The 546,444-nt window shown below is 38.3% G+C and overlaps 1 protein-coding gene and 1 pseudogene across 7 annotated transcripts; one reads left to right on the top strand and one right to left on the bottom strand.

The window, feature by feature from the left end:
- Window positions 1–183,090: 183,090 nt before the first annotated feature.
- Window positions 183,091–183,669, bottom strand: LOC308653420 (RNA polymerase II subunit A C-terminal domain phosphatase SSU72-like; annotated as a pseudogene). The gene has a single exon. The product of its transcript is annotated as an RNA polymerase II subunit A C-terminal domain phosphatase SSU72-like (transcript).
- An 88,155-nt stretch (window positions 183,670–271,824) lies between these two features.
- Window positions 271,825–520,653, top strand: APP (amyloid beta precursor protein). 6 transcript variants are annotated; one of them, XM_081302869.1, is made up of 18 exons: window positions 271,832–272,047; window positions 328,418–328,585; window positions 345,861–345,990; window positions 371,692–371,804; window positions 373,876–374,069; window positions 413,792–413,994; window positions 426,107–426,274; window positions 428,432–428,488; window positions 442,103–442,236; window positions 446,867–446,941; window positions 447,685–447,843; window positions 463,492–463,620; window positions 464,498–464,597; window positions 495,562–495,783; window positions 501,879–501,932; window positions 508,241–508,341; window positions 511,249–511,395; window positions 519,417–520,653. In XM_081302869.1, the coding sequence occupies exons 1-18, from the start codon at window positions 271,991–271,993 to the stop codon at window positions 519,516–519,518; spliced, it is 2,313 nt and encodes a 770-aa protein (XP_081158995.1). In that variant the 5' UTR covers window positions 271,832–271,990; the 3' UTR covers window positions 519,519–520,653. The 6 variants fall into 6 exon arrangements, with proteins under 6 accessions (XP_081158999.1, XP_081159000.1, XP_081158995.1 ...); XM_081302871.1 differs by lacking the exon at window positions 428,432–428,488; XM_081302870.1 differs by lacking the exon at window positions 501,879–501,932.
- Window positions 520,654–546,444: the final 25,791 nt, after the last annotated feature.

The raw sequence follows: 546,444 nt of genomic DNA, 5'->3' as shown, positions 1-546,444 counted from the left end.
AAGTGGTGTGCCTCAGTTTTATACCCCAAGGTTATATACTGCACTAAAGCCTCCTGTTTGAGGCAGGGTCTAGAGCAAGGCCTGGGCTATTCCTACCATCCCTCTCTATCTCAGGAGGCTGCATTCCTAGCGCATTCTACAAGTTATTGTTAAGAACTATAAAATCAGAAAAGGGGGAAACTGGCTTGGTCTGAGACCACTCAATTGTCCCTCCTACTATCCTCTCCCCTTAAAATGAATTTGAGAAGTGTCTACATCTCTTTTTTTTTTAAAGAGAGAGTGAGAGAGGAGAGAGAGAAAGAGGAGAGAGAGAATTTTTTATTTTTTAATATTTATTTATTTTTAGTTCTCGGCGGACACAACATCTTTGTTGGTATGTGGTGCTGAGGATCGAACCCGGGCCGCACGCACACCAGGCGAGCGCACTACCGCTTGAGCCACATCCCCAGCCCCTACATCTCTTTTTTTTTTTTTTTTTTTTTTTTTTTTTTTTTAAAGAGAGAGTGAGAGAGGAGAGAGAGAGAGAGAGAGAGAATTTTTAATATTTATTTTTTAGATCTCGGTGGACACAACATCTTTGTTGCTATGTGGTACTGAGGATCGAACCCGGGCCGCACGCATGCCAGGCGAGCGCGCTACCGCTTGAGCCACATCCCCAGCCCCGCCCCTACATCTCTTAAAGTAGGAATTTTTAATATACGTTATGATTTGAATATGAGATGTTCCACCAAAATCTGCTATATTGCTACATGCATATTCAAAGGTGAAATAATTGGATTATGAGAGCTATAACCTAAATAGTGGATTGATCCATTTGATGAATTAATAATTTGAAAGGACTGTTGTCCTTGGTGGTAACTGTAAGCAAGTGGGTGTGGTTAGAAGGTGGGTTTCTGGAGGTTTGCCCTCGGGAATTATAACCTGTCCCCAGGCTCCTCTTTGTTCTCTCTCTGCTTGGTGGCTACCATAAGGTGACCACCTTTCCTCTGCATGTCCTTCTGTCATGGTGCTCTGTCTCACATGGGGCCCAGAGTGATAGAGTGGGCGGACCATGAACCAAACCTCTGAAACTGTGAGAAAAGAAAAAAAAATAATTTTCCTTTCCTAAGTTGTTCTGGTCACTTTGGTCACAGCAGCAAAATGCTTAGTAACATAGCATACCATGAATTTTTAAGTCTCTGTCTTATCAATAATGAGTAAATTGCTATAGAGGTCAACGATTATTTAAGAATCTGTAATAGATCGATGTGATACCAAATCTAGAGAATACATCATATGTTTATGAATATAAATAATTGCTCACCCTACAATTAGTCAATGACAAAATAAAACTTGCAAAACAATCAAATGTGTTCTATAACAGTTATCAGATTTTAAGCCTTTAATCCCATAAAATAGGTAAAGGAGAACCATGAATCTGAAAATAGCTAGTGTTTTTCATTATAAGATTTACCTTTGCCTTGAGTCAGTAATTGTGGTATTTTCCAGCTGTCTCTAAAATTTAGCCCTATAAAATAAGTCAAAGAAATGGGGACATTTTAAATGAAATATAAAGACAATTTAAGGAATACCATTTTGTCTCCGGAATAATAAGTTTGCCTTCTAATACTAAGCCACAGCAAGGAAAGTTATGGGTTGAATATTTATATTTTAATGAAGCAGTGCCATTTCATCACTTCTGACCTTTTAAATTTCCCATTTTATATTTCTGAGTGGCATGAATCTTTTCAAAACATACACAATGAAAACTAATTGAGCCCAATATTGAAATTACCGAACCACCCAATTTCTTAACAAGGATCCAGTGAAAAACAGAAACTTCTAACTTTCCTGAAAGGAAGGAAAGGGGAGAGGAAGGAGGCTCTTTATAAAATGCTGAAGTGCTTGAGAAGGAAGCTGATCCCTGCTCCCAAATAATTTGAAATATCATGACAAATTGACATGGTTAATAAGTTTTCCCTTATGCTCTGCACATGTTAGACTCAGCCGTAAATGCAAATCCCTGAAAATTTTTATTTTTCCAAAATCAGTGGAATTCTTTTTTAAAAATTGGGCCCCAACAAAATTGGAAGGTTTTGATTTATTCCCCATGACAACTGCTTTCCTTTCCTTTCTGACTCAATTTGCCCACACACTATGGCACAGCCTCCCCTGGCAAATGCCAATGATAACCAAAGATGGTCTGGGACATTTTTCCTCTAGTGTGACATGAATTTTCCAGGAATTTGTCTAAAAAAGGCAAGAGGAGAGTGAGGGGGAGAACTTGCATAGCATGTGCGTGTGAGAGTGTGTCTGTTTGTGCAGTGAGCTCATTGTGGACTTTGGCATCAGTCAGAGATGGATTTGAATCTTGATTCCACTCCTGACAAGATGCAGGATCTTGCTTAAAGTTAAATAATTTCTCTGGGACTCTGTTTCCTCATCTGTAAGTCATAAGCCACTTAGAGTAGATTAATAATTTTTCTGCACTTCTTAGATTTCTCCATGATGTTTAATATTTTGTGTCATTTGGGCTAAATTATGGTGTCCAGGTGTTTGGTCAAACACTCATGCATGTGCTGATGTGAAGGTATTTGTAGATATGATTGACATTTACAACCAGTTCACTGTAAGTGAAACAAATTACCTTCCATAATACAAGTGGGCCTCTTCTAATCAGTTGAAGATATTAAAAAGCAATGACTGAGGATTCCTAAGGAAGGGAGCAATTTCACCTCAAGACTGAAATATAGAAACCCTGCCCAAGTTTTTAGCCTCCTGGACCACATTACAGATTTTGGACTTGCCAGTCCCCACAATCACATAAGCCAATTCCTTAAACTATACACTCATTAACACACACACACATACACACACAAGCGCCCACCCTATTGGTTCTTTGCTGGAGAAATCTAATATACTATCTCATGTAGTTATATGAATAAAAGGAAAGATTTCATACAAGGCCAGAATATCCTAAGTGTTCAATCTTACTCCATTACCCACTCCCTTAAAGAAAAATGTCAGAGCATGCCCAAAAGGCTAGCAATAAAAGCAAATCATCTCTGTCTTTTGGGCTTTGCAGGAAAGCAAAGAAAGAGTGTAGAAAGAGACAAAGTCACAAGGGGTAGACTCTCCCATGGGGGAAATAGCTGTGTGTGTTGATCCGTCTTTTGCTGCAATTTATTCACAGCAGCTGCCCACAACAGAAAAAAATTAAAGTCCGGTGTGTCATTAGCTGTCATTTGGCTCAGATCCAGTCCTAGGCAGGGTCTCACTCCACCAGAGAAGAGGGCCATATGTCTGGCTGCAGTCATTATATTTTAAATGAGAGCTGTTGGCCCAGTTTCTGGAAACCATCTAACATCAAAATCAGAACCAAACTGTGCTTCTCTTGGGCTCTGGCATCGAAAAAGAAAGTGGAGAAAAAGGATTCAAAAATAACTCCATCAGAAGAAATCTGAAAAAGCAAGGCTCAGGCTTTCCTTTATCACCTAAGCTGATAAAAAATAATGCAATGCCTTCAATACTCTTTATCAGAATTTCTAAACCAAAGTTAGTTCAGCTACAGAGTTGGCACTATTCTCACAAGACAAGTGAATACAGTATTATGTTTCAGTGAACAGAATTTAATGCACTGTTATCTCTTCCCCTTTCTCTAACAACCTTATATTACGGGTTAAACTGGAAAATTTTCATCTGGGAAAACACTGAATTATAGAATCATTGCTTATGAAAACATAATCACACTTCACAGTCAAATTAATCCCATTCAAGACTTCAGAATTTTGGCAGCCTTCTTAATCTATTGGAAACTATTCTAAAAAGTACGTTTCTGGTGAAGAAGTGGGAGATGGGTGCACGGGGAACCTATTAGAGTGGCAATGGGCAGCTCTTCCTGGAGAGCAGCCTGGCACCAGGCATCCAAATGCAAACTGGGCATCATCCTTTAACTCCAAGTTTCCACATTGAGGAAATTATCTGCAAGAAATAATAGGACAAATAAGCAGAGATGTATGCCTGCTAATCATAATTGCAATGTTGAATATAACATAAAATAAAATCAACATAATTACACATAATGATCATCCACCTGATGAAACTCTCTTCAGCTACCACAACTGAGAGATGAAAAACAATTTTATGTCCACATTATATAAAGCAGAAAAAAAGAGGAATTGTGATATGTGTTTAACAAAAATTCTGTCTGGGAATTTTGTTATCCAGGAAAATAGATTTAAGGGTTTTTAAAATATTTTTATCTTTAGGTTGTTGTACAAAAGGGCTCATTATTTCTTTTTTAAAAATTGTTGGGCTGGAGTTGCAGCTTAGTGGTAGAGTGCTTCCCTAGCATGTGTGATGCACTGGGTTCGATCCTTAGGACCACATAAAAATAAATTTAGAAAAATAAAGGTATTGTGGCCATCTACAACTAATATATATATGGCATTATGTTTTGGATAAATAGTACTTTGATTTTTTAAATCATGAACAGAAGTTAACTTAAAATTCTAAAGCTAGATAAATTCAAATAAAATATTAATTTTCATGTATTTTAAGGGGAAATTTAAATTTTTGAAGTTTTAGAAAATTGTTAAAAATTCTTTTTTTTTTTTTGTATGAGGGATTGAACACAGTGAGCCACATCCTCAACCCTTTTTAAAATATTTTATTTAGATATAAGATCTCACTGAGTTGCTTAAGCCCTTACTAAATTGCTGAGGCTGGCTTTGAACTCTCAATCCTCCTGCCTCAGCCTCCTTAACCACTGGGATTACAGGTGTGCATCACCATGCCTGGCTGGTAAATAATTCTTAATAAAAGTCTTTTAAAAAGTCATAAACAGGGGTGCACTTTTTCAAATTCAAACAAAACAAGAGACTTCTTTGAAATCCAGGGAACCTGCAAAAAAAAAAAAAAAATTCAAATGCTCAAGAATCCTGCAAATAAGATTGTAAACTTAGATATATGGTACTACAGGGTAGTGCTACCAGTATCTCTAAGTCTTTGGTAGAGCATGAGCAGTTTGTCAATGAATCAATTAAGTATCATGAGAACTGATTCCAAGCACTGTCTATCATTGACTTCATTATGTGCAATTTGACAAAGCTTTTGTTATCATCTCAGCTGGCGCTATTTTTATATTGTACGTTTGCATTGCAATTCCTCTCTGGATAGTTTTCCATTGATTTTTCAAAAGAAGCCCTTCTAAAAACTAAACTCAAGTCAGATATGCTTTATCGTGTGTTCAGTGGTGAAGAGAGCTATTGTTTTAGAAGATGGATTATGTACTGGGCAAGAAAACACCGGTATTTGTCCATCAGGACAACAAACTAGACAGAATAATATGACTTCTGCTTAGGGCTCAACTGTGAATACAGGTGCAATGGTCTAGTTTCTTCCAAATTGTTTAAAGGAGGGATAATAAAATAGAAGAAATACAAGTAATTAAATTAATAAATAAAAGATTAAATTTAACAGATAAGGCAATCCTGTAGGCACTTGGCTTAATCCAAACCTGGTCCTTGAGTCTCCGCATACGTTGGAGGTAGAAATGGGTGCAACTGAAGATAACCCAGGGCAGAGTGAAAGAAGAATTTGGAGGACTCAGAATAGCATATATCTAGAAAACAGTATAAAATTATTTCTATATTATAACAATGATAGGGCCCTCATTCCCATCATATAGTTTGGATGTTTTTGTAAATTGTATTGAGACTGGATCCATAAACATGCCCCAAATCAATGTTTCCTAATGTATTTTCCCATAGGCAGCGGTTCAAACATTGTGTGTTTGTCTCTCCCAGGACATAATGTTAAGGGAAATAAGTCAGACACAGGAAGACAAATAAGGCATATTCTTTCTCATATGTAGAAATTTAAAGAAAATATGGCTTGAAAGTAGGAAAGGTAGGAAAATGGAAGGGGGATATGATCAAAGCCCAATACATGCATGTATGGAAATGTCACAGAAAAACCCATTAATTTGAACAATTAATTTGTTGATAATTATAATATTAAAAAATGGGGCTTTTCAAAACAAAGAATAAACCACAAGTGATCTTCAACTTACTTACAATGGGGTTATGCATTTTGAGTTGAAATCACTGTATATTAAAAATGTCTTATACCTAACCTGCCAAACATCAGAACTTAGCAAGGCAGTCCCCGGAGGAGTACCACGTGTTCACACTGGTGATGGCATGGCTGACTAGGAGCCATGACTCACTGCCACTGTCATTACAAAGCATCCCACTGCCCATCATTAGCTTGAAAGACCCCCCAAATTCAAAATTCTAAGTATCATTCATTTCTAATGGATGTGTGTCATTTTCACACCACTGCAAAGTCAACAATTGTTAAGGAAAAACATAGCAATTTGAGAACCGTTTGTAATGGCCATTTTGAGTTGGTTTCGCTTCTGGAATTTTTCAGCCATTTATGCAGCTCTAGAATTCAAACATAATACCATCTTTCGGTGATTTTTCCATGGCATAGAATCCACAGAAGGCAAATTCACAAAATTCTTCAGTCTAAGTGAAAAAAGCTTAAAATAACAAATTTTAACCTTGGCAAAACTGTAAACATTTCAGTCTTTCTTTTCTTCTACTAAAGTCTACTGAATTGCACAAAAATGTGAATGTGTTTAATGCCATCAGAATGAACATTTAAAATTATTAAAATGGTCAGTTTTTACCCAAAAGCAAATGCAGTCCAAGAAGTAAAAATTTCCAGAGGAGTTTACTTCTAGAATTTAAAAAATGCATTAAAATTTGGATCTGTGCTATGCTAGGATTTCAGTAACAACTGTTACCTTCCCCAATTCAACCTTGATGAGCTGTGCATACTCATACCAACATGGTCGCCGTGATGGATGTTGTTTGTTTTATGTTCTCTTGGCTCAACCTTGTTACTGCAGCCATTGTTCCACCACCACCTCTTAGCAGGTGTAGCCCCACAGCACCTTTCCTTTAATGTACCCCCCACCTGCCATTTCATGTTCTCAGACTTCCCTGTTCCTGCTACTGCTGCTGCTACCTGGTGCACCTGTAGAAACCTTTCAGTCATTCAATAGGTGTTACCCCTGGAAGCACAGGGCAGTTAATACCATATGGGAAACCAGACATTCTGAGACTTTTTACTTCATGTCTTCCCAGATATTCCTACAGAGTCATTCCTCAGTAGCCTCAGGGGATTGGTTCTAGAATCCCCTAAGAGATCCCAAGATCTGAAGATCCCCTTATGTAAATTGGCACAGCATTTTCATATAACCTATGCATTTCTTCCTGTGTACTTCAATCTCTAGATTATTTATAATACACAATACAGTGTACCTATTAAATAGTTATTTTTAAATATGTTTTAGTTGTCCATGGACCTTTATTTTATTGATTTATATGCAGTGCTAAGAATCCAAACCAGTGCCTCTCACATGCTAGGCAAGCACTCTACCACTGAGCTACAACTCCAGCCCCATCAATAGCTACTATACTGTACTATGTAGGGAATCGCAATAAGAAAAAAAGTCTGTACGTGTTTAGTAAAGAAACAAATATTTTTCTCAAATATTTTTGATCTGTGGTTGCTTGAATCCATGAATGCAGAACTCACAGATTTGGCAGGCTGGCTTTGTGTGTGTGTGTGTGTGTGTGTGTGTGTGTGTGTGTACATGTATGTATGTCTATTTTTGTATATGGAGCATATAACATCCCTGGAAGGATAACCAAGCAACAAGTGGCACTGTCATGTCCGGGAAATAAAACTGGGTGATGAAAGGCCATGGAGGAAAGATAATTTTCAATGAATATTCTTTTATGACTTTTGAATTTTGAACTTTGTGAATGTATGCCTATTAAAAGATAAATAAAATTTAATTTAAAATAGTACTCTGTATTAATGTTAGAACACCTTATACAATATGAGGAAGACCTTAGTATTCAGGATGATTCCAGTCATAGATTGGGGAGAGAAAGGAAACTTACATTACATATGGCACAGTTGTCACTTTGAGAAATTACCTAAGAAAATCAAGTTTGTCAGCAATTATCTACCATAAGGCATGCTATTTATAAAGGATTTAACATTAGTATTTTCGAAAGCAATTATTATATTATTTTGGCTACACTTAAAACATCCCATGTTGGAAATGTTGGAATAGGAAACTGTTGGTTGAAACCTATTTCTGATACCCTCAAATCCTTTCTACATCAAAAGTGGAGGGAAAGTATATATCATACATCAAACTACTAAACTAACTGACAGCACCACTTCAGTTTTCTGTGCTATTTTATTCAAAAGTCTTGTTCCAGAAGAACAGTCAAGTGAATCCAGATGGAGTTGTGTGATCATTTCAGAGGAAAAATTCTTTGATTTGGATAGACTTCTTTTCAAAATGGCCCCATTGGCTTCTAGTGCCACATCAGACTTTGACTACAAAACACTATTAGTCAGCTACTGAGAATATTTGTATTGCCTGGAATTTTTTTTTTTTTTTGGAGTTTGCCTTTTTCTTCCTTTTTTGAATGTCAGTAATTTGCAGATGGGAAATTTAACAGAGCCATTGCTATTATTTCCTACAAGTGAAGAGAGAGGCTAGATCATATGCTAGTTATGACAGATGACCTAATAGGAAAATTTGAAGACCTGTACCAACAGGACTAGTCAGATTATTCAGTCTTCCCCAAGAACATTCCATATTCAAGTATGAAAGGCAGTTCTGCTGAGCTGTTACTGAAAAGATGACACAAAAGTTTCTGTAGTCTCTATTCAGGAAGGAAATACCAAAAGATGATTTCTACAAGGAGACACAAACCTGAAACAAGGTGGCTTTCCAATATTTTCTTAAAGGCCTAATTTTCCCTTGGATGTTTTGTTCAACATAATTGCTTTAGTCAGCTTTTTTGCAGCTCTGACCAAAAGACCTGACCAGAACAATTTTAGAGGAGGTTTATTTGGCTCATGGTTGTAGAGGTTTTGGTCTGTACACAGCTGACTCTGTTGCTCTTAGCCTGAGGTGTGGTAGGATATCATGGCCAAAGGGCATAGAGGAGGAAAGCTGCTCAGGACATGGCATCAGGAAACACAGGGACAGCTCCACTCACCAGTGACAAAACATAAACCCCAAAGGCACTTACCTAATGACCCACTTCCCCCAGTCACACCCTACCTGTCTACAGTTACCACCCAGTTAATTCAATCAAATGTACTTATTAGGTTAAGGCTCTCATAATCCAATCATTTCACCTCTAAACTTTCTTGCAGGGATTGTCCCACACATAAGCTTTTGGGAGGCACCTCAAATTTACACCATAAAAATAGTGTTGCCCCAAATGAGAGCTAGATCTATTCCCCATTGTTTCAGTTTTTTATGCTGTGTAAATAATTATCACAAGCTCAGCAGCTTAGCACATCCCCACGTATTAGCTCACAGGTGGGCTCAACTGGGTCCTACACTTAATATCATATAAGGCTCAAACCAAGATGTTGACTTGGCTTGGCCTTTATCTGAAGGCTTTGGGAAATAATTCATTTATCCATGTGGTTTAAAGAACACAGTTCCATGACAACCAGAGGCTGAATCCCCCTTTACCTTCTGGCTGTCAGCTGATGATCACGCTTGGCTGCTAAGGGTTGATACCTGGTCTTTCCATGTGGCCTTCTCTGTCCTCAGAGATGCCAATGGCATAATGAAACCTTATGCTTCACATCCTGCTGACATCCCCTTCTGCTCCGGTCAGAGAAAACTCTGCTTTTGAAGACCTTGCAAGGGATTAGGTTTGCCCTGGTCATTTCCATTTTTTCCATATAAGGTATCACAATGATGGCGGTGACACTAACCATGGGGATGCTTTTAACCTTTTTTCTAACACAATTATTAATGTCCTGTGGTATAATTGCCACATGGGTGAGAATAGAATGTTTCTTCTTTGGAGTAAGGTTGTCAGATTAATGGATATAGCTCAAAACTGCAATTTCAGTAAACATGGTCTTTAAGCCTTCACATTTATGTCTATTACCATATTCACTATAATAATTCTGCTTGTCATTAGGTTTGAATCAAATCAACTCTTTGTAAATTCTATAAGATCCCCAGACCATATTCTTTTCACACATGAATTACTGTATGTAAGAAATCCAGTATAGTTTTAGGCCCAATAGTCAGTACTAAACAAAGTTGATTCACTCCCCATCCCCACAGTGTGCACATCCATGAGCCTTGTTGATTTTTGTTTGTTTTGCCTTGTTTGGTTTGGAGAGAGCATGTTCATTTAGTCACAATCCCAATTTTTTCCTGAGATCCTACTGAGTAAAACGCACCAGGACTATAGATGCAGCAGTGTCCTGGAATTCCACAGAACATAACAGAAACACACACATTCCAGTAAGTTCTCTGTAGTCAGAGTGGTTGAGCCATCCTGCAGTGAATGACAGGATACACCTCTGCCACGGCTAGATCACCAGTCAGGAGGATCAACTAGGACTGCAGATCTGGCAACTTCCTGGCCAAAGGAGCTAGTGTTCCCCAAATCTCCAGCTTCATGTTTTACTGGAGAACTATGTTCATCTAAGATGCAGAATGGCTCCCGTGGCAAAACATGGAAATGATAGACCCTCATAAAGTCAGTTATAAACACAGAAGTTTCCTTGATTGATAGTCTCTGCTGTGCTTTAAGCGAGCATGAGATATGCAAATCTGTTTTTATAAGAAGAACAATCAGTGAAATTTCAAATAACCAGTTCACTTAGTGAATTTAGCTTTCTATTCACATAATCTAGATTTACAATAAAAACTTCTGGGAACCATTTTGGGTATAAAATGTAGTTACAATGTTTTATATTATGTTAAGCAATTTTTTCGCTTTTTTTTTCAATATCCTTCTAAAAAGTAGTATTGGCTACAATTTTTCCACTTTTACACAGAGAAAAAACTGAAACTAGAGGGTGGTTTCACTTGCCTCTCATGCAGTGGGGTAGCATAGAAAAATATATGAAGATTTCATCCTTATTTTGCCCACAGAAAACAGATACTGCTCATTTGCACCAAATCATGGAATATGTTTTTCTTACTTCCTTTCATGTTTTATTGATTAGATAAGATTAAGTCTTGATAAAATTACAAAATTGACTTGAATCACATTAAAGAAAATTATAAAACCAGGCAATTTTATACATAGCAGAGAAGAGCCTCAATACAACATACCTATCTGAAAAGCACACTATTGGTTACTGTCCTGAACTTCTGCCCACAATATTTCAGGGGAAGTATTGTCACATGCCAGAGGAAGGCATAATTAGGATTGCCTGCTGGCAGTGCCCCACGCAGTGCCATCTGTGCACTCAGAAGCTCCACTTATCTTCTGAAGGTTGATTCAGGAGCTCCTTAATCTGACAAGATGTGCTGTATTGGGTTTTCCTTTGTAATAAATCTTGGTGTTGTTAATGTAAGGAATGAACCTTTATTGAAAACGATATATTATAGAGATAAACTTTCACTCTGTCTGAGAAAGCAATCTCTAAGTTCCCAGTATATTAACTATCTAAATTTGATCATCTTATGAAGCTAATTTTTAATTGTCTTCAACAAGTATGTGCAAGGTCTTTTATACCAGGGGTGGAGAAAAACCAGCATGACCATTTAAAGTGAAACAGTAAATAGCCAAAACAATGAATTTCACTTAGTTTGTATTTAATAAGCCTTATATCTATTGAAGCTTGAACCTCTTAGTTATTACCACGTATATAACACTGAGCTAGGCATTTATGTAAGACCATGATAGAGGTGACATTATCCAAATTAAAAAAAAAAGAAAGAAAACTTCAAATGACAGATTATCTATTGACCACCAAAGGACCTTTAGAACTATCTAGAAATTTGCTATACTAAATAAGGTAAACTTTGGGGTGATAGACATATTACTTGGAATTCTGGAGACAGACCATTTAACTTTTTGAAAACAATTTCTCTTCCCATAATTTGATTCTAGTATGTGAGAACATATTTTTAATCCCAGATATGTAGTCTTTGGCCCCTGGTAACAACTATTTTAATTTCCCTGCCATTCAAAATACTTTATACACCCTTGGGAACAGATGGAAGAATTTTCATTAAAAAAAAAAAAAACTTCTCAGTTTCAAAATAGCCAGGGAATTGTGTTGGACAAAGAAATCAATCAATTCAACCAAATTAAATCTGTGATGTCATGTAAACAACAACAACAACAAAAACAAAAAGTCATTTGTGTTAATATATATTTATTTAATCTGTCATTTGGTAATTTTTTAATGTTCAAGTACCAAAAGATGAATATGTATTTTCAATTTTTAATCCAGAACAAATTTATTCTTGATCTAATCTCAAAGGGTTCCAAGGAAAATAACAAGGAACTCTTTCAAGGATAGTCTTCTAGCATAAATTTTAAGGAGTGTAAAATCTGAAATGTTTTTTCTCTATTACTCAACTGAAGCGCCTTTAAATTATGAGCACATTTCACCTATGGACTTGTTCAAAACATCCTTCTATTTGTGACTCTCAGTGGCAGATGATCCCCCAGGAGCTACTCTGGGCATGTTAGACATCATGGACCTGACAATATATGGAATGAAAAATGACAAGCTGACCCTCCAGTTGAAATCGATCTGCTCCCCTAAACTTTGAAGTTTAAAGAGTTATTTGTCATTTTCACTGACTCTGCAGGTGTGGAATTCTCTTGTTACAGTTTTCAGGGTCAGAAGCTTTGGTCACTGTGCAGTGCCTTGTTTCCTTTCCTCCTGAGCATGACTTACAGTCCAGTCAGTAACCAAAATGACAATAGGGAGCAAAGAGTAGATTGATTCCAGAGCCAAGTTTCCATTCCAAAGATTTACAGCAAGGACCACAAAGAGATATCGAGCAGTCAAGAAGAGCTGCTAGACTCCTTGAATTCATGATGTTCTTCATTTCAACTTACCTAAGAAATGGGGTGACAACAAACACTATCTGATACTCTTTTCCTGCTGTTTAACTGTGTTAATGCCATAATGCATTAGTAGTAGAACTGTAAGGATATTATACCTTGACATCCTTACAGTTCGATAGTAGATTTTACTATAACCTTATGAAAAAAGGCCAATTTAATCCAAATGAAAAAAGAACCAACCCATGTTTGGTAAATCTCTTTTCAGAAGAACAAGGAAAACAATATTTGGAGATAACAAGAATATCATTAAATGCACGAGAAGAATCTGAATTCAGAAAATCCATGCTCTTAGTTAGCTACTCAAATTTCAGTTATTTATCAAACTTTCCTGACTCTCAATTTTATCATTTACATAAATGAGAGATTAAATGACATCTAACTTCCTTCTCAATTCAAAACCTTGAAAATCTGTGATTGTGTATGTATCAATAAGAAATAATTGAATATTTACTTCTCATCCAGATTACTATCAATTCTACATTTCATGTTTTGTATAAACACAGAGCTATTTTTGTTTAGTTGGTTTTTCTATTTTACGTTGAATAAAATGGAAAGAGACATTTGACCAAGACCATCAAATATATTTCCTTAGAGTATGACCAGTGCATCCTGATTTGCACAGAACTGTTCCAGTTTTAAAACTCTAAGTCCTATGTCCCAGGAAGCCCTTTAGTCCAGGCAAACCGGGACAGTTTATCACTCTGTCTCATTACAATATTACCCCAGTTACTCCCTGAGGCATCTCTCTTCTCCTGCAGTGATTAGCTCCTTTCATGAAGAAATTCAGTTCCATCAAGTTACTGATTTCATCTCAACCAAGAGAGGTCTCAGAGAAGGAACTAAAACAGCTGCTATCTAATGGACCTGGAGACCCCTGGCCAGCTGCATGTCCACAGAGAATTTATTCCTATACTAGGTCTGGAATCCTCCTATGACTCCCTACAGCCTTGACAGCTTCCCCCATTCTCACTATGGGGGATGTACCTGTCCTTTGCATATCTTGATAAAGGCCAGAATCCTTTTCAATTAGTTGAACTTCCCACCTGGGAATGAGTTGTCCTATTCCCTTAATTTCCATAAAACATCTCCCAGACTGGGCTCCCCACTCACTGTACCAATTCTCTACCTAATTCTAAAAGGGGCTCCAGGGGAGCTCATATGTAGTGAGATGGGCATATCCCTTTGAATATTATAACTTTCCTGACAGCCACCTTTACGACCATCACTGGTTCCTTTTGTTCCTGAATTTCCCCACCAGCTGGCATTGTTGGAGGCATCAGACATGAGGCACCCACCCAAATAATGCCAAGTTCCCACTCTTTGGAATATGAACCTCTCATTCTGAACATAGCATTTCTCATTTTCAACTCTCTAGGCTTCATTTTTTTATGGAAACCTGTTATGGTGGAAATGGTGCTGAGGTGGTGGCTTGGCACCCCACCCACACTGGTATCAGCTGTGTTCAGTGTCACTAGAGCAGTCACAGAAATGATGAAGTCAGCGCGAGAATGAGATCACTAAATCTCCTGAGCCTCTTAAAATGTTTTATGGCCAACTCAATTTTATGCAATTTTTAATGTACATGGATTATATTATTTTTAATGTACTAAGGAGAAACCAGGAGCTTCAGCCTCAAATGATATCTTTAGAGGATTTGGGGTAGGTCTCAGAGCTGCTGTCACTTGTCACTGAGTATAGAATCCAAGATTATTGTTTGACTCTAATTCACACTTCCTATTGGAGCTTGTCCATTCTTAGTGCCCTCTTTCACCACTTCTATTTAACGTAGTGGTTGAAACTCTACCCAAGCAATTAACCGAAAGAAATTAAAGGAATATGAATAGGAAAAGAAAAAATCAAACTATCACTATTTGCTGATGAAATGATTCTATATTTAGGAGATCCAAAAATTTCCACTAGAAAACTTCTAGATCTAATAAATGAATTCAGCAAAGTAGCAGGATATAAAATCAACACCCATAAATAAAATGCATTCCTATACATCAGTGATGAATCTACTGAAAGAAAAATTAGAAAAAACACACCATTCACAATAGCCTCAAAAAATAAAATACTTGGGAATCAACCTAACAAAAGAGATTGAAGACCTCTATGATGAAAACTACAGAACCCTAAAGAAAGAAATTAAAGAAGATCTTATAAGACAGAAAGATCTCCCATGCTCCTAGATAGATAATCAATATTGTCAAAATGGCCATACTACCAAAAGTGTGATACAGATTTAATGCAATTCCTCTTATGAAATTCTTCATAGAACTAGAAAAAACAATCATGAAATCTATTTGGAAAAATAAGAGACCCAGAATAGCCAAAGCAATCCTTCACAAGAGTGAAGCAGCAGATATCATAATACAAGAACTTACTCTATCCTACAGAGCCATAGTAACAAAAAAGGCATGGTATTGGCATCAAAACAGACATGTAGACCAATTTTACTGAATAGAAAACACAAAGACAAACCCACGTAAATACAGTTATCTCATACTAAAAAAAAGGCACCAAAAGCATTTTGCCTATTCAACAAATGGAGCTGGAAAACTAAAAATCCATATGTAGTAGAGTGAAATTAAACCCCTATCTCTCACCCTACAGGAAATTCAGCTCAAAGCAGATCAAAGACTAAGGCACTAGAACAGAGATCCTGTGCTTAATAGAAGAAAAAGTAGGCCCAAATCTTCACCATATCAGCTTAGGATCTGACTCCCTTAACAAGACTCCTAAAGCACAAGAAGTAAAATCAGGAATCAATAAATAGGATGGATTCAAACTAAAAAGCCTCTTCTCAGCAAAGGAAACAATCAATAACATGAAGAGAGAGCCTACAGAATGGGAGAAAATCTTTGCCACACTCATCTCAGATAGAGAATTAATCTCCCAGATATACAAAGAACTCAAAAACTTAACACACACAAAAAAGCAAATAACCCAATCAATAAATGGGTTAAAGAACTGAACAGATACTTCAGAAAAGAAGAAATACAATTGATCAACAAATATAAAAAAATTTGTTCAACATCTCTAGCAATTAAAGAAATGTAAAGCAAAACTACTCTAAGATGTGATCTCACTCAAGTCAGAATGGCAATTACTAAGAATACAAACAACAATAAATATTGGTGAGAATTCTGGGGAAAAGGTACACTCATACATTGCTGATGAGACTGCAAATTTGTGCAACCACTATGGAAAGCGATATGAAGATTCCTCAGAATACCTGTAATGGAACCACCGTTTGATCCTGTTATCCCACTTCTTGATACATACCCAAAGGACTTAAAAACATCATACTACAGTGACTCAGACACTTCAATGTTTATAGCAGCTCAATTAACAATAGCTAAGCTATGGAACCAACCTAGGTGCCCTTCAATAGAAGTGGATAAAGAAAATGTGGTGTATATATACAACGGAATATCACTCAGCTTTAAATAAGAATGAATTATGGTATTTGCCAGTAAATGGATGGAGTTGGAGAACATCATGCTAACCAAAATAAGCCAACCCCAGAAATCCAAAGACTGAATGTTTTCTCTGATATTAATTTAAAATAAGGGGGATGCTAGGGCAAAATAGAGATACTTTGAATTAGAGGGCAGTCAAGGGAGGGGAGGGGTTTGGGGGTAGGAAGAACTGTAAATGAATCTGACATTATTACCCTGTGTGCATATATGATTACACAAGCAGTGTGATTCTACATCACATACAACTGGAAGAATGAGAAGTTATACACCATTTATGTGTGATGTGTCAAAATGCATTCTACTGTCATGTGCAACTAATTAGAACAATTTTAAAAAAAAAGCAGTCATGGTCTGGGGTTGTGGCTCAGTGGTGTAGGGCTTATCTCACACATGTGAGGCACTGGGTTCTATACTGAGCACCACATAAAAATAAATAAAATAAAGGTATTGTGTCTACAACTAAAAAAATATTTTTTTAAAAAATTGCCATCAGATGTGGAGACAGGAGGAAAAGCATGATATCCAGTGTAATTCACTAGCTCTTTCCCCAAGAACAGCTTCAGAGGATGGAATCCAATTGCCCCCAAACAGGAGGAAATCTTGCATTGAAAAGAGAAAAATACCCTGTACTTGATACCTGTTGGATTAAAAAATGTCACATAGATTGGGAAATCTGGGCTAGAACAGAAATAGAGGGACAGAGGTGAGTAGTCATGGGGCAGGAGGCCAACATCTGTTGGAGTCAGAACTTCTGAAGAGACATGGTTGGTGGGAACTCTGGAAGAGAGGGGAGAGACAGAGAACAGTCCATGACAGAGCAGCATCCAGCTGAGTCAGGGCAAAACTTAGGTCTGTCCACACAAGTCAAGATCAGACTGGGACCCAAAGATGTGGCATGGAGGTGACACAGTAATGTTATAGGCAGAACCTGAAGACATGAGGGAATGAGTTGTTCTTCTTTTCCACTAAAACCTCCCGTTCCTGGGACTTCTAACCAAGGTCACATGCTGCCTACTTCTTATCCTAGTGTGGCTTTCACTGCCACCATCACCTTCCAAATGCCAGAGGGATCAGGTGTGGGAAACCACCTCAGAGACAAAACCGCCATTCATATAGCAAACTCAGATACCTCCACAGCTAGCCTAATCAGGAACAGTAAAGAAAAGAGATGGTCACAGCAGCCTGCAGAGTGTGAGGGAGGAGAAATGGGTCAGAACATACTTGGCTCAGTAGCTCTCACCACTACCAGGGAATTCACAGTGTGTGAGTTGGAGCACGGGAGGGACAACTGGTGTGGCAAAGAGTAAGTGTCTTCCTATTAACACTTAAATGATTCCCACTATCAACCGCCAAACACACACACACACACACACACACACACACGGAATAAGGAACTCTAAACAAAGAATTAAGATGAAAAAGTGCTGTTCGTAAATTATAAAAATCTTTGACATTGCCTAAATGTCGAAAGCTCAATTTTTATCTATAAAATTAATGTAATAATGTTGCCTTTTTATTATAAGCATCAAATAAAAAAGTGAAATGTGAAGATGATACAGTGCTACAAGATAAATTATAATTATGATTATATAAAGATAGTATGAGTAATATTTTGCTGTCTATCGTATTTCTATTTTATTTTATTTCTTCCCTATTTATTTTGGGTTTTGTTAACATATATTAATTTTACATGTTAGTAGGGTTCTGAGTGATATTTCAGCATATGCATACAGTGAGCACTAGAAAATGTGGTGTACATAATGAAATATTATTTAGTTGTCAATAAAAATTAAATCCTGTTATTTGCATCAAAATGGATGAAACTGGAGGATATTACATTGTGTGAAATAAGCCAGGTACAGAAAGACAAATACTGTGTATTCTCTCTTCTTTGTGAACATTTTAAAAAATTCCAAATCTCTTTATTTTTTATGTAAACAAACAGGAAATGTGTTTCTTCAAAACTAAACATCTTTGCAATCCTACCAAAATGCAATGAAGTATAGAGAAACCAATAGGGATTTTGGAACATCAGACTCATCATAAATGCTACTTATTAAGAGCAATGGTTAGATAATGTCTGCACAGCACTTGTTAACAGAATATGAGTATGTTCAGCTTGATTGGACAAAAACATTCCCAGTGGCCCTCCCCCTTGTCACATCCCCCTTCCACATGGTACATTTTACTTTGTCCTCCTCCATAATAGTCTCAGAGACCTGGTTTTTCACCAAGTAAATCTTCTTGTGCTTATGTATAGGAATTAAAATCACCTGCTTAAACATTGAAACATTATTAAAATATACCTTAATTTTAAATGTCTACCCCATGCAGTGACAGTGTGTATCATTTTTTTAAGTTTCCACAAATTAAGATAAACCATGAAGCCACTGTTCTGGTTCTATGACCTTCTTTACACTTACAGAAAGGAAAGGAGAGAGGGGAAAGTGAGGTGGAGAACTGGCGAGTTGGAAATATTAATATTCTAATTTTAAACCCTAAGTTGTCTTGGAGCTCTTTCTTCCCAAACCCCTTTATCTAACTGGTCACCAAACCTCTCTCTTGAATGTCTCCATTCTGGCCTTCCTCTTTTTTATTGTTTTTTTTTTTTTTTTTCTTTTCCAATCTAAATCCTCATACTCAAAACTTTTACAATATTTTTACAACTTCTTCCTTCTTTTAGGTTTTCATTCACCCTGTCCTGCCTTCCACTGCCATCAGGCTTCTCCATTTGAAGACCTCCCTCTAATGGCTCCCTGTTTTATAGACATAAACTCTGCAGAGCCTTACCTCCAATCCCAAGAAAATCACATCCACACTTATACATACTAAGCATTCTTCCCTCTAATCAGGATAGACCTTTGGAAATTTTATCAGTGCATGATTTTTCTCAAATGAAAGCTCATTAGAAAATCATTTTAAAATGATCATGTAGCTGGAACTCTGAAGTTCATCTATTCACATAAAAAATTCTTCTACTATATATGAAATTAGCATTGTCCTTGTGGAACTTAAAGTTCAGAAGAAAAATATCAAATCTAAATTACAATATACTAATATGATGCTCTCTCAACAGATATTTAGAGTGCTCATTATGCTTATAGTGGTTAGTACAGTGGACCATGTGAATAGTCACTATCAGAGGGGACTACTAAGGAGTGCTTTATAGAAGAAATGGAAATCCACGCACAGACCTATAGGTAGCAGAGGAAAAAATATTCCAAATGAATTAAAATAGCACAGGAAAAAATCACTAGCGTATGTATGTTTAAGGGACAGGTTGAAGAATTTCATAATTGTAATGGGCACAATGTGTTCTCAAACACAAAAATTAGCACATAGTATATCTAAGGTCTGGTGCCACCTATTAAAGAATTTGTATAGCAATTTTTGAATATAAGAGTCATTATTTGTCTTCATAACAGCTGCCATTCTGACTGGAGTGAGATGATATCTTAGAGTAGTTTTGATTTGCATTTCTCTAATTGCTAGAGATTATGAACATTTTTTCATATATTTGTTGATTGATTGTATATCCTCTTCTGAGAAGTGTCTGTTCAGGTCCCTGGCCCATTTATTGATTGGGTTATTTTTTTTTTTTTGGTGCTTAGCTTTTTGAGTTCTTTATATACCCTAGAGATTAGTGCTCTATCTGATGTGTGAGGGGTAGACAAACAACAATAAGTGTTGGGGAGGATGTGGGGAAAAGGTACACTCACACACTGCTGGTAGGACTGCAAATTCGCGCAGCCAATATGGAAATCAGTATGGAGATTCCTTGGAAATCTGGGAATGGAACGACCATTTGATCCAGCTATCCCTCTCCTCTGTCTATACCCAAAGGACTTAAAAACAGCATACTACAGGAACATAGCCACATCAGTGGTTATAGCAGCACAATTCACAATAGCTAAACTGTGGAACCAACATAGATACCCTTCAGAAGATGAATGGATTTTAAAAATGTGGTTTTTATACATAATGGAATATTACTCAGCAATAAAAGAGAATAAAATCATGGCATTTGTAGGTAAATGGATGGAGTTGGAGAAGATAATGCTAAGTGAAGTTAGCCAATCCCAAAAAATCAAATGCCAAATGTTTTCTCTGATATAAGGTGACTGACTCATAGTGGGGTAGGGAGGGGGAGCATGGGAGGAATAGACAAATTCTAGATAGGGCAGAGGGGTGGGAGGGGAAGAGAGTAGGCAGGAGGTTAGCAATGATGGTGGAATGTGATGGGCATCTTTATTCAAAGTACATGTATGAAGACATGAATTGGTGTGAGCATACTTTATATAAAAACAGAGATATGAAAATTCTGCTCTAAATGTGTAATAAGAATTGTAATGCATTCCATTATCATTTATTTTTTAAAAATCAATTAATTTTTTTTAAAAAAGATCCATTATTATCTTCATGGAAGGAGGATGAGAGCTAAAGATAAATCCTGTGAGCATACATTGTGTGTGTGTGTGTGTGTGTTTGTGTGTGTGTATATCAAACCTGGGGCCTTATGCATGCCAGACAAGTGCTCTCCCACTGGGCTACATGCTTAACCTGTCATAAATATTTGATGCCTCACTTTCAGCCTGGAGGGATTACAGAACTCATTGTGTAGAGTGATTTGGGAAAAATAACAGGAATAGGGAAATATGAAGCAAAATAAGGCATTATTCCAGAATTGGAGCACATGTCAATTTTTTCAAGTATTTCAATTCGAACAATAGGCAAAATGGCACTATTGAATGACCCCTTGGAAGACATCATTTGCCTTCTCTGCATTGAGATATATCAAATTTGTTACGGCTTACTGGCTTACTGGATAAATTTTCTTTCTTTTAAGTCTGAAGTTGATTTTCAGTAATAATGTATTTTGAATATCATACTAATTATTTATTCTCAAGTTATATTTGGACTACCAGAATATATAAAATAGTGTTTCAAAATAATCAGAAAATGGAATAGAGAATGCGCAAGTTGACAAACATATGTACAATCAATCACTGCAACAACTTGGGGAAAGGAAAGCCAAAAACACTATCTGACCTACTCGAGAATAAGGAAGAATCTCAAAATTAGTATATTGAGTGAAAGAAACCAGGGGCTGGGGATGTGGCTCAAGCGGTAGCGCACTCGCCTGGCATGCGTGCGGCCCGGGTTCGATCCTCAGCACCACATACAAACAAAGATGTTGTGTCTGCCAAATACTAAAAAATAAATATTAAAAAAAATTCTCTCTCTCTCTCCCCCTCTCTCTCACTCTCTCTTTAAAAAAAAAGAAAAAAAAAGAAAGAAACCAGACAAAAAAAGAGAACATGCTATGGGTTCCTATTTATGCAAAGTTTGAGAATAGTCAAAACTAATCTGTAGATATAGAAATCAGATTGTATTTGCTTGGAATAAGGAGTGAAGGTTGACTTCAGGGAGATAAAAGGGAATTTTCCAGGTGATGGAAATAGTCTATATCTTATTTAGAGAGTAGAGTTACACAGATACCAGTTTCCTAAGGCTGCTATCACAAAGTGCCACAAATGGAGGGGCCTAAACAACAGCAATTTACTGTGTCATGGCTCTGGAGGATGGAAGTCCAAGACCAATGCGTTGGCATTGCCCATTCTTCCTCCGAAGGCCTCAGAGAAAGATCTGATGCCCCGCCCTCCCAGCTGCTGGTAGCTGTTCAGCTCGTGGAAGCAAATAAATCTAGTTTTCCATGGCATCTGTCCATGTCTGTCTCTAGGCCCAAACTTCCCCTTTTTACAAGGTTACCAGTTGTATTGGGTCAGGGAGTACCCTAATGAACTCATTTTAACTTGATTACCTCTAGAAAGGCCTTTTCTCCAAATGAGGTCACATTCTGAGATATTGGAAGTTAGAATTCCAATCTCTCTTTTTGAGGGGCATGTAATTCAACCCACAGTATACGATTATACACTTGTCAGAACCCATATAACATCTATTTAAAATGTGTGCATTATATTACATATAAACCATGCTTTAATAAAGTAAATTTTAGAAAAGTTGGATATCTATAAAATGAATATTAGTGTAAGATAAAACTTAATATGTTTCTCTATGAGCATATTAAAACTCTATTTTGTACTGAATTCTTTCTAACTATATTAAACTTATTTCAAACTCAACAATAACAAAAAATATTGTCCCACACACACAGTCTTATACTTGAAAGTAATCAACTCTTTTTGAGTGTTGCTTATATCTTACCTAATCCAGGTGATTTCCTGTTAAAAATAGACATTATTTTTTCTTTTGGTAACATAAGAAAATAGGGCTGGGAATGTGACTCACTGGTAGAGGGCTTGCCTAGCACACACATCACTGACTTCCACTCCCAGCACCACAAAAAGCAACTACAATAACAACAACAACAACAAAAATCACAAAAAATAGTAATACAGTTATGGTAATGTCATGCAAAAAGGTAATGAAAATACCAGTTGAAATCTAGAATTCCACATCATTTTAAGCCACGTTAACCTTATCAGTCAAGTGCAATATTGGAGAGGAAATCTCTCTGGAATGAATGGCTTGGGACCTCAGGAATCCAACAAGTTACAGAGCAAAAGGCCATTTTAAAGGTCAAATGATATCCTCTTTTTGAACACTTAGAGATTGGGTGCTTTGCTGAAGAACAAATGTTTAGGGATTAAAATGTGAACTAGATGTGACAATTCCCAACAACTTTGAACCAAGCCCTTCCAAGCCCCTCTTCTGTCCATTCTCAATTCCTGGTGTTAGGTTGTGTATTAAATGCAGAGGAAAAAAGGGGAGTTGAACCCTGTCACGACAGAAAGGGAGAACAGAATTTTATGTTCCGGAATGCCTCCCCTAATTTCTTTATAGAATGAAAATGCAAACGTGGAAGAATACAGTACTTCACAATTGAATTAAGCATACCACTTATGTTTAGAAATCATTTGCATATGTAACTTTTCAAGAAATTTCTGTTATGTGCTGTTGATATGTGAAAATTTGAAATACAGATAATTTTTGTCTTAAACACTTCTTAAAGTACACGTTATATATATTTATAAGAGGTCATATCTTTGGTTAATTAAAATACACTTGAGTTTTGTTTTCAATTACAAAAAGTTCCTTGCCTTTAAAGACTTCAGAAGTCCTAGTAAATGAATGTCACATCTTTCTAGTAGTCAAAGTGCAATGTATTTTATTTTTCCCATTTAATTGTACACCACATTAGAGGCATCATCCTTGCAAGAAAGATATTGTTTGAAGTGTCTTTTCTTTGTGTGTGTGTGCTGAGAGTCATAGCCAAGTAGGAATGACGCATGGCAATTTCCTTGTCAGCCTACCCCATGTTGCTTAGAGGGAGGACTCTCCATTGTGGAAATGGGCTTGCCTTGGACCCAGGTCATTTGCAGTGACATTGCATGAATGTTTGAGAAAGGTGACCCTGCTCAAGGACCAGGGCGGATCCGGGTTTAGGGGTGGTTCCAGGTTTAAGGTGGATCCTGCTGGGAATAGGGCATATCCTGCTGCCTCAGGCGCCTGCTCCTTGAGTTCCCATTGAGTTCTGGTGGGATTCAGAGAGTATTTGGGATGCAGAGCCCGGTAGAGGTGTGGATTTTCCCCAGAGCATGCGTGTAGAGTGCCGGTGAGAGTTCAGGAATAAAGAGTTGCTGTTTGAATCTACAAGGCTGTGAGTGGCTCGTGATTTTGTGCCCAGCCAGACTGCGGCATGTGGGCATGTGTGTGTGTGTGTGTGTGTGTGTGTGTGTATACACATGCGCGTGCACACACACACATACTTGTACTCATTTCTTTATTTAACTCATTTATTAAATAAAATTTTCTTAAGTATTTATTCTAGGCCCGGCTCACCACCATAAGATTTAAAATATAAAAGTGCTTTAATTTTTCTTTCTGTTTCCTTATCAGAAACATTCATTTAGATCGTAATAATTCTTCAAACAAAATAAAAACTCGAAGCCAACTATCAAACATTTACCATTGTAAAAACTCTCCTTGGTGATTCAATTCTGACTCACCTCCCTGGAAATAATTTCATGTGATGTTCTTGAGTTCCAGGTTTTGTAGATGCCCCAGATACAACAGAGAAACAAAATAAAATCATTGACCCCCCAGAAGCTTGCATTGTATTGGAAGAAACAAAAATAAATAAATAGGTAATATAATGTCAGTCAATAAAGAAGAGTGAAGTGTGATAGAAAGAGAATAAATAATGAGGAATGGAGAATTTCTACTTAAATTAGATAATTTAGTAAGTCTTCTTCAAGTAGAAAACATTTGCACAAAGACCTGGTTAAAATTTAAAAATGAGCCTGTGTACATGTTGAGGGAAAGCATTGCAACCGCAGGGTACAATGAGGGCAAAGATCCAGGTAGGAACATAACACTTGGTAAGCTTGATGAGCAGGAAGGAGAATAGTGTGATGGGGTGCCTAAGACAGGGAGTGCATGACAGAAAATGAATTAGAAATAAAGGGCTTTCTCTAATATTTTAGAGCAAATGGGACAGAAAGTCTTTTGGAAGTTTCTGAGATAAGAAGGGACATAATCTGATTGGCATTTCTAAAAGGTCACTTTGTTTTCTGTATGTAAATTAGACTCCAGGAGAACAAGAGTGGAAGACAGTTATAAGGTTCTTGGTGGTAGTCCAGGGTGATGGCTTTGACAAGGGTGGTGATGACGAGGTGCTCAGAAGTGCCTGGACTTTGGACATATTTCAGAAGTACAGTCAAAAGATTTATTCGTGAATCCTGAGGATAAGGAAAAGAACCAGAGCTCTCAAGGTTGGAGCTGAGCAACCTGGTACTAAAATGGGAAGAATGAGAGGAAGAAACCAGTGTCTAGTGAACGGGCCTGCTAAGTCTGTGAATGGGAGATGCCCAAGAGCACTTGAGTCTAGAGTTCAAGGAGAGGTTGAGATAGAAATAGATTCTGAAAACATCACGTATTCTCCACTTTGTATTTCCACAATGAAATGCATGAGGCAGCTGATGTGTAATGGGTTTACTTAACTCACAGTTTTGAAGGTTCTATAACATGGTGCCTCATCCACTCAGCTCTGGTGAAGGCCCCCTCTCTTTTCTACATCCCATGACAAAGGAGGCGTCTGTGTGTAGAATAGATTGCACCACCGTAACTCAGAGAGAGAGACAGGGCTCCCACAATCCGTTCTGAGAATATGTCCCCAGTAACCTAAAAACCTCCCACAAGTCCCCACCTCTTAAAGCACTTCCCAATGTCACCTCCCTGTAGACCAAGCCTTCAATCACAGTAGGCCCTGGGGAGACAAAAACCATAGCACACACCGTATGGATAATTTCAACATCACAGGACTAGATGAGAGCACCTAACAGATGAATGTGGGTTAGAAGAGAAGAAGACCAGAAAATAAGGCCTGGCCTTTTAAATTTCTCTTTTTATTGTCTCTTTTTCATTAAATATTTTTTAAACTGACAACATTTAATGTTTTTTAATCATGTACAGCATGATGCCTTGAACTGCCATGATTCGGTGGTTTTGTGCAATAGTTAACTCAAGCGAATTAACAAATGCATTACCTCATAGAGTTATCATTTTTGTGGTGAGAGTACTCAACATTCACTTTCATTACACTTTTCAAGAACACAATACATCATTGTTAACTACAGATACCTTGTTGTACAAGAGAGCTCCTGAAATTTATTCCTCCTATCAAATTTTAATTAGGTATTCTTTGACCAATATCTTCCCATCTCCCTTTCCCGAGTAACCACCATGCTATTTTCTACTGTGTAATTAACTACTGGGCAGAAGATCTGAATTGACATTTCTCCAAAAACATACAAATGACCGACAGGTATATGAAAAGGTGCTCAGCATCACTAGTCATCAGGGAAATGCAAATCAAAACCATAGTGAGGTATATCACCTTGTCCCAGTTATAATGACCACCATCAAAAAGATAGAATATAACAAGAGCTGGCGAGGATGTGGACAGCACAGAACACTGGTGCACTCTGGTGGGACTGTGAATTAGTATGGCCATTATGCAAAACAGCATGGCCCTTCCCTTAAAAATTAAGATAGAAGCCTGGTCTTTTAACAATATTTTACAGATCTAAAAAAGGAGGAGGGGCAGCAAAGGAGTGTTATTAAAAAAAAAATGGCCAGTGGAGAAATAGGAAAACCTGAAGGATGTGGGATCCCAGAGGACAAAAGAAGGAATAGTTCAAGACGGAAAAATTTAGCAACTGTGTCTAGCATGTTGAGAGAAAAAGAGAATGGCTAAATATTAATTATATGAACATGAAGATGGAAGCTAAAAATGGACAACCAGAGAGCATTACGAGGTTCATATTCCACGTAGGGAAACACACAGCTGAGCAAGTGCAGAGAGAGCAAATGAATGGTAATGCAGATATCAACTATAAAATCATTTTCCAGGAGTTTTGCTGTAAAGAACAAAGATATACAGCAGTAGCTGGAAATGCTGCTTGTTTATATATTCTCGATTTTCTAGGTCACAACTATAAAATTAGTTCTGCCCTATAATCAATGCAATGTTCATAGGTGGAAATTTCTAAATGAACAGGCCTTTTCTTAAACTATAAATTTTAATAATGGCCATGATAAAATAAATTTAAGCTCTTTTGATACTATCTGGAAATGTTCAGCAAGAAAAAATATATGCTGAGAAATGCAAAGCAACATTTCATTTTGCTTAAGCTACCAAGCATCCTAAGAGTTTTCCTGTATCTCCCAGAGAGCTTAACCAATTACTATGCCCACCAGAAACAGGCAACAGACACCAGACACTGTTGGATTCCATTGTGTGCCAGAGAAGTTAAGGTTTAAAGGAATATATCTGAGGTTACCTATAGATCGAGGGTCTGAAAGAAATTTTGATGGCCCTGTTCACAGTTTAGTGCAAAGCCACAGCAACTATATGGGCAGTTGGATAATAAGCAACTTCAAAAATAGAATACATAAATAAATTAATTAATTAAATAATAAATAAATAAAATAATAAAATAAATAAATAAAATAAATTAGCCAATCATGAGCTAGGTAGATCAACAGGAATGTCCCACCATTGACTCTCATTGTGCTTCATACAGCAGAAATAATGAGTCCTTTCTAAAATGCTGCATCATTCCCTCTGTGATTGAGTCTTTTCACAGTCTGTCTCCGTTTCCAAAATCATTTCCTAGAATTAAAATAATTTTGTTGGTGCACTCTGGGTCAGAAATTCTTTCTCTGTACATTTAAGATCATATTTATAGGAGAACAGAGAGAGCCTCAAGCTCTCAGAAGAAGACTACCTCACCTTAGCCTTTATGCCCTATCCAGAAGGTAGACAGTGGTCCCAAGCCCCCTACTCCTCCTCAGTTCTCAACATGCACAGGCTCAACATCACTTGCTGTCTTTAGGCCAGCAGGAGTCACTGAATGATGGCCACTGCCACTACTGAAATCAGTTTCCCCAAGAAATTCAGATTCCCAGCTGAACGGTCTCTTATTCCAATCCTCATAACATTCTGTATCCCTGGTTGGCCTCCATTCCAATCCCTCCCCAACTGGAAGCTCTTCCATGGTACCCTCTCACATGTTAGTAACATTCAAGCACATCAGCCTCTGCTCTGGACTGTATTGGCTCTCTGTCTAACTCAAGCCTGGGTATCCCCCCACCCCACCCCCACCAAGGGCATGCTGCTCCTACTCCTCTGTTGTTCTTTTAAAGGGATGTTGGAAAGTTCACTCATTGCCATTCTAGCCCATTCTCCCTAGATCCTGCCTAAAAACCCAGGTTTTTAATGTCTCAATTTTCAAAAACCTCAACCCTCAACTTATTGTCACTCTCTTTCCAAAAACAACTTTTAACTTCAATTTTAGTAATGTCACTACTCATATAAATGATGATTTCGACATCCTGGACTCTGGGATCATTAACTCCTCTTACCTGTAGTCTTGATCTCAACATCTCCATCAACCACAAGCTCTCATGGTCATAAACCATACCTTGTTATATTAATTAAATGCAAGCCCTTCTTCATTTTAATTTTAGGATTTCTGTTCTCTAACATTCAACAATGCTGCTGCCATAATAAAACCTTCCCTCAAACCTTTCCCCTTTCCACTGCCCCTCAGTCTTCTAGCCTCTTGCTTTTCCTCCTTATCAAATTTAAATTCCATTTCCATCTTAAATCCTTCCCTCATTCTGAACTCATTTCATACCATTCTTAGCAAAACTTGAACCTGGACAAATTCATCTCTCCACCTGTCTAAACTTTCATCTATGCAACGAAATGTTGCTATAATAAAATGCACAGACATGCTGGTTGCATTCATTTTAAATTCATGACTTTTAACCTCTAGTGGGTCCTTATTGCTATCCAAAATGTACGTTATATTTTTTAGTCTCAACACATACTTTCATTTATTAAATGATTATAAGGCACTTTCTCTTTTCTCCTCAAATCTTCAACAGCTTCCCACCCTTAATTCCCAAATTATGGTCTTTCTTTTGCCTTCACTGAAAATATTTAAACAATTAGATCAGGAGGCAACTTCCTTGAGTTCCCACCACCACTACATTAACTCCTCTACCACCATGGATCCCATATACAACAACTTTCCTCCTATTACTAAACATCCATGATACTTAAAAGTGCAGTCCCAAGACCATCCGCATCAGCATCATCTAGGATGTTAATAATGCAAATTCTCTTTCTCCTTGCATCCCACCAACATTTATTATTTGTTCCTGATGATTGCACTCTAACCTGAGTGAGATAAAGTCTTATTGTCATTTTGATTTGCATTTCCCTGATTGCTAAAGATGTTGAACATTTTTTTCATAGAGTTTTGATCCTTTGTATTCCTTCTTTTAAGAAATATCTGTCTAGTTCATTTGCCCTTTTGTTGATTAGGATTTTTGGTTCTTTGGTACAAAGTTTCTTGAGTTCTTTGTATATGCAGTCAGAAGAGTAGATGGCAGGATTTCCTCTGATTCTGTAAGCTCTCTCTTCATGATCTGAATCATTGGCTCTGCAGAAGCGTTTTAATCTGATGCTACCTCATTTCTTGAGCCTTAACTCAAACTTGCCCCTTTTTCACTGTCCCTCAGTTTTCTAGCCTCCTGCTTTCCTCTTTATCAAATTTAAATTCCATTTCAGGCTTAAATCTTCCCTTGAAAGCATTCCCAATCCCTTGTTCTATACTCACTTCATTCCACTCTTTTAGCAAAACTTGAACCCTGGACAAAGTCATCTCTCTTCCTGTCTGAATTTTTATCTGTGCAACTAAATGTTTCTATAATAAAATGCACATTATATTATCATTTTATTTCCTGAAATTTAAAAGACTTCCTAAGGAAGCCAACCCCTGTACTTTTATGTTGGAGTATTGACTGTTTTCTTCTAGTAATTGCAAGGTTTTAAGTCTACTTCCTAGGTGTTTAATTCACTTTAAGTTGTCACACATTGTTGGTAGAGCTGCAAATTAGTACAACCACTTGAAAATCAGTATAAAACTTCCTTGAAAGACTAAGAATGAAATCACCTATGGCCCAGCTGTAACAGTCTGTAATCCAAAAGAAGTAATGTCAGCACACTATAGTGATTCATACATACCAATATTTATAGCAGCATAAATGACAAATAGCTAAGTAATATAACCAACCTAGGTGTCTATCTACAGATGAATGGGTGAAAAAATATGGTACATAAACACAATAGAGTTTTATTCAACCATAAAGAAGAACAAAATTGTGTCATTTGTGGGTTAATGAATGGAAATGGAGAACATCATGCTAACTGAAATCAGCCCGACTCAGACAGTCAAGGGTCATATGTTTTCTCTCTTATGTGCAAGCTGGAAAAAGTAATAAAAATGAAATCTCATGAAAATGCAAGGGAGACCAGTAGAGTAGCAAGTAGGAGGGAAAGATGGGAGAGAAAGAAGAGGTACTATGGAATGAAATCAAACAAATTATGTTATGTGCATTTATGAGCATTTTTCAATGATCCAACTTGTACGTTTAATTATAATGCACCAATAAAAACTAAATGTATATTATCAGATCCTCCCCAGACTCTAGAATAAAACACTCTGGGGCATCTCTGTATGGGACATTTAGATACAATAAAGGCTTTGGTCCAAAGGCCCTTCTGTCTCTCTTGCTCCCTACCTATTGATTGAGTGTTCCTGTCCTAGATGGCAGGGCCAGTGGGAAGTGGTGAGCCATCTAGAACAGGCAAATTCAATCAATGGGTAGGGAACAAGAGAGACAGAAGGGCCTTTGGACCAAAGCCATTATTGTGGCCCAAGGAATTACCCAACTAGGCTTCCCACGGGGAGTTCCAGTGTGGGGCTTTATAGCAAACAGAATGAGTTGCATGGCACCAAGCTGTCACTGAGAGGTGGTCACTTATTTCTGCAGCCAGTAGATAGGTGTGGAGTAGGTGGAATAAGTCAAAAAGGTTGTATCTAGATGTCCCATAGAGAGATGGTCATCAGGAGGTAGTTGTATAAGAGCGATATCTGCATGTTGAGGAATGAAGAGGAAGTGGAGAATGGAATATTTGTGAAGGGTGGCTAGGCCCTGCTTCTGGCATAAGAAAGTCCAGCTCACATTCAAAATGGATGCTGAGGCAACAAATAATTATAATAATTTACTATTATCTTCCTCCTAAAGTCAAGACTCATAAAGCCAGCTGCCAGGTCCTAAGATAGGCTTCAAACTCAATAAATCCAAAACTGATTGCTACGCATTTCTCAAAACTTATGCTCCTGGGTTGGGCATATAGCTCAGTTGGTAGATTGCTTGCCTTGCATGCACATGTCCCTGGGTTCTATCCCCGGCACCAAAAAAAAAAAAAAAAAGTGCTCCTTCTCCAGTCTTCCTAATTCAGTCAATGGCACTCCTGATACTCTACTCAATGACTCCTCCATAATCACAGTGAGATCTTTGATGCTGCTCTTCACACCAAAGTTTGTGTCAGACATCTTCTGATCATCACTCCTAATCAGCTCTGTCCTTCCCACATGGGGTCATCTTTGGTTCTCTGATTCCTCTCTTTCCCTTGTACCTCATTCCAGTCAAGGGAATCAAGACCACTCTCACTGGCCTCACAATCCCATGCTTGCCCCATTTCAGTCTATTCTTACTTGACAGCCAGGGAGATACTGGTAAGGTCATCAGCTCATATCCCCTTCTCACACACAACTATCCAATAGATTCATGTTACTCGGGGTAAGAGCCAAGGACTTGATAGAGCTTGTAGTCTGCTTTTTAGCTGACCTCATCTCCTGGTACTCTACTCAATGACTCCTCCATAATCACAGTGAGATCCTTGATGCTGCTCTTCACATCAAAGCTTATGCCAGACATCTTCTGATCGTCACTCCAGGTAAACTCTCCACCCTTCTCAGCAATGCTGTGTCCTGTAAAGTTTAACTCCAAGATGCACTGCAATGGTCTCCATGGCCTTCTCCTTCAAGGTGGTTTCAGACAGTGGGGAGCCCGGCAGGACTGAGGAGGGATCGGAGGGAGGTTGAGGTCTTTACTCCAGTGCTTGTTTCCTGAAGTGTCTGTGCAGGTGCTGCACCCCTCCACCCAAGGACATGGCTCCTCTCAACACACCTGTCTATTACTCCAAGTCCCCGTAACCATCCACCTGTCACTCACTCAGACTTTGTGATGACATAGTGCTTCATAGACCCAGTCTCCTGAATATCACAAAGCCCCGGTCTTTCCCTACAACCTACCCACAACTTCATAAATAATCATTTTTTTCAACTTTTCAAAAGATTTAACTTGAAAATGTCACTCTTGGTGATGCTGGGTCTTCACATCGGCTGTTTCCTCTGCCAATGTAATGTACTCCTTTTCTAGTACATCCCATACTCTCTGCCTCTTACAAGTTTTTGTTTCAATGTCATCTTCTCATTGAGACCCTTCCTTTTCACCAACTAGAAATTTCACTTCTCCTCTCTCCCTTTTCCCCATATATCTTTCCTACTCTATTCTAGTTCATGGTACTCACTATGCTTCAAATAAACCATACAAATTAATGAGTAAGTACTCACCCACTTACTCATTAATTTGTATGGTTTATTGGCTATCTATCCTATTGGAAAAAAGAATCCCAGGGACAGGAATTTTTGCTTGCTTTTATTCTCAGCTACACCACAAATACTTAAAGTAGTACCTAGTTGCAAGTAGTCAGCATGCAATAAACATTTTTTGAATTCGTAAAAAACAAAAAACCAGACACACCAATAACCTCTCTCAAGCCCCTACAAGATTAAGAAAGCTTGAGGATTTTGCAAGCTCTAGTAAATGAGTCTGATCAATTTACTCTTGTCCAAACTCTGGTAAGTCTTTAACTAGATATTTTATTGACTCTCACCATTGGAGACTCAAGATTTCTACTTGAACAGGCAAAGTCTCAAAAAGACAGACATGCCCTTCAAACTCTACTTTTAAAGTACATGTTATAGTCCATAAATCATTTCAGTTGTTTAATTAGACATAAAGCCAAGTCTGAGAAGTGTTCAGTAGTATCAGCTTCAGTTTGATACATGTGATTACTCAGTGTTTTCTATCTCTTGGCAGTTTATTGATCCTCTATTTTGTGAATTTGTAGGAGAAAGTAATTTTTTACTCAAGCAATTTTGCATGGATGATTTCCCAATATCTCAGTGCAGTTATTCCTGAGTGCTATAGAAAAGCCAATAGCCCTGCATCTCATTCAGACTTTGGGTCTGTAATTCACTCTATAATTTTCTTGTTCCTTTAGTTCATCTTTCCCTCATTGAAACTGGGAAACTTTTTATTCTTTTGTGAATGGAGCCCTCTTGACATGAACCTACCCAGGATCCAGGTACATAACCCATAAATAATTTAAAGTTAAAAACCCATCACTCTGATGATTTCACTTGTATCTGGTCCTGAGATGGTCTTTTTCATGTGAGGATCTGACAATTTTTATCATCATTGTTGGAAAATGATACCTAACTTTCTGCTTTCATTCTGGCCTGATTTGAAAATATTCACCACTGTCTTAAACAGTGAAAATTAAATTGTTTCAACAGATGATCAAATGATTCCAAGGTTGGTGTTTTGTGTTTAATATCTTTGCAATGATTCATGTCTTTTATACCCTGGCAGAGATAAAGAATAATGAGAAGGCAATATCTAAATTTGAAATCCAATTCATATGCCAGCCTTGCATCCCTGGTATGAACCCCACTTGATCTTGGTGACTTTTTTTAATATGTTTTTGTATGTGATTTGACAGAATTTTATTGAGAATTTTTGCATCAATGTTCATCAGGGATATTAGTCTGAAATTTTCTTCCCTTGATGTGTCTCTGCCTGGTTTTGGTATCAGGATGATACTAGCTTCATAGAATAAATTTGGAAGGGTTCCTTCCTTTTCTATTTTATGGAATAATTTGAGGAGTATTGGTATCAATTATTTTTTGTAGGTCTTGTAGAACTTTGTTGTGAATCCGTCTGGTCCCGGGCTTTTCTGGGTATCAAACACAATATCAGCAGAGACTGCAGTTGATATCTTTTGTTATTTTCAGTTTCACAGAAGGATTAATAAGTCCTTGGTTTATTTTAATGTCAGGTGTTTCCTTGGCAGAAATCTGCAATCTTTTTAAAAATCTGAAATAGGTATTTAATAAGTGACCAATTGCTCAACAATTAAGATTACTGGTTGCCATGTATAATAACAACTTCTTTTCTGATTCATTCCTGAAAATGTGAAATACACACAAATGTAAACTAAAAGAAAGGAAGACTCGCCCTTATTCTCATATAACAGATAGGAAGATTTATCACAGATTCGCTGTGAAAGAAGCAGCACTTGCTGCCCAGCTGCAAGAACTGTGCCTGACTGACAGGCTCCAGCTGTTAACTCCTTTGGCATCTGTCTCAGCTTTCAAGGTACTGCTCATACAGAACGGATCCCAGCTGATGACTGAACAAGGCCATGGTAGCAAAGTCAAGAAGGTGATGAGAAGCTGAAGTACACAGAGGTCCAGCCATTTCTGCCCCATGTAGCTGCCTCTAATGGGCAATCTGCCCCCGAAGCTCCATTGCTTAGTTGAGATAGTCCATTCCGCATCAGGTAGTTCCCCTGCCTAATCCACTTTCTTCTTCCCTCCAATTCTTTCAGATTTTTATTGGGATGAGGTACATAACATAAAAGTTAACATCTTAGCCATGTTTAAGTATATAGGACATTAGTTTTAAGTATTTTTACATTGTACAACCAATTTCCAGAACCTTTTCATCCTGAAAAACAGAAACTCCATACCCACTAACCAACTCCCATTTTATTCCCCTCCAACTCCCAGAAGCCACCATTCAACTTTCTGTCTTTATGAATTTTATTACCTCATGTAAGTGGATCATGCGTATTTTGTCTTTCTTCACTGGCATGTTTCACATAGCCTAATGTTCTTGTGGTTTATGTATGTCATAGCATGTGCAATAATTCCCTTCCTTTTCAAGGCTAAATAACATTTTCTTGTATGTATATACTACATTTTTGTCCATTTGTCTGTCAATGGACACTTGGGTTGCTTCCATTTGAGGACTATTGTACATGATGAAGCTATGAAGATGGGTGAAAAATCTTCTTAAGACTCTGCTTTCAATTATTTTGATATATGCCTAGCAGTAAAATCATTGGATCATATGGCATCTCTACTTTTAATATTTTGAGGAACTGACATACTGATTTCCATAGTGACTGTAACATTTTACAGTCCCACTGATGGTGCATAACATTATTAACATATTATTTCCCGTTTGGGTTTTTTGTTTTTGTTTTTGTTTGATAGTAGCCATTCTAATAGGTGTGAGATGATACCTCCTTTGATTTTCCCTTCCCTAAATATCGGTAATGTTAAATATATCTCCATATAATGGGTGGTCATTTGTATATCTTTTCTTTCAATTGGGCTATTTGGAATGTTGTTGCTGAGTTGTAGTTCTTCTAGGTTCTGAACATTAACCACTTATTAGATACATTTGCAAATATTTTCCCATAGGGTGCCTTTTCAGTATGTTGACTGTATTTTTTGAAACACGATTTTTTAAACATTTTTGCTGCAGTCCAATTTTTCTATCTATATTTTTGTTGCCTGTGCTTTGTGATCATAGCCAAAATACAATGCCATCAAGCTTCTTCTCTTGGTTTTATTTTCTTTCTCTTTGTCCTTTGGTTTGTTTATTGCAGTACTGGAGATCATGCCTCCAGGGCCTCAAGCATACTAGGTCAGTTTTGTACCACGGAGCTACACCCCCAGTCTCCTCTGTGTTTTATTTTAAGAGTTTTATACTCCTTGGACTTTTTTGTAGGTTTTTTGACCTATTTGGGGTTAATTTCTGTGTATGATGTAAGATAAGGGTACAACTTCATTTCTTTGTATGTGGATATTGTTTCACCAAAACTACTTGTTGAGGTCCCAATATTTTTTTCATATTCTTAAAACCACCAAATAACCCAACCAGCACACCCCACATCTGATATGAAAATTTTGCATCTATCCACCCAGTCCTGTTCCTGTCTTCCCTTTTCTCTCTTCTTCTCTCCCTACACATGTATATACACACATATATTCCCATACGTGCTTAATAGGATACTTTTTTAACCTAATATATTGTATATGTTTCTTTTTCATTAGATAGTTTCAGTACCATCAAATTTAAAAGTTCTATAGTGACTTATCATGTGGAAGTACCATCATTGACTCAACCAACATGTTGCTTTTAATAACCATCTGTTAAAAGATTAGTTCATTCTAAAAATCCCTTACCCCTGAGATGACTGGCCTACGAAAATGTTAAGTTTGAATCAGAAGAAAAAAATTATTGGGATTGATTATTGTTCCAGTTATTTTTATTTTCATTCTTCCTTTACATGCTTTTGTGTGATACATGCAAAAAATAATAATTTTCTATGTCTTACATTACAATAGAATTTTCTAGACTCTTCACAAGATGCTCCATGAAAACTAAGAATACATTTCATACAAGCCCAGTTGGGGGTAAAGAAGTTTTGATTCCTTGAGGCCCAAGATACCCTGAATGGCAAAGCTATTTATTGCTTCAGTTATTACATTTGGCCTCGAGGCTGACCAATGTAAAGAAGCCCATTTTCCACCCACCTCCATGTTCTCTCTGCCCTGGAACTCCAAACTGCAGGACTACTAATATCACTGGCTGCTAAAACTCTGAAAGATTCCTGATCCCAGGACAGGAGCAACTGCAGTCAGAGAAAAGCCATGGGGGACCAAAAATCAAATTCCCTTGTGGCCTCTTATTTATTGGTTTTATAATTTTAGTTATAGCACTAGAGCATTCGGAGCATTGTTTGCTCCCATCTCTAAATTAGCAGTAATAATCACTTTCTGTTTAACCTCATTGTGAGTTCAAATAAGATAAAATGTGGAGGGAAAATTATAAACAGAAGGCATCACACAAATTTCAGTTGTCATTTTTAATAATTAGCAAGGGTGGTACAAGTATGTATGCAAATGACCAATGACGTTGGTGCCATTGGCTCCTTGGGAAAATAGGAGCCAATGGCACCAATTCTAACGTAGAATAAACAATTCACCTCAGCCACTCACACATGTCTCAAAGTGGGCTAAGGCTCCAAAACACTATTATTGATTGACTGGCTACAAGTTTCAGTCCAATATTTGGCAAATTCGAACTATTATGGAGTCTCCACCATCAGGTATCAGAGAATTGTTGAAACTTTACACAGCCAGGGGTGACCAGCTGGTCTAAGTATTGCTTACCCAATAAATTCCAAGAAGGCTTGGCATAATCCGCCAGAGAACAAGCAAATGTTGTCAGCCATTTTTTAACTGCCTGCAAAGTGAAGTCTCTGGCACTGTGATGTGCCTCACATACCCTCAGGAGATGTTAGAGCCTACCTGCAGTCACCCAAGGACAGATTCAATGTGGGACTGGACATCCATCAGCATCCTTATTCCCTGAGATAAAAACAACTATCTGAGGAAGCTTCTCAGCCATCTCCTCCAATGTGAGCACTTCTTTCCCTACCCGCACCCACTGGAATCAAATGCTTCTGAAACCAAGGACCTCCAACTTAAAGTTTCCACTTTTGAATACAAGATAAAGAGAGTGTTCACCATGGTCCCTCTCCATGATTATAAATACCTATGCCCTTACTTAGTCTAGGTAAGAATGGAGTAAGCTGTTTTCTGGCTCTTATATTGTAATACTCAAAATACCACATTGTTTAGTTTTTAATCATAAAGAACTAAAGTCAGAATAAAAGACCCAGCCTGCTTCTGAGGGAAGGATCAAGGATTATGGAAATAGAAAGTCAGTTGACATCATTGATAACTCCACAGCAGTACATCAAACAGGCCCCAACCCAGCTCGAAATCTTCTGGCAGCTTTGTGGCGAGGGGAGTTAATACTCACTTACTGAAAAAAAGAAATATACTTCAGTGGAGAAAAAAAAAAATAGTTCATTGGCGGAGAATTCAGATCAGAACCTCTACTTTCCAAGTTCCTGTGATTTAGTTGGTAGAAAGAAAAGAAGGTAATCAGAAAAGGAGGGAGGAAAAATAACTAAAATCCTATTTTATGTTTACAGAGATAACAGTTAGTCCAGGCTGCAAGCCTGAATAAGGCTGAAAGCAAGAAGTCGATAATCTGTCTCTGAGGTTTGTCAACTTCATTGTTATATAAGCATAATCCTTCCACTGTTTCTGTGGAAAAGTACCCTGTAGAAAGTCACTTTCACAGTTCCACCCTAAATTTTTTCCCATGGCCCCATCCTGCCACCCTCCGTCACCTCAGTTAGCGTACACCTTGTGTCCTCCGGTCCCTCATTTTCCATCCACTTCTCCCTCTCCCAGGCCCAGACTCCTTCACGCTGAGCAGAATTCTTTTGATAATTTGAACAGTGGCCCTGATATTCTCAAACAGAAAGAACATATTTCTGTTTGTACTTCTCTGGTTCTTGCTGTGAGACTTTCCACCTCCGATCACCTCCTTGAAGTGGACTCCCTTCTCCTCAGCTTCTGCAAGCACACTCTCTCCTCGCTTTACTCCTCCTTCTCCACTGTTCCCTTTCAGACTCCATCTTCAGTTTTCGATTCCCTCATCGTCTAGTAACTGTGGAGGTGATCAGGTTCTGTCCTGAGCCATCAGCTCTAATCCACCTACCAACCCTCCCTGGGCCACGCGATGGTGGTCATCCTCAAGCTCAGCACCCTCTATTGGGTTCCAGACCTCTGCATCTGACTTCTCATGTCCTTCAGGCTCCTAAACAGAGCACACTTGGACCCTCCCACGACTGATCCTCCTCTGTCTCCTCCTAGCTCCAGCCCAGTCACCATGACCATGCACCTCTCAGCCATGCTAGGCACACTCCTTCACCTTCTTTTTTGTATCTAGTTAGCTGCCACCTTATAAATTGCCCCCTTCATTTGTCTGGAAATCCTCTTTGCTGTCATTTATTTCAGTTCACGTTCTTATCACTCCACTCCAGTTTTAGTGAAACACCATGTTAACTTATCTCCCTACATCCACTGTGCCTCTCTCCCTCTTCAAGCTCTATTCTAGTCTTAACTTTGACAATGGTAATGAAGAGTTTGGGGATTTTCAGTTAGAGGTCTGTGGACTCTGACCATATGCTCATAGGAAAATTTATGAAGTTTCAGTTTCCTTAACTCTGGGATGAACATCATGGTACATTTTTTCAGAGGCTTTTTAGAAGAATTAAATGAAATACTATATCAGAAGTTCTTGAAACACTGCCTAGCACAAAATAAATCTTCAATAAATAGAGCAGCCCTTCCTTTATGAATGTTATTTTACTACAGCATTAATCAGATTAGCTATTTTACTTTTATGATTAAAATCTTAACGTTTCTTTCCCGGACATCCAGAATAAGTTCAGACTTCTCATTTTAGCTTCCATGAACATTATAACTTGTGTATCTAGGTTTACCTCTATCCCTTCATCACGCTTGCAAGCCATCTCTTCCCCAGACACATGGGACAGTTGTGACTCCCCAAACACACCCTGGTGCACCCTCAGCCTAGCCCACATTGCTATCACCTTTATGTAAAATCTCTCTCTCTCTCTCTCTCTCTCTCTCTCTCTCTCTCTTTCTCTCTCTTTCAGTTAGGAGCTAACTATTCATTTTGTAAAACTGAAATCAAACCTTGTAATCTTCTGGAAACTGTCCTCTTTCCCCTGAGTCTTATTTAGAGGTTCCCCCATGTATGAAAACAATACCTTGGGGCTACCTACCTCTGTGTGTCACTACATCAAAGTTTTTACTACTCTGTTCTATTAGTGCTTCTTAGTTGGCTGCATTCCCTTCTCCCCAAATCTAGTACCATAAACTCCACAGGAGCAAGGATTTTTCTGCCTTCACTTCCCGCCATGCCTGGCACACACTGAGTGTTTAGTACTCAGTGTGAGTAGGAGGAAGGAAAGGAAGAAAAAAAGAGTGGAGTGAGCAGGAAGGTAAGATCAGATCGACAAAGCAAGGGAAAACAAGCTGCTCATCCACGAAGGTCCCCAGGTATTTCTCCCTCTCCTCTGAAAGCTTCTAGACCCGTTCTCCTGTCTCAGGAGACATTGTTATATCCTCCCAGGTAGAGTTCATGCCTCCATTTCCCTGCACACATTCTCCCGGGCAGCTCTGCTTCTGCACAACATACCCCCAGTTGAATCCCTGCTTCCTGCTCCTTTATTATCCACTGTGATCTACAGATCTTCACAAGTGGTCATTTATGAATTCTAGAGAGATTTGTGCCCTTTGACTTTTTGTGGTGCTTCTACCATGAGGGGAACAGAATGACTACAGTGAAATGAGTTAGAAGAGGAATTTACGCTTTTATTTATACTGTTCCCTTATAACTCCAAGATTCACCAAATAAACATATTTTGAGTACCTGCTCTTTTCCTGACAGTGCATTATTCACAAGAAGTACTAAAGTTGATAAGCCATGAGCCTGACTTGGAAGTAAACTCACAGATCAGGGGAGTCTTTCAACTGACTTTTTTTTTAACCTACTTGAGACCAGGCAGTGTCCCTGATCTCATGGAGGTGACACTTTATTAAGGAAAACAGACAATAATGGGCCACAATGGGTCAAAGAATGGAGAAAAGCAAGGGAAATCAGCTACTCACTGATGTCCAAGTCAGAGGTGACTGCACACATCTTGGAGAAGGATGTTGAAGGTGGTGAAAAGTACTGATTTCAGTGGAGCCAACTGGATCCATCCTTTAAAGAGAAAAATGGACCAGATTAAAGGGCAAGATTATGACACCACTAATTTTTTATCTGAGAAAAAAAAAGTTGACCTTGATTCAGTTGAAAAAGTCTTGCAGGAGGAGGAGTTTTATTCAGTGAAATAAGAAACAGGAAATCCAAGACAAATAATGGAGAGATTTGAAGGTTAAGAAGAGAGGAGAACTAATTGTCTTAGAAAGTATTTAATAATCTATCACCCTGTAGATTGAAGGCATAAAGAAGATGAGAGATATATGTTTAGTTCAAGGTTTGGTACCTTTGAGATGCCTAGAGATAATAACAGTACACATTTATATAGTAATGCCTATCTGCAAGGCACTAGGCTAAGTATTCTGAATACATTCATTTATTCAATTCATACAATAACCTTTTGGAGTAGGTTCTATTATCTCCATTGTACCGATGAGGATAAAGAAGCACAGAGAAGGTATGGAATTTGTACCAATCATTCAAGTTGGCTGGTCAAGTTGACATGCAAGATTCCAGAGTCTATGCTCTTCTTCCCTGCCTCCCGTCATACACCTGGGTGTGCAGCTGAATATACGAGTATGTCATTCAAGAAAAGACCTAAGGCATCAAGGTGACACACATCAGCATTTCAGTGATACTTGAAGCCATAGGACTGGTGACGTTATGTGGCAAGGGAGTATAGACAGAAAAGAGATCCAGATGCAAAACCCTCCAGTGTGGAGAGCCAGGAAAATGAGGAGGCTTTGGCAGATGAGAACAGGGACTAAAAAGGATGTGCAGATAGGGGAGGAAGAAAACCTAAAGAGTAAAGGTCTTTTGGTGGTTCGTACGCGGAACGTCTGAAACTTGGAGGTAAGTGAAATTCCTCGCCCCTGAGGGAAGGCGAGAGAATGGGTGACCATTTCAAAAAACAATGTGTTCTTGTTTTGATTTATTTCGTTTTTGTTTCAAGCTGCCTGTCCCTAGAAATTTCTCAGGCAAACTGGGAAAAATGGTTAGCTCAAGGTTTGAAGTTTGTCAGCCCAGAGAAAGAGAAAATTGATACAGCGAATTTTTATTCAGTTTTTGTTTCATTCAGTTGCGGTTTTGTTTTGTGTTATCTTATTGGGTTGTATTATCTTTATAGAAGATTAGAAATTAGTAAAAAAGAAACCGAAAAGGTGTTAAGTAAATTGTTAGAGATTCAGACCATGGAGAAAGACATTTTAGATCAAGCAAAAGAGAAGGTCTCTCGAGCTAGTCAGACAGAGGAAGAAAATTTAAAGGAAAAGGGGTTATTAGGGAAAAGGCCACAACAAGAGGCTGTTACTAACTCCGTTTTATTACCAGAGGGCGTAATTCAACCAACAGCCCCACCAATGAGTGGCCCTCAAACCCCGTAGTTGATAAGTGGGATCCTGAGACAGGACCTCAAAGATTAGCATGCCCTGTACTTGAACAGGTAGGAGGGCAGCGAATTCACCATGCTTTAGATTTTAAAACAGTGAAGCAGTTAAAGGAGGCTGTAACAACCTACGGTCCCCAAGCTCCCTTCATGGTAAGCATGGTCGAGTCCATTACTAACTTGGACATGATGCCAGCAGATTGGGCTAGCATGTGTAAATCTGTGCTAAATGGAGGACAATATTTGTTATGGAAGGTTGCCAATGAGGAATTTTGCACGGAGACAGCTAGGCGAAATGCAGCAGCTGGTTACCCTCAAAGAAATCTAGATATGCTGTTAGGAAAAGGACCTTATGAGGGTCAACGGCAACAAATTGAATATGATCCTGCTATATATGCACAAATTGCTGCAGATGCAGTTAGGGCATGGAAGACTTTACAAGGACATGGAGATTTACAAGGTCAGCTATCTAAGGTAATACGGAGACCTAATGAACCTTACACTGACTTTGTAGATAGGATTATTCAAACAGCCGCCAAAATTTTTGGGGATACAGATCAAGCAATGCCATTAATAAAACAACTGGCTTATGACCAAGCAAATTGTTGCTGCAGAGAGGTTATTAGACCATGGAGACATGAAGACTTAAATACATATATTAAATTATGTAGAGATATTAATGAACAAGGGCAAATCTTGGCAGCTGCAGTACAACAGGCTTTAGATGCCAGGCCAGAAACATGCTATAATTGTGAACAAACAGGACATTTTAAAAGGAGTTGCCCCATAAGGGGAGGTTTTAACAAAACTAGAAATCAAAGGAATAGAATACCGGGTATTTGCCCACGATGCCATAGAGGGAGACATTGGGCTAATGAATGCCGTTCTCAAACCACCATAGAAGGTACTCCCTTATCAAAAAACGGACAAGGATCAGGTATTTACCCATGATATCGTGGAGAAAGGCATCAGGCTTCATTGCCAAAAAACGGACTGGGGGGCCCAATGCTCCGGGGCCCACAACCACAAATATATGGGGCAGTGGAGGAACCCAGCAACACCATCAGGGTGGTGCCCAGGACATATTGTCCATTAAATCCCTCATCAGACAAACCCGAGGGAGCGCAGGGTTGGACATCTGCGCCTCTGCCAGAGCAGTACTAACTCCAGAGATGGAAGTTCAAATCATTCCTACAGGAGTAAAAGGACCTCTTCCCCAAGGAACAGTAGGCTTATTATTGGGACGTAGTTCATCTACATTAAAAGGACTTATGATAAGTCCTGGGGTAATTGATCCCGATTATGTAGGTGAAATAAAAATTATAGCTAGTTCTCCAGGAGGTATATCAGTAATTTCACCTGGAGATAGAATAGCACAGTTGTTAATAATACCCAGCCTACATAATAAGTTCTCTAGTCGTAATGTAGAAAGAGGTTCTAAGGGATTAGGCTCCACAGGTGTAGATTGGGCTATGTTGTCTTTAAATTTAGATTCTCACCCGATGCTAAAACTAAATATTCAGGGTCATGAGTTTAATGGGCTGCTGGACACAGGTGCTGACCTTAGCATCATATCTCTTCAAGAATGGCCAAAACATTGGCCATTACAACAAGCCACTCAAACGCTTCGAGGCCTAGGAGTGGCAACAAATCCCCATAGAAGTGCTATGGTATTAGATTGGAAGGATCCTGAAGGATATGAAGGAACTATACAACCATATGTATTAGATCATCTTCCCATAAATTTATGGGGACGAGATGTCCTAGATCAACTAGGTTTGATGTTAACAAATAACATCAATCCTAATGCGCCCACTACTAGGGCTAGACAAGGTGTTAGGAAAGAAAAAAGATTAGGAAAACAAGAACAAGGTATAGCAGCACCAATTCAATTAGATCAAGGAACAGACAGACATGGGTCGGATTTTCAGAAAGGGCCACTGAGACAATCAAAATTACTTGGAAATCAGAAAGACTAATGTGGGTTCCTCAGTGGCCCCTGACTAAAGAAAAGATACAAGTAGCCCTTGATCTGGTCAAACAACAATTAGCGGAAGGACATTTACAACCTTCCGTATCTCCCCATAATACTCCCATTTTTGTCATCAAAAAGAAATTGGGTAAATCGAGATTATTGCAAGATTTAAGAGCCATTAATAATGAGATGTTTATTATGGGACCTGCTCAATCAGGGATTCCTCAATTGTCTGCTTTACCAAAAACGTGGCATGTTTTAGCTATAGATATTAAAGATTGTTTTTTTTTTTCGATCCCAATTCATCCCGAGGATAGTCCACGTTTTGCATTTACTATCCCTGCATTAAATCATGAAGGTCCTAATGAGAGATATGAATGGAAAGTACTCCCTCAAGGGATGGCTAACAGTCCAACTATGTGTTGAATCTATGTTAATAAAGCAATCCAGCCACTTAGAAATCAAAATCCTGAACTAAAAATATTTCACTATAAGGATGATGTATTATTAGCACATAAAGATAAAAACATATTGCTGGAATGTTATGCCACACTTACGAACTTGTTAAAAAATTCTAATCTAGAGATAGGAATAGATAAAGTACAATTAAATTTTCCAATTAATTATTTAGGAGTTCTATTATCCTCAACCATGGTCTGTCCACCAAAAATTCAAATACGAGTAGATCAACTCAAATCACTTAACGATTTTCAAAAGTTATTGGGAGACATAAATTGGATAAGGCCTTATCTAGGCATACCAACAGGAGAGTTGGGACCTTTATTTGATATTCTAAAAGGTCCATCAGATCCAAATTCACCCCGAATGTTAACTCCTAAAGCTAGAAAGGCATTAAAAATTATTGAAACATATATGGAAAATATGCATCTAGATAGAATTGATATAAGTTTGCCTTTATTATTTATTGTACTACCAACAAAAAATATTCCTACAGGAGTATTTTGGCAAGAATGTCCATTATTATGGATACATTTATCTTATTCTCCCAACACTATTCTTATTAGGTATCCTGAGGCTGTAGGACAATTAATACTCAAAGGAATAAGAGCAGCAAAGGGAGTGTTTGGAATTTCTCCCAATAAAATTATTACTCCATATACTATGGATCAAATTGATGAGTTAGCTAATGAGTTAAATACTTGGGCAATAATCATGTGTAAATCTAATGTTTCATTTGATAATTATTTACCATCAAATCCTTTGTTGTCTTTTTGGTCTAAGCATCCTGTAGTTTTTCCTAAAATGACAAGGAAAACACCTATCATGAATGCTCCAAATATATTCACTGATGGGTCTAATAATGGTACAGCAGCAGTAGTTACCCCTGATCAAACTTTTACATTTTTAGTACCCAAACAATCAGCTCAAAAGGTAGAGCTTAATGCAGTTTTACAAGCTTTTGTGATGTTCAAAGATTCTGTATTTAATTTATTTTCTGATAGTCAATATATAGTTAATGCTATTATATCCCTTGAAGATGCTGGTAGGATTTCCCCTTCCTCTACTGTTTTCTCTTTGTTTTCCACTATACAAAGTCTAATCTGGGACAGAAAAGATCCATTCTTTATAGGACATATCAGGGCACATACAGGATAGCCTAGAGCCCTCAGTTTGGGCAATGATTTAGCAGATAAAACTACACATGACATACATATTTTCTCTACACTAGAAGAAGCTACAAATTTTCATAAAAGATTTCATGTTTATGCTAATACTTTACAAAAGCGTTTTAAAATAACTAAGGAACAAGCCAGACATATAATAAAACAATGTCAAAATTGTGTGACCTTTTTACCACAAGTTAATCTTGGAGTCAATCCTAGAGGACTGATACCTAACCATATTTGGCAGATGGACATCACACACTTGCCAGAATTTGGAAAATTAAAATATTTACATGTTACAGTTGATACTTCTTCCAGATTTTTGATGGGCTCCCTTCATGCCGGAGAAAAAACTAAAGATGTTATAGCTCATTGCTTACAAAATTTTGCCACTGTGGGTGTTCCTAAACAGTTAAAAACTGATAACAGTCCTGGTTATACTTCTGCCTCTTTTAAACAATTTTGCTCATCATTTGGTATTACTCATATAACAGGAATCCCATACAATCCACAGGGACAAGGCATAGTTGAAAGAGCTCATCAAACTATTAAAACGTACCTATTAAAGCAAAAAGAGGGAATTGGAAAGGGGTATATATCCCCCAAAGATAAACTTAAAATAACCCTTTTTACTCTAAACTTTCTAAATTTGGATTCATCAGGACTTAGTGCTGCGGAAAGACATATGTATCCGAAAAATGTACATAAGCCTAAGGTACTTTGGAAAGATATTCTAACAGGACAATGGAAAGGTCCTGATCCAGTTATTGTCTGGAGTCGGGGCTCTGTCTGTGTTTTTCCACAGGGAGAACAGCAGCCGATTTGGATTCCAGAGAGGTTAACCAAAACAATTTCTACAGAAAAAGAAGATGATTTGACTCAAATCCATAACAGCTGATATCCAGAGCTCCAGCTTGGCTATTCTTACATCTGCGACAGTGATTAACCAAGGTGTTTTTTTTTTTTCAATATCTATTTTATTATTGTATTTTTCCCACATCATAAAGTTCTATTTTATTTTTGAACTCATACAAACCTAGGTTAATGTTTTTCTGATCAGTTTTATTTTTTGACTGTGTTTTATTTTTTGACTGTGGAGTTTTAAACATTGCAATGGAGATTTCACCTAGGTAAAGCTACAAGGCCTTTATTGTCTTATGTGTTGTATGTTATGTGTGCACTGTTTTGTGTTGTATGTCTGTATGTGTGTATGTCCATATTTCATATATGAGGAGCGCTCGTGAAAAAATGGATCCGAATTTTTTTTTTATTCACGTGATTTAAATGGTTTAATTTTAATTAGGTAAACAGCTGTTAAGGATTGTTTTAAAAGGAGGTTAACAGATTGGTTTGTTTACTTTCACCTTTCCTTTTCATTATATTTAATAATTCTTTTCAGGATAATGTCTCTTTAGCATCATTGCCAGAATTCCCATCTCCATCCCAGTGCTGGTGAAGACTAAGATAAAACCAAACTACAGCTTCTATGATAGCCATCACAGTAAACTGTATAAACTGATGCATCAATGAATATAACTCAACAAGTAATGCTCAATCAAGGACTTGATTTACTTTGGGAGGAAATGGACATATTGATAGACTCCTCCAATTTGAACTGCCTGCAGAACTTGCCTGGAATATATATCAGTTGCATGCATTGTGAACTATCGTCTGGTGCAGCGAATTGTGGTACTGCTGGCATATCTTTGCTGATGGTGTCACCAGTGATGCAATTTTTCCAAAGGAGCCGTCAATTGGCTTGGTGTCGTGGCATTTCTGTATCCTCCTCCCTTCTACTAGTGATGGTCTGAAATTTGGGGGCCAACAGAGGTGAGGCAAAGAACCTCACCCCCCCACTGGCACCAAGGCTAAATTTGGGGGCCAACAGAGGTGAGGCAAGAACCTCACCCCCCCACACTGGTGCATAGGCCTATCCACAAGCATGGCCGAATGCTGGACTGGTAGTCAGTGACGGGTTGATCTGATTGCAGTGGTATCAACCTAATACAGGAAGCTGACGCCTAAAGGTCAGTTTTCCCATGACGGGTAAGAACCATATGTTGAATTGGACAACCTACCAGGCACAGTCCTTAAGCCACATTGCTTGTTGTTTAATTAATCAGAAGGGGGGAGATGCTGAGGGCCATTGCCAAGTAGGAATGATGCATCGAAATTTCCTTGCCAGCGTACCCCATGTTAAATGGACTTGCCTTGGAATTTTGCTGTTGACATTGCATGTAAGGTGGCCCTGCTCAAGGACGAGGGTGGATCCAGATTTAGGGTGTATCCTGCAGGTTTGAGGAAGTATCCCGCTCCTTGGGTTTAGGGCGTTCCCGGTTTAAGACAAGTTTAAGGCGTTCCCAGTTTAAGACAATATGGGTTTTAGGGAAGTTGGATGTTGAAGATTATTGCTGCTGGGAATAGGGCACTCCTACTGCTTGAGTTCCTGTTGAGTTCTCGTGAGATTCAGAAAGTATTGGAAAAAAAGCCTCGTGGAGTAGGTGAATTGGGCGGCAGCAGAACTGGGATTTCCCCAGAACGTGTGTGTAGAGGCTGGTGTGAGTTCGGGAATAAAGAATTGCTGTTTGAATCGACAAAGCTGTGTGGTGGCTCGTGATCTTGGGCCCAGCCAAGACATTGGCAAAGGTCCCAGGGTTCAAGTGCAAATGTGCCTTTCCCATGACCTCTACCTCAGAGATAAGTCTACAGGTGATGACCTCACACAAGAGGAGGAAAAAACATTCTGTATGTGGGACTTTGGGATCTGGAAATGAGTCTCAGCCTCTCTTGGAAGGCCTGATTTGTGGAAACACCTATCCTTGTTTATTAATTTTTCGTTTCTGAGGAAATGAGAAGCAAGTCTTTAGGGAAAGAGGAATAAAATAGATGTACATAATTAACAAAATGAGAAGGTCCTGAGAGTATGCTGACCCTAACTTCAGGTGTCCCTGAATCCTAGGCTTTTAATAGCAAGAGATTCCTTTTTAACCTCTCCTGCCCACCTCTTCTTAACATAGCTCAGATTTGGTTTCCATCACATGCAGGTGCAAGATTCCTTGTCATACTCTACCATGACAAGGACCTTGCAAACAGACACCAACGATACCATGTAAGGGATTCAGGAAAAAGTACCTTCCTGTGCAAAATCTAGCCTCACACACTAGCTGTGGCTTATGAAACTCCCAGTGAATATGAAAGGGATCACCATTTATACCTTCTCTAGCCCTAAACTATGTGTCTTTAAAATGTTTTCTCTTTTAGTTCTTGGGCACTGGCAAAAAGCCAATTTTTTCCTTACAGTGAGAATAGGAAGAAATATCTCTTCCCAGAATATACACATTTGTGTCCAAAATATTACTGTATATGTCTTTTCTCCAGTGTTAGGTGGAGATAATGTTACTATAAATAAAATATTTAGAAATATTAAAATTATGATTAAAATAAACCTGTGGGGTTTGGAGTGAGGCTTAATGGTAGAGCACTTGCCTGGCATGGGTGAGGCCTGGGTTTGATCCTCAGCACCACATAAATAAATAAATAAATGAAAAGATCCATTAACAACTTTAAAAAATTAAATAAATAAATCTGTAAGGCATAGGAATATGGACAGTTGAACTAGAGACAGGCATTGGATTGGGAATAGGGGACTAAAGGCTAGGAGTGAGGTAGAAATCACAGAGTGCTACAGCAAACAGAAGTAAATCAGGTACAAAGAGCAACACCTGAAAGCGGCAGGCAGCTGCTGAAAGAATCATGTCCAGACTGATAGAGAACGTCTGGGAAAGAGAAAGACTTGCTCACGGAAATAGCTATTAAGGGAATTAATTATTGCTCAATATGTCAGACAGGCATTCTCAACTGGATTATGAGGTTCAAAGAGATTACACAGAGAGGAACAAATGCCGTTAGTTATCAGAGGTTCAACAAAAGAAGGATTGCCAAGATTCAGATTAGAAGCAAGAGTGGAAGAAAAATGTGATATGAAAAATTAATGTCTTTAAGACCTAACTGTCTATTCCATACACACAAACCTTTTATTTCCAACTAAAAAAATAGCAGGATGTTGTTCTTAAATTTTAGCAGCCCAAACAGAGATATTTAACACAAATAATAGAATGTGTGTGTATAATATCTCTCATGTTGTAACTAAATTATATATACAGTGTGTGTATATACATATGTATGTATTCTTGTGTGTGTACATGTATGTGTGTATAACATATGTTCTAGAAACATATTACTAAGAAAGGAACATGAGGAGGACTCAGGGTGCAGATGACAAGGTTGTCACTTGCAGTGAAGGGATACTTACAGTGAGAACATCACAGGGATAGAACCAATAGTAAATTCTTATTCTCATTCCACTGTTGGAACCTATCAAATACTTAGTTTTAATCTTTGTTTTTCAATTTTTCCTTTCCAAGCGTGCATAGCAGACTCACAGTCTATGAAAGGCTCATTCCTTTAATTATCTGATGGCTCCCAAGGTCCTTCCCATTTCTCTTTTATTACTCGTTGAGAGATCTTGCCTCAAGCAATTCTCCAATCAGAGTGTAGAAAAACTGTTCTAAAAAAAAGAATCATCATGATTTTCAAAATATCAGGTTCAATGTGATTTGAGAACTTTAAAGTGTTGACCAGAGAATGAGAGAGCTAGAAAGGAATCTAAGGGTCATTAGGTATAAAATCCTCCTTTGTTCATAAATAAACTAAGGCCCAGATAAGGCAGAGACTAGACTAGGGCCACGTTGCTGCAATTGTAAACCTGGAAAGAGATCAGGGGTATTCCACTCCCAGCCCCATCTTCTTGTGAAAACTTGCTGAGGGCCATTGCCAAGTAGGAATGACGCATCGAAATTTCCTTGCCAGCGTACCCCATGTTAAATGGACTTGCCTTGGAAATTCGCTGTGACATTGCATGTGTGTTTGAGAAAGGTGACCCTGCTCAAGGACAAGGGTGGATCCAGGTTTAGGGTGTATCCTGCAGGTTTTAGGAAGTATCCCGGTTTAGGATGATTTGGGTTTAAGGCATTCCTGGTTTAAGACAATCTGGGTTTAGGGAAGTTCCAGGTTTAAGGTTATTGCTGCTGGAAATAGGGTGTATCCTGTTGCCTGAGTTCCCATTGAGTTCTCGTGGAATTGAAAAGTATTTGGGATGTGAATTGGGCGGGCAGAACTGGGATTTCCCCAGAACGTGTGTGTAGAGGCGGGTGTGAGTTCGGGAATAAAGAATTGCTGTTTGAATCTACAAAGCTGTGAGTGGCTCGTGATCTTGTGCCCAGCCAGACTGTGGCAAAAACTCCTTCTGGGATTTGAGGGCATTGGAATTAAAACAGAGGATCATTAAAAAGGTGATTAATTCAAGAATCTCAACAGTACATACCCTATTTGTGAATGAAACCAAACAGCTTGATGAAAGCTAAAAGAGCAGGGAAAATTGTAAATAGTAATAGTGTTCTATAGCTAAACTTTTATGTTCTAATGTTATATGTACCACATGGATGATTACCAAGAAGTTACCAAAAATTCCCATTCATTAAAAATTCAACCAAAATGGGGCTGGGGATGTGGCTCAAGCGGTAGCGCGCTCGCCTGGCATGCGTGCGGCCCGGGTTCGATCCTCAGCACCACATACCAACAAAGATGTTGTGTCCGCCGAGAACTAAAAAATAAATATTAAAAATTCTCTCTCTCTCTCTCTCTCTCTCCTCTCTCCTCTCTCACTCTCTCTTAAAAAAAAAAAAATTCAACCAAAATGACCAGAAAAAAAAAGAGTTGTGGAATTTGGGAGCAATTGGTTGCAGGCAAAGGGTATCCAATCTAAGGGTGCCCTGGACCTTTTCCACTGCACAACTCATCTTCTTCCAAGAAGACAGCTGAGAAAATGTAAGGCAAGCTTAACAAGCATGGCACATTTTCTGTATTAAACCCAGGAATTGTTTTAAAAAGAAAAAGAAGTTTCTTAAATTAGGTAAACAGAGGAACTATATAAATAGATTTCCCTGAAGATCCAGGGAAGTGCTCACCCCCTTGAGCTCCAGTACCTCCTTCCTTCACATGGGGTTCTTATGAGAGAGGAAGATGTCAGCTGACTACGATGAGGTCTAGAATCCCAGGTGAGGTCTCCTTCATGGAAGTCCAAGGAAAGATGGAAAGATAGGAAAGTCCCTGTAGGAAGATAAGAGAAAAAGACTGCAGGAATGTTGGGAAAATGGAAGGGAAGGTGGAGGACTGAGAGCATCCAGGGATGAATCAGGTAAGGAGGCTCATGGGTCGTCAGCAGCCCTGCCCTGGTGGAAGGAGAGAGCAAGGAAGCCACCTAGGTCTGTCTCAAAGGACCATTGCATGAGGAAACCCGGGGCTTTAGCTTAACCTGGACCACCAGTGAATGTGAATCCTGAGTGCCAACACTAAGCCATTTGAATATAAGACAAATGAAACTAAAAGATACAGGGTGTCTGCCCTGAGGAGCAGAAACAATGGATCTGCTTTCTTTTCAATACATTAACCTTCAAGGAAGAAAACTGGCTTTAAGGACAGCGAAAGCAGCAGCTTCCCGAAGCATTAAAAAGATTAAGGGAAAGAGTATTGGACTGGAGCAGAGAGGAAATTATTTGCCTGTCGCAGAGAAGACATTTCTGTTGTTATTGCCCCTATAAACCATTTTCACCCTTAGCTCCACATCGGGCTAGGCTGATGGGATTTGTTGAAGCAATATATCAAATTAGTCCTGTTGAGGAAACTCCGGAGAAAACCCTGGAGCCAAGGAGTGCCCTGAAATTTATCTAAGTGACAGGACACTTAGAGCAGCAAATAGAACCCTTTCTTTGCCATTGTGCACATCCTAGACAAAACAGTGCTAATTAGAAGAAAACCTGTGTTGTTAACTCCAGAGAAAAAGGGGAAGATTCCCAGTGTTAACTAACGGACGCTTAAAATTCTTATAACCAGACTAGAGCTTGGATGAAAACTTCTTGCCATGAACACCAACCAGAAGTAATATTAGGAAAAAATATGAAGGCTGTCATGATGGACATGTCCCCATTGAGTAGAGCAAGAACCAGCAAGATTTCAAAAACATTACACGACCATGTGAACCATCTCCTGAGCTTGGAGGGGAAGACGCAGATATGAGTGAACTCTGAGGAAGGCAGGAATGAGGTCGAGGAAAGCCAGCCATGAGACACATCCAAACATTCTCCATGTAACGCAGTCAGCTTTAACAGGCTCCAGCGAAAAATCTTGTACTTGCTCATACAGCCGCTCTGGATGGTTCACAGAGCACATCTTTTTCACGGGGACCGACATAGCACTTCTTCCACCTCACTGTTCATGGATCATGTCTGTTGGGCTGGGTTCCCAGGAATCAGACTCTAAGACAGAGTTCCACATGAAGAATGTTGACTAGGACAGCCCATGGGTTCAACAGCTGAGAAAAGAAGGATAAGGAAGCTTGAAATGGCAGAAGACACTGAGTCATAACAGTGACAAAATGGAAGCCTTGATGGTTCCTTGGGCAGCTCTGAGTTAAGGCTGCCCTGTCAGAGATGACCTCAGTTGGGCCAAGATATCCGGGATTTTGTACCTTCATTGCTGAGTGGGCCAATCCAGGAGTGGGTACAACCCCAGGCAGAGCAGCCCACTGTTGCTCTGGAAGTCCCTGAAGGGACTGGCAGGTGGAGGCTGGTGCTGACCACCTTCCCCATGATCTGGACAGTCATCACAAGGACTACTACATGCCCAACTTACATTTTCAAAAGATGCGGGAAACTTCAGAAAACTAGTATGGAATTGAAGTTTGAACTTTTCATTCTTTTTAAAAACCAAAGCAAGAAAAGAAAAAAAAAATGGCTAAGCCTGAAAAATGCTTTGATGCCAAGAACCCTGAAGAACGAAAGTAACAATAGCCTCTGGCATTGCAATTGTGAGACAAAGAAAAGTTCCTCTGTTTTAAAACAATGTCTTCCCTTTGCCATCTTCTGGGAAATGTTTATCGTTTCAGCCAATCAGCAACTCCTTATTCAGGGTCTGCTTTGTGTCAGTATTACACTAGATATAGTTATAGGAGAAGCCAAAGAAATATATACCATGGTGTCTAACTACAAGGACATTGTGGGCTAGATAGAAAGGAGCATAAAACCTTCAACAACATAGGAGAACATCTTTTGCTCCACTGCATGCTCCTGGGTGGTTGAGATAGCAAGGCATAACAAGAAAGCACCAAAAACTAAGTTCGGAGCCAGAATTTATATTTTTACTAAATTTCTGTATGAGGTTGGTCACACTTTTGATGTGTGGTTAGTCAACCTGGCTACATCTCTGAGCATCAGTTTCTTCATATTTCAAATGAATCTTCTATACCTATCTTCCAGATGGGTTATGTAAATTAAATATGTTTTGCAAATCATAAGGAACAATGCAAACATTTGATGCCTATTAATGTACTTCACTACTTATATACCTAACTATTAATGTGTAAATATTATGATTTGGATAAGTGGTCCTCAAAAGCCCATGTCTAAAAAGACTGTCTTTCCCAAGCCCATGTGCTCTTGGTAAGAGAGAACTTTTAAGAGGCAAGGCCTATAGGGAGGAAGTTATGTCATTGGAGGTGTGCCACAGAAGGGAACATTGGGGCCCTGACCCCTTACTTGCCCTTCTTTTTGCTTCCCACCTATGATGAAGTGAGCAGTTGGTTCCACCACACATTCCCTGCCATGATGTGCTGTCTCTCCACAGGCCCCAAAGCAATGGGAATTACTGACCATCCACTGAAACCTCTGAGACCATGAGTCAAAATAAACCTTTCCTTTCTATAAATTGATTGTCTCAGGTATTTTGTTATGATAACAGAAAGCTGACTAACACAGTCAAGAGAAGAGAGAAAAAATATGATAAGAATTAGAGAACTCAAAACCAGAAAGTTGGTATTAAACTTTGAGCAACACCACAACCTGGTGATGTGCTGCTGGCTCCACGTGCCCACAGCCTCTGGGATTTGTCCTCTGCAACGATAAATTTTATGGTTATTTTGAATGCCATTAAAGGGCATGCCCTCCCCTGTTAGAGCCAGGCACCTCATTCTACTGTCTCTTTGAAAAGCCCACTCACCAAAGAGCACCAGGAACAGAGCTGGAGTCAAACAGCTCATATTACTGAACTTGCTGTGGCACAGAAGAAACACAGCTAGGAACAAAGGCCCTCTTAGGGTGTCAGGAGGAATTGGGCAGAGCTTCTTACAGGATGTGGACCTGGCTGGAGGAGTGCAAGGAGGGTGGAGGGAACCTGAGCCATGTCTGGAATAGAGGCTGTCAAGGACTTTTTGTGACTGCCAAGCATATTAACTTTTATCTGTGAGGCAGGCAGGAAGGTTCAATTGAGGTTTCAGTTGTCACAGGGAAAGTAGAAGGCAAAAGGGAGGATCTTCAGCCATTTTGTTTGCATGTGGCCTTGTCCTGTCTTTGCCAAACCTGTTCACAGTGTAGAACTTTCTGAACCATTAATATATTCTGTGAATAGGTTTGCGATCCATTGAGTAGGTCATGGCCTGACCCAGTAGACATACTTATAATTTCATATGTCTTTCATCTCACCAAACACATCTGTGTTTGTTGTCTGGCCTTATTAGGTGTCTGAGTTTGTTACCTTGCATTAATTTGTAAGTGATAATATAGACTGAAGGAATCCTAACTTTGAGTGGGGTAACCTTCATGGAGGGTAGCTTTCATAGAGGGGAATCAATTAATCTAATTCATTCATTCAATCCTTCCTTCCTTCCTTCCTCCCTCCCTTCCTTCCTTTCATTTTCTCTTCTTCTGGGTCTTACTATATTTCCCAGGCTCAAGTTGCTCCAACTCCTGGGCTCAAGTGATTCCCGTCCTACCTGAGCATCCCTTGCAGCTGGGATGACAATCACACCAGTGCACCTGGCTGTAAAGGGGAATCTTGATGGATGAAAGGGAATGTGGAAAGCAGGAAATGAGGAAATGGTATTCTCTACAGCAGGGATGCTCGACGTGTGGTCCCAGGTGGGCAATATGTTAAAAAGGCATATTCTTGGTCTCCAACCCACACCTACTGAATCAGACAGTCATCTGCCTTAGGGCTCCAGGTTATGCTGATGCAGGCCGGAATTTGAATCCCCCCATCAGTCCTGCTGTAGGTAAGAAGTTTCAAAAATGTACCTTTCAATTGTTCAGTACAGTTAAGGAATAATGATCAGAGATTGTTAAAAGGGAGAAATGAGAGTTGAGCCCTGAAAGAGGGATAGGATATGAGGAAGAGGAGGGATAGTCAGAAATACAGAATAGCATGAGAGGACACTCCTGTCCTGGTTGTCCTTAACTTGGTATTTGAGGTCCAAACATTGTCCTGCACTGAGGTTGGAATAACCCTGAAAATAAGATGCTTAAGACTAATGGCATAGCAGAGAACCGTGACACACAGTTGTAATACCAATGACTCTGGAGGCTGAGGCAGGAGGGTTCCAAGTTCCAGACTGTCTCAAAATTAAAAGTAAGAAAGGCTGAGGATGTAGCTCAGTGAGTCCTTGCTCTGGGTTCAATCCCCAGTACCACAAAGAAAAAGAGAAGAAAAAAAAAAAGACCACACTAGATTTTCTACCAAGGCAAAAACCTAATGAAGAACTTTCTTAACATTAGTCTGATGTGTGAATAAAAGCTTCAAAGAGTCCATCCAGAAATGTTAAAAGTTATCAGTCAGAGAATTATTGTAATTGAAAGAGACATTTTAGAGCCAAATTGAAGAGGATGTAAAAGTTACATTAATCGTCTAAAAGGCAGCCTTTGTGTTGAATATGAGAATGAAACCTCAACTATAAGCTTTTAGTGAAATTAAATCTCTTCACACTCAGCCAAACTTGTGACTTTCCGGGTATGAAGGACGGTAGCCCACCTCCAGGAAATGAGCAGCAGCACACACTGCCAACAACTTGTTCCTCCATGGCACTTGGGACTTAATGAGATTGCATGTTAAAAACTGAGTCATTTCAAATCTCCATCAGAATATGTTAACTAGTCTTTTCATACATCCTGGGTTGGTTTTGATTTTTGATTGCGAGGGGGGAGAGTTATTTTTCTGTTGTTTTGTGTTTGGGGTGTTTTTCAGAATTGAGTGAGTTGCTTTAGCCTATTCATGCCACATGAATGCACCTGACCAATTATGCATCCTTTGACAGAGACAGTGTGTTTTTTTAAAATATCTTCCCATTCAGCTTGCTTTCTGGAACTTGTACTTCTGTGTTGACAGTGTGTGACTAATTTTCATGCTTCCACCCTCCTCCCTTGCTCCATACCTTGCACAGATGTTATCATTTACGGTTTAGCTTTCTCAGATCCCTTTATAGCATGAACTAGTTTCTTCATATTCCTTTAACTGCACCCTGAGAAATTATCTATCCACATCCTCCGTGGCAAAAGGCAACAGCAGATGGCTGTACAGCTGAAATAAGAGTTCTTCTGGAAAATTAAAAAGAAAGATGATGTGCAGCGACTGGATTAATGTTCCTTTCACAATTTTAGTTCCTATTTAAAAAAAAAAAGTTGACTTCATCAAATCAGATATAGACTTAACAAAACCATTCATTCAGAAATGGTTGACTTGCCCTTCCTCAACAGTGACACAAACGTGTGGCTTCAAGGAAAGAGAGCATTTTCTTTTCTCACTGATAAGAAAACTATTCAAATGCACTGCCACAATATTTATTTAATTAGATTGCTGAAGTATATCTTTGAAGAAATAAATGCAACTTTTTCTTCTTTGTAAACCCATAAAATAAGGCCAACCTGCAGGACAAAAAGATTTTAGTGCGATTTGTGTCTTCCAAAAAAAAAAAAAATGAAATTTGGAAAATGCCAAATTAAAAGAGCCTTCATATAAACTGTGCTGTTATTTTAATCAGCACTTCTATTCACTCTCCTTCCATTTATTTATTTATTTATTTTTTGCCAGCATCCTTTTTGATTGTATCATAATAACTGTCTAGACTCTGTTCTCAACTATAACGGATTTTAGGAGACCTTGTACAAATGATACCAAAAAATAAATTAGCTGTACTGTGCAGTAAGGTGCCACAGTACAAAATGTTTTGAATAGAAAAGGCATAGACCACTAACAGGCCAGCTAAGATGGCTTCCTATCGCTTCCTTTGCTTCAAGGTTATATCTTGTTAGAGAGTCCTTATCAACCTTGCTGTCAAGATGCATTAAAAACAAATGACTTGTAATGATAAGCATGTCTCCATGTTCCTATTTAACTTCTACTTTTTTTTTTTTTGTTTTGTACCAGCATAGTTTCAAGGGAATCTTGATTTGGTAATCAACTGCAGCTTTGATTATCATTGTATCTGAGACTAGTTTTATGAGTTTCTGACTTTTTTTGTGAGTTGAGTAACTGCCACAGTTTATTAGAGTTTTACTTAAAGCCATAACAACAACAAAAAATGTATTAAAAGAAACATTCTCAGGCTAATATTTTGTCAATAGGAACTGGTAGGGCCATAATGAAATATTTTCTACAGGTTGAAAATCAGCTATACCCTGAGCATCCTCCAACACAGTGCCCAACTATTCCACCTGGGCTGACTCAGTTCCTCCTGCAATACCCCCATCCCTAAATGACTGCAATTTAAAGGTCCTCTCCAGTTGGGGAGCTCCAACCATGGTATATTCTGATTGTTACTACTGGTTGGTAAGTATGCATGTCATAAGTATTTTTGTGTTATTCCTTATTAAATCTTACCTGTTTCCATTTCAGGTAATATCTTACTATCTTTGTGAGAGTAAAGCCAAGTAAGAATGCAAATTAGCTTCATGGTACTACAATGAAAAGCTTCAAGCAGCTAACTTTATAAAGAAAAAAGTTTCATTTAGCTCAGTTTTGGAGGTACAAATTCCAAAACTGGACGGTCCTTTTGGTTTGGTCTCCTGTGAGACCAGCATCTTATGGCAGAGCTATGTCTATGAACAACCATCACATCTCTACCTGAAGCAGGCTGGGGAGGAGAGATGGGGGTCACACCACCATCTTAGAAGAGGTGCCCCCAATTATCTAATGACCCCTCATCAGGCCCCACCTTTTAAAGGTTACAGCACCTCCCAACTCCACCACCCTGGAGAATAAGCCTTTATATATGACCTTTAGGGGACACTCAAATTACATTTAAACCATAGCAGAATGGGGCTTGGAAGAATCCCTGGATATATAAGAAGGAAGAGCTACAAGGGAGAAAAAGAGGGGAAGGATAGGAAGAGGGCTTCTGATGGGAGGCTGGAAAAGGCTGTCGTACTCACAAGCAAACTTCTACTTCACATTTTTCTTTCAGATCAACCTTATCTCTGCCAATTCCCTAATTGCTTTATAGGATTTTCTCAATGACAAGATGATTTACTGTGTTCTCTAAAGTGATCAAAGACATCAGCGTCTGCAGTTAGAACTTGAGCCTATTTGTGGGTCACAAGGATTCTGCCTACCTGCCTGTAGGTATCTGGTAGACGTTATGCCTGACCCCTGCCCCCTCTACTTGACTGGTGTCCTGATCTCCCAGTTGTTTAAAGTGTTGGTTTTGAGTGGTTTTCAGATGCACCCTCTTCTGAATAATGGACCTCAGTTCCAGAAAGCTCCTTTGCTGGACTTATCTGGGAGGCAAGCCTCTACCACCACTGGGGAAGCAGCAGCCGAGTGCCAGTCGTGGGCCTGGCCTCTTGCAGGACAATGTTGTGCATCCTTCTGAACTGCCCCAGGAGTCAGCTGAGGATCCCCATCAGCTGTAACAACATCTTGTTCAGTTTCCTCCCCTGTACTCTCCTACCTTCCTCATGTTCTTACAGATTTCTCCTGAAAGTACTAACTTACAGAATCTCTAACCAGACTCCACTTTTAAAGAGCCCAATATGTTTTGCAAAAGACAGAAGCTGAAAATATTTTTTTTTCTAAATATACATGACAAAATATCATATGGACAATTTTTAGATCTTTAATCAAACAAATTTGAGAAAGATCAATACTGTTTAGTTTGGATTATCTTCCTGTATACCATTAGGAATCTAAAACGCTGAAGTTCTATCTTTTGTTTCTATCACAGTGCCTTATTTTTCTTTCTCTTGGATTTCGATGGTTGAAATTTATGTTTTCCATTATGTTTTCATTCCCTCTGATCATTCTGCTGATACAAAGATCAGAAGAAAAGTTTCAATACTGTGGAGACCACCAATTAGCCACCTCACCTTAGAGAAAATGTATCTGGATATTTTTGGTTGGCCCCTCTATACCCACTCTCCACCTTTCTCTTTCTCTGAACTCAAGAATTTAACCTCTAGGGATTGTACCAGGGGCCTTGCCCTCTAGTCTCAAGTTCAGCCAATGAAAGACAATTGCCAGGAAATTGAGAGATTAGTGGAGAATGAGCTAAGTCTTTTATCCAATAGCAACCCTCATGCCAGGTCATTGCAAATTGGCTCTGGTCCTGATCCACGGCTACTGCATTTCCTGTTGGGAAGCCTTTCCATCCAGCTCCTGTAGGTTCCAGTAAGTGCGACCAAGTGCCTCCTACCCCCGCCCACTCAGCATTGCTGCTTTTGATGGGTACCGCACTTTTCTTTGATGTAATCCTGCATTGAACCCTATCTACTTTGTAAACACTTCCTTCTTAAACTCTCTTCTACAGTCCTTCTGAGTATGTTACTTCCTGTCTGGACTCTGGGTGAAACAATAGGGTATCCTGAGTGACCTGACATTGGAATTGAAACTCTTTCTTAATTGAAATCTGGTGAAAATAATTTAAGTTGATTCCTCGGGTGTCTGATTACTTAGGAACGCCTAGCCTCATTATTGTAGATTGGGTCTTGGGTCACAGTCATTGAATCATTTCTTCATTCACTTATTCCACAAATACTTGTTGATCAACAACCAGATGAATGCTGTGTGAGCATCCATCACGTGTGGCACAGGGATACAATGCCTGTAGAAGTTTTTATCCTACTGTGGACAGTTTCTAGGGTTCTTTTGAATGGTGACCATAGGTGAATGAAAATGCCAAAGAATGGAAGGAAAATATTCTGACCTCTGATTGGGACAGAAGTGAGAAACCCATGGATTATAAAGAAATGGAAATGGACTTTTAAGACAAGTTGTCTTCAATAAGCAATTGAAATACCACTCTGGAGAGGGCAGAGCAAAGAACATCATCAACCTTTTCTATAGAACTATCTATACTGGAAAATATTTGGTAGCTCCCTAGATGGTCATAAAACTGTGATGAAAATTGGGGTGAAAGAGTCCTAAAATGCTTTAGAAGCAATTTACCAAGCTGTCCTACCTAAGGGGCACGTCATTCACCAGTGACTAAATAGTCAATTTTGTGAAAGTCAGTCAAATACGCTCTTTGATATTCTTAATACTCAAAAACCAATTGTGTGACTGAATTTTTCATTTTTCAAGGCAGTCATTGTACAGAGAATCTAAATTTTGCAGATGATTGCTTTTAGAATAATACTGATGTTTAATCTCTGAGTCATTTTTTCTGCTATAAACATCTAGAAACAGAAGATAAATGCGACACAGTAAACAAGTCTTCAGGACAAAAGCTTGGCTTAAGGTACTACTTATAAGATCTCTATGAACTTTACCTCACTTAATGCTATATTGCTGAATCACTACTAAATATTTTTTCAAGAAATCTCTAGGGATTGTACCAGGGAACATTCTACTTCTGATTACAATTATTATGTCTCTTTGTGTCTAGTGACCTAACCCCTGGTGGTTGGGATGTATCTGGAAACCACAGAGCCATTATTTCTGAGAATTTCTCACTCACCCAGACTGTACGGCTTTAGGTCCTTTCTCTCCTTCTTTAACTCTTGAATGAAAGAAGTTGAAAAAAGTGTTGATATAATCAAGAGAATGTACCGGGCTTACCAAAAGTAGGAAGGGTAACATTCATCCTCAATTCCCCAACCTGGCCCAGGTCCTGACATTTCTGATTGTGTAATAAAGACTGTTGAATGACTAAAAAAGAGTAGAAGGCCCTTGTAAATGGAAATAACCATGTAGGTGTAAGAGGACAGAGACGTTTGACAAGGATGTAGACCAGCCTAACATATTTAGAAGATGGCAAGCCAAGTTGATGTAAATTTACTTGAAGTCATAATATGCAGAGATCTGCAGGCCCCTTTTGAAATATGAAGACTGTCATGATTTGGATGTGAGGTGTCTCCCAAAAGCTCATGGGTGAGACAATGCAAAAGGGTTTAGAGGAGAAATGATTGGGTTGTGAGAGCCTTAACCCAACCAGTGAATTAATCCCCTGATAAGGATTAACTGAGTGGTAGCTGAAGGAGAGTCGGGTGTGACTGGAGGAGGTGGGTCATTGGGGGCTTGGCTTTGGGGTATATATTTGGTATGTGGTGAGTGGAGTCTCTCTCTGCTTCCTGGTCATCACCAGCCACCACCATCTTCTGCCATAATGTTCAGCTTCAGCTCAAGCCCTGAGGAATGAAGCTGGCTGTCTATGGACCTCTGAAATTGTGAGCCCCTAAATAAACTTTTCCTCCTCTAAAATTGTTCTTGTCGGGTCTTTGGTCACAGCAGGAAAAACTGACTGAAACAAAGACTTCTTTTGTGAAATGTAGTCATTTTTATCATGTGCTCATACTCACTATATGCATTATGTGCATCTGAAGATATGATATGGGAAGGGAAACATTATCTGCTCCAGGTTGAAATGCATTTTCAGGAGTGACAGGAGGGACACCATTCCTGCGCTCACTTGTTCACATGTAGGGCACAGAACCTGGGAACCACAGGGCAACTTCTTTCTGCAGACTCTTCCCTGGGGCAGGGTTTGAGGTCCACAAGAAACCTGTCATCTTTTCTCCCCATCCCACTCTGACATTCCAATATGAGACAGTGCTGGTTATCTGGTCTCTGTTAGGCACAGGTATGGTTCCACAGAGTGAAAAATTGGAGAGTGAAGCGGGTCCCTTGTAACAGGCCTCTAACTGCATTGGTAGTTAGGTGTGCCATTCATCATCATATTGCAACCCCTGAGTCAGTGCTTGGTGTCCACTGGACATGTAATCACTTGCTGTACATATTGGTGAAGTGAATCAGTGCATTTGAGATTTAGTAAAAAGTAACATTTCACTTCATCTTTGTCGAGGTGAAGGTGTTGAACAATAAATGGCTTCATTTGGCAAGGTAAGTCACAAGATATTTTATGTGCACAATTTGACATGAGGTAACGTTTTAGATGGTAAACATGATAAGCCTAATGTCTTTATCTTCCTGGAAAATCAAGGATTTCCCATTTATATTCAAGTTTGGAAGTTTAAGTCTTCATATATCATCTTTAATGATCAACTGTGGCTGAGATGAATTTAGATCATTCATTTTGGGATGGAGGAGTATCACCTCTTTATTGCTTTAAGACTGCTCAGTTCAACTCTGTGGCCCCTCTCATTGGAATTCTTCCCCATGCCTGGCCTGGCCCTCCAGCTTCTACCACCAGGCACATGCACATATGTAATCTGTGCAGACCCAGGTATGGATAAGGCACAGTAAGGAGAAGAGACGGCTAAAACAAAGATACTGTCTTCAGAAGATGTTTCTAAGGTCTTTGATCTTTCACTCTACTTCTGAGTACAATTATTATGTCTCTTTGTGTCTACTGACCTAACCCCTGGTGATTGGGATGTATCTGGAAACCACAGAGCCATTATTTCTAAGAATTTCTCACTCTCCCAGACTGTAAGACATTAGGTTCTTTCTCCCCCTTCCCCTTCTTTTTCTGCTTTTAGACACCACCCGCCACACTCTCTACTCTTCACTAACACTGGAACTCCATGTCTTCTAGAGGGCTGATATTTTTTTATATAAAACCTAAAAAAAAAAAAAAATCTTTGAATTTAAAATTGCTCATGCTTTCTGCTTTCTTCCAGGCTAACATCCATGCAGCAGAAATTTCCAAGCCTGGATTCCACCTAAAGCTAGGGAAAAAAGCAGTGGTAGAAAAGACACAATGTATCTCCTTAGATCTTCTGCAGCAATATGCAATGTAAATATTCTGGGTGGAGTCCAAGGAGGGTTGTAAGTGGATATCTAATGTCAAAGTCCACGAAAAATATAGGTCCACGAAAGATGAATTTTAAAAACACATTCTAGGAATTATTTCCTAATTAATCAATGTTTTTTAAAGACTGGCTGAAATTCTACATTTACACTCATTCCATCTGAAATGGCAGTGGACTCAGGTTGTGGAAGGGCATTCACTGTGATCCATGAAGGAAGCACCCGTGTATGTTTCCTTGCAAATGCTCACCTTGTACTCTCGTTTCTCTTCCAGGAAGTTAACTGCTTTCAGAAATAAATTTAGAACTCAGGTGGGCTTTCTATTATTAAATAAAAGCTCAGAAAGCCTGGAAAACACTATTTTTCTAATTTTGGAATCTACCTCTACCTAACAGGTGTCATTTACCACAAGGTTATTTTGAGATTGATCTAACCTGTCCATATATAGTTTTTTATAGGAGGCATATTGTGTCATTTTATTCTAATTCCATTGGTGTTCAGAAAATGACATCTCCAAGAGTGGGTCTTTGACATGTTGAGCTAAAGAAATAATATCAAAGTCAAGGTCTCACTACCTTCCTGTATTTCTACTCCCAGGGTGGAAAGGGGCTGTTTCCAAAAAGAAATGAAATGGTCTTACACTCTATTCCTAGAAATGTCATCTAATAACCAGGAAAAACATCATTACTACCAGGTTTTTCTCTCTTCTTCAGAACAGTTCAGATATTCCCTGTACTGTAAGACACCCTTCATTTGTAGTCAAGCTCCTCCCCGCTCCTTCCCCTGTGAATACCTCACCAATTCTTTCTCCTTTAACAAAAAGGAGAATTGAACAACAGCAGAGGAGGTAGAGGGGGAAGATGGGAGGGGAGGAGAGGGGAGGGGGGATAGTAGGGGATAGGAAAGGTAGCAGAATACAACAGTCACTAATATGCCATTATGTAATAATGTGAGTATGTAACAGTTGTGATTCTGCAATCTGTATTTGGGGTAAAAATGGGAGTTCAAAACCCAATTGAGTCTAATGTATGAAAGATGATATATCATGAGCTCTGTAATGTTTTGAACAATCAATAAAAAAAAAAACGGTATTTAAAACTTCAACCATTTGGCCCCTTCTTTACTTTTTATACTTTGTTTTTTTTTTTTTAAGAGAGAGTGAAAGAGGGGAGAGAGAGAGAGAGAGAGAGAGAGAGAGAGAGAGAGAGAGAGAGAGAGAACCTCCAACATTTATTTTCTAGTTCTCGGCGGACACAACATCTTTGTTGGTATGTGGTGCTGAGGATCGAACCCGGGCCACACACACGCCAGGCGAGCGCGCTACCGCTTGAGCCACATCCCCAGCCCACTTTTTATACTTTGTATGACTCCTTTTTATGCATGGTATGGTAAAGGGTGTCAGCCATGATTCTTTAGGATAGGCAGGAAAGGGACCACCCACAATACAAAGAGAATTTCTTTGTGAAAATACATAAACTAACTTTCTTTCTTTCTTTCTTTCTTTCTTTCTTTCTTTCTTTCTTTCTTCTTTCTTTCTTTCTTTCTTTTTCTTTGTAGCTGACATACTGGTCTAAAGCAAGTTTTAAAACTTTCATATGGAATTCTTTATTCTTTTACAAGGTCACTAAAGTTTGTCCCTAAAACTTTTTTTAAAAAGATTATCTGTGATAAGTGAATGAATAGACACATTTTACACTAGGAAAGAAAAGTAGGTTTTTTTGAGATCCATAGGCATATCACAGAGCTATGCTACATGAGCCTGTGTGGGGTATGTTTTCATAAAATTGTGACCACCTTCTGTTTTTTCAGAAATGGGGGCCAGTTTATGTTGTCACTAGATAACCAATCAGCTGTTTTCAAGGACAGTCATACATGTAATCTGTGCCTGTTTACCAAATGCTTCCATAGTTCTTTGAAACCCGAAGAACTCTAGAAGAATTAACACTGCTCTCAAACACATCAAGGACTGAAAGTTCCCTGCAACAATCTGGATCACAAATCACTACAGCATCCCCAGCTGGGTTCAACATCTGTTCTGAATGTGTATTTATGGTAAGCATTCAGAGGCTAATTTGGAAGGGCCAAGTCAACTGGACCCATGCTTTCACATTCCTGCATATAATGTGACCTGCATTCAAACTCAGCCGAATCTTTGTGATTTTTTTCCTTGAAGTTACTGTCTTCTATGGAAGAGAAGACATGTGAGAGGATCCTTTTTTATTATTAATTTTATTTGGATAAGAGATGTAGTTTGATAGAAGTGAGGGAGCTTCATAGACGAGAAGGAGTAAGATGTTGAGTCTTTCCTTGTCTCTATAAACTTCATTAGCTGCATCTGAAATAGTCTCAATCTCTTACACACAAAATCTATTTCCGTACGTAACTTAGGAATGCTGGATGTCTTCAGGGGTTGTATTTGGTTGGAATGACTGATTATGAAAATTCTGAAATCCTTTAATCCCCTGGGAATTATCCCCAACCCGTTCCTCTACCATCCCTGTTCTGTGTCCTTCTGACCTCTAGATGATCCAGCAAATAATCCAGTTCTATTACTGTGCCTGTTCTGATGGACATGGTAGCAATTCCACTGTGTTGTTAGATATTTTTCACATTATCTCAGTTCTCTTAATTATACTTGCACTTCTGTGCTTGGAGATAATAAGCCAGACTGATGGTAGGGTTGGAAGAATATTCTTTGTGAGTAAGCTGTTTTCCATCATGAAATGAACCCTTTAATTCAAGCACTGTGTTACTTCAGAGTGCCCACTAACATTATCAACAGAGCAGGCAGGAATTGGAACTAGCCTGGGTTCCCAGTGCCCCTCCACTGTTTGGTTTCATGATGACCCATAGAGTTAGCTCTCTCTGCTCTCAAGTGCCATGTGGGTCTTCTTCTCTTTCCACTTCACCATGAGCCCAACACCTGAACTGGTGGTGTTCCTCATTCAGCTGTCCTACCTGGCACATCTCATGCTTCTACCTCCAGTTTCCTCCTCTCCTTTTCTCATAGCCCCTCTATCCAGGCTCCACTGGGTTCTCATCCTCAGGACCTTGTATCTGGCATTTAAAGGATTCAGTTGGCTAAACAGTTAGCTGTTATTGTGATCGTCACTACTACCGAGGGAAGGAAGGACGTGTATCTCGTCAACTGTTTTAACTGTGACATTCTGAGCCAGCGTCCTCGTCTGTCCTTCATTAGCCAACTCACAGGACACTGTCTGCTGGGAGCACTGGAGGCCTGAGGAAGGTGCTGACTCAAGAGGCTGGCTGGACCTTGTGGGCCATCTCTTACTCATGGCTCCTTCCCCTCTCGGTAGTCCTTTCCGGAAGAATGAGCATTTCCCAATATTGTACTCACAGAGCCCAAGTGAAGCAGAGGTTTTTGGATAGTTGTTCATGAGTTTTAAGAGACTGTTCATATTGCTGCCTTTATGGGGTAAGCAAGAAAAGAAATAAATCAGTCTGCTTTAATTTTTCAGAATGGCTGGATTGGGTCCCAGATCATCAAGGAGTGACTGCAGACTGGTTTTGCTTTGGAGTCACGGCTAAGGAACATTCTCTAACCCAGTTCTATCCACCCTTCCCTGGAGTCATCATGTATTAAATAAGGGTAAACATTACTCCATGGAATACTGTTTTTTTAAAAGGTATTCAAGCACCATGAGTATAAGACTTTTTCTTCCAGCCCAATACAGAAGCCGCACTTTACTGCCTAGAACTTCATACCTCAAATACCCTAAATCTGCTCAAATCTTGCTCATTCTAATTCATCAAGGAATCCATCATGCCAAGTGAACTTGATTTCCGCCTTTGAATTTTCTGTGCAAGAGCCCTAATATCCCATCTTTGTATATATCCTAGAAGGGCATCTGTGTATAATACTGTTCCTGTTCTGATATGTAAGAAAAATGATCAGAATATAAAATTTTGCTAAAAATGACCCAAAGCACTTGAAGGAGAAACAGTAGCCAAGAGCGTGGGGGTGGACATGGCAAAGATGTTGCTGGTTTTCAGAAATATCAAGACCATCTGCTATGTCAACAACATTTCTGCTATAGTCAAAACCAGCTGGTGAGAGGAAAGACTCGGCAGGGTGGCAGGCACCAGGGTGAGAGAAGATGGCTCTCCTGACAGGCAGGGGAAGCTTGGTTTAGAAGGGGTTTGACAGCTGGGGAAGAGCCAGTGGGGTACTGCAGGCCACAACAAGGTATGTGTTTGCAAACAAAGAGAAGATCTTACCACTGTTGAAGGCTGGTTTGTCCTGGGCATGTCTCAGAAATGCATTCATCACGCATATGGAATGCACAGAAGTGAAATGCCAAATGACTCATGTGGAGCTCCGTGTCCACACCTGGACTGGAGATATTATAGAGCATCCGTAAATCTGACTCTTTTCACTTCTTTCTGTAGCTCTCCTAGAAAAGAATGAGAAAACAAGAAAAGGGGACTGGGTGTGATGGGGCTAAGAGACTGTATTAAAACTACCCAGAGCATCCAGCCATGGTGAGAGCATATCTATAATCCCAGCCACTCAGGAGGCTGATGCAGGAGGATTACTAGTTCAAGAATAGCCTGGGTAACATAGCAAGACCCCATCTCAAAATAAACAGATTCTGGTCAGCAGTGTAATGGCCTACCTGAAGAAGCACTCAAAGGACGTACCAGGAGGAAAATACCCACCTAAGCCATGTTTTCTTAAAGAACAAGTCATTCTTGCCACTATTCATTTCCTCCTAGCCCAGATATCCAACTGTTACCAAAAACTCATGATTCCCATTAATCTAATGGCCTCATAGAGAATGTCGTTATCATTTCAAGGCAGACAGAATGTAATTTGCTCGAAAGTATAACAAGGCCTGTATTGGATCAGGTGTATCATTAAGCTCTGATAAAGCAAAAAAGATGTGCTTGAAATATACTTTGCTTCAACCCTGTAGAATGCTAGAGTTAGCATGACCTTGGCATTTATAGATCTAATCTTTTATATTATAATAGAAGTTAGCTTTGACCTTTCTTAAACCTCTATAAAATAATAATTAAGGATATTATTATCAAAATGATATTGTAAGTAAGAAAATATATGTTGTGGAGTCTGTGTGTGTGTTCTAAATGTTTCTTCTCACTTTGAATCCCCAACTCTTAATTGGACTGTTCTGTTGTATTGTATTATGGCCTTTAGAAAATAAGCAAGTGATAATCTCCATTTTAGTACATCTTGGATAGCCTCCTAAAAACTAAAATGACTCTTTCTATGCAAAGACAGAATGGCCTTTGCTTGACTTTATTTATATAGGTAATTCTCAGAATCACCACAGTCACCAGTTCTCAAGACCATTCCCTTAAATAATCCATAAGATCACCTTTATTGCACTGTAGTCCAAATGTGAATCTCGACCTTGCAGATTTTTTTTCCATGACAAGTTCATAAATATTCCATTTCCTTTTGAGCTAGACTTGTCTTGTTGCTAACCAAACATTTATAGTGAACAATAGTGAGGTGGCTTTCAAGATTTAATTCTGCTTCTCTATACTAAAGATATTGATGTACTTACAAAAACAAGTACTCAGATTCATTAAGCAGGGCCATAAATCTCTCTTTTGAACTGGTGATTTTGCTTTCTTCAAGTCTCTGCAGTAAGCACAGTGCTAACTGTGCTATGTGGTGACTATAGCCTGCAGGTGGACTGCTACTGAGACATCATGGTCTGGTAGACAGAGCATGAAAGTAATCTACTCTCTCATCCTGCCCTGAGGTCCCGGGCAACCTTGAGCAAGTCATTTGTCCTTCATTTGGTGTTATTTATTTATTTATTTATTTTTAGTTTTCATTCTTTTTGCATATCAGGGTTCCTGTTTACAATGATGGAAATATTTTTCCCTTTGCAAAGGATCATTCTAATGCCACAATTTCTTCCTATTTCATGCATCCTTTTTATTATTTAACTGTTTATTAGGCTTTATAACATGTCCTGGTAACTATGTAATTATGTCAGAGTGACAGAGGAAATTTTTGCCTTGGGTTGGAAATTAGGTTAGAATAATTAGGCAACTATAAAGGCCTTGATTCTCCTTCATGTTTCATTCTCCAGTGAAAGATTATCTACCATGAACTGTATTTTCTTAATTTATTTCTATCATATCTGCTGCATAGCCCTCCTCAATCTTTTTTTTAAATATGTGTGTGTGTGTGTGTGTGTGTGTGTGTGTGTGTGTGTGTGTGTATAAACACCACACTTGTTTTAATATTCTAAAGTTTCTAAAAAAAGGAAAAGGCTACATGTTACTGAGTTCTGGTATATCTGAGATGATTTATTCATTCAGTAAGCATGTAATTAATAACAAAGTTTAAGGTCTGTCATGCAGAAACAGAACAAAGTTAGGAAGAGGCTCAAAGAGAGAAATTTTGACTCAACCTCGGCATTTTTCCTCCCACTTAGACTCGCTAGGATGCAGAACTGAGAGAATGGCATAGCAGAAGGTCACATGCTGAAAAGAGGGGGTTCAGCGAGCTACAGACAACTTACCCCAGCTGCACAGGCAGGGTAGCAGAAGCACAGGCTTGTTCCGTGGTGGTCAGAACAGGCCCAAGGGGAAGCAAGAGGTGATTCCAGGGCTCCTGTGCTGTTATTTCAAGGAAGCTTGGTGAGATGGAATAGAGGTGGCAGCTGTGCTGTGAGGCCAGCACCCAGGGTTACAGGGCACCATCCCTTCCCAGCAGCATGCTGGCCTGTAGCAAACAGGCCACCACCACCTACTCTCAGTAAAAGAGACTGCCTAGGAGTGGGCACAAGTTTCAGCCCAACACATCAGGGTCCCAGCAGTGTCCTCTTATTAGCAACTGGGATTGTGGACAGAATAATTATGCAGACTACAGAAAAGCAGGGCATACCCTTGACATCCAGAAGCTAGCCTAGCACACACAGCTGGTTCATGCTATCCCCTGTTGGACATTAACAATCTCACAGTATATATCAGCATCAGACAGATTATTCTGAGACCATAATGAAGTGAAACGAAACAAGTCTGCATCATAATTTTGTCTAAGAACAGATAAAAATCAGGTTTGTCTTTATCCACAAAACATCAAATATCCTCTCTCTTGGGCAAAATTAGTGGATGCTACTTCATTAATCCCCCTCTTTTGTAAATAAGATACATTGAGATGTCTACCTCCATTTTCTGATGGCATCCAGTCTAGATGGAACACTTGCCTCTCTAGACCTCCCCACCCCATATTACTCAAGCAAAACCCAAATCCTATAGAAGTATCTTTCTAACACCCTTTAAATAAGATATCCCATGGTTTCCTATGGTGTGTATTCTTCCTCGCTGATACAAAGTGTAAACCCATCTTGTCCAATGACAGGAATATTCCTGGTGGCCTTTAACTGGAGGGCATTGATATGACAAAGCTGGATTCAAAAATAAAGTCCAGTTCTAAGGAACGGGCAAATACTTAAGGGGTGAGCATTATCAAGGCTGCACCAAGTCAGCAGCCTCACAAGCAGCCAAGGTTAGCTCCAGGGTCCTGGCTTCTGGAGCTGGTTCTCACCAACATGCAATTTCAAACCACAGCAGAAAGTCAAGCTGATGCCATGGCTGCAGGTAAGATTGTGGGAGTGCAGGATATGCTCAGGCCTGCACTAGGGCATTAAGGAAAGAAGCCTCAGAGATGGAAGGAAGCAACAGTCTGTGAGCAGAACTGATTCTGCAAAACTCTAAAAGCTCTGGAATGTTATAGACCAGGATCTTTACAGTCAGAATTGTCAAACCCATCAATCATCCAGACTCATTAAAGGAACCTAATAATAATGCAATTATTAGGATCTAGGAACACCTTTAGAATATCTAGATGAGATCATTTGTATTATAACCCTTTTATTTTATTACCTAGTGTTCTCTCTCTCTCTCTCTCTCTCTCTCTCTCTCTCTCTCTCTAACATTCATGAGCACATGTGCATACAGATGTTATCAATACATCTTGATTTTTTTTAATTTTCAAGACATTTATACTTATTCCTTATCCTAGACATTCTAACTTGCTTTTTTTCTATGCTTACAGCAGTGGTTCTCAACTTTGGCCGCACAATAAAATCTCCTGGGGGAATATTTTTACAAAGCTCAGTGTCCAGGCCACACCCCAGACCTCAGGGCTTCTTTGTCTTTATGTGCAGGTGACTCCAATATGCAAGCACGATTAAAACCCACTGGCCTTGAGTTTCTTCTCCTTGACAAGGGCCTCATTTTAAAACTGTTGAATCCTTTCTGGAATAAAAGGCCATATCCCTCAGCATAGTCCCTCTAGTATAATTGTTCTTGGCCAGTTTGCAATCCCACCTGGAGTTGGGTGACAAATGGAGAGTTCTGATGTGTTTTGATCCTACAGAGTAATGGAAGTTTGAGACTCACCACTCCTCTACTAGGTACACAGAAGTAATAGTTAAAATATTTAAGAATAGACTGGCACCAAACTATCAGAATGGGTGATGGGAACTGTGCTGGAAGGGATGGGAGTCAGAGAGACCTCAAAGTCTCAATATCAAATTTAATTTCTGAACCAAAGTGAAACCAGGGCAATAAAAGGCTATTTGGGGAAAAGGACAGTAAGTGTCAATCAATAAAGAGGTATTTGAACTTTTTGATTTCCAGTACAGGTTTTCCTATGTACTAGCTTCATCGGTACCTACTGTAGTGCTCAGATAGCATCGATTACACTTGTTTCAACTGTATATTCACATATTTGCTACTTGCAACACATATTTTGTGTTCAACAATGTCCAATAAGCAAATGAGTGAGTGAACCCTGCTAATGCAGGCAGCCCCTTTATTCAAAGACAGTAAGAGTTCTATTACTTGCATTTTTCAATATTGAGCATAGTGTGCACCTACAATGATGTTAGGTATTATAAGGGACAACAGAAAGTAGGAGACTTCTTAGTTCCAGTGTTACCTGTGTCTCCCGGTGAGACCTTGGTGTTGCCATCTCATGATGCTACCAAGCACTGTGGAATCAGTCCCCAGAGGGAGCATCTACAATGGTGGCATCTTAGGACTGGTGGCTAAGTACTAGGGAAGAACATTTGAGGGAATGTAGCTTTGCTTTAAAAAACCCTATTCTTGATAAATGACTTCCTGCTCATAGGATAAAAATGAAATTTCCTGATCTACATCAAGCTATATGTCGCATGTTCTATATTGTTGTAAGAGATTTCTCTTGGTTCGATTACTCAAAATTATAGTAGATGTCAAGGTTAAAACATTCAACTGTTCTAACTCCAGCATGTCACTGGTTCACATTATTTTAATATCTCCCTCTTAAAGAAAGTCAAACATATCAATGATGGTTTAAAAAGTAGAAAGGAGACCTGAATTTGATCATATGAAAGACACCCATAGTGGGCAATGAGCATACACCACAGCATTTTAGGATTTTTAAAGTGCCTTATTGATTCCCAAAAGGTCCTAATTTAAAAGAATCTAAGAATATATATTTTCTTTCCATTTTTAAAATAGATAGCTATTTCATTTAATTTGTTTTAGATATTCTACATCCTAACAATGACTCAACATCATATGTGCATTTTAATCACTCTTGAGAATTAATAATGATTTCCTTTGCAGTGAAATATCTACCCAGTGGGTTCTCATGGGCATATGGTGTTGGAGACAAGGGCGTCTTTGGCTAGGAACCCATCTTGGAGGACAACCTTCCTAGACTTTCTACATGCGGCACTTATACAACCATTATAACTAGTACATGACACCATCTGTATCATGCTACTTTAACCCTAATCTGTCTATGGATTTTCCCATTTATTGATCTTAGATTGGGTTTTTTTTTTCTTTTTTTCCCATAGTGGCATTAATAATTTTCACAATTAGTTAATTTTTAATACCATACCATTCAGTTCTCCACTATACAGAAAAAAGCCCATTTTCATGTTGGTGTCAGGAAACAGATTGAATGACCATAATTTAATCATGTCACTACAGGGTATTATAGTATGCAGCTATTATCATTCAGGGACTTAATTTGATGGTTGGTATTCTTTATGATAAATGTCTGCTTAATATTGGATTTTACTCCAGTTGTTTGAATACCCAAAGGAAACTTAACATTCTATTAAGGTCAATCTTCTGAAAATAAGCTGTGAGTTTAAATTCTTTTAATGTATTCTATCTTTGGCATCTCTCTGCATTTGATTTTTATGAACACCTGTTTCTATAGGAAATGGCCAGATGAATTTGCAACTAGAATAACTCATAAGCAGGAAAATATGTAAGGGACCTCATATAAAGGTACCAAAATGAGTGAGGTTGAAAAATACCAACTCATAGAAGGAGAACTGGCTCCACGCAGAAAGAAAAATTCATTTAAGTTCAAAGATTGGAGAGAATACTCAAGCCCTGTCCTGGCCAGCCCCATTGTTGATGGTGTCTGAATTGAGAAATCAAAATGGAACTAGGCATGAGGAGTTGTTTGCAATGCTAGCTGTCGGTCATGCAAGACAACTCCTGGCTGCAACATTTAGGCTTTACATGAGATAGAGAAAAGTCAGTCAACCATAAGGTGTGTTACCATATCCCAGGCTGTAAAATTCCCTAAACCTCACCCTCTTCTCTGAATCTTTCCTTCATTTATTTTGTACCCCTAGGATGTAATATTCCCTCCTTTCCTCTCTAGAGATGGATATTCTCTCTCTGAGGCTAGAGGTAGAGTTGATGATCTCATCGTTCTTCTGTCGTGTCTTTCAATTTTACTTCCCTTTTCCCCAAATCCTCTCTCCAACTTGAAAGTTCACATCATTTGTGGCATAAACTAAATTGTGTCCCTTCTCAAAAATTCATATGTGGAAGTTCTAACTCTCAGAACCACAGGAAGTGACCTTATTTGGAGATAGTGTCTTTCAGGGGATAATTAATGTTAATTGAGGTCACTAGGGTGGACCTTAATCCACTGATGTTCCTACAAGAAGAGGGGAGTAGTACACTGATACTTGGATTAGAAAGATCACATGAAGACAAAAAGAGAAGACAGCCACCTACCTACAAATCAAGGATAGGGGTCTCAGTAGAAACCAATGCTGCCAACACCTGATCTCAGATTTCTAGCTTCTAGAACTGGGAGAAAATAAATGTCTATTGTGGAAGTTGCCCAGTCTGTGATGTTGATTATGGAAACCTCAGAAAACTAATGCAATGAGATAGTCACCTTTTCCTGCTGCTATTATCTGCATCCCTCATTGAAGGTTTTCATTCTTGGTTATTATTTTGTTGTCTCCAATACAACCTCTGTCATCATTCTTGATATTTTCTATGAATATATATACAGTCTTTCCAAAACCTTGACCTCTCAGAATTCCTTGCCTCATCCCAGTCCAGTCATCTATTCTCATGATCATAGCATAGTTCAAACTCCCCAATTCATGTCCATGAAGAGTTGAGTTCCTCAAATAGTAGGGTAGGATTGTTGAAGCCCCCAGTCAATCATGCTTGTCCTCATGTTGTTATCTGGATGATAAACATGTATGCATAAACTATTATCATTTTCTATAGTACCAAAGCAGAAAAAAATGTTTGAAGTCACTTCCCTAGATCTTATTACCAATAACAGCATCCTATTCACAATTTAACTTCAACAGTGACTTTTTTCCCCATATCCCACTGTTTCAACATCCTTTTCCTGGTTATTTGAATCCAGAAATTTTTGATCCCATTAGAAGGACAACCTGCCTTAGAACCTCCCAAAGTGAGAATCCATGGAATAAATGAATGAATGAATTTATTTTCTATCACCTTCCCACCTCTTCCCTTAACCTTTCTTTTTCCCAAATTTGTAAGATTAGGATGAGGCTATTTCTTCATATGAGGAAAATATGACTTTCCTGATACATAGAAATCAAAGAAATTAATTTCTAAATCATAGTCTATAAGACATTGCCCAAGAAATAGAAGCCCTGTAGCAACCAATCCCTCATGGGTAATTTGTTTTGAGGGGTATGTATTATTTTCAGATAGTGTTCATCACAGCTATCTACAAAAGCAAGTATTTATGCAAGAGTCTTCAAGGATAAGGAGAAGCAACTGCTGCAAAGGGTTGTCCATATTTTAAGAATTAAATGTGACAGTATACCAAAAAAAATCTACTAAATGTGGGTAGGAAAAAATTTAATAGCCTACAAAAATGTTACAATCTGCTCAGATGTCCTAATGTTACTTATCTATACTCTCTTCAAAGCCATATAATTTCACCAGGCACGTGGCCCAGATCTGTAATTCCAGCAACTCGGGAGGCTGAGGCAGGAGGATTGCAAGTTCAAGGCAAGTCTCGGCAACTTAGTGAGAATGAGATTCTAAGCAATTTAGCAAGATCTTTTCTTAAAAAAAAAAACTCTATATCTTCTCTACTAAAGATTTATGAAAGGTTTATATGTTTTCAAAATCTCCTGCTCAACTAATCCTACTGAGCCATGAAATCATAACTCTCTGCAAAATTCACAATGACTGGAATTTCCCTGCCAGGATCAGTAGTCTCTACCTTTCACTCATGGCTGAATTGAAGGTTGTCACCCATCTGGTCAACTAAAATCCTGTGTCTTTAGTTACTCTCGACTTAACCCCACCTATTCAAAAATTACAGAGACATCGCTATTCTTTTTCTCATTGCTTCATTCTCACAACTATGTTACTTTTAGTTCTCTAGAGTCTAGACAATTAATCTATGCCTTATAGATGGCATATGTTCCAAAAACTTTTGACAGCATTAGTGTATATCATTGTTTAGTCTACTGGGATTTTTTTAAAAAGAATTTAATGTGAACTCACATCTCAGAGTTATATCTATATATAGCTAAAACTGCATATGGTTTTATGGCTGTTACTCTTAATAACTAGCACTTTGTTCATACTTTACAACACGTGCTGTTGTATATTATGGTCAATCATTTAGATATCTGTTCCTCCAACTAAGCAATGAATTCTTGAAGGACAGTGGCAATTCTTATTTATATTTATATTACCAGAATCTGGACTAGGGGCAATATCTACATTGAGTTTAAAAACTATTTGTGGAGTTAAAATAAGATGTCATGAAGTGATTTAACTTTGTGTGCATGTTTGTGGGGGGAAATGGCTATTAAGTTTACCTTCAAAAAAGTAACTAGGTCAGAATTATGTTTTAGACATTTTTAAAATTATGTTTAAGGAGTTTTTTAATCAACAACCAAAAATGTTAGTTCATCTGGGAAAATCTTATCCAAATACCCCCAAATTCATAATAAGCTCATTATGATGAGTTGTTGATTATTTATAGTCTCTATCTAAGAGAATTGAGAACTGAAAAAAAATACTCCATATATTGACTTACAAAAAAGAGATTTATTAAAGACACAATCTTTACCTGTGAAATAATAATAATTATTATTATTATTATTATTATTATTATTATTATTATTGAAGTAAGATCAATTCTTTCCAGCTTTGCTGGTCCAGGCATGTAAACTCAAGTAGAGTATTTATTAGTTATTACCAAATACTCAGACAGCCAGACACTGAAGTGCAAAAATTTATTATGAAGATGCCCCAAATTCATATTATGGTTAAAGAACTTTTAACATTCCTTATTTGGGGCAGGAATGTGCATATTCTGACATTGAAGTCTACATGGAAAAGCCAATTTTTAAAGTATTTAAAACCAATGAAGAGGTTAGTTGTATGAAATGCGGGAGAAGAATTCAGTAAAATATTTTGATATTTTAAACTATCTCCTCTCAAAACATGTTCTTCATACAGTCAGTCCTTATTATTTCTAAAATGCAATTTAAATTTGTTTCAAAGCATAAAATGGATGGAGCTTAATTTCATTAAAATGACTTATTCAATTAACATACACTAAAGTAAAGAAATCCTTATGAATATTATTGCTTTAAGAGACCAGATATATTTTATAAATGTAATCTATGATTTAACATTTTATTATTAAATAGGATAGACTGTTTGTGGAAAATATCTATGGAGATGGCCCAGATTGTAAGGTATTCTCTGATAAAACCCAGCTAGATATCCTAGTGTACTGTATTCTAAGTACAAATACAAAAATAGAAATGACCAATAACAATATATATAACAATGTATGCACCCTGTATGAAACTGTTCATATCTTAGGAACAGGTCAATTTGGGCGAGGCAGACCTTATCATATCAAAGCAGACTTTTTAGGCAGAGGTCATAAAGATTTGCAATGCACATTCCAAAGGGAAAATTCCATCCTTCTCCAGACTAAAGAGGACTTCGAGTAGGTCACATGCTGACTTTCCCTATTGCTAAAGAAGCATTTGTATCAATGTGGTTTTGGGGCCAACATGTAAGACTTTCATCTTGAATATTCTTTTTATAGTCTGCATTAGTCAGAGTTCTCCAGAAAAACAGAACTAATAGAATATATAGAGAAACTAAGGAGAGAAGATTTATTATGGAAACGTGCTCGCCCAATTAAGGAGGCTGAGAGGTCCCACAGTCTACCATTCACAAGTTCAAGAACCAAGAGAACTGGTGGTGTAATTCAGTACTAGTCTGAAGTCTTGAAAATGAGGGGAGCTGCCTCTATCTGACTGGGTCTTCAATGGATTGGATGATGTCCATCCACAGTGGTGAACATAAGTTTCTCTACACAGTCAAATGCTACATTTTTCTGTGAACACCCTCATGGACACACCTGAAAATAGTGTTTTGCTGTCTCTTTTGGTATCTCTCAAGCTAGGGGAGCTGGCACCTAAAATTAACAATCACCATCTACTGAGCCAGACTTCAGCTAGGATGATGCCACTTCCAGACCTGGTTTTTCTCCCCCATATATCGTGCTAGAATGAATCACTGAAGCAGTGGAAATTCAACAACAAAGTTTTCTTCTGGCATTTCAGCTATTCATGATTATAGCTGGTTCCATGGCATTAGAACAGGTATTCTTGCTTCTCTATTTCATGAAAGGCAAATAAGTTCAATACATTCATTTTGTTAGAGACTTTCTCTCTCCCAGAACATTTTTTCTCTCCTTGTAACTTCCTTGGAAATTAGAAAATTCAGAAAAAAAGTAGCATTTATGAGTAGACTAATGTTTTTATCATGCTTCATCTGCCAGCCTTACACAGATTAATTTCTATGGGAAATTCACATTAGAAATACAACTGGAAATGGAGTTAGGAAAACAAGTGCTTTTTCCCCCTTCTCTTTCAGTTTTTAAAGTTGCCATTTATATACTTTCACAATGGAAAATACAGGAGAGCACTAAATTCTATACTTAATGAATAAATGACCCTGATTTAGAACAATGATGGCTTTCATATTCATATTTTTAGTGCCAATTAATGGTATTATATTTTGCACTTATGTAGTACATTGTATTATTCCAACATATTATCATCTTATTTGATACTCTTAATAACATACTGGAGAGACTAAGTCAAATATTTTTATTTTGATTTAGAAGTCAGAAATTTAAACAAATTTTCAGGTGATTTTTGTTTACTTGTTTATTTTGTTCTGACCTTCCAATATGTTACTAAATATCTTCATCAGGTAAAGAAGACACGGTTCAAAGGAGGAAGAAATGAGGTAAGAATTGGAATTCTAGGAATGGAAGTACAATTGGTTGGAAAGTGAAATGGAATGAGGTGCTGGTGAGAGGGTTAGAGATAAAATAAGAATGGAAAGGTGGAATGGAAATGGGAATGGGGTTTGGGATTGGTCTGAACACTGAGATAAGGAATGAGATGAGAAACTGGTTTTAATGAACTTACATTGAAGATCCAACATACACATACTCTATCACCACCTTCTCCACTTAACATTTCCACCAAACTGGATGGAAATTTTGCGGTTTAACTCAGTTCAGCAGCAGATATGAGTGCCTCCTCTGTGTGCTCAGTGTTGGGGATGCAGAGACAAAGTATCCCTAGCAGTACCTCAATCCAAAAATGAGTTGACAAGTATTTTAAGGTAAACTGTGATGTGAGAAAGCACTGGTTCTTGGGAAGCTCAGAAGAGTGATAGAATTTGCCTGTAAAGAGACCAGAGAACCAGCCAAATCAAGGGTCTTCAGGGGCTGCAGTCTACCTGTTCCTAAGCAAGCATCAGGCTCAGGGGGCCAAGGATCAGACTCTTTGAGCAAGTCTTAGAAGGAAGAATGATGAAGAGAAATGGATAAAGGAACCTCAGAATCCAGTTATGCCCCAGGCTGGCCAGATATCTAGTGAGTAGGAAGAGACTCTTCCGATCCTTTGCATCAATTCCCCATCGTGAAGCTGTTCTCCATCCCGAGACCTCCCCTTCACAGGGCCAAGTGGGGTTCCTGGAGCTCTCTGGTAATTGTGTACATTTGAAGCGGAAGGCCTGGAAGGATAATGGTGGAGAACCTGTGACACAGTTCATGCTGGAACAGAGGGCAGTTGGCCAGAAGTACTGGATCAAGATGAAGTGGATGGCGAAGTCACCAGCTTCTTCAACAAGAAAGTAGAAGAGGGAAAACCCAACCAGTTCCGTATCCTTTTTGCCAGAGCCATGATCTACATCGTTTGAAATGCTTATTTTTCTCCATTGCCAGGATTCATTGTTACTTGTAAAATAGTCAACAAATATTAATTTATCATCTCCAAAGAAAATAATAGATAGTTCAATAGCTATGGACACACAGTATTTTTAAAAAAGAATTTCTTTCTTATTTGCAGTTGAAAACAATACCCTTATTTTGTTTGTTTGTTTTTTAATGTGGTGCTGAGATCGAAGCCAGTGTCTTTTTTTTAAAAGAGAGAGAGAATTTTTAATATTTATTTTTTAGTTTTCGGCGGACACAAACATCTTTATTTGTATGTGGTGCTGAGGATCGAAGCCCAGGCTGCAAGCATGCCAGGCGACTGCACTACCGCTTGAGCCACATCCCTAGCCCTGAAGCCAGTGTCTTACACATGCTAAGTGAGCACTCTAAAACTGAGCCACAAACCTAGCCCTGACACATAGTATATTGAAAATATAATGTCTGTGTCTTTATTTCTACTTATTCTATGAGACTCTTAACTAAAGTATTGAAATGTATCTTTCCAACGTGACATACAATCAATGATCAATCCATATAGATGGCAAGCATATATTTTTAATATTACAGAATATTGTATATTGCTTTATGAAAAGATCATTATACATAATTATAGGCATATTTTAAAATATATAACACAGTTGAAGGAATAAATTTAGAGAAATTTATCATGTTAAGTTCTGATAGTAGTACTAAATAGTAAAATTAAAATGAAAGCAAGGAAGGAAGTCTAGGGGAAGCGATGGGCAATAGTCTTGAGGGATATTCACCTTTGGGGTTTTTGCCAACATCCTAAACTCAGAGAGAGTTCCACAAAGTCTGGAAAGTGTGTAACTAAAGAGTATATCGGTTAAATGTATTCAGCAGTTAGTAATAGAAAACCCAGCTGTTTAAAGAATCCATTTTTATCACATAGAAAAATCAGAAGACGATCCAGGTCTGGTGTAGTTGTGAAATAACATTGGTAAGAATTGGGCTCCTTCTGTTTGCCAGCTCTGCCTTCTTCAGTATGTGACTATTGTTCTGAGGGCCGAGAGTGGCTGTGTGTGTGTGTGTGTGTGTGTGTGTGTGTGTGTGTGTTGCTGGAAACTGAACCCAAGGCCTCACACATGATAGGCAGGTGCTGCACCACTGAGCTACATCCCCAGATTCCAGATTCCAAGTGGCCTTTTGATCTATTAGGGATTATTTACATGTTTCAGGCAGGAAGAAGAAGAAAAGGCAAAAGGCCTCTCCTCTTGGAACATTTCCACATAGCTTTTTAGTTCACATTTTTGTCATGTGGTCATTTCTAGCCACAAGGGAAATTGGTAATGAGTATCATTCTTTGAGGCCTTTGTAGTACAAAAAGTCACGGTGGAGGATGCTGTTGAATGAATCAATCCATCATATCTGTCCTATAATGTCAGACTTCAAGGTCTTTCTAGAAGAGAAGAGCTTTGAAACAAATCCTGAGAAGTAAGTCTAGAATATAGTGAAGGGAAGGTAGATCAAGACAGAGAAAGCACACAATGAAAAATTTTCAGGGTGAATATTACATTTCTCTTTGACAATGTTAAATGCTATAAATTAAAATAGATCCAGATTACTCGGGACTAGGAAAGATGCTAGGGGAGTGCGAGAGGAGGGTGTTTTAGTCAGCCTTTTTTTTTTTTTTTTTTTGGCTGCTGTGACTAAAAAGATCTGAACAGAAAAATTATAAAGGAGGAAATGGTTATCTGGGGGCTCACAATTTCAGAGGTCTCAGTCCATAAAAAATTGTCTCTCATCCTTGGGGGCTCAAGGTGAGGCAGGATCATGATGAAAGACTCTGGCAGAAGGAAGCAGCTCACATGATGATCAGAAACAGAAAAAGAGACTCCACTCTCCAGATACAAAATACACACCCCCAAAGACACATCCCCAACTTCTACCTTCTCCAGCCATACCCTACCTGCCTTCAGTTACCACTCATTTAATCCCATCATCGGGGGAAAAAACCATTCACTGATTGGATTAAGGCTCTCACAACCCAATTATTTCTCCTCTAAATCTTCTTATATTGTCTCACACATGAGCTTTGGGGGGACTTATAATATCTGAACCATAACAGAGGAGCAAAGGTAGAAGGGTAGATGGACATGATCGATGTACGATGTATGTGTGTAGGGAAATATCACAATGAATCCCACTGATTTGTACAATTAATATGTATTAATAATTATAATTATTAAAATGGACCCACATAATATCCAAAGTTAGGAAAGCTAACAAGCTCATCTATCTGCACATTAGATGCTTGATAAATATTTATTGAGTAACTGAAAGGGTGAATTTCTGTTGCTTCTGCAAAAATGAATGGCGTGTTTAAGTTAAGGCTTTCATTATGGAAATAATTGTTCATGTTTGAGAGTGAATTTCTTGAGATCACTTCACTTAGAGTGAAAGGTAAAAGCTTACTAGTAAGCTCTCAATACTCATGATTAGAATTAAATCTGAAACCTATTCTTACCCAAGCCATTAGTTTCAGCATTTGCAGGCTAAAGAGAAATCACATTATTCATCTGTTTTACTTCTTGATGAAACATTTCTAGAAAATACCTGACTACAAAACCTTTATTACTAGCATCACTGTCAACTTTACTTTTAATCTCTAAAATAAATGAAACTATAACTTCATAATGCATCAAGTTAAAAAAAGTAGAATTGAACTTTCACAAAAATGTTGGACAAAATAGTTGTTTTTGTAGGGCAGACCTCACCAACAGATCTCACCTGAGCTGTGGAAAATGAAGGTAGACAACATAATATACAAGAAAGAAATGAACTCTTTTTCATGGAAAAAAGAAAATTATAGGTTCTGGCTCTAGTAATAATCTGAACCAGATGGAAGGTTTTTTACAAAAAAAAATAAGAAATTGTAAGTATATGATATGATTTAGTTCTCAAAATCAAAAGGACAACAGTGACCATATAATGTTTTTCATTTCAGGAAACTATTATCCTAGAAGATAGATTTTGAATACTGCAGAGGAATATATAATGATTCGATCCAATGAAATAATCTGTTGGGTTGTGGCTACAAATTTTCATTGGCACATAGGAATCAGACATGAAACTGCATGGCCTCTGCCTTCACATGATTGAGTCTTGTGAGGAAGGCCAACATGAAGAAGAAGCACACAATAAAATTCAGGATGCTACAAGTGCTTTCATGAAGCAACCAAAAAGATTATCAGTGGAAACAACTCTGTTAGGGGAGCTGAGAGAACATCATAGAAAAGTTGAGGCCCCGCCCATCTGAATCTCTGATGTCCACACCATGTTCATCCCCTTCCATACCGATTTGGGCTTTGTCTGGATCACCAAGAGAACATTGAGGAAATGACATGGGGTGGGGTCCAAGTGTGACACTAATATCACACAAGACATTTGCACTTCTGCTTTGCTCTCTCTTGAATTGCTTGCTCTAGGAAACCCAGCCTCTGGGAGTAGTCTACAAGCTCAGAAAATGAGGCCTCCTGCTGAGCGCCAAAGCCAACTTGCCAGCCGTGCCAGTGAGCAATTCTCAAAGCAGAGCTGGAGAGCTCCTGGATCCTAAAGCAACTTCATCTGAACTGTAATTTCATGAGAGATGCTGAGTCAGAACCCTCAGCTAGGCCAACCCTGAGTACACAAACCATTTCATGAGATAAATGGTCACTGTTGTTTTATGTCACTAATTTGGGGGTTAATTTGTTATGCAGCAATAGACAACTCATATAGGCCTCAATTGGTCAACTAAAATGAGTTAGAGAAACTGTAGAATTCATTCTAAGAGAATAAATAGAGTACGCAGAGGCACAGAGATGTGACACAGCATAATATATTTAGGAGATGATAAGAGACTCAAAATGCAGTACTATGGAGTACATGGAAAGAGGTATTGTTGAGGATTATGAATACCAAGGTGAGGGTTTAGAATTTCATCATTGTAGGCAACTTGGAGGTAACTGAGCCTTCTAAGTAATAGCACTAATAACCATCATCACTATTGTGATGACGAATTGTCACCTATGCAAGACTTACTATGTGCCATGTAATATTTAGTCCTCACTATCACTCCATAAAATAGGTGCTTCCATTATCCCCATAATGCAGAATAGGAAACAAATGTTAGGAAAAGAGGTGTGGAAGTTCAGGATTGTTTGCAAGGAAGTTAAAAAAATTGATCCAGAGAAGAATGGAATTGGAAACAGACCAGAGATCTAATGAGTAATAAGGTCCGTGGCACCAGCCCATTGGCGGGCATGGTGAGATTGAGGTAGAAGCTTAAAGGTAGAAGACAGTGATTTCAGAAAAGCCAGAGGTAAGAGGGATGTTATTATTGCTAAAAAGAAAATAAATTATTGTGTAGGTTCAGGGAGAGGTAATTAAGTCCAAGATTGATCCAAGGCACCATAAAAACAAAAAGAAAAAAAAAAACAACTTACAAGTAGCAAGAAGAAAAGAAAGTCATTAAAGGGAGAGACGAGTGAAAGTAGAAAGAGTACAAGGTCCATGCTTTGGTATTCTTCATGAAGAAAGATTGAAGACCCCCACACACACCCCATCCAGAGAGTGAAGGGATTCAGTATGAGACAGAATATTAAGAAGCATAGAAAATGTTTGTGTTCTCTGTCATGAGAAGTGAGAAAAGAGCTGGCAAGTACCATAAACCAGTCAATGCCAAGATTTTAGATGTCAAAGAAATCCTTTTTAGAGAATGACTTACTGGTAAGATGATAAATGTACACAAAACACCAAAAGGTGAACTCAAAATGGACATTGAGCTGAGTCATTGGCTTGATAACTCAGTGTTCATGGAGACTGGTTCCGGACCCCACCCCCACCTCATACACCTACCAATATCTACCAGGGCTCATGTCCGATAGGTAAAATTGTGTCATTTTTGCATATAACCAACAAATATCATCCCATATGCTTTAGCTCATCTCTATATTACTTATAATATGTGATACAAGCAAATGCTATGTAAATATTTGTTATACTACATTGTTTGTGGAATGATGACAAGAAAAGAATTCTGTATATGTTCCATATATACACGATATTCATGTTTGCTTGAATTCTCAGATACACAAACCACAGATTCAAAGGGCCAACTATAATTGATAGAGGTCTTCTAAGAGGAAAGAGAACTTGGATTTTTTTTTTTTTGGGGGGGGGGGTTCAGCATTTGTTCCAAATGATTCACTTTATTCAAAAAGTGTTATGTGCTTAAGACTGTGCATTAGGGTAGATCTCACACATATACATCAGTCATGCATTCAGTTTGGTAATTGGTAAACTCAATTGATTGAAAATTAAAATCAAATATTAAATATAGTACACCTTCAAATAATAACGTAAAACCTTTAGGTATGTACAGTTAAGATCCAATCTGGAGGTTTATCACTTAACCAAGTGCTGAATCCTACTGGTAATATTTTTGAAGCTTTGCTATTGTTATAGTCAGTAATGAATATATCTACAAGCAACAGTTAGTGTGTCGAAAATTTGGTTTATCACACAAACACACACAAAAGGAAACTCTTCCCTCAAGGATATTTTTAGGTTAACTATAAAATCTTCACCTCACCTTGCCTTTCTCTTCTGCAGAAATTCTCAGGGAAAGCTCTATCTCTAAATAGAGGCTGTGATTGTTACCACCTTTCTGCTAAGAATTTTCAGTATTCTTGTTTGTATTTTGCAAGATGTCTTAAACTTCCAGAGGGAACAAGTGCTGTGAAATTACTATTATTATCCAACTCCTGTTTTCCTCTGTACTAATTTCCCTGTAGATCCTATTCATAGTTTCTGTAAAAGCCAAACACAGAATGTTACCTTGGAGCGTTAATGAGCCATTAAAAATCACCCAGATTGCTTCCGAAATAAAAATAAAGTACCGCAAAAATAAAAGGCTATCTAGAAAGAAAATCAGAATGGATACTCTTATTAATTATTCAAAAAAATTCTTCAACTATCTCCCAAGGTGCTCTTAAAAATCAACTAATGCCCTAATTTATCTCCTCAAGAGAAAGGATTCACAAAAATACACTTCATCTTAGTGGTACCATCTTGTAAATATGGAAAAGCCAGCACTGGCCCCACAGGTAGCCCAGATGTCAACACCAAAGTTTACTCTCAGTTGAAATTCACTTCCTTAACTACCCAACACACAGTTGGCAAACCTTGTTATAGTGCTCCTAATTTTGCATTGTGATTGTGTTCTCTGTCTTACCTTTCCTACTAACAATATCTAATGCATTCTGAATCACAGTACCTAGCAGAGCTCATAGGGAAAAAAAGAGAAATAAATGCTTTTACAAGATTATTCATTTGATCAACTCTACCCCAAGATCAGTACAGTTACATAATATTTATTAGATCAGGTCTAAAATCCACTTAAAGCCAATTTCTAAAATATGAAAGTACAGCAAAGTCAGAATTAAAGTGAAAAGTGGTGTCACATAGAAAACAGGCCGAAAGCACAGCCTCTTGAATGTTCTAAAGGAAGCCTTGAGCCTACTGTTGGGTCGAAATCTTCCTCTTGCCATCAACTCTGTTAGCATGTCCCATATATATCAAGTATGTTAACTTGGTGATGTTCCTTGTGCCTTATTTATCTTTGTACTCCTCCCACCCTGTGCCCAGCATAGTACTTGACAAAAGGTAAGTATCCAAGATATATTGAACTGTGGTGATCTCAATAAATGGTGAGTCCTGAGACATAACATTCTAAAGCTTTTATCACTAAAATAATTGGGATTTCTATGTTTTGATTTATCTTGAAAAAAATAACTTTCCTTCCCTGCTTGTCCTCTATGAAGCATAACAAACTCATTCAAGTTTTTTGTTCAATTTTCACCTCCCCCAAGAGGTCTTCCCTGAACATTCTTTTTAAAGTAGCTCCCCTTTGATACCTCTCCAGCTCTACCATCTCCATTGAACTTACCATTTTATGATTTACTCATTTCCTTATGGTCCTTCTTTTTATACAAGAATGCAAGTTTCCAGTGAATAAGACCATCATATACCTGCTTTGCCAATTTATCTAGCACCTCCACCAATGATGCCCAAACCAGAGTGTGTATCAGCAACTCTGAGGAACTTTTAGACAGACCAATCAATACCAGACCTAAACCAGAACAATCAAATCAGAATCTCTAGAAAACAAAATCCAAGCATCACTGGTCCATCTTGTTTAAGATTAACATATAATTGCAATTTGCAACCAAATTTGAAAATCACTGACCTACAACCTACTCGTGTAAATGAATAACTGAATAAATGAAAGAACAATTAATTAAAACCCACCACTCACTGCGCAATATCTGATTACTACATGGGAAATGTCCCTTGGCTTAGTTTGAAGCCACAGTTTTAACCCCAAATATAGCTATCTTGGAAATGATGAATTTTAATTTAATCATCATCCCTCCACCGACATTGGCAAAGCTATGCTTGGCGAGTCAGTAGCAGACTCCTTATTAAGGACAATGCATTATGGAACTGGAGCTTGCAAAGAGAATCCCTTTGGAAAATCCAAAGATAATCAAACCTGTACATGACAAATGGACGGATGTGATAAGAGAGCTGGTTAGCACAAACCAAACCATGTGCTGCTTTTTGAAAAATGGGAAATGTCAGTTATCAAGACAAAGCAGATACACAATATCCAAAATCATCATAATAGGAAGTATTTTTAAAATAGTTTTGAAAACATTTATTTTACTCTGGCTTCTCTCAATCAATAAGCTCCACATTGCTGTTCTCACAGGAAGAAATATTCACAATGATTTCATCTTGCCCTTCAGGGAGCATCTTGAACTAGATGGTTTTACTCTCCTGTGTTTCATAAGTTATTCCATCACTCACTCACATTCTCCTTCACCCAGCACTGGAGGAAACATTAAAAATTCTATCAACTCTGACACTCTAAAAGACAACTATGATTTTTCCCTTTGGGTTTTATCCGTATTTTTCTTTAGTATGTCCCATCAGCAATAGGATAGTGAAAACAATAAGTTGGCTGAAAAAAATCTTAACTTTTTCTTTTTTTACAAACTATATCTCCTCCCTCTTAGCTATGGGTGCCTAGTGCCAGGTAATGTGGATTTGACAAGGATCAGTTCATCCCATTTCCAAGGTGCTTCCAGTAATGACTAAGCTCAGTAGTCAGTTAGTAGAATCAACAATGCTTCAGAGTGGAATTTACTTTGGGCTAAATAGTATTGGCTAAACTCTTTCTTTGTGAAGTGAGTGAGATTTATTTGACTGTAGATAATATTCATGTGCCTTTGCAGGTTGTTTTGTTTTGTTTTTTTGTAGGCCAAAACTGTAAACCATGTAGTAAAGCACTTTTTTTTTCTCCCTCAGAGCATCTCCAGAAATACACATGGTGGAGGGGAAATTTTGTACTCTTTTTTTAAAAATATTTTTTAGTTGTAAAGGGATCAATTATTTTATTAATTTATCTATATGCAGTTCTGAAGAGTGAACCCAGGGTCTTATGTATGGGAGGCAAGCACTCCACCACTGAGCCACAACTCTAGCCCAAATTTTGTACTCTTAACCACACTTTCTCCATTTGGATTACTACCTACTATAGTTGTTTTAGTCAGCTCTTTTGCTACTGTGACCAAAAGACCTGACACAGACAACTTTAGAGGAGGAAAAGTTTATCTGGAGCTCACGGTTGCAGAGGTCTCAGTCTATAAACAGCTAGCTCCATTGGTCTAGGCTCAGGTGAGGCAGGACATCATGGTGGAAGAGTGTGGTGGAGGGATATTAGCTCGTGACATGACTACCAGGAAGTATAGAGTGCCCTGGAAACAAAATATAAACCCCAAAGGCACGCCCCCACCCAAAGATCCACTCCATCTAGCCACACCCTACTGTTATCACCCAGTTTAATTTTTATCTGTGGATTAATACACTGATTAGGTTCAGGCTCTCATAACCCAACCATTTCACCTCTAAACCTTCTTGTATTGTCTCACACATGAGCTTAAGAAGGACATCTAATACCTAAGCCCTAAAACCAGAAACACACACTGTGGAGGGGAAATTCTATACTCCTAACTGCACTTTTTCTCCATTTGGATTATTATCCACCATAGCAGATCCACTTTCTACCATCAAATAGACCTAGAGCGCTACTTTTTGCCCCTAGGTAACTAACCAGGAGTGAGAAGATGGTGATAGCCTTCTACCTCTATGGAATACCCTTCATTTGCCTGTCTCAATACCTGCATCAATTGTGTAGTCACTCTTAATTTTGAGAAATGGTTCAAAGCTGTAAGAATAGAGGGAATTTGATACCATCCATTTTCTTAGTCCATTTCATGTTTCAATGACAAAATGCCTGACACTCAGTTATATATAAAGGAAAGAGGTTTATTTGTCTCACAGTTCTGCTGGTTGCAAAGTATAAACAGCTTGATGCCAGCAATTGACAAGGCCCCCCAGTGGCATCACAACATGACAGGAGCTCATGTATACACGAGGAATGGGGGAGTCACATGGCAAGAGAGGAAGCTGGTTCCTTTATAACAATCTGCTCTCATAGTAATTAATCCAGTCTCAAGAGAATTAGCCTATCCTATAGAGAAAAGCATCATGAATTCATTCATGAGCATGGATCCCCAGATACCACACTCCTCCTAAGGGTCCAACTGTTTCTATATGGATACATTGAGGAATTAAGTGGCAGCCTAAGCTTTGGGAGTGACAAACTACATTCAAACCATAGCACACATGTACAATAAAGTGAGTAAATCTTTAAGCATAGACCCTAGCAGGATGTCCTTGAAGGACCTCCATTCCTCCTACTCACTTCCTGCAGTCCTTTCTCTTAAATCTCTTTATAACCCTCACCTTCCCTGAGAAACTTCACTGTATCTTGAGAAATAGTGAAGTGCAGTCTTCTGAGGCCCTTTTCATGTCTTGAAAATCCTACACCCTTGGGCATCTGATCAAAGTCCACAGCTGTCCCTTCCTGGTGTCAGCTGGTTCTGAAGATGGGAAAGGAGAACTCTAATTTCAGGGTGGTGAATCAAGAGATGAAGTGAACTCCAGGAACTGTGTTGAGATGTGGGAACATTTTATCCAGGCCACGGAGAAGGGTTTTCTAAATCCTATGAGAGCAACCCTACTGTGTTAGTTTCTTTGGCTGGCAATACAAATGACCTTAAACTGGATGGCTCAGAAGCGCAGAAACTCATTGTCTCACAGTGTTAGAGGTTAAAGTTCAAAATGAAAGTGTCTTCAGGACTGGTTCCCTCTGGAGACTCTTTAGAGGATTTGTTCTGTGCCTCTTTTCCTGACTTCCTGTGGCTGCTGGCAATCCTCACTTCCCGGCTCATCCTCATATCCCCCCAATCTCTGCCTCCATCATCACATAGCTATCTGTGGGCGTCTCTGATTTCTGATTTCTGTCCTTCTCTTAAGGGCCACTTGTCTGCTGTGTCACCTTAAAGGTCCATATCTTTAAGGCTAAGACAATGAATCCCTCTCTGAGGATTATTAAGGATTAAATGAGATGGTCCATCACGAGTTCTTTGAGAAATATCACCCATTTGGAACACAAGAGAAAGATGACAACTTGTGCCAATAGGGGAAATTTCAAAGGTTTGATTAATGATGAAAGAAAAACTACATTTTCCTTTCCATTAACTATACCTTTTTTAAAATAAGTACTTGACTTTTGAAAGTTTACAAAACTATCACCAATTTTTCAAAATAAAAATAATTAATTTTCAAACTGATGATTAATGTGGAATATTCCCAGGTTAAAAGACTAGTAACACTTCTAAATAAATCTACTTCGCATGTTCGTCTCAGCTTATTTATAAGAACATCAATACATCTAAAATGCTTAATAACATCAGGGTATTCAGGCACAGCACCCTCTCCTAACTTCACAGTCAGGTTCTGCCCTGTCAATAGCCATGAAAATTACACTTTGGCTATATTAGGGATTGACCTCCACAGTGTGAATCCTACTTAAATACATCATCTTGTAGCCTTTAAATACAGATTTTTATAAATCCCCAGGTTTTTCATCTACTCTACACTTATTGCCACTGTAAAAAAAAAAAAAAAGTAGAAGAAGAAGAAAAAACAAAAATCCAAGCTACTGGTTTTTGTCCACCAGTTTTAGCTGCTGTGGACTTCCTGACAAGCTCATGTTATTCCTTTGTGTCTAAAAATATCTGATAGCCGCTAGAGATACGGCTTAGCGGCAGAGCACTTGCACAGCATGCAGGAAGCCCTGGGTTCCATCCCCAGCGTCACAAGGAAAACAATTTTCAAATGCTAAATCTTTCTTCTAAGAACTTAGCTATGTTTACAATTGTTTTCTTTCTCTTGTTTGTTTAAAATAACAGGTTTTACTGATATACTCTACTCATGTACACTATATCTGAGAATTCAGAACAGGGCTGGGGATGTAGCTCAGTGGTAGAGTGCTCACTTTGCATGCACAAGACCCTTGCATAAATCCCAAGTACTGCCTAAATCAACCAATTTATAGGAGAGAAATGAGTGAACTATCCCAACCACTACCCTCTATGCCCTTCCACTACTAGGCCACCACACTCAGCATAGGCTCTTTAGAGAGAGAGCTCTGTCCAGAAGTGAAGGCAATTGGTGTGCAGACTCTGGTATTGCAATTGATAGCTGTGCTGCTTTTGTAAACCCTTCCCCAATGATGAGGCTCTTGTCCCATCATCCATGAAATAAAGGACATTTGACTAGATGAGAGGTCACAGATCTCACATCTATGGACAGTGGTTTATTGCAAGCCAAATCTACTATTTTTTCAGCCTACAAGAATGCTAAACAGAAATGTCATTCTCTTTCTAGTGCACTTTAGGCCATAACCCCACCTTTTAATATATTTTTTTAATTATTAGACTTCATTTTTTAACAGATTGCCGCAGTCTTGGCTGGGCACAGAATCACGAGCCACCACACAGCTTTGTAGATTCAAACAGCAATTCTTTATTCCCGAACTCACACCAGCCTCCACACACGTTCTGGGGCAATCCCAGTTCTGCTGCCCCCCAATTCACCTACTACACGAGGCTTTTTCCCAAAATGCTCTCTGAATCTCACGAGAGCTCAACAGGAGCTCAGGTAGCAGGAACGCCCTATTTCCAGCAGCAATAATCCTCAACATCGAACTTCCCTAAAACCCAAGGTCTTAAACTGGGAACGCCCTAAACCCAAGGACCGGGATACTATACTTCCTCAAACTGCAGGATACACCCTAATCCTGGATCCACCCTCGTCCTTGAGTAGGGTCATCTTTCTCAAACACACATGCAAGGTCACAGCAAATTTAACATGGGGTACGCTGGCAAGGAAATCGATGTGTCATTCCTACTTGGTAATGGCCCTCAGCAACAGATTTAAATTTTTGAACAGAAAAAATATTGATCACATAGCAGGGATCACATATATGCCCTGATTACCATCTTGCCTTGGCACATACATTCTCTAACATGTAATGGCCTAATGTTGCCATGTTATTATTAAGTAAAATGCATAGTTTATTTGGATTCCCCTAATTATACCTACTTTTTTCCTGTTCCAGAACCCTGTCCATGTCACTGCCTTAAATTTAGTCATCAGGTCTCCAGAGGCTTCTCTGAGATGCAACCACTTCTCAACTTTTCTTATTTTTGATGATCTTTACAACTTTGAGGAGTGCTGATCATGTATTTTGTAGGATATTCTTCTATCAGTATTGGCCTGATATTTTTTCTATAAATAGACTGGAGTTAGGAGGCGTGGGGAGGCAGATCACCTCCATTCTCATCTCATTGTACCAAGGGTACCAAGGGTACATACTATCACTGACAACTGATGTTGACTCCATCACCCAGCTCAAGTGATTTGTCAGAATTTTCCACTGTTAACTTGCTGTTTTGTTTTTCCACAGCATATGCATTAGAAAAAAGTCACTGTGGTTAGCCTACCCTCGAGGACTGGGGATTAGGCTCCCACACCTCAAGGATATAGTTTCTACATAAACTGTCTGCAATTTTTCAGTATGAATTATTGTTTCCTATCACTTATTAATTTATTCAGTGATATATCAGCATGAAGCAATGGGTATTTATTTTATACTTTGGATTATATTCCAACACTACTTTATTGCTCAAATTGTCCTAGCTTTTACTTTTTAAAACTCTTTGAGATAGCTCCTGTTATCCTTTGATGTACTCCACCAATGTGGGCTTTGTTGTTGTTTTGGACCTTTTTGTTGTTGTTGTTGTTGTTATTTTAGCATTTATTTTTTACTTTGTGGTACAATAAGGTGCGTATTTTGTATTTCTTTCCCCAGGGCTAGAATAAGTCACTTTTCCAAGCGACCTTGCTCCTTTCATTGAAGAGTGATTTTAGAAACTAAGATAAGTATAGTACTGTGCTTATTGCAACTAAATTGTGTAGGGTGTGTTGTGTTTTTACAGGGGGTTTTGTTTGTTTTTGTTTGGTTTGGGATTTGAGGTTTTTGTCTTTCTTTTTTTTTTCTCTCTCTCTCTCTCTTAGCCAAGAGATCCTCCTTTTAATCTTACACCTGCCCCAAGTCACACAATCTACACAGTCTGCCATTAACAATCTTGAGTTCTCTTGGCTCAAGAGCTAGATTATGTCTAAGATTACTTCCCACTCTGATAGCCTTATTGAGATTCCATCAGTCAATCAAAATATGCCTAATTATGGACTCAAATTGAAATGTAAGAAATTATGAAGGATAAAATTTCAAGCCAAACTTTTTAGGGGCTACATCCATTCAGGCACACACCCCTATGGATTCATATTCTTTCAATAGCTCTAATACATACATATCTAACATATATACATATGATATATTATATATAATATATTTATTTTATCTACGTATCATCCTAGTCCAGATCTGCCTCACAGCAACAGAATCCCCTAATGCAAAATTTACCATTCTTTATCCTATTAACCTTTTGGGTAATATCATATTTTTACAATGAGGGATTTGTGCATCATAGGACCTTTGTTCTTCCTGGGGCCACATCACCAAGTATGTTCTATGGGAAAAGATTCTTATTTCACCCATTGAACATGAGGCTTGGTTATTTGGTTTGCCCTAATTGTATCTTTACCATCTACCCACTAGATACCACCAGCACCTTTCCCCCTGGTTCTAATAACCAGAAATGTCTCCAGACATTGCCAAATGTCTTCTAAGTACCAAAATCGCCCTGGATTGAGAATCACCGTCCCAATGTGTGGAGTTAAATTTTCAGAACCTGTTGCCAAATCCTTCTAACACTGCATTCCACTTGCTTGTCTAGATGCATGTATTCCAAGAATGAAGACTGTACCACAATCAGTATTATACCTCCTGCTCATCTCTAACCTTAGGGTTCCACTTTTCCTCCACTATCTTGTCCAATGCCTGAAATGGTCCCGGCTATGAGCAGTCCACTGCCTCTATCCTTCTGGTATTTTTAAAATAGAGCCTGTGCTATAATCTCTTCATGTGGATATATCTGCACCACCAACTGCAAACTTTTCAAAGTTTCAATGACTACCCTTGTGAGCTCCTCTTTGTCTTGACATGCCTGGAAATGGCTACACTATGTAATTGTTGGTTCATGATTCTTTTTCAATTCTCTACATTAAGGAATCTTACTCAGTACATCAAAAGAGTTTTTGAAAAAAAAAATCAATAGTAATTGAGAACAAGAGTAAAGCAAGTTTAAGTTCTCTTTTTCTGTCAAGTTAACAATATTACTTTAATGGAGTAATAAGCTTTTACTGTTCTGTGTCCTTATTCAAAAGTTTTTAAGGGACATTTGGGGAATAATTTCACCAAAAATTGATTTCTGAGCTTTTCTGCAACCTTTTACCCTTTGATTATGGTTAAAAATTGTATGTAACTATGGGACTTGGGGAGTAAAAACTTAAAGATGGAAAAACTCACTGTTTTATATCACCTCTTTGTACTCTGGCTACTGCATTTCATAGTGATACCGTCTGTATACATAGTAGGCATCTCTTTAGGACTTCCTTGCACCTGTACCCACTTCTGTGAGTATCATCTCCTGCCCTACTTAAGGAAAATACTCTCCAACTCAAGATATGACTGCAGACCAGCTGGAACCCCATTGCTGTGCTTTAAGCCACATGACTTGAGGTCACATGGCAAGGTCCACCAGTCATGTCACTGTAAAGCCAAAGTTCCTTCAGTCCATCAAAGATGCTCAAAACCAATCTGGAGAGAAGGCCTTTTCCTTTTTGTTGCCAACTGAGGACGTATTAACCCAGAATGTTTCTGACATTCTTATGGTTGGGAAGAACACAGCCAAAACAGAGAAGCAGATAATTTTATAATTGTGCACAAGTCTAGTCCTGTCCCCCATCTTCGCATCTGTGATGGATCATATTATTGTTCACAATTATCTGTTATCCCTGTTGTAAAAGGACCTTTGTCCTTCCTGGGGCTGCATCACTGGGTACGTTCCTATGGGAGGAGATTCTTACTTTACCCATTGACATCAGGCTTGTTTATGTGGTTTGCCTTAACTGACAGAATATGGGAAGAAGAAATTAATAAATCCACAGAAAATGTAAGAGCCACCTCTTGATTCTGATTATATTTTTTCCACTTCCACAAGACTGAGATGGGGGCTGCTCATTCTAGAAAGAGAAGCTATGAAGAGGAGAGAAAATCAATCCCTTACTCTCTTTGCCCCCCCATCACTCTCTCCACTTGCCACTCTCTCTCTCCTCCCCCAACCCATCTATCTCCCTCACTTCCTCTCAGTTTCTATCCCCATACCTGGAAGCATCCTAATTATCCTGTGACTAGTATATGTTCTTTATTCCATGGCTAATACTTAAAATTTAGCAAAACATTTACAAAGTAAATTACTCAAAGTGAACACATGTGAACAAGTATACACTGAGCTCGTCTATTCCAGAAATAGTTTTTTCAACATCTAATAAGAATTATATTTAGCATTAAACATATGTTCAGAAGTGCTAAACAACTTTTTAGTTAATGCAAATTTGCTCTCTCAACACTCATACTTACATTTATAGGTAAGGTTTTGTTTTAAACCTCTTATCAAATACAGTAGTTATAATTTCAATTTCCTTTAATAAAAGTTCTAATTTTTTAATGCAATGTAACATTTTACAGCTTAATAAAATTTAATTGATTCTTAAGAGTTGTTAAATTTACTTTGAACATACAATATTATTTTTTTCATTTTATGTGCAAATTGAAATATGTTAACCTGCTTCATATATGTTCAGGTATATAGTGAGACAATGGAAAGTCTCTATTTCCATGAGCTAATGTGTCACAGATTACAAGCACATGGCCAAAGCTAACTCTCCTGTCCTTCCAATAAACACAAGACCATTGTTCCCAACAGCTTTGCAGTTAGTCTCAGCTAAGTGTCTAGTTCTAGTTCAGTGGTTTTTCAAACCAGAGCAGCATTAAACACGTGTGTGCGTTTGCATGCATGCACACACACACAATGCACAGAGACATCTTGGTTACCATAGCTGGAAGAGATGCCACTAACATCTAGTGCACAGAAGCCAAGGATATTGTCATGCATCCTATGAGGCACAGGAAAGCCCTCCAACCCCAAGGGATTGGTCAGCCCTCAAAGTCAACAGTGCTAACACTGAGAGACCCTGTTCTATGTAATTAAATGTAAGTGAAGTAATATAGATCATTTCCTTGTTGAAGTTTTCTGAAAACAGTCTTCTCTAATGGAGGCAATTGTGCAAACCTTATGTGTTACAACATGAAGCAAGTGGCCTGGGTTTCTGATTCATCACAGAGAGAGGGGTTATCCTGGAGAATTCCCAGAGCCTCTGCAGATTGTATAATCATGACATAAATCTATTTTCATCTTTAAATTTTGGTTATGTTTTAAATAGGATTTCAGGGCTAATTTGTCACTGCAGCATAATATATCCTTGCCAATACACAGTTAGTTTTATAAATTTTCACTTATGCACATATAAATTAGTACATTTTTTAAAATATCAACTCATATCATATGCACAGCACCAAGTAGCTTTCAAACATAACTTATTTTTCAGGCAAATACCTCTTAATATTCCAGTCATTAATATATGCTGAATTTAGAGATGATATTATTCAAACAAAAACAGGATTTGAAGAATGTATTTTTAAAACCAGTTGGCAATACACTCAATAATCTTCAGAATGTAGAACATAATTTTATGTGTGCGGGAATAGGCGATCACCCAGGTCTGAAAATGAAACTAAGAAGCTATAACTTCCAGGGGGTGTAGAATGCTTTTGTCCAAAAGTCATAAGAATGTGAAATAAAAGGTTTAAAAACGATGTTTTCCTCAGCAGAGCAGATACAGTGCTGCGTTTTGCAGCATGTGATGTATGTTCATAACACAATGGATGCTGGCTTGGGAAAGGAATCCAATAAAATCCATGTTGGAACCAAGAATAAAATCTGAAGAAAATTTCTTTACTTAATCACCCTAATCCCTCCCCTGCACACCACAATAGGGCTCACATTCAAACCCAGTCTCACTCTAGGCATTAAAATTAGCCATGAGCAGTGAAGTCACTCTAAGGCCCCAAAACTTTGATTTAAAGGCAAGAGTTTGTTATTTCCACTTTTTTTTCCTTCTCAATTAAAGTCAGAATAATAATTATAAGAGCCTTCAAAACATGCTTCAAAGTCTTAAATAGTCATCTTTTTTATAAGACATAAAGTCATTTGAAAAGAAACCAAGAACAAATAACAAACTGGGATGACCAATGCATAAGATTGACAAGATCCAAAACAGTGATACCTTCAGGGACTGTGGACTTAACTCAGATATCCCCATTGGAGATATTTAATTGCCAAGGAAGCAATTAAAACCAGAACTCAGATATATTGCTTTTAAAAATCTGAAGTTACTGCTATCTGAACATACTTCACATCTAGAGACTATGTACATGTGAGCAAGGGAAAAAATTCCTTGCCAAATAATTTTGACCTTGTGATGCTGCTCATTTCCCTTACAAGGATCCTGCAGAAGTGAGACCACATGACCTCCTGGAGGTGATCTCCTCTTGTACTTCTGGGTTTCTGATTCTTAAGACTAGCAACCTCTAAAAACTACAGACTATGATGCAAATATTGGTGAGTCTTAGGCTACCTCACAGAACACTAGGACCCCATAATCTCCTGGAGAGGGGAAAAAGAAAAATCTGGGTTCGAAATTCTTTTTTTTTTTTTTATTGGATGTTCACAACATTACAAAGCTTTTGACAAATCATATTTCATACATTAGAATCAAGTGGGTTATGAACTCCCATTTTTACCCCAAATACAGATTGCAGAATCACATCGGTTACACATCACATTTTTACATACTGCCATATTAGTGACTGTTGTATTCTGCTACCTTTCCTATCCTCTACTATCCCCCCTCCCCTCCCCTCCCATCTTCTCTCTCGAAATTCTTTAAGAACAATAAATGCTATATAATTCATGTTTCTACATCAAATCATGATGAGCTATGAGCCTGTGTTTCCAAGATTATAGAAAGTATAATATCAGTTATATATTTGTGGCTCCCTTTCAAATCCTATAGTGCTGAGACAGAGAACTCAAATGGTTCAGAAAAATGGCAGTTAGTCATCAATCCTGGTCAGAAATAAAGAGCTTCTATCTTCTGGCCCAAAGTAAGGACAGCCAGTCATTACACACACACCCCAACCTTTATCATTTCCAGGAAGAAGTATATTGGAAACTAATTATTTTTATTTATACCTTCAAAAATATTATAACTAATTAAACTTTCTTTTTTTAAATAAAAAAAAAGAAAAATCCATGTTCGAGAGCACCAGATAATCAACGCTATGGCAGAAGTTACCAACAAGTTCATATATCTTGATCGAGATCACATAGAAAAGTCGGCCTGGTTCACACAGGTCTAACTACTTAAAAAGATTCAGTTTAGATGATAGGATAAGTCACCAGGAAGAGACATAATGGGACTAGTTCCTGATGATGCTCAGAGACATTGACCATTGGGTACCCAGTTTTGCAGGAAGGATGATCTGCACCATGAGGAAAGCATCAGGGCCTTGGATGCACAGATTGGAATTCAGTATTGAGTTCCAGGCACTACAGGAACCAGAGTGCTGAACACACAGTGGCACAAGCCAACCCCGACCTAGATTACCTGAACAGAAGGATGCACCAGTTTACCAAGTGCAAAGATTACAGGACAGTATCTTATAATTCTATCACATTCTACCGCCTTGTGAAACAAAAACTCCCAATTCCTTCTCTACTCTGGTGTTAAAACCAGTAATAAGGGAACAAGAGGAATGACTAAATTTAGCTCCTGAAAAAAAATTTTATTTTACATTTCAAAAATGCTCTGCACTTTCCTTGAAAACACTAAGGTACCCCCTTTAAATCCATATACTATTCAGCATGAACACACTTTAAGACGGGGGATAATGGAGGTGGTATTATAATTTAGCATTGCCAGTAAATAAGAACTTAGAAATTCAGGAACTAAAATTAAAAGAAAATATTCAGTTGTTTAGAATTGCTACATAGTTACTAAATACTGAAATCAGTTTGAAGATAATTTATTATTCTATGAAACATGTTATATTACATGACCTTTATTTTTTTTACTGTTTTTAAATCGTATCCACTACTTTCTCCTTGAGACTGTGAAAGTGGAAAGTGCATGTTATTCATCTTTATAACTCTTCCAGGTACCTGATTCACAGTAGGTATTCTTTTGATTAATGTTCTCAAAGGGATCCTGGAAAACCAAGGTTATGATATTGCTGGAAGACATTAACTTTATGATCTCAACTTTGACATTATGTTAAGTATAATGAAAATTATGGGTATTCTACCCCCACAGTTGATCAATAAAGCAATACCATTATTAACAACAAGTAGAAATCCCCTTGGGTATCATGAATTCAGTTTTAATTTTGCCTACAGGGAAAAAGTTCAAAGGAAGTATAATTCTAAAGTTCAATTATTGAACTGCAACAATGGGTCTCTCATGCTTACTTGGCAAAAACCTTACTGGAGTTAAGTAAATAGTTGCCCTTTAACCAAGCACCAGGCCCCCGACCACAATTTCTCAGTTACAACCACTTCTTGAAACTAGTGTTACTAGCTGTTGATCACTGAATTTGAGTAGTTAAATTCAGACTGTCCCATCCCCATCAGTACCTTAGTTTGCTCCTGAAGTTTAGCTTTATCAAAGAAAGATTCTGTCTTATCTTTGAAGTATCCTCTAATACCTCAATATCTCATGTGTCTCTTGCAAACCTTTGGGAAAAACATGTGGAGCTGTGGTGAAGGCAGGGGACACTCACACAGATGGACAGACCCCCTGTCCCAACCCATTCTATTAATGGGACCACATTATACTTAAGTTCATCTTTCTCTTTCTATGATTCATGTTTCATATCACCTTGTGGGTATCATGAGATCAATACCTTAGTTTAATATGTCACAGTGATTTCTACTAAGTATATCTACTTAAAAGCCAAATATATCAAAACCAGTTAGTCTATTGTCTTCCAACACTTTTTAAAGCCTAAGCTAAAGGAGTTCTCTTGGTATCAGGACATTATCATTGTTCATAGTCTAGGTGTCTAGTTGCCAAACAAAACTTGAAGGTTAGGTTCTGGCAAAATAAAGGGAGATATCAGGCCATTGAGAATATATTACTTTGCTGAAAGTCTTTAGACACTCACTAGATTCATTTTTCTGAATGCCCACTTTTCCCCTTCAGTGGCTTTGATTAAAATTCTGAAAACAGATGCAACTCTCTTGTAATATAGCAGGTGAAATGTAAAGCAGATCGTATTAATCTGTCTCCAAGCTTTAAATATTCCTTCTCTTGTCTCAACCAAAAAAAGCCTCATCTACTATGTATTTTCATTCCTCTGGCTCCTTTCACGTTATTGATCTTTGTGTTATTTCTGCAAGCACGTGGAAAGGTTTTATTATGTGTCTGAATTAAATCTATGGTGCATAGAGGCTGCTTTACTCAGCTGAATATGTTTTAATACACTTCAAAGTGAATCTTTGGAAAAAAAAGACTTCATTAAGAGCTGCTCCCATTATGACTTCTAAAGTTACTTGATAGCCTTATGCAGTTTTACAACATGCAATAAATATAAATGAAGATCAAATAAAAATAAATATTACACATCAGGAGTGCTCATAAAACCACCAAGTAATTGTTCTGTCCTCTAACCAAGCCCAAGAAAGTAGCACCTAAAATTCTATATTTAATGTTCTCCACTTTTCTGTAAAATCTTATGACTTCTCCCAAGATAAGGCCATATGCTTAAACCAGCACTAGGCAATAAATTCTTTTCTCTGCATTAAAACAACAAAGCAAACTCTCTCTCTCTCTCTCTCTCTCTCTCTCTCTCTCTCTCTCTCTCTCTCACACACACACACACACACACACACACACACACACACACACACAATCCAGAAGGCAAATCTTAGCTTTAGTTTTTTAGAATCAAACTTTTTAATTAGGAAGATGAAGCTTTTTAATATTAAAACTAATTATTTCTCAGAGATTTACTTTTCCAAAATACTAAATACTTAATGTTTTTTTTCAATAGTGGATGGTTCTCTTGGTCCCAGGACAAAAATACAAACCATGCTATTCTAACAACTATGAAAAAGTTTATTTCTTAATTACTTACAATTGTTTTATTTTCTAATAATATTTATATTGGGTTAAGAAAATATATCCAGAATAATTTGAAAGTAGAAAAATATTGAACTATCTCTATGTAGATCACAAAATCCAACTAAACAAAGAATGAAAATCCTAAGTAGCCGGAGGTATTCTAACACTAATCTTGGATATCTAAGTGTGTATAAATGCTTTGATTTCTCATACATTATTATCATTAATATTTGTTAAGGTCTGTAAACAAGTCTGGATGGCACCTGGAATTTTGCCAAAGGGAGTGGTTAATGTTAAGGTCTGTAAACAAGTCTGGTTATGGCCTGGCATTTTGCCAGAGGGAGTGGTTTGTGAAGTAACGCCAGGGAGCCATTAAGTGTGGAGATTCCTTATTGGTTGACTGCTGTATCTAGTTTATGTTAATTAAGATAAGCTGTGTGGAATGTATATATACCCCTCCTGTCCTACAATAAACGGCTCCCTCTCCTACTGTATCAATGTACACAAGTTGCTCGTCACCGCCCCCCCCCCCCCCCGTTATTTTGCCCAGCCAACCGGGCTGCAGCAAATATTATTGTACTAATGCTATAATACTTATACTAATACAAATTACTTCTTCATTAACAATCAATCTATAAGGCTATATAATTTATATCTGAAGGATTATGTACTTGATAGCAGACAACTTACCATAGCTTTATATTCAAAGGCATTTTCGTAACTAAAATTGAAATGGAAAAAACTAAAGAACTAGAGTTAAAATTCATGACCTATATAAAGGTGAACAAAGTAAGATTTAAAGTTCTCTGGGAATAAGTCAATGCAAAGAAAAAATAAATTTCACCCATGAAGGAGTGAGTCTTTCTGCCCTGATTGGCTCAAGTAAAGATAAAAAGAAATGTTCAGTAGAAAGGAAAAAATAATAATAGGCAAAAGAGCTGAATAGGCATTTTATAAAAGAGGCTATCAAAGTGATCACTAAGCATATGAAAAGATGATCAATTTGTATTAAATAAGGAAATAAAAATTAAATTCTGAAACAATGCCACTGAACACTCACCAAAATGACTAAATTTTTTTTTCATTTTATTTATTTATTTATTTGTATATACCACAGCAGAATGCATTACGATTCTATTATACATATAGAGCACAATTTTTTATATCTCTGGTTGTATACACAGTATATTCACACCAATTTATGTCTTCATACCTGTACTTTGAATAATAATGATCATCACATTCCACCATCCAACCCCTCTGCCCTATCTAGAGTTCATCTATTCCTCCCATGCTCCCGCTCCCTATCCCACTATGAATCAGCCTCCTTATATCAAAGAAAACATTTGACATTTGTTTTTTTGGGGATGCTTAACTTCACTTAGCATTATCTTCTCTAACTCTATCCATTTACCTGCAAATGCCATGATTTTATTCTATTCTATTGCTGAGTATATTCCATTGTGTATAGGTGCCACATTGTTTTTATCCATTCATCTATTGAAGGGCATCTAGTTTGGTTCCACAGTTTAGCTATTGTGAATTGTGCTGCATTGATGTGGCTAATTCAAAGTTTTGGCAAGGACATGGAATGATTGGAACTCTCATAAATTGTTGGAAAGAGTATGAATGGATGCCATATTTTGGAATATTTAGATTACTTATTAAAACTAATTATATGTCTATCCTATGATCAAATACTCCCACCCTTACTTATATACCCAAGAAAAGCAAATGTGTAAGCCTATAAAAAAAAGAATAGAATATTCTTAGCAACTTTTGTCATAGTTGCAGAAAACTGGAAACAACTCAGTATCCATTAATAGTAGAATAAATAAATGCTTTGTAGACTACCCACCTACCAAGAAGTTTTTTAAAAAGGCCTAATGCTTAATATAATTAACACAAATGAGTTTTATAGACATAATAATTAGCACAATGACACCAATAATTGCAAACCATGTGGCCCCTTTTTATAAAGACTCTCAATTAGTAAAACTAATCTGTCTTGACAGATGTCAGAATATTTGTTTTGGGAAGAGATTGCGGGTAGGTGAATTTTGACATGACAGGGGCACAAGGGAACTTTCTGGTATGCTGGAAATGTTCTATATCTTCGTTTGGGAGTGGTCATATGTCGCAGTCCGGCTGCAGCAAAATAACGGGGGTGGGGGGGTGTGAGGAGCAACTTGTGTACATTGATACAGCAGGAGTGGGAGCCCTTTATTGTAGGACAGGAGGGGTATATATACATTCCACACAGCTTATCTTAATTAACATAAACTAGATACAGCAGTCAACCAATAAGGAATCTCCACACTTAATGGCTCCCTGGCGCCACCTCACAAACCACTCCCTCTGCAAAATGCCAGGCGCCATCTTGACTTGTTTACAGACTCTAACAGTCATAGTTGCGTATTTGTGTGTGTGAGTGTGCGCACGTGTGTGTGTGTGTGTGTGTGTAAATTAAATCACATTAATACATAAATATATGTGGAACAGTTAAACTTGTACACCTGTGGGGTATGTGTTATACATCAATAAAAAATGAACAATGCAAGAGTTTACGTCTCAGTAAAGAGGCAAGTGTAGACTTTTTGGAGTGCTCCTTTCAAGAGAGAACACAAGACGTGAGCACCCCTCACTGTTCTTCCTCGTTGCCCAGCAGGAAAATCCAGCAAAATGTCATTTGTTTTCCTTGGCCTACTGTTCTCTGCCTATATGTGTATTAGTTTCCTAGAGCTGCTGTAACAAATTGCCATAAATTTGGTGTCTTAAAGCAAAATAAGTTTATTCTTTCACCATTCTGGAGATTAGAAGTCCCAAATCAAGGTGTCTGCAGAACAGTACCCCCAGAACTGCACGCCACCCAGAGGGGTCTAGAGGGGAGTCCTTCCAAGCCTCTTCCTGTTTCTAGTAGCTCCAGATGGTCCTCGGCTTACAGCTTTATGAACTCTGCCTTTGTCTGTCTTCACATAGCCTTCTCCTCCGTGTCTTTGTGTCTTTTCTGTAGTAAGGACACTTGTTACTGGATTTAGGACCCACCAGATAATCCAAAATTATCTACTTATCCATAAAGACCCTTTTTCCAAATAAGATCATCTTCGTAGGTAAGCATGCAATGGCATAGACACATCTTTTGGAAAAATCACCCTTTAACCCACTACAATATGTGCAGATTAAAACTAAGGCAGCTCCACATTATAATAAATTTAAGACAATATCACATATAGCCAGTTAAGGCAAATAAAAATTTACATGTGATTTGTGTTTTCCAGATGTAAAAGAGATTATTTTAATCTGATTTGACCTTGAAAATCAAATAATAAAAATAAACATTTGCTGTGGTAACCAGGCTATATTTATTTATCACCCATTCATATACTTAACCAAAGGAAAACCTACTACTCGTGTTGAAAGTTTCAATTTTAGTTCATGAGAGAGGATTGGTTTGGGTTAATTTAAAAGAAGGGGAATGTGATATTTAACTTCTTGACTCACAGACGATAGAGTTCATTATTACTTTCACAATAACACTTTATGGAATATGAGGACACATTATAGAGGGCAAAATTTTTCAAGTATGCTTTCTAAGAAACAAGTTGAACACTACATGGAAATGCTTATCTAAAAATATAAAACTGGTCCTTATTCTGAAGTAAATAATTTCTGTTCTTTCTTTTATAATTGCTAGCTTTTGATTACCTTAAACTGTAATAATGTATTGCTATGTCCTATAATTTAATACGTTTATTTTTCACATACTAAATTATTAACCATGTAATTTTATAATTAAAAATTTTATAATGCTAATACTTACATGTAATTATTAACAATTTCAGAAATTAATAATTTTTAGAAACATTATACTCTAATCTCTTTATGTTTGGGGGAATTGGTGCCAGGACCCTCCACGTAAATCCAAATCCATGGCTGCTAAAGTCTGTTACTTGAGCAATAATGTAATATTTGCATATAACCCTATATCCATGTTTCTGTATATTTGAACTGATCTCTAGATTATTCATGACACCTAATGCAAGGTACATGTTGTAAAAAGAGTTGTCATATTGAATTATATTATAATGTTTGTTGTATTGTTTAGGGAATGATGCCAAAAATTCTGCATACCTGTTCAGTACAGACGTGAACATTGTAGATCTAACTACATTTTGATTCATTGTTAGTTGAATCCATGGATGCAGAACCCAAAAGGAAAGGAGCCCAACTGCTTTTGCAATATTTGAAAAAATGCATTGTTTTTCTCCAAAATTATGTAAGATGTGTGTGTGTGTGTGTGTGTGTGTGTGTGTGTGTGTGTGTGTATATATATATATATATGCATGTGTGTATCTTACACATAACTTTGTGTGTACTATATGTGTTCCTTTTTTAAAAAAATTCACTACTGTAATTGAATAGCTATTGAGTAATTATTTATATAAAACAAACACTTTTCTAACAAAAAAAATATCTTATAAGTAATTTATGGATGTTGTGTGTTTAAAATGTAATTTCCTTCAGAAAAATCTGATTTTCATACAGCTATTTATGTATGCACAGAGTGAAACCCATCTGTGTTACTTATTTAAAATGCAGTGGTTATTGCATTATAAGAAACTACTTTGGCTTTCACCAACAGTGTAAGCAATTATCTCAAGCCAAATATCCTTAACTACTCCTTTGTCCTCTCAAACTTAAAAAGGCAACTTCTGTTCGCTCGATAGCTGTACTGAAATGGAGGATTGCCTTTCATTGTACAAAAGACGAGATTCTATGGAAACTGCTAGGAAGCATTTCCCTGCAATCACATATGAGGAGATGTGGATTTAGAAAGAGCTTTTCTATTACCAATACTGTAATTGGGCAGATGTCTGCTGCCTACAACATGTCTGCATTAAGACCCAGAATTTTGTAAGAGTTGACTACTGGAAGCATTTTTGCATTATAGTACAAAATACTCTCTTTTACAAATGAAAATTGTAGTCTCTCTGAAGATTTTGTAGGCATTTAGAAGATGGTCTTGGTCTTTAAAAAGCAAAGCATAGGCAGTAGAACAAGCTGCAACAAGCTGGATCCATGCTCATGAAGAATGGCAGAAGCTGTGTCCCATGATGGAGACATTTCCCTCGAGATGGATTGATGGCAAGTGGGTCTGGCAAGGCCATGTCAGATGCCAGAAACTAACCCACCTGGATTAGGAGGGACCACTGGGCTATGGATATGAGATAGAAGAAAACCTAGCTCATAGGATTATGGATGTGTTTAAGTTTCAGACATAACCCAAACTCAAATGCCATGTGAACAATTTACTAGTTGTTTCACTTAAATTATGTATATATATACTTGAACATTGCTATGGTCTAGAATGTTTGTGTCCCCTGCAGATTCATATGTTGAAATCTTATCCCCCTGATAATAGTGTTAAGAGATGGGATGTTTAAGAGGTGACCAGGTCATGAGAAAAGAGCCCCAAGAATGAAATTAGGGCCTTTAGGAGCCAAAGGGAGATTGTTTATCCCTTTTGCCAGAGGAAGACACAGCAAAAAAAAAAAAAAAAAAAAAAGGTGCCACCTGCAAAGCAGAGTGAGTGAGCCCTCACCAAGCACAGAACCTGCCAGTGCCTTGACCTTGAACTTCCCAGCCAACAGAACTATGAGGAATGACTTTCTGTTGATGATAAATTATTCAATCTGCTTTGTTATGGCAGCCCAAACATAGTAGAGCAGATGTCTTAAGATCAACATTTTATCTGAAAAATAGAGACAAAACCTTATAGAGTTATTATTGGTACTTGGTGAATAATCAATACATGACATTGTTGCACAGAGAGGCGATGAAGCAAGACCTAACAGTTTTTAATATTTAAGTGGCATCCGAGGGGTGATTCCATGTGCCAGCAGCAGTTCTGGAGGGTGGTTAACACATTAGTGGCATGTTGGTTACTTCTTGGGGAGGGGGTGCAAGACCCCTTAGGCAACACAGAGTAGTAGGGAAGACATTGATTTTTAATTATTGATTTGTATTAATTCATCCTAGTCAGTGTTGTTTTGTTTGGCTAAATATCTATCTTTTCTTTTTCTTCTTTTCTGAAGCTGCTTTATAGTGATTTTAAGGCTCAGTCCAGGCAAGAGCCTCCCCCCAAGAGAGAGAGGTTGCTCAAGTGCTCAGGAGACTATTTAGTCCTACCCATGAAGACAGATATAAGCCAGGTAGAGAACACATTCAGCAACCAACCAGATATGCAGATTTGGAAAACTCACAAGGTTTTGAGAGGATACCATCTCTGGTCATGTGGGTCTTCAAGTTTCAACCGAGAGCTCTTGGGGACATGACCCTTATCACCAAGCTCACTTGGAATAGGCTCCACCACATCACGCAGGACCGTCTCTGCTGGTGAAAGGATATTCTGAGAAATGAGGGTCAAGGTGATGTTTTTCAATGAACACAGTGAATTTTATTCATGATGTCCTATTTAGAAATAAAATTAAGGACCAAAAAGGGACATAAGGGGTCAGATGGGTGGAGGTTTAAGAAGGAAATGTGGAGGAGGACAGTCTGGGGCTGCCCAAGGCTGCTGGCTTCCCAGCGTTCCTGTGAGGAGCCTTCAGGCCACCAACCAGCATTAATTATTATTTGGACAACATAGATGAGAACATTTCAGCCATCCCAGATCCAAATTGACACAAAAACGCTATGGTCTAAATTGCCTCAACACTTAGTCTCACACTTGAATAGAAGGTTCTGTGGCCTAAAATGCTGTAACTGTAAACAGCAAGATGTTTTTGACTATTTTCTTGAGAAAAAGAGGGCTGATTGTTTTTGTTACGGTGACCTTTTCATCTGTGTTCACATCATCTTAACTGTGCCAACACGCCTGCACAGGCACGTGGCAACAACACTCACACACGCACATCCTCCAAGTCAGCCCAGAAAGCACTGAGTAGATTCCAAGTACGGGTTTTCCTCCGAATCAGAAAAGTTGACTGTGCCTGTAATCCAAGACCATGAATCCCAGACATTGCTTTAGCATAGGCACTTTGGAGTCGTCTGCATGTCTGATTCTGACCTTGTAACCATTACTAAAAAGTTAATGTCACTTATCATTAAACCAGGTATATATCGAAGGTACTTTCGGATGGGGTCATTTTCACTGTCTGTTGTTAGCAGGAAAGAAAAAACTATGTTGTTTCTTTTAGTTCTCTAATAACCATCAAGTCTAAAAAAAAAAAAAAAAAAAAAAAAAAAAAAAAAAAAGATGAGTTGAGAACCACCCAATAAGGATCTTAAATGTAAATATTTAAATCACAGTGTCTCTTCATTCCTGTGACAAGCAGGCACTGTGCAGGGCCTTAGCAGGACCATTACCATCATGTCACCCGTGTCCCTGCTGTCAAGGAGCCTGCCTACTGGTAGGGAAAAAGGAAAATTAAGGAATGAAGAAACAAAAAGACTGATAACTATGGAACTATGAATGATGGTAACAGTGTGAAAGAAACTAACTAGAGACTGAGGTTGATAATGATCTAAGGATATCTATTCTAGAAAGGTAGTCTGGAGAGACCCTCTGATGGAGAGGCATTTTTTTTGTTGTTGTTGTTTCTTTTTTTTAATTTGTTCTTTTTAGATATGCTTAGAAGTAGAATGTATTTTGACATATAATGCACACAGGAAGTATAACTTATTCTAATTAGGATCCCATTCTTGTGATTGCACAAGATGTGGAGTCTCACTGGTCATGTATTAATATTTGAATACAGGAAAGTTATGAACAATTCATTCGATTGTTTTTCCTATTCCTATCTCCTTCAATTCCCTTCATTCTCCTTTGTCTAATCCAATAAACTTCTATTCTCCCCTCCCACCTTGTTGTATGTTAACATCGGCATATTTGAGAAAACATTTGGCCTTTTGTTTGGGGATTGGCTTATTTCACTTAGCATTTTAGTCTCCAGATCCAATCATTTACCAGCAAATGCCATAATTTCATTTGTCTTTATGGCTGAGTAATATTCCATTGTGTATATGTACCACATTTTCTTTATCCATTCATCTGTTTAAGGGCACCTAGGTTGCTTCTGTAGCTTAGCTATTGTGAATTTGAGCTGTTTTAAACACTGATGTGGCTGCTTGACTATAGTATGCTGATTTTAAATCCTTTGCATATATATTGAAGAGTGGGATACCTGGATTAAATGGTGATTACATTCCAAGTTTTCTGAGGACTCTCCATCACTGCTTTCCAGAGTGGTTGCACCAATTTGTAGTCCCACCAGGAATGTAAGAGTGTGCCTTTTCCCCCACATCCTCACCAACACTTACTGTTGATTGTATTGTTGATAATTTGTCATTCTGACTAATGTGAGATGGAATCTCAGTGTAATTCTAATTTGCATTTCTCTAATTGCTAGAGATTTTGAACATTTTTCATATATTTGTTGGCCACTTATATTTCTTCTTCTGTGAAGTGTCTGTTCAGTTCCTTAGCTCATCTATTTATTGGATTATTTGTTTTTTTGCTGTTAAGGTTCAAATTATTTATATGTCTGAAAGATTAATGCTCTGAGGGTAAATGGCAAAGAATTTTCTCCTATTCTATAGGCTCTCTCTTTATGTTCCTGATTGTTTTCTTTGCTGTGAAGAGGTTTTTTAGTTTGATACCATCACATTTATTGATTCTTGATTTTACTTCTTGCACCTAGGAGTCTTATTGGAGAATTCAGTCCCTAGGCCTACATGATTGAGAGTTTGGCCTACTTTTTCTTCTAGTAGGCACAGAGTATCAGGTCTAATGTGTAGGTCCTTGATCTAAAATGAGTTGAGTTTTGTGCAGGGTGAGAAAGGATAAATTTCATTCTGTTGACATATGGATTTCCAGTTTTCCCAACATCATTTGTTGAAAAAGCTATATTTTCTCCAATGTATGCTTTTTGCACCTTTATCTATATGTAATTGTATTTATGTGGGTTTGTCTCTGTGTCTTCTATTCTGTTCCATTGGTCTTCATGTCTGTTTTGGTGCCAATACCATGCTGTTTTTGTTACTATAGCTCTGTAGTATAATTGAACATCTGATATTGTGATGCCTCTTGCTTCACTTTTCTCAAGAATTGCTTTGGCTATTCTGGAAAGAGGAGGAATTCTTTTAACCTAAACAATTGAACTATAACAAAGGTTGATTCTGTTCCATGATCAGGATCTGAACATTTTAGTCATGAGGTACAGTGTGTAAATGACAAATATCTTCAACCAAATAGAGTCCTGTGTTGGCCCAACATTACTTACCCCTCTGAAAGCACCCCCAGACACTGACAATTTCACATTAAAACAAAGAGTAAACTTGTATATATGGTTACCAGGGACTGGAAACAGGGATGTCCAACAAAGGGTAAATGATTTAATAAGACAGGAGGAATAAGTTCTGGAGATTTTTTTTTTTACAATATGAAGATGCTAGTTAACAATAATGTATAATTCAAAATTACCAAGACAGTAAATCTTAAATGTTCTCTCCATTAATATAAAAATGATAAATATGTACAATAATGGATATATAAATTAACTTGATTGGAACACTTCACAATGTGTGTACGTATATGAATGTATGTGTGTGTCTGTGTGTGTGTGTGTGTGTGTGTGTGTGTGTATATATATATTAAAATATGAAAACATCACATATATAGAAAATATAACATTATATACCATAAATATACATAATGCTTATCAATTAAATCTTAATAAAGCTAAAGAAATAGAGATATGAGGCAGGTAACAAAAACATCTAAGCTCCTTGAACAGATGCATCGGATCTTGCTGTCCCTGTTATTGATCCCCTGTTTTATAGAAATCAATGACCAAATAAACTTCAGACTTGGTTAAGGTGCCCTAGTTAACTTCTGTTATGTAATTACTGAATATTATCACAGAATAAGATCTTTGCAAAACTGACTCTAGATGCCTTTGCTTTTCTCCCCAGAGTTAATTTTAACTATCTGTTATTGTACTTGTGCAGGGAAATATTTTGCATTTGATTTTGTTTTAAAGAGATGATTCCCAGATAAGAATTTCATTGATTTCTTCAAAGTCATGATGCCTTTTAAAGACACTGGAATACCTCATAGAAATGTTTAAGAAAACTTGAGTCCTATTTACTTTATGTATAATTCATTTTCCACAGTTTTTTCATGCACTATTTTATGTATTTATTTTTGTTGGTACATTATAATTATATGTTATATTGAGATTCCTTGTTGCATATTCATACATGCACATAATTTGGTCAGTTTCATTCTTCATTTCCTCCCTGTTATGGTTTAGATATGAGGAATCCTGCAAAAGCTCATGTGTGGGACAATACTAGAATATTCAGAGGTGAAATGGCTGGATTATAAGAGCCGTAACCTAATCAGGATTATCTGGGTGGTAACTATAGGCAGGTAGGGTATGGCTGGAGGAGAGGGATTACTGGGGTCATTCCTTTGGGGTGGGGTATATTTCGTCCCTGGTGAGGAACACTCTCTGTTTCCTGGTGCCATGTTCTAAGCTGCTTTCCTCCACCACACCCTTCTGCCTTGATGTTCTGCCTTATCTCTGGCACATTGCTTTGTGCCAAAGATAAGGCAGAAGGAGTTGGCCATCTGTGGACTGAGACACTATAGGTATTTATTGTAGATCATAAAATGAAGGTAATATTGATCCCAATTTGCCATTCCTCCCTGTATCCATGCCTTCTGTGACTCTAGAGTTCTCTTCCACCCTGTGCTCATCCACTTGGCTTGTTTTATGCCAAACAAGCATGTTACAAGCAGAGGCACTTCAGGATTGAGCTTACTTGACCCTCTGCTACTGCCACAAGGAAATTCCCAAGCTCTTCCTCTTATTCCAGGAGAAAGATAAGAGACACAAGGGCCAGAGCTGAGTTGCCCCAGTCATCTCAGCTAAAGCCATACAAGATGTCACCCAGACTTGTGAGAGAGTGTGGTCAAGATCACAGAGTCACCTATTGAACTTACAACCAGCAGTCAACACAGAAGAAGAGCCAAACCCAGGCCAAGACTGCTGAATTATGCAGGCACGTAAGCTAAATAAACTCTTACTGTTGTCAGTTGCTGGAGTTTTGTGGTTGTTCATCAGGGAGAGATATTCTGACAGTTGATTTCCAATACATACACTATCCTGAAACAGAACAATTTAACATTCCTCTTATTCTATTTTAGCATTTTCTCCAATGCATGGCTTTTGGGAAGGTTAAAGATTGCTATCTGCACCAGCATACAGCAGGATATATGGGTCTGGTTTTCCAATCTTAATCTGCTACATGGGGTTAGAAAAAGTACTAGGAGAGAAAAATTCAATGGTAATTCTGACAGTGAAAGTTCACTGTGGTCAACAGATATTTCTGACTTGCCAGACAATCAATCAGCAAGGAAATGACTCGAGAAAAAAAGAAAAAGTAGAATACCCCAACAAGATAGTAAAATAAAATGCCAGGCATAGAACATAAAGCTAGAAGTAGGGATAGATTGAAGAGAAGCAATTCAAATGCAAGGAACAAAATGTCACCTAGGTTTCTTTGCTTACAAGCAATACTGAGGTAAACAAAAGAATTTATAGAAACATATGGTCAACACAGAAACAAAAAGAAAATGAACCCAGAGGGCTTAAGCAAGTGTAAGAAAAAGGGTTCCTTTAGAGAGCTCAATAGCAGTAACATGTCTCTGTTGGATACTTCCTCTAACCACCATTAGCCCAAGTGCTTCTCTGCTCAGAGTCTGGGGGCTAGTGAAGACTTTTTCAATGAGCTGAGGTCACATGTCCCACCCACCCATACACACCCACTTAGTGAATAGGGAAGGGAGGGCTGGATGCTCTCATTGGCAGCTGCCCCTAGATCCATGGAATGGATAGGAGAAATATTTATTAGATAAGGAAGAGTGTTTCAGGTCAGGCTAAAACAATAAATGTTCCAGTTTTAATGAGATGCAATACAAGGGACTAACCCATCTACTTTAGATGGACCTCCTCTGAGAGAAGGCAAATGGCCAATTTTCGTCAGAAGCAGATGTCTCCAGGAAGGTCCACTAAACAAGAGCTGCTTTCCTATTTCACCGAAGGACTATAGGTGTTAGAAGGTGTGTGCTAAGTATGTAAGTAGTATGGCTTCCCAGCACATCTCCTAGTACTACAGGGTACTGGATAGCAACCCCTTACATGTAGCTATTCCTGTGGATCTACAAAGGCAATAGAGTGCACAGGACTAACTCAAATGGGAGGGAATGAATATAGCCATCACTCCTAGGTAGAAATTCTGTATACCTTACCATCTTTTACTAAGCCAAGTGGACTTCAGTGTAGTATAAGAAAATTAAATCCAGGACTTTGGGACAAATTTTACTTCACGCAGTATGCCAAAGTGACCCTTACGCTATGCCAGATTCTGCTGCTGAATTTAACTAGAAAATATCTAACAGGGTTCATCAACTGGCTAAAGCTTCCTACCACATGGCAGAGGGTATCACATGGCAGGAAAGAGCAAGAAACCAGAGAGAACTCACTTTTATAACAAATCCACTTCCACAATGACTAAAGCAGTCAATCCATTTATCCATGAATCTGTGAATGGATTAATTCATTCACGATGGCAGAGCACTCCTGACCTGAGCTCCTCCCATAGGTCCCACCTCTCAGCACTGCTGCACTGGGGAGGCAGTTCCCTATACATAAATTCTGGAAGATCAAAAACACACCAAAACATAGCAGCAATCAGTGCACAACAGCAGAGTTAGTTAATGGAATGTTCTACAGTGGAAGGGGAAGAACTTGTCATTGTAGGGGAAGAAGGGAAAATGGTAATATTCCCCCAAAAGGAGAGGCTACAATAAAAACGTGGTTACAGTTAGTTTATTGGAAGCTACAGGTTGAGGAAACAGGAATGGGGGAGGAAAGAGATAAGAAAGACAGAAAAAGCCATTAGATGATGTTTTGCTGATTTTTTCTGCTATAAGTAAAAGGATAGATATTCTGCCAGAACCTCTGAGAAGCATGAAAATACTTTCCAGAAATGTCTACCAGAAAGATGGGATACCACACATTTTCCCTCTTGCTTTCATCTCCTATTGATTGAGGGGTGTCCTCTAAGCATTAATCCCCTCTGCCATCTCTGCACCTTTGGGCAGCTCAACATGAGCCAGCAGAAAGATCTGGGGATTGGAGAAGGTAGCCCTGAGGAAGAATGCAGATATGAGCAGAAGAGCTTTCACCGAGATCCTGGCAGGGAGCAAAGAGTCTGAGCTTTCACAAACTCTCCAGAATAGCTAAAGTTGAAATCAGAAGGGAGCTGAATAAATGCCTTGTGGGAACAAGAGGATCAGTCTAAGATGAGAACAGCAAAAGCATCTGGCATGCTATTTGCAATTGACTATAACTTGGGAAAGTTTCTCATTGTCTCCATATTTAATGTGGCACTATCTTACACATCTGTGTTTCCCAGTTATGATTATTTTGCAAAGCTAAAAAAAAATGAGAAAAAAAGAAACAATGTTTCTTGTGGAGCTATCAAGGTGAAAACCACACATAAAAAGGTAAAAATAATTAATACGACAGAGGCAGCTTTGCCCAGCAAACTAGAAAATTGTTCTTAGCATTTTATTACCCAGTGTCCATGAGAATACACTGAAATGACTCTCACATGCACTATCTGAAGGGAGAAACTGGTATACTACATCCAGAGGTAAGTTTTAAAATATTCATCAATTATCTTCTTAAAAATTATAATTTTATTTTCAATAACAAATATCAGAAATTGTTTAAATGTCCAATGGCATGGATGATAAAATAAAATATGGTGCACCCATATGTTTTAATCCTCTGGATGCTTTAAAATTCATGTTCTAGAGGAAAACTCAATGACAATTGTTAGATGACAAGCTGCCATCTAAAATTACTCAAAATATTTCAAATTTGATTTAGTTATAAACATATACACATTTTAAGTATATGTGTATGAATACATGTTTGCAGTAAAGTATCTGAGCAGAGAAAAAAAAACACTAGGAGGAAGTAGACCAACACATTAATAGTTGATAATTCTTAGTAGGGGTAGAAGGATTCAGAGTACTTTTTATATTGGAATTATACTATTGAAAGTATATTAAATTTTTAGACAAATTCAAAAGTGATTGTTTTTCTCTAAATATATAAGAGAATCAGCACCAGTTTTTTTTCAAAATTTGTAACCTAAAGGGAAAATCAATATAGAATAATCACAACTTAAAAAATCTTCAAAGCAGCACTAGAAATTTACACATAAATTATTATTTGCTAATTTCAATAATTCACAGGTCCTTTGTTTAAAGAAAGAGGATTGCTAAATGTCATGAAGATAAATAAGATACCGAATAATTTGCATTCCTTTAGTTTATATCCCTTCACTTTTAAATTAGTTTTTTTGCTGTATTTAAAAATACTAAGGATAAACTAGTCTCCTCTAGAAGTAGAATTTTAAATAAGTCAATACTAGAGAGGTGAAGTGATCAACCGAGTTCTTTGGGGGAAAAACTATAGATTATATTGATTATGAACATTCTTCAGGGCAAATGAAAAGCAAGGCAGCAAACCTTTTCCATTTAGTACAGATTCTTGCCTCTAGCTATAATACACAATTATCCAGGCTACTTCCTTCTGCAAGATCACAGGGGGAAGGCATGGGAGGGAAAGGAAGTCAGGGCTCAGTCTACAAAATTTCTTGTAAGTCAGGTAAGGGTCACTGAATTACTCTGGGTTTGCCATTTGTAAGCAAACCTGGAGAAAAAACAACTTTTGTCCTCTGCCCTTCCCGCTTTCCTTGGGGTTCCTGCTTCCAGCCAATGTGTGCAGAGCTGCCCTGCAGTATCTGAACTCACACCCGCTCACCTCTACTATCAGGGTGGGCCCATCCAGGATCATGCTGCTTTCCTGGCAGGAGCTCTGGCTGTTTTCCAAGTCCTTACTTCTTGTGTCATCAATTTTCAACCAATCTGAAGAACTACTTTGCCCTTAAAAAAATAAAATAAAATGGTAATGGCTGATGGGGCATGAAAATTCATTATAGTGTTTCCTCCTTTCAGGTAGTAGGCCAGGGCTCTTCTGGAGGTCCTAGGTAAGACACAAGAATGGCTGACATGGTGAGGATTGCAGATACTGTTGACCAACCCTTGGTAGAAATACTCTGAAGCAGGCAAGTCCTCTGTGTCACACCATGCCACAGGCACCCCCGACACACTGGTAGTTCCCAGCCATGATCAACAGAGAAAATGTTGGCAACTTCGAAAACAGGTTGGTGGTATTTTGTTGGCAGTGTTAGGTAAAATAAAAAGGGAAGGGATCACTAATACTTACTCTTCCACCTTGTGTGCATTTATCAAAACTTCACATTGCACCACATAAGTTAAACTTACTGTCAATGAAAACTTTTAAAAATCTTTTAAATGGGGAAGGGAAAAGAAGAAAACAAGAAACGGGAAGAATCTTTGACTCGGAATGGATGGAAATGCCCAAGGGACTTCACAGAAATATAAAGTTGAGTGGTCAACTTAGCAGGTAATCTGCCACGATGCTGACTCTACAAAAGCATGCCTTTGTCCCTGATAATCCTCCCTGGGAGAAACAAGGGGAGGAAAGGGTCAGAATTCTCAAAACAGCTAAATGAGACATTTCCTGCATTTCGTTAGCAAAAGTAGACTCTGACTTCAAGCCAGAAAGGATCGAGAAAAATATGAGTCTACATCTACCTGGCAGAACTGCAAGCTGCTTTGCCTCCATATTTTCTACCTCCATGAGTGTTAGGTGGATAGTCAGGAGCAGGTGGGTAGGGGAGGACCATGCACGGAGGACATCGGACATGTACATCAAAGAGAGTCCATACCTCACAGGACTGGGGATAACAAAAACTTTATCAAAGCAGAGAAGCCTTGGGAAATGCTTATGTCAAAGATCCCCAGCCATAGTTAATTATAATTGTTGTTTCAAGACCATGTCACAATGATCCCTTGTGACCATGTCATCATAACCCTCTGCTTAGGACCAGTTTACCACCAAAAACATGTCACAGCCACCCCTTGTGATCAGGTCAGCACAACCCTCACAAAGAAAATTTGCTGAGGGCTATACAAAGGGTAATAAATCATTTGGGAGGCTTATGAGAAACTAAGGCAAGAGCAGAGAGACCAAATCCCTTTTAAAAAAAAAAAAAAAAAAGGAGTCTATTTTCTCTCCAGAATGGTCCACTCCGTGCCCATACTGTGTATCTTTATCTTGTCACTAATAAACTCCTGCCTGTTCCTCTGTGAAACTCGTTTGAAATCCTTCTTGCAGGATTTCAAGAACCAATCTGCAGACATCCCCACACTCTCTAGAGACCCCCACAATCTCTGTGGACCCCCACAGTCTCTGCAGATCCCCAAAGTCTCTGTAGCTCTTCTGGTCTCCTCCACAGGGGAAAACGGATTCTAGCCAATTCCCTCACATTCCCAAAGACCAAGCTGTCTCAAGTAGCATATGAACTACAGACACCATTGTTGCCAACCCACAATCCCAAAATGTGGCCAAAATAACAAGTTCCTACTGTGCCAGAATTTTTCGAGATAAGTTAGTAAATAAAAGATATCAGGTCTTGAATCTCTTTGTTCCCTGGTGTGAAAGATGTCAGAATCAACATGTTGTCTTTTGCATCAACCTTGACAAAAAATAAATAAATGAAGCCACGAGGTTATGAAGGAAGGGTTGTCATGCACAATTGCTCATAGTAGCTATTGCAACAGACTCTACCAGGACCATAAACTTGAACAAAGTCCACCACAATCTAACACACATACAAAAACAAACAAACAAACAAAAAAGTGACTTCTGCAAGGACATCTACCCAGAAACTATCTGTTAAATCTCAGACAACCACCACATTGTCACTAATCGTGAGGTCAAGGATTATTTTTTGAAGTATTTTATGTTATCCTCTTCATTTCACCTTGAAATACTTCTGCTTGTCTCCATTTCTTTGATTACCGCTCTTAGTTTACCATGACCCACATATTCCTATTCCTACTGTTCTACTACTCCCAAATAAGTACCTTTATTCTTTGGAAAATCTCTCTCCCATCACTATTGGGGTCGATATTGTCATTTCACTTAGGTTTTGTACAACAATATCTGTCGATCAAAGAAAAGTCCTTTCCCCCTCAGAAGCTTTGCTCTTCCACGGGAATTCTTTTCCCATGGGTTTTTTGTGTCTAGCGGTCTCATCCTGAAGTCTTAACTCAATATCTCAACAAGGATATTTTATTTACTCATTACTTTCTCTAAAGTCACTCTTTCAGGGCATGGACTTGCTAATTTCTTCATTGCAGTGATCAAATCTGTGATTATTTATTTTCTTACTCTTTCATTAATATCTGTGCCATAAATTGCCTGAGGATAGGGGCCTTGCCATACTTGTCTACAAGTTTCTCCTCACCAGAATGCAAGATGGCCCTCAAATTTCTGTTGAAAGGATGTTGACCAGATGGAGGCTTCCAGCAGAGTTCTGTGTTAGCCAGATAATCAGGCAATCTTTTGTGAGTATGAATGTCTTTGCTTGCTTTCTAGGTCTGTTTGACCTGTGAGGTATGATACTGGATACATGAATCTTAACACCTCTCAGTGCAAATGTCTATATATCATATGACTTACTGAGCCACTGGCCAAGGACCAAGTCTGTATCAGAGCTCTCTAGTAGTCAAGTGGTACCCAGCTTCAAGAGAATGCTGAAGGGATTCCTTTTAGTTATATTTAGAATTCTTTGTACTCTTTGGCTTTATTTCGTTCTGGTATATCCAACTTTTTTCTTCTTTCACTTACTTATTTTATTTTTAGGGAAAGAGAATTTGGTTGTGCAGTCAAAAATGTTTATGAGTCTTATATTAAAATTGATTGAATTTTCTCCACACACAACTATGATGTCTTCAGGAACAAAACTGATGTTCACATGTTAGATTACTTACCACTGTAAGTGCTTGAATAAATTTGCCTCTAAACCTCTGCATGTGAACACAAGACTACTATAGGGGAGTGTGTGATTTTTATTTAACTTTTTGGCAACTTGAATTAATCTTGCTCTAAAGGCTTTGATATTTTCTAATCACTGAAAAAATTGTTTTAAGGATGTAATTAAAATTTTAGATAATGTCAACATGGAAAAATCGACTTTCTTCTCATTCTTTTTAGGGCAAAGTTGTGGCTTTGGAACATATGTTCATTTCCCTTAACAGTATAACATTTCTTGATAAAAAGAAAAACAATTGCATAACAAAATCTTGATGCTTTGGTTTTGTATATAATTATTGAATAATCTGTTTCAATTTTTCACCAGAAGTTAATGTGAAAGAAAAAAAAAACTTGTTGTGTCTCACAATATTCTATTTAATTTTATTCCATTCTATTCTATGCAAGTGTATGCAGATATCACTGAATCAGTTAGTTAAGAGAAGCAAATTTGGGGATATTTTTAAAAATAAATCACTCTCCAGAAGTAAAAAATTTAATATTGGGGGAAAGAGGAGATGAGAAGCCATGTAGTTAAGATTTGCTGTAAACCATAATCCACATCAATTAGATATTTTGACCAATATATTTTTGTCTATCAAATTCAGTATCTTAATCAAAACCAAGAAGCATATGCGGGCTGGGGATGTGGCTCAAGCGGTAGCGTGCTCGCCTGGCATGCGTGCGGCCGGGGTTCGATCCTCAGCACCACATACCAACAAACATGTTGTGTCCGCCGAGAACTAAAAAATAAATATTAAAAAAAAATTCTCTCTCTCTCTCTCTTTCTCTCTCTCTCTCTCTCTCCCCTCTCTCACTCTCTCTTTAAAAAAAAGAAGCATATGCATCAATAAGAGAGATATTATCAGTGACAAATTCTCTCAACCCTCTTTCTATACTTCTTTATTTCCAAAAAAGCAAAGCCCCTCAGCCTGGCATCCAAGGTCTTTGTGGGACAGGGCCTATGACCCCTCCCATTGTTCTTTCCCATGCTCTGAATGCTAAGCACAATGAATTATTCCCTACCTCCATGCTATTGGCACAATGTGCTTTTCAGCCAGCTGTACCAAAAAGGAATCAAAGTCAGCATACAATAGAGATATCTGGGCTTGGGAGGTAGCTCAATGGAAGAGCAGTTGCCTAGCATGCTAAAGGCCCTGGGTTCTCAAAAAAGAAAAAAGAAAGAGAGAGGTAGACAGACTGACAGACAGAGATAGTGCATCCTCATGATTATCTCAGCACTGTTCACAATAGCTAAATTATGGGATTGTCTAAATGTCCATCAACAGACAAATGGATAAAAAAGTGGGGTGTGTCTATATAAGAATATTATTTAGGCATAAATAGAAGAATGAAATCACATCATTTACAGGAAAATGGATGGAACTGGAGATCATCATGTTGAGCAACATAAGCTAGATTCAAGAAGACAAGTGGTATGCTTTCTCTCTTACATAGAACTCAAAGGGGGGAAAAAAACTACACTGTGTTTTTCAGACTGTGTTTTTCTGCATCATGTTTCTTCTTTTTTCTTCCTGCTGTGGTTTAGGTGCATTCCCATAATTCCTGTGTTGGAAACATCATCCCCAAAACAACACATTGGTGTTATTTGGAGGCCTTTGGGAGGTGATGTAGTCATGAGAGTGCTGCTTGCATGAACAGACTCACCAATTCCTGAATTAATGGATTCATGAGTAATTGAAGGAGTGGCTTTATTTAAAGGTGAATTTTCTCCAGCACTGCTTGCTCTGTCTCACCATGAAAAGCAACAAGAAAGCCATCACCAGATCCTAAGCAGATACCAGAACAATGATCTTGGTTTTCCCAGCTTCTATAATATAAGGCAAATAAATTACTATTTTTTTTTAAAGAGAGAGTAAGAGAGGAGAGAGAGAGAGAGAGAGAGAGAATTTTTAATATTTATTTTTTAGTTCTCGGCGGACACAACATCTTTGTTGGTATGTGGTGCTGAGGATCGAACCCGGGCCGCACGCATGCCAGGCGAGCGCACTACCGATTGAGCCACATCCCCAGCCCAAATTACTATTTTTTTTATAAATTACCTAGTCTCAGTCATTTTGTGAGAGCAAAAGAAAACAGACTAAGGCACTTCCAAAATATAAAGCCTGGATTAGCAATTAATTATTCTGTCTTACTCTACAACTTGATATATCTATAGATATCCAATTAATTGCTTACACATCAGTTTCTCCATCTGATCACTTGCCCAGCTCCTCAAGGACTGTAACCATTTTGTATTCATTTTTGTATTTCTAGTATAGAACATCATTCTAGCAGGTTCTGCCCTGTGTAAGCCTCAAAAGTTGTATGAACCATTTGTTAATTCTTTAAACCTGCCTACATGTTTGTCTGCTTTGGTCTGGTTTGTTCTATTACCAACAAAAGAAAAAAAGCTATATCTTATAAAAATGCTATTCAGTAATTTTTAAATAATTTAAATTAGGATCAATGAAAATGGCAGATTTTGAACTCCTATGTATTTTTAAATCCTCGTTGACTGCTGCTTTGTCATGTTGAATCTCCACATCATCTATCTTCCTTTAAAGTAAAGGGGAAATTATGTGAATTATTCTTGAAAACAAGGAGAAATACTAAGATTGCTTATTCCTTAACAATGCTTACTAACTTAAATAAAGCATACCATGTGATTAACTCTGAAACAAGATCATACTGGGAAATGATATGAAGAACGTATTTGCTGAGATCCCCTTATGAAGACATTGGAAAGAAGATACACCTACACCAACAAATGACGTGTACTTTAGTAACGATCACGGTTCATATCAAAACAAAATCATATATCAAGTGAGCTGTCCCTATAATAATTTACCTCTCCACTTCGGTTCAAAATAAAACTCTTTTTCAATTACCTCATGAAAAAGGGAAACTGCGACCTCTGCCAACCTGCAGAGCCCCTCAGAGCTTAGGACCCAGACCAAGACCATCTCCGCCTATTTATGGGGGAGCCTAGGCCCGGATCTGCCACCACATCCCTCACTCCTCCACAGCCCACCACCTGGGAGCCCAGACCTAACCCACTTCCATTTTAGGACACTGCAGCCACCGTCATAGCCTTCCCCACACAGTAGTTTCTACCTTGTGACAACTGATAAGGCCTAGAAGCAGCTGCATCTTGGAGCAGGCATCCAAAAACCAGTGTAAGTTTCAACCTTTCACCTCCATATGTGAAAGACATTGCATCCAACTTGGGACACCTCCACTGCTATCTCATATTACCTCCTGCTATTGCTACAACCACCTTTAGTTGCAGTAGCATCCATAATGGGACATCAGTAGGGTCCGGAAGCCCAGCATCAACGTGAAGTACAGATAATCTGCACAGATACTATAAGATTATAGGGTTAGGGTTAGGGGTTAGGGGTTAGGGTTAGGGTTAGGGTTAGGGTTAGGGTTAGGGTAGAAACTGTAATATCTCAGACCCACACTGCAAGAAAGAAAGACATATAGACAACATGAGAAAACAAGGGATGAAAGTGCCCCAAACAAACCAGGATACTAAAATAACAGAACCCATGGACAGCGAAGTTGATGAAATGTCACAGAAGGAGTTCAGAATGTTCATATTAAAATGGTCTGTGAATTGAAGAATGACCTTGAGCAAATACAGGCAAAATTGATCACTCCAACAAAGCGATAAGAGAACAAACAAAGGGAACCATTGATCACACCAACAAAAAGATAAGGGAGCAAAGACAGGTAGCTAAAGATTACTTCAAGAAAGACATAGAGACTCTGAAAAAACCCAAACAGAAATCCTTGAAATGGAGGAAACAATAAATGAAATAAAAAACTCAATAGAAGCATCACTAATAGACTAGATCACTTGGAAGACAGAACATCAGATAATGAAGACAAAGTATACGATCTGGAAAATAAAGTTGACGACTTAGTGAAGATAGTAAAAAACCATGAACAGAACATCCAATAATTATGGGAAAGTATCAAAGGACCAAATCTAAGAGTTATTGGGATAGAGGAAGGCACAGAGTTTCAAACCAAAGGAATGCACACTGTCTTCAATGAGATAATATAAAAAAAATTCCCAAACATGAAGAATGAATTGGAAAATCACATACAGGAGGCTTACAGAACACCAAAAGTACAAAATTACAACAGACATATACCAAGGCACACTACAATGAAAATGCCTAGTAAACAGAGAATAAGGATAGAATCTTAAAGGCTGCAAGAGAGAGGAATCAGATCATATATAAGGGTAAGATGAATTCATATCTCAGCAGATTTTTCAACCAGACGCTCAAAGTCAGAAGATCCTGGAACAACACAAACTCTGAAAGAAAATGGATGCCAACCAAGAAACTTACCACCACCAAAATAAGCTTTAGATTTGATGATGAAATAAAAACCTTCCATGATAAACAAAAGTTAAAAGAATTTACAACTAGAAAGCCTGCACTACAAAACACCCTCTGTAAAATATTCCATGAAGAGGAAAAGAAAAACAATGATGAAAATCAGAAGAGGGAGGTATTACACTAAAGGAAAAACTAATCAAAGAAGAAACCCAGTCAAGTTAAATATCAAAAATAAACAAAAATGGCTGGGAATACAAACCATGTCTCAATAATAACCCTGAGTATTAATGGTATAAACTCACCTATCAAAACACATAGACTGGAAGAATGGATCAAAAAAAGAGACCCAACAATATGCTGCCTCTAAGAGACTCATATCATAGGAAAAGACATCCACTGACTGAAGGTGAAAGGTTGGAAAAATCATACCATTCACATGGACTGTGGAAGTAAGCAGGGGATTCCATCCCCATATCAAATAAAGTAGACTTCAAGCTAAAGTTAATCAAAAGGGATAAAGAAGAATACTTCTTACTGCTCAAGGGAACCATACACCAATAAGACATAACAATTATAAATATATATGTCCCAAACAATGGAGCATCTACATTCACCAAACAAACTCTTCTCAAATTGAAGAGTCAAATAGACCACAACACAATAATTCTAGGTAACTTTAACACACCTCTTTCACCAGTGGATAGATCTTCCAAACAAAAGGCGAAAAAGCAAATTATAGAACTCAATAATACAATCAATAATTTTGACTTAACTGACACATATAGAATATTTCATCCTTCAACGAGCGAACACACTTTCTGCTTAGCAACATATGGATCCTTCTCTAAAACAGACCATATAGTATGCCACAGAGCAGAAAATTTTAAAAAAAATTAGAGATTCTACCCTGCATTATATCAGATAATAAAGGAATGAAATTAGAAATCAATGATAAGAAAAAGAGAAATAAAAGCTACTTCCAAATCTGAAGACTAAATAATATGCTACTGAAGGAACAATGGTTGCAAAAGACATCAAGGAGGATATTAAAAAATTTTTATATCTGGGGGATTTAGCTCAGTTGGTAGAGTGCTTGCCTTGCATCACAAGGCCCTGGGTTCAATCCCCAGCACCACAAAAAAAAATCTTAAAGGTAAGTAAGAACACTGATACAACATATTGAAATCTCCGGGACATGATAAAGGCAATACTTAGAGAAAAATTCATGGAATGGAGTTCATTCCTTAAAAGAAGAAAAAGTCAACAAATAAATAACCTAATGTTACATCTCAAAGCCTTAGAAAAAGAAGACAAACCAACACCAAGATTAACAGAAGACAGGAAATAATTAAAATCAGAGCTGAAATCAATGAAACTGAAACAAAAGAAAAAATTGAAAAAATTGACAAAACAAAAAGTTGGTTCTTTGAAAAAATAAATAAAATTGATGGAGCCTTAGCCATGCTAATGAAGAGAAGGAGAGAGAAAACTCAAATAACTAACATATATGATGAAAAAGGAAATATCACAATAGACACTATAGAAGTACAGAATGTAATTTAAAATTATTTTGAAAACTTGTATTCCAATAAAATAGAAAATATCAAATGCATTGACAAATTTCTAGAGTCATATAATTTGCCCAAATTGAATCAGGATGATATACATAATGTAAACAGAACATTTTCAAGAAATGAAATAGAAGATGCCATCAGAAGCCTAACAAACAAGAAAAGCCTAGGACTGGATGGATACACAGCTGAGTTTTACAAGACCTTTAAAAAATAACTAATTTCAGTACTCTTCAAATTATTTCATGAAATAGAAAAAGAGGGAGCACTTCCAAACTTACTCTATGTGGCCAGTATCACCCTTATTTCAAAACCAGGCAAAGACACATCAAAGAAAGAAAACTTCAGACCAATACCTCTAATGAACATAGATGCAAAAATTCTCAATAAAATTCTGGCAAATTGAATACAAAAACATGTCAAAAAGATAGTGCACCACAATCAAGTGGGGTTCATCCCAGGGATGCAAGGTTGGTTCAACATACAAAAATCAATCAATGTAATTCATCACAACAATAGACTTAAAGATAAGAATATGATCATCTCAGGATGCAGAAAAAGAATTTGACAAAATACAACACCACTTTATATTCAAAATACTAGTATTATCTCTAAAAACTGGAACAAGACAGAGATTCTTTCTTTTACCACTTCTATTTAACATAGCCCTTGAAACACTAGCCAGAGTAATTAGACAGATGAAAGAAATTAAAGGGATATGGATAGGAAAAGAAGAACTCAAATTAGCATTATTTGTCAATGAAATGATTTTATACCTAGAAGACCCAAAAAATTCCACCAGAAAACTTCTAGAACTAATAAAATGATTCAGCAAAGTAGCAGGATATAAAAACAACACCCCTATATCAAAGGCATTTCTGTATATCAGTGACAAATCCTCTGAAAGGAAACTACCCCATTTACAATAGCTTCAAAACAATAAAACACTTGGGACTCAACAAAAGAGGTGAAAGATCAATACAATGAAAACTACAGAACCCTAAAGAAAGAAATCAAAGACCTTAGAAGATGGAAAGAACTATCTTGCTCTTGGATAGGCAGAATTAACATTATCAAAATGACCGTACTACCGAAAACACTATACAGATTTAATGCAATTCCAAACAAAATCCCAAGGACATTCCTCATAGAAATAGAAAAAGCAGTCATGAAATTCATCTGGAAAAAATAAAAGACTCAGAATAGCTAAAGCCTTAGAAAGAAGAATGAAGTAGGTGGCATCATTATACCAGACTTTACAGTACAGAGCAATAGTAACAAAAACCACATAGCTACAGTTATATTAGACAAAGGTGCCAAAAATATACATTGGATAAAAGATAGCCTCTTCAATAAAAGGTGCTAGGAAAACTGGAAATCCATATTAAACCAAATGAGATTAAACCCCCTATCTCTCACCATGCACAAAATTCAACTCAAAGTAGATTAAGAACCTACGAATTAAATCAGAGACACTGTGCTTTTTAGGAGAAAAAGTAGGTCCAAATCTCCATCATGTCAGATTAGGCTCCGACTTCCTTAATAAGACTCCTATAGCACATGAAATAAAATCAAGAATCAATAAATGGGATGGATTCAAACTAAAAAGTTGCTTCTCAGCAAAAGAAACAATCTGTGAGGTGAAGAGAGAGCCTATATCTTGGGAGCAAATTTTTACCACATGCATGTCAGATAGAGCACTGATCTCAAGGATATATAAAGAACTCAAAAAACTTTTCACCAAAAAATATAAAAAACCCAATCAATAAATGGGCTAAGGAACTCAACAAACACTTCTCAAAAGAAGATATGCAGTCAATCAATAAATATATGAAAAAATGTTCAACTTCTCTAGCAACTAGAGAAATGCAAATCAAAACTACTCTAAGATATCATCTCCCTCAAGTCAAATGGCAGCTATTAAGAATACAAACAACAATAAATGTTGGCAAGGATGTGGGGGGAAAGGCACACTCTTACATTGCTGGTGGGACTGCAAATTGGTGCAACCACTCTGGAAAGCAGTATGGAGAGACCTTAGAAAACATGGAATGGAACCAACATTCGACCCAGTTATCTCACTCCTTGGTCTATACCCAAAAGATTTAAAAACAGCATTCTGCAGTAATGCAGCCACATTAATGTTTATAGCAGCACAATTCACAATAGCTAAATTGTGGAACCAACCTAGATGCCTTCAATTGATGAATGGATAAAGAAAATTTGGTATATATACACAATGAAATATTACTCAGCATTAAAAGAGAATAAAATCATGGCATTTGCAGGTAAATGGAAGGAGTTGGAGAAATAATGCTAAGTGAAGTTATCCAATCCCAAAAACCAAATGCTGAATGTTTTCTCTGATATAAGGAGGTTGATTCATAGTGGGGTAAGGAGGGGGAGCATGGGAGAATCATAATAACTCTAGAGAGAGCAAAGGGGAGGGAAGGGAAGAGAGGAGCCAGGGGGGTAGGAAAAACTATGAAATGAGATAAACATCATTACCCTAACTAAGTACATGTATGAAGACACCAATGGTGTGACTATACTTAGTGTATAATCAGAGATATTAAAAATTGTGCTCTATATGCATAATATGAATTATAATGCATTCTGCTGTCATATATAGAAAATTAGAATTAAAAAATGAAAAAAAAGGAAACTGCATAAAACCAGTTCTTTTGCTAAAGCCAGAAGTATATAAAGATTTTTTAAATTAGCATACCTTTATTTTTATTTTATTGGATTATAAATGGCACTGATGAAAACTCTAGGACTGAAGGTTTCATAATGATGTTGTAAGTAATGTCTTTAGAGACCATGCAAACAGACTATATTTGCAGCCAATGCAGTTGAGAGGTCCTCCTGAGACTTCCATTTCTAAGTCCTTTCCAGCATGTTCATATTTACCAAACACATAAAAAATTAGTATTTTTATTTTGTGTACATATTAATATGTATCAACCTTTATTTTTCTAAATACATTCTAAGAGAATAAATTGCATTATTTCAGCAATATCTGAAAATGTCTATCATGAAGTTATACACATCCTGAAATTAAAGCCAATCTTAAAAATTATTACATACACAAGAATGATGTAACTTAAGATACAGCTCAAGTATAGGCAGAAAACAAAAACTAGAGTTTGAATACTGGAACAATTTTGCTCAGAAATATTATTAAATCAATATTATTATTTAAGAATAAACAAGCTTCAAAGTATTGTGAATGCAGTAAAAGGAATGAGCATTTTTGTTATATTTAGCTGATATTTGGGGGAAAAGAACAGGGATTACGTAAGGGATGAATGAAGGAATTTTTATGTCTATGGATGTATTTTCCCCCAAAAGAAGTTTAAATTCCCAATTAAGACACTCCATGACGTGTATTCAAACAGCATATTTTTTTCAGATTATTTGAAGAACATAGTTCCTGATATATTTCAATTTTCCACTGTAGGATAAGAAAATGTATTTCTATAATGGGAAACATTTTGCATATGCTATAATAGCAAAGCTGATTATGATTCTAAAAACATTGCAACATTCAATAATTTGCCTAACCTTCTTTTTTGTACCAATTTTTTAGAGAAAACAGCATTTGAAGAAGAGTGGGAAAGAAATAAGACAGAAAGGAATGAAGTAAAAAATTTAGCAACTGGTGAACAGTTAACTTAGGCTCTCCAAAAAATGGAAAATGCCATAGGAAAAGATGTACTTTAGAGAGAGATCCTCATCATATGCATAATATTGCCAACTTGTGTTCTGCTCATTAAAGTTTTAAGACTATAATCTTGTGACCCTATTCAGAAATAGCCTTCAAGACTTAATGGTTGTCTCATTGTATTTGTACACACAAGTGAAGCCCAAAACTAAACAGGAAAGCATTAGAATGCACTAATGCCTGGCAGGATGTTTTCCCATTATGGAGCCGACACAAAATCCCTAACCAAATCTGGAGTCACTGTGAGCAAAATTTATGCAAACACACACATACACTAACACAGAGACACAGGCAACCTGCCATCCTTCTGTTTTAGAGCAGCTTTATATTCTAAACATTCTTGAGATGAGAATACTCCTGCTTTCTTGTCTAGAGACAGGTTAGTTCAGAATGTTGATACCAAATCATTCAGCTTTAAACCTGATTCTACATTTAAGGTGTATAAACACTAGAAACTTATTCAATTTCTCCACTCAGTTCCTTCAAATGAAAAATTAGAAAACTTTATGTAGTTATTGAGAAGTAGCACTTAGAATATGAAAATAAGCAGCACATAAATGTTAACTACTGTTGTTATAACAGCAACCTTTTTATTCTTTTTATTCCTGCTCTAAGTAGTGTTACAAATTAAAAGGTAGGCAAATATTTTATTGATTATATAAAAAGCTCAAAATTTAATTATGTTTTTCTAGAAACTGGTTATAAATGGTGTCACAAGTAATAGTTTTCAGTAAACAAGTTTGATTTATCACTTATTTTCCATGTTTAGTGCTGTTTTCAAAGATTTCCCTCTGGAGTGAGGGAAATCTTTGAAAAAAATTAATTTTATTTTTATATTCATAAATATCTGTTAAATATTAATAAATCTCTACTATTCATACATAAAATTATTTTTTAACTTACAACTTATTTCTAACATACTGATATTATAATTGATTAAACTTTAATATAAAATATTATTTTCTTTCCTAACTTAGCTGTCAGTTGAGTGATATCTTTCTATGACATAAGTTATAAGGATATATCTGCATTACATGGTTGATCAATGATCTAGTTTGTTCATATAGTATAAATAGTAGAAATTCAGCAAGAATATTTTTTTAAAAAACTTAATACACCAACAACCAACTATAACTGACAGTTGTAAAACATTCCACCAAACAATAGGAGAATAGATTTTCTTTCAAACATGGAAAAAAAATTTTAAATGGTCCATTTTCCTGGATTATTTTTTTAAAATAACAAATTTGAAGAATTTAAGTGATATGAAGTATATTAACTGATATAATAATATTAAACTAGAAATAAATTGCAAAAATATAACTGGAAAAATATAGACCACTAGAAATTAAACAATGAACTTCTAAATAACCATGGATCAAAGAAATCTTATAAAGAAAATTATATAGTAAGTTGAAGTGAACAATATACCGATGAAAATACAATATATACCAACATTTGTGGAATGCAGTTAATGCAGTGTCCAGAGTGAAATTTATAGCAATAAATGTTCATGCAGGCAGCCCTAGGTTTGAACACATCTAATGTACATGAATTTCAGTTACCACAGCTTTAATTAAACACATCAGTCCAGTGACACTTCAAATTGTAGCTGTTGCTATATATTTGCATGATTAAATGAATTACTTAGTCTTGCTTCCAGCTTTTAATCACACAAATCACTAAATAATAACAAATGTGCATCATGATCAGTCATCCATCAGTAACTTCTTTCAAAATCTCTCAATGATTGGTCACCATTCATCTGTTATTCAGGCCAGGCACATAAAGCAAAGCATGTAGTCATGTCTCCTTGTTTACCAGTGGTGAACCCATGTGACATTTTAAAAAATAAATCGTGAAAGAGGAAATTAATCAACAAAGATATATGTGCAGCAAAGAAGCAAACTGAAATTTAACTCCAATAAAAATTAAGTTATGGAAGGAATAGGTGACCACTGCCAGGTTGATACTGTGCTGATCTGGAGGCTCCAGACGCAAGGCCAGAAGAATTCAGTGAAGCCGAACTTGTTGATGTAAGTGAGGGAAATGGGAGAGATGAAAAGGACAAAGATATCTCAGAGAGAGAGTGAGAATGACAAATTTCAATTTAAGGAGCAACTGGAAATACTCCACAATGCTTGGGAGCACAGACGATAAACTGTCAGAAACTAATATAAACTTAGAAAGCAATCAGACAAGTACTGAGGACACAGACAAAATGTTTGCTCCATATTGTTAGGTATGCAAGAAGTTCAAAGTACTTTTATTAAATTTATAAACAAAGAAAGAACTCTGATTTTCAATATTTATAATGTGTTAGTTTAAAATCTATCAGTAAATCTTGGATTCACTATTTTTTAACTGTGCCAAATATTTATTATCAACAGCAAGGGAGTTTTTAGTTTTCACAAAGATATTAATAGTCACAGGAAAAAACCACAATTTTTCTATTGATTATTAAAATTTTTTGTATAGTTCAGCTTACATGTTAATTTTTACAACACAACATTACCAAGCAAATCTTCATTAGAAAAAATAAAGGTTGCAACACAACAATAGAAGCTTCCACCTTAAGAAACCAGGAAAACAAAAGCAAATAAATTCAAAGCATGCAAAGAAAGGAAATAAGAAAGAGGACAGAAGAAATTGATGAAACAAAACAAAATGAAGAAATCAATAAAAGTAGAAACTGGTCCTTTTGAATAAATGAATAAAATTGATAAATCTCTAGCAAGATCAAAAAAAGAGAGAGAGAGAGCAAAAGTAGCAATATAAGAAATGGAAGCAAACATATCACTACACTACCCACAGACATTAAAATGCACAAATCTATAACACAAACAACTCTTCACATAAATGCAACTTAGATGAAATAAGCCAATTCTTCAAAAACTCACCCAGTGTGAAATGAGAAGCCTGAATAGTCTCTCTCTCTCTCTCTCTCTCTCTCTCTCTCTCTCTCTCTCTATATATATATATATATATATATATATATATGACTTCCCTAATGAATTCTATTATTTTGTTTATTTATTTATTTTTATAATTTGTTATACATGACAGCAGAATGCATTTCAATTCATAATACACAAATGGAGTACAATTTTCATTTTTCTGGTAATACACTAAGTAGAGTCACAGCATTCATGTCTTCATACATGCACCTAGGGTAATGATGTCCATTTTATCTAACCATCTTTCCTACCTCCAAGCCCCCTCCCTCCCCTTCCTCCCCTTTGACCTATCCAAAGTTCCTCCATTCCTCCTATGCTCCTCCCCACCATTATGGATCAGCATCCACTTAGCAGAGTTTAGTTGGTTTTGAGGGATTGGCTTACTTCACTGAGAAATATATTCTCCAACTCCATTTATTTACCTGCAAATGCCATTTTATTCTCTTCTCATGCTGAGTATATTCAATTGTGTATATATACCACATTTTCTTTATTCATTCATCAACTGAAGGGCATCTAATTTGGTTCCACAATTTAGCTATTGTGAATTGTGCCACTATAAACATTGATGTGGCTGTGTCACTGCAGTATGCTGTTTTTAAATCCTTTGGGTATAGACTAAGGAGTGGGATAGCTGGATCAAATGGTGGTTCCATTCCCAGTTTTCCAAGGACTCTCCATACTGCTTCCCAGAGTGGTTGCACCAATTTGCAGACCCACCAGCAATGTAAGAGTGTGCCTTTTCCCCCACATCTTCGCCAACACTTATTGTTGTTTGTACTCTTAATAGCTGCCATTCTGACTGGAGGGAGATGAAATCAAAGTTTTGATTTGCATTTCTCTAATTGCTACTGATGTTGAACGTTTTTTCATGTTTGTTGATTGATTGTATATCATCTTCTGAGAAGTGACTATTCAATTCCTTGGCCAATTTACTGATTGGGTTATTTGTTATTTTTGCTTTTGTTGTTGTTTGTTGTTTGTTTGTTTTTTGATATTAAGATTTTTGAGTTCTTTATATATACTGGAAATTAGTGCTCTATCTGATGTGCATGAGGCAAAAATTTGTTCCTAAAATGTAGGCTCTCTCTTCACCTCACTGATTGTTTCTTTTGCTGAGAAGCTTTTTAGTTTGAATCCATCCCATTTATTGATTCTTGATTTTATTTCTTGCACATTAGGAGTCTTGTTAAAGAAGTCGGGACTTAATCTGACATGATGAAGGGTCTGACTTTCTTAACGAGACTCCTAAAGTGCAAGAAACAAAATCAAGTGAATTCTATTATTTAACAAATAAATGACACCAATTTAACAAACTCTTTCAGAAAAATAAGAAGGGAAGTGATGATTCCTAATTTAATGTACCAAATCAAGCCAAGTAAAACTATAGACCAATATATACAGTAGAAATATATGAAAAATGACCTTCAATAAAGTGGGAACTCTAATCTAGTAATACATTTAAAAAAAACAACAACAACTCTGACCTAAGGGAGCTTATCAGAAGAAGACAAGGCAGGTTCAACATTCCAAAATCAATCTCTACAATTTATCATATTAATAGTCTAAAAAAGTAAAACATTGTGATTGTATTAATTGATGCAAAAAAGACAATTGATATAATACAACATTCATTTATGATTAAAAAGTTCGGCCAACTAGAAATAAAATTAAACTGCCTTGGGGGGCAGCAAGGTGGCTAAATGGAGACACACAATTCTCATCTGCTACTCCACAAAGAAGAACCAAAGCAACAGGCATGTAGCTGCATTTTGAGGTGAGTACTCATGGGAGAATGCTGGAAATCAGTAGGAGAAAAATAGAAACCTTGAATATTTAGAGACCTGGGACAACAATATAGTAAAAGAAATAAAATATCCTCTCACCTGCCACAGCCAGGGGAATGGAAGTCTTCCATGTGTAGGAGTGAGGGGGAAACAGAGAGTCCAAGAAACTATATGTGCAGATACCCATGGTCCATACTAGCTACTGGAAAGTCACAACACTTCTAGGCTAGTAGGTGACCCAGATAAGCAGCCTGAAATCTGCACAGTAGCTTTGCTTTGGGAAAGGAATCATATAATTTCCCAGTGAACAAACACCAAGGGGGCTAAAGTCAAGAGCCACCTTGAGTAGATACCCATTGTCTGAAATTGAACTGCTCTAAGTATTAGAAACATATCCCCTTCTCTGGAACCTCAGAGACATTCCAATGTATTGGCTCAGTGGACATCTGCCTGGCAAACCAAACTTGTTTCAGTAAAGTGATTCTGACTCAAACCTGCTGAGTATACTATGCTGTACAGAACAGGTATTGTGCCATAAAATAAAATGGAAGGCACCACACTTAAGAATTGGGGAATTAGGGAGCCTGCCCTCTGAGGCCAGGGGTATGGCCAGTTTCACATTGGTGGCAGGAGTGACGGAGTTACCCATGAAGTTCCTGCCACCCCTTATCTGCAGCATGATATACAGCAGCTCTAGCCATTGTCCCACCTCCAGAGAACATAGCCTAAGGAGTTCTGAATAGAAACTTTGCCCATCACAGGCCTGTTTTGCTGTCATTCGATTCCATGGGCACTGCATCTGGGAGGAATTTTGCCTGGCTCATGACATACTCCCACTCAACCAATGGCAGATACTATAACCAAAATAACTGAGGGGAGAAAATTCCCAGCCATTGCCCCATCCCCAAGTAAATATGGCCAGGGAGGTCTGAGGTCCTGCTCCTAGGTAGGCACACTCACATTAGCAGCAAAGAGGAATTGGGGAACCTTCATGGTTTCCATTAAGTTCCCCTGCACCGTTTCTGATCCAGCACAGCTGACAGCACTGGGCATCAATGCCGAAGAGCAAGTAATAATTCCTGACCCACCACTTTCTGTGAAGCATCTCGTCCCCACACTACTCTCTGATTGGATAACAAGTGCTTCAGCCATTGCCAGATATCCTTATGAGTAATAGAGCCCATATCTGAAGAAATCCCCACCATCAGAAAGGACTCACTACTCTTATTGTAAGAATAGCCACTTAGTGTGCACCCCTTACACTTGTTGTCTACACTACTCCTGCTTGAACTTTCAGAGAATCCCTACTCTAGCACTACTGAAGAACAGTGGGTCTCTTCAACTTTGATACATTATCTGCTGTGCCCTAACTCACTAATCAAAGCCAAAGAACCTACCAGAAATTTAGACTATGATGTCCAGCTAGAAATAACCTCAACATGACATAACAAACTATAACCCCAAGACAGGAGAAAGTTGCTTACTAAGAAAGTTATCCCATAAAAGTGGTGGAGATACTGATCCACCACATGCACAAATCTCAGGGTAGGAACACAAGAAATACAGAGAAAGAGCTAATATGACACCTCCAAAAGATAACTCCATAGTAACAGATTCTTAAAAAATGAAATGGAAGAAGTGCCTAATAAATAATTCAAAAGAAAGATTAAAAAACTCAATGAAGCCTAAGAGAATACAGAATAAATAACTAGAAGAAATTAGAAGGGCAATCTAGTATATGAGTGGAAATTCATAAAAGACAGATTTTAGAAAAGAATGTCATAGAAATCTTGGAAAGGTAAAATTCAATAAATAAAATAAAAAACTTGTTTGACAGCCACACAACAACTAGATCAAATAAAAGAAAATGTTGAGCTTAAAGATACACCTTTCAAAATATTGCATTCAGAGAGGAAAAAAAGGGAAAATACAAGAAAGAAAGGAGAGAATATTCTAGATCTTTGAGATGCCATTAAATGGTTAAATGTCTGAATCATTCACATCTCCAAAGGGGGTAAATAAAGGTTAAAAGCATTAGAAAATATATTTAATGAAAAAATAACAGAAAACATTGCTAATCTTGATAAAAGCATAGACATCTATGAAGACTTACTAATAAAGTTCCAAACAGACATAAACAGAAGAGATCTTCACCACAACATATTATAGTCAAACTAGCAAAAATGCAGGAAAAACAAAGAATTTAAAATATGCAAGAGAAAAACACCAAGTTGTTACATTTAAGGACAACCTCGTTATATTAACAGGACATTTATTGGATGAACCTTACAGGACAGAAGAGAATTGGATGACATATTTCAATTCCTGAAAAAATAAATAAATAACTGCCAACCAAGACTACTATATCTAGCAACACTACCCTTCAAAAATGAATGAGAAATAAAGACCTTCTAGGAAAAGCAAAAGCTAAGGGAATTCATAACCACCAGATAATATTTGCAAAAAAAAAAAATGCTTTAGGGAGTTCCATACTTGAAAGTGGAAGAAAAATAACTACCATTTTGAGGGGATGTGAAAGTATAAATCCCACTAAAAGAGTAAATATATAAATTAGAAAACAAATTAAACATTATCAATACAATAACCATCAAACCACAAAGATGAATATGAGAGGAAGAAATGAACAAAAAATACTCAAAAATAACTAGAAGAAAATCAACAAAATTGCAAGCATAAATCCATATCTTTTATTACTAACTAGAGTGTAAATGGTCTCAATTCTCCAGTTAAAAGATATCACTTGGATGAATGGATTAAAAAACAGTATCAACAATATGCTGCCTACAAGAGACTCGCTCACCAGACGCTGTGGCGCACGCCTGCAATCCCAGTGGCTGAGGAGGCTGAGGCAGAATCGTTAGTTCAAAGCCAGTCTCAGCATCTTAGTAAGATCCTGTCTCAGAATAAAAATAAAAAGGGCTGGAGATGTGGCTCAGTGGTTGAGAACCCCGGAGTTCAATCCCTGGATAATAAAAGGGGGGAGGAGACTCACTTCACCAATAAGGACACATACAAACTAATCAAAAGAAAAAGAAAAATGATATTTTAAGCCAATGGAATCTGAATATAAGCAGGATCATATCTGAAAAAATCTGAATAAAAAATAGTAAAATAGAAAAATAAGGTCACTACACCGTGGCCAAGGAAACAATTCATCCAGAATATATAACTGCAATAAAATTATATGAACATAATAATGGAGCACTCAATTTTGTGACGTAAACACTAATAAACTTAAAGGGAGAAATAGGCTCCAATACACTAAAAGTGAGGTGCTTCAATACCCTACTCTGATCAATGTATAGATGATCCAGACAAAAATATCAACAAAGAAACATCAAAGTTAAACTATGCCAAGATTTAACACACTTAACAGAATGGCCTTTTACTGAATATTCCATCCCATAGCTACAGAACACATATTATCTCCATCAGTACATAGAAATTTTACTAGACTAGACCAAAATCAAAATGGTTTAAATGCATTACTGTAAAACTCAAAATTCTAAAACTATCTGAGGAAAACATAGGGGAATCACTTCAAGATATTGGCACAGGCAATGATTTTACAGATAGGACCCCAAAAGCACAGGAAATAAATGCAAGAATTAACAAATGGGATCACATCCATTTTAAAAAGCTTCTGAATAGCAAAGGAAACAGAGTGAAGAGACAACCTATACAGTGAGAGGTAATATTTGCCACCTATTCATCTGACAGAAAGTTAATATCCCGAGTATATGAAAATCAGTAAACAATTTAAAAATCAAGTAATTCCATTTTTAAAAGGACAAATGATTTGAATAGACACTTCCCAAAAGAAGAAATACAAATTGCCAATAAATGTATTTTAAAATCATTAGCCATCAAGGAAACACAAATTGAAACTACAGAGATACCTTCTTACTCCAGCTGAAATGGCTATTATTAAAAAGATATATAACAAATGCTGATGAGTATGTGGAGAAAATGAAACACTTACACACTCTTGGTGAGAATGTAAATTATAGACGCTATGGAAAACAGTATGGCAGTTCCTCAGAAAACTAAAAATAGAACTAACATATGATTCAACTATTTCACTCCTGGGAATACAGCTAAAGGAGAATAAGTCAGCATACAAAAGAAACATCTGCATGCCTATGTTTATTGCAGCACTATTTATAATCCTAATAGCTGAGGTATGGAATCAGCTTAGGTGCCCATCAACAAATGAGTGGATACAGAAAATAGTATATATTAATAAAATGTACAATATACATTAATAAAATATCATATATTATTTTCTGTATACACACACAATGGAATATCAGACATCCACTAAAAAAAAATGAAATCCTATAATTTGCAGCAAAATAGTTGTAATTACAGGATAATGTGTTAAGCAAAATAAGCCAGACACAGAAAGACAAGTATCCCAGGTTCTCTCTCATATATGCAAATTAAAAAAACAAAAGTTGACCTTTTTTTTGAATAGTGATTACTAGAGACTGAGAAGGATGCCAGAATGGGACAGGGGGAGAAGAATAGAAGAAAGGTAAGTGGATATAATCAGTGCATATTGTATGAATATATGAAATATCACAGTGAACTCCATTAATATGCATAATAAATACATGTTAATAAAAATTAAATGGTCTCGTTCTGAAAAAGGGTGTCTATGGAAAGTTTACACACACTTTATACAATACTCTTATCCTAAGAACAGGAAGAGTACAAGTCACTACTTCTAGTCAGCAGTATAAGGAAGTCCTAACCAGAACAATTATTGCCGGGGGGGGGATATAGATTATTAGGAAAATTATGATACTATCTCTACTTGCAGAAAGTATAATTTTCTACATAGAAAATCTAAAAGAATCCACACAAAAAAATTAAAAAATGCAAGACATAAGAAGTGAGTATAGCAAAAGGTCATGGGATACAACATATAAACCCCAATCATATTCTCATATAATACCAATGAAAACAAGCAACCCCAAAACAATTTTCAAACATACATATTTACAATACCTGCAATAAAAATTAAATCTGTACTTATGGATTTTAAGGTCCAACCTAGTAAAAACGCTCATTCCCCCCAAGTGAATCTACAAATAAAACATTTCCATACTTATGTGTATCTCCATACTTTGGCCTTTTCTACAAAGTCCTGTCTAGACTCATACAGGTAACCTTTCAAGATTGACTTCTTTCACTTAGTATTATGCATTTAAGTTTCCTCCACATCTTTCAATGGTTTCATTTCTTTTTAGTACTGAATAATATTCCATTGTCTGGGTATCCCACACTTCATTTATTCATTCATCTATTGAAGGACACCTTGATAGTTACCAAATTCAAAATTATGAACATGTACACAGATATTTATAATAGGTCATATATGATTTTGTGTTGACATAACTTTTCAATTTATTTGGGTAAATACCAAAGAGCTATATGATAGTATAGTAAAAATGTTTATTTTGTAATAAACTATTGAAATGTCTTTCAAAGTAACTATACCATTTTGTATTTTGATTAGAAATGAATGAGCATTCTTTCTTCTCTACATGCTTACCAGTATTTTGTGTTACTGTATTGCATTTGACCATTCTAACAGCTGTGCAGCAGTATATCATTGTGGCTTTATTTTTTCAGTTCCCTAATGATGTGGAGCATCTTTTCATGTACTTATTTCTCATCTGCATATTTTCTTAAATAATGTGTGTGTTCAGGTCTTCTGTCCACATTTTAATCAAAATGCTCATTTTCTTGTCATTGAAGTCTAAAAGTTATTTATATATTATGTATAATAGTCCCTTATCAGATTATTTCTTACAAATATTTTCTCCTGATTTGTAACTTGTCTTTCAAATTATTTTGATCCAATTGATTTTTTTATTCTTTTTAGTTATACCTGACAGTAAAATGTATTTTGACACATCATACATACATGAAATATAACTTCCCATTCTTGTGGTTATACATGATGTGGAGTTACACTGGTTGTGTATTCATATATGAACAAAAGAAAGTTATTTCCAATTCATTTTACTGTCTTTCTCATTCTCATCTCCCCTCCCACCCACCCCCCATTCCCCTCTGTCCAGTTCAGCGAACCTTCACTCCTCCCTCTCCACCTCCCATTGTGAGTCAGCATCCACATATCAGAGAGAACACTTGGCCTTTGGTCTTTTGGGATTGGCTTATTTCACTTAGCATGATAGTCTCCAATTCCATCCATTTATCAACAAATGCCATAATTTCATTCATCTTTATAGCTGAGTAATATTCCATTATGCACATGTACCACATTTTCTTTATCCACTCATCTGTTGAAGGGCACCTAGGTTGCTTCCATAGCTTAGCTATTGTGAATTGTGCTGCTGTGAACACTGATGTGGCTATATCACTATAGTATGCTGATTTTAAGTCCTTTTGGTATATGATGAGGAGTGATATAGCTGGGTTAAATGGTGGTTCCATTCCAAGTTTTCTGAGGAATCTCCATACTGCTTTCCATAGTGGTTGCTCCAATTTGCACTCCCACCAACAATGTAAGAATGTTCCTTTCCCCCCACATCCTTGACACCATTTGTTATTAGTTGTATTCTTGATAATTGTCATTCTGACTATCTTGTACCAGACAAAGGGGCCATAAACATGTATTAGAGAAAAGATAGACTCTTCAACAAATGGTGCTGGGAAAACTGGAAATCCATATGTCAGCAGAACAAAATTTAACCTCTCTCATCCTGCACAAAACTCAATCCAAAGTGGACAAAGAACCTTCACATTAGACCAGAGACCCTGCACCTACTAGAAGAAAAAGTAGGCCCAACTCTCCATAATGTAGGCTTAGGAATTGAATTCTTCAGCAAGATTCCTAAAGTGCAAGAAGTAAAATCAAGAATCAATAAATGGGATAGTATCAAACTAAAAAACTTCTTCACTGCAAAGAACACAATCATAACATGAAGAGAGAGCCTACAGAATAGAAGAAAATCTTTGCCACCTGAGCAATCATCTCCAGGATATATAAAGAACTCAAAAACTCAATTAATAAAAGTGCAAAGGAACAAACAACCCAATTAATAAAAGTGCAAAGGAACTGAACAGACACTTCACAGAAGAAGAAATACAAATGGTCAACAAATATGAAAGAAAATATTCAACCTCACTAGTAATTAGAGAAATGTAAATTAAAACAATGGTGCAAAAGCAATTAAATGAGCAAAAAAATACACTTTTTGACAAATTATTAGGACAATTATACATACATTAAATTTTTTAAATCCTCGATGTTATACAAAAGCTAACTTAAAATGAGGCACAGAACTCAATACATGTAAAATATAAAGTATTTTTTAAATGTAAGAGAAAACCTTCAGTATCTCAAGGAATTCTTAGATGTTATACAAAAAGAATTTATAAACAAGACTTTATCAAATTAAAAATTTCTGTTCTGTGAAAGATACTATTAAGAGGATGAAAAGAAAAAGTACACATTGGGAGGAAAAGTTTGCAATTCACATTATGTATCAGGATTTATGTCCAGAAGATATAAAGAACTAAACTCCACAATAAGAAAACAAACAATCCAAGTTTAAAAAAAAAGTCAAGACTTAAATAGACACCTCACCAAAGAATGTATCCAGATGGACAGATGGCTAATAAAGAGCAGGAGAACATATTCACAACGATCATGAGTCACTAGTGAAATGCAAGGTAAAACCACTAGAAGATAAGACCCCCACACAGTTACCAGAATGGCTAAAAAGGGCAAAAACAAAAGAAAACAATATTAACTAATGTCAGCCATTTTCTGGAATTTTGATTTTTAAGGCAACATTATTATGATGCTATTATAAACTTCTCCCACAACTGTCACAAAAAAGATCAAGTTTTTTCACAAGAAAAATAAAATCACAAATTTTATTTCCTCCAAGAATAAAACCTCAAATAAATTGTAGATATGCTTAGTAATACATCAAAAAAGCTACAACTACTTATTATGTGTTTTCTTGAATATTTAAAAATTACTCCAAGTCTCTTAAAGTGGACGTGTGTACATGTATACAAACATATATGGCATACATATATACATACATCCATGTATGGCATATATACATACACATATGTGAATATCACTTAGGTGAAACATTGAGACCATTAGTGTTTCAGATTTTAGATTTGTTTGGATTTTGGAATGTTTGCTCTCAGGAAGCTTTAGAATATTTCAGATTTCATATTTTTGAATTAGAGTTGTTCACCCTGAATGTGCTAATACATATGCACACACCCACATGTGCCATATATACATACATTCATACACATCTATATTACATATATTTCTATGAAATAAAGGGTATGTGCTAGGAAAACCATTTTTGTTTCATTTTGAAAGGTACACATTATTATATTTCCCCTTTACATTTTATACAATCCAATAACCTATAGAATCTTATTGTCTTGCCTGAGTCCACACAGCTAGAAAGTTCTATGTAGAACCCAAATAAAATCACTATAAAAAACATTGTATTGCATCGTGCATTTAACCTGCTAAAATGAATATGCCAGCTATAATAACAATTAATGAACCATTAGTGCTTATTTCAAAGCTTCTCTCAAGATGAATAGCATCCTTCTCAAAAATAAACTTTGTTCAGCATACGTAAATGTTAATTTTCTAATTTAATATCAAGTTGCTGTTACCTAAGGTATAACTTGCCATTTGGGGAAATGGAGAGAAGCATTCAATAGACTCCATATGCTATCTTTGCAGTTTCTCATAAATCTATGATAATTTCAAAATCAAGAGTTTAAATAAACACTATTGCATCAAAACATTTGAGGGTTTTTCCAAAACTAAGGTATGGAGGTATGAACAGTCCCCTTCACCTTTAATTCTCTTTCTCTTCAAAAATATAACTTGGGAAAAGCTTTGGAAAACAAAAGAACTCTCATATTGGTGTTTTCATGCAGGGAAGAATTGGCACAAGACCACTAATAGCTTTTGACCTTGGTGCTGTTGAATTGTTAGAACTCTGAGGCTGATTCCTTTGCAAGTAATAGAAGATTCAACACAACTGGTTAACATAGTAATTGGAATGCTTTGGCTCATGAAGACCAAAAGTCATTCAGCCTCCTATTATTGTACAGCCAGGATTCCAACCCATTTCTCTGACTTTCTGAGCTATCCCCACCCTGGTGTATCAGGTTTTTTCTGTGACTGGCATTCTCATGGTAGCAAAATGTCTCTAGCAGTTCCTGGCCTCACTACCACACCTCTCAGAAGGAGAAATAACATCTGTGTCCATCCCTGAGAAAATGTCACAGGCTTCACTCTGATCAGAACAGCTCGTATCATGCAACACTCCTGATCCAGTTAGTGTGCTCTGTGGGCTAAGCCAATTAGAGCCCACTTTTAAAGCTAGAGGTCATGTCAGGTACCCAGATTGGCGGCTGCTGGAATACTGGAGAAGCAACACTAATATTAACCATAACAAACTAACATTTAAATAACAGAAGTGTGTCTGCCTGACAATCATTGAATAGTACTAACCAGAAAAATTTGTTCTTCATATAACAGATGTATTTAACCAAATATAGAGGATAAAACATAGTTTTTACTTCATTGGTCCTTCAGTCATTTTTTTAAGGGTTGTAGAATCGAGATATTCTTTCAATATTTTGACAAGGTCCCTCGGTAAATTTGGGTGTCTAAATATTGGTTAAGCTTTATATCGACATGTATTCAGACTGTATCTACACAGGGCTAGTGCTTTTTTAAGGATTTTACTGCCAATTTTTAAAAACCAATCAATTAAAGCAATCAAATGATTTAATCTTTTCAAGATTAGTCACTAATCAGTTCTTAAATACAACCACAGTTTGTCTAGGCAACACTAACTAAACCAATTGAAAAGTTTGGGTGGAGATGAAGTTAGGGGAAAAATAGGCAAGTATTTTCTTTCCTTGACTGATAACTGATTTAGTAGTGTCTTCTCTTCCACCCTCAAATACTCTTGTAGTTTTATCAGTTGGTTGTTTGGCACTATAAACCCATAATATATGCTTGAGCTGTTTCTCAGTAAATTAACTACAATATTATGGAAACATTCTTCATATGCAAATGTGCACTATGAAGCTCATTGAACCAAACAGAAAACCAATAGCAGTTTCCTCTAAAATCTGAAAATCAACTTTTAAAATTTATATTCTTTAACCATCTGGTCACAGTGCTAAATGACATCATGGAAACTTTGTCTCATATTTAATTGGCTTTAGAGTAAATTTTTGTTTTTAGAATCTTGTATTAATCTTTTTTTCAAAGAAACCAGTAGAGGGATACTGATATTAGTCTATCTCCTATCTAAAAATGTGATACCTACAATACTACATACTATTTTCAATCTTTTAAAGTGCTTAATCTATTTCATTATTGCCATTCTCTAGCCAGATAATTATTTTGGAAAAGTTGTTTCCTAATACACAGAAGAGTTTCTATTCCTATATCCTTTTGATTCATCTTTTACCCCTGATTGGTTCACATCATCTTCTGTTGTCTTAATGATGCTGTGTCTGCCTCTACGTGAATCTCCTTCTAGCCAATCAGTGCAAAGTACTATTCACACCCACTGGTTCTTTTTTACTTTTAAAATACAGGACAAACATCATTTTGTCCATGAACTCAACGTTTTTCAATAATTGAATACCTCTCTTTTCACAAGTTTTCAAAACAAAATTTTGTTCTTTTGTTTCTCTCATTATACACTTCTCAGAGATATCTCTGAAACTTTCTGGAATTGAAAAAGGTCACAAGTCATTTTGTTTACAGAAAAAGAAAGAATAACTGTAGAGGAACTGTCCAAATCTAAGGTTTTAGAAATTCCCAAACCAAGTATGTATCTTTTTCCTTTTGATTTTTACACATAGTCCTATTCCATATGATAGTTTGTAAAAACACAAAGTTTTGGCACTAAATTAACATAAACTTCTGCAGCAGAAAACAGTAGGAGCAGAGAACAAATTTCACTTCCAAAATGTTTCCTCTAGCTATTTCCCGGTTTTCCAAATATCCAGAGAGAACTACAACACAAGATGCCTTGGAACAAAACAGTATTGATTCCCAGGAGTCTCTGGCAAATGTTCATAATACCTTTTCTTCCTCATATAATTCAGTCTTCAGTTAGCAATAAAACACAATGAAACATTGTTTTGGAAAGGACGACTTTGTCTCACATTCATGACAAGACAAATGCCAAGTAATTCAGTTCTTATGTTGACCTGAAGAGTTTGCATGGTTTTTATTCTTCTGAAATAAATAATTAACCCCAAAACAGCTGCTCCCCGAGAGCAAAGCTAATGGTCCTGCTATTTGCAGTCACCCAGGAGAAGCACCTTCACAGTCAGTCAGTGAGGAAAGGGATCCCTCCTCTGCATTCTGCACACACGTTGACACACTGTGATTCATGGCCAGGTGACCTCCGCAGCACTGCAATGACACTGCACTTCCTTGCTTCAAATCCCAAACTTGCAAACCCCTTGCGTTTTATGCATAATCTCGTGTCATTATGTACCACCACCACTCCCTCCCCCGCAAAAGGAGAAAATTGCAGTGCCAACCTCAGAGGGTTGTTCTAAAGATAAAGTGAGATAATGCATCAGAGATGTGAAACACACAGGTTTTTCTCAAAAGGAAACTCCCAGTCTCATTCTCTTTCAGCAAAGATCTAGAATAAGATTGGTTTTTTTTTTTTTCCTTTCAAGTGTTATCCATATGGAGAGGGTTGAGGAAAATCAATTATCAACTCCCAAGGTTATCCAAAGATACTGGCTCTTGTTACCATTGACATTATTTTTTTTTCCTTTCCTTACTGCAAAAGTTACACATTCAACACTGAAAAATGACACAATTTTAATACAATGAAAAACTGACTCCTTATGTTTTTCCTCTACCTTACTGAATATTACAATAGAAAGCACATAAAAAGTACATATGCTGTATCAAGCACATGTATGTTCAAAACTCAGTGAGGGAGGTATTGCTGCTGCTATTATTATTATTATTATTATTATTATTATTATTCCCATTTTAGCAATAAAGCTAAAAAACATCTTAATTTTCCCAAGAATGCCATATTAAAGAATGAAATAACTAAGCTCTGATTCCAGGTAGTCAATGCTTTTAACAACTACTTACTGGCTCCTCATGGATGAGATTCTATAACTGGCCATTCTGATGGCATTAAAGCTAGCATTTGACCCCTCCACGGTGTGAACAACCTCCTTCCCAGCAGATGCCCTGTGATGCCCAGAGGTGAGGTGGCAGGTTGAAATTCTCCACTAGAGGCAAAACAGAGCATTTACAACACAGCTTTTAGCTCTAGCCCTAGATACCAACTTGGCCTTGAGCAGCAGAACAAAGGGCCTTCAAAAGAAAAAAAAATCTAATTTAAACTCCCTTTAGGATTGTTAAAAGAAATCACCCAGAATGCATTTGTCTCTAGTGTCCACTCACAAGGAAGCATGAGATCTGCTATGAATCTGAAGAAGTTTAAAGCTTCTTACATAAACACTCCTGGAAATGGCACAAATCTAAATTTCACTGCCAAGGCTTAATCAATATCACCTGCTAATATTAATTAGTGTGATGGATCTTGGGCTTGGTTCTTATGGATTTTGAACTGTAATTTATTCCCTTAAAATAAGGCCTACTTCATCATCTACCCTTGAAAAGCTAGATTCTATGGTGACCGTGGTGTGTCCCTCAGAAGTGCAAATAAACTTTCATGGTAGATACTGTAATGGGCCCCTTTAAAACAGAGACTTGTTTTCCCACCTACTGCAAGTTGTGATTACAGAGAATTTTCAACTAAGCCTTGGTCCAGGAATTGCCTATGTCTAAAGGCAATTCACCCAAAGTTCTGTCCTTTCCTCTGAGTCCATGACCAATGACTTTATACGCTAAGGAGTAGAAAGTCCTACCCCTTTGTTTCTCTTTGGTTCGCTCTAGGCCATTCTAGGTCCATCACAACCCATGGAATCAGCTGAGATCTCTGACCCAACAGCCTCAAAGTTCAACTCTCCCTCTGCCGAGTCCTGTTTTATTCTTCCAGAGGTATTGATCCCAAGGCACTGTTCCCATAAAACAGAAAGCTCTATTTAAAGTCAGTTCTGGAGAACCTAACTGCAGCAACTGCTTAGCCACAGGCAGGTCTTCTTACCTTCTGCAGACTGACACTGGCACAATCCTCTGCTTGCACATGATGATTACTGTATATATTTCTGTAATATTCAGGCAGTGCCTCTGGCAAGGACATTTTCTCAGGTCAATATGATTATAAAAATTATTTCAATCAAAATCTGCCATTGAAGGACTTTGTTGTAATTTAGAACCATTGAAGATAATCCCATACAACATCTAAAAGAAGTCCTAAGATTTAAATGCTAGGACAGATAGCAGATTATGCAAAAAAGGCATCAATGACTTCATAGAACCATTGACTCAATCTTTGAAATTCAAAGCTCTGAATGATGGCCAACTGTTTTATTGGAAAAAAAATATATGTTTTCAATGATCAAAAAATTTTGCAAAGCACTCATCTCAGGTGAAACAGGGAAAACATTCTTCTGGCAAATATTGCTTTCCCATCCCTCAAGTTTTTCCAAGAGTATGTATGTGTCTCCAGAGTTCTCCATTGTTTGCTCAAGATCTGTATGTCGAAAAGTTCCCATTCCAAAAAATGGAGACAGTTGACCTCAGAGCAAGGAACCGCAAACAACCTGAGCAAACGTAGCCTTTCATCAGATGAAACTCTCCCCTGCCCACCCACTCCCAACTGTAATAACTAAAATGTCTCTGGACAGTGCCAGATGTCCCCTGGAGACAAAACTACCACGAGTTGAAACTCACTAGTCATAGAGAAAATACAGAAAGCTGCCACGCAGCCATCAAGCCTTCAACTAGGTGGCACAACACTATTCAGGCTGACTCCAAGGTGTCAGGCTCACGCGGTGCATAGGGGCCCTTTCCTGCTTTTCTCATAGCTAGACCTCAGAGGGTGTGCTCCGCATAAAGGCTTGGGAGCAGAGCCCTCATGCCTTAAATGACTTACAAAGTTTTCAAAACAAAACTCTTTAATCGAAATCTTTCTTCATAGGACCCAGGGTAAGGCCAAATGGCTCACCCAGAGCAAAAGTGATAGACACGTGCCATCCTGAGAACCCCCACTACTCTACAAGGGCTTCTTGGAGGCTCAAGACACACTCAACCGCATAGGAACACAAGGATGAACGTAGCTTAGGCTCAGCCTGGAGCCTTCACCAAAATCATGTATGAAGTCAGTGATGCTCATCGCAGAACACAGAAATAAATAACTTAGATTGAGCTTCTGTTCACATTTCTACTCTCAAATGATGCTGGAAAACATCAGCTAAAAAAACCATTAGCCAACAAGTGCTTTGTAAGCATAGTGTTCATTTAGGAGGATCCGGGCAAACAAAGTGCCATGGAATGAATATCTCTCCGCATTCTTTAAAGTAACTCAGGCCTTTCCAAAGGTCATATTCCAAATGATATTCCCTCAAAGACACTTCTGCATTTTAGTGCATTAAAATTAATGCTGTCGCTCCAGTCTCAGGCAGTGGAGACGCAATAGCTCACGTGGCTTTCTGCCGTCCTGCTGGTCTGTTTACAGAGGAGGCAGCCTACTTAGGAGTTATTGAAATAGAAAGCCACATAATGATGTTTGTGCTCAATCTCTCTTGTGTTTCAAGGCTGTCTATATTCTCCGGCTTGAGTGTCTTAATTTAATCAGAGGGCAGCTGTGGTCCAGCCATGCTCCCATAAAGCTCTGTTTAAAATTTAGGCCCCTCTGTGCAGAAAGAACCTGGACATTTCCAAGAAACAGGTGGTGGACACTGTCAGTGATTTTAAAGCTTATGATCATGAATATTCTCATGTAGAATTGAAAAATTAGAATTTCTCCTGATCTTGTCTAATGCTCTGGCAATAAACTTAAGGGTGTCTTTTTAAAAGACTGAATAACCAGCTTCTCATGCTTCAATGTCTATGTAAAATGTTTGAGAATTCTTTTATGTAGTTAGAGAATTCTTTATCTACTATAACGTAATCCAACATTAGAGTGTTGCGTGTGTGTGTGTGTGTGTGTGTGTATGTGTGTGTGTGTGTTTTAAAACTCTAATACTGAGAGTGAGATTTGAGGGCTTTTTCCCTGCTACAGCAAAATAGGTTCATATGATGGTCTTCCTGTCTTCGTGAACAAGAAAGCGCCAGAATTCTAGATAGTCTAGGACATGAATATTAAGTTATTTATGATGAAACAGAACTCATGACTCACACAGATGCCGATGACTGTGACCTGCCTGACCTGTATAACAGGGAACCAGTCCGTGAAGCATTTGGGATGCAGAGCATGTGTTTCAGAGGATGGTGTGACTGAGCAGAGCAAAGCCCCAGGCAAGAAAAGCATCCTGTTCTTTCTAAGAAGGGATAGGTGATGCAGAGTGGTAAATCACAGGCTGCTGTGGTTTGGACATGGTTTGAAAATGTCCCCCAAGGGTTCATGTGTTAGAAGTTTGGTCCCCAGTGTAGAGGCACTGTAGAACAGTAGGACCTTTCAAAGGTGAGATCTAGCAGGAGTTTCTCAGGTCATATGGGCCCTTGGACAGGACTGTGGGACCTAGGAAAGGACTGGGAGACCCTATCCTTTCTGGCTTCTTCTTTGGCCACATGATCTCTCCCTCTCAAATGTAATCCTACCAACAACCATGAAGCATTCAACAGAGCCAAACTGACTCCAGAACCATGACCTTGAATCTCCAAAACTGTGAACCAAGTAACCTCTTTTCTTTAAAAAGTTAGCCTGCCTCAGGTATTTTGTTACAGTAATGAAAAAAGGACTAATATACAGGTTAATGGTGTTTAACAATTGCCTGCAACATAAACAGCATCAGGCTCAGGAGCTTTGAGTGGGAAAATAATGTTCTTTCATTTTTTTTTTGTTTTGTTTTTTTGTTTTTTTTTTAGAGAGAGAGAATTTTAATATTTATTTTTTAGTTTTCGGCAGACACAACATCTTTGTTTATATGTGGTGCTGAGGATCGAACCCGGGCTGCACGCATGCCAGGCGAGCGCACTACCGCTTGAGCCACATCCCCAACCCTTGTTTTGTTTTTTTAATGACAAAATTTCCCTTGCATTTCATTTATTTTTTTAGTCATTAATCTATTTTTTAATTGACACATAAAAATTGTACACACCTATGGTTGTTTCCTGCATTTCAGTACATGCTGTGGCATTTGTTTGAATTCATGTATACACAACATTATTGATTTACAGTCCAGGATAGTTTTGCATTGTTATTTATAAAAATAAAAACTGGAAAAAATTTAGATATACCCAATAGCAACATGATTACAGAAATTATTCTACATTTATATTACAGGATATTATGCAGGCATTTAGAAAAGAGGTTTTAGTGGCAAATAAAGACAGAACCACAATTATATCTACAGCATCACTGTCACTTTATCAAGAATGTAACTGACCTCCAGGTTGCTAAATCTAGCTATGAATCCTAATCCTTCATTGTATTGGGGTTCTTTTTAAAATTTTTTTATTTTAATTAGATACATATTACAGAAGAATGCATTTTGACTCATTGTGCACAACTGCAGCACAACTTTTCACTTTTCTGTTTGTTCACGTTGCAGCATCACACCATATGTGCACTCATACTTGAGTCTAGGGTAATAATGTCCACCTCATTCCACCATCTTTCCTGCCCCCATGCCCACTCTCTTTCCCTCCCTCCCATTTTCCCAATCAAAGTTCCTCCATTTTCCCCATGCTCCCCCCTATTATGGATCAGCATACACTTATCAGAGAGAACATTCAGCCCTTGTTTTGGGGGGATTGGTTTACTTCACTCAGCATGACATTCTCCAACTCCATCCATTTACCTGCAAATGCCATATTTTCATTCTCCTTTTCAATATATATTTTTATATATTGAATATATATTTAATATATATTTACAAATATATATATTGAATATATATACCTCATTTTCTTTATCCATTTGTCAACTAATGGGCATCTAAGTTTGTTCCACAGTTTAGCTATTGTGAATTGTGCTATTGTGAACTTTGATGTGGCTGTGTCCCTATATATGCTGTTTTTAAGTCCTTTGGGTATAGACTGAGGAGTGGGATATCTGGGTCAAATGGTGGTACCATTCCAAGTTTTCTAAGAAATCTCCATGTTTCTTTCCAGAGTGGTTGCACCAATTTGCAGTCCCACCAGAAATATAAGACTGTGCCCTTTCCCCCACATCCTCATCAACACTTATTGTTTGTATTCTTGATAACAGCCATTCTGACTGGCTGTTATCTAATTATTAGACATGTCGAACATTTTTTCATATATTTGTTGATTGACTAAATATCTTCTGAGAAGTGTCTGTTCAGCTCCTTAGCTCATTTATTGATTGGGTTGCTTATTTTTATGATGTTACGTTTTTTGAGTTCTTTATATATCCTAGAGATTAATGCTCTATCTGACATTCATGTGGCAAAAATTTGCTCCCAAAATGTAAGATCTCTCTTTGCCTCATATTGTTTATTTTGCTGAAAAGAAGGTTTTTAATTTGAATCCATCCCATTTATTGATTCTTAATTTTATTCTTGTGTTTTAGGAGTCTTGTTAAGGAAGTTGGTGTCTAATCCAACGTCATGAAGATGTGGGCCTACTTTTTCCTCTATTAGGCACAGAGTCTCTGGACTAATTCTTAGGTCCTTGATCCACTTTGAGTTAAGTTTTGTGCATGGTGAGAGATAGAGATTTAGTTCCATTTTGCTGCATATGCATTTCCAGTTCTCCCAGCACCATTTGTTGAAAAGGCTCTTTCCTCCAATGCCCGCTTTTGGCATCTTTGTCTAGTGTGAGATAACTATATTTATGTGGGTTTGCCTGTTTCTTCTATTCTGTACCACTGGTCTACATGTCTATTTTTGTGCCAATACCATGCCATTTTTTGTTACTATAGCTTTGTAGTATAATTTAAGGTCTGGTATTGTGATGCCTCCTGCTTCACTTTTCTTGCTAAGGATTGTTTTAGCTATTTTGGGTCTCTTATTATTCCAAATGAATTTCATGATTGCTTTTTCTATTTCTATAAGGAATAACATTGGGATTTCAATTGGAATTGCATTGAATCTGTTTAGCACTTTGGGGAGTATAGCCATTTTGACAATATTAATTTTGCATATCCAAGAGCATGGTAGATCTTTCCATCTGCTAAGGTGTTCTTCATTTTTTTCTTTAGTGTTATGAAGTTTTCATTGTAGAGAGTTTGTTTTTACCTTTGTTGTTAAATTGATTCCCAAGTATTGTTGAGTTTTTTTTTTTTTTGTTGTTGTTGTTGTTTTGTTTTGGTTTGGTTTTGAGGCTATTGTGAATGTGGTTATTTTCCTAATTTCTCTTTCAGAGGTCCCTTCACTGATGTATAGAAAGGCACTTGATTTATGAGTATTGATTATATATCCTGCTATTTTGCCAAATTCATTAATTAAGTCTAGAAGTCTTCTGGTGCAGTTGTTTGATCCTCTTAGTATAGAATTATATCATCAGCAAATAATGATAGTTTAAGTTCTTCTTTTCCTATCCATATTCCTTTAATTTCTTTCATCTGTCTAATTGTTCTGGCTAGAGTTTCAAGGACTATATTGAATAGAAGTGGTGAAAGAGGGCATCCCTGTCTTGTTTCAATTTTTAGAGGCAATACTTCCAATTTCTTTCCATTTAGAATGATGTTGGCCTTGGGTTTAGCATAGATAGTTTTTACAATGTTGAGGTATGTTCCTACAATCCCTAGTTTTTCTAGTGTTTTGAACATGAAAGGGTGTTATGTTTGACAAATGCTTTCTCTGAATCAATAATAGAATAATATGAATATATCAATCCTACTATTATATGATAAAATCACATAATTCATCTTTAAGTCTATTGATGTGACGAATTATATTTATTGATTTCTGTATGTTGAACCAACCAACCATCCCTGGAATGAACCCCACTTGATCATGATGCACTATTTTTTAACATGTTTTTGTAGCAATTTATCAGAATTTTATTGAAAATTTTTGCACCAATGTTCATCGGGGATATTGGTCTAAAATTTTCTTTCCTTAATGTAGTTCTGTCTGGTTTTGATATCAGGATGATACTAGCTTTGCAGAATGAGTTTGGAAAGGTTCCCTCCTTTTCTATTTCATGAGATAATTTGAAGAGTATTGGTATTAATTCTTCTTTGTAGGTCTTATAGTAACTCCTCAGCTGTGAGTGTGTCTGGTCCCAGGCTTTTCTTGGTTGGTAAGCTTTTGATGGTGTGTTCTATTTCCTTGCTTGAAATTTATCTGTTTAAATTATGTTTGTCCACTTGATTCAGTTTGGGTTGATCATATTTCTGTAGAAATTTGTTGGTGTCTTCAAGGTTTTCTATTTTACGGGAGTATAAATTTTCAAAACAATTTCTAATTGTCTTCTGTATTTCAATAGTGTCTTTCATAATATTTGTTTTGTCATCATGAATTTTAGTAATTTGAGTTTTCTCTCTCTTTCTTCGCATTAGGGTGGCTAAGGGTTAATCAATTTTATTTATTTTTTTCAACGAATTAGCTTTTTATTTTGTCAATTTTTTGAATTGTTTCTTTTGCTTCAATTTCATTGATTTCTGCCCTGATTATAATTACTCCTTGTCTTCTACTACATTTGGTATTGGTTTTTCTAGGGCTTTGAGATGTAATGTCCTATCGTTTATTTTTTGACTTTTTCTTCTTTTAATGAATGAACTCCATGCAATGAATCTTGCCTCCATAGTGTCCCATTAATTTTGGTAAGTTGTACCAGAGTTCTCATTTACCTCTAAGAATTTTTTTTTGTCTCCACCCTTATGTTGTCCACGTGTCATTCAATCATGTATTGTTTAGTTTTCAGATATTGGAGTAGCTTCTATTTTCTATTTTATCATTGATTTCTAATTTCATTCCATTACGGTCAAATAGAATGAAGGGTAGTATCTCTATTTTTTGTATTTGCTAAGACTTTCTTTGTGGCATAACATATTTTGGAGAAGGATCCATGTGCTGCTGGGAAGAAAGTGTATTCATTTGTTAATGAGTGGAATATTCTATATATGTCTTTTTAAGTCCAAATTATTGATTGTATTATTGAGTTCTATAGTTTCTTTGTTTAGTTTTTGTTTGGAAGATCTAAGAGTGTTAAGAGTGTTAAGAGAGGTGTATTAAAGTCACCCAGTATTATTGTGCTGTGGTCTATTTGGTTCTTGTAGTTGAGAAGGGTTTGTTTGATATATATAGATGCCTCATTTGGGGGGGCATAGATATTTATGATTGTTATTCCTGTTGATGTACAAATCCCTTAAGTAGTATGAAATGACCTGCTTTATCCCTTTTCACTAGCTTTGGTTTGAAGTCCACTTTATCCTATATGAGGATGGAAACCCTTGCTTGTCTATGTGGTCCATGTGAGGAGTACGTTTTTTTCCCACCCTTTCACCTTCAGTCTGTGGATGTCTTTTCCTGTCAGATGAATCTCTTGAAGGCAACCTATAGTTGGGTCTTTTTTTTTTAAATTCAATCTGTCAATCTGTGTCTTTTAATTGATGAGTTTAGGCCATTAACATTCAGGGTTGTTATTGAAATAGGATTTGTGTTCCTGGTTATTTTGGTTTATTTTTGGTTTTTAACATGACTTGATTTCTCCTTTGACTAGCCTTTCCTTTAGTGTAGTTCCTTCCTTTGCTGATTTTCATTATTGTTTTTCATTTCTTCCTCCTGGAATATTTTGCTGAGAATGTTCTGTAGTGCAGCTTTATTTCTGTGAATTCTTTTCATTTTTGTTTATCATGAAAAGTATTTATTTTTCATCAAATCTGAAGCTTAATTTTGCTGGATATAAGATTCTTGGTTGGCATCCATTTTCTTTCAGAGCTTGGTATATATTGTTCCAGGATCTCCTGGATTTGAAGGTCTGGGTTGAAAAATCTGCTGAGATTTGAATTCATCTCCCCTTATTTGTGATCTGATTCCTCTCTCTCTTGCAGCCTTTAAGATTCTATCCTTATTCTGTATGCTAGGCATTTTCATTATAATGTGCCTTGGTATAGATCTGTTGCAATTTTATACATTTATTTAGTCTTCTCTAAGCCTCTTGTACTTGATTATCTAATTCATTCTTCATGTTTGGAAAATTTTTTGATATTATTTTATTGAAGAGACTGTGCATTCCTTCAGTTTGAATCTCTGTGCGTACCTCGTTCCCAATGAATCTTAGATTTGGTCTTTTGATGCTATCCCATACATAATTCTTGGATGTTCTGTTCATGTTTTCTCACCATCTTCAATGTGTGGTCACCTTATTTTCAAGATTGTATATTTTGTCTTCATTATCTGACATTCTGTCTTCCAAGTGATCTAGTCTGTTGGTAATACTTTCTGTTGAGTTTTGTGTGTATTGTTTCCTTCATTTCAAGGATTTCTGATTGGTTTTTTTTTCAGAATCTCCCTTTCTTGAAGTAATATTTTGCTGCCTATCTTTGCTCCCTTATCCCTTTGTTGGTGTGACCAATGGTCGCCTGTATTTTTCTCTTATCTCTTTGTTGAAGTGATCAATTTTTGCTTGCATTTGCTCACTTAGGTCATTCTTTAATTCACTAATCATTTTAAATATGTTCATTCCGAACTCCTCCTCTGACTTTTCATCAACTGCGCTGTCCGTGGATTCTATTATTGTAGTATCTTGGTTTCTTTGGGGCATTTTCTTCCCTTGTTTTTTTTTTTTTTTTTTTCATTTTGTCTGTGTGTCTTCATTTCTTGCAGTGCGGATCTAAGGTATTACAGTTTCTACCCTATAATCTTGTAGTGTCCCTGCAGATTACTTGTACCTTACCTTGATGTTGGGCTTCTAGTCCCTGGCTGGTGTCACATGATAAATGCTACTGCAACTAAAGGTAGTGGTGGCAATAGCAGAGTTAACTCAAGGCAGCAGTAGGGGTGTCCCAAGTTGACTGCAACCACTTTCAGAGATGGGGCTGAAAGGGTGGGCTGCCAGATCAGACATGCATCTGCCTCCAGGCCCTATCTGTTGTCCCCAGGTGGAGGCTACTGCATGGGGAGGGCTATAGCAATGGTTACAGTGTCCCAAAATGGAGGTGGACTAGGCCTGGGATCTGGCTTAGTTTGGTGAGGGCAGTCCCAAGCCTGAGCCTGGTCTCTGGTGTGAGTTTGCTGGTCTGTCCTGAGCCTAATCTTGGCCTAGACTCCCACATGGGTTAAGGGGGGTAGTCCTCTGTTCTTTCATTTTAAGCAATAATTTTTCAGTCAACTAAAATCCCAATCCAATGAGAAAATTGTGTCCAACAATACTGTATTTTTATTTTTAAAAATAGAAAATTAAAAAGAAAAATGCATGAAAGAGTGACCTTTACTTCATTTTAAAGGGAAAAAAATAATAAAAAGAAATCAACTGAACCCTGTCTTGTGTTGCCACATTGTATTCTGTGCTCTGCCCTCTGTTATGTTGGCTCTGGCATTTCTACTTCACTTCTGAGGGCTATTGCTCTGTCTAAGCTTGCAGGAGCAACCCCAGCAGCGGACAGCATTGCTTTCCAGGGTCTTTGCCAGAGTGGTAAGTCTGTGTTCTGAGGGAGTGTTCCCATTTTAATAAACTCCCCCTAGTCCAACTGCACATTCCCCTTGGTCTGGCATGCTGAGGATCTGCATTTGTGGGCACATTCCTGCTATGACACATGAGCCAGATCCTGTCACACCATAGGTGCTTTCACTATTGCTTTGCATTGTTCCTTCATCACCCTTAATCAGCCATTATGCCTTTTCAGGACTCACTGCCACTCAGCTACCCAATTCCATCCTTACACTTGTCTCTTCTTATCTCCCCAAAGCCAGGCATAGTGCTTCCCCTCCATCTTACACCATCCCTGTGAACCCCCAGTGAAAGTCTTAATGGGTGCCCCACAGAGCACCCCAGGTACTGTTATACTCCATTTGCCACTATTGGTGGGACCTCACTGCCAGCCAGGTGGCAGGTGATCCAGTGTCACAATCCCAATTTAGGGTTTTCTTCTTGGATCTGCTCCTGGCATCAGCTCAATTAGATTGGGTTCCTAGGAAAGAGATTTTGAGATAAGGTATCTGCTTCAGGCAGAAGTCGAAATTTTATTGGGGAGTGTTCTGAGAAAACACACTGGAATGAAGGTTAAGAAGATCTGGCCAGGTGCAGGCACACCTGTAATCCCAGTAGTTTGGAGAGCTGAGGCCAGAGGAGTGCACGTTTAAAGCTAGTGAGGCCCTAAGCAACTTAGTGGATGTAGGTCAGTTGTGAAGCACCCCTATGTTAAATATCTAGTATAAAAAAAAAAAAAGCTGCCCTTCAAAAGATTCTAGAGATGGAATAGTTCTTCAATTTCTCCCAAGTGAAAGCAAGTGCCATAGTATCTCATTATTGGCTATGAAATTATCCTCCCCAGTAGTGTAACCTTGGGCAACACAGTTCTGTGGTAGAGCCAGTTCCCAATGTGGATACAGCTGTGCGCCCTCAGCAACTGGAAGCTGGATGCATCTGCAGCCATATACAACCTGGACAGAGGACAATAGCACTATAGCCCTATTGCAGCCTAACTCCCAGTTTGACAGTACATAAGATAAACTAAAATCTTCTTTGAACACATTTTCTTCTTCTGCATGTCAATTTTCAATGCATAGACTTGAAATTCCCTTTGTAGAACAAAGACATGCCAGCAGTGGTCATGACAATGGTAAAATTGGATATTTAAATCAATATTAAAAATTTTGACAGCTTTAGCTGTATTTAGCTTAATGTTTTGTTTATGCTCATTATTTGGCACGGCTCCCGTTGTTCATGAGAGTAAGTCAGAATATTCTTATTTAATTTTCTTTCTCAGCCATTTTTTACTTCATCTGTTCCACCACGTTTATTTTTCTACAGTCAGCTGATACTATAAATAGAAATGGAAGAGCTCAGAAATGTGCCCCAAATGCTACCTGAAGCATGGGTTACTGATTTCAAATACCATGACTTCTCTATTACATTTTCTCTCCCTTATATTCCTAATGAGAATATATATCTGCTTTGGTTTTAAGGAAAGAATCTTGGTGGAAATTTGCAGCCATTCTTGCTCTAGGGAATCTTGAAGCAAAGCCCAATATCCACTATCAAGCAAAAATAAAGTCTAAAAGATAGGACAGAGAAGCTGTTAAACTTTGCCCCAAATGAAAGCACTAGTTGAACTGCCTTGAAGTTGTTCTGCTGATTAACTTGGCTCCTGCAAGCTTAGACAGAGCAATAGCCCTCAGAAGTAAAGTAGAAATGCCAGAGCCAACATAACAGAGGGCAGAGGACAGAACAGGATGTGGCCAACACAAGACCGAGTCCCTAGAGGCAAAACAGATGGGCCCCCATCTCATAACCAGTCTTTCCCACTTTACACAAGAAGGCATCCCTCTCACTCATCCTGAGACTAGCAGGGTGCCTTGTCCCCTAGTTCAAAAACCTTGGAGTCATTAAACTAGGGAACAATTGGAGACTACATTGCTCTTGAGGACCAGCTCTCTAAGTACAAATTAAGAGATTCTGATGGCAAGGCTCCCTGCTTCAGTCAGGTAGCTAACTAGATTTCAAGGTGCCTCATCTTGAGTTAGGTGGTTGTTGGCAGTTTGAATGTTAATGTATTTATTTAAATTACAAAATAAAATCAGATTCTTTTCCTGACAAAAAAATAAGAAGTCTAATTTGGCTGAATGACTTGACAATAACTGGTTTTGTTATTCAGGTGATGTGGTAACATATACCATAAGTTATACCAGCTAAATATATTTACTGTAGTGAATGAGCAAATCAAGAGGTTTGGATAAACATGTCTTTAAACCCTTATGCAGTGTATAATGTGCATCCTGTGTATTTACGTCCTTTTTAACTAATTAAATTTATGAAGTGTCAACTTAAAAGTGTGGGGGTGCACACCTTTTTACAATCCTTTAAGCAAATTTTAATAAACGAGAAAAAACAGTCAGATGATACTACTCAAGAGTCTATAGTAGAATAAATTTTAGACCTAAAAGATATGTGATATTTTTTTTGGGGGGGACACAATTCTCTTTATAGAGAAGCAGAGAAATTAAATGACTTGCCTCCAATTTGAGACAGAACTGGGATTAGAACCCTAGTGTCCTGGTCCCTAAGGCATGTTTCCATTTCATCAACTTATTTTCTGCCACTCCCTCCTGGTCATCAGGGAGCCCCTCATGCCGCAAGCAGGCACTAGTTAAAAGAAGGGACAATTCTGTAGAGAATAGAAGGGTCAAAGTAGGCAAAAGCTGCTCCAATCTTAGTGGACTCTAGCTATGATGCCACTAGAAAAAAAGAGAGAGAAAATCCCAGGAGTTTGAGGGATTAAGATCTGTCACAAAGATACCCTGATTGGCCACAGGTTACCTCAAGAGTCCCAGGCCAGCCATTGAACTAGAAGAGGAATTTCACCCCTGACTCACACAGTGATCACGTCCGTCCGTCTTGTGAACTGTGCTCTCTGAGCTCACTCACATCCCCATACTACACTGTCAGACGTTTTTCTGACACCTGGCAGCACCCCAATATGTCTCCCTTTCAGACTTAATTAGCACAATGTTCTGGAGAATTCCACAGATCCTCGCAAAGGCACAGTAGCCTGCGTTCCAGAGCACATTAAATCATGACTTTGCCTCAAAGACGATGAAATTATATACCCTTTGGATCCAGGAATAACTTCCCTATGACATTTCTATCCTTTAATTTTCTGGGCTTTTGTTTGGGTTTGATTTGGTGGTAATGTTGTTTGGGTTTCTTTACTCTTTGATGAGGAGGATTGAACCTGGGGCCTTGGGTGCTAAGTATGTGCTCTACCACTGAACTACATCCCTAGGTTCCTTTCTTGTTTGTTTGTTTGTCTGGCTGGTTGATTGGTTGGAAGTTTTCTCCCATTCTAAAGAATGCCTATTTTTCTTTATTCAGCTTAACTGAAGATGTTTACCTGCTTTAGGTGCAGAAGAATGAGGGATACATAAATTATCTCTGGGAGTCAGTAAGGGGAGGCATTTGAATTTGTTAGGTTCCACTGACTTTCATTTGCAATGACTTATAGTGTTAACTAGATCAAAATCAAAAACTATATGTGGACACCCAATTCATACTTTATATACAAACAGAGATATGAAAAATTGTGGTATATATATATATGTATTAAGAATTATAATGTAAAAAAAAGTTCATGTATAAAGGCAAAAAGAAAAAAAACTATATGTGAATAGAAAAAGAATCGCCCATCTTAAATGGGCATACAATTATAGCGGGACATGTCATAAGCAAAGCACAAGTCTGAGCGCACTTGGAATAAAAATCATTGAAAGAAGTTCAGTGACCATTGATTTTGAATGGATGACATTAATTAATGAGCAATCAATATTTTTTTAATTGGAATTTTGCTGTCTCTGCTTACCATCATAGCACAGTCTATTAAGGCAAAGGATAAGCCCCCTTTGTTTCATAGATTATGTTGTGAAACTGGAGAGCAGGCCCTGGATTAGACACTTTATTCTACTCACTACTATCATTTAGATATGAAGTAAAACTAAATAAGCAGCTCCACTCATATCAGAGATGTCAAGTCTAAAGAGGCATTCTCTCCCTCTGTATGGACTGTTCCTGTGCAAAAGTCTGCCCCTGGCCTCTTTATTACCCATCCTTTCATAGAAAGCCAGGCAGATACTTTAAAGATGGAATTCCCCCCCCCACACTTGGGAGATTAGATATTAAAAAGTGTATGGACCAGAGGGAGCAATCCAGATTTTATTCTGAAGCTATCTCCTACTACCTGTTGATTTCACTACATTTCAGGGGCATCATCTAGAAAATGGGAGTAATGATATTTACTGCCTCAAGATTGCAGTAAGAATCAAAGAGCAGAAGCCCATATGACAGTCAGTCAGTATGATGACATCTGCCAATCAACACTTCTGAATGAACATTGAATGTTCCAGCATCAACGCTCACCCCTCAGGCAAAACAGAAAAGTCCTCCAAGATTTAGGAGACCAGATAATTCCTAAGGACAGTACTCTATCATCACTTCTGTGTCATATTTCATTACCTTCCTGCACCTCAAAAATTCACATTCTTCTCCAAGCCATTTCCAGAAAATGCCCCTGCCCTATGAGATAGTCTCACCAGTGCTTGTTGAACGATGTCAAACCTCCTTCCAATTCCAGACAAAGCAAGGGATGGGATGTTACCCCGAAACCCAGGGAGGGGAGGGAGGGGGCAGATGCTGGCCTGATTCTGCCTGACCTGATTCTAGACCAAATTAGTCCTGAGAAGACATTTTCAAAATAATTTCTCACCTCTCTGGACTAATGTTCAGAAGAGAAATGTGGAGAGGAAAAGCCCTTTGAAAGGATAAGTTTCAGCAAAAATTGTGAAGGCCTTGAAAATGAGGGCAAATCTGCCAGAAGCAGCAGCTGGGGGCACGTTATACCCCAACACATCATCTCACCTGACAGGCAAATTTTACAAGAAGCCAAACCCTGACGATTCTCCTACCCTGGTTTTTTTAAAACCTCTTCCCTGGCAACCCCTTACTAAGCTGCAGTCACACTACATTACCAGCTTAGTCTTTGCCATCACGTCCCTCTCCATGAGGCTGCTTGATTCAGATGAATGGTGCAGGTGGAGAGCAAGGGTTTGCACCTGAGATGGGGACTGCTGAAGAGCTCAGATCCCCCAGGACAAGCCCCCAGACTTGGGGTAAGACACATCTTCCTCTTGGGTCAGCTCCTTTAGCTAATAAATGTTGCATCTTGAAAGTGCTATTGAGGAATAATGAGTTAGATTATTTGCTTGGAGCATGTGCTTTATTTCTTTGATAGTAAGTAGAATAGCAAAACAGAGCCAATTCACTGCAGGGTGGTGACATATTTTATAAACATTTTAGAAGAGCCAGCAACATAATGACCATATCTCCCATAGTGAGAGGTTTATATTTTGTATATCTGTATATTCATATGGTGATCACTAAGCAGTGTGGAGGAAGGTTCAAAATTAAAAAAAAATGTATTACAATGTTTCCAATATGATTGTATAATATGTGAAGTGTGTAAACACACACATTTGCAAATATAAGACCACCATAGAGAAAAGACTGTATTCATAAAATCTGGTTTTAGCACAGGAATAGATAGAAATCTGTGATTTTTTAATTACAATTTACATAATATGGTCACTCAAGGTCAAAGCAACAGAAAATTTGAGCATGACTGAAATACTACAGGTATGTGCTAATTCCATTTTTTATACATTTGCAGCAAAAATGGGGATATATTATCCAATTGACCTTTTGTGTTTCTATTTTAAGCTCTAAAACATCTCCATTGTCTTGACCTGGGGGTAATTTGGAAACTAAATCAGAATATTCCACAGAATTTCATCAGTCCTTGAATTTTTAAAGCAAGTTTGCTATTCATTTCAATAGGTAAAACTTTTTACAAGAGCACAATTACTACATTGGTATGTTTTCCCAGTAAATTCAAATAAGTTATATACTTTTCCCCAAATCACAAGTTCTCTTCCCAGTATGGCTCACCCGCTCGTGAACATTTGCTTACTGCACTGCAGCTATGTACAAGGCACTGAAAAAGCAAATGAAAATTTTAAAACTGGGAATTTTCCTTCAAGGAAACTCCCATTCAACAAGGAAGTTCAAGACATAATTGTTATAATTCAAGATAGAAAATAATCAAGATAGTAAACAATATTCAAAACAAAAATACCATGAAGTATGCAACTGGTGCAGAGGGGAGAGAGATTGTTTTGCTGGGAGCAACAAGAAATTTTTTTGTGAAAGAAATAACATTTAAACTGGATTTTCAAGGTAAGGTAAAAGTTGAAAACTAAATTGTGCAGAAGCAGAAAGCACTCCAGATAAGGCAAGAGCTTGAATAAAGCAGCCAACAATAGAGAATTGTGTTCAATATGAGGATAATACATCTTGTCTGGCTGGATTTGATGAGAGAGAGAAAGAAAAATAAAGCTGAATGACGAATGGGAGCCCCTAAATGCCAGGAAAAGGATTTTCAGTGGAGACTCTAAAATATTCCCAATAGCAATAACTATGCCTCCATGCTCTGGGTTGAGTGATCCGGCAACCGAGGATCAGACAAATTTGTATAGGGAGGGCATGAAGGGATGAACTCCCCAAAAGTTTTTAAGTGAGGTGAAAATGGCTGAGAATAAGGTGATGGAATGGAAATGAAAACAGGAAGAGAAGTAAGAGCCAAGTGAGCCAGGAAAACAGAATAAACAAGAGCACTACTGGAAGCAACACCATGTCCTTGAAAAAGACAGAGAAGAGCAACGGAGACATGATGGTCTCAGATGGGCCTCATCAAGAGCTAACCACTGGCTTTACCTAACACAGCACAGGCATTACTACTTGAATGTAAACTTTTACCCAAACTCATCAGACTAGTCACTTAGGATCTGCACACTTCACTGTAGATTTTATCTCAAAATATTAAATACATATAAATAAAATTTCTTTTCTTAAAAGTAAAACAGCCAGATACCACATTAACCCAATAGGCCAAACACAAATAAAATGTTATCCTTGGAGGATATCCTTGGAGGTTTGTTGTTGTTGTTATTGTTTTCCCTAAGACAAAGTCTTGCTCTGTTGCCTAAGCCAGCCTTAAGTTCCTGGGCTCAAGAGATCCTCCTGCCTCAGTCTCCCAAATAGCTATGACTTACAGGCACATGCTACTGTGCCTGGCTCTAAAGTAAAGTTTTAATCATGAATGCTTTTAATGATGTAGGGAACATGTAAAAATGTAATTAGAAAGATACCAACTGTTATACAGAACATTATCCTAAGAATGTTAAAGTATGTATTAAGAAAAGACTAAATCCATTTTGAGTTAACTTTTGTGCATGGCGAGAGAAAGGGATTCAGTTTCATTTTGTTGCATATGGATTTCCAGTTTTCCCAACACCATTTGTTGAAGATGCTATCCTTCCTCCATTGCATGCTTTTAGCTCCTTTATCAAATATAAGATAGTTGTAGCTTTGTGGATTAGTCTCTGTGTCCTCTATTCTGTACCAATGGTCCACCCGCCTGTTTTGGTACCAGTACCATGCTGTTTTTGTCACTATTGCTCTGTAATATAGTTTGAAATCTGGTATCGCTATACTGCCTGATTCACACTTCCTGCTTAGAATTGCTTTTGCTATTCTGGGTCTTTTATTTTTCCATATGAATTTCATGATTGCTTTATCTATTTCTACAAGGAATGCCATTGGGATTTTGATTGGTATTGCATTAAACCTATAGAGAACTTTTGGTAATATCGCCATTTTGATAATGTTAGTTCTGCCTATCCATGAACAGGGTATATTTTTCCATCTTCTAAGATCTTCTTCTACTTCTCTCTTTAGGGTTCTGTAGTTTTCATTGTATAAATCTTTCACCTCTTTTGTTAGGTTGATTCCCAAGTATTTTATTTTTTTTTTGAGGATATTGTGAATGGAGTGTTTTTCCTCATTTCCGTTTCAGGAGTTTTGTCGCTGATATACAGAAATGCCTTTGATTTATGCGTGTTGATTTTATATCCTGCCACTTTGCTGAATTCATTTATTAGTTCTAGTAGTTTCTTTGTAGACCCGTTTGGGTCTTCTAGGTATAGAATCATGTCGTCCGCAAATAGTGATAATTTAAGTTCTTCTTTTCCTATTTTTATGCCTTTAATTTCTTTTGTCTGTCTAATTGCTCTGGCTAGTATTTCAAGGACTAAATTAAATAGAAGTGGTGAGAGAGGGCATCCCTGTCTTGTTCCAGATTTTAGAGGGAATGCCTTCAACTTTTCTCCATTCAGAATGATGCTAGCCTGAGGCTTAGCATAGATAGCTTTTACAATGTCGAGGTAAGTTCCTGTTATCCCTAGTTTTTCTAATATTTTGAACATAAAGGGATGCTGTACTTTGTCAAATGCTTTTTCTGCGTCTATTGAGATGATCATATGGTTCTTATCTTTAAGTCTATTGATGTGGTGATATCAAATCAGAGACTCTGCGTCTGATAGAAGAAAAAGTTGGCTCCGATCTACAGATTGTGGGGTCGGGCTCCAAATTCCTTAATAGGACACCCATAGCACAAGAGTTAATAACAAGAATCAACAAATAGGACTTACTTAAACTAAAAAGTTTTTTTCTCAGCAAGAGAAACAATAAGAGAGGTAAATAGGGAGCCTACATCCTGGGAACAAATTTTTTCTCCTCACACTTCAGATAGAGCCCTAATATCCAGAGTATACAAAGAACTCAAAAAATTAGACAATAAGATAACAAATAACCCAATCAACAAATGGGCCAAGGACTTGAACAGACACTTCTCAGAGGAGGATATACAATCAATCAACAAGTACATGAAAAAATGCTCTCCATCTCTAGCAGTCAGAGAAATGCAAATCAAAACCACCCTAAGATACCATCTCACTCCAGTAAGATTGGCAGCCAATATGAAGTCAAACAACAACAAGTGCTGGCGAGGATGTGGAGAAAAGGGTACACTTGTACATTGTTGGTGGGACTGCAAATTGGTGCGGCCAATTTGGAAAGCAGTATGGAGATTCCTGGGAAAGCTAGGAATGGAACCACCATTTGACCCTGCTATTGCTCTTCTTGGACTATTCCCTGAAGACCTTAAAAGAGCATGCTATAGGGATACTGCCACATCGATGTTCATAGCAGCACAATTCACAATAGCTACACTGTGGAACCAACCCAGATGCCCTTCAATAGATGAATGGATAAAAAAAAATGTGGCATTTATACAGCATGGAATATTACGCAGCACTAAAAAATGACAAAATCATGGAATTTGCAGGGAAATGGATGGCACTAGAGCAGATTATGCTTAGTGAAGCTAGCCAATCCCTAAAAAACAAATACCAAATGTCTTCTTTGATATAATGAGAGCAACTGTGAACAGAGCAGGGAGGAAGAGCAGGAAGAAAAGATTAACATTAAACAGAGACATGAGATGGGAGGGAAAGGGAGAGAAAAGGGAAATTGCATGGAAATGAAGGGAGACCCTCATTGCTATACAAAATTACATATAAGAGGTTGTGAGGTGTACCCTTTTCCCCACATCCTCGCCAGCACTTGTTGTTGTTTGACTTCATAATGGCTGCCAATCTTACTGGAGTGAGATGATATCTTAGGGTGGTTTTGATTTGCATTTCTCTGACTGCTAGAGACGGTGAGCATTTTTTCATGTACTTGTTGATTGATTGTATGTCCTCCTCTGAGAAGTGTCTGTTTAGGTCCTTGGCCCATTTGTTGATTGGGTTATTTGTTATCTTATTGTCTAATTTTTTGAGTTCTTTATATACTCTGGATATTAGGGCTCTATATGAAGTGTGAGGAGAAAAAATTTGTTCCCATGATGTAGGCTCCCTATTTACCTCTCTTATTGTTTCTTTTGCTGAGAAAAAACTTTTTAGTTTGAGCAAGTCCCATTTGTTGATTCTAGATATTAATTCTTGTGCTATGGGTGTCCTATTGAGGAATTTGGAGCCCGACCCCACAGTATGTAGGTCGTAGCCAACTTTTTCTTCTATCAGATGCCTTATCTCTGGTTTGATATCAAGCTCCTTGATCCATTTTGAGTTAACTTTTGTGCATGGCGAGAGAAAGGGATTCAGTTTCATTTTGTTGCATATGGATTTCCAGTTTTCCCAGTACCATTTGTTGAAGATGCTAGGATGTGGGGAAAAGGGTACACTTGTACATTGTTGGTGGGACTGCAAATGGGTGCAACCAATTTGGAAAGCAGTATGGAGATTTCTTGGAAAGCTGGGAATGGAACCACCATTTGATCCAGCTATTCCCCTTCTGGGTCTATTCCCTAAAGACCTAAAAACAGCATGCTACAGGGACACTGCTACATCGATGTTCATAGCAGTACAATTCACAATAGCAAGACTGTGGAAGCAACCTAGATGCCCTTCAATAGACGAATGGATAAAAAAAATGTCGCGTTTATACACAATGGAGTATTACTCTGCATTAAAAATGACAAAATTATAGAATTTGGAGGGAAATGGATGGCATTAGAGCAGATTATGCTAAGTGAAGCTAGCCAATCCCTAAAAAACAAATGCCAAATGTCTTCTTTGATATAAGGAGAGTAACTAAGAACAGAGTATGGAAGAAGAGCATGAGAAGATGACTAACATTAAACAGGGATGAGAGGTGGGAGGGACAGGGAGAGAGAAGGGAAATTGCTTGGAAATGGAAGGAGACCCTTAGGGTTATACAAAATTACATACAAGAGGAAGTGAGGGGAAAGGGAAAAATAATACAAGGGTGAGAAATGAATTACAGTAGAGGGGGTAGAGAGAGAAGAGGGGAGGGAAGGGGAGGGGGGATAGTAGGGGATAGGAAAGGTAGCAGAATACAACAATTACTAATAGGGCATTATGTAAAATTGTGGATGTGTAACCGACATGATTCTGCCATCTGCATTTGGGGTAAAAATGGGAGTTCATAACCCACTTCAATCTAATGTATGAAATATGATATGTCAAGAGATTTGTAATGTTGTGAACAACCAATAAAAAAAGAAAAAAAAAGAAAAGACTAAAAATTAATATATCTAAATATTAGCAGAAATTGCCATGATGGGAGTAGAAATGATGTTTTTTCCTATTTTTCTGTACTTTCTGCACATTCAATGAACCTTATTATAGTAAGAAAAAAAACTTTTCATTTTTAATAATGAATAAGGTACTCCTCTTGATCACCCCCCATCCTCTCATACTCAGTTCTTAAGCAAATTAATAGGATTGAACTACATCCTCCCCAGTCAAAAACAAGAACTGATCAATGAAATATGTGCATAAATAAAACAGATACAGAGTAAGTAAATTAGCAAATTCATAATAGCATTGGAAACAAGGTACACCAGCAGGCCAAAACAATGAAGAGTTTTTAGAAGTAATGGATTGGCAACACAACCCTAAATTGCTGAGGAATTCCTCTCAGTAGGCAAATAAAACATACCAGAATAGTGTAGACTAATAAAATCTATAGACCACAACGAGAGCCCTAGATTTCATTCAGATGCTTCTCAGTAGACAAATAAAAATAGTGTGTGCTTTCCCAGTAAAACTCCAGGATAAATCCATGGTCAAAGTCAGTGGAGACAGAAAAGAGACTGAGACAATGTCTTGGGTAATTATCTAAAGAGTGGCCCCAATTAGACAGCCACCCCAGTTAAAGGATCTATTTGTTCCCATATCAGGGTTATAAGCATCCCCGGCTAAGAACTCTGATATAGAGACCACGAGGGTGGCTGATGAAGACAAGACAGCATGAGATGGGGGTACCAGCGCCCCATTTCTAGGATCACAGAAGGGCTTAGAGTTCACATCACCTGCCAGATAGATGGGTCTCATTCGGGCCGGAATATATTCTAAGAGAAATAAAAAACTGTTCAACCTAGATATTCAACCACAAATGAAAGCAAACACAAAGCATTAAGTATTAAAAAAAAAATTCCAAAAGGACAAGAGACCCCCCGCCGAACTAAAAAAAAAAAAAAAAAAAAAAAAAGCTATCACAGAAAACTGAAAAATACTTTAAAACATTAGGAGAAAAATAATGGGGTGAATATTGGAAAGAAAACAACAAAACTATTATTGTTACCAATATTAGTATCTGTCTAGGGGCTGGGGTAGTAGCTCAGTGGGACAGCACATGTGCTTGGCCCTGGGTTCAGTTGCCAGCACCAAAAAGGGGGCGGGGGGGTGAGGGAGGGAAGAAAGAAAGGAAGGAAGGAAGGAGACTTTCCATCTAGAATCCCCAAGAGACTCTACTAATAAGCATTAAGAAGAAGCAAAAGGTGGAGTTAAGCAAATTCAAGATCAACAAAGATGAATAATGGTAATAACCAATTAGAATGTATTTAAAGATCCCACAATGATAACAAGGAAAATTATAATATATTTATAATTAAATCCAACAAGAGATGTGTAATTCATTTATAAGAGTTGTACAATAAAAAGATGTTGTACAATTTTACAAAAGAAAATTAAAATGCTCTAAGTTAATAGAAGGGCAAACTATGTTTCTAGATGGGAAGATTTAATACTAAAAGATATCATTTCTCCCAAAATTCATATATAAATGTGATACAATTCCCAAATAAAATCCTTGAAACAAGTAAAATGAAATTAAATAGCCAGTATGATTTTTGAAGCGAGAAACAATAAGGAAGAATTTGCCTGATCATTCTAAGTATCAGGAACAGTGTGGCACTGGTCCAAAAGTAAAGAAATAGATCAATATGAAAAGATAAAGCCGGTAATACATCACATCTGAGGGAAAGGACCAGCAGCAGTTCAATAAGCAATGTTGGAATAACAGGATAGCTATCCACAAACAGATTCAAAACCAAGCTCAAGAAAAAATATTAAAAACTATGTAAGGGAAATGTTAATGACCCTGATTTGATCATTATACTTTATGTACATGTACTGAATTATCACATGTACATGTATTTGTACTATATATACTACATGTCCACTTTGACTATGTTTTTTATTGTTTAATTTTTTTAAAAAATGCATAAATAAAATTAAATAATAATAATTAAAATTAAATAATAATAACTCTAGGTAAGTATTCAGAAAAACAGAACACAATAGAGAACTTTATTCTTTAATCTTGAGGAGGGGAGCACTCCTTTAGGCAAAGATATAAAAGTTATGAATTTAAAAGATTTAGCTATGTAAAAATTCAAATATTTTTCAAATAATGGGAAGATTATAGATAAAATTCAGAAATTAGAGACTTGAAGAAAATTATTACCAGCATCTTTAGTAGACAACTAATTAATAACCAATGGACCCTGGAAATGAAAAAAGAACTAAAAATTATGTGTACTAAAGATAGATACAGGAATTCACAGAAGAATATGTGTCAATGAATATTTTTAAATATTTGAAAATTCCATTGTATTTTGGAATATGCAAATTTTCAAAATAATGAGTTACAATTCTTATCTAATAAGCATAAATAAAAAGTCAGGATAATACTTTATTTTGATGAGGGTGTAGGGAAATAGACTTTAATGAAACAGTAAATTGCTACAGACTTCTTGAAGTGTAATTTTTCAGTACTTATCAAAATTTTACTGTGCATATTCTTACTCCTAAAAAATCAACTTCTAGGATTATATTTTATAGAAATACAAAGACTTATTGTTGCCACATTTTAGGGCCAATATAAGACCAAGTAGTGGATAGTTTAAAAAAAAAATAGAACAGCCTTAGCATATAATACTATGAATGTGGTTTTTGTAGTAGAAAAATATGTAACAACATAAAATATGATTAGTAAAAACAGGAACATATTAGTAAAATATTTGTGAAAACAGAAATTTCTTATCAATAAGCATACTCAGGAAAATGTCAAGAAATAGCCATGTCAAGGTGCTGTACAGTAATTGCTTCTTAAGAGGTGAGGGATTGAAAGCCTGGTTTCCACTTTAACTATGTTTTTTATTGTTTAACTTTTAAAAAAAATACATATAGAGAGATCTAGAAGAAATGACACACTCAGAAGTTTTCACACTAGTAACAAGAGCTAATTGTTTAGCCAAGTTTTAGTGATCCTTGAAGGTGTGTGCACAGGGTTCCCATGTCAGTCCACTTTCTTGGCTGTGACAATAACAACTTCAAGTTGAAAAGGTTTATTTTGGCTCATAGCTACAGAGGTTTCAGTCCAGGGTGGGCTGCCTCCCTTGCTTTAAGCCTGAAGTGAGGAGAACTTTCTGGTGGCAGAAGCATGGTGGAGGAGGCTGCTCAGCTCACTTGTAGCTGGGAAGCAGAGAGAAGACAGAGCCTGCACGTGCAGAAGGGGCCACAGGACAAGGTGTGCCTTCCAGGACAGCCTCCACTAACCTGCTTTCTCCGCATAGGCCCAACTTCCCAATAATACATTTGAATCATTAATCCACCAAATAGAATAGCCCAATGATGAGGTGAGAACCCTCATGAACAGTCATTTTCTAAAAGCTTCACCTTTACACATTGCTGCACTGAAGACCAAACCCATAACAAGCTCTTGTATAAAGAAAAAGGGATAAGAAAGGTGTGTGTGGTTGGGGAGGGATTGCATGAAAATTGAGGGAAGATCAATAGAGGAAAGGCAGGGGGAAACTGTTGACCAAATTAAAGTATTATATAGTGTGCACATATGAACACATAAAAATCCTCCCATTATGTATAATTATAAAGCAACAGTAACAAAATCATGACAAAGAAACATATATGAGCCTTTGGGGGAACATTCTGGACTCAAACCATAACAGTTCCCTGCCATTTTTCTTGTACAGACAAGCTTGTTCAGGCAAGGTGGTCTAGTGACTCATTGCACCTAGACCAGCACCATTCCTTTCCTCACACTCAGACTCTTCTTGTTACTAACACAGGATGTCACGTGCCAGCACACCCCCACCTTGCACAAGGAAGTGACTACCCTGTGTCTCTCCCAACATCTCAATCAAGTCTCCCTATCACGAAGGTCAGATTTTTAGTTTTCCCATCTATGCATTTGCTCTTAATGTTGCATAAAGACTTTCCAAGTAGCAGGCGTTGCCATGGTGTTATAGAATATATGATTTATCACATGTACAACGGTTTTAAACAAAGGGAACAACTTTAAAAGAATACGCGTAACAATTATGACAGGAAGCAGAGGGAAAACTTAATGCACTACACACTCAAGAAATGAACGAGGGAAAAGAAATATCTGGGATGGAGCATTTTTTGAGAAGAGATATAAAATTAAAGAGGAGACAAAGAGAGTGAAAGTGAGCCAGTAGAATTTACAAAAGAAACCAAACTTATCACCATAGACATAAATGTAATACAGAAACATAAAAATGATACAATACTATTTCCTAAAAGTGAATTTGGGGGGCTTGGATTGTGGCTCGGTGGTAGAGCACTTGTCTAGCACATGCGAGGCCCTGGCTTCGATCCTCAGCACCGAATAAAAATAAATAAATAAAGGTATTGTGTCCAACTACTTCTAAAAAATAAATATTAAAAAGAATTTTTAAAAAGTGAATTAGAAACAGGGAAGATAAGCTTATTAATATCTGAAAATTGGGCAGGGAGAGTATCTCAGTGGTAGAGCACTTGCTTAACATGCACAAGGCCCTAGTTTCCATCCCTAGGACAGAAAAGAAAAAAAAAACTAAAAATTTAAATGGTAAAAAACAACAACAAAAAGGTAATAAGAAAGAGAATAGAGACCAAGGTGACCTACACTTGATTAAACAAGGGAGTCAAACAAATCAATCAAAAAATAGTATTTGAAAATTAAATAAAAAATAATTTTGAAATGAAGAGAGATCTGAATTTGATGAGCAAAAGGGCACACAGTGTTCTGGGAGAAAGCAATTTGTTCCAGTAATCAACATGATGTATTCGGGTGAGGCTGCTTACTTTTAAGAATAAAAGTGAAATTATATGAGCATTCAGTCACAGAAAGCAATTCACTTATGCAAGAAGAAAATCAGAGTAGCCTCCTACTTCTTCAGAGCAACATTTAGACCCCAAAACTTGTGAGCCAAAAAAGAATAAAAAGCTACTTGTGTGTGCATTCTCATAAAGTGCTACAATCAAAGAGCTTAAGAAAGAAGGAATCCATGGCACAAAAGCCTTGCTGGTTTGCATTGAAATGATTAAAATATAGAAGTAAAACAGAACAATTTGCAAACTTTTAAACATTGAAATTGTAAATAAGAGTATAACTGGGGGCTGGACGTGTAACTCAGTGGCAGAGCTCCTGCCCGGAGTGCTTGAAGCTCTGCACTCAATTCCAAACATCCTCCCAACCCACTCACCACCCCCAAAAAAAAAGAGTATAGCTAAGAAAAAACAGGCACTAGCAGAATAAGAGGATCAGAGAAAAAAGGGGCCAAGTGCACCAATTTTCTAACCCTTTATATCAGGAAGTGAAAAGATATTATTTAGGCCTGATGTTCCAAGTTTCCTTCTGATATTATTTCCCTCTGTCTAAAAAGGTTCCTTTAGCCATTCTTTTTGAGCAGTTCTATTGGCAATGAGTCATTTTAGTTTTGCTTCAGATGAGGTCTTCATTTTACCTTCACTTTTTGAAGGATGTTTTCACTGGAAATAGAATTATAGGTTAACATTTCTTTGCTTTCTGTGCTTTAAAAATATTGTGCCACTTTCTTCTGACCTCCATGGTTTCTATGAGGAATGTGCAGTCATTAGAGTCATAGTTCCTTTATGAATAATGAGTTGTGTTTCTTTAGTTGCTTGCCAGACTTTTTTCTTTGTCTGTAGTTTTCAACAGTTTGTTTGTGAAGTATCTAGGTGTTTTAGTCTGTTTGTGTTGCTGTAACAGAATATCGCTGTATTAGTCCACCTTTCCTTACTATATTGAAACACCTGAAGCTGGATAAACCTGAAGAAAAAGAGGTTTATTTAGCTTAGCTTTGTAGGTTAAAAGTCCAAGTACCATAATGCTGGTTCTGGCAAGGGCCACATGGCAAATGGCAGATGGGGTCACAATGGCCGGAGCACATGTGAGAGGAAGAAATCACATTGCTAAATAAGAAAGCAGAGAGAAATTGGATGGGACCAGACTTAGACATTTTTGTTTGTTTGTTTTTTCCTCTGTTTTATTTTTTCAAGAACTAACAAGAGTCCAATGAGAAATACCTTAATCCCTGTCAAAGGTATGCCCTCAGTAACCCTAAAGACCTCTCACTAAGCTCCAAGTTTCAAAGGTCCACCTTCTCCTACCACCACACAGAGAACTAAACCTCCAACACATGAGCCTTTGGGGGGACAAGCAACATCCAGACCATAGCAACCAGAGCTGTACAATTTATGCATACAATAGAAGTTCATTTGGCTCCTAGTTCTGGAAGATAGAAGACCTATGATCAAGATATCAGCATCAAATCAAAACTACACTGAGATTTCATCACACTCCAGTTAGAGTAGCATTCATCAAGAATACAAGTAATAATGATAGTTTGTGAGGAGGCGGGGGGAAGAACACCTACACACTCTAGGTACAATTGTAAATTACAACAGCTACTATGGAGATCAGTATGGAGGTTCCTCAAAACACTAGGAATGGAACCACCATATGTCCTAGCCACACCACTCCAAAGTATCTATCTGAAAGAATCAAGAGATTAGAATGATACATGCAAGAGGGGCATGGGGGAAGGAAAGACAGTGGAATGAGCTGGACATCATTACCCTAAGTACATGTTTGAAGAAACAAATGATGTGACTCTACTTTGTGTACAACCAGAGACATGAAAAATTGTATTCTATTTGTGTAATATGAATTGAAATGCAGTCTGCTGTCATATATAACAAATTTAATAAATTAGAAAAAAGAATAATACATGCAAACCAGTGTTTATAGCAGCACAATTCACAATCAACAAGTTATGGAATCAATCTATATGTCCACCAACTGATGACTGAATTAAGAAAAGGTGTGTGTGTGTGTATATATATATATATATATATATACACACACACACACACACACACACACACACACACATACACATAGTGGAGTTTTATTCAGCCATAGAACAAAATTATGTCATTTTCAAGAAAATTGATGGAAATGGAGAACATTATGCTAAGTGAAATTATCCAGCCATGGTACTGTTTTCTCTCATATGTGGAAGCTAGAGAGAAAAAAAGGAAAGAAAACAAAACTCCTAAAAATAGAAGAGAGATCCCTAGACCAAGAGGAAGGGAATCAGGGGAGAAGAGGAAGGAAAGAGGAACAGGTTAGAAGGGAATGAAACAGACAAAATTGTAAGATGTGCAGGTATGAACATGCTACAATGAACCCCACTATTATGTAAAACTATAATGTACCAATAAAACACAATAAAGATGTCAGCATCGAGTGAGGGCCTTCATGCTGTGTCATCTCGTGATGAAGGCAGAGGAGCAGCAGAGTGTAAGAAAGCAAGCAAGGGCTGACCTTGCTATTATAACAAAGGCACTGTCACATGGCTAGCCCACTCTCAAGGTAATGACATAATCCATTCATGAGGCAGAGCCCTCACACCCAATCACCTCTCATTAGGCCTTATCCCCCAGCAACCAAACTTTCAACATCTAGGATTTAAGGCACCCATTCAAACCCATTCATAGCTCTGGGCATATGTTTCTTTGAGTTTATCCTGTGTAGGTTTCCCTGACTTGCATGAATTTGTAGGATCTATATAAATATTTTGCCAAATTTGCAGACTTAAAAAATATTTTTTATCCAGCATTTTTGCACCTCAATATTTCTTCTCCTTCTGGGACTCTCATGATATAAAATTAGATGATTGAGGATTAATCCACAGATTCCCAAGGCTCTGTTCACTTTCTTTTTAACCTTTTTTTCTCATTGTTTTTTAATTCCTATTCTTAGAATTCACTGACTCTCCCTTCTCCAATTTTTACTCTACTGTTGGAACCAACTGATGGGGTATCTATTTTGATTACTGTATTTTATAGCATGAAATTTTCTTCTTGGATCTTTTTTATATCTTCTGAATTTGCTGAAATTTCCTACCATTAAAATCACTTCAAGAGTATTCACCTTTACTGCCTTTGAAGACTTTATCACATAATTTTAACAATTTCATCTCAGCATTGGATTTTATTGATTATCTATTCCTGTGTGAGCTGAAATTCTCCTGATTCTTGGATTGTCAAGTAATTACACATTGTATCCCAGACATTCAATAATGTTTTATGAGACTCTGGTCTCATTTGAATCTATAGAGAATGTTAACTTTATGTCTCATTGTAGCAACTAACCCACAGATTTGTGTTCAGTTCACAAATTCCAACTTGACTTTCCTGGGTTGTGGTTTAAATATCAGTTTTTTGAAGCATTTGTAGTGCCCTTCAGATGTGTCTCAAGTGTATCCAGTATCAAACTCAGGTGATGACCTATCTGTTCCTTAGTTCCGGTCTCAAAGTGTTTGCTGTACTGTTCAGGATCAGATTCATGCATGGGTGGCTGAGAAGTGAACCTGAGAACTTTCAGAGGTTACTTCCCTAAGTTCTTCCCTTTTTGGTACCCATAGGTCCCCTTTGAGTCTTCTGGACAGAGCTGGGACTTGGTTTACCCTGCCCTGGCATACCCTTCTAGTCACTGCACCATACCTGGGGCCAACTGGTGGGAGGACAGAGAGAAACAGCAACAAGCATTCACATTGAATCACATCAAATTCCTCTAAATGAAGAGGAAGGCTCTCCTGCCTCAGTGACCTGCACTTTGATTCCTACCCATACCGATGTCCATGTCCAGGATTTGAGTATCATGCAACCTTAAATCCAGATCAAGGGTAGCTACACTAAAAGAAAGAAAAGAAAAAAAATGTCAAACTGACTTGTCATTTCAGAGAAGTTTTGAATACTGGTCTTATTCCCAATCTTCCTGGTACTGTGGACTTTCCGGTGTCCTCAGATGGCTGCTCTATGCATTCTGTTTAGGTTTTGCAGATATATTCAATGTACATGCAGAGATGGTGTGCTTGTTTGATTCTACCCAAAACCAGAACCCCATAAGATAGTTTTATGGTTGATATATGTAGAAAGAGACCTTTTATGGAAAAAAAATAATATTTTATTGGTCTTTTTAGTTACACATGACAAAAGGATTCATTTTGACATAATTATAAACGCATGGAATATAATTTGTTCTAATATATATGTGTGTGTGTGTGTCCTCAGAATTTTCTTCCTTTCCCTCCATTCCTCTACCCCCTGTTCCCTTTTCTCTGTTCTATAGATCTTTCTGCTATTTACTTATATATAATTTTAATTAGTGTCTTATGGATGTTTGTGATGGTGAGATTCACTGTGGTATATTCATTTATATACATAAGAAAGTTAGGTCAGATCATTCCATCAATTTTCCCTATCCCATCTCTCCTCCCTTCCCTTTTTTCCCCTTCCTCTATTCTATAATCTGTCTTCTATTTTTTTATCCCTCCTCCTTATCGTGTTTATTTTTTCCTTTTTTATTTGTTATTTTTAGATACACATAACAATAGAGTGCACTTTGACATATTATACATACTTGGAGCATAACTTACTCTAATTAGGATCCCATTCTTGTGGTTATACATGATGTGGAGTTACACTGGTCATGTATTCATATATAAGCATAGGAAAGTAGTGTCCAATTCATTCTACTGTCTTTCTCATTCCCGTTCCTCCTCCCTTCCCTTCATTCCTCTTCATCTAATCCAATGAACTTCTAGTCTTTCCCTTTCTCCCCTCCCTTTTTGTGGGTTAGCATCCACATATAAGAGAGAATATTTGGCCTTTGTTTTTTGGGGGGACTGGCTTATTTCACTTAGCATTATATTCCTCAGTTCCATCCATTTCCTGGAAAATGACATAATTTCATTCTTCTTTTATGGCTGAGTAATATTGCATTGTACATATGTCTCACATTTTCTTTATTCAGTCATCTGTTGTAGGGCATCTAGGTTTGTTCCATAGCTTGGCTATGGTGAACTGAGCTGCTATAAACATTGATGTGACTGCATCACTGTAGTTTGCTGAATTGAAGTCCTTTGGGTATAAACTGAGGATTGGGATAATTGGGTCAATTGGTGGTTTCAATCCAAATTTTCTAAGGAATCTACATTCTGCTTTCCAGAGGGGTTGCGCTGATTTGCAGTCCCACCAGCAATGTATGAGTGAATCTTGTTCCCCTCATCCTTGCCCACATTTATTGTTACTTGTATTATTGATAATTGCCATTCTGTCTGGAGTGAAATGGAATCTTAGTGTACTTTTAATTTTCATTTCTCTAATTGCTAGAGATGTTGAACATATATATATATATATTTCTCAACCATTCATATTTCTTCTTTTGAGAAGTATCTGTTTAGTTCCTTTGCCCATGTATTCATTAGGATATTTGTTGTTGTTGTTGTTGTTGTTGTTGTTGTTGTTGTTTGGTGTTAATTATTTTTGAGTTCTTTGTGTATCCTGATCATTAATGCCCTATCTGGGGAACAGGTGGCAAAGACTTTTTTCCCATTCTGTTGGTTCTCTCTTAATGCTCTTAATTGTTTTCTTTGCTATGAAGAAGCTTTTTAATTTGATGTCATCCTACTTATTGATTTTTTATTATTATTTTACTTCTTACACTTTTGGAGTCTTGTTGAGGAAGTCAGTTCCTAAGCTGACATGTTGGAGTGTTGGCCTACATTTTCTTGTAACAGGTACAAGGTTTCTGGTCTAATACCTAGGTCCTCGATCCACTTTGAGTTTTGTGTGGGGTGAGAGACAGTGGTTAAATTTCATTCTACCACACAGGGATTTCCAGTTTTTCCAGCATCATTTTTTTATAAGGCCATATTTTCCCCAATGTATGTTTTTGCAACTTTTTCCAGTAGCAGATAGCTGTATTTAAGTTAGTCATGTCTCTGCTTCTTCTACTCTATTCCATTGATCTTCATGCTGTTTGGCGCCAATACCATTCCTCTTTTTTTTTTTTTTTTTACTATGGCTCTGTAGGATAGTTTAAGGTCTGGTATTGTGATGCCTAATGCTTCATTCTTCTTGCTACCGATTGCTTTGGCTATTCTGGGTCTCTTGTTTTTCCAAATGAATTCCATGATTGTTTTTTCTAGTTCTAAAAGAACTTCACTGGAATTTTATTAATAATTATATTAAATCCTTATAACACTTTTGGTAGTATGGCCATTTTGACAATATTAATTCTGCCTATCCAAGAGCATGAGACTCTTTCTGTCTTCTATGGTCTTCTTCAATTTCTTTCTTTAGTTTTTTATAGTTTTAATTGTGGGGATCCTTTACCTCTTTTGTTAGATTGATTCTTGAGTATTTTTATTTTTTGAGGCTATTGTGAATGCAATAGTTTTCCTAATTTCTTTTTCAGCAGATTCATCATTGGAATATAGAAATGTGATTGATTTATGGGTGTTGATTTGTATTGTGCTACTTTGCTTAATTTGCTTATCAGTTCTAGAAGTCTTCTGGTGGAGTTTTTTGGGGGGAGGGTGTCTTCTAAATTCAAGACTATGTCGTTGACAAATAGAGATAATTTGTGCTCTTCTTTTCCTATTTATATCCCTTTGATTTCCTTCTCTAGCCTATTTGCTCTGGCTAGAGTTTTGAGGACCATGTTGAATAAGAGTGGTAAAGTGGGCATCCTTGTCTTGTTCCTACTTTTAGAGGACATACTTTCAGTTTTTATCCATTCAGAACAATGTTGGACTTCCATTTGTCATGTATAGGCTTTATAATGTTGAGTTAAATTCTTTCTATCCCTAGTTTTTCTAATGTTTTAAACATGAATAGGTGCTGTACTTTGTCAAATACCTTTTCTGCATCTATTGAGATAATCAGGTGATTCTTGTCTTTAAGTCTATTTATGTGGTGAATAACATTTATTGACTTCCGTATGTTAAACCAACCTTGCATCCCTGAGATGAAACCCACTTGATAGTGCTACACTATCTTTCTAACGCGTTTTTGTATACAGTTTGAAAATATATTATTAAGAATTTTTGCGTCTGTATTTATCAAGGATATTGGTCTGTATTTTCTTCCTCGATGTGTCTTTGTCTGGTTTTGGTAGCAAGATAATATTGGCTTTCTAGAATGAGTTTGAGAATTCCTTCCTGTTGTATTTTATGGAATAATTTGAAAAGAATTGGTGTTAGTTCTTCTTTAAAGGTTTGGTAGAATCCATTTGGGCCAGGACTTTTTTTGTTGGAAGGCTTTCAATAGCTGATTCAGTTTTATTACTTAAAATTGATCTGGTTTGGTTTTCCATATCCTCCTGGTTCCATTTTTGTAGATATATGTATTTAGGAATTTCTCCATATCTTCTAATTTTTCTAGCTTATTGGATTATAAATTTTCAAAATAATTTTTGATGATCCTCCAGATTTCAGTTGTATCTCTGGTGTCATTTCCTTTTTCATCTCAGATTTTGAAAATTTGAGGCCTTGTTCTTTTGGTTAGTTTGGCTAAGAGTCTATCAATTTGGTTTAACCTTTCAAAACCTGACTCTTAGTTTTGTTGATATTTTATATTTTTTAAATCTCAAGTTTATTGATTTTTGGCTCTGATCTTAATTATTTCCTCTCTTCCACTTATTTTGGTGTTGGTTTGTTCTTCTTCTGAGGCCTTGAAATGTAATGTTAGATTATTTACTTGGTATCTTTCTATTCTTTTAATGTACAAGCTCTGTGCTATGAATTTTCTCTTACAACTGTCTTCATACTGTCCCAGAGATTTTGATATGTTGTATGACTATTATCATTTACTTTTAAGTATTTATTTTATTTCTCTCCTGTTTTCTTCTGCTATCCATTTATCATCCAAAAGTGTGTTATTTAATATCTAGGTATTAGAGTGGTTTCTATTTTTTATCTTATTGTTGATTTCTAATTTCATTCTTTTATGGTCTTATAGAATGCAAGATTTACCTCTATTTTTTGTATTTGATAAGATTTGCTTTTTGACCTAAAATATGGTCTATTTTATAAAATGTTCCATGTGCTGCTAAGAAGAAAGTGTATTCAGTCTCCGATGGATGAAATATTCTATAGATGTCTGTTAGGTCCAAATTATTAATTGTATTTTTTAGTTCTGTGGAATCTTTACTTAATTTTTGTTTGGATGATCTATCCAGTGATGAGAGAGGTGTGATAAAGTCACCTACTCAGTATTATTATAATGTAGACTATTTGATTCTTAATAATGAGAAGGGTTTGTTTAATGTACATAGATGCTCCATTGTTTGGGACATAACAATTTGTGATCATTATATCTTGTTGATGTATGATTCCCTTAAGCAATATTACCTTCTTTGTCTCTTCTGATTAATTTTAACTTGACCTCCACATTATCTGATATAAGAATAGTAACCCCCGCTTGTTTACAAGATCCATGTGAATGGTCTATTTTTTCGCATTCACCCTGTGAAGTGAGTCTTTTGCAGACAACATATTGTTGGGTCTTGTTTTTAATCCAATCTACCAACCTGTGTCTTTTGATTGAAGAGTTCAGACCATTTATATTCAATGTTATTATTGAGAGATAATTTTTATTTCATGCCATTTTTAATAGTGTTTAAATTGGATTTGATTCTCCTTTGATTGACCATTCTTCCAGTATAATTCTTCTCTGTGCTGTTTTTAATTTTTTTACTTTTCATTTCTACTTCATGAAATATTTTTCAAGTATGTTTTATAGTGCAGGCTTTCTAGTGATGAATTCTTTTAGCTTTTGTTTATTATGAAATGTTTGCATTTCATCTTTAATTTTGAAGCTTATTTTTAGTGGCTATAGTATTTTTGGTTGGCATTCATTTTCTTTCTGAGCTTGCTATATATTATTGCAAGTCCTCTTAAATTTAAGCATCTGGTTTGAGAAATCAGCTGAAATCTGAATTGGTTTAACTCTAAATGTGATCAGTTGTTTTTCTCCTGCAGTTTTTAAAATTCTATCCTTATTCTGTGTTAGGAATTTTCATAATAATGTATCTTGGAGTGGATCTGTTGTGATGTTATATATTTGGAGTCCTGTATGCTTTCTGTATTTGAATTTCCATTTCATTCTTAAGGCTTGGAAAATTTTCTGATATTATTTCATTGAAAAGATTGTGCATTCCTTTAGTTTGCATTTCAGATTCTTCATCTAACCTGTTATCTCAGATTTCTTGAATATTTTGTTCATGGTCTCTTAACATCAGTTCTCTATGGTCAACTTTATTTTCAATATTATGTACTTTATCTTGAGGCCTGAAAATCTGTCTTTAAAGTGGTCTCATCTATTTGTGGTGCTTTTTATTGAATTTTTAATTTGGTTTTTGATTCCTTTATTTCAAGAATTTCTTCTTGGTTCTTTTTCAGAACCTCTTTCTCTTTATTGAAGTGATCTTTTTCTTTTCTTTTCTTTTCTTTTTTTTTTTTTTTGGACAACTAGCAGAACCTATTTATTGGGTAATTCCAGGTTCTTTTCTTTAAGATACAGCTCGTTGCTTTATTCAGATATTTGTACAACTCCAGCAATTGGGGGGAGAAGACGGCAAGGCAGAGCATCAGGCACACCCTAGGGCAGTGGACGGTAACTGACATTTTCTTTTGGTAATGATCTTTAATCTGGCCGTTCTGTGTACCTTTTCATCCTATATGTACAGTCCATACACTGTCCACCAAGAATGCTTCAGAGTAAAGACATTTTGGGAGGTGGAGCATGAAGGAGGTGGAGCTCAGTGGAAGCAGACTGTGCAGGAAGGCCCTGCTGTTCCTCTCCTGGAACTCCTGCAGCAGCTCACCAATCTCATTCTCCATGTCCTCCATGTGCTGGATACACTGGCAGAGCTCACAGATGAAGAAGGCTCCCAGGGTGGCCTCCTCATGGTTGTCGTGGATGTCCACATGGACCACGTGCACTGGGTGGCAGGTCTCCTGCTCTCTGGAGTTCAGATCTTCCACCACCTGGTCTAGACTCTCTTCACAGGTGAGGATCAGGTCAAACAGGTCCTTGCAGTTCTGGAACCTTTCTGACAAGGCTCAATTCTCTTATTTCTGTCCAACATGTGCAAAATGCCATTCTGCGTATAGAGTTCTTTGTCTTTCCTGAGAAGATCATTGTACATCCGGTCATATGTAGTTTTGCAATCATAGACATTGGGCTCGTCAGGTGCTGGTCCTAGGAGCTTCACATGAGTTCCTGATCTGAAGGACCTGATGCTGAATCCCTGCTTGCTGAGGATGTTGTGCACCTCCATGCTCAGATTCTGGTTACTGCAGCATACCACTGCCACCCGCAGTGAAGATGACAGCATGGTGAAGGCCACACAGTCTGCCAAACCGCTCAGGGGCTCCCACGGAGCCACGGGCTTCCACACAAGCAAGATGGTAGCCGCAAGAAGTCCTGATGGTTCACTTTCTGTATTTTCTTTCTGATTTCACACCTCACATTATCTTTTAGCTCATGTAATAGTTTAACTATAAACTTTCTGAATTTCTTCTCTGACATTTCCTCCACTATGGCGTCAATGAAGTTAGTTGTTGAAGCATTTGGGTTGTTTAGGATGGTTTGCTCCCTTGCTTTTTCATATTGTTTGTATCTCTACCCATCTATTAGTATAGTTCTGACTTCTTCTTTTCAGTGAAGGACTACTTTGTGAGCTTCTTTTTCTCAAGAGCCCTGGGGTTGGGTGAATATCCAGTTAATGATATTTTAATTCAGTATTTGACCTCTGTTGATCCCAACATCATTACTACTTTAAGAGATGCCACTGAACCCTATTTACTATAATCACTGCTGAGCTACCCCTTATTCTATTCAACCTTATAAAAACAAAATTTTGGTGCAATTTTTCTCTTCAGTTTCTCAAATTCAGGTATAAACCTTTAGTAAAGTTCTGGAATAGGTCCAAAAATTATTTGTTTAGTTTCATAAACTTACTATTACCTTTAAGTGAGAAAAAAGAAAAAAGGAAGAAAGATTAGGCAAACGAGGGGGTGGGAGAGAATCTGTCAATGGTAATTTACACCAAGGTAGAAAGGAGAAATAGAGGAATGGGTATTATTTGAGGTAGTAGCAGATAGTGAAAGAGGAGGCATAGGCAGTAGAATCAGGCATAAACTAGACCTAGGAAAACAAAGATAGGAAGATTGATTCCTATTAATGCTTTAAATCATTAGATGAAATACATTCAAATGGGTTGAAGGTACAATGTTTGCTATTGGGTTAACAATTATCAAATTAAGGAGTTATTTACATGATCAAAGTTAACATTAGATTGTTTATTCTATAACATGTCAAGGTGAAGAAAATTCTTGTTGAATCTTGGTTTGGATTTCATTGGGGCTTGGACATTTAGCAGATGATCATACATCTTTGGCTGTGGATCTCTCCCAATTTTCAGGGGCACAGAAGCCAATTCCCTAGTTGCTATGAACCTCCTACCAACAGCTTCTAGTTTTTCAACTCAGGGTCCTGCAGCTGATTGCTTGGAGGGTGCAGTTTGTGAGTTGGCTGATTCTTTTGTGTGCAGTACTTTAGGATGCAGGCTCTGAAGTGCCCCTGAGTTTGCCATGGGTCACTGTGTACCTGTTCCCCTCTACTAGATTCTTTTCATGGTAGTGAAGATCCTGGTGACTGTCTGTGAGTGCAGAAACTCTAGCTGTGGATTTTCCATGGGTGGAAAATCTGTAGTACAGAAGTATTCTCCAGGTTGACACCACTCTCTGAGGTACTGTAGTAAAAGGTGTCTAATGGTTCACCTGAACTCTAGTTTCCACTGCTTCAGGTTGTGAATGGCATATGTTGATTCCCTCTACTTACTAGGTCTGATGCAAGGTCCTGCAAGTATCCAAACAATGCCCTGTCACTCGACAGCTGCAATCAGGGTTCAGGTTGTGCATGTTAATTTTGTTATCATCCCATTTCTGCTGTGTAGCCTCTGGCAATTTCCTGCTGGGCCTGTATGTCACTGGATTTTCTGGCAGCTTCCCTCTGGTATGGCACTCTGATCCCAGGGACCGTCCCTAGGCTTCCCTTGATGCCTCCCCCACAGTGTCAGTGGTTGAGTCTGGTCAATCTGCTTTCCTTGGTTCAGGGCCAAAGTTGCTTGAGATGAGTGAGCAAGCAGACAGTGCACAGGGTTTTTCACCCATGCCTGGGTCCTAGAGGCTGAGCAAGGTTATATGCACTTGCTCCACACAGCTCCCCACCAGCCTGTTAGTTCCCCGTGTTCATGGGGGGATGAGGATTTCAGCAATTTACAATTAGTCATGGTTCTTCTAGAAGTTCTTTCTGGCTGAATTAAGTGGTCCCACTGAAGTCGACATCCCCTTGGTTTAATTTGCATCTGTCTGGACGTGGGATGACACTGTGCTGATTTAAGGGGGTGACTGGTCAGCTGAGGGCTCCACAAGATGGCTGCAGACCCCTGGCTCAGCTTTCTTTTCACCATTTGGTTTTAAGCTGTTTGTGCTGTTTTGAGGAGCCTTCTGTTAAGGTAACATTTTAAATCACATATGTCTTTCCAACCTTTTTAAGTAAGTAAGCTTAAGGGAATATCTGCTCCCCCTTTTCCACTCCCCCTTCTCATCCACAGGTCCAGGTTCCCAGTTGTTTGCTACTCTGACCTACCTTCCAGTCTCTCCAGGTCTCAGAGTATGTAATATCAAGTCTTAGAGCTATTTATTTTGTCACTCACCTCCCAATGCTGCTTTTCCTTCACTACTTCCTTTCTGTGTTGTGAGGAGATCAAGACTCACTGTGTAGCTCGCTTCCACCATTTTCCTTCTCAAATAAAGCTTAAAGTATATATTTATTAAAAGTTTTTAAATGTAACCAGTCGGCCGGGCATGGTGACATATGCCTGTAATCCTAGCAATCTGAGGGGCTAAATGAAACAAGAGGATCAATCACAAGTTAAAGCCAGCCTCAGCAACTTAGCAAGGCCCTAAGCAACTTAGGGAGACAATGTCTCAAAATAAAATATTAAAAGAGCTGGGAATGTGGCTCAATACCAAAAAAAATGCAAACAGTAGAAAAAAGCACACTCAGAATGAAAGACTTTAAAGTTATCATAATTATCACAAGGTAAAGACATTATATGATATTATATGAAAATAAAATTACAGATAAATATCCCTTGTGAACATAGATATAAAAATCCATAGTCAATTAAAATACATGAAAGGAAAAAACACACAATAATTATTGGGGTTCATCCCAGTAATGTAAGGTTGGTTTAACATTAGAAAAATGATGTCATCATATTAATAGACTAAAAGTGAACAATCACGTGATTGTCTCTATAAATGCAGAAAAAATATCTTTGATGAACTTCAATGCTTATTTGTGATTTAGGAAAAAAAATCCCACTTTCAGCAAACTAGGCATAAAATAGAACCTTCTCAATCTAATAAAAGACATCTATGAAAAATCTAAAAACAATAACATACTTACTAGCAAAAGACTGAAAGCTTTTACTCCAAACAAATAAACAAATAAAAAGGTATTTAGGTTGTGCCGCAGTCTGGCTGGGCACAGAATCACGAGCCACTCAAGCAGGAACAAAACTTTATTTTTGAAAATGCCGCCAATACCCCGGACACGTCCGGGAAGAAACCGGTCCACCAACGCAGTTGCGTTCTCCCGAAACGGGAACACAAGTTCCTCCCCTGGAATTCCCTCCTACTGCACTTCCCCAACCAATAGCAGGCCGAGGTGAACAGCAGGAGTCCAATGTCCATATGAATGCAAATCTTAACGTAATCATATCATCTCAATGGCTAGCTGGTGTCACCTTACAACCAAAAGTGCCATGCATCATATTACTTGGCTGTGGCTCTTAGTAAGGTTGCAAAGGAAAGAAATACAAGTGTTCTTATTTGCAAACAACATTATTGTCTACATAGCAAATTCTAGAGTCTACAAAACATCTCCTCAAAATAATGACAAAGTCACAAAATTCAAGGTCAACATACCAAAATCAGTAGTATTCTTATGTACAACTAGTAAATGATTAGAAATTAAAGGCAAACATCATTGGAATATAATAAAATATGAAAACAAAGTGACAAATTTTTTAAATGTGTAAAACATGCAAATAAAAACTGCTAAGCATTACTTAGAAAAATAATTAAAGATAAATAGACAAATGGGAATATATGTTCATGAATCAAAAGAACCAAAATTCTTAAGCTAATAGTTCTCCATAAATTGATCAACATAATCCAAAATATCAGCAGTATTTCTCATAGAAATTACAAGAAGATCAAAGATGTAGACAGAAATATAAAACACCTAGAATACAGTAAAAAAAAAAAAGAGGGAGGATAATTGAAAGTCTTTTGAAACAGAAAAAGAAAGTTGAAAGTCTTATTCTCAAATAATACAAAACTAACAGACAATATAAAGCTAAAGTAATTAGGAGCCTTCTATTACAGTACCATTTTAAATCACGTTTGTCTTTCCGACCGTTTTTAAGTAAGTGAGCTCCCCCACATTGCCCCTCTCCCCTTCTCATCCACAGGTCCAAGTTCCCAGTTGGAGGACTCACAGTTGGAGGACTGACTATATTGATATGTAAACTAAAGGAACAGAAGAGTGAGTTCAGAAATAGATCTACACATACACAGCTCATTGATCCCAACAAAGATCTCAATGGTATTTCAATGTGAAAAAGTTACTATTTTCAACATGTACTAATGGAAAATTAGATATTAAGATAGCAAATAAATAAATAAATAAATAAAACTGAGAGAGAACCTTAACTTTCGTCTTTAGACCTTATCCAAAATTTAATTCAGAAAGAATTACAAACCTAAGTGTAAGCATTGAAACTTTAAGACTTCTAGAAGAAAAAATGAAAAATATTTGCTACCTTGGGTTACACTAGATTTCTTTTTTTAAAAGGTATAAACTATAAAATAAAAATACTAATGAATTAGACTTCAAGAAGTTTGATCTTCAAAAGTTAATGTTGAGGGGCTAGGGTTGTAGCTCAGTGGTAGAGAGCTTGCCTAGCAAATATGAGGTACTAGGTTCGATCCTCAGCGCCACATAAAAATAAATAAATAAAATAAAGGTATTGTGTCTGTTTACAACTAAAAAAAATATTTTTTAAAAACGTTAATGTTAAGAAAATAAAAAGGCAAGTTATTGACTGGAAGATAATGTACAAAAATATAGCTGGTAAAAGATCTGCTTCAAGAATAGATACGGAACTTTTACAATTCAGTAAGGCAAACACTCGAATAAAGATGTGGGAGGAAGGAATTCAAACAAATGCTTCATCAGACAATATATTGAAATAGTAAGAACATGAAAATATGATCAGCATTACTGTTCTTTTCAGAAATACAAATTAAAACTCCATGGAGAAACCCCAGAACACTCACTGGAATTAAAAAAAAAGAAAAAGAAAAATAAAAAAAAAGGCAATACCATCTTTGTCTGTTTTCTATTACTATAACAAAATTGCCTGAGACTGGGTGATTTATACAAAAAAGAAATTTGTTTTCTCTCAGTTCTGAAGGATTGGGTGTTGTGTCTTCATTTGGTAGAAGAGTGAAAGAGAGCAAATCTACTACCAACCCTTTTGTAAGGGTCAGAACCCGTTGATGAAGGGAAAACCCTCATAACTCAATCACCTTCCCAGTGTTAGTGCATTAGGGTTTAAATTTCCAACATATGAACTTTGGGGAACACATTTAGACCATAGGAAAAAATTAAATGCTTGTTATGTTACTGTTGGAAATGCAAAATGATACACTCGTACAAACAGGTTTGTCAGGTTTTTTTTTTTTAATGTAAATATACTCTTCTCATATAACTCAGCTGGCTCATTCCTAAGTATTAATTCAAGAGAAATGACAACATATGTCTGATGCCATGTGCTTGAATGTGAATAGCCTCTTATTAATGAATAGCTCCAAATTAGTAAACAACCCAAATGCTGATCAGCTAATTAATACAAGCAAATTACTCCTATCTATATAATAGAATAAGTGAAAATAGACACAATGACTTCATGCTATAGTATTCCATTTGTATAAAAGTCTAAAAAGAGGAAATTATAATGATAATAAATCATTTAGTTTTGCCAGGGATAGGAATAGGGAGAGAGAATTGACTAGAAAAAGCAAGAAGGAACTTTCAGGAGTAATTGATATGTTCTATGCTAGGACTGTGGTGGTAATTACACAATTGTGTATGCTTAGCAAAAATTAAAATTATAAACTTAAAGTGATAATTTTGCCTCATTAAAGGGTGATTTTTATAAAAGCAGGAAATCAGAAAAAAAAGTCATATTCCACAATAGAGTACATTCCATAATAGAGTCTAACTTCATAGATAGGATGCTTAATATTATTAGTATAGAATTATTATAACTTTGAAAAACTCATAAAATCTACCCAAAACTAAGAGAGATAATATGATAATTCATATGAAATCAATACAAAAAGAATATTGAGCCTTCTTATATGCACATAACTAGCAATGAGAAACTAACTTATAATAGGGGGAAATGTCATGTTACAATTCCTTTTAGTGTCCACCAGGAGTTCCTGTGTCGGAAACTTCATTAAACAACTCCCAGGGTTGAGGGTATAACTCAGTTGGTAGAGTGCATGCCTCACATGCACAAGGCCTGTGATCAATCCCAAGAACCACAAAAAACCACTCCTATGCTAATTATTTGGAGGTAAGACCTTTGAGAGCTAATTAGCACTAGATGAAGAGTTAGGGTGGGGTCCCCAGAATGGCATTGGTGGCTTTATTATAAGAGGAAGAGAGGCTCCGGCTAGCACGTTTGCTGTGTCTCGCCATAAGATGACCTGCACCATGTTGTGATGAAGCACAAGGCCCCTACCAGATACTGGTGACATGTTCTTGGACTTCCCAGAATCCAGAACCATGAGCTAAATAAACCTCTATTCTTTATAAACTACTCAGTCCTTGGTTTTTAGTTATAGCAAGAGAAAACAGACTGACACATTACATTCCAAAAACTTATAAAATACAAAACACATATATAATATCTATATGAAAAAAGCTTTAAGTCACTCCTACAGGAAAATTTGAATAACTGGAAAGGTGAACTCTGTTCTTGGTTAGAAACACCTTGTGTTAAAAACTTGTTTTTTTCCTAAATTGAATTAAAATTAAATTCAATCTTAATCAGTGGGATAAATTCTAGAAATAATCCCAAATACATATTCTAGTTTTTAATATAATTTAACTGGTAGCTCATATCATTGGAGAAGATACAGATTATTTAATATATGATACTGGGGTAACTTTTAAGCTTTTGGAAAATATAAGTTTAAGTGCACACTTTGTTCCTTAAGTCACAATAAATTCCATTTATATCAAAGATTTATATGCTAAAAATAAAATCATAAAGTCAGAAGAAAATATGGGTTTTTTATTATCTGAGTTGGTAAGATCTATCTAAGCATACATAAAATTCAAAATTCAGAAGATAAAAACATAAATTTGACTACATAAAAATTTTAACTACCTTTGATGCAAAAATGTACTGTAACTAAATTCAAATGATAAATACAAATGAGGGGAAAACAAATTTGCAACACAAATGACAAAGGGCTAATAATATTCTTAAAATTAAAATTAGCTTTTATAATGTTAATAAAGGTAACTAATTTGTAAAAAAAAAAAAATGTAGCAAACAAGAAGAGGTAATAAGAGAAAAAAGTACAAGGTAGCCCATAAAATAAAAAGGTGTTCAACCTCACTTATAATGTAAGAAATTAATGTTAAATTGGAATGTAGTGCCATTTCTCAGAGATACAAGAAGCCAAAATTTGCTAATATTTGGTATGTCCACTGTACAACATCTGATACAATAAGCAATAGAACAGAGATTTATAATCATGAGGGAGCCAGAGTTGCCTTACATGGAATTAAGTGTTCCACAAAATGACAGTGTGGCCCCTGCCCCCAATTTAATGACATAAATTGCAGAGTCTGCACTTCTGGGTACCTTCAACCAAAACCAGAGAATTCCAGGTTCGCTTCCAAGAAGCTTAAAGGAAGTACTGGAAAACTGCACCCTCACTTTTATCAAGCTCTTCTGAAGCAGTTCTCAAATTTTAGCAAGCATCAAAGTTATCGGCAGAACTTACCAAACCCTGATTGACAGGCTCTGCCTGCAAAATTTCTGATTCTGGGAAGTCTAGGATGGGACCTGAGAACCTGTGATTCTAACAAATTTCTTAGGTGGTGCTGATGCTTCTGGTCCCAGGACCTCATTTTGAGCGGTGAATGCCCTTTGCCCGACGTTCTTGCTATTTCAGTGGTAAACTAAAGTGAACGCAGCACTGATAAACCAGACCACCCCTGGATTATCTGGTCAAGCTCGCAGCTCTGGTTTGAATGTATCCCCCAAAATTCATGTGTTAGAAACTTAATCCTCAATACAATAGTGTTGAAAGGTAAAACCTTGGGAGGGGATTAGGCCATAAGGGCTCTACCTTCACAAATGGTTCAGTGCTATTCTCAGGGAAGTAGTTTTATTATCTCAGAGTGGGTTTGTTATAAAAGTGAGTTTGGCCCCTTCTGTCTCTCTCTCCCATGCTTTGTTCTGCCATGCAATGCCTTTTACTATGTTATGATGCAGCAAGAAGTCCCTCATCAGACACAACTCCCTGATCTTAAACTCCCCAGTCTCTAGACCCATGAATCAATAAATCTCTGTCCTTTATTTATTTTGTTATGTGTTCGTTACGGCATTCTTATGTATTTTGTTACAGCAACACATAATGAACTAAGACTTACCAATGCTGGTAAAGACATCCATAATAAAATATTTTCCCTCCATCCTAATGGGAAGTTCGGTCCTTTGCAATTTGGCAATATTTCTCAAAATTCATGTTTATATTCTTGGCCCAGAAATTTCATTCCTAGATATTTATCCTGTAATATTTAATCCCCCAAATACATAAAGACCCGATGCACAAAGAACCTTACTGCAGCATTATGAAAATAACTGAAATCTGGAAACGAGTGTCAACCAATTGGGAATTGTTTAATTAGGCTGTACCTTAGGGTAACACTTTATAACCATTAGGATGAATGAAATAGAATAATCACAATGAAATGGAAATATGTCCATAATGTTTAAAGTGTAAAAAAAAAAACAAATTTCAGAATAGGGCATAGACAGCAATTTACTTTTTGTCAAAATTAAAAAGATATATCATATGTATACTAGATATGATATATAATATGTATAATGTGATTGCTATGGTCTGAATGTTTATATAATCCCAAATTCATATCTTGAAATCTAATCCCCACGGTGGTCATATTAGGAAGTATGGCTTTTAGGGCCCTAGCAGAGACCCTACTGTCTGTGAGAAGACATTCATCTATAAACTAGAAACTGGTCCATCACCAGACACTGAATCTACAAGTGCCTTGATCTTAAAGTTCCCAGCCCCCAAAACTACAAGAAAATTATTTCTATAATTTGTAATCTACTCTGTCTATGGTGTTTCGTTATAGCAACCAAAGCAAACTAAGACAGTGATACATATATAAAGATATGATTCACATATGCATATTACATGCACATACATGTATACACAGAGAGGTTTCTGAAAATGTCCTAACAGAGTTAGTCAAGGGAAAGAGGACGGGGGTCTCAAAGGTGGTGAAACTGCATGAGTTGGGGAAGAGATGGTATGGCACTGTATGACATCTGCTTCACAGTTTTCCTGTTTGAATTATGTTATGACAGGTACATAGGCCCTGTTTATTTTAAAAATTACTTTTTATAAAGTAAAGCAACCACCTGAATTCCACCAATACCTCAACATTAAGCTTTTGGGGGACCTTGGAGGTGTCTAGGAATTGAATGCAGAGTTTTGCACATGTTAAACATCCACTCTAATACTGGGTTTCACTCCTAGCCCCAACATAAAGCAATTTTTATCTACTGATAATAGTTTGCCAAAGCTCATAATTGGGAATATCTTTTTTTATTTTTTGACCTAGTTTTTAATCATTGTATATAAATGAAATGAATAAAATTATGCCTCATGTAAAAAATAAAATAGAAAGTATATAAGGTACCCACTACAAACAAAAGGGATCCAATAAATCCTTGCTCCTGCCATGCCCTGTCTCTTTTCCCCATTTGAATTATATTTCTGGTATCCTGAAGGAAATATAGTTAGCATCATTATATAATATAATATATAATCTGAAATGTAAATGTTTATCGTGTGAATCTGTAATTTCTCTGTTGACTCAAATCCTTCAATCATCACGAACTAAGTTGCTATGACTCGCATCTACTCCGTGTTCCTGCCATTTCTATGAATTCCAGGAAAAGGACACACCATCCTCAACAGTTATGCCAATAAGTGATGACAGGGCATATGCCACGAGCTGGTAATATTACTGGGGACCTAGAATCCCCCTCATGGCAAAGATGTACTTGGGGGGAAATAAAAGATCACCCACTTGTAAAAGGAAAATTAATAGATTCTGGTGTGGACTTGACATTCAGGACTTTCAGGCAGCTAGGTCAAGCTGGCATTTCGATATGCAAACGTACTGCTATAAAGTATAAGGCCAGGTCTCAGGGGAGAGAGAGAGGACTAGACATACAATCCAATCTTAAATTTCTCTTTAGAGTCATAAAGCTCAAGCTATGAGATAAATATTTATATGCTCTGATTTTTTAACAGAAAAGAAATCCAAAAAGCCATAATGGAGCAATATCCCACATTATTCCTCAACCTGAAACAGCAAAATAAGACTTAAAATTCCAAATAATGACCACATTTTCTGATTCTTGCAAAGCCATATGAAGAGGCCCTACTGCAATCTCTCAGTATCTCCATAAAGAGTCACTGTTATTCTCCTCTGTAAAGGTTCTATCACTGAAAGAAAACTATAAAAATAAATCATTGACAGAAAAAATATACCTAAATTTTACATATCAAACTATGTGAACTAAGTTTCTTTACATTTGGGAACCAGTTGTACTTTTCCTTAATAAAGCCAGAAAGTCATGTGTTAGAGGTCAAGTGCCAAAGGTCATGACAGTGTTTTTTTATGTACCCAACTTGTTTCACTCACTGATAATCTTTCTCCACTGAAATCATTCTGTGTTATCTTTAATTAACTTACGACAGGCTCAAAATCCTTTTTTTTTAAATATTTATTTTTTAGTTATAGTTGGACACAGTACCTTTATTTTATTTATTTATTTGTTTACTTATTTATTTATATGTGGTGTTGAGGATCGAGCCCAGGGCTTCGCACATGGTAGGCGAACACTCTACCACTGAGCCACAACCCCAGCTCCACATGCTTGATTTTTTTTAAGAATTGAAATACAGTTTATACAATGTATGCAGTTTCGTACTGTGGCTCCATTTTAGACTGTAGAATGTGGTGCGTGCATTCACAAAGTGGTACAACCACCACCTTCCAACACTTTCTCATCACCCCCGAAGAACATCTGAGGCCCTCCACATAATCCATCCCCATCCAGTCCTCCCTGAATCCCCTGGCAACTACTGATCTGTTTGCTCTCTCCATTGTTCTACCTATTCTGTAAATTTCACATAAAGGGGCCACACAATATCTGTCCTTTTGTGTCTGGCTTCTCTCACCCAGTAAAACATTTCTGAGGCTCCTCCAAGTTCTAGCTTGTATCCATCCTTCCTTCCTTTTTATGGCTAAATAATATTCCATTCCATGAATTTGCCACGATCTGTTTATCCATTCATATGCTGATGGACATTTGTGTTGTTTCCACCTTTTGGGCTATTAAGGATAATGCTGCTATAAACATTTGTATATAAGAATCTATGTGGAGAGCTGTTTTCATTTCTCTTGAGGAATAAGGAGTGGAATTGCTGGGCCATATAGCAATTCTATGTTTAACTTTTTAAGGAGCTGCCAGCCGTTTGTCACTGCGGCTGCACCATTTTAACTCCCCCCTAGCAATGCAGGAAAATTCCCGTTTCTCTACATGCTTGCTAACACCTGTTATTTTCTGGGTGTTTTTAATTTTAGTTTTTAGTCTTTACATACAGTGTTCCTAGTGATGTAAAGTGGTATTTCATTATGGTTTTGATTTGCATTTCCTTAAGGATCCGTGGAATTGGACATTTTTCAGGTGCTTGACGGTCATTTGTAGATCTTTCTTGGAAAAACATGTCCATTCAAATCTCCTGCCCATGTTATAAGTGGGAGTAGATTTCCGTAGTGGTTTTCTAAGAGTTCTTTACGTGGTCTGAATATTAAACTCTTATCAAATACACAGTTGCCAAATATTTTCTCCTGTTCTGTAGGTTTTCTTTTCACTTTCTTGATAATGTCCCTTGACACACAAAAGTTTTTCATTTGATGAAGGCCAATTTGTCTACTTTGGGTTTCGTTGCCTATGCTCTAAGCATCAGATTTAAGAACCCATTACAACACCTCCTATGGTGTGTCCTCCAGTGGCTTGTGTGTTAAAGGCACAGTACAAGATTGGTACTAATGGGGTTGGTGGGACGTCTTTTGGTCCCTGGGGACATGCTCTCAAAGGCGACAATGGGAGCCTAGGTCCTCCTCTTCCCCTCTTTTTTGCATCCTGGCCATGAGGTGAATGGGTCTGCTTGGCTACATGCTCCCCACCGTGACATGGTGCTTTGCCACAGGCCCCAAAGCAAAAGATCTATCTGATCATTGACTGAATCCTCTAAAACGTATGAGGGTCAAAATAAACCTTTTTTTCTTTTTTTTTAATTGGTTGTTCACAACATTACAAAGCTCTTGACATATCATATTTCATACATTAGATTGAACTGGGTTATGAACTCCCAATTTTACCCCAAATGCAGATTGCAGAATCACATCGGTTACACATCACATTTTTACATACTGCCATATTAGTGACTCTTGTATTCTGCTACCTTTCCTGTCCTCTACTATCCCCCCTCCCCTCCCCTCCCATCTTCTCTCTCTACCCCATCTACTGTAATTCATTTCCCTCCATGTTTGTTATCCCATTCCCCTCATAACCTCTTATATGTAATTTTGTATAACAATGAGGGTCTCCCTCCATTTCCATGTGATTTCCCTTTTTTTCTCCCTTTCCCTCCCACCTCATGTCTCTGTTTAATGTTAATCTTTTCTTCCTGCTCTTCCTCCCTGTTCTGTTCTTAGTTGCTCTCATTATATCAAAGAAGACATTTGGTATTTGTTTTTTAGGGATTGGCAAGCTTCACTAAGCATAGTCTGCTCTAGTGCCATCCATTTCCCTGCAAATTCCATGATTTTGTCATTTTTTAGTGCTGCATAATACTCCATGGTGTATAAACGCCACATTTTTTTATCCATTCATCTGTTGAAGGGCATCTGGGTTGATTCCACAGTCTAGCAATTGTGAATTCTGCTGCTATGAACATCGATGTGGCAGTATCCCTGTAGTGTGCTCTTTTAAGGTCTTCAGGAAATAGTCCGAGAAGGGCAATAGCTGGGTCAAATGGTGGTTCCATTCCCAGCTTTCCCAGGAATCTCCATACTGCTTTCCAAATTGGCCGCATCTGTTTGCAGTCCCACCAGCAGTGTACAAGAGTACCCTTTTCCCCACATCCTCGCCAGCACTCATTGTTGTTTGACTTCATCATGGCTGCCAATCTTACTGGGGTGAGGTGGTATCTTAGGGTGGTTTTGATTTGCATTTCCTTGACTGCTAGAGATGGTGAGCATTTTTTCATGTACTTGTTGATTGATTGTATGTCCTCCTCTGTGAAGTGTTTGTTCATGTCCTTGGCCCATTTGTTGATTGGGTTATTTGTTTTCTTATTGTCTAATTTTTTGAGTTCTTTGTATACTCTGGATATTAGGGCTCTATCTGAAGTGTGAGGAGTAAAAATTTGTTCCCAGGATGTAGGCTCCCTATTTATCTCTCTTATTGTTTCTCTTGCTGAGAAAAAACTTTTCAGTTTAAGAAAGTCCCATTTGTTGATTCTTGCTATTAACTCTTGTGCTATGGGTGTCCTATTAAGGAATTTTGAGCCCGTCCCCACAATCTGTAGATCGGAGCCAACTTTTTCTTCTATCAGACGGAGAGTCTCTGATTTGATATCTAGCTCCTTGATCCACTTTGAGTTGACTTTTGTGCATGGCGAGAGGAGGGGATTCAGTTTCATTTTATTGCATATGGATTTCCAGTTTTCCCAACACCATTTGTTGAAGATGCTATCCTTTCTCCATTGCATGTTTTTAGCTCCTTTATCAAATATAAGATAGTTGTAGCTTTGTGGATTAGTCTCTGTGTCCTCTATTCTGTACCATTGGTCCACCCGCCTGTTCTGGTACCAGTACCATGCTGTTTTTATTACTATTGCTCTGTAATATAGTTTGAAATCTGGTATCGCTATACCACCTGATTCACACTTCCTGCTTAGAATTGTTTTTGATATTCTGGGTCTTTTATTTTTCCATATGAATTTCACGATTGCTTTATCTATTTCTACACGAAATGCCATTGGGATTTTGACTGGCATTGCATTAAACCTATAGAGAACTTTTGGTAATATCGCCATTTTGATGATGTTAGTTCTGCCTATCCATGAACAAGGTATATTTTTCCGTCTTCTATTTCTCTCTTTAGGGTTCTGTAGTTTTCATTGTATGGGTCTTTCACCTCTTTTGTTAGGTTGATTCCCAAGTATTTTATTTTTTTTGAGGATATTGTGAATGGACTGTTTTTCCTCATTTCCGTTTCAGAAGTTTTGTCGCTGATATACAGAAATGCCTTTGATTTATATGTGTTGATTTTATATCCTGCCACTTTGCTGAATTCATTTATTAGTTCTAGTAGTTTCTTTGTAGATCCTTTTGGGTCTTCTAGGTATAGAATCATGTCATCCGCAAACAGTGATAATTTAAGTTCTTCTTTTCCTATTTCTATGCCTTTAATTTCTTTCGTCTGTCTAATTGCTCTGGCCAGTGTTTCGAGAACTATATTGAATAGAAGTGGTGATAGGGGGCATCCCTGTCTTGTTCCAGATTTTAGAGGGAATGCCTTCAATTTTTCTCCATTCAGAATGATGGTAGCCTGAGGCTTAGCATAGATAGCTTTTACAATGTCGAGGTAAGTTCCTGTTATCCCTAGTTTTTCTAATGTTTTGAACATAAAGGGATGCTGTACTTTGTCAAATGCTTTTTCTGCGTCTATCGAGATGATCTTATCTTTAAGTCTATTGATGTGGTGAATAACATTCATTGATTTCCATATATTGAACCATCCTTGCATCCCAGGGATGAATCCTACTTGATCATGGTGCACAATTTTTTTGATGTGCCTTTGATTCCGATTCGCCAGAATTTTATTGAGGATTTTTGCATCTAGGTTCATCAGAGATATTGGTCTGTAGTTTTCTTTCTTTGAGGTGTCTTTGTCTGGTTTCGGAATCAGGGTGATGTTGGCCTCATAGAATGAATTTGGCAGAGCTCCCTCTTTTTCTATTTCCTGAAATAACTTGAAAAGTATTGGTATTAATTCTTCTTTAAAGGTTTTGTAAAACTCCGCTGTACACCCATCCGGTCCTGGGCTTTTCTTGGTTGGAAGTCTTTTGATTGCTTCTTCTATTTCATCTATTGATATTGGTCTGTTTAAGTTGTGAGTATCCTCCTGACTCAGTCTGGGCAAATCATATGACTTAAGGAATTTATTGATGTCTTCACTATCTTCTATTTTATTGGAATATAGGTTTTCAAAATAATTTCTAATTGTCTTCTGTATTTCTGAAGCGTCTGTTGTAATATTGCCTTTTTCATCCCGTATGTTAGTAATTTGAGTTCTCTCTCTTCTTCTCTCCGTTAGTATGGCTAGGGGTCTGTCGATCTTATTTATTTTTTCAAAGAACCAACTTTTAGTTTTGTTAATTTTTTCAATAGTTTCTTTTGTTTCAATTTCATTGATTTCTGATCTGATTTTAATTAATTCTTGCCTTCTGCTACTTTTGCTCTTGTTTTGCTCTTCCTTTTCTAGGGCTTTGAGATGAAGTGTGAGCTCATTTATTTGTTGGTTTTTCCTTTTTTTGAGGAATGACCTCCAGGCGATGAATTTCCCTCTTAAAACTGCTTTCATTGTGTCCCATAGATTCCGATATGTTGTGTCTGTATTTTCATTTATCTCTAAGAATTTTTTGATTTCCTCCTTTATGTCTTCTGTAACCCATTGATCATTCAGTAACGTATTGTTCATTGTCCATGTGATGTAGGATTTTTCCTTCCTTCTTTTATCATTGATTTCCAGTTTCATTCCATTATGATCAGAAAAAAATGGATGGTATTATCTCTACCCATTTATATTTCCTGAGGGTTGCCCTATGGCATAATATATGATCTATTTTTGAGAAGGATCCATGTGCTGCTGAGAAAAAAGTATATCCACTTGATGATGGTTGATATATTCTATATATGTCAGTTAAGTCTAGGTTATTGATTGTGATATTGAGGTCAATAGTTTCTTTATTCAACTTTTGTTTGGAGGATCTGTCCAATGGTGAGAGAGGTGTGTTGAAGTCACCCATGATTATTGTGTTGTGGTCTATTCGATTCTTGAACTTGAGGAGAGTTTGTTTTATGAACGTCGCAGCGCCATTATTTGGTGCATAAATATTGATAATTGTTACGTCTTGTTGGTGAATGGTTCCTTTTACCAGTATATAATGTCCTTCCTTATCCCTTTTGATTAACTTAGTATTGAAGTCGATTTTATTCGATATGAGAATGGCCACCCCTGCTTGCTTACGAGGACCGTGTGTGTGGTATATATTTTCCCAACCTTTTACCTTGAGCCTGTGTATGTCTTTTCCAATCAGATGTGTCTCCTGGAGGCAGCATATTGTTGGATTTGTTTTTTTAATCCATGTTACCAGCCTATGTCACTTTATTGGAGAGTTTAAGCCATTAACGTTTAGAGTTACTATTGATATATGGTTTGTACTTCCTGCCATGTTTGATTATTTATCTCTTTTTTTTCTAATTTAGTTTGTTTCTCCATGATTAGCTTCCCCCCATCCTCTGTCTTTACTGAGGCACTTCCCTCTGATGGTTTTGGTTATTGTTTTTCATTTCTTCCTCATGTAGAGTTTTGCTCAAGACGCTTTGCAATGCTGGTTTTCTGGCTACAAATTCTTTTAGCTTTTGTTTATCATGAAAGATTTTTCTTTCATTGTCATACCTGAAGCTTAATTTTGCTGGATACAGAATTCTTGGTTGGCATCCATTGTCTTTCAGTGTTTGAAATACATTGTTCCAGGATCTTCTCGCTTTCAGCGTCTGTGATAAAAAATCCGTTGTTAACCTTATTGGTTTACCCCTAAATGTAATCTGCCTCTTTTCTCTTGTAGCTTTTAATATTTTCTCTTTGTTCTGTATACTGGATATCTTCATAACAATGTGTCTTGGCATTGGTCTACTGTGATTTTGTGTGCTCAGTGTCCTGTATGCAACTACAATTTGTATATCTGTTTCCTTTTTATTTCTGGAAAGTTTTCTGTAATTATTTCATTCAGCAAGTTACTCATTCCCTTGGCATGAATCTCTGTGCCTTCCTCTATCCCGATGACTCGTAAGTTTGGTTTTTTTAAGTTATCCCAAATCTCTTGGATGTTTTTCTCGTGATTTTTTACCAGCCTATCTGAGTTGGCTAGACTCTCTTCAAGATGATATATTTTTTCTTCGTTATCTGACGTTCTGGCTTCTACTTGCTCCACTCTGTTAGTGATACTCTCGATTGAGCTTTTAATTTGGTTTATCGTTTCCTTCATTTCTAGAATTATTGTTTGATTTTTTTTTATAATCTCTATCTCCTGATAAAGATGCTTAACTTCTTCTTTTATCTGTTTCTGTAATTCATTTTCAATGTGATCTTTAAGGTTCCTTTCCATCTGTCTAAGGTGTTCCTTGAGTTCTTTATATGGCCATTTTTCTGATGAATCCAGGTCCTCCTGAATATTTAGGCTGTCCTTCATTGTTTGTACTCCTTTTCTTCCTTGCTTTTTTATGCTTATGATACTTCTTGTTTTGTTAGACTGCTGAGTTACTGTTTACTCTTATAAATTTATTTGATGCTTGGGAGGAGAGGTATTAGAAGGGAAGGGAAGAAGTCACTAAAGAGAGTGAGTGTAGGCAGGTAGAATTCAAGAAAGGGGGAATAATAAAATTGAACAGAAATGAAAAGACAAAAGAAAAAAGTGAAAAGAAAGAAAGAAAAAATGAAAAAATAAAAATTTAAAACCAAAAAAAAATTATAATGATAATAAACAAATGGAAATTAAAGTTTAAAAAATAATAGTAATAATAATAGAATAAAAATAATTTAAAAAAATTGAAACCATTAATAAGAAAGTTGAAGAGCAACAACAACATCAACAACAAAAAGTGAAAATAAAATTTAAAAAAATACCAATAATAATAATTAAAAAAAAAATAATAATAAATGCAGTCATAGAGTTCAATTAACTTCTCTTCCAGTAGGTGGGAACTGGGCAAGGATTCTCTTCTTGATGGGTGGGAACCAATCACTGTTCCTCAGCTCTTCTTCCCAGACTGTGCGGGTCTCCAATCCTGAGTGCCTAGGGCCTTCTCTTGTGGTTCCTCAAGCCAGGCCCCGCTCATCTGTGAAGCTCGCCACAATACTGGCTACACGCCGGGTCTGCTGCTCCTGGGAGCCCTGTTTCCATGGATGCCTGGGCACACCCTTTCTTTTTGCCTCCCTCAGACCCTAAGTTTGTAGGGCTTGGGGCTGAGGACCCCCAGCGAATTTGTTTGCCCTCAGGTAGCAACTCCCCTGGTAGCTGGTGCAAGGGACCTCTGTTGTCAGCAGAGGGATACCCTGGGTCTGACTATCGTGCTCAGTTGGCTTTTACCTCTGTGAGTTCAGGTGGGCCGACTAGTTATTTCAGCGGGATCATTAGTGGTGAGTCACGAGAAGCAGGCAAACCAGAACTAGAATGCAGCCCAATCCGGGCTCAGTGTGTTCTGAGAGGGGCAGACTGTTCGCCCGGGATCCCCTTCAGCTCAACAGTGCCTAGTGGTCCTGAGCGAACAGTATTTTGACAGTTTACTTCTCCCTATGCTCGCGCAGCTGAAGGGGTTAGAGACTTGATCTCTCCGCGTCCGCCGCCATGTTGGGTCACTTAGATTTTAAATTGTCACTCATCAGCTGTTCCATTTAACTTGGCAGCTCACTCGCGTGGTGAAGAGTCTGCTCTATGGTGCTCTGCGGGAAGCGGCGGCGGCGCGGTGGCGGCCCGGCTGTGGCCTTCGGGACCCCCGGGGAGGGGGTGCGGGCTGGGTGAGGGGAGGCAGCGCCTCGGGGCCCGTGCGGGCCGGGTACTGGACACGCGGGAGAGAGGGCGGGGTGGGGGAAAGAAATTGAGATCTAGATTTAGGGAGTGAGCGTGGGAGGAGAGACGGCGGGGGAGAAGCAAAGCGGAAAGGCAGAGAGGAGAAGGAGAAGGGGCCGAGGGAGCCGGGCAGCTCGGGGGCTGCAGCCTTACTGCTCGTGCTGAAGTCGTGATGGACTCACTCCACCTTGGCTGGAGTCGTGACGGATTCACTCCACCTAGGCCCCTTTCTTGACACGGTGCTGAGTCTTTGTCGACAGATCTCCTTTAATGATCTTTACTTCATCTTTTAAGATGCGGCAACATATGCTGCGGGCGCGGCGGCGCGGAGCACGGAGCGGCTTACTCACTTCCCGCCGCCATCTTCTCCGGCAATCCCCATCCAACCTTTTTTCTTTATAAATTGATTGTCTCCTCAGGGAGTGCGGGCTACAGGCCACCATCACGAGCCACACTGGAAGCAGCACCAAAGGCGCCGAGAGGCGAGGCATCTTCTATAAATCCCCATGGAGCCCTCTGCTGGTCTGGGCATGACATAACTCTGGGCGGCTCCGCACTCCGGGGGCTGAGCCAGGGGCCGGGTGCTGCTCTGCCGGCCGCTGGGCTGTTGTTTTCCTTTTTTTTTTTTTTTCTTCCGCAGCAACCGCGGCAGCTCCAGCCCGATCCGCCGGCAGCCGAAGGCAGAGTCTCTCAAAATCCTTTAAACTTTTGAGTTTTCTACATTTATCTAACAAGTTAACTATGATGAACACATATGATGACATCATTTAGGATATCAAGATATCATTGCACCCTTGTAATTATACTTGGAAGTGGAATTGGAAAGGACCCAGAAACGTAGTTTAAACTACCAATGGGAATCATAGACTCAGCCAATACAGAAAAACTTTCTAATTAACAATCCCAGTTAAACCTTGTATCCCTTGGCTTTCTCTGTGGATCTAGAAGTGCTTTAAACAGTGACCAAATGAATCACCCAAACATCCTTGCACATCAGCAGGGAGAATGTACTAAAATAGACACTTAATGGTTTGGAAAAACTGCACTGCAGAAAGGTTAAGTGATTTACCAAATATCACAAAATGAGCCAGGATTAGAACAGAAAATAGTCCTCAGTGACTTTGATCTCGTCATTGGTCCTAGCTGAGTAAGCACCTTTGTTTGTTTGTCAGTTTCAACTTTCTCCTTGTAATAGGGATTAGCAAAGGATTTAATCTTTTCCCTATTGACCACTGTTTGTTTGTTTTCTTTTATTCCTCCATATTTTCACTCCAGAAAAAAAATGGAAATTATGCTAGTCATATTTGAACAGCATTATATCTCACAAAGTGCTTTTACATTCATGATCTCATCTAAGTGAGCAAACACCATCTCTGCCTTCTGCATTTCTTCAATCCTTGATTCCATTGACCTGAAACTGTCCAAAGACACCATATATGCAGTAGGAAAGATTTTCACTATGGAATCCCAAGATAAGCATGTCATCATCTTTTATTCAGAAACATATATTAAGACCTTGGTATGCAATATAATGCTAAGTATTTAGAATATGGAGATAATTAAGATAGAGTCCTTAAATGAAGGAGATAGTCCAAACATGGAAGTACTTTACAAACATAATATCACAGGTGCCTCTGTTGAAATATGAATAGAATGTTTTTAGAATATCAGTGAGGGAGAAATGTGTTCTGCTTGGGAGAGTCAGAAAAGCAACTGTGCTAAATTGTCCCCACATGTCCCTTTCCATCACATAGCCACTCTCCACCTGCTCTATATCCCAAGAAGCTAACTTTTGTGGACAGCATGACCCAGGCTTGTCTTGTTTGCCTTTTAGGTTTTAGAGGGATTTAACAGTGGGACACCCCTGCAGGAAATCAGAGGGAATGCAAAAGTGAGTTACATATTTATTTCTCCAGTTTCCTCCATGTCCTGTTACAGTATGGTAGTGGTTACATTTCTCTATGAAAAGTCAGCATGCCTGTTCTAAACTCTCTAGTTACTATGGGTCACTGGTCTCTTCCTTGCTCCTCAGACTCAGGAATGGTAGGCTTCCATGTATGTTAGCCCCAGAGAGCTCCATGGTCTCTTGTGCTTCCTTAACTATTTATAAATAATATCTCCATTAAATTTTAAGCATAGAAATTAAATTTCTAGCTTAGGGTGGGCAGTTATTAAGGAAAGAAGACCCAGTTTCAGGGAACCTGCTTGGGTATTGTTGGGAACATCTAATTGAGTAAGAACATGAATTAAAACAGTGGTAGCTCAGATGGAAAGGAGATACGTGACTTGCAAGATATTTTTGTAAGTTGCATTGCCAAACTAGGTAACCCACCAGACATTGAGGAGGGTAAGAGAATGAGTGAAGATGAAGTTTACTGCCACATTATTAGGAAAAGAGATATTTTTAATTTAAATAAAACACTCTATAGTGCTATGTGTGCTATATATGTTAATTAAAGATAATCTGGCATAACAGCTGCCATCTGTTTATGAAGTCTCCTGCCCTTGAATTTGGAAGAAAATCAATAGTCACCTTCAAGGGAGCTTGCACAGCAAACTCGGGTAGCACAAAACACACGTGAGCATGTGTATCCTTCCCAGGCACTCTGTTTCTGCACGTGTATGCAACCACCAGAGCCCCTTGTGGAGACATGAAAGCCTTCCAGGATGACAAGGAAGATCACGATGTCAACCTTCTCTCCTACATTGGGTACGTTTTGACAGTGCGCACAATGAGATCACTGTAAAGTGATCTTGATGTCAGGGATGATGAGAGCATGCCACATCCCAACATTCATCTGAAAGGTGGTCAACATGGTACTACTGTTGCCTGGCCTCTAGGACTCAGCCACCCACCTGCACTTCAACTTTCCATTACCTTTAAAGATGTAAAGAAAGGCTGCTTTAGTTTTATTGTCAGACTACTTTTATATGGGTGGAATTTCCTGAGAAATGCTCCTCGAATATGCACTTGTAAATGGGTATAGGGGTAGGTAAAGGTGAAATCTCACAGACAAAAATATGTCCTTCTTTCTGAAATATTAATGATCGAATATGATAACCATATTGTAAATGCATTTCAATTCTATCAAAGATGGAAATCAATAGTTAACAAATAGTATCTTTGAACAAAAAAGAAGCTCAATGCCAAATGTTTTCTCTGATATAAGAAGGCTGATTCATAGTGGGGTAGGGAGGGGGAGCATGGGAGGAATAGATGAACTCTAAATAGGGCAGAGAGGTGGGAGAGGAAGGGAGGTGGTAGAGGGTTAGAAATGATGGTAGAATGTGATGGACATCATTATCCAAAGTATATGTATAAAGACAGGAATTGGCGTGAATATACTTTGTATACAACCAGAGATATGAAAAATTTGTGCTCAATATGTGTAATATGAATTGTAATGCATTCTGCTATCATATATAAATAAAAATTAATTTTTTAAAAAAGTAAAATTAACAAAAAAAAAGAAGTTCAAGAGACCTTGACATTTCTTCTATTCATTAATTTGTTAGGTCTTTATAAGAAAATCCTTCCCTTCAAGTAAAATTACACTAAGTCCAAGGAAGTAACAACTTTTCTGAAAACACTCTGGAAAAATACAATATGTAAAATGTGCATGGGGAAAAATAAGTGAGGAACAGGTACCAAAATGTGTGGTTTTAGATATTGGTGCAATATTCATAATGATTAAAAATCACACACATCAATGTTCAATGGTAGAGAACTGGGAAGAAAATTGTCAAACATGTGGAGCTGGAGATAGAATTGCAGTTGAAATTGGAACCTCTGGCTTAATGTGCTCATGTTTCTGTACTTTCTCAATGAGCACAGAGACCGAGTCTATATGCTGAAGAAAATTGACAGATGTGCACAAAACAAAAACTCAAGACAAAAAAAAGCACCATCCAGAAATATTTTGGAGGGACCCAACATATAACTCAATGGTAGAGCAAGTGCTTAGCATGTATGAAGCCCTGAAGAAAGAACAGGATGCTCATGACCCAGAAGCTGTGCCCTGTCCTTGGATGGTCCCTGAAATTTCATGTCTCTTCCACTGCCTATAACTCCTTGGAAAGTAAACAAGCTTTCAACCTATAAGCCTCGGGGCTTCTTACCACTCTTGCCTTCTGGAATCCAGCGTGGTCATTGCCTTCGATCATGCTCCTGCAAGGTAATTATGGTAGCATCCTCTTTAGAGGGTACAAGTCTGAATCTTCTTTTCATATTTTGAATCACTGCCACATGATTTAAGACAAAATTATTTGAGAGGGAAAGAAAAGATACAGAGAATTAACTCAGTACATCTCTGCTATGGGCTCCAAGGAGATGATTCTTTTGTTCAGCCTCATGCAGCAAACCCTTGATCCAGGAGGGCTGCTGCAGCACAGAGTTACCAGCACAGTCTCTGTTCTCAAGGTGAATTTGTCTCCAGAGTTCTTTGTGTTCCTTCTCATCTGCAGCAAAGGTTTCCTTAACATTGAATTTTGAAAAGAAACATTAGTGTCTCTTCCAGAAGGCACTTGGGCTTCTAATGCAAATTATCCCCCACCATTACCACCTAATTCTGCATATGAAGAGAAAGGGCAGACTTCAAAAGTGACATAGACCTTTAAAAGTAGCTCAGATTGAAAACATGTGTTTACATCTTCTGTTCTCTCTCAACATTCTGCTAAAATGAAGACTTTAAAAAAAAATCACCTGAAAAAAAAACCAAATAGATGAGCAGAGATGACAGCAATCAAACTTGTATGCCAGAAAATACAGGGTAAACCTGTAACTGAGAGGGGGGAGAAAAACAGATCATATCCACAGGTCTAGAATCAGATAGGCATCTGACCTCTTAACAGAGGCACTGGGCACCAGATGACAAGAAAGCAATGCCTTCGAAACCCTGGGGGAAAACGATTTCCAATTGGCAATTCTATATTGAGCCACACTCTTATTAGAATATGAGGGTAAGATGTGAATTTTTTTCAAACATGCGGAATTTCAACAACTCTTACCTCCTACGCAGCATTACTCAGGAAGTTACCAGAATAGGTGCTCTGGCAAAAAAAGATCTTGCCAGGAAAGCAAAAGGCACAAATCTGGGGAGGTGGAGGGGGGCAATCAGGACCAGCTATATAATTTGCAAGATGCAGTACAGAATGAATACAGAGAGTTCATGTTCGAAGTTCTTTAAAAATGTCAAGAAGAAAAAAAAAATGTCAAGATGGCCACAGGAAAGAACTGAACCAAATGCAAAGGCCTTCTAGCACAATGGCAGAGGTCCTGTGAAACCAGCCCAGGTCCAACCCAAGGATGAGAGGAAGGAATTCCCAGGAGGAGGTTGAACAGTAGCTGAGTAGCAAGTCTGGAGCGTTACCAGCCCACAACACAGACAGAAAATGATGGGCTTGCAGAAGGACATCTTCAAAGGTAAGAATGACACATTAACATCACCCAGTACGTGGTGATGTATTGAAAGGACACTCCTACTTCTTGGGAAAGTATGTAGCAGAATTAATAATGGATACAGGTAAAGCAACTTTCCAGGCAAATTGATTACGGCCAAGTGTCAATTATTTTCATTAAATTTTCTGCAAAAGCAAAGCCTTCTGATAAAGTTCATTAAAAGATTTCTCTAATAGAGATGCTGAGAAAGAAAGGTGGCTAGATAACTTTTAATAAAGTCTGACTAAAGTTTATGAGGCTCATCATAAGGCAGATAGTTAGCTGGGCAGAAAAATCCAACTCCAGAATGGGCTCTTGGTTCTGGTGAAGTCTACGAGGAAATTACTCAGGCTATTTGTTAGACTTGTAGATTTTTCAGATGTTTTCTGTCCCAAACCATGCATTGGTATAATTTTTTTTCTCAACACCTAGATGCACATATCTACGAACAAACTGGAAAACAAGACAATTATTAACTGGAGGAAAAACAAAAAGTCTTTAAGAAAAGCTAACTAATAGAGCCACATGGAACTCAACTGTCAATAATTTTATATTGTTGAAACACTGTTTCCAATGGTCCACTGCTCTAACCAAAAATTATAATGTAATGGTGCTTGAGGTATAGACAAAAACATGGGCATAGGAGCATGTAAGAGAACTCAGTCCTCAACTGGCATAATAAGGAAATAGACGGCCACTAACGTTGGAAACTACAGAAATAGTAACATGGGCATGCTATTTAGAAGTATGTAAGTCAGTATTAGGAAAAGGGTGCAAATAGGTTGAATGTACTTGGCTCTGGAAAATAGGAATTGGAGGGCATGATTCTTGGATCTTCTTTACCCTTGATGTTCTCCTCTTTTTAATCATATAAGTAAAAAGAGAGTAAAACCCACAAAAAAAGTACTAAAATCTGATTAGACTTTTTCCCCAGGATAAGAGTTTCTGGCTAGCCTCATTTATGAAAGACAAAATATGGTCTGTTGAACTAATCCTTCCAAGAATAAGAACATCTCCTTTCATTTTTATTATTTTACCAAACACTCAAATACATGCATAGATGTACACTTGTATAGAAAAGTCCAAAAGACAAATATTAAATATTAACTGTATAATGGTAAGTAGAAGTAAATATTAACTGTATAATGGTAAGTAGAAGGATATAAAATGATGTCTCTTATCTTTTCTCTGTAATCTAAATTATTTGTCATTGAATATATATTAATTTCAATGATAAAAAATCCCAAGATTATCTCTTATTTGAATAAAGAACTAAGATCCTCCTCTGTAGTGTGTGTGTGTGTGTGTGTGTGTATGTGTGAGAGAGAGTGTGTTGAATTCAGAATTGATAGATCATAATAAAAGCTAAAAGTATTGAGTCTTGATCATAGTAAGAGTCTTGGTAGAACTGTGGGTCTTTTCTAGGAACTGAAGGTAGAGAGAGATCTTTTAGTGGAACAACATGAACACAGTCTTGACAGGGTTCAAACAACTATGAACAAGTCTGGGTGAGCTGAACCTTGGCTGAAAATAAGTGCCAGAACAGGAAAATGTTCTAGATTTTTCTCTCATCATCCCCCCAAATTTATATTCAAAGACAGATGCTAATAAGTGCTTCCTATTTGGAATCCTATTAGGACTTGTAAAACAAGCACATTTTGTTTTGTGTGTATTGATTCCACTGTATTGATTTTAATTTATTTGCTGTAATTAAGCTTGTGTAATTATTGCAAGGAAATGCAATGAGAACAGGTTCAATATATTTCCTGTTACACCAGCTCTCCACACAGCTATAGTTATTAGAATTGTGGCTTGAAAGAAGCAGTTCACAGTCATAGTGGTAAGATCTTCGGTAGTGAGAGGAGATGGTAGTAGGTGTGGTTCAGCAAAGAACTATTTTTCCCTTGGAAATTTTATTATTATTATTCTTTTGATACATGCTTTTTTCTTTTTTTAAAGTTCTAACAGAAGAGAAAAATATTGATGAAAAGTAATCCCCAAATCCTACCACATAGAAGTGAGCAATGTTCACTGTTATCATTAATGCTGCTGTACAGCTATGTAAGTAAATACAAAGAGAAGAAGGTGGAATATATTCACACACATGGAAAAAGACAAAAGGTAAAATAGCATTCTACTCTATGTTCTACTTTGGTCATTCAACAATATATCATGGGTGTATAAATATCAAATTATTTATTTCCATAGTATTATTTAATGGCTGAATAGGACTTCATTTTGATTAGGTCAATAATTAATTGTAAAAACTTCTATTGCAGAATATGTCTCCAAATTTTATTTATTGTTTTTAAAAATCTGCACTAACTTGGAGAACATAATTTCACATTTTTTGTAATTACCTCTTTAAGGCAAATTCCTAGAAATGGGCTTATTGGCTTAAAACTGTTCTCCATAAAATTTACATTCCCTTTAACAGTATAAGAATTACAAGTGGCAATAAGCACATGAACAATACTCAATGTCATAAGTCATCAGGGAAATGAAAATCTAAAACCACAATGAGAGACCACTCACACTCACTAGGATGATTACAATCAAAATAAAGACAAGTGTTGCTGGGGCTAAGGAAAAATTGGAGCACTCAGTATTACTAATGGGATTATAAATTGGTGCACTTTGGAAAACAGTCTGGCCATTCAATTCCTCAAGCATCAAATTATCATATGACACAGCAATTCCACCCCTAGGTGTCTTCTCAAAAGGAATGAAACTGGGCCCTGGAACAGATATTTGTATGCCAATGATCCCTGTGGCATTATTCACAGTAACGGAAGGTAGTACAGCCAAGCATCCCATCAGCTGATGAATGAATCAACAGAATGCAGAATATCCACAAGAGGAAGCATTACTCATAGAGCCTTGAAATATTGTGCTAAGGGAAATAAGTCAGACACAGAAGGACACACATTGTATGATTACACCTAACTGAAGTATCTAGAAGGATAAATTCATTTCTAGAATAAGCAATTCTTGGAGAGAGGAGATTTGAGGTTCCCAGGGACCCAAAGGGTATGTTGGAAATTATTGTTTAATATCTACAATTCCTGTTTGGAATGAAGAAAGCCTTTAAAAATTGATAGTGGTGATGCTGGGTGTGATGAGGCATGCCTGGAGTTCCTGTAACTTGAGATGCCGAGGCAGAGGATCACGAATTCAAAGCCAGTCTCAGCAACTTAGGGAGATCCTATCTCAAAATAATAAATAAATAGGGTTAGGAATGTAAGCACCCCTGGGTTCAAACCCTGGTACCAGAAAAATTAAAAAAAAAAAAAAAGAGAGAGAGAAAGAGAGAAAATAGATAGGGTTGATATTGCCCAACATTGTAAGTATAATTAATGCACTTGAACTGTACATTTAAAAATGGTTAAAGTGACAAATTTTATGCAATATAAATTTAGCTACAATAAAAAATGAAAAAAGCACAATTCTGAAGTTTTTTTAAAAAAAGAATGAATTATTGAAACGTGCAACAAACATGGCGGTGGGAAGGGAGTGAGCCGGGAGTGAGCCGTCCCAGGCCCCACACTGCCAGACCCACAGATCTTGCCTAGTCAGAATACTCCATCTCAGAGACTGTTAGAGGACCCCTATCCAGGTGCTCTCAGCAGAAATTACCAATGCTGTGACCTCATGCAGGGCTCTGGGCCTCAGCATTCCAGTAAGACGCCCGGCGTTAGAGCAGGAACCAGAGCTGGAAGTTCTAGCACTTTAGTTCTAGCGGGCCTCGGTGAGCGCCTTAGCAGAATCACCTATCAACACACTACAGATCACCAAGACTTCACTGCGCTCCCACCAAAGTCACTCAGCTGCTACCTACCCACAGCACAACGCCATCGCCCCACTCCCCCCCACCTCACCAAGCTCCCTCCACCTCACCAGACACTCCGGGGCTGAAAGCAGACAGCTGCCATCTTGACTCAACATTCTCACCATTTAGCTGGGGGCAGTTCCCAGATGGGGTCTCCAGAGGCCAGGTACCCCCCTCCCCATTGGTGGTAACCCAACACAGTAGTTGTCCAACACAGGTGTGCAGTGGGACAAGGAAGCCGCCCACAGGAGCCCCTGGGGTGAGAGTTTCCTCAATTGGGAACTGTTAGGGGAAAGGGAGAGATCAAGAACTGGGAAATCTTTAGGCAAGAGGGGAGATAGTACTGGGCCCTCATGTCATATGAGCGAGCAGTCCCTAAAGGAGACTCGTGAGGTGCAGTTTTTCTGCAGGGACTGGTGGGTACCACTCCCCACATCCAGGCACCCTGCACCTGGACCAGTCTTCCCACCCAGGTTACCTCCACCATCTGGAGGGTAGAGACACCAGCTTACAACAGATGACGCCATCTCCTGGATGGGAAGAGAAGCAGGAAAGATGTGGCTCTCTAAAGTTATTTACAACCCTGGCTTCTTCCTTCTTGTTTTTTGTTTGTTGGTTGGTTGGATTTTTCTCTTCTACCTCTCCATCTCAGGCCCTCACATCCCCAACATATGTGAAACCAAGAACTTTGCATGAAATAGAACTTTGAGGACTGAGTCATCTGAATATGTTGTATATACCTTTTTTTTTCCTTTTTATTCTTTAATTTTTCTTTCCCCCTCCAAATTTTACTGTTTTAACATCTGTATTTTTCTAAATACATATATGTGCTTGTTTTATATAGTCTACTGTCATCCCACGTACTTGCCTACCCTAAATTACTTCCTGTCTATTGCTACTAACCCTTTCACTAGATTTCCCCTTCATGCTTCCTAAGATATATTAACTCTATATCCTCACATCCTACCTCCTCAGCATATCATTCTAAGCCCCACCCCTATTTTATTGTCCACTGCCAGAAACTGTAAACCTTTTTACAAAATTACTGATTATATTTTAGATAATAAATGAATCTAACATTTCTGTACATTGAGACTAAACTGTAAAAGTCTTATTAACAACAAACTGTTCATAGTTGGTATATTGTTGATATTGGGATCTGTCAACATTGTCCTTCCCCATAAAGGAGAGTTCTTGGAACCCTATAAGAGCACTACAAACCTATAGGGTAAAAACAATAACAATCTAGACCCATAGATATGGAAATGAAGACACACAGACAACATGAAAAGATAAGGGAGGAAAGTGCCTCAAACAAATGAAGACACCACATCATTAGAATCAATGGCAACCACAGCAGGAGGAATGACAGAGAAGGACTTTAGGATATACATGGTTAAAATGTTCTGAGAACTCAAGGAAGATATAAGAGAGCAAATACAGGCAGTGAAAGATCACTTCAACAGGAGCTACATAGACAAATATAGAAAGCAAAAGATCACCTCAACAGGGAGATAGAGGGTCTTAAAAACAAAAACACAGAGAAATCCTTGAAATGAAAGAAATCATAAACCAAATTAAAAGCTCAAATGAAAGCATCACCAACAGAGTAGACCACTTGGAAGATAGGACATCAGACAATGGAGACAAAATATAGAATCTTGAAAAGAATATAGACCACACAGTGATAATGGTAAGAAACCACGAGCAGAACATTCAAGAAATATGGGATAGCATAAAAAGACCAAATTTAAGAGTTATTGGGTTAGAGGAAGGTATAGAGGTCCAAACCAAAGGAATGAACAATCTATTCAGTGAAATAATATCAGAAAATTTTCCAAACATGAAGAATGAATTGGAAATCCAAATTCAAGAAGCCTACAGGATGCCGAGTGTACAAAATCACAACAGATACACACCTACGCACGTTAGAATGAAAATGCCCCACATACAGAATAAGGAGAGAATATTAAAAGCCACAAGAGAAAGGAATCAGATTATATATAGGGAAAAACCAATTAGCATAACAGCAGATTTTTCAACACCTGAAAGCTAGAAGATCCTGGAACAACATGTATCAAGCTCTGAAAGAAAATGGGTTCCAACCAAGAATCTTGTATCTAGCAAAATCAAGCTTTAGATTTGAAAATGGAATAAAAACCTTCCATGATAAACAAAAGTTAAAAGAATTTAAGAAAACTGACACTCCAAAACATCCTTGGAAAAATATTCCTTGAAGAGGAAACAAAAAACAACAATGAAAATCAGCAGAGGGAGGTAGTACCCTAAAAGAAAAACTAATCAAAGAAGAAAATCAAGTCAAGTTAAATAACAAAAATAATCAAATATGGCTGGGAATACAAATCATGTCTCAATAGTAACCCTGAATATTAATGGCTTAAACGCACCAATCAAAAGACATAGACTAACAGATTAGATTAAAAAAAAAAAAGACCCAACAATATGTTGCCTCCAGGAGACTCATCTGATAGGTAAAGACATACACAGACTGAAGGTGAAAGGTTGGGAAAAATCATACCACTCACACGGACTGCAGAAGAAAGCAGAGGTTTCCATCCTCATATCAAATAAAGTGGACTTCAAGCCAAAGTTAATCAAATGGGGTAAAGATGGACATTACATACTGCTCAAGGGAACCATATACCAACAAGACATAGCAATCATAAATATATATGCCCCCAAACAATGGTGCAGCTATGTTCATCAAACAAATTCTTCTCAAGTTCAAGAGGCAAATTGATCACAACACAATAATCTTGGCTGACTTAAACACACCTCTCTCACCACTGGATAGATCTATGAAACAAAAGTTGAATAAAGAATCTATATAACTCAATAATACAATCAACAACTTAGACTTAACTGACATATATAGAATATTTCAACCTGCATCGAGCGGATACACTTTCTTCTCAGCAGCACATGGACCCTTCTCTAAAATAGACCATATACATATACTATGCCACAAAGCAACTCTTAGCAAATACAAAAAAGTAGAGATACTACCATATATTTTATCAGATCATAATGGAATAAAATTGGAAATCAATAACAAAATAAAAAATAAAAATTACTCCAACAGCTAAAGACTAAACAATATTCTACTGAATGAACAATGGGTTTCAGAAGACATCAAAGAGGAGATTTAAAAATTCTTACAGATAAATGGGAACATAGACACAACATATAGAAATCTCTGGGACACTGTGAAAGCAGTTCTAAGAGGAAAGTTCATTGCATGGAGTTCATTCCTTAAACGAAGAAAAAGACAACAAATAAATGACACTTCTCAGAAGAGGATATTCAATCAATCAACAAATATATGAAAAAAATGTTCATCATCTCTAGCAATTAGAGGAATGCAAATCAAAACTACTCTAAGATACCATCTCACTCCAGTCAGAATGGCAGCTATTATGAAGACAAACAACAATTAGTGTTGGCGAGGATGTGGGGAAAAAGGTACTCTCATACATTGCTGGTGGGACTGCAAATTGGTGCAGTCAATATGGAAAGCAGTATGGAGATTCCTTGGAAATCTAGGAATGGAACCACCATTTGACCCAGCTATCCCTCTCTTCAGACTATACCCAAAGGACTTAAAAACAGCATACTACAGGGACACAGCCACATCAATGTTTATAGAAGCACAATTCACAATATCTAAACTGTGGAGTCAACCTAGATGCCCTTCAGTGGATGAATGGATAAAAAAAATGTGGCATATATACACAATGAAATTTTACTCAGCAATAAAAGAGAATAAAATCACGGCATTTGCAGGTAAATTGATGGTGTTGGGAAAGATAATACTAAGTGAAGTTAGCCAATCCCTCCCCCAAAAATGTGGAATGTTTTCTCTGATAAGAAGGCTGACTCAGGGCTGGGGATGTGGCTCAAGCAGTAGCGCGCTCGCCTGGCATGCGTGCGGCCCGGGTTCGATCCTCAGCACCACATACCAACAAAGATGTTGTGTCTGCCGAGAACTAAAAAATAAATATTAAAAAATTCTCTCTCTCTCTCTCTCCTCTCTCACTCTCTCTTTAAAAAAAAAAAAAAGAAGGCTGACTCATAGTGGGATAGGAAGGGGGAGCAGGGAAGGGATAGATGAATTGTAGATAGGGAAGAGGGGTGGGAGGGGAAGGGAGTGGGCAGGGAGTTAGAAATGATGGTGGAATATGATGGACATCATTATCCAAAGTATATGTATGAAGACATGAATTGGTGTGAACATACTTTATATACAAACAGAGATATGAAAAATTGATCTATATGTGTAATAAGAATTGTGATGCATTTTGCTGTCGTGTATTTAAAAATAACACCAATAAAAAAATAATAGTACTAAAAAATAAATAGAATAAAACTGAAAACAAGCAAACAAACAAAAAAAGAAACATGCAACAATGTGGATAAACTCTAACAATGTACTAAGCCAAATAAGGTTGATCAAAAAGACAACATATAGTTCCATCTGTATGAAATTTCCAGAATAAACAAATCTATACAGACATAAAGTACATCATTGTTACCTTAGTGTATCAATCCATTTTTCATTACTGCAATGAAATACCTGAAGCTAGGTAACTTTATAAAGAAAAGAAGTTTATTGAGCTCACAGTTCTGGAGTTACAAGAGCCCAGCACTTGCCTCAGCTCAGCTCTGGCAAATACCTCATGGTTGGTGGCATCACAATGGGGGGAGCATATATAAGAGGAAGAGGTCACATCCCTAAGCAGGAAGCCATAGAGGGAGGGATGCAGGGGTTAGGTTTACTGTCACAACCATCTGATCTCAGAGAGCCCAGGGTTCCTGTCCAAGGGCGACTCCCCCAGTGACTCAAGGACTTCTCAGCAGGCCCTACTGCTGAAAGGCTATACACCATTTAACACTCCAAGGAGCCAGCCCTACACATGGACCCTTAGGGGACAAAGCATATTCAGGCCACACAGTAGGGCTAAAGCTGGGAGGAAGGAGGATTTCAAGTTAAAAAGCAGGGTGACAGATAGTGTGTTTAGGTTTTTACAGGGTTAAAAAAAAATTCCAAAGGGCTGGGGATGTGGCTCAAGGGGTAGCGCGCTCACCTGGCATGCGTGCGGCCCGGGTTAGATCCTCAGCACCACATACAAACAGAGATGTTGTGTCTGCTGATAACTAAAAAAAATAAAATAAAATATTGAAATTCTCTCTCTCTCTCTCTCTCTCCCTCTCTCTTAAAAAAAAAAAATTCCAAAATTAACTGGTAATGGGTGTATATACCACATTTTGTGAACATAAAAAAATCCACTGAAATATATGCTTTAAAAAGATAATCATGTGGTATGTGAATTCCTTATCAAGAAAGCTGCTCTTTTGAGGGGGTGGGGCTATAGCACACTGGCAGAGCGCTTACCTTGCACACCTGAGGCACTCGGTTCAATCCTCAGCACCATATAAAAAATAAACAAATAAAATAAAAGTAAGAAATTTTTTAATTTAAAAAGAAAAAAGAAAGCTGCTTTAAAAAAAATGCAGATCTCTTTAATAATGGATGATGTGCATTGCTCCTTGCCCTGTTGGTTGACTGTTTTTATTTTTAATAATGAAAGATTCATCCAGAGTCCACATTGACAAGTATTTTTCTAAGTACATTATGTTCTTGAAGCTGGTGCAGAATTCTGCAGATGGCATCCTCTTGTCCAAAGAGAAGGCCAGTGCTGAACACACTGACAGTCTCACAGGTGAGTTAATTTTATTTGTCACAGGATAAACACGGCAGGGAAGGGCAGGGCAGGGCAAGAGAACACTCCTAGAATCTGCAGTGCCATTCAAGATGCTTTACAAATGTAAGCTTATGTAATCCACGGTGGGTGCCCATTTAGAAAGCAGAGAGGTCACATTCCGGACGGTCACACAGGCTGTTGTTTCAACTGGGATGCCCAAGCTCTGTCTCCGAAGTGTGGGTCCATCCCTAGTCTCCTGGGAAGAGTATGGATCACATGTTCACGACCTGTCATAAGGAGCTGTGACAACACCTTTGCACTTTCTCAGTTCCAGATACCTATGATTGGAATATTGCTGAGCAGTCACTGGCATTACAAAGTTACACATTTCTTTCTTTGCCCCCAGGGAGGCCATGCAGAAAAATGTACCAGCTCAAACAAAAAAAAAAAAATCCTTCAAGTTTCCTCAGATATTTCTGTGGGAGATATGAGCCTCTCTGGATCATAAGGAATGTACTTGGACATCCCTGCTCAGCCAAACCCCTGAATCAGGATATAGCTGTAATGGGTCAGATGCCACAGATGGGAAAAACTAAAGTCTCATAGCAAAGGAAACTCAGCCACCAGGAGGTGAAATAACTCTCATACTTTAGAAATCACTCTGCAGATTCCCTAGAGTTGAATTCTATATCTGTGCATTTATGAACAGGGCTATATGAGAATCAGATTTTTAACCTGAAAGTAACTTAGAGTCTATTTATTCAAGCCAATCCTATTTGAAACCATTATTTTATTTGGAGATGTAGAAACTGAGATCCTGAGATTTTTATTACCTATTTACTTGGAAAACTCTTGGTGAGAAGGAGACGGCAAGATTTCAAGCTCCTGGCTTGTGTTGCCCTTCCCTCTGAAAAACTTCTGTAGTCAGTTTTCAATGGCAAAAACCTTAGCCCATGAATTTAATATTTTTTTTTGCTCTCTGTGATGCACTGGGAATTGTTCGACTCTTAACTCTATAGCTATGAAGACTGAGAGAGAAAATAATTCTCAGTTTTCAAGTCACAAGTCCTCAAGTTACTAAGAATTTCTAGACTGTGAAACACGAAATGAAATGCCAGGATACTATTTTTGATTGACACAGAAAGCAAAAAAGCAGATTTATATACATTGGCAAAATCTTATGCTGATAGTGAAGGATTCCTAATGATCAAATACGTTACTACATAGCACTGATGAAAATTCTACTTTTTCCATTGATTTATATGAGATTGTTTAGATTCCGCTTTTTAATATTCCAAAATTATACATTTAATTTTATTTTTGAGTTAATTGTAAATTTAATTTTATCTTTAACTGTGATTCAGCAACAAAAAAAAAGAACCACAAATGGAGCCCAGTAAACCTTTTGTCATCTTCCATTTTATCTGTTTTCCTTCACTTGGATTTTCATTATTTTAATACATTTCAATCTCTTTTTTTTTTAGTTGTTGATGAACCTCTATTTTATTTATATGCTGTGCTGAGAATTGAACCCAGTGCCTCACACATGCTAGGCAAGTGCTCTACCACTGAGCCACAACCCCAGTCCTAATACATTTCAATCTTTAAAAATACTTCTATAAATAGGTATGTTCAGAAAATTTATAATAATTCATTTTAAAATGGTTAAAATATTTCAGGGGACAAAACTTAGTTCAATAACTGTAATGTTTTTGACAGGATTTTGCTATGTTGCACAAACTGGTCTTGAACTCCTGGGCTCAAAGTGAGCCTCCTGCCTCAGCCTCCCCAGCAGCTGGAACTACAGGCACACATCACCATGCCCAGCTCTGTGAATATGTGTTTGAATCCTAATGCATAATCCAACATATGAAATGATCAAAAGGTAGAAAGTGTTCATTTAACTTTGCAAACACTATTTTTCCCCTGTGATTTGGTGGGGGATTTTGTGGCCACATTCTGCCACAGTGGCAGGCAATTCAAGATAAGCAAACTCAAAATATGAGGAAAGTACTGAAATCTCAAAATTAGTGGCACATTTACACAACAACAACAACTCTGCGTCAGTCTGTAGTTAATGAACATAACGGTCAGACTTAAAAACAAAAATTTGAGAATATGATGCAATTGGAATTAGTTGAAGAGTTCACAATATAATTCAGTATATATATAATGTATATTCCAAACATATACACAAATTGAATATTGAGTATTCAATGTATGTTAAAATTTATTCTGATATATATTTGTATGTAAATGTGATAATTTTGTTTGAAATAATATATTACACATAAAGTACATAAATTATATCTCAAGCAAAAATCCTGGAATTTTTATTCCATTAATGAATTGGTCACTTATTTTCACAATTATGTAGATACAAACAAGTATATGTACTTACACAGTCAAAAAAACAACACTTGTGTTGTCTTTTCATTTTAATTCCTCTTTTATTGTCCCTCATTTCTAAGGGAAGGAACCACTTCTAAATGGGAGTTTTTGTGTTAGTTTTTTCCACAATGATTTTGCATTACTCTTTAAATACATGCCATTGTTTGCTGACATAGTGAAATGTGATTTACAGCACAATAACCAGCCAACTGGAGAACACATTATCTGGAAACTAGGAATGCAAGCAGTAAAGAACATCAGGATCCACTAAAAATAGGTTTCATACTTTCAGTTTTAGTCATCTCTGGTATAAAAATCTCTTACTTCAGCTCATCATGAGGTTTGGGGGGGGTTGTTATTTAAGTAGAGTAGAGGGAACAATTCCATGTATAAATTATTTTTTAAAGTGTTTTTTTTTAGCCCATCAAATTTCAGTATACATGGTTAATAGCACCTTCAAATTGCTACGAGAGGAAAAAGTACTCTTACCTAATTGCCTGCCAAGGCTCATAAAGCTCCTCTGAGTCATTGGCAATTCATTGGTCTATTGATATCACAACTCACCTTGATATTTTCTGGCTCTTATCTTTCACTCACTCTGACATTCACTTCCTTTGGTTTTTTAACATCCTGTTGTTCCAAAATTAAGAGACATGCTCTTGGCTATTCAATTTTTAGTAGGTTCCAAATAGGTCCTCCTAAGTAAATGGATTTTCTTTTTTTTCTATAACACACACACACACACACACACACACACACACACACACATAAATATCCATGCTTGTAGTGGTTGAATATATTCTACCCCAAATGGAATTTTTTCATTAGATACATACATAGGTTTCATTTTCATGTTGGTCTACCAAGGATACCAAAACTTCTTTATATGACATACTGGTGATCAAATCACTTTGTCTCAGAATTTTTGCAAGATCACAGCTAATGAGTGAGTTCCCAGCACAGTGCCATGAGACTCTGTTCCCAGAACCACATCATACCTGTCAGCAGCTTTCACAGCAGCGCTCTGCTTCTTGGTTGGTAGAGTCATGCAGCGACCAGCACTGTGCGATGGGAAATGATCTCACATCAGAAAAGCTCCATCGTGTTCCCTGATGACTCCGCAGGATGTGAAGAAGGAATGTTCACACCTGCCATCCTGGCCAAATTTTATCCTTTCACACCGCACACCAATTAGTTTTGCATTCTCTCGAGGAAGCAGGAGTGTGACAAGTTGTCTTTTAGCAGCGACCTGATTGTCCTCCACTACTCCGGAGGAAGGTGGCATTCATTCTCATTAGCGAGACCACGGAGGGAAGTTTGAGAAGTGCTAGAGGTCATCCCTGTAGGGAGCAAAGTTTCCTTGGGTGTGTCAATTTGTCATTGGCTCAGCAAACATGGCTACCTGACTCCAGGTGGATCCTGATCCTTATTCCAATCAGCACTTCTCCCTGAGACACCCAATGAACCAACCCAAGGATATAAATATTTTCACTGAGGAGTGTATAACCAGAGACTGACCAGGTGAACTGCCACCAAGAAATCATTAATAATGCAGAAATCAGTCCCATTCTGCTATAGGCTGCCACATCAACCACAGCTTACAATTTTGATTTTGAAATATGCCATTTGATCATTTTCCATAACATAGTTAAGACATTTTAAGACACAATAGTTACACTTATCTCAAAAAAAAAAAAAGAAAAGAAAAAGAAAAGAAAGTACAATCTTTTGAAATCCTACACAAGGTACAGATTATAAGCTATTGAATTTTTTTTTGCATTTTTTAATTTGTAGATGGACACAATACCTTTATTTTGTTTATTTATTTTTAGAATCAAACCCAGTGCCTCACATGTGCTAGGCAAGTGTTCTACCACTGAGCCACAACTCCAGCCCTAAGCTATTGAATTTAAATCTTGTTTGTATCTATCTCACAAATCTGAAAGGAACTCAAGAGAACCATCTGAGTGACTACTTGGTCATCAAGGAACGGTTTGCAGAATTACTTTCTCCATCAGAGGTCACCTTCACTCACCTCCCCAGCCCAACGAGTTCATCTCTGGCGCTTTCAGCCAAGATGCTACTGCCTCCACCACATGTCCCCGGACTGTCATGAAAACATCTTTTATTTTTCCCAGAGTTGCTTCATGAAGAGCCATGGTCTTGAAATTTCAAAAGTAATTTTATTGCTGCTGAGTCAGCTCACAATATTCATGTGAGTGATGTGCCCTAAGGGGAGATGAACCTGAGACCTAAACACCCAAACTTAACCCAGTGGGGATGTGAGTGGTGGGGGTTAAAAGGGTTGTGAACATGACAAGAAGGCATGGGGGAGAGAAAAAGGATAGGCACACACACACACAAAAAAAAAAAAATCTGGGATGAAGGCACCATCTTCCCTCCAACTTGATATTTTAAAAATAAAATTTAAAAAAATCTCAAATAGTTCACATTTGGATGTCATGGTTTCGAACTGCTATCTAAGTCCCTTGCAATTATTCATGTAGGACATAAGGAGCAATTCACAGGCTGCCTGTCTTACTTTTCAGGTGAAGCCTACTTCATGTTGTCCTGCTGATATAACAAGTCAGACAGAATTTCAGGATGTGAATGTTAAGCCTTTTCATCTGCTGTAACCCCAAAGAGCAAACTCTGTTCCAGGCTGGTGCACATCAGCTATGTAGCTACCCTAATCTACTGGAGTCCAGAAACTCTTTTAACCAAATAAGAAAAGAATTTCCCAATCTTTGCTTAAGGATCCTACCAAAGTTTGCCAAGTTTTATTTTACTCATCTAGAGATTTCTACGATCCTGGGGCCTAGGGTCCTGATCTCACCTCCTAACTAGTGGAGATCCCTGAAACATACTTTCTCTAACGACTTAAGGGGAGAAAAACCTGAGACCTAAAAACCCTGAGCTTAAGCCTAAAGTGGGGATGTGAGTGGTGGGGGTTAAGAGGGTTGTGAATTCAGTGCAAACTGTATTTACTCCTCTGAGAAGCTCAACTTCTTTATCTATGCTTTTGGACATGCTTAAACACCTGGAATAAGATGATGAATTCCATGATTTAAATTCTTCCCTCTCCCTTCAGGCTTTCTGAGTTGTTCTCAGGCCCTTCTAGCCTCCTGTTACTGTGGGTTTTCATTCTGGAAAATGTAAGTTATCTTTAGCTCATTTGCGGAGCTTGGATAATTTACATACCCCAGATATATCCATGCTGTCCTTGACCAGTCCAAATGTCTAATTCCACTCCTGCCTGCAGGAAGCCAACTCTTGCCGGCCGCTCATGATGTCAGCAGAAAATGTTAACATTGAAAACCTTACGCACACATGCAGGAGTGCTGTCATCCATAACGGCAGAAGAGCCGTTCTCTCACATCCCTCTGGGAAGGAAAATGGAAGATTTATGAACTTTCAGTAGAATTTTTTTCCGATTCTTGATGACAGACTGGACAGAAACAGGGAAGATTTATTTTCTGAATGGCCCTCATTTATGCCAGCTCAGTCATCTGCAACCCAGCCAATTAAAAGGTCAGTGGTACCTTTTGAGCAAAGTAGAGAAACAGACCTGAGCCAAACTGAAAACGTACATATCACTGATGACTCTGTCGCATAGAAGCAGTGGCAGGACTAAGAATAATGCTCATGCTTTGTAGACAACTTTTGTGAGACAATTTTTAAGGCAAAAAAGTAAATTCTACTGCTGAATCGATCACTGTCAGCAGGCTCTGGACAAAATTACCAACACAGCATGGTTGGTATTGTGCTTCAGGATTTCCATAGAGAGAGATGGCTGCATTATGAAAAGGAAAAATTGTAAGACTGAGAACATAAAGATGATTCATGAAATATTCCCAACTGAAAAACAAATGCATCTGATCATACACAGCTACAAAATGCCAACTTGCTCTTTTTCTAGCAGAACACAGGACACTATTTTCTTCAACATTTGGTATGATCCAGTCACCGTATTAAGCTGATGTTCTATATCATATACTACTGTACTCTTTTTTTAGTTATAAAAGAAGATATTCAGAGAAGTTCAATAACATGTGCAAGATAATCCAACCAGACCAACATTTATCTAAATCCAAAGCCCAATCTTACTTTCCTACTAAACTTAGATAATAGCATGAATTAGATTATAATTATTAAAGTACAACGATAGTACCTAGAACATTTATTAAATAAGGCAAAATGTAAATAACATAAAAATATGAACTTACAGCAAAATACACAGGCACAAATCCACTTGCCCAATTCCACTACCCAGATGTCAAAGAACCGCCTAGAATTTTATTGTATCAAATTACGTTCCAATGCAACAACTAGAAGTATACTCAGATCCTCAGCACATTTATCTTAGGAAACTTCATAAAAATTAAATTTCTCTAGAATACATCAGTATTTGAGAACAATAGGAAATTATGCCACCTGTGGTGGTCAGAACGGTTTAGGAAGTCTTTGGCTGCTGGAGTGGCTATTGTTTTATCTACAATAGGAAATTCTACCAATAATATTCCAGCTCAGATGCAGGCTCAAAGTTACACCTTATTTCCAATTGTCTGGTTGGACACATCCCCAAGGATTCCTGTCTGCCCTAACATCCCCAAAACGAAATGAAATGCATACACGACAAGTCCCAAGGACATGCCTTCATGACACCAGGCTTTATAAGAAAAACCTTTGAAGTTTTGCATATAAGAATGTGCTTCTTTTTACCTATACAGGGTTATTGTCAAAATAAAGCTGTGAACTAGGAGAATTCTTAGTATCATATTTCCTATATCATTAGCATTTCTGGTATACAGAAAGCTTCTCAGCTATCCAGGATCATCAGTTGCAGGATTGAGCCAAAGTGCCAGACCCTCTTTCCCATGCTGAGGATTTCTATTTTCCCATCAAAATGTATTCCATACATTTCTGATCTGGTCAGGATCCTAACATGATCACAGTGCCAAGATTTTAATACTATAAATTAAAATGAACTAGTCAGTTAATATTGTATTTGGGATCAATAGAACTAAGAGAGACATATTTTGTCTTAAGTCCCAAACATTGCAACTAAATCTCATGAATAAAGTTAAAACAACGTTGTCAGGTGTTGTGGAAACTCAAGGACATTCCTGTTTCCACTTTTCTGTTAGAGACAATACAAACTTAATTAATGAGTAATCCACTGCCTTTGTTGACAATTGAACAAGGTCACAGAAAGATTTAGCCAATTCATAGAACTTGGAATTCAACATGACAAAATCTAGATTCCATTTTAATTTTTAAAGGACATTTCAAGATAACGTATTAAGAATTAAAAATATAACCAAAAGCAAAGATAAACATCATATACAAAAAAAAAAAAAACTGCTGGTAAAATGTGAGATTCCATGACAATGTTCAGTACACAGCTCCAACCTGAAACTAACTACTATGGTCATCAAGAACAGACACACAAATCAGTGGAAGTATAACTGATGTGACTCTGCAATCTGTATACAGGGTAAAAATGGGAGTTCATAACCCACTTGAATCAAAGTGTGAAATATGATATATCAAGAACTATGTAATGTTTTGAACAACCAATTAAAAAAATTAAAAAAAAAAGAACAGACACACAGTCAAGCAAAATTCTCAGGGGAAAGCAGAGCAAAATGGTTTCTCTAAAACTCTAAAAGGAGGCAGAGATTCAATATACTCTAGAACTTCCTGATAATCTCACAGAATCCATTATGATCGACACTTAAATATATCATGAAATAGTAGCAGTTTAGAATAAAGATAATGCAGAGCAGGGACAGATCAAGTAATTTATTGGCATTTTTGCATCATTAGAATTTTTTGAACTTTTAGTTCTGCCCTTGGATTCAGACCTATCTAGAAGCCTTTAGCTTCTTCGTAAATAAATCGCTCAGCCATAACTTTCAAACTTCACTACTTTAATTAATACTTAAACTTTAATGGATGTTAATGAGTTACTTTTCTTGGATAGCATGTTATTTTAACAGGGGCTTTTTATATCCAAGGCCTTACAAATTCCAAGGAATGACTCTAAAAGTGAGAATTGTAGGCACTCTACTAAAATATAATAAAGGCATTGGAGAGGGAGAGAAGCAGTCTGGTAAATCCTAAAATAAGTACTTTTAATTCTACATTGTTATCTACTATACCCAATGCATAGCATAAGCCTTATTTATACTTGTTTCAATATGGGCTCATCATATGGTCTAATTTCAGCAGCAATTACCTTAATTATTTCCTAATGTAGAGAATAGAAATAGAATTCATTTTGAAAAAGACTTCTATCAGAAGAAAAGAGGTCTCAGTTTAAACGGGATTAAGTTAAATTCGAATTCTTAATATCATAACGTTTAGGATAATTCATTTGCATTGGAAGTCTCTACTTTGGGCTAAGCTACAGGTTTCTGAAGAGACATTGTATCCTTTTGGGAGAGTCAGAAAAGAATTAGAGTCCTCTGTAGACCCTCGTGCCCAGCATCAAGGAGGTCCTGGGAAGCTGGTATATCTGAATTGTATACCGTCTATCCCTGAGAAAATATCTGGAGCTCTAAACTAACACAATAGTAATAATAAAATTGTCTTACCTGCCATCCATTGTTCCCTTGCAGCCAACCATTGCTCTCAGTCCCTCATGGTGTTAATGCAGAGTGGCTCTGAACTTTTGCTTCTGCATATGTACAACGCATGTGATTATAATGTAGTCTGTTTCATGCTGCTGTGATAGAATACCTGGGACTGGGTCATTCAAAAAGAAGAGACATGTATTTCTTACAATTCTGGAGGCTGGGAAGTCTAAGGTCAAGGAGCTCAGTTGGGTAAGAACCTTCTTGTTGTATCATCCCATGGTGGAAGGGGAAAGGACAAGAAAGAAAGCATAAGGGAGAAAGAGCAGAGTGAGAGCAAGAGAAGGGTGGGGGAAACAGGGAGAGAGAGTGGGAAGGAAGGGCAATTCATCCTTTTATCATGAACCCACTCTGAGGGTAGCGGCTTTAAAAGTCCCACCAGTTAACACTGCTGTATAGGAATTGAGTTCCCAGCATATGAACTCTGGGGGACACATCCAAACTGTAGCAAAAACGCTTCTAACAAGTCTTGGGTAAAGATGAAACAAGGGTGCAAACAGAATCACTTGACAAAAGCTCAAGTACTGTCCAATTCTTAAGCAGCTGTGACACAGAATCAAATCTTTTCCCTTCTGCACCTCTCTTCCAGTAAATGAACACAAACATACAGAAGGTCATAAGAATCACTCATAAACAACCGAAATTCTTACACTTTGCAAGAGAGGCCTATTAACAACCTAACTGTTTGGGTTTTGAAAATTATAATTGGAAAGATTATTAAACATGTTTAGAGACTTGGGAGAAATTTCAGTGAAATTAAGTAGGAAAAGCTCCTGCATGTTCTTCAGCAGAAAGGCAGATATTAAGTAGTTTAATTCCACAGCCTCATCCCTCTCTTCTGGATTCCATGCCATATGGACCTTGTGTGCCCTGGCGGTAGACATTCTGCCTTCATTTCATGAAAATAACATCTGAGTTCAAGGTCATTATCCCAGGGAGTAGTGAGCCACTGACCTCACTCCAGACCAAATAGACTCTCAGTTAACACTCTCTCACAGCATAGTATATTTTCTTTCCTAATAACAAACACAGTTGATGAATAAGGTTTATTTGTGTGAATCTTTGATTAATATCTGCTTTTCTCCTGTGTAGGTTCATTAAGGTAGCTCACCATTGTTATCAATTTAGAACCTTAGTCTGGCACATGGGAGAAGCTAAAAAAATCTTTCGTGTTTTAATGGAGAATGAAGACTTGAAGCCAAAGTTTCTTGACACCAACGCCAGTGGTCATTTTACTGCCTGAAAATGGCTCTGTGCAGGTATTATCAGGAGATCCCATTAAAATACAGATTCCTGGGTCTTGCTCCAATCCTACAGAATTAGAACCTCTCAGGGATGAAAAATCTGTATTTTCAGGCTACAGCCAGTTCATGGATCACCTGTAGGAGCCACTGCACTGCACTCACACACCTATAAACTGTAACACCAAGCAGTGCGCTTATACACAGAAGAACCAGAATTCTGGCATTTTTTCCTTCCTACCCTCTGCTCCATGCTGGAGGGATAGTCACTCAAACTGCCCCGTATTGTGTCAAGGGAGCAGACAAATATCAAAAGCATATTTTATGTCTTCACATAGAACATGCCCTGTGTAAGCCTTCTCATGAACCATAAATCACATGCACTTGTTTTATTTGTTCTTTTTATACATGACAGTAGAGTGGGTTTTGACATATACAGGGAATATAACTTATTCTAATTAGGATCCCATTCTTGTGGTTGAACAGAATGTGTAGTTTCACTGGTTGTGTATTCATATATGAATATAGGAAAGTTATGTCTGACTCATTCTATTGTCTTTCCTATTCCCATCCCCCATCCCTTCCCATCCCTTTTATCTAATCCAGGGAACTTCTATTCTTCCCTCCCATTCCTTTATTTTGTGTTAGCATCCACATATCAGAGAGAACATTCAACCTTTAGTTTTCTTTGTATTGGCTTATTTCATTTAGCATGATATTCTCCAGTTCCATCCATTTACTGGCAAATGCCATAATTTCATCTTCATATGGCTGAGTAATAGACCATTGTGTATATACACAACATTTTCTTTATCCATTTATTTGTTGAAGGGCACCTAGGTTGGTTCCATAGCTTAGCTACTGAATCTAATGCATTTTTAGGAAAATGAAACTTGGGTTGGGGATATAGCTCAGTGGTGGTGTACTTGGCCACCATGTGCATCCTGGGTTTGATCCCTAGCATTGCAAGACAGACAGATGGATGGATGGATAGATAGATAGATAGATAGATAGATAGATAGATAGATAGAAAGAAAGATAGATAGATAGATAGATACATAGATAGATAGATAGATAGTTAGATAGAACAATGAAACTTTAAGGCATATCACCACTTAGAAGAAGCCAATCTAAAATGACTACCTACTATATGATTACAACCATATGATATTTTGAAAAGAAAAACTATAGTGATAACAAAAAAGACCAATGATTTCCATGGATTTGAAAGGATCAAAAGAAGCTGGAGGGGGGATAAACATGTGCACAGGGGCTTTTTAGGTGGTGAATTTTTTTTTTTTTATTGGTTGTACAAAACCTTACAAAGCTCTTGACATATCATATTTCATGCATTAGCTTCAAGTGAGTTATGAACTCCCATTTTTACCCCAAATACAGATTGCAGAATCACATCGGTTACACATCCACATTTTTACATAATGCCATACAGTAATGTTGTATTCTGCTACCTTTCCTATCCTCTACTATCCCCCCTCCCCTCCCCTCCCATCTTCTCTCTCTACCCCATCTACTGTAATTCATTTCCCTCCATGTTTATTATCCTGTTCCCCTCACAACCTCTTATATGTAATTTTGTATAACAATGAGGGTCTCTCTCCATTTCCATGCAATTCCCCTTTTCTCTCCCTTTCCCTCCCACCTCATGTCTCTGTTTAATGTTAATCTTTTCTTCCTGCTCTTCCTCCCTGTTCTGTTCTTAGTTGCTCTCATTATATCAAAGAAGACATTTGGTATTTGTTTTTTAGGGATTGGCAAGCTTCACTAAGCATAGTCTGCTCTAGTGCCATCCATTTCCCAGCAAATTCCATGATTTTGTCATTTTTTAGTGCTGCATAATACTCCATGGTGTATAAACGCCACATTTTTTTATCCATTCATCTGTTGAAGGGCATCTGGGTTGATTCCACAGTCTAGCAATTGTGAATTCTGCTGCTATGAACATCGATGTGGCAGTATCCCTGTAGTGTGCTCTTTTAAGGTCTTCAGGAAATAGTCCGAGAAGGGCAATAGCTGGGTCAAATGGTGGTTCCATTCCTAGCTTTCCCAGGAATCTCCATACTGCTTTCCAAATTGGCCGCATCTGTTTGCAGTCCCACCAGCAGTGTACAAGAGTACCCTTTTCCCCACATCCTCGCCAGCACTCATTGTTGTTTGACTTCATCATGGCTGCCAATCTTACTGGGGTGAGGTGGTATCTTAGGGTGGTTTTGATTTGCATTTCCTTGACTGCTAGAGATGGTGAGCATTTTTTCATGTACTTGTTGATTGATTGTATGTCCTCCTCTGTGAAGTGTTTGTTCATGTCCTTGGCCCATTTGTTGATTGGGTTATTTGTTATCTTATTGTCTAATTTTTTGAGTTCTTTGTATACTCTGGATATTAGGGCTCTATCTGAAGTGTGAGGAGTAAAAATTTGTTCCCATGATGTAGGCTCCCTATTTACCTCTCTTATTGTTTCTCTTGCTGAGAAAAAAACTTTTTAGTTTTAGTAAGTCCCATTTGTTGATTCTTGCTATTAACTCTTGTGCTATGGGTGTCCTATTAAGGAATTTGGAGCCAGACCCCACAATATGTAGATCTGAGCCAACTTTTTCTTCTATCAAACGCAGAGTCTCTGATTTGATATCAAGGTCCTTGATCCATTTTGAGTTAACTTTTGTGCATGGTGAGAGGAGGGGATTCAGTTTCATTTTGTTGCATATGGATTTCCAGTTTTCCCAACACCATTTGTTGAAGATGCTATCCTTCCTCCATTGCATGCTTTTAGCCCCTTTATCAAATATAAGATGGTTGTAACTTTGTGGATTAGTCTCTGTATCCTCTATTCTGTACCATTGGTCCACCCACCTGTTTTGGTACCAGTACCATGCTGTTTTTGTCACTGTTGCTCTGTAATATAGTTTGAAATCTGGTATCGCTATACCGCCTGATTCACACTTCCTGCTTAGAATTGCTTTTGCTATTCTGGGTCTTTTATTTTTCCATATGAATTTCATGATTGCTTTATCTATTTCTACAAGCAATCCCATTGGGATTTTGATTGGCATTGCATTAAACCTATGGAGAACTTTTGGTAATATCGCCATTTTGATGATGTTAGTTCTGCCTATCCATGAACAGGGAATATTTTTACATCTTCTAAGATCTTCTTCTACTTCTCTCTTTAGGGTTCTGTAGTTTTCATTGTATAAATCTTTCTAGGTGGTGAATTTGTTCCATATGAAACGGTAATGATAGTATAGGAGAAGAAAATTTTCCCCTAGCTCTTTCATTCTGCGGTCAGAACCTGATAATTAAACTGACAAAAGGCAGATTAACAGAAAAGGTGGCATAGAAAGTATATTTTTAGTTTTAACTGAGAAGGAGTTTCATGGAAAACAAGTGAAAATTCAAAGGTATGGTTATGTTACCTGAATCAAATGTCCAAGCTGCCCATTGCTTAAAGTGACCAAACTTTGGTGGTCAGGAGTTGGTGGGAAGGAAGTAGGTTTATTCAGAGCTGACCCTGAAGAAGATAGAGCGACCAGCTCCTCAAAGCCCTACCTTGAGTGTGGGACACAAAGAGCTTTTATTCGGAGAGAAAAGAGGCAGTGAGGCCCCCTGAGCAGGGGCTTGCTCAGGTGGGGCGCAGGGCTTTTCCACAACATTGCAAGGGACTATGTGGCTAGCCATTAAGGTTAGGTGTTGCAAAGGCCACTGGGGTTTGTAAATCTAAGGCTAAGGGGCTTCTGTTCATCCAAAGGACTAGGGAGGGGTGGAAGGGCCAAAGTGAGGGGGTAGTGAGGGACAATTTCAAGAAGACTCCTATAAAAGACCCAGGACTTAAATATACCACTTTAACAAATGGCGGAGAAGCAACTAGATGAATGGAAAGGGGAATCTGGTTCCTAAGGGTGGCAGATTGTGAGGAGGTGACTAGGAAATGTTTGGCAGATAAGTGTTCTTTAGGGAGATGCGTTTGCAGACTCAAGTCCCCTCCTCTATAAGAATTAAGAATCATTCCGTCTTCTTAGGAGAGAGAAACACCTGTACAAGTGGAAATTTATGCCCTGCTTTTAGGCAGAAAGGGAGTAGAGAATTCTTCCTGAATCTGCTGCTTCTAAATTGGCTTCAGCTCAAAATAATCCTTATGCCAAGATAACTAATTTTGGGATGGCGTATCCTGAACCCTTTCAGAGGGTACCTGTCATTATGCATTTGTCAAAACCCATAGAACAATGTAATACAAAGAATGAGCACTAATGTAATTAATGGACTACGGTTAATAATAATGTATTGATATTGCTTCATTAATTGTAACAAACATATACCGATGCAACTTGTTATTAATAGGAGAAATGGGGGAGAGGAATTGAGAGGTAGAGAAGGAGTGGGTGTATGAAACTCTGTAACTCTGTTCAATTATTCTTTAAATCTAAATCTATATGAAAAGCGTAAAAAAATCAATATACACACACAATAACGACTGAGAATGGAGCTCAACAACAATCATTACAGCTCCCATTCACCGAGCACTTTCAGTGTGGGTGGCACTGAGCTAAGAATTTTAAAGTGTCACCTCATTTAACCCCGCCAACATCACGCTGAGTAGCTAATACAATCACAATGACTAGAGGGTAGAGGAAACCGACTGTGTGAACAGTTAAGCCCTTGCCCAAAGGACACAGGCAGCAAGTGTCACCAGGTTTCAAACCCAAGACCAGTGCCCCCCACACACCCCGAACCTGCACACTTCCCACATCAAAGCAGTGGAAAAATGCTTTGTTTATTTATGGTCCTTCTTTCTTAGGCACAAAACAAGAGGGTTACTACCAATTTTGACTAATAATTATAAGCCAAAATACAGAAGTCCCCCTTTATTATGGGAGATAATTTCCAAGACCCCCAGTGGTTGTTTGAAACCATAGATGGTACCAAATCCTACAAACACTGCACCTTCTCTGTAAATACATACCTTTGATGAAGTTTAACTATAAATTAGGCACAGTGAATAATTTATAATAATATGTAACAATAAAATACAATTATAATAATGTAATAAAAGTTATATGAACGTGCACTCTATTTATCTCAATATCTTACTGTACTGAATTTCCCCTTCTTCCTGTGATAATGTGCGATGATACAATGCCTACAGGATGAGATGAAGTGAGGTGAATGACCAAGCACTTATCACACACTGTGGCTATAATTTTGCAGTTTAGGCTGTGACAGCAGAACTGGAATGAATGTCTTTTTCCTTCTTCACCATCTCAAGGATAGAAGACTGGTGCTTATCATTTACCTCAATGTCGTCAGCATACAGCTGTGTTTTTTCTTTCTTTATTGAGTTGATAACTTTCACCTTTTCACGTAAATGAAGTGCTTTATGACTTCTATCTGGTGTATAGGAATTGCTAGCATCACTTCTCTTGTGCTTTGGGATGAATATTAAGTAGAATAACAGTTTCTTAAACACAGATACTCTGAGGCCTCAACAGCTGATGTGATAATCTAGATGGCTATAAAAGAGACTAACAGGCAGGTAGTATACACAGCATGGAGACACTGGGTAAAAGGATCATTCATACCCCAGGAAGGACGGAGCAGAATGGTATAATATTTCATCACACAGCTTAGAATGGTGTTGCATTTAAAACTTATGAATTGTTGATTTCTGGAATTTTCTAATTAATATTTTCAGATCATGGTTGGCTGCAGCTGCTGTAATTTGGATCTTGAATGTCCCCCAATGGCTCATATGTTAAAATCTTGGTCCCTAGGGAGGCACTCTTGAGAGGTAGTGAAAGGTGGGGTCTCGTGAAAGTCTTTAAGTCATTGGGGACATGAACTCAAAGGGGCCTATGGGACTCTGGTCCTTTCCTCTTCATCTTTTGTGTCCTGGCCATGAAGTGACCAGTTTGCTTCATCGTGAGCTTCTACAGTGATGTGCTGCCTCATCACAGACCCAAATCAACAGTGTAGACCAATCCAGTTTTAGACTGAAACCTCCAAAACTGTAAACTACAATAAACTTTTTTTCCTTATTATTATCTCAGGTATTTTGTTATGGTGACCAAAAGATGACTAATAGAGAAATGTGGTGCCAAGAAGTGGGGTGGTCTTGGCTCATGACTATATAACTGATGATGGAGAAGCCTTTGAAATCGATCTGAAGGAATTTGGAAGTTTGGAGGAGTGGGCTACAGAAAGCCTAGAATTCTATAAGTGGAACGTAATGAGGATTATGGTGGAGGTTCAGAAGATCAGAATACTAATAGAAATGTGGGCAGTAAAGACTAGACTTATAGTCTCACATGTAAATGAGGACTCTGTTGGCAATTATACTAGAGGCCGGTTATTTTGCCATGACAAAGAGTTTGAGTGCATTTTGTCCAGGACCTGATACTTTGTGGGAAGCCGAGCTTAAAGGTAGTGGGCCAGTTTATCTGGCAGAGATTTCAAGGTAGCAAAGCACTCAGGCAGTACCATAGATATTAATGGTTGCTTTTAATCAGTTTTATATTGTGAATCAGGAACATAAAGAAGTAGAGTAAAAATATTTTTGAAATATGCAACTTGGCCAAAAAGCACACATAAAGATTTGACTAAGAAGGATGTGGATACTAGTACCAATTAAAAGATTGCTTTGGGACAATAGAAAGTATATCCAACAATCATCAAGAATAATAAATAAAAGAATAATAAAAAAAGAATACAAATAATAATAAATGCTAGAAAGAATATGGAGAAAAAACAACAATTTTATATTCTTGGTGGGATTCTAAGTTAGTACAACCACTGTGGAAATCAATATGGAAGTCCTCAAAAGACTAAACATAGAACCACCATCGGACCCCACTAAACTACTCCTCAGTATTTATCCTAAAGAATTAAAGGCATCATACTCTAATGATACATGCATACCCATGTTTATAGCAGCACAAATCACAATAGCCAAACTATGGAATCAGCCTAGGTGCCCATCAACAGATGAATGGATAAAGAAAAAGTAGCATTTATACATAAGGAATTTTACTCAGCCATAAAGAAAAATGAAATTATACCATTTGCAGGAAAATAGATGTTAAATGAAATAAGTCAAACTCAGAAGCTCAAGAGTCGTATGTTTCCTCTCATGTGGGGAGAGAGAGAGGGGGGGGATTACAGGGGAGTGTGGGGCTCTCATGAAAATCAAAGAGCAATCAGTAGAGAAAAGAAACCAGTAGGTGGGGGGTGGGTGTAGGAAGGGAGGGGAGAGTTCTGGGGAATGATATTTTCCAAATTATATTGTTATATTGTGTGCATGTATGAATATGCAACAATAAATCCCATCATTATGTACAACTCTAATGCAGCAATAAAAAACATGTGGAAAGAAAAAGTCTTCAAAAAATAACTTTGTATATATATTAAAAAACAACAAAAAAAAAAAAAAAAAAAAAAAAAAAACTTCAAGGACATCTCAGGAATCTGCAAAGCCATCCCAGTCACCAAAGCCTTAAAGTTATAGAAATGAAAATTTGTCCCAAAGAGTTTCCAGGTCAGAAACATTTCAGAAGATAGCCCCTAGATGCCCTGCATGCCCAAAACTTCCTAGGAAATTATTTACCTAGGATTTGTTTCCTTGTGTTTAGTCACCAAGGTACTCAGAGGCCACTGCAGACAGGGTTAAAGTGGGTCCAGGTATAACTCACACTGGAAGCCAACCTTGGTATCTTCTCCATGATGCTAGTTTTGCAGGCATGCAGAATGCAAGAGTTAGGGATTCATGGAGGTTTCTACAGAGATTCAAAGGAAAGTCCTGGAAGTCAGGCCGTGTGCTATAGGGTCAGAGTCTGTGCCAGTAGCCCATGACAAGACAATGCATGGAGCAGCTAGGGGGAGTCAAAGCTGCACAGAGACCTCAGGATGGTGGACAGCGAACAATATGGAATGCCAGCAGGGGTAAAATGCAGGCAGGGTGTAAAACCTGCCTGAGAAGGAGGCAGGACTATGGGGTAATCTTCCCAAGCCCTTGGGAATCCACATCCTGCCCCTGCAAATCCTGAATGCCAGACATGGGGATTCAGGTTTTAATATCTACGCTGCTGGGTTTTGATCTTGCTTTGGTTTGATCCCACCTTTTTATTCCCATATCTTCCATTTTGGAATGGGAATACTTACCCTATTCCTATCCTACCACTGAATTTTTTAAGTATAAAACTTTCTTATCTACTTTTACAAGGACCCACAGCAGAATTTGCCTTGAGTCTTAAAGGAGACTTTGGTTCACTTAGGCTGCAGTTGCCCAATAGGTATCTAAAAGCAGGATAAAAAGCCTGGCATCTCTGTCCATATTTTTTACCTGTCTCCTTTATTACCTTAAGGTCAGATTCCTGCTCAGCTCCATATGTAGCCCTAACTTCTCTCCTTCCCCCAAGACTGAAGGTGCCAAGGTAGGAGTGACTAAGGTAATCTCAAAATTTGCAGAGACATAATGATCAACAGATTATCAACATCCAACTCTTACAATGTCTTGTTCCAGACCCCCAGAGCAGTGCCTAGATGTCTCCAGTCGTTGCATGAAAACTTCAACGAAGATCAAGTCTTGCCAGCAGATCACTCCATGATGATACTGCCCCCTACTCCCAAGTAGGAGCAACAGCCCCATAATGGGAACCTACGCTATGGCCTCCTAAGCAGGATCAATCATCTCATTATGAGAACTGCCACCTTAAACGATAACAACTTCTCTAGGACCTCACAGAAGCAGTCCTGAGTAATCATCAGCCAGACCACAGTTTGACCAAGACTACTTAATTGTAACTACCTCTTGCCCCTCCCCCAATTCTTCCCCTATTTAAACCTGATACGCAGGTCAGTACTTCTGGAGACAGAACTGAGGACTCTAGTCCCTTGTCTTCCCAGTATGTCTATACCAAATATTAAGTTCTTTTTCTACATTACCAATACTTTTTTTAAAATTGGTTGCTCAGAAAAGTAGCCAGACCTGCTTCCTTGGGACTCCCTGAGGTCAGTCCCTTCCCCTCCAAACTAGCATTTGGAGTCTTGAACAATGCTGGAAGAGTTAAGACTTTGGGACTCTGGAGATGGAATGAACACATTTTGCATTCTGAAATTGACAAGAACTCTTGAAAACCAGGGGAAGAATGCTATTTTTAGTATCTATAATGTTCCCCCAAATCCCAGGTTTCGTCCACTGGGTGACTCTATTGGGAGATGGTAGGACTTCAATTGGTGAGGCATACTGAGAGGTCTTTAGGTCATTGGAGGTGCACCCTCAAGTGACTTGTGAGACCACAGCCCCTTCCTCTTCTGTTTTGCATCTTTGCCATGTAGTATTTTACTCTACCATGTGCTCCACCAATGATGTATTATCTGCTCACAAGACAACAGTAATGAGACCACATGATCATGGGCTGAAATCTCCAAAACAGTGAGCCAATATAACCTAATCATCTGAGGAACTGTATTATAGTGATGGAAAGTTGACTAACAGCAAGAAACTGAGACCACAAAAAACAAAAGTGCAGCTAAGGAAGGACTAACAGAAAATAAGGAAAGCTCAGATGAAAAGATTATCACAATCAATCTACTGATAATCCAGGGATACACATGGGATTAAAAAAAAATTCTTTCCTCATAGGATGGTAGAAAAGCAGCAAGGGAGAACATTTAATAGTGTGACTTTCTTGCCACAGAATCATGCTGCTAATCAACCAACAGTGGAAACACTGATGTACAAACTTGAATGACAAAACTTTAAAACAAGACTGTTCATCAACAAGAATGAAATGGCAAAGAGAGGGGCTGGGGATACAGCTCAGTTGGTAGAGTGCTTGCCTTGCATGCATAAGGACTTGGGTTCTAATCCCCAACACCTCAAGAAAAGAAGACAAAGAGAGAGTTAAGAATGATCACAGGCTTAAAAGACACAGCCTAGATTCAAACAAACCCATCCTGGCACCAGTTATGAATGAACCAGTAAAATTTGAACATAGATTGGTCAAAGAATTAGTAACTTTTTGGCATAACAATTTTATTAAAGTTAGTTTTTAAAAACCCCAATCAAAAAGTATTAAAGAGTGGTGTACACTGTAATCTTAGCAGCTTGGGAGGCTGAAGCAGGAGGAGTGCAAGTTCAACAACTTAGTGAGGCACTGAGCAACTCGGTGAGACCCTGTATCTAAGTAAAATACAAAAAAGGGCTGGGGATATAGCTCAGAAGTTAAGTGTCCCTGGGTTCAATCCTCAGTATCAAATTTTTTTTTAAAGTATTAAAAACTAAATATTATGCTTTGCTTCAAAACAATTTCAAGAAGGATAGAGAATAGTACAGTTCACATAAAATTGGCTGTGATATGATAATTATATAATTACTGGAGCAGGATTAGATGGTACATGGAGGCATTATATTATTCTAATTCCCTTTGAATATGTTAGGAATTTTCAACAGTGTTTGTTAGTAAGCATTAGCTACAGTACTTCTTTAGCCTTTTGTGTTGTTTTCATTTAATAAATATGGAATATGAACATTAATTATGAAAATAATAATTAAAATTGAAACATAAAACACACATAAGCATTTACATTCTGCTTACTGCAATAAATCATGCCCTCTAGTTTCTGTTAACCTTTCCAGCAAGCAGCCCACATCAATCTCCACTGCTTCCCCATCCTCTCTGTCTGGGATCTCTCATTATTCATTTCCCTCAAGTTCCTGTAGCCAGAAAAGGGCATCCATAGCAGAAAGGATGAGTCCAAGGGACACTGCTAACTACTGATATTTTCTTTTCAAGGGAAAGGCAGAATGAACTTTCCAAGCTCCTTACTGCTGCTCTGACCACAGTGAAAGTTCTCCTTGGCCCCTGGTATCATCTACCACTACAGACTTAAACCTTTGACCCAGAAGATCCAGGGGATCTGAAGATAGTCTCTGTCCTCTGTCATCCCGTGAGCTTGGATCGCTTCTTCATTTGTCATACATGGGAAGGATGATTTTAAGACTCTGAGTGATGAATAAAAAATGTAGAAAAGAAAAGAAGGTCTAGGGATGTAGCTCAGTGGTAGAGTGTCTTCCTAGCACATGTGAGGCCCTGGATTTGATCCCCAGCAACAACAACAACAAAAAAAAAAAAAAAAAAAGAGAGAGAGAGAGGAGAGAGAGAGAGAGAGAGAGAAAGAGACACTGGCCTAGGGTTCGTAGCAAACAGGAGGCAACAGTGGAAAAATGTCTCCAGCAACCAAAGTCACAACACAACTTTAGGAAATTTTACTTCAAGAGCTGATGTGTTACTTGTTGCAGAAATTCCTTTGATGGTAGCACCTGACATGAAATGGGCCCAGCTGTCTGAACCCCACACCACGTGCTTCCTTGAGTTCAGAAGTTCAGTAGGGAGTTATGTATGATACATATGAATAAATATGGGACATTTAGGTTCTTGAGGGGACAAGACGTGAATGTGCTTACCTGTTCTTCTCCTTTCCCCAAGGAGTTCTTCACTTCAGGAAGAAAGGTTCCAGACAAGGGAAAGAGAAGTTTCACCCAGCTCTGAAGGTATTCTTTAAAAATGATGTTTGTCATTTATCTGTACTGGTTTTGGATTTTAGTATTCAAAATACTCGAATGTCTGCTTTCATATGCCTTTCCACAAGTTTTTAAAGGTGTCTGGGGGAATTTCACTAAGCCCAATGATTTAAAATTCTAAAGGTCAGGAAGTGTATCATTGTGTACTTAAACAGCAATCCTGAATGTTACAAAAGTGAAATATTGATTATGCAAATTGACAAATGCATATTTTCTATGATGACATTGCAGAAGATTGAACTCAGTTCTAATCCAAGTAGTCCCAGGCTGTCAGCCCGCATATCAGGTCAGTTACCAATATCTATTGGCGTGTACAAAATGAGGGTTGGGGATTAGATAATTGTTGATGGTTATTCAAAATCTCAAATGAATTATTACTCTTATAACCCCTCAATTTATAACTCTTAGGTTTTCTCTGAGATAAAAATTTGATACATAATAATAACTCTCCAAGAGGTTGCCTCAAACCTGAACTCCAATACGCTATGTCATATATTGGGAGCTTTCTCTGAAAAATGGCCATTTGCACAGGACTTTCACTTCCTAAGGGTAGGTCCATCTGGAACATCAAATTACGGATCAGTCATTGCTTAATGAACTTCAGATTGGAATATATGGCATGTGTTTCCAAAAACTGCTTCCTTCAAACCAAAATAATATGTTAGACTGTAGACATTAAGAAAATGTATCAATTTAGATGCTCAAATTAATCATGAGAATCACAGCATTCTCTCTTCTTGGTAACTGGAGAAATTCTTCAAACTCTTGATTTTGAACTTTAAGGGAAGAAAAATAATCTCTGTCTTTTATAATTCTTAGGAAGGAACCCTATATCAAAAGACAAACAAATAAGAAAACACACATACACACACAGAAATGTTTGTGTTTTTTTGTTTTGTTTTGTTTTGTTTCTTACATGGGATCTCACTGTGTTGCTCAGGCTGGTCTCTAACTTGCAATCTTCCTGTCTCAGCATCCCAATTAGAAGGGATTACACCATAGTACCTGACTCACACAGAAGTTAAACAATATGTAAGCCACATAATACATATGACAGACACCCAGAAAAATAAGTAAATCTGTAAGAGATGACTTTGAATTAATTCATTGTCTGATGGAAGAAAGAAAAAAGGGTACAGGAGAAACCAATAATAAGGAGGTAACCAGGAAAAGCACAGAAAAATAGGGTCAGGTTTGTCAGGCAGATCTAAGACAGACTCTTCTTCATTGATAGGAGTCTGGAGTACCCCTTCTCTTGCTACAAAGAGAGAACACTCTCACAAATTGCAATTTCTTTTATAGATGCTAATTTTCCTGACAAAATGGTTACTTATCTATTTCCAGAGCTTCTACTGAATCTGTAGTTTATCACAGTAATCAACTCAAAGTAATATTTATGCCAAAGAGGCATATTCTGGACTAGCATATTCTTACCTCACGCACCACTCTATAAAGAGGAATGCTACAGCATTCCTTAAATTCCATTGCAAATGAATGGATTTCATTGCACTTAAAATCTCCAACACCAAAAAAAGTAAATATAAATAAGTAAATGGACAGTGACTTCCCTCATACTATTTGCCTTCTTTTCTTCCCAGCAGGCAAACTTGTAGCATTCAGCCACACCCTTTGACCAACTGGATTTCAGCACCATTATGAAGGACAATTTTGCACAAGTACCCAGCATCCCACCATAAACTATTATAGCATCTCTCAAAACTGGACTTGCTCGTAGAATTGCTCAAAGAAATTTAGCCTAAAGCTGCCTGGAGCAGGCACAGTTTAGAAGTCTATGGTGCAAAATGTCTCAAGAAATGCCCCCAACCAACAAGAGACAGGAATTAGTGCATGGCTGACCCATCCTCCCTGTTATTCCCTGAAATACCTCTGAGGGGGATTCCACAAACTTCCTTTAAAAATCTCTGCTACCATTTGGATATACCTTAAGTGTGTACCTCAGGCATTCCTGTGTTGAGATTTAATCCATATGGTGAGGTATTAAGAAAGTGGAACTTCATCCAAATGTGGTGTCTACAAGTGGGACCTTTGGAAGGACCTTTAGAATTAGATGAAGTTATGAGGGTAGAGACCCCATGATGAAATCCTGGTGACTTTAAAAGGAAAGAGAAGGATCCAGAAGGTACACATCCTCCCTGTGTCTTGCCCTGTGTGGTGCCGTGCTGCTCTGGGACAGTAAGAAGGCAATCACCAGATGCAGCTCCTTGGTCCCAGGCTTCCAGAACTCTGAGCCAAAGCAATCCACTTTTCTTTATAAGGTTACCCAGTCTGTAAGATTCAGTTATTGGCAACAGACAATGGACTAATACAGAGTCTGAAAGAATTGGATCTTGGCTGTCTAGCAAGGCAGCTAGCTCAATAATTCACCATTGCTCCCATTTAGTGTCCTGGTCCTTAACTCCTTCACTCCTGCTTCCCAAGTAAACTGCCTGGGCTCCCAGGTCCCAGGTCCTGCCTTCAGGGAAGCAAATGAAGACATTGCTCTTGATGACTGGAAGACATGTCAGTCTCATGAGCAAGGCCATCTAAGATGTTCCCTGGAAGAGAAACATTTTATTAACCCTTCCCCCCAATTTCAAAATCACTTTCTATGTGGTATCTACACCCTGGTTAGCATTTTGTTATCTGATTACCTGTATGATTTCAATAAACTAGTCATGAAACTGCAGAAAGCTAAAACCCGAATACAGGGCAACCTTACATGTACCTAGGGAGAGATCTGTGCCAGGTTTTCAATGTGAGTGCCAACATTCTTGGTAAGTTTTGTGTTCATAGAATCTATTGAGGAAGAAAGATGGCTTGACTGAAGTTTTTGTCTTTACAGTGGGTTTATCAGGATGTTAAATGCATTTTTAAATTTACAATATTTTCAACTTCAGTGGGTTTATTGGAATGTAACCCCCATCATAAGCCAAGAAGCACTTTTATAATAAGAAAAATTCTTTGCTAGGATTCCAAAATTCTTTCAATAGGAGTTTTTAAATTGAAAGATCAGTACCAATTTCCAATTCTAAGACACAAAATTTTAAATATCATAATGTGCAACTGTTTCAAGGAAAATTGAAAATTGATAACAGAACCTAGGAAAATATTTACTACAAATATATACTTTTTAAAATCTTCAGCTTTAGGGCTGGGGTTGTAGTTCAGTGGCAGAGCACATGTATAGCATGTGTGAGGTCTTGGGTTCAATTTCAGTACCAAATAACTCCCCAAAACAAATAAATATCAAACGCTAAATCAAAACCATTATGTAAAAACATCTCAATTCTAAACAAAAACCACTTTTAAAAAAAATAAATGTTGGGACTGGGGCTTAGCCGTAGAGCGCTCGCCTAGCACGTGCGAGGCCTTGGGTTTGATCTTCAGTACCACATAAAAATAAATAAATAAATAAAATAAAGGTATTGTGTCCAACTACAACTATAAATAAATAAATAAATAAAACATTAAAAATAAATAAATAAATATTGGCTAGGAATGGTGACACACACCTATAATCCCAGCAGCTCAGAAGACTGAGGCAGGAGGAACAAGAATTCAAAGCCAGCCTCAGCAAAAGCAAGGTGTTAAGCAACTCAGTGAGACCCTGTCTCTAAATAAAATACAAAATAAAGCTGGGGATGTGGCTCAGTGGTCTAATGCCCCTGAGTTCAATCCCTAGTACCCACAAAATAAATAAATAAATGTTTGGGGCTGGGGTTATAGCACAGTGTTAGAGTGCTTATCTAACACATGTGAGGCACTGGCTTTGATCCTCAGTACCACATTAAAAAAAAATTTTAAAAATAAAGGTATTATGTCCATCTTCAACTAAAAATAAAAAGGAAACAGAAATAAAAATTTAAAATAATGTTTAATTTTTTTAATTATTTAGAATGATGTCAGTCAAATGCTTCTTCCTCTAATAAAGCAGTTTGTTCATGGGAGAGTAAAGTTTTTTTCAATCTGCTGAGGCCACCACAGGTCGCCCAGGATGGAGAACTTAACACATTCTTAAATTAATATTGGCTCAGAGTTACAATAATTAGCCTATTTTTTGGTCATATCTGATTTAGTCTCATGGAGTCTCAAAATCATCATTTCTTATTTTCATTGTTCTCAGACTAGAAACCTGCTGATTTGGAGCATCTGTCCATTCATTCTGAATTAGACTTAACACTTTTCCTTTAAGTAATAGACACTGAAGACTGTTACTGCTTAGGGATGATTGGGGGAATAAATAGGCATATTGTCCTTAAAATTAAACTTGCTTTTATTTTTATTTTTTTATTCAGTTCTGTGGTTTGAACAGAGAGCCTCATGCATACTAGATAAGTATTTTATCACAGTTATACTTCCAGCCCCGAAATTTGCTTTTAAAACTAAGCAAAGACTTCCTAAAATTATTTTTTTTTTCAGTACTGGGAAATTGAATCTAGTGTCTAGCACATGTTAGGCAAGCACTGAGTTACATACTGGCCCTTTTAAAATTTTCATTCTGACACAGGGTCTCAGTAAGTTGCCCTCAGTGAGACAGGATGGCCTCAAATATGAAATCCTTCTGCCTCAACCTCTAAAGTAGCTGAGATTACAGATATGTGCCACCACACCCAGTTTGTAATTAAAGTCTGCAAAATGTTTTGGAACTTATTTTTACTTTTTTTTTAAATTAAAGGAGTAAAAATATATGTATTCATTAAATCTGAAAACAAATTTATATTTGCTAGATCAAAATTATCTCAACACTTCTTAGGATAATTTTATTTATTACTTTGCTTTAATCTGAATTTTTTCTTACATTTAGAGAAATGAGTTTTTACAAAACAACAACAGTGCCCCTTACATTTTAATAGTACTTTCAAGTATCAAAATGACTTTTAACTTAATTTTTTTAAACTGAGAATGACTATTACTATTACACTAGTAATACCCTGTTTTACAAATGAGGAAACAGAGCCCACTCACTGCTAGTGAGTGGCAGTGACAGCATTTGAATCTAGGTCTTGCAGTTCCAAGTTCAATGATACACCATTTGTCCCATAAGTATTAACCTTTCCATGAAAAATGCCTTACAAATCACTTTAAGCACTCCACAAAGTGAAGGGGAAGCACACTTTTCAGCAGTGATACTCAAAGTGGAAAAAAAAAAAAACTGAGGTATCTCCTCAGGACTGAACAGAAACAAGGAATGACAGAAGCTCACCTGGAAGAGACAGACCCTGATCAGCTCTCAGGTGTCTAGACTCTAGGAAAGATGGTTTCATTGAGTACACAAGAGAACCGCAGCAATCTTATAGAACACGACAACCTTAAAGGACTCATTCTGATCCAGTAATTCAATGATCCATAAAGTAAAAAACTGTGAGAATTTGACAAAAAATTTTGCAAAAACTGGGCTGCAAAAATTCTGTGAGCCCTATCAGGGTTTATCATATGAGGACATTCTGCATGCAACCAACAGACTTCAGAAAATCTTAAAGACATGTTGATGCTCAGGAAAGAGGTGATGGTTGGCCTGTGACATGAGATGGTAGGATGTTAGTCCTGAAGTCCTAACAACACCCCCTGTGGCTCCACCTGAATAGACCATGACACCCACTTCTGAATGATGATACTGACTGCTGTGTGCATTAGTCAGGGTTCTCCAGAAACAAAGAACAAATAAGAGGGGGGGGGGAGAGAAATTTATTATCAGGGAATTGTCTCACATGATTGAAATTGTATCAATTAATTGCTCTCTCCCACCACTTTTAAGCTGTCAATCACAACTTTCTTCCACGATGGTTAATTCTGTCAACCAAAGACAAAATTTTAAGGCCCGACAGGTTTATTTAACAATAATTTTGCTGGTTCATTTTTCAGTTGTTTGCTACTACAACATGGTCCTCGATTTTGAGATTGCAAGGGACTGAACTTTTGGTAACATCAGTGTTAAGACCTCTAAATAATATTTTCTTGGAGGTGCCAGGTGACACTTGTTTTTCATCCAGCCGTCTTTATAAACTCTTAACAAAAAAAAAAAAAAGAGAGAAGAAAGAAAGAAAAATCCATAAATATACCCCATTCCTTTCTTTTAATAATGCTCTATTGAATTTTTTAAACATTTTAGAAGTTCATGAAGCCCAGCCTTTCATTCCAAGCACAAGAATATATTTTATATGTGTGTGTATGTGTATACACATTTTTATATTACTCATAAATTGCGTATGTCATATGGTAAACATATATCATACATAAATATTTTTGAAGTTTGGCATTTGATTTTTAAATCTAATAGGTTGTTGTTCCCACTCCCTCCACTTCCTTCCTAACCTACTTAATCATAATCCCAACAAGCAAGTCAGTAAGTAAACACACCAGCAGCACTGGGGACATGGGGGAGCTAAATGGCCCAGCTCAGGTGGCCAGAAACTGAGAGAAATGACTTTTTACATCCCTGTGAGGAGGCTACCTAGAAAAGAACTTCAGAACCTAGAAAGTGGTCCAGCACAGGGAATCAGATCTCAAGCAGCATGAGAGATCATCCAAGCAGAGCAGGAATGGAGAGGCAATGGAAAATTGATTACATAAAGTGGATGGGAATGGTGAAATAAAAATGCATATTCTGTACCAATGGAGCTGCATTTCTCACTATTGGAGAAAAAGGCAACAAGTGAAGAAAAAAAGAATGAAGTCCATGGTGTTGGGTTGAAAGCAGAGAAATCAGTATTAATTCTTGGATTTCAAACATAGGTATTCATAAAAACAAATATACAAATGTAAAAGTGCATATTATCACACTCCTTAGTTTTGGTCCTCCAAGCAGTACCGGAGCATTGACACTCCAATAGCAATAAGCACATTTAACACCCAAACCTCAGCTTCTAAAGACTACTCCCCCTAAAAGGACTCCTTAGAGAAATGATCAATTCTAGGATGGAGTGGAGAAAGTACAAAATGATCCTAGAAAGTTTTGTTGTTCCAGAAAGTCTGAAAATGTTCAAAGAAAAAATGAAGACATATTAAAAGATGATATAGAAGCAATCTAAGTGGTTCTTACAGCAACAATTTGAGCATTAAAATAAATACTGATGATAGTGGATGTTAATTCATTAAATACAATAGTAGACCATAAGTCTATAAAGACATAAATAAATGAGTAACATATTTGAGGAGGACTGAGATATTTGCATAGCTTTAAAGTACCCCCATTATGAAATACTAATTATTTACTGAGGAGAAAGAGTACTCTTGAGTGTGAAGAAATCTGGCAGGTACCACCTTAACCCAGTTATCAAAGTTGGTAATTGGACAAGTCACAATCGTGAGCCACAGGCAGAATAAAATGAGAAGAAAGCAGCATCAATTCTGTGATGTCCCTGCCAAAGATGCATGCATTTAATCATGAGATTAAATTAGTGTCAGATTTAGGAAATTCAAGGAAAAATTAAGGACTTTCCTAAGCCGACAGAGAGTATGACATGGGAGACTAAAAGCAGCACATGATTCTAAATGGATCCTCCTACACTGATGAAACTTAACAGTAGTAATATATCAGTGTTAATTTCCTGATTTCAATGGCTGTGCTTTAGCTATCTTGATTTCCTAGGGTGTCTTGATTTGTAATTGAATGAATTATTCTAGGGTCATGGGGTATCTTATTAACAATCTGCTTTCAAATGGATGAAGGGGAGCAAAGTTTCTTTGTACTTTTCTTCCAACTTCCTGTAAATCTTACCATTATTTCAAAAAATGTTTACAGTTGCTATTTGGTGTATACTAATGAAGGAATGGGAAAATGTTTGTTGGCTTGTTTGTTTTGCAGTGCTGGGGGTCAGACCCAAGGCCTCACACATGTTGGGGCAAATATTCTACCACCAAGCTACATCCCCATGCCTAAATATATGAAATTCTCATAAAATAAAACAAATATATGTAACTTGTAAGAGACCCCACACCTTAAGTGATGTATTATATTGAAGCCTATATGAGCTTAGAGTCAAGCAAATGGATTAACTTATCATAAGAGATAAATAACAAATATAATTGAACAAATTAAATTTGTTATCATCCATTCCCTAACCTGCACCCAAACAGAAGTTTGGGAAATCATTCAATAGACTACAGTTATATTTAGCTTCATAGAACAGCAAAATCATATCTTTTCAACTCCTTGCTTTGGTATCTCTGGATGTCTTCATACAAATATGACTATAAAACAAGCTAGTCCCCCCTCGGGTCAAGAGGAAGAAGAAGAGTATTTCATTCCTGAAGAAACTTTGTGGAATGAAATTTAAACATGCATACATTTAAAAAAAATATGTATTTGATTTAATAATAAAATTTCACTGGTGGCATTATTCCAGTGACTGAGAACTGGTAAAAATGAAGTTGCAGATTGTCACCCAGCTTGCCAACGCTGGGAAGCATGTTCCAGAATGGTGTTTCCTCCTCCACGTACTCCTGTGATACTAACGCTACTCCAGTCCATATGTGATTGCAGGTCACCAGTTTTTCAAATGGTTTTTCTTAAGCAATCACAGTTAACTGGCACATGTCCTTCTGTTCCTGAAAGGCAGGGTTGTACAGTGGAAAGAAGACTGGAGGACAGCTGGGACTGGATCTGCCATCATCTAACTGTGTCTTTGGATATAAACATTTAACCTCCATTTATCTGTCTCCACTTATATAAGATGAAAATACCAACCTTGACAATTCCCCATGCTCCATTGAACCAGTCTTTTTGGTTCATTTACAATCAAGTTATTATCTTAATTAAATTGTCAATGACCCTTTCAGTTTTTCATACTACCTGGCATAGTTTCTTTGTTTTGTTTTGTTATTTTATGACAGGGTGACCAGCACCTGACAGAGCAGGTTCCTGCTCAGGAGGTGTGAGCTGCCTGGGAAAATGAAAAGTCTAAAATAATCAGTAAGAAATAAGACAAAGCTAAAGATTAGGTTTAAAAAGCTGGGCCTCTGATGGGTCTTCCAGCCCTGATAAGAACTAGAACTGAAAAATGGAAAAGGGCCCCAATTCTGTATTTAAGGGGAGTACATCAAGAGCAGGGATAAGGTTTCAGAGTGGGAGGAGTCTTATTTCTGTGCTTGTGTGGCAGGGGTCTTGCAGTAAATGGGTTGTTGCTATTTGGCAGGTTACACCCATCTCCAACAGGCTGTTTGATCCTAAGGCTTTGAGCTAGGACAGGTCATCAGCATGATCTGGGCTTTATCGACCCAGGAGTTCCAGAGAAGCAGCTCCCTGCCTTGGCTCAAACAAACCCATAATTGTTTGCTTATCGTAAGACCTCATAAAACTGTTAATAAACTGTCAATATCTCATATTAGATATGAGGAAACTTTCTACAAAATAGCACAGAAATTATCTACTCTGTGCACATATTATCTCTGTGTTGTTTTAATTCATGGCTCTAATTTTTGTACCTGCTTAGAAAATTCTTCAGTGAGAGTGATAAGAGTCTGCTAAACTCCAATCATCTCTATGTCTTTTGACATGCACACCTGAGGATCAACACCAATAAGATAAATCATGTTAAAAATTCAGCTGTTTATAGGACACCAAGCTATTTATAGGAAACATTGAAAAGTATGTATTATAGAAGCCATAAATGGAATCTATAAAATGTAGAATTTCTTCAGAACATATATTTGCTAATTTAAATTATTATTATTGTACCTATTAAGGCTTTTTCTAGAAATAAACAACTTAAGATAAAAGTATTGATTTAGAAGAAGTGATCTATGAATTGGGTAATAATTATCTGAATTTTTAATATTTCTCAATGTATATAATTTATGCTCATTGTTTAGTTATGTGAATTATTTGTAGAATATAAGCTTTTAAGAATGCACTGAAATGAAGAGAAGTCTGCTAAGTAATTTCATTCATTCCTTATAAGTTAACTTTGTCAGAAATAGAGTGTAGAAAAATGAACCATTCTTTGGTAACACTGGAAAAAATAGTACTTTTCTTGTAGCCTCTGTATTACAAGTCCACTTGATACAAATGGTCTTTGAAAAATCCAACAACTCAAATACCAAGAATCTCTATAGGCTTTAAGTTGACACAGGCAGGCCAGGTGTGGTGGCGCATGCCTGTAATCCCAGGGGCTCAAGTAGGAGGATCATGAGTTCAAAGCCAGCCTCAGCAACTTAGGAAGGTACTAAGCAACTCAGTAAGACCCTGTCTCTAAATAAAATATAAAAATGGCTCAGAGGTTAGGCACCCCTAGTTCAATTTCCAGTACCTTCCCCCCCCAAAAAAAAAGTTGACACAGGCAATAAACATAGTTTAAAATTTCAGTGATAAAGAGGACTTATATAAAAAAATCTGTTGGCATGCTAAATTAAGGTAGAGTAGTGTGAAAGAGCTTCTCAGAAACTGTGGCCTTTATAAAAGGAAAGACACAGAAATTTGAAGTACTTGGTTCCCAATGTCTAAATTTCATTATATATTTCTATTTAAACAGAAAGATAAAAAATCCTTACAGTCACAAGAAAACAACATTCTTTCATTAAAAGATGAAAGAAACATTATAAATAATTTTCTGTAAAGTACTTGGGAATTGTATTTCTATCAATTCATCTCAGATTATAGTCAAAACATTCATCAAAATGTGACAAGCCATATTAATACAATAGAACAAATTCCTGTTCTCTAAATAGAGAACAGGAACCCTAACTGTTGTACTTAGCAAAGTATATATACTAATAACACATTCAATTTATTAAAATAAAATCCTCCAAGATGAGAGAAGTCAGGTATAATGAACAGGTATTCACGATTACTGGTCACCATGGTTACTGAAATACTGGTAGGTTGGGGATTGACAAGGAGAAATAAATCAAGATGCTGAACTCTCTCACAAGACACAAGGAATCCTAATTTCTCACACGTGGGAGTTCTTGGGCTTGAGAATCTTGAATTTTACAACTTAGATACTAACACTCAGCCAAGGACTCACAAAGGTCTAAGTAGCATTTTCATTTTTCAGAGAAAACAATGAATATAGAGAATATTTAATTTAGAATATCCACATGAAATTACCAAAACTGTGCCGTTGTGTATTTTATCTGGGGAAAAGGAAACATCCATTTTTTTCCTAGTGACAATTCTGGAATATAAATTAACTGAAGATGTTAAGGCGATCAGGAAAGACTTAGTCATCTCTAAACGTTTGAAATCCCTAGGAGACCATATAAATGAAGATTGAGCCTATAAAACCCAGAAATGATGTGCAAAAATCAGAGAAAATAAAGCCAGAAACAATACAACCCAGCACACAGCTTGGGGGCTAATCTCTGCCTTTGCCTGTCTGTAACCACAGCAGTGGGCACACACTCAGCACATAAGAGGCGCTGTCTCAACATTGGCTGAATCAGTCAATCGATGAACCTCAATCTCAAAAATCTAGTTTTTTTCTTTTGAAAAAAATCACAAGAGAACTCCTTGTCCAGTGTCTGACTCGGCACTTGGCACTTCCCTTGAGGCTCATCCTCCAGTTTTGGGCTTCTCCTCTGTCCTGGTCATCTCTGTCCTGCTGACCACATGATGGTAATGTCATCTCCTCTGTCCTGCTGACCACATGAGCGCAATGCCACCTGTGAGACGTTCCTTCCATCCTTTGACCTTTTTGAGTAATATAGGATTGTTTAATTTTCCTCCCACTTGGGAATCCACTTTGAAACATTTGTAATCTTTGTTCCCTCCCAACCGACAGATTTTCGTTCACACTTAATAAAACGTGTTAAAGATTCTCTGTTTTCGCACATTCATTCTTAATGCTAATGAATTCATCAATCCCATTACCACACATTTTTCTGTAAATGTCAAACAGGATGTAGCCAACAAGGTCATCGCCATTAAATACAAGTTCATGGACATACACATTTGTTCTTGGCGGGAGGCATCAACAGCTAACCTTTGACTTCCTATGCTTCTTTACTTAAACAACAAAATAGTGTACAATTTTAACATTATTTGTCACTAAATGCCAATGTTTCCAAACATCTGTGATATTTCTATGTACTTAAGTGCATATCCTTTATTATTTTGTAAATAGGTGCCTTTTCATATCATTTTTAATAATTTGTATCATTTTATTTTAACATTTTTAAATATTTATCCCACTTGGAACTGCTTTGGTTAGGATGGTCCCTCCAAAACTCATGATAAAATGTAATTGCCATTCTATTAAAAGTTAGAACTGTTAAGGGGTGATAAGGTGATTAATGTCATTATTGCAGAAATGGGTTGTTATAAAAGTGAGTTGTTTGACCTTCTCTTATTGTGTAGCTATTGTCTCCTTTTATCTTTATCCATGGGGATGGCGAAGCACAAAGGGCCTGGCCAAGGGCCAGTACCCTCCTTGGACTTCTCAGCCTCCAGAGTCATGAGCTAATAAATTTCTGTTCATGGGCTGGGGGTGTGGCTCAAGCCTGGCATGTGCGGGGCGCTGAGTTCGATCCTCAGCACCACATAAAAATAAAATAAAGATATTGTTGGGCTGGGGATGTGGCTCAAGCGGTAGCACGCTCGCCTGGCAAGCGTGCGGCCCGGGTTCGATCCTCAGCACCACATACCAACAAAGATGTTGTGTCCGCCGAGAACTAAAAAATAAATATTAAAAATTATCTCTCTCTCTCTCTCTCTCTCTCTCTCTCTCTCCTCTCTCACTCTCTCTTTAAAAAAAAAAAAAGATATTGTGTCCACCGAAAACTAAAAAAAAAAAAAAAATTCTGTTCATTATAAATTACCCAGTCTCAAATATTCTGTTATAGCATCGGAGAATGGACTAAGGAACAAAGGGGTGTTTTCACAATAGTCTCAGTTGGAATATTCTAGAGGCTGAGTCTAAGAGGGATTCTTATGTAATAAGTGACTTATTGAAGGAATGCCTCAGAAGAAACCTGTAAGGAAGTTAGGGAAGCAGGAGGGGGTAGAAAAAGTGAAGCAAAGATGCGGTTTTAGTTGAAATGTAGTCTTAGCCTGATCTCACAGGAAGTCTTGGAATGAGAGAGACCACAAAAATTGCCCCATCTTGAGAAAAGAAGCAGGATTTTCATACCAATCAATTGGTTGTGTGCTGCCTCTGGTTGGGGATATATCTGGTGAGGTGTCCCCCATCAATTGCAAACAACTCTCCAGGAACGGGGTAGTGGGGGTTTTGCAGCTCACATAGGTGGGTACACAAGCCCAATAGAAAGGGTTGATTGTGGGTCTTTATATATATATATAAAATCAGGTTTAATTTTATCAAAAGAAAAGTAGAACTTCCTATAGATTGATGATAGTTTTTTTTTCATACACACACGTTATCATTACATAAAACATTACTTAAAGTAATAAAATTCAGTAATTTGGTAGCCTGTAATTGACAGCAAGTAAAGAATTATGAAGAAAAAACACAATGTGTTAACTGGTGCATATAATAGAAACTTAAATTCTAAATGCAGCCCTATCCCATGAATTCAATTCTGGAAATGACATTCTATCAACAATAGCCACTGTGCAAGTTTCGGTGGATAATGCAACTTTCAAATTTTTATGTCACAAATGGTGGTAATTTAGGCAACTTCCATACTTTATAACTCAAGAGCCAAATTACCAGTACTGGTGGAAAGTTCACTTTCACTTGAGTAAGGTCTCCCTTCATTACTGGCCTTGAGGAACTCTGTAATGGAGAATACCCTATGGCATGATCTTAGAGTAACTTGAGAATATGGATGTTTAGATACTTAATTTAAACCCGACCTTTTTAAATTTTTTATGTCCTTTATGTTTAGCTTCCAGAAGATTCCACCACATCTCTTTCTGTAGCTTGTCGCTCCTGCATGGGGACAACTACTCAAGAAGCAAGACAGCTCTGCAAGTGAATGGAATCACCAGACAAGCCATTTCTTTTCATCTTGCTCTTTCATTATGACTGAGCCAGGGAACTTTAGGGACAGCAGGCATGACCACAGCCCTTGGTCTTCTTGCTAATTCAAGGGTATGAGAGCAGTGAGTGGGAGTAAAGGCTCTGGAGGCGGTTAGACACCCAAGTTGAAGGGCTGCTGTGCTCTGTGAGTGTGGCTCAATGGTAGAGCATTTGTCCAGCATGAGTTAGAGCCCCCACACTGCCAACCAACAATAAAAAAACACAGAGGGGTGCTGTGTTCTTGGAATATCCCCACCCCCATTTGCTTCTATGTGGCTGCCAAGAGTTGAAGGAAAAAAATGCAGATCAAAGATAAAGATATCTAGCTTTCAAAAAGAAAAGGGGAGGGCCGGGCGTGGTGGCACAAGCCTGTAATCCCAGCTGCTTGGGAGGGGGAGGCAGGAGGATCTCAAGTTCAAAGCCAGCTCCAGCAATTTAGCAAGGTGCTAAGCAACTCAGTGAGTTCCTGTCTCTAAATAAAATACAAAAAAGAGCTGGGCATGTGGCTCAGTGGTTGAGTGCCCCTGAGTTCAATCCCTGGTACCACAAAAAGAAAAAAAAGAAGAAGAGAAGAGTTGGTGACCACTAGAGGCACAAATGCAAGAATAAAATGCCAGATCTCTATCATTTTAAAGACCTGGAAATAGCCCAAATCCACAGGCATACATCTGAAGCACAGAATCCAAGAAGGAAGGTGTCCTATTGGATAGCTATGTAGGCTCAGAACATTATGAACTATCACCATTTGATGAGCACGTTGAACATTTCAAAACAACTATTTGGGAGGAGTTGAGGTTAGATAGAAGGTATGTTTCTTTCATGAATCATGGAGGGTGGAGTTAAAGAAAGATAAGTGCAGACTTGAACTTGGGGTAGGAATTCTCTTCTCCAGGATGTGGCATTAGTGGGTTGGTTTCTTTGATGCTCAGTTTCCAGTCAGCTTGAAATCCTTCTGCTTTTTTTCTTTTTTTAATTCTTCACTTCAATCTGTTTAATCTGGAATATAATCTATGACATATATCCATTATATATAATTTAATATGCTCAAGACTGGGCTATATTTGGGGTACTATTATAAGACTCTTTAGGCTTTTTAAATTTTTTTTTTTTAGCAATTTGAGTTTCACTTTAGAAAGGAGGTATTCATGATGTTTAATTCCCATGCAACATTTGATGACAAATAAGGTACCGAGAGGTTAATTGTTTGTCTGATGTCACACAGCTATCAAGTGGGCGGTTATAAATTACTGCATAATCTTCCTTCACTTAATAATAACTTCTCATTGATAGGCTATATGTTAAGGAGTTATATTTCACCTTCTTTGAAGGTTCTTTACCCTGAGTTATATTTCACCTTCTTTGAAGGTTCTTTACCCTGAAAGTTTTATGATCCACTCACACTAAACTACTTGTGCTATGTTATTAATAATCCAAACTAAGTCTCTGCTTATACTTTTCCTGTGTCTGGAAAGGCCCCCACCTTACGCCAGCCTCTCTCTACTCAATTCCCTTTTTAGGTGTCTTTCTTCATGATCTTGAGATCTATTCCCAAGATGAGTTGAGAACATCTTGTTCAGTAACATATTATCCCACAAGGTAGTGTACAATTATATCTGCTTCAAGTATTAGTAGTTATGCTGCTATCAGACTCCATCTTGGCCCAGGAGAAACAGGAACCCAATATGCCCCGAACTAGCCAGGACCTAGAATAGCACCCAATATGCAGTAAATTCTCAGTCACTTTTTAAAAATTTTTTAGTTGTTGATGGACCTTTATTTTTTATTTAGTTATATGTGGCACTGTTTTATGTGTCTAACTAGTGCCTCACACATGCTAGGTGAGTACTCTGCCACCGAGCCCCAGCCCCAGCCCTCAGCCACTTTTAATAGTGAATGGACATACAGTGCAAAAGCAGAATTCCCATAGGAAAGTGTTTGAGGGACATGAGGGAAGAATCACTAAAACCACTAACTTTTTATCTTTTGAAGGCTGAAAACTAATATTTCCACTCCTAGGCACATACTCAAGAGAATTTTTTTAAAGTCCACACAAAAACTTGTGCACAAGTATTTACAACAGCATCATTCCTAATAATCAAGGTAGAAACAATGCAAACCCTCCTACACTGGTGCATGGATAAGCAAACGTGCTCCATCACACAATGGAATAGTATTTGGCCACGTAAAGGGAAGATGTACTGACACATGCTGTACCACAGATGAACCTTGAAAACTTTGAGCTGAGTGAGAGAAGCCAGTACCAAAGACTACACATTGGATAAGTTCACTTATAGGAAATGTCCAGAACATGAACATCTATAAAGACAGAAAGTAACTCAGTAGTTGATTAGGGCTCGGGGCAGGGAGACTCAGAAGGGTTTCTCTCTGAGGTGATGAAAATGTTCTAAAACTGACCATGTTGATAATTACACATATCTGTGACTATATTAAAAATTAATAAGTTTCACACTTTAAATGAGTAAATCGTACTGTAGGTGAATTATGTCTTGATAAATTTGAGAGAGTGAGGCAGAGAAAAGCCAGAACATCTCAGACCAAAGGAAGCCCATCAGATTCCTCCAGTAAGACAAACAAGAATATCAGGCATTTGCTGAAGATATCCCAGCAGGGCCTCACTTCTCCCCTGCTTATGTCTGAGTTCACTGGGATTCAGCCTGGTTTGTCCAACTGTCCCACTGTGATCTCTTCCTTGTCATTGTATCTAATGACCAAACGAACCAGATGAAAGTCCTTGTCCAAGCAAGTCCACGGTTTCCACACCCGCTAGCATTTATTGAATGTCCATTATGTGCCCAGCACTTAGCAGATGTCATCTCTAAGCCTCTGAACAACACCAGCAAGCAAATTGCATTATTCTCATTTTACAGGAAAAGAGCAATGGAGTTTTTCTAATCCTCATAGGGTCACTACGTGGGAACTGATAGACCCAGGTTAGCTTGTATGTGTCTAATTCACCGTATCACACTGTGCTCTGGTCATAATTTAGGTCCTTAAAATCTAGTGTGGTGAACAGAAATGCCTACAACTGGTTCACTACTTGCATGACAGGTGGCTGTTCACATTCCCTTCTTCCACCCTCCAAAGTCAATGACTTTGTCAGAAACCAGAAAAGATCACCTCCACACAAATGGGAGCTGTGTGAGTACTACACTATTGAAGGATTAGCATGAAAACTCACAGAGAGAAGAAGCAGGGACCTCTTGAAGCTGAAACTGGCACAGACTCCCCAGGAAATCTGTGCCAGATTAACCTCTCTTAGGTTAAAGGTGGCTGACATGACATTTTCAGACTTTAGCAGAGCATATGACTAAGACACTTGTGATACTTTTATGGACAAGCTACACTGGGTTAGATAAGAACATAATTATACATAATCATGCTGATTAAAGATTGAATATATTATAGTATGTTGTATTGTGAGAGGCATGTTCCACAGAAATCACACATTTATAGCCTCACCACCACAAGCTAGACTGCACTGTCCACTACATACAGGGCTACTGAGCCCTTGAAATGTGTCTGCTCTGAAATGAGACGTGCATTAAGTGTAAGGTGCACACCAAACTTGGACAACTAGGGATTAAAGAAAAAGGTGTCAAACGTTTCATTTAAAATGCTGAAATAATGTTCTGCAATGTAAAATATATCGCTATTCAAGTTTTGCTTGTTTCTTTTATAATCAGATATCAAGCAGTTTAAAATTACCTATGTGGTTTGCATTATATTTGCTAACTGAGGGGATTTAGACAAGTACAGCAATCCTCACCGTGTTTTTTATCAGTTTGCATTAGACACAAAGAAGCCCTGAATTGCCAGCTCATCTCTCATCCACCATCAGCCTCGAAAACTCCCAATCTCATTCCATCTCCTATCCCTCCACAACTCCTGAATCTCTTTCTTTGCACCTTGTCTGGCCTGTGATCCATCAGTACAAAGCTCTCTTATCTTTCAGTTCTCTGCACATTTCCTCCACATTCTCTAGTGCAGCTGTTCTCAAACACATAGCTGTGTTAGAACTATCCTGGGTTCTTTAAATAGATCAATGCCCATTTCCAGACTATTCAAACAGATCATCTAGCTGTGGAGAACTTTTTAACTTTTTAAATAGTTCACACAGGTGATTCCAATGTGCAGCCAGGATTGAAACCATCTGAGCAGCTCTAACTTTCCAACAATACTGCATTCTTATTGGAAATATAGATGCTGTTTGGCTCCCCTAAATTAGAGACCGTCAACCTGATGTAAATCTTAAAAGCCGACCAGCAATCCTACCATTTACCCCATTGTCCCTTGTATCTCTGTCTCCTAAGAGACATATTCTGCATTATGTTGATTTATTTTGTATTACAGTTACAACAATGGGTCATTTATAAAGGAAAGAAGTTTATTTTGGCTCATGGGTCTGGAAGCTGAGAAATCTAAGATCAGGAGGTCAAATCTGGTGAGGGCCTTGTGATGCATCCTAAGGTGGTAAAAAGCAGAAGGGCAAGTGCCAAGAAGACCAAACACAAGGGACAGCCTTGCTTTATAACAAATCATGCTTGTGGGTAACTAATCCAGTGATGGAGAAAGACATTCATCCCTGGTAGCAACCTAGCCACCTCTTAAAGGGCCCACTTCCCAACACTGCCATGTAGCAATCAAATGATGTAGTTTTGGAAATAACAGACCACAGTGCACACCTTTTCCTAAAAGCTCCAAATTCTTTTCCAGACCCAAAGCCCATGACCTTGCTTCCTATTTATGTGAGAAGATAGAAGAAATGAGAAAAGATCTTCCACAACAACCTTCAACCACCAAATCCACCCAGCATATGTGTCTGGGCATGTCTGCCTACTTTATTACTCATCTCTGGGCTATACAATAAAACTTTCTTTGATGATCAACATATTCTTTGTTGGTGCTGTCTAGCACATGTGGCCACCAACAAGTCACAAGTCACTCAACACCTGAAATATGGTTGTGCAACTCAAGAACTGAAAATGAAATGAAATCATTTTAAATCAATTTTAACTTAAATAGACACACATGGCATGTGGCTACATAAAAGCCGACACAGCACGTTGGGGTGCTGGGCCTTCTTACGACCCGCTTTACCAAGGGATCTGTGTACCATTTCTTCTGATCTACTCCAGGACGTTGTTCCAACAATGGTCCCCCTCCTTGCAGTGTCATATTCTTTTGTTACTGAAACATCCCCCCGCCTATGATTACATGGTACTATCTTCTACTTAAAAAAATAACGGGCTCTTAGTGTTCTCTCTTAAGATACAATACAATTTATTTGCCCTTTTATAGCAAAAATCCTCAAAAGAATATTTTTACAATTGCTGGCTCAAATTTCTCTCCCCTATTCTCTCCTGACTCCACTTCAATCATACTTCTGTCCCTTCCACTCCCTGAATCTGCTCTGGTCAATGTCACCTGTGACCTCTATCATTGATGAGGGGCCATATCTTATTTGATGGGTCTCTAGCATTTATTCTAGGAATCATTCACTCCTCATCAAACACACTCTCAACTCAGATTCTTGGAAACCACTCTGTCATTCCCTTCCTGTGTTACTTGTGTGTTCTCTCTCTCTCCCTCTCTCTCTCCTTCTTTTCCTTCTTTATCCTTTTACTCATTGTTGCTCATCTTAACCACTTTGAAACTTCCAAGTACACTAGCACTCAATCCCACATCTTCTCTTTTTGGCCTCATTACACACAAAGTGATGATCTTACTCGGGACTATCTATATCTTTGTCTTGACCACTCTTCTAAATTCCAAGTTAATACATCCCAATGGCCTAGTTAAGATCTCAAACTCAAAGATGAGTAAGCACTGTAAACTTAACATGTCCAAATGAAACTCTTGTCCTTCCCCACTGGAGTCTGTTCCTACAGTCTGCCATCTTGATGAACAAACATTCTTGAGTTTCCACAGCCAAAAGCCTTGGTTTGTTAGGACTCCTTGACTCTTACCACCTTCACATATCACAATTCCAATTCATCAGATAATCCTTTTGGCTATGACTTCTAAATGTAATGATAAACTCCTCTCTTCTTACTTCCTACCCTAGTGTAAATTTCTGCAATCACCTCCTACCAGTCTTCTCTCCTTGTTGCCCTATGGACTACTTTCAATACAGAAGATTGAGTAAGCCCTTTAAAATATAGACCAAATCTTGCCCTTAATCTGCTCAAAAAACTCCACTGGCTCCCATTCTGCTCAAATTACTCAAAATGTATTTCAAGATTTTATACTATCTGGCATCTATCTATCTATCTATCTATCCATCCATCCTTATCTATCTGTCTGTCTTCACACACACATACCTATACAGAATGCTAGGGCTGCCATAGCAATGAACCACAGTCTAGTAGCTTAAACAATAAAAATTTATTTTCTCATAGTTCTGAAGGCTGGAAGTCCAAGATCAAGTGTGTGGCAGGGTTAGTTTCTTCTGGGGCCTCTCCATGCCTGGTGACTGGACACCTTCTTTTATGTCTTAATCTGGTCCTTCCTGTGTACAAGTCTGTGTCGTAATTTCATCTTCTTTGGGGGAAATGGTTTGTCCCATAACAACCTCCCTGACCTCTCCTTTTACCACCATCTCTCCCCACCATATTTCTTCCACTGAAGCATCAAGGTTTCTTTGCTGTTATTTCAAAAGTTCAGATTCATTCATTCCTACCACAGGAGCTCTACCCTATTCTATATCTTCTCCCCCAAATAGTTGCAAGTCCCCCTCCTTTATTTCCTTTATATTTGCTTGAAGGTCACTTTTTCAGGCCTCTCCTGATCACCCTAAACATAATATCAAGTCTCTAAGCCCCTAGCCATGCACGTTCTCTACCTCCCCTTACTCTGTTTAATTTTCTCCATTGCTCATATCATTACATAACACACTATATTTTCTTATTTAGATGCTTGGGGTTTTTAAAATGTCTTTCAACTTAGTAGGCATTCATTAAACATGTGGATACAGAGAATGATCATTTGTGAAAAGTAGTACATCCAAAGTTCGACATCATGAGGGATTCACCAACCAATCTCATAAGAAACACTTTAGAAAATCAGATGTTCAGCTTTGAGAAGAAAAGAAAAACCTAGGGCAATATTGGCTAACTGCCTTTCCACTTCTAAAGGAGTGCTCCATGGGTGAAAGTATAGTCACTCTTTGCATTTAATGTCAACCCACATGACAGCATTGGAACCTAAGGATAGAAGCGAAGAGAAGGTAAATTTTAGTTCAACCTAACAACAAAAGCATTCCAGTAAAATGTTGTGTCCTGAACTGGCTCCCGACAATAGAAACTAAGGAAGTAGCAGCCAGATGATTGTCTCAAATACACTGCAAAATGACACCTGCTTTTGTGGTTCTAATTCCAAAATTCTAGAAAGATAGCCAGATTTTAGTCTATAAAGAACATCTGGTCTTTATGCCCTACTGTTTTTATGACTAGGGTCTGATGGGATTGACAGATTTGGGAAGCACCACAAGACGAAGTGAGATTGTGAAATCTGAGAGACTAAGGCCAACCTCTGCCAATAATTGTGGTCAATAAGAGATATGCCACTTCTCCGGGTCTCTGGTAAGTCCTCATCAGTTAGAACTGCAGCCCCCACTTCAGTTCTAAACATTCTAATTCTAGATTCTTTCTCAATTCACAGAAACGAGAAGACAGTGATTAAAGAAAGGTTCCAGGCCGACATGGAGTCTGTAGGAGGTGCACTGACATGTTCAGATTAAGGAGAATCAAGCTGAATCAAATCCCTCCTTATTGCCGAAGTCTAGAAACAAGAGGAAAAAGTCCTCTGAGCCAGGCATCCAAATGCGATGGGCTTGAAAAATCAGGATGAAAAACTATTTACTCACAGAGTTTTTAGGACATGTGATACCGCAACTGCTCACTTCTGAGAAGCAGTACAGCTCTAAGCTGCTCTGTGCTTTGGTTGGTGGAGAGTAAATCTCACACTGAAAGCTCATCACTAAAGACGAATTCCAGAAACAAGTGGGCCCATGAATGATTGCACATCACTGCTGACCTGGGGTTCTTCACTGGGTTAATACACCTTTCACATTGGATGTTTTCAAGGTGTTGGATTACTAAGACCAATAGATTAGTGGGTCTTTTTCTAGGCACGGGTTGCTTATGGCTTTGGGAGCTGTTTAGAGATTTGGGAGGAAAAGCATCAAACAATATTGATAGAACTCAATTTTTAAAAAAATTCCAGGAGCTCCTATGTAACTGAGGATGCAATGGTACCATTGACATTCAGAAAACTACGGTAAAAAAAAATTATGTTATATTTGATATTTCACATTGTTTAAGCCTGAGTTATTGCTAGGGCTCTAGAACTATGTAAAAAACAGGATTTGTGTTTCCACCATTTTCCTTGCTTATTTTATTCTCCCCCTGAGAGAGGAAATGGGCCTCTTGGTCAGTACCTCTTACCAGGCTTCACAAACTCAGCAGAGCAATGTGATTATTTGCACCTTGGCTCTAAGAGGTTTAGATAACAGAATCTGTTTTCACTGACAGTTGGAAAACAGAAATGACAACATTCCTTTTCAGACTTGGCTCCATAAACCTTTTCCGTATTTTTCTTTTTGTCACAATAATGAGGGCTGACAGGGCTGCTTGACACTGTTAGTGGTAAATGAATTTTTCAATAAGGACTAACAGAGAAAAACCATGGAAATTCAGATTTATTTTTTGACACAGAGAGTTGTATTTCTCACTATGCCCTTGCTTTCCATGTATACTTCATGAGAAATTTCAGTAAAAAGCACCTCTCAGGGTTGATCCCACAGCTGTCTGCCTTATTTCTCCTCCTGAAACTCTTTACCTCTCTTCACAGGGTCCTCAGCCCCTTCCTGAGGGTCTCTCCCCTGCATAATTAAAGGCAAGACAGTGAACTCTAGTCCTATCCTCGGGCTTATCTTTGTAAACTTAACAATACTTCCTCTTTTTCCCTCACATGAAAATTTAAAAAGAAAAGTCTCCATTGTGAGTTGAATTCTGTCTCATTTCTCTCCCTGAGAAGGAGCTGGTCATATACTGGCACATTAGTACAAAAAATATTCAAAGACTCTGATCCACTATCATCCATATAACACACAATTTAACTCCTGCTTTAAACTTTCAAAATGCTTTTTATGGCATGCCATGCCCTACTTTAAAATATCTGTCAGCCTAATATTTCTATATTCTTCCTCTAATTTATCTTCAAGGTCATGCATGCAAACACCTTTTAGTAGAAAGAACCCATCTGCTTTGATTAAAAATGTGCACTAAAAACTTTTATTTCTATACAGGTCTAAAAAAAAATCTAAGCATCCAATTAAAATGCTTCCAACGCAGAGTTCCCTAACACTTGCTTTGTGTCCCCATAGTCCTAGGAGTTGACACAGTAAACAAAACAAACTGGAAAGGAGGGGATGCTTCATACTAAGACTATCATCTTTAAAATTTGAAACACATCTTAGCATTTAAAGGGTAATAAGCATTCTAAAATAAAGACATTTGTTTAATGTATTTGGCTGTATTTTGCAAACTCGATTACAGAACTCCTTTCACGTATGCATTTAATACCTTAGTACCATATTGCAGAATTAGGGTTCTATAGTACACGATTTTGGAAATTATGCTAGGATGTTATTTTTCACTTCTCAAAAATTCTTATTCTAACGTATCTATGCATTGGAAAATAACCTTGATATGAAAATGTAAATCAGATCTCTCTGACATCATATTTACAGAATAGAATGGTTAATTTTATGTGTCAACTTGACTGGATTAAGAAGATGCCCAGGTAGCTGGGAAAACATTATTTCTAAGTGTATTGTAAGGCTGCTTCTGAAAGACATTAGCACAAGATCCACCCTCAACAATGGGGTGGGCATTATTACACCAGTGAAGGTGGGCATAGGACAAAAAGGCAGAGGAAGAGCAGATTCTCTCTCCTTTCCTGGAGCTGGAACATCCATCTTCTCTGTCATTGGACATCAGAACTCCAGGGTCTCAAGCCTCCAGACTCTGGAACTTCAATCAACAGTCACCCCAGTCCTCAGGCTCTTAGATTCTGAATTATAACCCTGGCTCTCCTGGTTCTCCAGCTGGAAGAAGGCATATTATGGGATTTGGCCTCCAAAATCTCTGCGCCAAATCCATACACACACACACACACACACACACACACACACACACACACAAACACACATATATATATCTATACACCTAACCTAAGGTTTTATATATATAATATTGTTTCTGTTTCTCTGGAGAATCCTAACTAATACACACGGGTATTTATAATTCATTTCCCAATTCCTATTCAAATCTCCCATTACCTATTGGGTTCTTAAAAGTCAGCACAAAACATATTTGCTTATTTGTAATGTTGTGTTGTTGACTTCCACTGAGTAGTTTTCAACACATTCATTGGGGATAAATCATCAGTTGTGACAAACAATGCCCATGGGCATATTTCCAATGTTCATCCATGGTTCATCTTCCCTTGAAAATGTATAATGTATACATCATATTCGAGTTACTTTCTGTGGTTATATATTTCTGATTCCTAAATACAAACAAACTGAATATTGAATTTATTATTTCTTTCATTTAAAAAAAGTTTAAAATCACCTTTTCCTCCTTTGTAATTCAGCATACTAATTAGAGGTGTTCAGGTGAGACAGAACTGAGTACAAATCCCTACCCTTTTACTGCCTGATTGAACTTATGTCACTTCATTTGCAACACAGGATGTTAACCCCCAAAACACAACTCAGTGAGTATTCATTCAGTCAATGAAATCTGTCTGCACACAGTCATCCTTTGGGCTTCTTATTAGTAGTTTCCACCATGATTTTTTTAAACAAACTTTTTGCTGATTGCCTCTCTAGTTATACCAGAAATCTCTGCCATGTTCTTCTTTCTGTTCTTCTTGATTCCAATTTTCTCATCCTTCAAATTTCCCAATACAGTCCCCACTGGCAAAGCTTATCCAGAAAATGTTAAAATATGTAAGTCCATGATTGAAACATGCAGTGAGTAGCTGCCCACAGTTATCCAACCTAGGAATTTCCACCATTCCCCCAACTTATCTAAATGTTTCACCTATTTTAACATTAACAGCTCCCCCCCACCACCACCACCAGCTAACTTCACTTCCCTCTCCCAACATGAAAACCCTCTTGGTGTTTTTGCCTGGTCTCTCCTTAGAACATACTTCTTTCGCCCTTTCTCCTTTCTTTATGGTTGCTATTAAATTCCCTGGCAAAAACAAAACACAAACCAAATAAGCAAAGAGACCTCTTGATGTCCCTCATCGACCTTTCCCAATGCTACAGGTCCGTAAACTAATTTTCCTTTGATGATCTCATACACATGTGTACAAATACTTTACACCACATTATACTTTCTAATGTACTTTTTTATTATCCCTTTTTATCTTCCCAGATATGTTTCTCACATAAACATAAGTTGTTTAAGGAAAGTGTGAATATATGAGTTTTTTTTTATCCTACCTATAAACATTTTTGATGGGTCTCCCAATAATAAACATTTCCATTTCCCATGGCTATATTTATTTTAGCTGGAATAAATCATACATAAGACAGGAAAAGTGTTGATTGAGGGATATAGTAAAGTTGGGTGTTTTGCTCAGGGACAAAGTTGTATATTGAATGACTCTGGTGCTATGTTTACTTGTGACTGGTTTGTGAATTTGTTTTGTCATTCAGGATATTGGTTATTTACACAATGTGTTCCAGAATACTCAGATGTCTGCCTATAATCTTCTCTTTTATCTTGGGCTTAGGTAACACTTTTCTGGCTCTAACCTCCACTTGGATTTTGAAAACCGAGTTATTCATCAACATCTTTAGGACTTCTCTGTCCATGAAGAAATTATAAAGGATGATCCCCAGGTATAATTTGTGCAGAGATAAAGAGATCTAGTTCCCTGAGCAAAACATGCCCTTGGCTTCCATGTCTGTCACCAGTGTTGAGTGCCGTCAATGGCTCCGGGGCCCAACAATTCTGAGAGCTGGGGCTTCTTGCAGCTGCTCTAGGTGTGGCTCTCCTTGACCATGTGTTGTGGTCTTCCAATCAGTATGTCCAGCTGAAAGTAATTTTCTCAGCACCCCTGGCAAGCAGCCTTATACAGCACAGTGCCATTTGTAAACAGGATGCATATCTTTCACATACCAGGCACACACCCTTGGGTGTGTCAGGGTTTTACCTAATTCTCAGTGTAGTAGTCCTAGCTCCATCCCTTCTCTCCCAGTCAAGAGAGTGTATTGAAACACAAGTAAGAATATGCTGATGGTAAATTGAGTCTGCTCTCATTTATATCAGAACTAAACTACTCGCGAATTTGGAACTTCTATGAAGAAAATACTTTCTTTTTTTTTCTTTTTTTTTTTTTTTTTTTTTTTTTTTTTTTTTTGCTTAGGAATTCACCTAAGCTAAGGTAACACAAGGGTTGAGAGTCACTGCACTATCTGTAAGCCACTGGCAAAGTCAGTGCAAGGTCATGGTGAAATGTTTCTTTCTCAAGAAAAGAGAATTGGTTTCTATGGCAAACCAGACCTTGTGCTAGGTGCCTTCTCAATTCATCACTGAAACACCTAAGGGAAGCATTTGTCAAAACTCAGGCTCTGAGAGTTTCCATAACTCTTTCCCAAGTTAATGTGTAATGTTCAGGTTTTCCCTTTTTCCACCTTGGCATACCACTGCACAGTTATCCAAAGTGCTCTAAGGAAGGGAATCCACACAATGTTCACATGGCTCCATTACATCTTCCTGCTACTGGACTGATTTTCATACTCCCCACCTCGGAGGTTGGTATGTACAACCTCTTTCTTTTTCCTCTCTTGTTCTTTTATTCCATAAAACCCAAGAATGTTTTTTTACATCAGTCCTACAACAACCTAGGGATTGCCACCATTCCCCAAACAAGTTATATAAGCCAACTGCCAGTAATGATCCCTGGTTAAACATTTAATTCTGTTGTTCCATGGAGTTACTACTGAAATATCTAGGCCTATTTGTAAAATGTGACTTATTTGATCTGAAATCTGTTTAAAGTAGTTTCGTATACTAATGGTAAAGAATTAATTTTGAAATTATTGTATTGTCTGAAAATATATGAATACTTCATGGATGTACTCCCACGAAGCAAAGATCCATAAATGAGGTAGTAACTTAAGAAAAAGGGTAAGTAAAATGTCACATCCCCTGTTTACATGCAGATCTATTAGATAAATATGGTTAAATGGAGGTATGTTAACAATAATTATTAGTTAAAAAAAATTTTTTTTTTTGTACCAGGGATTGAATCCAAGGGTACTTAACTACTGAGCCACATCTGTAGCCCTTTTAATTTTTTTATTTGAGACAGGCTTTTACCAGGTTGCTTACAGCCTTGCTGAGTTGCTGAGGTTGCTTCAAACATGCAATCCTCCTGCCTCAGCTTCCTGAGCTCCTGGGATTACAGGAATTAATTTTAACATTTCTTGTGTCTGCTCATTAAAAAAGAAAGAAACAATAAATATAACTTACTTTGCAAAACCACAGTGCACATCATTAGGAAAAGGAGTTTGTACCCCAGATTTGAATAATGTTCATGATTCAGACTTAGGTAGTTACGAGAGGCTAAAGAAATTAACAATGGCCTGTCTTAGAGGCAGAAAGGGATAAGCGAGAATACAACTAAGGATCCGTTTCTGATCACAAAGAGGAATTGGGGTGAGGTTCTGGAAGGGAAGACAATTTCTAAGAAGCATATGAAACTGTCAAATACATCCCTATGTCTGTCATTACAGATAACACCCAGCAAAGTAGCACCTCCATAGAGGGTGTGGTAGTTCCCAACACTGGATTGGCTAACTAGTTCAAATATTCAACCAGGAGGCAGTTATTTAAAAAGCATTCTGATTTCAAAAAGACATGGATAAAAGCTGGAAAGAACCCACTCCCAAGGATGGATGTGAGGGTACCTTAAAGTGTGAGAATAATTTTAGGGGTTCTTCTGTTGCAGATTGAACTGTATTCCCTCAAAATTCATATATGGAATCCCTAACCCTCGGTATGTCAGGACGTGGCTATATTTGGAGAAAGGTCCTTGAAAGAGCTAATTAAGTTAAAATTAGATAATTATGGTGGGATCTAATATAACATGACCAGTATTCTTTAAGAAAATTTGAAAATACCATGACAGCAGGTATGCAAAGATGGAGTGATGATTATGCAAAGAAAGAGTAAGTTGTTCATCTGCAAGACAGGCCTCTGAGGAGTCCAACCGTGCCTGTACTTTGATCTTGGACTTCTCTAAAATTGTGAGAAATTGGGCTGGAGATGTGGCTCAAGTGGTAGCGCGCTCGACTGGCATGCGTGCAGCCCAGGTTCGATCCTCAGCACCACATACAAAGATGTTGTGTCCGCCGAAAACTAAAAAAAAAAAATAAATATTAAAATTGTGAGAAATTGAATTTCTGTTCTTGAAAACTACCCAGTCTGGCATTTTGTTATGGCAGCTCTAGCAAACTAATACAGATTTTAAATGTCAATACAAGTTTAAGCTTTGATAACATTTTCTAAGGGAAAAATGTAAAAGGCCATTTTATTTATTTTCAGAGTCTGGTAGTCATGTTAAGGGTAAGCTAGCTTCATGGGGAACAGGATGCCATCTTCATAGAGAAAAGGCAGATCTCTTCAATTTCTATTTTTTTCTGTTTAGCTGAATGATCTTCCAACTGAAAATGGCAGTAGAACATTGATCATTGGTTAAAAAAAAATCATCAAAGATTAGTAACTGGATTTATAGTGTTACAGTTTGTTTCTGGAATATTCCCCAAAGTGTCATGTTTTGAAGGCATAGTCCCCAGTGCAACAATGTTCAGAGGTGGGGTTTTAGGAAATGATTGGATTAATGATTTGAATGGACGACTGGGAGATGGTGAAAGCCCCAGACAGGGCAGGGCTAGAGGAAGTAGGTCAGTGGGAGCATGCCCTTGGAGACTATCTTGTCCCTGGTCCCTTTCTTTCTCTGTTTCTTGCTACCATGAGCTGAGCATTTTCCTTCTGCCACACTCTTCTGCCATGATGTTCTGCCTCACTTCAGGACCCTAGCAATGGAGCCAGTTCACAATGGACTGAAACCTCTGAAATCGTGAACCAAAATAAACCCTTTCCCCGACAAGTTGTTTGTGTCATATATTTTTGTCCTATTTACTCTAATGTGGACCAAATTCTTATGTTGCAGTTCTAACATCTCCAAAACCTCAAAATATGACTGTGTTTGGAGATAGGGTCTTTAAAGAGGTAAGTAAGTTAATGAGGTCATCATCATGGCTTAATTAACTAAAAGTGGCAACCTTTAAAAGAGGAAATTTGGACACAGACACACACAGATCTATATATTATGCAAATTTGTCCTCAGATCTGAGGTTACAGGGAGAAAATGGCCATCCATAAATCAAGGAGCCAGGCCTCAGAAGAAACCAAACCTACTGATACCTTGATCTTGGACTTCCAGGCTCCAGAACCGTGATAAAGTAAGTTTCTAGTTTCTGCTGTTATTTATGTCATCTTGTCTATGTTGTTTCTCATTTGCTATTTTTTTTTTCCAGTGCTGATATTGAATCCAGGCAAGAGCACCACTCCCAGGCAACTTACCCAGCATTCATTCTGTGGTATTTTGTTATAGCAGTCCTAGAAAATTAATACAGGGCTCATCTTTTGGCTTGGACTTATGATTACTTTTGATGACACTTATGAGGCACAGATAACAACCTAAACACAAAACGACAGCAACATGGCTTAGCAGCACCATACATAAGACAGAATTTGGTAGCAGGTGTGACCAATCGGAATTCACAGTGGGATGCAGCTACCAAAGTCAGCATTAGGTTTCAGACACAAATGAACCAGAACATATTTGGAGGAGAATAGCCAAGGTGTAGAAGTCACCAGAAACTATGCCATGTATCACACTGTTTTGACCAGGAATGTGTGATGGGGTGCATTTCAGTGGTGAAAAGAATAATTACTAAATCTAAGAGCTTTCACTTTTATAAGTGATAGACTCACTTTCTTTCTTTTTCAGTACCAGGGATTGAGATCAGGGGTGCTCTATCACTGACTTACAGTTTTAAAGAGGTAATTAAGTTAATGAGGTCATTAGGGTGGTTTTAATTTCAACTCCTTTAGACATTTTTATTTTTGAGACAGGGTCCCATTACATTGCCCAGACTGACCTCGAACTTGTGCTCTTTAGCTTCACAAGTAGCTGAGATTAGAGGTGTGTGCCACAGCACTTGACCTCATTTCTATATTTTTAAATCTCATGCTCATTAAATGTTCCTACTCTTAAAAACTGTTCCCTTCCTCCTGGGACTGGCTTTATGGGCCTGCAACCTGTGTCCTGCACTCAGAAGACTCTCATGCTTGGTTTAATGTTGGACTGTCACCGTCTTAAAATTTTTAATTTTGGGACAACAAATTCCACGTTTTCATTTGGCACCAGACTTGAGAAAATTTGTAGCTGACCCTGTTCCCCCCATCTCTAAGTCACACTCCTCTGTTTTAGATGCCTTCTTTGCTCATACAAACCTCAGATAAACAGAATCATGGTGGTGGGTACATGCATTTGGGAAGCAGTATGGTATGGAAGGTCAACAATTGAATTTTGTTTTCACCTTAGTCTTTCCCCTGCAGTCCCAACTCTGTGTGTGTGTGTGTGTGTGTGTGTGTGTGTGTGCGCGCGCGCGCGCTGGGGATCAAACCCAAGGTTTCTCAAATGAAAAACTGGCACTCTTGAGGATAGTCCCCAACCCCTGGCTTCCTGACTTATGAGTGGAAATAATCATAGTAATATCATAGCAATGTTTTCATTTGTTTTTGTAGGTGAATGACATAAACCATGAGAACAAATATTGCATAATATATATAAATATATATAGTAATATATAAAAATACATATATATGCATATATATTTATTTATTTATTTTAGGTCATTCAGGACAGAAAGTAATCCAAGGATCAGGACTGAATGTATAGAGTAGATGACAACATTTATTGGAGCTGGCAGGTAAATGCTGACTTCTCAGAGCAGAAGTGGGCAGCCTCTGGCTGAGCCATCACTCCACAGCGCAGGAGCAATGAGCAGGAGAGAGAAGAGGCCATTTGCAGTGAAGCCCTAAGAAGGGCCACAGCACTCCCTGGCTTTTTTTCTCTCCCATCAGTACCAAGTGGGCTGTAGCTTAGTGACAGATACCACTTCAGGTCAGAAAAGGGTATATCCGGGCAGTTCTAGACCATTGTACACTAACTGGACACTGGGCATTGTACAGTTTTTCTTTATCTAGGATTAAGTGGCTTTGCATAGGTTCATTTCTGTAATATAGGACAGACAATGAAGAACAGGGCCAGAATTTGAGGTCGGAAGTCCTCAGTTACGGGATAGAACAAGAATTACCTCTTAAGATCTCTTCCGTCATAACTTCTACTTTATCGCCATCTGAGATGTTACATTCCTACCTGATATATGCCCCCCCAATTCCTATCTCCTCTAAACGCGCGAGCGCGCACACGTAAATAATAAGAGAATAAAACATAAAAACTCCAAAACACAAAAATATTGCTTTCCAGAAGGAGAAAATGGGTCACCTGCTTCTTTCCCAGGTCCCGCATCTATCTATCTCCTTTCGATCGTTCTAAAGATAGAAATTCCAGGTTGTTCGTAGCTGCTTTTGACGAAAAAAAAAAAAAAAAAAAAACCCGAGGTTTCTGCTTTCTCAACAAGCAAAAAAATCCTGTTTCCTTTAAGCGTCGATCGCTCCTGTTCTCTTCCAGAAAGGCTTGCCCCACCTCTCCGAACCCAGACAAAAACTGAAATGCGGATAAAAACGCACCCCAGCAGCAGCCCTATATACGACATCCCCAGAGGCCTGCGGGGTCGCATGATTCAAGCTCACGGGGACGAGCGGGAGCGCTCCCGACTTTTCTGGAGCCCCAAACGTCCTACGACTCACCTTTCCCTGATCCTGCACCGTCCCTCCCCTGGCCCCAGACTCTCCCTCCTGCGGTTCCCTGAGCCCTGGTGGGCGGTGGGTGGTGGGTCGGGGAGGCGCGTGGGGAGCCAGAGGCGCCGCACCTGTGGGCGCCGGGGGCGCGGACCCCTCCCGATGCCAGCGGGCGCAGCTCCGCGGCGGCTCCGCTAGGGGTCTCTCTCGGGTGCCGAGCGGGGTGGGCCGGATCAGCTGACTCTCCGGGCTCCGAGCCCCGCCGCCGCGCTCCGGCTCCGTCAGTTTCCTCGGCAGCGGTAGACGAGAGCACCCGGACCAGCGCGATCGCTGGGCCACCAGAGACGGTGGAGGAGACTCCAACACAGCAAGGGCGCGGCGGATCCCATTCGCACAGCAGCGCACTCGGTGCCCAGCGCAGGGTCGCGATGCTGCCCAGCTTGGCTCTGCTTCTGCTGGCCGCTTGGACGGCTCGCGCGCTGGAGGTGGGTGCTGTGCCCTGGAAGTGGGGAGGAGAGCATGGTGGGGATGCGATCCCCCCAAGTCTTTAATTCTGAGAAGCAGGGGGCTGCTTAGAGTGCCCTTCTCCCCACCACCCCCGCTCGCGGGCCCCCTGCGCATCCCCGCCTCCGGCCCAGCCCTGCCCCGGGGACGCGCGCCCTGGTCAGCGGAGACCGAGCGGGCGAGGCGCGGGGCTCCCCTGGTCCCCGCCAGCGCTGGGCGATAAGGGGAGGGGGAGTCGCTGATCCCAGACCCTGACTCAGCCCTGTCTCGAGATCAGGGTCCAGGGAGGCGAGAGACATCCAGATGAGGGAGAAGGGGAAAGGAGCACGTGTGGAAAACCGAAAACGCAGAGTCCCCGGATCCAGTCTCGGAGCCTTCAGTCGCTGCCCTTCCCTTTCTCTCGGGCCCCCGGGTGGAGGAGTCGGAACCCCTCTGGAAGCTGGGGGTCTCCTGGCTTCTTCCTGCCCATGCCACGCGTTTCACCTTTTCTTCCTATTTCCACCCCTCTTGCTCACCTTCATCCCTGTTCCTGTTCGCGGTCGCTGGCGGTGGCAGCCTGCGAACAACCCTAGCTGGCGCTGGCGCCAGGGTCGCGCACCGCCTTCCGCAGGCAAACTTTGTACATTTCCGCGTCTCCCTTTTGTGTAAGTTGCGAGAGATGGGAGGGGTCGGAGACCAGCGGCCACTGCACCTTCCCTAAGCCCGGACGTCCCGGGCGTTCATTCGCACCCTCAAGCTTCTCCCAGCCAGGGAGAAAGTCCCCTGGAACAAAAGCGGCGGCACCCCGCCCTCGCCGTCCGGGGCGCGGTGGCTGAGCCGCGGTAGTCTGTGAGCCGCCAAGGCTCCCTTCCCAGCGCCGCGCGTTTGCCCCAAAGGGGGCTGGGGCGCTGTCGGGGCCTCCCGGCGGAGCCTCAGGGTCGCTCTTCTTCACATCCTTGGATCACCACTGTGCTTTCATTCCATGCTGGTCTCTAAAGTCCTTAGGGAGAAACACCGGAGAGTGGGGTGCGTGACTGGAAAGGGCAGTGGCGGGTGGTGGGAAGCAGGATCTCACCCCTCCTGGGCATCAAAGGGGACGTTTGTCTGATTAAGGCGCGGCCTCCTCCCTGGCAGCTCTGGGGATTCTGGTTTAGACCCCCTGAGGGCGCAGGATGGTGGAGAGAGTCCGCAGACTCCTTTTTTTAGGGTGCAGATAAAAGGGTTGAACAGAGTGAAGATTAAGACGGAGAAGATGGCGCCTCTGCAGTGCAGCAAAGAAAAGCTGTGTGGAGGCTGCAGCCTGGTGAAATCCACCCACCACTAGGTGTATAACAAGTCTTCCCCATTCACCCAACTCTGGAACATTCAGCTAACGCCTGAGCAAAAAGACTATTTTTCTTTTTATCTGAAGATGCTTGGAAGTTGTTTGCTTGACAGTTGGGGCAGAGGAGATTGTATTTTGCATTGGTGAGGTTCCCGTTAAGAATCTTACCATTTGCAACCACCCCTCCCCATTTTTGTCCCCTTCTCTCCCCCACCTCGTAGTAATTTTCCAAAAAAGCAATTTCCGGGCAAGTGTTTTTCTGTAATTCCACCGAGACTGTACAGATTGTCACACCATTACAGTTTTTTAGTCCCTAATTTACAAGGTCATTGAACTTTTTTCCCTTCTGATTTTCATCCACAAGTGGCTCAGAAATCACCGGAGGGCTAGTTAAGACAGGCTGGTTTAGGAGTCTAAGAATTTGGTTTTCCATGTTCTTAAAAGATGCATTTAATTAGGAAATGCTGATTGATGACTTAATATTTTGTTTGTATGAAGATTTTAATTTTCCTGAATTGTGTCACTACAAATTAAAAAACAGAAAAAGCAATTAAAAACACACCATAACCTTTGTTTTGAGAGTTTTTGCCAAAACTTAAATATTTAACTTTCTTAAGCATTTTTTTTTTCTGTATAAAAAGAGGTAACATGTAGGCAGATATGATTTGAATTTACTTTCTATTTGCTTTTTATGCCATCTTTCTGGAGATATTTCTCTGGTTATTATCACCTTTAAAGGGTGGAGATCAGATTGACTTTAGTACATTTTGCAAAGTGCTGGTAGAAGGGTAGGTAATTCACTCTAATGAGGTTTGAAGGGGATTTGTGAAGCTCTGTGTCACTGAACCAATGTAATTATGAGTTGACTATTGAAAATAGGTCTGCAGGTGGCTCTAAAAAAGAAACAAATGACAGCAATGATAATGGGGCCCCAGCTTGCAGGGAAGGGTTGTTATTCCCCCCGGTTGATGCTTTTGTCTGGTGTATTGATTAGAGGCATGAGTTTAACAATCCTTGACACGCAAAATATTTATTTATTTATTTACTTACTTACTTAATCATCCATTCATTAATTTTTTTCCCTGTTAGGTTTTGCTTTCCTGCATTAAAGGTTTCATCTAAACACAATTGTCTTGTGTTGGTTTAGTGCTGATTCACAGATGCTAGAAACTTACTGCTACTGAAGAGAACTGCCCTAAAAGTAGAATCCTGCACACAGAATAGTGAGGCTGAGATGGTTATCTACAAGGAGTCACCCTTTCTTGCTAATCGGTGGGAAGCCATGATAGGCTGCAAAAGCTACTCTCCTGTCACCCTAAGCAGCAAAGAACTCTGACTATTAGTACTGCAGAGAAGTTACTAGATGGAGCAGCTGTTCCTGGTTGGGATTGAGGAAATGAAAAGGAACATGTAAGATTACAAGGTTAAGTTAGGAATGACTAGTAATGACTGCTTAAAAAAAAAGGCAAAGAAATGTGATCAATTGAATATTGGTTTCAAGGAAAATGGAGAGGTTATTTTATGGTTAATCAATCTCTTTGTTGCTACAGGATCACTATTTTAAGTTATTGTTTATGGCATACCAGGAAGTTTTTTAGTACAGTTATTTATATGATGATGTAGGTTGTCAGTTGCTCTAGAAATAAGCATAGCTATGATGTGCCTGAAAAAGTGAATGAAAGAAGTTCAATAAAATTCAGTAGAAATTACATTATTTCTGCAAAATGTATTGCCTTGAGACTTACAAAGCATCTTCGATTAATGTGCTTCTTTTAAAGTCTCTACCTTGGTATATCAATCATGTAAGCAAAGGTAAACCTACACAAATGACCTGCAAGTGCCAAGCTTCAAGAATGTAAGGTTTAATTTCCTTGCATAGTTCTCATTACTCACTGCCCTTCCCCACCACCCTGAAGTTTGTGGGGTAAATAAAACATGCTCATGATTATGAAAGAACTTATATGTTAAGTTCTAGAAAGAATACAGATTTAGCTGTGTATAGAGTGAAAGTGTTACAGGGTAAAAACCTATATTTAAGGAGTAAAGAACAATGGATGAGATAATCCTGTAGCATTTCCTGGTAGTAACTTTCCGCCTAGGTTTGTATCCCAAGTCTGGGGCGTGGAGGCTAAGTCTGTACAGGTACGGTATTTGTTTACATGCCTCTTTTTGCCTTTGTCAGAAGAGAGACAGATAGTCTCTCTCTCTCTCTCTCTCTCTCTCTCTCTCTCTCTCTAGACTCTCTCTCTCTCTCTCTCTCTCTCTCTCTCTCACACACACACACACACACACACACACACACACACACACAGGAATGTGTAGGCAGGGCCTTTATCTTCTATTCTCTGTTCCTTCTTTAAGGGTGAGCACAGTGCAGGATTGGACTTGATTAGTCTCTTCATCAAATATTAGGGAAATTTTTACTGATTGACTTCTGGGGCCAAACCCAGTCTCTGAGCATGGATGATATTGCAGTGTTCCCAACCATCTTCTCCTTCACATAGCTTCCAGTCTTCTGGGTAAGACAGATAAACAACAGACTCTATAAGTAGGCACATGAACTGTGACAGTTGCAGGGTATGCTCTGGAGAGGAGCAGGGAATTGGGAATAAGGAGATGAGGGACTGAAAGCAGGATCAAGAAACCTATGGTGTGGGTATCAAGTAGCGTCTTGACCAAGGCAGTACATGATGAAAAAGCAATTCTCTGGATAGTAATGAAGGGATGGGTAAAATAATTTTTTTTGCTTGCTTTTGTTTTGTCAAATGCTTCTAACAAGGAACATTATTTTATTAATCACAGGTTCTCAACCTTGATTGCACATTGGAATCATGGGGATTAAAATAAAAACAAAACAAAAACAAAACTCTTGTCAGGGCTCCACCCAACGCAGCTAAATAAGATCCTTTGGAGCAATGCCTTGACATTGGTATTTGGAGAAAAAAACAAACAAACAAAAAAACCTCTTTAGGTAATTCTTAATAATTCTTATGTGCAACCAGAGTTTTAAGACCAGCTACAAATACACCAACATGAACTACTTGCAAGGTACTTTTTGGATCTTGGAGAAGGTCTCATCAAGTTGTTCTGAAACCAAAAGGCCAAGTACTGCCAGGAAGGCTCAGTAGAGCAAGGAATATGGAGAAAGGCAAAAGAAAACACAGGCCATTGTTAAGTGTTTTTATTTCTCTTCAAGCTGTCACACATTAACATTCTTCTTATAACAAGGATTACTAGTAAACTCCATTCATGGGGCTGGAAACTCATGTAGTGTCAGGGAAGAACTCTCCCCTCACCTGGCACACTACCTACACTTGTGAGGTCATGGCCCGCAGTGGCCTCAGCTCCAAGCACTAACAGTTGCACGGTGTTTAGGTCTTTTGCTGGTGAGTGTGACCTTTCTGTTTCACTTGACCATGAAATCCTTTCCTTTTCATAATGGGATCTTGAATACAAATATGTGGAACCCAGATGGATGTTAAATACCGGCTTCTGCAAACCCTTGAAATGTTGTCACCCTGTGAGTCTCACAGCCTGTATCACAGTATACAGAGATACCCTCATGAGACACTGGGACAGGAGAAGGTGGCAGACTGGCAAAACTCCAGGAATGAGTACTCCCTGAATGGATGGGATGATGGGCAATAAAAAGTCTGAGTTGTTCTCTTTTCCCCTTTCCTTCCCACTCTGTTCCATTCCATTATACAAAGAAAAGCACAGTACCCAAACCCTCACTCGGGAGTTTGCACATGAAAACCTTAGAGAAGGGGGCAAGTTTCATTGTCTTCAGTTCAGTGTGCACAGTTGAAGAAATAACCATTTCTGTGAGGGCAGTAGTATTTTTCTTTGGAAAAAAAAATGGTGATTTTTTTTCTCTTTAGATTAATCCTGATTCATAGATATATCTATGAATCAGGATTCTTTAGGAATAAAAATCCACCAAAGACTGGATAAAACTAAGAATAAGGTAATTTATTTAAAAAAAAAAATCCTAGACACATTTCTCAGTTAACAGATTTTGAAAAAGTGAGGCTTAACATATTAGCTAGGTGACTCTTCAAAGAGCAATGCAGAGGACTCAGCCTCACGTGTGTTAAATCTGAGCTATAGAATGGAGCAAAGAGGGCATTTTATTTAGATTTGTTTTGTGTGCCTGCGTTTTGAAGAGGCATACAATTCAAATTTAGCTTGAACATGGTTAGAATTATAGTATTTTATGAACGAAGATAGTAGTTGAAATGGGGAAGATGAGAGAGATTTTTTTAAAAACCCATCTCTATGGAAAGACTTGGAATTATTTCTGCATTTATAATGTTGACTTTTATTCCAGGCTTGATCTTAGGCAAGTAACACTGAGTCATTGAGTGTTTCTCAGATGTGTAGAGAAGGCAGCATTATTGCACACTGTTAGCTTTCCATTACTGTAACAAAATGCCTCAGATAATCAGCTTAAAGGGAAGGTTTACTTTGGCTTACGGTTTTGGAGGTTTCAGTAGTCCATGGTTGGCTGGCCTGGTTACTTTGGGGCCAGGGGCTGCGTACCTCATCATGGTGGAAAGTGTGTGATAGGTAAGGTGCATACCTCAAGGAAGCCTAGAAGCAAAAAGGAAAGAGGAGGAGATGTGAGTTCCACAATTCCCTTCAAGGAAACATCTCCAGTGATCTTAAACCTTCCACCAGGTCCCAGGTTCCACTATCTCCCAATAGGGCCACATTAGGGAATAAGCCCTGAGTACATGGGTCGTGGGGCATATGTAAGACCTAAACTATAGCACACACTGTTTGAGGAACTGGTTCTGACCCTTTGGAGCTGTTGGCTGTAGTCAAAGTTTCTGTGCCTTTGTAAACTGCATAACATTATTTAGGTTGTTGAGGATTAAATTGCCGTATATGTAAAATGCTTAGAACATGTGTATGAGTTAATATATATGTAGCCTGATGGCCCATTATAAGTGCTATGTAAATCTTACTATTTATATGATGGTGATGGTGATGTAAAATTGGTATATTTAAGTGTCACACATAGTTTTTGAAAGTTTTAAAAAAAAACTATTTCACTTATTAATTCACTTATCAACCAATTAAGACTGTTATAGGAAGCAGGTGGTTTGTTCTTCATAAGAATGAATGAATTTGATTTAAATATAAAAGCACATCTCAGATAAAAATTTTACAACACATTATAAAATTTCTTTTATTAAATATATAATTTTCTATTGCAGTTGTCTGCTTGAAAAATGTTTGAATGTTTCATGCTCATGCTCATTGAGAAGTTTAAGCAGTATGGAAATGTGGGAAAAGTACAAGCAGGTTTTAACACAAATGGAAAAGACCTATTTTTTTTTTTTTTTTTTTTTTTTTTGTGGTGCTGGCTATTGACCCCAGCGCCTTGTGCAAGAGAGGCAAGCACTCTACCAACTGAACTATATCCCCAGCCTGGAACGACCTATTTTTAATGTGCACACTGGCAGCCATACAGTGTCTAATATTGAGCAGTTTATACACTGGTCAATTATTAACTATTAGTTGGTCACCAGCTATATGCACTGGAGCTGTGAAATAGGCTTGGCTTAGTTTCTTGCAAAACCTTTTCTGGAAAAATTAGTAAACAAGACTTTGCCAATCTGAGCAGAAGTGAACCATTTCAAATGCCAGCAAAAGAATTTTGGTCCTAGAATGGAAACTCAGAAGTTGTTCTTCACCGGGGATGAGGAAACTGAAGCACATATTTCTTGAGAAGGCTGTATTTCTGTTAAGAAATCAGTTTCAAAATAAAGTTAATGTATGTAACCAGTGATATATGGCTATCACATCTAAAGTATATATTTAAAAAAAATCAGCATATTTTGGTCGTGAAAGAAAAGACTTTCAATCCCGATTTCAAAATTAGGCTAAGGATAGTTCAAAGCGCTCAGTGCATTAAACTGCAGATACTGCACTTCAGTGATGATTAACACATTAAAGGATCAAGAAGCAAAGTCCCAAGGAATCCACTTTTTTTTAAGCTGCATTTGTAGTATTCTACTCAGAATAAATAAATGTAGTAGGCATGCAGGAGGTGGACCTAGAATCATGTGCAGCATTGGTGAGCAAGGATAAGAAATAGACAACATAAACACTGTAGGAGAGGGGAGAGGAGAATGAGGCAGTTTGTGAGTGAGTGGATCTTGATCAACAAAGTGGTGATTTCTTAGGGTCTTATTAGGGATCCCCAAACAGTGTTGGAATTCCCTCATTTACAGATTATTCTCAAGTTTAGAAGATTTTTTTCAGATGAAAAATTTTCTTTTGACAAGAAAAATTGTTACTTTTTTTGTTTTTTGATGGTTAAATCAAAAGAGTCTAAATTGTCCTGTGCTGTCAGTCACCTTCCAGAGAAAGCCACAGACTCTCTTCATAGAAAAATATAAGGCATCCTAAATGATAGAGATGGATAAATTACTTTTCATCCTTAAAGGACACTTATGAGAATAAGAAATCTGTGTAAAGAAAAGTCATTTGTATTAAGCAAAAAAATGAGTTGTTTCTCCTTGTTGCTAAAGCCTTAATGACTGTAATATAGTTTGACCCCATGAAGACATTTTACAGGAAGAAAAACAAGCCGTTTTATCTTACCCTTGAGATAAATTTTCATGTTTAAAACCTGCCCCCTTGCCCCCAGTTACCAGAAACTCATTTATTGAGTTTTTCTTTGTCTGCACATACTTGATTGGTATTTTTCAATAAAATTAATGAGGTAGCATAAGTTTCATTTTTAATAGAAAATAAAGAAAATGGCATTACCCATTAAGGTTTGATTAGTTCAAGAAAAGCACTTTTTCAATCTGTTCCTATTATTGGATGGACTTTCAAAGGCATAATTACATTGTTTTTAAAAATGTCACTGCTCAGTTATTTTATTTGCAATTGAATTGGTAAGCAGACATGATAAGGGTAGATAAGCACTAGTTCTTAGCCATATTGTTTATTTTAATCATTAAGAAAAAGACTTTGGGGATGTGGCTCAAGCGGTAGCGCGCTTGCCTGGCATGCGTGCAGCCCGGGTTCGATCCTCAGCACCACATACCAACAAAGATGTTGTGTCTGCCGAGAACTAAAAAAAATAAATAAATATTAAAAAATTCTCTAAAAAAAAAGAAAAAGACTTTATCGGTCTGGGGTTGTGGCTCAGCAGTAGTAGAGCGCTCGCCTAGCACGTGCCAGGTGCTGGGTTTAATCCTCAGTACCACATATAAATAAATAAATAAAATAAAAGGTATAAAAAATAAGGAAAGAAAAAGTCTTTATCTACTTTGAAAGTGATACAAAGATTTTGAAATCTGAGTGTTTTCAGACTAACACTTAAACCCATCATATGAAAAGTCATATTTCATAGCATATATTCCTCCTCCTCATGCTGTTAGTTGCTTATTATAGTTTATTTAGAACAAATATAATTTTGTCATCACAATATATTAGTTTGAGGTGCAGAGTCTTAAGAACTGCCCCGGAAATGTGCAAATATGTAGATCAATTTTATGAATGTTTTGCTCACAGGTATATATTAAGTTTAATTAATCATATTTAAAATTAAAATCAAATTTCTGTTCAGAAGTTGCAGGCCTATTTTCATACCTAGATTCTTATAGATACACCCAGTAAAGGAAAATTAGGTCTTCTGTTTCACACATATTTTTGAGGTCCTTTCCCCCAAGGGAACAGTGAGTTAAACAGAATAAACAGGAAGACCAGGTGACTTGGAAAAAGTTAAGGTGGGCAAGAGCTGTGGGGGAACACTATGTGGAAGTGTATGGTATTTTATATAATATTCTTGAAAAGGGTCTTTAATTGGCTCACTACCCAAAGGTAAACTTAAAGCTCTGAACTGTATATTTGCTGTGTTGTAAGAGAATTGGGGACTGGGGATCTACTTTGGAGTGGTTAAATATTCAAAACAAAAGTGGTGGGGGATTTAAGTTAAGTGGATGTGGCCACACTGTTTTCCATAATTTGTTTTAATAGGACAGTTCCTTAAACCTAGTATTTACTGAATGCTTGTAAGTATATTCAGTCAGTACTGTAGAATTTTATACTGTGATAAAGAATTACATATTTTGATTCTGGAGAGTTGAGGAAATTTCACTTGTGTTTAAAAGATTCTGAACAAACAGAAAATTAAAGCGTTTTAAATAAAAATTGGTTTTGTAGACCTTTTTCATGAATGCTGTCAGTAACTTAATAGTGTTCTTTCATTTGCAACTCTTCATTTCAGGAATTCAGTGCCTCAAAATATATTTTATCAATTTGTTGGGACACTTTCAGATGAGAAGACATTGAAATGATTTTTCTGGATTAAGGTAGTGAAGTTTAGAAAGAAAATGTGTATTGGAATTAAACTGAGTGGCCATCAAAATGAAAATTTCAGTTTGGTGCTTTTTATCATTTGACAGCTAATGTTTTCTTTTTATTTTACTATGAAGAGGATCACAATTGGAACTTTAAAAAAAAGTATTTAATTATGTTATTTGTGTTGTCTACAAGAAATAGTACTTTTTGAGTGGTGGGTGTGGATCTCATAAAAATCAAAGGGAGGTCAGTAGAGGAAAGGGACCAAGGTGTGGGAAGCAGGGAGGGAGGGGGCAGTACAGGGGAGTGATATTGGTCAAATTATATTATATTATGTGCATGTATGAATATGTAACAACCAATTCTGTCATTATGTACAACTATAATGCACTAATATAAAAATGTGGGGAAAAAAAGAAATAGTACTTTTCAAGTTCAAGGGTTTGAAGCTAATGCCACTATGTGCCATTTATTTGACAGGCATTAAAAGACTAATTGAGGTTATGATTAGCCTTGTATTTTGCTCACATTTTCTCATGCTTGTATTTAATGTTTTGTGTCAAGTGTTAAATCTTTTTACACTAAAGAATTCAGAAAATTTAAATCCAGTAAAAGTAAACCAAATGTTAAGATCCTTTAGTTGTTTTGGGTGGGGGAGGTTCTTGGCTAACCCATAGGGCGTTGAACGTGAAGACAGTTTACATATTGCTGCTGGTTGAAGAATTATGAAGGGCTGTACTTTTAAGAGTATATTTGTGGGCTGGGGTTGTGGCTCAGTGGTAGAGTGCTCACCTAGCATGCATGAGGCACTGGGTTCCATCCTCAGCACCACATAAAAATAAAATAAAGGTATTGTGTCCACCTACAATTAAAGAGGAAAAAAAAAAGCGTCTATTTGTGACAACATTTGCATTTTGGACACTGCTTGCTGTTCAGTAAGTATGAGAGGAGGGAATCCCCGAGGGTAGCTGGAAGATTTCCAGCTGATGATAGGGTGGCCTTGTGACTGTGCGGCTGCTACAGAGGAGAGGGAAGGCAGCTGGACAGAGATGTCCTTATGACAGAGTCATTTATCAGCATGGCCATCAAAGTTGTGCTGAACAAAGGTAATGAAGGACGTGGCTGCAGAGAGGGTTTACTTAAATAAGCAACGTGGGAGGCGACTTGCCTTACTCTTTTCTTTGTATCTGCCAGTTGAATGTTTTACTTCACTTTTGTGAACCAGACTCAGGTTACTTTGGTCTGCTTGTGAATTTTGAGGGTCGTGTTTTAAGGACACAAGATAGGTAGTGTTAGGTTTGTTGGGAGCACTTCTTGTGTGTCTGGTTTTCTAGTTGTGTTTATTGATGTCATAAATAACTCACGAAGAGATGAAGGAAAAAAAAAAGTCAGTGTAAGACATTTTCCTGGACAAGAATGGACTTTGGGTATAATATTCTAAGAGTTTATTATCACATGTTAAATTGTTTATGCTTTTTAAGAAATACAACATGTTGTCCTCATTGCTCCTTGGCTTATTTTACAAAGTAGAACATAACAAGTTCAAACTCAAGCCCATGGTTCTCTTGTTAGCATTAAACATTCTCCTTAATGCAGGATGTTTAATTGGATATTTGAAGTATGCTTTCACCTGTTCTATCCGACTTCACATTTTTACAGGACATTTGTGATTGACGTCTGTAATGTTACATTGATTTGGAGTTATATATTTTTTTAATTATTACTGATTTACTACTCTATCTCTCTTTCTTGCATTTAAAGACCATTCCTTTTTTTTGGACATGTTTTGGGTGACTTTTGTGTTTGAATTATGACAGAAGCACTAGAATCTAGATGGGGCTGTTTGCAGAGAGGTAGCACAGTTCTTGCCATGAGGAATTCAACAGCCTAATGGGTGAAAGAAGAAGTGAAGAAATAATTAGGTATCATGGGCCAAGGCTGCAGTGGAAGGACCTATAATGTCTTCACAGAGAGGGCAGGCAGCATTTGGCCTGGGTTTCAAGTTTGAATGAAGGTCAACTGGGCATGGTAGGGCTTCCCAGACAGAACAGTGAGGAGTAGAGCTTTGGATGAGGAAGCCATTAGTATGTGGTGAGAAAGACAACAGGAGATAGGTAGTGTTAGGTTTGTTGGGATGTCCTTAACGAGTCTGAACTTCATTTTCTGAGCAGTGGGGTATTTTAAATCCCATTTGGGTTCCTCAAACAGGGTGGCCATTGATAACTGTAGTTCACTTAGGTTGTGGAGCTTTTGCGGAAGTCCTGTTCAATATCTGCTTCATCTTCTTGGTCAGAGGCTGACACCTACCTGCATGGGAAGGCTGGTGAATATGCTCTGTTAGCGGGCATTGCCACAAGAACATGTTCCTGGTTTTCTTCTAAAGGATAAAGGAGAGGCAAAATAATGGGTGGCTGCTGGCATTCTGGATCTAGAGGAAATACGGTGCTGTAAAATGATGTAGAGGAAAGTGAGAAGACTACGAAACATTCTGAACCAAAGCAGACATTCTCCATGAACACGTAGAGGAGGTCTGTGGAGTTTGCCCACTCTGCCTGCCTGCCAGCTAACCACACAGAAAACCCGTGTTTGTTGAGTGAGGAAGGAGGGGAGTGTCTTTTGTTTTATGGCAGGAACATCCATTGCCAAGTCTCTGCTTTGGCTGATCAAACCCAGGATGTGTTCAGACTTGTGTTCCTGGGACATCTTCCCAACTAGAGCAATGGCAAAAAGGGATAATGCCGGTGATTGGAGAGTAATGGGGGTATCGGGTTCCTCTCCCTGATGGCAAGCCATCTCTCAATTTGACCTAGAGATGTTGCTGTTGACTTGCTCTTGAAAGGAGCAGCAGATAAAACAGTCTTTGAGATTTTTAGGAAGGAGCATGATATTGAGGCCTCTTGAGCAAGACCTGCCTGTCATGGTGACCCTCTTGTGTTCCTTTGTACCTGTTAATGCTCACCTGTCCTTTTGAAACCGAAGAGAAAGACGCATGGAAAAGAGGAGAGTGAGCCCTCATATGTTTACATCAGTACAAGTGAGGCAGCCATCTTAAAATTTATTTTAATCACATATATTTTCTTATTTATTTAGAATATTTTAGGTGACCAAATGAACATGTAGACCAGAAAGTATGTGATGAAATGAAGATTTGTTAAAAAAATAGTAATTATAAGTAGGCTTGATATAATATTTGGAGAGAGTGTTTGGAAGTTTTATATTAGATATTTATTTCATCTTCACCTAAAGGTTTATTTAAAATATGTCTTAGGATTTAGACATGTTATACATGGTCTGATTCCATACATTTAAGGAAATGTCTAAACTTTCATGGTTCCTTGAAAGCTTCTCTTGGTTATATTTTCCAATTTTTTTTTTAACACTTCACTCCCTTTAACAGTAGTCAGAAGGGTAGTATGAGTTCAACCATTTTAAATCTTGACTTTATTTTATTATTTTTTAAATTGTTTATTTTAATTAGTTATACATGACAGTAGAATGCATTTATGCACTTTGATATACATAGATGGGATATAATGTCTAATTTTTCTGAGTGTACATGTTGTAGTATCACATTGGTCATGCAGTCACATATATACATACAGTAATAATGTCTGTTTCTTTCTACTGTCCTTCCTATCCCCACATCCCTCCATCCCCTCCCTTCACTTCTCTCTACCTAATCTAAGATAACTATCCTCTCTAGTGTCATCCCCCTTATTGTGAATCTTGGCTCTTAAAATTTTTCTTTCTTTTCTCTTTTTTCTTTTTTGTTTTCTTTCCCTCCCTCTCCCTTCTCCCTCCAACCCATCTCTTTATTTATTTTACAGTACTATGGGTTGAACCTAGGAGTGTTCTATTGCCGAGCTAAATCCACAACCCTTTTTATTTTATTTTGAGATTTGCTGAGTTGCCGAGGCTGGCCTTGAACATGCTTACTCCTGCCCCAGCCTCCTAAGTAGCTGAGATTATAGGAGTGACTCTATGCCTGGCCAAAAAAAAGGTCTATATATCAAATGTTTTATTACTCTACTTTCAAGACATTGCCTTTACAAAAACAATTTGTGCAGGTCTGGAATAATTGATGAAGATCTGAAAAAAGTAGCCTTTTTTTTTGGGGGGGGGTGATACGGGGGTTTGAACTCAGGGGCACTGGACCATTGAGCCACATCCCCAGCCCTGTTTTGTATTTTATTTAAAGACAGGATCTCACTGAGTTGTTTAGCACCTCGCTTTTGTTGAGGCTGGCTTTGAACTTGTGATCCTCCTGCAGGGATTACAGGCATGTGCCATTGCATCCAGCTAGCCATAATGTTTGAACATATATCTTTCTCATATTACACTGATAAATATTTTGAAATTATATTTTTTAATTATCAATGTTTTGAAATGTCTTTCATAAAGAGGGCATTGATTACTTATATCATGTTGATTAATTTTGAAAATTTAATTACATTAGAATTTGAAAGTAAAAAATTAATTCTTTAATTCCCACATAATTTTCTAATAGTTATTAGTTTATACAATTTGAGAAACATTATTTTAAAAACATTCTCCAAAAGAACATACACTTTATTCTGAATTCTGTTATGATTTCATACATCTAAAAATATCTGAACCATCATAACTAACTATGGTCCAAGCCTAGTTTGAAGTGGCTGGTCTTCATTGGTCTGGATTATGCTTGCTTTGTCTGACTTTAAAAAATAAGTAACTTATGTTGTAGACAATATATGCCATTGTTTAAGATCACAAAATTGAAAGCCTAATAATAAGTACTGGGAAGAATGTTTGAGTATTCAACTCTCGACTCACCTGAATCTATCTATCTATCTATCTATCTATCTATTTATTTATTTATTGCTATGCTGAGGACTGAATCCAGAATCTTTTGCATGGTAGGCGTGTGCTCTATCATTGAGCTATAGCACCAACCCTGACTCAACTGAATCTTGTAAATACCTTATTGACTTTGTTTCATAGTCTGTTGCATTTCTAGATAAACAAGCTCTCTAGAAATTTTCTGTGCTTCGCTGATCATTTAAACACATGAAGTAAATTGATAGAGACTATAAAAATGAGTTGAGAAGTTCCTGGTTAGAGATCAATGAAATAAAAATGTAGTCCATCCATACAAGTTCATAGGCTTTTCTTATTAGATTCAAATGTGAATTTCAAAAAATGAAAAGAAAAAAGGTAGATTGTAATCATCTTTATGAAGTAAACTAAATTATTATTCTAAATATAGTTCCAATTCAAAGGAAATGGAAAACAAGGTGTAAGAGCCTGTGTAAAGGTACAACCAGTTAGCAGTATCCTTAGGCATGCTGTTGGTCATTAAGATGCAGCCCTGGAGTAAATGAAGTGATGTTGATTATGTATAAACCCAGTGTTATTTGCTATTGATTTCTTGTTGGTGTACACAATGAGAAACAGAAACATGACTTTCAAACAGTCATTAATATATATAGGATGGAAATGGGAAGTACCAAGTTCTAATGGGAAGAGCCAAAGAATGGCAGTACTCCATTCAAATGTTCCTCTGGGTCATTTCATCTCACTTATGCTCAGGCCTGATTCTAAGGCAGCACTGTCCAACAAAAGTAAAATGGGACTATTAGATCTAATTTTAAATGTTCAAGTAGCCACTCAAAGTAAAGAGGGGCTGAGGGTATAGCTCAGAGGTAGGGGGCATGTTTAGTAATGTTTAGTATGTGGAGACTGAGCCCTGGATTCCATCATCACCACCACCACCACCATCACCATAAACAAACAAACAAATAAAATTAAAAACAAAGAAGAGAAATGAAAAAAATGAAATTAATGTTAACTTGTCATTCCAAGCTATTATTTCAAAATGTGATCAATAGAAAAACTATTCGTGAAGCATATTACAATTTTTTCCATATGTCTTCAGGTGCACTTAACCACTGAGCCACATTCCCAACCTGTTGTATTTTTAATTTTGAGACAGGGTCTGGCTAACTTTCCCATGCTGACATTGAACTTATGAGTCAGACCTATGCCAGCACACCCAACTTGAGCATATTTTAATTCAGATTGGCTTCACAATGTCTAGGACTTGATAGCCACGTGTGGCTAGTGGCTACCATGTTGGAAGGTTTGCCATCTTAGCCTAGCTTGTGTAATAAGAGAATCATATGTTTTGGAGCAGGTAGATCCAGAAAACCTTATTTTAAGCTCCCTCATTTAACAGATGAAGAAAGTAGAATCTGGAGATGTTAAGTTGCCAGGTATAAAGGATCATAAGCCCAGTTCCTGTCATCTGATTTCCAATCTCTTTATCACGTTCTTTCTTTCTTTTTGTGTTCTATATTTCCGTGTCCACTTGAATGTATATGAATTTTGGGTTGTTGCTGTTAGTTAAATATTGAGTCAAGAGCCTTAAGACATCTGGTCCACTCAAGGAACCTGTGGCCTGAACTATACAAAGCTGTTTTGCAGACATATCTAGAACCTCTCTGTGAAGTAATATGAGATGCTGCTGTGCCAATGATCCGTTTCTTCTGCTCATTAAAAGGAGGTAGATAGACATGTCATTACCATAAACAGCATATTTGTATACGTAGATCTATACGTATGATAATGAATTGTAGTTTGGTTCTGGGTTTCTGGAAATAGTAGGGTTAAACCTTGTTTCTTTTTCTTTTTTTTTCCTTGTGTCAGAAGGTTGCTCATGTGTGTACCAAGTTGTTACCCAGTGATACTTCAAGAATGATAATTTTTGACAACTTACGCCCAATGCACTCCTGGCATGTAAAGTATGTAAGCAAATGTGGGAAGCTTACCCGCATGGTATGGCGGGGTGGAGAAGAGGGGATTGGCGTGGTCCTCTTGTGTATTCATCCTTGTAAAGTATTTGTTTTCATGAAAACATGAATGATGGGTCAACTTTCAGAACTGGAAGTTGCTGTTTTTTTCTTGTGTGGATGTTGTAGATTGTGTGAGAACGCTTTGAAGAGAGTTTAAGTTTATTCATGTGATGTAGGTTTAAAGATTTTAGATTTAGTGTCAACAGATTTTCTATTTGAACCTTAGAACTTCTCATCTGTGGTCCAGCTTTACTTACAAAAAAATATTGGCCTTTAAATTAAGCATACACTGTTTTTTCTCCCCTCTGATGCAAGTAATTGAATTTTGCCAGTGGCTGGTGTATGTGCAATATGAAGAGGTTTCTCAGCTCACAGGAATGAGTTAAAAATACAGGGATATCTGTATTTCCTTTGGCAGGTATTTTAAATCTTTAAACTTTATTAAAAGCTGCCATTTTAAAATCAGTGTCTAGATATTTTTTCATAGAAAATATAATCAATAGGTTTCCACCTTTAACATGTTTGATGGAATCATTATTTAAAATTATGTTTAAATCGGATTTTGAATTGTGAGAGCATTACAAATTCATCGTAGGAAACTTAGAAAAACTATGCAAAAACATGCATAATCCTACCACCCACAATGTCAATATATTGTGTCATATTTCAAAGCATTTTTGAGATTATCCTGTAGATTACATTTTATATCCTATGTATTCTTCTCTTTAAATCTTGTGCTATTATAAATTTTTTGTAGGTGGAATGCTTAATGTATATATAAACCTGAGTTATGTAATTGTGAAAATTGACATTTTCAGCTCAAAGTTAGCCTGGGAGTTGTAATACAGGGAAGGTATTTATATGCAGAATACTTGGTAATATTTTGATTATTTATTGAGTGATCTAAATTGCTGTTCTCCAGTAGTGTTCACCTGGTGTCCCTTCAACTACAATATAAATACTTAAGGAAAATGAAGTGAACAGACACCATAAAGATTTACAAATAAATAAGGAAAACCTGACCTTGTAATTAACAATGATCAATCCTCTTATTTAATGGTCCCATGATGGCTTGTGTAGGAAGAAGTTTGACTATAGGAAGTTGTTAGACTTGACAGGCAAACATAGCTGGGGCTTGAACGTAGACATTAGTGGAATTGTGGTTTCAGCTTACTGGAGCCATTCAGTGGGAGCATTAATTGGGTTAGGTGATTACACACGCAAATAGCATCCTCCTTCCCATTTCACACTGTTAAAGTCTCTCCCGGTTTTATCAGGTTAAAAAATAAGTCAGAACATTGATTGGATGAAGTTCCCAAAGGTAAGAAGAATCTTTAGCCACAAAGGAGAACTATATTTGTCTTTAATAGTGGGCGACAAAGTGATGAAATAGGGGAGTCAAGCCCATTTGGCCAACCAACTTAATTTTTGATAATTGACTCCTGTTTGCAGAGTCTGTAAGCCAGTTTTGTATTATTATACTTTGTATTATAGATTTTGATAGCAACAATGCTATCGTTTATTGTTTACTTTTTCTTATTTGCCTCCGGATCATCATGCATGCTAAGTATACACTACCACCGAGCTACACCTCCACCCCTTGTTTACTTTTGAAAATAAATATAGAGCCGGGCATGGTAGTGCATGCCTGTAATTCCAGCAGTTTGGGAGGTTGAGGCAGGAGCATCAAGAGTTCAAAGACAGCCTCAAAAACTTAGTGAGGCCCTAAGAAACTCAGCAAGACCCTGTCTCAAAACAAAATATAAAAAGGATTGGGGATGTGGCTCAGTGGTTCAGTGCCCTTGGATTCAATCTTCAGTGCCAAAATAAATAAATAAATAAATAAATAAATAAATAAATAAATAAATAAATAAATAAAATATAGTGCTATGAATATATAGTGAGTAAAAGTGAGTGTTTGAAAAATAGCAGTCAATAAAACCAGGTTTCTGTGCCATAAAAACTGAAGGAATTATAAAAAATACAGTGATGTAGCATGGAAAGTCATTCATTTATTCAACACAGTTGTTGAGACCAACTCTAGATTAAGCGCTGAGATTCCGCCATAGAGAAGGACAACTCTGGAGCTCAGAGAGCTTCTATTCTGTGGGTGTAAATGGCAAAGCCACATGTACACCAATCAGTGTATTCCCTGCCATTCAGTGATCAATGCTACGAAGAAAAAGTAGGTAAGTAAGGGCTGAAGACAGAGGCAAAGTAAATTACAGTGTAAAGGGCATCAGAATATGCTACCCCCAACTTTGCCACCTTGGCACAAGGATTATTTTGAGCTAAAGGCCACTGAGAAGTAGCTCACACTAGAGAAGCTTTCTACCACAATTGGTATTAATTCCCTTTTGGGAAGGTGTCCTCCCTTCTGTCTCCTGAACCAGGAAGAGAAGACTCATCATTTGGAGATAGTGCTGAGATTCATCTGCAATAACAAAACTTGCTGAAATAACCCTGATTGTCCCTTGGTTCCCCCCACATATTCACATTCCCACCATTTACTGCCCTTAGAAGTCCATACTTCCAAACTCCTTTTCTATCTTGTTGCATCTCCACAACGTATTGCTCTTTGTTAAAATGGTATATAAACTCCTTAGGGTTTTCTTTTATTTCCTGTGAAGCTTCCATTCCTGCCTGTACAAATATTAGCATCAAATAAAAATTATGTCTTTTCTTTTTATTCTGTCTTTTGACATTTGAATTTGCAAGGCCTCTGGTACTAAAGCTAAAAGGGTATAGGAAAAAAAAAAATTCCCCCTTACAGTATTCAAGCTGGAGTATTATTAAATCCAAAGGCTGTAGGTGGGAACCTACTGGGGCCTCTGAGAAGGTCCATGAGCTCTTACAAACATCCCCCTAATTGTGCATCCCACTAGTTGTGCGTATGTAATTTTTCATCGGTGGTTGACATTGATGAATCATTTATAAAAACCAACGGTGATGTTCTTCCATTCTAAATCCACTCGGTTCTTGGAGATGAATGTATGTTTTAATCAAGAGGGTTTTGTGAAAGATGTTCTGTACTTCTAAACATTTAAAAGTGCTCTTAGAGCATACAACAATTCAGGTTTGCCTTTTAAATTTTAACACAGGGAGGGTACTGCTTTACTGTGTCATACTTAGTTCAGGTTTGAGTTTGGGAGCTCATGGAAAGAACTTTACATTAGAAATATGGCAGCAAATTGCGTCTTACTGTTTGTGATTTGTTAGTTCTGGAATAAACACCTGTATTTTGGCATGTGTGAAAATAGTGTGCAGAGAGTGGTAATAATGAACATGTCTCTAGCTCTTTCTATGAGCCTGGCCTTGTTGTAATGCTCCCCTCTAATCCTCAGTAGCAGCCTGGAGGGAGCTTGACAGTGGACCAAGTTCAAACTCCATCTTTACTCTCTTCATGTCCCCCTTCCTGTTACTTCCCCCACCCCCAGGACTGGGATATCTTCACATTCTTAACCACTTATCTCTCCTTCCTCTGGCCAAGTGGGCCTGTGGGTGGAGTCAGCTGGTGTTTCCTCTTAGTCCAGGCAGCTAGGCCTGGAGGAAGCAAGCCTAGGAGTGTAGGAGATTGATAAGGGTTTGTTAGGCCTTCAGTTCCTGGCTGCCGCTCCCCTCCCTCCCTCCCTGGGCCTTTACCTGTAGGGAACTCTGAGGGCCTCTGTCCCTGCTTGATGTCTCTCTCTTCTGAATCTGTTCCTTTTGTCCCAATCCCATACTTTCCCTTTACTTCAGCCCCAAATGGGGCAGTCCTGGATGTCACCTTGGACTCATGACTCTCAATGTAATAGAAATATGACTGCAGGAAGATGATTTAACTCCCTAAACCTAAATTTCTACATTTACGTAGTATCTGTAAATGACTTGGTCAGTAGAAAGATTGAATTAAGCATAAGGTTTTACAAAGCATCATCCCATGGTCGGTCGATGAACGTCCTGAATGCATGAGAGAAACTGGCTGACTTTCATGACTCGGTCCTTTTGTAACATCTCAGATTCTTCCGAGCAATCCAGATGTTCAAATTAGCCACACTTTACCCCTTTGGAAATGCAGAGGTGGAGACAGAGCCCCATTGCTCTGCTCTTTATATTTCCTGCTATCAAAGAGCCTGAAGGCTTTAGCAACTGCACTTCTCATTGGTAACAGTTTTGATGTCTGAAAACAGTGGACTTGTTTGTATTGCTGCATAAACTTGTTTGTGGTCAAGTTGTTGGTGTTTGGGCCTCATTTCCTTGGTTATTATCCCTCCCTGCCTGATCTGCCCTTGGTGAACCCAGCAGAAAGCCACTTGTATAGGAATCTAAAGAATGCTGGTGCAGGATGTGGCTCTCCTCCTGGTCCACTTTCCTGCCCCTCCTTCGGCAGTGACCAGGCACCAGTGACAAGCCTTGGCAGCTTGGATTAGTTGGAGACAGCCACAGAATCCCTGGCTGATGGCTTTCAAAGGTCTCTGCTAACCCATTTGCAAACAAAGGATTGATTATCACATATCAAAAGGAAGTGGGAAGCCAGTAATTGAGAGATCTATCTGAAGGGACTTGGGCTTCTAGCACCTGATGATTCTTCCTGATATGATGGGTAGTGCTTTGGCCTCAGTAGACTCCTTGAGTTCCCGGGGCCTGCTTCCCTGTAGCTTTTGACTGTGTATTAGAAATGTGCATTTCTCCTGTAATCCCACCTTCTTAGGAGCATTGCAAGTTCCCAAGTTCAAGCCCAGCCTGGTCAACTTAGAGAGATCTGTCTTGAAATAAAATAAAATTAAAAAGGGTCTTGGGGGGGCTGGGGTTGTGGCTCAGCAGTAGAGCGTTAGCCTAGCACGTGCCGGGTGCTGGGTTCTATAAAAAATAAAAATAAAATAAAGATATTGTGTTCAACTACAACTAAAACAAAATATTTTTAAAAAAGGGGGGGTGTCTAGCTCAGAGGTAGAATGCTCCTGGGTTCAGTCCTCAGTAATGGGAGGGAGGGACTGAAATGTGCATTTATATTTACGTTTTATTATTGTATTTCTCTGCTCATGTCACTCAGATACTTGATTCAGGAGAAAATCACCTAGTATCTTTGGTGGTTTCAGGTAGCTCCTAAATTTCATTAATTTGTAAAACCTAAATTGAATGGAGCAATCTGTTTTAGGGATTTTTTTTTAATGGGGAGTTAACCTGTTTGGGGTGTGTGTGTGTGTGTGTGTGTGTGTGTGTGTGTGTGTGTATTTTTCAAGACAATCCCAAGAGACTGCAGGGGTTTTTGGTATTTTGATTCTAAAGAATAGTCTTTCCCTCTCTCCTCTATTGCTTTGTCCTGACCCAGCATGTGTAAGGCCCTATCAAGTGTTAGGATGTGTGATCCTATTACACCCACATCCTGTAGCTGCATCCAAGTGCTTTGAGGCCGACTTAACACAGATTAATTTAACAGTTGCTCTGTGAAAACAGATGCTCTTTGCTGCTTATTTCTAATAAATCTTTTTTTTTGTTTAAACATGATGTATTTTTTTTTTAAAGAGAGAGTGAGAGAGAGAGGGGGACAGAGAAAGAGAGAGAGAATTTTAATTTTTATTTACTTTTTCTTAGTTCTCGGCAGACACAACATCTTTGTTGGTATGTGGTGCTAATAAATCGTCAAGCCATTTAAAGGATCCTTTCCCCTTTAAGACGTTTCATCTTCCTATGAAGCTGGAGACCAGTAAAGCAAAACTGAAATGTTTATGTCTAAAATTAGTGTATTATATTTAAAACCCTGGTCTTAGACTGATTATGACGTGCTCCTTTGCTGAATTTCTAGCCAGATGCTTATTCATAAAAATAAGTCTTACATAAGTGGCAGTGTTCAAATGCTAGGCCAGTCTGTTTTGGCAGTTTGACCTTTCACAGTAGCTAAATAAATATTTTTTACACTGAGAAAAGAATTATTTAACATTTTTGTACAGCAGTATGTCAAGAGAATTCAGTCTAAATGCAACAGATGAGACCCTAGGTAGTAACATGAAAACAGACTAACGTGAAAGAAAATCCAGCTGTGTATTATCTGGGAGGCAGTCTACAAGGATAGGTGTTCATAGATGTAGTAGACACTTAGGAAAATTGATGTGGTTATTCTCAGTCATCTGGGACAATCATTAGGTTGGAATAGCCTGAAAAAAAATGTAAAGATCAATATAGAAATTTAAAACTGTGCAATACATGTATTGACAAACCATCAGGGTACTACAGAAGTCTAGAAATAAACTTGTATTTACATTGGAAATTGATTCAGGATAAAGGTGGCTTTTCACATCATAGGAGGAAAGAAGCGTAATTCAATAAATGCTGTGGGGTTACCTGAAGTTGGACAGTAAGATACCACTATTATTCATAGTGCATGTAACAAAGAGCCAAATTCTTTAATCCATGAAGTGCTTTAAAAATCGATAAAAATACTAAATATGAAAGAATAAGAAAAAAATTTGTAGACATTTAAAAACACGTTATGAATTTTTTTTTTTTTTTGGTCTTGGGGCTTAAACCCAGGCCTCATGCACGCTAGGTGATCACTCTGCCTCTAAGCTATATCCCCAGAACCTCTGAAAAAAATTGAAACCAGAATAGTCTTATGAGTCGGCTCCTAGTTGATCTCATTTTATCTGTAACCCGTCTCCTACCTCCCAATTCTCCATTCCTCTACTGGGTTATTTTGAAATAAATGAGCACACACAGATGAGGATATTATCAGAGCACTGTTTGTCTCAAACAAGTCAGTCATGCAATTTTATCCACAAACCTTTCAGTAGGGATGCCTCATAGAATCTTGGAAAGAAATGGACAAAAATAAGGCCAAAGAATTCTATAGTATACAGGGAAATTTCACATAGCCAATAAACCTTTGAAGATAGGTTCAATGTTATTAGTAATCAGGGAAGTGTAAATTAAAATAGTGAGATTTTTTTTTAACCTTCTCTTAAGCAAAGACTAGAAAGTCTTGCTGGTGATGGGCATATTCTTCTTTTAATTAATAAAAAAAATGTTTAAGAGGAATCATTGAAAACTTTATGTATGTACCCTTGATTTAGCAATTCTGCGAATTAGTACCATGATATAATGTACCCACGCACACAAATGAGAATATAATTAGTGTTATTTGTCTCAGTTAAATAAATCTGTTTATTTTTAAACTATGTTGCACCATACAGTGGAATATTATGCTGTGATGCATTAAAAGTAGACATAAGCATACTAGTGTAGAGAAATATCTAAAATATTCTGCTAGGTGAAAAAAAGAATTTGCAGAAAGCAGACATAATCATTTATAGTAGGAAATAATTTATAAGTTAGGGGTGGATATAGTTCATTGGTAGAGTACTTGCCAAGTGTGCACCAGGCCTTTATCTCCAGGATTGAAAAAAAAAAAGAAATAAAAGTAATAATTTATATATAAAATTTATGGGCATAAGACCTATGAGAAATTCAAGCAAATCTGACAAAAATGAAACCTGAATACTGAGATGGTAATATGTAATATCACCTTCTATTTCATATTTAACCCGCAGTATCCTCAGGGGATTGGTTCTAGGACCCCCTGCATATACCAAACTCCAAGGATACTCAAGTCCCTTAATAAGTGTAGTATTTGTTATGTAACCTACACACATCCCATCTACTTTAAATCATTTATAGATTGCTTGTAATGCCTAATAACAAGATAAATGCTCTGTAAGCAGCTGTTGTCTTATTTTGGGTAGGGAATAAAAGTCTTCACTTGTTTAGTGCATGTGCAGGTCACCCCGCCCCCAAATATTTTCTTTTGGCCATTGGTCGAATCCAGAAGAGGAAGGTACAGATGCAGAGGGCAGATTGTATTTTGAATCTTTTGAAGTTTAAGCAGAGAATTTAGAGGTTGCTCCTTGGGCCCCATCTTGAATATAAGATGGTTCTCCCATCCCCGGTAGGTGTTACCTCTTTTCTTGTCCTCAGAGATTTCCCCTTACAGAGAAGCCATCCTACTCTGTTTTAAAATACCTTTAATGTTAGGAAGACGTGTATTTTGATGTGATAGCTAGAATCCTCCTACTTGTTCTTCAAAGGAACAGTACTTTTATAAAGTTGAAACTAGCAAGTGTATTGTATTATGAAAGTAGCTCATTTCAGTAAATTTCATCTATTTTTGTGCCTATCAGATTCTTAACATTAAAACGTGCTCTTGAAAGTGTTGGAAACATAAATTATTACTTGAGGCTCATTTGACCTACTTAGTTCAAAGCATTGAACATCAGGAAGTAACTCCTTCAATCCAAAATTTGTATTGTTTGTGTTTGTAATATCACTGTGGCTTACTATGGAAGTCTCATGACAAGGGAGATGAAAGCAGTTCAATGGAACTGTTTTCTTTTCCACTGAAAGTAATGTTGGGATTAGTTAGTTATATTTTATGCATTTTAACCCAGAAAGCTATTAAAAGGAATTGGCCAGAAGAAGCCATTTGTCTTTAGCTTATTTTATATTTTCTTTACAAATAGAAATTATTACTGACTTATAAATTTAAGGGTGAGTGTAGCCTCTCCTGAACCAATAACTAATTTTTTAAAAAAAATAATGATTTGGGTATGGGAAATTGTAATAAAATGTACATTGTCTAAGGCAGAAAATATATGCTCAGTTACAAGCTGAATTAAAACAATTGAGAATATATAAGGGATAATATAAAGCAAATGTGAAACAAGAAAAGCACTCTTTTCAACTTACATAGATGTGTATAGTACAAAGTTCTGGGTATTAAGTTGTTATTTTTCATAGCTTTATAAGAAAGGCAGAGCAAATGCTATCTCAAAATAAAATTAGAATAAAATGAGGTTCAGCAAGCCTGCCTAATTTGCCCTAGGTTGTGGTAAACAATAAGGCTGAGGTTGGAAACCAGGCTCCTGATACTTAGGCTAATAAGTCTGATATAGAAAGGTGAATACTATATGACCTCACTAATATGTGAAATTAAAAAAAAATGACCTCATGGAAACAGAAGAAGGGTGATTATTAGGGGTTGGTGGGTGAGGAAAAAAAAAAAACAGATGTTAGTCAAAGTGTACAATCTTGCAGTTAAAAGATGAATAGGTTCTGGAGAGATGATGTACAGTATTGTTACTCCAGTTATAATAAAGTTTTGTATACTTGAAGTTTGGTAAGCTAAGAGACTAGCTCTTCAGTACCCTGCCCCCCAGCCCCTACCACACACAAACTGCATCTGTGAGACAGGTTAACTAGCTTGGTTGTGGTATCATTTCACAAAGTATATGTATTTTAAAAATCACATTGTACACCTTGATTGTATTTTTAATTTGTTAATCTGACCTCAGTAAACTAGGGAATGTGGTGGAAATCTAACCAAGATAGCTCTCTGAATCGCTTTGATAAAGATAAAAAGAATAACTTGATTTACAAAACTTCATTGTGTCTGAAGGCATCTTCATTACTTAAGTTTTTTTCTTATTTAAATATTTAATATTAAATATTTACCTTGTAGTATTTTTTTCCTACCTCAATTGATTTTCCCACCAATTTAGGGAACTCTTATCAAATTTCTATCTCATTCTACAGTGGTTATAAGTGTGAGAAGGTTATGGAAAGTTAAGTGATATTGAATTTTTCTAGAACTATGTATCTTTTTGTATTTTTTTTTGTGTGTGTGTGTGTGTGTGCTGAGGATGAATGCAGGGGCTCATTCATGCTAAAGCTAAAGCACTGCACTAAAAGCCCCAGCTACATCCCCAGCTCCCTAAAGCTATCATTGACTTTGAATAAAAATTTTAGAATTTCTTTCAAGTGATTTTTTTAAAAATTGAGAATTTTTTAATAAAAATCTAGTATTTGGCCATTTCATTATAAGTGTTACCTATCCCTGCAATCGGTAGGACTTATTATTATTACTTTAATAATGTTCTTAAGTAATGCTAGTCAGGGGTATCTTACTTCTGAGTAGGGGAGCAGCCAACAATTTTGAGATGAGCTGGCAGAGAATTGGATATGAGGCCTTATGAAAATAAGCACGTGTGTTGCCAACAATGTTGGGTCCTGCAGGAATCCAGCAGTGACATTCTTAGCAGAACCCATTAAAAAGAAGAGCCTAGGGCTGTGTGATGGGGGAGCTTTCTAAACTCCTTCATATACTTAGCTTGGTGGTTGTGAAGTTTTGCTTATCTAGGATGGTCTGTGACAGGTGTAGGGAAACCTTAGACTCCAAACATGTCACCATGAGATACCAGAAGAATTATATTTTTTGGTTGTTTTTTTTTTTTTTTTGGTACTGGGGAACTCAGGGGCACTCGACCACTGAGCCACATCCCCAGCCCTATTTTGTATTTTATTTAGAAACAGGGTCTAACTGAGTTGCTTAGGGCTTCACTTTTGTTGAGGCTGACTTTGAACTTGCAATCCTCCTGTCTCAGTCAGCCTCCCGAGCTGCTGGGATTACAGGTATGCGCCACTGTGCCCGGCCAGGAGAATCATCTTAAATGGTGCAAAAGCTCTTTTTTGCATTTTATGTCTTTGGGATCTGGCACCTGAGTTCCGATACTGTTTTTTATTCTTCCATTTTCCTGCACTGTTCACAGGTTATATATGTAGGGTAAGCGGCATCACATATATGCCTGGCATACACAGTTGTTTATCTCCATGTGTGGGCTGCCTGTTCATGTCAAGGGCTTCCCACATGTACAGTAAAGCAGTTTTTCCTTCTGAATTTTTAAATGCTTTGTGTTTTTGTGGTGCTGGGGATTAAACCCAGGGCCTTGTGCATGCAAGGCAAGGCAAGCACTCTACCAACTGAGCTATATCCCCAGCCCAATAATTATATATATATCTATCTCGTGCTGGGAATTGAATGAAACTCTTAATATAATTATTTTTTCATGTCATTTCTTTTTGAAAACTTACCTTACTCTTCTTAGGTTCATTATCTGTAAAGTAGGACAGGTAGAAAAGTCCCTAACTTCAAGAGTTGTTTGAGGATTAAAGGAAAGAATACAACTGGTAGGGCATAGAATACACTCCTTAAATATTTATTTTTATTGTTGCTATTATCAGCCGGCATTGGTGGTTGGATAATTCTATTTGCCAGATGTTTCTAGTAGTTCCATTCATTGTCCCACCCATAAAACATGAGTGACAGAATGGAGCTTTCTTAACCTTCTAAACCCTCCCCCGACCCCAAGCATCAGCTTTTGTCCCAAAATAAAAGAACTTAGTCATCCCCGATTCTGTCTTGCAGATCTATTTTTCAAAATTGGGCAATTAAGGAAGTTAAAAGCGTCTTTTTTTCTTTTGCTGTCATGAAAAGCCTTTTTTTGTTTGTTTGTTTTTGTTGTTGTTTTTCCTCTTGCAATGTGATGATGCCTGAAATGTAGGGAATATTAAAAAATGGTAAAATTGTAAAATATATTATCAAGCTATTCAAATTAATTATAAACATTAAGTAACATTCCAGTTAATTTGTGGCTTGTACAAACTTCAGAAGCTTATATAATGAACTAATGACATGTAATTTCTTCAGGTTTAATTAGACTCTGTTGGTGTTTGCAGCATCAGATTTATATGTCATCATTAGCATTTCCTTTTTTTTTTAGTGTTTACTAGATGCTAGGCATCATAGGAAACAATTCACATACTCATCTGATTCTCATGCTGATTCTATGAGATTGGTACCCCATTTTACAGATGAGGACCCATATAACAAGCTTTTGTCCAAAATAATAGTAAGAGTTTAAGCCTCTCTAGACTTATTTCAGCTTGTCTATCTTTACTACCCATAAATACCCTGTTAAATGAACTACTTCTTAAGAACTGGGCAGTGGTAAAGCTAGGCAGAACCTTGAGAACTTTTAGCCCAGCTACCCTATAATGGGGTACTAGTTGCCATTCTGTCAGGAGATGATTTACTTCCTTGCAAGGGAAAGCGACATCATCACCAAACCCCTGGGACAAAGGTGATGTGGAAGATTTTTTTGTTTTGTTTTGTTTTGTTTTGTTTTGTTTTTTTCCCCTGTAAAATTACACCTAACAGGTCTCCAGTACAGAACACTTAAACTCTTCTGATGCTGGGGCAGATGTGGTATACTTTGTATTTGTAGAAATCTGAGTTTTCCTCTTGACGGTTTTTGTCCCTGAGGACTGGTATAGAGGAAATCATATCTAAACCATAGACGGAATTGGGACTAGCAGTGCTCCTCCTCCCCCAATTGAGGCACAAAGCTTTGTGTTAAGAAAATCCTACAGAAGAAAATTGATTTTCTGTACCCAGGACAAAGTTTCTGAGTCTGCCTGTCCATGGTCGGCTCAGAAGTTGATGCAGTGTGTGCGTGATCCACACTTCAGGAGCGCGGCCTTGCCCTGCCTGGTGGAGGTTGGGTTAGTTTTGATGGGCTGTCAATGACCCTTCCAAGGATGGAAGCCCTGGCCCGGGTCAGCTTGTGGTCACTGCAGCCACAGTGTGTTGATCTCATGGCACATTCCATAGCTGCTGATGCAATTGAAAATGAGGGGAGCCAACTCGGCCCGCCCTCGTATCAACTGGACCAGTTAGAGGACTGGCTGACACTCAGCTTAATAACTGCTTGAGTTCTGTGAAGTAGGTATTGTTTTAAGTCCCACTGGGGTAAGGCAGTCAGTCATTATTATCTTTATTGTAAGGCACAGTGTCATTTGTAACAACCACAGGAGGGAGGAGGTTTGTGAATTGCTTAGTATCTATCTAACTTGGCAAACCATGCAATGCAGTTCTCTAACAAAAGAGTTATAATTAGCTTTGTAAAGCACTCTTGCTCTGCCCCAAAGTTCTTATTTTTTGGTATTGTCAGGGATCAAACCCAGGGCTTCACAGGAGCTAGAGAGTAGACACTTTGCTACTGAGATATATCTCCAGCCCCCAAAATACTGTTTATTGAGTTTTTTTTCCCCTCAAAGAGCCCTATAGTTGACTTTGATGCAAGCTGAAAATTGAGAACAACTAGTGTTAATTTATCTAAAATCACAAAATTTTGATCAGATTTTGAGCATTGGGAAGAAACCACCCTTTCTATCCTTCACAAGGTAAAGGATGCCCCCCACCCAATTATTGGATAACGAGCACTTATATTTGAGATTAAGGTATGTCTATATGATAAAATGCATTTTTTCTCAAGGTCAAGAGGACGTATCTTTGACTTTCTTGTCTTTTTCTCTCCAAATTACAATATTGAATTTGATTTTGTGCCCTTGTTGTTCAAGGTTTTCATTTTTTTTCTAGCATATTAAAATATACAGAGTCCATCTAAAATCATGGTCCCAAGTAATATGATGCACACAAAAGTGTGACACCCCCACCACCACATAGAAGTACAAATACCTTGCTTTGCCAAGAAAGTAGACAACATTGTTGAAGAGAGTCATTCTCCTTCACCAGCAATGGCTCTGTGCCCTATAAGCGTTTGTTTGCTTTTTGACTAGCTTAGACCTTCATTTTGTGTTTGCAGTTGGTAAATATTGAGTAATAGAGATTGCATTATCGTATCCATGGGAAATTGTCCATCAAGAGAATACAGTCAGCGGGCTCCGCATCCACCAATTCACATGGATTGAAGATATTTGGGGGAAAAATCGCATCTAAACTGAACATGTAAACTCTTTTCCTTTTTCATTAGTTTCTAATAATACAATATTTAAATGAGATTAGGTAACATAAGCAATCTAGAGATGGTTTAAAATATACAGAAGGCTCTATGCAAATACTACCCCCATTTCATATAAAGGTGAAGATTCTGGTATCTTCAGGGTCCTGGAACCAGCCCCACCTGGATACCAAGGGTTGACTAAGTTTGTGAAATGATGTTTTATAATCACTTTTTAATCCTTTGATTCAATCCTGCTTTTTGATCCAATACCATGTATAATATTTGTGTATAGTTTATATGATCTGCCATGTTTCTAAAAAGATTTTTTTATTATATAAGATTTCAAACATACACCTCTCCCGTCCAACAGTTGATCACATTTTGCTCTTCTTGTAAGTGCTCCCCACCGACCTCGTCCAACATTTTGCTATTATTTTGAAAATAATTCTCAGGCATCATATCAGTTGTAAAATACTTCTGTCTCTAGGATTCCAGAAGGATTTGATGCAGAAGGTTATAATTAGACACATATTGTCAAGAAAAAGACCACTAGGTATAAATATACATTTTGATATTAATTTAGGCAATGCTTATAAAGTATATTAGAACCCTTATGAGCTTTCTCTATACTTATTGTAGCCACCAAAAAAAAAAAAAAAAAAAACATACCTATCACATAATTCTCACAGCAAGGGAAGATGAGTTTCCTAGGGAAACCCTTTATTTATGGAACAAATATGTATTTTGTTTCATCGGTGAAATCATTAGCCAGCCATGACTCAGATCCATTAAATAAAGGGACAGAAATAGGATCCCCCTGTCTTTTTTATTCCTGGATGGGTAACCAGAATATTTTTAAGTTGTTGTTCAGTAGGTTTTTATTTGTTTATTTATTCATTCATTTATTTTTAAAACTCTGACTTAGTTGAATTTTAGAAATATACTCTATTTAAAAAAAAAAATTTGGTGTAGAGTTTCCAAAACAGCCCTTTTTATTGTGGTATTGGCTTCTGTTCTTACCTGGGTGGGGGTATCTTGACACCATCAGGGACAAAACTCTGCTGTTCCAGTGTGGGGGATGGTGGGCGCCCCTTACTTGTTGTCTGACAATGGAAGTTGTATATACATAAAATAGCTTGAAATTAGAACCTTTTGTTATTGTTGTTGTTAGTTGGGGATATGGGTTTTTACTTAGGTTAAAGAAAAAAATGAGGCAATGAAAACAAAATATATTTCAAACAAACTATAGATTGAGTAGAACCCCCATTTATGAAATAGGTTTTAAAATTCCATGTGCTTTTATTTAGACTTTGATCTGTTGCCTTCTTTGACTTCCCTCAAACACTGTGGCATTGCTGAAGAACTCCAGGGTTCCTCAGGCAAGTTTGAAAACCAGTGATGTAAGGAGCCTAGTTGTGCTTTTTTTTTTTTTTTTTTTTTTTTGAAAGGAAGGGCATGTGAAGGGACAGGGGGTCTCAGTATCCCCTTCAAGGAAATGCCTCCAGAGACAAGAAGACCTCCCACTAGGCCTCCCCTCCTACTGGTTTTTGACAGTTACTGCCCCATGCACTAGAGATCAAGCCTTTAACACATGGGCCTTTGGGGTTCGCTTTCGAAACCATAGCACCCGTGGAATGTGTGTGTAAGATGAAAGGATCACAGATGTCTAAGTTACAGGGCTGTTTCTAAAGGATAGTTCCAGATCTTCTTCCAAGGTGTCTCTGTTGCTTCCTCCTGAGTGATATGCAAAATGCACCTGAATGCTAGCCAGGGATGAGAAAGAGAAAATCAGGAGGGCTCCTGCACTTCCAGAATCTTCCAGGTGTGGTTGCATTTAACCTGTGGCAGAGATCACCCCATCTAGGCAAATGAAGATGAAATTGAAGAACAAGTTTGGTGCAGTAACTAAGTGTGTTACCTTTTCTAGTTTGCATCTGTCTGGATGTGACAGAGCAAAGTAATAAAATGAAAATTTGGGGTGGTTAAAATGAAAAAAAAAAAGGTCTGTAAAAAGTAACAGGATTAGGGCTGGGGCTGTAGCTTAGTGGTAGAGCACTTGTTTGGCCTGTTTGAGGCACTGGTTTCAACCCCCAGCACAACACACACACACACACACACAGGTAATGTTAACAGCCAGCTTTAGGTAAAGCCAGCTTGATAAGCTATGAACTGGAGGTAATTCTAATCCTGGCTTTATCTTTGGCTTGCTGAGCGATTATGCACAGAGTTTAATTATAATAAGGGATAATGTTTCCTGCTGTCTATTCCTTAAGAACTGTGTGAGTGCAAGCCTCTTGAAAAACATCAGGAGGTAGGCATTACGGTATATACAGAGATATTTGAGCAGATGTTAGAATACTGGATGACTTTGGATGGTAATTTATGAAAGTGGAATAGTGAAAGTTTACTTTTAGTCTTGTGTGAATATCTTAGATATTTAGAGACATTTAGGTTTTATTAAATACCAAGAAAATGATCAGTAGTGGTTTTGGGAGAAGTCTATAAATCTTGGGTTAAAAACATGTGGCCTTATTTTGAATTTTGATTTATTCACAAAAGATTTTACAGAGTAATCATAGAAAATTTTCATTCTGTGTTGGGGGGGAAGTAAACTGAGGGGAAAAGATGAGTGACTATGTATTTTCCCTAGAATCACATCTAAGAAATTACTGCGGAAAGCAATTTGTTTTTGAAAGAAAAGGCTTTACACTTTGCGTTAACTAACAGGGGCTGAAAAGTCCTGTAGGAAATATTTCAAGAGTCAATGGAGGGGGCTGGGGTGTGGCTCAGAGGTGAAGTGCTTGCTTGCCTCCCACGTATGGGGCACGAGGTGTAACTAAAAAAATACTTAAAAACAAAACAAAACAAAAAGAGTGAATGGATAAACTGGGTACTGGTGGCTCATGCCAGTAATCCCAATGACTCAAGAGGCTGAGGCAGGAGGATTGCAAGTTCAAAGCCAGCCTCAGCAACTTAGTGGGGCCTTATGCAATTTAGGGAGACCCTGTCTCAATTAAGAAAGTAAGTAAGTAAGTAAGTAAGTAAGTAAATAAATAAATAAATAAATAAAATGGGCCCGGAATGTGGCTCACATGTAAAATACCTCTGGATTCAATCCCTGCTACCTCCTAATCCCCACCCCCCCCTAAAAAAAAGAGTGAATGCATTTTTTTTTTTAAATTCTGCTTCATAAGATGGTTGTATTTTATTCATCTATTTAAGGTATGTTGATTACCTGCTTCAACTAATCAGGTGCTCTTTTAAGCTAACTTTTAATTGATGTACAGCTAAAACATCTTATTTGAAGATTTTAATAATACTGATGTTTTCATATTCATTATTGTCAAAAATTTTCTTTGAAGTGTATATGAAAATGTTGCTTCAGAGTAAGTAAAATGTGGGTTAAAAATGTTCGCAAAAATATAAAAAATTCACAAACAGGCAAGCATTGCTTCTCCTCTAAGTGCAGTACTACTTCATCACATTTAAAATTCCTACAATGAAATTGCAACATCAGAATGAAGTCAGTGGGTTATAACAGATTGGATGTCATTTTGTAGACAGCTGAAATCAAAGCCATACTAAGTGAAGTTGTAGATCTGGACAAGGAAGAAAGAATTAATATCCAGTCAACCACAACTGGTGTGTTGGTACAGGAAATATTTCTTACAGTGGTTGTGATGGGGTTCACATTTGTTCTGATGTTTCATCAGGGAAGTGTTTTTCTTTATTCTAATGGTTAACCAGTTAATGTTGCCTAAAAAAGAGAAAAGCCAACCAAACTATAACAAGATTGTACTGCTAATCGATAGTCTAGTGATTCGTCTCCCTTGTAATTATAATGAATACTTAAGACATTGAAGATTAATCTGGATCTAGCATTACATAAACATTAAGTCAGTATTAAAATTGAGATGTTGGCAAGTGTGTTAATAAAAATCATATATACAATATTAATAGATTTCTTCCTTAGGCTATGGATTATTCAGGAGCTATCATATTTTTTTAAAACTTCTCTTTGACATTGAGTTCCAGCAATGAAGTACAGATAGTGAATTTTTAGTTGTAGAATACATTGAACCAAGAAGACTGCTGAATTATTTATTTACTTTTTATACCAAATAAAGCCAATCCTTAATTCATTTTGACCCTTGGGGTTTGCATTGACATTTAGAATTTGACATAAGCACTCAATATGGGGTCTATTGTGAGTTAGCACAGATTATTTTCCTTAGAAATGGTTTTAAAACTCAAAATATTATATTCCATAACAGTTCATTGCTTCTTAAAAACTAGGTTGAAGCATTCAATATTTGTGTGTTTTTTGGGTAGGGCACTCTGTCAGAGGGTTTGGTACTTGTGAAGCTAAAGCTATGCTGTGAATGCTAAACAGATATCCAGTTAAGAAATCAGAAATCATGTACTGCACCTTGAACATATGAAGTCCTGCCATGGCTCAGTAGTGAAAGAATCAGAGTGGTTCCTCCCTCCCTCCCTCCCTCCCTTCCTTCCTTCCTTCCTTCCTTCCTTCCTTCCTTCCTTCCTTCCTTCCTTCCTATGTAAGGGAGAACTAAAATTGATTTTTTTAAGAAGAATAACTTTTATATCTTAGAGGTCTAATTCATTGCACTGGGACCTTACTCTTTCTTTAAACTTTGGCTTGAATGAGCATCCTTTAGCTGAAATGTCTAATGGGCATAAGGTACAGCTTTAATTCTAAAACTGACTTAAAATCAGAATTCAAGCATATGGTATATATAATATTAATTTAAATTTTCCCCTGAAATTGATTCTTTTTTTGGTGAACCTCAAGCATGATATATGAGGCATGACTTTATTGTAGCAGAACAGTTTTGTCTTGAGTGTTTTTTTGTGTTTTAACTGTCTCTGCTTACAAGATGAATGCTTATCTAGTGTTAGGGCTAGATAGTGTTTCATTTGTCACATTTGTTTATTTTTAGCTAAGAGGAGTTTGTTTTTTCTTATGATCTGGGTAGGAAAACCTAGTGATTCTTGTCCAGCACTAAGCAAACAATTCATTTGCATATATTGAGTGTCAAATTTGAGTTTTGTGGTTTATCATTCTGAAGGTTGGAGATTCTAGACTTGGCTACCTTTTGGTCATGATGTCATACTTATATGTAGCATTTAGATTATTAATATTTCTTCCTTTAGAGAACAATTAGTTGGATCTGTTAGATGACTTGAATGCAGTTGACAGCTTCAAGTCAGTTGACCATAAATTCAACTTTATAATTCAGAGGAGCTTTTTGACAGGGAATTTTTCTCTGTTACTATTTTGTCACTCATTGTGGCTGTAAAACATTGTCCTTGGGTGCTTAAGTTGCACTTAGAATAGTGGGCCTTTTCTTCTCTTATTTTTTAAGCTTGCCTTGATGACACAGTTGACATCTCTGACAAGAACTTAACCATCTTTGTTTTGGCTTAGTGAAAGGCCATTATGTACTTTGATTGCTGGAGTATAACTGCTCAACATTCAATTGTCTTTAAGGAAAAAAAAAAGTTTATAGAATCACTGTGAACTATAAAGTGGTTACATTTTGCTAGAAAGCCTTGGTACACCTTGGGTAAATAATGAAGTGTTTTATTTTATGGGCCCTTTTCCTCCTTTATTGATAACATAAATTTATATTACCCAGGAATGGGTGTACTCAAAGGGAAATAATAGAATTTATTCTTAGTAGTGAACTCTCATCTAAAACATGGTTTCCGTGGTTTAAGCCGATTTTTTTTCCCCCTGTCTTGTTCTTTTTTGTGCTGGTAAGGAAGGAAGGAAGGGAAGGAAAGGCCACTACTAAAAATATGAATTGCTAAATAGAAGTAAAGTCTCTCTTTGGGCGTTGAAGCTCAAATACTTGCGCTGTCCAGACCTGACAGATTTAGAAACAGGAATTTGCCTTCAGCGTGATCTTACCAAACAGCCAAGTTATTTCTAAGTTCTGCAGATTTTAATGTTATAGACTATGTCTTATGAAATGTGAATCTCTAAAGCAGGTTGTCTTGAGAATGTTACTAAGTGCTTTAAAACATGGAGAGGAAATTGATTCTCAGAGCTGGTACCTGTTTTCAAAGACTTTCATTATTGGTTGATGAGCTCTTCTCTTCAGCTCCAAGTCCCGCCTGTCCTGGGCAAGTGTGTCTCCTTATGAAGAAAAGCCTAGAGGTTTTCTTTTTTCCATCCCTCCCTCCTTCTTTCTTTCCTCCTCTCTTTCTCTTCCTCGCTTCTTTCCTTCTTCTCCTTCTCCTTCTCCTTCTCCTTCTCCTTCTTCTTCTGATTGAAGCCAGAGCCTCCTACACATTCCTACCTCTGAGCTTGATCGCCAGCTCTGCAGAAATTTTCTTATATTTTAAAAGTCAATCCCAAGACACTGCCTGAGAAACACCAACAAGCTTTGTGATCTTCAGACAAGGACTTCAAACAAGGACATTTTCTTTCACAGATGTTTTCAAACTTTGACTCTGTGTCCTGCCTGAATCACTGGGGGACCCTGACTGTCAGTTGTGATTTTTGTTAAATGGCAATACACACAACAGAACCACAGAATGATGGTCTGTCTACTTCTGCCTATGAATGAAACCTTCATATGGGTTTCATTCTATTCCTTTCTAATTGAAATAGTAACCAGTTTGGCTTTTGTGTGATTTTCAATTCTTTTATTGAACCCAGGGGCGCTCAACCACTGAACCACATCCCCAGCCCATTTAACTTTTTATTTTGAGACAGGAGCTCTCTAATTTTCTTAGGTCCTTAGTAAGTTTCTGAGGCTAGTTTTGAATTCAGCATCCTCTTGCCTTAGCCTCCCGAGCTGCTGGGATTATAGACATGCACCGCCACACCCAGCTTTAACTCTTTATATAGTGATGTTAGCACACTGTTTCAATTCTCTTTGAAGAAATCATCATTTATGAAATAGCAAGGCTCTGGGAATTACATTAATTATCTTTTACTTACCTTTTGCTTTCTCTTTGTCACCATAGATGACATCCACAATGTCTTTGAGATGTGTGCAGCACGACTTTGTAAAGATCTATAGAAAGGAACATGTAATTCAGGAGTCAGGCCCTCTCTCACTTGTGTGGAAATGGGAAAATCAGAAGTAGTCTGTGTTCTTTACTAAACACAGTCTGAAATCAAAGGCAACTTGTGCTCTGTGTTGTGGACACAGGAGCCCAAGTTATTTTCCTCTCCTCCAACATGTGTTTCTGTTTATCATGACATCCTTGGCCTCTGCCTTTTCTGTTCTTAGTTCTTATTCGCTCATTGTCTCTACTTAAGTCTCATCCCTGGATTAAAAAGTCATATTGCCAGATTCAGTGAAGTGATATTAAGCATTCGTACTTGTTGTCTGCCACCTGACACTTGTTTCACAGTGTGAATGTGTAAATGGAACCAACCACCTCGGATCAGTTTATCTGTATAGTTTAAAAAGCAAAAAGACCTGGACATTTGCACTGTACTGGGACCTTCTGAAGTTCTTGATTTTTTTTTTTTTACTTTCATGCATATTCTGAATGATCATGAGTTGCTTCTGGAATATTTTAGGCCTTTGGAAACACATCTGCATTCTAATCATCTGTTTTCTTGTTCTGTGTTCTGCGTATCGTATAATTATTTAGAGTCCATCAGTTCTTCAGGCTCTCGGTAATAGCACTCGCTGCTCTTGTTCCCTTCAAAGTTTATTTTGGTTATGTTTATTTTGTTCTACTCAATATGATCTGGTTGAACTTTGCTTGATCATCCATTTCAAATCTCTTGGGACATTGTTTAAATTCCGTTCCAAGTTTGTTAACTGTGTGACAATGGAAGGGTTCCATGGCCAATTGGGAAACCTTGGTTTAAAAAAAAGTTAAACTGGCTTGATTATTATAGGATTTTCTCAAAGCCTCCAGTATCTATCGCGAAGGAGCCCTATTCGTTAGCTCTCCATTGCTGTGACAAAAAAAAAAAAAAAAAACTGGGAAAAACAACTTAGAGAAGGAAAGATTTATTTTGGCTCCTGGTTTATTGCTTTGGACCTGAGATGAGGCAGAACATCATGGAAGAAGGGTGTGGCAGAGGAAAGCTTCTCAGCTCATGGCAGCAGGAAAGCAGAGAGGAGAGAAGGGAGGAGGAGAGAGGAAAGGGCCAGGGACACAGTATAGCCTCTCAGTGAACTACTTCCTCCAGCCATGCCTCACCACCTACAGTTTCCACAACCTCCCAGTCGTCCCTTTAACTGTCAATAGATTAATTGATGAGTCCTCATGATCCAAAAGCCCCTTGATGAAAAATGAACAATGCTGCATTGGGGGCCATGCCTTTAACACAGTGGTTGGAGGACACTTTATATCCAGAGTATAACAGATCCATTTCCCATATGCATTTGGTAACAAAATCCCTCCCTCTTTGTGAGAATAACTTGACACCTTCTGGAAATACTTTCTGAGAACACTCATTTAGGAAATAAGTGACATGTGTATTCATACTTTGAAAAAATTATCTCAAATGCACTGGATCATTTCAAGCACACACATTGTTTCCTGATATGTTTAATAATTTAGTGGCCTAAACCTGGATTAAAAAAATCCTTTTTCATAAGAGAAATTCTAAATAAGAAAGGATTTTAATACAGTGGCTTAGATAAAAGATCAAAAAATTCTTAACATTTTGAAATTTTCCCCTTAGCCCCATTTAAAATTAACAATTCGCTGATAGTAAACTATCAAGGGGGGACTTCATGAACCATATATGAGACATTAGAGCTAACACTGCCATTCAACTGCATGAGTTAAAATATCTCCTACGGTTTAAAAATACTGAGTAGGCTTGGTGAGTCAGATCTGCCACATGGAGTTTGCAGCATTGTAGCTTGGGTGACGACACATGGGCTGCCGTGTCGTGTCGTTACTAGTTTGTCTCTTTTAGAGACAACTTGGCAGGCAGACATCTTGCAGATAAATGAGGAAAGATTGTCTATTTCAAGTGGCATAAGACATTCTTTAAACCCATGTGTCATATGTGGTTATATAGTCAGCATTTTCTTTGGAGCAGAAAATCCTCTCTCAGGATTCCTAAACAAACAGCAGGCATCTTTGCAGAGAGCTCTCAGAATATTGCAAGGAATAAGCATTCATCGGTTCAGTCTCCCCAGATGGCCCAGGAAGTTTCTCATATCTGTGTTCCTTTCTTATTCTTCCTATGAAATACAAGCTGAATCAGTATGGATAGCTTTTAAAATAAAATTTCCTACTCATTTTACATACTTTACTGAAATTGTAATCCTCATAAAAATCTGTGAGGGTGGATGTTTTTATATCCAGAGATAAAGGAAATTAAAAGTTAAGAGGCTTGCCCTCCCAAGCTGGTAAATGTTAGGTATAGAACTTGACCTTTTCCTCTTGATTCCAGTGATTATATTGGTACCTTCAGGCAAGGGGGTCTTCAGCTAACTATAGAAATCCCAGCTGCGAGACCCCTGAGGTCTTTAGAGGCTATAAGCAGTGTTGTATTAGACCTGGTTCATAATCGTAGATTCGAGACACAGAGAAGTTTCTGAAAACACCTTTTTTAGTCATATATTTTCAGAAGGCCTTTGATTTATGTAACCTATTAGCATACACTTGTTATTCCAGCAAGAGTTAATACATTATTCAAAGGGATTCCAGTGGTTTAGGCTTCTCCCTCCATTTGTCTAAGTCATTCATTCTGAAATGACTGGCTAGAATTAGAAAGTCTTTACCTACAGAAGGACGGCTCAACTGGCCTTGGAACACTAGTTATAAGTGCGTAACCCTGCTTTTTGTGAACTTTGCTCAGAAGCTGTTAGCAGTCTATTATAAAGATATTTTTTATGTAGGTTAGATAATTAACCTCCAAGACCTCTTAATTGATAGCTTATTAATATAGATTGACCCGCAGGGAGTTAATTCAATGGAAGTATTTTTGATTATTATTTATAATAGAATTATGAACCGATCTTGTGTGAACTTGAAGGGGTTATCCCACTTTTTATTAGTAAATCAATATCCCAGCCATCTTTTAAAAATTAACAGATTTTTTTTTTTACCTGTGGAAGACAAGTTATATTTTGTTAGATTTGCATGGTTATCATTTTGTATTTATTTCAGTATATTCAAGAGAAAAATCTATTAGTGTCAACCAATATCTATATATGGTTTTTGTTTGTTTGTTCTGGTTTTTGTGCTAGGGGTTGAACTCAGGGTCTTCTCCCATGCTAATTAAATACTTGTTCTACCACTGAACTATCACCCCAACCTGGGTGCCATTTTGATATGAGTGTTATCCTAGGCATATAGAGATGAGTAATACATACCTCTTTTCCCCTAAGAAAAAAGCTTGGATCGGAATTTTCAACCTAGGCACTATCACATTTTGGGTCCAGATGATTCTCTGTTTGGAGGGGGACTGGTAGCGAAGGCTGCCTGTGCTGGTGTTAAGCAGCATCCTGTGTTTTCACTTAGTAGATTCCAGTAGCACTACCCACCTTGGGTCAATCAACTTTCCCAAGGACCTTGAGCCTTTGCCTAGGAACAATTCAGAAAGTAGAGTGGCTGATCCATGTGAGTTAACAAGTTTCCCTAGTGGAACCACTGCAGAGCTGAACAGCATTTGCAAGACTAGTGCCAGGGCCCAGCAAGTCTTAACGGAAGATCGGCTGTGCACGTAAAGAAAGCAAGTGCATATGATATTCAGATTATTACTCCATAATAATTCCTCTTTGAGAAAACAACCGTGCATATAAAATAATTTCTAGCAAATCTGAGAAGATGCTTCTTTCCAATTGCTTCAAATTCTTCTGACTTATAATTGTATCCTATGAACAAATGCAGAAAGGAGGAAACCAGACCCACATGCTCTCTCTCATTGTTTTTTTTTCTTTTTGTGATCACAGCTGTGCACTTCTCTCACTTTATTTGAACAAATTTGTTTTTTTTTTTTTTTGCACTTATGTAAATACTCCCTGGTTTAGAGTTCTTGGTAGAACCTAACATTTCCAACCCACTGTAATACCTCTCTTATCCACGGGCAGGACATAGATTGCTGTTGCATGACATTTCTATATTTTGAGGCTTATTCCTCTGTAGACATGTCAGAAACATCCCTCGGGGTCAGGAGTGTGTTAGCGATTCCGGATGATCATCTGCATGCTGAGAGTCCAGATAATTCTTTCTCCGGGTCACTCAGGCATCCCTGCTCAGGTCTGTTAACATCTGCTAGTTTTGAAAATGAAAATAATTTCTCATCACTCAGGGCGGTGAAATGTCGATGAATTGCTCTGCCAGATTGACTCCAGGAACTGCCCACAGCAGAGGCAGAATAGTGTTTGCTCATAAAGTGGGAAGCCGTGCCTTGTGTGGGGAACTATCTCCCCTTTCCTCCCTTCTCCCACCCCCAGTGGGACAAACTCACATTCTCTGTCATGATACACTCTGATGCCTGGGGATGGGAGCCACAAAGGCACTGCAGACACCTCCATCACTACAAGCCTTAGAATCTTCTCCTTCTGCCTGCCTGTGCTTTGCTTCTGGAGCTTACCCTCATTCTGTGGTTGCAGCTGGGGACACCTCCCCCTTTCTATGCACCCCAGGCCATCATTGTCATCTTCTTCTTCCTCTTCTTCCTTCTGGATTTCTTTTATATCTTTGCTTTATTTAGTTATTTTTATGTGGTGCCCAGGATTGAACCCAGCCTCGCATGTGCTAGGCAAGTGCTCTACCACTGAGCCCCAACCCCAACTCCCCAGGCCATCTCCTTTAGGCATGATGGGCACTGTGCTTAGAGCCCACAACACCTGCAGGGACTCACAAAAGTATTTCTTTTCTTTTTTTTTTTTTTTTTTTTTTTTTGACAAAGTCTTGCTGGTTTGCCCAGGCTGACCTTGAACTTGTGGGCTCAAGGATCCTCCTGCCTCAGCATCCTGAGCAGCACGATCTTACAGGTACATGACATTGGGCCCTATAAAAATGTTTTAATTCTTTTTAAATCTGAAGAAAAAAATGATGAATATAATGCTAATTACAAGTATACAATAATGAACAAATTCAAGCTGGATTAGTTATCCTTTAGTCCTATAGAACATAATTTTTCGTGTATTTTTTTTTTTTTTTTTACTTTAGAGAAGAAGGGGCCTACCCATTGTCTTCATATAGCTATTGGGATCTTCTTTTCCTTTCTTTGGAACAGGGCAGTAGCTTCCTGTGTGTTCTGACATTTGTTACAGATTCAGGATGTTTCAGGCCTCCTCTCTCCACACTCACTTGTGTGTGTTATCTGCTGTAGACCTTGCTCTGCCTGCTCCGTGAAAACTCCATCCTCCTCCTTTCCAAGTCAAACCAGTCACTCCTCCTGTGAGCTCTTTGACACACCATTGCAATCCCCCTGTTTTATTACTTCAACACCTTTGATTAGCAAGTTGGGCCTCATTTGTGCCCCCCTGTTGTACTGTATGTCAAGGACTTTTGAGGCACCCCACGTCCTGTCCAGGAATATGTTCAGTGCCTGGGAAATGTCCATGTGAATCCAAGGCATGGAGCCTTGGATTAGTGAACTCCAACTCTGTTAATGAAACAGCTCTGAAACCTGGTCTGAAGTGGGATGGACAAGCGCTTCACCATCAGCCTGCACTGTTTGGCTTCTCTGTCAACAATTAGTTTCTGTCTCCTCCTCATATTTTTGGTGTGTTTTGTTCACTAACCTTTCACCTTAGGTGTTGGGTTTCACTGGAATCTCTGAGAATCACTTCTGAGCTGCTAAAGACTTTCAGCTACTGGAATTTTTAAAAAAAGAGTTGATGGGGTGCTTTATTTAGGAAGTCTCACTCCCCACACTGTTTGTGCAAATTTTGGAGTCTCCTGAGATAATCTTATTTTTTTTTAAATACTGCCTGAATTGAAAAATGATGCTGCTTTCAGGAATGTGCTATCAGAGAATCAGGAAATTAATGTGAGCTGCCTTGCTTTTTGAATATTCTGGGAGGAGACTGAGGTCAAGAACAAGTGGAGCTGTAACTGGTACATAAGAGTTGGGTGCAGTGTTTTCTTTTCCCTACCTTAGGAAATTGCTCTCCTGTTGCTGCAATAAAAAAAAAAAAAAAAAAAAAAGAAAAAGAAACACCTCACAGGTATCTAAGTTGGAAAATAGTTGGAATTTATTTCCTATTGTTCCCTGCCTTTGTCAATAATTACATTTTGGGCATTCTACTTTATTACTGTTATTATTTTTGATGACAGTCATTATTTTAATTCTTTCTAAAAATATCCATGGTGGCTGTGAGAGAGACAGGCATGTGGTATAAAGCGAGGAAGATGCCATAGACAACTAAAACTTATCTTGTTCACCTTTACATAAAAAAAGACTAAGAATTCTTGCTGTGTGCACTTGAAATGTGTAGATATTGTCTTCTAACAGATAAAATTTAGATGAACACTTCCAGGCAGTAACATCAATTGCATCCTCATGCCTTATTATTGTCACTTTCAAATTGCCTTCATGAAGATCAAATCCGAGTCCCCAAATAGCCAGTTGAATTGTGTCCTCACCAATAAAGGAGACTCAGATGCTGTGCCACTGAGATGAACATTAAAATTAAATCTTAGAGTAAGACACCGATAAAGTTTTATTTATTTAATTGTTTGAATTCTGGTCTTCTTTTTGCAGCTTTTTATTTATTTATTTTTAATGTAGCCAAGAACTAGAAATAAGTCTTCACTCTACCTCCCTTTCAGAATTACTTTTCTTAATCTTTTAGTTCCCCATAGACTACTCTAATAGGAATGGCTATTTCAAAAATTCTGATCATTAGGCTGAGGGCTCTTGAAAGGAAAGGCTTCTTTGATAGTGCCTTGGCATGAGTTATTTAAGAAGGATAATCTACCTGTGCCTATCAAGCACCGAGCCTGAAACTTGAACCTTGAGTATTTGATGTTACAACCTTGGAGGGGAAGGAATAAACTTGGCTTAGCTAAAAGTGATAAGCTAGCAGAGCACAATTTGAACAGGGGCAAGAATGCTTTTTGAAAGTTATCATAGATTTTTCACACCAACTTAATATTCTCTCTGAATATCTATTATGTTTTCAAAGTGGTTTTCTCCTGCAGAGTAAGAAAAACACAATAGTATGAGAGTTAAAACAGTAAAGCAGATAAGCAAATATTATGAAACTTTGAAAGAAAATAAACCAAAGGACATAAAGTAAATATTCTTTCTCCTTATCAAAAATAAAATACTTCACGTTTCCTTCCTGAAATATTTCTGCAACTGTGCTAAAAATAGAAAGGTAAAGTTTAAGACAATAAATTCCGTGCCCTTCATTTGACAATATTTGGATTCCTATATAATGTACTTACTTATCATCCCTCTTATTCTTACTACAGGTAGCCTTAGTATCTTTAACATAAATATGTATGAGTGAGCTTTGGTTGTGTGTGTATAAGGAGATGAGAACAGAATTAAATAACAAATGTCTGAACTTCTAAGTCTTGGGGGATAAATTATTTCATTTCTCTCTTTCCACTCACCTGATCTCTTAGAATATGACTTGCTTTAAAGAACTTTTAGAAATCTGTATTTATTTAAAAAAACAAACTTATAAAGTTGGACCTTCTCATTCTTTCAGTCGTGGTGTTTCTCATACTGCTAATAGAAAACAACATATCAATGCCATTTTATGAAGTCACAAGTTCATAGGTGCATACTGAAATGTACCAGTGACTTAGATTTGACACTGATAACGGCATACTGACTGATTGGAAAACCTCTAACAGGAAGTCGGATAGGGGCCACTTCCCAGGGAGTCCAGCATGGCTCTGAGCTAATGTGTCGGCAACCCCATTCCTTATCCCTTCAAAACTGCTCGGAGAGTTCACTGCGTGTTCAAGGACAGTGTGGAAGCTTATCTGGAAAACTAGCATTTTTGTAAAGGTCTTCAACTTAGGATTTTCATACTATTTTGGTACTAGAAATTATAAAAAGATGTAGACAGAGTGGGATGTGTGTATGAGATCGATATATGTGCTGGCTCCTCTGCATTCCGAGACTAGGAATCCCACTACCTCCCTCTTCCCATTCTAACCGCCTTTCCACCAATGATGATTTCACATGTCCTGATGCCTGAAACTTGGTAGAAGCTGAAAAGGAAAATAAGATGGGGCTGGCAAAAGATAGAGGAATATTTTTTATTCTTTGTTTCAATAGTTTGGGCATTTCTAAGACACAGATGTGTGGGCATGGCCCTGTGTGCGTGTTCTAATTAAATGATAAACCCCCCAACAATTTCCTACCTGCAGCTTTTGAAAGACTTCTTGTCCTCCTGTACCTAATACATTTTTGGAGCTCTGTTTCATCTATATTCTGCATTATAAGCAGTCAACATTGCACAGAGTAAATGAGAAGAAAGAAATAAAGGGGAAATACAAGAACTAAGTAATTTTTGAATTTATGCTCACTTTTACCTGAAGCATATAAACATAAGCCATAAACTCTGGAAAATGCTGTTGTGCTATAAAATGCTCTTGATAACGTAAAAGTCCATTTTAGCACTGCATCATTTAAATAATGATGAATTTGATATTGCATAAAAGGTTAGAACTAGAGCATCTGCCAGGTGATAACTGAGATATCACAAATATCATGGCCACACCCTTAATTTCCAGGCAAGAGGAACAACTACAGGAAAAATCAAAGCAATTTAGGTTATAAATTATGTGGGATAGCTGGTTGTGGTAGTACATCCCTTAATCCCAGCGATTCGGGAGGCTGAAGCAGGAGGATTGCAAATTCAGGACCAGCCTCAGCAACTTGGCAAGGCCCTAAGCAATTTAGGGAGACCCTTTCTCATAACAAAAAAATACATCCAAAGGACCTGGGATGTTGCTCAGTGGTTAAGTACCTATGGGTTCAATCTCTGGTACCAAAAAACGAAAGAAAAAGAAAAATTATATGGGATAGTCTATTCCAAGGTAATATCATAAATTGTTCCTGGAGTTGATAACTGTTCTGCACACATGGTGAAACTAAGTCTATGTGCTAAGAACAGGTGATACTGAGGCTGTGGCTTTGGGGTTTGTTAGGTGCTAACTCTGCAACATAGTGAAATCTGGCATGACAGCAGTACAGGTATCATCATTTAGTCAGTCTGCTTGATCCAACATTCCAGAACCCCATTCTCCCTCCGCCCTTCACTCTGTATGCATACCTACATCCCAGAGAATATGGGCTAGAGCTATGTGTGGCTGTGCTGCACCGATTTCAACACACATTGTTGGGTGGCCAGTGATCATTAATCATTACTGTGTTGTTGCATGAGTATTTGTGATGAAATCTGCATTTCCCTTGTTGGGAGAAGTATAATTAGATCAACATTTTATATTCTTGCAGCAATGTGTAAAATGTGAGCAATAGCATGAACTATTTAGTAATGTTAAATTGTTTTTACATTTTAAATATTTCATTTTAAAAGTATATTGAGGGAACCAAAATGCATGTATTGTGCATTTAAATAAACTGTTGGGCTGAGGACATAGCTCAGTGGTAGAATGTGTACCTTAGTAGGTATGAGGCCCCAGATTTGACCCCCCGCACTACCCACCCCCACCCCGCGCGTGTGTGCACGCGCGTGCGCGCACACACACATTAAATTGTTATTTACAGAGGTCTAAAATAAAAAAAGAAAAATTAAGACAACCACAAAATCAGTCAAATCAAAAGATTGCATCATTGATTGACATCTCCCTAAGAGCTTCAGTGCATGTGTTTGGAACAATGTTCTGTTTGCCTTTATTCAGATTCTTCATTTCCAGATCTTGAATGAGAATCAAGATAGCATGACTCATGCTATATGTAGCTTATCTATCTCATTTAACACATTAAATGTCAAATATTTATGAAGTTTCTGGCTATAAATGTACTATTACTCTATGCCAGGTGAAACAATTGAAAACTCACTTTCTGAGAGGTTATACCAAAAGGTTGAGAGGAAGTGGTACGTATTCAGTATTAATAAAGAACAAATGTTGTTAGGAACATGATTTATTATTGTGCTGTGTATTTTGTATTGATTTATTTCTGGCATGTTTAAGATAGCATCGTCCAATGGAAAGACAGTGTAAGTCATTCACATAGTTTAAAACTTTCTAGTAGCCACATTTCAAAAAGTAATTTGGAATAATTTTAGTAATATATTTAACTCAATTATTTTAGCATGTAATTGATATAAAATTATTAATGTTTTTTATATTATAGTTTTCACATTAAGTTTTTGAAATCTGGCAGGCATTTTACTTGAAAACACATCTCCACTGGGACACTAAATTTTTATTTAAGAAATTTGTCTTTTAGGTTCATAAAATTTAGTTTAAATGTAAACTCAGTGAGACAAGTTTTAAACATGCTTGTAGTGGTTTTAAGTTCAATATTACATTAATTACAAAGAAATAACAGGAAAAAGCATTCCCTCAAAATCAATAAGCACATTCCAAGTGCCCAGGGCACCACGGGTGTCTAGTGCTTATCCTGTTAGTATGTTTTAAGGGAGCAGAGTTTTTAAGAACACTGCAACAGAAGGAAGCAAAGGTGCTTTGGGGGTAGAGGGTAGTAAGCCTCACAGACCAACAATAGAAAAGATAGCCAAAGCAAATCTGCAGGTAAGAAAATCTACTGAACACCAGTTGTTCAAAAGAAATCGAGGTGCCGGTGGTTCATGGCAGTCTATGGACTTAAGATCATGAGGCCTTTGTTTTGCAAGCTGTGTAGGGCAGAAATCCAGGTTTCCAGGGGCCAAGTGTCCAGCTGTGAGGGTTTCACACAGATTTTATTTGAGCACAAGAATCTACTGCTTAAAAACTTTGGGAAAATGTTAACCTTGCTACGCTATTTAATCTTCTTTGAAAAATCTGTGGATGGTTATCCATCTGTTTTTAAGTGGCTCATTGATGAGGTGTGCACCATCTCAAAATGTTCCTTTCCAACCCCCAAATCCTTCTCCATCACTGATGTATTGTGCTTCCTTGTGATTTTCAGTCTGTGCTTCTTTGTGATTATCCTTCAGCTGTTGTCTTTCACCCTCATTTTTTTTTTCTTCAGGTGAGTTTTTCTTTTTTATTTCCTTCTTCTGGGTCACTGTATTAGTCAGTTTTCTACTCTGGGACAAAATGCCTGAGAGAATTCCAAGGATAAAAAGGTTTTGGTTTATGGCTTCAGAGGTTTCAGTCCAGGGTCACTTGGCCCTGTTGCTTTGAGCCTATGGCTGCACATATCACAGGGAAGGGTGTGGCAGTAGAAGCCCTTCTACCATATGGTAACCAGGAAGCAAAGAGAGGGATAGGGATGGAAGGGGACCAAGATCTCAATATCTGCTTCAAGAACCCATCCCTAATGACCTAACTTCCTTCCACTACACCCTTGTTCCTAAAAGTCCCACCACCTCCCTGAGCCTTCGTGGGACACTTCAGATCCAAACCATAGCAGTAACTTTCTTGAACGTTGCAGTGTTAATCTGAAAGTATGAGGACAGCCTCGCTGATGTGGTTTGGCAGCAGGATTTCCCATGATCCTCTGGGACTCTGTATTTGAGATGCATCAGCTGTTTTCTCATCTTTGACTCTTAAAACCATGCTTTTTCCTCCCTGTAGTATTTCAAGAAACTATTTGAAGCAGAATAGTGGATCTGGTATATATTTAAAAAAATAAATGTGAGAAAGTTTCTGCCTTCTGAAATAAGGTTGAAACCTTGATTGTATCACTTAGTCTAGTTATTTCTCCCCAATACATGCCTGAATTAGTTTCTCTTGCCACAGTAATACTACAAAGTCACAACCCACCCCCAAACTGAGTAGCCTAAAACAAGAATCATTTATCATAGTCCCTAAGCCTTCAGGTCATCTGATCTTGACCAGACTTGAGAGGAAACAGTGGAACTTCAGAAATTGAACAAATATAGATCTCTTGTATCTAAAGTGATGAGGAATAAGAAATTTTGATTCTTTTGTGTTATAATATGGCTGATTGCAAATCTGTCCTTGCTCTCCAAATTAGAAGTTATACTGGAAAATCACTCATTTGTTACTATCACTATTTTTCACAGTAAATGCGATTCAAACCAGTATCTCTGAGAAGCCGAGTTTTCAACTTCTCCAGCTTATGCTCATCATTTGGGGTCACAGCCTTAGTCAGGCTCCTATTAATCCTATTACTTTAGTGTAATAGCTCTACAGTGAGGTTTTAACAAAGCACCTGCATTTGAGATTACAGGTGGCAGTGAAATAGGTATATGTACAAATATATACACAGGTAGGTGTGTAACCATGTTCAACAATTAGAAAGATTAAATAAAATAACTGATGATCATGCAATGGCATTTGAAATATTGGGACATTTATAACTTTAGTTTTCTGATTCAGTTGGCTATATTTGATTTAAGGAAAGAATTCATTTATGGGAAAGCTATGTATTTACATTTCAGGTGGGGATTAAAGAGGAAGCTAAGGTTACCAGATATGAACATCTTGTGATTTAAATTTAAGAAATACACATCCAGCTGGGTGCATTGTCATTTAGCCTCCCAGCTACGTGGAAGGCTGAGGCAGGAGGATTAAAAGTTTGAGGACAGCCAGAGCAACTTATCAAGGTCCTGTTTCAAAATAAAAAGGGCTGGTGATGCAGCTTAGTAAACTGCCCCTGGGTTCCATTCCCAGAAGGGGGCAGGGAGCTGTGTAGACACAGGGTGGGGGATGGTAGCCGGGATGCAGATTAAACATTTAAACTGTGAATTTGCTTCCCCTTTTACTTGCACCAAAAATAAGTTTTTAGAAAACTAGTAACAGAGACCTGCAAAAGAGCACTGTTATAGGGGGGAGATTATTTGAAAAAAAAAAATATTCAAGATCGAAAAGTAAATAAGCTTAAGGCTCAGTATCAGGAATGCCAGCTAGCCTATTAAGAGGAGAGGAAGCAGGAGCTTTGGGGTCACAGCCTTAGTTAGGCTCCTAGACAAAGTTTGAGCCTTTCCGATTATCTAAGTAGATTTGGAAGGAATTTATCTTGGTTTTTATGAGAGTCAAATGAGATAAGGGGGAAGATGCTAAGTAGATGCCTTTTCTTTTTCTTTCTTTCTTTCTTTTTTTTTTTAACCTTTATTTCACTTATTTGTTCTTATGTGGCGCTGAGAATTGAACCCAGGGTCTCGCACATGCGAGGCAGGCGCTCTACCGCTGAGCCAAATTTTGATCTCAGTCCTTTTCCTATTGCAAGGTCAAGGGCCATGGTTACAACAGTATTGAGAGAGGCAAAATAATAGGAAGATCTCAGTAGTTTTTGGTGACTGTGTGAAACTGTCACTAAAATTCTAAAAATAGAATCAGAAACTATTTCTACATAAAAATGACCTTGGAAAGAATTTTTCTCTTACTAATGTAACTTAACTCTTACCAATTTAAGAGCCTATTAGACACAATTATACATGGAATAGTTTCATTAGAATTACGTTCACGAGTGTGCACGCAGCTCAAATATAGAACACAAACTTTTGGGGACTAAATAGGCATTAATTGAATTATAAGCTATTTTTGAAGCTAATAATTTGGTTTTCATACATAAGGCTCCATTCTTTTAAACATCTGGTTTTATATCCATTTACATCAGTTCAAGCAGTTTTCCCATTTTTTTTCTAGGGCCTCCTAAAATGCATGATTTAAAGGTTAGTTAATAACTTTATGGGTGTTGAAAAATAAAGGTTTTTATTGATAGGCTTCTTGACTTCCTACTGGGCACCAGCAGCAAGCATGCTTTAGCAGCATTATGAGGTGGTAGGAGTTTGGGGTCAGCTTGAGAATACCTACCCTTTGAGCAGAAAGAAAAGCTTGGTATTAACAGACACTGTGAATAGCTTCGAGTGATAACTTGTTATTTGAAGCCATGTCAACAGTGCCCCCAAAAGAATGTCAAGTTTATGGGAGTGAAAAATACATAGATTAGTTCTCTGAAAAGAATTTTGTCTCTCTCCACTCACTTTTGTGATAAATGATTTTTAGGCTGAAGCTCAAACTCTGACATAATTGTGCAGCAAACAGTGGTGGAGTGGTGTGAGTCAATGTGGTGGCTGTCCACGTGGGTAAATCGAAGCCCTGTACCACTTGAGCAGTCACATTTCGTTTTTTCTGCATGCTTTGATTAGCTTCTCTATTTTTCTCACCACAAATACATATACGCACACCCAAGGGTAAAGCCAAGGAAGATTGCAGTTTTCTGTTTTGAGAGTCATTCTGGTCACATCAACAGCAACATTGACAGAGTGGGTCCCCTGCTCTACCTCTGAAACTGTAACCTTGGACAAATCCTTTCCTGAGCCTTTTCTTTGTTACAATTGGCATGAATGATTGTTTACAGATTTCACCCCTTTGATTCTAATTTTCAGTTCTTTGTGACTGATAAAATGAACAATTGTAGAGGTTCTCTGTTAAAGGTAATTTTGGGGGTGCATTTAAAGGTAACACCAATAATCTTTTCCTTTGGAGGATGAAATTTTGCTTTTGATGTGTATTCCTTGAAAGGAGTGCACTCTCAAATTTTCTAGATTCTGATTGTAGAGACCAGCTCTTTCTTTATGTTTGAAAAGTAGACTATTGAAATGTTTTCACATAGAATTTAAAAGCAATATGGAGTATAAAATTTTGTGGGGTATAACTGAACCATGCTTAGGTTATAGGAAGACTGTATTTATGTGAGGAAACCAGAGATGGAATAGAAATAGAATCACTGTCCTGTGCTTTAAAAAAAAAAAAAAAAAAAGATTATGTAAAGATCCCACCCAAAGGAAAAAAGCACCAAACATTACTCTGTACGAGACCAGCTATTCAGACCAATGAGAGTCTGTTCAGATGCAGAAACAGATGGTTTTCATTACCCCAAAATCCTTAAAATTACATAAATCCACAGATGTAGCTAAGCTATGGATCTGTGCCCCCTCCTTGCCAAACAGGACTTTACAGCCAGGGAAACAGAGGGCTCCTTGTTCATTTCTCCCTTGTAGTTGGGAATGTGGGAAGAAATGCTGCCAAGCCTGCTCCGTAAGGAATTTTGATCTTCTTGATGATAATAAAGAGAGAAACTTTTTGGAGAAAAACGAACACCCGGTTTGAAAGGCAGTAGGAAAGCTTGTTCAAGAAGCTAGCTTTGCACTTAATTGTCAATTGCAGCAATTGTAGGTGTAAATTTCCAAGTTCACCTCTGCAGATTGGTCCAGATTAGGACTCTCTTTTTATACTTATGTATAGCCTATTTAAAGCCCTTTTTGAGCTACGTTGCTTTGTAGAAAATCCATGTTGTGACTTGAAAATATTTTTTCCTAGTAGCAAAGGATCGTTCCGAACAGATTCATTTTTAAATGTAATGTTTACATCTCTGCAATTCAAAGCATTCTGTAAACAGCCTCTTGCTTTTGAGACCACGTCTGAACACTTCATTGTTGTAGCCAATGATTTCGTTCATTGTCACTGAACAGTTTTCCCATGGGAAAGTAACTCGAGTTTTATGATCTCAGTGGAAAGTCATACAAGTGACAAGAATTACCTTCATATTCAGTCTTCCAGAAATGCACAGACTGTGAATGACCAGTTACATTCCAGGATTCTAATCTCTTAGGTGTTGTCTTAGATTTCCGTGAAGTCACCTTAAATTGCCTTAGATGGCCGGATATAGTCGTTATTTAAGTGGTTGTATTTTTTTTTTCTACTAAGATGTTTGTATTTCTTTTTTATTAAGAGGAATATTTTAGAAAGTGACTTTGAGCATGCATTTTACTGACAGAAATCATTCTAGGGGCTGGAGATGTGGCTCAAGCGGTAGCGCACTCGCCTGGCATGCGTGCGGCCCGGGTTCGATCCTCAGCACCACATACAAACAAAGATGTTGTGTCTGCCGATACTAAAAAATAAATATTAAAAAACTTCTCTCTCTCTCTCTCTCTCTCTCTCTCTCTCTCTCTCTCTCTTTAAAAAAAAAATGTTAAAAAAAAAAAAGAAAAAGAAATCATTCTAGGACCCAAAGTCAGTGCCATGACTGTCCATATAGTCATGGACAGTCATTTACACCATTTCTTTGGGGCTTTGTCTAGGAAAAGGGGTTTGAGTAAACAAGTTAGGCCCTCATATGGATGGATGGAGGCAAAGTGTTCTTTCCTGTGGAGCCACATTGCCTAGTGAGGGTGCTTTTCATCTGACTAAATGCTGGAAATAGGGCTGCTTCTAGTATTTGATTGTTGAGTGGGTTATTTGATGCAAGTGAGGAGGCTGTGGATTGGATCATGTGTGTTGCATTAATTAACTAAGCCAGGTAAATGTAACTTAAAATGTGGGACTCTTTGCAGGGGGGCTTCAGTAAGAATTGAAGCTCTTCTGGTTCAATTTATATCTCCAAGTTAATTGCTTTGATTTTCATGTGCACAGCTGGTATTGGCTTGTAAAGAATTTTGCCTGAAAAATGTGTTTTTTGTAACTTAAGTATTTACTTTTGAAGGGCTTTTTGGAATGTCAAGTGTAACAAGATGTGTATATACAACCAATTTCCGTAATTTCTAGTTCAGTAATTTTCTGTAATTATTGAGGAATCAAAGTTTAGACGGCCTCCACTTTATGGAACTAGGGCATGTTAATTGTTACGATTCTCCATAGTTATTCTTAAAGTTAATATTAAATCTCATCTGGTGGAAAGCTCAAAAGGAACTGAAGCATATATTTTCTAGTCTAAACTAACACTGTTAAAAAAAAAGGAGATTATTAGATAATTACAGGGCCATCGCTAACTTATTTGAAAAGATATGAAAAGATTACCACCACTACGTAGTCAGTGTAGACATATATGGAAACAGATGGCAGGAAAGAAACTTTGAAGTCAAGAAGAAGGAAGGACAACAAATGGAAGAATGGAGAACTTAAAGGGAAGAAATCAAGGTGAAAAAACGAAGTGGCATTTACTTGGTAGGTTTGTCAAGTAAACACTTGTCCCATTTTGGCAAGGAACTTCCCTGATGTTAGCACCCTAAATCTCTTATGTTGGAAATGCTTCAGTCTTGGGAGAACTGAGGTGATTGGTCTTCTGATTGTCAGGGCAAGGACTTTGCCTCATTTGCTGCTTTGTCCCCAAAACTACATCACTGCCTGGTGGTATTATATGGTAGTTGCCTCTTGCAGCTAGGAATTGAAAGAGTAAGACCAGCAAGGCTTTTTAAAGTATGAAAAAGAGAATCAAAAGCCCCAACTTTAGGAGTGTATTATGCAGTTGGAATTGGAGGATAATGAATTTGTAAATAAGAAAAATAAGACCCAGGATAATTCATTCTGATAAAAGCCAAGGGAAAAGATTGCCGAGGAAGAGTTCATGTGTGGCAAAGATGATGAAAAGGGACAGGCATTAAAGAGAAGCCTATTTGGCTCTTAGCTAGAAGTCATGTGGACTTTGATCATCGGGGGCCTGGTTACCACAAGGAGAGAAATTGTCAAGTAAATGTCCCTTGAAAGAAGGAAATGGAATCCAGGGCATTTGTATTGACCAGGAGGTAGAACACCTGTCTTAGATGCTACACAGTGAACAAGTACAGACATGATGGGATTCATTTTAAAAAGTATTTACCAAATGTGGTAAAGGCTCCTTAGTCTGTCTTCAGTTAGGGATAACATGTTGCTAAGACTGGAAATCTTTGGGACATTAATGTGTTTGAAGGTGGAACCGAATGAAATAGCATGGGAAATACAGTGGGAATTCCTTATGTGGAGTGTAAATTCCTTGAGGGAGAATCTATCCTTCCTTAGCATTTTGTGCGGGGCATTCACAGACAGGTGTCCTATTCTGTTTGACTTTAACTTTCTTGTGATGTTATTATCTGTACTACTTATTTCAATAAATTATTGGCAACATTTGTATTCTGATTTTTAAGATCAAGGCACCGAATTTCCTTTCAATCCCTCCAAAGAGCTGTGAAGTTTAAATTTATAGAGAGCATTATGCATAGGCTGCTGCTTTGTGTCAAATGGAGAGTCAGATTCTTCATTTCATGGAAATTGGAGGTGTCAAGGGCTCAGGTGGAGGAGTCCCAGCCCTTCTGCAGACTATCTGACATTGTAGCCTTAGCTCATGTTTGACATGAATGACCTCAACATCAGGCAACATAGAGGCAAAAGGTTTGTGAAATACAGAAAAAGTTGCCTGAAATCATGGTTGTCAAGATTTTGTCAGCAGCTCTCACACCTATGACTAGGTTGGGTGCAAGTTGTGTTTGTTTTTCGGTTTTAAAAATACATAAATCCCTCCGTTGTGGTTGGACAAAATATATATGAAGATGATTTGAATGAGCAGATGCTGGATCTGTTTTACATTTCTGTGGTAAAACATGTCAGGAAACTCCATTTCTTAAACTGAAATATCTCAATACAGTTACAGTGCTTATTTTTCTTCTGTGGATGATTTTTAGAAACAATTCAAGTTATCATGGAGCCACCCCAGGACCTAACTGCATGAATGATTGGAAGTCAATTCTTCCTGGCCTGGGTGTCTCACATTCCCTCAGCAGCTGGATATAACATTAGACTCAATGTGTCTTCCCATTCCTTGGTTTTGGGTAACTCCCCCCTCCTCTGGATTTTTTCATTTCTTGCAGACAGAGTGATAAGTCAGAGAATATTCTGGGGAAATCTAGATGGAATGGCCAACGTATTCACTTATGTATGTGGATGGTGAATTCTACAGTGTATTTTTCTGTCCAAAAGTCAAAAAGCAGTCACTTGCTAACTAATAACCCCTTGCTCTCAGGCTGGGAGGTGGCACTCAGTGTGACGACCAGGCCTGGTCATCAGGCAGGGACTGGCATTGTACTTTATGTGCGTCAGCTGGTGATTATTATGAGAAATGGTTTCCTCTACAGCAATTTTATTTATGTTAGAAAATCATGTTAATTGTCCTAACCTTTCAGCAGTTGCAAAATCTTCTATGGGGAAAAAAATGTGTAAAAATTTCAATGAATAAATTCCTTTCAGCATTGTTCATTTCTTCCTCTCTTTTGGATTGAAAGAAAGCACTATGTTATAGATGGTTGGAAATGTGCATCACGTCTAAATAATACTTCACCCAAGAATACCAAACGCAGGGCTACAGCAAGGTGGTGGGCAGGGGTGGGGGAGTGATGAAAGTTTTGGATATTGTTGCTCAGTTCCTTGTTCCTCTCCCAATGTCTACCTTGGAGCTATGGATTCTATAACTAACCGAAACTTATTTTTTAGGTGCCCACTGATGGCAATGCTGGCCTCCTGGCAGAACCTCAGATCGCCATGTTCTGTGGCAAGCTGAACATGCACATGAACGTGCAAAATGGGAAGTGGGAGTCAGATCCATCGGGGACCAAAACTTGCATCGGTACCAAGGAGGGCATCCTGCAGTACTGCCAAGAAGTAAGTCCTCCCTGGTCACCACTGGTGCTTGTTGGAGACATGCATTCATTAAAAAAAAAAATGAACATGTTTTATATTTGTATTTTCTTATAGTAAAGGTCTTGGTTTCTCATGACTGATCATACCATGGATTTATTTATATACTTTATGCTACAATTTATATATGTGATTTTTCAAATTATGATGTCCTATTACGGCCTCCATAAATTCAGTAAAGTTGAACATATTTTAACAATTCCTTTTATCTCTAAAGTATATCCAACTGTGCCTCTCTCGTCAAGGTATTATTGTTAAAAATGCTGGAATTCATTTTTTTTTTCTCTTACGAACTTGATATATTTTGGTTCTTTTTTTTTTCTATTTTCATCAATTTCAGTTTGTTTTCCCTTCCTTATTAATTTTGCTTTTTTACAAATGTTAAGAAAAATTACACTGTTAACTCTATAGTGATACTCAGAAAACTTGCTTCTATGTTAAATATTTTTATTATTCTTGAACATTTTCACTATTCTTAATTTATCCTTCGCACAAAAGAGAAAGAAGGTTGAGTTTCCCTTCTCTGAAATGCTTTAGACCAGAAGTGTTATGGATTTTGGATTTTTTACAGAGTTTGCAACATTTGCAAAATCAAAATCTTATTTTTGGCATGACATCCTAGTGTAACATGAAATTCTTTGCTATACCTTACAGGCATAGCTTGAAGGTAATTTATACATTATTTTAAGTGAATGGGTATTGCCTAGCATTCCCAAGGCCCTGGGTTTGATCCTCCATACTGGAGGGAGGGAGGGAGGGAGGAAGGAAGGAAGGAAGGAAGGAAGGAAGGAAGGAAGGAAGGAAGGAAGGAAGGAATCAAAAAACCCCGCATAGTTAGATCAGTGTAATTGGCATATCTGTCTATTAGACATTATCATTTTTTTGTTTTGGAAATATTAAAAATCCTCTGAACTAGTTATTTTGAAATGTTCAAATAATTGTTGTTAACCAGTTTTTCTCTGGTGTTTTTTCTGTCCATCTGGCCTCATGCCCTTTATCCACCACCACCACCACCACCACCACCACCACCACCGCTCCCACCTCCCACCGCTCCCTTCCCAAGTTCTGGGAACCACTGTTCATAGAAAATTAAAAGGAAAAAAACCCAAAAGGATGGAATTCAAATGTAGCTAATGGTGTTGACCCCCTCTACCCTTTTCTGGAATGGCTGTTTTGATACTTGTGTACTATCACTTGCTGCTAGGTGTCTCCTTCAGTTTCACCAGGTGTTCTTAACACTTGTGTGTTGTCCCTACAGAAGCTACTCTTCTTGACCCTGGAACACCCTCATTTCCTGCTGCACTTAGGGATGCTGCAAATGCCTGGGTAGCGCACTTTCTGTCAGGCCACAGAGTGGCTCTTTCCAGTCCCAGATGTTGCTGGGTTGCTGTGCCCACTGTGAGGGGGCCCCCTTGGCTCTCTCCTCCTCTTGCAACGTGGGTATTTTTTCATCCTTCTCTAGGCACCACCCACAGTTGGCTGACTTAGTAAAACAAGGTCAAAATACCAGGCCTTTTGAGCCATTTTAGTGAATTTGGTCTTTTCTTCTGTAAGAACAGGAAGTCTTTGAAGCTCTTTATTGATTTTTTTTTTTTTGAAAAAGGGAGAGACTGTAAATTTGAATTTTAGATTGTCGCTGTGTCCTGTACCACACTTCATTTCCCTCCACCCACCTGCTGGAGCCTCTGTGCCGGTGCTTTCCTCATGTGGTGCCATAGCCACATGCCATTCTTGAATACTCACTATGTGGCTAGTCCAAACGGATGTGTGCTGTAAGTGTAAGATAAATATCATATTTTGAACATTTAGTATGAATAAAGATATAAAGTGTTACATTATTAGATTTTATTTAGATTTCATGAAATCTAAATAAATGAAGTGATTCATTTTGGATTTCTTGTTAAAGAGATCATAAAGATGTTCTATCAGCCAGCCTTTTATCACTGTGACAAAAACACCTGAGAAAAAACACTAGAAGAGGAAAGACTTATTTTGGCTCGTGGTTTCAGAGCTTTCAGACTGTGATCAGCTGGCTCTGTTGACTCTGGGCTCCAGGTGAGGCAGAACATCATGGCAGAAGGGTGGCAGAGGAAAACGGCTCACCTCATGGCAGCCAGAAGGCAGCAGGAGAGGGAGGAGGGGACAAGGAACAAGATACCCTTCTGGGAAGTACCACCATTGACTAGTACCTAGGCCCCAAATGCTGTCATTTCCACCATTTCCCAGTAATGCTAAAAATTATGAATCCCTCAGTGGATTAATCCACTGATGGGGTCAGAGTCCTCAAGATTCATCAGTTCTCCAAAGCCCCACCTCTGAACACTGTTGCATTGGGGACCAAGCCTTCCACACCTGAGTGTTTGGGGGACATTCCAGATCCAGACCATAAGAGATGTGAATTTATAACTATGTGTGATTAAACTTGAAATCCAAAAGAACATAGGCAGCTTGTTCACATTTCCATTGAACAGTGCTGCTCTTCCCATGCCGCCAGTGGATCTGGGCTAGAGTGTGTCTTAGATCCCAAGATCTGGCAATCGGGAGAGGGAGGTAGAACTGGAGAGTTCCTACAGACTGTGTCCCCCAGGACTTTACTGGTGTTTGGGAGACAGGATTGAATAAATACATATTTTATTAAAAAAAAATCTTTCAATGCAAGGTGCCTGTGTCAGAGAAACAATAGTTCTCTCTTTGTCCCTCCACGATTTATCTGTAGGTACCAAGAATGCAATGATGAATAGAACATAGAGCCCATTCTTTAGAGGGTGAGAAATCATTTTAGCATGTGAAAACAGCGTAGCAAAGACGAAAACAATGTCATCACCACCTAACCCTTATGAGCATCTGCTGTGCCAAGTCCCGGCATTCCTTTACCCACTGGTGACGTTTCTGGAAAGAAGCCAGGGAGAAACCCAGGCAGAGCCTTGGGGAACTGCAACATTTAAGAGGAACAAAGAGAAAGAATGTCACTAGGGGAGAATGAAAAGTGGCCAGAGAGACAGGATCAGAAGTAGGAGGTGCTACGTGCTGGAAGTCAAGCTTGGTTTACTGTGAAATGCGAAATGTTGAGAGTACAGGGCTGACGCACACTGAAGGAGTTGAAGTATGATATTTGACCAGGTAAAAATCAAGCCTCTCATGCAAAATGACCACATGGCAAAGGTTTCATCCAGTTTAATTATTAAAGAGGTAAACTCTAAGACTTTAAAACAGGTCCATTTGGACTTGGAGAAATTTATTTTCTTAACGCATTTCATTTGCCATGGCTACGAACAGGAATCATCTGGAATTTTCTGGAGTAATATCATGGAATTATTTCCATGGGACAGAAAACACTGGTATTGCCATCAGTTATCCACAGGGTTGGTACTCACAGAGTTGTTAAATAGCCTATTCAAGTTACCAATCAGTCAAAAGAAATGCCCCTGCAGAATCACATCACCCTATCTCCCAACACCCTTGGGATCTATGAGACCAAACCTGCCTTTCCTTGCTAGGATTCTTTTGCCCACATCTAAGCCTTGAATGTTGTTTTGTGACAACAAAGTTTTTCTTATTTAGTGTCAAATTAAGTGTTATCACTGACCTCTGGGATAGCACTTTCCTTGAAATAGCTGGGAGGAAGTCAAACTGACATTAGTGAATGGTGAGTACAGCTTGGGGCTCTTGAGGCAGGATTTGGAGGCAAAGAGCTTGAGGGAAAACCAAGACAAAGGAACCATCTTTTAGTTTTTTTGGTTTTTTCAGTACTGGGCATTGAACCCAGGCCTTGCCCACTAGGCAAGTGCTCTCCCACTTAGCCACATCCCCAGCCTTCTTTAAAATTCGAGACAGGATCTCACTACATTGCCCAGCCTGGCTCAAACTTGCAATCCTCCTGCTTCAGCCTCCCCAGTAGCTGGGATTTCAGGCCTGTGCCACTATGGCCTGCTGTTTTTATATTTTTAAAATGAGAAGAACTTGAACTAAAGAAAATTCAAGCAAAACTCTGGGAAAGGTGGCCATCCTTCATAAGAACTAGTCTCAGATGTCTAGTGACATTCCCGTAAGAACTAGGGAAGAACGAGATCTGATGGGTAAGTGATTGGCTGGGTTTTAGAAAGGGCAGGAACATCTCCTTTTGTGAGAAAGAGAAATGATGAAACAATAATGATGGTTAGTTATGCAGCTTTTGTTGCCCAGTGACCAAACTCACTAAGCAACTTACAGGTATGGAAAATATTTTCTCCTATTAATGGGAAAGATGCTGCAAGGATAGCTTACACAATTCAAAACAAAACAAAAACCAAAAATGCACTGAAGTTAGGTCCTCGGACACTGGAACTGAGACTTAGTGCCATCTAGGATTTGCCTAACAGGGTCTCTCTTTGTTTTCTGCTTATCCTTTCTCTTGCTGTTTGCTCACTTTCTCCTGCTGAGATGCCCCCCCTGCCCTGCCCCAGGAGACCAGGGGAGATGGCAGCCAGTGTCTGGGGGGATGCATTCTCAGCAGAAGGTATGCCAACTTCCTTCTGCCCATGTGCACTAGAGTTCCAGGGAAGGATATGGATTGGCCTTACTTTTGGCCCCACATCCACTCCTGGATCAGTCACCAAGCACATAGACTCAGCACCCAGACTATGTGGGTGTGAGGTATCTTTAATATCCAAAGTGGTGTGGGGTGAGGGACTGCTTCCTGAAAAGGGATGAAGAATGGCATGAGGCAAAATAGAACGATAGTCACAGTGCAATGCAGAGCTCAGGGATAAGAGTTTTTCAGGTCGGAGAGTAGCTGCTGGAGGAATTCATGACTTTAACTGGCTTTGCAGGGAAGTACTAGTATGGAGTGCAGAGATGTTCACGCAAAACTATTGAGCAGTGTTTGATGTACTCTATCCAATGGTGCATCTGGAAAAATCTAGAACATTCCATATTGATATTTTAGGGCCTATCTGCCACTTTCCACATTGTAGCTATTCTGGTTTTTTTTTTTTTATAATTAGAAATAATGAATAGTTTTTGTTAGTTGCATTTTTTTTGTATGTTCTGGAAATGTTTATATTTGCCTATATTTCTTTTTTATGTCCATGTTTTATTTTCAACAGTGTCGATTGATTCATTGCTTCAAATGACAGGGAAAACAGTACTCTTACGATTTTTCTATTTTCCCTTCTTACCGATTTTATAAGTTACGTTATTTTTATGTCGTCAAAAGTTATAATTGCACCATCTGTTATATTGCCATAATTACCATCATTGTAGGTTATAACTGAATGCATTGTTTGTAGCCAGTTCTTCCACCAATATATCCTAATTCTTGTGTTATTTATTTTGATTCCGCTATTGGGTGGTGTTGTTGGTGTTGTCTTTGGATGACTTTTGTCTTCATTAGTTACTTTCAGAAGTCATAGCAAAGTGTCTCGAATGGGTGTGGAGTTGCAGACTGGCAGGTCGTTTCGGTCAGGAATATAAAGATGCTTTGCTATTGGCATTGATCTTTGTGCATATTCCCCCTGTTTTCAATGAAAAAAAAAAAAGGTTGAAACCATTACTACTTATTACCATTAACAGGGCTACTCACGTAATGATATTTTCTCCGAACAGTGGAGAATATATTTTTTTCTTCATATGCTCCCTCTATCCCTCTTGTGACCAAAACACAGATGTTTTAGAGGCAGCCAGCTGAGTCAGAGAGGCAGCTGTTAGCAGTCTGTGATCTTAGGACCAAAAAACCAACTGAACCCATGACTATGACCTCATTTTGACCTTTTGCTAACCACTTTAACTCACTAGTTCAATTTGTTTTTCCCCAGGACTGCTCTAACTCCTATCTGTTGGTACTTAGCCTAGGGTAATGTATGAAATATTAATACTTTGATGGTGAATAATTATCTAGTCCACATTCTCCATAGTCTTCATTGTTCCGCTTCATTTATACTCCCTGCTTTTTGGATGTTGTGTTGTTGTTATTGTGAATGTTGTCACCTTTGCCCTTGTGATTTCTTTGGTCCTATCCTTGGTCAAGAGCAAGATTCAAGAGGGAAAGTAAAGATTGAGTCCTTTTAAATTTGAGTTCTGATTATCAGCCCTTATAAAGTTTGATTGATATGTTGAAACTTATGATTTAAATTGCATATTTGTTTTACTTATGTGTTTATCCCAAGTGCTTCAATTTCTTGGTGCCAGGGTATCTCCCCCAGTCATAGTTGTTTCCTTTCTGCCCGTTATTATTGAAATACTGTTTTCTTTTTAAATCCTTTTTGAGGTTTTTCTTTAATTTCATTATTGGGTATCTATTGAGTACGGTCAACTGACTGACTGTTTGTGTGCCCCCAAAATTCGTATGTTGAAACTAACCCCCTTTGTGATAGTATTGATGAGATTGGGAGAGTAGGGCCCTCCTCATGGTATGGGTGCCTTCCTAGGAGGAGACACCAGAGAGCCTGTTGTCTCTTCTTGCTCACACAAAGAAGAAGCCCCGTGAGGATACAGCAAGAAGGTAGAAGCAGGCACTCACCAGAACCCATCCATGCTGATATCTTGATCTCAGAGTTTTAGCTTCCAGAACTATGTCAAAATACATTTCTGTTTTTTAAATGTCCCAGTCTCTGGTATTTTGTTATAGCAGCCCAAGCTAAAACAAAGACTGTATTGAGTACTGTAGGCAAAAGCACTAGAGATCCAAGGCGCTGCTGAGGAGGAATATTTCTAGAGATCATGCCTTGCAAAACAGTCTGTGCAACACTTAGCTTGGACCTAGAGAACACTGGTCATCATTTAGTAAATGCTTCTTGTAGATGGCCTATCGGTGGCACTGGGATCATGGCTCAGGATGGATGTGGTTCTGTACCCATCTCTATACTGAGGGAGCTTCCTTCAGACTGGAACTTGTGGTTTGCCGTTACAGAGACTGTTTCTGTTCATTGATAGAATTCTAAAGTGATTTTCCTGCAAGAGTTTGGGGAATGTTGGCCCGTAGCACAGATTGACACTCAGTTTGTATTCATCCACTTTTAACACAAGTGCCATGATGGACTCCACATCAGACTTCAGATATTCAGTCACGACCTCACAGCATGACTTTAAACATTCAGATGTAACATACTAAATGATCACAAAATACGCTTCCTGAGAAAAATTTATGGAATCAGATCCCTAGGTTGTTCTTTATGAGTATTGTTTGAAGCTACTAAGTTTTACGTTAATTTGTATGAAAAACCAAATAACCACAACAGACTGTCAATTGTTATTTTTCCTCTGTGGCTCTTTGATAGGAAAAAGTCCCTTTCCTCTCTTTTGTATTAAAAGGAAAAAGTGCTGAATTGTGGAAACAGCTTGAATATAACTAGATGAATTATTCATAATTAATTTAACAGCATAAAGTGGCCACTTGCCTTAATGAATGGTTGCAGTACCCAAAGTTTGACCTAAGGAATTTCTAAATATAAATGTAAGGAATTGCTAACTATAAATAGAACAAAATGAGGATAATATCTCTCTTGAAACACACACTAAAGTTTAGGAATAAAAATTAGAATTGTTAGATATTATTATACTCTTTCTTTTCAATGAAATGAGATTTAAAAACCATCAACAACAACCATGCATTGTTCTATTTAAACCAAAGACTTCAGGATGTGAGAAGCAAGAAGTAAATGTATTTCAGTTCTGCATCTCAGGAATCTATTTCTTCTCAAAGATAATTTTGGCAGATTTAGCCAATATTTTTTGAACACCAAAAATGGGATTTTGTTACGTGGCAAGATGCCATTTGTGACTCAGAGGTGGGTGGTAAATATACAATTGAATATAATTGAAAATAGAATTCAGAAAATTGAAAAAGGTGGAATGAGGCTATAAAACAGAGGGTCTTGATTATAAACCTGGGACTTGGGTTCTGCATCTGGAGACGTGGGAGCCATGGGTGGTTTTTAGCATGAGTGTGTTTTGTCAGGACAATTCGATAGATTAGCTTGCTTCCAGGGGGAGGTTAGTTGGGAAAAGAAGGAATTCGGATCACCAAGTAGAAGTGTGAAAAGAGATGTGAAGATCATCCTTCCCACTCTCCTCTTTTCCATAGCTGAGCTCTGTGCATACCTGGAGGGGCTGTATCATTGCTCTTTGGCACCTGAGTCGTTCAGGAACAGCCGCCTGTCCAGTCTCAGATGTGCCCTCACTTTATCATGGGAACACACAGGCGAGTGTCCTAAGAGTTAGACATTGCGAATTAAGAGGTAAATTGTAAAGTCCCAGTACTGCTCTTCCTCCTCTATGGAGAGAATTAAAACACAGACTCTGCTTCTCTCTGTGTCCCTAACAAGTTGAGCACCTCTTTTCAGGTAGGGCTTCCTGAAGGTGTGGATGGGAATGGGTCTCTGAATAGGGTGAGCTTCACTGGCAGAGAGTTCTAGCTGGGAAAGCTAGGCGAGTGAATGTGGCTTTGTTTATTGTCTCTCTTATTAGAGTATGGATATATTCTCTTTTTCCTGGGTGTGTTCTTTCCCACAGCTAACAATATCTGCTGCTTCTTAGACCTTCTTGCTCTAAATGAACAGTTGTGTTGTTGATAGATTAACAAGACCAGAGAACATAACATACCAATACCTGGACAGAACAAAATCTGCCTCTTGCAGGAGTTTAACAAAACCATTTCCCTTGCCCAGCTTTCTACTCAAGTATGTGATTGAAGATGGGATTCCCAGACAAGAATTCTTTCTCTCTCTCTCTCTCTCTCTCTCTCTTTCTCTCTCTCTCTCTCTTTCTATAGTAATATGAAAGTAAAGTTAAATTGTAGAAAAAGGGAACAATGAATGGTCTTTTCAGTCGAATCTATCCATCTTTGAGGCTGTGCTCTGCATGGATCTTGGTAAAGGCCATGGGAGATTCTCGGTCATCATTATTTTGCTTTGTGTTCCCTTCAGCTTTATAGGTTTAAAATTGACCCACAGGTATTAGGCACATAAACATTGTGGGCTTGGTATTTGAAAGATCCAAAAGTGCATACTAAGTGAGACAATGTTTGAATAGATATACTGGACTACTTCTACACGAGTATGGGTATATTTTATGCATTAGTGGTCTGGATATAGTCGTCTGCAGGAATTGCTTGCACAGATAATAGGATTGAAAAGAAAGAAAGCAGTTTGCTTATTTTAAAATGAGAAAATTAGCCAGAAATTGAGAGAGATTAAGGAGACAGAATCTAGAGAGTATGTGTCCACAGAATGGGAGAGAATGGATGGAGGATGGCTTAGTCCCAAGCTAAGCTGTAGCCTTCTGGAGGATGGCAATTGCATTTGGAGTAAGAGAACAGCTGCAGACCTCCATGTGTCACTTTGAGAAATTTGCCTAGATAAAGGCTCAGTTTCTTTATCTTTAATAAGAATAATACTGTTTACAGAATTGCTCTGAACATAAAATGAAAAAAAATGTGTATAATTTGTTGAGCCAAATAAACTCTAAAGGATAAAAAAAGAGAGAGAGAGAGAGAGAGAGAGAGAGAGAGAGAGAGAGAGAGAGAGAGAGTATGTGTCCACATCTGGTTTCGTTTTTGCATCTGTGTCCTGACCCATTGATTTGGTCACCCCCCCCCCACCACCTACCCCCCATTTGTTTTATATTCAGCACTTTGGATTATAATGACTTGTCAACCAAAGAAGACCCTTTGACATTATTTTCTCAGCTCTGGAGTATGAATGTGTGGATATTGCATATATTTGTACATAGTGTCAGAAATAGAATCGGGCCAAATTCTTGGGAAATTCCCTACTGCCCTGCAGCATCTTCCCTGTTGGCTGGCATCAGGCCATCATTGTGAAAACCCAGCGCGGCTCAGACTTCCCATTATTGCGATAGGGTTTCGTCAGATGCGTTTTGCCTCTCAGCTCCTCATTAAGTTGCAAGCAGAGAACGCTTTTCAGCTTCCAGTTCTGCTTCTCAATTAAATTAGAGGTTCTGTTTCCGATATCTCCCATTATTCACAGAATTTATGTTGAAAACAATTTTTAATGTGATTTTTTTTTCTTTTTAGCCCAGAAAAAAATTGAAGTGTGTCATTTAAATCCGGAAACATGAATATATTGTCTTCAACATACTTTGTTTTGGTTTTAACACCAAAGTTTAAGTTGTTGAAAACTTATTAATATGCCCTTTCTGTGCTTAAGAATGGCACCTGCTGTGGTTGTTAGGTCCTGGCTTCATCTTCTGTAAAGTGGAGCAGTTACTAGCTGGTGGAGGATTCCATAATGTGCTGCACATTAAATGTTTGAAGCAATTTCTGGCACTAATAAACATTCAATTATTATATATGTTTCTTATTCTTTTGGATATGCTCTTTGAAAAAGTAATTGGTATATAAAAGCTATCAGAATATTTAAAAAAAGAAGTTCTCAGAAGATGAAACTATCCCATGATTAGACTGCCTTTTAGCATTTTGTTATAGGGCTTTTGATTCTTTGCTTCATGCAGGTACAATTTGGATCTTGGATTTTTGTTTTCTCATATGCTGCATAAATCTATGAGCTGTTTCCCCTGGGCTAGTTTTTTCCCCTTCTCATTTTCTTAAATGTAAAATTTCAGGGAAAAGGAATACTAATAAGGACTGGGAGTGTAACCCAGAGATATAGTAGAATGCTTGCTTAGCATGTGCAAAGACACCTAGGCTCAATCCCTAGCACCATCAGAAAAAGAAAAAGAAAGAAGAAGGATAGTATAGTAAAATGAATGATAGTATAGTAAAATGTGCCAATCACTCAACTTCTGTAATTGTCATATTCACCCTTGCTCCTGGTTAAGTCTAGAATGCAAGCTCTTTATTTCATCTACTCAAGATCTATGACTTCAGTCAGAATGTCCTGCAGGCCTGTTTCCCTTCCCCTTTGCTGACCTGTAAATTCAGACATACTGAAGCAGCACACTTTACCCATTGACTTCTGACCTACATAACACCGACTTAACACATCATTTTGTTAACAAAATTTCTAACATTTTCCAAAAAGAAATGTCCTTGAGAATTTGATTGAAAATGAATTTTAAAAGCTGAATGGCAAAAAAGAAAAATAGGCAAATTGTTTTCACAATTATCATCAATTCCCATTTTACTAGGCCCTGTTTGATTTTTGTGTTCTTGAAATAACCCTGGGGCATCTGGCAATGACTTTGGCATTCCTCACTGGTCCTAGGTGGCCTGTTTGCAAAAGGAATTTGCCCTCAGTGTGAAGAATGAAGTTCTGTAGGACTCTGACAACATATGTCTTAAAGAAATATTTTTATATTTTTACATATAAAACTACATGTTCTTGGCATTCTTAAATATCATCAATGTCTTTTCTTGTTTTGCGTATTTAACGACTTAAATGTCACCGTGTTTGAGATTAATATGTTTCCAATTTGGAGAGACAGAGAGGGAAAGGGACTTAAAATTTTTTAAATTTAGAACAACATTGAGTTGACCAAGTTTTAATATATTTCTGCAGTGAAATGCCTTAAAACCACTTATACCATCCACTATAACCTTCTGATATGCATCTAAGATTGTTCCTACTTGAACTCTTTTCTGGCTGTTAGTATATGGAATTTCTTTATTTCTCTCTGTCTCTGTCTCTCTGTCTCTCTGTCTCTGTCTCTGTCTCTGTCTCTCTCTAATCATTTTATGTTCTGATACATCTGGCTTTTTGGCCTGTTAGGCTGCTTTTCAGATTCTAGGACCAGCCTAGCTTTGAATTCTTCCTCAATGGAATTCTTCTTTAGCTGTAATTATTATTACTTTATTTTTATGTCAGGCAGTCTTATTTATATAAGTTGTATCTATTTAGAAGAACAATATTGGAAGGGTTATTTTTATTAAAAAGCTCATAATCCAATAACCGTTGAGCATCCTATTTAGGAGATAGTTTTATAATATTCAGTGAGAGCTTAGTATGTACTGAATTTCTCTATAATGAAGGTGTTCCTACCTGAACCAGAAATACTCATTAGACATTTATGAGCAGTTACACGCTAGCTCACTGCTGGCCTTTGTTGAGTGGACACTGTCTTTACCTTCAAAGAGTTATAGATCTTAGTAGCACAGGAAGGTGCCACAGGAGGCAAATAGTGGTCAGTGACATTTGATGGGTGTTTGCATGAGGCAATCTGAGTGCAGGGACTGAAGGAATGCTGGAGGGGTGAGGAGTATGAGTGAGATCAGCAAGGGGTTAGAGGTCGCCAGCCAGCCCCTGTCAAATCCTCATCTTTCCGTGCCTCTCACCTTAGCTTCTCTCTTTTCAGTTTCCCCTAAACCAGCAGCTTCTCCCAGATGCCTGGTTGGCTCATTCTTGCATGTGAGTGAGCCATCTCTGGCTCTGACTCACCCGAAGGCCCATCAAGTGTCCTCATCATCTAGCAAGAGCCCGTATGTGTTTGTTCCCAGCTCCTGGGGAAGGGAATGCAGGATATGGTTTAGCCTTGCAGTCAGTGAGGGGATGGAGCTGCAGTTAAAACGTGGTCTCTACTGATTACTTCCTTCGGATGGCGGAGGGTTGGAGCACCAGGAAGAGTGGGAAGGAGCTGGCAGCCTCCTGTTGGCCTTAAAACCAGAGGTGATGAATGTGCAGCCATCAGGAGGCCTGTGAGGTGCCAGATCACCTTTCCTGCCCCTCAGGAAAGGGACTTTTCATTGAGGAAGCCATACAGTCATGCATTTAACCAACTGTGAGTGCACTGTGATAAATACAAGGAGCTTTCCCCAGAGAGAGGGAGGGTTGGCAATGTATCACACTGTGGAAGTCCTGTCTGCACAGAGGGACCCTAGGGGGCCTGGGCACAGGAAGTGTGGTGTAAGAGATTTGAGGTCACAGTGTGCTGGAACATCGTGCCTGTGTTTATACAGTGACTGCTCGGTGCACCTATAATTTAGGAAGATTTGTAGAGATTGGTACAGTTTATTTTTCAAGTAGCTAATACTGGTCTGGATTTGCTTCTGCTTTACTTTAAGTATTTATAAATATAACTGTTGTTGTATAACGTCCTTTTTTAAATATAAAAAAATTCAATTTGAGCATTAAAACCATTGAAATTTAGACTTAAGCATTAAAATTTGAGGTACTACTGCAAAGAAAATATTAAACATTGAGCCCATGCTTATAATTAATTATGGAGAAAAGTCAGGAATTTTTCTCAAGGACATTTGTGTATCTATTATTATTTTTTATTCTTGACTAGATAATGAGCTAGGCTGTCTTTTCAACATAAAAAGCAATGCTTTTTTTTTGTCCCTAGACATATACTAGAGCTAGCTACTTCATAAAAATAAAATATTATTTGGATTTTTGTCATTTATTGAAAAAGTTTTCTAGTTTTGTTACTTTTGCTTCTTTGGGGGTTTCTTATGCATGTGGTTATCACATTATCTAACTGGGTCTTTTTGTGCGTCAAAAGAAATTGTGTTACTTTGATATTTTTACTTCTTCCACCTTCAAATAAGCCTCCTGGTGTTAGAGCAGCAAAATTTTACTATCTTTGGCAGTTCCAAATTAATAACTCCTTATCCCTGAATAAAAGTAAGTGAATCAGGTTGAAATACTGCCTCCATTTTATTGATTAGGGCAGTAGGCAAATTATGCATGGCCTTTGTGAGTGGTTCAAATTTTATAATCCACATTCTTCTCCATATTAACAATTACCATTGTTAGCAAAATGGAGTGAGAAGCTAAAGCCAGGAAATAGTACATATGCCCTGGATTTCATGGCAGAAACTGGAGCTAAACTCTGTTTGGCTGATGATCACTCTTTGAAGCTCTGATGATCTTTAGGGAGAAACCCGTGTTCACAGATTTTAGTTTGCAATTCTGTCTAACTGCTTGGAAATTGTCAGTCAAATAAGGTACCGCTCTGTTTCCCTGAATATGACCATAGGAGTCTGAAGATGGGTAGCACTCAAGATGAAAAAGAGATCCTTCTTTCCTGCTAATCAATTGTACCTTCAATTTGTTGGTTTTAAATTGAAAAGAAGGAAATGGGATATGGTTGTGTCTGCTGTAGGGATTCCAGAGAGCTGACAGGTCCTGAGAAAATTCTCAGCAGGGTGGTATTTCTGTGAAGTGGCAGATAGAACCCCTTTAGATAAAGGCAATAGCGCACACTTTGCTGCACATAAAGTGGTATCCTCAGGGTGAACTCTGTAATGCCACCAACTTTATGACTCATGAGTGCTATACTTTTGCAATATAATAAACAAGTAAAGATGAAGGGAGAATTATATTTCTATACCAAGAGCCACTTGGCCTTTCATTACATAGGATAAAGCCATGGGCCTATTAAATTTTTAGTGACATTTTCAAGTAGGGCATTATCTGTGACCTGATATGCATGCATTGAAGTGTTAAGATACTTAAGAACAAAATAAAATAAAGGGAAGGAAGCTGTATCCTTTGGAGCGAGATTTCTAGCAGTGTTCTGAAGCACTTTCTCAGCACCCAACCTAGGATTCTGATTTAGCTACTTGTGTGTGTGTGTTCTAGATTATTCCTCTACTGTTGGATTGATCACATACACTGCTACATTGATACATGCCTTTCTTTTTAATTTTTATTTTTAAATATAATATATTTTTTAGAGAAGTTATAGATTCACTGAAAAATTGAGAGCATATGCAGAGGTTCCCCATAATCCCTTGGCCTCCATTATCAACATACCCCAATGGAGTGATGCATTTGTTATAATCCATGAACCTACACGAACACGTCATTATCACCCAGAGTCCATAGTTCACATTGGGGCCCTCTCTTGGTGGTTTGGACAAATGTAAATGCAAATTCCTCATGTTTGGACAAATGCCAGTGACGTGTATTCACCAGAGTAGTTTAATTGCCCTAAACATGCTGTTTCTGCCTGTTTACCCTCCCACCAGCCTCCAAGCCAAACTTTACTGCCTCTGTGGTTTGCCTTTCCCAGAAGGTCACGTAGAGGAAGTTGTGCTGCGTGTCACCTTTACATATGGGTTTCTTTTACTTAGCAGTATGCGTTGAAGATTCCTCCACGACTCTTCATGGCTCCGTGGCTCATTTCTTTTTATCACAGAATAATACCCTACTGTGTAGATGTATCCCATAGTTTATGTGTCCATTCTCAGTGCTTTTTGTTTCAACTCATTTTTCTTGGGACCAGGACTAAGGTGAGGTGTGTGACATGCTCAGGGAATCAAGATGAATAATATTGTAGAACAATTTTTCAAAAAATAAAAATTCATACAGCAAAAATGATGAACAAGGCATTAACATTTTAGGTAAAGAGAAGATCCCACCAAGCCCTGTCAGTGTCACTGATAATCATAAGCAGAATTCCCTGTATTAGTAATGCACACAGGACATTTTTCTCTTGCTATGAAACCTGGTTCTCCTCTGCAGAAATGGCTCCCCCTGAAAAATCCTCTGGTAGAAGTGCTTTTCTCAGAATCGTCATAGCATTGTGCCTAGAGGTGGAGATGGCCTCTTTGCTCCTCATTTCCCCCTCCAAACTACTCATCCCCTTTCCTCCCTAAAACGCCATCTATCCCATCCATGAAGTAATGCACCTAAACTCCACCACACTCTCCTCTACCGGTGGGAACCATCCCTAGCCTCTTCCCTTTCAGGGGCACAACCCCTCAGTCTGTGAAGATTTTAGCTTCTGGTGTTCTGTCATGTAGTACAGTGGTCCTCCTTTGTGACTCATGAGGGATTTGGGGGAGGGGTGCAGGTACTGGGGATTAAACTCAGAGGCAACTGTCCACTGAACCACATCTCAGACCCCTATGTTTTTGTATTTTATTTAGAGACAGGTTTTCACTGAGTTGCTTAGTGCCTCACTTTTGCTGAGTCTGGCTTTAAACTTGTGATCCTCCTGCCTCAGCCTCCTGAGCTGCTGGGATTACAGGCATGAGCCACTGCATCTGGCTTCTGAGTGATTTTAATGGTGAGCTCAGTGATCCCTCCTGTACTCAGTTGCTCAGGTCATCGATTCCCTTTCCTTTAGGGATCTTGCCTTCCTCATTCTTCATTGTCTGTACCCTCCTATGATCCTGTTATATACCTTGTTGTTACCAATACTTGCAACTCCTCCAAAATCTTCATTTCAGTTCACTGGCTCTCCAAGTACTACTTCTCACTGCCTCCCTTCCACTTCCACAGCAGAAATTCCTTCGCCCATTCACAATTTCAAAAATAAACTGTGCTCACTTTTGCCACTTTAGATTCATAGCCCAGAGTTAGAACCATGCTGTTGCTCACATTCTCAGTTCTGTCTTTCCATTGTTATTTGTCTGGCAAAGCAGCTCATTTTAGAGATATGTTCTTTTTATTAACATTTTCCGTTCAAATCTCTGCTTCTTCTTGTTATTTGTCAGTGCTGAGGATTAAATCCAGGGTCTCAGGCATTGGAGGCAAGCACTTGACCATCTCCAGCCCTTTTTAAAGATTTTATTTTGATACAGGGTCTAAGTTGCTGAGCCTGGCCTTGAACTTGCAACTCCTGAATTGCTAAAATTATAGGAGTGTGCCACTGTGCCCTGCTCTGCTTACTATTATTAATAAAGAGAAGTGGTTTGATATTTTACTAGTAGATATTTCAGTTGAGTTTGACAGTGCATTCCAAGTGCTCAGCAAACATCACTAGGTACTAAGAACAGTAATATAACAATGTAACAGGGGGATACCGGTTAGTCATTGAGGAAACAGAATTCATGAGTGACAGTTCTTTATCCAAGTGACACCCTTGAAAACTTTGTGATAAAATTTTCTTATGTTAATTGCTTTGAATAAAGAGATTTTTATAAAGAAATCTTCCTTGTGTCATATTCTATATGTAAAATGTTTAATTAGTGAGATAGGGGTCAGTTGAATTTCAGTAAATTAATATCTCTAGGTAGATCTACTATAACATTTATTTAGAACATTACAATCTATGGACCTTATACTAGTTTATTTTACATAAAAAATGACCCCATATTTTTAAGAGTCCCATACCTCCCTCCCTCATTTTTCCTTGTATTCCCCCTCTGGAAAAATATTTGAGGTCTGAATGGGTGCAGTAAAATCCAGGTCACACTGCTGGATGTTTTAAATGGAATGTCCAGATGCTTTGTCACTTGGACCTTTTCCTTTACATTGAATCTCTTTAGCTTAGGTCAGAAGTGGAGCAGGCTTGGATGTTTGGGGCTTAGAACTACTTTATCATAATGGTGGAGGATCATCCAGTGGTCGTCCATGTCAAAGTAACAATGTCCTCTTCTTTCACACTCTCCCAGGTCTACCCTGAGCTGCAGATCACCAATGTGGTAGAAGCCAACCAACCAGTGACCATCCAGAACTGGTGCAAGCGGGGCCGCAAGCAGTGCAAGACCCATGCCCACATCGTGATCCCCTACCGCTGCTTAGGTAAGCTGCCAGCTACCTGGCTGGTGTTGAGTGGTCTAGTCTTTGGCAATGAGAAAGGCTGCTCTAATCAGGTCAAGTACATCGACTTTTCCTTCAGCATCCATCAGTGCATTCCACAACTGTGGATTCAGCTAGCTGTGGATCAAAAATATGGAAACAACAACAAAACTGTACCGATCATAGACAAACTTTTTCATGTCATCATTCCCAAAATAGTACAGCATAACAACTATTTATATAGCATTTGCATTGTATTAGGTAGTATAAGTAAGCTGCAGATGATTGAAAAATATAAGGAAGGTCCTTGGGAGGTAGTTCAGTGGGTAGAGTGCTTGCCTTGCATGCATAACACCCTGGGCTTAATCCCCAGTACCACCAAAAACAGCAACAACAACAAAGAGGAGAATGTACATGGGTAATATGCAAATAACGTGACATATAGCAGATGAGATTCTATAGATTTTGGTATCCACAGAGAATTCTAGAACCACTCCCCCAAGGATACTGAGGGATAATGGTACTTGTCTATGCTTTGAACTATTAAGATGGTATTATATGTTCCAATAGTACAAGGGCAGTATTTTTGAGCTCTCTGCTTCAGAATTAATTTATCCAGGACTGATGAATGAAAATTGCTTAGTGATGGGGTCTGGGAACCCTTATTTTACCAAATCTCATAAATGATTGTCATTTATACTCACTCCCTAGCCTGGTAGAATGGGGCCTCATGTATTTTCATCACACAGACTCCATAGCAGAAAGATTCCAATGTGAAGCTGCAGCGTTTTGCTAATTTCTTGAAAAGCTTTTTCTTATAATATCTGGCTATTTTTTTTCCTGTTGTTGGTGATTAGAAGTTGGAGTTGGGTTGATCTGAGGTTTAAAATTTCACCTTTGCTTTTTATTTCTGAAATTGAATTTTACGTGATCTCATGATTTTTCCTCTGGAAACACCGATACAAGTTTTTATTAAATATGACTTGGTCCTTAATCTCTTCCTAGCTGATATTTTCAATATAACCAGGTGTTGCAAAAAATCCGCAGTCTTTGCTCTGGTAACTGCATCTAGATGTTGTCTACTAGTTTATTCACTGTGTGAGGCTGTAAATATGGTCATAGAGATCCCTATATGGAGACGCTGGACAAATATTGATAGGCATTCTGATATGACTTCTTATAAAGGTTAAGAGGAAGCCTTAAGGGAAAATCCTTGCTTGCCTGTGCAAGGCTCTGGGTTCTATTCCTAGCATGCAAAAGGATAAAAGAAAGACAGAAAGGAAGGGAGGTAAAGGAAAGAAAGGAAGGAAAGTCCAAATAGCAAGTTGACAAAGTAAATAACCACTAGAGATCTGGATGTTATCTGGCCAATTAATGCCATAGAGCTCATGGATACTGTTTATTTATGTACATAATTTGAGAAGTAAATGGAAAATACTGGAAATTTCATCTGGTGGATTTACTACTCACAATGTAACTGAAGACAAAGAGTCTAGAAAAACAAATTTTTTTTCCAGATTCTTAGATATTTGATAATTACAAGTTTCCTTGTTCTTGATATTTCTGGTTCCTACATGCTTTATAAGGCCTTTTTTTTGGGGGGGGGGTCTGGTCAGGAAGTAAAGATTTAATAAATAAGAAGAGACTAAGCAACATGTAAATATTAGATACAGAGCTCCTATTTCAGGAAATGACTATGGAGGCTTATCTGTCTCCAGGAACTGTGTACTTCAGACTGCTTTTAAAATGGCACCAAGAAATAGTGCAGAGCCGATCCAAGCCACTACAGTCAGAAGGTAGGCCATGAGTTAGTTACTTAGGTGGCCCAGACCCTGTAAATTGCTTCTTTCACTTCTCACCTTGCCTGCCCTATGCAGTATATCAAGTGCATGTTCTGTAGGATATAAACTCATGGAGTTCCTGACTAGATCTTTGAACATGTGTTATCACATAAAACACCTGATAGAACCCTCATGTCACATCAGAAGTGAATTTATGTTTAAATATTATGTTACTCAGAAAATTGTTTCATGATTCAGAATTATTGATACTATAATTGACTAAAAGCTGAATTCCACAAGAAAATTCCAATTTATTACACAGGGCCAATAGTTGAGATAAGTATTCTTTGACCCCAAATCAGGTGTTATCTCCTCCGTTGGCCACATCCCCTAACCCTCCCAGAGACTCTCAAAAGCACTACTTTATTTTATTGAAAATAAAAAAAATAAACAAAAATTAAAAAATAACCCTGCAAAAAAGAGATGTAAAAAATGTCCTAAGGTTTATGTATGAAGCCAAAAGATTTTATAACACTGTGAATACACAAAAACTATCAAAATATTTGTTTTTATTGTGCTTCATGCACTCTTTGGGGAAACAACAGCCTAATTAATTTGAGTTCTAAGAATTAATCGCATTTAGTAAATGTCACCTTGTTAGTGGTGTTGGTGACCTGTCTGTCCTCAGCATATATTTTAACCAAAGAGATTCACTTCAAACTGTATCATTTCACTGAAACATGCTTATAGAAATGTACAGGATGGACAGGGGCAAGGAGAAATAGAGAGAAACCCATCAAATAATTGTCTAAAAGACTATGGGTGTGGTCAAGAGTTAATTCCTGCCAGAGCCTTGCCTTCAGCACATACAGATCTCTCTTTTTCCTTTTGAACAGCTTCTGTGCTCCTTTGATGTTGATGTGCATAATTCAAGGGGACAGGTCACTTGTGACCTGTCCAGCAAATTTCCCAGTTCTGGTTTAGTATCTGATATGAAATGAGTGCATTGACACTAACTGTTTTGGACATCCAGCAGGGACTAGATAATCATTAGCTATTCCCAGTAGGAATTTGGCCTGTTTTAATCATTTATCCTATTTCTCATCTTAGAAATCCCTGCTCCTTCTCCACTGGACCTGAAATGGAACCTCATGGGACAAAGAGAGCATAGATTGACTCTGGCTTTGCTCTTGAGCTCAGGTTAGAGTTAGGGATCTGGGCCTTGCTTGTCTCTTAGGTAGTTTCCCAAAACTCATACTAAAGAATTACACAAGGCATATAATATACTGATGATGTGTAGTCTTTGCAGAATGTGGCTTATATTTCAGGAAAAGGAATTGAAAAATATCAACATATAACTCAAGTGCATTTTATTTATACAAATGTTGTAACATCCCATTAATTTTAACACTGTTTTTACTTTCTTTTTTCCCCCCACTTTAGTTTTTTCTTTTCTGCCTGCCTTTCTCCTGATTTCTTAATCTGTTATTCATTTCGATATTAAGTGTATAGGCCATCATTAGAGTATTTCTTCTGGAAGACAGTGTTAGTTCTATTAGTCTTTTCCCTCACAGGAGTGCTTATTGAGAGTCAGAGAGGTTGGCTTTCTTGCTATAAGTCCCACAGTTCTTCAGAATTGGGACTACAGCCCCTCATTTCTTAATTTTTAGTCTAATGTTCTTTACAATATACATATAAAAATTATGTGTTAGAACAAATATCCATCTGATTTCTAAAACCAACTCATATAAGCAAGACTGTGAATAAGAGCAATAAATAACACTTTTTAAAAAAAATTGCCACAGTATGTATAATATGTCAAAATATACTCTGCTGTCATATATATCTAAAAAGAATAGATTTTAAACAATCACCACGGGTATTGCCTTGGTCAAGGTGACTACCATGATGCCTGGCACAGGATACATCTCCATGTGATACTATTTTCTATTTCATAGTAGTAACAGTATCATTCTTACATATTCCTGCTGCTTGAAGAAAGAACTGCTATTTAGCATTACCTAAGTACTGTAAGATTTCTGACTATATCCTGATACATCCCTTAGACAAAGGAGATTTTTACTAAAGTTACTTTTCACAAAGATGCCATCTAGAAAACAATATAAGATTGTCTCAAACATTAACTATAGTAAGATTCAAAACAAAGCTTGGAGAGAGAAAAATGAAGGTTATGTGTGGCATGCACCTCCCTAACCACCCTAGCAGATGAAGGATCCAGTGTTGCTCTGGATGATTTCTCTCTAAATCAGGTGCTTTGGACATCCTTGCTCTACAGCATCTCACAAGCCTCGGGGAGATGGGGACAATGGATCAGGTTGCTGTCACCACTTTCTTCCCACAGAGCAGATGATTTCCCTTGGGAGTGAGCTGGCTTTCTCAGTTCACCCTTTGCTTTTCGTAGTACTTCTGGAACCAGAATGTACGCTCTGTCTTAATCTTACAAACATTGTATTAATTATTGCACGTGCAATTCAGTGCCCATCATTTATCATCACTCAGGGAGAATTATGTTTTTGTAAAGCTTTCAAATGCTTTCCATTTGAATAGCTGCTCTTCATGGTGTAATGGATCCACTATTGAAATTGGCACACTTCTGCTGTCGCTGACCGGCGAAGGCAAGGCGCATTGCATAAGATAAATTACTGTAGATTTACAGGGGCACAGTCAGGTTAATAGCATAATCCAAAGGAAGAATTAGAAGTTAAAGAACGACTACCTGAAATGTCATTGTTTCCTTTTATAATTAAGACTTTCCAAACATGTAAGTAGTAATAACCAGGAAACTGCTCAGTATAGTCAAATGAGAAATTAAAGGTATTCAATTATTTTCATTTTGAATTTAGTTGTTGTAATAAAATTTCAATATAAGTATTCCTTTTTTCTATGTGGCAGCTTCTGTGAATGATCTCTAGCTATCTTAATCATTAAGGTTGCGAAGTATGTATTTGATAATGATAGATATTGGACCATGGGAACTCTTTGAGCTTCTGCTAAGCAACAGTTCTTTTCAGATAATCACACAATAGAACAATACTCAAGAGTATTATGTAGACTAAACCAAACTTCACACATGGGAGTGGGGAGGGAAGAACATTTTTGTCTTCAAAGATCTTGTAAATGTTCGGAGGTCCGAGCACAGTATTCCAGTGTGATAAAACTAAGAAGTGCTTTTTTTTGTGGACTCAATATCTTTCAGGCTTTTTTTTTTTCTTTTGGTACTTGGGTTTGAACGCAGGGGCACTCCATCACTGAGCCACATCCCCAGCCCTTTTTGTATTTTATTTAGAGACAGGGTCTCACTGAGTTGCTTAGTGCTTTGCTTTTGCTGAGGCTGGCTTTGAACTCACAATCCTCCTGCCTCAGCCTCCCAAGCCTCTGGGATTATGGGTGTGCAAATTCGGTACAGCCAATTTTTATACCACCTCCAGTAGTACCCATTAAAGCATAACTATTTACTTACTTTGAAGGGAAGAGTTAATTATATCAAGAATACTGAAAAAATTAAGAAAAACATTTTTTTCTCAAGTATTTTAAGACTTTTAAATAAGTTATTTGATGTTTATACTTGATGAAAGAATTGACTAAAAAGTATGGGGGTAGGGAATGTGTTATTTTTATAGTTACAAACAAAAAAAAGTCACAAATATAAGAAATGACATCAAGACAGCAATGAATCTAAAACCAGAGTGAGAGGTATTTCAATTTCAGTATCAAAGGGTGTTACAAAATGTTCAGATTTTAGTAGTTGACACAGAAATCCCTTAGTATTTGTTTTTCTCTCTAGTCTAGGAATAAATTCTGTTATCTTTCTTTATCACCGCAGTCACTGAGTAGCTTCATTCAACTTTCCCTCTTTTCTGTATCCCTTGATAAATTTCACTTCTTGCTGCTGGTGCCTCCCAGGAGGATTCCCTACCTCCCCTCTGCTGTCAGTGAATCTCCGCTTTGGCTTTGAACCCTGATGGTAAAGGGACTTCCCAGGGAAACAGCTGTACATCCCTGTGCACGGCAGGTAGTGCAGACTTCAGGGGGAGCGTGGGGAGGGTCCCAAGAGGGGAAGAAATGGTACCAAAGCATTAACTGCATTTTAGGACTGGCTTGGACTTTGCATGGTTTTACATATAGTTCCCTTGAAGAGTTTGGGAAAGATATAGTGATGATGAGTGCATAGAAAGTGAAGCAAATCTTAAAATGGGGCAAGTACTAACTTTTTATTTATTTATTTATTTTGTACCAGGGATTGAACTCAGGGGCACTCGACCACTGGATCACATCCTCAGCCCTTTTTTTGTATTTTATTTAGAGACAGGGTCTCACTGAGTTGCTTAGCGCCTCGCCATTGCTGAGGCTGGCTTTGAAATAGTGATCCTCCTGCCTCAGCCTCCTGAGTTGCTGGGATTACCGGCGCATGCCACTGTGCCCAGCAAGTACTAACTTTTGAAAAAGAGTTAAAAATGTATCAAAAAGTTGTAAAATACAGAATTACATCACTGCTCAGTTATGAGCCATTTGGGCATCATGAGATTTATCTGGGCTCACATTTTTGGAGATTTCAGCCCATGATCAGTTGGCCCTGTTACTTTTGGGCTGGTGGGGAAGCAGCATCTAGTTGCCTCAGGGACACAGGGGCACGTGGTTGGGCAAATCCCATTCACCTCCTGGTGGCCAGGAAGTGAAAGAGAGAGGAAGTAGGGGGGCAGCCTTCCAGTATCTTCTACAAGGGCATGTCCCTGGTGACCCAACTTCCTTCCACTAGGCTCCACCCCTCAGAGGCTCTACCACTCCCCACAGTGCCACCCTGGAGATCAAGCCTTCTCTGTGGGCCTTTCAGGGACATTGAAGATCCAAACTACAGCACATAGTCCTCATGCAAATGCCAGATACATGATAACTCTGTACTGCTACAGTGGTGACAGGAAGGAGGTAGACTCTGGTGAAATTTCACCCTCCATCGTTCGAAGACCTAAAGTGGAAAAATGGAGAAAAGAGCTGTTTAATACAGAGCTGAGAATTACAGGGACAGGGACAAGTAGCAGAAGAAACAGCAAAATGAGAGTATACTTTAAAGTAATATTTCTGTAACCTATAGTATGCTGTCAGTATAGCGCATCATCTTTGAATATTGGGAGGAAACTCATGAGAGGGTGATGGGTTTGGAGAAAGTATTACAGTCAGTAGATCTGGGGGCCTCATGAGGAAGGATAGCGCTCTTGGTAGAGAATAAATAGTGCATGGTATCGTAAATGAAGGATGCTTCCCTGCAGTACCAGTAAATTTGGAAGTGATTGGTTTCTGTTCAAAATGTAAGCTCTTTGATGAGTGGGACTTTTTTTAGTCACTGAAAATTTCCCAGAGATTTTAACATGTCATGACATGTAGTACATACTGGCTTTTTAATTTTTTGTAGCCCTGGAGATTGAAAACAGATCCTCACACATACCAAGCAAATACCTTATCACTGAGCTATATCCCCAACCCTTTTTTTTTTTTTTTATTTTGAGACAGAGTCTAGCCACATGGCCTCAAGTTTTGCGATCCTCCTTTCTCTTCCTCCCAAGTAGCTGGGATTACAGGTATGTGCCACTGCACCCAACTGCACAGTATATACTTAATAAGCATACAGCAAATGAATGGAGGATATACTGCATGTTGGAAAAGGGAAGGAAAAGGAAAAGAAGGAATAAAGTAAACACTAGGGAGACAGAAGACATGGACCAGGAATTTCACCTGCCCAATAGACAGAATTTCTGACATTATGACATGTGTCATTTACTTCAAAACTCTTGTGTTGCTCAAGAGAAAGGGCAGGTTTTGTTGTTTTTTTGGTACTGGGGATTGAACCCAGAGGTGTTTTACCACTGAGCCACACCCCCCCAGCCCTTTTTTTTTTTTTTTTTTTGAGACAGGTCTCATTATGTTGCTTAGGGTCTCACTAAGTTTCTGAGGCTGGCTTTGAACTTTCAATCCTCATGCTTTAGCCTCCTGAATCTCTGGGATTATTGGCATGTGCCAGTGTGCCCCACTTAGGGCAGTTTTTATTTAGCAACCAAAAAAATAACATAAGGATCCTCCGATAAGGAAGACAGCAAGTGTTCTAGATCTTAATAAGAAGAACTAAAATTTAGGAAATAGGGTTAAACCCCTTTCTACATATGTCTAGTAAAAATCAGTGTGCACCAGAGGCCTCTGTGTTTAGAGCAAAAACACAATATTAGATTAGTTTTACTCAGTGTCCTGAGCTTTTAAATATAATGATAAGCATCATTTTAATAAAAACCCACTTTTAAATGTGATTCGCAGTGGTTATATAGATTTTGGAAACTTGAGATTTTTATGTTGCTCCTTAAGAAATGGGATACTAATTGCGAATGTCAAACATTAACTCCACTCATCCTATTTAAAATAATGTCTTTTACTGAGTGATTAGATGAATCTGGTGTTTTAGTAGTTATCTGATGTAGATGTAAAGACTTCCCTTCTAAAGTTTAAATCTTTTTATGCCATTAATACTTGGAGGCATTCTCTTGCTTTATTATTAGGCACCTGTATTTTCAAGAATGTCACCCCACTTGAGTTCCCCCAGATCTTTCCCTTTAGTGTTAACTACTTTACCAGAATATGGTGCGGCCTTATTTTTTAAAGTTATTTTTTTGAAAATCTAGATGTCACTGAAAGAAGATTCCTGTATTTACTGGGTGGAATCTGGATCAGCTGGGAAGACAGTTCATTTCTCAGGGCTGCAAGATTCCTATGAATCAGCCTTATAACTCTTGCTTTATTGAAAGCTTAATGCAGTCATAAATCAGGGACTTATGGTATTCTCTATGCAGATTTAATATGAGGAGGCTCAGTGATATTCTCAGTATGCCAAGAAATTATCCTAAATTTTATGAGTTAAATAACTTGAACGTAGTTTTCTTTTTCCATCTTGTTCCCTTCTTAAGTGTTTGGTCAACGTTCTTGGTCACATCATGAGTACCAGTGCACATGTGTTTTCTTCAGTTTGGTTCTTTAACCTCATTGTTTCTGATTTGACTTCACGAAGACCTTTGGCCTACTGACCCTTTATTTAATTTTATCTACCAGGAATGTTTTGTCTTTTCGTCTTTTCCCTATTTTTCAGAATAGGGCCCTCACTCCAGTCAGTTGACCCCACGTCTTCCTTGAATCCTTGCTCTGTCCCTTCAGAGCCAGGCTTCTTGATGTGGTGTCAAAGCACCTGTGTCATCTTCCTGGCCCCAGCTCCTGCCATGGTTGGCTGTTATCAGTCATCCATCCCTTTAAGCCCAGTTGCCTCTGACGCTGTCACATCCTTTGGGTCCTCTCTGTCCCATGGCCTCTCAGTGGCTTCCAGCTTTGATGATTGTAGCCTTCTCCCCACATCATCATGCCGCCGGTCTGTTTTTCTTTCTGTCTCTCAGGCACATTTTCTGCCTCTTTAAGAAATTCTGAATATTGGTATCCTAGGTTGTCATTTTCTCACAAGACACATACTTGCCAGAAAACTCCATCAGAGCCGTGGTTTGGCAACAGCCAGTGTTGACCATCCCTGAGTTACCATGAGTTCCAGGAAGTCCCTGAGTTACCAGGAAGAGTTCAAGGTCAGGCCCCTTCCTGTGGAAGCTTCACCAAGAATTCAGACTTGGTGCGACCCCTGGAGTGTAGGCTCTTGCCCTTACTGGGGCCTTCATCTAAGAGATGCTCCGGTTCCTTATCAGTAATGGTAGCTGAGGCTGCAGCTCTGAGGTAGAGTGCTTTTGAAGCTCCAGGGAGGTGCCCTGCTAGGAACTGCAAAAGAAACCAAAACAAAAGAGCACTAATAAGTGATAAATCTGAGGCCTTAGATGTATCATTTTTCTCTGTTGGTTTATTGTTGGATATTATTTGTGATAAAAGCATAGACTTACTCTCAGTCTTTATTAAAGTTTTCTGCACCCTTGATTTCATGCATAAAAATTAATTAGATTTAAATGAACTTAATATAGAAACCCTGCTATTGATGCAGAAATAGACCCCATACTGGGCTCTCACCAGAATCAGTGGTGGTTGTTATTTCTTTGCTTTGCTTTGCTTTTTTTCCCCCTGCCAGCTAATGACACCTGTTATGCAAGAATAAAATTAGTCAAGATTAAATCCCTATTAAGTATTCATGTGCTGATTTTTAACACATTTTAGAGTGGTAATATATCATTACATATAGTCTTCTTAAATTTGACTTTTAAAAAGCATTTTAAATCCTTTAACTTAAATATGAAATTTCTCACCCAGTAGGGTTTGTTTTTTTGTTTTTCTCACATAGATATGGTCTCAGGTTGGAATTATCACCTTAAGCTGTGAGATCTTATACTTATTACTAAACTGTATTACCAGGAAGGAGAGAGTTAAATTAAATCATTTGAAAACAAAGCCCAGAAAACTGCCTAATGTAGGAAGGCCAATTAAAGAATTCCTTAAATGAGTCAAGAATGACAAGTGCCAGAAATTCAGGAAAACACGCATATCACCCATTGTTACAGTTGATGAATGTTGAATTGCACATGAGACTTGATATCAAAGATGCCTTTTGTACTTGGTATAACAGTTGGCTTTTCAGTACAACAGCTCTGTTTTCCCAAAGGGATGGCCTACTATAGATGGCCTTAAAAGTACACATCTTCCAGGGACTTATATAAAACCATCTCCTAAGGGTTTGAGATAATCCAGACAGTTTGAATATAAGCAAACAAACAAAAAAAATGAATGCACATACAGAATATCCTGCAATGGTATAAGCGGATGAGGTGGGTGCCTCAAAGCCAAGAGAGGAAACTGTCCTTTCTCTCCATTTTCCTTCCTTGAAGGTGAACTTGTACACACTCAACTGTTAAATGGGGATTGCTTGAAGTTTAGGTAACAAACATCTTGCGGCCTTGGTTTTGTTAGAAAGTTTGCCCTTCTACCTCCAAATGATAAGTCACTTATACTTTCTTAAGGGAGTCTGCTATCCAGCTCTTCTTACCCAAATGAGTCTTTCCAGCATTCTTCCAAACGACAACGGTTTTGATATAAAGCAACTCCCATCCTAACTTTAACTTTCCTTTAATGTACATTTTAGTCATCTTTATCATTTTAAATGAAAGACAGAAACTGTATTATTTGGAAGAAAGAGAGCCCCCTGTACTTATAAGCCTTTATCATTTTAAGTGAAAGGCAGAAACTGTATTATTTGGAAGAAAGGGAGCCCCCTGTACTTATAAGCCCCCGGCCCTGTACTTATCATGTTTCCTCATTTCTAAATGTTAAATATAAAATGAGAAATTTGCCTTCTCTAAACTCTTCTCATGTGCCTCCTATGTTTGATAGAAGCTTACCTTGAAAAACTATTTAAAGCTTAGTTTGATCTAAAGGCTGAACTTCAGCTTGCCTGAAATGCTTGCTTTTCAAAATGTTTGCTCCCTGGAGAGGTAACTGAAGTCTGCCTTTTCATGTGACTTTGGATTGTTGACCTGGAAGACTTTGGGGGTAATGCAGGCGGCTTTGGCATAGTTCCACTGCTTTCTGGTTTGAGTAGGGCCTAGGAAGAGGGCGGGGCTCACTGTGTACAGAGGGGAGATGTAGTTTGGAGATGTTTGAAGCCTGAATGCACCTTTATTTGATGCCTTGCTTTATTGCTTAAGAGAATTTTAAACTGCTGCATCCATAAATGTGCTGCAGCTTGTAATGACGCATATTTAAATGATTTTGCATCAAACAAATGCATTTTCTCTTTGCCTGGTGTGTAAAATTTGAATGACACTTGTGCTGTGTCTGAAGGGAACAGACACTTTCATTATCAAGTTCAGTCAAGCAGAAAAGTAGCAAAGGGAGCAGAAATTTCCATTTGCATCTATGATTGAAGTTGTAGTGATAAAAGAAAATTACTAGGTTGAAAAAGAGCCCTCTTCTCATTCTGCTATATGACGCGGGATTTTGTCAATTTGGAGATCGTTTTTTGTACCTCTGGGCAGGCACTGATCAAAAGTCTCAAATTATACATATCCTTTAACTGACCTGCAATATTTCTTGTTGTTTTGTTTTTTCTAATTATCTAGAAACAGATTCTGTATCATTTTGTTCTTAAAATTTATTATCCATTAGTTATAAAAAACTATTAGTTTTATGTACAATTATTAGAGATTCATAATACTTTAATTGTAACAGCAGGTGTAGACAGATAACTCAGTTGCCGTCATAGACCACTGCATTAGAGATGTGGATCAGCATTCCAGGGGAGTTTTTCTACTAAAAAATAGTTAGAATCAGGGGCTGGGATTGTGGCTCAGTGGCAGAGTGTTCGCCTAGCATGGGCAGGGCCCTGGGTTCAATCCCTGGCACCCCACATAAAGACAATTAATAAAATCAAGGTTTTGGGTCCAACTACAACAAAAATAAATATTAAATTTAAAAATTTTAAAAAATGGTTAGAATCTACTTTTTGAATCCTTAATGTAGTTATTTCTTCCTCAAACCTTCTTCTGTAAAAGTCCAGAAATTCACTTAGTTTAGCTCTCTGAGGGGTGATAAGCCATAGCAAATTGATTTACAGTAATAAAACTAATCCTTGTTTATAAATCTGAATGTCAATTTCTAAGTACACAGTGGCATGGTAACAAAAAGAGAGATTCTGATTTATCTGGAGATCTATCCCCACTAAAAAGATGGCATGGTTTTTAAAAATCATGACTCAAAGGGATGTAGGTAATTTCTACAAGGTATTTAAAAAAATGTGTTTTTAGTTGTAGATGGACACAATACTTTTATTTTTGTTTATTTTTATGTGGTGCCAGGATAAAACCCAGTGCCTCACACATGCTCGGCAAGTGCTCTACCACCGAGCCACAACCCTGGCCCTCTACAAGGTATTTTTATTGAAAAGCTTGATGAATTATGATAAAGTATTTTGTTTTTTGTTCTATTAAATATTGGGTTTCTCATCCCTAAATGCTGTTGCTGGTAGAGTGACAGAATTCCGATACTTCATTTTTCTCTGCTTTCACAGAGCTCTGGAAACTTGAAGCAATGGTCTTAATACTTGGTAAAAGACTATGCCAGTTTCAAGTACTCTATCCAAATTTCTTTCTGGCTGGCTCTTTTGTTTAATGCAGTGACATCTTTTCCCACTCTTTTTTTTTCTTGTCATAAGACATTCTGACTCCCTGAGGAATGGCTCAGTGTTCTCTGGGTGCCTTCCTGAGATCTGGTGAAGTTGACTGAGCACTTGATTTTGGTACGTTTGCTAAAAGCAATACCCTCCAAGTGGAAGTGCCTAGCAAGTGCTAGGAATGCCACGTCAAAGGTCAGAATTGCAAGAGCAGAGATTGTTGACTCCTTAGGCATGAACAGTACAGCTGTGTGACGGAGTAGGAAGAGCAGAGAGGAGAGGACGGTCTCACTTTATAATCAGAATTATGGAAATGTAGGTGAATGAGAGGAAAGGAGTGATGAGTTTGAGGTGTGTCGTGGAGAAAAGCTCTGCCTGGGTTGGTGGAAGCTGGGGAAGGAGACGGTGTGAGAGACAACCAGGGAGCTTTAGGGCTGAGATCAGTGTGTGGTTGCAGTTGACCTCAAAAGTAGAGTTGCTGATTGCAGGTTGCGGGAGCGGGGCCAGATGGTGAAGGGTTGGCAAGAACAAGTCAGGGGCTTGAGAGTGGCAGTCCACAACTCTGTTGAGGAGTAGTGCCTCTTCCTGTCTTGATTATAGCCTACCTCACACATGGGTTTCTGAATGTGAATGGAAAACACACGCTGTGTATTTTTACCTCCCCATATGATTTAAGGTTTTGGTAATAACTAGTGGTTCTCTTGCCTCACCGTACATCATCTTGGTTGGTATTTTGTAAGCAATTATGTGGTTGTTTTTTTTTTTATTTTTCAATGCCCCATATATAACCCTATTTAATTGCATCTTTAAAAGATTCTCTGGATTTGACTTTTTAAATAAGGTACAAAGAAAGGAAAAAGGGTTAGGAGAAAGCAGCAGCCAGAGGATGCTTGTGTTTTTAACAAACAAAACATAATTTAGGAGGATCCCCTACAGGGTCTGATTTTAGCTCTTTTCTCAAGAAAGGACTGAACTCAGCTGCAGGAGGTTCAGGTTGAAAGGAAGCCTTGTTTCTACATCTGAATTGGTCACATCCCCATAAATGCAAATTACAACATGAGAACTGCAAAAAGTGAAATAGAGGAAGAAGGGTAGTTTGCTTGATAAATAGAGTTAATGGTGATAATAAACAGCATCCTAGTGGTCCACCATTCAATAACTAAAACATCTGCTACTGAAATAACAGAGAATGAAACTAATCGTGCAGTCTCAATGTATTCAAATTTAGGATTTATGGTTTTTCTGACTTATCTTTGGCTTTGGATTTTCTCCCATAACCTCAGACCTGTCCACCATCAACTCATCTCTTCTTGAATGAAATTCCTGATCTCTAAAATCTGATGCTAAGTCTGTGCTGCCCATTGCTGACCACCAGCAACATGTGGCTATTAAATACTTAAACATGGCTCATCCAAACTGTGTCAGAAGTGTAAAACATACAGCATATATAGAAAAATTAGTATAGGAGGAAAATAATAGAGAATGTCTTAGTATGCCTGTATATCAAAATCACTAAATCTGCCTGAGTCATCACATTGCTTTTAAATCTAGAACTCTTTCTACTATATTTTGCAATTCTGTAATTAAACAAATGACAAGAGAGGAGCAATATGGCTTTTATGGATGTGTGAAAAAGCATCAACCCTTAAGATGATACAAAGCATCCAATCTATGGGACAGAACAGAGCTTAGACAAGATACGAAAGACGGTGAAAAACTGAATTCCCCCCCACACCAAATGACAAATACTGTATGATTCCAAGAAGTACTTAGTCAGATGCAAAAGGGAAATGGAATGGTGGTTAGCCAGGGGCTGGGGGAAGGGAGAAATAGGGATTTTTGTTTAACAGGTTCAGAGTTTAAAAGTTTTGCTAGATGTAAAGCATTCTGGAGATGGACCATGGTTGCATGACCATGTGAATGTATTCAACACTATTGAAGCATATACTTAAATTTTATGTCATGTGTTTTACCACAATTATAAAGGAATGAAGAGGACAAACCATTCTGAAGTGTATTTATGATGCAGTAAGCTGTAAGATTAAAAACTTTAATGAGACGGGTTGCAATGAATAATCTGAAATAGACTCTTGCTACCTGAAGGAATAGTTGAATAGCATCACTTGGGAGCTTGTTAGAAGAGTCCCACCTTTGATTTGTCCAATCAGGATCTAAATTTTAACAAGATCCCCAGGTGATGCGTATGCATGATAAAACTTGAGAAGCCCTGTTCGAAACATCATTTCTCAAAGTGTGGTCCATGAGCCACCTGCATCAGAATCACTCTGGGGAGGTCTGTTTTCAGGCCCATCCCAGAAGGCATAACAATCAGATCCAGGTGGTGGGGACAGAGGACAGATGAAACTGCCTCCCGCCCCCATCCCAGGCAATTCGGAAGCTCACTGAAGTTTTAGAGCTTATGATTTGGAAAGATTTAACACAATGGAGATTTTTACTTGTCTTTTAACAGATATTGGAATTATGACAAGTAGCAAAAAAAAAAAAGGTTTATAATTGGTGAAAAAAATGTGTTAGATGTGGGAGTAATAATTAATGCATTCAAAAAGAGTCTATAGAAAAAGCATGTATAACTGTTTTCAGGTTGGCTAGTGAGGAAACTGTCCAGAATTCGAGGAATGTTGTTAATAGTGTACTGAGTACTGAACTTTAGGTTGAGCTGGGGTCCAGCATTGAGCCTTCCTTTGTTAGGAACCCTACTGGCCTGAGAGTTGCATTTGTGAAGGGTGTTGAATTCTAGGACCAGTTAGTTTACATTCCTAAGACAAGGTTAGATTTGCACAGCAGAGACTTTCTTTATTGTTGACATGTGTGTGATTACTTTCAAGTTCTTGAAATGTTTAAAAGAATTTAAATACCATATGTTGCTTACACAAATTATTTTTGCTCAGAAAATATATAACTAAGTTCTGTCTAGTTATCATAGATGTCCTAGATGAGAAACCCAGGCTGCTAAATTCTTTTAACCCCTAGTTATTTTCAGCTACAGTGATTTCATGGGCACTGTTCTGAAGGTTACAGTGTTGATGTGGAAGCAAGTAGATATATGCATTTCTTGTGCATTTTTTTTTGTATAGGCTTTAAAAATTTTTTTAAATAGACTCTTTTGTTTTCTTAAACAGTTTTATATTTACAGAAAAATTGATAGTCTAAGAGTTTCCATAGACTTTTTTTCCATAGTTTTCCTTATTGTTCACATCTTCTATTAATATATTATTTCTGCTACAAGGAAAGAACTAATTTTGATACAGTATCATTAAATAAAGACCATACTTTCCCAGATTCTCTTAGTTTTTGTCTAATGTCCTTTTCCTGCTCTAGGATTTCATCTGGAAAAGCACATTATATTTAGTTGTCAGAACTTCTGAGCCCCCTCTGGGCTGAGACAGTTTCAAATACTTGCCTCCTTTTTAATGACCTTGACAGTTCTGAGAAGTCAGGCATTTTGTAGAGGACCCCTCTGTTTGGAATTTTCTCATGCTTTGACTAGAGTCATGGTGTTTTAGAAAGAAAACCGCAGAGGTAAAGTGGCCCTTTCATCACATCATATTAAGGGTACAGGTTATCAACAGGATCTATCACCATCGATATTGAACTTGATCATCTGGTTAAGGTAGTGGTTATCAGGTTTCTCCTGTACGAACAATCTTTTTCTTCTTTGAAACAAGGTCACTATCTACAACCCACAATTGAGGAGTGGAGATTTACGCTTCACCTTCTCAAGGGCAGAGTGCAATATTTGAAATTCTTGTGCACAGAAATCTGTCTCTTTTTCTCCACTTATTTGGTTGATTGAATTCATGGATATTATATCATACTTTTATTTATAATCCTGTAGTATATTATGTATATGTATACATAAAACATATGTAAATATATATGTGTATGTATATGTGAATGTATATGTATATATATGTGTGTGATATATGAATGTATATGTATACATATACGCATGTGTGAATGATATATTTGATCATTCCAGCTTTAGCTATTGGAAGGTGTTGAGTTGGCTCTTGTGCTCATTTGACATTCTGTCTTCTCTATATTCCTGCAAGATGCTCTAGCTTCATCTTATGTATTTTTCTGCCCCAGTCTTAGAAGTAGCCAATTCTTCAAAGAGCCCTGGTTCCTTTTATTGGAGAATAGTTTTAAACACGACCAGGACTTTAGGCTTGCTCCTTGCCACTGTAGTGTCTCTGCTTTTAATATCTCAACGTTAGAGCAAGGCAATGTAGTTATCTACTCCCACTGTTATGTTATGAATATCTGTAAATAGTTCTGTGGCTTCCTTTGTCTCTCTCAGCCAAGTACGGGTTCACGTCTCCCACTCCAACATATTGCTGCATGGATCATTGCACCTCCTCCCCTTGCTTATCTTTAAATTCTTACTCCAACAGTGAGAAATCTGGCTTCTGCCATCCAATATCTATTTACTTTATTGTTCACTTTCAGAATATATGCATGGCAATATCAGAATTGTTAACCCATATCAATGGGAGGCTTTTTAAAAGCAATAAAATTGCTAACATTTCATTTTGTTCCTGTCCTTTTAAATATGTGCCCTTTGTACTGTTTTCATTATTTTAAGACAAGTGCTCTTCACAACATGGGACAAACATTATTTCTGTCAAATACTCCTCCTGCCATTTGTGTATGGATGTGTGTATATATGGATGTGTGTGTGTGTGTGTGTGTGTGTGTGTGTGTTTGTGTGACTGAACTCCATTCATTTGAATAAATCTGAAAAGGGGATTTAAGTGAAACTTTCAGTTTTCACTTCTTTTGCTTTTATCTTATCTTGATCCGAGTAGTTTCTGCCATCTGGCAAATAGTTCTCATCTGAAGAAACCCATCTGTCAGTTCTCGCTGTTATCTGGTAACAGTTGCAGTGCAGTGTTGGTGACAGCAACAGACACTTTTAAAGAGATGTGGAATTCACTCCTGTGTTCTCTTTGAGGATCCAGTAACTGCCCACACTCTGAAGCAAAAGCTAACAGTTTTATCACATGGAAAGTTGGTTGAGAAGTATTTTGGCCTCTTCTGTAAGTATTCTTCACATCTCTTGAGTACAAAAGCCTCTCCCCGAAATTTTCCCAGCCTATTTGTCGGTGTTTAAAAGTATAGAATACCAGTCCATAAAGAGCAAATTCTAGGAAACATGTTTGTGAAGAAGCTGAAATGGTAAAATAAAAAATTGCCCAAGTAAACATTTTTCGTCTACAGTTATTTTGATAGACACATATGTAGTAGGGTAGATTTTTAAAAAATACATAAACCAGGAGGAGTTGAAAAAATACACAAACCAGGAGGAGTTCTACTTGTGTATGCTTCCGTGAAGAAATATTATGAAAGTTTTGTCCAATATTTTCTATCATCTCCAACATAAAGTATCTTCTAGGTGCTGGGAACGTGCAAGATCCTTGGCTATCTCCATTTGATCCTGTAGGTCTGACCTTCAGATGTTATCCAGAATCTTTCTACTACTCACAGTCTCTTTGCTCTCAACTTGATCTAAGACACTGTTCCCTCCCACCTGGATTATTGCAATGGCCCTTACTTGCTCTTCCAGTCTTGACCTCTATGAGGGCATGGACTGAGGAACCCATACCAGAGGCTTCTCATGTGCCTCAGTACTGATTGGAGTGATGTGTTGACAGTGTGCAAGGCCCCAGCACACAACCCTGGACCCCTGTCCATCATGCCCTTCTGACAACTCTGGTCTCCGTGCTCTTCTGTGAGCACCAGCCGTGCTTCTGCCATGGGACCTTTGTACTTGCTGCTTCCTCTGGCTGGAACAGTCTTCTCTTTGAGTTCTGGATGTTTTCTTCACTTACACCAGCCAGTCTTCACTGCAAGGTCCTATTTTTGTGGTGAGGCCTTCCCTGACCCTCTTATGTAAAATCCACACCCTCCCCAAGTCCCGGTCTCCCTTTCTCTACCTTATCTCTCTCTGTAATATTTATTACCATGTAGCAAACACTCTATTTTTTCTTGGTCATTTCCCACGAGAATTTTATGTTATTCCATCTTTTTCGTCCCTTCCTGTATTCTCAGCACTAAGAAAAAAGAATGTTCTCATGAAGAGTGAATGCATGTTGGACTTCAGCTGCCCCAGGGGATTCAAGAACCCCCCCCCTCTCACATCCAGGACCAGGGCCCCATGCAGAAGCCAAAAGTGTTAATGGCTGTGATCCCCCACTCCCGTGGTCTCCTGGGACCCATCCCCACTGGTGTTTTTACTCCTCGCTTCAGAGGTGATATTCAGATGTGAAACAGTGCCATTTCATCAATGAGGCTGCAGCTGGAGAGTGACAGTTGAGTGAGAATGAAACCTGTTGCCTTCAGTAGGTGCATAATAGGTGATCAGTAAACGAGGACAAGTAGCTGTTGCTGCTCTTATCACTGTGACTATTATTAATATGACAAGTGGTTGATGAATGGATACTGGGGAAAAGGATAATAATAATAATTTTACTGATCACCTTTGCTCTGGGCACTGAGTACTTCATGAAGATTCACTCATTGAATTCTTACAGCTCTATCATTTATTACAAATGTGACCTGGGTTGGTTGCATATTCTCTCATTCTCATCTTCTTTCATTGTAGCTGTATGCCGAGTACTCACGGCAGTGCCAGGCACGTAGTTCAGTTACTAAAGAGCTATTGATGTCTCACTTTCATGAGCCAGATCTTAGCCCTACACAAGGAAACAGAGACTTTGCCTTTCTTCAGTAATCCCAATGCCAGAACATTCTCCCCCTTTTCAGAATCATCTTTAATTCTTGAGAGTAAGGAAGGGAAGCCAGGCCTTGGGAAGAAATCCAGTGTTATAGTTTACATGTGAGGTGTCCCCCAAAAGCTTATGTGTGAGACAGTGAGAGAAAGTTAAGAGGTAATGTGGTTTATGGGGGTCTTAACCCAATCAGTGAATTAATCCTGTGATAGGGATTAACTGGGTGACACCTGAAGGCAGGTGGGTTTGGCTGGAGGAGATGGGTCATTGGGGGGGGGGCATGCCCTGGGGTATATATGTTGTCCCTGCAGAGTGGAGAGTCTGTGCTTTCTGATCAGCATGTCTTGAACTGCTTTCCTCCACCACACCCTTCTACCAGGCTGTTTAGCTTCACCTGAGCCTCCAAGGAATGGAATCAGCCATCTATAGAATGAGACCTCTGAAACCATAGACTCCAAATAAGCTTTTTCTCCTCTGAAATTGTTAGGTTTTTTTTGGTCTTAGCAGTGAAAAAGTTGACTGAAGGGCTAAGGTTGTGGCTCAGTGATAGAGCGCTTGCCCAGCACATATGAGGCACTGGGTTCGATTCTCAGCACCACATAAAAAACAACTAAATGGGGCCGGGGATGTGGCTCAAGCGGTAGCGAGCTCACCTGGCATGTGTGGGGTGCGGGGTTCCATCCTCAGCACCACATAAAAATAAAGATGTTGTGTCCGCCGAAAACTAAAAACAAAAATATTTTTAAAAATTCTCTCTCTCCCTCTCTCTCTCTCTTAAAAATGAAACAAAGGTGTTGTGTCCATTCATCTACAACTAAAAAATAAATTAAGTTAAATTAAAAAAAAAAAGATGGCTGAAACATCCAAAGACTTCAGATTCATTCCCATAATTCTTGCCACCCACTCTGGTCCTTGAGAACTTATAGAAACATCTTTTTTCAATCTGAAATCTCCTGTGCCTTGAAGAACACATGTGAGGCTTGGAATGTTTTAGATCAATCTATTCGAAAACTAGTCAGACTCTCAAAAATTTAGCATTTAGTTTTAAGAAATTTTACTCATTCTTTTCATACCTATTCCTTTTCTCTTTTTTCCCCCCCGTGTGATAGATTGGGGGTTTCCTATGTTTCTAGTAATAGTACTTTATACTCTTAATTCTGTCTTCCTGGAATCATCTATCCTTTGAAGAGGCAACATAAAGAAATTTAAAAATAAATTCCTATCTTTGAATTCTCTAGTACTGGAGACTCTGCCACTTGACTGTTTTATATGCATTCCCCTTTTTCCTTTTTAAGAGAAATCTAAATTTATTTTTAGGGCTAACATTGTGCTCAACTGAAAATACTTTCACAGATTGCCTTGTAGCCAAGTGTGGGCAGATAACGCATTCAAGCCATGTCCAGTGTTGATGGGAGTCACTGGGAAAAGTCCTTCCCAAGAAACATCACAAAGTTTCATTAGGGGCAAGACAGACAAAACCTTTAACTCTTGGTCTGTTCTACTTGCTTTCTGCCTGGCACTTAGACATGAAAACTGAAGTTTCCAGGGCCATTTTGTGACTTCTGTGCATGAGAACAAAAGTTGCAGTACAAAAAGATAGGGACAGGCTGGTCCATAGCACCCAGCCTCAAAATTGCTTCTTATATAAGATAAATAATCCAGTGTTTAAGCCACCATTTAACATGGAATACTCTATACAAAACTGAATGCTTACTCACTAATTTAGATCTAGTTTCAATGTCAAACTGACCACATTGCGGATTATGACATTAAAGCATTTCACAGTCTCAAAGCAAATCTGCTTTTATGAAGGCCAAAGGAAATTGGCCAAATAAACCATATTGACCAGACTTTAAAGGAGTAAATTGAGTTACCACTCTTGGAGAGCCAGGAGGCCTGGATTTTCAGCTGACTACTATAGCAGACTGTACTTTCTGTACACCAGCCCCTTGACCCGAGCTTTTCCCTCCCATCTGCAAAATGGGGTAATTTGAGCTAAACAGTCTTCTCAAAGACTGCCAAAGAGCATGCGGTTGGAGGCTTAAAGACTCCCTATTAAATTAGGTACCACCGTTTACCTTGCCAAGACATTTCATCCAGGAAGCCAAATCCAGATTTTGAACCAAATCCAGTTAATGAACTTGAAAAACTCCCTTTCCAGTGGAATTTTCCTGTGTGTTTGTATGCGTTTTAAATATAAATTTTGAATGAGAAACCAAGTAGTATGGCTGTCAGTGAACATGCATAATGCGTGTTGATGAATTTATCCATTTGGACATTTATCCACAGGAATATGACTTCTCATTATGATATTTAATTTATTCTTGTCTTTGTTCTCCTTTACCTGAATTCTATTAATATTTTTTTTTGGGGGGGGGGATCCTGGATGCAGCTCAGTTATAGAGCACTTGCCTAAAGCTGTGGGTTCAATCTTCTGTACCAAATATAATTTATTTTCATTTGAAAGACCAGACCAAATAAACAGAAAGGTTTACTTTAATAATAAAAGTCATATGGTTCTATATGGAAACTTTTAAGGTCATCATCAATTTTTTTTTTGTAAATCGATAAACTTTATTTTTCAGTTTTAGGTTCACAGCAAAACTGAGCAGAAAGTACAGAGTTCCCATATATTACCTATCCCAGCATAAATTATTAAAAAGAATTCTTTTATAATTAGAAAGAGAAAAAAATAAACCATGCTAAGCTAAGCCAGTTTGGGAAAAAGGCTTCATTATACTTTTTACCGTTCTCAAATTACTAACATTTTTGTTATAGATTTTCATAATTTAATTGCTTAAAATTTCTGATGGGTAGTATCCTAATATGTTTTCATCAATCCTTCAAATTGTATAAGCAGCACTTCCAGTGCCAAACCATTTTAATGTTAGAACAGAATGAACCTTCTATTTTGCCGTTAGTTGAAAAGGCTTATAAGATAACCAGTATTCATCCTTTCAAAAACATTCTCATTCTACAGGCCATATATTTCTTAGCTATATGCAATATTAGAAATTTAATGCCATATTTACAATGTTAAATGAAATGTTTTGCAAATTAAAATTTTCATTATGTTTTTATAGAGAGTGAAAATTTGTTTAATTAGTGCAGTGCATGTCCTCTTGATAAGCACATTTTAACAGTAAGTATCTATCCATGACTTTGGCTTTTCATTATAATCTGGTCCTCAGCCGATTGACAAAGGGCAAGTGAAACAAGATGTGTGTGGTTTTGTGTTTGTGGTTTTGTTGTTTAACTGTCCAGAAGAACTCATTTAGGCCAAGGTCCAGAGTGTCTCAAATCTGCTTCTGATAGTCTCATGAACTGATTTAGTTTATATATATATATATATATATATATTCCTCTCTTTTAGTTGTCTATGGACCTTTATTTTATTTATTTTATGTAGTGCTGAGAGTTGATCCCAGTGCCTCACACATGCTAAGCAAGCACTCTTCTACTGAGCCACAACCCCAGCCCTGATTTAGTTTTAGTAGCATTGAGCCAGATGTTTAATCCTTCCAGTATTTTCTTGTAAAGTCGAATCACCACTTATTATTTTGGAAGTTTGCAAATATGACTGAGCAGTGCTAACAGATGAAATGGGTATCTTAAGACACTTGTGTTTCTGGTAGCCTTGGACATTAGGATGACTCAGGTGTCAAGGTATTCATCCTAGCAGCTAGGGTTGGTTGTGACATCGGAAACCCTGAGGAGTTCATCTGGTAAAGCCTAATTGGTTTTCAAAGAGATCACCTTTATTTCCACTGTCCAACTCCCCTGGGGTCTTGTTTTTGTTTTGTATCATTGGAAGTAAAAGAAAAATGTGATGTCATTTGCATTATTATGTTACTTTCTTCCTTATAATTTGTTATCTTAATGTCTATCTCTGGAACTAGGTTGCAGTCTCCTGAGGTGTGGGTGGCCTTCCACAGGTTTCTTGGCAGGGAATTATCTCCCGGGAAGTGGGTTTATAGGTGGTGACATCATGTGGGCTCTGTGAAACAAGATGCAATGGGGCATTTGCAGCGGCAGCCACTGCCACGGACTAGGCACCCCATAGTCGTTGGCTTTTCCCCACCAAGTACCACCTGCAGCCTTAGGGGGTACCGTGTCTCATAATTTATTGCGCTCTATTCAATACAATGCTGTGGGCCTCATGGGTTCCCTTAAAGAATTAAGGAAAGAAAAGATACATAACTTTCTCTAACTTACCATTTTCTTAGAATTTTAATCTAAATATTATTTATTAAAATAAGTGCTTAAATATCATGAGATATCCTACATATTTGAGCTAGAAAAAGACTGAATTTTAGGCCAGGCTCAGTGGCACACACCTGTAATTCCAGCATCTTGGGAGCCTGAAACTGGAGGATTTTCGAGTTCAAAGCCAGCCTCAGCAATGGCGAGGTTCTAAGCAACTCTGAATAAAATACAAAATAGGACTGGGGATGTGGCTCCATGATTGTGTGTTCCTGAGTTCAATCCCCAGTACCAAAGGAAAAAAGAAAAAGAAGATTGAAGTTTAAAACAGTGCTATGGGAATGACTCTCCGCCCCCCTTAGGGCCTTTTTGTTCTTTATGTTGCATTTCAGAAAATGTCATATGACATAGTATGCAAGGGAAAAAAATGCTGTTTTTGCTGGTGTGTGGAACATCTGCATTCCTTACTTAATTAGGCTTGTGGGCTTAAATCTGCTACTGTTTGTTTTACCTGAAGGACTGTAGTAGCCTACTTGGTGGTCTTCCTGCCTCCATTGTCTCAGTACTCCAAATCCATCTTTCACTCAATAACAGTCTATCTGAAAAACAAACTTGAACATGTTATTGCTGTATAAAACATATTTTTTTTACTTTGTTATCTCCAAAATAATGTTCAAAACCTCATACTTTTCAAAGTTGGAGCCCAATGTATACCCCCAGGGGTATAGTGGTAAACAGGATAGAAACCATCCTTCTCTTTATTTCTACGAGGCATTCTGTACTCATACATTCAGACTTACCTCTAACGTTGTTTGTATCTTGAGGTCTATCCCAGTGCACTCAAGCAAATGTGTTCTCTAACTACATTGGCCTACCACTTTCTTTATCTCTGTTATATGATTGAACTTGTTAATTCATCAATAGATATTTATTACCTACTGTGTGAAGAATTCGTACTAAACGCTGGAGGATACCACAGTGAATAAACCAAACAAAAATTAAGTCCATAGCTTTTGTAATGTGTGGTCACCCTCATTAGAATGTAAATTCATGGACTTTAAGTCATATCTTTATATTTGTGGTGCCAGCAATGCCTAGACATAATTTGCATGATACACATTTCTTAAAAAAAAGGTAAAAGGACAGTTTTTATAATTTGAGCTAATTTGTTTTATATGCTATGTAAACATATATAAGTACACATGCATATTTAGGTTTTTTTTTCACTTAGCATTTGAAATATGCTAAAATATCTACTAGTTCATAAGCAGATTAAAATGTTTAAGAAAGAATCAGACACAGTGGTGTGCCCCTGTAATTCCACCTACTTCATAGGCTGAGGTGGAAGATCACTTAAGCTGAGGAGTTCAAGACCAGCCTAGACAACATAGTGAGACCCTGTCTCAAAAAAGGTGGGGGTGAGGGTCCAAGAAAGAGTGTACTATGTTTATATTGATTCTGCTCAAATTGGCAGTGTGAATTTTTGTCTTTCACTAGTTGCTATAATTGAATGGTAATTGATTATGTAGCTGTAAGCTCTTAGATGATTAATTCTGAAGCAGAAATTCCAATTAAGTCAAGAAAGAGATCATTTATATACGTAGGAAAATCCATCCTTGATGAACCATCAAGGTTGATGTGCAAGCTACTAGGTTGCTTTGGGGGACCAGACTCCACACTGTAACAGCACTTCAGACCTGATTGCACTGTTTAGGTGTTGCAAAGTTCCCTGAAGTTCATCTGGCCCCATCTTGCCTTGATAATGACCTCTGTGGTAAGACCAGTATGTGCAACCTGAATGACAGGAGGTGCTTTTTCTTTCTTTCAGTTGGTGAGTTTGTAAGCGATGCTCTTCTTGTTCCTGACAAGTGCAAATTCTTACACCAGGAGCGGATGGATGTTTGTGAAACCCACCTTCACTGGCATACCGTCGCCAAAGAGGTACCAATCCATAAGTTCCTTCTTGCAAAGTGAAGATTTCCTGGGATCATACCTGGTGACAGTTTGGAGGGCATTTTGAGGCAACAGCTTGTTGATAAATAAATTCTTTTAAAAACTCCATAAGATTTTTTTTTAGTAGAGAGCAATTTTCAGTTTACAGCAAAATTGAACAGAAACTAGAGTCTCCTTGTTCCCTCTGTCCACAAACACACCCAGCCTCCCCATCCATGCACATTTCTAAGGAGTGAAACAAGGGCCCTTGAGTTGGATTCATTATGTCTTACAGATTAAAACTGTTATGCTTTATACATTAAAATGAAACTATAATCTTTAATACTTAGAACCTTAAATTTTACCTCTCCTTCAAATGATTTTCTGTGGTTTTCTTTGGTCCCACCTGAAGTTTTTCTGATTTAAGCATTGCCCTTACTTTCTGTTGGTGACTGAAACAATAGAACAGGGAAGCAGCCTGTCTGATACCACTTGGAAGGTACAGTTAGGACTCGGTTTCCAAGTCATGCCGTCCAGTCTGGCATTCACCAGGCCACTCTGCCACCTCTGTTCCCCCACAAGTGGTGAGTCTGTGGCACCAAACCAGCCCTTTGCTAACTTCTGCTTTTGGCTGAGCCAGCAAAAGATACAAAGCAATTCATATAAGATGTCACTTTGTGGAATTAGTGCCTTTGAAACTGCTCTGTCCCTCTGTTGTAATGTTTTTCTCTCAAAAGTACATAGTTTATTTGTGGCGAGATGATGAGATCAGTTTCCTAGAATTAGGCTCCTTTATCTAGCTCAGATTTGCTCCCCTCCTCCTTCCTGGAAACATGGGACATTTTTGATGGTCATAACTAGAGGGGAAGTGCTACTGGTGTGTTGTCACTGGAGGTCAGGGCTTCTGCCAAACATCTTACAGTGATCAGAACAGCTCCTCAACCCCAAGCACTTATTTGGTACTAAATGTCTGTAGTGCTGAGCTGGAAAAATCTGATCTAGTTCTATTTACCCTTATATCATAGCTTTAAAGCTGTTAGGCAGAAAACACCACTTAAAATTTGGCATCGCCTTTGCCTTTTATAAAATAATATGTTCTGATTCACTGTAAAATAAAACTTACTTTATATAAAAAATGTGTTTTGGAGGTTGAAGAGCTTGCTGAGCTTAAGAAAACCAACCACATAATTTGAAGCCCAGCTCTCCATCTGATAACCTCATTTTTCATTTCTTGTGAGTTGTCAAAAGAAAAATCCTTTGTTCCTAAGAAACAAAAATGACTCATAGATTCCTATGAGGTCAAAATGCATTCTGCAATATTGTCACTGTTTACCTAGGCGGTTGAATTATTAATTTCTCCTTTGTCACCAGTAGATGATGTCTGAGCTTTCTGCTACATTGGATTTGAGCATATTTAGAAAATCCCAGGAGAGCAAAAAGATATTGGAAACAAAATCTCTAGTGACTCTAAGTTCTGATTCAGAGTGGCTGCAGAGATAACTTTTGTTTCTGGGATTGTTACTCTGGGAAGTGAGCCAAGAGAGTTAGAATTTCTAGAATAAGGCTAATCCAAGCGAGAGGAATTTAGGTCTGTCCTGGAGGTGGGAATGAGCTGGGGATGTATGAAAGGAACCTTCAGATCTTTCGTACACCAATAAAACCAGAAAGCATAGATGTTCTGATGCCTAGCCAAAAATACAGCCTTCCTCCGAATTTTCCCAATTGGTTTCCATTCTAATTGTTTTTATGAACCTCTATTGTTTAACATCATGTTTTTCTTAAATAAATGATAAATCTTAAAAAAAAAAAAAAGAATGAATACTGGGCTGGGAATGTAGCACAGGTATAGAGTGTGTGCCTAGCCTCAGTAAGGTGCAGGTTTAGTCCCCAGCACCACATTTACACACAGAATACCAAACTAGCCCATGCTAAAGACCCTGTTGTAAATCCATTCAAAAAGCAAACCGTCGGATTATTTCCTCTGTCAAATTGGTTCCTAATATTTCAGGTCTGTGTGTTGGGTATTGTGTTTCTTACAAGGAAAAGCATCTGCCTCACGTTCTCTCCTTCCCCTCTGCAGACCTGCAGCGAGAAGAGCACCAACTTGCATGACTATGGCATGTTGCTGCCCTGTGGAATTGACAAGTTCCGTGGGGTGGAGTTCGTGTGCTGCCCACTGGCCGAGGAGAGTGACAGTATCGATTCTGCAGATGCAGAGGAGGATGACTCTGATGTGTGGTGGGGTGGAGCGGACACGGACTATGCAGATGGGAGGTAAGGTGTCCCACCTTGGGCCTCATACATGCTAAAACATCGTGTATGTGGTTTTGCATTCATTAATAAATGTGTCTTTATATTTCTCACCAAAAAGATCTCTCTTTTGGAAAAAATTATCAAACCCTGGAATTCTGTTAAAGATTATAGCATGCTATTTAATTTTAATGTAATTGGTTGTGGAGTTAATTTTAATCTCAAGAATTGAGATTAAGATCCCAGTAATATTATAGTAGATCACTGGTAGTTCTAACAGGGAATTGAAATCTAAATGAATACTCTGGCTTTCTCTTTTGCTCTGTAATTTGGAAATATTTTGTAAACACTATTCTGGGATTTTTTTTTCTTTTTCTTTTTTTGTCAATTATTAATTCTGCAAACTTTTTTAAAAGAAAGATTTGGTTTGGGGTTTTTGTTTTCTTTGTGGGATATTCTTTGCCTTTGTCACCATTTTCCTTCATGTCTAAAATCAAAGGCATTCATAAATGCTAAAGTTCTTTCTCTTCATTTTTGTGATTAACATTTTCATCAGTTTTTCTATGAGATCTTAATCCCATAATTTATTATGAGATTCCCATTTTTAATTGAAGACAAGCTTCTGGAGTAAAATCATAAGATAATAGATGTAGAATCTTTAGATTAGAAATGTCATCTGGGTCAGTTGATTTCTTGCCGTATCATCCTCCAGAATGTGAGGATTGTGTCACTTGTTTTTCCTCCATTATTCTCTCTGATGTTCCCTAGTGTTATAGATCTCCCAACAGAAGGTTAAATACAAGTTGTAAAACTTGCTGTTACACAGTACAAAGTTTTCTAACTTCAGGCAGAGATTTTTTGTGTAAGTGTGGAACACATTTTGTAAAATTTTCAAAATAATTTTACTATCTGTACGCTCAGGAATCTTAGCTGCCTTTTTTTGTCAGTTGGTAAAAGGTTTCTTTTTAGTGGGTGTTGCCTAGTTGTTGTTTTTTTTTAATGTATTCAGTATAGCTGGACATAAAGCTAAATAACCAAAATAAAAACAAAAAACAAATTTCAAAGGATGAGAGAAAGAAATAAGCAAAAAGCCATCTGTAAACATGCAAATATTTCTCTGTTTTTGTAGAAGCTAAAAGTTAATGACACAACTTCCTTCTCCCAGGGCAGGAAGCCTCAGTGTTGCAGGATTTGCTTCTGAGAAACTTTTTTGCACTTTGTTGCATAGAATGGAATATTTGGGTTCCATGCTGGATCCTCACACATCTATTCCATATGCCAGATGCAGGGCATCCTCTGGTTTGGGTCTAATTGCCACTTGGTCTAAAGTGGTCTACTTCTCACTTTTTTCAAAGTAACTCTTTGATAGTTTTCCTAAATTGTAGTTAAATCTGAAAGCTTCAGAGTAGCTTTTAAGAAAAGTCTTTGCACCAGGTCTCTGCCAACATGATACCAATGTAGCCAGTACTAAAGGGGAAAGTTTCAAGTTGTACAGCCATTTTCTTTGTTCACATGCTATTGGATTCTAATTTTTTTTAAAATATTTTTTTGGTTGTTGGTGGGTCTTAATTGTATTCATTTATTTATATGTGGTGCTGAGAATTGAACCCAGTGCCTCACACATGCGAGGCAAGCACTCTACCACTGAACCACAACCCCAACCCTGGATTCTTGATTTGGTTATCGCTCATTACCTAATTGTTGGTAGTGAGTAAATAAATCCAGAGAAGGGCGAGTAAACCAGGAAATCTCAGTGGCTGCTTAGAATGCTAAGGCACTGGATAAATACTTATAACTCTGCTCAACATGGGTGACCTGTCATTTATGATCATTTTTATACAGGGGGACTTTGAAAATTAAAAATTGGAAGCTGGGCGTGGTGGCGCACACCTGTAATCCTAGCGGCTCAGGGGACTAAGGCAGGAGGATTGCGAGTTCAAATCCAGCCACAGCAACTTAGCAAGGCCCTAAGCATTTTAGCAAGACACTGTTTCTAAATATAATATGCAAAGGACTGGAGATGTGGCTCAGTGGCTAAGCTCCCCACTGGGTTCAATCCTCAGTGCCAAATATATGAATAAAAATGAATGTTTTTGCTTTATTCTGAGAGGGATAGGCCTTTGCCAGGCCCTGTTCTCACATAAAACATTTCATCTGCCTTATAAAAACTCATTTTTATTAAGAATCAATCTTGATGGGTCTTGATCTCTTCCTTCTATACTTTCCAACTTACTACTTAAATGAAAGTGTTACTAACATGTTTTCTTAGGAAACTCACTTAACCAGTGGCCCTTTCTCTGCCTATATGTTTTCTCACTGCTCCTGGAAATAGATTCAAATGGCTCCCTGTTCTAACTTTCGGTCCATTATTTATTTATTTCTGTCAGTAATTGGACCTCCTGTGATATCCATCTCCCTGGTTATCCCCTCCTCTGTTCTCATTGTTATAAACACCAAACTAAAGGATGTTGGTTTATTTCTGTTTGGATTTTGTTTGTTTGTTAACTTGCTGTATTACCTACTACTGGAGAAACAATGCAGTACACTCTCCAATCTAGACATGAGGACCACAGTCCTAACAGGAGAGACCCAGGCACATGGGGTCCTAGGGCCACCTACCTCCTATTGTCTCCAGAGATATCACCATCCACGTTAGTGTTCAGTCAAAATGCTAGTCTGGGCCTTTCTAGTCACCTTTATTCTGTTCCATTTTTAGTACCTTCAATGCAGTCCTCCTGTGGACTCTGTCATCCCTCAGGAAAAGCACTCCCTTGGGGTGTCCAGCTTTGACCTGCCTCTCTGACCATGATCTTCTCATCTTACACCTAAAACCCACATCAGGTGCCACTGAATTTCACCTTTCCCTCATAATTATCATCCTGATTTATTCAAACTTATAATAATCCATTGACCTCTTTTTTTCCTTTCCTTTTTTTTTTTTTTTTCTGATCTTTCTAACCAGGATGGAATCAATGGATAACCATTTTTACATACTCCGCAGAACGTCCTGGGCTTACTGGTACCCTTCACACTTCTAAACATATTTTTGTCAGTTTCTCCAATAATTTCTGGAAGAAATTATTTTCTCTCTTACTTGCTTCTGAGTTTTCTAAGGTATCAAGTCATGTAACCCTACCAGGTAATCCCATTTGTTATTCTGGCTGTAACATCAGCTGGGATCTCGATGTCACTAGATGCACCTCAGTATCAAAGTTTGACAACCTCTCCTCTTTCACATGCCGGGTGATCCAGGCCGTTCTCCTGGGTTCCCAGCATCACCCTGCTTTATCCTCTACTCCTGACCCTTTCATAGCCACCCGTTGTGAACTTGTGCAGCAAGGTACCTGGCATTTGGTGGGTGCTCAGTTAAAGGTTTGTTGAAAAAATGAGCAGGTCTCCCCCTCTACTTCAGTATCTCCCATACCTCCTTCTTTGCCTCCTGTCTTCCCGTCAGTCATTATGTTCTGCCTGAACGCCTGAGCACCGCACCCGTTGTCTTTTTGGTCTCATTGGTTCTGTCACTTCTACCTACCAACCTGCTAGTTCTTGAACTGCCTGAATTCAGATCGTCATTTATTGTCTACTAGACGAATTTCTTCTATTACCCCTTACAACATCAGTGTCCCACTTTCTCTTCCTTGTGTTTACCTTGTTGCTCTTGTTTTAATGCCTCTAGGGTTCATTCGTCGCTTGACTTCTACTCCCATGAGGAATTAATACCACTCCTGCTCCCTCCCCTCTACCACTCCCTTTCCAGAAAATTCTCCCTGCTTTCACCGTCTTTCTGCTGTGCACTATCAATCCTGTTGGACTTGGCAGAAAATATTTGATGGTTTCCTTAACTTTAGAAAAATCTACTGAGGTGTGGTGGTGCACACCTGTAATCTCAGCTACTTGGAAGGATGAGGCAAGAGGATCCCAAGTTCAAGGCCAGCCTCAGTAACTTATTTTTATAAAATATAAAAAACACTGGGGATGTGCTAAGTTGCTGTGGTAGAACCCTTGGTCTAGAGTCAATTCACAGTACCATCAAAAAAAATAAAAATAAAAATAAACCAAACCAACAAACAAAAAAAGCCAATTCCCCAGCAAGACATGCAGAACTCCATATTACATGGCCCCAACCTGCACTGTCAACTTTATACACATACCTCATTCTGTTTACTGACACCTTATAACGTGTGGCCTTTTCATTCTGAAAGCTTTGTTTTTAACCATTCTGTTCCTTCTAAAATGTTTTTCCTTTTTCCTCAAATGGAGTTAATGTATGATCAAGATACCTGATCATGACCTATCAAAATTTTACATGTGTTTTGATGTTAACCTGAAAAGATACCTCCTTTACAAGTCTACCTTTAAATTCTTATAATATTCATTCGTACCCTAACTTACCTGCCAATGATAGTCATATCTCTTTATCTTCTAGCATGCAAACTACAGTTGTATAGTGTATTTATCAAAAGACAAATTGAATAGTGTATTTATCAAAAGACTTGGTGGTTCATCGTTGGATATACAGAACCTCCCAATGTTTTATCACAGATCTTTTTTTTCTTTTTTTTTTTTTGTATTGGTTGTTCACAACTTTACAAAGCTCTTGACATATCATATTTCATACATTAGATTGAAGTGGGTTATGAACTCCCAATTTTACCCCAAATGCAGATTGCAGAATCACGTCGGTTACACATCCACAATTTTACATAATGCCCTATTAGTAACTGTTGTATTCTGCTGCCTTTCCTATCCCCTACTATCCCCCCTCCCCTTCCCTCATATCTTCTCTCTCTACCCTATCTACTGTAATTCATTTCTCTCCTTGTTTATTTTCCCATTCCCCTCACAATCTTTTATATGTAATTTTGTATAGCAATGAGGGTCTCCCTTCATTTCCATGCAATTACCCTTTTCTCTCTCTTTCCCTCCCATCTCATGTCTCTGTTTAAAGTTAATCTTTTCTTCCTGTTCTTCCTCCCTGCTCTGTTCATAGTTGCTCTCATTATATCAAAGAAGACATTTGGTATTTGTTTTTTAGGGATTGGCTAGCTTCACTAAGCATAATCTGCTCTAGTGCCATCCATTTCCCTGCAAATTCCATGATTTTGTCATTTTTTATTGCTGCATAGTACTCCATTGTGTATAGATGCCACATTTTTTTATCCATTCATCTATTGAGGGGCATCTGGGTTGGTTCCACAGTCTACCAATTGTGAATTGTGCTGCTATGAACATCGATGTGGCAGTGTCCCTGTAGCATGCTCTTTTAAGGTCTTCAGGGAATAGTCCGAGAAGGGAAATAGCAGGGTCAAATGGTAGTTCCATTCCCATCTTTCCCAGGAATCTCCAAACTGTTTTCCAAATTGGCCGCACCAATTTGCAGTCCCACCAGCCATGAGCAAGTGTACCCTTTTCTCTACATCCTCGCCAGCACTTGTTGTTGTTTGACTTCATAGTGGCTGCCAATCTTACTGGAGTGAGATGGTATCTTAGGGTGGTTTTGATTTGCATTTCTCTGACTGCTAGCGATGGTGAGCATTTTTTCATGTACTTGTTGATTGATTGTATATCCTCCTCTGAGAAGTGTCTGTTCAGGTCCTTGGCCCATTTGTTGATTGGGTTATTTGTTATCTTATTGTCTAATTTTTTGAGTTCTTTGTATACTCTGGATATTAGGGCTCTATCTGAAGTGTGAGGAGTAAAAATTTGTTCCCGGGATGTAGGCTCCCTATTTACCTCTCTTATTGTTTCTCTTGCTGAGAAAAAACTTTTTAGTTTAAGTAAGTCCCATTTGTTGATTCTTGTTATTAACTCTTGTGCTATGGGTGTCCTATTAAGGAATTTGGAGCCCGACCCCACAATATGTAGATCTGAGCCAACTTTTTCTTCTGTCAGACGCAGAGTCTCTGATTTGATATCAAGCTCCTTGATCCATTTTGAGTTAACTTTTGTGCATGGTGAGAGGAGGGGATTCAGTTTCATTTTGTTGCATATGGATTTCCAGTTTTCCCAACACCATTTGTTGAAGATGCTATCCTTCCTCCATTGTATGCTTTTAGCCCCTTTATCAAATATAAGATAGTTGTAACTTTGTGGATTAGTCTCTGTGTCCTCTATTCTATACCATTGGTCCACCCGCCTGTTTTGGTACCAGTACCATGCTGTTTTTGTCACTATTGCTCTGTAATATAGTTTGAAATCTGGTATTGCTATACCCCCTGATTCACACTTCCTGCTTAGAATTGCTTTTGCTATTCTGGGTCTTTTATTTTTCCATATGAATTTCATGATTGCTTTATCTATTTCTACAAGAAATGCCGTTGGGATTTTGATTGGCATTGCATTAAACCTATAGAGAACTTTTGGTAATATCTCCATTTTGATAATGTTAGTTCTGCCTATCCATGAACAGGGTATATTTTTCCATCTTCTAAGATCTTCTTCTACTTCTCTCTTTAGGGTTCTGTAGATTTCATTGTATAAATCTTTCACCTCTTTTGTTAGGTTGATTCCCAAGTATTTTATTTTTTTTGAGGATATTGTGAATGGAGTGTTTTTCCTCATTTCCGTTTCAGAAGTTTTGTCGCTGATATACAGAAATGCCTTTGATTTATGCGTGTTGATTTTATATCCTGCCACTTTGCTGAATTCATTTATTAGTTCTAGTAGTTTCTTTGTAGATCCTTTTGGGTCTTCTAGGTATAGGATCATGTCATCCGCAAATAGTGATAATTTAAGTTCTTCTTTTCCTATTTTTATGCCTTTAATTTCTTTTTTCTGTCTAATTGCTCTGGCTAGTATTTCAAGGACTAAATTAAATAGAAGTGGTGAGAGAGGGCATCCCTGTCTTGTTCCAGATTTATCACAGATCTAATAGGATTTGTTTTTTAAACCAGGGATTGAATCTGATGGCACTTTTCCACTGAACCACATCCCTAGCCTTTTATATTTTTAATTTTGAGACAAGGTCTCACCAAGTTTTTTAGGGTCTTGCTAAATTGCTGAGGCTGGCTTTGAACCTGCAATCCTCCTGCCTCAGCTTCCTGAGCCACTGGGATTACAGGCATGTGCCACCCTTACCCAGTCTGTCTAATATCATGTGAGCGACATGTGTACTTTTATATATTCTAAGGCCAATTGTAAAAATGTACGAAGAAAAAGTGGATTTAATTTCAACAATGTTTTTATTTAATCCACTATATCCCAAATATCATTTCAGCATTTAACCAATATGAAAAATTTATTAAGATAGTTCACATTTGTTTTCTTATTTCTTTTCTTTCATACTAGATCTTTAAAATCCAGATTTTTTTTTTGTTGGTTGGTTGGTTTGTGGCGCCAGAGTTCAAACTGGGCACATACTTTTCTACTGCACTACAACCACCCACCCCCAGGTCTTTATTGTAACAGCCCATCTGGACTCAAAGTAGCCACATTTCAGGTGTCTAGTTACACTTGCATCTTGGACTGTGTAGCCCTACATAACCTGATCTTTTCTTAATCATTCTTTCTTTTTCCTCCTATTCAAACACATGGTTTAGATAGCCCAATTATATACTTCAAGGTTGAACTACTTAATTTTTATTTTTACATGTTTGTGTCTCTAACATAAAAGAAAGAATGGGTTTGGGTGTAATGTAATTGAGACATCGGGTCACCTGTGTCACTTTCGAACCTGTTTTCCTGTAGCCCTGTGGGCAGGTATGCCTGCCTTCTCATCTGACAGAAGCAGGAGCAAAGTGAGAGAGCGATTGCATCACCCAGCCTCAAGGAACCTGGGCTTCCGCCAGCCGGCAGCCTCCTGGTTTCAGGAGCAGCTAGCTCTCCTTGTGATGCTTGAAAGGTAGATTCAGAATAGGAATTGAGCACAACTGACTTAGACTATCCTCAGGGGACTTTGTATGACAATTCTTGAGGAGGGAAAAAACAAAGAGGAACTCTGATCCTCATGGAATGGAATTTGATCCACAGTCTACTGTAATTTGTTATCTAGTAGATAATCAGAGTTGTTTTTGTAGAGAATTCATGTTCTGCTATTGCTCATCAAGCATTTGGGGAAACAGCCCTTGTGGCAATGAGCTCTATTTTAGGACCTCATTCAAAAGGAGGTAAATCTTTTAATATAGATAAACGGGTTTTGTTCCAAAAATTTATTTTTAAATAACTGAGTTTTTATTTCTCTAATATAATAATTTCTCAGACCCTCTCAAAATGCCTACTTATGCAATCAGTAATGTAGCTCACAGTAATAGTACACAGATTTCAGGCATCATGGCTAAACGTTTTTTCCATGGGGAAAATTCGTTTAGAAAGCTAATTTGTGGGGCTGGGGATGTGGCTCAAGCGGTAGCGCACTCGCCTGGCATGCGTGCGGCCCGGGTTCGATCCTTAGCACCACATACCAACAAAAGATGTTGTGTCCGCCGAGAACTAAAAAATAAATATTAAAAATTCTCTCACTCTCTCTCCTAAAAAAAAAAAAAAAAAAAAAAAAAGCTAATTTGTAAGAGCAGACACGCACTTCCAGTGTATCTCTGGGAGTGGGGAGCAGGAGCTGAGCTTTCCCCCACCAGGAACTGCAGCTTCAGCACCACATGGTCCCCCAGGGGCTGTTGAACTCTCAGAGCAAACGCAGGAAGGGAAGATCTTCTAATTGTTTCATACTAGCACCCATCTCTTGTAGCAGGTGCTCAGTCACCTCTTTTTTTTTTTTTCAAAACAGAATCTGTATTGATGTAGTCAGTAATTTTTAGGGTTGCAAGCATTAGTGAGAATGTGCTGAGAGGTAACCTGACCTATCTTCCCAAATAATTAGATGATCATGTTGTTTCCTTTTTTTTTTTTTTTTTTTTGAGGGTGAGACAGATGTAGGTGAATGATTACTTTTGATTTCATCTAGCTACTCCCTCCTTCAAGGCTGTGATGATAACTTAGGAGAGTTCTCTTTTGTTAGGGTCCCCTCCGGTTCTGTGTGTGGCTGTGTATAGGGGTGTGTGTGTGTGTGTGTAGGGGATGTGTAGTGTGTGTGTAGAGGGGGTAGGTGTGTGTGGGGAGGTGTGGGGGAGTGTGCACATGGGAGCTCTTTATAAATGACTGTGCCCACTGTACCTAGGCAACTAAAGCAATTCTGGGGATTGCCAGAGGAACAGATAGGACACGCTTCTTTACTTCAGGAAAGCCAGCACCAATCTGAGTACAATGGGCCCTTTATAATATTATTCTTATTATGAGGAGGATCTTTTTTTTAATGTTTTTGAAAGCAACTTAGAGAACTAATAATGAGGGGATAGTGGGAAGTAATTTTATTAGAAATTTTAATATGACAACGTAATAACTTTTAATTTTAATTATAATTCAAATATGGTATGCCTAGATTTTTATTCCATATCTTCCTAGTTTTCAAGGTGCAGAACCCTGAAATGAGTAATATCTTTTTGAATCATCCTCCATACATGAACCTGGAAGATGTCTGTTTTATAAATAATGATTCCAACTTTCATGTAAGCATCTCTATTCAGTTGTAGCTAACCATACGTCTTATTCTTTCCTTGCTCTTGCAGTTCCACTTAATTATTGTAAAAATCTAACACTTCTAGAATTTTGCTGGTCGTTTTGTTGAGAAAACTGCTTTCTTCATTATTTTAAAATATTTTCTATTTTGGATTTATAAACATCTGTAGATTAGGCAATCCCCAACCACCAGTTTCTGTGTGATTTCTTTTTCTTCTCATGGCCTTTATAGACACCACTGCCTTGGGATTTTGTCCACTTCTAAACTACTTCAAATAAATTTTGTTGCACTAACATCGTAAAAGGGGAAAAAACTACTGTCACAATCTTTTTAACAGCAGATGTTCGCATCTTTGTTGCAAAATCCTGAATGATGTTGTCCTTGTTGAATGACTGAGTGGGTGAGAATATCATATTTCCTTTTTGTTCTTGGAAATGCTTTGCTCACTTCTCAGTTCTGGAGCTTGGGAAAGCTCATCTGGGACACCCTGATCTGAGACTCATGGTATGAGATTTCACTTGCATAATCAGTTTCATTCATCTTCTGATTTATCCAGGAATTGGAAAATGTCTCCTTTGTCCATTTTTTTTCCTTTTGCTAATATGTGGAAAATGAAGAAAAATTCCGATTTGCAGCTGTATTCAATGTAAACCTCTAGGCTTCTCTAATACCCTCTTGAAAGATGAAGCATTACTTTTAAGAACACAGTGATAAATGTGACAATTTCCTTATTGTATCATCCTTCTGGACAATTCCATCATTCTTTCACTATTTGGTCTTCATTAGCACAATTGGAGATAGGTAATACTTCTTGGGATGATAGAAATAGGAAAATATTGTAAAATATAAGCATAAAAATATGAAGATCTGTAATGTATCTTTGATACATGAAAAGTTCATTGGATTTATATTGTAATTACAACATAAAGTTTTATTTGATTGATTTGACTTTTTCTTCAAGAAAGAATAAAAGTCAAAAACATCAGTTCCTCTTACAGGTAGTTGGAACTTCCCAGAAGAAAAAAGGTAAAATTGTGCTGAGTGAACACAGAAAATATTTCAAGGGTTAACAGCGTATCCTACTTACCAGGAGTTTGTATTCATGATGAGGCCTGTGTGACTTGACACATAGAAACACGTGGCGTAATCTTATACAGTTTAGATGCTTAACAAATATTTGAGCTGACTTAATTGGCATTCATATCAAATATACACACCTTCATGGTAGCTCACGGTCTGGTATATAATCAAAACTAATTGATCTTTAAAACAAAACAAAATTAAGGACTATCATTCCAGGCATGCAGTTCTTAAGTAAAATTGCATGAATCTCTAAAACTAGAAACAGTGAAGGAAAAAAAAAGTGCTGGAATCAAAGGAAAATTTATAATTTCTTAACACCTTTTCAATAGTGACTGCCTAAATGTCTTTTCATTTTTTTTTCAGAAAGTAAAATAAAATAGAAGAAAATGAAATTGCAATTACTCGTAATAGTAAGATTTCCCTTCTTTGGGCTTTTATTATAAAATTCCATTCTTATAATAACTTTCCAATTTGAACTACTAGGTCTTTTTTGTCCCCCAGTGTGAAGTTGGGGCTCTGTAATAAAAAATAACTGTAGGCAAAAGTCTCGGAAGTACAATTTGTAACTGTGAGACTAGCTCAACTCCATTAACTGTTGGCAATCATTCTTTGATTTAGGAAATGAGTAAATATTGGTTTAGAGCAGTATTTCTCAACCTGGGACAATTTCTGCTCAAGGGATCTTTAGAAATGTTTACAGGACAATTTTAGTTGTCACCGTCAGGGAGGGTTGCTTCTGGAACCCAGTGGGTAGAGACCAGGGAAGCTACTAACCATCCTACAGTGAGCAGGGCAGCCCACATAGTTGTTGAGAACTCCTGATTTAGAGGCTTCTTTGGCATTGGAATGCCAGAGAAATTGCTGTTTTCTAAGGAAATCTTCCATTCAAGCTTCGACCTCCTTCTGATCTGATATGGACAGAGAAGCAACCACCATAAGAGTCTGTCTTTCAGTGCAGCTTCTGTAAGATGGAGATCATAACAGACCTTAGTAACTGCATTTGTAGCTTAAAAAAAAAATGCCATTATCAAAATGTGCTCAAATGCAATGGATTTTAATTAAGGCTTCTTATTTGTACTGATTACTTCCTTAATGCTTACCATTATACCAAATATTATTCCTTTCATTAGTGTTATTACTGTCCTTTTTTACTGTAACAGACGTCAGCATATTTTCTGGAAGGAATTAATCATGTTTTGAAATACTTGATGCATTTAGTAGTATGGGAGACTCTGTCTTCATTCAAAATATACATCTATTACATATAGTTTGAAAAAAAATACTTAAAAGTATGATAACTTTTCACAAGGTTTGAGTCAAGGGAGAATCACATATAATTTGACTAATAATAAGTTTTGTTTTTCTGCCTGGTCTCTCCTCCCTCCCCCATATGTATATAGTTTTATTTAGTTGACATTAAAATATTAGATTTTCAGTTTCAGCTGCTATTATCATGTATTTTTACTGCTTTCACGTTTATCTCTCTAATTTGTGTTTATGATATCTTCAAAATTTGTTCATCTGTGACACCATTGCCGGATTGTACCCCAGAACTCAGCATAAGAGTTGAAACTGTTTTTGTCATTTTGGTACGATGGGCATTTATTTATTTAATGTTTTTATTATTGTATTATAATTATGTGTAATAGTTGGATTCATATTCATATATGCACATAATATAGTTTGATCAATTTCATTCCCCCTGTTTGTCCCCCATGCCTCCTCTCCTCCCTTGACCTGTTCCCTTGCTCTGCTCTATTGGTCTTCCTTCTATTTTCATGAGACCTTTTTTTCATTCTTCTCACTTTCACTTATAAGAGAAAACATAAGACCCTTGACTTTCTGAGTCTGTCTTATTTCACTTAGCGGGATAGATCTAGCTCCATCCATTTACCTGCAAACACCATAATTTTATTCTTCTTTATGGCTGAGCAAAATTCCACTGTGTATGTGTATCACCTATTCTTTATGCATTGTCTGTTGACAGAAACCCAGGCCTAAGTTATGACTTAGCTATTGTGAGGTTCACTGCTATAAACATTGGTATGAATGTGTCATGATAGTATGCTGACTTTAATTCTTTTGGATAAATACCAAGGAGTGGAATAGCTGGGTCATATGGTGGTCCCATTCCTTGTCTTTTGCAGAATCTCCACACTGACTTTCAGAGTGGTTGTACTAATTTGCGGTCCCACCAACAAACACGTTTTTCAAGGAGTAAAAACGTCAATCAGGGTCATTGCAATCATCATAGAAGGATCTTGTTAAGTCTGGATTTGTGAGTGGCACAGTTGAAAACCTTTGAAACTATAGTGTTTTGTCATCCTTTTTGCTGTTGTGACTAAAGGATCTTGACCCTCACAACTCTAGGGGAGGAAGAGTTTATTTGAGGGGTCCCTGTTTCCGAGGTCTTAGTTCAGAGGAGGATGGCTCCATTCCTTGGGGGTCAAGGTGAGTTCAAACATCTAGGCGGGAGAGGGTGGCAGAGGAAAGCACCTCACATCTTGGTGATCAAGAAGCAGAGCGATATACCAGCTCCACATACATCATATATACCCCACAGCCATGGCCCTTTCTCCAGCCACACCCCACCTGCCTCTTATTACCACTCAGTTAATCCCATCAAAGATTGTTTCACAAATTGGGTTAAGACTCTCACAATCCAATTATTTCTCCTCTGAAACTTATTGCATTTTCTCACACATGAGCTTTTGGGGGAACACCTCACATCCAAACCGTAACATATGGTCTCTACGTTCCAAGAACTTTTCTCAGAATATAAAAAACAGATGATATTATGGAAGGTGCATTTTGCGAATACATTGTTTTAAGTATGTGAAAACTTGTCATTGAGTCAAGTAGTAAGTTATGTACATTCTGACTTCTAGTTAGCCAGCCATGCTGAAACATTCATAGCCTTCCTTAGGGGATCTCAGGCTGTCTGAGAATTTATGTCTATTCATGGGTCAGTACTTTCTCTGTCTTTAAAATTGAATGAGAGAGAAACAAAGAGAGAAGCATTACTTGGCCATGTATCTCCTTATTTGTGACTCTGGAGTTGACATTCTTTCAATAGATTATTTTGCAGCTGCTCTTTTGCCTTGTAGTTTAAGAAAGTAGTATTAAATGCTCAAGGGAGAAAAATACTTAACTTTAGAGGGTCACAAACTGAGTCATACAGAAGATAAATTAAAGCTTTAACTCATTGCCAGTGGATGAGTAAGAATGCGCTTGATGAGACAGCTCATGGCTTTGAGAAGCAACTGTCATAATCCTGGGTTGGCATCTTCTAGCAGTTTTGGAGTCTGCTTGACTCTTGTACTGAAATTCGGGAACTAATTTGAAAATGATGAATAGGGGAAGAGCAGAAGCTTGCATTTTTTTTCTCTTGGGGAACCTGGTTGCCAGTTCTGAGGTCTTATTAGAAATGCTGAATTTCTGTATTTAATAAACTTGGACCTCATATATGTCAGGAAGAAAAACAAAACACTTTAACAGCCTTAACCAGATTACAGATGTGAAGCCAAACTAGTGGGGTTTGTTTGGGTTTCCAAGCAGGTGATGGCTGGGAGAGGAGATGCCTTGGCAGTGCAGGGCTGGGTCGATGCCATCTGAGCTGCATCTGGCGGGGAAGCTGTGCCTACTGAGAAAGCTGCCCTTAACAAGATAGTGCTGAATGAGAAGTACTGAGACACGATGCATTTAACAGTTATTTGGAGGTTTAGATTATTCATCGCAAGGGATATCAAGCCATGGAGGCATGGCCTCTTTTCATCCATCTTTGAATCAAACTGTACACATTTCCCAAGTTACAAGATGGTAGGAAAAGAGGAAGAAAATATAGATCCTTGTGATTTTACCTGTTTCTGGCACAAACACTAATTTCTTGTTAAAACCAACATCTAGATATTGTCATCTTCATTGTAAATCCCCTAGTTTAAGTGGGATTCGCAATTGTCTCATGTAAAAATGATCTTTAAAATTATTTCTTGTACTCTGGCCTCAACCTCTATATATGAACATGCTATGTCAAAAAATTTTTTCCTTGCTGGAACCCTATGGTACAAGTAGCACCAGGAGTTTATCAGAGGAAACTCCACAAAATTATTATGAACCTATTTGTTTTAGAAAGATGTCAGTCACGTAGAAAACAATTTAGACCTTCAAAACTTTCCTTAGATTGGAGGTAAATAAAATCTTTCCCCAAGTAGTAACTGAAACAGCATTTGTAACATTTTTAGTGTGTCCAGGGTTTAAATGTAAAGTTGCAGATGCTGAATTTACTCTCATTCTAGTGAAACCACAGCCGCCTGAAGGTACCTAAGGAGTAAAGGAAAGAAGTCTTGTTAGTGAATAAGATGATCTTTCAAGTGCTTTGAAGGTTTAAAGTGTGCTCTAAACCTAAGGTATCTTCCTGAGCCTGTTTATCTCTAACATGGGGAAACTTGCAATAACCTGTTCACAGTGCTTGCTTTCAGAAATACTAAATAATAGATGTGGAAATAGGTTGAACTGGTAAAATGTGCAGTGGACTTATTTATCATGCAGAGATTAGGATTGTAGGTGGGGGAGGTGCAGTGTAGGGCAGGAGTTTTCTTAGTCCAAATCACTTGCCCACACATTCTCTCACACTGTCCAATATAAAAGCCCTCCCCCAGAGCTCAGTGACGAATCTCCCACCTCTGGTTTGATAATCATGGCTATTCAGACGTGTTCCCTTCTTAATTGGGTGTTTTAAAAGTATTGTGGGCTTTGTAATTATTATGATCAATAATGATAGATAATGGTTCCTTAAGCCCTTTTGTACTAAATGAGATTGAGAACATTTATTAAAATAAGTTTGGGTAAACAAAGACATTCTTATTTTATAAATTTAAATATGTAAAAGTTCATTTGTTTTTATTTCAGGGAAGCAAAAAATACTAGAATATCGAATTTCCTATGATTGGAAATTGGCTATAAAAAATAATGAAGAATTGACTTGGGCTCTTTTGGACATTTTAAATAGATATTCAATAGCTATTCAAATAGCAATAAAGTCATTGTACTTTCAGTTTCTCTATTTGTATTTCAGGATCTTTAAATTTATATTTAAATTATATTCCAGAAATAATTTGAGAAGAATTGTTGTGTCTTTAATTCTACCAATAAGTAAGAGAAGATGTGTGAAAATTTTAATGCTATACCTACTGGAATATGCTGCTCATTCCCATTGTACATCCTTGGCATGTTATGTTAATAGGCTAGCCTCAAGCGCTTCTCAGGAGAATTTTATAGCTACCGTTACTGGAAAATTGGAGCCAAGGATTTGTACACATATTAGAAGTGGTAATGAAGCACTTTGGTTTTATGAAAATGTGTTTACAAGATAATCCCAGGATAGCAACATTGCATTGAATGTAATTTAATGATGATAGAATTAATCACAGAGGAATAGGAGGCTAAGACTACAGATATAGCATTTCTATATCCAGTCCAGCCTCGTGTACCACTCATATTGGTGCCAAAACTCACTTAACAACACTTGGGCATGGGCCATTCATAGAAAGATAGGCTTTCTAACTTTTTTTCCATTTGAGGACATTTCCCTACATGGACATTGGTAAATCCCTGTGTAGGTCATTCTTTCAGGTGCTGTATTTAGGATATCTCTGGTCCTTGGCCATAACTTTTAAATGCTTTTTCTCTGTCATCAGTATTGGTGACAGGCAAATGAGGTAGTACTTTTCCTACCCCTCTATCTGTACAGTCAGGGTACCAGTACAGATACACCCACAAATCTCAGGAATCTAAACATTCCTAGGGTAGACATTTCCATTGTAAAGCACCATAAGGTCAATAAGCCTTTAGAAACCATCATCTCTGCCATTGCTCAGAAGTGCCTTGTGAAACTTGTGCGTTCTGAGCCTTCCTCTGTACAGTAGTCAGAATATCTGTGACTGCTCTATCTGTGTTCTTGGGGGTTATAACATCTCGACGCGGCTCCTTCCTCATTCTCTAGTGTCATCTGTGCTTCTCTCTCCCCTGCTGACTCAGCACCACACAAGTCCATGTGACAAGTCCATGTGACAAGCTCTCCCCACCCCAGGGTAGACACATCTCCCATCTGGGATGGTTTCCCCAGGATCCTGGGGGGTTATTTCCATTTTGAGCCTCGGCGTGGCTGTCCTTGTCTCAGATGGATGAATGTCCCTGATCATCCTTTTCAAAAGAACACACCCTTTCCTTATTATTCTCCATCTCAGTGGGTATTTATTTCCATCCTGACAGTAGTCACATGTTGCAGTATTTTGTTGGCTCCTTGTCTTTCTCTCCCCCAGTAGAATGTATGCTCTGAGGACAGAGCCTCACATCCAGCAGAACGCCTGGCATGTATTCAGTATATGCATGACTTTTCTTATAGAGGAGCCTCCTTTTATTTATGGTTTTGGTTTCCATAGTCTGAAAATATTAAGTGGAAAATTCCAGGATTAAACAATTCATAATTTTTAAAATGCATGCTGTTTTGAGTAGTGTGATGAAATCTTGTGCCATCTGCTCCATTCCACTCAGGACATGAATCATGCCTTTGTCCAGCAGATCCACGCTATGTATACTATCTGCCTGTTAATGGCCATCTCGGTTATCAGAACTACAGCCGTGGTATAGCGCTGCCTGTGTTCAAATAGCTCTTATTTTACTTAATAATAGCACCAAGTAGAGATGCTGGCAATTTTGTTTTGCCAAAGAGAAGCTGTGAAATATCAAAGTATCATATCACAAGAAGGAAATAAGTACAGTACAATAAGATGTTTGAGAGAGAGGCTGCATTCACATAACTTTTATTAGGGTACATTGCTATAATTTCTCCATCCTATCAATTATTAGTTATTGTTACTCCTTTACTGTGTCTTATTCATAAATTAAACTTCATATTAGGTATATGTGTATGGGGGGAAGGACCATGGTATATCTAGGGTTCGGTATCAACCTCAATTTCAGGCATCCCCTGGGGTCACACATTCTGTTTAAACAATGTTCCTGATTAGGCTCTTCTCAGGAAATTTCTCTCATCCATCCCTCCACTGGGAAGCAGGCTTGAAATATCCTGGTAGGAAGAGAAGAGGAGGAAGGCAGGCGGGGGATGAACTTCAGAAGGCTGGTTTCCATTTCTCCTTATGCGTGATATTGTGTGTTTACAGGACATATCAGCCATGCACAGAGTGAGTGGCCATCTGGTCTAGTATCTGGTCTTTCAGGAAGGGTAGCTTTTTCGTTGTTTTTTTTTTTTCTCTCTTTTTTTTTTTTAAATCAACAAAAATGTGCAGCTGTTTAGTTCATGAAAAATGGAAAAACCGTGCCTCCCAGATCTGTGTATTTGTGGCCCAAATTTCTAGCCCTTTAATTCCAGCCGTCTGCCAGATGCCTTTCCAGTAGTATGTCACAGCATCTCAAATCCATCGGGCCCAAAGCTGACCCGGTAACTTCCACTCTGAGCCATCCAGTCTTCCTGCTATGTCCCATGATGCCACTAGTCCATCTCTACTCCTTCTTGCCACCTCAAAGCATCAGCTTCATCTTCTCACTAAGTCCCTCCATCCAGATGGTCACCAGTCCTGTTAGGTTATTTTTTTTAATATTTATTTTTAGGTATACATAGACACAACACAATACCTTTATTTTTATGTGGTGCTGAGGATAGAACCCATGCCCCGCCTGTGCTAGGCGAGTGCTCTACCACTGAGCCACAATCCCAGCCCCCCTTTAGGTTATTTTATCAGAGCTCTCAGTTCCTGGTTCCCCTTGGCTATGCCCCACAGGAGCCTTCTCCCCATCCCACCAGTCACTCCTTCACCTGCCTGTCCTCCCTGCTCCCTCCAGCTGGTGCTTATTGAAGTACAACTGATCCTGCCACATTTCTGCATACAGCTTTTCTGTTAGGCTCTGCATCTTTGCAGATTAAGGTTCAAACTCTTCAGCCTTTAAAGTGAAGTTCTTTGGAATGGAGCCGGGCCTCCCTTCTGCTCAGTCTCTGCGCCCACTCCTGTTCTCCAGCCACACTGAGCTGTTGGCAATTCCTGCAGATGCTTCATATCTTTACCTTCAGGGACCTCTGTCCGCAAGGCCCCTTTTCACATGTTCTTCTCTGGAGATTTCTATTCATTTATTACCTCCCTGTTCGCTTAGTACTCCTTCAACAAATTGCTTTCCAGTCTATGTCTCCCACTTGTCAGTGGATACTTTTTATCCGTGTCTGTTAATATGCACATTACTTACAACATTATTTTATGTATGTTTACAAGTACATCTCTGTAGGCCTCAGAACCTGTGGTCAGCAGTTGGGAATTTGCTAGATATAGTACTTACTAATTAAGAATAGGTCTTAATAGATTTTTTTCCCCTGAAATAATGAACTTCAAGGAAAACATAGTATATCCAAAACAAATTGCATTTTTATTTATACTGTTTTCAAACCTGACTGCATTGAAAGAAAAGCAAATTGTATCATAAATACAAATGCAAGCTATAGTCTAATAATAGCAAATAGGTATAATATTTAACTCTTAGTATGTGTTGTTTCAAGTGTTCAACTTACACTATTCACAGCATCTCCTAAGGTAATTAATATTAGCGTCCCATTTTAAAGATGAGGAAACCTAGTCAGAGCAGGGTAAGTTACTTGTTCACAGTCATACCATAGCTGGTAGGTGGCAGCACAGAATCAAACGCACAGAGACTAGCTCTGCAAAATGTACCCACTGCATATACTCACATGGGGATGTAGATAACTAGATCCTTCAATTAACTGGAGTCCAGTAGTCCCTCCTTATCTGCAAGGATATGTTCCAAGATCTCAGTGGATACTTGAAACCTCAGAGCCTACCAAACCTTCTTTATACTGGCTTTCTATGTACCCGCAGCCATTTGATCAAGTTTTAACTTATCCACGAGGCACAGAAAGGATATACAATGGCTAAAAATAAAATAGAAGAATTACCAAAATATGCTGAAGGAAGAAAAAGATATTTAAAACTTATGAATTATTTCTTTCTGGAATTATCCATGTAATATTTTAGGACTGGTCACCTGGGGATAACTGAGACCATGGAAAGTAAAAGTTTGGATAAGGGGGATCACTATGTTTTTAATTATAATCCTTTCTTAGGAAGGGGAAATAAGTCATAAAAGCAGCTGCTGTCAGGGATTTCACCTAAGAAGAAATACACAGCCACAAGCATTTCACTGCCTTTTTTCTTCTACGATGGTTACATTTTGCAAGGAGTGTTGACATTTGGTATTTTAACTCCAAAATTTCTCAGCCATCAACTATAGATGTTTCAAAAATAAATACTTTCCAAGGCAAGAAAGTGGGCTTGTCGAAAGAGGGAAGAGGTTGGCTCACTAGTGGGAAATGAACAAAAACTTTTATCACTCCAGAACGCACTTCTTCTAAATGTTTTGGCTAACCCAAAACTCTAATGACACAGTGGTAATAGGCTGTGCTTGCCTCTGCCTTTACGATATAATTTAAAATAATTTTGTGCTTATTTCAAGCCCTCAGAACAAAGAAGTGAGGAAGCCTTAGGCTATAAACATGTGGAATCACAGTGTAGCTTCCCCCCGTTATTTTGTACCACATAAGGATGAGAGGTAAAGATGTAACTACTTCCTCCTAGGAAGGGGGCCCATTTGAGAATGTGGGATAGCCAGGCACAGTGGCACACACCTGTCAAGCCAGCAACTTGGGAGGCTGAGGCAGGAGGATCGCCTGAGCAACCCTGTCTCAAGATAGAAAATAAAAAGGACTGGGAATGTAGCTCAGTGGTAGAGTACTGCCTAGCATGTACCAAAGGCCCTGGATTCAATCACCAGCACTGCAAAATAGATAGATAGATAGATAGATAGATAGATAGATAGATAGATAGATAGATAAAGAAGAAAGGAAGGAAGGAAGGAAGGAAGGAAGGAAGGAAGGAAGGAAGGAAGGAAGGAAGGAAGGAAGGAAGGAAGATAAAAAAAGAATTTTGGGCAGGACAAGTGTCACTGTGGTATTTGCTAAGTGCTACAAGAGGAAGCAGAGGTTCTTACTGCTTTCCAAATAGAACCACTTAGGTTTTCACAGAAGTAGCCAGCATTTCTTCTACCTAAGGAACAACAGGTCCTCAACAAGTTCCTCCATAGGAAAAAGGGTCTGACTCATTTCTTGCTTTGTGACTTTCTGGAGGGCTGTATAGCTGTTTAGCTCACAGACTTCTTATCGCTTTATATTAGTTCTCATGTGTGTAAACAGTGGAAAAGGAAGCCAGGCACATTGTTTTTGCTAAAATGACACTTTTCCAGGGCATCTTCTCTTACTGCCCTCTTTAAAAACTGCAGTAACCCCTACCCCCCCCCCAACTCTCTATCTCTGGACACCCCAGCAGCACCCTCTCCTGCTCATTTTATCACTTGTCATCTTGGAATATGCTCATATGACATCTCTGCCTGGATTTCTCAATCTTTCTCTTCATATACAATGTAAGTGCCACGAGGACAGGAAATTTTTTTCTATACCTTGCAATATCCCTAGAATGTGGAGCAGACCCTGGAACCTATTCAGCATGCCAATATATACTAAATGGCTAAAGATCATGTATTCCCAGCTCCCAACCAGATGGATGGATGGATAGATAGATAAATAGATAGATTGCCTGCTCTTATCAACACATAAATCTTTGGATGTGGAGAGTTTGCTCATTCAAAGTTTTCTGGCCTAGCATCTGATTAACCAAAATTGTGTTTTGCATATCAAGATTACATACTTTCTATCACCTTAGGCACTTCTCCTTTAATCCTGGTTGGCTCATAAATCTACTTTTGATTATAGATGGCCTTTCTTGCCTCCCAGATAGTCTTTTAAAAAAGCAATTTAGCCTTTTACTGTAATTATATTCCAAATTTAAAAGTCTTGCCAGGGTATAATTGTGCCCCTTCAATGTGCTTTATATGATGCCAAAATATTTTAAAGAAAAGTTCAGACAGCAAGCATATTAATATGTCATTGTGTTCTGAAATCTGAGAACATTTTCCTGCAGGGCCCATATGACACCATCTCACTCACAATATTAACCAATAATTTTAATATCATTGGATATCAAGTTCATGGTCAGATTTTCCCTTGTTCCCAAAAATGTTCTTCACAGTTTGTTTTTCTTTATTTCAGATCTTATCTAGCACTAGGCCCAGTGTCCTTGTGTCCTTAACTCTTAGGATTCACTGTGGCATTTCTTATATCTTGATAACAACTTGTTAAAAGAAGCCGTGCCCATTTCTCTATGAACTATCCAGTCCTTGGATTTGTCTTATCATGCCTTAGGGATGTTAGTTTGACTGTCTCTCCATTGCTGAAATATTCATCTTACCATGATTGTATACTAAGATATAAGAAAGAAAGGCGGGAGGGAGGGAGGGAAGGGAAAGAGATTTTTTTTTTAATTATTTTTTTTATTTGTATATGACAGCGGAATACACTACAATTCTTATTACACATATAGAGCACAATTTTTCATATCTCTGATTCTATACAAAGTATATTTATACCAATTCGTGTCTTCATACATGTACTTTGGATAATAATGACCATCACATTCCACCATCATTTCTAACCCCATGCCCCTTCCCTTCTCCTCCAACAACTCTGCCCTATGTAGAGTTCATCTATTCTTCTCATGCTCCCTTTCCTTACCCCTCTATGAATAAGCCTCCTTGCATCAGAGAAAACATTCAGCATTTGTTTTTTTTTGGGGGGGGGGATTGGCTAACTTCACTTCGCATTATCTTCTTTAACTCCATCCATTTACCTGCAAATGCCATGATTTTATTTTATTCTCTTTTATTACATTTTTTTTATCCATTCATCTATTGAAGGGCATCTAGATTGGTTCCACAGTTTAGCTAATGTGAATTGTGCTGCTATAAACATTGATGTGGCTGTGTCCCTGTAGTATGCTCTTTTTAAGTCCTTTGTATTGTTCTCTCCAGGTGCTACCAGTTTACCCAAGGCCTTCTGCAAATCACACTGCAGCCATTTCTTCCTCTTGGGCATCTCAGATCTGGATCTCCCTTGTTTTCTCAGCACCTGACTCAGTATTCTATCTCTGATCTCAGGACTCTTTCTTGGGGCTCTTCCATGGGCACTGTATTTGAGATGCTGTCTCTGTTCCCACAAACAATCTATTATAGTTGCTCACTAGCACATTTGCCTCATTTACCCTTTTGAATAATTTTTTAATTCATGTGCTCATCTTGTTCCTCCTCTACTAATACGTATGTTTCAAGAAAGTGGGGCTAGCTCTTGTTTACTTGTGTATCCCCAGTTCTGAAATAGTACCTAACACTTGGTAAAAAGCACTATAAACTTTGATTGAATGACAGGCGTGTGGCATAGAGAAGTACTTTAATGGATGAAGTACTTTGATGGTTGGTTGGATGAATGGATATGTTGCCATTTTTCTGCTTGTTATCAATCTGTGCATATTACTTTAATCACAAATGCTTAACTGTCCATTGACTAAAGAAAAAAATGTTCAAATAGTTTAACCTATCTCACTGCAAAAGCTCAATGCCCATGTGAAATTCTGTTGTAGTCAGATCTTCTTACTTATTATTCCTGGCTGGGCACTGAATGGATGTTCCTATGTTATCCTATACCCACCTTTTGTATCCTATCTGCTGATGCCTCTGGCTCTCAGGAATCAGTTTCTCCCTTGAATTTCTGAAGCATATAACATGCAATACCTCTGTTACTCATACAGCAATTAGTGTAGGATCTCTCACCCAGAATAAGCAAGCATCACTAAATGTGTAAGAATGAGAATAAAGGCTAATTTCAGATCCATAAAGGCTAATTTCAGATCGGATGTGGCCTGCAGCTCATCCTTAATTGCCTAGTCTTGAATTTTTGGTGCCCACTCTAGTTGTTATCTTTCTAAAGTGGAAATACTTAACTTGGGGTACCTCCTGGGCTTTTGAACCCCCTGCAAGAGATGTTTGGGCTGCACATAAAAGAAGATCCAGTCATTGATGGTGGGGAGCTGAGGCTGGTACAGTGGTACAAAGAAAGGTTAGTCTCTTTCCACTCGTCTACTTAACTGGCTGCACCCTGATGTTTATCACCAAACAATTGACAGATAGCTATTACCCATCTGGGTTGGAAAAAACATGGAAAACTAAAAAGATAATGATACCAAAGGGCTCTGGCCACTGAAGAAGAACCTTTTCATCTAGAAAATGAAAGCTATCCTAGAGTACTTTCTAAGAAAGCCAAGCAGGTAGCTGACATCTGATTATTTGGAAATGTGCCCATTGCAAGGCCTTCCTGGCTACCAGGGAGGCAGGGATGAGGAGTATTTGTACTTATCCTCCAGTCAAGCAAAGGGAGTCAAGAGAGGCTTGGGGTCACTTACAAACAGCATTTGCTGCAAGGGCTTATGCCTTTATCAGGGGGCAGTTCATGAGCTTTTCAGAGATCTTTTAACTGAGCAGTTGACGATACGCACTACATAAAACATGCTGTCAAGACAAGGAGCCTCAGTGGTTTCTCCTTAACTATGGAGGATACATTCTAAGATGGTTTGTGGATGCCTGAGATCTGAGATGATACTCTGTGTATACTGTTTTTTTCTAGACATACATCCTATGATAAAACTTTAATGTGTAACTCAGGAATGGAAAGATATTAACAGCCATGACTACTAATAAACTAGAGTAGTTTTAGGAAGGTTCTGTAATAAAAATTAGCTTAAGCCTATGAATTACTTGTATCTGAAATTTCCCAATTAATATTTTCAGACTATATTTGACCACAGGTAGCTAGCTAAGCCACTGAAAGCCAGGTCACAGTACTGTATAATAGTACTAGGGATTTCTGAAGAGAAATTTATAGGATCAATTTTTAGATGGTATTATCAATGCATAGAGATTCTAATCCTATAGCATTAAAAGGAGGGAAACTTTTTGTAGTAGTCATAAAAACACGATGGAGTGAACCCTTCAAATAGAAAACTTATTTACAAAATATCTGAAATACTGAAATAATGAATTTAGAAGATATATTATTTAATGTATTAAGCCAAGTTACTAAGACCACAACAAAGGAATCTCTATATAGATTTTAGAGAAATATATAACACCATAATCTTTTATGTATTTTTGCCTTCAGTTCATCATGTGCCTTTAATGGTGAAAATCACAATGTTACCAGTTAAGAGCTCTAACTCTAGAACAATCTATGTGAGTATTTACTAAGAGAAAGGTGAAACATTACTCTAGCAGAGAATCCTCTCCCTTGTACACCTTTTAACTGACCTTTAATGTGCATGAAGAGAAGGTCACACAACACAAATAATGTGGCTTGGGGACTTTCGAAAATTCAACATGACACAGTGGAGGACCCCCAGAATCCTCCCATTGTCCTCTCTGAGCCCAGCTCCCTCCCCCCATGATGACTCCCCTGAGTTTACCTCCCAAAAGTTTACCGTTTTCTTAGTTTACACAAATGCTCTGAGAAGATGTGTCCTCTTGAATCTGGCTTTTAAAGTGGCCTTGAGGCTGGAGCATTGGGTTTCTTCTTTAGCCCTCCCCATCTGGAAACATTTCCTGGGAACCTCAGACAACCAACTTCCTTTCTTTTACATTTTCTCACATTTCCTGTGCTTCAGATCTTCCTACTTTAACAGCAATACTTTCCGAAAGGAAAAATAAAAGACCCAGAATAGCAAAAGCAATTCTAAGCAGGAAGTGTGAATCAGGCGGTATAGCGATACCAGATTTCAAACTTTATTACAGAGCAATAGTGACAAAAACAGCATGGTACTGGTACCAAAACAGGCGGGTGGACCAATGGTACAGAATAGAGGACACAGAGACTAATCCACAAAGTTACAACTATCTTATATTTGATAAAGGGGCTAAAAGCATACAATGGAGGAAGGATAGCATCTTCAACAAATGGTGTTGGGAAAACTGGAAATCCATATGCAACAAAATGAAACTGAATCCCTTTCTCTCACCATGCACAAAAGTTAACTCAAAATGGATCAAAGAGCTTGATATCAAATCAGAGACTCTGCATCTGACAGAAGAAAAAGTTGGCTCCGATCTAGATATTGTGGGGTCGGGCTCCAAATTCCTTAATAGGACACCCATAGCACAAGAGTTAATAACAAGAATCGCTTCTTCCGGGTACTTCAGATCCTGAAGATGGCCGCTGCGTACGGGGGTTGCTGAAGTGCTGAGCCTGGTGCTCAGAGCAGCGGCTTTAATCGAGACTTCGCCCAGCTTGTTAGAGCTCCTTTCACCATTAATCTGTAGTGGACCACCCGGCCAAGCAGCAGAATAAACAAAGAGATTGAAAAAGAGACGCTTGGCTCCCGGACGCTTTCCTACTCAGAGCCGCGGGCGCTTTGCGCCCATCTGCTTCCTCTCTAACTTCGCTCCTGGCAGAGAAGCTGAATGGGTAATCAGCAGTGGATTGTAAGTACCTGAGGCAAAGAAAGCTCAGTACATCCCGCCCTTTTTTTTTCTTTTTTTTTTTTTAATATTGTCTACAGGGAGAGTTAGTGGATTGGAATTGTTGGCGGGGCTGTGGTTTCAGGGCCGAAAATCCACTCCGCGGGAGCCGCCATTTGCTTTCTGCATGCTGTCTTGATGGCCCTGTCTACACGGTCCAGCTGCCACATCTAGAGACTGGAACTGGGCTGCGTGCCGAGCCCAGTCCTCCGAAGGCTGGACCACGGCCTCAAGTGCCTCGGTCGCCTGTTCCCTGCTGCACCTTGGGGCAGAGCCTGGTCTGGGGTTGTTCGGCATCCCCCTGCGAGGGGACCCGTGCTCCGGAGGAGGGGGCTGGAGATGCGCGGCGGCAGCCGCTTGGGCCCCGGGAGCTAGGCACCGGGCCGAGGAGCAGCGGAGGCCGTGGAGGCCGCGGCAGCGCTGCTAAGGTCGCGGACAAGCGCGGCGCCCAAGAGCGTGGCCCAGAGGTGGAGGCGACGGCATCAGGGTTTCGGTTCTAGAAAACTGGACTGGAAACAGAAGCAGCAGTTTGTATAACCCCAAGATCTTGCTTATGCCAGGAAACTGTAAGGGTAACATGAATATCATTGAGGAGGTCTAACATGGCGGCAGGCGCGGAGAGATCAAGTCTCTGACCTCTTCAACTGCGCAGGCATAGGGAGCTGTAAATTATCTAAAGCCTATTTGTTCAGGATCACTAGGCAATGCTGAGCTGACGTGGAGCTAGGGCGTACACTTTGGGCCCCTCAGAAAACACACACTGAGCACGAATCTGCTGCATTTAAGCAGCGGATCGCCTGCTTCTCGTGACTCAGCACTAACGATCCCACTGAAATAACTAGTCGGCCCACCTGATCTTACAGAGGTAAAAGCCAACTGAGCACCATAGCCAGACCCAGGGAATCAGGAGTGACGTGGGGCTAGCGGCGCAGAACCCCCGGCTATCGCTCCCACCAGGGCTGACAACAGAGGTCCCTTGCACCAGCTACCAGGGGAGTTGCTACCTGAGGGCAAACAAATTCGCTGGGGGTCCTCAGCCCCAAGCCCTACAAACTTAGGGTCCGAGGGAGGCAAACAGAAAGGGTGTGCCCAGGCATCCATGAAAACAGGGCTCCCAGGAGCAGCAGACCTGGTGTGTAGCCAGTATTGTGGTAAGCATCACAGGTGAGTGGGGCCTGGATTGAGGAACCACAAGAGAAGGACCTAGGCACTCAGGACTGGAGACCCGCACAGTCTGGGAAGAAGAGCTGAGGCACAGTGATTGGTTCCCACCTATCAAGAGGAGAAGCCTGGCCCAGTGGGCATAGCTCCACCTACTGGAAGAGAAGTTAATCGAGCTCTATGACTGCATTTATTATTATTATTATTTTTTAATGATTATTATTAGTATTTTTTTTTATTTTTTTTATTCTCACTTTTTGTAGTTGATGTTGTTGTTGTTCTTTAACTTCCTTATTAATGGTTTCATTTTTTTTAATTCTTTTTATTCTATTATTATTACTATTATTTTTTAAACTTCAATTTCCATTTTTTTATTATCATTATAATTTTTTTGTTTGTTTTAAATTTTTATTTTTTCTTTCTTTCTTTTTACTTTTTTTTCTTTTGTCTTTTCATTTATTTTCAATTTTCTTATTCCCCCTCTCTTGAATTCCACCTGCCTACACTCACTCTCTTTAGTTACTTCTTCCCTTCCCTTCTAATACCTCTCCTCCCAAGCATCAAATAAATTTATAAGAGTAAACAGTAACTCAGCAGTCAAACAGAACAAGAAGTATCATGAGCATAAAAAAGCAAGGAAGAAAAGGAGTATAAACAATGAAAGACAGCCTAAATATTCAGGAGGACCTGGAGTCATCAGAAAAATGGCCATATAAAGAACTCAAGGAACACCTTAGACAGATGGAAAGGAACCTTAAAGATCACATTGAAAATGAATTACATAAACAGATAAAAGAAGAAGTTAAGCATCTTTATCAGGAGATAGAGATTATAAAAAAAAATCAAACAATAATTCTAGAAATGAAGGAAACGATAAACCAAATTAAAAACTCAATCGAGAGTATCACTAACAGAGTGGAGCAAGTAGAAGCCACAACGTCAGATAATGAAGACAAAATATATCATCTTGAAAAGAGTCTAGCCAACTCAGATAGACTGGTAAAAAATCACGAGAAAAACATCCAAGAGATTTGGGATAATTTAAAAAAACCAAACTTGCGAGTCATCGGGATAGAGGAAGGCACAGAGATTCATGCCAAGGGAATGAGTAACCTGCTGAAGGAAATAATTACAGAAAACTTTCCAGAAATAAAAAAGGAAACAGATATACAAATTGTAGATGCATACAGGACACCGAGCACACAAAATCACAGTAGACCAACGCCAAGACACATTGTTATGAAGCTATCCAATATACAGAACAAAGAGAAAATATTAAAAGTTACAAGAGAAAAGAGGCAGATTACATTTAGGGGTAAACCAATAAGGTTTACAACGGATTTCTCATGACAGACGCTGAAAGCGAGAAGATCCTGGAACAACGTATTTCAAACACTGATAGACAATAGATGCCAACCAAGAATTCTGTATCCAGCAAAATTAAGCTTCAGATATGACAACGAAATAAAAATCTTTCATGATAAACAAAAGCTAAAAGAATTTGTAGCCAGAAAACCAGCATTGCAAAGCGTCTTGAGCAAAACTCTACATGAGGAAGAAATGGAAAACAATAACCAAAACCATCAGCGGGAAGTGCCTCGGTAAAGAGAGAGGACGGGGGGAAAGCTAATCATGGAGAAACAAACTAAATTAGGAAAAAAAAAAAGAGAGATAAATAATCAAACATGGCAGGAAGTACAAACCATATACCAATAGTAACTCTAAACATTAATGGCTTAAACTCTCCAATAAAGTGACATAGGCTGGTAACATGGATTAAAAAAACAAATCCAACAATATGCTGCCTCCAGGAGACACATCTGATTGGAAAAGACATACACAGGCTCAAGGTAAAAGGTTGGGAAAAAATATACCACGCACACGGTCCTCGTAAGCAAGCAGGGGTGGCCATTCTCATATCGAATAAAATCGACTTCAAGACTAAGTTAATCAAAAGGGATAAGGAAGGACATTATATACTGTTAAAAGGAACCATTCACCAACAAGACATAACAATTATCAATATTTATGCACCAAATAATGGCGCTGCGACATTCATAAAACAAACTCTCCTCAAGTTCAAGAATCAAATAGACCACAACACAATAATCATGGGTGACTTCAACACACCTCTCTCATCATTGGACAGATCCTCCAAACAAAAGTTGAATAAAGAAACTATTGACCTCAATATCACAATCAATAACCTAGACTTAACTGACATATATAGAATATATCAACCATCATCAAGTGGATATACTTTTTTCTCAGCAGCACATGGAACCTTCTCAAAAATAGATCATATATTATGCCATAGGGCAACCCTCAGTAAATATAAAGGGGTTGAGATAATACCATGCACTTTATCAGATCATAATGGAATGAAACTGGAAATCAATGATAAAAGAAGGAAGGAAAAATCCTACATCTCACGGACAATGAACAATACGTTACTGAATGATCAATGGGTTACAGAAGACATAAAGGAGGAAATCAAAAAATTCTTAGAGATAAATGAAAATACAGACACAACATATCGGAATCTATGGGACACAATGAAAGCAGTTTTAAGAGGGAAATTCATCGCCTGGAGGTCATTCCTCAAAAAAAGGAAAAACCAACAAATAAATGAGCTCACACTTCATCTCAAAGCCCTAGAAAAGGAAGAGCAAAACAACAGCAAATGTAGCAGAAGGCAAGAATTAATTAAAATCAGAGCAGAAATCAATGAAATTGAAACAAAAGAAACTATTGAAAAAATTAACAAAACAAAAAGTTGGTTCTTTGAAAAAATAAATAAGATCGACAGACCCCTAGCCACACTAACGAAGAGAAGAGAACTCAAATTACTAACATACAGGATGAAAAAGGCAATATTACAACAGACGTTTCAGAAATACAGAAAACAATTAGAAATTATTTTGAAAACCTATACTCCAATAAAATAGAAGATAATGAAGACATCGATAAATTCCTTAAGTCATATGATTTGCCCAGACTGAGTCAGGAGGATACACACAATCTGAACAGACCAATATCAATGGATGAAATTGAAGAAGCCATCAAAAGACTACCAACCAAGAAAAGCCCAGGACCGGATGGGTATACAGCGGAGTTCTACAAAACCTTTAAAGAAGAATTAATACCAATACTTTTCAAGTTATTTCAGGAAATAGAAAAAGAGGGAGCTCTTCCAAATTCATTCTATGAGGCCAACATCACCCTGATTCCGAAACCAGACAAAGACACCTCAAAGAAAGAAAACTACCAACCAATATCTCTAATGAACCTAGATGCAAAAATCCTCAATAAAATTCTGGCGAATCGGATACAAAGGCACATCAAAAAAATTGTGCACCATGATCAAGTAGGATTCATCCCTGGGATGCAAGGATGGTTCAATATACGGAAATCAATAAATGTTATTCACCACATCAATAGACTTAAAGATAAGAACCATATGATCATCTCGATAGATGCAGAAAAAGCATTTGACAAAGTACAGCATCCCTTTATGTTCAAAACATTAGAAAAACTAGGGATAGCAGGAACTGACCTCGACATTGTAAAAGCTATCTATGCTAAGCCTCAGGCTAGCATCATTCTGAATGGAGAAAAATTGAAGGCATTCCCTCTAAAATCTGGAACAAGACAGGGATGCCCCCTATCACCACTTCTATTCAATATAGTTCTTGAAACACTGGCCTGAGCAATTAGACAGATGAAAGAAATTAAAGGCATAAAAATAGGAAAAGAAGAACTTAAATTATCACTATTTGCAGATGACATGATTCTATACCTAGAAGACCCAAAAGGGTCTACAAAAAAACTACTAGAACTAATAAATGAATTCAGCAAAGTGGCAGGATATAAAATCAACACACATAAATCAAAGGCATTTCTGTATATCAGCTACAAAACTTCTGAAACGGAAATGAGGAAAAACACTCCATTCACAATATCCTCAAAAAAAATAAAATACTTAGGAATCAACCTAACAAAAGAGGTGAAAGACCTATACAATGAAAACTACAGAACCCTAAAGAAAGAAATAGAAGAGGATCTTAGAAGATGGAAAAATATACCTTGTTCATGGATAGGCAGAACTAACATCATCAAAATGGCGATATTACCAAAAGTTCTCTATAGGTTTAATGCAATGCCAATCAAAATCCCAATGGCATTTCTTGTAGAAATAGATAAAGCAATCATGAAATTCATATGGAAAAATAAAAGACCCAGAATAGCAAAAACAATTCTAAGCAGGAAGTGTGAATCAGGTGGTATAGCGATACCGGATTTCAAACTTTATTACAGAGCAATAGTAATAAAAACAGCATGGTACTGGTACCAGAACAGGCAGGTGGACCAATGGTACAGAATAGATGACACAGAGACTAATCCACAAAGCTACAACTATCTTATATTTGATAAAGGAGCTAAAAACATGCAATGGAGAAAGGATAGCATCTTCAACAAATGGTGTTGGGAAAACTGGAAATCCATTTGCATCAAAATGAAACTGAATCCCCTCCTCTCGCCATGCACAAAAGTCAACTCAAAGTGGATAAAGGAGCTAGATATCAAATCAGAGACTCTCCATCTGATAGAAGAAAAAGTTGGCTCCGATCTACAGATTGTGGGGACGGGCTCAAAATTCCTTAATAGGACACCCATAGCACAAGAGTTAATAACAAGAATCAACAAATGGGACTTTCTTAAACTGAAAAGTTTTTTCTCAGCAAGAGAAACAATAAGAGAGGTAAATAGGGAGCCTACATCCTGGGAACAAATCTTTACTCCTCACACTTCAGATAGAGCCCTAAAATCCAGAGTATACAAAGAACTCAAAAAATTAGACAATAAGAAAACAAACAACCCAATCAACAAATGGGCCAAGGACATGAACAAACACTTCACAGAGGAGGACATACAATCAATCAACAAGTACATGAAAAAATGCTCACCATCTCTAGCAATCAAGGAAATGCAAATCAAAACCACCCTAAGATACCACCTCACCCCAGTAAGATTGGCAGCCATGATGAAGTCGAACAACAACAAGTGATGGCGAGGATGTGGGGAAAAGGGTACTCTTGTACACTGCTGGTGGGACTGCAAACGGGTGCGGCCAATTTGGAAAGCATTATGGAGATTCCTGGGAAAGATGGGAATGGAACCACCATTTGACCCAGCTATTGCCCTTCTCGGACTATTTCCTGAAGACCTTAAAAGAGCACACTACAGGGATACTGCCACATCGATGTTCATAGCAGCACAATTCACAATTGCTAGACTGTGGAATCAACCCAGATGCCCTTCAATAGATGAATGGATAAAAAAAATGTGGCATTTATACACCATGGAGTATTACACAGCACTAAAAAATGACAAAATCACGGAATTTGCAGGGAAATGGATGGCACTAGAGCAGATTATGCTTAGTGAAGCTAGCCAATTCCTAAAAAACAAATACCAAATGTCTTCTTTGATATAATGAGATCAACTAAGAACAGAACAGGGAGGAAGAGCAGGAAGAAAAGATTAACATTAAACAGAGACGTGAGGCGGGAGGGAAAGGGAGAAAAAAAGGGAAATCACATGGAAATGGAGGGAGACCCTCATTGTTATACAAAATTACATATAAGAGGTTGTGAGGGGAATGGGATAACAAACATGGAGGGAAATGAATTACAGTAGATGGGGTAGAGAGAGAAGATGAGAGGGGAGGGGAGGGGGGGTAGTAGAGGATAGGAAAGGTAGCAGAATACAACATTACTGTATGGCATTATGTAAAAATGTGGATGTGTAACTGATGTGATTCTGCAATCTGTATTTGGGGTAAAAATGGGAGTTCATAACCCACTTGATTCTAATGTATGAAATATGATTTGTCAAGATCTTTGTAATGTTGTGAACATCCAATAAAAAAAAAAACAAGAATCAACAAATGGGACTTACTTAAACTAAAAAGTTTTTTCTCAGCAAGAGAAACAATAAGAGAGGTAAATAGAGAGCCTACATCCTGGGAACAAATTTTTACTCCTCACACTTCAGATAGAGCCCTAATATCCAGAGTATACAAAGAACTCAAAAAATTAGACAATAAGATAACAAATAACCCAATCAACAAATGGGCCAAGGACCTGAACAGACACTTCTCAGAGGAGGACATACAATCAATCAACAAGTACATGAAAAAATGTTCACCATCTCTAGCAGTCAAGGAAATGCAAATCAAAACCACCCTAAGATACCATCTCACTCCAGTAAGATTGGCAGCCATTATGAAGTCAAACAACAAGTGCTGGCGAGGATGTGGGGAAAAGGGTACTCTTGTACATTGCTGGTGGGACTGCAAATTAGTGCGGCCAATTTGGAAAGCAGTATGGAGATTCCTGGGAAAGCTGGGAATGAAACCACCATTTGACCCAGCTATTGCCCTTCTCGGACTATTCCCTGAAGACCTTAAAAGAGCGTACTACAGGGATACTGCCACATCGATGTTCATAGCAGCACAATTCACAATAGCTAGACTGTGGAACCAACCCACATGCCCTTCAATAGATGAATGGATAAAAAAAATGTGGCATTTATACACCATGGAGTATTATGCAGCACTAAAAAATGACAAAATCATGGAATTTGCAGGGAAATGGATGGCACTAGAGCAGATTATGCTTAGTGAAGCTAGCCAATCCCTAAAAAACAAATACCAAATGTCTTCTTTGATATAATGAGAGCAACTAAGAACAGAGCAGGAAGAAAAGATTAACTTTAAACAGAGACATGAGGTAGGAGGGAAAGGGAGAGAAAAGGGGAATTGCATGGAAATGGAGGGAGACCCTCATTGCTATACAAAATTATATATAATATATAAGAGGTTGTGAGGGGAATGGGAAAATAAACAAGGAGAGAAATGAATTACATTAGATGGGATAGAGAGAGAAGTTGGGAGGGGAGGGGAGGGGGGATAGTAGAGGATAGGAAAGGTAGCAGAATACAACAGTTACTAATAGGGCATTATGTAAAAATTTGGATGTGTAACCGATGTGATTCTGCAATCTGTATTTGGGGTAAAATTGGGAGTTCTTAACCTACTTCAATCTAATGTATGAAATATGATATGTCAAGAGCTTTGTAATGTTTTGAACAACCAATAAAAAATATTTTATATTTAAAAAAATAAACTCCAATTTTAGAGCAGTTTTACATTCACAGAAAAACTGAGAAAAAGTATAGAGTTTGCATATACTTCCTACCCCCACATGTATCAGATCCCCCACAAAAGTGATATATTTGTTAAAAATGGGAAACCTAAATTAACACATCATTATTACCTAGTGTCCACAGCTTAAATTACAGTTCACTTTTGGTGCGAAGTAAGTGGGTTTTAACAAAGGTACATAACAACATGCATCCCCATGATAGTATCAAACAGAATAATGTCACTGTTCTTGAAACCCTCTGTGACCTGTTTATTTATCCTTCCCTTCCCTGGAGCCCCTGGAAAACTGATTCATAAGACTGTTTCTGCCTTTTCCAGAATGTCATATATTTGGAGTTATGTAGCCTCAGATTGCATTTTTTTTTTTTTTTTTTTTTTTTTGCTTCTTAGTAGTATGCATGTAAGATTCTCCTATGTCTTTTCCTGGCTTTATATTTCATTTCTTTTTATTGCTAAATAATATTCCATTGTATGGATTTACTTCAATTTTTTTACCTTCACTACTGATATGAATAAAGCTTTTATGAACAACAACAACAAAAAAAGTGCTTTTCCTTTGGAACAAACTGTGTGACCCAGCCGTTACACCTTCCGGTTGGAAAACTGGCAGTCCTAAGAGCTGATGCAGAGCAGCGAGAAACATCTGTTTATCTTTGTAAAAACAAATTTGCTTCATTTTCTCGCTATTCCTGACTATGGGAGACTCCCCAAGAACCCCCTTTGTTTGGCTCCTTAGCAACTTACACTGGTGTGAGCTGCTTCCTGTTGACAGGGCCCCTTATGGCCTTCCCCTCGCTTGGTTGTTGGATTTGGGGAACTGACATTGGTTTTTTTTTTTTTTGGGGGGGGGGTTTATTTTGTTTTTTTTTTTCACAATACAGAAGTCTAGGTCTCATGATTGCTCACGCCCACATGACCATGGGAATCAGTGCTTTCCCTCTGTCATTTCCTGTGTTTGTCCTACAACAGCAAGAAAAAATGTCAGTCTTAACAGAGACTATGAAGGAATAAATGGAGCTTTTTAAAAGTTTTTATTTAAGTTTTTTAAAACTTTGAGGAGCAAAGTTTTAGGTTCAGAACAAAATTGGGCAGGAGGTAAAGAAATGTCCCATGTGCCCCTGCCTCCCCTATTATCAACGTGCCCACCAGAAGGGTACATTTATTACATTCGATGAATCTACATTGATATTCCCTGTCAGTCACTGGGAGTCCATAGTTAATATTAGGTTCATGCATCCGCCTGTCAGTATCATACAGAATAGTTCAGTGCCCTAAAATCCCTGAGTTCTTGAGCAGTCATTTCGCCCTCCCCCTTAACTCTGGGCAGTCACTGATCTTTATACTGTCTTTATAATTTGTCTTTTCTGGAATGTCCTATGGCTTTTTCAACAAATGTGAATGGTGAATTGTTTTGCATAACTTTAATAAGAAGGAATTAAAACTGGTATATAAATCATTCTACATAAATAGGTCTATCAGGAGGCAACTGCAAGTAGATTATATCAAGGCCAGCCTACTCAGAAATAAAAGGAGATTCACCTTTGTTATACAGTTTATCCTTCACTCAAGTAAAAGTCTTGCATGCTGTCATGTAAAATTTTATCATCAGCGATTTATTTCCTCATACCGATGTTCTTTTGACCTTCTTATTACATTGAGATACTCTTGGGATGGTCAGTATTTTCATATAGTTCCTCCATTCTGTAGAAGCATTTCTCAAAATCAGTATTAAAAACCTGTAAAAGCCATCTGCTGCAAGTTGACAGCCTTTAAAAGTTCATGAATGTGATATGAATATTTGGCCATGTTATCAAGAGGCTGTTTTGTTGTGAGTTTATTTGGTTGTTCATGAGAAATTTCTCTGTGGTGCTTAGACTCACTATGAACCAATCCCTCTGAGTTTCCTTACACTGAGATCAGCTTTCAAAACTGGCTCACCTGTGTCTCATCATATAACAACTGTCTGGCATTTGAAGTGATGGTGTTAAAGTGATTTTTTTTTCCTTTCACTGTTTCCTGCTATCCATACAAACTGTAATTAGAAGTTGGAATGTTGGCATGTTTGGAATTCTTTGGGAAGAAACAGCATCATTAAAACACAGTTGTGTGCTACTGCTTTAAACAGTGTTCGAATAGATCATTGAATTCATTAACATCTAAATTTAATTCCAGAAATCAAAGCTATGGTAATAAGGCTGGACCCAAGTTCTCTTAGGCCAAGTAATTTAATTCCTCAGCCAGTGGAACTGTTATGTATCTCTGCTCCTTGTTATTATGCCAGTAAATTGTGCAGGCAGATGCAGTAATGGCTGATGGGCGTGTAATTCACTTTTTTTCATGGCCAGACTCATTCCAGAATGCAGATCACTATAAACAGCTGTTTTCATAGGCATTTTTTTCAGCTCGGAGCTTTAAGAGTAACATTCAATAATAACAGAGAAGGCTGGGAGGCATCTGGAGGTATCCAGGGTCATGTTTTCCCCACCCCCGCTGGGAACACAGTGCTTGCTATCTCAGGCCTGGATTGTATACTTGGTCATTGTTACTTCCAGTGATGGCTCAAGATCATGTGCAAAGTTCATGGTTTAAAGAGAATACTGGGTTGATTTAATTTTTCTCTCTTGCTTTACTTGAATTTTCCACCTAAGTTGGAGAACTCAACAGTATTGTGCATATAATTTTGATTGAATGAAGAGACCAAACACAGTAAGCTAACTGATGGTGAGCTTCAAGTCATCTTTATTTCACTTGCTAGTATCACAACACTGGGATTCTGCAGAAGAACGTGGAAACAGGACTCTAAGTGAAGTTTGAGCCAGACAAGCAACTGTTAAGTTTAGTATGTTTTTGAAATGTCACCTCAAGGAATAGACTCTTGTGCAGAAATGTTTGTGTGGGCAATCAAGGAATCAGCTATTCTGCCCCATTTAGCTCTAAGCAGGTGAATCTTTATACCATCTGGTTGTCAATGCCCATGTTTTCTCTTCTTCTTCTCATGTATTTCTTCATGCTGTTGTGGAAATGTGAAAAGAACTGATCAGGATTTTCTCTGTATTAACACACAATTAAATTATTCTGCTTAAAAAGTTGCTTTTTATTCCATAGCCAAATGCTTTAAACCTTTTTGGATGTGATCATTCATTATCCTTGCATCATATTTAATCAGAGTTAGAAAAATATCCATTTGAGGGGTCACATACATTTTCATAGGACTTGTATAAAAATCCTTTATGCTTGCATTATTTGTAATCTCACGTATTCTGAGGGGGTCTTACATATCTTTCTACAACTTGTCTAAAAAACCCTTTAAATTCTGAAGCAATCAGAAAATTCCATCTTGTGTTGTATTCATCTCCGTGTGTCTCAGCAAAATTTCTTGTAGCTGTCTGTCATATGCTGAATTTCGAAAGCCTTTCTGCTTCCGGGGCCTTCTTCCTTTCTGTCATCCTGGACCATGGGTGGCATCATACTGTTCTCCCCTTCTGACATGTTTGAAATCAGATTTCCTCCATAACGCTGAATTTCGAGGCTTCATGACAGGTTGGTACAGTCACCCCAGTTCCTCACTTACCCTGACAGTGAGCTCCTTGTTGGCCAGAATGGGCTCTGGGGCAATAATTCCTCCTTTGCTTTCTTTTTTCTTGAGGGGTGGGGGACGTGGCATTCATATAACAACAGAGCAACTGCTAATCCTATTAAGATGGTGCTTCTCAAATAGACCTGCAGCAGATACTCTGGGACATGGAAATCTCCTCCACATCCAGGTTTTTTATCTGAATTGATTTTGTGCTCTGATCAAGGGCCTCTTTCCTGCCTGCCAGGGGGTATGTGGTAGACTCTCCCTGTCTCACACTTCTGTTCCCATCTTCCTTTATCTCCTTTCAAATGTTCTCAACCAGGACTGCAGAAGCACACACATATTCATGGGGGTTAGGGGGGGTGAGGGTGTTCTTAATAGGCCTTTTAAATTTTCTTTCATATGTGTCCCTTTTTTGCCATTTATTCTTGGTGATTTCTTACCATTTGTGCGTCAGTGCATAGATATTTAATGTCATAAGTATTATTCTGGTCTTCTTCCAACTCTTACTTGGAGTTGCTGGTTATCTTTTGCCATCATTCTTGGTATTGCTTGTTTGAAGTTTCTCAGAATGTTGTTGTTCCCTTGATATATAGCATCAGTATCAGCTGGAAACTTATCAGAAATGCAGATTCTCAGGACTCATCTCAGACCCACTGATTCAGAAGCTTTGGAGGTGATGGGCATCTGGTTGTTTTTAATAAGTCTTTAAGGTAATGCTGGTACTTGCTAAAATTCGAGAACCAATGAAATATTGATATTCTGAAAAATCATAAGCAATTAAAGTAGGGAGCTCAAATTTAATAATTTCAGTAGGCATCCCTGACCACGGAGGGTTTCAGATTTATTTAAGTCTATTTTTTTCTTCTTCTTCTGTCCAGTGTCAACTTTCAATAGCTCTTTGACCTGTGCTCATTGAGTATCTAATTCTATTGCAGGTGCTGTGTGTTTCTTTCATAGATGTTATGAGTGATAATTCCTTTAACACACTAAGCTCAGTTTTGAAACCACATTTTTTTTGTATAGACTTTATTTTTCAGAACAGTTTTAAGTTTTTAGAGAATCTGAGTGGACGGTATGAAGGCTCTCTGTCTGCTTTTAGGTTCCCCACCCCCACAGTTTCCTCTAATCCTTAACATTTTGCCATAGTATTACACATTTGAACCAATACTGATAGATACTTATGAACCAGTTTTCATATTTTACACTGATGTTCACATTTGTGTTGCACGTTGGTGGGTTTTGACAAATGCATAATGCCACATGCCCCTGCTGCTGTAGCATACAATATAGTTCCACAGCCTCAGCAGCCTTCATGCTCTGCCTTCTCTGCTCTTCCTCCATCCCCTTAAGCCCTGCTGAGCTCTTCACTGTCTCCACAATTTTGCCTTTTGCAAAATGTCATAGAGTTGGAATCATGGCTTCCTCTTTTTGCAACCCTGTAAACTCAGAAGAGCTATGCTAAGTCCAAGTGAAAAACACTTTGCCACCTACTGAGCTAGAATCTAGGCTCAGACCTGCTGGCTTCAAGCTTTGTGTATTTTTCTTCAATGCCATGTTCCCTCTGGAATTGCCAAAGTTCCTGGTTGTTCTTGTTGTTTCTTTTCCTGAAATTTGTTGAATTCACTATTCCAATGAAGGGCTTCTATTTGTTCTTGCAGTGAAGACAAAGTAGTGGAAGTGGCAGAGGAGGAGGAAGTGGCTGACGTTGAGGAAGAAGAAGCCGATGATGATGAGGATGTGGAGGATGGTGACGAGGGAGAGGAGGAGGCCGAGGAACCCTATGAAGAGGCCACAGAGAGGACCACCAGCATTGCCACCACCACCACCACCACCACAGAGTCCGTAGAAGAGGTGGTCCGAGGTAATCCACTGTTGGCTTGTTTATGTTTGTTCATTTGCTTTTTTTAATTTCTTGGGATATAAGAAAGTATCATACCAGAGTTTTGAAATTTCAGTCTACCCTATTGACACTGCCTTCGCCACCCAAAAAATAACAGTGTTTTTTTTTTTTTTTTTTTGGATAACAAATAACCCAGCTTCTTATGAAACTTGTTGATTTTTTTCCCCTTTTGGTTTAACAAGCAGTTCAACAGCTAATTTCAAGTAATAGGATTTCCTGATTATACAGTCTAGTCTGTGCCTTGTTCTAGACCATCTCATTTGACAAACACTAAGCATTCAACCTCCTAGCTGTTGCCCTAGCGGTGGGTACTTTGTTTGCATGCTATTGTCTGTTGCTTACCACTGAGACTGTGAGCTCCATGATTGTAAGAAATGGACTCAGTTAGCCTACAGAGTGCTAGGCTTATAGAAAGTTAAAAAACAAACAAAAAAACCTTTGTTCCATCAGTAGTTATGAGATTTAACTAAAGATCTGGCAAGTGTCACATTATTAATGCCTCAAAATTTAACTTGGATGAATTTTGTTACGTGTAAGTTGTTTAACTGGGGATCATGACACTCTCTTCTTCAAGAAGTAGATGCTAGTATCTTAGATTTTGTTTTTCTGTTAATGTTCCTGTTGAGCCGTGAACCAAATGAACAAAAAGACTTCCTTCTTGTCTCCGTGAGATAAAAACAAGTATTTGCTTTCCGTTAAACAAACAACTGTTATAGCAACTGGTAAATTGTGGGGTCAGATTGCTTGAAGGTTCTAGAATTAGATTTTAGAAATATGGATTGATTGAATTTGAGTGTATTGCAAATATTTTCAAAGTTTTCCCACAAAAGTTACAACATTGTTAGGCTTCCTCTCATTTTTTATGAAGGTGTAATTATTTCGGCTCTTTTGTTGTATTAGAGCTTAAAATGGGCTACTTTCTCTGCCTGAGTAGGTTCCTAATTATCACTGTTAGCATTGCCTACCCTTATGTTGCATTTTAAAATGATTTACATACCCACTCATTTTAAGCATATAATTCAGTGACTTTAATATTTACCAAATGGTTTAACCATCTCCATAATCCAAACTCAGAACATTTTATCACCCCAATAATTTACCTCATACCACATCTCAGTTGATGCCTCTACTTATTTTTGGCCCCAAGCAAAAGCTAATCTTTCTGTCTCCATTGTTTTACCCTTTTCTGAACATTTAATGCAAGTGGGATTACGCAATACATGTTCTTTTGTTTCTGCTTTCTTTCACTTAACATTTCTTTACCTTGTAGCTTTTATACCTGAGATTATTCTGAATTGAACACTCAGAATTAGTTCAAAATCCAACTAAAATATTATGCATTCTTTTATTAAAAAAAAGAACATATAGTTCTAGATGGATTGATTCATGTTATTAGTCCCTACTTAGTTTCTTATTCATTTTAGCACATAAATGCATGTGCAGATAAATGCACATTTCATTTGAACTATGCTTTTTTTGAAATTCCCTGGGCATCCTTTTCCTGAGTATTTTTCAAATGCTTCCTAGGGCCAACAGTGCCAGATCTGATCACATGAACTTGTTAGCTCTGATTTCCTCATCTGGAGAGTCTGATTTTCCAGGACTTCTCTTCTTCAAATCTAAACAATATATAATCACAAATTATAGTAGGTAGTATCTGACAGTGGGGATGAAGTTCTTTTGATGTCCATCAAGGTAGTTGTTTATGTAATAATTAAAGTCTGTTTACTCAACCTCAGCGTATGAGCACCTGTATGATATAATAAGCCATTTTGCTAGGCCACGTGGAACATATGATGAGCACCCCCAGGCAGGCTGACCTTCATGGGTGCTAAAATCTAGTAGGAAATCAAAGCCAAAGAAATACAAACTCAATCTGTTTTATAAAAAATATGAACATGGAGCCTGCTTCAAAGACAAGAGACAACTACAGATTGATCAAAGAAGCTTCCAGGGAAAAGATGGAATTGAAACTAGGAGTGGAAGCACATGCTGCTGGTAGATTTTGTTGTTCAGCACATTGGCATCAATAGGAAGTAACAAATTAATATGGCGCTGTGGGATGGTATGTGGCATGATTGGGAGCCCGGGTTGGTCTAGTTTGAGTTAGAGCAGATGTCCTACATAATAGAGTTTGAGGAAATAAGGTTATGTGGAGGCCTTCAGTGCCAGGCTGGCAAATACAGGAATTAACTGGGATGATTAATTTTCCAAGGACCAACTCAGGATCTACATGTGCTGCGGATTTTTCAAGTAGGCAATGGAGAGATTTGAATGTGATGTAACTGTTGTTGAGGTGTCAGGTGATAAGGAATGACCTAATTTATGCAATAGGGGAGAGGTTACCAGATAAACGTGGGCTCATATTGCACATGAAGGCAGAGTTCTCTTGAGATCATGTGGTCTTGTTACCTTCTCAATTAGTCTAGTCATTTGCTTTTCAGTTTTATGTGTAGAATTATTAGGTATTAAAGCAGGACATAGAAGAACACACATGTCCTAGTATTTTCTACAGAAAGACAAAGGCAGTTAAAAGAATTTTTTAAAAAAATCTTTAGATTTAAGGTTTAATGTAAGAGAAACAAAAAAAGAAACCAAAAAAATAACTAGTTTAAAATATAACTAGTTAATAATATTGATTGCAAGAAGAGCCATAAAAGCAACCTTCTGAAAGCTAGTGTCTTTTAAAGGCACTTAATGCCAGAAATTAAAGAAACTTTTAATAGGAATCCACCCATTCAAAGTCTCCTGAAGTGGACAAAAGATATAATAGACGCAAAGCTTTCTGGAAAAGAGGGCCTAATGTTATGGTATGTTGTATCCACGTGAGAGAGTTTTTTTGTAGTCCCAGCTAATTCCAATGAAGACATAAATGTTTTAGATGGTAGCATTAAATTGTTAGCAGAAGGTAAAAATTGCCCCAATCAAGAGCAATGGCCATTTTCTTTTATAATTCCTAATTTGTTTCTCTTCTTTGTGCCAAATTCACGGTGTCATTTTTTTGAACCTCACAAAAACATACAATCTTATTCACTTCATTAAAAAAAAAAAAAAAGAGCAATGGCCAACCCATAGGTGGTTGCTCACCATGTAAAACTCTAAGTAGCCTGCTTCTGCAGGCTGAAAACAAACATTGACAGTGACTTGCAAAGAAGAGACAGTGAAAGAGGCATGTAATCTCATTTTCAATGTTAATGCTTCAGCCCCTGATGGAAACTGTGATTTACAACCCAAAGAAAATTGTTTCATCATCACCAACCTATTGCTACTAACACCAGTCCTTAACTGCTTCATAAAAAAAACTCAGTACTTTTGTGACCCATTAACATTTGGAAGAAACAGAGGAAATAAAAATAGAAGACATTTTAGCCTGGTCATAAAATTTTCAGCCATGCTGTGTGAGCATCAGTGATACCAAAGTGTGAGAGGTCTATTCTGTGTTTCTGATTTCAGAGGAAAAATGCATTGAAAGTAAGCACATTATTGTAAAACCCATTTGACTTTCAGGTTTCTTGTTGTCTTTGGTAATTAAGAAAAAGTGGGATATTGATCTAGTAGAATAGCCATTTCCAAGTTAAGTAAAACCATAACACAGACACTTGCTCCTAATTTTTCTGTGTTTGGAGAAGAGATGTAGGGGTAGTTTCTGATTGAGCTGTGAATTTCTGATTAGGTGTTAGAATTGTAATAAGTGATATAATCTTTGATTTAATTTAGTCGGTTTTGTCCATCCAGGGCAACTCTGCTTTTTACCCTATGTTGATTTCTTCAGCAAGCATTCTTTGTGCCCTTCCTCTCTGCTGGGTTCTTCCTTAGGTAGAAGGTATGATGGGGGTACAGCAGAGCAATTGTGGGCCCAAGTTGAAATCCTTTATTGTAGATAGAAAATTTCAGGATCGCCCTCTCCTTGCCCTTTAAGGTAACAGTTCCATCTTTAACAATTTTTACTTTTCTGTGTGATCGAAATTTTACACTCCACATAAGGCCTTAATTTTTTTTTTTTTTTTTAATCGCACAGTCATCTGACCAGTAAGTGGTGAAGGCAGGATTTGGGCCCGGTGCTCCAGGGCATTTCTGCTGCACTAATTCCCAAATTATGCTTTTACTTCACTTTTCTTTATAAATACACCCCAGTCAGTTTAACCTGTGTTCCTTTGTAAGTGCTTATTGCTTTGCTACAGGCATGCATTTATCTTATTATCTTTTCCACACTGAGCATGTCTAGAAATTTAGAAAATTATATATAAATAATCATCCAATCCCATTTATTTGCATATTGCCTATGGCTTGTTCATGCTATAAAAGCAGAATTGCAGTTGTAAGAGATATCACAGACCCTGTAAAGCTCCAAACATACCTTTCCAGAAAATGTTTGCTAACCCCTGATATTATCCCTAAGAAGATACTACCATATCAAGTTAGTTTCCTTCAGGAAGTTGTTTTGTTTTGTGGGCAGGGGCAGACAAGTGTAATGTTTAAAGAGAATTTTTAATAATTTATAACGTTGGGCCAATTAAATAATTTGTTTTTCACAGATAGAGTATGGGTGCTAATGTTACTTTACATGTGCCTTGTGAGAACAACTAGATAATCTATGTGAAGTATTGACCATAATGCCCAGTACATTCAGTAATGACTAGTAACTGTAAGGAGAAATTTCTAGTAACTGTTAAGTTTCTTTCATGAGCAAAGGCTGCCAAGATACAAATCCCATCTATAGCTACTAAATGTAAATTTGTATACATCAAATAAGCTTTAATCCCCATGACCTCTCTCTGTAAAATGGGAATTAGTAATACCTATCTGATAATTTAGCTACTTTTTGATAATTAAATGAAGTGATACATGGTAAACATATAGCACAGGTCCTGATAGACAGAGCTCAGTTAACCTCAGCTGTTGGGATTGTAATGGTTGTGGTTGTAATCATCATTCAAATCCTCTAATGTGTTCTGAACATTAGAGAACTAATGTTTCCTGCAAATTAAGAATGATAAAGGGAAGCCATCAAACTGACTTTTTTAATTATAAAAAGAATAAATGTAATATGACTGTTATCTATTGATATAACAGAACTGATTTTTTTAGACAACATTATTACAGTTAAAAAGCAACTTACACTTGGTTTCTGGCTTAAAACATTTTTTTGTGAATACATGTCACATATTAAAGTATCTGTAGTTAAATTTTATGTCCAGCTGGTATTGAACAAGGTAGTATTAAGTGCTACCACATTTCCAGGTAGACTTTTATTCCTTGCAGGTCTTTTAAACCTTGTGGAAATTTTTCTATTAAATGGACAGATGGAAACGCTGACATAGGTGACTGTCTCCTCTGATAGTGAAGCCAAAACATTTGGTACAGATGTTGCTTCCCTTGGGTTAGGGAATGATGTTGGCAAAATGAAATTATTGTTTTTCTCCTTCTGCTGACTGTTAATCTGGGAGAAGCACCATGCCTTATTGCAGTACATCCTGCCAACATTGATGGGGTGCTTCTAGGTACAGGCATCACACTTGTTGCTGCAGACAGCAGGACGTGAATGAGGTGGCCAGCTCAGTTTGCTTCAGCACCACTCCTTGAAAAGAATGCATCTGTTCAACCTGGATGGGAAGGAAGTTTTGCAGCATGGATGGAGTAAGGAAAGTACTTAGCCTAGGAAAAGAAGTTTTTGCTTAAGGCACCGTGGAAATATTGGCATTTGAGTGATTGTGAAGGAAGAAAAGAATTTACCAGTTGATGGAGCATCAAATAGAAAGAATCCCACAAACATTATAAATCTATCAGGGCCACTTGCATTGATCTGAGATGTAAAACAAAGTGTGGCATAATCCTCCTGTCTCCATTGTTATGTATTTGCAATGGACATGATTCAGGTACCTATAATTCACTAATGGGATTCTTGCATTGTAAGATGTTTAGCAGCATCCGTGGCCTATACCCACTAGAGGCCAGTAGTATGCCCCCCAATTGTGACAACCAAAAATGTCCCATGGGAAGGGATAGAGTAAAGCCTTTTCAATTGCAATCCCCTGGTGTCAAGATCTGCATGATATCCAGTTTTGAATATGAGAACAGAAAAATGCCCCTGCTCCACTATGCTGTACTGCTCCACTATACTGTTCTGTGTGTCTCATCTTAATGTCAGCCGTACTTCCTGACTCAGGGCTTAGCACGTGGTATGTAGCCAAAGATTCTATCCCACAAGAATAAGTCAAATAAACAAAAGTACACCAAAGTAAATATGATAAACACATACTTAGGTGAAAACAAGATAGATAAGATGTATAATGCAGTCCAGTTAAAGCTGCCTAAAATGTTGACTTAAAATATGACACATGCTTCTTCGCCATATAGGCAGTGAAATAAGAGGAAGCTATTCTTCCCAGTTTGGGTTTTTATTCTTTCCAAAGAAATTCTTTCTCCCCTGGCACAGTGTTATAAAAGAGCAAATGGTGGTAGCGTCCACGTTGTAACGGGCACATGGTTGTTCTCAGCCAAGCTGCTGCTGCTTTTCTACTGGAGACTGTGACCAGAGGCCAGTGAGAATGGTCAGGTGGATGTGTCCAGTCTCCTTTCTTCTTTTTATTAAAATTAATTTTCTTAATAAATGACAGTGGAATGCATTATAATTCACATTACACATCTAGTTATATTAGTCTCTGGTTGTATTAGTCTCCTTTCTTTTCAAAGAAACAGTATAAGGAAGTCTAAGTCCAATGGTCTTCCCTTGATTTTATTCCCAGTTGTTTTTTTTTTTTTTTCATTCTTGTGTCCAAATAAAATAAAAGCTTTGATATTTCTAATGTTCTGGCATGCTATGGGAATGATATCACTGGAATTCAGATTTCTGAGGAAGCTGGTGTTTTCATAGACTTAAATATGAGGAAGAGAATTATATCCTGGTATGGGATCTGAGGCAAAACTATTGAAGCTATTTTTATGTTGCTTCAGACACAGAACTTGAGAGTAAAAAAAATAAATATTTCTAGATAACTGGTTAAAATCAAGTTTTTGAGGTACATATTTGAATCTTAAGACTCTACTAACTTTTTGTCATATCTCTGGTTTCCCACAAAAATGTGGACTTGATAGCCAAAACCTATACAACATTTACTAATTCTTCCCCTTCTTGTCTTTTTGGAATGTGATTGAATCTTGTATCTCTAATTTTGACATTTCGACTGCATTTAAAAGATAGGGTGGATTACTATTATTCTCTTAAATTTTTATCCATTCAGGTCACCCAAAGGCTCTTGCAAACCACAAATTCTAAGTTCATGGGGTTTGAGGGGAGTCCAGGCAGTGCTGGTCCTGGCAGTACTTGGAGGAGGAGCCTCTAGCAGCATCTTCTGCCCTTTATATTCTGCAGATTTGAGGCACTGAGACAGGGAATAAGACTCTGAAATGGAAACTTCCCTTACCATGGTGGTATTGTTCTTAAGGCATTAGTAATGTCAACCAGAGTGAGAGGACCCTGAGGTATCTACCCAGTGGAGTTTTTTGTTTGTTTTTGCTTTAAATTTAAACCCTAGAACAAGAAAAATGTAAGACTCTTCTAGGCTCTTCTACATATAATATTGCTCCTGGTTGCATTTGTGCCCTCATTGGTATGCTAGCCTGTGAAAATTAATTATTCATGAACTTCTTTCACTTCATGAGCCACAACCATTGGTAGCTTGAAATACCATGGAAATCAGCAAACGCTGTGACTCAAGTGTTTTATCTTTCATTTTGATGGAGAAAGCCAATTTCCCAGCATACTCTACCTCTCATTGAATGGGAAAAGTCCTCCCTTTGACTTTCTGACAGTGAACATGCTACCTTTTGCCTGGTTTCAAACTTACTAATACTGTGTTGTATTTCAGACTAGCTGTGCAGATGAGTAAAGAATAAGTGTATGCTTACATCAAACAGGGAACCAAAGTTGAAGGAAAATTACAGTGGAACCCTTCACTGGCTGTTAATATCACAACACAGGAGTTCTGATTAGTCTAAAACTTCACAAGTAAATCTCCTTCAGGTGGCGTTTTATAAATAACCTTTTGTCCTGGAGAGACGTGAGAACTGGGTCAGGTATAATTAGAATGGCAGATGTATTAGGTAGCCTTAGAGAATTAACACATTTCAGTAAAAAGGCTGGCCAACTAACGATACCTTCTAGAGACTTCCGTGACACATAAGCACCCATCATCTTGTACTGAGTCAGTTGCCATGCACAGCTGTTAGTATCATTTGTTGGTATTTCAACCCATATTTGGAGCTTGAGTAAGATTTATCATAAGACTTCAGTTCATGCTTACTTGCCTAATTTTATATGATTCTATTTAGTAAAATGTGATTCCTAGATAATAAATACTTGATCATTTGTTGCTCTGATAATTTTCTAGTCATGTTTTTTGATGACTACCTGCTAATATGCACAAGCTCATGATAAGTGCTCTTTTCTATTAAAAGTTCTAGCATTGAGACAAACACATCACCCCCCCCCAAAAAAAAGTACATTGACTTTTAAATTTTTTCATCTATAGAAATCAAACACTTATCTACTTAAGCATCAACAGAATACACGTTTGAGTCTAATAATTTAGGCACAGAATATAGTAGTGTTTAGAGTTGTAGCAATGACTAAAATCAAGCTTAAAAAAGTAAAGTTGGGTGCGGGGGTTGTGGCTCAGTGGTAGAGCTCTTGCCTAGTGTGAGGCACTGGGTTCAATCTCCAGCACCACATAAAAATAAATAAACAGAATAAAGGTATTATGTCCATATACAACTAAAAGTTTTTTTTTTTAAAGTAAAGTTGTTTTAAACTATGTTGAGGTCAGCTCTTTTCATTATTGATGGACTGAATGATTAGATAATGAACGCATACTTTTGAAATATCCAAAATAAGTGTATGTAGAGGATTTCAATACTTATGTTCTTTATTTTTATTTTACTATTAGATGAAGGAAGTGATTTACTACAAAGGCAAACTGTATTTGTCTTAGATTTTTCTGTCCTTATTTGACTTAATATTTGGAGAAAAACACAAGATAAGGAATTTTTAACTAGAGGAAATGAGATATATATTTTACTGTGTATGACATTTAATTAAATACATATTATTACAGAATATGGAGAAAATTATGCTTCATGATTTTTTTTAGTAACCTTAGAATCTTAATTCTGTCCATAAAACTCCCTGGTTTGATCAGAAGCAGTTGAACTTTAGAGATTGGGAAGGGACACAGGAACACTTTAGCCCCTGGCTTCCAGCCCCACACCCATCTGCTCCTCCATACCTGTGTATTTGGCATGAGATCATCTTGTGCTGTTCTGCCCATTCCTCACCACATTACCCCAAATACAATGTATATGTAAGTACTTATGGAATTGTTGCCAATCTCCAGGCAGCTCACAAGGACTTCATCAAGGTCGTGAAACTCTTTGGGACCTTTGAAAGACAGATGTGCTAACAGTCCTAACAAGATCAGGAGAGTCAGTCCAAAATCTGGGAAATTTTAGAATGAGAGTCATTTGTAGGCTTCAGCAAGAGTTGTGGGTTTATCATGTAGTTATTTACTTACTTAACATAATAAATGGATTTTGAGTTCTGAATAATGGTTTTTCTTGCCTTTTGGGGCTCATTTGGCCTGATTTCTTCAAATTAGCTATGACAAAGGGCTTCGAAGGTATTTTAGAATGAGGCAGAAAAAAAAATAAAAATGAGTGTATCATTATGTTTCAATGGTGACACAAGAAATTATATTCTATTGTAATGTCATTTGAACGCTAGGCTGGGAGATTTTCCTTTTATCAGAAGTATGGAGCGATTACTGGGCCGCACACAAAGGCAAATATCCATCATAGACTAATTCTCTTTTCATCATTCTTTTATCTCATGCTTAAGGTGCACCCACCAAAGTTCTATTTAGTACATGAGAGAACTCATGAAGACAAGTTTCCTGCACCTGCAGGGCTGTGATGTACACTGTGGGGCCCTTGAGAGACAAGTACTAGAAAATAGGCATTTGGTGCTCTAAGAGGTATAAAATGTGAAAACAGGCCTGAGTGGTTCGGGCACGGTGAACTCTGCTGCCAGTGCTCCTGTCTTAGGACCATTCTGTGCTTCTGTTGGTGTCGGTGGCTGCACACTGCTTGCAACTCCTGTGCCACTTCAACCCAAGGCAGGCTGAAGAGGCACCATTGTCTCTTGGCCTTCTTGGTATTAGCACAGCCTGAGATTAATGATGAGTCACATTGCATCTCAGAAACATGAAAAAGCAACGTGACACAAATATGTTCAGAACAGCCAGAGAGATCCAGCAATAGAGACCAGGCCATCCCAAAGGTGTCTGTTAGATGAAGAGAAGGTCAGGCCCAGAGGCAGAGACCACTGGTGGCTATGGTTGGCAAGCCCCATGTGTGGGCGTGACTTTTAGCTGTGCAGCCCTGAAACTGCTGTCAGTAACTCAGAGGTGAAAAGCACCCCCCCCCAAACTAATTTACCCTTTAGAAATTAGAATAGTAGTCCCTTGACTTGGGGGGATAAATAAAAACTGTCAAGTGAATGGAATCCTTGAATCAATAAGTCAGTCAATTTTTATCCTACAGGAGAATTCAGTACAGAAAGCCAATTAAAGACTAGCCTGGGGGCCATGGGTTTTCAGAGGAGCAACATGGAATAGATGACCTTGGTGCCTGACATTGAGCTCCATGCTCCTGGAGTCAGATATTTCCATTTGAGAGAGCCAGAATCATCCTAGATGCCTGTTATATGTTACATGGGACCCCTATGATGTTGGAGCTCACCTTCTGTGCTTGGGCTGACTATCCTTTCTGTTGACATCGTCATGATGCTAGCAGCTTCAGCTTTTGCCACCATGTCATTGCATGTGCTAAAAGAGCAGCATATACAGGGAAGTGAAGTAGAAGCTGAAGTTGCCTTCTCATGGATGTTGTGGGTCTTTGTCTCTGTGTGTTAAGTTTCCTAAATTGGAAGCTCTGGGTTATGCATAGCTTTACCTTTCAGAAAGGTATGGTTTCCCTGATATGTTAGTAAAACCAAGAATAAAGAAGATACGTGTGTGTGCTTAGGTATCAGCCAGCATGGCAGGAAGCAAACTCAGAGAGAAAAGTGGGACTCTTGTTTTATTTCTAGCAAAACTGGGATCCATGGGAGATGTAGAGTTCTACTTCTGATCATGATTAACTTATAAATGAATTGAATGGATTTCTACACTTGGAGTCAATCAGGGATTATGAAATCAATCTTGGGGAGGGTGGCAAGGCAAGTGGACAGGTAAGATGTATTTTAATGTAAAACAATGCATGGTATGTATTAACAAGTTAGTGCTGGTGGACTGTATTCTATGGTTTGGAACATTAGTCAAGATGAATGCACACATAAAAATTGTCTTAGAGTTGATGTAATTGACTGTAAGTCACATTTACAGATATCACAGATGTTTTCAGGTATGATCGGTGATCAGGCTGGAAAATATTCCAAAATATGTGTAATTAAATTTATACCCAATTGAAGTTAGTCATTTACTGAGGAACCGAAGTCAGATTGTTTGTGACAGCTTAAACTTTTGCATCCTGTACAAAACATCAAAATTGAACTTGAAGTCGTTTTAAAAGAGAAGTTTATTTTTTTAATTTTTTAATTTTTATTTTTTAAATATTTGTTTCAGTTGTTGGTGGACACAATAACCTTTATTTTATTATTATGTGGTGCTGAGGATCGAACCCAGTGCCTCACATGCGCTAGGCAAGTGCTTTACCGCTGAGCCACAACCCCAGCCCCAGAAGTTTATTTTTTTATAATGGAGAATTTAATATACACCTAAAAGCAACTCCAAGATCTTTTCACTTCTGACCTAAATCTTTCTGTTACTACTGAGCCCTAGACAACAACCCAGATGAGAGCTCCCTGCCATTTCAAATACCCCAGTTACTGTTGGGTAGAGGCAGCCTAGGACACCTGGTCCAGGTCACACAGGGAGGGTGAATGCATGAGTAAGCGTGTGTAGGGGAACAGCGACATGCCTTTTCATGCTAAATGTGGTTCCACATCTCCTCTGATTAGAGGTGTGCTCTGAACAAGCCGAGACCGGGCCCTGCCGAGCAATGATCTCCCGCTGGTACTTTGATGTTACTGAAGGGAAGTGCGCCCCCTTCTTTTACGGCGGATGTGGCGGCAACAGGAACAACTTTGACTCTGAAGAGTACTGCCTGGCCGTGTGTGGCAGCGTCAGTAAGTGGACCCCTCCTCCAGCCTGGCCACCTTTCGCCTTTCTCGCCACTGACTCTGCTCTTCGTAACAGATTGATTTTCTTGGTTCTTTGGGAATGGGCCTGTTGCTACCACTAACACATTTCTGTCAGTTCTCTAGTTGCCCAGTCTCTGCAGTATGTTCAATCATGAGCACATCTCTTGTCTATCTCTAATAATTATGAAGCATGGCCTTGGGTGTGTTCTTATTCTATCTGTAGTAGATTCGTCTTGCAATTTGGAGGGATTTTCAAGTGCTTCTCTTTAAAACGGAGCTGGAGTGGCCTTCTCTGCAAATGCATACTTACCTGTACGTCTCTGTGCGTGTGTCCGTGTTTATGCATGTGCACTGCGTGTGCAAAGACAGTCTGCCCCTGGAAGTGGCTGACGAAAGCTTCAGTTGCCTCGACAAGGTGTACTGATGTGATGACTGCCTTTGAATTGTTTCATAGCATGTTTGCCTGGTGTGGTGGCCAGGGAGTGTGATGGAGTGGAGCTTGTGCACTTCAGATGACCAAGGGCAGAAGTGGCCCTGGTAACCTGGGCTCAGCACGCAGGCATTTGCAATGTCCAGTTTTCATTCCTTTTCTTGGAAACAGAAGAAAACTATTAACATTAGAAACTTTCAAAGACATAAAGCTCGGAATATAATTTTCAAAAACTCTGGTGAACAAATATATGGGGAGATCATGATGACTTAAGTGCAAGGTGGACTCCCCAACGGGGAGAGAGGGGTTATTTTTGTTTATTGACAGGAAGAAGTTAAAAATCATGTTGAAATTCAATAATTGTGTTTGTTTGGGGGGAGACTCCTGCATTTATTCCCCTGTTTTGTAAGGGTGGCAACCACCATTTCCTGCCTGGAATTCCTGGGGATTATAGAAATTATTTTCCAGCCAGATCATAGGATTAAGCAAAACAACAAAAGGGCATGCACCATGAAGACCTTCCCTTATGAAGGAGCCCAGTATTTTACCTGAGATCTTGGGGAAAGTTCCTGTTGATCTTCTTGCCTGTCATGTGGTTCTTCTTCAACCCTTTGTAAGAACAGGTGGAGGAACTAGTAACCCAAACCCCCTTTTCTCCTCTCTGATTGGATGATTGCAGCTTCTGACTCAAAAGACTCTCTTCTCCAGTTTCAAACAAAGGAGTTAATTAGGTCAGGTAATTTGGAGCACAATGGGGGATTCTGTTGCCTGGAGCCTTTGAAACAAAGGGCTTTTGTTACAGTGATTCTTATGCTTTAGCTGCTGGGTGAGATTTCCTGGCAAGTTTCCAACTTTTTCTTCCTTTCCCTAAGGAAATTTATTTTCTGGACTCTATATTAACCAGTCTGGAAAATAAATCAAAATATATAAATATAAAATGTATATATGTGAATGAAGAAGTTTGTTTTAATTATTAGCAGTGATGAATTTGCATTAAGAATTTGAATTAACCTTCCCCTTTGGCCCTCCCTTTCACTGTAGGCTGGAATGGAGGCCTTTGACACCACAAGTTGGTGGGAGATGCCCTGGAAAGCACACACTTTCTCGAGAGATTTGCAAAGTGTAGACTTTCCCAAAGGTGATATATTGAGCAGGGCAAACAGTACTTAGAGGGAGTGGGCTACAGAAAAAATATCAAGAAAGAAATGGCAGAACTGGGAATGGAGCTCAATAGAGCAGCACTTACCTAGAATGCACCACACTCTGGGTTCTATCTCTATCTCTGCAAAAAAAAAAAAAAAAAAAGCAAGGGGCTAAAGGTCAGTTAGAGGGACAGACAGGTACAGAGGGAGAATAGGCCTTATCAAAAGCTGCCCAATGAATGGAGATGCTATGAGAAACAAATAGAAGGGAATTAGTGATACTTGGCACTAAGGAAAGTAGAATAGAAGCAAGAAGTCCTCTCATAGATACTTGGGATGTCCTATCAGAGACAAAATGTCCAGCATCCTCAGATGTTCATCTCTGGTAAAAATAAATCATGCATTTATTTATATGTTTACTTAGATTCCTTGTTTAGTTTTTTGCTTTTAATTTAATGTTATTTTTGTTTGTTTGTTTTGCTTTGGGCCAGTAGAATTGTGTGAGTGAGTTTTAGCCATCCTTCCCATGTTTCTGTTTTTGTTTTTAGTCATGTTCTCTTTTTTCCATAGTGTCCCAAAGTTTATTCAAGACTACTCGGGAACCTCTCCCCCAAGATCCTGTTAAAAGTATGTTGTTGTTCACTTGTGGGGAGGGGCGAGGGAGGAGAGCATTGCATGGCTGGATCATAGCTGCAGCACCACCACCTTCTTTGCATGGGTTTGTGTTTCTTGAACACTGTCTTTTAATAAAGTGTGTGTTCCCATTGCCTTGCTTGTGATTTCAAAACCACTTGTTTTGGCAGACAACTTCAGATATCAGGCTGAGAGCCTGGACCAAAGCTAATTCTCTTTGATCAATTTCCTTTCTATTTAGTGCTGTTCAGCTAAATATCATATATGCAATATTATTATCGTGTTCAACTTGGCATCACTTTTATTTCCTAAAAGCTGCTATGATGTTGTGATTTAATAAGAGATCACATCCATTAATAACTTGTTTTCCCCAAAAATGTCTAATATTTATTAATCATAACACACAGACTAATTTGTGCACCTACGTTCCAATGATATATGTGATAAGACAACCGAAGAGGTGAAAGGTCACACAGATTTCAGGACCATTGCTTCCTCTTGTTCCAGAATGCACAGTGGTGGGTCAGAGGTGCTTCACTTATGATTTTAAGAGGTAGAAAAAGAGTTTCCTATAAAGGAATGTCGTATCAGCCAACCACTGGGCGTCTTACAGTGTCTTGTGTTTTCTGATTATTTTAGTTGTCATGTCAGTCTAACTTGGTTTAAAAATGTGATGTCAAATACACCAGTACTTATTTTCAAATTTGGATTATATCCAGCAATAGATTTAGCCAGCTCAAGGTCAGGCATGATATACACTGTTGACACTTGATTTCATGATATACACTGTTGACATGATTTCAGTTGTGACTTAGATATTTTTTAATTAAAATTATCTTTATTAATATTATCCTGGAAAAACAAAATCCTAGCCTTAAAACTGATGGAACCAATTATTCCTTTAAAAAGAGAAATTATAGATGGATAATTATATACTTTACAAAAGATTTTATCCTAAACTATAAAGGTTCCTAATGGCTTCTATAAGGTATTTATATTGGCTCAGATAGTATATAACTTTTGAAGGATATAGTTTTTCCTACATGGTAAACCTATTTCTATACTATTATGAAAAAAAAATTCTGTAAGAACACTAAAAATCTGGCAAGTAGGTAGATATAGAAAGACTAAAAAGAAATCTCCCAATATTACACTATATTATTGATAATACATTGATTCGCATGACATGTTGCAGTGTGCCAAGTTTTTTCACAGATTATTTGTGTTTCTCTGGGCCACTTCATGGACATTTTCTTCATTTCTTTTGTACCTATGAGAAGATGAGACTTAAAGAGCTTAGTGACTTATGTAGAGCCATCAAACATGGGAGGACAAGGTTTGAAACCAAAACAACGTTTTGGCTGTGCTCCATACCAAATGGCTAAGCATTTGGTTCTGACATTGTTTTCTAGGTTAGACAATTACATCTGAGGTTCAGAAAGGACATTTTAAGAATGCATAAAATAACAAAAAGAGGATGAAGAATATTAACATTTTATCCTAAATGCCATGATTATAGATAGCATGCACCAGTAAATTACAAGCATTTCCCACTCCTTTTAAAAATAAAGGTGATTTATGGGGCTGGGGATGTGGCTCAAGCCGTAGCGCGCTTGCCTGGCATGCTTGTGGCCCAGGTTCGATCCTCAGCACCACATACAAAGATGTTGTGTCCGCTGAAACCTAAAAAATAAACATTAAAATTCTAAAAAAATAATAAATAAATAAATAAATATAAAAATTTAAAAATAAAGGTGATTTTACCCTTAAGTTTCATTTTATATCGTTTTAGCATATAAAAGAATGGTATTTTTCATTTTAATGAACTGATAGAAATGAACATCATCATTTGATTCATTTATTTTCATGAAGTATACACAATGACTCCATTTTCGTCCACTCTTCCAGATCTTGAAAGTCTCTTTTGTAGTTTTCTCTTCCCCAGTTATTTTCTCCATCTGATTGCACTGTCTGTAGGATTCTGATACCTTCCGTTCTAGGAGAATGAAGTCATTTTGTCGGTTATATTTTCATGACTACCTATGGAGCCTCTTCAATCACAGCAGGTGAAGGGTTCTGCAGGGCTAGTGCAAACAGACAGGAGAAACCATATAATTTATAGTTATTTATAGGCTGTGCAGCTAGGCAGTCTTATTTATAGCAAAGCTGCACATTTGAATTGAAAAAGCCACGGTCATGTAGAGGTCAAATGTAGACAGCAGACTTGATTCAGAGAAAGTGAGCTGGATGGTGACCACGCTGGTTCTGGTGGGCAGCTTGGGCTTAGACTTTGCCCCTTCACCAGCGTGGGCTAATTGGACGACATCTCTGCAAGAGGTGATTGGTTTTACAGGTTGCTCAGTCTTGAGCTGCTTCTAGTCAAAAACTAAATGTGAAAATGAGGTAGGATTCTGCAATCTGTATTTGGGGTGAAAATGGGAGTTCAAAACACAATTTGAGTCAAATGTATGAAAGATGATATATCATGAGCTATGTAATGCTTTAAATAATCAATAAAAAAATTTAAAAAAAAAAAGAAAATGAGGTAGGAAAAGCTCTTCAGTTGAACCGGTGTGAGATTATACTTAATGGAAAAAGTATATGATGGGTCTACATTATAAATGTAATAATTTTCCTGTCAAGACTTCTTATTACTGTAATCGGGCATTTGTAGATTTTAATTTTTTTGTCAGATAAAACGATTTTGAGAAGTATTGCAATTTTAGGAACACAGATTTGCTTTGGGTTTTTTGTTGTTCTCATAAGTAAGTGTTGAAATCACAAATATAAAAGAGATAGAGACATGAGACTGAGAGCTATTATTTTACTTATAAACATATGGACTTAAATCCTTTAAAGAAATCCTGTCCATTTGGGATAAAGAATCTTGTGAGATTTAGTTTTCCAATATTAATTTGATATCTGCCTCTCTGAGTCTAGGACAGTGGAAAAGTTCTGTATTCAGTCTGTATGATGCAGTTTGTAAAGAGAATTATTATGTATTTTTTACTATGTTTAACTTTTGAATTATGATCATCTCTTCTAGTATTGGCCCCTTCAGATTGCTTCTCAAAAGGCAAACAGATCAATCCTTAATAGCATTGAATCTCACAAAGATTATTATGTCATTTTTTAGTCAGTTGATTGCCCTGTGGGGATCTGGCCAAAGGGTGACCTATCTCTGGCTCCTTCATTTTTGCTGACATGTGATGCAGATAATATCCAAGCCTCAGCATGATTGACACTTTGGTCTGGATAATTCATTGCTGTGAGTGTCCTCTGCATGTAGGATATTTAACAGCACCCCTGGTCCCAGTCCCCATATGCCATTATCAAGCTGCAATAACTAAAAATGTCTCCAGACATTGCTAAATGTGCCTGAGGCAGGTAGGTGACAAAATCTCCCTTGGTGGAGAACTACTGTTCTAGACTATTATTTTTTTTCCATCTCTGACCCAGAAATATAAGTAGGCTATAAACAGGTATGTGTACTACCAAAGGGAGGCTGTTGGATTGTAAATATGTCAGTGGCCTCCAATTCTCCACAGATATCTATGAAATTAAATTTGTTAGGCCATTATCCTAGCTCTCAATACTGGTGAGAAAAGGGAGGTATGGCTATTGCTATTCTGACTAAGATGTGAGGTCTCATTGTTTTTCTATCTTAATGTGAGCAGAGCATGAACACAAAACCCCTAGGCTAGAAGTACACTATTCACCATTTTCTCTCTAAGCCTATGCTAGAAAACATGCATCTGTGGAGATGCCCTGTATGCTTGCTGCACTGCTTACTTGTGCCTTGGGATCATGTTTATGACCTTAGGCTCATGTTTATGGCAGAGGTGGAGTTCTTTCCCCCATACAGGATTGAGGAAGGGGAAAGGTGAATTTTTCATCACCTCAAAGCAATCCAGATACCATAGAATAGTCTAGTGCACTTCCAGAGGGTATAAAAAGAATTGGAGTCTATCAGATCAGGCCAAACTCCCACCCCTAGGTTCTTAGCCTGTTGCTGCAGAATCCCAGGATCTGTAAACTGTAGGTCACTCCCTGTGTAGCCTTTGCAAGGAAGGGACAGCTTTAACCCCAGGGTTACCAGTCACTGCAGCCTGTCTTAACTGTGTCCTCCTTTAATGCCTTGGCCATGTGGTCTTTGGCCAGAATTGAACTCTTGTTCTTAATCATGATCCTTTTCCTTTGAATTATGAAATAGCCCATTCTGTAATACTAATGGAACTGTGAGGTTTTTTTTTTTTTAAATCACCAAACATTATTAAAAACAATTACTAAAAGATGTGGTAACATATTAAATTACATGCCACATCAGTGCCAATGAAATCTACCAGATTGACCAGTATGGAGAGCCAAATCTTTGATATCCAGAAGTGCTTAGATTAAAAAATAAAAAGCTTCCTTCAAGGCTATAATAGTAAGCAACTCCAAGATGGAAGAGGATTGAATTGCTTACCAAACCAGCTGTTTTATTTTATTTTTTTTAAGAACACTTTACTTTGAATAATAAAAGGAAATAAGGAAACTCATTATATATGTGCTTTCCCTTCATTCACTCACTAAAGGTGAGTGGATAGTTTTCATTAGAGAGATTGGCAAACCTTTGCTATTAAAAGGCCTGCTAGTAAATATTTTAAACTTTGCAGGTCAGGCAGTCTCCGCTGCAGTTACTTGACTCTGTAGTTGCAGCATGAAAACAGCCACAGAGAATAAATAAATGAACAGAGGTGGCTGGGTTGTTCCCATGAAGCATAATTTTTGAAACAGCAGCCAGCAGGCCAACCCCCCATTTAATACAGCAGTTGCTTTTGAACTCAGGATGTGCCACTGCTAAGCCGGGCATTTTGAGAGAGACCAGCAAAGTAATCCAAACATTCTGCTCTCTACAACTTGATAGTTTTATTGCTGAGATGAGACTCCGGTATGTGTATACCTGTAGGAACAGATGCTTGTAGAGGCTGGAATAAAATGAAATTGCTTTTATCCTTAAGACTGCTGTAGAGGTGAAATTTCCTTCTGGTTTGACTGCTACAGTTTCTGTGAAAGTGGATGATATGGAAGATTTGGACTTTGTGAACTCATCCATTGAGTGTTGAACAGATATGACAGTCGTTTCTTTATGAGGATCACTAAAGCTTCCAACACACTGACAAGAAACAATAAATTATGGTTAAGATACTCTAGAAGCCAGTGGTCATTCCTTTTACTTCTCACATGTTTTTTAGAGTCAGACTTGAGATGACTTTTAAATGTTGTTGGCTTGTACTAAATAAAGAATGTAGATAATAATAAAGCCACATTCATTTCACATATTTGACAAAATTCCCACCTCAGTTCGTGTCCACAGACATTAAAAAAAGAAAGAAATGTAGCTTAACTAGAATAGAGTAAACACAGCAGAGATTGCATTTTTATGACCTTATGTCCACACGATGTATTGATAGTGTTCCCTGCCAACTCTGACTACACTGGCTATAAAGAAAATGTGATACCAGGACTTATCAGGAGAATGTCTTTGTCCTTTTTATTTATTTATTTATTTATTTATTTATTTATTTATTTATTTATTTGAAAATCTGGTGTCATATTAAAGGATAACAAACTTTGTTTTCACATTATAAATGGCTCCTCTCTCAGATTTGGTAGGGATAATAGATGCTTGAGTTTAAAATGCATTCAGAGTTTTAGTTATCTTGAAATTAGAGAAATGAAAAATCTTTACAATTTTCCTCCATTTAAGTGGGGTAGCAGTCCAAAAGGCCTGCCAGATTGAGATGAAATTTTCACCTGAAGTCTGTCTTATAGGTTTATATTTTACCCACATATAAATTATCCACATTGCCTCTTCTCATAAATTATAGCCCTTTCAAGTGACAGCACTGCTCATTCCGTATCAAATAGCGTTTTCAATGATAAGGCAATGACTTATGTAGGATTTAATTTACTTTCATCTCTAGCTGCCAGTGGCATAGAGATAAGTGACCATCTGCTGACAAGAAGAGATGGACCAAATTTTCTTCTTATAACCTAATATTAGAATATCAACTTGATGTCATTTGTGGGGCTCTGTTTACAACTGCCTTGCTTGTATCCTGTTCTAGGTGATCCTGCTCATCACTGTTTGAAAGTAGGATTATTTCTTCTTTAGCACCCCGAGTCCATCATAATTGACAAAACAAACGAATACAAAATTATAGGAACAACTTTCTGGTGTCTTTAATTTTGACCTCACATTCGTGCCATCTTTGCTATGAAAATGAAATTGAGGACAGTTGGCCCTTGGTACTCATTTTTCCACATCCACAGATTGATCCAACTGCTCATCAAAAATCTTTAAAAAACTGCATCTGTACTTAATGTGTACAGGCTTCCTTGTCATTCGCTAAACAATATTTACAAAGCATTTACTTTGTATTAGGTATCATAAAAAATCAGAAAATAACAAAATATATGCTAAGATGTGCCTGCTATACTATGACATTTTATATAGGAGATTGGACCTCCTTATATGAGAATTTCGGGACCTGCAGGGAGATCCTGGAACCGATTCCCTGAGCATACCAAGGGACAACTGTCCTATGGAGCAATCACCAAATCAGGACTAAAATGAGGGAAAGTGGTGCTTGAGCAGTTAAATTTGGTGGTTTGTCTCATATGGAGTCCTCCAGATGGTCAGAGAGAGTAGAGTGATGTCAGCCGCATCCAGAAAATGTTAGCAGGTTTCACCTTGCTTTGAAGCACACTCCTGTCAAATGATGGTGTTCTCAAGGGAAATGCAATTGGAAATGTTTCATCAGCATCGTGCCCTCGATGATGGGCGATGCATTTTGTGACAGGAACATTGAGCATAGCACCAGAGCTCATTTGTGGACTGAGAGCAAATCTGCTCCCACTGCCACCAAGAAAACAGATGTCTGGCAGGTACTGAGGGGAGATTACATGATGCAGTGGAAGAGTCGCAATAGGCACTGGTATATTGTTAACTAAAACTGAAATGAGCCCTCTTATACACATGAAGGCAGCCCCCCCCCCCCCAGGGATTCAGCTACCCAGGGTTCAGGTAACAGCATCTTGTTGTGAGGAGGAAGCAAATCTGTGATCCCTCTCAGGTGTGAGGTGCTATGGGGAACCTCCTATGAGAACCACCCTGGCCCAAGCCATCCTTATCTTTTTCTCTATAGAGCCATCCTTCTAATAGGCCTCACAACACATCACATATTCCCCCCCCTTAGACACCCACACTGGCTCCCAGCGGCCTTGCTGGCTCCACAACCTTCTGTGATCTGTCCCATCCCCTGTCTCCCTCTTCCACCTCTTCTGCCTGGCTTCCTCAGCTCTGGCCACATAGGCCTCCTTCCCTGCTCCTTGAATTTGCCAGACATTCTCCTGTCTTAGAGCCTTTGTGTCAGTTTCTGCATCTGCCTGCCATGTTCTTCAGGCAGCTAGCTGGGAAGTGCCCAGATGTCACCTTCATAAGTAAGACAGCTCCTGCACTATGTCCTGCTGCAGCCTCCCTCTCCTCACTGACCCCCTCAACCTCCTTAGCCCTGTTTTCCTCCATGACACAAACCATACTTCATAATGAAACCATAATCATAACCATTATCATTTCTTGTTGTCTTGTGTGTGTGTGTGTGTGTGTGTGTGTGTGTGTGAGTGTGCATGTGCATGCACGTGCATGTGTGGTGATTGCTTTAGGATATTAGCCCATAGGTAAGGGTGTGTGTTTTGCTCACTGGTGTCTCCATGTGCCTTGTGCATGGTAGGAGCTGTCATATTGGTAGGATGGAGGAATAAAGGAATGAACAAACACTCTCAAGGCAGCATAGTCTGTCTGCAGCAGACCTGCCATCTCAGCCTCTCGGATACCTCTGTCTTCCCAGGGTACGAAGGACAGGCAGCCAGCTTCTGTAGAAGGCATAGGTCATCCAGGATGCCGCTGAGGATTTGGAAGTAGAATATGCCCCTGGAGGCAGTAATGTGCTATTAATTGAAAGTGCTTCTGTTGTCCTTTTTAAATAGGAAGGCCATTTAAAAAGTGAAAGCATGTGTATAGGATGCTGATGGTACTGCTAATGATTAGGCTCCTATAGGTCAGAACCTGGAGCTAAAGATGTTTAACTCTGAGTTTAAGTCTGGTTTTCTGTGGGAAGGTGAGCACACCCCGCCAGCTTGCTTGCAGAAAGCATGAGTGAGCATGTTTTGAGTAGGGGACCCAGGCTAAGAAGTCATCTATATTCCAGCTCTGTAGGGTCTTTTGCTTGACCTCGTTTTATAATCTTACCATTATTAGAAGTCACTAATCTGCCATATGGCATTCAGGGCAGAACAGTTTTGATAGGAAACAGACGTACAGATATCATAACCAACCATAGTTTTTACCAAGTTGCTCCTTAACAAAATAAAACAGCAACAACAAAAACAAAACCTTTTTGAGTACCCTGGATATGTGAATGAATGGGCTCTACTGCTCTAAAAAATTGAATTTGTGACATTTTTATGATTTACCTAATTCTAAACTCAGATTTTATGTTTGGAGTTGTGAGCATGTTAAATGATAGTGTTCCCCTCTATGCAATAAAATTGGGCAAATTTCTTTTACTGTCTTCATACTAAATAAGAACACATGTAGCCAACCTAGCACAGTAGATGCTAATAAACAGAGGCTGCTATTATTTGGCCAGCTTGCAAAAAGGATCCCATATGACAGTTTCTGAAGAACCTCAGAGTTTTCTGAAGGCTAAAGTGCATTGTGGTGGTTTGAAAAAAAAAAAAAAAACTTTCCAAGCCAGTTTGTTTCTACTTTTGAAGTGGGTATAGTGGCCTGCTTTGAGTAATCTGCAATATGCACCTTCCTGTTCCCTTCTTGCCCTGGGACATGCCCTAACATTCCTTGAGCCACTCACTCCCTTCCCAGAGGGAAACACCTTTTAGAAATAGGTTTTCTCCTACTGCCTGCTGCCTGTGTTACCAAGTCTCTGGCCTGCCATGGGCCTTGTCACAACATGGAACAGGTCCTGAAAACACAGTGCCTTTAGGGTGTAGACATAGAGAGGAAAAGAAGCTGAGCCCTCTAGACATAGTCCTTAAAAATGCTCTTCCCTGGGCTGGGGTTGTGGCTCAGTGGTAGAGTGCATGCCTAGCATGTGTGAGGCACTGGGTTTGATTCTCAACACTACGTATAAATAAATGAATAAAATAAAGGTTCATCAACATCTAAAAATATATATATTTAAAAAAATGTTCTTCCCTTCCTCCTCACCAGCTACAGGGCAATAATAATAAAATACTGAATTTAAAAAAAAATTAACATATTATCATTCTTCTTTCCATAACTAGACTGTGATCTGGTTTCCCAGTTATGTGTACATAGGATAATCTCACTCATTCTTATTCATTGAGATGGAGAGTTAGTATAAATGGCTACAAAGCTTGAATTAAATATTTAAAAAGAAACAACTTCTCTTAAATGTCTCAACTAAAGTTGCAACTGGGACCCCTAACAAAGATTAACTTAAAGAGAAATTCTTCAAGTTTTTCATGGAAACAGGACTCGTGTGTGTGTGTGTGTGTGTGTGTGTGTGTGTGTGTGTGTGTACATGAACATGTGTGCATATATATGAAGAGAAGTGTTGTAAGGAATTGTCTCAGATGGCAATTGTGGAGGTTGGTAAGTCCCATGTTCTATCATCTGCTAGGAGGAGACCCAGGAAAGCCTGTGGTATAATTCAGTCTGAATTCAAAGGCTTGAGAACCAGGGGATCCCTGTCCAAGGGCAGAAGAAGGTCAAGGTCCCTGCTCAATCACACAGGCAGAAAGGAAGCAAAAATGACAAATTTCTTTCTTCTGAGCCTTTTTTATTCTATTCAAAATCTCAAGTCAAGTGGCCTGGGTGAGATCAGCCCTTGGATCCATCCATAGGGGGAGGACAACTACTTTCTTGAATATGGAGATCCAAGTGCTGATCTCATCCCAGAAACAGAACGTGTGAAAGAGAATGTTTTATCTGGACACCCTCAGGAAAAAAGTTGGCACATAAAATTAAGTATCATGGAAATATTTCTTGACTGGAATAAATTGGTAACACAGAATTGTATTTATTTTCATGTGCCTTAAAAAAAAAGTTTGATATTTGAAATCAAATCTTAATACTGTTAAACATACTTCATGCTTATTTCTTTTTTTTTAAAATTTTTTATTGATTATTTAAAGCATTACATAGCTCATGATATATCATCTTTCATACATTAGACTCAAATTGTGTTTTGAACTCCCATTTTCACCCCAAATATAGATTGCAGAATCACATCTGTTACATATTCACATTTTTACATAATGCCATATTAGTGTCTGTTGTATTCTGCTACCTTTCCTAACCCCTACTATCCCCCCTCCCCTCCCCTCCCCTCCCATCTTCCCTCTCTATCTCCCCTGCTGTTGTTCAATTCTCTCCCTTTTTTTCCCTCCCCCTTGCCCCTCATAGCCTCTTATAATTTTATGTATCCTTGAAGGTCTCCTACCATTTCCATATGCTTTCCCTTCTCTCTCCGTTTCTCTCCCCCCATTCATCTTTGTTTACTGTAGTCTTTTCCACATGCTCTTCCTTCCTGTTCTGTTCTTAGTTGCTCTCTTTATATCAAAGCAGACATTTGGCATTTGTTTTTTAGGGCTTGGCTAGCTTCACTTAGCATAATCTGCTCTAATGCCATCCATTTCCCTGCAAATTCTATGATTTTGTCATTTCTTAGTGCTGCATAATATTCCATTGTGTATAGATGCCACATTTTTTTTATCCATTCATCTATTGAAGGGCATCTAGGTTGGTTCCACAGTCTAGCTATTGTGAATTGTGCCGCTATAATCATTGATGCAGCCGTATCCCTATAGAGCGCTCTTTTAAGGTCCTCAGGGAATAGTCCGAGAAGTGCAATAGCTGGGTCAAATGGTGGTTCCATTCCCAGCTTTCCCAGGAATCTCCATACTGCTTTCCAAATTGGCCTCACCATTTTGCAGCCCCACCAGCAGTGTACAAGTGTACCTTTTTCCCCACATCCCCGCCAACACTTGTTGTTGTTTGACTTCATAATGGCTGCCAATCTTACTGGAGTGAGATGGTATCTTCAAGAAGAGGATGTGAAAAATAGTGCCCAAAACTAACAGCAGGAAGTATCTCAGTAAAGGGGGAGGAAAATAACCATGCTTATTTCTTGATTATTCTTTTATTCTTAGTATTACAAAGCTATATTTCAACTTAGGCCAATGAGATCTTAGTGACTTAGATTGTAGTGTATTATCACCTCTCCATTGTAGAGTAAACAATATTTGTAATCTGTAAGAACTAGAGAAAAATCATAAAATTTGCCAGTCCCAAGAGCTGGAAAACTTTGTACTTATGGAGTGTAAATTTTTTCTGCAGCGGGTGCTATGGTGTGGTTATGTCTTAGAGCCAGATGGCTATTTTGATCAGTGCATATGCACCCAAACGTTTATACTTTTTCGTTTGTTTAAAATGTAAAACATGGTTTGCTTAATCATGTCATTCTGCTGGATTGTACTTTGCCAAAAGAATGTTGTTTTATTTTCTGGTTTTATCTTTAGCTTGTTCTCATTTGTGTCTACTATATGAAGATGAGAAAATGATTAAAACCGAGGGAAACCCATTTAAAATGATAAATACCACCTCTGTGTCATGTTTGGAAATCGTTTAAGTAAAAAATACTTGCATACTGATTTGTTCAAGATTACACAGGAAAAAAATACCTTCTTTAAAATATTTTACAGAAAGTTTTAAAGTTGAAAATTATTTCAATTACAAATTAATTAAATTCTTACAAATTAAGATTATTTTAGAAAAAAAAATGTTACTTTCCTTGTAAGAGGATACTTCATGGTCCTGTATATCGTTCATTTTCAGTGGGTTTGAAATGAAAGTAGCTGATTTTTCCCATGATAGCACAAACAACGAGATTTAAATAAGATGGGATAAGCAGAGGAGGAGGGAAGGTGCTAACAATACCAGGTATCCTGAGTGATACCCTTTAAGTGACTGCTTAACTGGCATAGGGTGGTTCTCATTTTCCCAACTCTCCTAGTATGTCCTTGGACATGTTGTCTCCCCTTGATAAAGAAACTAGACTGTAGAGGACCAAGTCACTTGCCCAGGACCCCAGCTGGTGTAGGAAAAGAACTGAAATTCAAATGCAGCTGCGGTTACTTACAAAAGCCCAGTCTGCTCGCCCCATCCTTCCCGCCTTTTCTGTCAGCATAAGATGGAATATAATTTCCTCCTTTATTACATGCTTCTGGTTTTTTTTTAAACAAATAATGATTAATTGGTGATTGAAGTAGAGAGGAAGAAATCAGAATGTCTGTTTCTCTTTAAAATTAAATATATTATTTAATATATTTCCTGGTTTCTGTTAATAACTCAAAGACTTCGGATTAAGATTCCAAGCATTTTCTTAAGCTTACATACAAGACCTGTAACTTAGACTTTAGTTTCAAAATGACTTAGCCATAAATTCTTCTCATTTAAAGTCCTCCTTGGGATTTTATATCCCAAGTATAGTACTCCAGTGATTAGGTAAAAAGAATGAACATTAGTGATATTAGAATAATCCTTTGAAATTGATGTGACCTGAGAAGACAGTGAAAGCCTCTCTTTTCATTTTTAGGTTAAAGCTGTTCTAATGGCAAAATCTCTTTTTATTTTCTTTTCAGCTCCTAAATACCCTGAATTGTCACTAGGCAGTACTTATCTTTTGGAAGATCCCTTGTATAGGTGTTATACTTTACTGGCTCATGCGTTAGAACATTTCTATTTTATAGTCTACTCTAGTTTTATGAGTATGTGTCTGTAATATAGCAGCGTATGTCGCAATTCAAATATGGCTTAGCAGTTAGTAGTTGAATACAAAGCCTAAACCTCTTTCTTTTTGCCAAGTAGTTTAATGAATTGTTAACTTACAAATATGTGAAAGTATAAGGTCCTTTTATGATTTCAAAGATGAACTTATTATTATTTCCCTTTATAGGGTTTCAAATACCATCTCGTAAAGGATGACTTTGTAATTAAACTATCTAAAATACGTTGTGTAGAATTTACCTTTTCTCAGAGCTATTGTTATTTTGCAGTGAGATATTGTTATTTTGCAGTAGTCTATTTTCAGTTTTCTTTGTTTTCTGCAGGAATCTTAATATGTAATATTGATACAAAATGGGCTGTTTAAAAAGTAAATAATCAACATTTCAAAATTACAAAAAATCTAGCAAAGAAAAAATTAATTTAGCAAAATATATTCATATTAAGCACCAGCTTCTCTCTGGATGCGTGTTTTGCAAAGAATTTCTTAGTGCTCTAATTTGCAAAATGGGTTGTTTTAGATTTTTCTTTAGCCCATACTTGGAGGAGGCAAAACACATCCCCACCTTTGCTGCGAAATGTCCCATGTTGTTCTCTCAAACAGCATTAACATCTCATTTGCGCTTCTTTACTAAATTCTTTGTCCTGGCAAATAACTGAAAGTTTGGCTTTCATATGAAGGACTGGACATTGTGTTTGACTTCTCAAACCTTCTTCCCTTCTACCTTATATAGTTCCTACAACAGCAGCCAGCACCCCTGACGCCGTTGACAAGTATCTTGAGACGCCTGGTGACGAAAATGAGCATGCCCACTTCCAGAAAGCCAAGGAGAGGCTGGAGGCCAAGCACCGGGAGAGGATGTCCCAGGTAAATCCAATTCTTAATCTTTTCTGCCCTACAGTACTTGAAAATCTGGGCTTGTCTCTGCCTCGACCCAGGGCTTCAATGCTTTATTAAGTCTCTGGTATATGATTTATCATGCCTGTTCATTTTCTGCATTTTCTGATCTGGGGCCTTATTGACTCTAGGAAACCCCATCCAGGACCAGCCAATCTCTAGAGATAGCAGACAAATGCCCCATAGGCACCCCAACTGGTCCAAAGCCTATGACTGCAACTCTGGTCTTTATTGGCTTTATGCTTGAGTTAGTCTTCTTCTCTGATCTCCCTGTAATAGATTGTCAGGGACAGCCCCCATTCCCCAGAATTGCCAGATTTATTCGAATTAGTCCTAAGCCTGCTTACACTGCCTTACCTTTTCCTTCCCATGAAATACCAACAAAGGCTCCCTCTGCCTCCCATGGATCTGGTGCTTCCTTGTGTGAGGCTGTGTGTCCTGATGTGCAACCCTCCCCCCCAACCTCCCAACCCCCCGTTAAAACTGGGAAAATGACTAGCTCCTTAGAAACAATCATTTCCTGATCTCTTGGCCTCACCATATCTGAATTATAATAAAAGCCATATTTTTAAAACAGAGCTAACAATGTATCTATAAAGGCTAACTTTTTTAAAAAGATGACTAATCACAGTGCTTGAATCTACTTTAGTATGGTAGTAACATAAAGACAAAAAAAAAACTGATAGTAATAACACTCTTTGTTTCTGAAATATGAAGCGCAGTTCTAATCTTGCCCATGATGGAAACCTAAAAGTGAGTTGAACTAGAAAACTGGCTAGAGTGGAACAGTACAAATTGCCTTGAAAAACAGGATCTTTTATTTGGAAAGTCGCAAATGGGTATGTAGTCATTGTTGTGGGAGGCCAGGTGTGGTGGAGCCTGTCTGTAATCCCAGCTACTCAAGAGGCGGAGGCAGGAGGATCACAAGTTTGAAGCCAGCCTGGGCAACTTGAGACCCTGTTTCAAAATAAAACATGGGCTGAGGATGTAGCTCAGTGGTAGAGCACCCAGTACCACAAAAGGGGAAACCAAATGGGAATACTATGAGTGGAACTTACTGCCGCTGAAATGTCCTCCTTTAAATTTAAATTGTGCCTCTCTTTTTGTTTCTGACGCTTTTGGAGGCCTCACACTGCCCTAAAAAATTCATGCAATGAGGCATGACGTCTAAAAGAACAATAAAAGAAATAAGCACTGAATGCTCAAATTCTCTCCAGTGTCTGTCCTGCTCCCTGAGCCCAGGCTTCCTACTGCCACCCCAACTTACTGCATCGTTAAGCTGCTGCTCTGATTAGGCCACTCCGCTCTTCACATCCACAGATACCCCACATAATTCTCAGAATGGGAGAAGCAGTCATTGCTCTTACCTTTCATTTAATTGTAAATTTCTGCTCCCCGTTTTTCTTAAAGATGTTTTGATCCATATGTCTTATCTCTCCAGCTGGTTGTAAATTCCTTCCAGTCCCTGTAAGTCCACATAAGCCTTCCTAACCTTGCATTTCATTCTTAGATTCACCTAGTATTTACCCCTGGATTGTTTTATTCAGTGTATCCAGATCGTTTGGGTAACATTAAGAAAACTGATTAGTTTCAATTACGATTGGTCTCTGCTAGAATAGGAACTTTATATTAGTATATCTGCTTAGTTCATATAATTTTTTGTAGATTTTCTTGATCTTTAATCACTCAGTCCAGCTGAAGTAACTAACTCATCAGATGTTATCCTGGAGCAAAGCATGCTTGCTCTCTGCTAGATTCCAGTAGTCAGAGCAAAGAGAGACTCCTGAGCTCAGTATTCATCTTTGTAATCTATGATGCTGAATTCTGGAACATTTGACTTTGAACTTGCCTGCCTCTTCAATCTCTAGTAGTGATTTTCTCTGCATGAAACAGCCATAAATCAGGTCTTTGAAGATCCATAAATCCAGATGAAATTGATACCTTTGTGCATGTGGTAGAAAATTGCTTTACAAGAATATAAAGAGCAACCAAAAGGAACAAACCTTGAGAATTTCAAATTTCAATTTTTTTTTTCTTATTGATTCATTTTGTAGTTTTTGTTATTATTTGTTTCCTTACAAATACAGAGAATCTGGAGTTTGGGGCATTTTGTTGATGCTGGGAATTACAATTTGAAATCTGTAGATTTTTGTGTTATGTTATAACAGCATCTACCACATACAAATAAGCATTGGAGCAGTGTAACATAAAGACAAAAAAATTTACACAGAATAACACTCTTTGTTTCTGAAATATGAAGTACATTTGTACTTACTTATTATTACTTACTTTTCTAGTAATTTTAATATGTATTTAAAATGAACTTTAAAATTGAAAGTTGCCCTTACTTTGAGTTTTTTATTTTGACAATAACATCACCTCAGGAATGGCTCTTCTCCTGTCACTGAGTTTAAGTAAACTTGGCTCATTTGGTAGCTTTTCCATTTTATAATGGCAGAGGGGCCAAATGGTCTTCGTTTATTATCATTCCTTCTCCACTTGCTACTTGCATGACCTTGAGCTCATATCTTAACTTTGTACATCAGATAGGAATGGCCATGCCTAATCTTACAGTCTATTGTGAGGAATCAATTAAATTTGATAGATTTTGTAAAGCACTTAATCCAGGGTGAACAGTAAGTTATCTATTATCAATGCAACACAGCGGAAGCCGTTTATCACAAGGTGGTGGTGTTCAGCCTACACTGTGGATCCATTTGAATGTAGTAAGGAGTCCTAGGGAGATTTGTTTTATTTGTAGGGGTGGAGGATATTGTTTAATTGTTCTGAAAAACAAATCAAAGTTTGAGTTCATTTTTATAGTGATGCTTATTTTCAACTCATTAGCTAAATAAATCTTAAATATTTCATGAATCTCCAATTCAAAGCTGAAAGTCCAGATTCTGAGTATACAAGGTGAGCTGGTAAAAAAAAAATGAAAATGTAATGCAGAAAATCAACCTTTCAACATTCCAGAAAGACATTTGGCTTCTGTCTCAAACTAATTTTGAGATTCCTTGCCTGAGGAATTCTTGGTCAAGCACCACCATGGTGAACATTCTCATACAGGAAATTGAATTATTTGTACTGCAAGGCTTATCTTATCTGTAAAGCAAAGATAGTTTTCAGTATCCCCCTGGCCCACAGGTCCTTTTCATCAACTCACAGAAATACCAAAGTAACCCAGACAGTATATTTATTTTTTTGTGTTATGTTCCTGTTTACTGCAGTGGGACATTTGTCCCAATTTTGTTATAAACCTTAATGTTATTTTTTATATACTATTCAAGTGTAGTAGAAAAGCTATTTCATCTTATTTCTCCAGAATTTTACCAAAACAATAAGGAATTTGTATCTTATACACAATGTAAGTGATCTTGTATATTATACAAAGAATTAATGCTGACAGCCAATAAAATACCTAAGAAACTCACTTGGTCATTAGATATGGTATTTTCTCATAGAACTTCTCTAAACCCCTTTTTCTTTGTGATTTGGAAGAATATCTAAAAAAAAAAATCAGTTCCTGAGGGTTAAAGACTGCTTGTAACAGTCTTTTTAGTGTAGAAATCAAGTTTTCCCACATTATGGAAGTACACAGAGTAGACAAGTACTTATCCTATAAGAGGCCAGAATTTTTCTTACTTGATCTTTCTTTTTTCATTTTACCAATCTCTGGTGTGAGTTACACTTAAACTCCCTTGATAGCTAGTAGAACACTTAGAAAGGAAAGGCCAGCCATAGATGGTGAGAAACTGATATTTTCGTCCAACAAGATGCACAGCTATAGACTTACGCCTTGTGGTCTGCTGAAAGAGTGAGTTTCTCTCAGGAAGTCCAGGTGGCTGGACATCAAGATTGAGACCAGGAAGTTTTATTTCCTAACAAATTAGATTCACCTGGTTACTAAATTAGTGTTGATTTTTGCTACATTCAGAATGTTATAATCTATATTTTCTTGGAATTTCTGGGGGATTCAGAGTAATCCTTGCTATGCATAATTCATGTTGGCAAGCAGAAGGCCCTAATTGCTCATCAATTCTCATAAAGGGTAGATCATAGGATTTCAAATGACTGAAGTCTTCTGTATCTTCCCCCATTATGTGTTTTATGTTTTTTTTTGTATTGTGTTCATGACATTTACACATACATAGGTTGTTATGTTGGCTCCTCCTCCTTCTACAAATGCGCAGTTGAAATGTTTAACTTGCTTTTATAGAAGGCTAAGACCAGTGTGTTTAATTAATTAATTCCTTATTCAGAAAGTGTATGCCTTTTATGAACAGTTGGTATTTTTCACATCAAATAAATGACTTATGGCCATTTTTTGAGGGGGGGAACAAAAAAGAACAATCATACTTCAAAAGGCTGCCTGCATGCAGTAAATAAAGACATTTATATTAAGTATAATTATATGATAAATTATTTACATCTTCATGGGAGGTCAAATATTATTCATGTAAGAATGAGTATGCAATAGTTTTTGGGGTTTTTTTGTATTCACATTAACAAAATCAGGAGAAAATTACTATAAAATATTCAGTTAAAGCTGTATTTGAAGGAAGAACTGATGATAAAAGTGTTTTGTCCTTTTTTGCAGGTCATGAGAGAATGGGAAGAAGCAGAACGTCAAGCAAAGAACTTGCCCAAAGCTGATAAGAAGGCAGTGATCCAGGTAAAATCTGAACCCACTCCCTAGCAAGCAGGACCTGCCAACAACCTGTCTGTTGAGGGCCTGCAGGTTGGCCAACATCTGCTGGAACGCCATGTATGATTGTTCATATTCCCATAAATTTGGGCTGTTCCTAATCGTTGTGTAGTTATTGAGTTGTTGAAACCCTGCCTTACATTTGCTCCCAACTATTTCAAGTTATAATTCATTGCCATAAAACTTACTGTTACTTGCAGTTTACTTTTTATTAATAATGCATCTCTTTGGTTGCCCTAGTTCTTGCTACTTCTCCCCCTGGGAAAAATTATCCAAATATTCCAATTTGGGTCTGAAACCAGCATCCAAATTACCTTATATAAACAGAGAGTTTATCATGGCCATTTGCATAAATTAAAATAATTTCAGAAGAAAGGAATTTTTAAAAAATATGAAATGCAAGAGCTTCAAGAATATATATATGTATCTGACATTAGTATCAGTCATTATCAGTGAAATGAGTCTTGAAGGACTCTATAAAATCCTGATTTTCAATGAGAAATTAATTTGGTTGGGAGATGGAGAATACAGGAAGAGGAGGCAACCTATAAAATGTGTGAAATTAGTCAATGTTGGGGTGACTGTGCACCCTCTGGAATAGTTTTTATCACTTGAAGAAAAATGCAATAGAATATCTCTTCTAAAAGACTTGAATTTGCCACCATCCTCCTCGTTCTGTTCCTGATTGATGTGTGTTTTCAAAATGGCAGCATTTCCAGGAGAAAGTGGAATCTCTGGAACAGGAAGCAGCCAACGAGAGGCAGCAGCTGGTGGAGACACACATGGCCAGAGTGGAAGCCATGCTCAATGACCGCCGCCGACTGGCCCTGGAGAACTACATCACCGCCCTGCAGGCTGTTCCTCCTCGGGTAGGTCTCACTGAAACCTGGCTTTAGGTCACAGCACAGATGGTGGGGACACTGGGCACTGGAGGCCCTAGAAGAGAAATTAAAAGAATGCCATGAACACCTTTTTCATAGGAATGTGTGGTGTCCATTCTATCTTAAAAGTCACAAGTCTCTGGCTGGGGATGTGGCTCAGGGGTAGGGCACTTGCCTACCATGCAGAAGACCCTGGGTTCAATCCCCAGCACTAGGAAAAAAAAAAAAAGTGACGGTCTCAGGGCAGCTGTCTTGACAGGGCCATCTAAACTCTTAGAATTGGACATTGACACTTCTCCTTAGAGCAGTGAGACAGGCTTTCCAGGAACTTCAAGGCAGTACCTAACTTTATGTAATGTTCTTCATGGTGCAATTGAAGTCGGAAACACAAAAGCCAGAAGCAGGATGTCTTAGTTTGCTTAGGCTGCTCTGATGCAGTACTGTAGACGGAGTGGCATGTAAACAACAAGATTGCATTTTTCACTGTTTGGAAGACTGAGAAAACTGAGAGTAGGCACCAACAGAGGTCTGGAGAGGGCCTGCTTCCTGGCACATACCCTTTTTTCCCCACTACATCTTCACCTGATGGAAGGGGCAAGGAAGCTCTCCTAGGGCCTCTTTTATAAAAGCAATGACCCCATTCTTATGGAGTCTGTCCCAATACCACCACACTATGCATTTAAACATAAGAATCCAGTGATGGACACAAACATTCCGACCATAGGGAAGGATTAATAGTAATCTAGCTCAACACCTTCATCATACAATCCATGTAACTGAGATCAAGAAAAGCTAAAACTTAACTTGAGCTGAAATAATTTTCAGTGTAGGATCTAGGACTTGGATTTCTGAATCAGAGCTTTGACCATATTCTCTGGAAGGAAGCCATCATCAGTCCTGAAGGCTACAGTGAGGAGATTTCTTTGTGGTTTGCAGTGATCACTGCCAAAAAAAGGTTTACCAAGTGGGGTCATGGAGTTCATTACTGAACACAGTGTTAGACTTTGCTTTGAGGATAATTAACATTTTGATAGTGAATTTGCACTTTATGCCTTATACTATTCATCATTGTGTGAGGGGTATTGAAAGCTACAAGGGTGGTGTGTTCTATTTCTCCTTGCAGTGCTGTAGGTTTTTGCCTTGTGTATTTTGAGACTATGTTTTTAGGTGTATAAACATTCAGAGTTGTTATGTTCTCTTTGATTCATGTACTATCATGAAATTACCTTTTAATCCCTGGTAATATATTTTGCTCTAAAACCTACTTTGTCTAATGTTAATAAATCTACTCTAGCTTTCTTTGGATTAATATTTGCATAGTATTTTTTATTCATGTACTTTTTTTGTATTTGAAGTGCATTTCTTATAGGATGCATATAGCTGGGTCTTGCCTTTTAATTGGGAAGGCCATGTGTATTCAGCGAAGTTATTGATACAGTTAAAATCTAAATCTATATCTTGATAGATTTTCTATTTGTCTCATCTGTTCCAATAAAGTACAATCACCTCTCAATGTCTGTATGTTTTAGGACCTTCTCAGATACCAAAATCCATAGATGCTCAAGTCCTTTATGCTAAATAGCATAGAAGCTAGGGGTGCAGCTTAGTGGTAGATCTCTTACCTTGCATGTGCAAGACCCTGGGTTCAATCCTCAGCACCCACAAGGAAAAAAAAGACATAGTATCTGCAAATAACTTACACATGTCATCCTGTTTACTTTAAATCATCTTTAGATTAATTAGCAATGCCTAATACATTGTAAATAGTTGTTAAATTGCATTGTTCAGGAAATAATAAGGAAAAAAGTTCACATGTTTACATGTTTACATACGGTCGCCATTTCTGATGCTCTTAATTTTTTTTTTATACAAATGCACCTGGTATCATTTTTGCTTCTGCCCAAAGGACTCCTCTTAAAATGCCTTGAAGAACATGTAGGTTGGAGATGGAATTTTTTTTTTTTTTTTGGCTTGGATTGCCTGTAGGTTGGTGATGAATTCTTTTGAATTTCTTTTCTTGTTTTTAATTTATTAATGTCTGAAAATACCTTAATTTCACCTTTGACTTTGGAAGCTGTTTTTGCTGGGTGTAGAATTCTAGATTGAGGCTTTTTTTCCCCTTTTCTTCTTTAAAGATGTATTCTATGATCTCTTACTTGTGTTATTTCCAAGAAGAAACGTGATAATACTTATCTTTATGTCTCTATAAATAACCTGTCTTTTTATTATTATCCTGTAAGATTTTCCTTGTAAGATTTTATTTATCACTAATTTTGAGCCATTTAATTATGATGTTCCATGATGTACTTCCTACTACCCTACAATCCTTCTGACCATTTTTAATCTCATCTCTCCTACCATAGTTTTCATGTCTATATATTCAGTCTGGGCTCCCCCATCCCCAATATGTTCTATATTTTAACTTTTGAACCTATGGAACACTACAAAAACTGTTTGAATATCTTTGTTTGCTAACTGTGTCAAGTTCGGATCAGTTGTGATTGATATTTCTTCCTTCTGTGTGCTCTTTTCCTGAATCATTTCATATGTAGTAACTTTTTATTGATTGGTCAAACATTGTGAATTTCAGCTTTTTGAGTTCTACATATTTTGTACACTATAAATATCCTCTTTGGTGAATTTCCCCCAGCCTCAGTTTCTTCCACATGCATGTAATGATCATGACTCAGCTACAATTTCAAGGATCACCCTCTGCACATTTCTTGGTTCTCTTTTTTAGAACAGCTCTCTTCTACCAATACTCTGTCCTCTGTGCTATGAATTCTAGCTCCCTGGATCTCTCCAGAGCTGCCCAGGATTCCTCCAGGTTCTGCCTGACTTTCGCTGCCTTGAGCTATGGCCTGGAAACTCAGGGTTCACTCCTTCACCCTAGGTCTGGTACCTTGTGAAGGATCTGTTCCATGTATTTAATCAATTTGTTAGTTGTTTCAGGTGAGGGGACGGGAGATAAATCCAGTTCCTCTTCCTGGATTTTGGCCAGAAATGGGAGTCTGTGTATATGTTATGTAACTAAACTAAAAAGCCACCCACTTATGCTGATTTTCCTCAGTATGTTTATTTTCCTTGTGAGGTTTTAATGCAGAAACCCTTGAGGAGCCAGAAAAGAGCTCTTGGCGTTCCTCCGGGTCAAGACAGTATTGACCCCATTGTCCCAATGACATCAGTAGCATCCCGGGAGATTGTGGCTGGTTCAGGGTGACACCACAAGTAAGGGACAGGATGGAGCCATGAATCACACAGTCTCCCACTGCAGTACCTTCTCACTAGACCATACTTCTCAGAACAAAGAGCTTTTGAAACTGAATATCCACATTAGCATTTTCATTTTGTATTAGCAAAAAAAAATCCCTGTCCTCTTCAGGCACTTCTAAGTCTACAAATAATAAGTTCCTTGATTCTTCTTCTTCTCTGGGAAGCATGCTTTGAGAGGAGGAGCTGTGGGGATTGTTTGCAAGAGCAGAGCAGCATGGTGAGTATCTAGACCAGATCTTTAAAAAGAGACTTGCTGTAAAAAGGTGTAGCTGAACGTCCAATCCCTGAAGTAAGGTCTTTACTCAATGGTCATTGATAGTTTGAAAAAAATAAGATGAGGGCTGAACAGAACATTTAATAAGTGCACAGAGAGTCTTTCAGTTGAATCTCATGGGCCACCACAGGAAAGGCTGTAGCAAGACTGTTTGCCAGAGCTTCGTGATTCATACAAGGGGACGATTTTAGATTAGCTATACTGGTGCTTTGTCATGGGCCTGTTGATCGTGTCATAGGAATTAGACAGCATGTTTATTTGAAATAAAAGTTTAAGACTGGATTAGGAAGAACTTGTTCACCATCAGTGAAATCATATTGCTATGGATTCATCGGAGGATTCCTGTTAAATTCTTACCTCAGAAATGCACAAATGTCTCCTTGGTAATAAAAAGTGGAGTTAGATAGACACAAGCCCAAAGTCCTATAGTGTTGCCTGCCATTTTTGTGAGGATACCATCTTTGAATGTTTGTTTAAATTTTAATGTATGGCTTGGCATCGAACTTAGCTCTGCACTTTGGAAAGTGTAAGGAAATTTTAAGTCCATTTTGGGGGACTTTTATACATTGCTATTAAAAGACATGAATCAAGAACTGTTCAGTGATTATATAAGGAAGATGACATCTTGTAATTGGAACCATAAGGAAATATTTCTGAACAGTCCTACACATAATGCCTAGAAAATATAAAATTTTCAATAATCATCTTTTGGATATATTAGTGAAAATATTTGAATAAATTAGTGAAAGTGGTTTTTTTTTTCTGCAAATTCTATAAATGTTATCACTTGAAATAGTCATCCCCTTAACCCTTACCAAATTCTACCGTATATTCTCAGACTTTGCAAATCTGAGACTCGGGGGGGGGGGGGGGGGACATAGATTATATGCAGTTTCTTTGACACTCAGGTTTAATTTGTACTTTATCTATATTTTGAATCCAAACTTGAAAATGTTATGAGGTTATATTTTTGTATGGCTTACTATTCCTTGTTCTACTATGAATTGCATTTGGTAAGTCCCTGTGTTTATATACTCTTATGTTCCAGGTTTCCTTTTGAATTAACCACATACCCATAGGTGGATAAACTGAACATCCAATCAAAAAGTGTATTTTTTTGACTGGGGATGCGGTCCAGGGCTAGCATGCTTGCCTAGCATACATCAGGCCCCAGGTTCAATCCCTAGTACTAGAAAAAAAAAATCTACACATATATACATCCTTACATATGTTTATAATTATAACAATCAAGATTTTATTTATTTATTTTTGTGGTGCTGGGGATTGAACCCAGGGAATAATTAAAATTTTAATTTTCACTAGGAAAGAAATAGAACCAGCCATATTTTTGGACTGAGGCTAACCTCTGCTCCGTTGAAGCCCAGTGACTCTTCTAAACACCAACCCCTTACTTAACTCTTTTATTGTCTTAAAAGTTTCCTTAGAAAATCAAGGATTTATATTTTTGTTTACCCCCAGAAAAGCTGAATTCCTCTGCAGAGCTGCATCACATGTGGTTAGTTTCCATCCCCTTTGGAGGCCTCTGAGCTACCAAAATTAGGTAGGACTCAAGCCAGGCTGTCATCATATGGTAACCGGCTCCCTCAGTCGTGTGCTTCCTGCTTCTGACTTGGTCAGGCTCAGAGTGAAGCTTTCCCCAGCTTCATGGAGTAAGAGCCAAGTATGGGTGGAGCCTTCCCGCCTGTAACTGCCAAGGTCCTGTTTCTGATTCCCAGAGGATGACACTGTTTCCTGCCTGTTCAGTGTTTTCTGTAGTCTGCAGAGAAACTGGATTTAATGTGGAATTCTATATAGTTAAACCAGACTGGATATGGTTTGTTTGCTTATTTGTTTGTTTTAAATAAAGTGTCTATTGTAGGCCTCATCTGGAAAAACTTAGCAGACCCTAATTACTAAGAATTAAAATGTTTTAAAGATGAGAGAAAAATAACCAAACCTTTCTTTGTAATTCTGAGATGTTTTGGTGTTTTTATATATACACTTTGTCTAAATTTTCCATTAGCATCATAATATTCTGACTTTCTCTACTGTTAAACATTTTCTAAGTGGTGGTCAGAATTAGGAACCATTTACATGTGCATCTGTCTGTTTGTCTGTGTGCCAGTTTAATGTTGATTTTTTCCGTGATTTCTCATGATAGCAGTCTTCTTATCGATACCGAATTCTATTTCATGCTTGTATCTACCGCTTCTTGCTCAGACTCTTAATATTTAATTGAGCAAAATAATGTCTCAGTACCTATAGCACCAACTCCCTGTCCTTTCTCATTTCTGAATGGTTCAGTCAAATATTAGAGCTTCCTGAGGTTCCTAAAAACTTACTTCCATGTAGAATTATTTGGAAGAACATTCCTATGATGAGGCTCTTATGTAAGGAGTGTGGTTTTGTCACCAAGTTGAATTTTCACCCACTGCTATGTGGTGAGTTCTGGCAGCAGGTCAGTGGATGTTCAATAAGAAACAGTGATCATTGGAGATGAAATGGACAGCAGCTTAAGGGTGTTTTGTGGCAGATAAACCGGTGATGACAGGAGGAGGTTCTAGCCAATCCGTTTCTAGCCAATGTAGCATGTTGATTCCAACTAAATCAATCTTTAGCTAACATAGGTATCAGCATAGCTGTAAGTTTTCTAAGGCAAAAAAGAAATGGAGGTGCAGACCTGGGCAACTTTAGTTTTCATGTGACGTTGCTAACTGCCCTTCTCCCATCATTTTCTACTTGTCACTTTCAGCCAGAAAAGAAATATTCAGCGTTTTGTTAGGACTTGCACAGAGCACATGTACACAAATAGGGAACAGCTGCGCTTAAATGTTAGTGTCGAGTAAGTTAAAAATTATATGCTGAGTCCTTAATACGTGGAGAGATTAATATGATGTTTAAAGCCTTCTACCAGCAATTTTGGAATGTTATAAAAATTTTGTCGTGATAATCACAATGTAGTTAGAAATTTAAAGACTAAAAATCATTTTTTAGAAATGTACTTAATTATCTTATATCTTATGTATATATGTATTATTTATTCATTCACCATTCATTTGAAGTTGAAGTTTGTGTAAACTGATGAGCACACAGGGACTCATTAACTTGAGAGCTTTTAAGGACAAACCGAGTAGCAGACGATGGGTGGAAATAAAAATGGGAGAATTAGCATTTATTGAAGCAAATCCTTTAAACTGTACTGGGTGGTATGTGTGCTATATTAGTAAAGCCTGTCAGTATTTCCTTTGTACCTTGCTTTAAATGTTTACTAAGCTCAGTAACAGATCTTGCTTCAGATCAGTGGGAAGTAGGTAACCATAGACATTCATGTTTTCTGTTTTAAATTAAGTCAGATAGAAAATGAAGTATAATGAAAAGCTTGAAAGCTCTATACTATGTCTCTGAGACCACAGTCACCACCCAAGTTCCCTCCACATGGAGCCCCACTGTGACCTCCTTCGAAGTGGAAATGGGTCTGTCACAACCCATAGCATGGGGACCCTGTGCTTCTCTGCAACTTATATAAATGCATATTTACATGTTAATATCTATTTTCATTTCATCCTTGAAAATAAAAACCTATGATGAAAATACAAGTATTTAGGGTTTGTAGACAAATGTGGGGCATGTTATTGAAAGGTCCAGTACTATTCACCTGCCCGAAAGAACAGCAGGAAGTCCTCATTCTGTCAACATGTACCCAGGAGCACCCATGTAAATTTCACATCAGTTTCAAGGGCTTCATTTATTTTATGAAACTTAACCATGGATCACAATTTAAAGATGCTAGATGGGCAGGGTGGTGCACACCTGTAATCCCAACCACTCGGGAGGCTGAGGCAAGAGGATTGCCAGTTCAAAGCTAGCCTCAGAAACTTAGTGAGGCCCTAAACAACTTCAAGAGACCCTGTCTCAAAATTTAAAAGGAGGTGCTGGGGATGTAGCTTAGTGATTAAGTGCCTTTAGGTTAAATCCCCAATATCAAAAAATAAAAACAGAAAATAAAGATCCTAGGTAGGTTATATTGGATTTTAAACAGTTTTGCCTTGAGTTTCCATATACAAATGTTATTAAATTTTAAAAAAACAGAATATCTAAAAGGTCAAAACACTGGCTAAGTGTAGGAGAAGGAGAGGGTACAATTAAAAGAAATTTGAATGTGGTTATCCTTGAACATATTAACAGGTTCTGACTGTGTGATCTCACAGAAGTCACAGAAGCCAGGAGAAGAGAAAGTCATCTCCTCTGGGTCTCCTTCTTCCAGGAAGTAGAATACTTCTAATAGGGACAGTTACCAAAGTCTCCATGTGCTCTACCCTAACAATCTTTCTCCTCCTAGGGCGGAAAACAACTTCCAAAGCTGTAGTCTCAGTATGCAAAATTAAAGCAGATTGCTATAACTCTCTAAAAAAGTCAAGAATCTGTCATAATTGGCATTTGTTGTATGATCAGACTATTTGGAAAATCTCCCCAAGGGTCTGTGTTACTTTAGAACATGTTTTGTTTATGATTTCTTCAGCAACTCTGTGGGCTTTGCCTTCTGGGTTGCGTGAATAACCTGGGCATTCTAGTGAGCTTCAGTGTGTTTTACTACTTAACTAAACAAGGCTTCAAGACGTCTAGGTCCAGATCAGTTCTGGCCTTGAGGTGCTCTCACAGAAGATCTTAGCTCTGGCTCCAGGGTACGCTACAGTTTGTCTGAAAGCATAAATTGTGGGGTTGGAACAGGTGCTAATTTTCAGTCCTATTTGCAATCTTCACTAAGTTATAGCTGTGATCTGTATAAGCAAAATAAATTATTCCTAGGAATTAGTGAAACATCCCAGGAAAAAAATCATGAAACCTATGAGATTTGACATAAGTTAACTTACTTGTGAGAGATGATTACAACCACTCTTATTTTCTGTTTTTTACAAATTTTCTCTTATTTCTGTCTTAGAGTATTATACAGACATTTATATATAAATAATTCTCAGGTTTGCCCTTGTACAACCTGTAACTGGAACAGGGGATTCTTCTTCCATCTGCAAATTGGGTTTATTTTTTCTACTCTTTTTGTAATTAACATTTTCTAACACACCATCCACCCACCCACTCCCCCCCCCCTTTTTTTAAGCCATAATTTTTTTTTTATTAGAAAAACAGAGGACTTAATTGTACATGGAGACAAGACTGTGAAGGAGGAAAACGTTTTCCTCCTTAAGAGGAGAAAGATTGTCAGGGTAGAGCACATGGAGACTTTGGTAACTGTCCATGTTAGAAGTGATCTGCTTCCTGGGGAAGGAGGGAACTCAGAGGAGATGACCTTCTATGAGATCACAAAGTCAGAGCCTGTGCAGTGATTGGGGTAACCCCTGGGCCACATGTGGGGGTTTTGTCTTGGCAGTATGCACTAAGTGTCAAAGGTCAGTTACCCAACACCCTTCCTTCTGATGCCTCCATATCATCAAAATCGAGAAGCTGAGCAGGGAAGGATGTTAACGAATCTACTGCATTTTTTCTGTTGCTTTATCAAGACTTCTTTGTTCAGCCTGGTGTAGAATTGCTATTTCCCCTCTGATATTCATTTTAACCTACAGAAGTCATTTACGTGGATACATTTGACATTGGACTTTCAAAAATTGCACAGAACTCCTAGATTTAAAGACAAAAATGGTCAGGATCCAAAGGTTCCTGGGAGCTTCCCCAATTGTTTTGTGTGATATTTTGTGGGTTTTTTTTGTTTTGCATATTTTTGGTTTGGTTTTGTTTAGTTTGGTTTGGTACCTCACCCCCCAATGTTTTGTTTTTGTTTTTGTTTTTGTTTTTGTTTTTTTTGCAACAGTGAAAAAATGCATTTGACATTTTGAGAATCAGAAGGCAAAGTAAACTCAACAGAGACCATCTCAAGCACCGAGAGGTTTAACTCTCTCGAGTGTGTCTTTAAACCTACACATGGAGATTTTATGCATTTTACATTATATGTTCAAGAGTTCTTGAAATCCAAGGTATAAAACTGAAAATAATGGCCTTGAGCCTCTTTGTGAAAACAGGAAAGAATTGCTTATATTCTTGGTAGATAATTAACTTCTCTAGTCACAGTTTTGGAAACCACAAGGGTGCAATTTAATCCTCCAGGAGTAGGTTTTCTGAATAAGTCCCTTGTGACCTGCAAAGGTTAGGGTCCCTCCATAAAGTGAGTCATTTGCTTCCTTCTTCTTGGCAGCACTACATCCAGGGCTGTTAAAAACTCTTGACTGTTCATTCAATCCCATCAGGAAATGGTTTAGGGCAGAAGTGTCTATTATGGTAAGATGCCAGGTTTCTAGAGCAAGCATAAAGCTACAGGGTGGGACAGTAGGGGCTATGAATAGTCATGTTTTAATGTGCTTCCTGTGTGGATGGTCGAATAAAAAGCTACATATTCAGACATGATTGGCACTGAGTAGCCCTATTCATCCTCCGTCAGTCTAATGTGTGTTATTTGTTCCACATCCAGGGACACCAAACTTAAGCAACTGAGTGAAAGAAATAGATGGAAAAGACAATCTGAGAAGTAAGGAATTTAGTTTAAAAAATACCTTTTAATTTTAAATATTACCTCTTAAATGGAAAGGCCATGGAATTTCCTTCAAAATTACCAAAATCAACTTGCTATCAAAACTTGAGACAACAAAGGATTCTCTTTTGGAACCAGTGAAATGAATCTTCTTCTTGAGAGTGGTTTGGATATGCTGTAGACTCTACTAAGTATTTTCTGGAAACATTTCCCAGTAAAAATGACTTCCTCAAACACCTGGCCCACTGGGTAGATAAATCAAATGAGTTTGTAATTTTAGTTATGTTCTGTGAAAACTGAGAACGCTGCTCTTCTGATCAGAGAGATGCTTATTTTCACAAATAAGATACCATGAAGGATATTCTATACTACTGGAACTACTTCTGAAGTTATATTTAGCTCTAGGTCTTTCATTAATTTAATTAACAAAGATTTATTAGCAGCCAAATTGTTCCAGTGTCGGGAGATCAAAATGTGTTACACTTTTTTTTCCCCAAAGAGGAAAATGGTTCTCATCTCAAAATGTGAATCTCCTGTTTTCAGGTTCTTTTCCTGTTTGCTTTTATTGTAAATGATGCCTAATCCATTTTAGGAATAACTTTTCTTAATCCTTTAAGAAATTCTTTTTTAATGATATTTTAAAGGCAGCATGATACCATGGTGAACTTTAGTACAAATTGAAAAGTGCAAAATCTGTCGCAAAGAGTTACAATGTGATTATGAGCTAAATACTCTTGGAAAGATAGTGATAATACAAAGGATTTGATACATTTAGTCCCTGGGAAGCAGATCTTGTATTTTCTTTGTTCTTTACTATAAAGTTTAGATTGACCATCCAATTCTAATGTAACCAAATTGTAGTATTGATATATAAAATATCATAACTACGAAATAAGAGAAATTTTCCAGAAAAAAATATATTAGTTACAGAAAATTTAAAGCCTTGAGAGTAATTTAAATTATATGCATGCAGGTTAAAAATGTTTCTTGAACTATGTTATTAGCACCCTGAGCCTCCAAATTATGTTGTCTTTCTAATCATGAATAATTCAATCTTAAATGTAAGTGATATGGCAGTACTAACAATAATAACAGTTTCTTTGAGAATTTCTTTCTATATTCTTTAGATATACCAAGTGTTCTTGTAGAGATATCAGGTATGTTTTTCTACCATTCCTGTCTGAATGTTTCTTCTTTTTAATTAAAATTAACAAAATTCATCTTCATCTTAACATAATAAAATAAACCTCCCTAGACAATCAAGATTCCATTTTTCTGAGTTACAAGACATAGCTCTAGAAATAACCAGTTTTACACCTTGAGGAATTCTCTTTTATAGCCAAAAAATGTGGGCAATGATTTCTTGATTTGAATGAAAGATGCATGAATCACATACCTAAAGCAGAGCTCCCCACCTTCTTTTTTTAACCTAAAGTAAATGAAAATATAGAAGTACAGGAACATGTTAACCTGTTCCTTTTCTTAACTAAAAACATTGTTCATTTTTGAGGTGCAGGATTAACCACTATTTCATTTAGTTTGATTTATCCAACATACGAGCTAATCCAGTTTTTTTTGGTTTGTTTTTTGTTTTTCATTTCAAAGCACGATTCCTAGAAATAAATATGTTTACGTGGTCAAAGCAACCAATCCAAATCCTGCAATGCATTTCTTGAGAGTTGTTCAAAAGTCTTCCTGAATTATTGTCCCCAGCCTTTGCTTATTGTTAGGTAGGCATAGGAAGAAAAAGCTTGTATTTGTGTAGTTAGACACATGCACATGGTGAGGTCAGAGCTTATTCTGGGCTCACAGGGCTCATTATCATGCAGGAGCTGAGGCCTGGGGGATCCTCACAGCCTGATATGCTACCGCTTCATTATCAAGCTCTGGGGATTTTTGGAGAGAAAGTTAGTAATATATTTCTGAAGCATATAAAGAAATGGCAGCATTAAGTGAGATAAGCAATTGAAAACAAGTGAGCACATTCACCATTTAATTATCTGTCTTCTATTAAGAAGATAAGGATGAATTTAGCACTAGAACCCTTGAGTGTCACAAAAGCATAACTTTTAACTAATACCTTGAATCATTTTCTAGTAATCCTCTAATCAGATTAACGGAGGACAGTCCTATGCTGCTACACCCCACTTCTGATGCATTTGCTAAAGAATAGCCAAGTGCCAAAAACCGAGAACAGAAAATGAGAGATTGAACAAGCTAAATCTGACACTTCAGCACAATTAAAAGAGCTGATATCAGTGTGTTCCAAAAGGGTATTACTATAATCCTTTGCATGGTTACTTTTTTCTGTGATTTCAGTAACCTGAATCAACTTTGGTCTGAAAAATATTAAATGGAAAATTCCAGAAATAAACTTCATAAGTTTTAAATACCTTTTATTTTATTATTAACTATTGTTAATCTCTTACCATAACTAATTTATAACTAAACTTTATCATAGATTGTATGATAGGAAAAAACATAGAATACATTAGGATCTAATACTAGTTGAGGTTTCAGGCATCCACTGGGGTCCATGGATAAGGCGGGGCGGGACTTCTGTCTATGGGCTTATAAGAACTGGAAAGTCAGGCAAGGACTTTTGGAATGCACTCTTTCCTAACCATCCAGAAATTTCTTTGTCAAGTCTGTGAGTTAATTTGTGAAGTATCTTTAGCTTGGTCCATGACAGAGTCTTGTTGAAAGGGAAGATCACATAGTGGTCAGAGAAAGGGGCCTGGACAGCTGGTCTGGCCTATTCCTGCTAGAGCACTGACCAGCTGTGTCCCCATGGGCTAGCCTGTAGCCTGTGTAACCTCAGCCTCAGCCCATTAGGTCTTCATGCCTCATCTGTAAGGTAGAGAAAGCAGCTCTCTGTCACAAAGCTGGAATGAGTTGCCATGTACACACTAGTTCAAACACTGTCCCCTTCAGAGACAGTCAACAAATATTGAACTGTTTTACTTAGGAAAAAGAACTTTTTTACTTAGAAAAAAGAAGGGAGTAGGGGTTGGAGCCAAGGACTGAATAGAAGAAATACGTATTGAATACCTGGGGTGGACCAAGCATTATGTTGGGTAACTGACACACAATGTTTTTCATCTTCAAGTGCTTCCTCTCTGAAGGGTACTCTTGTCTACACTGGGCACAGTGGCACACACCTATAATCACAGAGACTCCAGGGGTTGAGGCAAGAGGATCTCAAGTGCTAAGCCAGCTGGGCAATTTAGTGAGAACCCTATCTCTAAATAAAAAATAAAAAGAGCTGGCATATAGCTCAATGGTAGAGCACTCCTGGTTCAATTTTCCCCACCAAAAAAAAAAAAAAAAAGAGATTGTAACATTAATAATTAGCAAATGAGAGCGTGTGCTGTTTGTGCTGATAGAAGAAGATAAAGGGGAGACCAAATGTTAACACAAATGACCACTCCCCATTCTGCAAACTGAGATGATAATAACAGCACCAAGGCCAGTCTGGGGCACTGGCTTGTTGGTAACAATTCTTTCAGGAAAAAAAAAAAATGCCTTGTGGAAACATTCATAGGTGGCTAACTCGAAGGGGAAAATAGTGACATTGAAAAACAATCCTTACATTTTAATTTAAGTGCTTTTTCATATTTGAACTCATAAAAGAAAAAATTCATTTTCTACAAAGTAATACATCTTTTTTTCAGAGAGAAAAAAATAGAATAGAACATCTTGAGGAAGCACAATATGCTGGTCAGCTGCATCTGTGAGGACAGACAGGAATAGCATGGATAAAAGCAATTAGTGTAGCCCTTTCTGTCTCCAACCTTGAAAGTAGAATTACAATAGGACTAGAGGGATTTTTTTTTAAAGCCTTGATGGTTGAAAACAAGCCAGCATCAAGGTTATGTAGTATCTTGATAGTACAATCCTGTATATACAATAGCCCACACAGTCCAAAATAGTCAGCCTTTAACTCTGATGTTTCAAGGATTTTTTTAGTTAGCTTGTATAACCCTATCTTCGTTCAAATATATATTTTATAAAAATAGCTTATCAATTATTTCTTTTTCTACATTTCTTCTGATATTTGAAAGGTCATTCTCCATTTGTAGATTCAACCATATTTCACAGTACATATGAGAATTGTAATGATATTCTGCCAAAAACTGTATTTCAATCTGTGATGTCTATCTGTCTTGGAATTAAGGATAGTCACATTTCTTCCAGGAAAACAAGGAATAAATCAGGCAGATGAGCACAGATTTATTTTGTTCCTATTAAATGTGTGTATTTGTTTTCTTAAGTATAGGCACAAGGCCTCTGTGTCAGGCATGAACAGGCAAGTACAGAGCACCTTCTGGGTTGGCACTGATGCTTGGGGTTCCCAGTAGAGCAAAAGAGTGAGATCCCATCTGGCCCCATGGATCTCACATTGAAGAAGGCAGCCAGAAGCATAACAAATTTAACAGATTATACTAAATGCAACAGTGGAGATTTGCACAGTCTTTCTTGTGGCACAGAGAAAGGGCACCAAATTCTACCTGGGATGACAAGAAGAAGACCCAAGTTAACAGGGAAGGACAGGCCTATCCCATAGAATATGGGTAACAGAAGAAAAGCACTGTAGGCTACCCACCATCTCTGGGAGTAAATTCAGTACCTTCCAGCTTTCCCAGATGCCCATGACACATCAGTTAATAATCACTAGTTTGCTCAAATGTCCCCAGTTCTATTCCTGCCATGAATTTTCACAGGTGATTTTTTTTAATGAAGAAGAATTTTGTGTCTTAGCAAATCATTTTATAAAATCACAACATAGAATGCACAAAGCAATGGAAGAATTGTTGAAGACAAAGGAACCTCTGCCCTTTTGTTTTTAATTAGGATGAATATTTTTGTGTAAAACTGGAATAAGAATGAAATGGAATCAATTTACAAAAAAAAAAATGAAGCACTTAAGAAGAAACTTAATTGTTGTTGAAAGAATTAGACTCTAATGGCTTAACAAGAACTTAATTAAATTTCAAAGTAAAATAACTACAGTTTAATAATGGTCTTTCTCTTGAAAAACTACAAGGTCTCTTAGAGCTTATCAGGTATTCCTTAGCTTACAAATGAGTAGTGGTTAGATTGCCTATTGTTTTTCTTACTTTGCTGATGCTGAGATTTTGTGTGTGTGTGTGTGCAGCATTACTTCTATTAGCACTGTGCACATAGGAGTACATCTTATATATACTCCTGAATATTTGAGTGGGAAAAGAGAAGGACCTCACGGAAACCTGACAGATCCAAAATCTGTTCTCCTTCTGTAAAAGAACAGGCACACTCGAAAAGAAAATGTTGATTAAGGAAGACAGTCATCATGTGTGTTGAAAATACTAAGTGCTCTTATAGAAATGACAACTGACCAAAGTAATTAATTACTCATTAATAATCACTCATTAATAAAGGACTGGGAGAAGTGTTTTGAAAGGAGAATTCCTTCATGGGATAATTTAATGGGACCTCTGACCCAAAAGCCAGTGAAAGAAATAATATTTTGCACAAAGTTGAAAATTTTTTTTATTTTTCCCCCCAATAGCCTCGTCACGTGTTCACCATGCTGAAGAAGTACGTCCGTGCTGAGCAGAAAGACAGACAGCACACCCTAAAGCATTTCGAGCATGTGCGCATGGTGGATCCCAAGAAAGCTGCTCAGATCAGGTCCCAGGTAAGCCCTTCTCATGGGAATCATCTGTAGCTCTGACAGTCCGGGGTTCTGGTTTCTTGGGTGTGGCCATAGAATCTTCAGGTATTACCTATGGTCTTTGTCTCAATGGCAAGAGCTCTTTAAGGCCTGGTAAATTGTAAAAGCTAATCAGGGATGAGTATGTGGTTTGACATCTTGCAAATAATCAGGAATATAAAAATCTTAGGTATTCCACTGCCACTGATAATATTTAACATGAACCATTTAAAACTGACTACTAAAATAAAGAAAATGAAAAAAAATGAAACTAGAACCTGTCCTATTGGCTCAACTCAATTGTGGCAGGCAATCATAAACTTCATTGCAACTACAAGGTTTAGATTAAATGTGAGCTTGAATGAAGCCCCCGTAATGTTTCATATTCTCTCCTTCCCAAAGACTGAAAATGGGGATCTATCTATGGAAGTCTGACATTTTATGTTTCCTTAAATGGAATAATTTTAAACTATCTATATTTAGCACGAAATATCCAAACACACTGAAATGTTCTCATCTATTAGGAAATTGCAAAGAAATAAATTTAGGAAATCAGAAGCTATTTAGGAAGCCTCAGTCTTAGAAATCAGAGTTGGCACAGGTGGTCTTTTTAATTGACTCTTCCAAGCATACAAAATGCTGGTAAATTTAAAGATAAGTCTTCAAACTAAGCTAAAATGTTAGAGAACAAAAAGAAAAAAAAAGAGAAAAAGAAAAGCAAAAATGCCCTTTTAGTTAAATATTCCAGCCACATTGCTTAGTTTTGTTTTGGAAGTTTGTATCTGTCTGCAAGGTTTGATGAGGAAAATAACCATCCCCATCCCAGAGATTGTTCACCTGGTCTTGTCACCCTTCAATGCAGGTTATGACACACCTCCGCGTAATCTATGAGCGCATGAATCAGTCTCTGTCCCTGCTCTACAATGTACCTGCAGTAGCTGAGGAGATTCAGGATGAAGTTGGTAAGTGAGCTGTTCTTCTGATCTCATGCATGTAAACACCTCTTCCCCTGGAGAAGAAGTCAGGGAAGTGAGTTCTTCCATATCAGAAACCAGTGTTTGAGTACATGGAAGTTAAAAGTGCTGATTGCCTTTTACCAGGAAGCTCTTAGAGTTCTTTCTCACTTTTGCAACTGCTGTACCACTTCTTAACTCCCCACATGTGTGATAATGGAGGAATATAACTTAACCTATGAGAGACTTGTGTAGCTATCAGCCACTTTTATTGAAGTATACTTGTCAGCAATTATTTTCTAATTTATTCAATCTTGTGACTATCTCCTAACTAAACTTTGCTATTTTACAATTAAGGAAAAAAAAAACTTTATTTGTCACCCTAACATTATGAGTAACATAGCAGCCCCATTTTACAAATGAAAACACTCTGACTTACAATCTAAGTAACTTACTTCTCAGGTCCCACGCATCTGAAGTAGCACAGCCAAAACACAAAATTGTGACATTCTGACCTTGAGGTTATTGTTATATTCAATAAATCACAACTCTCTTTGATGGGACAAAAATACCACTAGTGTTCTTTAAACCACATTGTTGTTTGGACTTAAAAAGGTCATGGACTATTAAATTTACTTTGAAATAATGATACTATCAGGAGTTGGAAAAATAATAGAGAAGGTCCATGCATCTGTTACCCAGTTTCCTCAGGGATGACATCTTACATAACTATAGTTGGTATGTTATCAAACCCAGGAAGTTAGCATTGTGTGCCCACTGTCTTTTTTGTCCCTAGTTTTCCTGATAACACGTTTAGTTTTTTGTTTTTTGGGTTTTTTTTGCTATCATTTGTTGATATTTTATTTTTTTATTGGTTGTTCAAAACATTACATAGTTCTTGATATATCATATTTCACACTTTGATTCAAGTGGGTTATGAACTCCCATTTTTACCCCGTATACGTTTAGTATTTCACATGAGTAAGTTCTCCCATTTCTGTTTTTTTCTTGGAAAGGGAACAAAGTATATTGCATAACATGATGTTCTAAAAATCTCCAAAATGCCAGTATCTCACAAACACACAAGAGTGATAATTCTGGTGGTAAATCTTTCAAATGTATGTGTACTAGAGATTTGGTGCATAGATAATCAGCAAATAGGCAGTATGTTTCTGGCGTATCCTTTTCCAGAAAGAATCCTGCTCCTTGTTAACTGAGTTTGAAAAATAGGTACAGATTATCATCTGAAATTAGGATACCCATGTTGCTGTGGATGAATATGTTCACTACAGTAATTTCTACTGTGAAGTCCCTGTCAAGATCGCAGTTGGCTTGCTTTTTATATTTTATTCCAATACTATTCTACTTTTTCTTTTCTAACTTACAACTGTCTTGTAAATGTTATTTGTATTATTGTCAAGTATTTGGTACATGTCATGTCTGTTCAATACTACGTGTTAGTGGAGGGATCAAATGCACTTAGGCTACATGCTTGCAAAAGAGACCTTGTAAAGTGTCCTCTAAGTCTCTGTTCAGAAGGGGGATCTTAGCATTGAACAAGATCTTACAAGCACGAGTCAATGGAGTTTTCAGTTTATCTCTTGAATTGAAAACACAAATTTCCAATTTTTTTTTTCACTCTGTTAAGTTTCTTTAAGAAATGGATATTGTTTTTTGATAGACTTGTAGGACAGAAATCAGAAAGGAACTTTTAAAATACTATATATAAAATGTAAGAAATTCCTCTGCAAAGTTTGATAAGGGACAAATAATCAAATAATTCATCACATTCTTAATGAACTGAAGCCAAAATCTTCTAGGTGCGTATACTTCTACCTTATGATTGTCTCAAGCCTCTTTTCACGTGTGACTTCAATTGAAGGTGGTGTCGATGATAACAGACTAGAGAGGAATAAGCCATTACAAAGATCTAGAAAGTGGATGACCTACTCTACTTGCACCTGTAATTATGTGGGGGTCTTTCTAATTAAAATATTAGAACTTGCCATTCGACAACACGCTACTGAACAACATGAGCCACCAATGAATCACATTTCCATGGAACAGATGGTGATTCAGAATCTGGAGTGTTGCAGAATGCCCAAGAATAGGGCAACCCAGTAAACTTAAAATCTCAGTGATAAGTAGAATCATGGAGGGCTTTTTCTTCTTTTCTTCAAAGAAAGAAAGAGGCCCTGCTATTAAAAAGGATCAAGAATAAATTGTTTTTAAAATATTTGTTTCATTCTAAACCTACTGGTCACCAAATCCTGAAAGATAATATTCATTCTCTCTCTCTCTCTCTCTCTCTCTCTCTCTCTCTCTCTCTAATATTTAATTTGGAATCCTATGTGCTTTCAATTGTAATGGCTATTTCCTATAGAAAGAGAAGCTTGAAGTAATGAACTTCCATTACTTAGACCTGTGTACCCTTTGAGCTTCTAATACTAAAGCTAAGAAAGAGAACTCTTTGGGGGAGAATAACTTTTTTGAGTTGACCTCAGTTGACTCTGTCTTTCTTTATTTGAAGGAATATTTTAAAAGAATGCACTCTCAACTAGGATTTAGATGAAACAAGATTGAGGGGTAACTGTTTGTGCTGAGTGGTATTCAGGAATTCCTAATCTTACTCTCTACTTTTGGGTATGTTAATTCTCTGTCATACAAATTTTGGTGGGTTTTTGTTTGTTTGTTTGCATCCTTTCTAAATAAGATCTTCATTCATAGATTTCTTCTAGTTTACATCTTAAACTGTTTGTTACAGTCTCTAATTTCATGCTTTGTCATCAGTCTAGTTGGTGTTTTCTGCCATTTCTCTCATAATCAAGCTTTAGATTTAGAGTCAATTCAGTACAAATAAGGAGGATACTAAAAATTTCAGAGCTGCTGGCAAAAGAACATGATATGAGAGTACCTCAATCGCATGCCTTTTGTATAGAAGTTTGTGCTTATAAACAGAGGCAATTAGGATGGTTATTACAGTCAGTCAAGTAGAGAGACTTAACAGTACTTGAATTAACTAATGGCACCAGGTGCTTTCTGGACGAAGGGGCTTCACTTGTCTAAGGAACTTCCAGGATCTTTCTGTAGTGACTAGGTCTATCTACTTCCGTGAATGATGCTCCCAGTTAGATTTCTCCTTTGGTGAAAATCAAAGGAAGAAAATTCCTATGCCAGAAAGAGAGAAGGCTGTGGTTGGAGGTGGGAATCAAATTTGTGAGAATAAATAAATAAATCATGACTGGAGCACATGGTTAAAATCATGCTTGTGAATTCTGGCCCCAGCCTCTTTTTAACCCATTGTGCTTTGCTGAGACATCCCATTCTGCTCATCCTGCCTTCCTGATAACTGTAGTAAATCCCAGGTCCAGAGTTCTAGCAACAAATAACCTGTCTTCTGAGTCCAAGTGCCACCTTCCTGGCCATCAGAAGCTCACATGCCTTCACAACTCCAGTCATTGAGCATAGGAGAGAACTCCATATGACTTGCTTACACCCTCTGTTGTTGTGGGTTCTCCCCATCTGGCCTAACATTATCCACGAAGGCTTCCACTGTCTCGCCCATGGTTTCTACAACCCCGAGTCCTCTCTCTTTTACCTTCGATTCCTGCAGTTTCAACATGAAATCCTTGCTCTACACACCCACTACCTTAGATCAGTTCCTGTCCTCATCGTTTTCATGGACTCCAGCCGGTCACACTGCCCCTTCTCTGGGCCCCTTCCCATTCAAATTCTTCCTCTTCAGCCAGATTCCCTGCTGAAATAGAAATGACTACTACACATGAAGCTTCCTTGATTAAAAAGTTGCATCTTTCAAGATTCAACTGAAACGTTTATGCTCCTGTAAACACTTATGAAATTTGCACAAGAATGAAAGGGAAAATGCTGGCATTTGGTGATAGCCAGATAGTGAACTAGTAAGTGTCTGGGATGTCAGTGGCCCAGGTTCTTGATGAAAGTTCACCATGAAGGACCATCATGTTTAGATTTAGGGAAAGAGTCAGGACTGACAGCCATTGTACACCCCTCTCACAGAGCCAAGCCCGCTGGCACTGGGCTGTGTCCCCCTGAAGCAGGGCTTTCTTGTACATCACATAGATGTAACACATGGACAAATGACAACCCTGGAGAATTCAGTGATCATATCCTGTTTGCAGTTGAAGAAGCTGAACCTCAGAGGGGCCACTAACTTGTCCACACAAGTAGTACAGGATGAAAGTGGGACTGAGAGGCTGGGGTCTCTCAGAATCTCAAATTCACATTCTCTCTGCTACCTGTTTGCCTCCAAGGTTGAATTTATAACCTCAGTGTCCAGAGCACTGGGTAACCACCTCTATTGCTGTACTGTATTCTATGCTGGTTTCTATTTCCACCTGGGAATCCTCCATTCCGGGAGCTCTTGTGGGCCATCCATGCCTTGGTCATCTGCCTCAGGATTCAGCAGGGATCCTGGTACTTTGTAGATGTTAATAATTGTAGCCATAAGCGTGAAGCAAAGCCCCAGGCTGCAAGGTCGGTGCTCCTCCTTAGCACCCAGCATAAGTCTTGAACAAAACAAATCTCTACTCAGCCACTGTGTTCTCCAGAGCTGTGGTAATTGATCAAGCCAACAGCATGCATGTGGTTGGCAGAGATATCAGAGAATAAAGCAGAGTTCCAAGGACTGTTATTAATAACATTCCACAACACGGTCCTATGTTGTACTATGACTCTGTGCTATTTGGTCATCTCCCCAGTTCCCATACCTTATAGCTCAATTATTAATTATGTTGTCTGATTTGACCGCCCTGTGAATTTTCAAACTGCTCTATTTGTTTTTTTATAAAGTGGTTAAACTTTTATTATCTAAATTTTTTTGTTAATTTTGTTTGAATTATTATCTGTAGGTTTCCAGGCTCCTTTTTTTACTTGATGTTTTCCTTTTTTAAAAAAAAGAAGAAATGATTATTTGCATAAAAATTATGAAGCTTTCCTGCTAAGAAAGGCTGTAGGCGCTGTTTATAGAGGGGAGAAATTCCCTCGTGTATTTTAATTAGTTGTTCAGGACTTTATTTTTTTTCATTCAACAAATGATAAAATCATTATTTTAATGAAAACATGGCCCCCGCTAATGCCCATATTCTACTTGAATCATATTTAACCCTTCAAAAAGATGGAAAAATGCCTTCCTCTCTACTGTTGTTCAGCTCAACCTTTGTGTTGTTTTAAAATGACTGGATTTTTTCACCCTTTGTAATCTTCCTTACATCGATGCAAAATGGGTTCTGTTCTTCTCTTTTTGTTGGCGCTGATGTGGTTTATCAAAGTGCTTCATTTTGCAGCTACCTCAAGGCTAAAAATATTGTAGCTCTCAATTCAGAGACGGCTGTTTTACAGAATGCTATAATGACCAATTTATGAGATAGGCAGTAGGAAGGAAAGGGGAAGGAAGATATAATTGTTTCATACCCTGGTTTTATTTTTTTCTCTTAGCATTCAAAATTAATAAAAACATGAATTATTATAAGCCAGATGCAGAAAGGCTCTCCTGCTAAACAAATCCATAGTTAATGGGGTTGGTATTGAGAGATGTGGCAGGGAATCAAGAAACTCTCTAATGAGATATGCTTATTTTTTATTACAGTTTTACTGTGGCCTCTTGATAAAATTTTCCACTCTTCAGGAAAAATGCAGCATGCTTATTTCAAAAACAGTGTGTCCATTCTCTATCCTTAATAAACCTATCTATTTGGAGGTCTAATGAATCTAAACTAGACTAGGCTTAACATAGAATATTTACAGGACTTCCCAGTCCAAGAAAATAGAACATTTAAATTCTATTGATAATTGTAAGTATCCTAATGTGTAATTGTTAGTCAATAAAGAACCTATCAAGAAGCCAGGCATGGTGACACACACCTGTAATCCCAGCAATTTGGGAGGCTGAGGCAAGAAGATTGCAAGTTCAAAGCCAGCCTCAGCAACTTAGAGAGACCCTGTCTCAAAATAAAAAATAAAAATGGCTGGAGATGTGGCTGAGTGGTTAAGCGTCCCTGGGTTCATTCCCTAGTAACAACAACAACAACAAAACAAAACAAAAAAAAAATCAAGAAATGAATTTCTTGAAGTCATAAAGTAAGAGAGGTATTGACTTAATTCTATTGTTGTTTTTGTTTTTTGTTTGATACGGGGAGGGACCCAGGGATGCTGCTCTACTATTGAACTGCATATCCAGCCCTTTTTATTTTGAGACAGTCTCACTAAACTGCTGAAGCTGATCTCCAACTGTGATCCTCTTGCTTCAGCCTCCCCACTTGCTGGGATTAAAGGTGTGTGCCACCCCACCTGGCTGATTTATTCTGTTCTCATTCTTTGTTTTTTATAACAGGTAACTTCTAAATGTATGTAGATTTTACAGCTGACTTAGCATTTGGAAATCACATTTATTTGTATCAAAGCAACCACAGGCATGTTTCCTGATTGGTTTTATTTTAGTCTCAGAGCCTTTGTTGTATTTTCCCCAGTATCATTAGCTGAATAGCAGTACCTAGCTCTGAGCAAGCTAGTTACTCCTCCAAGGTAGAAGCACTCATTTTATAAATGAAAATGCATGTCAAGTGAATGAACCTACATCTGAAGCATTTCAATCTTTGAAATGGGGGGATATGGGGGTTGGGTTGTAGCTCAGTGGTAGTAGCACTTAGTTCTCTCTGCCTATTTTAGATACAATATTATGTAAGAGCACTCTTTTTTTCTAACTTAGGAATTTTAATATGGCATCTATAAATATAGCATATATGTTTAGAAGTTGACATGCAACATATCAGTTTTCTTAAATAATTTTTATAGTTTTCCATTCTGGCAAAAAAAAAAATACTCTTAAAGAACAAGTCAGTGCTAAAGCTGGAGACATAGCTCAGTGGTGGAGTGCTTGGCTAGCATGAGTAAGGCCTTGGGTTCAATCCTCAGTACCAAAACAAAGAAGAAATAAAGGAAGGAAGAAGGAGTCAATCCTTTTTAGCAAAACTTAAAAGGAGTACACTTTCTGGAAAGAAAGAATGTCACAAAGATTTGTCTTTTAAAAAAGCACTGTCTCTGCCATCTACCATTCTGCTAGACAAATTACTGACTTAATATACATAATTCAGTATAGCATATTGATCTTGTTAATTGTGCTCCAAATGACATTGGCAGTTATTAAATGAATTAAACATCAACAGTGTTTTTCCTCCTCATGCCATTTGGGTGGCTTGCTATGTTGTCCTTTTGTTCCATCCAAATAAGTGATGACCATTCAGATTCTTTGCCCCTTTATTAATTGGGTTGTTTGCCTTCTTATTGTTGAGCTGCAAGAGTTCTGTATATATTTTAGATACTAAACTTTTATCAAATACAGTTTGTAAATATTTTACCCATTCTGTAGATTATCTTTTCTCTTTCTTAGTGGTATCCTTTTGACATGCAAATTTTTAAAATTTTTATGAAGTTAACTTGATCAACTCTTTGTTTTGTTGCTATTGCTTTGGAATTATATAGAAGAAACCATTGCTTGATCTAAGGTCACAGAAATCCATGCCTCTATTTCCTACTAACAGTTGTATAGTTTTAGCTATTCCAGTTAAGCCTTTGATTCATTTGGAGTAAATTTCTGTATATGGTGTGAGGTGTGGGGTCCAACTTTATTCTTTTTCATCTGGATGTCCGTGTCCCAAAACTATTTGTTGAAAAAGTCTATTCTTTCCCCATTGAATGAAGTTTGCACTTTTGGCCAAATTCATTCATCCACAGGTTTCCTTACTTTCAAATCTATTCTTTTGATCTATGTGCCTATTCTTATTGTATTACCCTGCTATTTTGGTTACTGTAGCTTTGTAGTAAGTTTTGAAATCAGCAAATATGAGTCCGCTACGTTTGCCACCTTCTTTTTCAAGATTACTTTGACAAACAAGGGCATCTGGAACTTCTGTCTGAATTTTAAGGTATTTTTTTCTCCTCACATTGAGGAGAGTTAGGGATTACACTGGATCTGTAAATTAATTTGGGGAATATTGCTATTATAATTATTAATGAAGTGTAAACAGCACTGCATCTACCAGAACAGATATTCACTAGGATATCATTCTACCCTGGGCACCCCATTCAGTAGGGTGAATATTTGGAAATAGCAGGAGAATTGACATAGCACACTGTCATCTTTTACTCCAAGTTTTAGTGAGATTCCAGAGAATCTCCTTGTGAACTTCTTTTTAAACTGTGAGGACTGTGGCACCTCAATAGTTTTTGTCTATTTTGTTCCAATCCCTTATGTGCGCGTGTGTGTGTGTGTGTGTGTGTGTGTGAAAGAGAGAGAGAGAGAGAGAGAGAGAGAGAGAGAGACTCGACCAGGTGGACAAAGCCAGAGGCAGGGTCTCCCACACCCACTTCTGCTGATCTTGTGATGATACAGTGCCATTCTAAAGTTATTTTCTCAACTCACCAACTCTTAATGTGTGGCCCTGTAATTTGAAACAAAATCAAATTAGAAACCATAGCAAAAATGACTGGGGAGGGAAGTCAGACCACGGTAGTGGCTGCATCCTGGCATGGAACCCTACAGCAGATGTGTCCTGATTTTTTGTAGAGTCTTGGGAACAACCAATGATTTTGGATGGTAGCGAGGGCTGGTTATTCTATTTTTCACAAGCAGCTGCCTTCAAGGTTCATTAAAAAGAGAGAGAGAGAGAGAGAGAGAGAGAGAAGAGTAGTGATGTTTACCCCCTGAATCCAAATTGAGATCAATTTTGAAATATGTTCCCACAAAGACTTAACTGGGAATGAGATGAATTTGTTTTCATGTGAAACAGAATTTGGAAGGAATGTTAATTTGCCTCTTGCTGTTAAGCTTAGAAACAGATTTTGCAATGGATTCTCCGAGTAAGCCCCATTATTCTTTGTAACAGTTCTTCTGTCACATACATTATAGGCTGCCTTAGAAAGTAAACCATAGAAGGTGAGGTGTAACATCTCATAAAAATCATAGATCAATATATTTGCCTATTCCAAATTATTATTCCTTTAGATGTGGCCCAAGGAATGTTGACTTGGTATGCATTAAAAAACTATTCATAGAGCCTTTGGGGTTTGGAGCATGAAACAAGTGGTCAGAGGGTTAAGCCAGGCAGTTGACAGGTGCATTGACCTAAGGCAGTAGATTTTAAATGGCCTATTTAATCTGTTTACCCAAATTATTATTCTTTTACATGTACTCATAAAAGCATGAGTTAAATCTTATTTCTTTGAAACAGCAATTGCAAGCTGCCTGTATTGTCTCATACTTGTCTCTACTTTTGGTTTGGGTGGCATTTAGATGAATCTGTTTGTCCTGTCCTTGAGAGCAGAGAGTGGTATGTCTGTGCCTTTACCTTCTTTATAGCATGGACCTTGTTGTCCTCAGGCCAGTGCAGAGCAGAAACAAGCTCGTCTTCTGGAAGGAAAGAGGGGAAGCTGCAGGTTTCATACCCTCAGAAACAATAGTCAGAGCCAACCCAGCCTTGAAAACGGCTAAGTTCTTCTCTTTTAGAATCTGTAACAGCGAAGTGAAGCTCTGAGGCTATAGCAAGTTCCTTTTGAAGTTTTGCCAAGTTACAGAGGAACTTCCTGGGGCATGAGGGGTAGAGAGCGGTAAATGTAAGGAACGTGACATATTAATATGGTTATACTTATTAGCGATGCTCACTGTTATTATTTAGGAAACTCTAAAAGCAAACCAAATTTCATATTCTGAGAACTATGGGGTTTTTTTGGCGGGGGTGAGGTGGGGAGTATTTGCTGTTTGGAATTGTGAATGAGGTAATGTTTTTTGAAGTTCTTCCTTCATTTTATTGAGGAGTATTGAGTCCTGAAAAAGAATTAAATTTGGTTTCCTCTCAAGTTGTAGTTAGTATCTTTGGCAGGAAAGTTGCCACATATACTTGTTACAGTGTGACATACACTGAAAGAAAAATGCCAGGTATATACCTGGGCATGAAAACATTAATTATTTGTAATGTAACTTTTTTTTTGGGGGGGGGGCAGTACTGGGGATTGAACCCAGGGCCTCATCCCCAGTCCCCAATGTGACTTTTCTTAAAGCAGAACTTTTTTTATTCCTAATGACAAATGACGTGTTTCTTGCTACTTGTAAGTTTCCAAAGATACTAATTAATAGTTCTACAGAATTTCTATATGTGAACTTTAATTTTAATAGTTATAATAAACTATTTGAGACAGGAGGATCACAAGTTCAAGGCCAGCCTCAGCAACTAAGTGAAGTCCTAGGCAATTTAGTGAGACTGTGTCTCAAAATAAAATATAAAAAGAGTTGGGGATGCAGCTCAGTGACAGAAGCATCCCTGGATTCAATCCGTAATACAAAAAAAAAAAAAAAGGAGAGGTGGTAGGGGGAGAAAAAGAAGAAGAAGAAGAAGAGAAGGAGGAGGAGGAGGAGGAAGAGGAACAGGAAGAGGAGGAATCAAAAGTATATACACAGTGCCTCCATTGGCTGTAGACTCTAAAATCAGAATGACAAGAAGGTTAGAATGTTCCCTCTTAGGGAAGACCGCTAGTTAATACACAGAATATGAATTAAATGTCTCCCAAAGGCCCATGTGTTAAAAGCTAGGTACCCATCCCGTGGTGCTACTGAGAGGTGTTGGAAGCAGTGGGACTTAGTTGAAGGAGCGTCCCTGGGTGTGTTCCCTTGGAGGGGATATTGGGCCCCTGGCCCTTTCCCTCTTTCCTCCCCCCCCTCCTCTCTCTCTCTCTCTCTCTCTCTCTCTCTCTCTCTCTCTCTCTTCCTGCCTGCCATCAGATAAGCAGCTCCTCTGCCACATGATCCTACCATGATGCACTATGAGCCAAAATAAAATAAATAAAATAACTGTGAGCCAAAATAAATCTTTTTCCTCCTTTTAAGTTGATTTATCTCAGGTGACCTGCCATGGTGATGGAAAGCTGACTAACACATTCATCCCTAGTGTTGCTGATTTCACAGTTCTAAACCCTATTTTAACTGACATCTCCTACCCTAATAAATAGAACAGGAAGATAGCTACTTCCTTTTTACAGGATTATATAGAAATTGCATGCTCTAAGGGTTACAATGGAGTATAGTCCCTGCAGGAAAGAAACAGATTAACACATTCACGGATCATTTAGGCTGATGACTTCAACCAACTTCCACATAAGTTTCTAGAAATTTAGTATTTCTAGTCAACGTTGTGTACTGTCATTTCTCTGAAATCTTAAGGATATTGGGAGAGATAGAGATAGGAAGAAACACTAAAACGGGAGACTGTGAAGAACCAGGGTCTGCGGCCCATCATTGTCCTTTCTTGGTAGTCACTTGAAAGGTCACAATGCTCATGAAAAAAAATAAACAGGACTAAAGAGTATGCAGTGACAAGCAGAAGTGCCTGTGCACCTGTAGGAACGTGGTGCTAAATTAGGAAGGACTGCACATTCAATTTATCAGGAAGAGTTACACAGTCCCCCATAAACTGACCAGTGGAGAACGAACATGTCCACCTATCCTTGTCCGGAGAAGGTATGAAGACTTTTTAAGATGGCCAAGGTGATCATTCAAAACTGTGTTTGGATTTGTATTATTCAGCCATGAGAAGTTGAGATTTTGGAATCTTTGCCTAGACTTTACTGGTTGATCATCTCTAATCCAAAAGTCTGACACCAAAATGTTCTGGAAGTTTCAGATTTCAGATCATTTCAGATATTCAGATTGGAAATATTCTTAATCAATCACTATTGAAAACACGCAGAGCATACCAATGCAGTTTAAGTGTTTTGAGGATATTAATGAGAACAGGTATAGTCCCACAATTTCTGCTAAGAATCAATCTGGACAGTTTCCAATCTGCTCTTGGAAATGTCGGTGACCATGACAAAAGAGAGGTGGGGGGTGGGAGCTGTTTCAAGAAAAGGAGAAAATAGGTGGAGCTTAAGGGAAGGGTGTTTGTCACCCAGTAGTAAGGCTTTGCCAGAAAGTAGACTGTGTCCTTGCTTCATTTCTCTCCCTCCTTTTGGCAGAAGACCAACATCTTAACTGTTGAGTGCTTTTTTTCCATCTTAAGTGAGAAGGTTTCCTGTACTTCCTTCAGGTATACGTTAGAAATTAAGGTGAGACTAACTGTGGATTCCTAAAACAGTCATTAAGGGAGCGGGGGCGGGATGGCCTAATTGTGCTGTCTTGATGAACGTGACATCCAGCTATAATTCAGACAGGGAATGAAAATGTGAGGCAGCCTTTGCTCCCTGGATCTCTTCGCTGTGAAAGGAAGAGATGGTTTCTTTCCCACATTCAGCATGGGCCTGCTTCTGCTCTGCAGCCGAGAGCTTTTCCAGGGAACATGAAAGTGGAGTGGTACCTCACTGTTTTCAGATTCAGGCTCCTGGGTGATCAAGTGGCTTGATCAGAATCAGAGCCTGAACGTTCTAAAAATGGTTGAGACTCAAGGGCCCCCTTGTGTCTTACCAAAGCTCTTCAGAAGTCAAAATAGGTCTTTTAAATACCTGGGGCATGAAAATATCAGATGTTTTTCCTTTAAAAAAAAAAAAATCAGTTATATGAGAGCAGAATTTGGGGCCCTCAATGGAAGTGTGAGCCTGCATGTTCAGATATGGCGTACTTTACCTGGAACCCACCACAAGCAGGGCTGGTGCTGTTGACTCTCTGGCTCCAGTTGTTCCTAGAGCATTCTTTCCTGACTTATGTGGTCTCTGCATTTTTTGTGCATTTTTTTTTCACTCCATAGACAGATGAATAGCTGATAATTGTATTTTCAGCTTGGTTGCTGTAGGACCTGGATGTGAAAAGATCATTTAGAATCCTATGAAAAAAAAAATTTACTCTCTATGGAAATTGTTATCCTGGAAGTTATTGTTGTATGTACCAGGAGCCAAGTAAAGTGGAATAGTTTGGAGGAATGTTTGTTAGAAACACAGATCCTTGGGCCCCACCTCCACACTACAAAGATCTGCATTTTTCTTCTCTCTCCAAGTGATTCTTCAACATTCAGATTTTCAAAACTCATGTTTATATGCAATAGCAAAAACAGAAAGATTCTTAGAAACTTAGAACCTATTTATATTTCTCTTGAACATGGAAGAAGAGCAAACACTGAAAATTGGTACATCTTGGTAAATTAGCTGTGTGAATTTCCAGTACTGACTTTTTATGTTTCAACTTATGACTTATTAAGTTCACGATAGTGCTAACTCCATACACATTCAGTGGAAACCTATTTTGAATTTGGAACTTTCTATCGTTGATGTGGGCATTTTACTTAAAGAAATTATCCATGGAGCCTCTCTTCAGATCCAGTGATATTATTTTAATGTGAATGAAAGGATAAAGTGACAAGACACCTGGAGTTGTCAACATTGAAAATGACAAATGGTGAAAGCTTAATCTTGGATGGTTGTCAGACGGCCTGTGGTTAAGTCAAGAACTATGTGTCATTTTAGAGAATGGCTAAAAAATGACCTAGAAAAGATAAGCTGTGTACCAACTCCAGTTGCCAGTCCTGAGAGGCAACTGTGTTTGCAATTCTGTATGTATTTTGCGGGGTCCACAGGAGTGCAAATTAAACTCCATTGTTTCTTAAATTGTACAAATCGTATACCATCTCTTTTGTCCTGCAAGGCAAATCGACTACACAATTGAAAATGTTCGAAACATGTGGGGAAGTTGTCATTTAGATTTTTTCTTCCACTTGTAGTGAAACAAGGTAGCAGAGGAAAGCACTTGGAATGGTTTGGGGAAAGATCCTAAAATGTAAAGAAGAAGAAAAAATCCAGGTTTCAAGTATGCTTTCAAACTCTAAAATGAGGATTTGAAATAGAAATAGAATCTGAAATGGATCATCACATCTGAAATAGAGCATGGCCCTGTCATCTCCATGCAGGAGAAGCTCGAGAAATTCCTTGCACGTCCCGAGGGAACAAAGTGATTTACTCCACTCTGATCCTTTTCAGCTGTAACCTTTTCAAAATGGAATAGAAGAAGAAAGAAAACAGAATCCCTCAAGAAAAGCCAATTTGACCTTTGTGCTTTCTTTCCTCTGGGCATGACTAGATGGCTGGGTTAGTGGGTTAGGGTGGTACCATGGTCCTTGAGTTGTTCCTTCCAAAACTCATATAGAGACTTAGTCCTCAAATTCATCTATTAATGGCATTTGGAGGCAGGGCCTTTGGGAGGTCATGGGTCGGGCCTTCATGGTGATATTGTGACTTTCCAAGAGGGAAACCTGAGCTGGTATGCTTGTTATGTCTCACAAGTGAGGCCCCCTCTGCTGTGGCATGATCCATCAGGAAGGCCCTGGCCTGATGTGGGAACCTTGCTTGCTCTTGCATTTCCAGAATCATGAACTAAATAAATCTCTCCTTTTAAAAAAATTATTCAGTCTGTGGTATTTAGTTATTTCTATAGACTGAATGGCTTAAATTACAGAAATTGAATTTCCCACAGTGGTGGAGATTGGAAATTCAAGAGCAAAGTGCCAGCCAGCAGCTTGGTTCTGGGGAGGCCTCTCTCCTTGATTTACAAATGTCCACTTTGTTTTATCTTCACAAGGCCTTTTTTAAAAATTGTCTTTTTTAGTTGTATATGAACACAATGCCTTCATACATTTTTATGTGGTGCTAAGGATTGAACCCAGTGCCTCACACATGCTAGGCAAGTGCTCTACCACTGAACTACAACGGCAACCCCACACAAGGCCTTTCTTAAAGTGAAAGGTCTCTGGTGTCTCTTCTCCTTCTTATAAGAACAGCTATCCTTCTAGATTATGGTTCCACTCTTATGACCTCCTTTAATATCAGTTACCTCCTTAGAGGCCCTATCTCCAAATAAAGTCACTTTAACATATGAACTTGGGGGGCTGGGGATGTGGCTCAAGCGGTAGCGCGCTCGCCTGGCATGCGTGCGGCCCGGGTTCGATCCTCAGCACCACATACCAACAAAGATGTTGTGTCTGCCAAGAACTAAAAAATAAATATTAAAAAATTCTCTCTCTCTCTCCTCTCTCACTCTCTCTTAAAAAAAAAATAATAAAAATTAAAAAAAAAAACATATGAACTTGGGGAAGATACACTTCAGCCCATGACAGTTGACTAAATCCTGCATTCACTAGATACAGTCTACCTCCCCTTCTTCGTTCCTCAACCATTATCTATTTATTGCACTTGAGTTTTATATTCAAAAATAAGAAATCAGGGGAGACCATGAAAGGTACTTTTCTTGCCTTGCTTCAATACCCTAAGCCATTGGAGCCAGGTAACATGGCTTGAATGTCCCCTCCAAAATTCATGTTGAAATTTAATTGCGATCATGGTTTTAAGAGATGAGCTAGTCCTGAGGGAGCTGTAGGATCACAGGAGAGGGCCCGAGTGCACTCCTGATGAAAGGATGAGTTCTGTCTGGTTTCTCTTCTCATCTCACAGGTGCGCCCTTGCCCTGGGCCATGTTACAGCGCAGCACAGAGGCCTTGCCAGATGCCTGCACCATGGCAGTTGGCCTTCCCAGCCCCCAGAACTCTGTGCCAAATAAATCTCGATTCTTTATAAATTACCCAGTCTCCATATTCTGTTATGGCAGTGCAAAATGGACTAAAACACCAGGTTTGCCTTTGGCAGCTTTTATGAGCTTCCCATCCAAGAGCGTTTACTTGGCACGGAAGGGTCTGACAGATTTCTAAAACGTCTTTTAAGCTAATGTACCTACCCTCTTCTCTTTGTCTCTGAATGACTGACGCCAGACATTCACAGTGGTAAACCTAGACTAGACTGTATGACAGCAGAGCATGACGACCCACAACCAGTGCCGTTAAACAGGCTTTCTCATGTCCTGAGCCAAAGGGTCACAAAACAGCCTACATACTGCTACTAAGCACTCATTTTCTAAACTATTCAAGTCCAACCAGCCAGATTTCATATCAGAATAAAAGTGCAACTGTAGACAACTGGAAGTTGTTTTGTTAAGACCCGATTTGCCAAATGTGAACCCTAAATTGAATCCATAAGCTAGATTTTATGGGTTACTCCAGTCATCCAGAGTCCAGTAGTTGCTAGACACAAACATGACGGCCGGCCCATTCTGGCTCAGAGATGGCGGTGTTGATCACTCTGGGGCCAGTAAAACCTGAGACCCACCAGGCACTTGCCACACATCACGTTGCCAAGGACAGCTTGGCTTTGGGCTTCTGGAGAGGAAATGACACTAGATTTTATGGAATACTCCAGTCATCCTAACTTCACTGAATGTAGATGTCTAACCTCCGTCTTTACACTGTGTGAGAAACGGAGGCCCCTCCACCTGATTGCTGAGTTTAGGAATTGACACTAGCATCCAAAATTCTCTTGGTCTTCTCAGGATAAGACACTCAGCCACTGATGGTCAAGGAAGGGAAGTGGAAATGTTCCCTGCGGAAGGGCATGGAGGAGAGGAACAGACCTGAGAGGAGGGCGTGTTTAGTCTCACAGAAAGGCTTCCTGGTACTCGGAGGGAAAACTCTATGCTAATGGGGCCACACTGGACTATAGGATTACAGAGCTCCTTGTTCTTAATCTAATCCAAGCCTTGAATAAAGCTCACTACAAAACCACATTCTATTCCAGTGTGTCTGTTGTAGCCAGAAAGGGTTGTCTTACCAGCAAATAGGCACTACCCATTTACACAGGCAGCGTATTGGTTTTCTAGTGACTGAGCACCATAATCCAGGAAGCCTAAACTGTCTGAAATGTGTTCTCTCAACATTGTGCATGCTGGAAGTCTGAGAGCAAGGCTTTGGCAGGGCCACCTCCCCTCTGAAGGCTCTGGGGAGAATCTCTTCCATCGCATTCTCTTGCCTCTGCCTGTCCTTGGCCTTTCTTTGGACTGTAGATTCACCATTCATGTCCTCACCTCCGTCTTCACTCAGCATGTTTCTTCATGCAATATTTCTGTCTCTGTGTGTTTCCTTTAGTAAGACATAAGAGCTGTCCCACTCCAGCATGGCCTCAACTTAATAGCATCTGCAAAGACACTAGTTGCATATGTCATATTTATGGGCATTCAGGAATAGGACTTAACATTTGTAGGGACAATTGTGGGTTTTTTTTCTTTTCCCTTTACTTCTGAGAATCTGAAATGTTGTCTAAGATTCTTTCTCAAACACTATTGAATTTAAATCGAAGAACTACATATCATGAATCTGTGACCTCTCCATTTAAAAAAATTAGTTTCCATATTTAATTGATAGCAAATTGTGAAAAGCTTTAAATGCTTCTTTGCTTGAGGCAGATGAATGAGTAAATTTATATACCATGGCTGTTTTAATTAGCCAGGATTAATTAGTGTTTACCATACTCGGAAAGATAAAAAGACGTATAAATGCACTGTAATGTGAATCATTTTTCAATTCATTGTTGAAGCTTAAAGTGTATTTGAATAAATATTGCTTACATCACACTATTTTTTATAGAAGGACATTGGAGCACTATGGTAATTATGAGCGTTCTTAACTTTTAAGTACATTAATTACACATTATTGAAGATGATTGCACTTTAATATTATGTATTTACAGAAAGGTAGTTACCTTTTTTTTTAGTTTCAAGTTGAAATGCTCTGAAAGCAGAGCAGGGGGTAAGGAAATGTTAACTGTGCTGTCCCGAAAACAGTATTCTAAAGTAACTTTTTTTTTTTAAGGAAATAAATTACTGGGATTCTGTGCACATTTTGAGCAATATCAGAAAGAACTTGTATGAGGTCTTGCACTGAGGCTAGGATGTGTGGACTTTAGAAATGGTTTGAAGAGACTGGAGCAGTTTCTCCCATGTGAGGCCCATAAGCCGGGCACTCATCCCTTGGTGTCAAGAAGGACGGATTCCAGGACCCATTTAGAGATCCCCAAGCCCATGGATCTTCAAGTTCCTCGTATTAAATGACAGTAGTATTTGCATATAATGCATGCATATTCTTTCATAGACTGTCATCTCTAGATTATTTAGAACACCTAATCCTATGTAAATAGTTGTTTTACTATTTAGGGAATGATGTTGTCCATTCTTAGTGAGGGAGTGGCCAGCTGGGTACTCGCATCATGTCGAGTGGAGCACATCTTGTAAGCACCAGGATTTGAGGTTCTCTAGGTAATTCAAGCAGAACTGGCCTCTGTGACACCACACCCCTTTTCCCTTCATCATCATCTGCAGGGAACGAGTCTCTAAAATCAGATCAATAAAAAGGGTAGGTGGACTTTACTTTTCACCTCCTACACAATTTTCTCCTTTGTTCTTTGCAGGAAAAGTAAAAATAGTAAAGTTGCTATCTATTACCTTACGAATGCTCATATTAAAATGGTTTGATTTGAAAGAAAAGACCCATAACTCTTTATTTGGATAAGAAATGCCTTACTCACTCTAGACTTCTTAACAGCCACTCATCTTATTTCATTGGGTGAAACATTGTAGTTGGATATTATGAAGAATTTCCAGCAAGGACGTGGCACTTCACTGTGGGTGGAGCTGTTCACTTAGCAGAATTCAATATCCGATAAATCCCGTTGGGCTAATCTAATGAGGGGCACCTCCCCCTTTCTCACATCAGGAGAACACCTGTCTATATTCTGGTGCTTCCCTGTGGGCTGTTTCAACCTGGGCGTGGGTTTTCTGGGTTCATATTTCCAGTGACTTCCAAGACATCTGTCGCAATGTCCAGGAATTTCACAAACTCAACACGTCCAAATCGAGCCTATCTTCCCCCCCTCCCATGTTGCTCTTTGCATAGACTAAGGGCAGGTCAAGAATTAGAATAGTGCCTGATCTCCTGATAGTGTTTCTGCCCTGTACGAGTCACAGCCACCCAACCACCACCACCACCACCACCCAAGCACCCACTGCCGATCCTTGTGCCACTTCCACGTCACTCTCTTGTGTATCCTCACCCGCTGTCCTCTTGCCCATCTTTAATGATCGCATGTCTTTTAAGTCTCTTTTTAAACCCCAGGCTTCCCCTCCATTCCTTTCTTTTCTTTACTTGTTGATGGATCACAGATCACTTGGCCTATAAAATTTCTAGTCTGGGATTTTGCTCATAGTATACTCATGGTACAGGTCAGTACATTCCTCTGCCCTCTGGATGTCCCACTGAAAGCCTTGCAGTGTCTAAGCTGCCTTCCCTCTCACTTCTCCCTTGACCCAGAAGCCCTGGTCAGCCTGTCTTCTGTGCCATGGTACACAGACCTGTGTCTGCTAGGATGGCAGTCTCTTTCCTGTTCTATCCTACTGTTGGATCACTGCGTTAATCAACTTTACCTTACTACAACAAAATACCGGAGGCAGTCAACTTTATAAAGAGAAAATGTTGATGTAACTCACAGTTTTGGAAGTCAGTGTCCAAGATCAGGTGGCCCCAATGGTTTGACCCCTGGTGGTGGATGACAGCAATTCATGGCAAGAGGGCATATGGGAACAAAGAAAGAAACCATGGTCCCACAGTCCTCTTTAAGGGCACAGACCCAGTGACTTAAGGGCCCCCTCTTAGCCCCACATCTGGGTTCTACCACTTTCCAATAGCTCCACCTGTGCACCAAACCTTTGCATGTGGACCTTTGAGGGACACTCAGCTTCAAACCATATAATCACTACCCCGAGCCCCAAAACTCAATCTCAATTCTTTCTCACTCTGTTGTTATTCCAACCATAACACTTCTATAGGAGTTATTCTTCTGCCACTCTTTTTCTCTGAAGCATGAGTTCTTTTAGTTAAAAAAAAAAAAAGACATTATTTCTAACTCCAACCTAGAAGATGTTAGGATTGCTGAACAGGTGAACAAATGGATGAACTCCTAGTTAATGATAAAGTTGTTTGACTTTCCTTCGCCCCATATCCTTTTCCTTAAAGTGGGTCCCTTTGGCTTCTCTCACTCCTGTGCATTGTGAATACCCTCCTAAAAAGATGTTGCCATCCATTGCCAAACTCCTGCCACTTCCAGGCTGGATTTCCCCATATATCATTAAGGGGGCACATGAATAATCTGCAGCATGGAGAGCCACTGCTGTGCCTAGAATTGCTCACAGGAAAGAGAGTTTTGTGTGGAAAAGCATAGAGGATGTGTTTAGATTTTTACCTGCATAAATTGTCGTTTCGAATGAGCTGTCCTCTACAGGAAGATGAGGTCTCCAGGAACAGGAGCCCATCCCCCCTCGTGAAGAGCTAGGTATCTGTCCTAATCTTACACTTTTACCTCTTCTTACAATTATCAGCATAAATCTCTAAAGCTCTTTGAGGGACACTCAAATTAACTAAGAAATTAACTACCGTATGGATGTTGAAAGCCTTTCTGATGTGAGCTCACCATCCATGCTAACCAATTTTTGTATGCTTTATAGTGTAAAATTCTATCAATTAATCACTTATCAACACGAAGCGGTTAGAATGTGCTTTCTTCACACCCCCAGAGTGATGGCTGTCTTTTGGGAGAGGCACATTTTCCATTTCATTGATCTGCTCTGGTGCACACCGAGATGTCTTTTTCCTGGTCAGGTAGACTTCTCTGGACTGTGGGAAAGGGTGCTGGTCAGAGGCACATTTATGCAGAGGTCACTGCAGAGGCACATTTATGCAGAGCCTACAGGACAGAGCTGTAGGGACACCACCCAGTGACCGCCAATCAGTACTCGTTCTGGAGTTGCATCTACAGCCAGCAGGGCTCTCTGCAGCTGTGCTATGAGTGTGTCTTGCATGGCTGGTTCTCCCTCCCTTGTCTTGTGCAGCCAAAGGATCAAGTTGGAGGTCAAATCCAGCCCACATGCAGCTGGATAAGCTGAGTATCTGCCCTTCATGTAACTCACTCCCCAAAGAAACCATCATGTGGGCCAGTAGGGACCTGGCCTTTATCAGAAGTAAAGGTGATGTTTTAATCTCTGCCTGCTGCTCTCTTAATTGGGGCAGAGCTCAGATAGAGAAAAGGGCCCCTATGGATTGATGCCCAAAACACCCCAACAACCATCAAAGAAGGGACCAGGAGAAACTGGGCTCACATTGTATACAGGCTTCTGAATGATGTAGCATTTATAAAAAATGTACACAAGCACAGGAAAACTTTTTTGAGGTTTTTTTTTTTCCCCCTCATTCTTTCTTTTAGAACCCAGGGCTTTGTGCATGCAAGGCAAGCACTCTACCAACCAAGCTATATCCCCAGCCCTGCTCGCTCTCTTTTTGTCCACACTAAAAAGCATTAGCCTTTTTTAAAAGAAATAAATAACTTAGAAGTAAAAACAAACAACCCCCCCCCAAAAAAAAAACCACTCCAGAAAACTACCAAGTATGCAAAAGAGCCTCACAAAAAACTGGAAACTAATTGCTGAAGCAGGAAATTGGAGAATTCTTCATCTTGAACCCATCTTTCTGCATCCTCAAATCTAATAATCCTAATTCCAAATACTATCTGCATGTTAGTAGCCTCAAAATATATTTAATTTTATTTTCCACACTGAAAAAAATGAGATAATGGCGCACAGCTGTAATACCAGCAGCCTAGGAGGCTGAGACAGGAGGATCACAAGTTCAAAGCCAGCCTCAGCAACTTAGCAAGGCCCTAAGCAACTCAGCAAGACCCTATCTCGAAATAATAAAGGGCTGTGGATGTGGCTAAGTGGTTAAGCACCCATGGATTCAATCCCTGGTACAAAAAATAAAATAAAAACATAGATAACAAAATGAGGATGGAGAAGAGATGAAATACAATTCCTTAAAGGATAAATACATTTAACAAAAAATATAATTACTCTTGGTCATCTCTGGTAGTGGGATTGCAAATGAGTTTTTGTTATTGCTTTTTTCTACATTTTTTGCACTGAATGTATTTTACTCTTGTAATTAGTATCAACTGATTCCTTTATACATAAATAGATATAAACCACAGTGAAGTCATAGCTTTGCTGCAGAGGTTAAGGACAGTTTTGAAGAAAGAAAGCCACATAATAATTTCCTTAAAATTCCATTAGCTCAGCCATAAAAATGCACATTTCGCAACTAGCTCAAGACAGCCAGTTTTTCCTCTAGCATGTGAAGAGAGAACTGATTCTTGGGATGAAGACCATATGAAAGACTTTTCTTGTTTTTAAAGGATATGAAGCATAAAAATATTATTCATTTTTTATTTTTGTTTGCAGAGAATGTGCAGTTTGTATTAGCTTAAATTACAGGCCCATGTAATACAATTTCACTATATATTAACCAGAGGAAACCATCCAGATATGTACATAGAGGTACAGTAATGTGTACAGCACTGGTTTTATTTTAATAAAATTTCAGACTTAACAGAAATAATCCAAAAATGCTATGTAAAAATCCCTTCATTTTAAAAAGTGAGTTGCAGACCTAATGGCTCTTTCACCTAAATTCTTGATTAATTTCAACAAAACAAAGATATCCGTATAGTCTATATGAGAATTGCAATCTCAGCACAGCGTACTTTCAGAGATTATTTCTGTAGTGTGTAAACTTATGTTTTAGTCTGATTTTAGGTTGCTGACCACCCACATGGGATTAAGACCCCCCTAATGTAGTTGGAAATAAGATCAGGACATTGGCACACGTTCCATAAGAAAATGTGAAAAAGAAGCTTTCTAATCTGCTTTCAGATGCCAGGGAGCCTGGCTGGCTTTTATCTTGATTTCTGACTGATGCCATTGGTAGATAAAAGTTGTTTGATGTTTGAAAGCCAAAAGGAAATTTGTCCTAAATGAAATGGGACTCTTTCCTTACCTTTAGTCTAAGCCAGACAAATGATATTTAAGGAAAATGTCATTTGCAGTAAGGAATATTATCATGAATGATGTGCAGCCTTGTCTGTGTCCCTTCCAGGGACAGTTTGTTGCCATGAGTGGACAAAGCATGCCCCATTTAAAGATCTGTAGTCAGGAAGCTGCTAAATAAAAATAAATCCAGATTTAGACATGGAGTCTGAATTTTAACTCTGGAAGATTTTCAGGATTGATAGTGTGGCTAAAAATAAGAGAGGAGTGTCCTAATTTTCCGGAGGTCAAGATAAAAACTGGATTTGTGGGACAGCATTATCTTGTGATGATATGTCTATAAATTTTTCCCCAACTTGGAAAAGGATCCTGTTTCACTCTCAGCCATTGAACTGTCCTACTCACTACATTTTTATATTGTGGATTAAAACAAAAAAAAAAAGGATATTTTATGTGATTGAGTATAGAATAAATGCACTGTTCAGCAGCTCCGAGTCAGTCTGAGTGATTTTTAAATGTGACTTGGAGTTGGTGAAACCCAGAGGCAGGGAGTTCACATGGCTACCGTCCTCCACCCATCTTCTGAGGAAGGGAACTCTAAGGAAGAGTGAGGCCGTGTTTCCAGAGACACTGTTGAGGACGGACCGACCCTGAAGATGGAAGTGACTGGGAAGGCCTCACACAGTTAAAGGAAGGAGCCTCACCTGGCTGTGATGCTCTTCTCACCTAACTTTGCTGCTCAAATACCCTCAAGGAGTTCTCAGACTATGACTTTAACCTCTTTTACCATAGTGTTTTCATATCTGTTTTTCTATATATATCTAGAGAAAAATAAATAGATATATAAAATCAAATTTGTCCTCTCAAAACTATAAAAAAAAAAAGATATAAAAGTTGGGATATTTGTGATGGTGGATGTGTGGGGTGATGCTTCCAAAGTGTTAGTTCCTAATCAGTGTAGAGTAACCTTGTCTTCTGTCAAATGGAATTTTCATGACAAGGTTGCATTAGAAATTGGGAGACACCAGTTCTTTCAGTTACTTTTTTTTTTTTTTTTTTTTTTTGGTGGGGAAGGGGAGGTGGGCACAGGGATTGAACCCAGGGGTGCTTAACCACTGAGCCACACCTTCAGCCCTTTTGAGACAGGGTCTCACTAAATTACCCAGGGCCTCACTAAGTTGCTGAGACTGGCCTTGAACTCCCTATCCTCTTGCCTCAGCTTCTCGAGCCTCTGGGATGACAGGCATATGCCAGTTACTGATTTTAAACATACTTCTCGGGATGGATATCTGTTTATTCTGTGCTCAGCAGGGTGGTACTCCCAACCTAAAGATCATTGTAGGAATCAAATGAGCTGATGAATAGATATGGAAAGGCCATAGAAATGGATGTTGTCGTGAGTCAGTTGTCTCTTGCTTTTAATGTGTCATAGCATGTCTCAGTGGCATCACAACACAGCTACAGCATCACAGATGACTGATTAAAACACCCCCACCATGCCCAAATCACTTGAAGACCCTAGAGAGAATCTCCAGTTCAGCATTCCAAACAGCTTCTCCTCCACTGAACCTTTGGTGTGTTCCTACTTTGTCATAAATCAACTTATCAGCCAGACTGGTCTGCTGAAAGTGTCTTCACTTGGGGAGAGCTACTCTTTTTCTGGGAAGAGCCCTGGGGTGACATGTGACCGACTCCCCCTGGTGCCCTTTTAAGTGTCATGCTGTATGACACTGACCTGTTGCCTGAATGCATCCTAGCTCTTGCTGATATGTGACTTCCTGCCTTTAAAAGTGGTCTGGTGAAGGAGATCAGACTTTCCTGTGGCTTTTGAGTACAAAAAAACGCAACCGGGAATGATAGCTTCAGGACATCAGTGTGTTGGTTCTAAGAACAAGACTTTAAAGTGTTTGGAGGTGAAATTTCCTCTGGAAGTATTGCTTCTTTGTCCAATGATCATTTTTTACACCCATGTTTATCTTTATGTTCTGTTCTTAGGTTTGTTTTGTCTTTTATCGAGGGATAGCTGAGGCCGTGGCCTAGTGGCGCCTTTGAACAGCTCATGTTGTAATCAACATGGTGGAGAGTAGGTCCCCTCACGTTAGCATGCATGAGAGTCACCTGGGGGTCTCATTAATGTGCAGATTTTGAGAACTGAAATTTTGCATTTCTAACAAACACACAGAGGACACTCACGTAGCAGGAGTTGAGATAATAGGATTTATGTGAAGGAACTACAAAGACCACCCAAACAACAGCCCAGAATTTTATGGATGAGGAATACAGGCTTAAGGAGTTTCAGAGGCCATGGAGACATTAAATAAGATAAACAGCATAGCAGTAATATGCCAAGCTAAGAATCAGACATGCAGAAAACTCTGATTGGAAAATTAAATCTGATCTCATAGTACTGGTGTGGGCAGAACGCCTAGAATGGATGACAGTTGATTTATAGTGACTTCTTGATAGGGAAAAATTACATCCCTTTTACAAAATACTTCAGTGCAGCTGCGTTAGGATGGATGGTGTGTATTATGAAGTGTGTGGGGTGTGATCCTCAGTCCTTTCAGGCAGGTGGGTAAGTAAATATCTATTTAAATGATAAGGTTTGTGAGAATCCCCTGTGAGACAAGATCTAAAAGAAATTTGAGTTTTGCATAGAGGGTGCAGATAAATATTTTTCCACAAGGAGCCAGAAGAATCAAAATGAAAATTATACTGGCAATGACAGATCAATCCTTGGCAAAAGATAATATGGCAAGCCTGGCGACCTTGTGATCACTGGTCTCCAAACCAGACCTTGGACCAGCCATGTTTTACAGTAGAAAGGCTGAGATGTCGTTCAGTAGTCACAAGGAATTATGAAGCATGTAAAAAGAGAATTGAGATTGACACAATGTCAATAAACTTTATTTTCTAGAAACTTAAAATATGGCCATTGAATTTTTAGAAGGAGTTTGGCCAGTGGGTTGATCATTAAAAGAACATTAGATGAATTATGTAGAATTCATCTGTTTCTTATTCAGCAGTCCTTTTGTTTATTAAGTCATTTGTCTCAAAATGAACAATCATGGATATCTGTTGCTTCCACAAAAACAGAATTAGTTCAGCCACTTGTAGGTGAAATCACTACTTAGTCTCTTTTGATGTTACTTTCTTTGAAACATTTTCAATATTTCCAATGATAGCTAAGTGGTGGGGTTCTTCTTTTTCTTATTTACTCTAAGTATACCTAAATACATCCTCAGAGCACTTTTAAAAGAGCAAAGTGATGGGGTTCATTGTGTGTCTTAATATTTGAAATTATCTCTATTGCTTAAACCAAAGGTTAAATATTACCATCATTGAACTCAGTGAAATATTTCTACTTTAAAATGCAAAACTCAAGTATCTGGGTATATCTGGCTCCAGAAGTAACTGCTGCAATTTTGAGCAATAAAAGCTTCTAGGAAAAAGGAAGGGAAAAAAATTACGGTGAGGGAAAATGAATGTACTCCTTCAGTTTAATACAACAGTTGGCAAGTGTAGATGCTTAAAAGCTTTGGAAATTCCCAATGTAGGCCATTAAAGCATTGTAATAAAATATTAAATTAATTCAGATAAAAGGACAATCCATCAGGCCCACCATCGCAGTAGAAGGTGGTTAGCTTCACCATGGGAGTCAAAGATGAAGTCCTACTCAAAATGAACAATGAAATAATCATGGAGGCTCTGCATATTTGGTCACAGGAGCAATTGCCCAGCATCAGTGCATTTACTGTTGGTAAAATCTTGAGCCCTTGATAATATCAAGAGGTTGCTGACTGACTTAGACATTTTATGAACACACAATTGAATCCTAGCCCAACTAGGAGTAATCCATCACATTCACCTCTTTTTTTTTTTTTTTTTCCTTAAAATCACACTGACTTTATTTTTCCAAATCATATAGCCAGGGATATTTTTTCCCTAAAACTCCTATGTTAAGAAAGGAATATAGATTTCTGCTATTTGGTACCTCTGAATGAAAAGAATGGTTAAGTGTTTTTTTGCTCAGCTAAAAATGTAACTTTTCTTGAATATTTCATTCTTTCATTTAAATTTTCTGAATGTGAATATAATGAATCAGGAAAACTCATAATCAGGGGAGTTGGCATTTTGGTGCCTATTGGAGGAAATTTCCTGCCAATGTATAAGAGATAAAAGAGGAAAAGGTCCCTATAACTTCCTGACAAGAACAATTAGAGGAGGAAGAGTTTATTTGGGGGCTCATGTTTTCCAAGGTCTTAGTCCACAGATAGCTAATTCCAGGTAAAGTAGAACATCGAGGTGAAAGAGTGTGGTGGAGGGAAGCAGCTCAAGATATCACTCCACGAAGGAGAGAGACCAAGCTCAGCTCACCAAGTATATACCCCAAAGGCATGCCCCGACTGACCCACCTCCTCCAGCCACACCCTCCTGCCTCGGTTACCTCCAAGTTAATCCCTATCCAGGGGATTGATGCACTGATTAAGTTAAGGCTCACATAACCCAATCATTTCACCTCTAAACCTTCTTGCATTGTCTCATACATGAACTTTTGGGAAACACCTCGTATCTAAACCATAACACTCTCTGATGATTCCCTACCCTGCCTTTTTTTGCTGCCAAAAGCTAAGGTAGACACAGGGTCCCCCCTTCTCCAGCTGCCCATTTGGGAAATGACTTCTGGCCGGACAAAAGCAATAACCATCTCACAGGGCTAGTGGTGATTACGTCGACTCACAGCCCCACAGGAGCAGAAGACATAACTAAAGACATTGGAACATTCTGGTTTCAGACACCATGCCTGGTTTCTTCATTTACTCTGTAAATGAGCAACCCAATGATGAGACGAAGATTGAACTCCTCTTCTGATATCAGGGGAGGTGGAAATAAGTAGAGGCTAAGTGCAGCCTAGGACCTGGATTTCAGCCCTGATGCTTACTGGCACGGGATCTTGAAGAGATGGGTTCATCTGTCCCAGCCTCAGTTTCTTGAGATTAGTAATGCCTAGCTTGAGAGGAGAGTCAAAAGGGAGAGGGTATCTGACCTGGGCATTAAAGAATTCATATAATTTAGATAAACAGAGGTAAGCTTTCCAGGTAACAGGCACAAAGAACAAAGTTGTCATGGTGGGAATACATGGTTCCCTCTGGGGATAACCTACACTATTCAGCCTGAGGGATGTGTGTCAGGCACATGACTAGTGGGCTCAGATCAAGAGGGCCTCCAGTGTCTGGTCCAGGAGTTGGATCAATTCAGTAGGAAATGAGGACCCACTGAAGTGGGGGAAAACCATTCCCATTACTAGGGAAAGATCTAGGGAACAAATAAGAATAAAAATTAGTAGAGCAGTATTTTAGTTTGTGCTGCTATAACAATATCTGGAACTCAGTAATAGAAAATAGAAATTTATTTCTTACTATTCTGGATACTAGAAGTCTAAGATCAAGACACTGCTGGGGACACGGTGGTGCACACCCATCAACTCTAGCAGCTTAGGAGGTTGAAGCAGGAGGATCACAAATTTGAAGCCAGCCACAGCAACTTAGCAAGACCCTGTCTCAAAGTAAAAAAGGGCTGGGGATATGGTTAAGCATATCTGGGTTCAATCCCTGGTGCCAAAAAATAAAAATGAAAAAGACACTTGAAGGTTCTGAGTTTGCTAAGAGCCTAGACTTTCTGTTTCCAAAATGATGCCATGTAGTGCTTCACCCTCTACAGGAATAAACCCTATGTCCTCACACAACAGAATAGAAGAGCTAAAAAGGTCCTGAGGTAGTTCCCTGCATCCCTTTTATAAGGCACTGATTAAGCATTTATGGGGGTAGAGCCTTCATGACTTAATCAGTTCCCAAAAGGCCCTTTTAGTACTACCACAGTGGGGGATGAGTCCCAACACATGAATTTTGTGGGACATTCAGACCATAGTAGACAATAAGGAAACATGTCATAATTATTTAGGCAAAAATTAATCCTGGTCCAAGGAAGAGGGCTGTGGAAAAGTGAATGGAATGTAGATGAGAGGATTTAGAAATGAAATTTAAAAGTTGCCAATAGTGGTGAGTATGAGTCACGGATGATTCGAAAAGGGGAAGGCAGGAGCTTGAGTATAGTTCTATACCAAATAAGTTCATGAATCAGGAGGAAGATCTAAGTTAACACATCCACCAAACCTTGGAAATTATACAGAGTGGGAGAGAGGAGACAGAGCTGAGGGAAAACATTTCAGATCCATCCAAAGGTAGGAGATACTTAGAATTCCAAGCATGTTGAGTTTTCCAAAGGGGAGAATTGTAGAAAGTGTACTAGAAGAAAATAAAGACCAAGAGGTTGGAAAAAAAGGAACATGGAGAGTTATTCAGAGACATTATAGGGAAGCAGCTTAGTATTATATGTGCAAGACAGAATGTTTCCAGGTGCAGGAGGAAGGTAATCAATAGTAAATACCACAAAGGCACCAACGGCAACATGGCCCCAGGGGAACCAAGCTCCCTCATTTTCTCTTGAAATGGGTGTATTAGCACCATTAATTCTTCCAGGACATCCTGTTTTCAGGATAGCAAGTGCTTGACAGTCACAAGCATACTATTTATATATTTTAAAAGCCCATTTGATTTATTCAAATAGATATTGGCTGAGTTTTTACCCATTACCTATGACTTTGTAAGACTTGAAAAAGTTGGAGGAAATGTAATCTGGACCTTTTATCTGTAAGGGAAAGGTCATTGAAAGCATCAAATATTGAATTTTAAAACTGTGCCACAGTGAATAGGTATATATTATGACTCAAATTAGACTTCAAAAGGACTAATTTGCTGTGGATTCTATCATTTTACATAATCTCTTGCAATAAAAGTGATTCTATGGAAGGATATTAATCGTATACTTTAATGTATCCCATCAAATTGTGTTAATGGGTCTATTTGAACAGAATTTTAACTTTTCAGATAAATTCTAAGGGTTTTGTCAAGTTAAAGAAGAATTTGAAGTACAGTAATAAAATGCTACATATCAAATTTAAATCTGATTTCATTTTCTCCAACATTAATACTAACCAGTGATCAGTTTGAAATATATAATTCAGTAAACTCTTGGCACATATATGATTGGAAAATGAGATACTCTATTTAATAATGATAATTGTTAATGACATGTATGCCGGGTCATATGGCATGCATCTTTGGGTCTCTAATTTTTAAAAATACCACAGAATAATTTGGTAGATTATGCAGCACCTGAGGAGCATTTAGGGAAACAGATCTTTTTCAAGACAAAATGATGAAAAATGTTTCAGAATAAAGCAGACCATGATCTGTAATGCTTTTCTTATCTATGCACATGTTCAAGGAAGACTCCTCAGGGTCTCCAATGATGGGATGTGCCCTTTGGATTGAAATAGATTGCAGCTTACCAGCTGCTGACACTCTTCTTGTGTTAGTCAGCTTTCTATCACTGTAACAAAATACATGAGAAAAACTACTTCAAAGTTGAAAGTTCATTCTGGCTCATAGTTTCAAAACTTGCAGTCTATCGTCAGCTGGCTTCAAGGCACAAGCATCACGGTTGAAGGTGTTACAGAGAAAGCTGGTCAGCTCATGGCAGCCAGAAAGCAGAGAAGGGATGGAGGACCAGGATCAAGATATAGTCCCCAAGGACCCATTGCCTTCACGTAGGTCCCACCTCCTATAGTTTTTACCACCTCCCAATAGTCAATTCAGCTGTGAACTCAGTTAGTCCAGAGGTCGGACCCCTCATGGTTTAATCACTTTCCAAAAGCCCCACCTGTGCTCATTGCTGCACTGGGGACTGAGCTCTCAACATTCGAGCCTTTGGTGTACATTCCAGATCCAAACCACCACACTGTCCCAAACACCACACCAAAGCGCACTGTTGATTCCTTTGTGATCACTGGATTCTAGAGAGAAGGAATGGAAGCATAGCTCCTGACATCATTCACTTCTGGGAGAGTAGTGTGACCATTGAACAGCAGCCAGCTGCCCTTCTCTTTAAGTTTGGATTCCACCCAGGGCACTTGCCAGCTGTGACCTTACATAAGTCGCTTACCTTCCGTGTGCCTCAGTTTTCACATCTGTTAGATGGAGATAACAGTACCCAGAGGGTGGGTCTCAATGACATCCAGGTCTGCCTGGCTGGACAGGAGCTGCTGTTCCTGCTGCCGTTATGATCCTTGTTACTCACCAAGGAGATGGTTGTTTTGTTTAGACGAGCTGCTTCAGAAAGAGCAAAACTACTCGGATGACGTCTTGGCCAACATGATCAGCGAACCAAGAATCAGTTATGGAAACGATGCTCTCATGCCGTCTTTGACTGAAACGAAAACCACCGTGGAGCTTCTTCCCGTGAATGGAGAGTTCAGCCTGGACGATCTCCAGCCGTGGCATCCTTTTGGGGTGGACTCTGTGCCGGCCAATACCGAAAATGAAGGTAAGAGTCCCCAAAAGGGAACAGAAGCATCCCAAGGTGTGTGTGTATGTAGATAAGTGTGCATATGTTTGCTCACATAGGTGAGTGTGTATGTGCACACACATGAAATCTTTTTAATGTGTTTGAGTGGTGATTTTTTTAATGAGGTAATGATAGTGTCACTTAACTTTATTTTGAATCAGAAATAAATATTAGGAATTGTTATGTTTTTAAAATAATATATCTTTATTACATTGATAGATTTGAATTATTTTTTACATTTATAATTAATAGAAAGAAGTTATTCTTTACATTTTTTTATTCTTTATGAAGCAAATAAACAGTCCCATTTTGTGGGTAACAACAGGGGATGATTATAGTTACATAGAACACTTTCAAATAAAAAAGGCCTGTTGTTTCCCAGGGATCCTGGTTTACATTCTGGGGAGTATTATCCTTGGAGTTACTACTCTTTTAAAAACATACATTATTCAAGAAGCTATTCTCTATCTGGAAAATGTGTGGCAATGACATTCCACTAATTTTCCCCATTTTCTTCTTAAGCACATAAAGCTGAGCATGGTGGTTCACACCTGTAGTCCCAGCTACTCGGGAGGCTGAGGCAGGAAGATTACTAGAGCCCAGGAATTCTAGACCTGCCTGGACAGAATAGTGAGACCCCATCTCAAAAAATTATATATTATATATAATGTGTGGATACACCGAGTATGTACTATATGCCATATATTGTTTTAAGGACTGTTTTTCAAATAAGGAAATTGAGGCATCAGGAAACAAAGTTCTTGAATGACGATTTTTGATAGGAATTTTTATAAAACACTTTCTCATTGAGAGTTATTTTGTTGGTTCTGGAATGAAAGCACAATTTTCAGCTTGTGTTTATGGAATAGTGGGTTAGAATGTCCACTACCAAAGATAACAGGTGGAGGACGTTGCCTCGACTAATATAGTTTGGCAGATCATGCAGCACCTGAGGAGCATTTAGGGATAGGCTGCATAATGGAAACTTGACAGGCACCAAGATAGTCTTTGCTGGCTATTTATTCATACTTGGGAATTCAAATTGCAGTAAATGTTAAAGGCAAAAATAGAGGACCACATATAAATAAAATGTAAGTTTCCTTAAGATTTAAATAAATTTGTTTAGCAATTTAAATTTATGGCAGCTGTCAGTATTCAGAGGCACATTACTCTACATTTTTTCTGAGAATCAAGGGTTTTCTCCATCAACATATTTGTGCACCTAGATGATATACTTTTGGCACAGGTGTTTCTTAGCAGAACTGTTTGTGTAGGAAAGAGCATCTTTTAGTTTGTTTTCATCACTTTTGCATGATTAGAAGTGCAAAACCACAAACACATGAAAACTTTCCCTAAAAATATCAATAATAATGACAAGTTTTTCAAGAACACAATGGGATTTTTACCTCTGATTTTCTTTTTGAAAAGTAGCAAATTTTGATGATATTTTTGTATTTGTAATACAGTTATTATAAAGTAGCTCAGTGTAGTCCTCAGTAAATCTAAATCCAATTTTATACCTTAAGCACACTTGACAAGCATTTTTTTAAAAAGAACTACTGCTGAAAATCTTTGTCTAGGCTATGTGCACAACATGAATAATCACTCTAGTATGTTTCCTCAATTTGAAAAAAAAGTTACCTTATAGTATTATCATCAGATATAAACAGAAATGTTAGATATAGTGTAGAAATAAAGGGTTTTTAAAATTTTTTATATATGACAGCAGAATGCATTACAATTCATATTTCACATGTAGAGCACAATTTTTCATATCTCTGTATGCAAAGTATATTCACACCAATTCATGTCTTCATATATGTACTTTGGATAATGATGTCCATCACATTCTACCATCATTTCTAAAAAATAAAGTTTTTATCACATATTAAAATTATTCCTACTCACACAGAACAAAATAATTTAAGAATACTTGGTTACCCAAGATCTGAATAGTTTCCTTATCAAATTATATTATTGCTAGAGTACTGGTTGTATCATTTTTCATAAGTAGATACAATTGAGCCATTTAAAATCCTCATTATTCAACCTTGAATGAGAATTTTTGTGAAGAATGTACAGTCTGATTTTCCAAAATGAGAAACCAGATGCTTACTAGATTGGCTCTTTTGCTAATACACACACATTGTGGCATCCGTCCTGGGAGACAGACTGTACATGAGTGCAGAAAACACACACACACACAATCACACAATCACACACACAATCATACACTGCAGCCCTTGGATCTTGCCAGTGTGCTCAGGTGGGCAGTCTTTGCTTCAGTCCCTCTGAACCAAAGGAGATTTAGCTGTTAATTGCCAGATTTCATCAAAGCTAATATATTAAATAAAGATCTGCTTTTGGCAAACAGCAGACTCTCATATAAAAGTATTGGAAGAGACTGAGGACAGAGCTCAGTGGTGGAGTGCTTGTAGCATACACATGGCCCTGGTTCCAATATTAATTCTAGTGCCACCACCACCAAAAAAAAAAAAAAGCACTAAGAGACAATAGTACCTAAGATATCAGAATCCTGATTTACCAGTCTCAGCTTTATCAGACCCAGTACCCCTTTTATAACAAATATTTTGTAAAAAAAAAAAAAAAAAAAAAAAAAAAAACTCCTCAACAATTTCTTTATTTTAATTTTTTGTGGTGCTGGGGCTCGAACCCAAGGTCTCATCCATGCTATTCACTGGTTCTACCACTGAGCTGCACCTCTGGCCCACCACAGTTAATCTTTAAATAAAATTGGCAAGGTTTAGGTAAAAAAAAAAAAATCAATATTGCAAAAATACGTGTTTCACATTGTTGTGCTGAAAGCCCAACAAATAGAAACAATGGCATAGTAGGTGGTTTGTCCCCTACAAACGTGGCAAATACAGCTGCAAACTTACACTGGTGCTGTTTCAGCAATCAGGGTCCATAAACAGCAGAAGCATCAGCAACACGATTTTCCAAAATTTTGAATAACCCTTGGGAAAGTTCTGAATAAATCAGTCTTCCCCAGTTTACCCAATAGTGTGCCTCTGGTATACCCAGATTATATTAAAATCTGCAAAAATGCATGGTATTTATGAATAAAATTCAGTTTGGTTCATGCTGCCATGAACTCCCACAATAGGAGTGGAAAGTTTGAAACCCACACCGAGTATGAGATTTGTTGACATTGTCTTGGGTACAGCACCTAGCATCCTCAACCGCATCCACTAAATGCCCATAGCATCCTCTCTTTCCCTAGTCTAGTGACATCCAAAAACACTTCCACATTCCCCACCATCTCATGGAAGAGTTAAGTCCTCCCCCACACTCTCCAATGATGAAAACTGAGCTTCAAGTCCAGCTCTGCTGTGTGATGGTGGGCAAGTGACTTAATCCTCCCTAGATGTCACCTCATCTGTAAAACAAGGATGATATTCATTCCCAGCTCAAAGGTAATGTGTGTGCTCTAAGTGAAACAGCATGAAAAGCTCTTGGCAGAGTGGCTGGAACATAGTAGCTTGCTTTTTTTTTTTTTTAATGGAACCAAGATCTTATTAAAGAGACTTTATCTTCATCCTGTCTCCAGATGAATCCCCACATGGCCCAAACAGTGTGCCCTAAGATGAATGAATAGATAAGAAGCCTGTGATAATGCAGTCCTGCAGGCCCTCCCTTCTTCCCTTCTCACCTCTCTTGTCCTTCCCCCTGAAACTTGTGCCTTGCTCATCTTTCTTTTTACAGATACATGCACACTCACCTTCTATTGGAAACATCTAGAGTTTTCAAAGGCTTTATTTTTTTTTCAGAGTTCATGCAGTCCTCACCATCCTAGCGTCTGGTGCTTACCAGAAAGGTGGTGCTTTTCTCAAGAGCAGTCAAGTCGAGTCCAGTGAGGGTCCAATGCCTGGTCATTCTGTTCATTCACACTGAAAAAAAAAAATAAGTGTATCACAAATACATTTTTCTGACATTATAAAATATTTTCTACTTTTTGGAAGTAGAGGGAAGTTTATAGGAGTAATCTCACCCAGATAGAAGGAATGAAATCATTCCTTCTTTTAGACATTTTCCTATGCATGTTTGATACTTTCCAATATTAAGTAATCATATGGACTCGTGCTTTATTATTTGTAAGTTTCTTCCACCGAGGTGTGTCCTGAAAAACCCCCATCTGCTTGTGACAAAAGGTTCATTAAGAATGTAATTTGTCCAAGATCACAAAGATAGAAGTGGTGACATAGCCATGGCCCGGAAGGCCACCAGCTCTTCATCCTACAGTTAAAACACAAATGTAATGGCTTCCCGCTAGGTCAGATACACGTTTTCTCATCAAATGAGAGTTGATGTCTGTGAACACCACCACTCCAAGTTGGGTATTTGCTCCTGTGAGTGGGGTTTGGTGTTCTTAACTGCAAGTGAAGCACCATTTGGGCCCCTGGTCATTAGGAAATTCTCACAAAGTACAATAATCCTTCCATCAACTTCATTTTATAAGGAGGAATAAAGTCACATGTGCATGATTTTACACATGGGGGGGGGGGAATGAAACAGAAATGAGACTGCATTGTTGAAATACATTTGTGAGTTGCAGAAGAAAGTGTGTCTAATTCTAGTGCAAGAAAAAAAGTGCCAGAGAACTGTCATCCACACAGCAAGTCATTATAGAATATTTAATAATAGGGACTTTAATAAATGCAGTTTTTTAGTACTTTGGAGTCTCTGAAACAGACTCTTAAAGTTATTTGTGCCTTACTACAATTGGAGGTGAGATGTTATCATTTCTATTTTCCATGTGGAAAAACCACCTCAGAAGTGACTACTTACCCAAGGTCGTGGGGGATGATATATAAATGCTGGGTCTGGGTTTAAATGCACCAGAAAGGACAAGTCATCTCCTCTTTGGATGTATCCAAATGTCTCTGTCATCTCAGAAACAAGATTTTCTCATATTTTGAATACTTAGCTTGCTTCTACTTTCTTTCCTCACCATTCCTGCGGACATGTGACATTCACAATTGATTGGGGTTCATGATCTCCCGTGTAAATGCTTGGCATATTAGCATCAGTGAGCTGTGCCGTTGAAATTGCCGCTCCAGAGCCATCCCATCAAGCACAGCTTGTGTTCCCTCCACCCCGTGTTCAGTTTTCTCACCATCTTCCCTCTGTATATGCCAGACCCTACCGGAGCAATTTTTTCTCTGCCCTTGGCTTCATTTGCCCTTTGACCATTTGTTAATCCTGAAAGCTTTATTTCTCTCTCCCTTCCTTGTTTCTTCAAAGACCAGTGTAAGCTCAAGGAAGCATTTTCTGACAATGAGAAGCATTTGGAAATGCCAGATGATGGTGAGCAAGGGTGGGCACTATTGTGCCGCTCACACTGTTTTCTTTGGGTCAAACCCAGAACACATACAAAGGAATAATTGTGAATGTCAACAAATGTAAAAGGAAATAGTCTCACTTCACACAGTTCAGTGGAATGTCATCTCTCCGATGGAAACCAGCCTTTTAAAAAGAAGAGAGTAAAAGAATCTGTGGATTTATAAACCCCTTCTACCCTCAAATGAAGGACAAAGTCAATTCACTAACTGACAGATTATATGGTGAAACTTTGCTCTCCTAATAAATTCATATTTGCATTTTCTCTAGAGATTTAACAGAGGCCTTTTGTAGTTAATTAACTGTAGAAGAAGATAAGATTGGACAGTCGTAAAAGGAGGTATATTTAAGGTTTTCTGTGGGGTGGGCTGTAATCTATTTTTATTTCTAATTAAAAGCCAAGAAACTATCGCTAAACTGGCTCAGAGGAAAACCCACCCTCCCTCTTCTTTGATGTTGCTTTGTGCCCTGGCGAGTGCTTTTGAGGAAACTAAGGAGACTGGGTTGATGTGTCAATGGTGATAAGGTTTTTGAAGTGGTGCCCCTCCTGTTCCGCGACGCTCATGATGGGCTCACTGAGATTCTTTTCCAGCTGCTTCTTTTAAATAACTTGTTTATTGCACATGCTTTTCCCTGCTGTGCGTTCAGGAGCCACAACTCACCATCTTGATTTGTCTTGTTTGCTTTCTGTGTCTCTTGCTTCCTGCGCCCAGTTGAGCCTGTCGATGCCCGCCCCGCTGCCGACCGAGGACTGACCACTCGACCAGGTATCTGACCCGCCTTCCTCCTGCCTCTCAGCAACTTCTGCTTGAGCAAAACAGGTCCTCTTTCTCCATGATCAGCCCCATAAGTTGCACACATTGCCATATAGAATCTGAAATGACCTTAAAACCAAACTTCATAAAATTCTCCTCACGCTTCCATTTTCCAAGTTTCTATTTAAGTCATCATCTAGTTTTTGTTTCTGAGCTATCCCTTTTGAGACTAAAAAAAAAAAAGCCCTTCTCAAATTTTGGGGTTTTTTTTTCTTTTTCTTTTCTTTCTTTCTTTTTTTTTTTTTTTAATGAAGAGGATTATGTAGAACCTGTCCTCAAAAATGGAAGCCCACAAAAGTGCAGACAGTCTGGTGGTGACCTACTTGGTTCCTGCGATAAGCCTGGCTTTCCTTTCTCCTTTGGTCTCCACATGGGTCCTTTTCCAACTAAACTGGGCTCAAGCTTCAGTTAGTTACTAAAGTAGGCAGGACTTTCTGAAAATACCAGAATTGGTGTATCTCCAGAGCCAGAAATACTTTTTCTCTTTTGTGGGTTGTATATACTTACTCCCAATGAGTGGCTAAAATAACACAACAGATGTATATGCAAACTTTTGCAAATAAGCCCTTTTTATTTTTTATTTTAAAATGTCATTAATAACAAAACAGACAATTATTTTTTTATCCCAAACATTAAGAAGAAATGCACTCTTCACCCTCTGTTCTCCGTTTATCCTATGGTTGCAAACTTGGTTTTAAGCATAACATCACACTACAAGAGACACATGCATGCCTGGTATCTATGCCATACATAGCCTCACCCAGTGGGTAGGACCCATGTGTTCAGAAAATCCAAAAGAAGGGAAATTATTGAATTGAAAAATGTGTATATTCTGGGGAAATATTACTGCCAATAGCACCTGTTTTTCCACATTTTCTTTCTTTTTTACCCTCGTAAAGTCCCATGCAGTGGTCAAGGAACAGGAGATTAACCTGCCTTGAAGACATCAACATATGGCTGGGTGTGGTGGTGCACACCTGTAACCCCCAAGGGAGGCTGAGGCAGGAGTTCACAAGTTCAAGGCCAGCCTGGGCAACTCAGTGAGACCCTGTCTCAAAGTAAAAAAAAAAAAAAAAAAAAACATTTTTTTTTTTTTTTTTTAAGAACTGGGAATGTAGCTCAGTGGTAAAAAGCACCCCTGGGTTCAACCCTCAGTACAAAAAAAAAAAAAAAAAAAAAAAAAATTTAAATCATCAACATACAAAGGTCCCACCTTTGCTCCCTAATGAAAGAGCAGCAGGGCCAGAAGTAGGCCCTGTCTCTCTCGCTGCTAGTATATGCTCGAGCCCTGACTGCCTCCAGCACAGTCACGCATGAAGACTCTTGAGAGCCCTGCTTGTGGCGTCTTCCTGCTCTCACGCTGTGATGCAGAGTGGCAGCGGAGACAGCAGAGTGACACGTCCTGACAGCTGATCTCATTGATTTTATGAATCTTGTCTGAAGGGCTTTTAAGGGAACTTAAATTATCGTAAGTCAGAGACCATCTCGGCTGTCCTAATGTCCTCCTTATTGTCAGTGTCACGTAAGTGAATTTCAAGGAGCCACAAGTTGACATTCCCATTTTGCTCAGCCAGTTGGTGAGACTCAAAACGGAGGGTCAGTTCAATTCTAACTGCAGCCAAACCCAGCTCAGGTGGGCCCTTGGCCTTGGGGCATTTCTTCATGGGCTTCTCCTTTTATTTCTAAAAGGAGACACATTTTCCATATGCCAATGTAAGACGTGCAGAAGCACTCACTCAGCCCGTTTTCTGAATTGTGCAAGCCAGGCCTGTGTGTTCCTGTTGGAATAGGGGTGACACAACAGGGAATGTTTTTAAAGTCTGACATGAAAAGGACATTCCCGTACACTGGCAAATAACTAATCTGTTTTTAGACACTAGCTAATGATATCAGGTAAGTGGGAGAAAGCCATCCAAAGATCTCTGTTGTGCCAGTAAAAGAGTATTTTGATATTTCACAGGGATCCCTGCATTACATTCTGTGGAGAGTTAAAAGAAATTAAAAGGATAAGGTCCCTTCTCTCAGGAGCTTGAGGAATGAAGGAAGGAACCCACTTTACAGATTTAGAAAGATGTCATGGAACCTGGAAGGCAGAGAAACACAAAGCTACCTCAGGGCCAGCAAGGACCCTGTGTGATGTGAACAGGTAGAGACTAACCCAAGGGTGTGATAACTGGGGGACTTGCTGAAGATGAGCTTCCAGAGAGGTTGTGAAAGCCGTGAAGCTCTTGGATTGACAGGGAGGACTGTTCCATACAGATGAGAGAACGTCCTAGGCCAGGCTTCCTTGTTGACACCAGGTAAGACTTGTTATGCCCAAGAAGAGGGCATAGATGATGAGAAAGAATGTTCAGATGTGACCCGAGGAAGGTTCTGGTTACAGCGTGTTTATGAACACCATTGTTTTCTGGATATCTGTTAGGTCATGTAGAGACCCCAGATTTTTGTGTTGGTAATGAGTCTGTTGAGCATTTAGACTGATTTCCTCAGTTGCTTTGTAGCGTTCATTTTGGTTCTTCGTCATCACGTTGTGAGGCCACACACTTGAATCTGAGGTACCAAATTATATCTTCAGACTTCAAACCCTTCCCGATTACCCTGAGTCACTATTTCTGAGTCATCCCTGTTATGCTCAGAAACAAGCGAGCCAAAGGGTGTTGGGTTTCTCCCATCTAGTGCTCTACAGTCACGAGGAGGAAAGTGCCCTCTCCTTGATTTTCACATCTGACAAACCAGGAGGCTGAAACTTCTAGCAGGAAGAGTCACAGAGGAGCCACAATAATAACAGTATGATTTCTAGGCTGGCTGCTACTCCCTTCTGGCTTACTTCCAGAGAAAAATTGACTTTTAAAGGACAAGTTATAAGAAAAATGCATCAGCAGGCTCTCCATGTGGGGTGGAGAGATCCCCTGCGCTTTATGGTGTATTATCATCCTTCTCAGTCCTAGTCAAGGAACCCACACTGCCCCCAGTGCACAGCAGGCCCTTCCCTCTCCTGACTTAGATGGAGAATGAGCACTGATGGCACCAGGAATGCATCAGCCCAACCCAGAAGAGGCCTCTTGCACACCTGTGAACACAGGCCCCTGCCATTTGTTTAAAACTGCCCAGTGCATGCAGTATCTGCCTATTGTTGATGTTTTCCTGTGTTTCCAAACTTCTTAATTTTTCTTTTTCTTTTATACCAAGGATTGAACCCAGAGGTACTTAACCACTGAGCCACATCCCCAGTACTTTATTTTTTATTTTGAGACAAAGTCTCCCTATGTTGCTTAGGGCTTCACTAAGTTGCTGAGGCTATCCTTGAACTTTAATCCTCCTGACTCAGCCTCTTGAGTCACTGGGATTGTACAAGTGTGCACCACCAGGTCTGGCTAATTCTTTGGTGAAATTTGTTGGGTGTAAAGAAAGTCTTCAGAAAATGATCATACCTGATAAATGAAAATGACCTAGCAAGAGCTCTTTCTGCTGAAAATCTTTCCAACTAATGACCTATAAACGTTCATTATCAGTCATACTGACTTGTTAAATGAATTTCATTTTTTTTGATCACCAGAAGTGTTCTGTATTATTTCAGAAATAGCATGGACTTAACATAATTTTGAACTGGAGAACTTATTCTTTAGATTTTTTTTTTTTTTTTTAGTATAATTGACTCCAAATCTAAAAGGGAAGACTATTCAAGAGGGTTATCTTTAAAATCTTAGAAACTGGGCTGGAGATGTAGCCCAGAGGTAGAACACTTTCCTAGCATGTATGAGGCTCCAGGGTCAATCCCCAGATCCACGCCCTCCCCCACCAAAAAAACAAAAATGATCTTGAAAACATAATCTTAATTATTATATCTCCAGATCCTGATAACAGAAAAAGGATGAGTTCCAAAGATGTCCCTATTGTTATAGAAGGAAGGATCTCAGATTTTAAAGCTCCTCCTAGGAAGATTAAAAACGTACCACCAATGCACCAATGAGAAAAGAGTAGTAGTATCGCCCTCTATGAAAATCAGTATCAGGAGGTTAGAAGACAGAAAGAGTTGAAACTTATAAATATTGCTAATAACTTTAAGAAAAAAAGAACAGAGAGCTCTGCAGTTCTCAGGGTGGGGACTAGCAAATTAGGTCAATTAGAGGACTACTGTTAAAGAGATGAGAGAGAAAGGGAAATCTTGTGCTTTGCTTATGCTCTTTATGTCTCTATGAACAAGAATGATCTTTAAAAGGAAACTGAGGCCCAAGATAGAGCAAGATGAGAAAAGAAAGTGCTATCCACTTGTATTAGTTAGCTGTTGCTATATAACAAATAGCTCCAGAGTTTAGCAACTTAAAAGAGCAAGTGTTTAGTTTATTAGTTTTTAACAGCCAGGATTGTGGGGTGGTTTAGCTGCATGATTTCAGTTCAGGGTCCAATACTGACATTGCCAGAGCTGAGGTTCTCTGAAGGCTTGACCAGGGATAGTAGGTCTCTTTCCAAGGCCTCTTTCACATTGCTATTGACACGAACGTACCTGTCAACCTTCCCAGGACTATAAGACTTCTTGGGCATCATTACATGGCATCTGGCTTCTCCCACACCAGGTGATCGAGAAAGGAAACGTCATTGCTTTTTATGACCTAGTCTCTGAAATCATATACTATCATTTCTCCCATATTTTGTTAATGTAGAAACAAGTCACTATGTCCAGTCCACACACAGGGTGTGGGTATTAAATTCCTCCTCTTGAAAGGAGCCATATCAACAAATCTGTGAATGTGTTTTAAAACTACTGCATCTCCCTTGCCAAATTCAACTCCTCATGACCCAGACAAACTCCAGAGCAAGAACTTGAAGGTGAACTAGAACCTCTGCCCATGGTCTTTGTGGAATTCTGGAGAAGAGGAAGTTAGGAATAGGAGAACAGTTCTGAAAAGAAGAAAGGAGAGAAAGTAGCACCACCATCTACATGCCATGTGTAGACTGACATTGTTGGTGGGTCTCTTTTGGGGTAGGTTACGAAGCAGCTGCTTTTTAGGCAGTTGGACGAGAAAACAGGTGGATGTCACACCCAGCATGGTTTCCCTGGGCTTTGTCAAATCATGCTGCCTTTCTGTAGCCACACATTCTATGCTATAGGCATGGTGCTTTTCAGTGTTGGCAGGTGTGCGACAAGTTCCACAGTACCTCTTAGTAAGACTGGAAGGGCAATTAGGCCAAGAGCAAGGAATTATTTCCCAGAGGAGCTGAAGGAATTCAGGATATGGAGCTAAGAAGGGGACGAACCAGCATGACATGTTGCCTCTCCCTGGAGTCTGATAGGCCTCATGAAGGCCATCGTGTGGAAGGCAGGGCACCAGCTTGCTGTGGTGACCCAGGCTGCAGGCCCCAGGGAAAATGGTGTCAGCTTAATGTAAGAAGGCCATTCTAGTAGGCAGAACTATCTGATACATTCCCTGTGTCCAAGCAGGAGCTGAGAACCCACCCCTGGATTGAAACACCGTAGAGAAAATTATTTTTAAAAGCCCTTTCATCCTAAAATTTGAATTTTTGATATTTAAATGTTCCAACATGGGAACTGACACTGATCCTTTGTGCTTTCATTTTTGTTTCTAAAATACCTTTGCATTTTGTTTTTAAACCTCTAATTATTATTTGAATAATGAGATTCATTGTAACAATTGGTGTAAGGATCATATAGCAATCCATAGAGAAGGAAGAGTATTATATACTGAAGCTCTATACTCAGCAGAAGAAACACACACACACACACACACACACACACACACAACTAGAATGCTCAACTAAATAAATTATATAATTTTACAATGCTTCACTGCATAGATACGTGAACATAATTTATTTGTAATTAGAACAAAGCCTCAAAGTAACAGTTCTGTTCTACCAGGTAATTAATGCTCATTTTTTTTTCTGAAAAAATGACAGCACTTAGAAAAAGGCACATAATAGGCGAAACAATAAGTCCCTAAACCGACATTTTCTAGGAACAAATGCTTCCCAACCTCCCAACCAGCATTTATCTTTTGTCCTCTCCCCACATCCCTTTTAAATTATCACATGTGTTTCAGACTTCTTTGATCTTTAATTTCTTTCTGTTTAAAATAGGCAGCGATTAACCATTTAAATACAGGATGTTATGTTCCTTGAAGAAAGTCCTTAATTAATTTCCTCTAACCTCAATCCTAGAAAGAAGTTTTTGGTAGCCTTTGTTCTCATAAAGTTACTGTTTATAGTCAAAACTCATGGATTTTCATCTTGGCATGATACAGGTTCTGGGCTGACAAATATCAAGACAGAAGAGATCTCTGAAGTGAAGATGGACGCGGAGTTCCGACACGACTCAGGATTTGAAGTTCGTCACCAAAAATTGGTATGCCAAATTATTCACCTCTTCCATCTATTGTTTATCTTACCAAAGGACCTGTTATGTCTTGCTCATTCTGTGTGAGGAATCAAATGAAGTAAAAGATAAAAACAACAATGAAATGCTTGCCTGTAGGATCCTCATGAAAACGTGAAGAAAAGGGGGCTCTGTTATAGCTCCATCTAGAAGGCAGCTAAACCCCTGCAGGGTTTAAAGTAGAATTAATTTCATTATAACAGTCACGTTAATTAGCTTGCACACTATTCTCTAGGGAAATAGATTTATACAGGTTGATCGCCTCTAATCTGAAAATCCGAAATGCTCCAAAACACAATACTTTTTGAATACACTGACATGATGCCCCAAGTGCAAAATTTTATACCATGAGATTTTGTTTCATGCACTAAATTATTAAAACATTATATAAAATTGCCCTCAGGTGTATATGAAACATAAATGAACTTTGGGTTTAGAATCAGGTCCCATCCCCAAGATTTCTCGTTATGTATATGCGAATATTCCAAAATCCAGAATTTGAAACACTCCTGGTCCCAAACATTTTGGACAGGGGATTCTCAACCTGTAATAATTTTTTTTAATATTTTACTTTTTATTTGTATTTGGACACATACCTTTGTTTTATTTATTTATTTTTATGTGGTGCTGAGGATCAAACCTAAGGCCTTTCACGTTTCTATCTGTCCCTCCTGCCCTTCCCTCCTATTCCCTCCACCACTTCCCAGCATTTTAGTTCTCTTACAAGGGAAGAAACCCTGCAGATGTGGGTGGAGGTGAGAGAGGATCACCATCCCCAATCTTCCCAGCAGTGTCATTCATCAGAAGGTTTGGACAAAGACACAGGCAGCTTCCTTTTCAGACAAAATGGATTTCTTTCCTTTCTCGTGTTAGAATTGGAATAAATACAATAAGGAAACATCTCTTTGCAGGCAGACAGCTCAAATAGTTATATAAAATCTTCATCAAATTCAGATAATATATCCTGGATTATGTTAAGGCTTCTTCTATGTTAGCAATAAGCACAGTGAGGGATTAAATTAATAAAAAGACAGTTTATCACGAATTCAGTAATAATACTCGAGAAATACTTTCAGTCATTTGTTTTGTGTGTGTGTGTGTGTGTGCGCGCGTGCCTTTTCGGGTGGCAAATATCTTTCCAATATCCATGAAGCTTATAAACCCTAGTACTAATCTCCAGAAGAAATGTTTTTATTGTTTATGCCTTTTCCCTTCCCTCCAAATTACTGTAGCAAATCCAAAACTGACTTGGGATTTGGATTTGCATTTTCACTCTCATTATCTGTTTTGTCAAAAGACATTTACCCTTTGAAGCATGGCTTTCACTTGCAAGTTCAGTTATTGGGAAATCAGAAGTGCTTTTGATCTGGCTGATGCTGAAAGAGTTCCAAACAAAAAACTGAGGGAACTGCTGAAGAATTGAGAGCCCATAGGACAGAAAGCTGAAGATGAATGTTCAGATTCACATTTTCCGGAGCCTGTGTCATATAAGCCCTTTTCAGTAATTACACTAACTCCTGTAATGCGACAGTGACTAATGGTGGTGGCAGCAATTAGGGAAATCAGCTCCCTCTACTGAACTAGTTGATAAGATAATGTACTATAATTAGTGCAATGAATATTACAAAATTACAGTATTTTCTTAAAGACATAGGGGTATGTCCAGACTCATATTTATTTCTGATTACCTCACATTAGTATCATTAGCTAATTAATGACTTCCTTTAATAAATATGTTGATCTAGCATATTTGTTTAGAAAAGGGACTGAGTATGAACAATTCTAATTTGGTTGGAGAGACACCATGCATAACATCCTTCTAGAAATTTGCTTTATGTGCTGTGGTTTGTGTGACTGTTGTAGATTGCTACAGTAATAGTTTTAGCAATGAAAATCTGTCATTTGACTGTCTTTGAGGCTTTATTGAAAGAATTATCTAAGCCTCTGCTTTCACTAACTTCCTTAACAAATGTGTTGTATGTTTAGCAATAGTTTTTCTTTTTTTGGTCCAGCATAAGACTCCTTATATAACAAAATGACAAAAGTGGCAGTGTATTTTTGTTTTTAAATCGATAACATTGAAAAATAATGACTTGCTTTTGTATACAATCTGAAGAAATGTGGTGCAATAAATTTTTCATACTGAATATTATTTCTTCTTTACAATGTTCTCCAAATTCTTTTTATTTTATCCAAATAAACAAAAGGATAAAGCAACATTTTTAATTTTGGCCTCTGTAGACAACACCGAGAGCATGAGCTATGTGTGACTGTTAAGAGCCTCTTGGCCTACTACTTTTTCCCTTTGAAATAACATTATGCTTTTAACATGCAGTATGCTTCTCAAGGTTAATTAGAATCTTACTGAATCCGTGTAACTGGAAGTAGGTAATGTGATGTGTTCTTCTGTTTTGGGTTGCTTATTGCTAAGTATTAAACACATTCCTCTAAAGAAATGAGGACATCTGTGGGTTTGGAAAGTACCTAAGGCAGGGTCACTCAGAGTCGCACATCCGGAATTCCAGTTTAAACTTGCTGTTACTTACGCCTGGCCTCCCTTCTTAATCTCCTTGAGTGCCTTCATGGCTGAGATAGGTCCTAGAGCTGCCAGCCCGTCACTTGCCAAGAGTTCGCCTGTCACACAAGGTGTCAGGTCCCTGCAGACTTCTGTTTCGACATATGGGGGGAAAGTAGACTTCCCTGCACCTGGAGAAGCCACATGTTGTTCATCACTCTGTAAAACAGGATTATCATTCTTAGTGACCGACCAACTCAGAGTGTAAGATTCAGTGAGGACAGAGGATATACCAGAACTTTCCACAGACCGCAACCAGCGTCTCTCTCAATTACAATCCTTTCTCTTGATTTGTTTTCAAGGTGTTCTTTGCTGAAGATGTGGGCTCAAACAAAGGTGCAATCATTGGACTCATGGTGGGCGGTGTTGTCATAGCGACAGTGATTGTCATCACCTTGGTGATGCTGAAGAAGAAGCAGTACACATCCATCCATCATGGTGTGGTGGAGGTAGGTAAACGTGGAGGCATGTTTGCTAGCAGAAATCAAGGAAGACCTGAGGGAAATTAGGCTGAGCATTGGTCTAAGGATCAAGTGTTCCTCCATGGTGCTCAGATTGCAGTTACTCGTCTCTTGCTGGTTTTTATTCATTCCACCATACTGTGAATATTATGCTGAATATTATGATTTTTATCAAAATTACCAGGTGCGGTGGTGAATGCCTCTAATCCCAGAAACTCAGGAGGCTGAGGCAGAACAATTGCAAGTTTAAGGCCAACCTCAGCAACTTGGAGAGACCCTAAGCACCTTAGTGAGACCCTGTCTCAAAACAAACAAAAAAGGGCTGGGATGTAGCTCAATGGTTAAGCACCCCTGGGTTCAATCCCTGGTACCAAAAAAACAAAACAAACAGAATTACCAAAATAACACTAATAATAAATAATGCCTGGCTTAAAAAACCATGATTACACTTAAGCCTTTTTTAAAACAAACAAGCAGACAACAAAAATAGTATCAGAAGTTATGAAAAGGAGAATAAATAGATGGTTGCTTTTAAAAAAGATTATTAAACACACTTATTCCTAATTTTTTTCCCTTTAAATAATCTGGTCTCTAAATAAAACCTGGTAAAGATAAAGGTTACTAATTTTCAGTAATGATCCTTATCTTTAAAATTCTGCAGGGAGGGCTGGGGTTGTGGCTCAGCGATAGAGTGTTTGCCTAGCACATGCCAGGCCCTGGGTTCAATCCTCAGTACCACATAAAAATAAATAAACAAAAATAAAGGTATTGTGTCCAACTACAACTGAAAAATAAATATAAAAATAAATTCTGCAGGGAATCACTTTTGTACCAAGTACAAAGTGTATAATTGTGACTTAGGATGCTGTTCCCCCTATTACTCTGCACTTCCACCTGAAAAACCCTCGTTTCAGGATGATGATACAATAGCCCTGGGAGTGGTGAGAAGACACACCAGTGATCATCGCAATTACTACATGATTATGCTTTTGTAATCTTCCTCCCCAAAGGCCAGTCTGACTAACAGGAGTATACACACAGAAGGTGTGGGACACACCAAGGGAACAGAATGGCTACAGTGTTCAAATATGATTCCATACAGGAGAGAGAGAGGGAGACAAGGAAAGAGAGATTTATAAAATAAGTTCTTTTATGCATTTAAAATGCAGCTTTGGTGAGAAAAAAATTAAAATCTCATAGTTTGTGTAACTTGTTAGGGTGAATTAATACATATTCGAGATTTTTTTTTAGAGCTAAAAGAGATCTCAGTGATCAAATTAATCTTCTCATCTTGGCCTTAGAAGTATCCACACAATGTGAAACTTAATTAGGATCAAGGTCAAAGTCCAGAGATTCCCAGCCAGTGAAACATCTCTCACTAACTCCAAGAAACTGTGCTCCAAACTGCTCTCTGGAGGAGGGCAAGAACAGTTTAAATAAAGTAAATTTGTAACAAAGTCAGAAATCTCACTTTGGGGGGCACTTGTAGTCTCCACAGACAACTGGGTCACAGGAGCTGCTGATGCGATTGGCTTCAGTCCTATTTCTCTGCTGGTGCTGGTGTGGATGCATTAAAGAGCAGTGTAATGAATGAAACCCAGGAAACAGCAGGCATCAGGAGGGAGGGAACGGAGTGATCCACAGTCCAGGGCAGGAACACTGTAAACAACAAGAGGCAGGAAGTCTGAGATCCTGTGTGGGTGGGGGGTTTTCTTCCGGGGACTTCTCTCCTTGGCTTAAAGATGGCCACTTCTCCATGCAACTTCACACTCTTCCCAAGTCCCTCTCCCCTTTCTTGTATGGACATCAGTTATGCTGGATTAGGACCCACCCTGAGGATGCCACTTATCCTGAAGTATCTCTTTAAAGTCCTGTCCAAATACAGCCACACAGCCGGGTGTGGGGCAGGGTGGGTGTTAGGACTTTAACGTGGATTTAAGACAAACACAGTTCAGTCCGAGACAACCCAGGGGTGCTGTGCAGAATGGCAGCGCCTCTATCAGGGCTCCCCTGCCTGGAGGTGTGAGACTCATGCATTTGTCTAAGAGGACACATCCTGAGTCCCATAAGGAAGAATTTCCCAGTGCGACAAGGCTCACATTCTGAGTATTAAAAGAGCCTCAATGTCCCGACCTGCGTCTGACATAGAGCCAGGTACGAGCCTGGAACACTGTGTTCCCACTCTTCCTTTTGGTCACTCTCTAAGCAAACCTGACGAATAGAAAATGCTCTCTCTTCTCTCCACCAGCTAGTTGCCTCACAAGCACCCTTCCCACCGCCAGGGTCAGCTGCCGAGAACTGTCTCCTGGGAATTGTCAGAGGAGGAGTTGATACTTGGACCCAGATTCTGAAAAGAAATTAATTTTTAAGCCAGAGGCAAGGTCCTTTTAGACTCGACTTGAGACTGACTAAAACCTGTCTGGATTGAGTGCCCCGTTCCGTTCTGTTCATTTTATTTCCTCTCACCTCCTTTGTCCTTACTGCCCCTCCTTCCTTTCCCCGGCCTGTTTCTGCCTTTGTGCTGCTCTGTGTTCTCTGCATGGCCAGCAGCATGGGACTAGAACTTACCCGAGGTGCCACCCTCACCTCATTCAGGAACATATCCTCTGGCTGGGGTGGGACACCTCGGATGCAGGAGCTGTGACCCAGCAGTGGCACCATCCTGTGGGACAGAGTGCTGTGGGTGAGAGTGCCCTAGAGTCTGCACTGGATGGGACTGATCCTCCTGCAAGTATCTCTGCCTCCCTTGGGTGGCTCCTCACACTCAAGGACAGTCGGCCCTCCATATCCACAGGTCCAACCCACCACAGATTGAAAATATTTGCAGAAAAAAAAATAATTATTTTTTATGTAGTAAACATTGTCATTTCTTCCCCAAGCAAATGGAGTATAGCAACTCTTCACATAGCGTCTGCATCATATTGGGTACTGTAAGTCATCAAGAAATGATACATACACTGGAGGTGTGGGGGGAGGGGTTATGCAAATGCTGAACCACCTGGTATAAGGGACATGAGCATCTGTGGAGTTGGGTCTAGAACTAACCCCCTGTTAGTTACTGAGGGACCACTGTGCATGGAGGTGCCTTTATTTCCGTCCCAGGATAACCTTTAATGAGTGGCCCTGCTTTACCAAGAAAAAGAAAAGGAGCAATGAGCACAGGCAGGGGGACTGGCCTCGGTCACCCCAGGCAGAATGCTGTCGCACTCCAGCATGAGGGCAGCTGTGGTCTCCGGGAGCACCCTCCTTCTTAGACTGGAAGACCCTGCAGCAGACCACAGAGATGAATCTAGGGGGAAATGTAAAGAGGTGTGAGCAGTGGGAAATGAGCAGTTGTGGGCTGGGGATGTGGCTCAAGCGGTAGCGCGCTCGCCTGGCATGCGTGCGGCCCGGGTTCGATCCTCAGCACCACATACCAACAAAGATGTTGTGTCCGCCGAGAACTAAAAAATAAATATTAAAAATTCTCTCTCTCTCTCTCTCTCTCTTTTTAAAAAAAAAATGAGCAGTTGTTAGTTCTGTTTTTTAAAGATAAGCAGTTGGTGCTGATTTAGTGATGACTTCACCAGGAGGCCAGAGATGCATTCCATCAGCCCTTAGCTATGCTTTCACAAGGAGGAGACTGTGCTTTATTTTTGCCACAAGCAGTGACACGATGGCCCTTATTATGCCATTTCCCAGATGTGCCCACCGTACTGGAGCTTCTCTCGCCCTTCTGAGAATCCCAGTGCTGGTCAAATTATCCACACTGCTCCTGTGTAAACAGCCCTGCAAAGCACTGACCCTGTGTTCTGTCTAATCTTGGAGCTCTTCCTACCACTCCTCCAGGAGGAGTCTTCATCTTTAATCAGATGAGGGCACAAAATCTCTTTCATAGGATGTAGAAGAATCTTCTTTCACAGATCTGATGATGGGAACACCAGAAATCTCCCCACCCCCCACACTCCAGCCATCTCCTTAGTGACCTAAATAAGGAGAGTTGCTTATTTAGCTTTTTATGGAGTCGTGGCATGTGACTTCTCTCCTGAGGAATGTGCTGACATACTGGTGACATCATGGCCATATGCAAGATGTCCTTAAAGGACTCTGGCAAGAAGGTGACCGACCAGGATGGAGGTACCTGGTGGCCACTAACATTGGTGTCCTAGAGCAGTTTGTGGAAGTAATCAGGTTAAACAGGAAGCGAAGGTCAGAAAAGTGAGGGTGGGCCGTCGAGGCACAGGTGGCTTCATTGAAGAGCAGAAAAAGAAAGTGGCAGGTGGAGGAAGCCTTAAAATGATCACAAAGAGCCTCCCATGGAGCTCCTGAGCCTTCCTGAGAATTGCTTGCTCTTGGCAATAAGTGTAACTCAGCTACTTACAAGGAGATTGTAATTAAGAAAGGCGTTGTAATCAAGAAAGTGGACCCGTGTCCAGTGGAGCAGAAAACCAGCCTGGGAGAGCACGAGGAGAATGAATCACCACACTGCTGACCCATGGCAAGTTCCTTCCTTTTCTTATGGCCAGCGCTTCAATGTTGTTGGCTCTCTCGCTAGAATGTGTGCTGTGGTCCTCTTCCCCTCCTCTACTTGTCCACCTCTGTGGCCTAAAAGGGAAACTTTTAGGGCCTAGGGTTCTGCTCTTTTGCCTAACTCAGTACCATTTGTAAAGGACATGCATTTGCACAATCCTGCTGGTGGCTAAACATAATAAACTGTCACCGTGGTATTCACTGTCCCTCCTCCAAGTATACATCTTGCAGCACACACACCAGAGGCAGTGCACTAGGATTACTTGCAACTAAGGAGAGCCAAGCAGAATTCTGTCTGTCATCTAATAGTTGAGCTATAAATTCCTCTGGGTCGAGTGAAGGAATAAATGGCTCCAAAGAATCAAGTTCAGGGAGAAAGCTCTAGGAAGGGGACGTAAGCCAAGGAGTATTCATAGGTTCTACTCAGGAGCTGAGCATGTAGCTCAGCAGTAAAGCTCTTGTCTAGCATGCACAAGGCCTTGTGCTCCAAATCCAGCACCACAAAAAGAAAAGAAAAAGTTCTACTCAAAGTTAGTTAGTTTGGGGCAAAGCAAATCTGACTGGGCTCTGCTCTTACAGTGTATACCTGCAGGAGTTGAAGCCATGCTGTGGTGCTATGCATGAGCCCCAGGTCTCAGAAAGACACAGAGCATTGCACAGAGTACCACATGCAGCTTTCAGATGAGTTGCTTCTGCTGTCCAATCCAGGAGTCAGGAGAGAGTATTCAGAGTGGTATGCAAGTGTGTGTTTGCATCTCAGCAAGTGGCAGATGCTCCTGCCTTGAAGACCCTGCCCCTCGCTTCATTGTTGCATCAGTCCTTCCAGAACAAGCGCCAGGAGCTCAAGCTGCCTCAGCTCAGCTTTAAGGGAAATGATGGTGTTTAAGGGAACAGTGGTGTTCATGCAGAGGCCCAGTTGCGCAGGGTTGTAAAGCAATGGCCCTTGCATGGTGGCCCATATCAAGGCTGCAACTTCAGTCAAGAGGAAGAAACTTGCTGCAGAGGTTTATCCATCCCAGTTTATCCATCAACATGGGTGCTCTGATTTTTGCTCCTAATTTTCAGGGGGTTTGGGATTTTTAAAAAAAATTATATATCTATATATATATCCCAAACTTGTTGGGTACCGTTTGTAAAGCTAATCCCTTCTCCTGAAGCTCCTGAGCCCTCTGAGCTCTGGGGGCTAACCCACCCTGAGGCAGAAATGGCAAAATACAGCTACCTTCCCAGCAGCCAGGGGCGCAAGGATTAGCAAGTAGAACCGTGGCCAAGAGGCAGGAAGGCTGGAAGTGTGGACTGCACACCAGCCTCTGAGCCTTGCATTTCTGGCTGGACTCTCCTAAGTGTTTGGCCTTGGAGTTTGAAAAGGAGATAGGAAGATGAAATTGCCAGGTGTTCTGCTGCCCTTGATGAATGTAAAAGGTTGTTGAGAATGATGTGCCTCCTGGAGGAGATAAAAATATAACATTCTTAACAGTTGAAGCAGCCCATCATTTTTTGTAGATTCAGAAACAGCAGTTTTGTCCCTATTTTCCAAAGCAAGATAATTTTTTTGAACCCTGGCATTCTTCAAAATCTCAGTTAAGATGCCCAAGTTTGAGTGGCACACTGCTGCAGGCAGGCTGTTCCCTGTTGATCAGATTTGGAGAGGGAACGAAGTCTCTAATTATTGGTGCTAATCTTCAATGATGGCATTGTAACTTGTAAGCCTGTGGCTAATTACACTGTTGCCAATTAAAGCCAGGTGACCTCATTTGTTGACCACAGTGCAGATCAAAGGAAGCAGGAAGCGATGGGGAAAACATCTGTGAATGACCCCCCTGGGACAGTGATGCTGGGCATCATTTGAGCAGTCCTCTGAGTGCTGGCTCTCGGTTAGTGCCTGTCAGTGGTACTGTTCTAAGGGGAAACGTCCAGGCCTGAGAGAGGACTTGGACAGTGATGCTGGGCATCATTTGAGCAGTCCTCTGAGTGCTGGCTCTCGGTTAGTGCCTGTCAGTGGTACTGTTCTAAGGGGAAACGTCCAGGCCTGAGAGAGGACTTGGCTACAGGAGAACACGGCAGCCCTGCTGTGTCTTCCACAAATGGAAACTCAAGAATCAGGGAACAGAATGAGGCAAGGTGGGGTCAGACATGGTTGCCTGCAGGCAGTGGGGGATGGGGCAATTAGATGGACACATCTTTTAAGTCTGGATGGCTTATGACCCGTCTAGCACCATCCCTGAAGAGACACCAAAAGTGCCCTCTGGCATTTTGCCTTCATTGAGTTCAGTGGGACAGCTCTTGGTACCTGAATTATGCCACAATTACTGGTTGTGTCGGCGGCTGGGGGTGCGGGGGGAAGGAAGCTGGAGAAGATGCTGAATGTCACTTGGCGAGGCTCAGTGATGGGAAACAGGCCTGCAGGGTCCTGGAGATGTGGTGGGAGCCCAGGTCCATCATGCACAGAATAGAAAATGCCCCTTCAGAGGAAGCTCCTTTTCTATGGAAAAGATGTTTCTTCAGCCTGATTATATATTTGTGTCATTCTCTTTATCTTACAGTGGTTTTACAGAACAGAAAGTTGTTTAAAATAAGCTATTATTAAAGCAGTACCTCCTCTCCTCTGTGGACTGGGAGAGAGAGCTATAGCAAATAGAGTAGAAATAAGAACAGCAGCACCCCTGGTTAAAGGGGTAAGTGCCCTGCACAATCTGCAGAGAGTAACTGCCTCACGCAACCCTGCCAGGCACTGAGAGTAAGGAGATAAATGTTCACAGCCGCTGACCTTCTTAGAAGCAGAGCACTAGTGCTCAGTTTAAACACATGCGCATACCCCAAGTATATTAATCTACAGCAGCATGTCCTTAAAGTTTTTTTCCTTTTTTCCTGTGCTAAATAAATGCTCCTATGATTTGCATATAACATTAAAGATTCTCAGATTTCTCTTTAACACTTTCACAAATATAAAATTTGATGGAACCAGGGACAGATTAAAATAAGCATGGGAAGATACACGGCAGTCCAGGAAGTTGAGGAATTTTTTCCTACACAGTGTCATTCAAATAACATACTTTGCTGATCCCTCTCTGTGATATTCTTGCATTTTTTTTTTATAGCTTACCACCCACATTCAAGTAAAACAGTCCTCCAGCATGGCTGTTTGTACTATTGTAACCAACAGGAAAGAAGTAAAAAAAAAAAAAAAAAAGTTAACCTCAATAAATTTGCCTAATTACTGTTGGGTTGAGGGAGCAAAAGTAACCACTGGGCCTGATACTGGCCTGAGTCCACGTGTAAACATGTCAGCGCCACCTGGTGGTTGTATGGAGCATCTGCATAACACGTAGGCAAAGGCTTTCTGCTGCGATGTTAAAAGAGGAGAAAATCATAGTTAAAGAAGAGTCTTGGTAAAAGAAGAGTACTGTGCACTTTATCTTTTTACAGCTTTAGCAATGCTGTGTGCATTTTTAAGGGATTTGTTTATTTATTTTAATGCCATTCTCATACTTGCTTCTCAGGTTGATGCTGCTGTGACCCCAGAGGAGCGCCACCTCTCCAAGATGCAACAGAATGGCTATGAGAATCCAACTTATAAGTTCTTTGAGCAGATGCAGAACTAGACTACCGCCACAGCAGCCTCTGAAGTTGGACAGCAAAACCATGGCTTCACTACCCATCGGTGTTCATTTATAGAATAATGTGGAAAGGAACAAACCCTTCTGTTTTATTATTTGCTCATTATCGCCTTTGACAGCTGTGCTGTAACACAAGTAGATGCCTGAACTTGAATTAATATACAGATCAGTAATGTATTCTCTCTCTCTCTTTACATTTTGGTCTCTACACTACATTATTAATGGGTTTTGTGTACTGTAAAGAATTTAGCTGTATCAAACTAGTGCATGAATAGATGCTCTCCTGATTATTTATCACATACATAGCCCCTTAGCCAGTTGTATATTATTCTTGTGGTTTGTGACCCAATTAAGTCCTACTTGAAATATGCTTTAAAAAAAATCGATGGGGGATGCTTCATGTGAACGTGGGAGTTTAGCTGCTTCTCTTGCCTAAGTATTCTTTTCCTGATCACTATGCATTTTCAAAGTAAACATTTTTAAGTATTCCAAATGATTTAGAGAGTTTTTTCCACAACTGCATTTTACTGTACAGATTGCTGCTTCTGCTATATTTGTGATATAGGAATTAAGAGGATACACGTTAATTTCTTTGTGCCTGTTTTATGCGCACACATTAGGCATTGAGAATTTGAACTTTTTTTGTCCATGTATCTTTGGATCTTTGATATAAAAAAAAGAAAAAAAAAGAATCCCTGTTCATTGTAAGCACTTTTATGGGTGGGGGGAGGGATGCTCTGCTGTTCTCCAATTACCAAGAATTCTCCAAAAACTTTTCTGCAGGATGATTGTACAGAATCATTGCTTATGCCATGATAGCTTTCTACACTGTATTACATAAATAAATTAAATAAAATAACCCTGGGCAAGACTTTTCTTTGAAAGATGACTATAGACATTAGTCAGAATAATATTGGAATGTGGGCGGGGGGGGGAGAAGCAAACTCAATTTCCTTTTTCTAATCTAAAACATTTTATTTATGATATCAAAAGAAGATGAAATGAGGGGCAAAATAAGGGAAAGGAGAAGGCATGCCCAGGCAGACCCTTCTTTAAAGATTTGTCTTTTTATTTGTATAAAATGGTGTTTTCATGTAAATAAATACATTCTTGGAGGAGTGCCATTGTGCTGGTGTGAATGATTCTGTGGCAGTGATCTCTTAGTGATCTGAAAGCTAGTGAGAAATCTGCCCGTGTTGGGCATTCACACCTCCTGTGTCATTTACATGAGAGTCTGAGTAGGAAATTGGGGACAATGTGCATCTCCCCAATGTTACTAAAATATTTCACAGACCTGATTAGCAGTTTGAACTTGTTACAAGGATTGTGCTGCCATACTTTCATCCTTAAGTTTGTCCCAAATGGGAGAAAAGAAATAAAAGTTCCAGGTAAATAAAAATGAAGGCCAGCTGATAATTATCCTTATGCCGAATTTCTTAACCTTGGCACATTTTATAAGGAATAATTTTTTGTTTTGTTTTGTTTTGGAGAGCTGAGCATTGTAGGATAATTGTTTAGAAGCATCTACCTATTTACAATCAAAAAATGTCTCCAGACTTTGCCAAAAGTCCCTTGGGGAGCATAGTTCCTAACTGAGAACCGCTGTGCTGTAGTTTAATGTCATATGTACGTAGTTTTTTTGTGAAGAACCCTATCTATCACAGTTTTAAGGCAGCTACAACAGAAGACCATAGACTGGGTGCTTAAACCACACACATTTACCTCTCCAGTCCCAGAGGCCAGCAGTGCAAGCTCAGGGCCCCAGCAATGACTGGATTCTTTTCCTGGTTCACAGATAGCTGCCTCCTACTGTTTAGTCACATGGTGGGGAGGAAAGGTTCTGGTCTTTCATCTTACATTGACATTAATGCCAATGTGAGGTCTCTACTCCTGTATTACCTCCCAAGATCCCACCTTCACATACAATTGGTAACTAGGGTTTCAGCATGAATTTGGGGGGGGGGGGGGACATCCTCAGTTCATAGCAGCATCTGACTATTCCAAAGGTCAGAGAACACATCATCTCTACTTTTACTGTGTTGTGCCATCTTCAGTGATCAAGAATCAGTCAAGCACATTGTAGCTCTATTGCAACCTTTAAAACACTTAGCCAGAAAATCCTAATTGTTTCACATCACTCCAAGTATGAAGACGCAACTAAAACTCATGGAGTTTATCCATTGAGAACAAAACAGTCATAAGAACTGTATATATGACATTATGCCCCTTATCCTGTTAGGGGCAATTAGACCTGACTGCTCTATGAAGATATGTACACATGGCATAAGCTACCATTCCATTTTGCCTGGCCCAAAGAGAGGTCACTGGCTAAGGGGAAATTAACCCTAATACAACAGTCATTTCTAATGACACCAATGAAATGAAACCTCACTCTCAAACATGGTGCTCTGACACATCACTCCCAGGCTGACCTTCAATTGTAACCATAAACTGTAGCTGAGATCATTTCAAAACTAGTAGGAAAAAAAATACAAAATCCACATATATGATATAATATATATGATACATAATCTTATATGTAATACAAGTATATAATTCATGTTATATAAAATAATTACATATATAATGTATATGTTTTATATCTACATGTAAAACATTGAAATTATGAAAAGACAGTACTTTATAATCTTGGATCTTCAACTAAGAGATATTGATAAGACTCTCCAGATGGTCTGTGGATTAATCAATAAATAATTTACACAAAACTGAAGTTCTGCCAAATAGAATTATGGAAGTAGCTGTCTAGGCCAAGATCAATGAGATCTGGAGGCACTCTGATGGGGCTGATGGATGAGAAACAGCATCTCAGTATAGTTTTAATTTGTGCTTATGTTATGAGTAATGTTAGATATTTTTCCAGTTTTAAGAGTTATTTTATAGCTCAAGTTTTTCAGTTTATGACTTGTTTGGGACTTTACAGCCTACTTTACTGTCAGGACTGCTACTCCTGCTGAGTGTTTCCAGTTGCCTGGGAAGTCTTCATCCACCTCTTTTATTTTCAGCTTTTTCTTTCTTTTTTTAATATTTATTTTTTAGTTGTAGTTGGACACAATATCTTTATTTATTTATTTTTATGTGGTGTTGGGGATCGAACCCAGGGCCTCGCCTGTGCTAGGCAAGCGTTCTACCGCTGAGCCACAACCCAGCCCAATTTTCAGCTTTTTTCAATAGCTGCATTTTAAGTATCTCTCTTGTCTACAGCTATAGCTGTGTTTTGGCCATATGAGCCAACTTGAAAATCTTTAATAGGCAAGAGAGGCCATCCGGTTTTATTGATATAATTCCTATATTGGCTCTCAATTCAGTTAAATCTTATACTGTCATTACTAAGTATATTTTCTGTGTCTCTCCAGGAGACACAGGGATTCTCTTGTATTTTTTAAATGGTTTATATGCAGCTTTTACATGTTTAACATCCCTAATCCAAACCCTGAAATGCTCCAAAATCTGAAACTGTGTGTGTGTGTGTGTGTGTGTGTATGTGTGTGAGTGTGTGTGTGGTGATGCAGGGCATCACACATGCTAGGCAGCTGCTCTACCAGTGAGCTCTTCAGATGCAACCAGCCCCCATGTGAAACATTTTGAGCACTATTACCACAGGTAGGAAATGCCATACCAATGAAACTTTGTTAATAACTTACTTAAAATATTGTATAAAATTACCTTTAGATTATATGTATAAGACCTATATAAAATGAATGAATTTCATGTTGAGAATTGAGTCCCATCCTCCCTGCCCCCCTCTTCCTGTCTCTCTCTCTCTATATATACACACACACACACACACACACACACACACACACACACATACACACACACACACACACACACACAAAATACTCTAAAACCCAAAGGAAACATCCTGAATCCAAACACTTGAGGCCCCCAGCATTTGGAATCGGGGGTCCTCAGCCTGTGTCTTGATCCTGGTGGTCACTTCTGTACCAGTGCCTTCAGCAGTTCTCTCACTCCCTTCTGTTCTTTTTTGTTCTTCCCCTTCACTTGCCGACTGTCTGTCTTTTTCTAAATGACATTCTTTGACTCCCAACCATTGCCTATAGATAGTGATCTCACCTACTTACCTTTGCTCTCCCTTTCCCCAATTTTTTCACCTAAACATTAGTTCTGCTTGATCAATACACAACATTTACATGTTTTCCTTCAACCCATGAGCCAACTCTGATTCCATCTTAGCTTGACAACTAAATACAGGAAATGTTCCCTCAGTCCTTTGTGCCCCAAACCTTCCAGTTAGATGACGCTCACCATCCAGTGGATGCCTCCCAAGGGCTCATATGCACAGCCCTTCTCCAGTTCTGCACAATCAAAACCGGTGTTCCAACCAATAAAAAATAAGATAAAATAATAAAAAAAACAATTCATGTTCCAGGATCTTAAAACTTGAAGGACAGTTTACTTTTCCTTAGGTTTCTTGAGCATGGCACACCACTATGTCTTGCTTTGCATGTTAGTTTTGAGAAATCTGAGGCCAAATTAATTGGCCAATCTAACTTGCCTACTGTCTGTCTTTTTCTAAATGATCTTCTTTGTTTTTGTTTTTATTTTCCTCCTTTTGGCTCTAGAGACTGCAGAATGCTTTTTTTCTTTATCTTTAAAGTCTAATAATTTTACAAGCTAGGTTTTAGAGTTCACTATTGGGGTCAGTCCTAGGTTACCAGCCTTGGGCCCTTTCAATTATTTTACTTCTTGGAATTCAAGTTTTAAATATTGTCTCCCATTCATTTTCTTCTCTAGGGACACCAGTAATATGAATATTTGGCCTCCTCTGCCTAGCTTCTCTTTCACCCTCTTCCTGTCCCTTATTATTTTCTTTATCTGATTTTTGTTCTTTTGGTTGTTTTTTTCTATTTTAATCAGGACCCTTCATGAAATGTTTATTTGAACCGATTCTCCTTGGGGCACCTTGCACTCTGTCCTTTATTGCTTATTTGGTTTTATGCTTTTGCTCTGAATGCTTTTCCTGAGCTCATCGCCTCTCATTTTATTTCTTCCTGTTTTGTTGTTGTCGTCGCTGTTGATTTCTCTACCTAATTTTTATTTCTAACTCAGTGCATTTCCCGTATTCCCAGATGCACGTTGGAGAATATTTAGTTAAAATTGAGTGTTGTGTTACAATTTTCTTCAACTTCCAGGTTGTTTTAGGGTAGACTGTGCCTATAGATCCTGTTAGTAGGGCAGGGAGAAGAGGGAAAGTTGGTGTCTCTGCAGGATCCTTAGTTCTTTCCTCTTATTTCCTCTTCTCCTTCCCTTCCTGTCTCCCAGGAATGTGGCCTCTCCTCCATCTGTTGGTTTCTCCTGGGAGCTGCCCCTCTGCACCCTGTCAGGTGCCCTCTCTGATCAGGGCTTGGAGCCACCAACTCCCCATCTGTACTATTTTTGCATAGATGATTTCCCTTTCTCTTTGGAAATTGCTTTTCTTTAAGTCCTCTGCTCCCCTCAACCCTTTTCTCCAATCATCCGAGGGTTCTCTCCCCTGACTTCTGCATCCATTGGTTTGTGGTGGCTTGTAGTGAGCACTCTGTCAGGATTTATCTTTCCCTCCATGTAGACATCATTTGAAGGTTGCAGTTTCTCTTGGTAATGCCAAAAGGGGAGACTGTCTACTCTGATGAGGAAATTCTCACACCAATAAGTTTTTAAATCTCCCCAGGCTTTTCTAAGATGCAGCCTATGTGGAAAACCTCCCATCATATCACCATGTGCCCCGCTCCAGCATGACTGTCTCATTTTTCTACTTCCAAAGTCCTACATAGGGTATTATTCTTCGGATTTGTTTCTCAAAGGACTCTCCCATTCACCTGCCTGAGAATCACACAATTACATAATCCCATTATGGGTTTCATTACATATGTGCATAGATATAATTTTCTGGATAACATTCTGGGTCTACTGAAATAACTTGTTAAAAACTAAGATTCTGTATTTTGAATAAGCACCACCACCACCCCACCACCATAAATAAGCCACAAAAGATTGTAAGAATTACTGCTCTGGATGCTGAAGAATCCTGAGTTCCTGCCTTCACCCTTATTTTTTATACACTAAGTAATCTCGATCGCGTGAAAAATATTCATTAAATCCATATGTGCAAAGTAATAGCTTAACCTAGATCTTTTCCTTGAATTAGACATAGAATCCTATTTTTGTTTTAATAACATGCATCATGATTATAAATGCAATGCATATTAAATGTACAATACACAGAATATAGGAAGAAAAAGGATTCATTCATAAGCCCACCATCCAGAGATAAGTATTTTTAATATTTGGAGGTATATGCCACTTAGTTCATCCAGACTTCTATGATACAGTACATAAGAGAGGTAGTTTATAAATAACAGAAATATTTCTCTTGGTTCTCAAAGCTGAGATGTCTCAAATCAGAGCACCAACAGATTCACTGTCTGGTGAGCACCCACTTTCTAATAGTTTCCTCACATGTTGGAAAGGATGAGGGGTCTCTCAAAAGACTTTTTATGAGGCATTAATCCTATTTATGAGCCCTCTGTCCTCAGGGATACTCATGTCCCAAAGCCCCCACCTCCATATTCCATCACTTTGGGGGTCAGGATTTCAACTTGTGGCCTTGGGATAGATACAAATGCTAAGCCTGTGGCATATACTTTTCTGTATTTTAAAATCATGCATTTACTTCATTTTCCACTTGTTTTCATATTTTATAGTCCCCATCCTGCTTTTCCATATGCATATTCTATAATATGCATGTTCTCATTTCAGGCACTTAGAAATTTCTCATGATAATGATTTTAATGACTGAAGAAAGATATTCAATTTGTCTTCTTTCTGGAAATTTTTCTCTATTACAAATAATGCTTGAACCAAAATTTTTGACCACAAATCACTATTTTGATTTGGTTTTATTTTTGTTGTAGTTACCTAGGCTAGTTCCAGAGTCCGGCTATTATGAATTGGACTGCTATAAACATGGGTGTGCAGGTATCACTATATGATATAATATAATATAATATAATATATCACTTACTTGAGTTCTTTGGAATAAATACAAAGGAGAGGTATAGCTAGTTCATATGGTGGTTCCATTTCTAGTCTTTTGAGGAACATCCACACTAATTTCCATAGTGTTTGTTCTAATTTACAATCCCACCAACAGTGTAAAAACGTTCCTTTTCCTCCACAGTCTCTCCAGCATTTATTATTATTTGTATTCTAGATGGTTGACTAAGAATGAAGACTTTTTGAGCCAGTTTCTGCCTCCATTGGGTTTACATTTCCTCATTTGTAAAAGAAGATATTAATGTATCCTAAGGTGGTCATAAGGATTAAATTTATTAATATATATTCCTGCTGTGTAGTAAATGCTTTAAGTTGAAAAACAGACTACTTTGACCTAATCACACACACACCATTTTCCCATTGGGTTGGTCACTCGGGGATGATTCCCTCATGGAGGACTTTGAGATGTCTCTTAGAGCATACCCTTCTATGATTTCCTCTCCCTTCCTCGAAAACATCTTAAGGGCCCTTCAGTGGTATAATTTTCTGCATGTAGGAAAACTTGGAATACAAATCATTTATGTAATTTGCCTTGCTTTCATTATGTATTTGCTTTGTTGAATATACTTGCTGAGCAAATCAGAATATGAAGCTCCAGTGTGGTGATTGAAGCTAGCAAAGCTACCAGTTCTGAAGCAATTAGCAGGTAGTGTTTCATTTCTAATGGGGCTCTCTTTGAAACTCTTTTAGAGTAATTTTCAAAGTGAATGACTTTCATTTGTCAGTGAGTTTTCTTGGATAACTAAGTTTTCTAAAACTAGGAACCTTTCTTAGTGCTACCAAACTTCCCTCCTTCAATTTGTGAGATGGCCTCAGCAATTTCGCCTTGGTTCAACCATTTACAACAACTTTTGAGTGCCAACTGCATGCAATCAGAGAAGGCCTAGGACTAGAAAAACAATGATTAAAAATTTTTAAAAAGACATGGTCCCACTCTTAAGATCCTGCAAGATAAGTCTCCTTGTAATAACCATTACCACTTCAAACAGTGGCCCATACGATAAAAATTTTATTTTGCCACAAATCTGCAATTCACATAAGGTTCAGTGAGGAATGCCCATGTATGCACCATGCAGCATAAATAGAGCCAGTGTTTTAGGCAGCTTTTTATCACTGTGATCAAATGACATGAAAGGAACAACTTAGAAGAAACAAGTTTATTTGGCTCATGGTTTCAGAGGTTCAGTCCATGGTTGACTGACTCCACTGCTCTGGGCCCAAGATGAGGCAGAACATCATGGTGGAAGAACATGGCAGAGGGAACCAGCTCAGTACATAACAGCCAGGAAGCAGAGCCACAACCTACCTGCTAAAGGTTAACACCCAGTTAAACCATTCAAGTGGATTAATCCACTGATTAGGTTACAGTTGTGTAATCTAATCGGTTCACCTTGAACATTCTTGTATTGTCTTACACACCAGCTTTTCAGGACACCACATATCCAAACATTAACAGGCATTTCAACTGAGTGATGGAGGATCTATCCCAATATGATGTGCTCATGCAGCTTGGGAGTTTAGCTGTGGATCTCACTTCCTCTCCATGGGCACCTCTTCATATGGCCTCAGCCTTCTTATAGCAGGGTGGTCAGGTCCCAAGAGTGAAAACCCAAAGGGAGGGACAGAAATTAGTATCTTTGGTGCTCTAGCCTCAGAAGTTCAATATCACCACTTTTGCCATACTCAATGGCTTAAGGGAGTTCCAAAGCCCTGCTGAGGTCAAGAGGAGGGGACAGAGACTCTTATCTCCTAATAAAAAGGACATAAGGAACTTGCAGAGGTGTTCTGAAACCACTACATTAGGAAAGTCTACATATTCTATTAGGAATAAATAAGGATAATGGCCATTTCCCTCTCTTGATTAGTTTAGCCTAATTAATCAGTAATGAAAACCTAGGGCTTGTTGAGATGTGGCTTAATTCCTTTGGGTAGGGCAATTTGTTTTTATAGTTTTCATTCTGGATCTGTCCACTGAACTCCAGATTCCTGATGTCTGCTGACATCTCCACCTGCATATTTAACAGATATTTCATGCTTAGCATGTCCAACATCTAACTCCAGATATCTTGCTCTTCCTCTGGCCCTTGACTTCTCAATAACTGACAACTGCATTCTTCCAATTGCATAAAACAAAAATCACAATCATTTCCCATTATCTGTTATCTATTCACCTTATTCCTTTGATCCAATGGTTTGATCATGTTTCTCCTGGCCTGCTTGTTAAAACTAAAATCCCTCTCTGCTTCCCCACCCCATACTTTCTATGACCCTCCCATCCACCATTTTTCTCCTTGATGCTATTAGACTTACATTTTTTTTCTTTTTTATTTGTTGATTGCCCTCCTCTTGCTACATATATACAAAAAATTTATGTAGAATTTTTGATCTGTCATGTTCACAGATAAATCCATGGCCCCTAAAATGTACCTCACACATGGGAAGTGCTTGATAAGTACTTGTTGGATGAACGATGGATTCAAGCTGGTGCCCCTTGGCAACCAGAACAGAAAAAGAATCAGGAACATGGAGAAATGAGAAGGGTGAATAACTTATTCAAATACTAGAAACTAGAAGGAATCACCGTAGATGTCTTGCTTTCTCAGGATCCATTCATAGACTAAATAGTTTTAACTCTTCTTCCTGGTATGTTGACTGGGCCTAAATACAATAGCTACGTCTATTTCAGTTTCCGGTGGCAGTTTCTACAAAAAATGGGAGCTTGAGAGAATATGGACTGAAAGGGCCTTGGCAAAGAAAGGCTTCCCATAAGTTTATATGGGGAAAAGCAAGCTCCGAAATTGCCTCCATGATTTTTATTCATCATTCTAAACCTGAGTGGTTTTGTTTTTTTTTTCCCTGTAGACAGCTCTCCTTTCACATCAAGCGACAGAGCTTCAACAATGAGAAAGGGAAAGCCATCGTTCAATGAAAATTATACCTACTGCTGCAGAATCTTACTTCAGCTTAGAAAATATGATAATTTGGTGAATTACACAGAACCCTGCGATATGGATACTTAATAGGAGAGAGAAAATTGACATGCTCAGAGAAACAGGAACAGCTCAGGAGCATTCAACCTAAGGCACGTAGAGTGTAGAATCTTTAATAGGCTTTCAGAATTGAAAAAGCAGAACTCTCTACAGGAAAATAATGGATCTGAGAGAGAGGAATGCCTGTGGACTCCACCTCACCAATTTCCATGCACATTTACAATCTCCTGTCTGACCAGTCCTGCTGCATTTAAAGCCCTATGCACACCTGGAAGGCAAATTCTTCTCCAAACAGAAAGATAATCCAAAAACTATTTGACTCCCAAGAGAGGTCCTCGGCACTATCCTCCAGAGCATTCCCTGATAGAGGCCAATGGACACACAGGGACTGGACCAGGGACTCTCCTAGGAATTTCTGAACATGTCTCTGGCCAAACATTTTGTATTTTTACTTCCAAGAGAAGAGGTGTGTGTATTATAACTGACTTTATAGCTCTACTAAAAATAAATTTTTTAAAATGAAGAAATAGTCCTCGGGCCCCTAGGCTGCCTGCCTTACTGTGGTTACCAAGACTTCACCAAATGTTTAGGATCAAACAATATTAAAAGTGAAAGGACATGAGAGGTTATTTAGAAGGATGTTGAGGTTCATAAATGGAAAGGGAGTCTCCCACAGCTCAAGGTGACCTCTGGCAGGACTCTGTGCTTTGTGTCTCTCACCACATATCGACTGCACTCGCTTTTCCTGGGGACTCCAAATTAGAGCTTCTAATACATTCCTTTAAGACCACTGTCTCAGCGTCTGCTTCCCAGCCCCACCCCATGCTCTAATGCAAGGCACTCCTCCATGGAATCAGGAAATGTTCCCAACACCTGTTAGAGCAACCTCCCCTGGAGGGACGGTGACCGCTATGAAAGGGGAGCCACCAAGTATCATTCGGTCCTCTTTAGACACCATGTGGGATAAGGTAACCCTTTTTCACAAGGGTAATGTTGGACTGTCAAGGTCAAATTCATCTCAAACACCACAGCCAATACTTGATGAGATATTGTTTTCCAGTTATATCGAAGAAAGACTAACTTCAAGGCACTAACAAGGTAAAAATTGAAAGTCGTCTCTCAGTAGACCACATAGATAAGGAACTGAAATTATTATCCTACATTCTCTTCATGCTGTGGAGTCCCCCCACCCCACCTGCTGTAGAATTAACTACCTAAGTCTGATTTCACTGGTCCAAGAGAATGAGTTTGTGCTCCCAGTTTTCACGATGATGTTTAAGTTGTTGAAGGGACCAAGGAAGCCAGCTTGGAGCTGACAATTGTGAATGCCAATATACTAGAAAGAATAAGAATATTAACAACAAATCCTCTGATAACGATTTCACTGTCCAGAAGGCAAAAAACTCAGGAACAAAGAAATAAAGAAAATATATCCATCATGGTGGGGTAGTCTCTTTCTCTTCTTTCCTGGAGAACGTTAAAGGAAAAATTTTCTTTTCTGTTAAAATAAAACTGCAGGTGGCCATCCACGGGTCTCTGCTGCAGAGTGCAGAGGGTCCCTTGGCTGTCCTTGTTGCCTCTTGAATGTCAAGGCTAGAAGGGAGCCCTTCCTGGCTGTCAGGCAGGAGGGTGCCGAAGCTCACAGCACACTCCCACCGCCTCTGTCTGATGGCGGTTTTCATGAAAGTGTGTGCTCTTGTACAGGAGAAGCAATTAAGAGTTCTCTCACTCAAAGAAGAGGCAGAAGGAAATTTTTCTATTTCCTGTCCTAGACAGTAGACAAAATTCTAAATTCTAACATCAGAAAACTTTGGGAGAGAACAAAAGCAAAAGGAAAAAATGAAAAGTAACAGGACACAGATGTTTTCTTTAAAAAAAAAAAAAAGGACAATAGCCATCTATAAAGAACCCAGAATTAAAGTCCAAGAAGGTTCAGTCTATTATGATGCAAACTGCCCTGAAACTGAATCCTCATTATATTTACATAGGACTAAAGCAATTTTAATGCTATCACTGTGCAGTCTGACCAACTCATTTTTTATTGTTTATGCTAATGGCTTTTGTGGGTGGTGGATTAGTTGCATTTTAATGCCCAGAATCAGAAAAGATGAAAATATTGCGATGACAGCCGTGGATGAAAAAGCACCCTGGGGCTGGTAGCCCCAGACACAAAATTACAGGACGATTTTTTTTTTTTAAATATATGTTGTCTTTGCTGGTTTAACCATTTTTATGCAGTAGCCCTCAATTACACAATGACTTTTCCCGAGCCAATGTCTCCTGCCTATGAGGTTTTTTTTCCATTCCATCCTCTAAATCTTTCCTAGAATTTCCTAAAATTGCAGACGTCTGAAAAATACATGTAAAACTATCTAATTTTCACATCTAACAGTGGATTTATTTAAGGGGGGAAAAATAGCATGACAATAAAAATAATTCTTGGTTAAAGGTGACAAAAGTTTTGAGAATAACAATGAAGATTCTGCCCAGTCCAAATGTGGTGAAGAGCAGTCTCTCTGGTCCTCCAAGCCGTGATAAACACTCAAAGGCTGCTCAACCTGAGAAAACACTAGACCTTACCCACAGCCAGTCTAATGTTTCCTGTCATGGAGAGAAAGGAAAGCTTGGCAGGCACTAATGGCCTTGTTAGATCTGTCACGGTGTAGCAGTGTCTTTAGAAAACAACACAAATGCTTAGACATTCAAGAGTTCGTGAAGTAATTATCTATCTCAACTACCAGTGTGGGTGTTAGATTAAATTCAGATGGGCCAGGAGCACACCGCGCCCTTACAGTACTCAGGCCAGTGGTTTCTAATCATTTTGAGAGCAGTGAGGCTCAGGTGGGTGTCCAAACAACCCTGAAAACAGATCACAATAGATTTCCTCCTGTTCTGGGACCCATAAAGAGAGGGGTAAGGTAAGGTGGAAGAAAGACCTTATAGATGTCATGAGTTCTCCTTGAAATCTTTTCCTATCTGAACAGCAATTGACCCTTGAAATTTTTAGTACATTTTGGCTTTTTCCTCCCTTTCTTCAATCAAAAATAACTCAGGCCCTTCCGACCAAGAAGCCTCTGGAAAGCAAGAAAGATCAGCATGAAACTTCCAACAGGTTTTTCTCATACTTCCCAAAGAACATCCCAGGAGGGATTTGTTTATTGTCAGGGAGAACAAGAAGCCACTCTCTGGTAGAGATGGCACTGATCCCAAAACAATGGATCTGATAAGATGCCACACACACACACACACACACACACACACACACACACACAGAACACAAAAGGGCTGACACTACACAATGACAAGAAACCACAAGCAAGCAATGTGATCCTTCAAAATCATCTTCTTGTTTTATTAATTTCCATTAAGAAAACTTTCTGTTTTTTGTAAGGAAATATGTATATTCTTCCTTGCCTTCAGTTTGAAATAGTCACCATAGCTAGGCTTCTGAATTTCATTAAAACAGCCAGAAGTAGTTTGGAATCATCGTGAAATAAATGTTCAGCCTGAACCTAGCACTTCCATCTCACACACACACACACACACACACACACACACACACACATTCACACCTACTCTCACATTCTCACCATCTTTTTATTGTAAAGGAATAGCATTCATGGAAAAGAAATAAACTTCCTATTAAATAGATGGCATGTACCAGCATTAGAAGGAGATTTGGGATATCAATTTGAGCCTCTGGCAATAAGACTCTGAGAGTTCTTAATATAGGAACGATGAGCCAATATTCTGAGCACCAGGCTAAAACAATGACATTTGGCATCACAGAGAGCGAAGCTCAAAGGTATTAGGAAAAGCAAATCCAACTACAGGAGCATCATAGGACCGGAGCAGGAGTCCATTTCCCAAGTCTAGAATTCAGTTCTAAAAACAGAGGAAAGAAAACATAACAAGAACGCTGTCAGCGAGGGCACATTCTTTTAAATATAAAACAGCTCTTTATTTCTGGTTTTGATAATTGTGCTATGGTTATATAAGATGTTGTGCCATAGTTATGTATGGAAAGTTGGGTGAAAGATATATGGAGCACTCTGTTCTATTTCTGCACCTTTTTGTAAGTCTAAAATTACCTCAAAATAAAAGATTAAAATACAGTATTTTATGGTACAAGACTTTAAAAAAGAGTGTGCAGAGATGTATAGATGTCCAAACAAGGTTTGTGTAAATTTGTCTCCCTTTTCAAGGTTAATTCTTAGGGCCACTGCATGATTTGGAAGTAGTTAATACTGTTAGGGGACTCAGGAGCTACTGCAAATGAAAACTTCAAGATGTTCCTTTGAATCAATTTAGATTGAAATGGTACCAAACATAAACTAAGAAAGAATCAATTCATCAAAAATGATGAACTATACCCAGAGACCAAGAAAGAAAAGTTAAGTTCATTGTAAGCACGTATTTTATTCGTAGTCTTGTAGAAGAAAATCAATTTAGCCAGAAATGGAATTTGATATCTTGGAAACTATACTTTCTTTGCATGTTTTTTTTTTTTGTAATTAGTTCTTTGGCCAGGTTGTTTGCTTTTAACAACCCCCCAAGTTCTCTTCAATGCATTGATTTTGAACTTTATATAAATGTTTACCAGCTTTCTAACATGATAATAATGTTAAACAATTTGCATAGAGTATGTTAGTCTTCTGTCAAACCCCCAAATCACTTGATTGGGGTTAAGAAAGCCAACACGTTGTATTCTAAACACTTCGTTGCAAAAGTACCATGTACTTGTTTCTTAGCATTCTTAATTTTCTAATTTTTAAAAGTATATATCCAATGCTAAGGGCTTGATCTGTTGTCCTAAACTGGGGCACTTCAGGTCATCTGGGAACAGAAATAGAGGTGAGTAGAGATTGGAGAAAAAAGTTAAAAGTTTCTTTTATAATATTTTCCAAACAATTGAACAGAAGAGAGATCTTTACATTATTGTTGAAACATTTGTAAGCCATAATGAATGAAGGATGGAAATTTCAACAGGCTAGCTGGAATTGCAATTCCTGCTTTCACCACTAGGAAGTGCTCTGGGGGTAAAAGAAAGAGAATGGTCTGACAGCCGTTTAGTCTAACAGATTTACAGAAAATGGACAACCAAGCTGGTAGAGTGAAAAAGGCAAAAAGTATGAGTCGTTTTAGGCAGTATGAATCAGTGGATGAAATTAAGTGGATAAACTACCAGTAGGCCAAATATTTGTAAAATTTAGAATTTCTAGCTGCAATGGACTGAATGTTACAAGTACCCTTCCCCCAAATTTTTGTGATAAAATCTTAACCCCCAAGGTGATGATGTTAGGAGGTGGAATCTTTGGAAAGTGGGGCCTTTCACTCATGAATGTGATCAGTGCCCTCAGAAGAGGACACTGTCCCTTGTCCTTTTTGCCATGTAGGGCATAGGGAGAAAGCTGCAGTGTATGAACCAGGAAGCCAGTCCACACCAGACACCAAATCCTTGATCTTGGATTTTCCAGCCTCCAAACCTAGAAATGAATTTCTGTTGTTTAAAAGCTACCCAGTTTATTGTATTTATTAATTGGCATTTATTGTAGCCCCAACATGTGGATATCATGTTTAACAACCTCAATCACATTTGAATCATCAGCTTTGAAAAAAGGAAAAAATACAAAACCAAGAACATTTCATTTTTGCTGAATTAAATGTGGTCTTTGTATGTTTAATAGAATGCTGAGATTTTGTAATGCTTTTGTGCAATTTGTTACTTGAATATCTATTGAGAACCAGCTATGTTCTAGGTATGGGAGATAAAGCAGAGACAAGATGCCTGCCCTCAAGGAGTTTCCATTCTAGTGTTATTATGGTAAATTCAGTTATTGTACAGACTTTTTGCGGTAGTTTTCAATTTCTTTCAGTTTTTGGAATATGCTGAAAATTGTGGGCCTTATCCCTATTGAAAAAAAGAAAAAGTGAAAAATTTACAAACATACATACAATTTAACATATCTCAATATCATGTGTGACCATTGTTGCCACCCCCTTTGAGATTTCAGAGCTATAACTCTGACTGGAAGCCCTGGCTTTTAATTCATAGATTTATTGAAACAAGATAGATAAAAATTTGAATGACATCTACTGATTCCAGATTTTTTCAAGGAAACATTGAGCTGTTTTCCAGAATGTTAATGTTCATATATGATATATAATGAGCTGGGGACATAGCTCAGTTGGTAGAGTGCTTAAATCACATGTATAAGGCCCTGGGTTTAATCCCCAGCACCACAAAAAGAAAAATAAAGATATATAATGAGAAAAACCACTGGCTTTTATTTCTTTAAGTCATATTTTTGAATCATTGGGTTTTTCTATTGATTTTCCATGTCTCAGCATACTAAATTGGGTTAAATTTTATTTCAATACAAAAAGTCATACTTTTTGACAGAAAGCAATTATGAATTGTATCAGTAGAACACTGGCTTCAACCAAAAGTGCACCATTAAGTTATTTAGCTTTCAGGAGAGCCATGTTTAGAAAGCACATCTTTAGGATTCTAAATATGTCATTTTTAGTATAAGACATTAGGTCAGACAGCATTTAGAGGAAAGCACAATTAACAAATACATTTGGTTGCTAAGTTGTTTTTTCCTGAAATTAGACACTCATATTCCAAACCCAGAAAAAAATTATTTACCTCTAAATCAAATTTATTTATTTGATTGACCAACTAAAAAGTCATTTACATTTGAAAGTGCAATAAAGGAAAATTGATAATCTTTCCATAGACTATGTCAGCTGAGTCATGTTTCCCAGGTAAGACTACAAGCCCTAGCTCAGAAATAGCAATGAAGGTGCAGGGTGAAGGGTGGACAAAATTCACAACATACTAAGCTATTCAATTTTAAACTAGAATGAAAATCACCTTTTACTCTTGTTATGGTCGTAGCCATCATTGCAGGCAAGTATGTGATAATGCCCAACACAAAATGCAACTGCCGAATGGTTAACCTCCTCTGTCTCCGTTTCTTTTTTTTTTTTAAAGAGAGAGTGAGAGAGGAGAGAGAGAGAGAGAGAGAGAGAGAGAGAGAGAGAGAGAGAGAGAAAGAGAGAGAGAATTTTTTTAATATTTATTTCTTAGTTCTCGGCGGACACAACATCTTTGTTGGTATGTGGTGCTGAGGATCGAAGCCGGGCCACACGCATGCAAGGCGAGCGCGCTACCGCTTGAGCCACATCCCCAGCCCCTGTCTCCATTTCTTGATGGGACTACAAACATAAAAGTTACCTGCTACCTGGTTCAAGTTTTGAACAAAGTAGGGCCTTAGGAAAAGTTGACCAAGCATATCTTTTATACCAAATATTGTCTGAACTGTGTTGGTCCCAAAACTAAAAAAAGAAAAGATGAAAAGAAAATAAATAAGGAGGAAAAGAGGTACAGGGTAAACAGGGAAGAAAGGCGCTTCCAGATTTATGTGTACTGTAAATCATTGCTTTGCTCCTCCTGAGTAAGAAAAGAAAGTGAGTGGATTGACTCAGCCTAGAAAAATTCTCCTAAACTTGCAGGTTCATTACTTCTAAAAATCATCATCTCTATTTATGATCCACACAACCCAAACCAAGCTCTTTCATATATGTTTTAGAAACGTCCCTGTGGTCCCTCTATTACCTCCTCATTGGACTATGTGACCCTTGTTTTTATAGACCCATTTATTTGCCTGGCATGGATTATTTGACTCTTAGGTAGATTTCAGATAGTTGCAGTGCCCAACGCTTTTGTTTAATCCGATTTTGATGAGTTAATGACATTACAAAAATTCCTCCTGGTCCAAGTCTCCCTGGGTGTACAGACCTTGCCAATGAATAATATTTTCATACTCCAAGAAGAATAACAACAGAACTGTAACCTATTTGATTTCCTTCCTGGTCTTCCCAGCTGAAAACACTCCTAATCCTTCATGAGGTTTTAAAGAAAATAAGCAAGTGTAAGTCACCCTGCCTGACTAAACTTAACCTTCACACCTCCAGCCGACTACGGAGGATGGTGTTTTCTGATTTGTGGGGCACATTTCCTCTGGAGGGACTGGCGAGTAATGAGCTGGGGGAGGGAGGGCAGGCAGAAAGGCCTGGGAAGCCCTGCTCCATGACCTTGATTAAGCCTTCACCTTTGGGTTTCAGGTTCTCTTGATCTCTGAAGCAAGGATACTAATATTCCCAGGACTTTTGCAAGAGAGGCCAGGAGGTGGAAAGGACAGAAGCACAGCATGTCTGCGGAGGCCATTAGAGGCAGGATGTTGAAGATCAAAAGAGGTCTCCTGCTCCTAAGCTGGAGTCAGGCAAAACCATCTGGGAATTGAGAACATTAGCTCTTCCTGATATCTGGTGGAAAACCAAACCGCTAGAAAAGAAAGTGTTCTGGGGTGAAGACAAATGTATATGTAACCGTGGTTCCTTATGCAAGGCACGTGATGAACTCAGCAAAGTATGGTTTTTCAAAAATACAGTTATCCATCTTGATTTGAAAGAGAGAAGAATTAGTTTCCGTAGTTGTGTTGGTTTAAAATAGGGATTCTCACTTGGAATGGAGCCACCATTTGACCCAGTTATCCCATTCCTATACCCAAAGGACTTGAAAGGGGCTTACTACAGTGATGCAACCACATTAATGTTTATAGCGGCTCAAGGCTCAATTCTCAATAGCTAAACTGTGGAACAAACCTAGGTGCCCTTCAACAGATGAATAGATAAAGAAATTGTGAAATATATGCATAATGGAATATTACTCAGCCTTAAAGAAGAATGAAAGAATGCCATGTGCCAGTAAATGAATGGAACTGGAAAATATCATGCTAAATGAAATAAGCCAATCCCAAAAATCAAAAGCCAAATGTTTTCTCTGATACATGGATCCTAATTCACAATAAGGGGGGAGACTAGGGAAGGACAGAGGTACTTTGGATTAGACAGAGGGCAGTGAAGGGCTGAAACCACTGGTTTAAAATCTAATAAATATCATTTATGATATTTAAACGCACCTTTAGTTTAGTTTTATTGGTACCAGGTATTGAACCTAGGGGTGCTTAACCACTGAGCCTTATCCCCAACTGTTACATATTTTATATAGACAGAATCTCGTTAAGTTGCTTGGGGCCTTTCTAAGTTGCTGAGGCTGGCTTTGAACTCATGATCCTCCTGCGCCAGCCTCTTAAACCACTGGAATTACAGGCATGTGCCACTGTGCCTAGCTTAGTTTTTGCATCAAACTCTCACATCCAATATCTGAGGCTAACTAGCCCATCACAGATATCTAAAGAATTTCATGTGAGGGGCCATCACTTTTAGAAAACCTTCCAAATATCCAGAAACGTGTTAATTGCAATGTTATTACATTGCTTAATGACGGGGATTGTTCTGAGAAACGCATCATTAAGCCATGTCATGGTCACACTGACACCACCGAGTGCACTTACACAAACTAGCAGAGCTGCCAGCTCTCCAGGAGATACGATCTTATCAGCGTCATATCATCCTATGACTGTACACAGGGCTTGAGGGTGGAGAGGTGAAGCCAGGTCTCCTGTAGGAAGTATGTATTTTCTGTTTATGCTGCAGACTTCTTAGGATGGTGGGGCACCAAGTATGCTCATAGTAAGTGAATGAATGAATGAATAAGAAGATTATACAGGGAATAAATTGTCCTAGGGAGATTAGATTTTTTTTAAATTTCATTTTATTATTATGATTATTATTATTAGTTTGCCTTGATTCTCTCTATACCAGATCTTCCTTTCTTAACCAGGAACTACAAAGAACATCCTAGCAATCCAAGAGAGTTAACATGTCTGGCTCTTTTCTTCTAAGAAAATCCCATGGAGCCTCTGAAATGGTACTTTAAGGAGCAGGAATCTAGTATTGTACTTTGGGGATACTGTAATCCACTGTTCTGCAATTAACAAGGTTGCTAGATGGAGGATGAAGTCAGGCGTAGCCCTCGTCTTGGACTGTAACATACAAGTAAGCTCAGAAGTACCCCCAGGTCTAAGAGTCTACTGTGATCCTGTTCTTCTTTGTTCTTTTGGGAACAAAGCTTAATGTGGGTCAGCCGGCAGAATGATAAAGATGCACGTTTCTCAGAGATCGATCTCAGTTCAGGCTGCTCTTCAGGTTCCAGGGCGGCCTGAGGTCTGTAAACGCCAATTCCTTTTCCAAAGCAGTAATTTATTATGCCATCTTCTATTGTAGTTGGCAAAGTCTGCCTAAATTACCTCCTTTATGAATGCTGAAACTTGACCTCGTCGTGGATTTGTTTTTGGAAAATTCTTTTTGTCACCCGAAATCAGTTGGCTTCCAGTTTGAAAATATCATCTTTATGCAACATAAATAAACAAACGTTGGATAGAATATCCCTTGTCTCCATAGGTTCTGACTTTTCTAAAGGAACAAAGTTGTACCCGGTGGGAGGCTGGGGATAGGCAGTTCCTAATGTTTCAATAGTGTGGGAGGTGGCTTTACTGCTCCAGAGGCAAGCAGAATATCCCCACTGGTCCCAATTACCATCGCCCCTTCATTACTGGGTCCTGCGGGCACCTCATCTCCTCTGTAAGGCAAATGGCTTGTTCACAAAGCCACTCACAGCAGGGCTGTTTGGCTCCCACCGACAAACACCCCAACTTCTGCTTCCTGGAAGCCACTCTCTCCAGCTCAGGGGAGAGATTGCTCTTGGCTGTTTTAAATGGCATCCCCCTGCATAGCAGGCGAAGGAGAGAAGAGCGGTTAATCATCACTTTCAAGGACCAAAATTGAGCATGATGCAGAGACGGGGGCTGAGAGGAAGGAAGCTTGGAGGGAACACTGGGAATTCAAAGAAAAATAGCTTTAGAATCTAACATTGCTGTTTCACAGCCATGTACAGATCAGTGTTTCACAACTCAGCTGCATCTCCAGTTCTCTTCATGCCTAGTGCCCTAGAGCTCCTGATCCACCCAACAGGAAGTCTTCAAAGATGAGAAAGACTAGAAGGAAATCAGTCTCTGGTCCTCAGATATTTAAAACCCAGATGGGCCAGATATGGTGGCACAGGTCTGTAATCCCAGCTACTCAGGAAGCTGAGGAAGGAGGATCACAGGTTTGAGGCCAACCTGGGCAACTTACCGAGGCCATGTCTCAAAATAAAATTAAAAGGGCTTGGGACTGGGGATGTGGCTTAAGCGGTATTGCGCTCGCCTGGCATGCGCAGGGTGCTGGGTTCGATCCTCAGCACCACATAAAATAAAAAAGATGTTGTGTCCACCAAAAACTGAAAAATAAATATTAAAAAATTCTCTCTCTTCAAAAAAAAAAAAATTAAAAGGACTAGGAATGGGGATAGAGCATCCCTAGGTTCAATTCCCATTACCAAAAGCAAAAACAAACAACTCAACCACCAGATGGGAATTGAAGAGGAATAAGAAATTTGCACAAATAACAACAGGAACAAGGCAGAATATGATGATATTAATGCCAAAACAGCTTTGGCATCCCATGAAATGAGAACACATATTCATTTTGTGCAGGATGAAGAATGATTACGTCACATGTGAAATGAATCTTGAAGAATGGATTGGATTTAGATGGAAAGAGACAAATATAAGAAGAGGGAGAGAAGACTGCCTTTCCTGAGACTGAGATAATGAGCAAAGTACACATGTGCTCAAGTGCTCAGGTGCAGGAAAGAGAACAGGAAGAAGTCCACTTTGTACTTGGATGTTACATCATGTGGAACCCATTCAGGAGCAAGAAATCACATCAGCGACTTTAGCAGAATGAAATTAATATAAAGAAGAACAACCTAATATAGAATCATGAGTTAGATATTTATTCATGTATTTATGTAAAAATGTATTAGTGTAAAAAATTCATGCATGTGCATAAAATGTTTTTACGTGTACCAGGTATTAAGTAAATAAATTTTTTACATGTATTATGTAAAAATATATGATAAAATATGTACACATATGTATAGATTTTTAAGGTAAAAATTTTAAACTTTAAAGTAGTTGAAAAAAGTTGAAAAGTGGGGGCTGGGGTTGTGACTCAGTGGTAGAGTGCTCACCTGGCATGTGTGAGGTACTGAGTTTAATCCTCAGCACCACATAAAAATAAATAAAATAAAGGTATTGTGTCCAGCTACAACTAAAAAAAAAAAAGAAAGAAATTGAAAAGTAGATATGAGTTCAGAATATTAAGTTTAAATTTTTATTTCTACCAAAGCTAATTTACTATAATACACCAAATTAAACTAATTAAAAATTATTCAAGGTCATCCCTTGTACTGGAAAATTGTCCTACATGGCCATTCGCTCAAGTGAAAATGAAATAGGCAACAAAGTACATTTTGAAAATATTGTTGATAAGTTTCTAGGTAAGTTGGTGGCCTTATGCTCCAATGTGGTTCAGCATGGCATTCATCTCTATTTAAAATTTTGATGTTTTGTTCATCACGGTGTTTTTCTTAATACAATTTTGAGTTTTAAAAACATAGCTTGGGAAAATAATTTATCATGATTCCTGAGTATTTTAGTACTGCCTTAACTTTGTCCCTGAGGTATTTCCCTAAACAACCTCAACCCAGCCCCTGTCCTCTGAAAGGGTAAAAGGAGAATTCCAGCCTAGGTAGGAACAGGCAGCAGACAGGAAGCACATGGGAAAGAGCTGGAAGGGGCGGTCCTTTCCCCATCTTTCTGCCTGGTCTGGCTCTACCATCTCTATAAGTAGGGTCTAACAAGGAGCCCACAGGCAAAAGAGAAATGCAGAGTGCAGAATCCTGACCTCAGCATCAAGAAGCCAACTATGGGGGGGGGGGGGGGAAGCCTTCTATGAAAGGTAGGTTTCAATCTAGAATGTAATAACCTAGTAACTGGCACAGAGGTGACTTCTCCCATGTTGAAGCTTGAAAGATAAGTACTCCTTGAACTCTCCTTGCGATGTTACACAGTTAGTACATTAAACTGTCTAGATCTGAACCTGGTTTAATCTCACCCAGAGCCCATGCACACTCAGTCAGTCTACTGCTGGCTCGGATTCCCCCTGGCCCCCGGGGCTTGGTACCGGCCCTGGTTTCTTGTGTGCACGCCAAAGAGGCCAGCTCCCAAGGCCTTGAAAGATTTGTGGTGTCTGTTTTCATATTCAGCCTATAATGGTCATGTGGGAACGTCCTGACCTGCTTGGGTCTGATAAGGTTCCTGGTTGAAGGCTTAGTATGAGTCGACAAGGACCACCTGCCCCCCTCCGTCCTTGCTTCCGCCTACCAGTAACTTTCCATTCTGTCTGAAAGAAATATATAAGTATGAGCTGAGATAATAAAGAGAGAGACTCTCCCTGGATGAAGAACCTTGGTGTCCTGTGAATTTGTTAACCCTGACGTCTCCCGCCGACTCGGTCCATTTTCCGGACGCGGCATTTGGAGGTTCCTACCGAGATCGGAAAGCGGAGGTAAGCGGACAGGGCTCCCTCCACGAAGAGGGAGGATTGGAAGCCTGAAGGGGTCCTTCCAAAGCCTTCGTAAAGAGAAGGGGAAGCCTTCGTAAAGAGAAGGGGAAGCCTTCGTAAAGAGAAGGGGAAAAAGAAGCCTTCCATAAGAGAAGGGGAAAAGTTGAAATCTAAACTAAGAACAGGTAGCTACCATGGGTAACTCAGCAGCCAAAGTTCGTCTGGCCAACGAACTCAGAGAGCTGCTGAACACACAAGGAACAGGAACAAAAACAAAAATTGCAACAGAATTCGTTGAAGTTATTGCCCAGGCATGTCCTTGGTTTCTGACAGGGGGATTTCTTAATAACAATGATTGGGATCAGGTCAGATGTGATTTACAAAGATTGTTGAGGGATCAAGGTCCGGAAAGTATTCAAATCGCCACTTTCTCTTTATGGAGACTGGTTAAGGATGCCTTTTTAACTGATAAAGTGAAGATTAAGGAGCAGCTTGCTGAATGCGAACAGGCCCTTAATCAGGTCCAGGAAGAGCAAATGGCAGAGTCCTTATCCCTTTCCCATTATTCTTTCACATCTCCTTCTTCATTCTTAGATCCACCCTAGCTGCTCTCAACCCTGCCTTCTCATCTTCCCCCTCCCTAATAGGCCCACAGAAAAGTCTTAACTGACCTTCTCCAAAATATTCACCATGGCTTATTTTAGGATTTTCAACAAAAGAATCTCTACAAAAAAGTTCAATGTGGATAAATTTCCTATTTTCATATTGCCCTGTTTTATTTGGCTACTGTCTGAAAAGATCAGCACTCCAGGCAGGAGTTAGACACTCCCTTACTAGTTTTTCACAAAAATATGTAAACAAGGCCTCTAGCCTTGAGCTGGGCTTCACAGTGCTGAGTACATTTCTAAGATAAGGGAGTTACTAACTGGGCTCCATGGTAACAGCTGGCAGGAGGAGGAACTGGAAAGGGAGATAGAGGAACTGGAGGGTCAAATGAAGAAGTCAAGATTTAAGGCACCTACGGCCCCGATCCCTGTTGTGCTCCCTCCTTATAACCCCGATTGGGACGAGGACAACCCCAGAAGGTGGGGGGGGGGAGAGGTTCAGTGGCAGCCTAAGACGGCCCAAACTTTTCCAGTAATTGAAAACCTGGATGCCGATGGACAGCCAGCCAGAGTGCATTTCCTTTAGCCTTTAAAGATATCAAACAACTTAAGGAGGCAATTATAAATTATGGGCCTCATGCTCCCTTTACATTAACCCTCTTTGAGTCTTTCTCAGCTAATCAGTTGGCTCCTAATGATTGGCAACAACTCTGTAGGGCTGTCTTATCAGGAGGAGATTTTTTGTTATGGAAAAGTGAATATCATGAGAGATGCCGTGAGTTGGCCCAAACTAATCAGAATGCAGGTCATCCACAGAGGAATGCAGAAATGTTGACGGGGACTGGGCAATATGCCACCATTGACCAACAGATAAATTTTAACCCAGGCGTTTACGCTCAGATTGCCGCAGCTGCCGTGCATGCCTGGAAGGCCTTACCCGTCTCCAAAACAGAGGCTAAAATTTCAAAAATCTCTCAAGGACCTTCTGAGCCATATTCAGACTTTACAGCCCGCCTAATGCAGGCAGCGGGAAAAATATTCCCAAACCTGGAACAGGCCATGCCTTTGATTAAGCAATTGGCTTATGAAAATGCTAATACCTACTGCCAAAATGCCATAAAGTCCTCACGAGCCAAAAGTGTTGATGATATGATTAGAGCATGCAAGGATATAGATGGGCCCCATATCACTGGTCAAGTTCTGGCCGCGGCCCTTAAGACTGGTTTTCAAAAATCTAACAATCAAGGGGTTAACCTGAGGGAATGCTTTAAATGTGGCAAAAGGGGTCACCTACAAAGAGATTGCCCGGAATTTCATAACAATCCTGGCGGAGATAAACCTGGACTTTGTCCCCGCTGCCGTAAAGGCAGACACTGGGGTAGTAAATGCCAGTCCAGATGGGACATTGATGGAAACCCCATATCGTCGGGAAACGGGAACAGGGGCCCGCCCCGGGCCTGGAAGCCAGAGTGTATGGGGTGGTACAGAGACAGAACAAGCTGCTACCGCAGTAAGATCTTAGCCAGGCGGGGAAAAATGCAGACAAAATCAAACAAAATGTAATCGGCTAGGAAAACTTGGGGAACTTTTGCCTCCAAAATGAGCAGCGGACTCCATGTTGTTTGCATCACCATGGTAACCATGGGGTGCCTGGCCCGAAGAGCGGCTTCCTGGTCCCACCTTCCACACTCTTGGGGGCTACCGATTGGTTCTTCCACAGTCACTCAGACAGGACTTCTGGTCCCGCCTTCCAGCCACTAACCTGTACTGCTGTGTTTCAGATTTCTACCGGAGCTGCTCAGAGCCTGTATTTTTAAAAGATGCCTACCTGTAAATGCTAACGAAACATATCTTTTTCAGACAAAATTTAATTCTACAGGTTTCTATGTTACAGTCCTAAATTTAAGCTAGTTCTAAGTTAAATAACCTGACTTTTTCTTTATAGTTGTGTTACTAAATAATGTTCTGTTGATGAGAGATATCAAATATGCTTCTTTATATTTTACTTTTAATTTTAGAGGTTATGAGAATGCATTTGCTCACCACAGGAACATGCCGGCAAAGTTCCTGTGATGACCAAAAAATCCTTATTTTCATTGCTAACTATAAAAATAAAAATGTATACTCAAGGATCTTATTTCAGTTACATCAAGTGACGTCACATAAAAGAGTGCACTCCTAATTAAAAAATAAATTAAAATGGATCCAAATATTTTAAGACCACGTGGTTACATAAAGTTAATACAATTATAAGTTAAGTTCTTATTCTTAATATATATTTTTTAGATATTTAAATAACCTATATTTGTTAATCCATAAATTAATTAACACATGCCTAATTGATTAGTTAATATATATTTGCCTAATTGTTTTCCTCCAACAGGAAACCCATAATTTATGTTTTATATTTACATTTATCAAGATACTCTGCCTTTTCAGTTACAGATATTTGAGATAAGTGTGTTTACTATAAATTTACTTTTAAGTGAAAATACAATCAAGTAGTTTCTAATTCTCAAGGTTACTGTTTAAACTTATAAGATGATAAATTATTATAATTATTTCTACAAAATATCTAAGGGTTTTAACTATACTTTCATTGATATTTCTTATCAAAGTATAATAATTTGTTTATAGATTCTAAGGTTTTCAGAAATTGTTCCAAAGTATATTTTTTTTTAAGAAAAAGGTGCTTCAACAAAGAAAAAGCACACATGGATCCTAATAAGAAGAAAGAAATCATCTTTGGGTAAAACAAGGTCTTTATATTCATTTTCCTAAAAAAAAAAAAAAAAAAAAAAAAAAAAAAAAAAAAAA

The sequence above is a fragment of the Spermophilus citellus genome (genome assembly GCF_964194105.1).
Source record: "Spermophilus citellus genome assembly, chromosome: 7".
NCBI classification, from domain to species: domain Eukaryota; kingdom Metazoa; phylum Chordata; class Mammalia; order Rodentia; family Sciuridae; genus Spermophilus; species Spermophilus citellus.
The sequence above is the reverse complement of the archived record's forward strand: the minus strand, read 5'-3'. Positions and strand labels throughout refer to the sequence as shown.

Excerpts from the sequence above, each read along its gene's own strand:
- APP (XM_081302869.1), top strand. The coding sequence starts at position 271,991 with ATGCTGCCCAGCTTGGCTCTGCTTCTGCTGGCCGCTTGGACGGCTCGC. Across the intron at positions 371,805-373,875 it reads GGCATACCGTCGCCAAAGAG|ACCTGCAGCGAGAAGAGCAC; the intron begins GTACCAATCCAT and ends TCCCCTCTGCAG. Across the intron at positions 447,844-463,491 it reads TGCAGGCTGTTCCTCCTCGG|CCTCGTCACGTGTTCACCAT; the intron begins GTAGGTCTCACT and ends TCCCCCCAATAG.